Source organism: Prionailurus viverrinus, chromosome B2 (genome assembly GCF_022837055.1).
Source record: "Prionailurus viverrinus isolate Anna chromosome B2, UM_Priviv_1.0, whole genome shotgun sequence".
Lineage (NCBI taxonomy): Eukaryota > Metazoa > Chordata > Mammalia > Carnivora > Felidae > Prionailurus > Prionailurus viverrinus.
In genome coordinates, this window is record NC_062565.1 from 97,170,642 (window position 1) to 97,747,357 (window position 576,716).

Below are 576,716 nucleotides of genomic sequence, written 5' to 3' on the forward strand. Positions count from 1 at the left end.
CATCCCTGGTCTCTACTCACTATAAGCCCGCAGTACCCCTCTCGAAGTTGTGACAACCCGATGTGTCTCTGGACATTGTCCCTTGGGGGCAGAATCAGCCATGAGAATATAGGAAAATGGGAGATGCTGGAAAAAAAACAAAAAACCAAACCAAAACAAACAAGGGCCATTGATGACATTTACTCCTACAAAGCAGCAAAAAAGAAGTCCCAGGTATGAGTAGTCCTGCAAGTTAAAGTGGTCACTCCACAATCTGTGGAAACTTCCTGCCATACACAGGGACTTCTCCAACTCCTTGGAACTTGGGGGTTGTTTAGCAAGGTGGCAAAAGATGGTCATGGTTCCTCCTACACCTTTCTCAGAATCCTGAAATTGGTAAAGTACCAGTCCTCTCTGCCTTCTGCTGACCTTAGAAACAAGTGAAATTATATTTGATGTCCTTTTCTTTGGCTGGAAACCTAAACCAGCCTTTGAAAGTACAAGGTCTTAGCAAGGATGGTGTATGCTTTGGGCTTTGGCCATTTCTATGATTAGGTGAGTGGGAATAGATAGGGACACTGCAGTCACCCTTCTTCTACCACCCTCAACACAGTCACTTATTGTTTATGCCAAGAGAGTGCTTTCCAAAGCAGTTGAAAAGCATTGTGGTGTATTATGGGGCAGGATGATAAAAGGAGGCGAGTAATCAGACTAGCAGCAACCCCAAAATTTGACTATCTAGTGGGCTGCAGGCTGTAGAGACAGCACATATCGCCAGTGAGGTTATAAAATAGTTTCACAGCATCTATGGAAGGGAATTTGATAATCCCTAGAAAAATTACATATGCATTTATCCTTTGACCCAGAAATCCCAGTTCTAGGAACCCTTTCCAAAATACAAAATAACATGCACAATTTTATTGCAGTATTATTTGCAATAGCAAGATTGGAAACAAACCAAACAACCACAAGTAGGGGAGTGGTTGAATAAACTGGAATAAATCCATGTAATGAAATACACTGTGTAACTCTGAAAAAGAACGAAGGCCATCTCTACACTGATGTAACATGAGCTCCAGAATATGGGTTAGCTTTAAAACAACAATAGCAACAAAAAACAAACCAAGATGCAGAACAACATAGTGTTCTTTTTTCTGTAAGATAGGTGCGCGAGATGAATGTACATTTGCATATGTATTTGGGCTGGGAAGAAACAGAAGGGACAGGCATGAAACAGACTACTCTTTACATACCTTGACTGTATAGTTTTGAATTTAAAATCATATATAGGGGTGCCTGGGTGGCTCAGTTGGTTAAGCTTCTGACTTTGGCTCAGGTAGTGATCTCACAGTTTGTGAGTTTGAGCCCCATATCAGGCACTGTTGACAGTGCGGAGCCTGGAGCCTGCTTCAGATTCTGTGTCTCCCTCTCTCTCTGCCCCTCCCCTGCTCCAAGGCTCTCTCTCTCTCTCATTCTCTCTCAAAAATAAACATTAAAAAAATTTTAATCCTGTATATATTTGACATATACAAAATAATTTTAAATTTTAAAGAAAAATGTAATTCCTAAAATTTGAAAACAAACTGAAGCAAATGATCTAAATGTATATTAAGTTGGTGACATAACCACATCAAGTAAATAATTAAATGATTTTAGAAAGTAGTGTTTTTATAGTGCACTTATAGTGGAATATGTTCTCAGGATAAATAAACCTACAAAGAAATCTTAAACTTCAATCAGTAGTCTTATTGCTAATAGAAATATAGATATTATTTCCTTCAAACTATTCTTATATGTTATAGGTAGAAGCAAATGTTAGAGTTGTTAGGAATGATGAGTAAGTAGAATCCATGTAAAATTAAAGTTAAATTGGAAGTAGCAAGAACTTAAAACTTGTCCTTTTCAAAAATATTTCTTATGGGCCAATAAGAAAAGTTTATACAGGCGCCTGGGTGGTTCAGTCGGTTGAGCATCTGACTTCAGCTCAAGTCATGAACTCGCAGTTCTTGAGTTCTCTGTGATGACAACTTGGAGCCTGGAACCTGCTTCAGATTCTGTGTCTCCCTCTCTCTCTGTTCGTCCCCCCTCCCCACCTCTCTCCTTCTCTCTCTCTCTCTCTCTCTCTCAAAAATAAATAAAGACTAAAAAATTTTTTTAAAAAGAAAAAGAAGTTTTTACATTTATGGGGGGAAAGGGTGGGGAGGAGAATCATTTATTTGTTTTGTCCCTTGAAAAGACCAGGAAATAACGATAATCCTATAGCAACGAGTACCTTTAGCATTCATATCATACTTCCAAAACAGCATTCCCTTTTAAAAGGGCTGAGTCCTTTAGAAGAATGGCAGATTTCAGGTCTGGGGCAAGAAATGTGCATGATGAGCTTGGGACACCCTGTTGTGCCAGAAATCAGGGAATCTATTATAAAGTCTAATGGGTCAGGTCAATGGAACAAAGGGATCAGCATAAAGGAGCTCCCGCTAGCTGAAAAGGGGTCAATCTGAGCATCAAAATCAGGTAAGAACTACAACTGATTGTAATTCATTGATGACATATAAATCCTTGAGTTCATTATTAGACGTAATTAGGGCAATACTCTGAATATTATCAATATCATGAAAGAATTGAACACTTATCCTGCCTTCCTTTATGAATTATATTTAGTGGTGTTTTAATCTGGTTTAGCCCCCTTGAAAGCTGAACCTGAAACAAGAGCTTACTTTTAGGTGGTTTATTTTGGATAGCAATCTCAGGAAGCAGCAGTGGATGACCAGGGAGAGTGAATCAGAGGAGGTCAATACAAGGATGTCTTCGAGTTAGTCACCACTGTGGGCGATGAGGCTTTGAGCCTTCTGGGACTCTGAGTTGTCATGTAGAATATACTTCATAATTGTTAGCCTGATGCAAGAGAGGAGCAGTTGACCAGCTCCCAACTCCTATTGGTCCAAATTTCCCCCTTGGGGCATTATTCCCCTCACATTTCTAGGCTGTCATGTGGCTGCCAGGCAGATATCCCACCCTCATGGAGTTAGAGGACCTGGGGGACAGAATGTGACATGCATGCGTATGTGGAGAAGTGCTGGCAGGTTACACCTGCAGGAAGCTGGTTGCTTTGGCAATGGCTGCAGCGAGAGGTGGACTGATGTGACACAGGGAAGAAACCAGGAATAGTCCAGGCTGATGAGGGAAAGTTCTTTATAACCTAATTCCATCTGATAAGAGAGGAAGAAAGGATAGATTTAAGAAATCACCATATAGGGGCGCCCGAGTGGCTCAGTCCCTTAAGCACCCGACTTCGGCTCAGGTCATGATCTTGCAGTTCATGGGTTTGGGGCCCACATGGGGCTCTGTGCTGACAGCTCAGAGCCTGGAGCCTGCTTCAGATCCTCTGCCCCCTGTCTCTCTCTGCCCCTCCCCTGCTCTCATTTTGTCTCTCTCTCTTTCAAAAATAAACATAAAAAAAAAAAAAGAAATCACCATATTGTGATTGCTTATGAAATAACCTATTCAGGCAACAATCACTAAAAACGCAAGGTTGATGAGAAACAATGGTGGTGCACGGAGACCCCACTGGCAACCACTCACCAATCAACATGGCTAGACGTGGGCTTCTGCACAACTGGGCAGGCATTGTGAAGTATACAGCACCATCTAGGAAATATTTTTGCCCAAAAGGTGGAATCTAAATCTCATCAAGCCTGTAGGTCTAACTTCCAGTTTTCTAGAAACATCAGAGGGAGTGGAACAAGTTAAAGAGCTTCACAAGGAAACAAACAGACCAATCTAGCATGTCAGATATTCTACAGCCAGCTGACTGGGTTCCTTCAACAAGAGAAGGGGCTAAGATGAGATGCGGGAAAGGACTCCTGTAGACTGAGATTTTGAGAGGCATAACAAACCAAGTGAAATGTGTGGACCTGATTTGGATCTTGATTCTTTTTTTTTTTTTTTTTTTTAATTTTTTTTTCAACGTTTATTTATTTTTGGGACAGAGAGAGACAGAGCATGAACAGGGGAGGGGCAGAGAGAGAGGGAGACACAGAATCGGAAGCAGGCTCCAGGCTCTGAGCCATCAGCCCAGAGCCTGACGCGGGGCTCGAACTCACGGACCGCGAGATCATGACCTGGCTGAAGTCGGACGCTTAACCGACTGCGCCACCCAGGCGCCCCTGGATCTTGATTCTAACAAACCAAGTGTACAAAGTAAATTAGGAAACAACTAAAGAAATTTGAATTATAGTTCTGGTATATTAGATATTACAAAGGAATTATTGACCTTATGTGTGTGTCTGTTAGAAAATTTCTATATTTTAAAGTAATGTATGCTAAAGTATATAGGAATGAAATAATACAGTCTCAAGAATTCTCTTTAAGACACTTCTGGAGGGAAACAAATAGATAAAAGCAAGTATGCTAAAATCTACAAAGTTGTTGATTCTGGATAATGAGTATATGGCATTTATTACACTATTTTGTATATGTATGAATATTTTTGTAATAAAATATTTTTAAAAGAAAGTAAATATCCTCATTAATTTTTTAATTAATTTATTTATTTATTTTGGAGAGAGAGAGTGTGAGCAGGGGAGAGGAGCAGAGGGAGAGAGAGAGAGGATCTTAAGCACCCTCCACACTCAGCAGGGAGCCTGATGTGGTGCTCAGTTCTACAACCCTGGAATTATGACCTGTACCAAAATCAAGAGCCAGATGCTCAACCGACTCAACCGAATATCCTTATTCCTTTTTAAAAATGGAAGCAAGTCAGGAGCGCCTGGGTGGCTCAGTTGGTTCAGCATCCGACTTCAGCTCAGGTCATGATCTCACAGTTTGTGATTTTGAGCCCCTCCTCGGGCTCTGTGCTGACAGCTCGGAGCCTGGAGCCTGCTTCGGATTCTGTCTCTCTCTCTCTCTCTCTGCCCCTCCCCCACTCACTCTCTGTCTCTGTCTCTCAAAAATAAGTAAATGTAAAAAAAAAAAAAAGTTTTTTTTAAAAAAAAATTTTTTTTTTTCAACGTTTATTTATCTTTGGGACAGAGAGAGGCAGAGCATGAACGGGGGAGGGGCAGAGAGAGAGGGAGACACAGAATCGGAAACAGGCTCCAGGCTCCGAGCCATCAGCCCAGAGCCCGACGCGGGGCTCGAACTCACGGACCGCGAGATCGTGACCTGGCTGAAGTCGGACGCTTAACCGACTGCGCCACCCAGGCGCCCCCCCCCCAAAAAAAAAAAAAAATTTAACGGAAGCAAGTCAAATGACTTGCCCAAAGTCATAAAGCTAGAAAGTGACAGAGGTAGAATTAAAGCTCCAACTCATCTCACTCTTTGCCCTGTATCTTGTTGTCTTCAGAACTGAATGTACTGGGGCGCCTGGGTGGCGCAGTCGGTTAAGCGTCCGACTTCAGCCAGGTCACGATCTCGCGGTCCGTGAGTTCGAGCCCCGCGTCGGGCTCTGGGCTGATGGCTCGGAGCCTGGAGCCTGTTTCCGATTCTGTGTCTCCCTCTCTCTCTGCCCCTCCCCCGTTCATGCTCTGTCTCTCTCTGTCCCAAGGATAAATAAACGTTGAAAAAAAAAAATTAAAAAAAAAAAAAGAACTGAATGTACTTACTTATTTATTCATTTATTTTCCAAGCTCAAGTGCACATACTTGCTCCTTGACACACTTTTATCGTTCGTCCATGCGTTGCACCTTTTTATTGTATTGTGGCAGTAGACGGCCTCCAGATGGTGCCCAGTGGTCCCTGCCTCCTGGTGGTCACACCTGTTGTGGTCCTCTTGCACATTGCCTTAGGGTTGGTCAGTGTGGTAACAGTATCCAGCAGAAGTGATGTTGTGTCACTTCTAATATTAATTTAAAAAAAAATTTTTTTTTCAACGTTTCCCTACTGCAGCTGTGACTCACAGCTTAACTCTAACCTCATGAGAGGCCCTGAACCAAAAGCACCCAACTGAGATGCGTGCAGATTCCTGACTCTCAAAACTTTGTCAAATAACAAATGTTAATTGTGTTAAGTTGCTCAGTTATGGGATAATTTGTTATACTGTGATAAATAATTAATCCAATGATCTGTTGATCTTCATGTAATGCAATACATACAGGGAACCCACCACCAACACACGAACTAGAATATTGACAAAAGACTCCTGTATGTATGGACTTTTCTATCCCATGGCCCGTCCTCAACCCAAAGTTATCTTTATCTAGAATCTTGTACTTACCATTCTCATGATTTTTTAAAAATACGATTTAATAGTACATGCATTTCTAAAAAGCATATTATTTATACATGTTATTTTGTAAAGTTTTATTTCTTTATTTTGAGGCAGAGAGAGAGAGAAAATGAGCCCAAGTGGGGGGAGGGGCAGAGAGAGAGGGAGAGAGAGAATCCCAAGCAAGCTCTGAGCCACCAGCACAGAGCCCCACACAGTGCTCAATCCTACGAATGGTGAGATTATGACCTGAGCCGAAACCAAGAGTCAAACGCTCAACTAACTGAGCCACTCAGGTGCGCCTATATATTTGTTATTTTTATTTTGAAAAGAGGCTCCATGCTAAACGTAATTTCCTGTGACCTTTTTAATTTACCCAACATGATTTTATTGAGATCCACCCATACTGGTGTGTATAGTGGCAGTTTATTTGTTTTGACTGCAGTGTAATATCCACTTAGTCAATATATCACACTGTATCCATTCTCCTGTCAATAGACATTTGGATTGCTTCCAGACTTTTTTCTATTACAACAATTTTGTCGTGAACAGATTTACAAATGCCTCCAGGTTCACATGTTGAGAGTTTATATCTAGCATTGGAATTACTAGGTCATAGGGTATGTGGATATTCAACTTTAATAGATAATGCCAAATAGCTTTCTGAAGTGGCTTTATCAACTCACATTTCTACCAGCTGTTTATGAGAGATCCCGTTGATCACACTCTTTCAACACTTGATATTGTCAGCCTCCTTAAAATTTCCAACAAACAGGTGTAAAATGGACTCTCTTTTACAGTGTGGATCAGCATTTCCCTCATCACCAGGAAGATTGCTGAATGCCCTTTCCATCTTACAGATTAGCCCTCAAAGGTGATGTGGGAAAGTATGTAATTCTTCATTGTAATTTTTCTTTTGGGCTTAATTTTTACTTCTTCCTTTCTTAGATCCTCACTCCCCATGTACACAGTAGTCCTTCCTTGCTATCTCCTTCTAATATTCCCAGTGTTTGGCCTTAGAACAACTGCAGTTAGGGAGGAAATAGACCAAGACCTACTCTCCATTTTCCCTAGTTTCTCTCCCAACAGGGCAGCAATGTGGAATTGACTAGCAATGCTGCTAGTTAATTTCACACTAGGATTAGCTCAACAGGGGAAGAACTTGGTCTTTTTCTTTTTCAAAGGCTCTGTCTAAGAGACTGTTTTCTTTTAGGAACTGGGAATCAAAAAAAAATCTGCTGAGAAGGTTTTTTCTTGACCATAGACAGCATTGTATAAGGTCAACAATCTGGGTTCTTCAGCTCTGTCCTGAAAAACTGTATGATCATTGGGTAGTCATTAACCCTTATAAGGTTAAAATTACTCATCTGTAAAACAAAAGTAGATGATCTTTTGGGTTCCATTAAGAACCGAAATGTTTTTATTCCATGAATGAATTTAACTAGTAGACTAATCTGGTCCTTATGGTCATTTCATTCTCTCTGTCTCTTTCATCCAACCAACCCAATTGATCTTGGCATTAACATAGATTGAAACTTGAGGCCCACAAGGAAGATTTCAGAGAGGGCTCTATTATTCTTCTTTAATTGTTTTCTTTGCCACTGCAACCCCACTCTTAATAGAGTGCTGAATAGGCACCGCATAGATATTTGTTGGTCAGTTGAATGAATATGAATGAATGTGCTAGATCTTTATTCTTCATTCCCATCTTTAATCCACTATCACACTCAAGTTCAGAAGTTATTTGAGTTGCATTTGATTTGTGATAAGATCAAGAAGCCCAGGGTAAAGAATGTCTCCATCACTGCAAGTTCAGCTAGCTCTCCATTGTGATTTAAGCATTTCTCCTGATGACGAAAAATTACCACAACTAACTGAATCAAAATCTCTGGGCTTGAGGACCAGGCATCAATACTCCTTGTATGTAGTATGTACATGTACTATGTAGTCACACTAATTCCTTTCTCAAATACTCCTTGGGGTATTCTAATATGCAGCCAGGGGTTGAGAATTACTTTTCTAGAAAAATTATAATCTAGTCTTTTTTCTGTTATTTCTTGTTGGTTCTCTGTCTCTCTTTTATTCCCCTTTTCTTTCTTCTCTTCCCCTACTTTCTTTCTTTCTTTCTTTCTTTCTTTCTTTCTTTCTTTCTTTCTTTCTCTTTAGAGGAAATATATAATTTCTTTCTCTTTAGAGGAAATACATAAGTCAGACTCCATTCCCTAGGGTTAGAGAAATTCTGATAGAATTGTATGTACAGAAACCCCCTCATTTTGTTGCATATAATGCATATACAGGTAACATCAGGTGAAAGGGAGTTAGGACATACTGCATTTATTATATATTAAGATTGACCACCTCAGACTATAGAGTTGGCAAAGCATTTTCTCAGTGACTGCTGCCCCATTGTAATAAGTACAACCCTAAACTACATGAAAATATTTCTTCTATCTTAAAATACAGGTTTTTTCCCCCTAAAATTAGAAAATATTTCATTCAGAGATGGATGTATCTAAGGGCAAACAATCAAGTCAGCATGTCAGTTAATTCTAAGAAATCACTTTACACAAATTTACTGATAAAACTCAGTCAAGCCATTCTTTTCATAAGTTCAATGACCAGTTCAGTTAAATGAGTCAATTTAAAGCCCTATGTAGACTCACACTAATTCCTTTCTGGAAATAGCTACTAAAAGTCCTTAAAATTAAAGTCACCATATTCAAAGGCTATTATGATGTTGCCCATAGGTATATTGACTTTCATAAATTACTTTTTTGCCAAATAAAGACAATGAATCTCAAGAGGAAGAGACAGATTGAGAGACAGAGAGACCATTCCATTATTAACCCTGGCAATATGGAAGCTGAGATATCAACTTGCTGAGCTGAAAAGAATTTGCAAAATACCATCTGAGAAGATCAGGTGATTAGGATAAATCATGTAAGGTCATTACATTTTCTACTTTTGTGTCAAGTTTAACACTATAATAAAAAAGAAAAAGAAAAGAAAATACCCATTTAAAAACACCACAAAAAGATCACTGTAAGAGAAGTCTAACTCAGAAGATGTTTTCAACAGTGAATAGATTTCTAAAACAAAATGGTAAGTTGTAAGCCATATAACTTAGAAGCTGACACCCACATAAGAAAGATGACATTGTCAACTACTACAGTGTCAGAGTGGTTTCTCAAAATTATCCTGGTCTAAATCAATCCGAAGAGCTTGTTGTGATGTTTTCTGTTCTTTGAAATCATGCCATTACCATCTGTAATAAATATGCTTGAATATTATAGGGCTGTTCTGACTATGTTGGGAGTAATAGGTTTGAAGTGCATGACAAAATAAAAGGAACGTGCTGATGTCAAAGGGAGCAAGAATTCTTGTATTTTGCTAAGAATAAAAGAGTCTCGGTCCCCAAAGTCTAAACAAAGAACAACTCTACAAGATATTTTTTCCATGGAGGATGACAAAACTTGGTGATTAAGGGATCAGACACAGGGGCCAGATGCCCTGAATATGTATCCTAGCTTTGCTATTAACTAGTAGTGCAACATTGGGCAAATTATGTAATTTAGTCTCAGTACTTGGCTTTCTTGTGTGTAAAATGGGAAGAACAATAATACCTATATCAGTGGGTAATTTTTAACATTAGCATGAGTTTATAAAATTAAGTACTTAGATCAGTGCCTGACACATGGCTTACAACATGAACACCTGTTATTCTCCACTGTTCACCTGTCGGTCCTCTTAACTTCAAATCAATAAAAAATACAGATATAGAGTCCTTGTGCTTCTTCTACTTCTGGGAGAACAACTGTTTTAAATTCCAGAATAAATTATACTATTTACCTACTATTTACCTACTTAGGGTAAGCATGTACATACATACAAAAGACAACTGAAATGCTGTGTTGTTTGCTTATACTACTGGGGATGCTGTTTTAAGGATGTTCCAAGTTATATAGCTCACAACTTACCATTTTGTTTTAGAAATCTATTCACTGTTGAAGACATACTCCAGGTTAGACTTCTTTTACAGTGGTCTTTTTTGTGGTGTTTTTAAATGGGTATTTTCTTTTCTTTTTTATTATAGTGTTTAAACTTGACACAAAAGTAGAAAAAATAGGATAATGAACTCCTATATATGTATTATCCAGTTTTGGAAGTTATCAACATTTTGTACTCCCCTTTGCAACAATGCTAAAATATTTTGAAGCAAATCTCAGATACCATAATATTTTGTTCGTAAATATTTCAAAATTTATTTATATGAATAAAAACTTCCCTTTTTTTAAAAAAAAGTAACCATAATGCAATTTGCACCTAACAAAATTACCAAAATTCTTTTTTTTATTAAAAAAATTTTTTTAATGGTTATTTATTTTTGAGAGAAAGAGACGGAGCGTGAGCAGAGGAGGGGCAGAGAGCAAGGGAGACACAGAATCTGAAGCAGGCTCCAGACTCTGAGCTGTCAGCACAGAGCTCAACGCGGGGCTCAAACTCACAAACCGCAAGATCATGACCTGAGCCAAAGTCGGACGCTCAACCAACTGAGCCACCCAGGTGCCCCACCAAAATTCTTAATATTCAAATTGTCTCAAAAATGTTTATGTACAGTTGACTTGTTTATATCAAGATCCAAAAAGGTGAAATGCATTGCTTAAGTTGTAATTATTTGGTTTTATATTTTGTTGTTTTTAAAAGCTTTTTAAACGTTTATTTATTTTTATAACAGAGAGAGACAGAGCATGAGTGGGAGAGTGGCAGAGAGAAAGGGAGACACAGAGTCTGAAGCAGGCTCTAGGCTCTGAGCTGTCAGCACAGAGCCCGATGTAGGCCTCGAACTCACTGAGTCACCCAGGTGCCCCTGGTTTTATATTTTAGCAGGCGCTTCAGCTTTCTACTTATTCTAAAAGGCAATGAATCACCACAGCTGCAACTTGAAATTGAAATCACCCTAACAGTAGAGAAAGCTAGAGCAAGAAATGGGACTCATACAGCACGTTTGGGTTTTACTTATAATAGTGACCTAGGGTCCTATTTCATGACCTTAGATTCTTTTGCTACTATAGAAAGAAGAAAAATAATCCTTTAAAGTACTTGTTTTATAGGAAGCATGTGAAGTTCAAAAACCATGGGCATTGCAAGATGCTGAAGCTGCATGAACTGGTCAACATCCCAATCTTTGAAGTTCACTGGATGAAGAACTCCCTCTTTTTTAAATGTTTATTTATTTATTTTGAGAGAGGGGTGGGAGAGAGAGGGAGAAAGAGAGAATCCCAAGCAGGCTCTGTACTGTCAGGACAGAGCCCAGCGCGGGGCCTGATTCCATGAACCATGAAATCATGACCTGAGCAGAAATCAAGTGTCAGACGCTCAAGAGACCAAGCCACCCAGGTGCCCCATAGAACTCCCTCTTGCTTCTCATCTAGCCCAGACTCTCTCTTTTATCCTAACAAATATTTCCAAGGAATTTGTCTTCAATATTTGTACCTTAGTTCTCATATTTTGTAATCATGCCTCAGTTTTTTCTTTCTTTCTATACAGAGTATTTGAATGCCTTAACGCTTGAATCTAATGTTTTTATTGAGCTTAATTCTTTTAAATATTGATTTAATGTGACTGCCACTGAAGTCCTAATTGTTTTTACAAGGAGATACTTTATAATCACTTTATAGGTTACTCATAATTATCAGAATAAATGAGATTTCCCTTTCAAAGTAGGTGGATAGGAATAAGTAACAAGGTAGTATTTAGGTGGATAAAATTTTAACATACTTCTATGGTGAGGGGTTCTAAAAATAAATGAACCCACATCCTTCTGTGGATTCCTATGATGTAACCTCCTGCAGCTATGAAAGCTAATGAGAAAATCATCTTTATTGATTAGGATCTCAAAATAGTCAGAGTCTTTGATCTTGCACACTTTTTTTCCTCAGGCCCCATTTATTATTGTAAAATTACCACGGCTTCTATATTTCCCTTTGTAATACCTTCTGGAGTCTGGTTTGTTAAAACCATATAGAGTGATAGTTAACATTCTAGGTTCTGGAATTAGGCTGGTTTCAAATCTTGGCTTCTTCATTTCCTAGCTGTATGGCTTTGGGTAAGTCATTTAACCTTTCTGTGCTTTGGTTCATTCATCTGTAAATGGGTGTAAAATACTTATATACCCACCTTTTTATATAATGTATTTGATTATAATTGAGAAATGTTCACTCCCATCTCTCTTGGGGTAGAGTATTTTTTCCTCCCGATTAATGCTGGTCTTGGTCATGGAATATGGGTAGGAGTGACAGTGTGTCGGTTCCAAACCTGGTTGTCACGTGTTTTCACTTGCCCCCTTGCACTCCTCCCATCACTGTGAGAAGAACATGCCTCAGGTAGAAGTTCTTCCCAGAATGACAAGAGGCATGTGGAGCAGATCTGAACCTAACACACACCCTGGAACCAAGTCTCCCTTGTCCATAGACTGAAGCAGAGCTAGGCAGCAGATCTCAGCCTGCATCACCCAAACTAACAGTTGGCCTACGGACTGATGAAAAAGATAATGAATGCCTCTTGCTATAAGTTACTGGGTTTCAGGGTGGCTTGTTACAAAGTATTATTGCAGCAATAGCTGACTAATACATAAGACTATTATGAAGAGCAAATGAGATCATTTATATAAGTCATTTAGTCTAGTGCTAGGCATATGGTCAGTGCTAGGCTCAATTAATGTTTACTGTTATTATTATAATCGTTGTCATAACTATTATCATTATTTTGTGTTTTTTGGGGGTAGAGATATCCAAGTTATATATTGTGATTAATTTATATCAGTGTTAGCCCATGTACGTGAGCAATGCTTTGAGCTGGCTTCTGCACAGCTCCTGATATTTACCATAGATGGTGTTTTATCTGGAAAATATCTGGAAAATGCTGACATCTCTCTAACTCTGTTTGTGCCTCAGGTGCCTGTCCCTCTTCCCTCCTTCAGCTAATTCAGCCTCTTATCTAGTTTAGGGTTGTGTGTGAAAAACTTGTTTCACAAGTACGTATTCAAATATTTTGTCTTATATTTATGCCAGTGGTTACTAAACTCCATTTTTGCTACCTTTGTTCTCTGGCTACTCCCCAAATAATAGAAGACTAATATCTAGCAGTATGGTCTATGGAGAAGGACAGATAGAGGAGAAAGTCCTTTGGAATCTAAGTCAAAAAATTATATGAAGTAGTAGGGGAGTAGGGTCAGGTGAGAGGTAATGATAAGTCATAACTTACCTTTTTCTTAGGTTTGAACTTTGCTTACTATATAAATTCTAGTCTCCATTACAGGAAATACCTGAGGTTATACTGTTACCTACAATATGCTAGAAAGAAAGTGTATTTATCAAGAAAATTCTCACTAAAAACATGAACTTCTCATCATGTACATAACATCAAGTCAACAAATATTTATTGGACAACTGATGTGTATCTTGTGCTAATATATGATAATATATATAATACATACCCTATTTTATTGATTCTAACATTTGTATTTGTTCACATTTTAACATGTCTGAAATAAAGATGCAGCTTACAATTGGTGTCATGTAGCAGATTTATTGTCTTAGCTTTTGTTATGATTATCAACATCGCAGTGGCTTACAATGATAACTATTTCTTGTTCACATTATGTAGGGATATGGCTTGGCTTTGGCTCCACTGGCCTTACCTGTGCAGGGCTACATATGTTGTTCAAGAATCCAGGTGGAAGGACTAGCCACTATCTGGGATTATTCTACCATTAGCCTATGGTTGAGGAAGGAGCAAAAGTGAAATCTAATTTCACAAGCACATTTAAAGCTGCCTGGATATGGCCTTTGTCATGTCTACTCACATTTAATTGGCCAAAGCAAGCCACATGGCCAAAGCTGGTAATGGAGTAGGAAAGAGTATTCCACCCACCAAGAGTCTGGGAAGGGACAGTGGGGACAGAAACTGGGAACAATAACACAATCTATTGCAACAGCATTTTTCCTTTTTTCATGGTACATGAAACAATGGTTTGTCTCACAATAGCTGGCATCTTAGAGTTAATGTAATACAACCATCTATATTAGGACTTAGGAGAATCTGTCCTTTAGGCATATTTTTATGAGCTTCTTTTTATTTATTTTTTTTCTGTTTTCAAATGCCAAAAGCAGAGATTCATTTACTGTTTCTATCTTTATTTTTCCTCATTAAGTCACACTTCATAAGGTAAAGAGACTTGTTGACATTCTTTTGGTAATCCTGAGTAGCCATTATTGTTACTTAATTTACCCTAAATTCAGTGGGTAGAGAAGGCTAAATTATAAAAAAGTGATCTAAGGACTAGGTTCTTAGCATCATTTACTATTAATTCATTTGTTTATCTATCATACAAAAGATATTTACTTTTGTAAATACAAAAGAGTGCCTACTATGTACAGGCACTTTCTTGACACTGGAGATTCAGCAGGAAATAAGGCAGTCAAGGTTCTTGACCTTAGGGAGATTGTATTCCAGTGGAGAGTGACAGACGGGAAACAGATAGATGAGGAAATTTCAGGTGTTGATGAGTGCCAAGAGGAACAAAGTTCATGACTATGTAGTATAGAACAAATTAAAGGAGAATTTCTTTTTAATCTATTTTGAGAGAGAAAGGCGGAGTTGGGGGGGGAAGGGACAGAAAGAGGAGACAGTGAGAATCCCAAGCAGGCTCTGCACTGGCAGTGTGGAGCCTGATGTGGGACTCAAACTCACAAACTGTGAGATCATGACCACAGCTAAAGTCAGTCACTTAACCGACTGAGCCACCCAAGCACCCTGAGAGGAAGGTATTTTAGATGAAACAGTGAAGCCTGATAGCAAGGAGGCAGTCATGAGTACTCCTGGTGGAAAACCATTCCAAACAGAAGAAATAGCAAGTGTAAAGACCTCAGAGTAGCAGAAAAGATGAAAGAGGACCAATGTGGCTAGAAGGTGGTAAACAAAGAGTATCAGTTAAGATACAGATTAGGCTGTTGTAATAAAGAGATAAAAAAATGCAATCGCTTAAAAACAAGATACAGCCTTATGTGTTGCTCATGTAAAAGACCAGACAGACATCTCTGGCTTGATGGTGTTGGGGATCTAGGTCTTTTCTGTCTTGTTGCTTTGCCATGCTCACCGTGTGACTTCAGCCTTGTTGCTTGAGATGGCTAGTCCAGCTTCTACCCTTTTACCATCATACTCACGTCTAGTCAGCAGGAATGAGGGAAACGGAAACAGAAGGCATATCCCTCCCACTTAAAGCCACAACCTGGAAGCTCCACACACCAAATCTGCTCACATCTCATTGGCTAGGATTTGCCACGTGACCAAGCCAGCTTAAGGAAGGCTAGGAAATGTGGTCATTAGCTTGAATTCGTGTAACTGAATACACTTTGGTGACTCTATTTCTTAACAAAAAAAGAGACAAAAACAGTAAAACCTTCGTTTGTGAGCATAATTCATTCTGGAAACATGCTTGCAACCAAGAACACTTGTATAACAAAACAAATTTCAAGAACCATTGGCTCAGTTGTGATCATGTGACATCTGGCATCATGTACCACTTGTATTGGAAGACAACGCTTGTTTATCAAGTTAAAATTTATCAGAAATGTTTGCTTGTCTTCTGGAACAGTGGCAGAACAAGTTACTCACAATCCAAGGTTTTACTGTAGTTGTTAATCGACCACTGATAGTTTTCCACAAAGTCAGTGGTAGCTAATTTTAGTAATATAGGCAGAATCCTGAGTATGTAGGGCCTTCCTGGGCATAGAAAGGAATTTTTATTATATTATAAGTATGTGTGGTAGGTATCTATTGTTGCTTTCCAGATTTCCCCCCAAATGTAGAAGTTTCAAACCAACATTTATTACATCATAGTTTCTTTGGGTCAGGAATTTGGATGCCACATAGCTGTGTGGTTCTGGCTCAGGGTGTCTCAGGTCATTGGAGTCAGGACATTGACTGGGGCTACAGTCATCTGAAGGTTTGACTGAAGCTGGAGGATCTATTCCCAAGATGGCTCATTCACATGGGTATTGGCAGAAAGCCTTAGTTCCTTGCTGGCTGTTGGCAGGGGGCTTCGGTTCCTTTCCATATGGACCTCTCCACAGGATTGCTAGAATGTCATCATGACATAGGAGTTGGCTTCCCCCAAGCAAGTGATCCAAGAAAAGAGAGCAAGAAGGAAACCACAATGCCTTTTATGTTCTAATCTTGGACATATCATACACCATCATTTTGCCACATTCTATTTCTTCGAAGCAAGTCACTAAGTATAGCACATAATCAAGGGAAGGAGAATCTGGCTTTATTTTTCAAGGGAGAAGCATCAAAGAATTTATGGACATATTTTAAACCATCACAGTATGATAGGAAATCGCTGGAACATTTTAAGCAAAATCTGTTTTACATTTTTAAAGAATTGGTCTGGTTGCTATGTGGAGGATGGATTACACAGGGACAAGAGTGGAAGGAGCTCAAGTAGGTGGCAATCTTAGTTTTTGCAGTTGACAAATGGGCCTGAGATTAAGATGGGTGCAGTGGAGTTAGAAAGAAGTGTTGAGATTCAGAATGTTTCAGAGGGCATGGGGACAGGATGTGATAAGATATCGCTGGATCTAATGTTATTGTGTGTTACTTCCTTTTCACATCTTCAGCTACAGACTGGCTGATCATCTGAATCCTTAAAGGGCTTTAAAAATATGAGTTACTGATCTTTGCATCCAGACAATCTACTTTAACAGGTTTAGGGATGGGGAGAAGAGAAATCAAAACAGGGATCTACTTCCCCACTTATTCACTGAGCTAATTAGGAGTGTAATCATTATTATTTTGCTGTTTTGCAACAGAGATAGTTATTATGCAATGGGCTCTGTTATCCAAACACTCATTTCTTCACACAAACACACTCTCCTGTTGAGTCAGATACCAATTCTTATGGATTCTGTGTCTGAGGTAACTCTTAGAAAGAATTCCTCCCAATCACTACCACACTAACCTAAATAATCATTTGTTTCATCTTGGACTATTGCAAACATCTCTTATGCAATCTCCTACCTCTGGTCTCTCCTTCTGCCTTTCATCTGTCATCCAGATGATCTTCCTATCCCACACTTACGATCCTATCACCTCCATATTTAAAAAAGATTCAGTGGCTTCCTAGGATTCTCAAAAAGAAGTCCATACTCCTTTAGGACGGTATTTGAGGCCATCGACAATCTGCTCCTATCCTACCTTTGGACTGACCTCATAGCTCCCTTTAACACACTCATCCTAAGCACACCAAATCATTCACTCTTCCCTTATCTCTACTTGTACTTTGGTGTCTTGATGTCTTGCTTCATATTGTTTTTTTCTGTCTAGCATGCTCCTCTTCCTCCACCCTCACCTGACAACATCCAACTCGTCATTGTCAAAGCCCAACTCAGATGGTTGCCATTTCTATCTGCCTCGCTCAGAATCAGTCATCCCCTTTTCTTAATTCCTGTCTCACTTTTAAAACACCTTTATCATTTATGTTTGTGTTCCCAGCGCCTAGTAGTGTGCATGCCCTTAGTGGGCTCCAAAGAAAACATTTACGTGGACAGAATTTATTTCCTCCTCTTTACCCAACTTATGCAATGGAGAAAACAAAAGGCAAACTCACATTAGAAGTTTGGTTAATGAAATATACATGGAACATCAACCCTGGGATCTGCACACATTTAGCACAGCCTATACCCACTGCACTTTACAACTTACACATGATGGCATTAATAATTCTGAGGCATTGCAAAATCTCCACAATCCAAATATTTTATTAAGAATTCCAGTGGCGGCGTCTGAAATATAAAGGTTTGTGGGTCTTTTTAGAGGCTTAATCACATTTAGTTAGAAATTTAAATTAACAAGAACATTCCATTCCCTAAACATTCTAATTAATTGATGTTTAGCATATGGGTTACCAAATTTGTCTTTTTAAAGTTTACATTTAGAGATTGCAAATAAATCTATTAGAATGAATTTCTAGGTCAGTCGGGTTTTGATTTGCAATATTTAATGTCTGCACAATTTCACCTATGCCTGACCTTTCAAAATTATTTTTAACAGACCTACATTTACTTTCCTAATGAAATGATTTGCTACAAAGTGGCTATGGTGGGTTGTCTGGAAGGACACTATAACATCCCTTGGGCTGTCAAAATCCATCTGTCCTTATGGTTGGGGAAATTCACGAGTGTGATGTTGGGATATAGGACCTTACCTCTCTGTGGAAGATGAAGAGTTTGAATCTCAGTCTCCCCACACCCTGGAATGTGAAACAGGGGCCCTGATACCTGGTAATGGACCCCCCACCCAGGCCTGTGCACCCCAGATGAAGAAAGAACCTTGGGTGCAGTTAGTGGGGGCATCGTGATGTCCAGTGGTGGTTTCTAAAAAAAAAATTTTTTAACGTTTATTTATTTTTGAGACAGAGAGAGACAGAACATGAACGGGGGAGGGGCAGAGAGAGTGAGACACAGAATCTGAAACAGGCTCCAGGCTCTGAGCTGTCAGCACAGAGCCCGAAGCGGGGCTCGAACTCACACACCGCGAGATCATGACCTGAGCCGAAGCCGGCCGCTTAACCAACTGAGCCACCCAGGCGCCCCCAGTGGTGGTTTCTAGAAGGTGTTGTGTAACAGAAGCAGAGACAGTGGCATCTTGATAATCTTCCTATGACCTGGCCTCCTAAGGCCCTGGGCCCCTCCTTGTTTCCAAGCCTGTTCTCCCAGCCTCTTGAGCTCTATGAGTCCACTTTCCTCTAATACTCCTTTTTTCTTTAGACAGAGTTCACTTTTGTTCCTTGAAAGCAAGAATCCTCACCAGTACCATTGCTGCTGCTAGGCACTAAAGAGAGTTTTAGACTCTGGAGTCAGACAGATGGCCCACTCAGTCCCTTTAGCCGTCCACTTCCTCACCTCTACAACAGGACCCAAACCAAATACTGGGTCAGCTGTAGAAGGATCGAATAAAATAATCTCTGTAAAGTATTTTGCACAGTCCCTGGGGAATAAAGTAGCATTCAATAAATAGTAGCTTTTGTATTACTAAATTCTAAGCAATTGTCCATGTGCTCAGGCCACAAAACTCTACTGCTCACCACATAAAAAGAGCGTGCCAGTGCACGCTCTGTGTTCGATATTGCACTTCATTTTTTCCCATGCTGGATTTTTGTTTTGGTTTGGTTTGTTTTCCAGTGTTGGACTTCAGTGCCTTCCCACAGCGCATATCCTGGGGATTTCTTGGGGAGTACAGCTTGCAGTCACCGTACCTGGATCTTCTGTCTTCTGTCTGTCCCTGCCAGCATTCCCTCACTTCCAGGCCTTCACAAGGAGAGCAGCTGCACTAAAGACCCACTGACTTCAGAAGGAAAGGACACAAGTGAGTTGAAGCAGCCCTTCTTCAGCATGTGGTAAACAACTTTTGTAGCTTTAGTGGACTTGTCTTTTAAAAAAACAAATGCACAGCTTATGTCCCAAGACTGATTATGGAATCCTTAATTTATCTACTTATCTTTTGATGAATGGTTTTTTTCTTCCACTGAAATGTATAATGTCCTCTCATAGTTAAACTGCAGAATCTTTTCCACTCAACTTCCTCCCTCTGGGATGTAATAAAGAGACAACTTATGGCCTAACAGCACATTGGAGACAAATTTTCTGTGAAAGAAAAATGTTTTTTACTACATGTAATGTTTCTCAAAGGAGGTGGGTCAAAACATAGATATCAATCCTCTTTAACCATTTACTGAATACCATATTTGGTTTGAGAATATTAAAATGTGGTATGTTATTTCTGGAAGGTTGAGGGTTTTGTTATAGCTGTTTTAATTTTTGTAACAGCCATGCATAAATTAAAATAAAGAAGAAATGAAAATTACTGACCTAGCTGCATGCTCTATTTTCCCAAGAAAAGGTGATAAAAGGGCTGAGCAGAGAGGAACAGAGTGTAGTCTATGTGAAAGCATACCTCGCTTGACTGGGCTTCCGCAGACTGGACTTTTATCCTCAATCGGCCACTTCCTAGTGTGACCTGTGCTCACCTTCACTGTCCTAAGATGTGAGACAGGGACAATTATACTCTCAAACGTGGTTGTGAGAGAGAAATGACGTATTGTTCGCAAAATACTTGGCTCGCAGCAGGAATCACAATAGTTGATGATACCACTCAACAGGATTGTCAGAAGCCTAGTAAGTTTAATGACATTTGATTACTTATGTAAAGGAAATATATTATTATAAGTCTATATTAGCATCTATATAAATCAAATAAAGACAAGAGTTCTAATTTCATCAATGGATATCATTGAGGAAGGCAATGACAGTTCAAGATAACTCAGATACTAAGTTAAGTTTTATATGTACCATAGTTTTGACTAATTATTGAAAACGTTTATGTTTAAGTTGGTCTTATTATGATATTAAGGCCATAACCCCAAAGAAACTATTTTGTGTGGGTGATACTACTTATATGTTAAATAATTAGGCAGATAGTGCCCCAAATTTACTCCAGGAATGAGAAAACTCCATTTTGAAAAATTGCTTAAAAGCAAATTTGAGTTATAGAATACATATCTATGTGAGTTATAAGTAATAATGTAAAAACCTCAGGTATTTGCTACTTGTAAACTTCTTCACTTCCATATACCTGAAATCAATCTCTGTTTTATACAATGCTATATCAGGAGGCAGAAATGAAACCTCCAGATAATCTAAGTTGGTATGGTCGTCTCTTGTACTTTTCTCACTGGGTTGGCATCTACATGGCAGGCGGGTGGGTGGGTGGCATTTACTCTTTAGATATAGTCACCTCTCCAGCTGACATCCTCAGAAGTGTTCATGGAGTCTCTAATCAAACATTTTGGGGGCAGGACTACCCTGATTCTGCAGTCTCTCAGGGCCACACCTGCTCCATTCTCAGCTATACATGCATCACACACATTATGAATGGCTACCCCGGGACTTTCTGCACAGGCTCCTTCATAGCACTGTGCCTAGCCCACCGTGTCTGCCTGCTCCGTGTTGGGCTGGTTTGTTCTATAAGGCTTGCTGCTGTTTCAGGCTCTACCTCGAAGGGCCCTTCATATTCCCTCAAACCGAGCGACTCTTCCAGTTGTTTGTCCCATTCACCAGGGCGCTGGGACCTGGTTGGGAATCTACAGTGAGGCTCCTCCTGTCATCTAAGCATCTTTGTTCCTTCTTTATCCCAACCACACAGAACTGTGATCTCTTTTTGGATTGGAAAAACTTCCTTTGGCTTGTCAACTTTTTTCTAAAGCTGCTTTTTACGGCATAAACTTTTAATCTAAATCCATCAGGTCATTGGGTCTTGATAGAAAGGATAGAAAGGAATTAGCGAGTATGAAGAAAACAAAACACTTCTTAATACATCAAAATATTATCTCACCACAAATGGAAGCTGCCTTAAACCTTGAGCTAGTTCCTTCTTAGTTGCCAGGCTTAAATTATTTTCTAGTTAATGGCTTGAGAGACTGACTATACAAATGTACAATAGCCAAGCCACATGACAATAGAACTCTGACCCATTACTTCAGAAGCAACAAACCAGAGAAGCCAAGTCACCTTCTGTGCCACAAACAACCCAGAATGGTTAGGACTTGGGCAATGACTGCCAACTTTCCAGTTCCTTACTACACCTCCCCCTTCCAACTCAGGACCAACTAGAGAAAGCCAAATACGCTCCCCAAAATAATCACATAGGATGTCCTGCTTTTAGTTGGACCATCTTCTAGTTAGAGTCCAATTTCTCCATGCCAACCCCCCCCCCCCCATTCGGAATATAACTGAAGCTATTTGTTTTGTTTTGTTTTGTTTTTTCGCTATGAAGCTCTCCCATTCACACACCTGCCTTTGAGTCTCTGCCAAAAACAGATGATGATGACTGACTTTCTTGCCCTATATAAACAGTCTTTGTTTTCATTTGGGTGGCCTTCTTTTATTTCCACTGGCTTAAATAAAGCTTTTATATGCAGACATACACATTGATAGTGGAGCTTAATGCTTTTTTTTTTTTTTTTTTTTTTTTGAGCACAGAGATGCTTGAAGTAAGTAAACACTGAGCTTTGATCTCTGCTTCAATGGATAAGAATGAAAAAATTATAACTCAGGGGTGCCTGGGTGGCTTAGTTGGTTAAGCGTCTGATTCTTGATTTTGGCTCAAGCCATGATCTCGTGGCTGGTGAGACTGAGCCCTGCATCGGGCTCTGCACCGACCGTGCAGAGCCTCCTTGGGGTTTTCTCTCTCCCTTTCTCTCAGCTCCACTCCCACTTACACTCTTTCTCTCTCTCAAAATAAAACATTAAAAAAATTATAACTCATATTATTCTTTCCTTGAATTTATAGGTATCGGTATGCTTGCCTCAATTGGTACAGTTGAAATATTCTTGAAAGCAGATATGAAAATCTCATTTTTATAAATTAAAATTATAACATTCTAGTAAATTACTATTAAAAGGTACCCTGGTATATACATCATATTGAAAATGAGCAACACTTTTATTTTTTTATTTAATTAATTTATTTATTTTGAGAGAGAGAGCATGAGCAGGGGAGGGGCAGAGAGAGAGAGGGAGACATAGAATCCAAAGCAGGCTCCAGTCTCTAAGCTGTCAGCAGAGCCCAACTCAGGGCTCGAACCCACAAACCGTGAAATCAAGACCCAAGCCAAAGTCCGATGCTCAACTGACTGAGCCACCCAGGTGCCCCAACACTCTTATTATATAGGTGATTATTCCTTATGTGTCAGGTTTTCTTAAATTGTCACATATTTCTATTAGTCGTATGTATAAACCTAAGGCTATCATAAAACAATAATGATTTTCAGAAGAGCAGATAATACACATTTGTACATAGAAACTTGTGCAGTTTTATTTTTAGTTCACTTTAATAGATAATATGTGGTCATAACAATACTCCAAAATGTAGCTTAGTATTCTCATTTCACATATGAGGAAATGAATGCGAAGGTAAAATGACTTGCTCAAGGCCTCACTGAAGAATGAAGCCCTTTTGTTTGCCTGCAAAGAACACTGAGTCTGTTTGAAGCTAATAGCTGAGGAGCTTCTTATATTCCTGTGACTGAAAGAAGGCCCCCAGTCTTCTGAGAAGGTCATGGTCTTCACTTTGACACCATGGCAAAGAGGACAAGAATGTTCTTGGAACAGCAAGGAGTAAGGGGATTCCCACTCAAAGGTGTGCATAGCTATGTTAACCTGGTCTTTAATGGCAGAGCTACTGATGGCCAGATGACCTGGCCCTGCTTCTCCTACTGCTCTTCTTGCTTGTTCTCTACACTCCAGCTACCTTTCCATCTCTCAAACATGCTCAGTGCATACATTCTTCAAATTCTTCAAATTCTGACCAGAATATGGGTGCCTGGGTGGCTTAGTCGGTTCAATGTCCAACTCCGACTCAGGTCATGATCTCACAGCTCGTGGGTTCAAGCCCCGCGTCAGGCTCTGTGCTGACAGCTCGGAGCCTGGAGCCTGCTTCAGATTCTGTGCCTCCCTCTCTCTCTGACCCTCCCCTGCTCACATGTTGCCTCTGTCTCTCTCAAAAATAAATAAAACGTTAAAAAAAATTTTTTTAATAAGTAAATAAAATTCTGACCAGAATACTTTTCTCCAGGATTCCAGGATCTCTGCCTAGGCAATTCCTTCACATCTTTCCCATTTCATGTGAAATTTCTTTTCATAAAGATCTTTTATGATCATTTTAGCTAAAGCAGACCTCTGACCCTTGCAGTCCCCTTAATCCAATTTCACTTTATCACATTGTTCTTTGTCATCTATCTGTATCTAAAATTCTCTTCTTTACTGCTTGTTTGTCTATTTATTGTCCCCTCTCTGGTCTATAAGCTTTCTGAAACTTGGGAACTTGTCTGTTGTGTTTGTGGTTAGATTCCAAGCACCCAGAACAGTGCCTGGATATATAAATATCTGTTGAATAAATAAGTTATGAATCTTAAGTGAAAACATAATGACACATATATGTCCAATGCCCGGGAAAAAAAATGAACTGAATGTTCTGTATATGATCTTAGGAGTTTTCAAAGCTCTGGAAGCTCATCTGTAAGACACCTGGTTAAAGCACTTGCATTATGGTTCTGCTGTTTCATGATGTTCTATTTGAAATTAATTTTGAATCTCATCTTCTGAAATTAAACATGACCATGAACTTTGAAAGTGTGCTTTAGATGGAATATCAGCAGGCCAATTGCTGCTCATTGGTTTTGACGAAAAAAGATCTCTGATGTTTACATTAATTGACCCTAATGACTAGATGTGATTGAATGAAGATGCCTTTGTGGTATAAATGTTAAATGCTCACCTATATCCAGTTCTCCTCTCCTTTTGGGGACTTAAATTTCCCAGCTTCCCTAGCAGTTGGGCAGAATCATATGATTAATTCTAGCCAATGGACTGGGGCAGAAGTGACATATGTCACTGCCAGGCTGGAGCATCTAATTGCTGGTGAGAGATCCTCCAGGGCTCCATCTTCTCCTGGAGTACTGACTGTGGACATGCTGGCTTGGAGCTGCAACACCAAGCCATCACATGGAAGACAGTTGCTCTGGAGAGTCACACAGATCTTCAGGAGATTTTGTCTGAACAAGGAGCATAAACGTTCGTTGCTTTAAGTCCTGAGATTTTCTGATTTGCCAATCGCAGCATAACCTGACATAGTCAAATACACCAATGATTGGAGAATATGCTATTATTTTATGTAGTATTGAGTGGGGTGGGGAAGCTGTCATTTATAATTGTAAGAATTCATTGTAAGATATATCACAATGTCAGAGGTGTTAAAATGTAAAAACAAACAAACCAAGGGTCTTAGATTTGATAAAATATAGATTATTAAAAGGAACTCATTAAATCAGGTTATCATGAATCAGGTGTCAAGAACTCCATATCTAGAGTTCAACAGGAAGTTATGGACTCAAATCCCAATACTTACTAGCTTGTGACTTAATAATTTGTGCAAGCCTTACTTTCCTCATTTGTGAAATGGGGATAACAGTAGAAGCTGCATCACCTACGGAATGGGAGAAGATATTTACAAATGACATATCTGATAAAGGGTTAGTATCCAACACCTATGAAGAACTTATCAAACTCAACACCCCAAAAACAAATAATCCAATTAACAAGTGGGTGGAAGACATGAATAGACACTTTTCCAAAGAAGACATCCAGATGGCCAACAGACTCATGAAAATATGCTCAGCATCACTCATCATCAGGGAAATGCAAATCAAAACCACAATGAGATACCACCTCACACCTGTCAGAATGACTAAAATTAAGAACACAAGAAACAACAGGTATTGGCAAGGATGCAGAGAAAGGGGAACCCTCATGCACTGTTGGTGGGAATGCAAACTGGGGCAGCCACTCTGGGAAACAGTATGGAGGTGCTTCAAAAGGTTAAAAATAGAACTACCCTAGCATCCAGCAATTGTACTACTAGCTATTTACCAAAAGGATACAAAAATACAGATTTGAAGGGATACATGCACCCTGATGTTTATAACAGCATTATCAACAATAGCCAAACTATGGAGCGAGCCCAAATATCCATCAACTGATGAATGTATAAAGAAGATGTGGTATACATACACACACACACACACACACACACACACACACACACACACACATATATGTATGTATAAATATTACTGAGCTATAAAAAAGAATGATATCTTGCCATTTGCAACAACACGGATGGAGGTAGAGTGCATTATGCTAAGCAATATAAGTCAGACAAAGGTAAATACCATATGATTTCACTCACATGTGGAATTTAAGAAACAAAACAGATGAACATATGGGAGGGGGGCAAAGAGAGAGGGAAACAAACCATAAGAGACTCTTAAAGATAGAGAACAAACTAAGGGTTGATGGAGGAGGTGGGTGGGGGATGGGCTAGATAGGTTATGGGTATTGAGGAGGGCAGTTATGATGAGCACTGGGTGTTATACATAAGTGATGAATCACTGAATTCTGCTCCTGAAACCAATATTGCACTGTATGGTAACTGACTAGAATTTAAAGAAAACATTGAAAAGGGAAAAAACCCACAAAAAGCAAAATAAAAAAACAATAGTAGAAGCTGTCTCATAAGATTTTGTAAATATTCAGTGATATAATTCTTACAATGTGTTTAGCATAGTAATTACTCCACATGTTTTAGTCCCCATATTTGGTTAGACCACAGAATTTGTTCAAGGTGAGCATTAATTTCAAACAATATACAGGAAAGTGTCTTTGTAAGTTTGTTGTTATGTCATACAAATCAATCAGCAAATATTTATTAATTCATTACCAGGCATGAGGACTGGGCGTGTGAGTTGGGTGTTCTTAGAGATAACAAAGAAGCAGATCTAGAAGCTGAGGGCCCAAGGCACACCATCCTAGGTCCTTCATCTTCTCTCTGATGTGTTTTCCTAGGTGAATCTGGTTAGAATGAATATCAAAGAAGCCTTGAAGAGTAAAAGTCATAAAAATACGTCCCAGGAATGTATGAAAGGTCAGTCCCATACTCATTTTGGTGACTGGCAGGGGTACAGTAAGGGGAATAGTGAAGACTTTTTCTATGTCCAGGGTCATAGTAGCAAATGAGTGGCTCTTTCAAGATGTAGGCCATTGTTCCTTCCTACGCAGGGTTATACTCTAACAAAGTGTATAAAGTTATCTAGGGAACGTTATGAGACTCATGATATGTCTAAATTCATAAAGCAGCAACTCTTGTTACGATTGTCTTCATCTATAATACATTTGAAGAAACCTAAAACTGGTCATTAATAAGGTGTAACAGTCATTAGTTCTAAAGTTCGTTCTGAACTAAAAGTTTCCTCACATACACTATCAGAGGTTTCATTCTGTCACTGAAGACAGGCATCGTGGATTCTAACACAACATTGCCACCTCCATTTGCTGGAAGACGTGCGCCTGTGAAAGAACAGGTGGCTGATTAATATCATCATTTTTATTAAATGAGCCATTTCAGAGGAAGAGATTTCTTTAAAGGAAGTATAGCTACCACTACATATAACTCTGGGCTGCAATTCACCTTTTCTTTTTATTCTTAACTTGTGAAACTGTATCTTAGGACTTGGGGCATATAACTTGTTATTTGATATCAAGTGAACAACAGTGAATCAATTGTAATGCTTTTGGCACTGAAGGAAACAGAGAGGACTTAAATATGTTTCCAGAAGACAAAAAGCTTCCCTTTGTGCATACTTTATGACATATGTTTCCACACTTTTAGAATATTCGAAAATAAAAAAAAAAGTTTCTCACTACTTCTCATTAAAGACCAAGAGGACAAAACAGAGAAAACAAACTACCTCCAACCCACATATTATTTATCAGATGTTTTGGACGAAATTCAGGTTGAAAAACCATAAAGATTCCCTCTTCATCTCTCCCTACTGGCAACAGCATCAGGATGCTATTCCTCACTGCGGAAAAACACTCACTTTCACACGTTCAGGAATGTTGTGTTATTGTTCTAGGAAAACGGGGCAGGGTGGGGGGTGGGGTGTGGGTACGGCTAGTACAGTTCTGGGCTCCTCTCCTCACCCTTGCTGCCAGAGTCGTTGTAGGTTCCTTGTGGGCTACTCCCGGCTTCAACTTCGCCAGAGGACTTGGGCTCACACCTGTGCATCCCTGGGTACACTCCCAGAGGCTGCTAGAAAAATCTTGAATAGGGGATGCCTGGACGGCAGAGCGCTCCATAAAAACTCTGTAATCCTCCTCTCTCGACTTTTTCTGCCCCAGATAACCGCCCCAGGATCTTAAACTTTTTTTCCGGGGCAAATGTTTTGCTTGGACCCCTTGCAGGAGCAGAGTCTCATTCGGCTTCGCTCGCTCTGGCGTCCTGGCTCGCTCGGGATCCAGCGAGCCACGCAGAGAGGGGTGCGGTTTCCCTTCCTTCCCTCCACACAGGGAAGAGAAGAGGCGAGAGGAGGTGCTCAGCTTTCTTGGATATGCTCCCAAGTATTTGTAATTTGGCATTTACGAAACAAAATAATGCTAAAATGCAAAACAGCCACCGTAGAGGTGCTCAGCCCTCCCGAGTACGCTCCCAAATATCTCCAACCTGACGTTTAATAAACAAAACAATGCTAAAATGCAAATTAGGCAATGCGATACCCAGAATGAGCCTTGTTTGACAGGCCAAACAGATTTTAATGGAAAGCTGACTCATATTCCCCAAGCCGATTCATTCAATCTTTAAGTACTTAAAAAAATTGTGTAATTTTAAGTTCCACCACGGTTATAATGAACACTCCACAATAACAAGCAGTGGAACAATGGACACCCCCATATCGCATTGTGTCAGGTAATTACGAAGTGTAGTGGCGCGGGAAAGCCAAGCCGCGAACGTCAATGTGTCACCCGCAGCGTGTACCAGCATTCGGGGCTGCGTGTCTCACGGAAGCCTCATCAAGCCGCTCACGCCAATGCCTCAGCCCAGAGAGCCACAAACGCAACCCGAGCTTGGCCCCAGGCACGGACCTAGTGGGCCAAAGCGAAGGCGTGCGAGCGCAGGGGGAGCGAGCACGAATGGAGAACAGCCGCGCGCAGGGAAGTCGCGGGGAAGAGTGTCCACCGGCGGTGGAGGGAGGGTCCTGCCAGGCGGGGCGAACGCAGCTGGCTCCCGGAGGACGAAACCTTATAAACGGGACCCCGCGCTCCCAGCAGCACCCAATGCCCTGAGGTTAAACCCAGGGCACTGGGACAAGGGTGCGCACGGGGTCACAGGGTAAAACTGTTACTTTGTAGTGAGACACCAGTGTGTGTGTGTGTGTGTGTGTGTGTGTGTGAGAGAGAGAGAGAGAGAGAGAGAGAGAGAGAGAGAGAGAACTGGAGGGGAAAGAAAGAACAGGGGGCTGAGGTCCGAGATGTCCTACTTCTAAGTGGTTCATTGAGAGGCAAAAGCTGTCTTGCAAGCGCAGTTGTAGCTCGCACCGGGTTGGGGACCGGCGGAGCTGGGCGCACGGACCTCTCCAAGGGGCCTCCCGCCTCCACACGCCCAGAGGTGGCCCCCGGACGGGGGGGATACTATCCTGGCAGCTGTGGGGGAGGTCAGGGCCGTGGTCTCCTTTCTCCCGAGACCCTGGCGCTGGAATCCGGAGGCGGCGAGCTCAGTCTGCCTTCCCCGGGGGTGAAGAAAGCGGCCCTCTTGCAACTCGACCTCGAATCCCCGTGCCCTCCCACCGCCCAACCTCCTCCTTTCACCCCCATTCATTCCCCCCCCCCCCCCGGCAGCTTCTAAGACCGGCTCAAAAGCCAACTCCAAACCCACGCGAGCCCACATCACGGGGCTAAGGAGAACAGCTGGGGTCGGGGCGGCCCCAGGGGCCGTCATGCCGAGGTGGCGGCCGCGAGGGGCGCCGCGTCCCGCCGGTGCCCGCCGCGGATGAGCAAGCGGCCGCGAGCAGCCCCCGGGGCCGCGCAGCATCCGCGTATTCAGTGACGGTGGAAGCCACGCCCGCTCCGGAGCTGGGGGCCGTCCCAGCCCCCCCCCCCACCTTTCCCCCTCCCTCCCGCCCCCTCCTCCCCGCGCCGGCCCCCGGCCCGCCCCCGGCTCGGCTCGCGGGAGGCGCTGGGCGCCGGTGCTGGCGCGCTCTCCCGGGCGCACACACACACATCCACGCACGCACGCCCAGAGCAGCTCTCTCCGCTCCCGGCCCTCGTTCCCCTCGCCCATGCAGACGGACAGAGCGACGGAAGATGGCTGACGACTCCACGGGGCACCGAGGATGCAGCCCGGCGGCGGCGGCGGCGGCGGGAGCGGCAGAAGCAGCGGCGGCGGCAGGGGCAGCGGCGGCGGCGGCGGCGTTGGCGGCGGCGGCGGCAGCGGGAGCAGGAGCGGCGGCGGCGGCGGCATCCCTGAGACTCCTCGAGCTACCTTTCCCTGTGACAGCCACTGACGTTCTCCGCCGCTAGAAGAGACCCCGCTTCTCCGGCGCCCGCCTGCCCTCCCCCCTCCCAGCCCCAGCCCCAGCCCCGCCAGCACCGCTACCTCCGCCAGCATTGCCACCATCAGCACCACCTCCACCACCACCACCGACACCACCACCACCACCACCGCCGGCGGCGGCAGCAGCCATTTCATCTCCACAGAAACCAGACACAAAAACATGGCAGAAATGGAGAAAGAAGGGAGACCTCCGGAAAATAAAAGGAGCAGGAAACCGGCTCACCCAGTGAAAAGGGAGATCAATGAGGAAATGAAGGTATTTTTGGACTTCGGGGCTGGAGAGACTGAGCTCTTTCTTCCGCCCGCTCCCTTTGGGCCGTTGTACGGATTTGGGGGGTACGGGGAGCGCTTGTCAGTTTCTGTAGGACGCCCAGAACGCCTCAGCTCTTCCTCCAGGTGCAAAACCGAGGCCAACTCGCGGGCTGCATCCCCGAGATTTGCCTGCCTCCGATTTGATGGGGGTGGGGGACGGCCAGGAAACCACATACTATTTAACCTTATAAGCCCCAGATTGGCACAGGCGCGTTTCAGAGGGAGGGGACCGGGGGCCCAAGTGGCGGGTGGACGTGGTGAAGAGGCTTTCCTAGTCGGCGGTGTGTAGTTTCTTCCCTTTCTTCGGGAACCGTTCCTCGGGTCCCTCCAAAGTTGAGGCGCTGCCGGGCCGAGGAACCCCGGGAGCGCTCGATTCCACCCTTGCCTCCAGTCCGTCTCCCAGCGCCTCGATCCCGCTTCCCCTCAAGTAGCCAGCTGCGACGGTGTAGAGAGGCTGTCAGTGCCCCGGCGAGTGCGGCCCCAGCAGCGTGAGTCTGGGTACCGTTTTGACGGCCGGCTTACCTCGCCCGCCCCTGTCCGCTCCTCTCGCTCGGCTGCCTCCGCCTCTTGCTCGTCTTTGCATGCTTCACTTCCCAGTTTATCAGACCCGGGCAAGCCCCGCCGAAAGATAGCTGTCTGGGGGGCGGCCTTCCCGAGCGCCGGCCCATTGTTCGGAAAGGCCAGCCCGGAGTCCTGTCGGCGAGGTCGGGCTCCCCGCCAGGCCAGCGGTGCGCCAGAGGTGGCGAGCGCAGCAGCCTGGCGCTCCAGCTGTTCGCTTTGGAGCGATTGCACCAGAGCACCGCTCAGCTCCGGCCAACCCCCACCTCCCCCCCCCCCACCCCCGACACACACTTATTTTCCATGAAGTTGAAGCTTTTGCCCGGCGAGGGTTTTATTCTGTGTTGATATGACGAATCGATCTTGATTAAAGAAAAAATATATATATATATGTTTTTTAATTTTTTTTTCTTTTTGTGAATTACAAACAAGTAGCAGTTTTCAGGGGGACTTTAGCGTTCATTCTGCAGCCGGCTTGGTGTTCCCTATCTTCTGCAAGATAGAATCCTTAACACTGCCAACTGACTTAGTCAGGTTGGTGAACTTTGTATTTAAAAGGCAGACTGGATGAAAATGGCATGCGACTAAGTACAATTTATCTCGCTTTGACGCTTTCTTGATTAGAACAAGCACATTCTATGAGAGTGCCTTCTGTGAAGCCCGTGTTTAGGAAGGGGCGCACGGATAATACAAGCTGTATGAGTATCTAGGTGCATATGCTTATAGCTTTCCTTTCCTCCAGAAAATGTCTGTAGCAATCTCAATTTCGGAATTTGAGCTGTTATTTCTGGGTGATGAACTTAATGCCTGAAAGCATGGGGTGCAGCATCAGTCCAAGGGGAGTTAAGGAAGATTTGCTCTGGAAACCAGTGCCATTCCTTGTGATGGAAACCACCATTGATTTAAATGATAGTTTTTTAAAAGACCAGTAGGAGCTGTTGTCTTCTGATGAGGGCTGGAATTCAAACAGTCTACAATAACCATTCTTCCTCACTTACACTTCTCTTCTGTCCTGCATTTCCAGATTACTTTCCCATTTCATTTTAAATTGGGGGTGCAGGAACAGGAGAGAAGTGAGCCACTAGGAAATCACAGTGTGCACTGGCCCTTTAAAACACTACCTAATGTGATCTATATGGATGGCAGCTTTTAAGTTTCATAGGTTCTAGAATTACAAATTAGCTAATTTTAATCAAAACATGTGAAATGTTATCCCGGCTGGATATAAAGGCTGACTGTGCTCAATGCTTGGGGCTGGCGTTGTTGACTTTGGCTGCGGGCGCACTCCGTGGTTTGGGAGATAGTTGTCCTTCTACAGTATAACAGATGTTTGTCTGAACTGGTGAGGAAGAAACAAAAACAACATTGTGTGAAGGGGAAAAACTACACAATTTTTAGTCAATGCTGCAGGACTAAGTATGGAATTAACCTTCGTGCACAGAATTTCCTCTTCTTAAAATGTTATTTTTCTTCCAAATCACCACCTACTATTTGAAGCTTTAGTCCTCATCATTTCTGTGTAGAGTGGCATTAAATAAGAAGTTTTACACAGCAAATAACTCAGTTGCCTGTAGGATTGGTATTTTCTATCTGGTTTAGACCAGTGTGTGAGAGACCCCGGCAGAAACCTTCAGTCATGTCCACGCACACAATGCCAGTATGCATGGATTCCCATTTGTACTGGAATTGTTTTGTAGGTATTCCTCTAATATAATGGCACCCAAAGTCCTCATTTGAAAAGTGCTTTCTCAAAGCCAAATGGTGGAAAGGTTATTTTGAACTCATTAATATTTTTCTGTTTTTAATGTTAATAACCACATCAGTATAACCCTCCTCAAACCTCATGGTATTATTACTACTCCTTGTCCCCAAACCTAAAGTGTAGAGTAACATAACAAGTTGGTTGCCCTGTACAAAAATATGTGCAACAAAATGTCACCGAGAACACAATGTGGCCTTGTGCAGCTTCATATCAGTGCCGCTGGAGCTGCCTGGCTGTGTTTGCCTTCATCTGAACGGCTTTCATCTGGACCAGTGTAAACTAAACCCTGGTAAGTAATCACTGCCCGGCAGAAAGAAAGGAATGTATACAGCTAGCACGGCCTAAGCTGTAAAAACGGAAACCTGAGCCCCCACCGAGGATCACATATCAAGGCTTGAAGGTAGGGGAAATGAAAGGGGGAAAGAGGAGAGAGCGAATGGAAAAGTCAGCCTGGGAAGTGGAGGGTCAGGAGGAGGCCCCCCTCAGGGAGATTTGGCTCAGGGATTAGGGAGTTTTATCATGGTGTACAGTGACCTACTCAGGTTTCAACACTGGTTGGATCAAGTTGCTTCTCTGTGAGCTGAAAGAAAAAAGACTGGTGTGTATGTGATTTTTCTTCCCCGCTTCGGGTAATAGAAAGGACATTGGCACAAGTGTCTATTTTAAGTACAGCAAATGCAGGGCACTCAGAATGAGTGACAAAATCACCTCATCATGAGGCTTTCTTCAAGATCTCCTAATTGAGATAGTTACATGTTTATTTTAAAATGGCTGGAGAAGACAAACTGGCTGAGGTTTAGCTGACACCAGTAATGGCATTGGAGGTTGTCTTCATGTGGCTGGGAGCTAATGTTGGTGGCTGTTTCACTAGATCAGATATTGAGTTACATTTTCGTTATCACTGGTCTAATGTGCATGGCAGTTGTAACAAATTTAAATTTGATACAATATAATTTTGTGTGTGAAAAGTACATGACTTGGCATAGATGCTTATAGTGTAGTGAAAATATCTTCACGTAGAAGTGCTTGTCTCATTATGACCTTTACAATGTTACCTTATCTTTCCTTTTCTTCTTTCTCCCTCCACCCTGGTTTTTCTTGGTTAAAAAGACTCGTTACTTTACTGTATTTGTCATAAGTATGCCTTGTTTAAGTAATGACCAGTAGAGACAATTTTAAAAAATTAGATGGTGATGCAATTTACATTTTGACTATTTTTGTTTTCTAGAGTGAATATTGTGATTGTATCTAATGTAATATGTCTTCAATGTACTGTTAGCTCACATGTATCATAATAAATGGATCTTAGGATGGAATCCCAACACATAGAAGGGCTAATTCATTTCAGGAGTTCATCCATAACATGACAGATTTAATATAAAAACTAGTTCATACTATTGGACGTGTATAGGTAAATATATGTGTAAGTGTAACAGTAACAGTAATAGTTCTACTTAAGGGTAAGTATTTTGCACACATAGATATTAGTGAACATGACTAGTGGCTACTGAACAGTAATGCAGCTCAAAAAAAAAAAAAACTACACTGTGAGTAGAGATAATGAGTCAGATTTTTATCTTTTAAAACTCTTTGACAAAACCAGTGTGATTAGATCAAGGACTCTGCCCTGGAAACTTTCCTAAACAAACCATAATTAATGCATTTGCAGTGTTTGACTTCTTTATCAATTGTTAAACTACAGGATCATCTGTATTAAATGTCTTGGGGTCTCCTTTACTGAAGACGTTTTCTGTCTATAAATATTCCCAGTAAATAATTTGTACCTAAAATTATGCTTCAGTCCTGATGCCTACAGTTAGAGTCAGCAACATCTGTTAAAGTTTAGTAGTAAACTCACCACAAGATTTGCTAATTTGGTTTGTGATGGTCTCCATTTGGCATTAAAAATGACCTGTGTCAACTGCATAGACAATAAAGCAATTTGCAGAGCTAAGCTGGTGAGTGCAGTGAGATAAATAGGTTTCCATTAAGAAAAGAAAGAAAGAAAGAAAGAAAGAAAGAAAGAAAGAAAGAAAGAGGGAAAGAAAGAAAGATCATGGTGTAGATTGGGAAAGTCGGCATGTTTCAAAGTTGAAATCAGCTCATTACTAAAACAGGTATATTTTAAGTTTTGCTGCTGAAACTCCATCCTGTTGTCAGACACAGTAAGTCTCAGGAACCTAGAAAGTGGGCTTGGGACAGATCTCACTGCGGCATTCACAAATTATGTAAGACCTGTCAGCCACTGGCCTCAGGTGTGCCACGTGGTAGGGTTGGGGACTAATGTCAGCTGGGACATGGTCCTTACTTCTTGCGAGCTGGAATAGGATGTTCCTGAGCCCACCAGCCTTGTCCTCCACGTTTCTGTCAGTTGTCCTGCTCAAGGCTCCAGTCAAAACCCATTAAGAGATGCTTCTGGGAGGGCACAGAGAGCTGTGAATTCTGTTCTGTTCAAACCAGGGTTTTCTGAAAAGAGGCTCTTTTTCCGTCCATGAACCTGTGAGTGTGATAGAGCAAGATTCTCTAAGCCTTATACGACTCGCAGGTTCCAGAGACGAGGAAATGGAAAGGAACCACTCCACTTCCTCCCGAATCTGAAATAAACATTTGAACTAGAAGAAAATGAGTCTGACAGACTCATTCCCTTCTGCGTTTCCTGCCTGTGTGCTTGCCAAGCACTGCTCTGAGAAGCCAAGCCTTACTCTCCTTGTGTGAGAGACAGACTCATAGAAACCAAGAGGTAACAGTTTTTAAAGGAAAGTCAAAAACAGGGCCTCCGAAAGGGCAAATATCAGTGAGCACAAGTGACCGTCTGAAAAAAGGAGAGTTCTAGGGAAAGACAGTGTCTTGTTAGAGTGACCATATTTTTTATATCTCCTAGGGAAGTGTCCTTTTCATTAAGTCTTTATACCGCTTTCTCTTTCTTTTCAAAAAAGTTATTAGAAGTAGTAGAAGGCGGATCATTTAAAAAGCTCTCAAGTCTCAAACTTCCTCTTGTGGAATGGGAAGTCAGCCACACTTGCACTCTCGAGCTAATAAGATTATTGAATATTTTCCTAAAAGAGAAGGGATATTACTGGGTAAAATGAGAAAGAAATAAAGTACTTTGTTTTTGATGGTGCCAATTGAAACATGTAAACAGGCATGAAAGCATGTGGTGAGTGTGATTTGCTGAATGTATATTTTAGGATCTGTAGACCGATGGGTGTTAATATCTCTTACGTAACCAAAGGGCTGTGGAACCCTGTCCTGTTTTAAGGCCAATGGCTTTGGCAGGGACAGGAAAACAATGCAACAAGTCTTGGTGATTTTTAGGGCCGTTCTACAGCTGTGATCGGACACAGCTGCACACCTGCCTTGTTTGCCACGTTAACCTCGGGGCTGGAATCCACAATTTCACAGCATTTGTTTGACCTTTTTTAGGACGTTTGATGTCCTGGCCGTGGATGAAAACGTGGGAACATAATTGTCTATTCTGTGTCACAAAAAGACAATAAAGCAACATAGGTTTTATATATGGAAACACACAATTTTGGTTTCGTATACCAATTACACAGCCATCCAATTTAGAATATATCAATAAGAGAACAAGACTTTCTCGTCAGGCCTGTTCCAGGCTGGGGTTGTATTTTAATATTATGATGTGTCTTCTACCTTTAGAACTGTATTGTAATCATTGTGTTGTGGCCGAAAACGCTGCAAAATGGAGGGTAGTGACCATCTTTAAAGGATTTCTTCTTCTTCTTTTTTTTTAATATTTATTTATTTATTTTGAGAGAGAGCATGAGTGGGGGCAGGCAAGAGAGAGAGGGAGGGAGAGGGAGAGAGAGAGAATCCCAAAGCGGGCTCTGTGCTATCCGTGAGGAGCCCAATGCGGGGCTTGAACTCACAAACCACGAGATCATAACCTGAGCTGAGATCAAGGGCCTGACACTTAACAGACTGTGCCACCCAGGCGCTCCCATCTTTAAAGGATTTCAAGTTGCAAAACTGTGGTTCAGGTAAAAAGAGCAGGGCTCACCGGGTAAAGTCTGCACCAAGAGTACAAATCTCACTGCTCTTATCGTTCCATGCATGTGGATAGCCCTCTAACGGGTCTTCTCTGGGGAGAAGGACCATCTGATTCCTTAGGATACCATCTGATCTAGCGGGATCATGAATGTGGATGTACTTTGTAATCTGTAAAGGGATCTTACAATATTTCTTTTTCTCTGTTTAAATTTTACCTCCCAACCCTCTTGCAGAACTCTAAAATAAATCCGATCCACTGGATCTGTGTTAAGAGAGATGACTTAGGGGCACCTGGGTGGCTCAGTCAGTTGCGTGTCAGACTTTGGCTTAGGTCATGATCTCGTGGCTCGTGAGTTTGAGCCCCTTATCAGGCTCTCTGCTGTCAGCCTGGAGCCCACTTTGGATCCTCTGTCCCCCTCTCTCTCTGCCTCTTCCCTGCTCGCATTCATTCTCTCTCTCTCTCTCTTTCTCAAGAAAAAAATAAACCTTAAAAAAGAGAGAGAGATGACTTAGACTCAGTCTTAGGCCAGATGTGGGGATAGAATCAAGCTGACTTCTAATCAAGTTCAGTTCTTAACTTCTGAAAGAAGAGAAACTGCCTCTCTTCTGCAAATTGCTATCTTACCCCCTTTAAAGATCTCAATTAGCAAGTTCAGTGATGCTTAACAGAAACCTACCTCAGAAGTCAGAACACATGGAGGTGAAGGGGGAGATAAAATATTTTCCAAAAATAACCATCATTCTGTCATTCATAATCTTAACCAGCAGGGATGCTAGCATTTTTCCCCCCTGCCTTATAAATTGTTCAGGATTGGGGTTTCCCTTTCCTTTGAAAGTATTTCTCATAGGCTTCACTTTTGTAGACAATGTGTGCCAGAATGTTTTGAAGTTAAGTCATGTGACTGACAGATCCTTTTTATTGTCATCAGGACTGTGAATATGGCTGACATAATTGTCTATGAGTAGACTATGTGTTAATTAATTTTTAGTTAAAGTAATTTTTACTTTTATAAAGTTAATACACAGACACGATAGAAAGAGTAAGCAATACAGAAGATACAAAATACAAAAGCAATACAAAAGCTAAAAGAAAAACAAAGCCTATAATTTTCCCACCCAGACACAATTACTATCAACATTCTGATATATGTCTGTTAATGCCCTTTTCCATGTATGATATATAGTTTTTTTTTTAAACAAAAGAGGTCTTCTAGTGTGCTAACCTTCTTCAAAACTTAATATATTGTTAATAGCTTTTCATGGCAGTAAAAATTTATCTATAGCATATATTTTAATGGCGCAATAGTATTCCATTTTAGTCACTCCATGACTAAGCTGTAATTTAACTAGATTCCTATTGTTTGGCATATAGTTTGTTTCTAAGAAAAAACCCTGAGATAAACATTCCTGAACATGCATATCTTTGCACGCATTTCCTTTGAATGGTTCCTACAATGCTGAGAAATACAATTGCTGAATCAAAGGGTATGTGCGTGTTTAAAGTCTTTCACTGCATACAGTCAACTACCCTTTTTCTAAAAGTTGTATCAACTTAAATTTCCAATAGTAGGAGACTGCTCATTAGCACTGGATATTCCAATTCTTTTAATTTGCACATATTTATTTTTAGAATCCATTTTACTGAATTTTGTTTGATCGTTTTTCTGTATTTATACATTTAAAAAATATTTGTGAGGGGCGCCTGGGTGGCTCAGTCAGTTGAGCATCCGACTTCGACTCAGGTCATGATCTCACAGTTCGTGAGTTTGAGCCCCACGTCGAGCTCTGTGCTGACAGCTCATAGCCTAGAGCCTTCTTTCAAATCTGTGTCTCCTTCCCTCTCTGCCCCTCCTCTGCTCACACTCTGTTTCTCTCTCTCTCTTTTTCTCAAAAGTAAATAAACATTAAAAAAAAAAGCTAAAATTTTGTGAATATATTCAAATGTACTAGCACATTGACTGAGTACATTCTAAGTGCTAGGCATTGTCCTAGGTGAGGGGTAAAATGAAATAAGAGGTTTCTGCCCTCAGGTAACTTATAGTGTATTTGGGATAGGTGACATATTTTACCAGACCTGGGACTTGGAGTGAAAACTGGAATTATGTTTGTGGGGAGAGAGAGGACATGGCTCTTCCCTCATTTGAATGAAAAATTGGGAGCTCTTTGAAAACTTTGTGCTCTCTTGGTTATTATACGAAGTTAAAAACACACTGATACTCAGTTTTATGAGGCCTGGTAAGAAAGAAATCCGTGGTACCTACTTACATTTTAAAGTCTATTTGGTGTTTTCAAAATAAAATCATTAGTCCTTTTTGAAGACCTTGAAGTAGTTGCATTTCAGAAGTATTGTGAGAATTTGTAATTACTGCAGTTTTCAAAGTGCCTTGAAGTCCAGTCTTTATTATTTACCTGGTAAAGTGGTCAGTGAAAAATCATTTAGACTGAACTTTGACATTTGTGCAGTACTTCCAGGTGAATAAGGAGAGAATCTAATGAAGGTCCTGGGAATTAGGTTTCAACAAAAATAAATTTTTGTATCAAAAGAATTTAGAAGGAATGGGGAAATAGTAAAATTTCCAGCCTTTCCACCATCTTTCTGTGGCCTATTTTTGTTTGTTTGTTTGTTTAATTCTAGGAAGAGATCATGCTTTCAGACTAAATGTTAGGATTGTCTTTTTTTTCCTTAGGAGCCCTGGAAGCGAGGGAGGGGAATTAGAGAGGGCAAGGAAGAGGCATGGGGATAAAGGTTAAAAGTACAAAGCAACTAGAGTCAGATGCAATGTGCAAAAGATTATAAAATGAGAAGATTAAATTTAACAGTGAATTTTGAACACAATCCAACGAAACAAATAATTGAGGAGAGTAGAGGCCAATGATTAAGTCTGAAAGCAAGCGACATAGGTAGATATAGGCCCTGGTTGGAAAGCTCTTTATATGTGACACTGACATCCTGTGGTATGATTTCCTTGCAACTCTTTGATTGGTCCAAGGAGGTAGTTTCTTTGGAATTGCTGACACATCGGACTATATGGAATTGATCATAGAAAGAGGCCTGGTGTAAGAATCAGAAGATCTGTATTTTTGTTCTGATTTTACTGTGTGATGTCTCATGCCTGTCATTTACTTTCTGGATGCTCTAATGTTTGGTTGTAAAATGAAGGTATCACCTAGGTTCACCAGAAGTTTATTGTGGAAATCAAATACCCAACTTACTGGGTTATTGAAAGGAACAGAGAGTTAAAGGATGTGGAAACACTATAAAGTGCTGTAAGAGTGTTAGACATTATCATTATAATTATAGTGACCTATTTTCCAAACCCAAATTGGACCACATGGTATGAGAGAGGATTTTTGTGCCACTTCCAAGGGTGAGAGGCAGTCTGCAAAATGTGATTCAGATGCCAGAATATTGAAATTTCTGGCACAATTTTGATGGTTTATGGGAGCAGTGATAAAATATTTGAAATAGTAAATGTTCAGTAAAATTTATGACATGTGATCATGATAATTGTAATATTTCTTTGCAAAAGGTATTTAATTTCTTGTCTAAGTAGAAGTTCTTTGATTTCACAGAATCTTACTACTGGGAGGGACCTGGGGACTTTAGTTTCCCACCCCGTCTCTAGAATATTTGCTAGGTGAAGATTTGCGGGGGGGGGGGGGGGGGGGGGCAGGGGGGAACAAATTTCACTACCTCCCTTGGTAAAGTAACTTGTCTTATTATTGAACATCTTTCTGGCAAAACATCTCTGCAGTTTAATTTTTATCACCTTTATTTTTTCACCTTTTAAAAACCATAACATACATGAGACACATCTGTAGGAAAGGAGTAATTTTTTTAATAGAAAAATCCTTTTTTGAGGATAATAATTTAAAAAATGTTGAAAAACCAACCGCTGGAATTTTCTACCAGAAGGATTTGAAAACCCTTATGGGCCATAAACATTAAACTCATTTCTTCTAGAATGTTATGTTTCTTGGATGATAACTGCAAAAATCTATTTCATTTCCTTTGGTTTCGCACCATAATGAGCCCGTATGATATCTAGCATCAAATTCTACCTAGAAATTAAAAATCTTAAGTTGTCTATTCCTTGGGGTTCTTTGATTTCTTAATACAGTGTGTTTAAGACAGAAGTAATAGTCTGTTTCTTATGCCATAAGAAACTTTGGTGTCACTTTCTCTTTCTTTCACCTTGGTCTTCCTTTCTTGACAGATTTGAGATTTATAGCTTGAGGGTTTATAAACCTTTCCTATTCTGCTTTTGCAGTCATCTATCAAAGCAACAAGGTGTTTATTTTTATTTTCACTGATAAGAAAGGGAAGGTTTCAGAGCTTATTTTCATTGACATTTATAGTAACTTGAAAATCATAGAATAGACTAAGTTCACATTGATTGTTCCACGAAGTCTCTGAGTTTTCAGCACAAACCATAAACTAAGTGTTGCAGTTAAGATGTCCCAATATTATGAATTTGGTGTTAATAATCCAGCGGAGGTTTTAGTTTTTACCCGCATGTCTGAAACTTCTGGATTCCATCCCTGGTATTGGTTCTGAAAAGCTGAATGGATTTGCAGCTGGACTAAAACAAACAAATCTATATCCTTGGCTGGGAGGTTGTTCCATGAATTATGCATCTGTAGCCTTTGTGTCACTTCAGAGGTTAGGCAGAACTGGAGAGAGAGGCGCCCAGATACAAACGGTCTAGAAAATTGGATATGGTGGCCAAGAGTTACTATGCAAAAGATTTTCTGTCTTGTTGGCACAGTTCTCTTGGAGATTGGGGCAAATAGCACACAGACCAATAAGATGGTTTGAACTTGGCTTTTAACACTGTGGGGAATTGGTGTTTTGATGTAAGGTGTAATCCTTCTCCGTGGAGATTTCTGCTGCCAGACCACTGATGGAGGACCTCGATTTGTGCGCTTAGGGACTGTCATTCTCCAGACCAGGCGCTCAGCTTAGTGAAAAAAATTGGGTGTTAGGGGAGACTGACGCCTCATTAAAGGGATCTCTTTTGATTGAGTAGAGCAGCATTTAGCTGAGTCCTCCTCAGTGGTATTCCAGAGATGGCTGAGCTTATTATACATATCGATCATATCATCTTTGTGCATTCATGAAAAGAATGTCTATTTAATGTGGACATGACCAGCCATCAGAGAGAATAAATGCCTCACTAAAGCGTGATATGGCTGACTGTTGGCCTTGTGGATGGTAGCACTGAATCAATCTGGCTAGATTTTTTAAAAAATTGCTGGTGCACTATACCATCACAGATAGACCCAGTTGGAGCCCTGAGCTTAAGTGGGCACTAAAGCAAAGAATCTAACATTCTGTGGGAGGTTTGAAATGCCAGGTTTGTTTTTGTGGAGTCACTAGTGTAATATCTTTTCTTTTTTATGCAATCCCTGCTGAAATCTAAAGTCGTGAAATTCAAGAGAACATGGAACTCACATGTTGAGGCTATGTACACTCTTGGTTTAGCCTGGGTGCTTTGTTTCAGGTATATAAATTATACATCCCAGTGTAATTTGGAAATGACAGCTTCTAGGGAGAATGAGAAAAGATTCTTTGGGCCACAGAGGTTAGAATATATAGTTTTTCTAGCAAGTCTAGGAAGCTCAGGATGCCTTTCCAGATAAAGATTTTTTTTTAAAAAAGAATTCATTCAACATTTATTAAGCCCTTATTCTGTAGCATAGTGTCCTGCTTTTTATTTTTAAATTCCCCCAGCTTTATTGAGATATAATTGACACATAAGAACATAAGAGATATAATTGACACATTGTGTAAGTTTAAGGTGTACAATGCGTTGATTTGATGTATTTATATATTGTAAAATCATTACCACTGTAGCATTAGCTACGCCTCCAACCTGCCATAGTTGCCATTTCTTTTTTGTGGTGAGAACATTGAAGATCTACTCTCTTAGCAACATTTGAGTATATGATACAGTACTATTAGCTATCATCATCATGCTGTACATTATATCTCCCAACCTGTTAATCTAATAGTTGGAAATTTGTACCCTTAGACCAATATCTCCCCATTTCCCTCACCCCCCAGCTCTGGTGACTACCACTCTACTCTATTTCTTAGAGATGTTTTAAGGCACATGCAAGCATTAAGATCATTAATACAGTCTCACGTCTTGTTTCCAGATCTAGCAGTTGATAAGTTCACAAAAAAATAGCCACCTGATATTAAAGCTTTAAAGCTGTCCAACTATACCCATTATTTCACAGTTTAGTATCAATAATAACAACAATAATGATATCTTACATTTATATGTTGGTTTATAGTTCATAAACTATTTTCATGTGTTATCCAAAATCTGGGCTGGCTATTAACCTTAAAGTTATTTGGTACTATTATGTTACTTGTTGGAAGACAATCATAGTGACCTTTGATTTTATGGAGAAGGAAATCTGTCAGTAGTGAAATTTGTAAAGCAAATTATGCATTGATTTTTAAAGTATACATTTGCAAACGGGAAAATTAAAAAGGGAGACCCTTGTAGCCTTGACAATTGAGAAATTATTTCTTTGCTGAGATTTTGCTTTATCTAAGAGTCATGTTAAAGAACAATACCTGAATCAGAAAGCAATTCTAATTTAAATTAATCTGAGCCACCAAAAGTTTGATTGTTTTCATTTTCAAATATTTTCTTAGCTGTTTTCATGCCTTACCTTTTGTGTTAGTCTGGGGTATAAACTTTGCAGAATATGCTAAAATATGACTTCCTATTTGTAAGCAAAACAGACTAATACCTTTTTTCTTATTATCTTTAAATTGCAAATGTCTGAAGGCCTGTCATAATTGGATGCGTCATCCTGAGATTTAAATGCATTACAGTGTTTGAACGTGATTTGAAAAATGAACATGACTCTAGGGGGGTGGGGCAGGGCTGGCATTAAACGGGTAGTGCAAACAGAATTCGACTTATGCATTCGTTTCAAATAGTTATTGATTATATAAAAAAGGAACCTGTGCTTCTCTTTCAGAACTTTGCAGAAAACACTATGAATGAACTCCTTGGCTGGTATGGCTATGATAAGGTTGAATTGAAAGATGGTGAAGATATTGAATTCAGGAGCTACCCTACAGATGGAGAGAGCCGGCAGCACATTTCTGTTCTCAAAGGTAATGACATTTAATGTCCCTTTGTTCATGCAAAGAAGGATTAACTATCTCAACCTGCCAGAATTGAGTTGCTTTGGGACTCATTTTGTTGATTATGCCAATGGTTGATTTAAATGTACATCCCCAGTAGTGCTTTCCCATAAGCAGAATTCCACAGAATATAAGAGCACAACATAAAACAAAAATAGACACAGCTTAATCTCCTTCCAGCAATGAGAGAACTAGCTAGCAAGGGCTATGGGCTTTAAGTGTTATGGTCCTGCCCACAAATTTATAGAAAGGGACAACATCTGCTATGTTCTCCCCCTGTGTCCTTTGATATATTAGTTATTGGGGACTGGTGCTTCCTATTAAGTGAAATATTAGGTTTGGATTTTGAGACTCTTAAGAGAGAATTTTTGGTAATCCCCCCTTCCTCTCTTTTCGGTGGGAATTCTAAGGTAAAGCCCTATTTCTATTTTGTGTTTGAATTCCTTCCTGCCCCCAGCCTTGGATAGGGTAAGAGGAATAAGAGAGTCGTACATGATTGGATCCCACATTACTCTATAAGAATTTTCATCAAAGCCCTGCTAAAGAGTGGAAATTAGAGTCATGGCAGAATAAAATTAACGCTGATTCTATCAGCAGATAGTGTCAGCTACTTCATGAGGGAAGCCTAGAACCACTGGTGGGTGTTGATATGGATACTGAATTTATGAACCTAAATTTGGAGTGAGAGTTTGTTTGTCAAAGAAAAGGAGTATATAAAGAAGCAATCCACGTGGGGAACTTCAATAAAATGTGGGCAAAATTCATTGTGTGTCATCATTGGCAATTTGATCAGTATTTGCCCTGCATTCAAAATCTATTGGCGTAAACTACCTGCTCATGCATTTTATTGTGAGTGTCTACGACAGGGCTTTTCCTTATATGCCAAGCAACAAAATGTAAATGAGCTGTCCTGCAGGCATGTGGAATTGAACGTACATGACAAATTTCATGTTAAGCCCGCTATGAAATTGTACACATCATGTTACAGAGATAGTATCATCAATTTCACTGTAAATGAAAAATGCAAGTCATGAGTTTATATTCTATAAACTAATAGCTCGTATAATACTTGGTCTAGGTAATAATCTTTGCCTCTGGGGAACATGGAGAATGCCAGGATATGCTACTAGAGGGAAAAAGTTGTTTTCCATGGTTGAATTTTTTTTTTTTAATGATTCACATACAAGGATAAAATTCACAAAGTTCATATCATTGTAAGTTTTCTTTATTTTCACTTTTGTTAATATTAACAAAATTAATGGGTTATTAATGAGTTCATTTAAAGAGTTTACCCTGTGAAACAGTTTTCTTTCAAATAATCTGCTTCTTTCTCGTTGGTTCTTTTGATTATATTATGACCAAACTTTTTAATACAGCGGGACCTAGTTATAGGCCTGGAGGGGCAAATTTTTAGCCCCCCCCCCCTTTAGCCAGAGAGTGAGGCCTGCTATATATCACTTGGTACATGGGAAATGTTAATTGCCTCTCAATTTTCTATGGGCTTTACAGCGCTAAAATTCATCACCATGATACAATTGAGATGTTAGCTATCATAGTGGAGCAAATTATAAAGGAGCCCATTGGAAATTTATGGTAACAAGACTGAAAAGGTCCAGGATGGTCTGTGCAGTTCTGGTAAAGTGTTTAAAGATTTGCAAGGAAAAATTTATTTTGTTATACATAGCCATTTTGCTTGAGAAAATGTGGTCATAAGGAAAACAAGTCCTTTTGTTACATTGAACATGATTTTCTTTTCTTTTACAGAAAATTCTTTGCCAAAACCAAAATTACCTGAGGACAGTGTTATTTCACCATACAATATAAGCACAGGCTATTCAGGGCTTGCCACAGGAAATGGACTCAGTGACTCACCTGCAGGGTCCAAGGATCATGGCAATGTGCCCATTATTGTACCTTTAATCCCTCCACCCTTCATAAAGCCACCAGCAGGTAAGTCACTACTGGGGTTTCCAAGGAGAACGACTCAGAAAGTAGTTGTCATTATCTTATAAGTCATTATTAAATGCTCAAGTTAACTTTGGAAAAGACTGTTTTAGGAATTTTGTGACAAGAGATACCAGTGCATGTATTATTTACAGGAGTATTGCTCTGTTAGGCAAACTTAGGCAAATTCCCCCAATCTACTTTTAACTGAATGAATATTTCCTGCCACTGGCTACAGAAAAGTTATTTTCCTTCTCTGAAATAATCTGTTACAAAATAAAAAAAGAAAGGTGAAATAATTTTATATACTGACTGGCTGACCTGGGTGGTAGTGTTGTGAGGGCAAGCTCTCCTCAGAGGGCCACCCTTCTAAATTCACTTCAGAAACAACCTAGATTATCCATCTTTGCCACAGATTCTTTCTAATTCCTGGAAAACTCTCTTTGAGAGCGTTAAAGAAAAATGGATGTCTGAATTTTACTTGCATGAAAATGTAATCAGTTCTTTAATATTTCCAGAAAACCAGATGGCAGTGTATGAAGCTGGATGGCAAAGGGCTGAGCATTGTGTGATGTTGCAAGCTAGGTTACAGCCATGTTCCATGCAGAGAAAGAAGTTCAGTAGCATTGTATCTGGCTTGCTGTGAAATGTTGGAATTATGCTAGAATGCTTAATTGCTAGACTTACTATTTTTCTGTATATTGAGTTGAACAATGATAAACAGTGAGTTTTGATGGCAGTACTTAGCATAACTTACAGAAGAGAATGTTTGCATTTTTTTTAGGGGAGATAGGTGTGCAATTGTTTTCATAAACAGTGAGGATATTTGTAGATATAAATTCCTAGGCTTATGTTGTAGATATTTTTGTACCATATTCTAAGTGTTACTAACATTTTCCTTCATAGTATGGGCACATTCTCTTCCTTAGCTTACTACATTTTAGTAGTAAAAGTGTCCTTTCAAATTGAGGCCCTCAGATATGTCCTTGAAATCCATTTATCTGTCAAAATCACTTGAAATTGTGTTTGCTAATTACTAACATAATTTGTGTATCATATAGAATTTACCTTTTTAGTGCCCCTAGTCTCCTTTGGTTGATTGTTTTCTGATGCAGAGGGGCCCAGGTGTATCTCCCAAGGGCCAAAAACATACTTTGCATAGGCTACTGGAAAGGAGAGGGGTGACTAATTTTGTAAATGTAGGGTTCATATTCGAATGTGTGCCCAGTGGCTTCAGTGAGAGGTGATGATAAAGAGTATCATTAAGGCAGTGTGTCTAAGTGGAAAGAACCCTGGCCTCAGATTTAGACAGATTGGGCTCAAGTCTAGGCTTTGTCACTTACCAGCTCTGTGAACATGCACACATTAAATGAGTTCTCTTCTCCTCAGTTTCTCCATCTGTAAAATGGGGATCACAGTTTCATCCTACGGTATTATTGTGGCCATGAGATGAGAAAATATATGTAAAGCACCTAGCATAGTACCTGCCACACGAAAGCCATTCAGTAAACACCATGCCTCTTTTTTTTCAGTCCTTAGTCTGCCCTAGAATTATCATGCACATAATTTGTGCATAAAAAGGTGTGCATCCAAATGCAAATTCCCCTCTAAGATTTATTTGAGCAAAGCAAACAGCTTTAGAAATTAACATAGCTGAGGCTAACATGAGTTTGGCATGCCAAAAAACCTGCCCTGGAGTTTCCTGCTGAGCCAGCCACGTGGAATTCAAGCACACAGCTCCCATTTAACTCTAATTCCACATCAGATCAGGAAATAAATATGCAAAAGGATACAGGCCAAAAATTGAGCCTTGGAAGTCTTAGACATAGGAACTTGGAGGAATTAGAAGCCAGAGTAACCGAACACCAGTGGTTTTATGCTGTCTTCATGCAACTCCAAAGCACTCATCTGTTGAAAACAAAATGTAGGGGAGGACGTGTTTAATTTTCTGTATCTGCTCTAAACCTTGACTCGGTGCTTCTCCTGGGTTCTATATGACAAGACAGAGAATACAGAAAGGATCTCTGCTTTCAAGGGGTTTTCTCCATTAATCCCTACACAGAAACACTTACAGGAGAGATGAATTTTGATTTAGTCATATTATATAGTACAGGGGTCCACAAACTTTTCCTGTAAAGGGCCAGATAGTATTTTAGGCTTTGGGCTATGCTGTCTCACAGCTGTATCACAGCTACTGAACTCTGCTGTTGTAGCAGGAAAGCAGCCACAGATAATATATAAACAAATGGCTGTGTTTATGTTCTAATAAAACTTCATTTACAAAAAAGACAGCAGGGAGGGTTTGGCCCCAGGACAACAGGTTGCTGATTTTTGCACGAGGGTAAGATTGGCAAAAGCCTCATGATAGTAGGAAGGTGAATAGAGTTTCTAAGAGTGAGGCCATGAGCTTTGCCAACGTCTTTTGTGTAATATCATGAGGGACAGCAACATGGACAGGAAGAGAGTGGGGTTTTCAGGGTATGTGGTGAGCTTTGGCAGATCGTAGTACTCTAATAATATTTGTTGAAAACTGAATGAACTGAACTGATATTTAAATACCTATTGCACATACATAAGACGGTACAGGCCACTTTGTTGTTCACTGAGAGAATGTTAGTATCTTGGCTGGATTAGTCCCAACCTGTCCGAAATTGACCATAGCTTTACTGACAGTGATGTGAGTCATTATCCATGGATAAGTTATCCATGTTTATCACAGATTATCACAAAACTTCCATCTAATGAATCATTTCAGTTTCTCCTTTTGTTAAAAATTTTTACCAGAATTGTTACACAGGTAACTGAGTTGAGGCACATTTCCTGTCAATTTTATAGCTGTATCTAGGCTAACATAGTATTCCTAAGGGAAAGTAATAAATGGCATAATGGCCAGAAGTAAGAGGTCCCTCTATAATCAACCCTGGAATAATTTATTTTTTTTTAACGTTTATTTATTTTTAAGAGAGAGAGAGAGAGAGAGAGAGAGAATCTGAAGCAAGTTCCAGGCTCTAAGCTGTCAGCACAGAACCCAACACAGGGCTCGAACTCATGAACTGTGAGATCATGACCTGAACTGAAGTCAGATGCTTAACCGACTGAGCCACCCAGGCGCCCCAAGCCCCTAAATAATTTAAAATTGACTGTATCATGCAACTGTGCACCTTTTGGGGTAGGGAAGACGAGGATCATGTGTATGTTTTGGATTTCTGGAAGGAAAATAATGGTTAGCATTCAAATTATTCCTGTTCTACTATAAACTGGCTATGTGAAAATGCCAATAATAATAATACCTTATGTTTGGGTGAAATCCCTTATAGTTTATGAAGCTCATTCACATTCATTATTTTACTTAATCTGATCTTTACAATGACCCCAAGAAACAGCACGCTAGATATGGTTACATAAGGAACTGAAGGTCAGATAGGTTAAATGGCTTGCTCAAGATCAGGAGACTTCTAAATTCTTGAGCCAAGACTGGTAGCAATGTCTTCTGGCTCCTGATTCAATATTCTTTTTAATACAAAGTTGCCTTTTCAGCATATTTGTACAAAACTTCCTTAGACTGTATCAGAATAAGAGTACTTCTTACTCTGCTACTTCAGATACCTCAGTGACAGGGGATACAACATGTTCCTGTAAAAGGTCATTTTTTAAAGTCCACATCTTTTGGGAGACTTGATGAGATTCTCTGAACCTGAGAATCTGTGATTCTGTGAACTGGGTTGACCTAGTAGGAGTAAAACCCCAGTGTGGTTTTAAAGTGCTTGCCATCACGGGGCAAGTTGCTTCCCCTCCGAGGTACCAGAGGGCTCCATCTGGTCGGGCACCAGTTCCAGAGTGTGTTTCATGTGCTTGGGCGGGCTCACCACTGGATCCCATCCATGTTTGGCAGCCGGTGGGCCCAGTGGAATACTTGTGATTGGGAACATGGTGATACCACACTTGCTTGGATTTCCACCCTCCTTTTGCACAGCTGCGGACAGAAGTGTGGGTGTAGCTTATTTCTGGTCCTGGGGAATTGCTTTTTTGTGCCTGCTCCCCTTTTCTTCAGAGAAGAGTAGCTCCCCGTGCTTTGGTGATTACCGCAAGCATTGTTCCTGCTTTGGCCACACATGTTTGTGCACAATTTTGTCTGATTTCCAAGGCTAAGCTGCCCTTCCCCCATTAGAGACAGAATTTGGCCCCTGGTGTAGGGTTTGTGACATCACAGTCGTTACTATGGTAATAGACTTGTTATAAACACAGGATAATAGCCCTGATTTTGCTTTTTTTTTTTTCCTCCAAGCAGTGAAAGGAGTCACCATGATCCTTAAATAAGACTAGCAGACTTTTCCGCAGACTAGGAAGTGGACAGAATAAGGCTTTGCTATACAGAGCTGCCATTTAAAAAAACCTGTTAAGAGAATAAGGAAATAATAGAAAGTACTGACCAACTTTTTCTTTTTATGCAAACATTCCTGTATCCTTTTAGTTTGAATGAATATGAAAGCCTCCTTCCTTGCTAATTTTAAAAATCACAGCATGAACACAGTCTGAAGTGGCAGAATATATATCAGCAGGAGTTTTGAAAGGTAACTCAGGTTAATTATATTGTAACCTTGCTGTAATTCTTCTCACATTAGAGATTTTTAATATGGGTTCAACCCTTCAGGACTTCATTCAAAGAGGGTTGTGCCGGTAAAGGACTTACAGCACGGATTGCAAAGGCTGTGCTGGAGTGAGTCCCCATCAAAATATGTATACCTGCCCCGCACCCCCATTAGTTTGACTATTGAAGTGCAGCTGTTCAAATGGATCTTAAATACAGATTTTTTATAAAGACTTTATATTGCTCTTTACTGCTTTTCAAACATAATAGCACTCCGCTCCACTGACCAGACATCCATCGGTCCTCTGCATTGGGTGGATAGGCTTGGTTCCCCCTACCCTTGTCTACCTCTGGTCAAAGTAAGGACTTGAAGGTCCTTGACCTGAAGGTCAAGTTGGGACTTGAACCAGGATTTTTATCTCCTAGTCTCAGACATGACATTTTGCTCCTAAGAATTAAAAAAAAAAAATCAATGCAACTATTGGCGTAATTGTTTTTGTTCATGAGGAAAAGATGAAATGCAGCAACTTTTCCTAGTGAAAGTCTCACTGAGCCCTGCTGCAGAAAACACTGTGTATCTAGGAAATGACATTTTAAATCTGAGTCTTTTGACAGGCTTTCCCAGAGGCTTACAACTTGCCTAGTACAAGTCCAGAATCCCTCTAAATCCCTGAATACTTTAAAATGAAATTAAATGTAAAAAGAGGAGGAAATATATTTCTGCATGTGTATGGCAGTCTTGAATAAAATGTCTTTTACCTCAGATGGTAAGTGGCCTTATTCTTATTCCCCACTACTCATGTGAGAAGTGAAAGATAGGGTCTATCCACACAGCATCCACAGGTTTATGTGGAGGGAAATGAGATCAAGCTCCTAAGAGCTCGATTCCCTGTGTGCAGCAGCATCTTGACTTTCTTTGAAAACAATGACCATTTCCTGTCTTCCAGGATGGTTTGCTTTCAGTGAGCTTTCCAAATTTGTGTTCAGTCATAGTCATGGAAATATGATATATTTTTTCAGGCAAATCTTAAAATTCTTAAGGGGTTATAAGCACTGGGCTCTAAGGAACCATTAGCTTAGCTGAGAATATGGAAACATTCACGTGATCTGCTAAGCCCTGTGTATATAGCTGAGCAACCCACAGTTAATAAGCATGTTACTTTTTGGCTCTTATAATTCGTACATGGAGTTGTACTTGCAGGGAAGTTGGAATCAGAATGTGGTTTGCATTATGATCATTATTTATTTTATCTGTTATTCAATATTCTTGGGGCTTGCATATGAATGATGTATTCCAAATAGCCATTGAGAAAACAGGATTCAGTCAAAATTGCTCTGCCATTTATTTATTTGTCCAACTTTTAAAATATAATTATTAAATAAAATTACCTAGAGTTAATGGGATTTGGGTGATTTACTATTTACGTGCCAGATACATTTCTCAAAAAGAAAAGATATTCACTGAACCCTTAGATTTGGAGAATTTTCCAAATGACTTAGAACAAGGACAGGAGGAATTATGGTGAATAGCAAGAATAGGAATAGTTAATAACCGTAATGATATAATCTCATCTTGGCTAGTATTTTTTGAGCACTTCCTATGGGCCAGGCATTGTGCTAATAGATTATTATCTCATTTAATTTTCAGAACAACTCTGTGTGGATGCTATTATTAACCTTGTTTTACAGATGAGGAAACTGAGACCCAGAGCAACTTGCCTGAGGTCACACAGGTAATAAGTGGCAGAACTGACATTTGAACTTAGGCATGATGTCTCCTTAACCCATATTCATAGCCACTGGACTATCCAAAAAAAAAAATATGTCAGTCTTTCAGTCAATTACATGTTTATTGAATGTTCTTCACATTGTGCTAGATAATACCAATATATGTATCATCACCCCTGACCACCAGGAACTTACAGTGAACTTGGTACATAATCAAAACATCATTCCAAAAAAAAAAAAACAAAAAAAACCAAAAAAACCAAAAAAAACAAAAAAAAAACCCCTCAAAAAACAAAAAACATCATTCCACTTTGACTTTGAAAGGTATTTTAACAGCATTTTCAGGGTGCATGGTGCAGTAGAAGGACAGTTAAAGTGGAGTAGCAGAAAGGGTACAGGGAGATAATCAGGTACTGTTATGTTCACCCAGTTGAGGAGAAATGGCATCTGAAACATAATGTATGCTAGAAGATAGCCATTTGAAATTCAAGGTGATTAACAGAAGATACAACACGAAGTCTAAAAATGTTACCTATTATCATTTGGGTCCTGTTTTATCTTTCCTTCTAAAATTGAGGGCTCTTGAAAAGGTGGAAAGCAAATTTCAGTATGTTCAATCATTCTTTTTTTTTTGTAGTAACCATCTGTTACTGTATAAAATTATTACAGTATTATTGACTCTATTTCCAGTGCTGTACTTTTCATCCCCACAACTTATCTATTTTATAACTGGAACTTTGTATCTATAAATCCTCTTCACCTATTTCCCATCCCCTGCTCCCCTCCCTTCTGGCAACCACCAGTTTGTTCTCTGTATTTATGAGTCCGTTTCTTTTGTTGTTGTTTGTTCATTTTTTTAAGACTCCTCATGTAAGTGAAATCATTTGGTATCTATTGTTCTCTTCTGTCTGACTTATTTCACTTAACACAATATCCTCATGTTGTCACAAATAGCAAGATTTCATTCATTTTTAAGACTGAGTAATATTCCAGTGTGTATGTTTGAGCACTCTTAATGCCAAATCAAATATGTGGTTTGAATGGCAGCATGATGTGGTGGAAGGACTACCAGAGCAAGAATCGAGAGACCTGGGTTGTTAATGCCAGCTCTGCTATTTATTGGCTCTGTAATCTTGGATAAGTCACTTTGCCTTTCTGTGCCTCAGTTTCCTTGTCTTAAAGATGCTGTAGTTAGCGTAGGTAATTGTATCTTGTCTATATTTATAAAATCTTGATTTTATGACTTGTATAGTGAATTGCCCTCCTGATTTTGTGATTTGAGAGGGTCTGTTTTAATATGCCATAATATGTATTTGTTAGTCGATTGAACATATTTAAAGAAAACGCACCTATATATGTACTTATAGCAGCCAAAAGTCTGATGGAAAATGTATGCTGTTTATGACAACTATCAGTGATTGTTAATTTTTTACTCTGGAAGAGTGACTTGAAATAGTAGATTTAAATTTTAGAAAAACTGCTAGAAAAGAGTGTGAAATGTGAGTAAACAAAAAGACTGTATCACCCATATGTCATTACACCTAATAATTTTGATGTTACACATAAGTAATTATCAATGGAAAAGTTCCCAGAATTTCTGCAAAAGAGAAGCCACATTATGTCCAATTTAATTTATCAAAAAAAGCATCATAAGGAGAAATAGAAACCTTGAGTAGTCCTACATCCATTGATGAAATTAAATAATTACATCCTTTCTACAAAGAACATTCCAGACACAGAGAGCTTCAGTGGTAGAATCTAACAAAAATTTGAGGAAAAAATAAAATCAAAATTAGAGAAACTCTCCCAGAGAATAGGAAAAAAAAAAAAAAAAGAAACACTTTCACTCATTTTATGATCCAAACCTGACTTTGATCCCATGACATGACAGGCCATTAGAAGTAAATAAAATGATAATTTAATGTAATTGAGTTACATTAAAATGGAAAATTTCTGTTCATCATGAACACTGATTCAATCCTCAAAAAAATCATGGAAAACCAAATCCAGTGATGTATGCAAAAGGATAATACATCATGACTAATTTGGATTTTTTTTCTAGGAATGCAAGATTGATTTAAGTTTAAAATATCAGTCAAGGGGCACCTGGGTAGCTCAGTCAGTTAAGCATCTGACTTTTGATTTTGGCTCAGGTCGTGATCTTGTGGTTCGTGAGATCAAGCCCTGAGTTGGGCTCTATGCTGATGGTGCAGAGCCTGCTTGGGTTTCTCTTGCTCTCTGCTCCCCCCTGCCCACGCTCTCTCTCCCTCTCAAAATAAATAAATAAACATTAAAAAATAATCGGTTAATGTAATTAATCACCTTAACAGAATAAAATAAAACCTCATACAATATTCTCAATAGATGCAGAAACATAATGTGATAAAATTTAACACAACTAATAATAACTTTTGGCAAAGTAGGAACCAAATGGAACATCCTTAATATGACAAAAAGTATCCACAAGAAAACCTACAGCAAAAATCATATTTAATTTTTTTTAATGTTTATTTATCTTTGAGGGGGTGGGAAGAGAGAGACAGAGCGTGAACAGGGGACAGGCAGAGAGAGAGGGAGACACAGAATCTGAAGCAGGCTTCAGGCTTCGAGCTGTCAACCCCATGCGGGGCTTGAACTCAAGAACGGTGAGATCATGACCTGAGCTGAAGTCAGATGCTTAACTGACTGAGCCACCCAGGCACCCACAAAAATTGTATTTAATGGTGAAATATTGCAGGCTTTCCTCTTGCAATCAAGAATAAGATACAGATGACCACTATCACCACTTCTATTTAATTTTATACTAGAATTCATGTAATGTAATCTGGCAAGAAAAAGAAACAAAAATATAAGGTTTTAAAGGAAGAAATGGCATTTTGTTTATAACAGTGTATAAACCACCAATGTATTGGTAAACTTCTCCATCAATGTGTTAATTTGTAATTAACAAATACATTTATCAGGTCTCTAAACATTGTCAATAACCCCAAATCCCTTATATCTCTATATACCAGCCAGAATATATTAAAAAACAAAATTTTAAATACCATTTAAAATAGCATCAAACCGTCAAATACCCAGGTGAAAAAACCTAACAAAATGTATGCAAAATTGTTATATCGGGAACTATAAATATTGCAGAGAAACAAAAGAAGACCTAAATCAATAGAGGGATATCCCATGTTTATGGACTGGAGACTAAATAGTCTAAAAAGGCAGATTTTTCCTAAATTGGTGTATGTATTCAATTTAGATAACAATCCTGGCATAAAATTTTATGGAAATTATAAAGCTCCTTCTTATATTTACATGGAGATGGAAAGGGGCAAGAATAGCCAGGATAATCTTGGAAAAAAAGAAAAAGAAAAAGGAAGACTTATACTACCAGATCTCAACAATTATTAGAAGGCTAGAATAATTAATTAATTAATTAATTGATTTTATTACTATTAGTGTTAATTGTACTGTTGTTATTCTTCTTTTGACCAGACTTCTGATTAGTCTTTGGGAATCCTTTGATCTATATTTGAGGCACAAAAGAGAAAAGAACACTTTGTTTTTCTCATGTCAATTCTCTTTTGGCTTAATTTTTTTTTTAAATCTTTTCTTGCAATTATGAAACATGTTGCCTTTTGGAAAAGTGCATAAAATATAAATGTATTCTTTGACAAATAGTGATCCTTTCCACTCACAACTTCTTCCCTTTAAGAGGTAACCACTTTTGTGGTAACCATTGCCTTATTTTCTTCTATAGTTTTAATGCCTAAGTACACTCCCCGTCCCCCAAGCAATATAGTTTATTATTGCCTATTTTTGGACTTCAGACAAATGAAATTATGGAAGCCAGCTTCCAAAATGGCCCTAATGATCTTGGTCTCCAGGTAGTTTTTTCCTACATTGAATCAGGGCTGGTTTGTGTGACTGACTTCTGAGGCTGTCATAAAAGGTAATTGCAGTTTTTGCCTAGTTCTCCCAGATTATTCACTCTTGAGGGAGCATGAGGAAACTCAAGCAGCCCTGTGAAAGAGCTCATGCAGACAGGAATGGGGGCCTCCCATCAGCAGCCAGCACCAATTTGCCAGCCTAGTGCTTGAGCCACCATAGAAGTGGGTCCCCCAGCCCAACTCAAGCCTTCTAATGACTGCATCCCCAAGAGACATTTGGCTGTAACCTCATGAGCAACTCTGAGCCAGAATTTCTCTAAACTACTCCCAAATACCTGACTCACAGAAACCGTGAACAATAATAAATGATTTCTGTTGCATTAAAACAAAGACAATGAGATAATGATAAAAGGATATACAAATAAATCATTACAGTGGAATTCAGAAACAAATATAAACAGATTTTGGATTTATGACAAATATATTCATCAGCTTGTGTTACTATAACCACATACCGTGGCCTGGGTGGCTTAATCAACCAAAATTTATTTTCTCACAATTCTAGAGAATGCAAGTCCAAGATCAGCGTCATCAGGCTTAGTATCTGATAAGAACTCTCTGTGCGTTTCAGATGGTCACCTTTTCTCTGATGTGGCAGAGAGAGATAGAAAGATCCCTGTTGTCTCTTCTCAGAAGGTCACTAGTCCCATTAGATCAGGACCCTACCCTCATGACCTCATCGAACCCTAATTAACTCTCAAAAGCCCAGTCTCCAGATAACATCACATTAGGAGTTAGGGCTTCAACATGAATTTTGGAAAGACAAACATTCAGTGCATAACAACAAAGATAACAATGTAGCGCAGTGAGGAAAGGATAGTCTTGTCAATAAATGTGCTTATGGAAAAAAAAGTATGTTGATTATTTACTTCACACCATTCACAAAAGTAAGTTCTAGATAGATTGTTGATCTAAATGTGACCAAAAAATAGAGCTTATAGAGCATGTAAAAGAACACCTAGGAGAACATATTTATTATCTTGGGTAGGCTAGTATTTCTTAAACTATACACTAAAAGCATTAACCATAAAGAAAAAGACTGCTTAAATAGATTCTATTAAAGATAAGAATTTCTGTTGAGTAAAAGACATCTTTAAAAGAATGCATGAAAAATTACTGAGTGGGAGATGATGTTTGTAATGCATGTCCCACAAAAGACTCATAGTCATAATATATAAAGAACCCCTATAAATAAAAAAGAAAACTGCCTAATAGAAAAATGGGCAAAAAATATAAACCAACTTCACCAAAGAAAATAATCTAGTGATCTATAAACACATGAAAAGTTGTTCAACCTCATTAGTCATTAGGGAAATAAAATTTAAAATCATAGTGAAACACCAGCACATAAACATTACAATGGCTAAAATGAAAAAGTCTGACAATACCAAGTGTTGAGGAGGATGTGGAGCAACCGGAACTCTCAAGCATTGCTGGTGAGAGTGTAAGTCAGTATAACCACTCTTGAAAGCTGATTGCCAATATCAACTAATGCTGAGCATATATATATCCTATTATCCAATAATTTCATCCTAGATATATTCTCAGCACAGATGTGTGTATACATGAGACAAAGACATATAGAAGAACCTTCATAGAAGCATTTAATCATAATAACTTAAAACTAGAAACAATCCAAATGTTCATCAACAGTAGTTAACATGGTTTCCTAGGAGTTCCTTGGATGGGCTTAGGTGGGTGAGTGTGGGTCTTGGAGTTGAATGTGAAATTGTATGTATATCACATACATGCATAATGATGGAAAAAGATCCTTGTCTCAAAAAATAATGAGTCCTTGACTTAGAGACTTAGGTTTTTTAAAAAAATTGCTTATTTTCATTCCTTTTGATTTAAGCAACTAAGCCTTAGAATGCAATTTTAACATTTTCCCTCTATATCTAGTCTGTTCATGGGTTTCTCAAATCAACTATTTAAAAATCTCATCATTCTTTATTATTAAGGAATTATCATCTATTTACATGAAGTATATCATGATGAGGCCCAAAAGTTAAATCACAGGCATAAGACGTAAATATCTGTCATAGTGGTCTACTTGAGAGCTGCTTTTGATATGATGTAGAGAGAAATGAAGGGGTACTGGGTGAGTGACAAAATTAACGATATTCACAGTCTGCACCAGTAGTTCTAATCAGGAGTAACTTTGCCTTCCAGGGGACACTGGCAATATTGGGATATTCTGGTTGTCACATCTGGGAGAGGGCATATAGGGAGTAGAGGCCAGGCATGCTGCTAAACATCCTACAATGCATGGGACAGCCCCACAACAAGGAATTATCTGGCTGAAAATGTCAATAGTGCCATGGTTGAGAAAGCAGACTCTACAGTGATGACAGCCATGTATATGGGACCTCTCCAGATCCTCTTGGCCCCACCTCTTAATCCAGTGATTGCTGTGGTACTTTGACAGCTTAGGCCTGTACATTCTGGAAGGGCCTTGGCTCACACTTATGGCATATGTCTGTAGCTTCTGGCTGTAGGGCTTCTCTGATATGGCAGTGTGGGCATCACGTAAATCCTTTCAGTCTCATTCACACATGTGCAAACCCGAAATGTAGGGGAATTAACACACTGGGTCAATGGGGCATGAGAGTTGATGAATAAATTCTTCCTTCTTTTGTCCCCTGAGAGAATAGCTATGAAAAGTATGTCACAAACTCCAAAGAATGTTCTTTATGATTGAATACCACTTTCCCTTAGTGGTGGCCAATTTAGTAACACATCATTATACTGGCTCTTCTTCCTCCCCACGTTCTTTCTCTGTGTCCTTCATTCCTCCTTTCTGGAACCACATGTCCAATAAATCAGCTGCATGCAAATCTTTGTCTCAGAGTTTTCTGGGAAACTCAGGATAAAATATCACATATGTGGAGGTCCACAGTGAAAGATCAGACATTAATGGAAAAGAATATGAAAAGTTAAAATTTTATGGACATTAATGTTTGTTCCTTTAAAGTGAAGCATAAATATATAATAAAGGAGTAAAAAGAGGGTACCAGATTTATGGTGGTGCAAATATTGGAGAACTCAGAAAGGGCTACTTCTAAAATTATCCCATCAGTCAGAGAATTTTCTAAGGCTCTTGTGGTAAGGGCAGGGGACAACAGTGGCAGCCATATGGAAGGATAAAAAGGGAAGAAATTAAGTCAGGACTCCAAGAAATAAAGGAAAGGAAAAAGAATATCCTCTGGCTGTACTCCTTTAAATGAGCCTTGTTATTTTGAAAGATTTAGACTCCTAGAATTTTAGTTAGAAGGGAACTCAGAGATGATCTTGTTAAATTCCTGTTTATAGGTGAGAAAATTAGGCTGGAGAGGCTAAATGACCTTCTCAAAGCCACTGAGTTGCATTAATGGCAGAACGAGGGCCAGAACTCACTTCTGAAGTGGGGATACCCTCTAAACATGGGTTCTAAGTCATGCACCCCTATTATTCCTGACACTGACTGGAACTAGGGGTGTGACCTAGTTAGGATTCCAGAAAACCCTGCCCCTAGGTCACCAAGGAGCCAAGATGCTAACAGGAAACAGGAGGAAATGTCATCTATATTTTCTCTTGCTTGTAGAGGGTGGTTGTGTTTTGGGGATTAGCCTAGACCCAACTGAACTGTTTGCTCTTAATTATTTGAAAGTATAAATAAAGTTTGGTTAAGAGAGAAGTGATGGTGAAGTTGGTAATTCTTGTTATTCTAGGGACATTCCCAATGCTGACTTCTCAAAGTTTCTGTTAAATTGAGAAGACTTAGTTCATGGACTTGGCCAAGGCGAGCGGAAATAATGATCACATTCTATTCTGGGGCTTTTCACTGGTGTTTCCCACTAAAGCAACTTTGTTCTGTGTGATTACCAAAGATGGTATACTTGGCTTTCCCCCCTCACCTGACCCCCACCAACCCTGGGCATCCAACCACCCAGGGTGCACCTGGTAAGGATTCTACTTTTTCTGCTCCTTAGGCTGAGGTCCAAAGTCAGACATTTCATTCTAGTGAACCAGACATAGTCCCTGTCTTAATTAGCTCTTAGTCTGCTGAGGGAAAGAGACATTAAAAAGAAATCTCAATCAAGTCTGGTGATGATCAAGTCCAGAGTGCTGTGGGATCTCACCAGGTTTGAGGTCAAGAAAGCCCCCTCCCTAGGATGATGTTTACGATTAGATATGAAGGGGAAATAGGACTGAATCAGCCAAGGATTTTGAGGTTGTGGGTGAGGAAGCAGCACATGGAAAGACTCAGAGTAGAGAGAGAACCTCAAGAAAAGTAGAACATGCCAGAGCCCAGAGAGTGGACAAACTGCTGAGGCTGGCCTGCTCATTGAGGTCATGCTGAAGAGTTCAAGCTTCTTCTTGAGGAAAGTGGATGCCAGTGAAGGGTTTTGAGCAGGTTAGAGCAGTGATCAGATTTGTGTTTCACAAGATTTTCCCACATCGAGAGCAGAGGGAATGAACTAGGCAGAAGTGAGACAGAAGGCCTCCTGCAGAATGGGCAAGAGGCGTTGGTGGCTTCACTGGAATGGACAGCAGTAAACTCCATGAGGATGGGCACCTACAACAGTGCCTGGTACATAATTAGACTTGGTAAATATTTATTGAATGAATGAATGCATGCATGAATGAATTGAACAAATGTAGGCATAATGTAAAAATGTTTAGGAGGACTTGGTGAATAATCAGAATGTGGGGGGTGGGAAGGAGGGAAGAAGCAGGAAAAATGCCATATTTCTGCTAGCAAGTAACTGCATGGATGGTAGAGGCAGGAATTGAGATGGGAAACACAGGAAGGGCAGATAATGCAGAGGGGTGTGTGTGCAGCTTTGGACATGACAGGTTTAGATGCTGGGAGGCAGTTGGAAATGACATCTCATGAGAGGTAGCTGTGTTGATTTGGAAACCTTCACCTATGGGTGGTAACTGAAGTCACAGGAGTACATAGCTGATCAGCCCAAAGGGAGCATGTAGAGAGAAGAGAAGACTGAAAGATTTCTGGTTGGTGTGTCCCTCCTCCACCTTTCCTATAGCTGGGCTGTTTTGGCATGTGATGTCTCATCACATTCCTGAGTAGGGATTGTCATGGGATCCCTTTAGAGAGTCCCTCAACCATTGGTTACTCTCATTCAAGAAATCTCAAGGAATATTTCAAGATGGGAAGGTGAAGAGAAAAGTAAATTATTATTGACAATGTTCCAGCAGCTTCACCTCGGTTCTTTTAACAAATTTATTTGACCTCTCAGTCTCTAACACATTGATTCACCTCCCCTAAGATGGTAGTCCCATCCCGGTATGCTGTCCCAAATGCTGAGAGGTGGGACTTAGCCTGCTAGTCAGTCATATTGGGGCTGCTTATCCTCCTCTCCTTTGGGGCTGCTTATATCCCTCTCTGTGGTTACCACAAACACCTGGCTCCTGTGACTTTTGTGTGGTGATAGAGCCATGGGAGCAGGCTTGGCTTTTTCGTGATCCTTGTCTATTGCACCTTGACATTTTACACTGGGAGCAGCCATGGGAAGCTTCGTGAGGACTGGGATCATATCTTTTCTTGTTCGCCAGTGTATTTCCAGCTTCTAGTATAGTGCCTGGCACAAAGTTGAGTAAATAAATGAATCTTTTGTCTACAATTAAAGTTTCCCCTCTAGGGAGATTTGTCAACCACTGTGGCGCCCATTAAGTGTAATTAATGGGACAGGCAGATTTCAGAAGAGGAAATGAGCCCTTCAGATAAATAGTAGGTGATGGCAATACTTTTCTTGCTCTGATGTCCTATGTAAGGCAGCTTGACCCTTTAGTCCTAACATGCTGCTATTTGTATTTCTTGGAAGAGGATACCCCTCTATGCAGGGCAGGGGCTTGGAATTTCTTTTCTATCAGTGATGGATTTGCTGGTGCACACTTTTTGACCTTGCTCCCTATTCACATACATTTGTTGGCTAGATTCTAGGGCTCAGTAAGTGGACTTCAGCCATGTAGGAGAGAGGTCCAGTGGAGAGAAAACCCATGATTGCAACATCATTGTCCCAGGGCCTCTGGATTGGTCACAGGGTCATATCCCAAGGCTCGAGAATGGGGGACAAGATTTTACTTGAGCTCCTTGTGCATGGCAACCACCTGGTAAACATGAATTCAGTATGTTAAGAGCAGTATTACTCTCCCATTGCCTTATTACTCATTTCTGCTATTGTCTCTATAGGACCTTACAGGAAAAGGGTTACCTTCTCTAAATTGAATACATGTAGCACACACCACAGGACTTTGTGGCCATGGATATCTTTGTTCAGTCTGGTGGTGTTTTTTGGAGATTAGTTTTTTGAAGACTAGTAAGCATTGGTCAGCACACCTAGTACTGGCCACATGGCTGCAGGCCTTGTCTTTCTGCCCAGTGCAGACAAAGCTCCTGGCAGTGGAGGACCCAATTCTGGGCGAAAGAGGAGAAACTTGCCTGATAATTAATGACCCACATGTAAGTGCTTGTGCTTCAGTACTGATATAGGGCAGTAGAACGACACATCCCAGGGAAACTTCCTTAGAAGTCCAGGTTTGTGGATTCTCTGTGTGTGGTCAAATTGGTGAAATATAGCACATTCCATCTCCCTCTTTAAGATTCCTAGTTATACACTGGCGGTACCAAAAAGTCTTAGGTAAAGGGTCTATTATTTAACTTTGTTTAGTCCAGTGTTTTCATACATATTTGACTATGGAAGTCTTTTTAAAAATAACACCCATTTAAGTATCTCCTGGGAATAAACTCAGTGGAATGTGCTTTAGGAAATGTCACATGGAGGTTTTCTTTACTCTTGAATTCATCTTTCTTCCTTTCTTATTCCACTTTCTTAGGGTGAGTATATAGGAAAGACAGACTCTCCACAGTGAGTACTGAGATATGGAAGTGAGGTTGTCCATGAGACTTACAAGGAGTTCCTTCACTGGCAAATCAGGGAAATTATGGGGAGATATTCAAGTTAATGTCAAGGAGCTGTAGACAGACGTGCTTAGTGGTGTCTTGTTAAAGAATCCAAGTTTAGTATGGCATTCAAGAGAGAATTACTATTTTGTGACTTTATGGGATCTCTCATTTTTTTTTTCTTTCTTTGAATGTTGGGAGAATAAGTGAGCAAGGGACACTGAAAGCGAAGCAAATTCACTGTTTAACTTTGAGGACACAATTTACTCAAAGAACTCTTTGGACTTTTCCCTGGTCGTCTTTGACTAGAAACACAGGGGGATGAATTCTCTGAAATTTGGATCATTTCTGGATGAGTTACATTCTTACCTTTTGGGAATTGATTACGTCTTCATTTCTACCATCACTCTATAGGTTCTGAACTTCATTTCCTTTCCTCTGCATCCATCCGTCCATCCATCCATCCATCCATCCATCCATCCATCCATCCATTTATTTATAGTTTAAGCACTGCTATGTGCTAGGCGCTGAACACGCACAGGCAAGAGACAAGGAGTCTGCTCTCTGGTTGCTTACTGAGGCTCCTAGATATGAAATGAGATTCCAGTTTTTCTGAATTCTGATCTGCCCTGCTGGAATAACATTGTTCAGCACGTCTCTGATGCTGTCATATTCTACTAAGAAACATTCAGGGGCTCCTTATTAGCTGTGGAATAAGGATGAGCCCCCATTCCTTACCCTTGTCAAACATCCTTTAAGGGATTCCTTGTTCAGGCCCCACTGGCACCAATCTTATCTGTTTTTTTTTTTTTTTAAGTTTATGTATTTATTTTGGGAGAGAGCAGGGGAAGGGCAGAGAGGGAGGGAGAAAGAGTAGGACCCGCACCGTCAGTGTGGAGCCCATCATGGGGCTTGAACTCACGAACTGTGAGACCATGACCTGAGCTGAAACCAGAGTCTGATGCCTAATTGACTGAACCACCCAAGAGCCCCTAATGTGCTTTCTCTTCTTACAATCTTGGTTAATGGGGCAACTTCAGTTCTCCTCCCCATCACACAGTTTTCTTTCTGTTCTTGGAAGCAGGGCCATGTCTTACTCAACTGAGCATTCTTGACCAGTTACCTAGTGCAGGGGCTTGGATGCAGATGTTTAATTCATTCTGGAGTCACATCTTTTAGAAATACACACACACATATATGTGTGCATATATATGTATCATATGTACATGTAAAAATTAAAACTTGGCTAGAAAAGTTCCATTAGAAAATTAAAAATTAATTTAAATTCTGTAATTTTTCTGTCATTTTGTGTAATACATGTTCATTCCTTTTACTTACTGGAACCAAATTTTAGTTTTTGTATAGAAATTTCGATTTTATTTTGGGGTTAAGTCCTTCTCTATTTAGAGGGACATGGACTATTTAAATTCTTGAAATCACTTCATCCAATAAATAAATAAATAAATAAATTCTTGAAATCACTTCAATTTTTTTAAAAGTTTATTTTTGAGAGAGAGAGAGAGAGAGAGAGAGAGAGAGAAACAAAGCTCATTTGGGGGAGGGGCAGAGAGAGAGGGAGACACAGAATCCGAAGCAGGCTCCAGGCTCTGAACTGTCAGCACGGAGCCCGATGCGGCGCTCGAACCCACGAACCGTGAGATCATGACCTGAGCCAAAGTCAGACAATTAACCGACTGAGCCACCCAGATGCCCCTCTTGAAATTACTTCAAATGATTTTATCTCCAAAAGAAAAAAATAGGAATAATTTTAGGGGCGCCTGGGTGGCTCAGTCAGTTGAGCGTCCGACTTCAGCTCAGGTCATGATCTCACGGTTTGTGAGTTTGAGCCCCTCGTTGGGCTCTGTGCTGACAGCTCAGAGCCTGGAACCTGCTTCGGAGTCTGTGTTTCCCTGTCTCTCTGCCCCTCCCCCACTCATGCTGTGTGTCTGTCTCAGAAATAAATAAACATAAAAAAACAGGGATAATTTTAGGAACCATGAAGAATCATAGTTGTATGGAAACTCTATCATTTTATTGCGTCTATCCTTTTAATGAGAAATAAGTGCAATAAAATTTTACTAACTCAGTCTCTATTATTTTGCAACTTTTGATAGTTCAGTTACCAAGGTGGCAGGAATTTTCAGTTGTTACTATGATACTTTTTAAAAGCGCAAACTTCTTAGGCACTTAGGAAGATCCACCCATGTGTAGATAGCTGATGTAATAATTACAAAGAATTCCCATCTATTAATTACAGAATATCTGGCAGTACAGTGATATATTTGGCAACACCTTGTCACTATTAATTCAAGTTAAGTAATTTTTAAAGAGAATAACTGTAAGTGAAGCTTTTATTAAATATAATGGCTTTCTTCTTAAATAGTCTGAGTTAGTGAAATTTAACCAATTAACTCGGTTGTGCTTTTTATTCAAAGGTAGTGGTTCTGCAGATGTCATCCGTGGGAGGGGATGTGATTAAAGAAGCTGGAGCCTGGTCATCTGGACCTCTCCAAGGTGCATATAGCAGACACCTCCCTTTCCGTATGCTTCTGATTGTCAGTAATTATAAGGAAGGCTCGTTTCCATGTAGGATGTGCCTACTTTCTATAGTTTTGTCCTCACCACACCTCATAGTTAGGGTGGGCATGACTAGGCCTTGAGTGACTGGCCCACATCACACAGCTGGAAGGGGTCGTATTAATATTTTCACCAATGTCCTATCTCTACTCCTGGCACTCTACCATACTGTGTTTCCAATAATAGTGACTTAGGTTTGCAAAGCAGTGCAATCTGTCACTCATTCGCTCGAAACAAAAGTCACCCCCTCAAGACTGTGATAAGTGGATCTGGCTCTTGCTTTTCTTTTCCAGAGATCCCTGGCTGTGTGCTCTTCCTCCCACCTCCTTCAACTTCTCCTGTTTTAGTTCACACCTAAAGAGCACTCTGAAGATGGTTGCTACACTGTGATTAGACAGTATGTTTTTGGTTTTTTTTTTTGTCCACTCTTTGCTTTTGCTGCCCTCAGCTTACTCTACCTATATGCCCAGGGCTAGACTTTAGCAAAGTAGGGAATGACCAGAGGCTTCTTATACCATAGCCTCTCCTATTTCTGCCCTCCACCTCTCTCACTGGAATCTTGTCCTTAGCCCTTCTCTCCACTCTCTGTGAAAACTTGTTCTTCAGAAAGAATCACTCATTTTTTTTAAAGAATCATTCATTTTAATGCATAAGTCATTATTGACAAATATATACTGAATTTTATTGCTTTTAGGGAATTTGTGTTTTAATGGGATATATAAAATATATAGCCAAATATATTACCCTCTAATGGTAGAATTTAATTTTAGTGAGCAGTTGTGTCATAATTTTTGAAGCTAGGATATTCTTCTTGGCATCTTTGCAATTACAGATGTAAGTGGTTCCTGTTTCACCCACATGGAAAGTCAATCTTTTCCATGTCTTGCTGTGATTTCCCTCCTTTCTAAAGAGAGAGCTAGGAGTATTGTTTGCCTGTGGGTGGAATGACTGCTTCCTCAGATCCAGTATTGGCCCTGTCTCCTTGTTTAAGTGGTACTTGCTGGTGAAAGTGCAGAGACAATGTTTGCAGCAAATCCAAGTCTCATAGTCATAAAGAAATAAAGGCTTGCCTTGTGAGCCTTTATTTTTTTAAATCAATCAACAAATATTGATTGAGTAACACTTCAGCTGTCTGCTCAAAGGCATTTTGACCTTTTTGATTTCATTGTCTTTGTGTATGAATGTGTCATGAAGCAGGGTGCTGTGTATGTAGCAGAATCTGTGACAGCGCTTAGCCCTTTTTGCAGAGGGAAGTCTGTGTGGATGGCACGTAATCTCAACACTTAGGCTGTGGTCTCGAAAACGTAGTAGTCAAGAGCTTGGGCTCTGGACTCAGTCTGGTCTTCAATCTAGGCTTCGGTGTATATTGGCTCTGTGACTTGGAACAAATTACTTACCTTCTAAACCTCATTTTCCTCATCTGTACAGTGGGGATCATGTTTGTATTTGCTGAGGGAGCAGTGGTTGTGACTAAGTTTAAATGACGAATTTGAAGAACTTTGTACTGTGCCTGCTACCATTAAATGCTGAATAATGGCTAGCCATGATTCCTAGATTTTTCTGGGTCTCCTTGTATGTTCACTTCTACAATCCAAAGAATTGTACGGAAGCTTCTATAGGACTCTGTAGAAGCTTTTAAACTGGACTGCCTCAAAGTTTTTGCAGTTGAATTGTTCCAAGAAGGGCTGCAAAGAAAGCAAACTTGAACCCTAGTTTCTTGCCTGCCTGCCTTGCAGGCCATGTCTTTATCTGTGTTCTTTTTTTTTTTTTTAATTTAAGTTTATTTTTGAGAGAGACAGAGACAGCATGAGTGGGGGAGGGGCAGAGAGAGAAGGAGACAGAATCTGAAGCAGGCTCTGAGCTGTCAGCACAGAACCCGACATAGGGCTCGAATACACGAACCCATGAGATCATGACCTGAGCCAAAACCAAGAGTCAGACGCTTAACTGGCTGAGCCACCCAGGCACCTCTATATGTGTTCTTTGTATAGCTACTCTGACAAACAGATTGACAGAGGGCCAACTGTGCCATACTTTCCTTTCACGTTGTAGAGAATACTCAGGAGTCACATCAGACTGCCTTACAACCTGTCCCAAATATAACTCAAATATTGAAATGATTATCTGGATGTGTGCATTCCAGGAACTGTTAGAGGAGAGAAACATCACCAGGAAACACTTGATTTTTCCTTCAATCTTAGACTCCCGTGAAAGTTACAAGGGGTGGTAAAGCTACAGGTTAATCACTTGGGGTCCAGTATAAGGCCTTCCTGACTTTCTTTGTGTTCTGGTCAGGTAAGCAGGTATGCATGTTCAGAGCCAATTCAAGTGCCCCTAGAATGCCACTGACCAATGGCCATCCTTATTTTTGAAAGTCACCAGATAAGGCAGTTTCTCAAACAACTTCAGCAAGGCATTCCAGAAATGCTTGATCGCATACTTCTCTGCACTATGATAAATAAATACAATTTTGATTTCATGTTAGAGTAATTAATCTGAACTTCTCCTTCTGGAATGTAAAATGGAATAATGTTCTATAGCTCTTTGAACATTAGATTGGAAATAAAATGCCCTAAACATTTTGCTTAATTAAATCCTAAAGAGGTGGTACAAACTTTTCATGATTAATAGAAGCATGCATATTTTGACTGATGCATATTTATATGATATTATCATATGAAAATTTTATCATGTTATACAAACTGTTCGCCTCGGGAATGTGACTTAATGCTATAAATATTTTGCATTTGTTGTTGCATTGTTCATTATGAAAAGTACACAGGCTAATGGCTATAAGGAAAGATCTGTTATGCCAGTCTTCTTTGAGGTAATCTCAAGTCTCTAATGGCACAGACGTTAGCCTAAATATAAAATAGGAAGTCAGGTTCTCCCTAGTTTGAAGAAATATTTAAAAAAATGTTTTTTGGTAGCAGATCAAATTAGAAAAGCTAAAATGCTAGGGCCTTCTATTTTGCCAGTGTAAAGCTTGCACATAATTACCAGGTTTCAGATTTTTAAAATGTGGTTGTTGAAATGAACATATCCCTTTGGTTTTAAGCACTTAAGAAAAGCCCTATTTTCTAGAGGTGCAGTCATACAAATTTAGGATGGGGCACCATCTCATGTCTAGGGGCAGACTTTTGAGCTATGTTTTAGCTGAAAAATTAACTTAGATAATTACAGTTCTTAGTTTCTTAAATATGATGTTAATAAAGATGGCTTTTATAAGACCAGAGTACCTGAGATCTCTGAAAATGTTGTCTCATCTTTGGAGCACTTGTATTGGTAGCAGTTTGATGACAGAAAAGGAGAAATCCAATGGAATTTTTCCAAAGTGTTTGCCTCTATGAAATGGAATTTTATGAGAAGCGGATGGGAATACTGAATTATTTAACAAGACAGATGCTAGCCACCATTCTAAGAGTTTTCCAACTGCCACATAGAAAACAAAAGTGCACAATTTCTTTTGTCTCATCTTCCCATATTGTTACTTTGTAGTATAAATGATTTATAAAAATCACCTCCCTTAACATTCTACATTTTGTTTATGTGTTAGGTCTAGTGTAAGAAAGTGTCCGTGCCTCCTCTTAGAAAATTGACGAGTGGGGCTGCCTGGCTGGGATGGAGGGGGTGGAAGGAAGCCCCAGAGAGACTGTGAGCTGCCCTTTCCCCAGCCACCTTGTTGCACCCCAGCTCGTGGAGGCCCTTTGCCCACCTTGTTACCGCTTTGTTCTCTACCGTTTTTCATCTCAGTTTTAGTTCATTATAGTGGGCTATTTTATTTTATTCATATCCATTAAAGATCTAGGAGGAAAAATTTTAGGTTTTGTTTCCCAAACCAGACTGTTTAAAGGAAGGAACCTCAAGGGGAAGCTGATGGTTGTTCTAAAACAGGTCCTTGGGAAGTGGGGTCTCCTTTTTGAACTCTGAGGCCAAATAATTTCCCCCATAAAATGCTTTTTTCCTTACAGATTTCACCAGAATCAAACTTACTGCCAATGGATCACTTGGGAGAGTTCTGCTATATCATCTTCTTTTTTAGGACTTTAAGATTTTAAAGCAGCTAATCAAGAAGAATAGAAACTCGCAGTTCAAATTAGTTTAGTAATGACAGATAATTATTTTTAAAATGTACTATTTCTAATCTAATTTAAAAAATCTCCTCCATACTCTGAGATAAATTATTCAGTCTAAATTCAGATAAATTTGTGTCTATGACATTTCATGTCTATAGACATTTCATGTAAAATGTCTATATGTAAACAGATACCGTATTAGAAACCATATAAAATATAAACAAAGCTTTCTTGAATAGAACAAATTGTTAAATGCAGTAATTGTATGACATTTGAATTCATGTTACGTCTCCATTTAAAGAAAGTTATGTTATCAAAAATGTTTGGCTCATTTCAAAGGTCATTTTTACACTGTCTTATCTGACAACTAACAATAGATCACGTTCTGTAATTTGTGGGAAAAAAAGTGGCCATTAAAATGACAATATTTATTCCATTAAGGTAAATAAAATGCTGCGCATAGTTCTGAGTGATGATACTCAGGGGGAAAAGAGCCGTATCACTGCACTACAAATTAGTTTGCTTCTAATTTTGCAGGCTGATGACCACACTGCCTCAAACCAAATCTTTTCCCTGGAAATGGAATGATTGCATGACAGACTCTATGAACCATGAATATGTCAACAACTCATGGACCAGGCCTTGCTTAGCAATTAGTCTTTGGGGGATTTTATTCAGAAATCAGACAACCCTATACCAGAGCTTGTTGGGGATTTTGTGATTACCATTCATGTCGGGAGCATGAGTCTGGGATAGTAAAAAAAAAAAAAAAAAAAAAAAATCCGTAAAGGAAGAAAAAATGTGGCTAATAGTGGCAGTCAGTCCTATGTACACACATTGTCAATGGGGAGGACCAGAAAGCTCAAGATATAGCAAAAGCCCCCCTAGGAGGCAGCAAGAAAATATTTCTTAGACTTCTTTTTTTTCTTATTATTATTTTTAATATTTATTTTTGGAAGAGAGACAGAGCGTGAGCAGGGGAGGGACAGAGAGAGGGAGACACAGACTCCGAAGCAGGATCCAGGCTCTGAGCTGTCAGCACAGAGTCTGACACAGAGCTCGAACGCATGAACCATGAGATCGTGACCTGAGTCAAAGTCGGACGCTCAACCCACTGAGCCACCCAGGCGCCCCAAAAACATTTCTTAGACTTCTAATTAAAGTCTCCTTTTATTCCCCCCAAACAGGCCAGTATTTCTCAGACTTCAGTCATTTGAATATCACCATCACGTTTTTGTTGTAACTCTTATCACCTGCATTATGATTTACTCAATGCATTTTATTAACTGACTCACTTTTTAAAAAGCCTGTCTTTGTTTTGAGCAGTCATATTGGTGATAGCATGGGCTTGTCTTGCTAGTTAAATTTGTTTTCTTCTTTCACAAAGGAAAAGATACACAGTATTTTAATTGTTGAAAATATTTGCATACCACTTACCATCATTCTGAGCATCTCTATGACACGGGTGGCAGGGCCCACAGGAGCTGCAAGGACCACCGGTCTAGCTGAGAATCATCTTTGTGGCTGTGTGACCTCAGGTCTCATGGCTGACACCTCCATTACCATCCCTTCTTCCCAGGACACGAGCTACATCACGTGGAAAGAATTTAAATCAGGCCTGTGCCTCCCTGAGGACACCCATGCAGGAAGGTTTTGTCGTAGGAGACTTCTGAGTGAGCCAGGCTAGTGTCTTTTCATCAGCAGAATCTGGCCACTCACCTCCTTCCTTTTTTGACTAGCCACATCACTTGGGAATCATTATATTGCAAGGGTAAATAACACCCTATATCATGTAACAGTAATAAGGAGCATGCCAAGATTGAGCCTGGTTCCTGACTCTCAAGGTTCACACTGGGGCCTCACATCTGTAGGTTAGCACTGGCTGTCCCACCTAGTGTGGATCCTGTAGGCTTTCAGCAGTACCTTTGAAGAAACGGGTCATTTTACAAGCTTCATTAGTACTGAGCCTGCTTTAACCAGGTAGAACATGCATTTTTAGCAGGCTAAGACGTCCTAGGAACCCTCCTTGCTGTGCATTCATGCTCTGTGCTCTGGATGTTAAGTAAATGATTAAATGGTGTCTTTTGGAAACTTAGGAGCCAACCCTCCCCCCCCACCAAAAAAAAAGCAAGCCCTGAGTCCTCCTATCAAGAGCTGGCTATCCTACCTTTGAGGTCAGAGCGTGGTGAGGCGTAGAAGTTAAAATTAGACTTCAAGTAGCTCTGTCAGGTTGAGGGTGTGTCTAAGTTTGAAGGGATGTTTGCTTCTGATATGAACATTTTTCTTATACTTTTATTATAGAAGATGATGTGTCAAATGTACAAATAATGTGTGCCTGGTGCCAGAAAGTGGGAATCAAGCGCTATTCCCTGAGTATGGGAAGTGAGGTGAAAAGCTTCTGCAGCGAGAAGTGCTTTGCGGCCTGCCGACGAGCCTACTTCAAGAGAAATAAGGTAAGAGCACGTAGAGAGAGGCGGCTCTGCAGGCCTCGCCAGCCCACGTGCGCATGTGCCTCTTAGCTTCTAGCTGAAAACACTGTGCACATTTTTCTTTTATTTTTTCTGTTTTGTCTGTTCTCCTTTTCTGCCATACTTAACCTTTTGGAATAAGGAATCAACCCCCTTCCAACGTGTAACCTGTTCTTCAGTTCCTCTGCTTTGATGTTTGAATTCTGAGAGGGTGACTGAGAATCTGATGAGGAGGGACACGGTGATCACAGCTGCCATCCTAAGTGACAGTGTCTCTCCAGCAGTAGAATCTATAGACTAGAGTCCATGAAAGATAAGTGGTAGTGATTCCTTATAAAGGCTGAGAAACTAGCCACAGAAGTGTGGCCAGAAAGCTTTAGTCCACACAGTTTAATATTTGTACCCAATGGTAATATTGCCCTGGCTCTTTCTAAAACCTGATTTGCAAATTCTAATCAAGAAAAACATCAAGTCTCTCTTGACACCTTATATTCAAGTTGATTGATACTGAGAAAAGTGAAATAATGAATACCTGAACCAGCATTGCTCACATAGCCAAGCATTTCTGAGCAGCGTGGTGGGTGAACACAGGAACAGCCATAGTTACTGGTTTTTGTTTTGTTTTAAGACATCTTAGATCTGAAAATATCCTTAAAGAATAGTATTAGCCACCATTGATGAGAAGTGGAATGCATGTTTTTACAATCTCACACACACATACGCACACAGCTCGTTTCTTAATCTTTAAAGAACCGCTATAGCATTTTGCCACCAATTACTGAAGTCAATTGCTAGTTCTTGATTATTTTTCATTGATCTGTAAAGCTACCTTAATTCATAAAATTGTCCACTTTTTTCTAAGCATTTCCATTTCCATAATACAAGATCACGATCTGTCTTTTCTTGAAGCAAACAATTATTATTTTTTTTAAGTCTGATATTTGCAATCCTGAAATGCTAATCTTGGGTTCACTGCATTGCAAGAAGCACCGTTGCAGCAAATTATCTCCTGCAAATTTGGGTCACATCATTCTGCCAAAAAACATAATGCTGAAAGAATTAGGCTGCAGGATTCAGCGGGGTGGAATTTTAGTAGCAGTCTCTAAGAATTAGGCTCATAATCTTCACTGGAACAGGGAGGCAAGTAAGGAAATTGTTTGGCATTCTTTTGGGACAGTCAACAGTCGAGTTCATTTTCCCTTGGGAGGGGCCAGTGAGACTCCAGAGGAGGGTGGCTAGAGCCTTGCATGAGACACGTTTTGTTTTAATATAGGAGGATTAAAATGATCTCTGAGACCCTGGGGCTCCTGTTCTGAGCGCTGAGCACTGGGGTAACAATCACAGGAGTGGACCCAGTGCTTTCATCTTCAAAGCCCTACTTACCACAACAAAATACTTTGCACTCCATCCCAGAAGATGGCTAGAGAACAGGATTTTTTGTCTTTCTATGATTCTGAAGGATTATGGGTCTGGATCTTGATGGACCGCCTGTAGCGAGCAAAATCAAGCAAGATGAATTTGTCACAATTCTGGCGATACATGTTATATTTTGCAAAGCTGTTTTGCCTTAGTAAGCCTTTAAAATATCCCAGAATACCAAATTTGTACATATAATACCATATATAAAATTTTATATTATTAAAAAATAACATGTAATATTACATCGTTATAAAGTTTAAGGTCAAGCTGAATTTAAACTTCCATAGCATACTGTTTTAAAAATATGGATAACTGGGAGCCGAGATAAGAATTAGTATTTGGAATACTTACAGCAGGTGAAATCAGCAGGGGGAGGGGGACCATTACCTTTCACTTCCTGCAGGGAGTTATTGGGGTAGGTCTTTGAACATTCTGCAAAAGCTGGGAGTCACAGTGGCTTGAAGTTTAGCCAGTGACTTTGACAGCTGATCCCAGCAGCCCATTAGTGTATATACAATACCTGTCTTCTCTGTGATCTTCGTGCTTATTTATATATTCCAAAGCTCTGCCACCCTATACCTTCTCATTTTTCAAATAGGGGAATAGACTGGTCACATTGCTTGCTGGATTCCTTTTTTTTTTTAATTTTAAGAGTGTTATCTCTGCAACAATATCCTATTGTATTACAATAAACATGTACAGCTGCTGCATTTCTGTTAACTGATAGGATTTTGTGGTCATTTCATTTAGGGCTTGGGTTTCCTAATGGATTGTATTCGATACCAGTCTCCATCCTGCCATTTCTAAGAACTGCTGTAATAAGCCCCAGGGTGTTCCTCACTGAAGAAAATAGCAAATAGCTACTTCTTTTCTTGTGTCATTTAACAGAGTCTTTAGTCCTCATTATTAAAATTGTGGACTTTCTTAATCTTAGAAAAATGGCAAAATTCTTCCCATTCTGACATAGAAGATTTTCTGGCTGAATTCTACACTAAATTTTAAATATTCAGAAGTGGATGGAAAGCAGTGTGAATAATATGTGTGTAGAAGAGAAATTTGCCTTAGATATAATGTAGGTTTAAAAAAACATGTAAAGTTAACTATGCTGTAAATTATGCTTTATAATGACATCCCGCTTCTTGGTGGATAGCATGCTGGGATCTAAAAATGGCCTCTAAGTTGAACCCAAATTGCATGCATAACTTTACAAAGAAAAATCCTAGTAGAAAAGGTAGCTAATTAGGAGCAGTATTCAGCTGACCTCTGTTTTGTGTCTGAGCAGCACCTGCATTTGTGAATGTAAATTGGACAGCTGTGCCTGTGGCTCCCCTGCTCTCCTCTTCACAAATGCTTGGGTATGGAGGCAGGAATTGATTCGCTGCTAAAAACAAGCACAAAAATAGCCCAACTCTCAAAATGAAGGCCCACTGAAAATTGGCTCTTTAAATTTCATTTGCTCCTCCACCCTTCCTTTCTCTTTGGGTCTCTACGTCTTTTTGATGGAGTAGGTTAAGAATGTCACATCTGTCTCTCACAAAACTCTGGCCCTAGAAAGGAAGGTGGGGTAGACTGAAGCCAAGTTAACCCTTTATGGCACGTAGTTTATATTTTCAAACCGAACTTAAAATTTTATTTGAAGAGTTGTTTGGATTGCCGCACTTACGTAGGCTTTCTTCGAAATGTTTCTGTTTAAGAGGGGATTGTGAGTCACAGCTGTGTTCGTTTAAGGAGCCTAACTACTAGCTTATACATTCCAGGGTGTTGGCTCTAAGAAGTGATAGTGTTAATCCATAATTATATTTTGTAGAATCCTTATCCCCAACAGTCTCAATTGCTGGCTCAAAAGGTTTTGAAACAGTGGGTAAGAAAAATACCTTTGTAGTCTATGGGCATTGGCTGAACAATGGTATGTCAATCTCATTACTTGATGCACTAGAGACTTTTCAGGGAACTAAGAGCTTGCTCTTTTCCCAGCCCCTTTTTGAGGCCACGAGTACAGAAGGACTTGCGAACATTTCTAGCCTAGTGATTCTCCCAGTAGTTGGAAAGTTGCAGAGGTGTCTTAGTAGTTTTGCAAGGGATGCTGAAGGGTTTTGTCTAGCAAATACCAGTTTTACTTTGCACAATAACGGACATTTAAAAATATTCTTTCCTAAGGGAGTAATGCCTTATAATCATGATCGCTTTAAAAACGAGAATAACAAACAAGGCCACAAATATAGTAATTTTCAAATAGCCCGTGTTTGGTCTTTTTCCTTCTGCTTGGGAAATATCTTACTGTCTAAACTAATGTCCATTAGGAGATAAATCAAGCAGAAGATAAAAACTCAAGACAAATGGCCAATGCAGGCAGTGTAAATGATTATTTTCTTTCTTTGTTAAGATCCGAAATTTATAGTGTTCTTTATGGATTCCTGACATTGATACTTTAGTAACAGGCACAATTTGCTAAAAACACCAAAGTTTTGCCTCCTTGTTCTAGTTTTTCCATAATTTGAAACAAGAATAGATGGAAATACTTCTTCAATATCATAACATTGCTATTCCCCAACAGACCTCAGTGGGAAGAAAGCTGTGTGGATAAGAGATAATAAGGATGCATTAAAAGTAAAAAGATTATATAGACAGAAACATTTTGCAAATGATATCATTAAATTGCTAACAATCATGATAATAATAAACATTTAATGAGGGGAATATTGCATAATAAAGCATTTACTTCACTTTCAAATGATTTCCCCGAATTCACAGCAATCTCTTCTTAGAAGAGATCTCTTTTGGAAAACCCATCACTAATTAGCATGTACCATCATATTATTTGAAGTTACATTTTATTTAGACTACAATAGTCCCCCTACCCCCAGGAGGAATACCTTCCCAGACCCCCAGTGGATGAATGAAACCATGGATAGTACCAAACCCTATATATACTATGGTTTTACCTATACATACATACCTGTGGTAAAGTTTAATTTATAAATTAGACACAGTAATTTATAAATTAGACACAGTAAGAGATTAACAATAATAACTAGTAATGAAATAGAACAGTTATAACAACATACTGTAATAAAACTTTTGTGAATGTGGATTCACTCTCAAAATATCTCTACTGACCTTTCTTCTGGTGATGCTGTGAGACGTAGGCATTGTCATGTAGCATTAGGGTCCTACTGGTCTTCTGACGATAAATCAGGAAGATCATCTGCTTCCAGACCACAGTGTGCTATGAATAACTGAAACTATGGAAAGTGAACCATAGATAAGGGAGACTGCTGTATTGGTATTTTTATTAAACATAAAGATATCTTGGAAAAGATTCTGTTTCAGACTTAATTATCGAACCTACTAGTGCAGAAGAAATGTGGAACAGTTGCCCTGATCATCTACTGATTAACCTGTCTCCTTTGTTCCCTTTAAGCACCGGCAGGATTTAATTTGCAAAATGGCTATCATTCATGAGGGTTTGGGGAAGGACATTAAGAAATTATTTGTAATTAATGTTCTCTGACTGCCTGAAGCTCAGGCCACAGACGTGCTTTTGTCAGGTGCTTGCGAATATTCTTGATCGACAAGTAAATGTGCCAAAGGAGGACCAGGGTTTTTTCTTACAGATTCACCTTGTTTTTAGGGGAGCCAGTGAACCTTTGGAATGATTGCTTTGGTTCTGCCGTGTCTGCTGGAACTGTGCCACAATCCTGTTGTCCACTGCCTGCATGTAGAGTGGCCGCCTACTGCATGTAGAGTAGGACTTTGGTCTGCAGGCCAGTGGCTGAGTTCCCCTTTTGGTCATGGCAAACAGGGGTGTACCTCAGAAAGCTCTAGGCAAAGAACAACAAACCCAACTGTTTTCTTGTTCTCTGGTATTTTGAAATTTGGAATGGAATATTGATGAGCTGCTATAAGTGAGAACCTGTGAAAAGGGCATAACAGAGGAGGGGGAAGGTGTTGGCCCTTTGGGGTTCCAGCAGGAGAATTCTGGCCAGCCAAGTTAGATGTAGGTCAAAGTACAGTGAAGCCTGGGCTCTTAGAAGAAAGCCAGAAATGGGTCCAGGGCAGAGCTTCTGCAGGCTGGGTGGGACACAGTGCCCTAGGAAGCCATCAGAAGCCTTGGGGGAGAGACGTGTGATCTTCATGTTTATCAGAACACTTGAACACCTCTTGAGAAATGCTGGTTTAAGGGATACTTGGAACACAAACAGAATGGGGCAAGTGAATTTCTACTGAAAGGAATAGCACTCTGTTCTAGTTTTTAATGGGCTACATTTTGGAGGTTGTGGGGAAAACAGAGGAATAGTTCTGATCTATTATCCAGAATGGATGTCAACTTCTGAATAACATTAGATATTGTAGACTAAATATGAAGAGATGATTAAAACTCCAAATAGCTTCAAGCCCCAATCTTTGTTCAACATTTGGTTTCAATGAACAGAAGGAAGAAGGGGGGGGGGCGTTATAGATCTGAATCTGATCACCCAGGGATCAATACATAGGGCTATTGACATATGCTTGAATGTTGATTTTCAGACACAGTGTCTCGCCAACCTTCTAGTGATAGCTAAAGCTATACACTTAAATCAAGTTTTTCTCATCTGAACCACCAGTAATTATCCAATCCATCTCAAAGGCACGCTCTCTTTTAACATTAACCACAGTGTCAGATTGCATCAGCTACATTGTGTTCTGGTGACTGCGGCTGCAGAGTGATGAATGCGTGTGCTTTGAGTTCATAGTCCGGCTGTCTGGTTGGACAGTGGGCAGTTCAGGAAACAAATGATCGGGAAGAGTTCTAGTTATTTGGGACATGCTTTCTCCTTATCGATCCAGTCACTTGTATTGCCAGCTTTCTCACCTTGCTGCTAGCTGTGTTCAGGTTTATCAGAGAACAGGCATTTAAAGAATTATCTAATGGGTCATTTTGATATGCTTCTCCCATTGTAAGCTACATCTAGCACTCTTTGTGCCAGATTTTAAAAGGCAGGTGTCATGAGACCTTATTAATAAAGACCACAGGAGGGAGAAGTTTCTAAGAGTTGTTAGTGCACTATCCAGAGAAACCAAGAAAGAATGATTATGCATTTCCTAGGATTGTAGTTATGCTGTTAATTCAGATGCTTTGTTAAAAATGTTAACTATCCATTGGGGCACCTGGGTGGCTCAGTCGGTTGTGTACAACTCTTGATCTCAGTCTTGATCAGAGTCATGAGTTTGGGCCCCACGTTGGACTCCACACTAGGTGAAAAACCTACTTAAAAAAAAAAGACAAAAAACCGTGGGGCGCCTGGGTGGCTCGGTCAGTCGAGCGTCTGACTTTGGCTCAGGTCATGATCTTGCAGTTCGTGAGTTTGAGCCCTGCGTTGGGCTCTGTGCTGACAGCTCAGAGCCTAGAGCCTGCTTCGGATTCTGTGTCTCCCTCTCCCTACCCCTTTGCCGCTCATGCTCTGTCTCTCTCTGTCTCTCAAAAATGAATAAATGTTAAAAAAAAAATGTTAAGGTAGTACCTTGAATTCAGGATTTTTCTCATACGCTTTTGCAAAGTCTGGTCACAAAACCCAGTACACTCAAGACGGCCATATGCAGGAGATGCAGGCTGTTGTTATTTTCATTTCTCTCCCGTCTTGGTACCTCTGGATAGCTTCTGTACGCATAAGCAAGAGTGTGAACTGGGCAAGCCATGTGTAATTATCTGTTCCTTGAGCTCTTTGTTCATTCTATCACAGATTAGAATGGAATAAAGAAAAGCTTGTTGTAGATGGCCGGTTAATTTCTGCCCCAGCAGTTCAGGCAGAGAATTGGAAATTCCCTACGTTACAATCCACTCTTAGGGTGGCCATGCACACGGCAGAATCTAATGTCTACTGACAGACTGCCTTCGGAGGTTACAAACGTCAATCTATTGCATTCTCCGTAAATGCAGGCCATGGGCCAGCGCTGGGCACTACTACAAGCACAAGAAGGCAGATCAATGGTTTAATGAATCCATAAAAGATGCTTGAACTCTGCTGCAATTTACTGAACACTCTGGTTAAATGAAACTCCTGTAGTCTTTAACAAAGAAAGAGATAATCAATGGCTGGGGATGGAAGCCAATGTCCAGTAATCACAACCTCCCAGAATTTGTGCTGTTGTTTCATTGCTACCAGAGGGTTAGCCAGATCCAGGCTCTAAGGCTTACTGCTTATATATTAATATTTTCCTTAATGTTTGAGCTGCATTTAACTCAGATGATATAATTGTAGAGTGCTTCTTCTGTAAGGACTATTTTTTTTTAATGTTTATTTATTTTTGAGAGAGAGGGAGAGAGAGACAGAGTGTGACCAAGGGAGGGAGGGCAGAGAGAGGAAGACACAGAATCCGAAGCAGGCTCCAGGCTCCGAGCTGTCAGCAGAGAGCCCGATGCGGGGCTCAAACTCACAAACCATGAGATCATGACCTGAGCTGAAGTCGGATGCTTAACCGACTGAGCCACTCAGGCACCCCTGTAAGGACTATTTTTAAAACCTATGGAATATTATTTAAATGACATTTTTTTAAGTAATAAGATTAAGCTCCAGAATTATATTATTCTAACATGTAGTGTCTTTGTAAGGTATCCCCATGATGAAAAGTAAATAGGGGAATAAAATCCATTCATGATTAAGTCCTCAGAATGTCAAATTACATAGCGTTGGAGAGCCCTGATTAATCCTTCCATGGTAAAATATTCCTCATTAGTTTGCTATGGCTAAGGGTTAACCACTCCTATTATAAATTCAGACATTAATGTATTTTCTGCTTAATTCATCTTCTAATAGAAGAAAATATAGTTAGTAGATAGGAATTTTTTACTTCGAAATGTGCCTTGGAAACATTACACTGATTTATGAGAGGGCTTTGGAGGCATGTAGGAGAACTCCTTCATAAATATGTTCAAATGAATTTAAAAGTATTTAACTACGTTTGATTGTAGAAAAACAACTGCTTTGACTTTGAAATGATTATTTTTTTCCCACAGAGATAGTAGAATTTATGACATAAATCAAAGATTTGCATCTGCTTTTTGTCATACAAATTTAAGCTTTCTTATTGTTTTACTTTCTTGATTAGCTAATTAGCATTATGAGAACTGGATACTACCCCACTAAGTGTATTTTGGGGATTCCGCGGGTAATAGGAATTTTGAGGTGTGACCATTGCCAACCAGCTTCACAGGCCATTTGCCAAACATTCTAGGATCAAGTGGTGATTTCTACATGGATCCAAATAAGTGATATATTATCTTATAATCTGTTTTGATAGAATAAATTAATATTATCTTAAATAGGATGAGCAGTTCTAAGACTGCACGTCTAATTCTTTGTTATAAGACCAATCTTTGAAGGCCCTGATACTTTCTGTGATCATCTGTAGGATTAAATTTTTTATAAGTTGGAGAAATTTAAATTGTTGCTGTCAAAGGACTTAAGGACACAGAGACCCAGGGGTAGGTAAGATAAAGCTGGGCAAATAGACATTTGTGACAACACAGAAGGGCCTAGAGAGTATTATGCCGAGTGAAACAAGTCAGACAGAGAAAGACAAATACCATATGATTTCATTTATCTGTGGAATCTAAAAAACAAATGAATAAACAAACAAAAAGTGGAATCAGGCCTATACATGCAGAGAACAAACTGATGGTTTCCAGAGGGGAGAGGGGTTGAGGGATGGGCAAAATAGGTGAAGGGGAGTGGGAGATACAGTTTTCCAGTTACAGATTGGATAAGAAGTACAGCATAGGGAATATAGTCAATGGTATTGTAATAGTGTTGTATGGTGAGAGATGGTAGCTGCACTTGTGGTGAGCAGAGCATAAAGGTGTAAACTTGTGGAATCCCTGTGTTGTACGTCCGATAAAGGTATAGATATAGACTTGTAGAATTGCTACCCAAGCTAACATTGTGTGTCAACTATACTTAAAAGAAATACTCAAAACTAACATTGTGTGTCAACTATACTTAGAAAAAAATAGAGAACAAACTGGTGATGGATGGGGGGGGCGGGTAGGGATAGGCAAAATAGGTGAAGGGGATTAAGAAGTACAAACTTCCAGTTATACAATTAAGTCACAGGGATGTAAATTATAGCATAGAGAATATATCAATAATATTGTAATAACTTTGTATGGTGACAGGTGGTAACTAGACTTATGGTGATCATTGCATAATGTATATAAATGTTGAATCTCTATGTTGGACACCTGAAATATAATATTGTGTGTCAAGTATATTTTAATTTAAAAAAAGAAAAAAGAAAAAAGGTACAGGGGAAGGTGGGCAAATACTTAAAGACAAGAGGGATTTGCCTAGCAGGAGACAAGTGCCTCTGTGTTGCTTTTTTTGTTTGCTTTTAGCCAATATTAAAAAAAAAAATTGTTATTTATTCATCCACTTATTTTATTTTTATTTATTTTTATTTTATTTTAACTTTTTAAAATTTATTTCTGAGACAGAGAGGGACAGAGCATGAGCAGGGGAGGGGCAGAGAGAGAGGGAGACACAGAATCAGAAGCAGACTACGGGCTCTGGGCTGTCAGCACAGAGCCCAACATGGGTCTCAAGCTCACAAACTGTGAGATCATGACCTGAGCCGAAGTTGGTCACTCAACCGACTGGGCCACCCAGGCGCCCCAATCCATCCACTTATTTAAAAAAAAAAAAAAAAAAAGATGTACTGAGTCTCTATAATGTGCTAGGCACTCTTTTGGGTTTGGTGGATACATTATTAAACAAGAGAAAAGTCCTTGCCTTAAAGGAACTTACATTCTGTTCTCTAAGGGAGATAAATAATATACCAGTTAAGAATATGTATGTCTATGGGGCGCCTGGGTGGCGCAGTCGGTTAAGCGTCCGACTTCAGCCAGGTCACGATCTCGCGGTCCGTGAGTTCGAGCCCCGCGTCGGGCTCTGGGCTGATGGCTCGGAGCCTGGAGCCTGTTTCCGATTCTGTGTCTCCCTCTCTCTCTGCCCCTCCCCCGTTCATGCTCTGTCTCTCTCTGTCCCAAAAATAAATAAACGTTGAAAAAAAAAATTTAAAAGAATATGTATGTCTGTAACAGAATTTCAGGTGGTGAGTGACAAATGCTATGAAGAAAAAGCAGGGTGAGGAGATGGATAGTGACGAGGTGCTGTTTTACATCTAGTGGTTACAGAAGACATCCTTGAGGAGGTGATGTGTGGGTAGGGACAGAATGGAGTGATAGGGCTGTCACGAGAAGAGCTTGACGCAGATAGTTTTGGAGAGGAGGGGGAGCAAGTGAAAGGAAGGGAACAGGCTTGGTGTTTTTGAACAGCAGCAAGAAGGCCATATTGTCTAGAGTTGAATGGTCAAGGTGGTTAGGGGCCAGATCAGGTAGGGCACAGAGGTACTAGTTTGGATTTTATTCTAAGTTTGATAGCAGCTGTTGGAAGGTGTTGAGCAGGATGTGTGACATGATCTAATCTTCACTGTTGATTGGATCTCTGTTAAGGAAGTAATACATTTAAGATTCTGGATGTAGAGAGGATTTGGAGAGTAGGAAAGCAATAGCATTCCCATGAAGCTGGGTGTGTCTGGCAACAGAAAACTAGAAGTGTCATATTCACTGAATAATTCACTAGGAGTTATGAAACATTTCCCAGTAGCAAAAAGTGTGTTGAACCAGTTTAGAGCTTTCTTTCTTTCTTTCTTTTTTTCTGTCTTTTTTTTTGAAAGTGTAGGAAGAAATGAATCAAGGATGGATATTGTTGGTTAAATGTTCTGACACAGAGACTTTTTTTCTATAGAGTGGAAACCAAGGCTTGGTCTGGGAGACAGACCTATGGCATCCACAGGTATCCACACCCTCATTAGAAGCAGTGTGAGGAAGGGGGGCCTGGGTGGTTCAGTTGGTTAAGCGTCTGACTCTCGGTTTCGGCTCAGGTCATGATCATGGCTTCATAGGTTCGAGCCCCTAGCACAGAGTCTGCTTGGGATTCTCTCTCTCCCTCTCTTGCTGCCCCTCCCCCATGCGTGCTGGCTCTGTCTCTCTCAAAATAAATAAACTTAAAAAAAAAAAGTAGTAGTGTGAAGGAAAGGCGATGGTAACTTTGAAGGGACCATCTTTGTGTAAAGGAAGTGTTTTGAAGTGTTTTATTCTAAGAGTAGACCTAATTTGGTGATACTTATAGGATGTACCAGGATTTTTAATGCAAGTAACAGAAGACCCAACTCAAACTGGCTGAGATAATAAAAGACATCTTTTATCTGGTGGAATTCAAATCAGATGCCTCAGATAGGTTGATCCTGTAGTGTAGGATCATTCATTTCTTTCTGTCTTTGTACTTTTGTATATGGAGTGTTGGCTATCCTCCGAGGCAAGCTCCCCAGAGGTCATGGAATGGCTGCCAGCAGCAATCCGGCCTATATTGTTTCCTTTTTCATATCCAGTCGAAGACAGAGTGCCTGTGTCCTAGCATTCATTCCAAGCAAGAATCTTGAAATTCACACTCGTTGTTTATGCTTAGGTCACATGCACATGCCTGGACTGAGACTATGACCAGAGCAATGGATATTCTGGATTATCTTGAGCCAGTCAGGGCTTTTCTCTGATGTTAGAGTTAGTCTCATTTTCCTCTAAAGCCCATGGGAGGCTGCATGGAGAAGGGTAGCTACCAGAATGAAAATCTGGAAGCTGTTAAAAGAGGGAATGGGTCAGAATGATGGGTGATGGTAGGTGCCAGCAGATGTCCACAAGAGAGAAGGAGAAATGATCTCATGAAGTTATGTCATGAGGTTACATTCTGTACGCAATGAATAGGTCATGCCCATCTACTCTTATCATGTGGAAGAAGGTATCCGAAATCCAACTATGGATTGAGAGATAAAAATGCAGTTAACATTCATCATAGGACACTTAGACGAACTACTTCTAATCTAGGACCAGCTGCTGGGAAAACCTGATTATTAGGATGTTGGCTTTAGTACTAGGACCAAAGTGCTGACTTTTTCTATTCTTTTTGGACTCCAAAGAATGTGTGATTACATAGAACTAAGAGAAAGGGATTGTGGTTATCTGTTAAGATAAGCTTATTTATGAAGAGGAACAATGGTGTAGTTAGAGCAGCAGAGAGCACAGTAAGTAGTTTCATCAGTGTGAGTTACCTGGGAGATGCTGGCCAAGGACCATACCAGATATGGGAAGGCAGATATCTGAGACTGCATGAGGCCGCTGTTACTCATCAGGAGTTAGCCTGCCCACCCATATATTTAAGCTTTCTCTGTGGCTGAAAACTGTGCCTGGCAAACAGAAGGGAGTGGGGAGTACTCAAACAAATTGTGATTTAGTCTGAGGTTGAATCTGTCAAAGTCAGGTAGCTGAGGATGAGAGAGCTTGAAGGCTACAACTTTCAAGTTACTAATTTGTCTCTTTATTAAATATTTCTTGAGCAGCTACTATGTGGCAGGCACTGTGCTAGTCATTGGAGTTCTAATAGGTGACAACAAGAACCTGGTTCCTGCCCTCGTGAAGCTTACGGCTCAGAGGAAGGCAGACATTGATTTACATAATAACACAAATGTGAAATTTCCGTTGTGGCAAATGCTGTGATAGTGTTGGCATAGTGCTGTGAGAGCCTCTGAAGGGGAGATTTGATTAGTCAGGAGATTTGGAAGCTTCCCTGAGGAGGTAGTGCTTGAATTGAAATCTGAAACATGCTGAGATATGAAGGAGGGGAAACAGGGAGGGAAGAGCTTATTGGGATGAGGGCACAGCAGCATGAGTTTGAATCCTGGCCCTGATTTGCTGCTTTGCTAACTTCAAATCCTTTTGATGGAATGGAACTTTACCTATAAACAAGAAAACAAACAAACAAATATTCCCTGTATCAATGTATCAATTGTTTGTATATTCATTCATTCATTCATTCATTCATTAATTCTACCAACCCTTGGGGATTTGTTGCTTGCTTACTGACTTCTGCCTTCCCTGACTTTTCACTCCGCTTCATGGACTGTAGAGCTAGCACAGTATTCCTAATTTATTTCAGGGAGTATACTGACAGCTTGTAACTCCTGAAGGTAGAAGCATTTTGTAAATGAATAGACAATAATAAAAATAATAACTGTAAGACCCTAAGTGTTTTTATTATCAGATGTATAAGAAAAGCAACAATAACAACAGAGAAAAGATGGGGTGAAAATACTCTGATTTGAGAGAGGAAAATGATTAGTGTCTGACAAATATCATCGGATGATTGACAATAAAGGGGTAAGTCATTTTTCTGATGGGAAGAACCACAGAAAGGGAACATCCTTCCCCTCATCTCCCTTTAGGTGTGGGAAGAGATGTGGTTTTATTATATAGAGAGAGAACTATAGAGCTATGTTAACATTCATGCAAGGGTAGACAGGAAGTTTGGGTGATACATCTTAGGACAGGAGAATGCTTATTGACACTCAGGTCCCCAGACTAGACAACTGTGATAAAATGGAAACATAACAGCATGTCTGCTGGCACAATGACAGAGGGCAGTTCTCACGGCACAATGGCGTGGCAGGAAAGGAAAGAATTCTCCTCCCTTTCTTTGTATTCTTTGTTTCAGCCTTGTATCTCATTTAATGCCTAGGATCATGATGACAACTCTGTAGAAATGTGGTGATAAATAAATAGGCAGGTAAGTAGTTCAGATTTTATTTTCCTGGGTCTTAACTGGGTGATGGGGACATGGTATTTGAAATGAAAGGTGTCAGCATCACTCTTCAGGATGCCAAATAGAGGAGGTGACCCTTCCCGAGGCTAACCATACCTGCACCCGCCTCAGATGACTGTGAATGAGAACCACGACTCAGTTCAGCTGGAGTCAATGGCCCCCTCTCCAGTTCCAGTAACTTCTAAAAAACCACATTTAGTGACAGTCGTTTCCAAAAGAGGCTGATTTTAAAACTGTGATGAAAATGGCTAACAGCAGGCTGAAGGTTAAAGTAAAAAACTTAAAAACCATAAAATCTGCCTGGAGGCTATTTAAGCAAACTGTTTTAGAGGCACAGATGGTTCATATACCTCTGAGCCAAAAACAAAAAAGTAAAAAGGGGACAGTAAAGCTGGCGTGATTAAGCAGACAAGTATGAAAGTTTTATTAGTACTAAAAAGGCATCCTTTAGAAAAGTGAAAAATCTGTCTCTGGCAACTCGGAAGACATGTTAAAGACCAGTGGGGAATGGAGAGGACACACAGATGACATCTCAGAAAGCAACCAAAGACAGTGAAAACACAAAGCGTGCTTATGTCCACTGGCTATCAGGGGCTGTGCTCTATGGAGATTAGAAAGCAGTGTAAGACAGAGATGGGGGGTGTGGAGGGTTGGGTGTGGCTTCCCTGCCCTGTGTTTTTGAGGTTCAGCAGCTTTTATGGGGATTAGGTGCAACTTAAATGGTGACTTGACTTTCTAAAGAAAATGAGCTGAAGCAAATCTGAAAGGCTTAAGCGCCATAAATCAGAAGGCCCAAAACATGTGAAGGAAGTAAAGCATGGTGTTGCCTCCAGTACTATTAAAAATGGTAAGCATCCCCGAAGCTGGGGAATCATTCTGGTACGAAGGCCTCCCGCCTTTTCTAAGGGTGCGCCACCCCCTCCCCCCCATAGTACTTCTGATGCAGTCCTTCAAGGGTGTTCCTGTACACGTGCAAGGACACACACATGCACTTACATAGAAAGCCTCAGGATTTAATTTTTTAATCTTATTATTTTTTTCATGTTTATTTTTGAGAGAGCATGAGTGGGGGAGGGGCAGAGAGAGAGGGGGGGACAGAGGATCCAAAGTGGGCTCTGTGCTGACAGTGGCGAACCTGATGTGGGGTGGACCAAGAAATCATAACCTGAGCTGTAGTCCGACGCTCAACCGACTGAGCCACTCAGATGCCCCCAAAGTCTCGGGATTTTAGATTGGTGGGCCGCCATTATCATAATTTGGAGAAAAGTCAGGCTCCAGAAAATAACACAACAGTGCAAAGTTTACAGGGTCCCCATTTGAGAAGCTTCCTCTAAGAAAAAAGCAAAACAAAACAAAACAGTACTTGTGCCTTGAGTTAGCATTCAATATAAACTTTAAAAACATGACCAAATATAGCCTTGCAAAAAGTAAGGTAAGTTGTTTGGATTTTCAGAAATCCAAGTAATTCACTTAGAGTTTGGCTGACTCCCTCCAAAGAGACCCTCGAGGAAAATAAATAACTGAAGGCAAGGAATAAAGCCTTGCCTTGGATTAAGAACCTGGGTAAGGAGTGGATGATATTCCTCAGGGTACACATAAATTAATAGCATCCTGTCCCAGGGGTTTATATTAGGAGTAGTGTCACTTAATATACTGATTGCTTGTTTGGAAGTAGATGACAGGAAGGAGAGGAAGTTTGCTACTTTTTCTAAGTTGCTTTCATTTGAAAAACCACAGGGGATTACCTCCTCCCACCTGTCCCCTTTACCACCCCCCCCAAAAAAACCAAACCCTGCTCTACAAATATATGAATATAATGAGGTAACCTGACATCAGATGCAATTCCATTCACTGAGCTGTCAGCTAGCACAGGGGACAAAAAGTTTCAATCCTCATACTCCCTGATACAGGCTTCCTCTCAGCATCCCCAGAGAGGGGGACTTGGTCTGGTGTGAAGGGGTCTCCATTGTGTTTCTTGCCTAGACTAAAAAAAATAGCGTTTTTAGACGTTTGCGTTACAGATAGTTTTTTAAATGGACAAAGGCATGTCAAACGGTAAGCTTTGTCCCATATTCACAGGAAATGTGTAGTTCATCCTTCTTTAACCTGATTTTTATAAAAGGCTAATGCTGAACTTTGAAAGAGTTGACATAGAGGATTAAATATATTTTCATTAGACTCCAGGCTATACAAATATGGGATACAAGAGCCTGAAAAGGTATACTGATGGGGACAGAAGAACCAATAATAAAACCAAAGAATTGGTAAAGATAAATATAATGAAAGTGTACCTTGCCTCTTAACACTCAGGGGTAACCTTTGCAGTTGGCCACCACGGAGAAAGGCTGGGTCAAACTCCATGGCAGATGGTTTAATACATAGTGCATATATTAATCCGCAGAGGCAGCCTGGAAATGCAAGCAGGTTGTTAATGATCGTGGATAGCAGTTGCGAGCAGCTCCTGCTCTTGCAGTAAGGAATTCAGATGTCATGCTTCAGGGTTCAAGTTGATGAGTTTCTGGGTTGGGAAAACATTTCCCCCTTTGTATCGCACCACACAGCTGATGAGGCACGCTCCAGGGAAAGGGTGATGCAGACTATATCAGGTAAAGGCAAGAGAGAGAAGGTAGACTCGCATCCCAGGTCCGTGATTTAGTTTGACGACTTCCTATTTCTGGTTCAAGTGGCACCGCTGAGAGTACGAGAGTACATCGTAGTGTGAGGACTTTGTGAATCAAATGTGAAGGCAGCAGACCCCACCGCTATAAACCTAACAGAACTTCAAACCTGATATTCAGGACGATACTGATTAAAAAAGAAAGAATCCCCAATCTTATGGCCCATTGGCACCAAAGAAAGCCTGTACCAATGATATCTTTTTCATTTTCCTGTATCCCGAGTTGCTTAATAAGTAGAAATGAAAGTTGGCTTCCCAAATTCCAGAGCATTAAACTTGACTTAAAGACTGAATTAAAAGCAGGTGCCCGGAGAATTAATTATGAAGAGGTATATTCCCAAGCCCTGTGCCACAGATGGAGCCAGTGTATTTATTGAAGCCTAAATCAAGACAACCAGAATTAAATAGAAATTCAGGAAGAGTTGGGTGAAAAGTTTAGATGTCTTACAGAGTTTCATATTCAATGTGACAAGAGAAGAAAATTACGGTACTCAAAAGTAAACTTGAGAGGTGAGCTGAAGTTAGCACTCCATACCTCCACCGGCAGAAACTCCCCTTGTCATTCAAGCCCCTTTGCTCACTTCCTTTACATTTCTGATGCAGCCATTTAGCACTTAATAAATATCAGTTAAATGTAATCCTTTATGACATTGTAATTCAGCAAGATGTTAGACATCCCTGGGGTCTAGATATTTGGTTAAATACTTGGTCAGGGGTTGGTAATGATGATTTGGACCTCAGTTTCTTTGTCCTTATGGATGTAGGGACATGGATGATGTACTTAATAAAGCCTGTATCGGAGTGGTTATTACAGTTAGCCCTTATCATCTATATTCTCCAGGGCTGTACAGGGGCTCCAGCAAGTGGTAGCCATCACTATGTTGCTGTAAACCAGCTGTGCACAGGAGGAGATGTGGGGAGATAGGCCTCACTCACTCCTGGGCAGCCCAGCACCCAGGGCCCTCCCGCTCTCCACACATGGAATGCCCAGCTTGCTCCTAGGGGGAGATGGGAAGGAAGTTGGCTATTTCCATCTTGCCCTTGGGTCCTGAGGCTGAAATAACCCCGTCTGTCACTCGGCTCCTTTCAGAAGCTACTGCTAGCAGGTCAGGGACAGTCACCCCCACCACTTTGGCTTGGGCTGGGATACTAAAGTAGGCTGGGGAAGTGAAAGGCCAGAGAGAAGGGTGGAGGTCCATGTCCTGTGCAACCAGTGAATGAACCAGCAACTCACTTAGGTCCTCAGAGGCTAGGACCTGTCTCAGGGCTGAGTGCCATGGAGCACAGAAATCTGAGAACTGGTTTCTGCTGAGAAGAATGTCTGCCTCAGTGTGTGAGTTTTCCTGTGCTTGTATGGAAATTTCATGCTGCACATTTATTCAGTTACTCATTTATTCAGCCTCCACAGCGTGCTGGGCATTGTTCTGTGGCTGGGGATACAAAGATAAATAAGGAGAGGTCCCTGCCTCTGAGGCTCTCACAGTTGAATAGAGGAGACAGACAAGTAAACAAATGATATGGTATGAGGCGTGCTGGAACAGATGTGGATAAGGAGAACTGGGGACCATGGAGTGACTTCCCCAGCCCAGGGGCCAGGCTCTATGCATGAGTGAACACATGCTAGGAGGCAGACTGAAATGCAAATTCAAAGCAAAGGGTGGCAAGGCAGTTTATAGGATCTGAGTCAGGAATGAGCAGCGGTCTACTTGTCACGCGTTAAAAAACAAATGTATAATCCTTATTGTAATGCCCGGATTATGTTTTAACATTTTATTTTATTTTTTTCTTTTACTTCTTAAAAATGTTTATTTATTTATTTATTTATTTATTTTGAGAAAGAGAGAGACAGAGAGGCAGCGGGGGAGGGGCAGAGAGAGAGAGAGAGAGAGAGAGAGAGAGGAAGACACAGAATCTGAAGCGGGCTCCAGGCTCTGAGCTGTCAGCAATGAGCCCAACGTGGGAGTCAAACTCACAAACCACGAGATCATGACCTGAGCCAAAGTGGGACACTTAACTGACTGAGCCACAAGGCACCCCTTAATGTTTTAAAATATTACAGACTTTATAGGAATGCTTAAAACCATATACCATGACTTAAATTGATTTTTGACATCCTTTTGTCTTCAGGTTGTATTTAGGAAAAAGTTTACAAGAGAGAATGGAGGCAGAGAAGTAGAGCATATGCAGACAGCGCTCATGACAGACATGTAAAGAGTTGAATGCATATATGCACACTTCCTCGACTGTTCGAACTGAAAGCGATATGAGAAACTTTCTCCAATATCCTCCTTTTACAGATGAGAAAACTGTGGCCCGAGAATAGGAGCGAAGGGCCTTTAAAGTCTTGCAGAGGCCACACAGTTAGTGAGGGGCAGACACCATAGGTCCTGGGACTAGCATGAGATCTTTCAAGTCAACAAGAGGAGAACTGTAATGGTAGTTGCCTGAAAAGCAATAGAAACTGCTCTTCTTTTCAATTAGAATGTCAATATTTAGTAAGTATAGATATAAACTTCATAAAAGGGCTTAGGATGCTACTTTTCAATGTTTTATCTACCAGGAACTCATAGTAAGAAATACATTCTGCTTTGTAATTTAGAACACACACACACACATACACACACACACACACACACACACACACACACACACACACACACCCTCTTACCCTATTTCATATTACCTCAGTCACTTCGATGCTGGCATTTTCTTGATTTTACCAGAAAGTGTCAACTGAAGATTTTCATGCAGTTATATCACAGCCGCAACCCGGATGACAACAGTTATAAAATGCGTCATGATCTCAGAAGTATTAAAATAGGAAAAATGTTTAGGCTTTACAAGATGCAAAATGGGGCATATCCATTTAAAACTCAACTAAAAGTTTCATGAAACAATACTTATTTTTCTATGTGATGCACTCTGGTATTTCTGTTTTTTTTCTGTTTTATTTCATTAAAAAGTTGTTGGTTGGGACTCATTAATGGGGTAAGAACTCAGCTTGAAGATACTGGGTGAATAGATAGATTTGTATTAAATGTAATTATTAAGGCAGGATAGGAGGGCTTTTAAGGTCTTCCCATTGGATTCTCCTTGATTTTAACTCTGTGGTTTCATCAAGTTAAACTGAGGTATTTCTATTAGTTTTTCTGAACTTTCATTGTGGACTCTGTTAATGGAGTCATATTTATCTCTTAAAATGGCCAATGTCTGCCCCATTTAGAATTTGCTCATAAGTATGCATTTGAGTTGATGGAGTCCTGGGGGTGATGAGAGTATTGATCAGACAGTAAAAGGGAATGCTCAAATTTTTAAATGTGCTGTGTCAAGCTCTTGTATCAGGTAAGAATGAAGGAAAGGAAGGCAGAAGTGACTTGATGGGGAAGGAGCATGGGTAAGAGAGCTGCGTAAGAAGACCAGACACAGAGGAGGGGCCTGAGGAGTGAAGTAAAGAAGGAGAAGTGGCCTCCCGAGCAGCTTTCCATTATAGTTCTGAGCCTTGGGCCAAAGGCGGTGAGGAGTTAGAAGACTTGTCATGTGTGGTCTGGTCTCCATATCACAGTCAATGAGACGATACCCAGGCCTGTTCCATAGAGCTGTGCCACTAATCCCAGCATAAGGCTTATCCTTCACAGGCCTCGCCCATGTCAGGGGACTTGTTTGGGGGGACAAGTTGGATATCAAGGAGAAAGAATGGTTGAATTTGCTTATTTTTATTTTTTAAACATTTTTAAAAATATTTATTTTTGAGAGACAGAGACAGAGCATGAGTGGGGGAGGGACAGAGAGAGAGGGAGACACATATTCCCAAGCAGGCTCCAGGGTCTGAGCTGTCGGCACAGAGCCTGACATGGGGCTTGAACTCAAGAACCACAAGATCATGACCTGAGCTGAAGTTGGATGCTTAACTGACTGAGCCACCCAGGTGCCGTACTTATTTTTATTTTTATTTTATTTTTTAATTTCAGTGTATTTAACATACATTGTTACATTAGTTTCAGGTGTACAATATAGTGATTCAACAATTCCATATATTACTCAGTGCTCCTCACCGTAAGTGGACTTTAAATCTCCATCACCTATTTCACCCCCCACCCCCCACCTCCCCTCTGGAAACCACCAGTTTTTTCTCTGTATTTAAGAGTCTGTTTCCTTGTCTCTTTTTTTTCTCAATTTGTTTGTTTTCTTTCTTAAATTCTATATGAGTGATATCATATGGTATTTGTCTTTCTCTGACAGACTGATTTCACTTAGCATTATACCCTCTAAAAGATCCATCCATATTGTTGCAAATGGCAAAATTTCATTTTTTTAAAAATGTTTATTTATTTTTGAGAGAGAGAGAATCAGAGCATGAGTGGGGGAGGGAGAGAGGGAGACGCAGAATTTGAAGCAGGCTCCAGGCTCTGAGCTTTCAGCTCAGAGCCTGACGTGGGGCTAGAACTCATGAATTGTGAGATCATGACCTGAGTCGAAGTAGGATGCTTAACCGACTGAGCCACCCAGCAGGCACCCCTAAAATTTCATTTTTTATGGCTGAGTAATATTCCATTGTGTGGAATATCTTCTTTATCCATTCATCTATTGATAGGTGGTTGAATCTGTTTTAAAGTAGGCTGAAAAAGAAATGATAGCTAAGCCTTTCCTATTTAAATAATTTGATACAGCTAGATTAGAGACAGGTGGGAGGAGAGTAGGGCACAAACCGGCAGAGAAAACTGGGGCAGGGATTCTTAACCTCTAGTTTGAATCATGGGCTTCTTGGATAATCTGAAGAAAAGTTCAGAGTGGACCTTTTCTCTAGGAAATAGACATACACAGAGAATATTACAGATTATTTCATGGGTTCATGGGTTTTCTGAAGTTCATTCATTGACCTCTTGAATTCAGGTTTAGAATCCTAAGAGTGATTGGATATGGGCGAACTCAGCTCCTCATCTATTGTTCTGAAAACTAGAGTTCTTCCCTTAAACCAGAGATACAGGATGGATAGTGTTCTGACCTGTGCAGCCTGGAATGGAGGTTTGGAACAGGTGGACGTGAGCCGTAAATCTGTCAGCATAAGGGACAGTACAGGAAGACTGGGGTTTGACCGATACTGCTTGATATCCCCAGACAGGCTTTTAGAGTCAGCATGCAGTAATAAACTTTGCAGTATTAGGAGGGAGAACAGTTCTGCCTCAGTGCCAGAAATGATGCTTCTTCCAGGATATAGACCTTGAGAATCAAATGACACAATTTTTCAGTAATTTGTCCAATACTGAGAACAGACAGATACTTCTCAAAATGGATGTCATTAAAGTCACAAAACTGGTGGTGTTATGGACAGATTCTTCCATTTGCATTACAGAGACATAACAGATGTGGGGAAGCTCCCGGTCTTAGCAAGATGTTGGATTAAATAATGCTTGCTGCCTGGATGTCCTGTCGGATGCATTGTAATACTTAACAGAACTCCTTGCCACCTCTTAAAAGAATTTAAACTGTCAGCCCGTTGAATGCTCATCTCTAATGTGAAATTTTTAGATGAAGCCAATTTAGCTTAATTTACCAAGATGTTGCTTCACGTCTGCAGGGGAAAGCAGAGCTGGAGTGTACTGGAGCTGCCCCTTTGCAGAAGTCTGGAACACACAGGACACAGAATAGCTTCTTTGGGTCACTGTGCCATTTGTCAAGGAAAAGCAACACTACCCTGCTCCCGCCTCCCACTCCTGCTCTAGGAAAAAAAAATATCACTCATGCCACCATTCCAATAGACACAGGAATGATCTCAGAAAGCAGTTTCTCTTGAGTTTCTAGAATAGTCCCAGTATTGACCGTTCTTCAGGGTGGGGGTGGGGTGGGAAGAAACTATTGTTCTGAGAGTCTGCCTGGGACTGCAGATGGAAAGGTTTGATCAAGTACAGGAGCATCTTTGTGCTGCAGTTAATGGTTTTCCTTTTTTTTTTTTTTAAATCCCCTTCTGAGGGAAATCTGTGATTACATTTTTTTCTCTGCACAGGTGCTAGAATGCATTGCACAAATACAAACATATCCCACTTCATGAGAAAATTTGGAAGTCATTTTCCTTCCATCTGTCTGAAGTAGACTGTGCTCTAAAACTGGCCATCCACCCACCCATTCTCCCACGCACCTTCTCGGTGACAAGGAGGAGATGGCATTGTAAGAGAATGAAGGAAAAAAAAATATAAACCCCACAAGGCATTTAAAAGGATGGCTTATTAGTATCATTTGGACAGCTATGAATAACACATGATAGCTTCTGGGGCTGCGTATTATTCACAGAAGAGTAGCCTTAATTTTCCTTCTCTCCTCTTCCCTATTTCACTGTCCCTTTATTACAGATACCCTTCTCCGCCTAAGTCCCAAATCCTTGCCAAACCTGAGTATTCTTTGATCACAGATCATTTTCCTGTGTCCACAGTGAGTTCTCGCCCATGTAGGTAGGTAAGCTGTGGCTTTTAGAAAAGGGAGGCAGTGCCTGTTTCCAGAGGACGCTGCAGCTGTAAGCCTCCGCCGTCAGACAATCAGAGGCCCAGCAGGGCACCTTCCTCGTGAGCGCAGCTGCGCTGCTCTGCTCTCCAGCTCTCCAAAGGCACTGCGCCCTACGTGCGGATTCCAAGCTACATTTAACACAATTGCCCATCAGCACTTAGGAAGCAGTTACCACAGAAACCCAGCAGAGACCAATTAGTCACATGATTAAATTAATTAAAATAACCCAGGGCATCTGCCATCTTGCCTCTTTTTGCTACAGATAGCGCATGACCCAGACAGAACCGTAATTGGTTAGCTTGCTGTTGTGTCTCCCAGTCCTAGAACTGTCTTCTTACCAAGGAAGGGGGTTCTCCTGATTTGCTTGTCTTTCCATAAGAACTCTCTTGGGTTGTTTGGGAAGATATTCCTTCCCTATAAGCCAGGCAGTATCAAATTTACAAAACATCAGATTTAATAAACAATGGGATTTGTTATGTTGGGGATAAGAGGATTTGGAAACATTTCCAGTTGCACAGTTGAAGAACTTGGAGGTTTTTTAATGAGGGCTTTAACAATACATGCCAGAGGGTGCTCTGTAATACGCATTTACACTTGACCTGAGAATTTTGTGGCAAGTCACAGAAGCCAGACCATCGTTTTGCTTGTTAAAGTAATAGAGGTGTTATAGTGGGGCACAGGCAGCCTGTGTTCTGAGATGGTCCCGAGTCAGGGGTAGCGTCTAATGATCCCTTTGACTGGCTTGTCATTTGTAAAAGGCTGAAAGGCACACTCTGAAGCTAACTCAGTAAATCAGTGTTTTGTCCTTGATATGCTGAGTGACCTAATAATGGCCTTCCCGCAATCTCCATGTAGTTAGAGGTTTTCTATTACACCAGTGCCATACTTCTTCTATGAACACACGCACACAAACCAGCTTGCCTGCAATCTCATAGTGCTCACGGTGGCATGACTTCCATCACCTCAGACACTTTCTGGAGACCATTTGGATCCATTGCACCTGCAAGTAAATGACCACACGCAGTTTAGAGATATCAAAGGAGGTAATGGAGTGGTTTCTCATGTTCTTTCTTTGTGACGTGGCTTGACAAAATGGCTTGAATTAGTTTTACCGTTCGACTGCATTAATTTGTGCCTCGCAAAGCAAGTGGCATAATCTCATCTACAAACCTTGACTGTGAGCCGGTGAATCATGGTTATACATGAATAGGAGGTAGCATGTACCTAAAATCAGCTGGGACAGATCTTTCAGCGACTGTAGGCATTAGGCTAGTTGGAACTTTCTTTCTTCCTGGGTGAAGTCAGAGTCTAGTCAGACCTTGGAACACATGTGTCCAACTGGCAATTCTGAAAATCAGGTGACTGATCAGAGAGAGCCATGTGGTAATTTAAAAGGCTGTGGCCTAACGTATTATGTAATGAACCTCAAAGGAAATTAATTGATAACAGTGTCATCAGTAGCAAACATAAGAAGAATATACATTTGTGTCACATTTTACAACTTAGAAGGCATTCACACACCTCCAGCCTTTGATGGAATCTCTCTGACTTTACCAATACTTTTATTTAGTGTACATATATTTCATGTGTACTTGGTACACTCATTTTGTTATTGGTATAGGGGTTGTTTTGTGGCTAAGATAAACATGGAATAAATGCAAAGCAGAGCTAAAATTAAGGTATAAAAAATATATTTCACATTTTAGAGGTTTTTTCCTTTAAATCAACAGAAGAATGAAAACATGACAAACTTTCTTGGCATGAGTAATTAACTGAATACCCTTGGTAGATTTGAAAAGTAAAAAATATATATTCAACTTTTAAATCCTTGAACAAAAATTAATAACTGTCTATTGAATAAATATTTGTGCTTTTGTGAACTAGAGGCTTGCTTTTGCAAGCAGAAGTCCGTTTTTGCTATCTCCTTATACAATTTTTCTCTATTAAAAATTATAGAAATATAGCTGTTTAAAAACTGTGAATGGCTACTCTTTTGAGAGTAACAAAATTAACCACAAATCCAAGTGTCTATCGTATCTTTTGGCTGTACATCAGGCTTGGTCAAAATAAGTCAAACTTTTGGAAAGTTATAAAATGTTTCAGCAGATGGACAGAGTGCCAAGTAGTGGATTTGCAAAGAGATTTCATTTTATTTGCTCACATTTTGTGTAGCCTACGCCTAATTATTCATGAACTGAGTTTTAATGGCAATGCAGAGGGTTGCCTGTCATCGTCATCATTCTAAAGTCTGACTGCCCAGAACTTTGAAGGGCTGAGATTGGTTATGGAGCGCGGTATGAGTTGTGTACTTTCCGGTGCAATTTTTGGTTATTCTTTGTCTTGTGTCATTTCAACTTCCTCCATCCTACCGGGGAGGGTCAGCAAAAGATGACTGCATGATTTGTGAATCATTTTCATAAATTCTGCCATGACCTTCTTATGTCATATTGACGCTTAGTTGTATATCCCCCTAGAATGCAAAGTTGGAACATTTTAGAGTTAGGATGCTAGCTACAGACAGGATCAATCCTCTCACATGCTTCTGAGACTGACACATTGCGAAAAAAAAATTGCCAAGTTAAGTTTCTATGAAAATTGTGATTATAAGAAGTGGTTGCTGCCTGTATTGATTTTTTAGCCTTTTCATTTGATCTTCCTGGAAAATCTTGGTTCTGAGTACTTACTGACACACTTAAATTGTCAAGGAAATCAACTTGAGATTGAGAGAAAATGAAATACTTTGGAAATGACTTTGTGTCTCTATTTTCATAAAGATCTAGTTCTTTAATAGCAAAGGGGCAGGACAGTTTGTGCAGCTGTATAGCAGCTCTACCATAAATCCTTTCAGGAACGAGACAGAGTACAAATAAATTAATAAATAAAATTGAATTAATATGTAAAACTGCAGAATATCATAGCTACGTGTTTGTCCCAACATACTAATTCATATCACGCTTGGAAGATTAGAAAACATTTAAGTCACCCCAGCGATATTAAAAATTGAGTACTTTATTTTATTCAACAAATACCTACTTAGATTAGTAGCTCCCATCATTCTTTAACTTCTTACAACTGCTGTTCTCTTCATAGCATGTAATACTACTGGATATCATACATTTTTTATAGATGTTTGTGTATCGTCTGTACTTTCCATTATAATAAACCCCATGAAGATAGCGATTATGTCTGTCTTGTTTACTGGCATATCCCCAATGTTTAAAACCATGTCAGCTATATTAAAAATTCTTGATAAATATTCATTGAACAAATGAATGAACTGGGTCTGAACTAAATGATGAACTCAATAAACCAGGCCTGACTTTTTGAATTAAGGAACATTGGAAGGAATGTTAATTTGTTTACCAAATTACATTAATTACATGTTAAAAGAGCTAGTGTGTAGGCTAGTAGATAACCTCATTTTTACTATCAAGTGTTGGGTGCATTTTTTAAACCTGGGAACCATTACAGAGAATGTGGAAGCTGCAAAAATAAAGGGGATGTGCGTTGATAGTCGTATTTTTTTCTTCTTTCAATATGCAAATCCTTTAGCACAAAGAATCCAAATGGATTAGAGATGAAAACATTCAGATGACATTTATGTTAACTAAGAAAACAATAAAAACAGGCATGAAACAAGAACAAGAGGAGATATTGTAAAAAGATTGAGAACTGCAATGTATGCATAATCCTGTCTGGGGTAAATGGACCCAGAGTCAGGGGGTCCTTAATCTCCTGATCACCCACCACATGGCTTTGTCCCTGAGTCGTTGGGCCGTATAAAACCTTTGCAGATGAACTAATCTGCCTTCTCAGGTTTGTAGTGGTAGGAATAATTATCTTATTCTCAGCCATTCAGTGGTATCTCCCTATGAAACTTCTTAGTTTGTATTGTGTGAGAGAATGTGGACTTGTATGAAGTTTGGGTGACACATAGCTCTGCTTACTTCCCCTTATTACTATCCACAGGTAGTTTGTACCTTGCAGCAACACATATTTGTAATCTAAAGTAGAAATGTCAGTCATGGTCACTCACTAGTTTGCATTACACATGTCGATTTCTTTCTCCTTTGAAAAAGAACAGGGTTCAATGCATTGCACAGAACTGACTTATAACCTTAGTGAGGGGGTAGTGATTAGGGGGCTAGTCTGATACCCCAGTGTATATCAAATGCAGCCCAGAAAAAGGTAGAAAATAACTAGTCCCAAATTACTTTTCAACAGTTGAAATAATACTATGTGCCTTAGAAGAACCTTTTCCTTACCCCCCCTCTCGTCTGTCGGGTGGTTCCTACTTTCTTAGCAGCTTCCTGCCTTCATCTTACCAATCGTATTTTTAAAAAGAGGATTTTAGGGGGTGCTTGGGTGGTGCAGTTGGCTAAGCGTCCGACTCTTGATTTTGGCTCAGGTCATGATCTTACTATTAGAGCCCCCTGTAGGGCTCTGTGCCATCAGCACAGAGCCTGCTTGGGATTCTCTCTCTGCCTCTCTCTCTCTGCCCTTTTCCCACTCGTGTGTGTGCACATGCATGCTCTTGCTCTCTCTCTCTCTCTCTCAAAATACACATTTTTTTTTTTAAAAAAAAAGAGGATTTCAGGAGTCTTATCTAACCTTTCCCATTCCGAGCAATGTTTCAATAAGCTTTATGCAGCTCTCTCCTGGGTCTCCTGTGTAGAGCCCTACGGTAAGGATGGGGCTAGCCTGGGAAGGATTTGAAAGTTTTCCTGGGGACCTGTCTATAGGACAGTGCAACACCAGGAGGAGAGGTCAGCCAAGTGCAGGAACTCTCCTGCTCCCCCTCCAGTGTCTCACCTCTACCCAAACCCTGGCTCCTCCCCGGTTCCTCTTCTTCTAGGAACCCCCCTTTCCCCAGAGCCTTCGTGACGCCCAAGGATTATCATGTTACCACCCTTTCCATGCACTCGTGGATGCTCATAGTTCCTCCTAATTTTGAAGTTCTCACTGTATCAGACATGTTGCTTAATCCTCATAACAACCTGATGAAAAAGGTATTTTGTTCCCATTTTACATGGGAGGCAACGGAGACTCAGAGTGATATTAACTCAGAGGAGTTAAGAACTTACCCAGGTCAGATGACCCATGAGTGAACAGACTCGGGTCTCTTTCTCCACCAGACTGTGCTTTTGACTATCCCTGCCTCAGGCTGAAGGTGGCTTCACATGGCCCAGGGCGCAGTAGTGCTGTGTACACAGTCCCTGCTCTGTCCTGCTCCTTATCTTGTCTCCCAATGACACAACCTACATCCCCGGAGAAGCCCAACCACCTTTGCAGGCTTTTTCCTGAGGAACTCAAAAATGTGTGCTGGCAGCAGTGAGACCACTGTCAATTATACACTTGCTCTCAGTTTCCTAAACACTTCTGATGCCTTCTATCTGGAAGGGTCTGTCTCTGGGGTTACCTGGCCTATCAGGGTGAGATGCCAATTAGATCTATGTGCAATCCAAGCATATCTAAATCAGGGCTGTGTCAAACCTACCAGCGTAAAAACTGTGGGCATCGTCAGTGTCTTCCTTGAGAGTGTCCTAGCTAGCGGATGGAATTTTAGTGGAAAGTTTCTTCCCTTCTTTGAAACATTCCGGTTTAATTTAAGCTGGAAGACATTGTGGAATGGAAACTAAGGAGCATATATTTCATAGGATTTAAGTTAAGGATGGAAAGAAAGAAAAAAGGAAGGAAGGGAGGAAGGAAGGAAGGAAATTTCATCATTGTCTGGAGAGAAGTTAGATTTAATGTTTTCAGCCAAATGTGTGGACAGTTTCTCCAGCTGTAGCCCTTTAATGATAATTACATTTTCCATAGCCTTTAATTTCCTTGAATAGTCTGTGCGTTCATACTATGGCTCTAAAAACCCCTGCCCTGGCTGAGAAGGCCTTCTCCATGGAGCTGAGACAAGTCGCTGAACTGGGCTGGGCTATTCCTCTGGGAAGACACACTCTTTCTAACTTAGTCCTGTACATGTGCAGAGCTTCCTGGTGGGGAGCTCTGAATGTAATAAAGGAGCTTGGCTGGTCAGATTCCTTGTCAGGTTAGGAAGCCCTTTGTTTCTGTTTAGTTTTCTGAAACAAGACAAATTATGATATTTTCTGTTAATTTCTTTCCTTAATGAGTTTCATTAAAATCAAAGCTTCCGGAAGACTGAGCCTTGACAGCTGTCTAAGGGCTGTTTCATTTACCGGGGGCTGCTTAGACTGAATAATTATTACAGCTTGATAGTTTAAAAAGAAGTAAGAACAACAGAGAGAAATAGATCCCTTGAATGGTGTGTCATACATTTCTATTTCTTTCCAGTGTCTGGGATTCTGTGGTGTTCAAAAGAGATCATTAAAATCATGTATTCTTTGAACTAAAATATTACTAAATCATCACACGCTTGCTTCTTAATGGCTCCCTGGTTCTTAAATACTGAATTTCACTTAATGATGGTATATTAAAAGGAAACCTTTTAGAGGTTAATAAAGGAAGATTTTAAAGAAAGATTGTCTTTAGACATTGGTAGGTCATTTGGTACATGGTGCCATGATGTCTTGATGAGAATATGGGCAGCAGTATATTTTATCTTATGGTTACCGAGTGATATATTTGTGCACATTCACTTGTCTTTTCCAAATAGTTTTTATATGCCAATTTGGCATGATAAAAGAGACTTTAAACTCATGGCCAGAATTTTGTACTTCATGATAGAGTGTTCTTATTTGTGAGGCCAACCTTCCCCTCCCCGCCCCCACCCCCCCTACCCCCCCCCCCCCCCCACCGGCCTCTACAAAGTAGAGACAGTGGATGTGGTGGGTCGAGATGCTGAGAAACACCCTGCAGCATTCTGAGATGGTTTACATGGAGAGTCTGGAGAGTCTCAAAAAAAGAAAAGAAAATACTATCAATATTATGTAAAAATCGGTAGACTGAAATGTATTCAGACATATATAGGGATGAAATGACTCGGAATTACTCTTCCAGGGAATGCATGAAAAGAAGGGATGGATGGATGAAGTAAGGGGGGTAATATTTGAGAATTGTGGAAGCAGAGTGATAGGAATTAGGAGATTCTCTGTTCTATTATCTTTATTTTTGCATCTGTTTTTAAAATGCATAATAAAAATTTTTAAAGTGATAAAATGTTAATGGATGCATGATATGTAAGAGATAGAAAAATAAGAACCATGGGTTGTAGGAATTTGATGGCCCAAAATAATTTCACAAGGAAAGCTTTACATCATTTGAGGAAAAATTATATCATTGGGAAACTTTTATCACTGAGAAAAAAAATTAATGAGACAATTCTGCAATCCTTCAAGTTTTGATTTTTTCAGCAGATAAATGATCAAGTTAGGAAAAATTAAACTGGGGAAATACTCTGTATTTGGGGAAGGATTCCTAGGAGCAGATTTAAATTTCACAAAGGAACCACTATTAATAAAAATGAGTTTAGTAGCTCATGTGAAGGCAAAGAAAGTAGGATATAAATAGTGAGGAACAAACTACAGAAAAGCATTTTCATTGTTCTTATTTTGTCTTTAGCTATTTTAAAACTTGTTCTAGACAAAAGGACATTGCTCAGGGATTCACCAATGTGCTCAGAAAAGCAGAGAATCCCCTTCCCACAATGGTATTTGGCTTGTATGGGGATGGAGCCTCATAGCTGCACTTCCCATGAATGTGGATGTTCAGGAAAGCACAAGGAAGCCCCCACCCTTGAGATGGGGAACTGACTAGCACTAGCTCTTGGGAGGAATACATTCCATTGGCTCTGGTATTGGCTGTGGCCCTTGATAACATCCCGTAGAGTTGCAGACCCCCCTCCGGAACGCTTTCCAAGATAGGTTCCCATTTTCATACAGTTCTACTTAGTGATAGAGCTGGATGGGTAGTTGGTCCAGAGAGTCCCTAAATTTCCTTCAGAGTCTGAGATGCTATGATTATATAAGACAAAAACATCCCCAGTTGGATGCAAGATAGGTATGTCTGTGTGAATGCGACTCTGCACGTATTCTGTAAAGGAAGAGGGATCCATATTGTGAGCTGTAGGCTGGCTGCCCACCAAGTAGCAGACTGAATGTAATCTGGTCCTTCTATTTCTTAAAGCTTTTAGTACTAAGGAGCCTGGTCTCTCTCAAGAACTCCTCATTAAAGTATAAAACACTCTCCTGTAGTTTCAACGCTAGGAAGGCGCTCTCCTTCCATAAAGTCTATCACTATCTTATGGAAATCTCTCCCCCAGGAGGTCACTGAGCCCAGAGCTGCAGCTGTGTTTTAATAAGGGCTGGATAATTTTATGACCAATAACATTTGTCGTTACACATGCTACAAGAAGGTTAATCAAATCTCAGCCTTCAGGGCATAATCTGGGTTCCCACAGGAATTTTCCTGCAGAATTCTGTGTTTGGCTAGGGAAGCTTACTTCCTCCTCACACATTAGTTGTTGACCATGGTTCCATGATCCTGGATTTGTGCCGTGATGGTTTCTCTTACTGTCACTAGAATATTTCAGTATTGGAATTGTTTGGGAGCACAAATCTGAGTGGCATGGCTTTGGGAGGCCCACTTTGAAAGCTCTGTGCTTTCAGGCCAATACTTTATTTTTCAACTTGAAACTTTAGTGAGGCTGGAGTATTCACTCTATCTGTTTCATTTGCTCGGGGAGCCAAAGTTTAAGGCAACTTTCAGACCTGAGATACCAAATATTTTTCCAGCATTTCTCTGTTGCTTAGGAAACTTACAAACTGGTTCAAACATCTCACTTGGGGAAATATTGAAGTGACATTTAACTCAGAAACAAACTGCCTTTGGTCTGCTAAAGAAAACAAGATCACTGCCTGAAAGGGCAGCAGATCAAAATAAAGAGGGCAAGAGAGAAAGGAGAGATGGCGATTGAAAACTGAAGCTTGGGTGACTGCAACACAGATTTTGAGACTGTCCATGTATTTTCTTTGGTTTGGATGATATGGCTCGGCCAGTCTGTGGTATTTCAACTCCAGCTGTGATGAAGGACTGAAGTCCCTCATCATTTGCAGAGTCAAGAGACCCTGAGAAGTCTCCTCAGGACTCAGTAATAGTTGATGAAGCAAAGGAGGTGACATAGACCATCAGAAATAGGACCCAGCTGTCCATGGGTTCCAGTGTCTCTGTTAGGACCCATTGAGCTCCTCCCTATCTCAATCTGCTGTAGACTGTACAGGTTCAGTCTGAATGAGGCCAGGTTGTCTCAGTCTCTACCATGGTGGAGAGTTCTGTCTCCCCCTGAACCACCTGCACACCCTTCTCATGCTGGGTTCTGTATCCAGTACAGGCAGGTGCAAAGGGTCTGACTCAGATTGTGTGGTTGCATGTGTGTGTGTGTGTGTGTGTGTGTGTGTGTGTGTGTGTGTGTGCACGTGCATATGTGTGGCTAGGGGGAGGAAAAGAGGGGCCTAAAACTGACTCAGTTTCCATATGGTTATCTTGGTAGGAGGTGACTTGAGCCTAGTCCAGGTTCCCAGGGCCCCTGGGCTGAGATGGAACTAATAAGTATGGGATGAGGTGAGTGGAGCCCCAGGACCAGAGGCAGAGTTCAGGGAGTAAGTCCCCAATCCTTAGCAGTTTCTTGGACTTTGACTGTAACTGGGGGTATCTGGAGATAAGTGGAATGAGTAAATAATCTTAACTAAAAGAACCCCCACAAAAACAGAAAGTAAAAATGAGATTCTGTCAAACTGTGGAATATACACCTAATCTCTAAGCCAGAGAATGGAAAATAAAAGCGAGCCTAAAAGTGAACTTATTTTGAGTATTCAGGTTAATCGACCAGTCTCCGCACCTTCCAGAACTGTAGGCTGGGATATGTGGAATGGAAATAAAGGAAATAGGGGTGAGAAGGCACCCTGGCCTGTCCCACCCCCACTGTGCAGGGAGGGCAGTGGAAGCCTTGTTTCCTAGTTGCTTCAAGCATAATCTTGTACTTTCCCCCAGTGGGTTTCGGCTCAGTTTGTGTCAGCCGATGTGTACAAACAGATTTTAAAAAATTGTTCCTTGCTAAGGGAGCTGACATCTGCCACTCTCAGAAATTAGAAATGACAAATGCCCCGAAGAGCAAAAGGCCGTGGCTGATTTGCCATAAAAAACAGAATCCACTCAGACTCCAGGATTCACCAAACAGAAAGCATTGTCTAATCCACACCTTTAATGGTGGTTTCAGGTGATGAAGGAAATCGCACACCACTGGTTCTGCTTGTTAACACTGCTGTCTTCTCCTGCACAACAAAACAAGGGCCATTCTCACTCACGCCTTCCCTTTCTAAGATTTAATGCAGTGCCCCATCCTTCAGACCCAGCAGGCGGTGGAGGTCTGTGCCGAGATGCTTGATGGGTTTCAAAATCCTCATGTTTGTTCGCCCTTAGAGGCTCCTTTCATCTGCAGTAGCCGCTTCCCCTCTCCACCGTGGGAGAGAAAGAAAAACAAGCATCTGGACTTGTGAAAGGGAAGAGAATGGAGTTAAATTGAAGACAGAAGATGTTACTGTCTATTTTAGCCAGGCTCTTCAGGAAAGGGGGCAGGATTTGGAACCAGAAAGCAGCGAGAACTGAGGCAGCTTTGGGCTTGGCTTCTCTCCATCTCCTCTGTCATGGTATCTCTGATTTTCCCTGGCTGGCTGCTCCATGTTTTCCTTTCTGTCCTCCCCATAGTTCCTGGTCCTCGACATTCAGCATGTCTAACTTCATCATGGCCTCTCCAGCTCCTCCCAATATTGTGACCTTTCAATTCAGCTCCCGTCACTACATGTTGCAGTCTCTTGGTATATGCCAGTTCTCGTTCCTGAGAGAGGAAATCTGATTGAATCAGTTCATCTTTTTGCAGCAGGCCATATCATGGGTTGCCGGACACCTTATCTAGTGGCTGGTCTTGGGTCAAGTGCATATCCTTGGTCCAGTCAGCTATGGCTGGTCATATGGTACAAAACATGGTACACAGTCCCTTAGAAGGGGATGTGGTAGGCAAACACTCAATTGCTATCTCAGGTCCACAGCCCCACATTTATGGAGCATTCCCTTGTGTCAAGCACTGTGCTTCAAGGGTATCAAGGGTATCAAGAGTCTTTCATTCATTTCCTATTAATATAATAAGGAACAAAGGGGAGAAAATGACCACAACCAGAAGTAGATAAGAAATGGCAGGGAGCACATGGGGACGAGGGTAGAAGTTTAGGGCTTAGTAATACATAACCAGGCTTGTGCTCCTGATCCAAAATCCAGGATGCACTTTCTTCCTCTTCACCCCTGTCCCTCGAGGGTGAAATTGAAAGTTGGACAGGTCCTGGAAAATAATTGAGACTTCTATTGAAAACCTCCTTCTAGCACTCACCTAAAATCCCCTCTCCCCCTGACCACTCCAGCCCAAGAAGATGCTTCTCAAACCTCCCTCACGTGCCTGGTCTCCTGGGATGAAGACACACCTTCAGCATCACAGCTCACCCTCGAGTGAGCAATCACTTTCTCCACTATGTTCTTACTCCACCAAGAAATCACCTCCTCAAAGTCTATATTCTTTAGCATTTCAAGTACTATTATTTGATTTAATATCCTCAAAATACCTACATATTTTACTAGCCAAATTCTGGGATTGGATTGCATTTTAGTACATAGCATATTCAGTCATTAACAAATGCTCTTCCTAGAGGGACTTCTCGTGTTCTGAACTCGTTGGACTTCATCTCACAGCACATCGACTTTGGGGATTATGGGAAAGAAACACGTAAGAAACACATAAGATCTGGTCCTTTCTCTCCAGGAGTTTTCTTCCTGGCTCTGAAGATGGGACATACACACGTTAAAGGGAGAAGAAGAGTGGCCGATTCTTGTTTAAATATGTACCCTGCTAGGCAAGAGGCTAGGAGGTGGCCTGGTTCGGGCTGCCCGTGGCTGCAGTTAGGAAGCTTGAAGAGCTAGGGGAGGGTGGGATGTACTGAGGCCTGGCTGACTTCATTCTGGGCTGGCCTGTTTGTGTGTTCGGTTTGGGGAGGTGGGGGATGGGCTTGCTGCCTTTGCAGGCACGGATCGCTCCCTTGGGCTAAATGATACTTGCTGTGTGACTCTTTTCTACTCCTATGCTATATTGAAGTGATGGGGCCTGGGATGTGTTGCAAATAAATCATTTTTTATTGTTGTGTTTTGTTTTTTTTAAAGGGAGAACTAGAAAAGAGGTTCTGAGAGTAGCCCAGAGAATTCCCCCAGCTCCATTTCTTCTGGCTCTAACGTGGCTGTGTGGAAGGAGGAACAATATTTAAACTCAACTGGGTGGTTCTTTTAAAACTTTGTTAAAAGGTCCATTTTAAGAACCTGTGGCTTTATCCATGTATGTAATGTTTCTTTCCCATCCCTTATATATATTTCTTGGAGGTCTCCATTGAGAATTTTGGGTATATCAGCAATAATTATCATCCAGTAGTGTTAACAGAGTCCAATGGCAGGAGTTATTTCCAATTATTGACTTTATTATGTTTTCTGTATATTTCAACTAATTTTTAAAAGGCAGCCACAAACTCAACTAACAAAGAAAAAAGCTGAACAAAGTACTGAACAGTGGAAAGTGTGGTAAAGTTGCCCGTGGAGGAGTTCTTATAAGACACAATCTTTTAAATATGTATTTTATTGTTTCTAGCAACTCAACAAACTAAAACCATATTGAAAATGAACAACTGACAGAAATGAGCCAAAGCATGCCTCAGGCAAGTCAAAGCTCCCCCACCAGTTTGGGGTTAACTTCCGTCACTCCTAACATTTGTGAGAGGATGATTCTAAATAACATGGAAACGAAATCACGAATTCTACACACAGGATTAGGGAGGGAGCTACACACACATTAGTAAGCCTGGTGCTCCTTTACAACCTCTGATGTCACACAGACAGAAGGGCTAGGAGGGGAGAGATGTGTCCTTGAATTAAGAAGGAGCTTCCAGCAGACAATGGGGACAATATGGGGCATTACTCTGGGTGCTCTCTGCTCTTTCCCTTATATACTTTAAACAGTCCGTATGCTGCCAAGAATCCCATGTTATAGTTCTGTGCATTCTGTCGGATACCTGGTTATGTCTTGCTTTCTTCATTTTTGAGATAAGAACTTAACCATTCTCAGCAGCCTGAGAAGGAGTGATAGGAGCCTTAATGCACTGACCCCTATAAGAATTGTTATCATTTGTTAGAGAAATCTTTACGCTCTGGCACCGTCTTCCTACTCATATACGAGGCTAATTGAAAAAGAAAGGAAGATCTGTCCTTTGAATCGAGAAAGGGTTTTTTTTTTTTTATCAATCTCCTTAGCTCCTTTTAAAAGAGTGATTTACAAAAATCATTCTTACTTTATTTGGGCTCCAGGTAAAGGAAGAGTGGGAAAGAAGGAAGGTCAGAACAGTCCACCACTTTGCCCCTTTTGTATCCCCAATATACCGGGAGTTGTGAATCCGGAGCAGTGTCAGATTTTGCTTTGAGAAACACTTAGGAAGTGAAACTGATGCCAGGGACTCGCTGAGGGCAGCAGCGTGCCATTGCAGGGTGGTAGGTGGAAGACGTCAGGAGAAAATGGAGGACAAAAATAGCCATTTCGTCACTATTTCCTACCGAGGTACATGAGAAATTTCACTGAAATTGTTTCCATATACATTCCAAACTTTCCACAAAATGAAACAGCATTGGGTACGGGCAGAGGTTTCCAGAGGGCATCACGTGTGTGGAAGGGAAGCCTATTCCCTGGGTCTGAAACCACAGGATGAGGGGAAACGAACCAGCCCCGGCGGGGGGGTCTCCACCTTGAAGAGCTGCCGCCGCCTTTGTTGCAATGAGCGTGAAGCACACGCCTTCACTTTTAGTTACTTTGGCTTTTTTGGCTAGTGTCGCATCTTATAAGTCACAGTCTAGCTTCTCCTGTCCGTATTTTTACTGCACAGAAGGCTTCCCAATTTGCAAGCGTTTGCAGCACGGCTGGGCCCGGAGATAAAACAGAATGTGTATGTAGTACAGTATGCATTCAGCTGATGCACAAGACTCTTTCCACCATATGTGCAAAATAGTGTGCTTTTCACTCAAGGTGCCACAGCCAAAATTGCCAGGAGCACATGAATAAGTGGAGGAGAGAACATCATATGCAACGCAGCACCGGGTCTCGCCCCCTCCTTGGAAGGAGACCCTTGATTTCAGCAGCCGCCTGCATTTTTGTCCCTTTTTTAGCTTATCTGTCACACCATGTTCCACTTACCTTTACACAGCCCCAATCTCATTCTTCTCCCCCAGCCTTGACCTGGGATGTCAGCCATTGTTGAAGCCAATGTGGGGTCCCAGTTGCCCTTCCAGTAGGAGAGGGGGGGTGGTGGTAATTAGCACTTATGCTAATGAGGGTAACAAGACTGAGGTAAAAAGAAGTTACAGAAGAACACAGAAGGAGAAAACCAGCTGATGTTTTTTCCTTCCTCTTAAATGTTTATTACCTTTCATATCATGCAAAGCATAGCTTACCAAGCCTTTTTACAGGAAAGTAACATTGGTCTGGTTCCACTGGAACATCTTTTGTGATGAGAAAAAAATAGGAGTGAGAGATATAAAAGAATGGTACTTTTTACTCATTTCTTTGAAGCTGTCTTGAATCTCCTTGGATCCGTTAGTCTAAATAAAGCAATACAAAGATTTTTAGGTTAACTTTTTTACTTTGATATTTGCCACTTAAAATTTGAATCAGCACCTCCTTTTGGCTTTATTGAAAATTTCATGTTTGCTTGAAAGCGTATAGTATTGCCGATCAAAAGATCTCAGTGGACATGCAACTCAAAAATCTTTTCTTGAGTTATACCATTGGTGTTGCATGGTGCTTACAACCCATCTCCTATGTGACCGAGTGTGGGTACGAAGTACTAACCCTGCTTCACAGGTGGGAAACAAAGCTACAGGGCGGGAACTTTTATTCATCTATTCTTCAGCTTTTTCTTCAGCCACCAGTCTGGGAAGTAGGGCTCCTCCACCCATGGGCCCACAACAGGGCATGTCTGACAGGTGGGAGGGGTAAGTGGTGAAGGTCACCTACAGTGTAATAATTGCACTGTTATAATCAACCTGTTGTAAATAAGTCATTATCTCAATTTTCTACATTGACTTCATTTGAGTTATTTGTGGGCTTTCTCCCCCAGCCTGTTGACAACCTTTGGGCCAATAGAAAGTGTGATTTTTGTGCTTACATTTTTTCATCAATGCTAAAGCATTTGCTTCTCTTGACTATACCCACAACAGTGAACAACATGTGGCTCTGCAGGCTACCTGCATGTTGCTCTACCTTTCTTGGGGAGTAGATCTGGGGAATTCCTTGCCTGGTGAGGATACACTTGGAATGTCAGGGCTCTTGGGTTTCAGCATTGTCTTTTGTCACTGTGGGGTCAGGTGGAAGGTGATATACATCACAGAGGGAAGAACAGGTTGATGGCAGGTACTGCCTTGTCCATGCGGAAATCTGGGTGGGCAGGGAGACCGCTCTGCCAGCAGGCATTAGATGAGAGGCGAGGGTGATGTGTTATGGAAAGATCAAGGGCAGGAAATGGTAGGGACCTTGAGTTGCCAAGGAAATTGGACTGATCATCCATGGTGGCCCTGTTGGTCGCTTCATTCCTTAGGGCAGGGGCCAGAGGAGAAATGTCCTGTATTTGAGCAGAGTCATTGTACAGTGGGAGAGGCTTCTAGCCTTGGAGAGTATCTTTGGGGAGGAGCCCATCAGAGCCTCTCTTTAAAGCTGTGCTTTGGATGTGCATCATCAGTCTGCAACAGTGGCGACAGTCACACTAGAGCTCAATTCTCATTCATTTGGTAATTGGTTATTTTAACACAAACTGTGACTAAGGAACATGATTACACACCTGTCAGCCATATGACGGGAAAGAGAGCTGTCTGTGAGCAGGGGAAGAGGCCGCGTTTCTCCTCGGGTCTCTGTGGAGTCTTCTCCATCAAAGATGTCATTTTTCATTTTTACCTTGAAACAAGACAGACATTATAGCTACTGCCTTGTTTGTATCATTTAAGGAATTGCTGCCACAGATGTTGATCTAAACTAATACAATTTCATTTTGATTATATCTTTGTACACATCCGATTCTGGAGCACAGGAGGGCAGGATGTAATACAAAGAAACAAATGAGCATAAACATTATATGGTACCTGTACAGCAGCTTCCTGTGGCAGGGCAAGAGGTGGGGAGAAATAGAAACGAAATGACATTTTACTTCAAGATGAAGTAAATCTGTAAAATAAAAGAAAGCTGTTTCTGATTGCACAGGTGGCTAGGAGAGGGGAGTCTCACTTATGGAGAAGAGACTGCCAGGTGATTCAGGGTCCTGTCTAAAGAGTGTGAAGGAGAGATGATGTGTCAAAAGATGAAGATGAACACATTAAAGACAAAACAAAACTCAAAGGCAACAGTTTTGTACTGAATTCTTAAATGAATAAGGACCTAATAAATGATGAAACATTTAAAGGAAAGAATAAGCCTTCTTTGCCTTTTGAATAAGAAAACTATATCCTCTCATTTACACATTTTGTGAAAATGGTGAACCACATATTGGATTGTTGAGAAATTCTCCTCTGTAATTTGATCCTCTGTCATTGGTGAGGCCGTTCAGCTTGGAAAGAGTGTGTGGGTCACAGTGTATGGGTGCCCGACCTCTACGGAGCATTTAAAATCAGCAGATGATGCAGGTGTCCTCTGTTACTGAGTTAGAAACAAAGTTGATACAGGGTGAAGTTAGCAGCTGGAAATAAGGAATAAAGGGAGAGGATATGAATGGTAAGGAAGAGACCGACAGTAAGACCTTGGTTGAGCTGACAGAGGTGTGGTGAGGGCCGCGCAATTCAACACGTGGTAGCCTCCGTGAATTTCCGGCTGCTCACCTGGATGGGAGCTGCTCAGCCCATGTAGAAAGTTGCTTGATGGAGATACTGCTCGCAAAACCCAAGAGGAGATGAAGGGATAAAAAAAGAAAACCCAACCATGCTTTATTTGCAGGGAGCGGAATGAGTAGTCAGATGGTGAAAGAGATGTAGAAGTGGTCATTGATATCGATGCGTAGAGGGTTAAGATCCTGATTCGTGCTTATGCATTTCTAAAAAGCCCTCAACTCTTCACCAGTGTCTTCTGACTGACATCGGTCTTTGGCTGCCGAGCATGCTGTATAGTTGTGCACAACTTAATCAAGACTTTAATGATAGGAGAGAGTGAGTCCCTGTTGCCTTCCTGCCAGCTGAGTTTTTCTCTTCAGAAAAGAAAGTGGGTCTGTGAAATTTAAATAACTGTCCTATATTGAGTACTTACTCTGTTCCATGCATTGTGTGGGACCTGCGATGAATTGTTTCAGTTAATCCTTGCATTGAATTTCTGAGCTGGATGTTATGTCCCCTGTTTTATTGCTGGTGCCAGAAATCAAACTTAGCTTAGTATTGGCACCAAATGGCCCTCCTCACCCATTTCTGTACTAACCTCCTCAGCTAAATGGCACACGGAGTGCTTGGCCTTTGAGAATTTGCTCTCACTTTTTCTGGTTTTTTATTTCATCCTAATTCTTGTTTGCTTATGCGAATATTTTCTACTTCTTGCCTTTTGTGGTTGACTTTTTATTTACTTTAAAAAATTATAATTATTTTAAAATCTAAATTTTAAATAGGATATAAATGTATGATATTTGACACTCCAAATTGTGAATGGTTAGACCTTGGCAAGGGATCCTTTGCTTTACTATCGTTGAACTTAAAAAATTAAAATGTGTTGGACATGTGGTCTGAATATCATTCATTTTATTTTATTATTTCTTTATTTTTAATTTTTTTTAAATGTTTATTTTTGAGAGAGAGAGAGAGAGGGAGGGAGAGAGAAAGACAGAAAGCGAGCAGGGAAGGGGCAGAGAGAGAGGGAGACACAGAATCCGAAGCAGGCTTCAGGCTCTGAGCTGTCAGCACAGAGCCCGATGCGGGGCTTGAACTCACGGGGTGAGATCATGACCTGAGCTGAAGTTGGCCGCTTAACCGACTGAACCACCCAGGCGCCCCTATTTATTTATTTTTTTAATGTTTATATTTTTGAGAGAGAGAGAGAGAGACAGAGCGTGAGTGGGGGGAGGGCAGAGAGAGTGGGAGACACAGAATCCGAAGCAGGCTCCAGTCTCCAAGCTGTCAGCACAGAGCGTGGACATGGGACTCAATCCCATGAACCATGAAATCATGATCTGTGCTGAAGTTGGATGCTCAACCGACTGAGCCACCCAGATGCTCCGAATACCATTCATTTTAGATGGTTAGTTATTCAGCTGTCTACAACTGCTGGACACGTTGGTAGATGCTCAATAAATGAGGCAGGAGTGAATGAATGAATGGGACCTTAAAAAAAGTTTATACGTGTCCTTGTCATTGCGGTCTGTTTTCTATGGGGTCACAATGCCACGTAGAATGGTTTTGTATAAAGGCAGATGGTACAACCTGTAGTTTATAGAATTAGACAAATCACTTTTGTCATTCAAAGGCAAAGGTCTGTCATTCCTTAAGGCAAAGATAAGAGTGAAATTTCTTTATTTCACACACTAGGATACTTGATTGCATTGTAGTAAAACATTGCATGTTTTAGTAACAAGAGAAGGCTAATATTATAATAGTTATGTCAAATGATCATTCCTATTCCCCTTTTACTATTTTCCACATCAAACCATTTGACAGTTTTCTGTTCTATGATTAGGTAAGAACCACAAGTAAAGTTTTATGAATTTAGAATCTTTTGTCCTTGAAAACATGGCTCAGTCTATGTTGACACCCAAGAAAAGATTCAGGCTCCCACTCTCACCTTGGAATCCCATCATCTTAATCATGTAGATTTGCAAATGAAATATAAGAGGGATTTCAAAACAAGCAGGCCCCCAATGGGAAGTCTGTCAACTTAAGGGACTTAAGGGGTGTGTTTCCCCCCCCCCCCCATCTCTGTGCAGAGCTTCTCCTGCTGACCTATAGGACTCCCCGGGCAAACTCCCATTTCCACACCAACTCCCCACCCTCCCTCTCCTTCCATCCTTCCGTCTTTTTTTGCCCCATACCTCAAGTGCAGAATACTTGGAAAGGTCATTGCCCTCCATCCTGGTGGGCTTAGGGTTTGGATCTGCTCAACCTTTGGCTGTGTTCTTGTTGCCTGTGTTGCCTTTGGCCTAGTAGACTGACACCCAGGCCTTGACCTTCAGGGAGGTGCTGGCTCCATTGACCACTGCAATGGTCATTGGTGCTTCACCATAAAGAGGGGAGATCAGAGGGCAAAGTTTTCCTCTCTCCTGCAAGGACCCGCAGGGACATTTGAACCTTGACTTCTCTGCCTTCTAGTAATATCTACAGTTTCTGTTGCTCATTGTCAGCCAACATCCTCTGCTGACTGAGCTGCAGTGGAAGAGCCAGTGTTGCATGGGGATCAAGAGCCTGGGCATGGTGTCACAACACCTGCATTTGGACCCCAGCTTTGCCTTTGTTAGCTTGTTTGCTTTGGAAAAGTCACTGAGCTTCTCTACACTTCAGATTCCTTATTGGAAAAATGAGGGTAGTAATGGTCATATAGACCTTACAACGGTTTGGGGAGTAATGAGCCAAAGTCTGCAATTGTTTAGCATGGTGTCTGGCAGAGAACAAACTTTAATCTTAATGCCACTGTCAAAGTGACTTCTATACTGAGTTTTTTTTTTCTTTTGTGGTGACATCTCTGTGAAGCAGTCATTGAATTGGACATCTTTGGAAGCAGTGATATTCTCTCCAGTGGGGTCCAGTCTGCAGTCTGGGAGCCTTATTCTGATGTGGCTCCCCAGTTATCTTATATCTAGAACCCCACTGGGCAACTAAGATACCAGAGTATGGAGGATCTGGAATAGTTTGGGAATTTCAGTAACCAGAAAGGTCAGGTAAGAGGAATGGGACAAACAGGAGGGGCAGGGCTGCTCGCTGTGCAGGAGAAAACTATACCTTCTTGTTCTCAACTATACTACACAGAGAGAGGATGTGGAAACCAAGGACACTTTTTGTCTTTTGTCACTTAGGCTTTGATTCTAAAATGTAACTCCTGGAAATGTAACAACAAAAACAATAATACTTTCAAAAAGGGGTGACAGAGGAACAAGTGTTAGCTGACATCATCATCTAAGCATGGACCTTAATCTGGTACTCAGCTGGTGGCTTCAACAGGCCCTTCCCTCAACACAAGTCGAATTCTGCTTGAAAGATTGCCCCCTCTTTAAACATGTCACAGTCCCGCTTTTTATTACTTCCATTTATCATTTGCAGAATGGCAGGGATTTAAAATTAAGACTCCGGAGAGGGCCATTTGATCAGAAGCTCCTTTGCTGCCATCTTTACATTTGCCTCCTCAGAGAGGCTGATCAGTCCTGGGTTTGGAAACAAAGTAATTTTGACTTTGTTGCTCTAAGCCTGATGGCGCCTCTGTTAGCAGTTCAGGTGGTACGTGGCTCATAATTGAAGCAGTCAGGAGGACCATCCTGTTCAGAATCACATCCCAACTTCACACTTGGAAAGACCCAGGAGGCACAGTGAATAGACGTGTCACCCTGTCTTTCTCCTTTGCCTGACACCACTGGTACAAGCCACAGCATCACTCCATGTTGGTCAGAGCATTTGTGTGGACAGGGCACAGTAACAGCCAGGATTTTACTCCTACTCTTGGTCTTTCTTCTTTATGTCAGGCCAACTTTAGATCTTTAAAACCATTGCATAATTCGCACTTCTGTTTCTTACTAAGGAAACCTTATCTTTAAGACACGTTATATTTTGGGCACCATTATAGGACGCTGACTGTAAAATTGGCCCCGGGTCAGGGCAGTGACCAGGATGGGATACTTTTCTGTAGCTATCCAAGGTGGAGGACCAGAATGGCTAGTTCAAGGCAGCCTCTATGGAGACAGCTCCAGCCAGGCCGAGTGCACAGATCAAAGCTTCCAAGGCAGGTCTAGAGCCAAGAGTGAGGGTTGAGAGCTGAGAGTGGTATAGAAGTAGCCTCAAAGCTGGAGCTGGTAGGGAACCGGTGCAGACCTCTATGGGGCATCTACAGGCCTACTTTGCAGGTTGGTGGGCACCAAGGGAATGAGGTAGACCGAGGCCCATGTAAACCATGCAGAGAAGATGTAAACAGTCCTGTAGTATCTGGATCCTGATTATGGCATTTCTGTGGTTGCTGGTAAGGTTGGTTTGAGCACTGAACCTTTATTACAGATAACAATTGTGACATGGTCTTTGACAAGTATTGCTGCTAATTTAGAAATCATAGTCCTTGACCTCAGAATGAGAAACTAGTTCAAGGACACAAGTGTTTCAATTTGTGATTCATAGCTATCCATGACCATCATCACCCGGGTATGCCCTTTGAGTTATTTCTTCCAAAAGCAGTGAGCGATGCACACTGATTCATCCACATTCTCTCACGTGTTTCTGGTGTCCATCTCCCCTTTGCTAAGACCTTTATGCATGTGATGTGGCAGGTCATGATGAAGGGTATGTTCTGTGACAGGGACAACAGAGCAAGCTAACTATCTCAGGAAGTGCCCCTGAGCCTCTTGCATCATCTTCTCACCCACTGAGCTAATTAGCCATCAGCCTGATGGGGGCTACATTACTGTTGCTCTGTCTCAATTTTTCCTAGTCGTAGAGGGTGTTGTGGTATTGAACAGAGGCTAGTGAACTGGCCTTTGGCTCCCCACACCCCAACTCTTGAAGAATCACCACAATCTCGGCCTGTTCCTTGGCTAAACAAGTCCAGGGACTTCATTTTGCCAGTTCATCCAAAAATTCATCCACAGCTCATCCACTGCTTTGATGAGCTGATTCATGTTAACCAAAGCCACAATCTGCATTTATATACTGGAGTGCCAGGACTGAATGACATAAGATACACAATGTCCTTTATAGTCCGTGCAGAACCATTTATGAGACTAATAAAAAATAATATGATAATATTGATAATGCTTTTAGAAATTCACAAAGGAAATTGCTAAAGGATCTGAATAGTTGAGTGAGCTCTGTAGGACATGTCCTTCTGGAATTGATGGGCTTAGGTGTCATAATCAATGATCCAAAGGTTATTTAATAAGAATCAGGCCAAAGAGGTTGGTTTGTTTTAAGGATTAATTTTATAAATTTTGAAGTAGCTTCTCCCTCAGCCTATGCCAGAGACTTACTGACTCACGTTTGCTCTCGCCTCTTTTTCCTAGGCTCTTTGCAGACCACCCCACCACCACCTTCAGTTATGTTTGTCCTTAAGTACCCTCTTTTCCTCATTTCTTTGGTGTATTCAATCTTAGAATTGAAAACCCAAGAAAACCAGAGAATTATGAAAACCTCCCTTAATGAATTAATAACATATATTTTTAGCTTAATGACATCAGTATTTTCAAGTAATTTCACACTGATTTTTTTTAATTAAAAAGTTTTTAAATGTTTATTTGTTTTGAGGGGGGGGGTGCAGAGAAAGGGGGACAGAGGATCTGAAGCGGGCTCTGTGCTGACAGTAGAGAGCCCAGTGTGGGGCTTGAACTCAAATGAGATCATGACCTGAGCCAAAGTGGGACGCTTAACCGACTGAGCCAGCCAGGTGCCCCAACACTGATTTTGTTTTAAACCACTAGCAGAGAGCTAGCAGATCATCAAGTATAGAGTGAGGGCTGTGGAGGCAGATTGCCTGAGTCTGAATTCTGGTTCCACCACTTGTTAGCTGTGTGACTTTGTATGAACAACATCATCTCTCTGTGCTCCTGTTTTCTTGTATATAAAAAGGAGGTAATAATAGTACCTAATCATAAGTTTTTGTTTTGCTCTGGTATATAGGTGGGTGTGTGTGTTAAATATAAAGCACTTAGAATGATGTCTGGTGCGTTCATAACAGCTGTAGGGATGTTAGCTGTTACTATTAATCTTTGATAATATCCAGAGCAGTACCTTCATCTGGTTCTAGTGTGTTTCCTATTCCCATCTGAGCCCAGGTTATTTCGAGGGAGACTTCCTGTGGATAGTAAATCTCCTCCATTACGTCTGGATTCTTTCCTACTCTTACAGATGGGGTCCTGGGGTCCCTTTCCAGCCTTGCCTGTTTCACATTTTCTCTAATTCGTTAGGCCCATCCTGAGGTCTGTATATAAAGACTGGAGTCCAGCCCCTTCTGCCTAGTGATTTCAGAGGAAAGGAATAAAAGGACCACCTGAAATGCCTAGATTAGGCCAATTATTTTAAGTATTTCATAGGTGCCAACGGGTAACATGGTGGAATTGCCTGCCTTTTGTTTCCCCTCACATGACCCTGGGTAATAAATACAAATGAATAGTGAGTGAAAAAGCCAAAAGGCAATTGGTGGGTGGAGGCAAGAGGTGGGAGGAGGGGAGCCATCAGGAGCCTGGATAATCCCCCATGGATTGAGGGTCCTGGGATAATCAGAAGCTGCTTGGGATGTGATGGTGGTGTGACTTTAGCAGAGAACAGAAGAGGGGGCTGCATGCCCCAGCTGCTGGGCCTTACCTGCAGACCACTTTGGGAAGACAGTTCTTACCAAAGACACTCAGGTGACCTGACAAAAAGCAGTGCAAGATAAATCCAGCAGTCCTGTCCAATATAGGAAGAACAGATTTTTTAAATGAGAAGCAAAAACAGGGATTTTCAGAACCACTTAGCAACTGCTCTGATTTCTCTGGACACAGCTGTAATGTGCTGGGATGAGCATGATATATTTTAGCTGGTGTGGTAGCTGTATTTCAGGCTGATGTGGAATCTGTTGCCGTAACTGTCATGCAATCCATTAGGGCCCCTGAGTAAGGGCAGCCATTAATCAGGAGCGAGATCAGCCCGGTAGCCTCACGCGCTCACAGCTCTGAGTGGTTCTGACCTGACATCGTTTAAGGAGATGCTCCTAGAGGCCATAAACATGATTTGATTCCCATTATCTTCATGTTGCATATTTGTTACCGTTATTCTTTGAAGACTCCAAATTGGATATTAAAAATTTATGATATATATAAAGGTTTGCATGGAGTGAAAAAATAGCTGCAGCAAATAAGTCCATCTCATCCATCAGAGATGTGGGAACTGTCAGAGGAGCCTGGCAGGTATGGAGGATGGAGAATTAGGAGGAACGTCACTGGGGAAACAGCTTCTCCCTTGGCCTGCTTGCTAAATGGGAATTTAAATACATTTTGTTAAAAGAACAAAGTAAAAGAGCACCACTACAGGAATCCCATAGTCAATCTTTGATGACAAGCTAATGAAAGGGAGGGCCAAGGAGTCTGACGCAAAAATTAGTACTAACGTGAATTGAGCAGATGCCTGGGTCCAGAAACTGATGTTTCTGCGTGCCTGGGGTGTCTCCAGAGCAGGGAGCCTGATGCCAGGTGGGAGTCCTCTGTGCGAGAGAAAGCTCTCTACCCAAGTTGCATGCACACATAATCCTGTCCACAAGCCATGCCATTCTCTGCAACCTGATGTTCACTGACTTGAATATTTGCATAGGAACAACTCACACTTAAGGGGATCCATTTGTAGAGGCAGACCATTCAGGGTGGGGAAAAACAGAACGCTTCTGGACCTTGGCTTAAGGAGGAGCAAAGGGTTAATGAATCCATTCAACATATACTTACAGGATTGTTTGTTGTACAAGGGACTGTGCTGAGCATGGGGGCTTCATCCATTTTCCCTTAAGCAGTTTCCAATCTGGTAGGGAAGATAAGACATGAGTCATAACCAAGATGAGTTATACCAAGGAGTTCCAGAGTGACTTGGGGCACTATGACCAGATGAGATAGCAGAAACAGGGAGCAAGGCCCTGGGTTGGTTAATCTGAGAATGGACTTTTGGGGATGAGGATTTGTTCAGCAACAACCAGAGGTTAGAGGGGGAGGCAGAGGAGAGAAACACGGACAAAATGATTATTGGCTGAAGTCCAAATTGAGTACAAGATCTGAAGTGAGGCTAAGACTCTAGTGTCTAACCAGGTGGGAGGGACAGGTGTTGGGCAGAAGTGCGTGGAGTAGCCAGTGAGGGTCCAGGTGGGAGGCAGGTGTGATCAGAGAACTGTGGCAGAGGCCTGCTCAGACTCAGGTATGGAGATGATTCCTGAGGTTCAGGGACAGGGCACTCACCTCTGGGGACTAGAGTGCAAGGCAGAATGTCCAGATGCTAGGGTTGAAGGATAGGAACTCATTACTCATTCATTCACTCACTCACCATTTATGGAGTCTTTATAATATGCCAGGCAGTAGACGAGGCTCTAGAGATTTGCAGCTGAATAGAACAGTTTCTGCACTCAAGGACCTCACAGATTGGTGGGGAAGACACACACATAGATGGTCATAATGCAATGCAATGGGTGGAATGCTGATACATATAAATATATAGACAGAGGGGTACAGAGCCCGGGTTAGGATCAGGAGGAAGAGGTCTGGAATGGCTTCCTAAAGGAGCTGCAGACTGAATGAACGCTTAAAAGATGTATAAGAATTTTCCAGGAGAAGTGGGGGAGGACAGATGGAATCTAGTTTTACAAAGAGAAAATGGGGGTAAAGGACAGGAATCCAGTTGAAGGGAACTGGGCATTCAGTCGTGAGGAGTTTGGACCATCAAGATGAGAATAGCTGAGCTGTAATCCAGAAGAAGCAGGAGCCACTCCACAGGCCTCCTTGTGTTATTTTAGCCCAGGGCCAGCACTGGCTGAACTTCACTGAGGGGCCTGGAAACCGGGCTGACCTTTATGCCAAGGTCACAGAGATGTTCCCAACACACATGACAGTTGCAGTTTATTTCTTTCTGAGTTTCTTCAAGAGAAATGTATGTAGGCATTTGGCTAAGGAAAGACAGACCGGAAATGGGACCGGAAATCGGAAAATGAAATCCTAAGGGTTTTCAGAGGTGATGTGTCCCTGTGCTTTTGTCTTGAATTTTGAACGGAAATTCTATTACTCCTGGCTCAAAGAGTGCATTCTAAAAAATGAAAGTTTTTCTCTGCAACTATTCATCTCTAAACTTACCCGCCCCCCCCCAACTTGGAGATGCACTATTTTTGATGTTCTCAAGTCTGGTAACGACACCACGTGTGTGAGCCGGTGTGTGCCAAGTCCGCCACAGCACCGGAACGCTCAGTCTAGACGCTCTGTGTGCTCTCCCCACTCTGGTTCCAGGCAGAACCTTCTCTTGTTTTCCAAAAAAGTTCTGAAATCACGGCGACACAGAGGTGTAAACTCCCATTCATCACAGGGAGGTCTTAACTGGGAAGTGTAGTTATCTTTCCACTTAAATGGCAGCAGTGTTAACCTTTTTGTTGAGTCAGAAAAATCTCACTTTTCTGGGGTATAGGCCGGTGGAGCTGATTTTAGAATGTTCCACCTTTTCTAAGGGAGACTCTCGAGGAGAAAACATGCTGATCTTGCTTGAAGATGTACATGACACCAAAGCTTTGGCCCAAAGGAAGAAGTGAATTCTTTGAAAGAGAACCAAAGTTTGCCGTATGTAAGAATCAAAATAAAAAAGGGAAAGGGAGAGAGAGGTGAATATGAATTTGTTTAAGCCGGAGATTTTTGAGGTAGAGAGGCAATGGGTCTAAGTGTCGCACATAATCTAATATTTATTCAAATGGTAGGCACAACATGACTGTCAGCAAGATGGGGAAATCCCCTTGCAGTTTAAATGAAGGATATTTACTTTCTGCAGTTTAACTGAAGGATTTCTACTTCTATTTTATAGCAAGAGGTGGAGTCTTCTTAGAATAGTAGATAAGAAATGTACCTTTGGTTTGACGATCGCATTTGTAGTAAAATGTAAAAAAAAAAAAAAAAAAAAAAAAAAAAAGCTTCCCGTTTGCTTTTCCCCATAGTTGGCATAAATATCCAGCGTATTAGTTAGAATAAAGCTGCTGAGAATAAGACACATGGAGAGAATTAGTTCATCATGTATCTTGGCATTCCTTCTGTCAGAACTGGTCACTCCAGAACAAAGTCAGACATCAACACAGGTCTCCGGGCCCCAGGAGATGCCAAGAGCTGGCAGTGGGGTGGTCTGCCCCAAGAAAGGCAGTGAGAGAGCTCATGGTCTGTGAAGAATTTAAGAACAATAAAAGAAAACAACTAAAAGTCATTCTGCTTCATATTTTTACCATGACCAGAGATGCTGAATGTCTGCAGGGCTTACGCAGCCCTGCCTCGATATGCCATTGTCTGCCAGCCCAGATGGGGCAGAGGCAGAAAGCACTGACTTCAATATATAACAGGTTATAAAATGACTCTACTAGGATTTTTGTCTAACATCGCCATCGAGTTGCAGGAATGAAAACAGAACTCATTCCCACAGAGCACTTACCGTGTACCATGCAGTGGCTGGGGCTGAAGGTCCAGAGGTGAGGAACCAGGCACTATCTCTGCCCTTAGGAAGCATGCTGCTTTGCAGAGAAGACAAAAAAATCACACCAACCGGTGTAAAGTTGTACCTGTGTCAAGTCAAAGCGAGGGCACATGGGGATTTTTGACTTGGTTATAGAGGTTCAGAAAGGCCTTTTGAGGAGCTGGTCTAGTAGTTCTTCCAATATTATTTGTCATGCCAAGAACTAAAATAAGGGATTTTTTTGCCTGCGATCAGCTAGCCGTGTCATCTCTGGAGTCTTTACAATAAGACCCATCCCAGGGGCCATATCCTACATCCTCTTAGTGTTGCATAGCAGTTCACTCTAGTGGGGTCGGGATGTGGTTAGAGAACATTCTGCCGACACTGTCCCAAGGGCCTCCTCTTGATACCCCTCCTCTGGGCACACTCCTTAGATCAATGGTTCTCAGCCCTGCTTGTACATTACAATCACCCCAGAGCTTTTTAAAAACACCCATGTCCGGGCCCCACGCTGGACCAATTAAATCAGAGTCTTGGAAAAAAGTGGGACAGGAGGGGGCAGGATAGGCTCCAATGTTAAAAAGCCACCCCAGATGATTCTAGTATGCAGTCAAGAGTGGAGAATTATTGCCCTCGCTGAAGGCACTTAATTTCACTTAGTCTAGGAATAGTAGTTTTAAAATTTACACTAAAAAACCCTTTAGAATGCAAAAGGAATTACTCTGGCGAGAGGCGGGTGAGTGCTCAATGTGTGCACACACACGTGAGGGAGACGGTGCTGGGGGTTCTAGCATGTTGTATGCTTCCCAGCTCTATGGCACATGGTGGCAATGCGGCAAATGGCTGCAGGATGGAACGTCTTGCACTCTGGCATCAGATGGCTTGCGAGAGGCAGACCATTCCAAGGGCCATGGGGTTTGATGGAGAGGCAAATAGACAGCTCCATAAAGAAGCAAATCTCTGGCTTTCTCTCTTTACTTCCAACCCTCTCAATCTCCTTCTCCTTTCTCTTCCATGGCTGTTTTATTCCACCTCATAAATTATGAGTCTTTATATGAAATCTTTAGCTCCTTTGAGGAAGCACCTTCAAATATTAGACAATGGGATTATTTCCTGTCCTTTAAAAACATAAAAAGCATTGTGATCACCTTACGTGTAAGTGGAATGGATGTATTTTTGCCACTAATGTTGAAAATATCCCCAGGCATCTGGTGTGTATGAATGTGTACACATAGTACATGCATAATAAACATATTCCACCTTATGAATATTTATACACAAGATACATGTATATTGAATATAGACATATATATGTAAATAGTAGCCCTCGTAAACTATATGCTAAGTGTGTTTCCAAGCATATGTATCATAGTGCATCAGGAATATAATAAACCTAACCACCAACTTTAGCATATTTCGAGGTGGCATTTTCTACAGAGTTGTTTATAGTAAGGTCTAGTTACCATCCATGTATGGGGCTTTTTTTTTTCTTCATCACTTAAACGTTTGTTAAGTACCAGCTAAAAGTAAGGCACTGGAAATGGCAGAATAGGAAAGACGAAGTAGATGTAGCATCAGCCGTCAAGAGACCTCACAGAGTGGCTTAAAACACACTTACAGAGAATAGAAGAATCTAACATCGTTGCTACCCATTGGCATCTTATTGTTTTTCCTCCAGCTGCCTTTTATTTATACACTCCACTTTAAAGTGGGCCCCATTTAAGACTGTATTAACTTAAGCCCAGATGTAGCTGCAGAGGAGAGCTGACGCTGTGAGACGCTGTGAGAAGGAGCATCATTGCTTTCAGTGCCTTGATAACCACTGAACGTGAACAAAGCTTACGCTTTCTGTCACATGTAGTCCAGTCCTATAACTGCATTTTTATTTTACTTTGGTTTGGTAGGGGGGGATAAAAGGTATAATAAAAAGGCACTCAATCCCAGAGATGTTCATACATTTCAAAAATGAAACCAAAACAGAGCAATTCTCTTCTCCCACCAACTTCTTGTAACCCAAATATTACTGCCCATGACATTCCATTTCCAAATTCCATCCAGTTCCCTCCCTGTAATAAGTAGCAGAAGGCTTTGTTAAAAAACAAGCTATACATCCTTAAATGTACAAAATACGGCTCCGTTTCTAAAACGACGATCCCTCTTCTCGCCGAGGAGCTCTGAGTGATACTTGTCAGCCGGCAAATTTCACTCCATTAAAGGAGAAACACCACCCAAGTGCTGTCATCGCTGTGCCCCAGACATACGCTCATTGTTTTCTCCTCCTCGATCCATACATCACAACAGGTAGTTCTCAGCTGTTCCCTTGGTGCCAGACATACATTTTATCTAAAGAGACAGCCGACAGAACTACCTGCTGCTTCCTGTGCGGCTCTCCCTGTGTTTCTCTCCTTTTTCCTACTTCACTTGGGCTTTTTAAAATCAGCTGGCAGGGAGCCAGGAGCTCATCATTTTAATGCAGCGCAAAATGGAATATGCATAATTATATGCAAGCCATATGTGAGGGAGACAGCTCAGCTGTGAATTTCAGGAGGCCAGGAAAGGGGGAGCAGTTAGGGCTAAGATGAGATGAGAGCAGAGCGAGGTGCAAGTGTCACCCAAATGAATGGTTTAATGAGTGTGCTGCAGACACGCCTCCTTTCACCTACCTCTCCCCCTCTCCCACTCCAAACCAGAAACGGATGGAGATTAGGAGGACAAGACTGTATGCAAGTGGTATTGCTAATGGGTTCTGTTAATGTCTCCATTTAAACTTCAGCTTTCTTAATTAACAGTGTAGATCAAAATAACTAGTAACTTTTAATGCAGCTTCTTAATTAAATCTATTTTTTTTTTTACTGCATTCGATTGAAGAATCATTGTTCTTACTAGATCATTGCTCCTTTCAGATCTTTATTTAAAAATCAAGGGGAATCAGTTTATCTCTAATAGTATTACGATGCAAAATATAACGATGCAAACTGCTTTTCTTGTGGCCTTGCTATTAGAATTTTCTTAAAGTGCGTTATCTAGAGATTGCTTAAGCATGCCAAAAAGTTTAAACACGTACGTATGTCATATAATCCTCAATGTGCAATGAAAGCCACTGGAAGACCAAAGTGGTGGTTAATTGCCAACGAAACTATTTGATTTTGGTTTGCTTCATATCATTTAAAATATCACACCACAGTGAATTTGCATGTCGAAACCAAACTACGTCAAGAAAAATAAACCCCGAATTTTGACATCTAAAAGGCGTACTGCGTATTTAAACAAACTTCTTAATAATGTTGTTATTTCTGGATTCCCGTTTGTTTAATGGTCTGAGCTGTTATGCTTTTAGCTTTTTTTTTTTCTTCCATTATTTGTTAAGTCCCTAAATAGGCCATTATATTTCCCTTCAGGCTAGAGATGAAGATGGACAAGCTGAAAATTTCCCCCAGCAGCACTATGCTAAGGAAACTCCAAGGCTTGCCTTCAAGAATAACTGCGAACTACTTGTAAGAATAACATACTTACAACAAGTCTAGAATGTTACTTTAGCACAGTGAAAACAGTTTTTGAAAGGGTTTGTTCATTATTACATCATTTATGAAGTATTACAGTTTTTCTGTATAGAGTTCTAAATGCTAATTCTGATATCACTGAATATTAACTATAAGATCTCAGATTGTGTGCAAATCTTTTATATCTGATTATAGAGCGTGGATGGCCCTGTCTTTGTTAGCTTGTTCTGTATAGTAGTTTATAACCAGCCATTTGGAGAATGGCTAGTAAAGTTAAAAATGGAGAGAAAGACAGTCGATATATGTAGCTTGGAAAAAAAAAAAAAAAAACAATCCCACCTCCACTCCTCCTCCTCCTTCCTAATTGTACACTATTTTAGGAGACAGCATGGTAATATTTTGTTCTGCTGGGAAAGATAGCAGAGTTGACACGCAGTACTCCCTTTAGGATTCAAGTGTTCCTACACTCTCTTGCCAAACTCAATCAGGCACTTTCGTCTTTCCTCTGTAGGAGAAGTCAAAGCAGCGACAGGATGCGGGGATGTTTACAAGTCGTGAGAGAGGGGGTATCAGCTGTGACAGGGACTCTGTTCCAACGCAGGGTTAATTTGCTGTTCATTTTAGCATTTACAGCAAGACAAGATGAAAAGCAAGAAGAAATGCCTATTATATTTCTATTAAATGAATCTGTCGGGACCTAATGTTCTTGATTAGCTTTTGAAAATGAGTACTCCGCGATGCATTTGCTGTTTACCTAAAGTAAACAGAGAATGAATTGTCATTTATTTAGATATTTAAACACTTGCTTTTGAAAATGAAGCTTTATGAGGGATCTAGCTATGTTGTCCCTAAATGTTCTTTTCTTTTCAATTGCATTAAAGCAAAACATTTGCTCCAACTAAATGAAAACACTGAAAGAGAATGAGGATGCTCCGTTGTTACATTTTGAGGTAGTCTCATTTCTATTTAGTGTTTTGGCTGAACACCGAACAGCTCTGCCAGGTCTCCGCATTAGGAAATCCCACATGTAACAGTCTTTGGACTTAGCTCTGATACCAACTGTTCATTAAAAACAAAGTGTCCAAAGAGCAGGAGAAGAGAGAAAAATACAGTTCTTACCCATCCTAGCCGCAGCAGCTAGATGTTGACAGTGAGAAACTCTTTCCCCCCAGCTCCATAAACTGCATGGTTACAATAGCGCCACTCATGCTGTGTGTCTAGCCCCTTGACCAATCAGTCCGCAGGCAAATTCGCTGCTTATCAGTGCAGTTGCTTTTTTTTGTTTGTTTGTTTGCTTGTTTGTTTGCTTTCTGATGATTTAACTCACCTTATATTTTACCTTAGGGCTCTTAAGCTTCCAGGCCTCCTAGCATGACCTATTTTGGGGAAATCTTTTTCATCCATTTCCCTTTTAATACTTCCCTCTGTAACCATAGTTATCCAGCAGAAGACCGTAGGGGCCATTAATGCTATGTTTGGTATCAAAATGCTTTGGGGAGTATCTTACTGCTTTTTAGAGAACAGTTAAAATTAATATGCCATAGTTGATTTTTAAAAAATATTTATTGCTAAAATGAACGTGCTGAGTCCTGGTTGTGCTTGGTTCATACAGGAGGAAGTAAAATATATATGTGAACACCTTTTCCAGCTACCTTTAGAGAAAATGTATGTTTAATCATTGCTATGCTTAGACACAGTAGTGTATTAGCAGTAGTTTTGAGAGATGTGTACAATCTTAGTCCTTTTAGTCACTGTAAGAAATGCTTTATTTTCATCAGCATAGTTTTTTTTGTGACAAAAGAAAAAGGAGAATAAAGAGAAGAAAACAAGGAAGCTTATTTCTCTAAGGAGAAATTTAATTTTTTCAACTATAAGAAAAGCAGTGGTATTTGGCTGGATATGAGACTGGGAAAAGTGATGCTTCTATATGAAAAAGCTAGAACATTCTTAAGTGAGAAATAGGCAGTCCTTGGAGTTTTCTTAGTGCAGCTTAGAGCAAATTTTTAAAGACTTCATGAAAAAAGATTGCAAGTCCTGCTCCAAAGTGCTTTCTTAGCTTCAGAGCCACCTTGCATAGTTCACCGTAGCAAGAGCAGGGGTGGGTTTGGGAAGTGGAGGAACTTTGTCGGGGTTGCCAATGGCCCTTGGAAAAAAACACTTGGGGAATAGGTTACTTCTAGGCTCGCAGATGATCAGGACACATGGCTACATATAGGGACTGACAGAAAGTGCCCCGGCCAGGTGGACTGGACATTGACTCAGACTTGTATTAGTGACTGTTTATTTTCTCTGCCCTCTCTCCCACACCCCCAGCCTCTGCTGCTTGGAAGAGGGTTAAGTAGCCTAAACAGAAATAAAGCAAAATCGATGCCTGGAATGCACAAGTATGTGTAATCAGAAGGCACTGACAAACAAAGCATTGGCAGATAGAAAAATCTGCTGTGCAACTGCAGATTCCTGAAGGGTATTGATTTTTCCATTTAAATCCCAAACTGTGATATGTGCCTTCACACTTAATGTACAACACAGATGACTAGATATTTAGCTTGGTGGCCAAGATTCTCTGGTTGGTGATTGTGCAGCAGCTTCCTTATGCTTTTTATTAATTTTGAAAATGCAGTGCTGTCAAGATGAGTGACATTAGATAAAGCATGAGTACTGTTTGATATAACACAATTCAGCATGGCCCCCATCTACCTCTTCACAGATAGGTACCATGTGCATGTGTGTATACACACACACACACACACACACACACACACATACACACACCCCAGGGTATTTTGCTGACGTAGCTAAATTTATAACCAAGGCAAATAACTTTCAATTAAAAAAAAAAACTGTGGAAATTCACATCACATTAACACTTCAGCAGCATGGCTTAGGGGAGTCCAGAAGAGGGAACATTTAGAGCCAGCCACAGGTGACTGACCTCTGCCCCAAATTTCACCCCCGTTGCTGGTCCCTTTACCATTATTGCCTCATTCTTTTGGGACTAGAAGGCCTTCTCTTCTCTTCTTTTCCTCTGCTACAATGCTCATATTGATGGTGGGAATTGGATTAAGAGCTATAGTTGAGAAGAGGACATTTATCATGTGATGAACTCACACCTACTCATCAGCTAGGACTTTCTCAGTTCTTAAAAGCCAGCTGGGAGTAAGACCTTGCATAAATACAGCAGAAGCTGGGTCTTTGGAGGGAGAAGACCTGTAGCTAGAAGAGCGATGTTGTGAGAGTTTAGGGGACGGAACTGAAGGCGACCAAGCCTACTCCCCAGGTGTTCTGAGGGCCAGTCCAGAGAACATCACTGCATTCAAGAGGGAGGTCAAAATATAGTCAAAGAACAGCAGCAGCAACATAGTGTAATTTGGTTGGAAAGAATACAGGTTTAAGCAGTCTGAAAGGAGAAATAAGAGAAAGGAAACTCAAGAGGGAAATCAGCCTGTCTTGCTCAGTTCCAGCTTCCCGAGTCATCACTGAGACACAATCTGACTCCCTTTGGCCTTTCCTAAGGCTATTAGGGGTGGGAATTTTGCAGAGGGTGGTGGGAGAAGGAGTCCACAACTGGGAGGCTACAAAAAATAGCATGAGGGAAGACTTCTTTCTGGTCATTTGTGATGCCAGTGTAGGGAAAAGATGAAAACCATTTTAGTTTTGTGGCCCGTGGACAGAGGTGGTGGGAGGAGAGACACGTAGGCAGTTCTTGCATGGGCTATTTGTCCATCTCATTTCCTGGTGAAGGTAGACAAGAGCTGGATTGCAACAGGTGGACATAGTCCTTAGGCAGAACTGCTGTACAGAACTGCTTTGTATCAATCCATTGTTCAGTCCGCTAGATGTTATCGAGTATCTTCTATATACATGGCATTGTACTAGACAGTGCTTATGGGGGACACAAAAACAGAAAAAGATATAGTCCTTTCCCTGAAGGAGCTTGCAGTTCAGTAGAAAGAATAGGCATATACAGTATTGTAGTCATCAGGAATGTGGGCTCTCAGGTCTTCCTGAAGGTTAGAATTTTGCCCCAGCCAGACTTTAATTTATACTCTATTACTCTGGTGGTATCACTAAGGATCATATGCACAGCGGCGTAAAATTTATGGTGACACATCTGGTGTCACATCACAGTGGATCCTCTTAGACCTCTCTGAACCTCAGATCTTCATCTGTAGGGTGTGATAATACAAGGTAATAACCTCAGAAGATATTGTAAGGAAAGTGATGACATATTTAAAATGCCTGGTACATAGTAACATTCAGTATAGTATGTACTAGCTGCTATTATTATGATTCTTCTTATTCTCACGAATGTTATCGTTACACAGTTGGCTGTGCCCAAGAGAGCACCAGCAAAGTTCCGGAGTTCAAAGGAAGAGGAGATTCTTTCCATATGTAGTAATTTGAGACTTAACAAAGGAGGAGGATGCCTTCGATCAAGGCCTTCCATAGGTTGGATTTGGATAGTTGGAGCTGAGGTGTTAGGAAAGGGGGCATTCTAAGCAGAGGAAAATAGCATGGCAAAGGCAAGGAGGTGGGAAGGTACAGACCAGGTGACTCACCCACAGGTGGCATCTGAACTGGCAGGAGTGTAGAGAACCTGAAGGATAAGGGGGTGAGCTAACAGGCTGATTCTTTTGCCCAGGTTTCAATAACTTTACAGCATCCTATCAAGCCTGGACTTCAGTAGCTGTACTTCATGGAAATTCCTAGTACTTCTATGGATTAAAATAAATTATCATGGAAAATTACTAACACATACAACAGCAAAGAGAGTGATATAATGACCCCCCCCCCATGTATGTATCACCTAACTTTAACAAGTGTTAACTATTAATCTTGTTTCATCTGTCCCTCTACCCTGTGCCCACCTCATCCCCATTTTATTCTGCTGGAAGATTGTAAACAAATATGCTTTTTTGCTCGTTTGTTTGTTTGTTTTGTAAAGACTTTAGTTCCCCACTTTTCTGGCTAGAAAGAATCCATTGACATGGATTAAATTGGGAATTGGAGCTTTGGGACTAGGTACACATAAAACAAATGACTCTGGGTTATGCACTGTGCTCTTCCCTCCCTGCTCAGCACAACCTTGCAAGACGCAGACAATCAGATCTAGTTTAGAAAGTCCTTAAGGTAAAACAAAAAAACAAAAAACCCACAATGCCAATAGTGACTTGGGTTCTTTACTTCCAAGTCCCTGGTTCTAAATGTATTTATTTAAAAACAAAATCAGATCTCTTTGCAACCCAGCCTAGTTCATGAGTATATATATGTTGGCCTCCTAACAGCAGTGAGGCGAAATTCTGGGATTGCAGTCATATATTAACTGTTGGCTAGGATTTTCCAGCTGGATCATGAGGACTTAAGGAGGACCCCCAAAAGGTGATATAAACTGCCACATTTCACTTGAAGCTTGATAAGCTTTTTAAAATAGGGGGTATAAACCAAAGACCCTCCCCTTAACACTTGGTTTAACAGAAAGCCAGATTCATGCCCTGGCTCAACTTGAAGTCACACAATTGCTTTGATGTTACAGCTGAGCGGCACAAAGCACCGAGAATGTAAATTCGTGGTGACACACTTGGACTTCCGTCACATCAAACAAAATATCATATGACATTTGTGTATGTAGTATGCTGTGTACCAGTTTCCTGAAATAGTAACTGTAACAGCCCCAAAAGTGTAAAATGACCCAGAAAACCCCAGGGACTGCTTGCTGTCTAGAGAGAGTTGGCCTGTCCCATCATTTTTATACCCACCCTCCAGATCCCTTTAGTCTGGGGATATTCCTGTGCTCCTACAGTTTTTTTGAAATATGTTTTAGAAAAATAGAACTTTTTATAAAGAAAAGGACCAGTATTAGGCTAAGCAAGGGGAAGTTCCAACAGAGGTGGCACAATTATGCCCTGCAACAAGACCATCTCTCCTTTTTTTCTTTTTTAAGTTTTTCTTTATTTAATTTGAAAGAGAGAGCAGAGCAGAGGAGGGGCAGAGAGAGAGAGAGAATCCCAAGCAGGCTCCATACTCAGTGCAGAGCCCAATGCAGGGCTTGATCTCAAGATCATGAGATCATGACCTGAGCCGGAATCAGGAGTCAGTTGCTTAACCTACTGAGCCACCCAGGCACCCCCCCTTCTTTAACAGAGGCAGAAGGGATGCATTCTGCTTGGGCTGTTGTATTTCACTTGCACATCTCTCTGTTTCCACCAGTGTTATTGTTTCACTTTGTTCTCCAGCTGGGTTTGCTGCTTCTCTTTCTTTCTAGCCTCTTGGCTCCATTGCTGCTGTGTTCTCGTGGTTCAGAGCTTTCTTCTTCTCCTGTACAAAGACCCTCTATACTGCTGTAGACCATCTCGCTTCATTCCCCGTCTCTCCACTGAGGGAAACTTATTTTAACTCTCTCTTTTTAGTTTATTTGGGAGAGAAGCCATTTGGGTAAGGGCTAGAGTTCCCCTGCTTCTGCACTGGTACAAGGACATTTCTTGGGGCTAGGGACCCTCGATTTGATCAGAGACCCTTAGTCCCCAGCAGGTTCCCTTTTCCATCACACGGAAATCTTTGCCTTTCTAGTTTCAGGGCCATTGCACAAAAAAAGTCAGAGGCATAATGGTTTGGTTTTCATACTGACTTCTCACATAGTACATCACAGTGGCTCTTAGAGCCAGAGAGAGGTGTCAAGGACCCTGTGTTCTCCAAGGGAGACAATGTGGTGTGGTGGATGAGAGTGGGCATCCCAATTCCTGCTCTAGACATGCCACCTGTGCAACCTGGGCAAGTTCCTGTCTGCTCTGAGCTTCAGTGTCTTTACCTACAAAATGAGAATACACACAGTATGTACCGGTATAGGGTTGTTTTGAGGAGTAAATGGGATCATGTATAAACATATGCATCTTGGTATGCCTGGCACACAGTAAAAATTCAACAAGTGTTAGCCATATTACTAACAAAATAGAGCTGGAAAGTGGCATCAGTTTAAACAAAATCTTTAGGCAGATGCTGGAAGTACCTGCCTTTATTCTCTAACTAGAGTCTCTTCTCAGTTTGTTTGGCTAGAAGCCCATATGTAATATTTTAACTTCAGAGAAACCCTTGAACATCTACCTACTTATCTGTTTATGCTGAGGACACTAGAGATGTCTATTAGTTGCATAGCAGCTACTGCTGAATTGTAAATTACTGAAATATTGGAATACTTTTTTTGAAGAAGACTATAAAACTTTCAAAATATGGTATGGTGTACTGAAGAGCTTAGACTCTTGAGCCAGACAGATTCAGGAATCTCAGCCACTCCACCCATTGGCTGTGTGACCTTGGGCAAGTCACAGAATGTCCATGTCCTGGTCTGTAAAAGAGGACAGTATCCATCCAGGAGGGTTGGTGTGGGGTCCAAATGAATGAACACCCATAAGTTTCTTGGAACGGTATTTGGTGAAGAGTTGGTAGTTGGTACTTAATCAGCATTGTTGTGATTATGATTACTTCTTCTAAGGCTGCTTCTTTTCTTTTTTTTACTTTTTTTAATGTTTGTTTTTGAGAGAGAGAGAGAGAGAGAGAGAGAGAGAGAGAGAGAGAGACAGAGCACGAGTGGGGGAGAGGCAGAGAGAGAGGGAGACACAGAATCTGAAGCAGGCTCCAGGCTCCAAGCTGTCAGCACAGAGCCCCATGCATGGCTCGAACCCATGAACTGTGAGATCGTGACCTGAGCTGAAGTCAGATGCTTAACTGACTGAGCCACCCAGGCACCCCAAGGCTGCTGATTTTCAAGCACATTCTATCATACATACCACTTGGCCACATTTTCCAGCAATAGGTTATCTGAAGGTCTTGAGTGTGCACAGATGCATGCAAAAACCACAAAATTTGCTTGTGAACAGTGAGAAGGACAAGATAAATTATGGATATTATTTTTAGAGCTAAACTCTTTTTTTTTAATACAACTCTCAGGGAAGACTCTCTACATGGTCCAAGGCCCCTTCCTCTTGCCCCACCATTTAATAGTAAAATTGTTAATCTTGGAAATATGCAAGAAATCTATGCATATTTAGAGTATCTTGGAAATATTCTAAGAAAATAATTGCAAAGCTCAGGAAAAATTGTAATTTATACCTGGAAATACCCGCAATAGCAGACGGATATGCCTGTTAAGGAAAGGAGACAAGAAATCATCCTTTGTGGGGTGCCTTCAATATGCCAGCACTGTGCTTGGTCTTTACAGACTCTCCTTTAGACCTTTCATTCTCCATAGCATTGCCAAACAGCTATTATTATTTCCATTTTACAAACGGGGAAGTTAAAATTCAGAGATGTTACATTTCTTACAGTGGGGGAGGAAAAGGGATCTAATGAGTAGCTGCAGAGCCAAAGTTTGGCCCACATCTCTTCTGACCTGTGGTCAGGCCAAGGCACACTGCTGCCTTCTCAGGGTAGGAACCAGGTCTGATACATTTGCCATCCCAGGCTAGAGAAGTTATTCAATCCATGTTGGTGGGATGAAGAATTAAGAAATTAATTCAGAATCACTCTTTCTTGCTTCTTTATAGTAACAATTCTTTGGTAGAATTCAGAATTCTTTCTGAAGCCAGAAAGAACATCTATGGGAATGTCAGGAAGGGGAGTTTATTCAGAAAGGCCTGTAACGTTGGAGCATTCCCAGTGCATGATAAATTGTGGGGAAAGGAACCAAAGTATATGTTGTTTAATTGGTGGACTACAGAAAATATATTTTGCAGTATTATAGAAGCATTTGAGTATATTATTTTTACAAATCTGATAGCAATAGATTATGTATGATAAGTACGAAGTATTCTTTTGAAGATTTTGATTCTTTTTGTGATCAGGAAGGACTTATTGACCTCTTTTGATTAGTACTGTTGTATTCCTTGGAGTGAACTGATCCATATCCTTTGAGACTCCTGGCCATTACCCGGAGTCAGGTGTCAGTCACACTCTCCCTCATTACTTTAATTGCTAGAACTGAAAAATTACCTAAAATACCAAAGAAAAGTCACCTCTGATGGCTTCACGGAAACTCTAGGTCATATATCAAGCAAATCCAGAAAGTCAGATAGGGTATCAATTATCAATATAAAAGTGCACAAATAGCCAGCCAGAACTAAAAGTAATCCTATTCAGTCATGTGTTTGGTTTATGGCTAGAAGGCTAACAAATGTCTCTTGGAAGAACAAGGGAGAGGGCATGAAAAATATTTGGAGTTGAGAAGAAGGACATATGTGAGTAATAAGGGAGGCAAGAAATTGGAGATGGGGGCATGGGGGTGATAGGGGACTGGTGAGAGGGAATTTTGGAAGGGAAGAAGGAGGATGGAAGCCCACGATTAAGCTGCCAGTGAACAGATTCAGGCAAACAAGAATCTTTGAAAGAATGTATTTTCTCACTGCATTCGGCCTGAAGCATCTTTCATAATCGTGTGTTTTGTACACTTCCCCGTCTCCTGGCCTAAGGTGTCAGGCTTTCCGGGAGGGCTCTCTTCCCCTACTGCATGGCCACATACAACCAGGAGATGAGACATCTTTTAATTCCAGGTGAAGCTCCCTTTGGCTGAGAGCTCTGTGAGGCAGGAGCTTTGTCTTCCCTCACTGCATCCCTGAGAACTGTGCTTGCCTGCAGTCCATTTCATGGATTGTAAAATGCACTTTTCCCCCCTTAACAGCGTAACATCTCAGAAATGGGATTGCATATTACAATTGACGACCTGTCATTTTTTAATTGGCAGTGTTTTTCCCTAGTGATACAAATAATGGTATCTTAACAACCAATGATGGCATAGAGTGCATGAACTGTGGAGGTAGGTGCTCAGTGATTATTTATTGAATGAATGCCTGCAATAGCATATCCCCTTGGTTCTAGTTCAGGTAAAAGTGAAATGCATAAGGTTGGCTCTGGATTGTGCATTGGCCACTGACAAGTTCAAGTGTGGGGTTGGCCTGTAGTTGTCACGGCTGAGCATGTGACTGCTATATGCTTTCCCTTCAGTGGAGCCAACGGATGGCTTTGTTCATTCTCTTGACTGAAATGTTGAACCAGTTAAGATAGACCCCAGATAAGCCACGTTTGAAATAATCACAACTTGTTCCTTAATTATCTAGGAAATTGCTTACTGTTCTACTTTGGATTGCATATCCATCAGTATTTCTCTAGAAAATTCATGAAGGTGCATTGGTGAAGGAGCAATGATTTCTTTCCCTTTCTCAATAGAACACTGTAGGGTACATTAGGATAAAGTATGTTTTTTATAAATCAGGATGCCTTTATCCATCATCGTCACCCTGACCAACATCTCTTAGAGAAGTTCCCAACCTACTGAAGAGATTGTACACATGAGTGCATTTCCTACACTTTCGATTTTCTTTTTTTTTTTTTTAATGTTTACTTACTTTTGAAAGAGAGAGAGAGAGAGCACGCACAAGTGGGAGGAGGGTCAGAGAGAGAGACAGACAGACAGAATCTGAAGCAGGGTCCAGGCTCCGAGCTGTCAGCACAGAGCTCAGTGCGGGACTCGAACCCATAAACCATGAGATCATGACCTGAGCCGAAGTCGGACGCCTGACTGAGCCACCCAGGCGCCCCTACACTTCAAATTTCATAATCCACATTCAGGATGTCAATTTGCATTGGTAAAGTTACACCCTTAACTTAATTATGTGAAATACTCTGCTGTTTTGTAGTGATCAGATCGCGATATGATTTGGTTTGATTTTTATGGAAATTTTGAATCTGATTTTGAAATGGCAGCAGGATCTGTTACACACTTCTTTGTGTGAATAAGGAAGGGAGACCCACATGAACATTTTGAAGTGTCAAAGCCTGAGGTAGGAAGGGGGGGCAATATTTAAATATTGCTCATGTGTTAGGATAAAGCCTTCACATGCAAAGCATCCAGATTATTACAATATGTAAAATCTTTTGGTGGCCTCCATTATATACCCATTTCAATCAGTGGTGCTTTTAACTTCTGAATTGTCTGATAAATGTGTAAGGACACTTCCAAAGAACCAAACACCATTTTTGGCTTAGAGAAATATTTATATATTTGCCAGGTAGCTTGAATTTTGAAAATATGCAACAATGTTGCATACATATGTACGTAAAATACAATATATGAGGGCAAATTGATATATCCTATGTGGAAATGTAGATACATATATAAATGAAAATGAACTAGAGCATTACAAAAGTGCTTATCAGCCTGTGGCATTTAATACATCTCACTCATTTATGCAGTATCTTTTCTATAATAATTTGATATTTACATATGAATACATAAAAATAAGTAACATGGAAAAATAAAGTTGTAATGAAATATTTATTTTCATCTTTCCTTAGCATTTTTATTTTTATTAAAAAATTTTTTTTAATATTTTTGAGACAGAGCATGAGCAGGAGAGAGAGAGGGAGACACAGAATCCAAAGCATGCTCCAAGCCCTGAGCTGTCAGCACAGAGCCTGACGCAGGGCTTGAACTCACGGACTGTGAGATCATGACCTGAGGTGAAGTTGGTTGCTTAACCGACTGAGCCACCCAGGCGCCCCAGCATTTTGATTTTTAAACAATGTTCTGACTGTCATCAAATCAGCCAAGTTGGAAATGGAGCTCCATCAGTGGAGACAGCTGGTCCTGATAATTCAAATCCAAAAGACCTTTTCTCAAGGGATATATTCTTCCTGATTTACTTGGTCTGAATAGTTTCTTATATCTCTAATTTATTCTTTTGTATACACTGCACGAAGACAATGTCTATAAAGTTTTAAAACCTTTAAAAAAAATCTAGGTATTCAGTGTCATGGGCACACATCTGAAAAAGGGGAATTAATATGAGAGTAGGAGGTTATGGTATGTGTGTGTGACCCAGATTTTGAAGACATTTGTCTTTTCAGTTTCTCCAGTGCTATGCTTAAAAGTCATGTGTTGCAGTGCAAACAACATATAAAATGTGGGCCCTTCTCATAAGGAGTTTACAAACTGTCCTTATATGAACAATGAACTTCCAGTGAATAGCAAAGTGCCAGATGGGTGGTATGTTGATTAGAGAATAGAAATACATATTAAAATAGTCTGTATGCAATAAGGAAGTAAAGGGATGGGAGAGATGGTGGGATGGAATCATCATGAGTGGGTGCTCAGAGGGGCGCCTGGGTGGCTCAGTCAGTTAAGTGTCCAGCTTTGGCTTGGGTCATGATCTCGCGGTCTGTGAATTCAAGCCCCACATCGGGCTCTGTGCTGGCAGCTCAGAGCCTGGAGCCTGCTTCTGATTCTGTGTCTCCCTCTCTGCCCTTTCTCTGCTCAAGCTCTGTCTCTGTCTCTGTCTCTCTCATTAAAAAAACAAAAGAGTAGGTGCTCAGGGGAGGTGGGGCCTGGACTGGTCCTTGGAGGGTGGGTGCATAATTGAAGGGGGTCCCAGAGAAAGAGAAGGCTGCGGGTGGAGTGATGAGGGAGGTGAGTAGCCAGCACATGAGGGGCCAGTTAAGAGGCTGCTGGAGGGGTGCCTGGGTGGCGCAGTCGGTTAAGCGTCCGACTTCAGCCAGGTCACGATCTCGTGGTCCATGAGTTTGAGCCCCGCGTCAGGCTCTGGGCTGATGGCTCAGAGCCTGGAGCCTGTTTCCGATTCTGTGTCTCCCTCTCTCTCTGCCCCTCCCCCGTTCATGCTCTGTCTCTCTCTGTCCCAAAAATAAATAAACGTTGAAAAAAAAATTTTTTTTTAAATTAAAAAAAAAAAAAAGAGGCTGCTGGACATACATCATTTTGTGAGGGGTGACAGGAGTTAACTCGGTAGGCTGTGGTCAGATAATAAAAACAGTGAGAAATTTCACATTTGGTGTTTTAGGATGTGGGACTCTGTAGTAGGTACCTGAGCCAGGAAGTACTGTTGTGAAAGCCTGGGACAGTCCAGGCACACTGTGATGAGGGCAAAGGCTTCTCGCAGCTGGAAAGGCAAGAGACTGCAAATGGCTGTCCAAAAATATTGGTCGCCAAGTTCTTGTGACCGTGTTAATATAAATACCTGGCAAAGATTTCGGCTCAAGCTAATTTTCTTGTCAATTTAGATTTTGGATAACAGTCTTAATTGAGTAAGTGGCTAAGTGTAGTCAGTGGGAAAAACGAGATCGAAGTAGAAGCAAGAAACTGAAGTTTAAAATATTTGTGATTCACCGTGATTCATGGATCAGTGTGATTTGGACTACAAAAAATACAAACTAGGGGGGAGAAAAGGTTTTTAAATTTGGATTATTTGAAGAGGGGTAGAACTCCATTAACAAGAATGTAATAGTCCGTCCGTCAGAAAACAGCACAGAGGCACTGTAGTATCTGTGCCCTGGAGTCACATTGACTTTGCCCACTTCCTGGCTATGTGGTTACTAGCTTTGTGGTCTTGGGAAAGTCAGGTTCTGCATCCGTAAAACAGAAATAATAGCTGTTTAGGACTGGTGTAAAATCTAAATGAGATAATACATATAAAACACCTGGCATATAATAAGCACTCAATAAATGGTAATTAATAAAGGGAATAAAACCCCTCTTTTGTACTCAACTTTTAAGAGAAAGAAGGAAATGCCAATAAATAAAATTCACATGAGTATTCAGAATCCTTTTATTTATTTATTTATTTGAGTTGGACAACTCTATACGTTATGCTCTGCCCAACACAAGTGTAGAATCCTTTTTTGTTTTTAAATGAAGACAAAAATCTTATCATACATAGGTTTTGATTGTATTCTTTACACCTTGCATGCACAGGATTCTAGAAGGAGAACTGGTATTTATTCAGTAATGACCCTAAAGATTTTAAAGATCTTCATCAAGTAAAAACATTTTATTATATATATTGTGTTTACTAAGCTAGAACATTGAATATCAAATGGCTTTTGGGGAAAAAGTCTCACACAAAAAGGTATGCTATTTAATCCCTCAAATTAAAATTTTTATAATCCTACATTCTCTAATTATTCTAATTACCTGACCATTTAAAATTCTACTTTTCTTTTGGAAATGAACACCATCACTCACTTCTTTGGCCATCTTCTTTGTTCATATACTGATAAATTTCAGAATATGTCAGGTACTTAATTATTCATTTGATAAATCGGTTTTCCTTTGGTCTGATTTAACTGTCTGGAATATATTTGGGGCCTGTTGTAAAAATGAAAAGCAAAGAAACAGAAATCCAAAACGATGTGAGCAAAACATCATTTAGTAAACATGACAAAGCGGTAGAAAGAGTATGTCCCTGGGTTAGAACTTCTCTTTGAAATAGTTGGGCTGCTGCTACACAGATTATCAAGGTTGTGTTCAAGATTAAAATGAGCTGTGGGACAATAAATTGCCCGTTCCAGCAGAAACACACACAAACAGAAAATGAGACCTAATGTCTTTCCACGTGCCTGATTTTTTTTTTCTTTCTGAGCCCAATATACCTAGTTAGTCTAATTTAGTTTTAGCTTTAGTTATGCTTTCTAAAATTACAATGTGTGTGAGGATTGGAATTTTTGTCTTCCAACAGGAATTAGGGTATACATAAAATGCTTTTGTCCCTCCCGCTGGGAGTGGTGAGTCACATCTCTCCCTGCTCTCTCTGTGTCTAGTCAGTCTGCAGTGGGGATGCCTCTCACAGGGTTCGTGATGGGAGCCAGCCGCCTTGCATCTAGGAGACCGGCTCTCACATCATCAAAGTGGGAGCCCCAGCAAACAATGAAAGCACAATCATTTCTTTTTAAATTGTGAAACTAACCACACAAAGTTATATTTAGATTTGGAAGCACAAGTTTAAAAAAATGTGGTTGAATTTACTGTTTAAAAAAAAATGACCACAATACATGAGCTTACATTTCCAGGTTTTTTTTTTTTTGTGGGTTTTTTTTTTTTTTTTATGTCAAGAAAGAATTGACAGGACTGTTAAGGATGCTGTTGGTTAGAACAGAAGCCTGGGAGTAGGTTCTTCAGTCAGTTCTCATTCACTCTCAACAGCCATCATCACCATCTCTTCAGCTTATCCTGACCAAGCGTTAACATGTGTGATGTTAATAACGGTTTCCAAAAATTAAAGAGAGACCTTTGTGCTAGCGCCACATGCTATCCTGTGTTCCTCACAGTCCACATCATTGATTCCTTCCATTGTTCAATCAGCAAGCTTTCACTGAGTGCCTACTGTGTGCAGGGCACCAGATCGGCTGAGATGGGTACAAACCTTGGATTACATTTTTACAGAATCCTCCCCCTCTAATTCTAGGGGGGAATAAATAAAGTACATTTACTCGATATTGTGTATACTATATAGATAGATATAGATACAAAATCATCTTTAAAAGGCTTTGAATAGGTGCTTAAGAAATACTTACTGTATGAATGAATGAACAAACCATACCGGTGTGGCTCCCAGTTGGCACTTTTCCACAGCCAGCTCAGACACCAAGGGCTCCCCTATGTCTAGGGAGTTGTCAGGAATGTCTGGAATGCGGCGCATTGGCTGAGTTGAGTTCCTTTCTGACACATTTCTGAGTTGTCCAGTTGCCTGGGCAGAATGAATAGTAGCAGACGGTGTAGAAGCCACTTACGGGCTCTGAGGACTATCTGTGGCCACTCCATAAGCTATGGCATACCTCAACCTGCCCCCCCACCCCCAAAGCCTAGGTTTGTTTCTCAAATGAGAGAATAAGGCCTGGAAAGAATTTTCTCCAAATCGTATCTAACTCCCTATAATTCATGTTTATGTTTGAATGTAATTACTAGAGAAAGTATCAAATGTAGTACTCAAGGCATTAGTGTGAAAAACATGTATTTTTTTTCATTCTTTTTGAACTATGTAGATAAAGATTTTAAAATGAAAGAATTACTGCGGAAACACCACTACATTCCTAGGTTTAAGGGACGTATTCATTCTGGCTCGTCTAGGATGGCCAGCAAAGCTTCCAGAAGGCTCCCCTCCCCACCCCCATTTCTTTCTCTTTTTCTCTCAGGTGATTTTCACACAAAATGTCAATGGGTCCAAGATGCAGTTTCTCTGGCACCCTCATTCTGCCGAATGGGCCCCATAGAATTGTCATACTTCTTTTTGATATAGAACTACACAAAGTCTTGAATTTTATTACAGAATTTAATACCAATAATTACTTAAAATTTAATGAATTTCACTACTGACTTAATTGCTTTTGAGTAGTTCCACTTAACTTATTAAAGAGAAGCAAGGACATATTCATTTGATGAGCAGCAGAAGTCTTGCCCTCACATCTGCCTACATTCTCTTTTCAATTAATCAATTATAGGCCGATGGCGTGTAATTACACATTAAGAAAGTTATTGGATATCTCAGCATGCCTGTCCCGGGAGGCTCATGAATACACTAATATAACACACCTGTAATGACCTGTGCTCAGATCTGCAAATTATACTCATTTCTCTCTCTCACTTTCTCTCTCTTTGCTAAATTAAGATGGGAGCAATTACCATTAACTTTTTGAGTCACATCTATTCAGCGTAATATGGAGAGAGAAAGTGAAAGAAAGACTGAATGAAAAGTAAAAATGGGAGAATGAGACTTTATCTGTGAGTATAAGTAAACTGCATTTTGAAATTAGCTCCCTGAGCCCCAGTCCTTGCGAGCTATTGTAGCATTTCAGAGGGGCAATGGTTGTCCTTCTGGCTGTGTCTACTGAATCATACTGAATACTTGTGAAAAAAATCAGGCCAGCATTATTTGAACTCAAGTAGTGACTTGCTTTTCACCTTCCTTCAATCTCCTGATGAGAGAAATAGGAAAACAGGAAAACCTTTTGAATCACATTCAGGCAAATTTGCTAGGCTTGTTTCAAATCAAACCAAAGTCTGGAACTGATCCCCATGCAGGAGCGCTAAGCCTCTGCATAGCAACTAAGCTCCATTAAAAAAAAAAAAAAAAAGAAAGAAAGAAAGGCCCTATTAAAAATTCAACACAAACAAAGGAGAAATTTTACTACATTAATGGCCTAAAGGCGCTGGTTATGTGAATGGGTCTATTACAGTATGTCCCCTGATTTATGCTAAATCAGTCAAACTCAACAAGAACTTCTTGATCCAAATTATATACTAAGAGGCATTCTAAATGCCTAAACTAACCAAGTGATTTTAAGCAAAATGCCCTGTTAAAATAAGCTTTTGATGTCTGCACAACTCCAACTCAAGAAGCAATCTGTTGACATTTTCGGCAAATGCTATCTTAGTCTGAAACAGAGACAGCAGTGGCTTCTTCCGAGTATTCTTCAGAGTAAAGTGCTTCCTCTTCCTTTCCCTCTCTCCCCACCACCACAGAAAAACCCTGCTTCTATTATTCAGTCCTTGAGGTCCTGACAAGGTCATATCTACTGTGATTAATGGCTGTCCATCAGAATAGAAAGGATACTTTGATACTGAGCTAGCAGTTGCTTTTGAACATTCAAATGATTGTGGTGAGCCTTCTTGGTAGGGAAGGATTTGCTTTGTTGATGTTTTTAACTCTATGGCCAGTTTGGGGCATTTTGCGTGTGCTGTTTTCCCTGCTTACAGCCACTGGCCGTGCAACACCCCACAGTCACTTGGGCAAAGCCTGACTGTCTGTGTGCCTCCCGGGGATGCCCAGGATCCCGCTGGCCCTGAACGGAGAATGTATGTTAGTGGTAGAGACTCCCCGTGTACTTTCAGGGTGTGTCCCTTCCTGGCACTCCTGGCCTGTCGGGACAAATGTCCCTGCCCAAGGGGCTGTCTTCCTGTGTGGGCTCCATTTGTGGCATCTCATGGGCCTCCGTGGAGTTGAATTGTAAATAGTGGCCACCACATAAAACATGCCATCTGTACCCCTGTGGGTAGTAGGATGGAACACAAAAAAGATTTATTCCAGGAATAAGAACTGATGTTTATAGACATGCTGGGGCTGGCTTTTAAAACACAGTGGAAAACTGTCTCAAAAGCAATTTGAGTACCACGTAGTAGAAGCCTGAAAAAAGTGCTATAGGAGCATAAAGGAAACCTCTATGCCCAGAGAGATGTACCACGCTGGTATGTCCACACCAGTCCCCTTTGCCCAGAAATGTGAGACCGTGAGGTCTCATCCCATGTTTCTGGGAAAGCAGGGCCAGAGGTAGAGGAGGCCTGTAGCTCTCATGCTTTGGGGGCCCAGAGTCCCCCCAACCCCTGTAATAATTTTTTGAAACCTAGAGGGTAAGGAGATCAGTTTGGATTGATCAAACTGAATTGCCACAGGGAAAGTTTCCTTGTTTGCTGGGCTGGGATTCAGGGCTGTATTTGGGCCATCTTTTGATGGGGGCATCACACCCACAGGCAGACACAGGCACCTTAGCTATCAGAGTGATAACCATATGTCTCAGGATTTTCACAACCTTCCCAATTTCACATTTATTGTCTGTTTTCATAAACCGTTGGCCTACAAATGGGTTCATGTGCCTAGTATTTGGATATAGTGTCACTCTTTTAAAACACTGTGCATTATTGACCTGTTTAATGCCCACTGTGTGAACGGGGAGTAGTTTTTGCTGCCTATAATACATATATGAAATATGAAGTCATAAACAGGGTCACAAATAAATAATCGAGCTGTCTAAACTGGATTGACTGTTTCTGGTTTTCCACGAGTAGTCCTTTGCCACTTACTTGCTGATTTTGTTAGTTTTGAATGCTTGTTAGCAGATACAGCAGCCTTGGTCTATGAGCTTAGTCCTTTCCGACTGAATTTGGATAATTCTTGTTTATGCATGCTGCTGTTATTGTCTTGTGATGTAAGTTTATTTCCCTGCTCACCTTGTTCTGGAGACCTGGGAACTCCGTTTATGAAGTGTCTCATATTTCTAAACCCAACCCTACACCTCCATCCCCACTCAAACCCAAACTCCTGTGGCCACCAGTCTCCCCTCCCCACCTCCTTCCCTCCAGAATCCAAAAGGGGATAGGCTGGCTCTCTTGACTTTTGCCACAGTGCCCCTAGGAGGGCGACACCTAGCAATGTGTGGTCTAATAACTCCCTCCAAGTTGGCCTTGAAGTTGGGTCCTGTGTCTGGGCCCAGGCCTGCAAATTGTGCCAACATTTTGGGGCCCGTGAGTTTGATGTTTTAGATTCTTGAGCCAGACTCCAGTCTGTGTGTGTGTGTGTGTGTGTGTGTGTGTGTGTGTCCTCATGTGCATGCATGGGTATATGCAGCAACTTTTACTAAAGGTTCAAGTTAGTAAAGGGTTTTTAAATCACAGTACCATGAAAGGCTTAAAAATGACATGCCAGTTCATAAAAGTTCTTAGGCCACCAGGACTTTTCTCTCTGGCCACATATCCATGCAGGTTCCAGTCATCTGTCAGCCTGCTCAGGGCCATCTCCCCCTTTCCCCACTCCCTTCTCTCACCTCTCTGCCTGCTCGTCCTCCCTGCTCAATTTCCCTCAATGTTTTCTCCTGAACAGATCAGCCATCCACCAGGCAACCTTTGTGCTCCCTTTATTCTCTGGGTATGCTTCCTTTTTGATTTCACATAGTATATACTATAATAACTTTTTTGAAGTCCCAGTGGGAATAAAGCAAATCAAAGGAGGGCTGATGCTTAAACACTAGGGTGTTAAATACTAGGTAACTGCAGACCCATAATCGGGTCAGCAGGGCTGAAGAGGGGACCCCAGAGGAGGTGAAGCTCAGGGGTCACAGACTCTTGCTCGATTAGCTGCCTTTCTCTTACCAGAGATTATCCTGCTGTAGCTAAATTTTCCTTCTAATTAAAGCAGAGGAAAATATATAGGACAAAAACATAACTTGGCAAAATCAGTGTATTAACATTTCTCCCCAGTGGTCTGGGAGGAAACAAAAGTGATTTGATTGCAATAGCAGCTTTTGCGGGTCCAGCTTAGAGAGCATGTCCTCAGGAGATGAGTCTGAGAACCACTAGCCCCAATCTCTGAGAATGTTCCAGGATGTGCAAAGCTTCAGCATCCTGGTATGGTTCCCAGACTGCCTCTGCTTCCAGGAAGCAAACCCAAATCTTTCCTCACACCATGTGCCCTGGCTTGGGGTTCAGAAAATATGGTCCCCTTGACTTTGGGCTGACCCTCCAACCCCAACTTGCCTATGGCCCCTCACCACTCAAAATGTGGTCCACCCTGCAGCAGTGTGGACCCCACCTGGGCCCCTGGTAGGAATGTAACCATACTGAATCAGAACCTGCATTTTAAAACGATCCCCAGGGGGATTCATGTGCATGCTGGAATTTGAGAAGCTCTGGGCTAGGGTATGATGATAGATTTTTATTCTGTAAATATGGGTCTATTTCAGCAGGTTCCTTATCGTTATGGTACACATGCCCACAATACACTCAACACATGCACACCCCAGGCTCCTCCCCCATGCCGTCAGAATCTCTTTCACAGCCATTGAGAAGTTTATTGTGTACAACACGTAGAATTCTTACCCACAGCTAAGAGAGTATATTGTGGACAGTCTCCAGAAGGAGCAGGCTGGGGGCAAGTGAAGGTGGCTGTGCGGCAGTGATGGGGGGCACAACTGGGGGCAAGTGAAGGTGGCTGTGCGGCAGTGATGGGGGGCACAACTGGGGGCAAGTGAAGGTGGCTGTGCGGCAGTGATGGGGGGCACAGCCACAAGAGAATGTAGGAAATTCAGCCTGCTGCTTTATCACCTCTGTATATTTGAGGTCCGAGTCTTTTTTTTTTTTTTTTAATGTTTAATTTTGCGAGGGGTGGGGGAGGAGACAGAGATGGAATGCAAGCGGGGAAGGAGCAAAGAGAGAGGGAGACAGAGAATCTGAAGCAGGCTCCAGGCTCCAAGCAGTCAGCACAGATCCCGATGCTGGGCTTGAACCCATGAGCCGTGAGATCATGACCTGAGCTGAAGTCAGGTTGAGCCACCCAGGGGCCCCGAAGTCTGAGACTTAGAGCTCTAATTTAGAAAGAAAATGTGAGGCAGCTAAAGGGATACTAAATCTGGGCTTCACTGTTTAATGCCTGGAGCAAAAAGAGAGGGTCCTCACCTCACAGCCTTAGGGGAGGTGGCAGAAGTGGTGGAGTGGTGGGTGGGGTCCACAGGCTGGGTCAGGTAAAGGATGGGGGACCAGCCTTGGCCCCAGGATCCACCTCCCTTGCTTTCTTACCTGCAGGATCAAGAGACGCTGGACTTTGCTCAGACAGATGAACATGTGCTATGGGAAGGGTAGTCAGGGCCATCCCAGCCCCGTGACTTCAAAGTAGCTGCCTACGGTGGTGCCCAACTTGCGGCTTGTCACCACCCTCATCCCTCCCACCTCTCTCACCATGTGCATTGAACAGGTGAAGGAGCTTGGCATACGGCAGATGGGGAGGCTTTGGGTTCCTCATAGTGTGAGGACAGAGTCTGTTGTCTGTACCAAGGAAGTGGACTGCAAGAAGTCCCTATATATATGTCAAGGGGTTGATTGGTGCCAGTGAGCATTTCACCTTAAGTCCAGGCCTAGGGATGTACTCTGGGTGATGCTATTGCTATGGCTACTGTACATTTTCCAGGATACCTGGTTTCACATGTTCTGCCAGTTGTCACTATAAATCATCAGGATGATTTGGTGCTCTAGCTGTACTTCCGGTCTGTCTTCTACTCCCTGCACGCGGCAGGACAAATACTGGTCAGATCAGGTGTCCTGATATTTTTCAGGCAATTGGTGACAATTTATTGCACAATAGGAAATGGACAGTTCATTTAAAAGATCACGTCTGTGGCCACCTGGAATTTCTGGGACAGGCCCAATGTAAACGATTCTGGCCTGTTATCATTAAGCTCCCAGGGAACACTGATGCACCTCCAGCTGGACCCTCATGTTCTGCTGCTGATATCAAATACTGGCATTATTGCAGGGAAAAAAAATTAAGTTAATGAATATAATTTTTTTTCCATTTAAGAGTTTCTCTCCTAGTTTTTCTTAAGCATTTGGTGGTCTGGTACTTATTGTAAGCAAGCATGTGCTAGCACTTGACAAACTGAATAAGCAACAGAAAGAAAAAAGTTAATAAATAGTGAAGAACTCAGGAAGAGCTGATCACGTGTAATTCAAGGCCTTTATGCACATGTGCATATGTGGCTTGAGGTTGGCTTTTCTTGACAACATATATGTGGTATAGTCAATATAATCATTTTCTGGGTATACATTGTTTTTAGCCCAAAGGATAGAATTAACCATATCAGCATTTCATGGGGATCTATAGAGAGCTTTGCCCTCTGATCAGGTGCGAGAGTACCAAGGTCCTAATGGCTACTGGAGCTTTGGACCTCTTTATAGGGCCAGCTCTGGAGAGTGGTGGGTTGGTCTGTAGTCATAAATATGCTGTGACTTGAGGGGCTACTCAAATGGAAAGGATTGGCCACCTACTCCCTCGGAATTCCACTATTAGGTGTTATTTTCTTTGGGGTTTGATGTTATCTAAGGTAAAAGCCTTGGATTGACATTTTGGGTTTTATTTGTTGGGGATTAAGGCCCTGTGAGAAGGATAGATAACCAAGGGGCAAGGAAGAGTGATGAAGACAAGGTGGCACAAGCATCTTACATCCTACCCATCGTGGTTCTATTCAGATCTGGGCTTGTCTCCCCCTTGACCACCCTGGAGGGAGACAAAATGCTGTCAGTGATTTGATTGGACTTTTTGTGTTGCTGCCTCCCTTCACCTCAGAGGTTCCTAAATGGTAAACTGTGGACTAGGGCATGATGAGTGAGGACGTTGTAAAGATACATTATGTGGCAACATAAGGTCCCAGAGTCCTTTCTTGGGAAGGATGATCTTTTCTTTCTGAGACTGTATCGTTTCTAGCTGTGTGGTATTAAAATGTCCTTTTTCTTTTCTTTTTTTATAAACGAAATGGCAGTGACGATAAACAGTAATTTTTAAAAAGTCTTTAGGCAAAAATTATTCAGGGGACTGACATAGGGTGGCAAGCCTAAAATCTGTTTTTGAGCTTTTACCGACTATGGCAATCAAAGCTAGGAAAATACTGTCTAGTGCTCAGTGACCTCACTATAGACTTGGTCATCTTTTACAAATGAAAGCTTCATAATGTCTCCAAGGGTTCTCCATCAGATCCCATGAGCAGGGCCTTCAGGACATACGGGGTAAGCTGCCCTCAAAGAGCTGAGACTCTAGAACAGACATGATAAGAAGTCAAGTGACATCAGAAATTACAGCGACCTGAGCTTTGAGCAAGGGAAAAAGTGGCGAAGAAGGGTCCCAGAGAAGAACAAGTCACATCTGACTGGGGAGAGGGTAACAGGTAGGTCTTTTAGATTTGGCTTCGGAAAGCTGGTTGGGCTGACACAGAAACCAGGGGCATCTTATCACCTTTGATCTGTTCTTCATCTCCCTCTCCAAAGAAACACCTAGGGGAGTATCATCAAACATGTTCCCCGCCCTCTCTCCTCCCCCAGCTATTCACAACCAAACCTGCTACTTTCAGTTTCATGAAACGTGAAGGCTGTGTCGCTTAGACCTGTGATTTCAGCAGGCTATTGATTATGTATCCAACCCGTTAAAAAAAAAAAAAGTACTAGGTGTTCTAATATTTTCTTCCATGACTTCAGGGGATCATGTTTGCACCCACTGGGGTACTCAACCCCACACTGAAGATCACCACTCTAGAGATGTATACGTAGGATGTTAAAGGAAGCTAGATTTTGTAGTAAAGCTCTTACAGACGAGAAGAGCCCCAAGATGTATACTGGTAGGCTATACATCCTCTTCCTGAACAAATATTAGGAGTACCTTAGTGTCTATGGATGGTAGAGAGAAATTACAGAACAACCCTGGAGCACAATGCAGAAATTCTTTGTCATATATCCACTTGTAGTGTGGAATTTGTACTTAACACAGAGGTAGTTGATATATGCCCCAGGACCTCTCTACTTGATCCTAGGGGGGGTTTTCATGTTGAAGTAGTGCCTGGTCCACCTGGCTCCACTGGGAATTCAGAACCGCAGGTGAAAAGAGGAGGGGGAGAAGGCCTGGTGGAGAAGCCTTGCACCCCCCACATCATCACTGTTCCTGGAGAGGACTAGCCTGGGAGGGAAGCACTAAATTACGACTGGCCAATGGGGTCATGATCTTAAAATGTGGCCCAGCGTTCCAGGTCTTGGTCATCTGGTGCTCTTTGAGCCATGCCTGGCCAAGGGCTTCTAGCGCTATGAGGACACCACCATAGACACAGATCTCCAATTTCCATAAGCCAAGTTGGAGCTCACAGAGGCTCACTTCATAGGGATTCACTGACAGACATCTCTTCTTGGTCACATCTCCTCTCTCAGTTGGAGTTGACTTGTACTGCCACATAACCTGTGAGCTCTGGGGAAAACTGAGAAAGCACTCAATGCTCCAGCAAACCTCTATCATGCACCTACCATGTGTCAGGCAAAGCTGGGAGCAGAAGGAGAATGAGACGGATTCTTCCCTTCCCACAGTGTTCACATAGTCCAGAGCATCCTGGGGCCCACTGGAGCCTGACAGCTGGGCCAGGACTGCAGAGCTGACCCATCTTCCTTTCTGGGGGAGGAGGAGCCATAACATCCCTCTGGACTGTCTCCTATCAAATGTTTCACTGCCAGAATCCTCGCTAGCTCCTGAACGGGAGGGTGCATCAGAGGTGATTGGCCCACAGAGGCAGTAGGGAGTGAGGAAGGGTGGCCAGGGAAAGAAGGACACACAGCATGTCTGAGCAGCCAGGAGACCCATAAGCTAACCCCCGGTCTTTGCTTAGGAGGCTCCGACAGGTGCCACATGGCTGCCACACAAGTGCTCAGGGAGGCCCCACTCAGGTCATTCAGATGACCTGAATCAGACTCCCTGAGAGTGGGGGCCAGAGAGAAAGCTCCTTGAGTGATTCCAGTGTGTTGTGAAGTACTTGAAGCTTCTAAAGGCCTTCAGGTCCTATTCCAAACAAGACCTTCTGGCTGATTCTGAAAACACCTAAAGCAACTATGCCATTTGTTCCAGTTCCTCCCCATCTCTCTCTCTCTCCCCCCTCCTCACTCACTCACTCACTCACACCATGCTCAGGAGAAAGGAAGAGAGAGAATAATAAAGGCAATTAAACACTTGCCTTAAGAAGAGTTGAACATTTGCTCAAAATACATCATTACTGTAGTTACCATGTGCTAGGTGCGAACTTAATACCTGGCAAACAAAATTATTCCAGCATGAGAAGGAGCAGGCTGTCTGCTTGACTGGTGCAGATGTGGTTGCTGAGTGTGACCCAAACAGAGAAACCTCACCTTCAGATTTTGCTTCCTAGCCTGCCCATCCAATCCCATTGGGCTCGTCTTTTACTTCCGGTCAAATGATTCTGCCCCTTGTAGGTGCCCCAGCTTGCTCTTCACTAAAGACTTAAGAGGCAGAGGCCTGTGATAATAACTGAGAACCGATGCGATGCCTTTGTGGGACTGTCTGAGCCCAGGGTGTTTATTATTGTTCAGAATGGTGTTCTCCCAGGAGGGGGAAAAAGGAGGGGTCCCTGGTGGAGCTAAAGAACCATAATCTTCTTCAGGAAAGAAAGAAAAAGGCCAGCAAAAGCAACAAAAACTTCCTGCAGATGTGGAGTTTGAAGGGATCCAGAGAAAGCAAGCTTATTTTTAGCAGGAGTAAGAGAGCAAACTGTGATCGGCGCCACAGGCTGCTGTCACTAACATTTGGCTATAAGCAACATTTTCATATTTAAACATGACAACCCTGCAAATTGAAAGGAACCAACATTCTATCTGCTTGCTGAGTAAAAGCTATCGGCTTTGCTCAGCCCAGTGGGAGGACCCACTCCATGTGCGGTCTGGCCCAACCAGGCATCAGGTTCACCTGTGTTGCCATGGATATTTACATGTCAGCCATCGATGGCAGGCTCCCTAACAGCAATGACGAAGATGCTTGCCTTTCCTGGTGAAAAAGCCGTTCACTGTTACTCTGGGAAACATGTCCAGTACACTTTGCTCAATTAAGCATGCCTGTGTGGAAATACAACACTCAAATGAACAGGAATAAAAATATATTAAATTTGGAGAAGTTAAGTAATACCATCGGGAAAACCAGTGAACTCAAGGTGAACCCAAGAAATGTCAAAAAAGAGAATCCCAGAAATGTGAGCTCTTCAGCAGTTTACTGGATCCCAAATGAGACATATGCATTACATCCTCTATGCCTCATGTGAATATCTTGCCCAGATCAATATCACAAAGCCTGGCACTCAAGTTCTTTTGAAACTTTAAGCAGCAAGCACTTTTCTAAGTCCATTAGAAAATACTTCACTGTTAATTTGGCAAGTTTGGACAGCAGGGTGGGGCAAGATTCCCGAGGACGAGACCCAGGAGATAAACTTCTCCACTCACCCTCTGCTCATTCTGACTTACACCTGTTTTCTACCCTGCTGAAGTTGGTGGTAATTATTGGCATTCCTACTGGTCAATGGTGGCTCAAAACTGAGTGAGAAGAAAAAGAGGGAGAACACTCCAGGGCAGAACTAATAGCCTCAAGTCGGCCTGGATGCAGCTGTTTTTATTATTTCCAGCTTGGGTTGACATTGCTATACATACACAGAAGTTTGAGGTTTTCTAGACAATCAACAAAGTGGAGCAGGATGAGAAGAGAGGTTGAAGGGTTTGCTTAACCTCCCTCTGGGCTTGGAGCAGTGGTTTCTAAATGTGGTCCCCAGACCAGCAACATCAGCATCCCCCGAGAACTTGTTAGAAATGCAGATTCCTGGACCCCATCCCAGACCTACTGAATCAGAAACTCTGGGGGTACAGTCCAGGAATTTGTGGGGTTAAAAATTTTTTATATTGTGGTAAGATGTATGTAACATAACAGTTGCCACTTTAACCATTTTAAGTGTATAATTTGGTGTCATTCTTAATGTTGTGCAACCATCACCCCTATCTGTTTCCAAGACCTTTTCATCATCCTGAACAGAAACTTTATAATCATTAAGCAATAACCCCTCACTCCCCTCTTCCAGCAGCCCCTGATAGCCTTTAATCTACTTTCTGTCTGTATAAATTTGCCTATTCTAGATATTTCAAATCAGAGGGATCATAACAACACGTGGCCTTTTAGGTCTGGCTTCTTTCAGTCTGCACGATGTTTTCAGGGTTCACCCATGTTGTAACATGTATCAGTACTTCATTAATTTTTATGGTTGAATAATTTTCGTTGTGTGTATATGCCACATTTTATTTATCCACTCATCTGTTGATGGACACTGGATTGTTTCTACCCTTTGGCTATTGTGAATAATGCTGCAGTGAACATTGGTGGAATCCATGTTATAATAAGCCTTCTAGGTGATTCTGATGTATACTCAAGTTGGAGAAACCTTGGCCCAGAGTCCCAAAGCTGTCTTTATGCAAGAGCTCAGGACATTCAGTGGGAGCTGTGTGCTCTACTGAATCCCATGCCATTTCTGCTGCAGAGATGAATATTTCAAGTTTCTTGAGAGTTCCTTCTAAGACTGACCCCAAAAGGTAAAAATGCCTGTCCAAATTATAGATTCTCTTTGACTTTGCTTCAAGGGTGATTCCTCAAAATATTTAGAGGGATGGCAGGAAAACATTTATTAAAAATGCATAACCATTAAGTTATTGGTGATTGGAGTTTCACTCAGGTGTTTTATGTCACTCTTTAACTGCCTTGATATTAGCTATAACAAATGAGCTACTCTACTCCTGGAAATCAGGTCTTTTTTCCTGACAGTTGTAGAGGTAGTAAGTAGAGTAGAGGTAGTAAGTAGAGAGAAGAAAAAATGTGTTTGCTCTAAGTACACATGTACTTGGCTAATGTTTGGTGACTATTAGGAATTTACAGGCCTCAATACCTTATTCTTAACTAACTTGCTTGGGGTTATGCAGCTAGAAAATGACAAAGTCAGGATTAGAATCCAGGTCTCAGTCCAAAGATGCTGAGTAAATCAATTCATACTGGGTACTGGTGGTTTAAAATATTACCCCTTCAGAGATATTTGGATTTTTAACAGAAGACTCCTGGATATGTCATATTTTAACCCAAAGAAAAATCTGTAAAGGTAGAATATCATGCTTGAGGAAGAGGAAGGCAGATCCTTCTAAAAACCATAAAATCACATCACATCAGCTCCTGTAGGCTCAGCAGTGCAGATCTGTGAAGGGCAGGTTTAGAGGGTGTCGTGTTTCACTTGGGGGGGGGTCACATACTGAGAATGAAATGGAGGTGAGGTGAAGGCAGTCTGGGCTGTGATGGTCTGGAAGTCACGATGCCTTAAGAACAACGGAAGTGACTGAGGAGGTCCCTCCTGGGACAAAAAGAGTAAGGGAACACATACCCCCATTGCCAGATATATGAAGGGAGACTGTGTGGAAAAGGAGGCAGCCATGCTGATTGGATCTGAGGGAGATGGCCAGGCCTATGGGTAGGGTTGCAGGAAGGCAGATCTCTTCTCAGTATCAAAGAGTTGGCTAACAAGAGTACTTGTGAAGTAGTTAGTTTCCCATTGGTGGAAGCATCACAGTTGAGTCAGTTGACGAGCCAACCATATCTTAGGTGGGCTCTCTGCACTGCTTGGGAGGTGGGATAAAATGACTTTCTGGTGCCAGTTCAACTCCCAAGCGTTATGACCTTGAACTTCCAAAAGTCGCTGAATTATTAAGACGCTGAATGCAAAATCAATACCGAAAGGGAATTTGATATCAATCTATTATTTTCAGTGTTTAAAGTATGTTCCTCATTTAAAAAAAATCACTCAGGGGCGCCTGGGTGGCTCAGTCAGTTAAGTGGCCGACTTCGGCTCAGGTCATGATCTCGCGGTCTGTGAGTTCGAGCCCCGCGTCAGGCTCTGTGCTGACAGCTCAGAGCCTGGAGCCTGTTTCAGATTCTGTGTCTCCTCCTCTCTGACCCTCCCTTGTTCATGCTCTGTCTCTCCCTGTCTCAAAAATAAATAAAACATTAAAAAAAAATTTTTTTTAATAAAAAAATAAAAAAATCACTCAGCATCAATGATAGAAATTTTGGAAATATTTGGAGTTAATTACTCCTTGGGGATTTTTGTCTCCTGTTTACGGATTCAGTGGGAGCATTAGTTTGAATATCTTCTGATAACTGTGTACTACTCTGAACTATTGGCATCTCCCCTTTTAGGCTGATAATTAGGAAACTCAAAGTGGAACCACTCCATGGATAAGGATTTGAGGAGCTAACAAAGCAGGAAAGATCCAGCCAGAGTCTGAGGCACACGCAGGGACTGTTTGTGTTATCATTCTTTCTGTTGCATTTGGCTCACATTAGTGAGGTCTGAAGATCTGGGTGGTTGGCACGATCGTGGTCTTCAGATATCTGGAGGATGTCAACACCAAGGAAGGAGGTCATTTATTTAGTTCTAGACCAGGGGTATAATTAGGGTAGGAGTCATGGAATGAAATTAAGCAAAAAAAGATTGAGACTGAATTATTAGGGGGGTAGTTCCAAGCAATAGAGTTATGAAGCTTTTAGATATTTTCTAGGGAATGCTATGCACTTGAAAATCAGAGGGACAGAGGCGGAGATAATGTAGAGGAAACCACGACCTCTGGGGATCAGGCAAACAGAGTACTTCACTTTCTCTGCTTTCCTCTGGTCTCACAACACAAAAAGCTCAGTGGGCAATCCCCTCTGTCCACCTATAACAAGGGCTTGCTTCTCTTAAAACCAGGAATTATTCAAGGAATGGTGTGTTCCCACAGGAGAAATCTGCATGTGAGAATTGGAGGAGAGTCCGGGAGAGAATGGGAGGTTGGGCAAGTGCCTGATTTCTCACTCGTTTGTGGTCCTGCCTCTAGAGAGAGGGAAGAGGAGGTGAAATCTGTTCCTCTGATTGGTGGGAACAGATCCTGAAACTCTGGGTGGAAAGGAGCCACCTGCTACAGGGAGAATTGAACACTGCTGGTTGAGGACGATGGAGGCCTCAGCGATTGCAGAACCCTCCATAAGCCTGGAGCTTTTCTTTTCCTCTGGAGCATTTCCCCAACACGCTGGGAACTGACTTGTCTTTCCCCAGTCTAGTATGGACAGCTCTCCCAAGGTGGTCCCAGCTTCCGGGGACTACCAGTCTGTTGTAGGTTTTGCTGCCTTCCTGACCAGCCCTTCTGGCCCCATGCAGTGTCTGGAGGATGCACAGGACCCAGGCTTCCTTGAGAGACTGATTAGGGGCATTTGCTTTAGGTATTTTGCATAAGCCATTCAATAGTACTGATAGATAAAACAACGGAAAGATATACTGACACTTGGTAGAGATTTTTATGTTTAATCTCCTGGGAGTGTCTGTACTTCCTTCTTCCTCTGTGGTCACAGAGGTGGGCAGCTGGGAGCGCTCTTTTTCTGTAATAAGGGTAGCTCCCATGTAATTTTCTACTTTGAATCCTGTATCTTTTTGTATTAAGTGAAATGGCATTTTACTCTTTAAAACAGTCCATGGCTGGTCTGTGCTGCTAGCTTTGTCTTAAAAGGGAATAAAATTCTCAAATTGAAACCAAATTGGAGACTCTTCTATGGCATGCTCTGCAAGGGGCCGAGCACAGACATGGGTCTGATGATTACCTTGACTGCAGAAACTGTGGGGTCCATAATTTCCGGAGCAGTGGACACTTGCTGTGTTGGTTTTCCCATCCTTGAATTTAGATGGTCCTTCATCATCCTACCTGGCTTAGAATCCTGGTTCCATTGAGGCTGTCCGCCATTTCAATCAGGCATTCGAGGCAGCCCCGTCTCTATCCTCTGGACGTTCTGTGTTTGAGCCAGGAGAGGATGGACAGGCAACAAAGCCTGAGTCAGAGACCCCCCAGCGGCAGAGAGAGGGGCCCTTGGGGAGTTGCTGACAGGGATGATGAAATGGGAGGAGGGAAGGACGTGAGCCAAAGGCCCCACAGCATTCACCCAGAAGGAGAGTGGCTGCTGGGCACTTGGGGAGAGACCCTGTAGGAGCGGGGCACTGGGTAGAGCAAGGTTAGCCCTTAATGAGGTTTTTATGTGTGCTCCTGTTTTTGAATTTTTATGCCGGAGTTTCAGCACAGTGTGGGGTAATAACCAAGGAAACCCTCACCTGCCTTCTGTATCCATTTCCTAACCCTGGTTCTGAAGAGGGCAGGGCCCCTCCCCCCAAGAGATCTCAAGGGGCATTATAAAACTCTCAAAAGAAGATTAGTTTGGATTCTCACTCATTTAAAAAGTCATTGTAATGATGAGGAAAGTGTGAGTGTGTTGAAAAACGGAAGAAGCCACCTTCTAAAAGGCGAGATAATTACGGTGTAGAATTGGGCTAGCGTTGCCTTTACTATTACTATGCAGCAAAGATGTTTTCAGCTACAAACGCAGTTGTCTGTCTCAGTGTGACTTCTATGTACTGTGTGTCAAGCTGCAGGAAGTCCAGCTGATGTAAATAGATTAATATTTAAAAAGTAATACAGAAGAATGAGGTTCCAAACATGTAACGTTTAATTATTAAAAACTCATAATGGAATTCCAATCCAGACTCCTGTCTCACGTCTCACTGGTGTTCAGCAAAAAGCTCAATTAGCCAGTGAGCCTGCTCGCTCCACGGCTTCTTGTGACTATCACAGGGCTGAGCCTGTGTTCTCTTAAAGTCTCTAGCAATATGGATATGGAGGCTTCGGTAGCGGTATGCTTTCTCATTAGATAATCGTCACGATCCTTTTTGGTCCAATGGATGAAATGACTGTACATTGTTAAGAGGACTTAGAAAAGAATTCGAGTTGCTTCCAGCTGGTAGGACTTGAGAGAGTTGGGTTACCTGTTAGAAACTGTGATATCAGGGCATCCATGCTACTGTTGGGTTTATCGGGCCATGAAGTATGTGTGACAGGATGCAGGTGTCTGATTAGAAGAATTTATTTAGGCCAGGGATAGTTGATCACCCATTTTCCTTGGGAGACCATAGTTCTTCTGGCCCTTTAGGACACCTCTGTCACTCACTCTTGATAAGGGTGCTTTTGCCTGGAGGCCGATGGCAGAGAATGGCTGAAGGAATGAGATAAAATGATTGATATGACTCAGAGCAGAATAAATCCTCACAGACCAATTGAATTTACTTCAAAATCAGTGTGCCAGCAAGATGGGCTGAAGTAGTACCTCTTAATTTTGTATTTTTATTCAGCATGACAGATAAGACTGTCTTTTGTGTAAAAATGTGAAAATATGGACATGCCGTTTACTGTGTTTTAAGAGTCTGCCCCCTCGGTTGTGGCGGCTTGCTCATGAGACGCTCATGAGTTCATCTGTAATGCAGAAAAGCACTCTTGGGCGGAGCCTCAGGGTTTGGAAGGTCACATGCCAGGTAACAGTATTTATGACATCCTGCCGGGCTTGTGGGCTGTGTGGGGTAACTAGAGCTGAGAGGACAGAAATTGAGTTTGTAGTGACTGAAGAAGCTGAAACCACAGGGTGAAATGTAATAGCGTCTAGGCCTGGGTGAGCACAGGAAGCCGATGAGAGGTGAGGGGGGCTGCAGGGCTGAGAAAAGGGCTACAGGGGGCTGCATAACCTTGACTCTCACAGGAAAGAGCCTGCTAACAGGCAGAAAGGCACGGGCATGGGAATCACCTTTAACTTCTCCTACAATTTGGTTAACAACCGATGGTTGCATGTGGAAGACAGTGCACTGGGCAGTGGAAGTTCCCTAAGACCCAGACCTAGATCCACCAAGGCTTTAATGGTAAGGCCTAGCTTTCCGGGCTCTGTCTTATATGCAGCCAAATCATTAAAGTATCATTTTCCAAAGGGTTTTCTATAGGATTCTACTAGGCAAAAAAAAAAAGAGTTCCATTTTTGCAAAGCTGAAGAAACTCTGGATTAGTGAAGATAAACATGTTTCTTTCCTGCGGAACTTCTCAGAGGCTTAAATATGGCAATGTGTATTAAGAATCTCCAAAAGGAGCATAGGGTAGGCCACATTTCCCCAACTCACCTGGCCATGGAATCCTTTTTCAGGAGCAGGACATTGATGGGACTAGAGTTTTTCAGGATACTCTTCAGGCAATAGACAGTTGGGGTAAGAATGGTCAATGAGACGGGGGCAGTTGCAATGGGCTTAGGAACAGGCAAGGACCTTGATGTGACAGTCACATTTCCTTTCTGTGGTGACCCTCAGAAATAGTGCTGGTGTAAAGAGGCATATGTAAGAGGCATGGCCTGCTGTCCACTTCCTGCTTCCCTGGGCAGCCCACAGCCATAGCAGGTACACAGCACTTATGTGCTGCAAAAAGCTGCTTAATCACAGGGAGGAAGTATCATGGGATCACACAAGGGCTTTTAAGTCGTTACCCTTTCCTAGATTTTCCTTATCTTTTAATAGAGGGTGATATTCGACGGAGTCGTAGTAAGGATTAAATCAGAGAAAGTATATAAAGCTGGGTTAGATTCTTGGTCTTCTGAAAATTATAGAGCCTTGCTATAAAGAAGCCCCAGGAAATAAGCTAGACGGTAATAGCCACTGCTGCTTATCCTCATTAGTGTGGGCAGTTGTTCTGGCAACAAAGATGGTCCCGCACTACTAATAAGTGGGCATCTGGACTCTCTTATTGCCCCTGGGTACAAGCATTATGGCTTCCTGCTTGCCCTTTAAGGACTTGCAATGCCCTGCCCTGCACTTGACTTCTACTCCTGCCACTTCAGCCCTCTTTTCCCCACTCCACCTTGTGACCTCTGCCACCCCTTGTTTCTGTTTATACTGCCTGTCTTCGGTGCTCCTCTGGCTTTATTCCCACAGCACTATCCCCGCCACTACTTACTCTCTTGGAGTTATCTTAATCCCCAGCCTCCCAAGGAAGAAAATCTAATTGCTTTGTTGAATTACTCTGTCCCTGTTAGGCAGAGCCAGACTGAGGTCTTGAGGTATCCTGGGGGCCAGTCAGCTGTGGCCAGAGAAGCGGCAGGGCCATGGCCATAGAAGGCACTTGGCATCCAGTGGGATCCATTCTGATACAAAGCTAGTTGATCCACGATTCTTTTCCTCCTCCTCTTTCTTTCCTTACCTATTCTTCCCCACTGCTGCACATGTTAGCAGCGTGCCTTGATGCAGCAGAATATACCCAGTAATGCCTTTTATTTCACTCTGAGATACGAAGTACTAGAAGAGAGGCTTGGCCTCACATATTTAGATTCCCTTCAAATATGCCTTTCCTTTGTGTCCTACCAGATCTGAGGCCCATTGCACAGGCTGTTTGGATCAGGTAGCTCTGTCAGACTCATTTCTCCTCACCCAGGGACTGAGAGTCCAGTTGTACTAGGAGTCAAATGGAATTATTCCTCCCCATTCATTTCCCTCTTCAGAGTGGACCAAAGAATGATATAGTTAGTTATACAGGGATTATGAGATAGGAGCTTTTTACCCAAACACTGCCAATTGGTATATAATTGTTGCTAGTCTTAATTTACTTATTTCCAAAATAAAGCACATTATCTGGCTGCTTGTCTCTTTACAGACTTATTGTGAGTCTTATTGGGATAGTATCTATTGAGCCAATTGAATTTTCTGGGGAAAAGGACTTACAACGGATGTGTTTAAATATATATGAATACATATCTTTGTCCCAGGCTATCTTGCTTCATACCATTTAGCACCTCAGGTGTTAAACCTGGATAGGAAGACTGGGTTTGGCTAACCCAGGATTTGCTTATAAGAATGGGGTTGTAAGAAGGATGGTCAGTGGAGAATCTAGCTTTAGAAGAGTTTTGGCTTTCAACCGGGTGGTTGGTTGGCAAGGTAGAATGGCTAAATTCATTAAACAAAGACAGAAGAGAACCAGGCAAAACAGCAGTCCACAAACATCCAGGAAGCTTTTCAGAGACAAAGGAACCTACATGTAGATCCAAAATCAGAAGCAGTCCAACCCGTGCCGCTTAGATACTTAAGCAACTGCCACCAAGTGGGTGTTCTCACAGGTTTTAATTAACTAAAAAGACAAGACAACCTAAATTATTTCTTTTCCCCAAGTTTGTAAGCCCAGCATCCTAGGCCTTTTGAATTTGCAGCATTGTGCACCAGATGCCATAAATGTCACATTCGTGTGTGACTAAAGCATAAGGGATTCCATTGGTAACTCTGGCCCAGGCGACTGGTGCTGGCCTGAAGCTGAGCCTAGGGCTAAAACATCCATAGTGAGCTTAAGACCACAACCTGGCCTGCAAACCTCCTCATTATTGCAATTATGTTGCTGTCAGACACTCCACAAGCCATTAGAAACACAGTGGAGAATTTGGGGGGGGTCAAGTGTTTTGTTGATTTCAGTTTCTGGGTTTTATTTTCATGGCGTGCTTTTTTTACTTTGAAGTACACATCACAGGAAAATTCATAGTAGTGGATTTTCTCTGTTTTTTCATAACTGATTTAATAGAAGAATAACAGATAAATAAGAGTAGAGTGTAGGTAGACCAGTTGGCTCTATTTTTTGTTTTGCATGTTAAATGTTATTCTTGTACATTTATAATCATTATAAAACCAAAATATTTGTATTTATATGACATTTTATATTTTTCAGAGCACTCCCATTTGCACTATTTGTTTTGATCCTCACAGCAGAACTTGAAGGTAGACAGAAGGCCCATGGGCACAGAAGTACGACCCAAAGTTATAGGGTGGGCAGGACATGGGTCTTCTGATTTCTAGCTCACCACCTTCCTCACCAAACTATGCTGCTTCCCAAGTGAAGAGTAAAAGCCTGCGGCATTGACTGAAGATTGGGAAGGATGTATTCAGAGATTTAAGGTTCTCATCAAGAAAAACTTAAATTCTGAGGTGGGGAACAGAGACAGAAACTATCCAATAAGCCTGCAAAACTGGACACAATAAAGGCAGCAGGTATGATAGCCATGAGCAAGAACAAACAAATGGCTTCTGACATATCTCTATCAAGGCAGAGAGTGGGAAGGACCAAGTTACCCTGGATTGTGGGCACAAAAAGAAAAATAATCTCAGAGATACCACTGCAGTTTTGCAGTGTGTTTGTTTTGTTTTGGTTTATTTTGGTTTGCCTAGACTAGAGCTAACATGGAAACCTAAAATATAAAACAACATATCCCCCCTTCCCATCTCTGATTGGTGGGTAAAATTTGGGAAAATATATCCTTGTATGGCAATCCATGCACTTCAGAGGAAATGTAAGATGGGAATTTTAGGAAAATAAAAAGAAACATCAAAAGAATTAACTTGGGGTATTGAGTATGAAATATGAAGCAGACATTAAAGACAGATTAGTTAGCAAAGAAGCAAGAAATGGGACAGCTTACCTAGATATATGCTAAGAATGTCATTCTCTTAAAAACAGAATAATTGATTTTTCTTCCCATGCCTTGTTGATAGTTCTGAGAAGGTAGAGTAACAGTAAAGAGAATCTTACTTTGACCACCATTTTGATAGAGATAGAGGAAAGCTGTTTAGTATGTGGATGGAGAGGGGAAGTAAACCAACTATCTTGGATTGTGCGATGGAGAGGGAGAGAATGCTGGATACGACCAGCTACGTTCCCTAGAATTTAGAAAAGCAGATTTTATTCAAGTTCTAAGGAAAGTTGGATTTAGTCCCACAGTCAGAGGCTCAGCATAGTATTAGGGGTGGAAGAGCAACATGGGGGAAGGGGGTTGGGAAATTCTAAAAAAGAATTCTGTGTCAGGAAGGCTAGGGTGCATGAGGGGTTCCATGGGGAACTGCCCAAGATAATAAAGGGAGCTCTTAGGGCTATGCTCATGAAAGGAACAAGAAGTAAAACTGGATAGATCAGTGTGTAGAGCAAATGGTTAATAATTAACAAAAGAGAGGGAGAAGGCAGAGGTGGGCAACTTTTATTTGGTTTATTTCCACTGTCTCCATAAAGAAAATGTTATCCAGACTGGGTAGGACAGATACCATAAAGAAGGCTATGAATCCCACATTGTGGGCACCTGCTATGCTAAACAAATTTAGGTCTCCCAGCCTCTATGAGGAAATTTGTAGATGATTTAATATCTACCTTTGTATAATCTTCATTCTATCATGATAAATGGGAGATGTTTTAAAAAGACAGAGGACAAATGTTGACCAAATTTTCAAAATTGGGAAAGAGCTTCTGATTTCTGAAACTCTAGACCCAGTAGGCTTGATGGCTTACCCTCAAAAGTCCTTGAATATATCATTAAACAAATGATTGATGAGCACTTAGGAGAAAAAGGTTTTGGTTGACCAGAAACTCAGAATGAAGCAAGCTGTGTGGCAGAGTGGAAGAGGATGGGTTGGAAGTTCTGGATCTGGATCCTGGCTCCACTCTTTGGAGGCTGTGAAAGCTTAGGGAAACCCCATTGTCTCTTTGAACCTTTGTTTTCTCATTTTCAAGTAAAATGGGAAAAAAAAACCAGAGCTTCTTTATAAGTTTGTTGTCAGAATTAAAGGAGATACGTGAAAGCTTCAAGCCTGGTACATAACAGTTATTCAATAAATGTTTGTTTTTAAAAAGCAAAGAACTTCCAGTGGGATATGACTGCTAAAAAAGCACATGCAATTCTTGGGCGGTATTAGAGGAGGTATAGTGTTCTATAAGAGGGAGAAGAGAGTTCCCTGGGTTCTGTGCCAGTCAGGTGGCTGCATTCTATTCTGGGCTCTATCTACCCTTTAAGAGGGACATTACTAAGGTGAAGTATATGCCTGGGTAAAAGGCACAGGAGGACAGACAGGAGGGCTCTGGGAACGTGTTCCCTGGAGAATGGGCACAGGAACTGAGGATGTTTAAAAATAACAATCTGGGGTAAATATGATGGCTCTTTTTAAGTATTTGAAAGGCTGAGATTAAGAAGGGGAGTTGGCCTTTGTTAGGGGATTCTGGTGGACAGAATCGCTACCACTGGGTGAAGTGACAGGGACGTGAAGTGGTTAAGCTTTCTGATAGTCAAAACTGCCCAACAACAGACCAGGCTGCCTTAAAATAGGCTGCATAGGGGCTCTGCGCTTACACTGCAATCATCTTTAGAAGGCCACCAGAAAAATCAGTGCAAAGGAGAAATATCATTATGATGCGAATCATTCTTTGGCTGTATGGATAGATCTGGTTGTTTCTCCCTGTCACAAGAAGTCTGAGTCCCACCTGGAAGACTGTCTCTGTATGTGTAGAATGGAACCCAAGCTTGCTGAGGGAGTTAGGTTGAGTGGACTGTGAAATTCTGGAATTTCAAAATGAAATTATTATCAAACATTAGGCAACCATCTTAATCCTGTAGTTTTTAAAATTTTTTTTTTCAACGTTTATTTATTTTTGGGACAGAGAGAGACAGAGCATGAACGGGGGAGGGGCAGAGAGAGAGGGAGACACAGAATCGGAAACAGGCTCCAGGCTCTGAGCCATCAGCCCAGAGCCTGATGCGGGGCTCGAACTCCCGGACCTTGAGATCGTGACCTGGCTGAAGTCGGACGCTTAACCGACTGCGCCACCCAGGCGCCCCAATCCTGTAGTTTTAAAGGCAAATGCAAACATCCCTGACACAGTGGCGGCAGTACTGTCTTTGAAGCCGGACAGATCCAAGTTAGAATCTGGATCTGCCATCTATTATCTGCACAGATAATCTTTGGCAAGTTATTTAATCTACCTAAACCCAGTTATCTATATGATAAGGGACTTTTGGAGATTAAGTGAGGTAACCCTTGTAACAGGCTTAGCATGGCTACTAGTGCTTAAATAATGCTAGCTATTGCCGCTAGTATATTATTAAGACATCAAATTATGACACCTGCTTCCAGTAGGCACTGTAATAAAAGTTATAATTTTTGATGGGGTATCCTGGAGAGATCTGAGGACTGGTCAGAGGTGGATACCAGGGTCTTAAGTGGGGGCAGTCCTGAGCATCCACGGGTAGGAGCTGGTTCGGTTTGTAACCCAGGGAGCCAAGAAATGTGCAAGAGACTGTTAAAATGAGGCATTGCAATGAGGCATTGAATGAGATTGAATGAGGCATTGCAAAGAAAGCCCTTAGCCAGGTGTCTGACAGGTTCCAAGCAATCAGTATCTCGCTGCTAAATTGACGAGAGGTCACTAGAAACAGCTATGAACCTTCGAGAAGCAGCCAGAGAGTGGGCTGGTTCATTCTTCCTCACGTGTTTCTTGGGGAGCGCTGTCACTATTGATGATCTCGTTTTCACAGCTGAGCACCTGAGGCTCAGAGGGATTAGTTGCCTGGCCCCACCAGGAGCTGGAGGCTGGAGAAGCGGACTGCCTGGTCTCTGAGATTCTTTTCAGGGCTAAATTTCATTGCTCTGAGATCTCTTGGGCTATTTCTGTGTTCTCTCAGGGCCAAGTAACTGGAAAACAGAGAGGCAGACATTTGGCACCAGGTAGACCAGATTTTCCAATGTTTGAATTTTTTAGTTTCCATCCGGATGACTTGTGTTAGGAAGATGTAAGTTGCATTTGTCCAGTGTAAATGAAGCAGAGAGTTTTGCGATGATACGCTAATGCTCTTAGGCAACCTAATGCGTCAGACCAAAGGGAAAAATCACCTTCTTCTGAATCCTGTGTTTGGCTGTGAGGAAGACCACGGTCACTGAGTACAGGCCAGGATTCCATCTCTTGCTTTGGCTGTAGAAACAGACTTGGGTCAGTAATGAGCCATTTGTCAACGCTCATCGAGATCCTGAAAACCAAGCCCCATCTCTTCTATGCTTGACAGAGCTCATAACACATCTGCCCTGGTGACCTGGGCCAAGACTTGTGAAATCCAGCCTAAAACATATAAGAAGAACTTGAATCATGGTATAAAGTCCCTACAGGGCAGTTTTCTAGTGAGATGTTCAGTTCTAACAAAGATGCTCGTTGGCCTCTCCTTGAGCTCCAGATCCTATTAGAGAAAAGAGAGGGGAGAGGGGAGAGAGAGACCAAACGACAAGGCAAACAAAAAAAACTGAATAAGATCCATAAACAAAAAGAATTATGTAGCAAACATCATCATGTTGAAATCTAAACCTGCAGAAAGTTTATTTTGAAAATGAACTTCTCCATGAATTTGCTTTAAAAAAAAAAAATAGCCCTTGCTGGTTCTAAATCCCTCTCCTGAATTCTAGATGGCTTTACAGGTCTATGGCTAGGTCATCTTTTTCTTTCCTTCACGCTCTAATCCAACTTTGCAAGGAAAGTTGGAATCGTGGGTTTGGTCCCCAAATCAGGTTTTGGTACACCCCTCCCCACCATGGGGGCTTGTCCTCACATGTATTCTCCCATTCATGGCTTGGGTCATCCTGTCTGAAAGGCCCATGATACTGTGGCTTCTGGCCCTTTCCATGTAATGAGTCAAGCAGATCGCTCATTTGCTCTGTTTTTTAATAAAACATGAATAGTACGTTTTATGGCTTCCACTATTCAAACAGCAGTTGAGCCGAAGAGGAATTATTCCTTTTAATGGTTTGAACACTCATTTCCAAGCAGCCATGCTGCTTTGTCAAGCTTTTGCCAGAATGAGAGAATGACTGGCTTTGGAAAAAGAAGAGGGCTCGGCAGGAGTTGACTAGGGTCTTCTCAGAATGGTGGGCAGTTGGGACATGCATAGAACTGTTGCTTGGTTCCTTGTCACTGCAGACAACCCCTCTGTTATCCTGGGACAGTCTCATAGGAAGCAGGATGGAGCAGGGGGGAGAGGGGGGTCTGTGAGGTGCAGCATGCATTTGCCCAGAGAGAAACATACTCCATTCTATCTCAAAGACACTCAGGCTCATAGGAAAGCTGTGGATGCAAATTTCCCATTCCCTGCTAACATTGTCATAGAAACATCCTCCCATTAAGTTAAAATGAACTTAAACATATGGGATGTTCCTGGGACATCAGCAACCATGAGGGAGGCGAGCTAGGGACTGAAAACATGCACTGTGCGGCAAGCTTAGTGATCTGCCTGGCACACAAGCATTGCTTGTTACTACTGTTAGCTCCATTTCACAGAGGAAAAAACTGAAGCTGAGATTTTCATAAATTTTAGTGCTAGTAAATAATAGAGCCCAGACTCAAACCCATATCTTCTTATTCCAAATCCGATGTGATTTCCGTAGCATCCTTTGCCACACTGAATTAGGGTCCTGATGGAGGCAGTGCCTAACCCCCCAAAACAGTTGATGCTGTGACCATGGGACCACAGGGTCAGACTGGAAGCACGTTTCCGGGTGGGGTCAGTTTGAGGCCCTCAACTCATGCTGTGAGGTGACTACAGTTAGGGCAGACCCCCAACCCTTGTCTGTCTGTCCTCCTTTGCATGTCTCTTGGATGAGCTCATGATTTTTTTTTTTTTTGAGCTAATCTGGACTGCAAGATCAGTGCCACATTTAACAGGCCAAGACCTAGAGAATCTGCCTCGTAGGGCAGGCTACAATTTTGCTTAAGGAGCTATAACTTCTGAGCCGTTAACCTGGGTGCTATATATATGGAAAGTCAGGCACGCATGAAGATTTTGTTTTGTTTTTCAAATTGTTGATGCCATTCAAGGGATTGCTAATATCTTTTTATTGTTCCGTTGCTGCAAATGTCTTTGCCCAGATAAGAAAGATTTCAGCAAAAGGGTTTCTTAATTAAATATTGCCTCATGCCAGATTACCGCTCAGAAAGCAGCAGTGGGTTCCATTAAAGGATGAACTTCACTCCCACAGTCGACAGCTGATTAATGTGTTAATTAGGAACCCTGACCCCCTCCCCAGTCACCCGAATCTTCTCTTAAGCCCAGCAGAATGTATATATTATGCCCATGTGGGTAACCTCATGGCATACTTTGGCTTTGACTTTGGACGTTTATATAAAAATAAAGGCTCAGTTGCCAACATGAATAGCTTTCTTTCTTTCCAGGGGAAATACAAGATGGAAAGAGTTATAGGAACCAGAAGTCCTGCCTTTCAGTCTTCTTATATCAAGAGCAAGTGATATTTCTGCTGAGGCAGTGTCTTTTGAGTAGTTTAGCGGTGTAGGTTGCCACACAGTTATTTCACAGGAAAGGAGTGAATCCATCAGGCCACTGAGCTTATAAGTACTACCCTGGCAGTCAGCCACCAAAATATAAATACTCTAAATGGACTAAAGGAAATGTTCATTCTGTTGTTTAGAATTGGACACATCCCAGGAAGGTAAATTTAATCTTTTTGAGGACTGCTGTTATAGGCTTGAATGGAATACGCGTTTGTTTATCTCCTTTGTGATCTTTTTGTCTTCCTGGTGATACATTATGTATTTGTGATACGAAGCATTTCAGCTGTCTTGCTCAATGGCATTGCATTAGCTGATTGTTCAGTCCCCAGATTGCCATCGTTAAACAGCTTCAGCTTCAGCTCTGTCCAATCTGGGACCTGTTAGGAAGAGAAGTGGAACCAAAGAGGCCAGATTCCAACAGAAACAAAGCCGGGGTGGAATTAGGGGGAAATCATTCCAGAGCGCAGTGAGTTGAGCTCTGTACTTCTTAATCTTTATCTTTTAAAATATCTGAAGGAATTTTGGTACTTCTTGGCATAATAAGGAAAAACTAATGCCTCAAAAAGTAAAAAAAAAAAAAAAATGAAAGCTGCCTGTGGAAAAAGAAAGGAAGACTATCCCATACCACATGATTCAGAAAACCATAGTTTATGGGACACATGCCGTGTATTTCATGGATATGCAAACGTTATCTTATTAAAGAGACACATCTACGGTATATATTTTCACCTAACTATCACATCTTAAGTAATCAGCCAGGCTCCTATGATGAAATCTTTAATTACCAGAAGTGAGTCATTAGGTAGATGTAGAGTGAATGATGGTACTGCGTTTTATTGCCTCACATGATACAGCCATTTGTACCATAAATTCATTGACCTCATCTTAAATGATGTGTCCTGTAAGACAGACTTGATTCATTATTTCTTAAGTGACAAGTTTTTCTCTAACAATTTTTTGCTTCATCAGAAAGATTGCTTTTCTGTATTTTTAAGTCAGTGTTCTGAATTGAAATATAATGAGGCAAGGATATACAAACACACATTCACACTCATGTTACCCCAAATGAGACCATCATATACTGTCACTTACATTACCTAAACACTTTACAGCATTGCAGAAAATGAAGTAAACATTAGGCCTTAGCTTTAACTGGAAAGTTTCATGCAATAGAATTTTGCTTTCAACTTTGATGTCTGAAATTCTTTTTATGTGGAAATAGATAAAATGTGGTGAAGAATTCTGATTTGATAATTGGGATAGATCTATGATCATTCCTTATTCATCAATGAATTATTAAAAGTGAAAGAAGTGAAGGAAGGGAGAACATTTAAGTTATATTTAGATTATTTTTTTTTTGACTCCACTTGAAAATATTTATTTATTTTTATTTTAATTTTTTTAATTTTTTTTTCAACGTTTATTTATTTTTGGGACAGAGACAGAGCATGAACGGGGGAGGGGCAGAGAGAGAGGGAGACACAGAATCGGAAACAGGCTCCAGGCTCCGAGCCATCAGCCCAGAGCCCGACGCGGGGCTTGAACTCACGGGCCGCGAGATGGTGACCTGGCTGAAGTCGGACGCTTAACCGACTGCGCCACCCAGGCGCCCCTGAAAATATTTATTAAGCTTGAGGAAACAGAGGAATCCTCTGGAGGCAAATAATTCATTCTGGCAATTTAAAAACCAATTAAGGATTTCAGAAAACTCTTTCCCCTTATGGTTAAAAAGTAAGATCCAAAAGAAATATGCCAGAAAATTTGGCATATTATTTTAATTGGTTTAATTCATTGATAATATTTTTCAGTGAATGATTAAAGAAGCTACGTTTGATCCTTTACTTCAAGCTTATAAATTTACATCTAGGCCTAATATTGAAACAGAATCATGTGGCTTTATTTCATACAGGAACTTAAATGTCACATCGTTATATATTAACTTTATTAAAATGATCACGTTTTAAAAATAATAGCTTCCTTGCTTCAAGGTTTAACTACTAGTTTATTTCACCTTTATCTAGATAAGAATTTTGAGAGTCTGATGGATCTTGTGTGTTTCTTTCATCAGAGGCAATTCTGCACTTACTTGTAAACTAGACATCTCAACTATGATTTAAAAAAGAAAATTCCTGTAATCCTAGAGAAACCTGAAAACACTGTAGTGAAACACAGAAGTATCTTAGCATTGAAATTGTTTTTCTTGCAATAAGTATTTTGAGAGGGTAATTTGATATGAGACTACACAAAAAAACGAATGTATACCAGTAAGTATCTGTTATTCAGTCTCACGCCTTCCAGTATATTACCTGCAAATATCAGTGGAAAAAAAGAAGTGAGAAGGAAAGAGTGGATTTACACATACAGACCCGTATCTGCCACAAGTGTGTACACCCACAATCACACCCTAGCATGCCACCACTGTTTACAGTCAAGGAAAGCTGAGAGTTAAATGAGATGAGTAATCAAATGCCCAGCATATGTTGTTTTTGCATTGTTGATGTGACCAATTGTTATTAAAAGTTATCATCTTTTAATGCTATCAGTTTACCATAGTTAAAAAAAAAAAAAAACATTCACCAACAACAGAACAGACACCCTCCTCGACAAAAACAAGGTTCCATTTACAGCAACATTGGAACCAATGCTCTATAGAGGAGAGCCTTGAATTCAATGAACTCACCATTGCACTGCATTTCAGAGTTCTCTCTCTGCTGCTGTATGGATTGAGTGTGAAGGAAATGACAAAAAAAAAAAAAAAAAAAGAGAGAGAGAGAGAGCGCTAGAGAGAGGAAAGAAAAAGAAAAGAAAAAAAATTGCGTGTGTAATTTTCAGTCAAAAAAGTAAGGCACTGAAAGAACTACTGAAAATTTTGACATCTGTTTATCTGTTTATAGCTATGGCAAGATTACTCATATTAATTCTTGTTTAAAATGCCATATGAAGGAAAGACATTTGTGCAAACAAGAGTCATATTTGAATTGTAGATCATGTCTTCACCATCTGTGAGAGCTGATGGTGTTGCAAAATTAATGTGTTAATGAAATCACAATAATTTCTCCAAAGTAATGGGTTCTGAAGCCGAGAATGACTATTTTTTGAACTTTGATGTCTAGTGATTTCCAATTGGGAAAAGCTCTCAGCCTTTAATTAGTTCTGCAGCCCAACTTTAAAATAAATTTGGTGATATCTTGCTTTTGCCAGGAGTCGATTTGAAGGCGGGGGATGGGGGGGGCAGAGAAGCCATAACAACTTTTGGAAAACGTTCTCTGGTGTTTGAAAAGTTGTTAAATAAGACTGCCTGCCAAGAAATGTCACCAAAAATTCTGACTACTGAGAGAGAGTGGGCAAACAGCTCAAAAAATAATTCTAGCTTGCTGCAACATCACAGGTTGGGAATAGCTAAACCTCACACAGACTTCATGACTAATTCCAAGTTTCCCTTTGGAAGCCAGACATAATGATGTTCAGCGCTTTGTGTTATTGGTTAACACAGCACAACCTTTCCAACTGCATTATTGAACACAGTCAATAGTGTAAAGTGACTTTGTGTGAGGAGAATTTTATGGGGCTATATTTCAAAGGCCACCGAACTTCCTGGAGAATCCTTTTCTCCACAACTAGTTACATTTACATTTACCACGAGCCTCTTTGACAGGTGCAAATATGTGGGCAGGTGTAGGTATTCCTTTTTGTCAGATCCACCTTTAAGTTGAGCTTAAAGGACACAACACAGTTTTGGGGTGTTGTTGTTACTGTTTTTAATAGAAGATGGTGATAATTGCTATTCTGAAGAGCTCCTATTTAAAAAGCAATTCTGCCTTCCAAGGAGAAATCATTTCACAAACATTTAAGAATTTCACCTTTCAGAAAGAAACACTGCAGCCTGTTCAAAAAAATTGTGATGAAGTTTGAAAGAACCTTTATGTGAGCCATGAAACACTCTCTACTAGAGGAAATTGCTTATCTTTTTTTTTTTTTTTCCTTTTTATTACTGTGTTGTAGGTATGTGACTGGTGTAAGCACATAAGACACACAAAAGAATACCTGGATTTTGGGGACGGGGAAAGAAGGCTTCAGTTCTGCAGTGCAAAATGTCTCAATCAATACAAAATGGACATTTTCTACAAAGAGACACAGGCCAATCTTCCAGCTGGGCTGTGCAGCACATTACACCCTCCCATGGAAAATAAAGCAGAAGGCACGGGGGTGCAGCTGCTCACTCCAGACTCTTGGAATATCCCTCTAACAGATGCTCGGAGGAAGGCCCCCTCCCCGGTGGCTGCAGCTGGCCAAAGCCAGGGCCCTGGCCCATCGTCGTCCACCACCGTTTCTCCATCTGACACTGCCAACTGCTCTGTCACTAAAATCCCCACGCCAGTGCCCAAGTCCATGCCCATCAGCGAGACTCCAAACATCCCTCCGGTCTCCGTCCAGCCACCTGCTAGCATCGGGCCTCCCCTCGGTGTCCCGCCTCGCAGCCCTCCCATGGTGATGACCAACCGCGGCCCGGTGCCGCTGCCCATCTTCATGGAACAGCAGATCATGCAGCAGATCCGCCCGCCCTTTATTCGCGGGCCGCCGCATCACGCCTCCAACCCCAACAGCCCTCTGTCCAACCCCATGCTCCCCGGCATCGGGCCCCCGCCCGGCGGCCCCAGAAACCTGGGCCCCACGTCCAGTCCCATGCACCGGCCCATGCTGTCGCCCCACATCCATCCCCCAAGCACCCCGACCATGCCTGGGAACCCTCCAGGCCTGCTGCCCCCGCCGCCCCCGGGCGCGCCCTTGCCCAGTCTCCCATTTCCGCCGGTGAGCATGATGCCAAATGGCCCGATGCCCGTGCCCCAGATGATGAATTTCGGGCTGCCGTCGCTCGCCCCGCTGGTGCCGCCCCCCACCTTGCTCGTGCCATACCCCGTGATCGTGCCCCTGCCCGTGCCCATCCCTATCCCGATTCCCATCCCTCACGTCAATGATTCCAAGCCCCCCAACGGATTCTCCAGCAACGGGGAGAACTTCATTCCGAGCGCCCCTGGCGACTCCTCAACGGCGGGCGGCAAGCCAGGCGGACACTCCCTGTCCCCCAGGGACTCCAAGCAGGGCTCGTCCAAATCTGCGGACTCGCCGCCCGGCTGCTCCGGCCAAGCCCTGAGCCTGGCGCCCGCGCCCGCGGAGCACGGCCGGAGCGAGGTGGTGGACCTGACGCGGCGCGCCGGCAGCCCCCCGGGCGCGGGCGGCCAGCTCGGCTTCCCCGGCGTGCTGCAGGGCCCGCAGGACGGCGTCATCGACCTGACCGTGGGCCACCGGGCCCGGCTGCACAACGTGATCCACCGCGCGCTGCACGCGCACGTCAAGGCGGAGCGCGAGCCGGGCGCCGCGGAGCGCAGGACCTGCGGCGGCTGCAGGGACGGCCACTGCAGCCCGCCCGCCGCCGGCGACCCGGGCCCGGGCGCCCCCGCGGGCCCCGAGGCCGCCGCGGCCTGCAACGTCATCGTAAACGGCACGCGCAGCGCCGCCGAGGGCTCCAAGAGCGCGGAGCCGCCCCCGGAGCAGCCCCCGCCGCCGCCGCCGCCGCCCGCGCCCCCCAAGAAGCTGCTGTCGCCCGAGGAGCCGGCGGTGAGCGAGCTGGAGTCGGTCAAGGAGAACAACTGTGCTTCCAACTGTCACCTGGACGGGGAGGCGGCCAAAAAGCTGATGGGGGAGGAGGCCCTGGCGGGGGGCGACAAGTCAGACCCGAACCTTAATAACCCCGCGGACGAGGACCACGCGTATGCTCTGCGGATGCTGCCCAAGACGGGCTGCGTGATCCAGCCTGTGCCAAAACCCGCGGAGAAGACTGCCATGGCGCCGTGCATCATCTCCTCGCCCATGCTCAGCGCCGGACCGGAGGACCTGGAGCCTCCGCTCAAAAGGAGGTGCCTCCGAATTAGAAATCAGAATAAGTAAAAGGTTTGTATGAACACCGGGCTCTCCTGCGCACGAGCCAGTGCACTTCTCCTTATTTCTTCTTGCAAGGCAGAGGCGTGAGGGAGTTGTACCGATAAACATAATTTTACCGTACATGCTTTACAGCACACCTAATGTGGTCACACACTGTCATCATTTTTTGATCCAACATCATGCCCACTTTAGAGCTGAGGAAGCTGAGTCACAGCATGTAGATGCCATGCCCAAGGTCACTTATTTAATGGTGAAGCCCAGGCTTGAATCTGACTTGAAACACTGTCTACTTAACCAAACTTCTATTCTTATGCTCATCTCTGTAATTCACCCCGTTGAGGAAGAGGGGGATGTGGGGAGGAAGGAGAGATTACTTGGGACCCTTAAAAGTTCAGTCATGAGGTTACAGAGCTGTGGTAAACGGTGAGCTGGGCCACTTCCGGTGGCTGGGTGGTCTTATTGACAGAATGTCTCAACCCCCCAAATTTTCTCAAAAACCATGGATTGCATCTGCAAGATGAGACCAAAAACTAACCTTCTTCCCCGCTTATGCCAGCTGAACCCAGGCCGCCAAGCCCCATTTGCCCGGCAGAGTGCTGAAGCAGTGGCCCACAGCTCCTGTCCAGGGAGTCTCTTCCTTCATGTTGTCATCAACCAGCTTCCCCCAGGGCAGGCCTCCAGCATTGTTGACCAGCTTGGCATTCTCTCCTTGCTTGGGTTCAGTGGCTCAGCTGGTGGGCTGCTCACCCCTGCAGGCGGTGGGAGGCTTTGACAGGAGAAAGGGCCACACTGCTGAAGTGGCTGCAAGTACACCTATCTGACCTCATGGAGGGAATCGTGCTTAATGCCAAATGAGCTACTGATAATGAGTCCAGAGTCTCAGTAAGGGGAAGAGGAGCTCGCATGTGTGGCTTGCCCACTAGAGCCAGATGTGGCCTCTTTTGATCTTTCCACCACCTGGCAGACTAGGCATCATCTGTACTTTACCACGAAGGAGCATAAGGCATGGAGCTGTCATCCAAGTTAGAGCTAGCAAGTGGGGGAACCGGTGTGAACTCACCTGCCAGACCCAGGCCTGCTATCCCAGAGGGCAGCAAACGGACTACTGTTCAGTTGAGGTTTACCAACTGTTTGTGGAGAGAAAAGAAGAGAAATGAACATTTGCTGAGCCCTAATTGGTGTGCAGCTCCTTCCAGGAACTGGGAAGATACAAAGGTGAACATGAAACAGTGTCTGCTCCCAAGACAGGGACAGTTTGGTGGCAATGTAAACCCAGGGAGGAAGGAAGCCTGGGTAGAGGTGGACCTTATAGGAAGAACAGTTGCTCATGGTTGTATGTGTCGGCCCTCTTCTAAGTGTTTTTCAGTGGTGTTTATTTGGATCTGGATCTGTATGGTAATCATTACTGTCTGCCGTTTACTGATGAGGAAACTGAGACAGAAATTAAGTAGCTTCCCCAAGACGACCGAGTTAGTAAGCAGTCGAGATGCAAATCCAGGCTGATTCCAGAGCTCCGTTTTCTTTAACCACTGTAAAAGAATAGGCTAATTGGTCCCTTGATGACCCTACTTGATAAAATTCTGTTTAAGGTTCTTTCTTTCGAGAGAGAGGGAGAGTGTGTGTGCATGAGCAAGAACGTGAGTGGGGGAAGAGCAGAGAGAGAGAGGGAGAGAGAATCCCAAGCAGGCTCCACAATGTCAGCGGGGAGCCCAGAGCAGGGCTTGAACTCACGAACTGAGCTATGATATCATGACCTGAGCCAAAATCAAGAGTCTGATGCTTAACCGACTGAGCCACCCAGGCACCTCAATGAAATTCTTTTATTCTCCTTAGTTGTCTTGGGTAAAGTTCCTAGACAAAAACCAAGTGTACTTACTACTTAAGTGTTGAGAAAGTGTTCTTTTTTTTTTTTTTTTTTTTGGGCAGTGTTTAATTCTTGTTTTTACAGCAACAACCAACAAAGCTAGACTAACAGCCCGTTACTCCACAGGGGGAAATAGAAATGTGGACCAGAACAATTGATGTGGCATGTCCAGACCATTGTCTCTAAGTTGGCACATTTACGCGGGCACCTACCTAACTGACAGCCAGAGGTTTGTTTGGGAAGCATAGAGCCAGAGCTAGGAGGGGCGTGCTAGGTGGTGCAAGAAGGGTTTCTCAGTCATCATAGTTTAAGGTTTCCTTTTCCATTAATGGCTTTGCCAGCAGGAGCAGAACACTAAGAATCAGTTCACCATCGTTTCTTGATTTTACATCTACAAGTTCTGCTGTCCAAAGACAGATGGGCTCAGCCTTCTTCATAGTCACCTCAACTGAAAATGCCCCTGTTTTCTCCGCCAGAGTAGTTTAATCTGGTTGACAAAGCAATGAGTAACGGGAAGGTGTGGGACACAGAAGTTATGGCCTTTAGAAAGCCAGAAAGCTTGGGAATTGTAATTTTAAATATATTCTAATATCACTCACTCAAATGACATTAAAGGAGGAACAGAAGGGTGAGCACATTTTACTACCCTTCCTGGAGTGAGAAGTGACCAGGTCAAGAATAGTGCCACAGGTCCATGAGTAGCATGGGACCAGAAGAACATAAAAGCATGAAATATATGATAGCTGTTTGGATGATATATGTCTCTGAATAAAGAATCAGGCTAGGGTCTTGTATGTGGACCAGAGTCGTTACTAAAAATATTAACCTGGCTTTAGCCAATTTCAGAAGATGCAGTGACAAAATTGCCAATAGCCCCTAGAGATTGGAGAGTTCTTTTTATGGTGGCTCCCCCCAAGAAATTACAGCTTTTCTTTAAAGTCAGAGACACTTGGGCTTTGCCAGCTACAGCAGGGGTGACGAGGCAAGTGATTTAAGATGGGGGAAGAACTGCCTCTCCTTCACTAAATCTTATTTCCTCTTGCCCTCTGGAGTTGCATGTCTCCTCACAGTACGGTCTCAAGCTGCCGTAATTCACTCATATCCTCTGACCCTTCCTGATTTTCTGTGCACATGTGGTGCTGTTTTTCTTCTATGCCTTCAGAAACCCAGCCCATTCATATGGTTGTGGAAATTGGAAATGCATCCGTTAAATAAAGGACGGCATGGCTTTTGTGCCATGACAGTGAATGCTGTTGGTGACGAGTTAAAGCCAAAGTGGAAAGCATTAAACGGGACTGAGATGTGGGGGATGAGGTACGGCTGAGTGATTTCTCCGTATGCTTGTTGGTGACGCATATATTATTTCTCTTGGAAAGCCTGTGGGTCACTTGTCAGTGCTCTTCATATTTTTTCACTGTGCCTGCCATTCTCATACTCTATTACTGGTCAATTTGTTTGTTTATCATCTTAAACAGATTTGAAGTGGACTGTATCTTGAAATCAATAATCCAGGCAGCTAGTTTTGTTTTTTGTTTTTTGTTTTTTTTTAAGAAGCCATCATATGTGCTAGTTCTTGGCAAATAACAGGTTTGGTGCTTTTTGGGTTTTTTGTTTTGTTTTGTTTTGTTTTTTTCCATTTTGAAGTGATTCTGTTCCTGGTTACTTGACTTTATGCATTTTTCTTTGTTGATATGAATTACAAATTATTTCATTGGGCAGATATTGTCTTAGAGGCAGAACTAATTAAGTTTTGGTCGAAGATTTTGAAAGGCTGTCATCTCACTTTAATCTTTAGCTTTCAAGGCTCCAAATGCCAGTGCTGCAGCTTCTGTAGACTGAAAAAATATATCCCCCCAAATAATAAGAAAAACAATGGATAAACAGTTTCCAAACTATTCTATCCACAAAGAATTCCATTTGTAAATGGAATACTCCCTTCTTTGTCTTTGCCTTGGAGCTTGGGGGATAGCTGTTTGTATTTGTACATTTTCTGAATTTCTACAGTTTACACTTGTTTATGGTACATTGGGGAGTTCAGAGTAACCATTTGCAAATGTTTGAAGATACTCAAAAGAAAATATCCCCCCTCCTCGATTTTCCAGGGAAATGACATATTCTAAGTAAAATAATCAATGGAAAAAATGTGGACCATGAGTAACCTTTTTGCCCTCACTTTTTCCATTCCCCAGGAGCAATGAGTCCATACAACTTCCCACCTTGGTGGCTTCCAGATTTCTTCTGTGTTTCTAAAACGAGAAGGAAAATCTGGGGCTCTTTTCCCAGGCCCCAATTCCACAGTGCTCACTCAGCCTCAGCAGCACAGGCCCCTTCCACGTTTTGTTTTCTCCAGGAGACCTAGAGGAGGCAGCCATAGTTGTGGCCTCTTGGAGTTTACTTGCCAGTCTGGATGTGAAGACACAGTCCCAGGAAGGACTCTTCCAAAGTGGGGAGAGGGGTGCTGACCTCATTAAAAAAGTCAGGAGGGTGGAGGTGACATGTAATTTTTTGCCAGTTTAGTTTTCCCAGCCAAGAAACCTGAGAGTAGGCTGCCTGGGAAGTCAGGTCCATACCTTGGAAATATTACTGTGGGTGCCTCCTATGAAAGCAAGGAAAAGAAGAACACCTGAAAGCGAGGAGAGGAAATCAATCCAAATGGGATGTGCTCAGATCCTATGCCAGAGTTGAGATTTTTAATGTCCTAGTACTTAATGGGAAGTGTGAATTGGCCACATAGTCACCAATGTTCAAGTTTCGGCTGTCTGTCGGGATCCAGATGGCTGTCCAGTTCTAGGTAGGGGTAATTCAAAGAGCCAGAGAGAAACTGCCAGGTCCGCATCATGCACATATGTTAATGGGGAGGACTTCTGGAACTCTCCGTGATCTTTTCAGACTTTCGTAGAGGAGAGTTTTCCGGAATGAACAGGGTCAAGATTGGCCTTAAACAATTTCATTCAGTGCTGCTGGTTCTATTTTAACCCTTTCGACAAAGGGTGGGAGGAGGGTTTTAATGTGCAAGCATCTGGCTTTTAGATGTTATTTCAATCAGATTAAGATGGAATAGGAAATGACATGTGTGGCCGGGTATTTACTTCTTTCAGATGTAGCCATAACCCTCCATCTTCAGCAGGGCTGGGACAGGGGTGAGGTGGGAGAGTGCTTAGTGTGCAAAGTTTAAAGAACTCAGTCTCAGGGGCGTGTAGGTGCAGTGCTGGTCCTGGCCTTGCTCCCAGGCCTCTGGTTGATGTGGTAGCTCCCTAAAGCTAGTCTCCTGCTCCACGGACTAGTCCATAGTCCATGGATGGCCTTCAGCCATTCCCCCTGGAATTTCAGGGGAAGTTTTATGTGTCTGTGCACTGAGGCATTTTCTTGGGAGGAGAGGTCTGTAGGTTTTGGCTTCAGAAAAAGTATGCACTATATCTCTGAAGGATTATCATATATTATCACCACGCCATAACTGAGCTGGAATTCTTCTTGTCACTCTAAGGAAGCTTATTTCATGGTAAAGTTTTCCTTAAAGCAGAATTATTTGCAGCAGTTTTTGCTGTGGACCTAATATTACAGAACCACTGTTGCAGATACATAACGTAGCTCCTGCCTCCATAAGATGGATCAGTGACAAAATGCAAAAGGTTACAGACCCTTCTTCAAGTTACCATATCCTGTGAGTGCAGGAAAAGACACAAGCTGGATGCTTCCCCAGCCCCTGGACTTTTGAAGTTTATACTGTATAAGGAGACACTGTCCTTCCGTGGGTAACCTTCTACTCTGCTTCGGAGGCCAAGGGAGCAGAATGGCTAGCACCCGGGAAGCGGATGGCTCAGTAAACACCAAGACATTGATGTAGCTGTCTCTGAAAGTGCTACCCATTCTCTCTAGCTCCCTAGCATGCTTCTCCACCTGGAAAGAGTGTGCTTGGAGAGGGGGAAAGCATTCGATCAGCTATTAACAAGCCATTGCTCAGAAGGGCACTGGAAATAAACTCCCTGTCTGATTTCCAGGGAGTAATTCCCTTGCCAGCCTGATGAGTGGCTGCCTGGGCATCATGGTTCAATCATTTACACCTACCTCCGTGCTGACAAGGAGTGAGGAGGGGCAGAGGTGTTTAAGAACCAAAATACACTACAGCACGGGACACTTACCTCATATAGTGAAACGCTTACCTCCATCCCCAGCATGCTGCCTTTTCCAGATTCTCTTGTCAAAGAGGTTGTGCCAAAGGGGCAGAGATAGTCTTTCTATTTTCCTTTCCTCTGTCCTGCACAGAATTATCTTGAATTTTTCAGTTGCTGCTTTAAATGGGTAACACTTCCTATGTGAATGCATGTTAAGGCAATGCATTCTGCTTGTGTAAACTTTTTGGTTTCCGATGCCTCAAAAGCATAAGAGGAATCCATTCCAGACAAACAAGTTAGCCTTAAAAGATAAATGGTTTGATGCTGGCATCATTAAACAGGGTCCCGTTCTCACGGAAAAGGGGTAAATGACATCTCAGATGCCGGCTCTAAATGTTAACAGTGTAGAGCTCTTCTCTGGATTGTGGATTTGCACAGCATTCTGCCTGACAAAAAAGTGGGGTGGGGTCTGGATTGAGAATAGGAGGCCATCAGCAAGGAGGGAGAACACACACGCAGGCACGCATGCGCACACACACACACACACACACACATTATTTCAGGGGCTATTTAAAAGATTCTAGTGAAAACAACTGGAACAAAAGCTGCACCAACAACAAAAACTTGGAGTCAGTCTCTCATGCTTTAGAACAGCTCCTGAGCACACTACAGATTCTTAGGTTGGAAACCAGTCAAGTTGCCTCCCTGATCTTTTAACTCCTCACTCCTGGTGCATATGCTGTTTTACCAAGTTGCCCAAATGCCTTCTCTGAGTAGGGAGAAGGGAACTGCTTTTCTGTGTAGCTGCAGGATCCAGACTGTGACAAATCAAAGCTGCCCAGCGCTCCCCAGCCTCATTGCACCCCGCTCTTTGGCTGTGCAGCTGGATGTCTCGTCACTGAACCTCTGGTGTGTTGTCTTTCTTTGACAGCAAGCTGTGTTTTCTTTCGGGTAAAAAGGGAGGTAAGAAGGCGACTGATAGCATTTAAGGAACAGGAGGGAGAGACACAGTGTGTGGACTTATTTGATATGAACCATTGACCTAACATCCCCAAAATGCAATTAAAAAGTATATCTCTCTCTCATTTGCATGACTTCTTTCCCCAGACATGTTTTTGGTATTGAAAATGAATGGTATTTCCATACAACATGTGTCTCAATTTGTAATGATATCCGCCTTGCAGCTGGCTTAGTTCTCGAAGTGTTTCTAAAATGTTACTGTCTTAAATTTGAGCCAACCTACACTAACAAATTATCTAGAAGCAAAGTGGCTAAGCTGCATTTGGTGAGAGAAAAGGAAACCCTATATTTCATCCTTCAACTCTTGTTTTGGAAATTCAGACTGTAACATGATCTTTTCCTAAGGAAATCTACACACGCACACTTTAAAAATTGTGCGGATTGGGTGTTGTGGGAGCAAGCACGATCAGGTTTAAGTTTCTCTGCAAAGTTCTGCATCCCATCAACAAGCCCTTTTGATATTTTAAACCCATATTTAGAGTAATTTCAAGATATTTGGAGCACATGTGGTTAAATGTAAAACTTTGTCATTATGATTTGTTAGATGCTTATACTTTAAATATTTATAAGCCATTTTTAAGTACTTTATCCAAAAGCCTTCTCCCACTAGAATACTGTAATTGAGTGGTATCTGAGCATCATTATATATAGAAGATACAGGGTGAAGTCACTGCAGCATGCACGTTCTTCCTGCTTTTCTGGTTTCAATTCAAATGCTATTTTTAGTAGTTTCAGCTTATTTAAAAAATGTATAAAAAGTCATAAACAGGGTTGGGTGTCTGTGATTTAAAAAAAAAAAATTACCCAGTTCTCCCAAAGGTAAAGTGTTCAATGTGAATCATGTTGAGTCTCACCTCTTTGTCTTATCCTGGGAGTATTTAGTAAAACTTTCCATTCGAGTGTTGGATCTGAATCTGTGTCCACATGAGTTTAAAGTGTCATGTTGTTCCTCTGAAATGTTTTAGGGGCAATTTACTGGTGGTTAGATTGAACTCTTTATCATTCACCTGTAACCATCTTGGGAACTAAGACCCAGGATCCTGTCTTTATCACAGATAGCCTGCTTGTGCACTTCATGTGAAAAAGAGGAGAGGGAAGAAACCTGTTTTCCACACTCAGAATCCATTTAAACTTCAGAGGTTATAAATTTCAAACTGACCACAGGCCTCTGGGGCTCACACTCTTTTATGGCTGGCAAAATACAACTTTCTGGTAAGAACGGGAAAATGAAGGCTTAAAAAGGCTCATAAACTTGCTTGGACATCTAATAGCTCTTACCAAACAGCATTTTCATGAGTTAAGTGTAAATGAGTCAGAAACATATAGATTGAATTTCTTTTAAAATACACATGGGCTTAAAAATTAAGGCCAAAGTGCTTGGCAAAATAAGTTTTGGTTTTAGCCAAACCCCAAATGTTTGAAAAAAATCGTTCTACAATTTGCCAAACCAAAAAGACATCCAGGTCCCTCTGTTCCTCTCATTGAATATGATGGCATCATAAACACAGGACTTAATGTCTATTTTCATATCCACCAAGGTTTGAGCAACATGAATCCCAAATGTTAATTGAAAAACTATGAAAAAGTTTTGGAAAAACATTATGGCTTTTTGCAGACAAAGATGAGGAGTCACTGATTGTGAGTTCTGATTTTGACAGCACACCTCACTGTCTGGTCATCCCATCTACTTGTTCTCTGTCTCAGCTGGTGTGTGTGTGTGTGTGTGTGTATTAGAACATATCCCATCTACTTGTTCTTTGTCTCAGCTGGTGTGTGTGTGTGTGTGTGTGTCTGTGTGTGTGTAGCTTATGCATAGAAATAATAGCTTTTAAAAATCCTGTATTTGGAGTTCTTAATTTATACTTAATTCATATATTACAGTCCACAAACTTAATAAATTCCCAGTCATACCCAAACAGAGGGAGACAGTCCCCTTATTGATAGTTTGGAGATGGTCTTCATTTATTTCCCTAGAGAGTAAAACATATCAATTTTTTAATGTTTATTTACCTTTGAGAGAGACAGAGAGAGAAACAGAGTGCAAGCAGGGGAGGGGCAGAAAGAGAGAGAGACACAGAATCCAAAGCAGGCTCCAGGCTCCAAGCTGTCAGCACAGAGCCCGATGCAGGGCTTTTGAACGCCATGAGATCACGACCTGAGCTGAAGTCAGACTGAGCCACCCAGGCGCCCCAAAATGTATCCATTTTTAACTAATGGTATCTAACATTGACTTTGTGCAGGGACACTGTTATCAAGAGATACAAGGAAGGGAGGGAAAGAGGGAGGGAAAGTGTGAAGAAGGAAGGAAGGAGACAGAAAAGAAAAAAAAATGGGAGAGGGAGTGGCAGGTGTCCTTGACTTGTTTTGAGGAACTAATAACCTGCTGAGAGAGACAAGAAATAACGAAGGCAACTTTTCCAGGCAACACGCAGAACTGCAAAGTGATGTGATACTACAGACAGTATGCTTCAGCAAGGGCAGGATCTGGGACGGCTCCCTCTCTGCTGAAACTGAATTCCTAGCTCAGGGCTGGCAGAGCAGGCCTGCAGGTATTTGCTGAACAAATGAATGAGGAGAGTCCCAGGAGAGCAATAGCTAATGCAGTTAGCCTGATAGGGTTCCACACAGCAGGTGAGTTCAGAGTGAGGTCCTAAATCTGGGAAGGGGCATGGACTAGCAGGAGTGTAAGAATAAAGAATGCAATAGGATGTCAAAAGCCGCAGAGGCGAGGTAGAGTGAGTGAGCCCCGTTGGGGATGACCTGCCTTGCACTGGGCTGGAGCAAAGCCCCACTGCGGAGGGAGAGGAGCCCCGGAGACTGCAGAGGGCAGGTAGATTGCGGAATGTGTACTCTGTGCATCAGGCAACGTCACCAAGACCTCGAACAGAGGAGTGACAGGATGAAATCTGTACTGGAGGAAAATTGCTTTAACAGCTGTTCATAGACTGAAAGGAAGCAGGAGAAAGACTGGCATCCCGAAAGCTGATTGCTGCATTCTGATGACAGGCTAATTACCAGTGGTTGATTCTAAACACTGCGGGATGTTATCACTACGGTGTGAGGGGTGTAGGCTGCCACAAGTGTACTTCAAGTGTGTAAAGCACTGTAGCAGTGCAATGGAGGCAGAACTTTCGTTGTGTCCAGCGTAGGCATGAAGAGGCTTCACGGCGTATGGTGGAAGAAAACCTCACCACCGACAGACCATTTCAAAGTCCAGTCGGGGGTGCCAGCCGGGCCCCAGATTGTTGTAGAAAACAGGGTCTTGGCCCTTCTGACCAGCCAGCTGCCCGGAGCTGTTGACCAGCCACCTAGGCATGGTGTGGGCTGTTGGCTAGGACTGATGGATGGGCACACAGAGACAGGCAGTGCTCTCCCAGCAGAGGACTCCCTGCTGATGAGCACGGAGCCTGGACGGTGGCCGCAGTGACACCCGAAAGCTCTGGCCTTGGACAAAAGAGCAGCCATAAGGCTTGGGTGGCTTGCTCTCCCTCAGACATCTTCTGAGATTTCCACAGTGTCTGAATCCCATTCTCCCAGGGCCTTCAGGCACTGTCAAGGGAGGCTGACAACTTTTAGAGATGCCTTTTTATCTTTTTTAACCTCTGGTGCCTTAGACCTTCTTCTGAAGCTTCCACATGTGCAGACAGGGAGCTTCCAGTTGTGAAGGAAGGCAGTGGTGTGGTTTTGTGGAAAAGAACATCAGCTCTGGAGTTGGGCCAGCCTGGGTGCAGATCCTGGCAGAGCCTTTTAGGAGGTGAGGAAGGAGGTGATTGTCTCCTGAGTCTCCTCTCTAGGTCACGAGTAACAGTGACATTACTGTGAGGGGTAGGTAGAACACATAGACAGTGTGGCACATCACAGATGCCCTACAGCTGGCAGGTACTTCCCTGTTAGAAAGGCTGTGAGGACTGGCAGAGAAGTGCAGGGCCAGAGTGAGGTCTGCTTGGATTTGAAAACTAGCTGTATCGCTTACTAGCTATAAGAGTTTGGAATAGCTTTATAAGCTCTTGTGCCTGCATTCTCTCGTTAAATAATTGTATCATCTAACATTTATTGAGCATACTTTATATGCAGGCAGCGTTCAAAGATTATGTGCCCACAGCAACACTATGGAATACCATTATTAAATCCATTTGACAGATGAGTAACTAAGGACCAGAGAGGCTAAGTCTCCTATCTTGTGTCCTTGGTCAGTAAATGACAACACTGAGAGATCTGACGGGCAGCCTGGCTCCAGAGTCCCCATGTAAGATCACTGAGCACATCTCATATACACGAAAATGAAGATAAGACCTCTTACCTCATAGAGTCATCAGGCTCCAGTGGTAGATAACCTAGGTTAAAATGCCAAGGAAGTACCTGGCACATAGTAGGTGCTTGTTTAAAGAATTGTCATGGTGTCTGCTGTAGCTCAGAACTTGCTTCCCTTGGATGTGGAATGCAAGGTGATGAAACGCTTCCATGTTGTCAACCACGGATGTTAGGGATACCATTCCAGAATGTGTAAGATGTCTGGTTCCACTTTTACGGGTAGAGACTGGGACAAACAGAGCAAATACTCAAGGTCAGAGTGGTGCAGCCAGGATTAGAACCTGAGTCCTCATCTGCCTTTCCTCTCAGTGGGACACAAGATATGACCAAGGCTGCTTGAGTTACATGCCCTGTGCCAGGAACCAGAGGCATATTTTTGCCACCCATGGTATCACTTCCTCATGTTGAGCAGCTGATCTCAGAGAGGAAATAAGTTGTACCTGAACATCTGGGGTCAGGAGGGTGAAAGGGTTGCAGAGAAGTAATTATTAACCACATTCTCCATCTCCTTGGCTGTGCAGGGGTAGGGGTAGGCAATAGAGTTGTGGGGGGTCAGTATGTTTGCTCTTATTTTGTGCAGTGAAGTTTCCATGAACATGAAGCCTCTCCCTACCCCCCTTCAATATCTCCTGCTCTTCTTCCCACCCTCCCTATTCATGGATTGGTCATAAGGAATAGATTAAGTGCCAGAAAGTCCACCCCTCCAGATCCCAGCTAAAATCCCCAAAATCTGTTGGTCCATAAACCATAGCTACTTGTCACATTTTTTTCTTTCTTTTCTTTTCCTCCTCCTCCTCCTTCTTTTAACCTAGAATGCCCATGTTCAGATAATATAGATATAGAGAAATGACAAACTCAATCTTAACACAATAAACATCTATGTTATTTTCTGTTGGTGGTTTTTTTTTTTTTTTTTTTTGTCCAAGGCAGAATTTTTAGAAGGCACATGAACCAGCATTAGCTAGTTGGTGTATTGGATGAAACTGGAATGAAAATGTAATTGTATTTTCTTATCAATTAGCTTCTCAGAGTTCTTGTTTGTAAACAAAGGAGATGGACTGTCTATGTCTCTAGGGCCCCTCACATCCCTGACACTGTGACCCCCACTTGTCAGGGGAAGGAGGGGAGAGATGAAACCCGGACTGAGGGAGGTATTCCCTGGATGGGAGCATGGGGTTTGGGGTCATAGGAGGTGGATCCAACCTACTCTGCCCCTTTCTAGCTAGTGACCTTGACCATGTAAGCTTCTTAACCTTCCTAGGAAAGTTTCCTCATCTGCAAAATGGGGACAGTAATAAATACTTAAGTAGCATTGTTGGTTCCATGAATTAAGTGTATAAGTGAGATACCTATATAAAATGTGCTTGTTTTCAAGTGAAATAAGTATATCAAAGTGCCTTGTGCAGCATTTGACATCAAGTAGGTGCTCAGTAAAAGTTGACTTCCTTCTTTGGGGGAAAAAAAAACCCTGAAGCTTTGCCAAACCGTGATAGGAAGTGCTTGGTCCTAAAAGCTAGAGACATAGGGCTTTTGGCTCATCTTCAAAATTTCCTGCAGAACATTAGCTAGAGTATGTAAGTCTCCTTTATTTTATTTTTCTCTTTTGTGAAGGGAGGTAGCCACCTGCCCCAGTGCATTTATGAAAATGTACTCTGTTAGTCATGAATCCCCATATGCTTTTAGGAAAGGGCCAGGGTCAGGGTCATTTGGTTTGCTTAAACACCCAGGTTCCAGAAAGGATTGGAGGTAGTTTAAGAAGATCAGTCATCCGGGGTGAAGAAGAGGATCCTAATGAGTGCACTAGATGAAGTTCACGGCTGAGGTTCTTTGTGCCCTAGGAACTTTTAGAGGTCAGCAAGAAATAGCAGTGACCACTTGTGAGAAGCAACAGGCCTCTGTACCCATGTAACTCATCAAGCCAAGTTGGCAGAGAAAACCAAAATTTTAACTTGTAGAACAAAGAATTACAGATGGAGCTATCCCAGCAGGGGGTCTTCTGTGGTGGTGATTTTTCCTGATTAAAGAGTAAAATAAGCTATTGCTAAAGGAGAAAATTAAGAAAAGCAAGTCCTTACGTTTGGCTTAATTTTTTTTTTTTTCTGTTAAATATACATGAGCCCTGGCTTATCAGAACCATGGAGTGGGCAGCACAGTGGTGATGAAGTTGTACTTCAGACCAGAGCCTAGCACTGAGCCAACCGATGCTCGTCCTTGGCTCCCACAACCCTCTCCCCACCACTGGTTATTTTCCATAACAATCACACCAGGTTTTTCAATTACTTTCACCAACTAATGAGCTGTAAGAAAAGAGGTGCCATCCACTTCATAAATGAAAGCCATTTCTGTCTTGGCAAAAGCCATTTCAGAACTTCACGAAGCAGTGGTTGATGGGGGAGAGAAGGAACCATTTTTGGGCAAAACCTCACCAAGGGCTTGCTGTGGAGACCACTATCTGGCCTCACACTTGGGTTTATCAGCTCATGCAGGTGACTCTGCTCATCGACCGCTGGGCTCTTTTCTTGTGAGTGTCCCAGAATAGCTGCGGCTACCTGAGACCAGTCCAGTCCTTGGGGACTCATTATTGTTCCAGATAAACAGCGTGGCCGAAGCCAGCACGTAATGGCTGTATTTAACCGTGATAAGTGATGGGCCGATGTGCCCGAGTGAGCCGCATCACTGTAAGGCTCGGGTAAGTGGACAGAGGCCAGCCAGCTCAGTAGTGGGCACTTCTCACACATCATAGAGTTGATGCCATAGAGTTTTAGACTCGGATAATAAATCTGGCAGACATGGGCAGCTTGCCTTCTAAACAGGTAAGATGGGACAGACATACAGGGTTTTGATTATGCTAATTACAAAGGTATTTGAGGAAGGAAAGAAAAATAAAAGTCTGGAAAATGGATTAGATAAATCGAGGCAGGCTTCTCGGCAGAAGTGGACTCTTGCACTATGGAGGGACCAGCTTGCAAATGTTGGGATGTAGAATAAGACACACATTTTTCTCTGGACACACATTTCCTTTTGGGAGTGGTTGCTAGGAAAGTATAAGACTTCCTTTTAAAGACAGCGAGCATAAGTCTTAGGCTGTAAAGGCCAAAGAAGGAAAGGTGAGAATGGTTATATTTTGACAGTATCAACATTGGAAGCATTTCTTAGTACTCAGGCACATTTCTGTTCTCCATAATTCTCTGAAAATTCTTGTGGGGTGAAGGAGGATGAGTAACTCAATCATATTCTTAGCAATGCTTTCCTGATGTAAAAAAAGGAAAAGTGCCAGGCAGACAGAGGCCCTCTCACTGCACTTAGTTATGCATTCCCTGAGGATGGTACTTCATTCCTCTGGCCTAAGGGGCAGGGGGGCCTGGGATTCTGAAGGCGCCTGGCCATACAGGTCTGCTGGAGACTATACATTGTGGAGCCAGTCTGCAAACACAGTACATGCGTGGTGCACAGGATGGGCTGTGTGCATGTGGGATTCCATGTAACAGGACCCCTGGGTTGTCCTGCCTTCAGACGAACCCTGGACTCACAGGAAAACCCAAATGTGAGGCACGAGTATCGCTGTTTCCCCAGAACTTCCTGCATTAAGGGATACTGTGTGTGTGTGTGTGTGTGTGTGTGTGTGTGTGTGTGTGCCTGTGTGCCCACACGCACGTGCACGTGAAAGAGAGATTAGTAGAAAGGAGACTCTGAAACTTTGTGCTTTGGAGTTCAGAAGTTACTAGTCTTCCTTATACACAGATTAATATCCAGCTGCTCAAGTTTGTAATCCTACGTACTTGACACTGGCTTTGGTCCAAAGATCCCACAGTCACAGAACTTGAGAGATGGAAGATAGAATCGAAAATCTCCCGAGACGCCGGTGTCACAGAGGAGGAATCAAGACTTGGGGAGGTTAAAGAAGGGGACACGCTGGACTGTGACTTGTGTCTCTGTCTCACTTATCATAGTAATTTCCCCTTTGCTCAGATCAAGAAATTTAAACTGGATGGATTTTCCATAAGATCCCTCTGCTTGGCAAGGGCAAAATAGGAACTGGCTCGGGCCCTGGAACTTCCTCACGATCACTTTCTAAAACTGCAGGCTTGCTTCCTCCCCGCTCTTGAGTTTCACACTCTGCATACCAATAACTCCTGGAAGGTGAAGCCCAAGCTTGGTTCTTCATTTCCATTGATTCCAGCGTCTGTTCCCCGGGTCACCAACAAGGGGGCTGCCCTGAGCCACAGCCAGAGCCATGGGAACAGATGAGGACGACTTCAGGACCACCCCCTCCTCAAATGTTAGCTGCAGAAAGGGGCTTGTACTGCCACCATCTGGCCTTTGCGTGTGTCCCAGACATGGCAAGGATGTGGTGAGAGGGAAGGAAACAGCACACAAATTGTCTACTTTGCCATTCTCTTAAAATAAGCTCGGTGTGTGAGGAGGCTTTCAGAGCAGCAGGAATGGGGCTGCAGAAAATAGAGTGTGGTGCAGCTGCACCCTTTAGAACTTGGGGGGAAAACACATATTATTTACCAGACAATAATAGATCCCAGAGAATAATAATGATTATTATAGTGTTTGGGATGGCAAACGCTGTCGTTAAGGTTCCAGAATGGCTCTCATTATAATCCCGTTTTCCCAGTCCCTTATGAAAGCCTTGAAATTTTCTCCAAGTCGGCTGATGCTGTCCATGTTTGGCCTTTGTCCAAAGGTGATTTGAATATAAAGAAACTCATTTGAGAAATATTCCTCTTTTTTGAGGTCACGATTACATTAAAGAAAAAAAAAGCCACATCCTTAAAAAAGCAGAGCATTCTTAAGTCGTTCAAAATGGCGGTGTTTCCTGGTCACCGGAAGAAAGCATTAAATGCTTCTTTTTCTCTTTTCCTTTTTAAAGAAAGGATTCAGAGGCCCCCTCTGACTACAAGATTTGGTCATTCTTGGTCCCGAGCCCAGAGGTGGGGATGGTTTTCCTCCCTCCATGGCAAGTTCCAGGCTATGCTCCCTAGGTGGAAAAGAACTGTCCCAGAAGAAGCTACACTTGTGTCTTTGGATCCATTTGTGATTTCTGAGGCTCCTTTCCGATTCTTCATGACCTCTCATTTGACAGCAGCTCTTGGCATTTTTATTTCAGTATCCCTTCTTGCCACTGTCTCATTCTCAAAGGAAAAAAGAAAAAGAAAGAAAAGAATGAAGGAAGGAAGGGAGAGGGAGAAAGAAAGAAAGAAAGAAAGAAAGAAAGAAAGAAAGAAAGAAAGAAAAATGAGCTCTTGATTCAGAGATAAATACCCACATTTCCAAGTCTGACCATGCCAAATGAAAAGGTTTCCATGGCCTTGTAATTCCAGCCCCATCACATATTTGCGGTGTTTTGCATTTTCACTTTGGTTATTTAATATACATATTAAATACACACAGATCTGGTGATTTAATGTGATTTGGGGAACTCAGGCATTTCCTGTCATGCACATTCAGATTTTCAAACCTTGTTTTTGGCTGATCATTATTATCGTTACCATTAACACCAGGGTTTGGATAGCAGGGTTCAAAGCACAAGCTTGTACTTTGTCCTCCCAATGGGCATTTTGACCTCCTGATGCTTGTGCTAAATTCATGCTACAGACACTCTCTGAGCAGTCTCCAGGTCTCTTTGTGGCCTCTTTTTCTTCATCTATAAAATGAGGAAATTACATTATCTCTGGGGTCCCTTCACGTTTTAAATTCTACCACCTCTCTGAAATTATTCGTTCATTGTTCTAGGAATAATCTCAACAGTTGTAAAGATGTTTACGAGTCCTCTGTCACCACCTCACGTTAGCCAGATTTTACCCATTCACATTTCTGAAATCCTCATACATCAGCAGGAAAAACAGGTATTGTTTTGGGGCATGGGGAACAACGGCTGCTTGACCCTCATTCACTTGACAGATGTGCATCTCGCTGAACCAGGGGCTGGGTGTGGAGATGTGAGCAAAACAGACACATCCCCAAACCTCAGGGACTTTACGGTTTGGTTGGCAGACTTCTAAGAGGCAGTTTACGAGGAGTAACTGAGCATCCTTGGGAGGTTATATTTCAAACCAAGGGACTGGTAGCAAATGAAATAAGCCAGTGCGGATGGAGAGGCAGAGCCTAACCTCTGTGGTAGAAACTGGGGTAAGCATTCTCCTGAAATTGATTTTCCTGGTGAACAATCCTGTGCAGACCCTCTGCCCTGGGACCCCGACGCCCAGCTGGTCTGTTGTCCTCCAGTCCCGTGCTGCTGTTTGGTTTGGGTATCAAGAGATGCGAACAGCTCGCCCTTGTCAGACAAGACCCACAGAGAAGGGCATTGCTTCCAGCTACCAGCTGCCTCTGTAGAAAACCTCTGAAGAGAGGTCCACATGTCCACAGTAATTGTTCATGTGCTAAAAAGCGAATCTCTTGGCTTTCCTCCTTTGTAGCAGATACCAGAGCCATTACGTGGAGTACAGGGGTGAGGTCTGGAGCTCCAGGGTCCCCCGATGACCTTGCCACCTTTGGGGGTGACCTTGGGCAATTCAGAAGGGTTGCCGGTTAAGCGTGCAGTAAGGCGGAGGGCCAGGGTGGCCCCGTGGCCAGGCATGCCGTTGTGGTCTTTGGGTGAGGGCGTGGTGCACCGAGAAGCGACTCGTGTTTCGTGTCCTCACACAAAGCTGGCAGGGCTGACCCCGAGCGGAACTGTGAATTAGAGACATGTCAAAGTCATGCCGTGCCGCTCTAGTTCTGGGGACTCGGCGTAGGTCTGAGCTGCCGGCCGGCCGGAGGGTGCCGCTCTGACTCATGCCTGGGTTCTCCCCACGTGGGACGGGGCTGTGGTTTGACCCAGCGGGTTCTGATGGGCCCCTTCTTCTCTTTTCCCAGGAACGCTCGCTCACAGGGTACCTTGCGTGGAGAGAGGGCGCAGAGCAAACCATGTCCCGCCATCCAATGACACCAGCTGGTCAGCTCACCACCCCCTCTGGCTAAAACTCAAACAAATAAAGCCGCTTCCTGTCATTAAGCATCTCAGAGGAAGCAGCCCTCCCTCGGTGGCCTCCAGCCCAGAGAAGCCAGCACGTCTTGGACCTACCAAGCGGCCCAGCCTTCTTGCGGCCACCGTCTCTGCTTCTCCCCAGAGGAACTTAGGGATTTCGCCCCTGGTTTTAAAACAAAACAAAACAAAACACCAACAAGCCACAAGGACCAATGTAGGTATTCTCCCCGCTCCATCTTCAAGGCTCAGAGGGTGAGGCTGGAAGATGATACGAATTTGAAAACAAAAATCTTTTTTTAGTCATTTTAAAAACTGCTGTGGTCTTGCTGCTACACGAAGAATTGTGATTTGCATTGTACGGTTTTGGACCTATACTGTTCACGTTTTGAAGGCGGAGAGGAATCATACTGGAGTCCCAACACTTCGGATTCATCTCTGTCCTGCCCAGGATGCACTTTTAAATGAAGAGTTAGAATATTTTATTGGCTAATATACTTTTCTTGTTATTTTTACAAAGGCCACCTTTATCCTTTTTAATGCCATATTTTCAGTGTTACACTTTTATGGCTTTTAATTTTCGATTTGACAGATGTAAGAAGCAGCATGAATAGTTTATACTGTGGTTTTTCAGAGACTGAATGCCAAGAGAACTCGGTAAATGTTTATTCTTCTCAGCTTTCTCTTTAAATTCTCCTAAATAGCGCCCCATTTGGGAACAGAGCAAGAGTGTTGAACTGAAGACCAAAATGCCCTCAAGGTGTAAAATAATCCGAGGGGGAATATTTGCTGGGCGTCACGAAAGACTTGGATGAAATTTCAACCCTGATGGTTTTCGGTGATCCAGGAAGTCAGTGAAGCAATCTCTCTATACGCAGAGTCCTTTCATGATAATTAGAATGGTATGGACAAACCAGTGAAAACAAGAGGGAAAGTGAGAAAGATCACCCATGATTCTGTTTCACTGTTTGCTTTCTCCTGTCATGGTTAAGAGAAATGTGCAATTCGATCCTCAATCAGTGGGTGGAGGATAACAGGGTAGATTTTCTTGTGTGCACTTGTACAGTTGTAGCTGCGAGTCCAGAAGTCCTCTAGAGCATGTGTACTGGCACTGAGTTGGTGAGACAGTCGTGGAGTGTCCCATTCTGATGAGTACAGAAAAAAAAAAAAAAAAAGAAAAAAATAAGAAAAAAATCAAAAAAAAAAAAAGGAGAAAACTAAAAAAAAAAAAAAAATCAAATCACCTTGTGATTCAGTGTATCTGTTTACTAACTCAGATAAAGCAATTGTTCCCTCTTGCGGGGTCCGGGTGCCCCCGCCCACAGGGCCGCTGAGCGGGAGGCTGGAGGGGTGGCCGGTGGGGGTTGGGCGAGGCTGGGGGGCCCCGTGCGGCGCCAGCCCTGAAGCGCCACGGGACCCGTGGATGCGGTGTACATAGTGTATTTCTATATTCTCCTTTGTACAGAGTCACTTAACAAGTCAAGCTACTGTTTTACAGGTGCTCCTTATTTATTAGAGCTGTGAGAGCTTGGGGGACACACCTGGCGAGCGAGCTCGCTTTTTAAAAATGAAATTGGGGGGGGGGGGGGCAGGGGAAGGGAGGTGGGAGGGAGGGGAAGCTCGAAAGCCCAGGGAGAGATTTATAAAAGTGAACAAAAGGAAAACTTCCAGCAACAAATTAAACAAACAGACCCCAACACCAAACCCACCCCCACCACCCGCAGGAAGCAGCAGCCCCCTCCTCTGGGTGCTCCTTTCGCTGCGGGGCTCCCGACGTTCTCCTCTCTCCCTGACTGGTGTCAGCTTCATAAAACAAAAATAAATCTCTAAGAAAAAAAATGCACTTACATGTGCTTATTTCGCTTTTCTCATTATTATGGCTACCGTTGTTGTTTTCCTTGTTATAGAAGGCGTTCATTTCTTTCCCCCAGGGAAAAAAAATTTTTTTTCAAATAAAGTTAGTAAGTTTTAAGAGATGTCGAGATATAGGGGTGACGGCGGCCTTCCCCACCTGCTGTGAATGATGCTTGTGTGCAAACCAGAGCCTGCTGGCCCGTTCGAGGGTCTGTTCCCCCAGCCAGCATGCCCTTTGCAGACAACACGAAGGTGCATGTGCAGTGAGGTCCTGGGCCTGTAGATGTGTGTGTCCCTCTCAACTGCTCTCCCAGTCCTGATTTTTTTTTTTTTTTTTTTTTGGCTCCAAGGAGCACCATCCAGTGGTTGCAAACCTCCCCTGCGGGTTCCATTCTCAACAGTAGACCATCTCACCCCCTGGGCTTGGAGATGCTTTTGTTTTAACTTTACATGAATGGATGGGTCAATCTGGGTTCTCCCTGGTACCTGAATTAAACATCAGAAAATGTCTAAGGTAGGTAGTGCACTAGCACCTCATTCTAGCCAACGTAGACCTTGCCTCATCCTCTTGTTCTGCAGATGAAAACACTGAAGCCTAGAAAGGTGAATGGACTTGCTGAGTCCCATACAGGTGTGGTTCAACTTACTGCAAAACGTAGACACTTTCCGCGGTTTCTTCTAAGTGACCTTCCTGGGAGTGGGTTCTGGAAACTGGGTTTCTTTCTCTCATGGAAACTGGAGGGAATCTCGGAGGTTCCTGGTGTGGGGTTATTTATATGACAACGACTCCATCAGGTACTCCGCAGACCCAGCTGAGGATGGGCCAGGGGCCCGCGCACCCAGCTGTAGTTGTGTGGTACAGAGTCCCAGATAGCAGTTTTCATCTGGACTTGGCCACAGAGACAGTCACCCAGGATGCTGATTTTGCTTTTGTCGCAGTCCGAGATCGTTGAGCAAACATTGTGACCCTGCTGGAAACAAAAGCTACCTTTGTTCCAACATGAAAGGATTTCATGGCATCTCATTAGACATCAGCACACCTTTTCCCTTCCCTTCCTTCTCCTAATCTCGGTGTTCCCTGAACACAGAATCCTCTTGGGCTGTCAGAACGATATGTAAAGAGAAATAGAGGTCCTAATGCCAACGATTACCAGCATGTGCTGAGCACATGTACATTGGCCTCATTTAATCCGCAGAGTAAAAGAAGAACGAGAAGCTCAGTGAGTTTAGTAATTGCTCAGGATCACACAGCCAGTGAGTTGCAGAATGGGATTCAAACCCCTGAGGTGTGGTGCCAGAGCCCAGGCCACACATTCGGTCTGGAAAAAAACTGTTGACATCCTCATAAAGAGCCATTTTCACTTCCTGTGAGTTTGTGGCAGTGATTCGGTTTTGTTCCAAAGTGGCCCTCATTTTAAATGAAGCCAGAGGGTTGGGTGTTCATGGCTTCTGCTCACCACACCTTAATGGGGGTGGGGAAGTGCTGAGACCACTCTGCTTCTGAGAAACCCGTCAGGCAGTGTCTTCCTCGTTGGTTATCAAACCCCCACTGAACACGGCCCCATGTCTGACATTAAGGGGACAAGCTCCCAACCCCTGCCCCAGTAGCTTACAGGTAACCGGAAGATGGGCTGGCTGTTGAAAAGATGGACCACTTCTTCGTTTCACCAGGAATCTCTTTGGCTATTTTCCAGGATTTATGTAGTTGCACATCTGGAACCTAGATTCACAGTTTTGCAAAGCTGTACTCCCCTTGTGCTGCAGGTGTTCCCTTGACATTGGAAGGACAGCTTGAGCCATAAGCAGGCCTATAGGTGTCAGCTCATGCCGCCTACGTGACATGGCCAAAGGCCAGAGCCGAGGCCCAGGTGCAAAGGCACTCAAGACTCATACTGCCTCACTCCCCTCTTTGGCTTCTCCTCTACCCCAAGAGCCAGAGTCCTAACTTCCTTGACCAGTTACAATAGGGCCTCACCCTGGGACAAGTCACGCGCTGCTTAAAACTCTTTAGTGATTCCTTGAGGCCTACAGAGGCAAAGCCAAGGGCTTAGTAGGACAAACGGAGTCCTCTGGGCTTGGCCCCCCTGGCCTCGCCAGGTCTGCCTGCTCTCTGCTAGTGTGGGGGGCCCTGCTTCCTGACACCCCTGCTCTTTCCTGTCCTCCGTCTTTGCATATCAAAGTGCCCCTGCCTTGAATGCCTTCCCTTCATCTTCCCTGGGCAATTTCTACAACTCATCAAGACTCAGTGAACCACTTGGGTGATTCCCCCTGGCCAGCCTTTGGGAGCCTCTTTCTCCTCTCCCCTGCTGGGGCAGGCACACCTCCATGCCCGCCTCTGTCCTGGAGCACATCACACTCTGCTTGTCCGGCTGCTCACCTGTCTGTGCCCTTTGCTAATCTGCAAAGTCCTTGAGGGTAGGGATCCTGCCTTATTTGCCTTGTATCTCCTAGGCCCAGCACATGGAAAACTATTTTATTATTATTATTATTATTGCAATTGATAAACCACTCCTTCAAAGCTCAGTTTACATGCTACTCCTTGGTGAAGCCGAGCCTGATTTCCCTATGGCACGATAAACTGCTCCTCCCTTGGCTTCTCGTGGCTGCTGTTTAAATGGACAGAGGCCACTTCTCATACTGCTCTTCCCATGTCGTCTGGGCCCCTCAGAGGTAGGCCACTGTAGCCCTCCCAACTTTGTATCGTGAAGAGCTACTCTCCACGCTTGGAAGAGAAAATTTGGGCCGGGATGTGGCATTAGTCAAGCCTAGTGATGGAGGAGGGCAGTGCAGCCCCAATGACCAGAGCTATTGTGCCGCAAACACAGAAAGACTGGGGACCTTCATTCTGTTTCTTATGCTCCAGGGAGGGGGGGGTGCCGGCTCCAGCCCCACTTCGGCCAGTTGGTCAGTGCACCTTTGGGCTTCTTCTGAACGCAGGGGGAGCCACACAAGGGAACAAGACTCAGTCACTGCCCTGGGGTTTCTGTGCTGTGTCGCGGAACTATGGCACTTTCTACCCAGAAGAGCCTTAGAGATGAGATAACTCCTTGACCCTTGCAGACTCTTATAGACGGGAAGTTAGGCTTCCATCAACACCCAGAAAGGGCCTCTTCTTCTATCTTGCTGACTGTGGATGGAATGAACAGCTGCCACCAGTGTCTGTAATTCTTCTAGTGAAAGGGGTCCCTCTGCTGAGACAGGTGTCTCTCTGTGCACGGCCCAGGATGAGCTTTACACACATTCACACATTATTAAATTAAAGAATTTAATTCTCACAACAGCCTCGTGAGGGAGGCACTGCCGTTATCATCATTCCCATTTCGTAGCCAAAGAAACCGAGGCATGAAGATGAAGGGGTTTTCTGTCCCAGCACCACCCACAGTAAGAGGCAGGACCCAGAAGCAGGCTGCAGGGTCCACACCCCCATGGCCATGTCAAGCCGCCTCACCAGGGTGGGGACGCCTGATGGCTCAGACCACAGGGCAGAGTTCAGGTCACTTCCTTGGTGCCTACGCCGTGAGATGGAGACGTCTTTGACCTTTGTTTGGGAAAAACATCTACTCCGACTTTTCCTGATACCTGGTTTTGAACAACATCAAAAATACAACTGTCAGTAGGTAAAGTTTGATGGAGGTGGGGTGGGGCCCTGTTCCAGCAGCTCAGAGGGAGGAAGAGAGGAGAGAGGCACTGTGACACCCATGTTAAATTTCTGGGGCAGGCACAAAGGGGACACGTAGGCCCCAGGTGTTTTCCATTTCCCGTGGTTCTGATGCTTTGAGCTGTAAGCTGGGCTTTCTCCCCTGGTGCTTGTTTAGAAGGGCAAAGGGATGTCACCCGAAGCAGGGGTGGAGCTGCCGGGGCCACATGGGGCTGCATCGCTTTGCGCAGAGAGCAGGGGGCTGAATCCAAGCCCCACGGTCACCTTTGGGCTCAGTCACTGGATCCCTGGTTGACTAAGCCGACTGAATAAATGGACAGAAATGTTTATAGCCTCCACATGCCAGACGCCAAAAAGGGCCAGCCACCCAGACTATCTCGGGCTAGCCTCGTGAAACCACATGCTATGAGTGCAATCCTCACTTCTGGAAAAGGAAGACACAGTCCAGGGTCGCTGAGCTAGTGAGTAATAGAGCCGAGATTTGGACCCTCTGTGCCCACGGGCAGTGCTCTTTTGATGGCACCACAGCTGCAGAAATACCAGCGTCAATTCAGGTCATAACTCAGTTTGAATCTGAATCAGCCAACAGAACACATGCCTGATGATGTCATTCCAGCCTGCTCCCAGACCTCTGGGAAGGTCTAACGCTCTTACCTCACCGTTCCTCACGTTCAGGGTTGGGCCAAGCCAGCAGATGGTGAACCCCTCCAAGAGGGAGAGAAATCCACTGCTAATCTTAGTGGACGTTTATTCAGTGTGTACCAAGTGCCGTTCAGTTGCATTGTTTTATTTATGCCTCACCACAACCCTGTGCGAAGGATACTGTTATTATTCCTATTTTACAGATGAGAAAACTGAGCCCACAAGGCTAAGTAAGGGCAAAGCCTGAAAGTACATTTGGTCAGTCTGATAGCAGAGCCCACGTTTAACCAGCCCACTCACGTGTTAGCCTCCCTCTTGTGGATGAACAGATGCCTGCGTGTATGAATAAAAGAGCATTTGATTGATGTACGTGTGGCCCAATTTTACACCAGTCACTTTCACACATGTCATCTCATCTTCAAGATCAACCCTGGAAGTGACGTAGAGGAGCACAAAAGTGGTTCCTATCTCTTGAGTTACCAAAAAAGTCAACCGCTCATATCTTCTTTAACTAACCTCTAATAAATTCCCGTTCTGAATGAGAACTCTTCTTTGCCAACATCGCCAGCCTCACAACGCAACACATAGGAATGCTCAAGGGGATTCACTCCACAGCTCTATACTTACTTCCGCTCGTCTGCTTTGCTCCAACAGCCTGGGAGCAGGGACCGGGGCTGATTTATCTCTGCATTGTCTGTATGCACCCAGCACTCAGCACTCAGCACTCACTCGGTGTTGAAGGATTGAGTGTTTGGAGCGGGGGTCCGGGTAGCTGTGCCTCTCATTCACTGCGGGAGCAGGATTAGGTGAGTCCCTCAAATCTCCTCCCCACTGTCTGTGTCCCCTTTCCCATTTTCTGCTCTGGGCTTTCCTCCAGAGTCTGTGCAGGTGACGCTGTTGGGAAACCCTGGTGTCTGGGCAGCACGTGAGGGGCCACCACCTCCCCGGCTGTGTGGACAAGACCGCTGGGGAAGAGCACCAGAACAGAAGCATACAGTCTCCACTGGAAGGCACTGGGTCCTGAGGATGACAAGGAAAGCCCTCAGTCCTTTCCCCTCTGCTACTTCTCATGCAAGCACATCACATTCCATTTAAATGTCCCATATGAGATCATTTCTGATATTTGAAACACCCGAAAAAGGATTTGCTCCAGAAAGGTGCACGTGAGTGAGTGAGCTCTGAGGGTGTGCCCTTCGACCTTGGTAATGAAAGGGAAGGTATATCCTGAAGCATATTTAGCCAGAACCTTTAGACTATGGGGTGAGTTCTTCCCCTTCGTTCTAGGCTTATTTACACAAGAGGGAAAGATTATCACAAAATAAAAACAATGAAAACAACTGTAGGTAGATAGAAGAGTTTTATAAAGCAACAGCACCTTTTTTTATTGTGCACTCCCAGCACCCCCAAACCCCATCCTGCACCGAGACCTTCCTTTCCTGCCTTGCCGTTTGGTTTGCAGTGTCTCCTTCACACACAGTAGCTGGATCGCGGCTCAGGACCAAAGGCCAGGAATGCAATGAGATACTTTTATACTTATTGATTCTTTAAAAAAGAGTTTGTTTTCATGAAACTTTAATTCACTTTTTTTTTCTTTTCTCCTCTCTCTCTCTCTCTCTCTCTCTCTCTCTCTAGCTTTTTAGCCTAACTGCTACACATTTTATCCCTGTTCTTTGTGAAATGCTAATCCAGCCCGGGGTTTTCGTTTTCCGGGTGTAACTTTTCAGAAATTGTATATCTGCATAGCAACCCAGCGAGGGCCGCCTATGTCATGGTATCACATGTCAGAAAGATGAAAAGGACTCCAAATCTTAGCTCTCTACAAACTTGGCCCTCCAATCCTGGAGCAGAGAGCTCGCTGGCCTTAATATAAATGGCAGGAGAGCCATTTCAGGGCCAGAGAGGTGCAAACTTTTATCTTGTTGATGACAGAAAACGACACATGACCTCAGCTCCGCTCGGTGGGGACGATCAAACCAGAAACAAAGGCCGTATTTTCCTCTGCTCTCGTCCCTGCTGTCAGCTTCCAAGTGCAACCTGAGCCTGGATTCTGAACCCAGTGTCCAGATTAGAGATTGTTGACTCAGATTTAGTGGTGAAACGTGAGCCCGACTCTGTTGATGGCAGGCCTTGAAGGAGCAAGTTTACTTAAGCCAAGAGAGAGATTGTATGTCGGACGAGAGCCTGGCTTCTCTTTATCACAAACTTCCTGATCTGCCTCTGTTTTAATAGTTTCCACCACCACCACCAAAAGAGAGACACAGAGAGACACAGAGAGAGACAGAGACAGAGAGAAGGAGAGAAGAAGCACTGTCTTGACTCCACCTTCTCAGTGTCATAAATCAGGAAATTAACAAGTGTGTAACTGGCCTTTGCCACGGTCCAAGACAACGAGCTTTTTGTGTTTCTTACTGGTGGCCAGCACTTAACAAAATCAATGGAGAGCTCCACTCAGAAAGGATGAAAAATGAGGGCTTGATCTTACCATTTAAAGGATATTTCCCAATACTTAGGCACATGGCTTTTATGAGGCTCAAACATGGCTTAGAAACTTGCCTTTTCGGTCTGAAGGCAGGTCATTAAGAGAAATCATTACATCGCTTTCCCTGTCTCTGTCTCTCTCTCCATTTTTACTTTGGCACCCTCCCGGCTTTTCCTTGGCTTCTGATTTCATCCCTCTTTTAGATTCTCTATGCCTTCAGTAATTTATGTGCAAGATATTTTCCCAACCTCCAAATGTTTTTCCATTTGGCAAACCATGTCCCTAAGCTTCCACACAATGTAACCGTAGAGTTCATTTATACTAGAAAACATAAGCTTGGTCAATGGAAAAGCCTAACAAGCCAGTGTCGGTGACCCCGTGTGACTGGGCCACAGCGCAGACGGATCCTCCGGGCCACCCCAGGGATGCAGGGGGTGGGTGTCGGGGAGGAGTGTCTTTTCCAGGTTGCCACAGATGCTTGGTTTCTACCCTCCTTGTCTCTGAAAAGGAAAGAATTCCTTCCAAGCCTCTTTCTCGTATAGTTTTTGGAAGCGTCAGGGCACCATATGGAGAATCATTTCACGATTCTCCTGATGGCTTTTACGTGAGCAGCTATAAATTGGATGATTTCCTTCAGGTCTGATATCCCTGTAGTACCTGCAATGGATTGTTGGGAATAGTCACTGAATATGTTAGTCCTGTGCTGATTTTGATAGGAAAGAGAACCCAGACCCCCTTTTGGTAGGGGACACTGTTAATTTGGGAAGTGATGGGGCGGGGTGGGGAGGGGGAGCGTGCCTTTCCAATTGGTCATTGGGGTGCTTCACCCCCATTGACTTTTTCATTCTGAAGTCATGGATTTAGGACTGAGGCAAAAGTTGAGGCTAATGCCTCTTCCCTAATGCAGTGCTGGCCTCTCCCCAGGGCTCTTAATAAGCCAAGCCCAGCTGGGCTGCTCTGTGAGAGACAGAGGGAGCTAGTGGGTGGGACTTATGTCCAGTCACTCACAGGGCATATCTAGACAGCATTTTGGCCTCTGAAATATGAGGTCTATTCACTGAGATTCTGGACACCTTTTCTTCCTAAATAATAGCCGTGCAATGATACAAACTCCCTGCGTTTTACTTTTTTAAAAGGTGGCTCATGAGGTGCTTGACCCAATATTCTGTTGATTTAATAACAAATTAAAGGCAAAGAATCATTTTAATAAGGATAAGACTGTAGTCACATCTTTTTAGGGTGTTTATTTTGCTTGGATAGCATTTCCTTAAGTCGTTGAATTTCTTGGCCCTGTATACGAGTGCCAGGAGAGCAGAGGTTGGTTAATATAGTCTACTGAACCCTCAGCGAGTGAGGAATCAAGCCCTTCAACTGTTTCCCAAGCACGTCTGGGTAGAAAAAAGCCAAAAACCAAAAACAACAACAACAACAACAACAAAAAACCCCCATAAAAATCATAGTGTTGAGGATTGGTTGGCTCTGGGAATTCATTCACTCGGATGTATTTTTAGGCTTTTGTTTATCTTTCTTGATTGATAAAGTAATTATCAAAATGCGTTAGAAAATAATAGCCAACTGGTGAGAAAAGGAACAGTTGGGAGAAGCAAAGCAATGGAGGAAAAGCATCCACAGACGGTACTTCAGGCTTTCCAATGAAATTCCATGAACATTCTTTGTCTCTTTTGCCTTTCCCTTCTTTGGGACTGGGTGCAGGATCAAGCCTCCCCCACCACACAGTGTCTGATTAACTCCCCAGGAAAGGCTGCCCTCGGCTTCCTTCCTTCCCCCAGTTCCCCACCTTCTTCCCCACCTCTCGGCTCTGAAGTCTGAAGTCACAGGCCAAACAGAACCCCAGCAGATGTTTGTGGTCTGTGTGCCAAATGGGAACCTGAAGGAACCTGAAGGATGAACCAAACACCAGTCCCGCTGAGAGGTGGCACCAGGCCATCTGACATTAGAAACACAGAATGTCGGTCCATCCAGCAGGCTGGGTCCTCCAGGGAGCAGAAGGAGGGCTAGATAATTAGCTGGCACAGACTGTGCATTGGCCCATTGCTCTGCCTTCTGAAGAGCACACAGAGGCCTTTCACGGAGGCTCAGGGAGGTGGAGCAAGACCCTCCATGAGCCCACCACCCTGGCTGGCCATCCTGGCTCTGGCCTACAAGCCACAGCGCCATGTGGCACCCTTGACCATGGCTCCCGGCACAAGACCGAGCAGGAGGTTAAGGACCACTACCGTTGGAAGCTTGGAAGTGCCATGTGGCTCAATAGACATCCCTGCCCCCCACACCACTGCAGGACCAAATGAGGAGAATGGACCGAGTGTGGATGTACGGATGGAAGACCTAAGCTTCTGTCTCAGCTCCACAGTTTACTGATGTGTGCTGTCGGCTGTATTGGTTTTTAATGTTTCTGAGGCTTGGTTTCTCCATCAGTCATATGGGGATTATAATACCTGCTTTTAAGGTTACTTCCAGGATTCAGTGATAGCAGGTATGCTAGCTTACCTTTCCCGGCTCAGCTCTGTCTAGCAGGGGATCCCTGGCTGAATTCAGCCAATGGGAACTCGGGAGGAGGCATTTCTTTCCCCCTCTCTCTGCCTCGGGCAGCTTTCTTTCCTCTGTGACTCCAGTCCCCTCTAGAAAGCCCTTAGTATTGCAGCTCCCATAACAGCTTCCTCCCTTTGTTCCTTCAGCCTCAGGGTTACCTCACTGTCCCCCATCCAGCTATTCAGCTCACGGTCCCCCGTGCAGCCAGTCCCCTTCATTGAATCGCCTTGCATGTGAATGTCTGAGGTGCTTTCTATTTTCCTGACAGGACCTTGGCTGATAGAGTGTGTGGATGTGCAGACATGTCGCAGGCCTGCACACAAACAGACCCCCTGAGGATCTCATTGCACAAAGTCTACTCCCCTGGCCCTTCTCACCCTAGGCATCAGAGGTGGGACTTTACCCACGAGGTCAGGATCTTTCTGCGCCACCTGTCAATCTGAAACAGTTTCTAGAGAGGTTCTTCAACTTGGGGTGTTACACAGCCAGAAAAAACTGGGGTATTTTTTTAATGTTTATTTTATTTTGACACTGTGAGCAAGGAGGGGCAGAAGGAGAGAGAGAGAGAGAGAGAGAGAGAGAGAGAGAATCCCAAGGAGGCTCTGCACCAAGCAGAGCCCAACGTGGGGCTCAGTCTCACAAATGGCAGGATCATTACCTTAGCCGAAATCAAGTGCCATACGCTCAACTGACTGAGCCACCCAGGCGCCCCTGTTATATATTAATTTAAACTGTATGCTGTAATAAAAAGTATCCAGTGGCCTTCCGGTATGTCTTCCATTTACTCTCTGCTAAGGAACATGTCGGTGATGGGGTCCGGTCTGTCTAGGCTCTTCTAGGTTTGCTGACCTTTTTCTGTGTCTCCCACTGTTTCACTTCAGCTAGTGTTTTCTCGTTTCCCAGCCTTGTCCTCCATTTCAGTGAGCGAGTGAGTGTTGAGTCGTGTCATCGTACTACTGCAAAGGGCTGTCTCTGTCGAGCTGCCCGCTCTGTCCCTCCCCGCGTTTTGCTCTGCCCTCAGTGCTGTTTCTCTCTGTCTGCCTTCTATCTTCTGGTTCTGCTGTGCTGTGGGGATAGAGAAGGTTGCACTCCACTCCTTTTGGCAGGAAGAGTAACTTCCTCATTGAGGTCAGGATTGAAAATGAATTTCCCCATTGGGCAGAAAGAAGGAGGCCCACACTTCCTGTGTAGCGTTATTAATTGGCCGCCCCTCCCCTGCCTGTGGCTGTTCTGGATCAGGACTGTGGTGCTTAACCATTTCCTGCCCCAAACTGGGGAGGCTACGAAGGCACTGTGTGAGGGATAAAGTACTTTCTAGTTAATTATTAGATTTTGTGGACCATCACTCATTAGGTATTGAGCTACCTCAGCTGGCCCTGCCTCTGCCATGGGGGAGACCTCAGGGTCCAAGAATCGTCCCCTGGGAGCAGGAAAGCCAAGTCCAGAAGGAGAGGGACAGGGGCTGTGGAAGATAGACAGCAGTGTCCTTGCCTGAGGAGCATACTTAGTGCATCTTTCTCACTCCCATCCCCACAGACAGAATTACAGTATCTCATCTCAGATGGGCCTCGAAAGACATTCTTTACAGGTAAGGCCTCTCTCTTCTCCTTTACCTAAAATTCATGTCATTCTCATCGAAAGTATAGTAACCTGATGACATGGGAACATTTAAAACCTATCTGTGACTTCACAAATGACATTGACACTGAAGTGTGGAGTTGGGAGTCCTTAGGTTGGTACGTTTGTACATCCCAAACTTCCTGGATTGCATTCCTGTAACTTTGGAGTCATCTCTTGCTCACAGAGTCATAGATCATAACAGTTTAGAGCTGGAACGGACTTTACCGTTCATGTTGTTCAACGCACCCACTTACCCACTTATGCACATGGGGGGACTGAGAAAGGCTGAGTGGCTTGGCAGGTAGCTAGTGACTGGCAGTACCCAGATGAGAACCTGGGTCTTTGTGGACTCTCAATCCAGTGCTCCTTCTATCGGCCACCACAGCAATTAAAACTAACTACTGGTTTTGCAGCCTTGATGGGTGTGAATTGTGTTCCACAGAAGCAAAGCCCAGAGAAGATTAATGGTGCACTGGTAAATGTTTAACTAAGGGCTCTCTGGGGGAAAAAATGCACACACACACACACACACACACACTTAATATACATTTTTGCTGATATGAAGGATGAGCAGCTCACAATTTACAAATAATAAGGTATGCATTCTTTGTTATAAAAGGGATTCTCACAGAATGCTTTTGTTGATTTTTGTTGAATTCTTGTACCTGTACCTGGTTTCAATTGCTGAATGACTATTCGGTGATATTTCCCTGTATGGTAACATATGAGACAAAAGTAAGACCATAGAGACATAGGTTGGAACTTTGCTCATTCATCAATGACACAAGCGACTTCTTTTCTAGACCAAATTCTACTTTCCGAATACTAGAACAATATTTCCTCAAATTTTTGCGCTATCCACAATGTAACAGCCGTAGATATGACATGTTTTTAAGTTAAATTCTCATTATGAACATTTTCCATCACTTTCTTAAGTCCAGACAATTAACATAACCATAAACCAAGCCCTGATTTCTAGCATACGCTGATTTCTGTGGTGTAAATATTTTCACCACAATCGATTGCAAGCTAACAATGTGACACCATTGAACTTGGAGTTGGCAAGACCCAGGCAGTGCCACCTCATTATGCAATATTTCCACTGTTTGGATATAACAGGTATGAATAACCTCAGGAGCACAGATAACAGTATAATGTGGTAAAATAATTGGGAAGTGATGAGTTTGGGGCATCTTTTAATTTTGTGTTTAGCGTTTCTCATTTAATTGTAATGCATGTAATTTAATATCTAATAATGTCTGTATTTAACAAAATATTCCTGAAATATTCCTGAAAATGGAGAATTGGCTCTCATGAGCTGACAGGACAAGGCCCCAGCACATACCAGCAGAAGACGGGTAGAATGGTCCTGCACTTCTCAATGTCTGCCCAAGGCCACTGGGCGGAGGCCATGGACAATGGCCATCTGGGTAAGAAGGTCTGGGCAGAACTCAGGCTGAGGGATTCAGGGCAGATTTAAGAATATGGATTAGATCCCATGTAGTAAGTAACTCAAGGTGTTTTCTTGGTACATCTTTCTAAAAGCTCCTGGAAGTAAACAGTTTTCAATATTAAGGAAATTTAAATATTAAAGAAATTGAAAGGAAAAAGGGGGGGGGGGGAAGGGGAAAGAGAAATAAGAAGGAAAACAAGGACTATTTTTTTTTTAATGTCCTTTATTGAGAAAGTGATTTGTTGACCCAAAACCCCAGGCTCGCTTCTGTGGACACCCCCAGCCCTGCCCACATGTGCTCTGTGGACAGTACCGGCCCCACCCGTGGGCACTCCTTCGGTGAGGACCTGACCTCTTACTGCTTTGGAAGGAGAGGATGAGATTACCAGAGCTTTGGATCCATTTTTGGATCAAATGAAAACGGCAGGCTAATCCTTAGTGTGCTGCTCTCCTCTTACAGATACTGGCCTCACTGTCGGGGCGGGGCTTCAGGTCTCTAACCGCCCCAGCCCCAGGACAGCAGTGGAAAGTCACATGCAGCTCAGGATGCCCGCAGAGCCCCTCCTGACCTCAGTCACCTGGTGAACCCATCTCTCCAGATCACTCTGGCGTCCCTTTCTCCGTGGAGCCTTCAGGGATGATGTCCCCAGGCAGTTTCCCACTCTCTCCTCCTTTCTGCCACAGCATTTGTGACAACACTATACTTACTAAGACTCACTATGTCTTTTTGTTCACTCATCCTTGTTCCCAAAAAGACCATGGGCTCTTTGAGCGTCTTCTCTGGTCTGTGCTGAGTGCACAATGGTATCTCCATAGATCTTAGATGCTAGATCACCTTGTTCAGTCATTCTCAAACATCTATGCATGAGAATGACCCGAAGAAGGGGTTCAAATGCAGATTCTCAGACCCCAGCTGAGCAATTGTGAAACCTGGGTCTTTAATTAAAGATCAGGCAATTGTGACGCACATATGTTCACAACCCACCCTTTAAGAAATACAGATTTGTTCAAACTTCCCATTTTGCAGGTGGAGAAACAGAGGGCTGGGGATGCAGTCCTGATTCAAGACCCTTAGCTACTTAGCGCAGTGGGACAGCATGGTACTTTGAACTAGAACTATCTTAAATTCTCATGAAGTGAAGTAAGCGAACCACAGCCACGCTGAGGATTAGTATTCGGAACGTTAAAAATACCGTGAGCTAAAATAATTGCGTACCACACCTTAAAACAGTGACAAGACTCTCCATGGCCAGATGCCTCTGCGGTCCACGATGAGATGATGGTACCTTTCTTCCTGTTACTGGCAGGGTCTCCTTAGAATTTGAAGCGTTTTCTTGCTGACGCCAGAACAATGACTTCTGCCTCTAAAGTGTCATTTACCTCAATGGCTGCCCAAAGAAGCCATCTGGCACAAGCTCTAGTGCCCGCGGGTGCGCCCTGCCCACCTTCGGAGGCTGTCAGTTTGCCGCCGCAGGCACAGGGCCCCGAAGAAGAGCCGGTGGTCAGATGTCTGGCTCACGCCTATTTTTATGCGCGAACCCTTATTTCATCTGCCCGTTGTTTGGTGAGTGCCATGCGTGCTGGTTACCGCCTTGGACAGCAGGTGCCACCTAGAGGGCCCTGTGACTGCTTCCGTGGTTTCACAGTGGCGAGCTGGGCGGCCTCGGGGCCCCAGGGAAGCTCTGCAGCCACCCGCTAAGGGTTACACCAGCCCCCACGCGGGCCTGGCACTTCGGCTTTAGAGGAGACAGTCGCCAGGGGAGCCCAGGAAGGATAGAAGAAGGCTATCTGGCTGGTTCCTAGCTTCCAGCTTCCTCGCTTGGTGGGACTCCGAGAGGAAATGAGCAGGAACTCTGTTCCTCGGCCACAAGGTGTCAGCAGTGAGCTGGCCAGGTGCGAGCTCTGCGCGCAGCCCCAGGAGGAAAGCTCCGGCACGCACACAAGGTGCTGCCGGTCGCCTTCGAAACTCCTTATTTGGAGGAAGCGCCTTTCTCGTTAGGAACAGCCCATTGATTAAGGTACCAAAAGACCCGCCTTTCGGTCTTGCCCGTGGACTAACCACATGCCTCCATCTGCCCTCAGAAGAGCGAAGCCGCCGCTGCAGGGCCTTGACTGGAAGAGGTCCCACAGGTGGGGGTTGGGGGTAACGCCGCAGGAAGCGGCGACGTACAGAACAGAATGGGGGCACAGAAGAGAGTAGGACATGGACATGAGTTCTGGCTTATTTACTTGCTCGCTGTGAATTTGGAGTCTGGGTTTGCTTCCCCATTTCTAAAATGCCATATTCCCCATTTTTCAAATGGCAACAGTCACAAGATCCTTGTGCGGATCAAGTGAGATGAAATGATTTGCAAACCATGAGGTACCACATACGCATGGGTGCCGTGGTTGGGGTTCATCTTTCCACCCGAGTTGTGTCACAGGGCTTCCTCCAGACTGGAGGAACAGAGCCCGAAGCAGGGGAAGGGGCCAGCTCTTCTCCATGTGGGTCACTGGAGTCCCCTGCGTGAGCCTTCGGCCATAAACTCCTGATCTGGCCTGATAGAGTCATCTTCCAGCAAGATTCTTCCTGGATGCCTTTCCATGGCTTGTTTCCAAGCAGAAAGCTGGCAACGGCTGCTCACTCTTCCTTCTTCACTGAGCCTTCTTTTCCATATTGGAAGAAGATGAAATGCACATTTCAGAATGTAAGTTTTTCCTGTAGGACACTATCCCCAATGGTGGAGTGATGGAGAAAAATATTAGATGAAGTCAGGGGATAACTGAGTAACATACTGATTTATAAACTCATGGAATGAAATGAAGGCGTTTTTTCCACTGGTGGGGTTATTTATTATGTCCTAGCTGGCCAGCTCCCAGGGTTGAAAAGGCTTTGGTTCCTGAGTAGTAGAAATAGCAAGAACCAATTTTCTCCACTGCTCCTCTTTCAAAAACACAGAACTCAGCTGATGCTGAAATACATCCAGTCATAGGCCCAACTCAGGATTCTCCTGCTCAACACCTCATTGGGGTGAATGGGACTGTTGCCCAGATCCCATCACTCTGGGATGATGGCAGAGAGGTGAGGCTGTCGCCACAGGTCACTGTGCTGTGGATCCTTTCCTGGGGCCCATCCCCTGGTGGAAACCAACTACCCTGAAACCATCCCACAAAAAACCCTGATGGGATTTTGATTGTAATTTTACTAAGTTATATATCAATTTATGGAAAAGCGACATCTTTATGGCATAGAGTTTTTCCTTCCATGAACATGGTGCTTCTTTCCATTTATTCCATTTCTCCTTTATATCTTTCAAGAAAAAAAAATTGTTTCTTTGTAAAGGAAAATTTGTTTCTTTGTACATCTTTTTTTTAAAAATTTTTTTTCAACGTTTATTTATTTTGGGGACAGAGAGAGACAGAGCATGAACAGGGGAGGGGCAGAGAGAGAGGGAGACACAGAATCAGAAACAGGCTCCAGGCTCCGAGCCATCAGCCCAGAGCCTGACACGGGGCTCGAACTCACGGACCGCGAGATTGTGACCTGGCTGAAGTCGGACGCTTAACCGACTGCGCCACCCAGGCGCCCCTGTTTCTTTGCACATCTTATGTTAGATTCATTCCTAGATAAGTTACAGCTTTTTATTACTTTTGTGATGGTACCTTTTAAAATATCTACTTTTTCTTTTTTTTTTTTACCTTTAAATTTACATCCAAGTTAGTTAGCATATAGTGCATGCCAGTACATAGAAAAACAATGTGTGTGTGTGTGTGTGTGTGTGTGTGTGTGTGTGTTGATAGCAATTGACTGAAGCCTTATTAGTTCTGTACTTTGTCAATTGCTTTGGATTTTCTGTGTAAAATAGTCATATCAAATAATGCCAGTATTAGTTTTTCCTTTTTGATCCTGATATGTTTTATTTCTTTTTGTTTTCGTACAGTGCTGACTAGCATTTGAGGTCATCCTGCAAACAGCGATTTATTTAGGATTTGGGGGTATAGGTTCATAAGTGAGATTAGCTTGCAATTTTCCTTTCAGTCATAGTTCTCTGCCCCTAAAATACAAGGACTTGCTCTTAAGATGCCAGGAGTAGATTTTATTTATCACGAGGGAAGGTCGGGGCACCTGGGTGGCTCAGTGGTTGGGCAACCGACTTCGGCTCAGGTCATGATCTCACAATTCGTGAGTTCGAGCCACACATCGGGCTCTGTGCTGACAGCTCAGAGCCTGGAGCCTGCTTCAGATTCTGTGTCTCCCTCTCTGTCTCTGCCTCTCCCCCACTCGCACTCTCTCAAAAATGAATAAACGTTAAAAAAATTTTTTTTATCACTAGGGAAGGTTAAAAACATGAAGGTTATTGTCTTTAGAAAAAAGGGAGGTGGATAAGAACAGAGAAGCAAGGGGAAGGAATGGTAACTGTGCTGGGGAGAAGGGGGAGTTTGGGCTAATTCAAAGTGAGCCCCCAGCCTAACAAACAGCTAGAAGAACTTTTCTCCTTTTACTGTTGAGGTCTTCCCCACATATCACTTTGAAAGGGGGGCAGGAGGGGCATACTTCATGGGGAGATGCCTCTGTGCTGCTTAAGAGACTTGGTTGCAGAGGAAGAGCTCTGTATCCTACATGCATGGGGGCAGTCACTCAGTTTTGTTTCCTCAGTCTTCCTCCCTCCCTTCCTCAGATGAGAGCACACTTTCTTCCGTTAGACAATTGCTCCTCCATGCTTATGTCATCAGTTTCGACGAGGCCACCAGTCTGTATATGCTGCCTCGTGCCCCGCTTGGGCGTGTGGCCCAAGCCTGGCCTGCTCTCTGGCCTTAATGATCAGTACATATGGTGGACAGGAGGCTCAAGATGGTCTCATCGGAGTCATTCATGAGATGAAATGTGCTGATAGTGTTAGTGACTCTCCCTTTCCTTCCTCTTGCTGAGCTGGCAGGAGGTAATTCTGGAACCGCCTCCTGTCATTTCCCTTTCTTCTCTCCTCCCCGCTGGACAGAGTTTCTTGAAGGAAGAATGAGATCAACATAAAGACAGAAGCTGAGATGGAAAACTGAGAAACGGCCCTGCTGATGGACTCTGAGTCCCTGGTTCCACCCCTGTGTCCTCCAGTTAAATAAGCTGAATGTGATCCCCCCCTTTTGGCTTAAGCTAGCTTTGAGTTGCACCCCCGGACTCACTCGTGGTGAAATCTGCTGAATGAGCTCAGGGGCGGGGATAGTGAGCTGCCTCTGTGCTCTCCGTACAAATCCCTCTTGCAATCATGCAGCTTGTGACATTTGCTAGTGATGATTCAAACAAGCTGCCATCATTTACTGGTGGGTAGGAGGGGGATGGAGCCCCCTCATAGAGACACTAGAGTGGTTGCTCCAAAGACTCCCCAGGGTCCTGTGCCACGAGAGTGCTGAACACATCAGCACACGTGCCCAGTGCTATGTACACTCAGGTATCCTTTTGGTCATTGCTTGTGTTTAGAAATAGGTGATACCTTGAAGGGGCTCCTCCCTTCAGGTAGGCCATTTTTGCCAAGAATTATTTAAAAAAATTTTTTAAACATTTATTTATTTTTGAGAGAGAGAGAGACAGAGAGTGAGCAGGGGAGGGGCAGAGAGCGAGGGAGACACAGAATGGCAAGCAGGCTCCGGGCTCTGAGCTGTCAGCACAGAGCCCGAAGTTGGGCTGGAACCCACGAACCATGAGATCATGACCTGAGCCAAAGTCGAAAGCTTAACTGACTGAGTCACCCAGACACCCCAAGGATTATTTAATAAAGGAATAGGCTGAGGGATCCACTTTCCAATGAGGGAAAGCCTTGTCTGTCACGTAATACCCCTGCCCCCACCCCCACCTTGAGCCCAGGCATGCTGGTGTGCAGCAGGATTTGATGTCCAATTGTACATGCTGTGTGAAGAAGACTGGTGTGAGGTAACGAAAGCCAATGTTCAATCTACAAAATGGTGATTTCCATTCATTTTTGCTTGTGATGCACAATGTGGTTTTAAAGTTCCAAAGAACAAGGTTTCTTGAAAATATCTTATTTTTTTCCTGATAACCAAACATAGAAGCAGCACTAAAAACTGCAATAAAAATCAAGCAAACAAAGATAATTTAAAATCTCATCACCCACAGGTCAGCACCATGTGCATTTTGGGGTGTATCTCTCCCAGACTTGTTTCTTCTACCCAAGAGCAAGCTTAGAAGCTGAATCCAGATCAGAATTGAGGTCTCTTAGTGCCTTGTAGGAATACTTGTTTTTATTTTTCATGACACATTAGAAAATGATAGTACAAAAATCCATGAACCTAAGGCCCACATATAACAAAAGTTAGCATTTTCTTTTTTTTTTTTAATTTTTTTTCAACGTTTATTTATTTTTGGGACAGAGAGAGACAGAGCATGAATGGAGGAGGGGCAGAGAGAGAGGGAGACACAGCATCGGAAACAGGCTCCAGGCTCTGAGCCATCAGCCCCAGAGCCCGACGCGGGGCTCGAACTCACGGACCGCGAGATCGTGACCTGGCTGAAGTCGGACGCTTAACCGACTGCGCCACCCAGGCGCCCCAAAAGTTAGCATTTTCTATTTACTTCAGATACTTTTGTTTTAATAAATACAATGTTGTAAAATTTTGACAACCCTCCCCTAATCCTTTTCCTCTCCCCTAGAGATACCAATTTCCTGAGGTTGAGAGTTTCTTTTCCCTGTGTTTTATACTGCTGTAATGTATGTTTGCATACTTAAATTATAATAAGATATCATTTTGTGGGTTTTTTAAAAGACTTACACAAATTATGGGGCGCCTTGATGACTCAGTTGGTTGTCTGACTCTTGATTTCAGCTTGGGTCAGGATCTCACGTTTCATGGGTTCAAGCCCCATGTCAGGCTCTGCACTGAGCATGGGGCCTGCTTGGGATTCTCTCTCTCCCTTTCTCTCTCTGCCCCTCCCCTGTTCTTTCTCTCTCTCTCTCTCTCTCTCTCTGTCAAAATAAATAAAGTTAAAAAAAAAAACAACAAAAAAACCCAAAAAGAAATGTAAAATATATCAACATGTGTATCTCCTTCAACTTTCTTTATTGCACTTGTCATTAAATTTCTGGCATGTATTCACACTGATACATCTATATCATTGTAGTTACTGTATCATAGTCCATTAAATGAATATATCAGAGTTCATTTATCCATTCCCTTGTTGATATACTTGGAGACTGTTCCAGTGTTTTGCAATTTCAATGTTACCATGAATACATTTGTTCTCACCTTGTGAACATCTGTGAGAATTTGTAGAAGTGGAGTTCTGATGTTGCAGTACAGGCACACACTCAACTTGATTAGATATTACCCCATCGGCCTCTAAAATAGTGTACATTCTGACCTGGACGTAGGTACGAGCCACCCAGATCCACACGTTCCGCTTGGAGTTGGGTCAGCGTGACTGTAACTAGAACTCATGCTGTTCTGTCTGTCTTGGAGCCTGGAGGCTGATGCTGCCTCCACCGTCGCCATGGATCCGAGGACTGCTTGCAGGCATAAAGTGACAATGCTCGCTTTATAGGGTTTGTAAAGGCAGCAGCAGTGGTCCCTCACGTTGCTACCTGTGTGCCCGTTGCGAGGTGTCTGTCTTCCTCCTCCCATCAAGAGGCCTGTTTCCCCTTCCTTGAATCTGGGCCCACCTTGTGACATCTTTGATCAAGAGAATGTGTGGGAATGACCCTATGTGACTTCCTAGCCTCAGCCTTTTGTCCCCCGCCCTTACTGGAACATGATGCTGCCATGTCGGGAAGCCCCAGCGGGCCCCCTCGAGGGTGAAGAATCGTGTGAAGAGAGAGGTCCTGCCATCGGTAGGCAGCATCCACCCGGCATGTGAGTGTATCCATCTTGGACCATCCAGGCCCAGATGAGCCCCAGGTAAGCCATCGGTTGACCGCAGCCATGTGGATCAGCCCCAGCAAGACCAACAGGCTCCACAGAACCAGCCCAAACTGCTTGTGAACAAGTGAAATGGTTGTTGTTTTAAGTCATCAGGTGCTAGGGGGGTTGGTTCCCCAGCAATAGGCAGCTGATGAAGTGCCTCTCACGTGCCATGCTGCGTATTTCCGGCCGCTCAGCCTCTGCTGCGGGGCTTCCTTTTCACCACGGAGACACAAGATACTAGGATCCACATGATACCCAAACAGACACAATCCAGAAATGGCCACTGGCAAACAGGGGCCAATGGAAGATGAGAGTCAGACACCAACTCCTCCTCCCTTATTCCCCCGGGAAAGAGGATGGGTAGTGTCATAGGGTCTCTCTGAGACATCCTGCAGGACTGAGCAATCAGTTTCACATGTTGCTGTGGCCAGCTTGGTAATGCACCTCCTTATATTTGCTCTCTCTCTTTCCCCAACTCGCTCGTATCTTCACTTCTGCTTCCCTGGAATTCTATTCTGCAATAAGGTCTTAGCGTATAAGCTTTTGCTCGGCCTCTGTTGTCTAGGGAATGTGGGCAGAGATAGTTCCAAGAGTGGCCCTACGAAGCAGACCCTCAGGGTGGGAGTTTGGAGTTGAACTGCCTGCCCACTTGTCTGACGGCCAAGGGCCCCACTGCTGATAGTAAGTGGACTGGTAAAAACACCTGGTGTGCAGTGATGTCACCAAAGCTCTCACCTGTGTTCACAGCAATGCAGTAGAAGTGGAAGATGAGGCAGTGATGAGGCAGTATGCCAGGATGAGGGATATGCCAGTGGTTTCCAAATTGCGCCACATTAAAACTTATGTGGGGAAGCTTTAAAATAAGCCTGCCTCATACCGGTGAAAGGAAGCTCTCTATAGGTGGAAACCAGGTGTTAATATTTTTTGAAGATCACCAGGTGATTCTTTTTTTTTTCACACTTTTTTACATGTATTTATTTTTGAGAGACAGAGAGAGACAGAGCACAAGTGGGGGAGGGGCAGAGAGAGAGGGAGACACGGAATCCGAAACAGGCTCCAGGCTCTGAGCTGTCCACATAGAGCTTGAACTCACAAACTGTGAGATCATGACCTGACCCGAAGTCAGACGCTTAACTGACTGAGCCACCCAGGCGCCCCAGGTGATTCTTTTTAAAATTTATTTATTATTATTTTTTATTACCTTATTTAAATTCAAGTAGTTAACATATAGTGTAATAATAGTTTCAGGAGTAGAATTTAGTGATTCATCACTCACATATAACACCCAGTGCTCATCCCAATAAGTGCCCTCCTTAATGCCCATGCCCCCACCCACCTCCTCTCCAGCAACCCTCAGTCTGTTCTCCGTATTCAAGAGACTCTTAGGGTTTGCCTCCCTCTCTGTTTTTATCTGACTTTTCCTTCCCTTCCCTACGTTCATCTGTTTTGTTTCTTAAATTCCACATATGTGTGAAATCATATGGTATTTGTCTTTCTCTGCATGACTTATTTTGCTTAGCATAATACACTCTAGTTCCATCCACGTTGCTGCAAATGGCAAGACTTCATTCCTTTTGATCGCTGAGTAATATTCCATTTTGTGTGTGTGTGTGTGTGTGTGTGTGTGTACCACATCTTCTGGATCCATTCATCAGTTGATGGACATTTGGACTCCAAATAAATTGGCTGTTGATAGCGCTGCTATAAACATTGGGGTGCATGTACCCCTTCAAACCAGCATTTTTGTATCCTTTCAATAAATACCTAGTCGTGCAATTGCTGGGTCGTAGGGTAGTTTTTTTTTTAATTTTTTGAGGAACCTCCGTACTGTTTTCCAGAGTGGCTGCACCAGTTTGCATTCCCACCAATAATGCAAAAGGGTACCCCTTTCTCCACATCCTTGCCAACATCTGTTGTTTCCTGAGTCATTAATTTTAGCCATTCTGACCGGTATGAGGTGGTATCTCATTGTGGCTTTGATTTGTATTTCCCTCACCAGGTGATTCTTATATGCAGCCAAATTTGAGAACCACTGGCATATGCATTTGCCATGGCTTCTGATCGGTAGAATAGGGCAATTATAAGGATTGTGGTAGGTGCTGGCTGCCATTGATGGTATTGCAACACTTGATAAAAAAGCATTCAGGACAGCTTACTGCCAACATACAGCATGCTGGGAAAGCCAGAGCACCTCTATGGCAGTCCTTTACTTTTATGTCCTATATCTACGGGACAAACTGCTGAAAATCAACCCAAGGTCTGATAGCAAGAGTAGCAAAGCTGCAAAGTATACTGAATGTGAAGCCTTAGGTCTCCCACGTCAATTTCACTGCCCTAAAAGTGATAAAGAGTGGGACCCTGAGATCTGGGATCCGGACACTGATTGGAAGCGTCTAAGAATCTTCATTACTAATTCTCCTTAATTCTCCAGGCCAGCACAAGCAGGCCTCTCTTATGTGATATAGAAAAATGGCTTCCTGGGGTGCCTGGGTGGCTCAGTGGGTTAAGCATCTGACTCTGGATTTCAGCTCAAGTCCTGATCTCACAGTTGTGAGATCGAACCCTGCGTCAGGCTCTGCATAGAATTTGGAACCTGCTTGGGATTCTCTCTCCCTCTCTCCCACTCTCTCTCTCTCTGCCCCTCCCCTGCTTGTGCTTGCATGGACTCTCTACATCCACCAATCAATAAATAATAAATAAATATTTAAAAAGAAAAACAGCTTCCCTTTGCCTGGAGCCAATGTAAAGACATCCTTCGAAGCCTTGCAAGACGCTACATGTACTTTTCAAGATCTCCCTCCTGACCTCCACCCCAACCCCTGTTGTTTCCAGGTCAATAGCCGGAGTCAGATCTCAGCATAAAATGAGGAAACACAGTCCATGCTTTGGGAGGAGAGTGCCTTACACGCCAAAGGTTGTAGGACCTGGCTCCCATCTGCTGGCAGAAACAATGCGTGCTCATGTGAAGTGGCTCTCGAGAGACTGAACTGAGGAGGAGGGACTGTAGGCTGCATAAGAAAGACTTGGTTTCCATGCATCTGTGTCTCAGGATTCAGTATTCCGGCATGGATGTCCATCCTAATAGTTTGCCTGAACGTTGAATACAACAATGGTCTACAGTAAAGCATGGGACAAATCTGCTGCTGTGCTGAGTGTGTGTGTACACCTGCTGAGAAAGTGTTTTATCCTTGGCCTCCTTCAGGTGGGCCAGGTGGCAAAAAATAGAATCTCTGTCCATTTTTGTGCTTGGCACCTCAGCGGCTTTTTAGAGACTTATATCCTAACTCCCTGAAAGAAGTAAAAAGGGTCCACCTGGTCTGAGGCCTGGCCTGTGAGAGGGGTGGATATTGCCTAGGACCGAGGCCCAACCACAAGACCGGACCACCCAGCCTTGGGTCCTCATGGAAGCACCAAAGATTTTACAGGAAGACAGGGGTTCCTGCCAGCCCAGCAGGCGGTCTGGTTTGCCCCAGGAATGTGCCCTGAGCCTGTTTGCCACGTGCCCTCAAAGCAGGGGCGTTTGAGGAATCAGCGAGATGTTTGTTGTGCATGCAGCACCCAGTACCGAGCCTGGCTCAGAAGAAGTCAGTTTGGTGCCTCTCGCTTGCTTGCTTGCTTGCTTTCAGTCAGAGTCAGAAACCACTTTCCCAGGCCCCGAGTTTCCTAAGGCCCTGCCCAGGAGTTTCCTCCAAGCTCCCACTGCATGCTGCTGGTCCAGTGAAAACCCCCAGCTGGGAACTGGCTCATGTCGAGAAAGCTGCCTTTTAGAGGGGCGCCGCCCAGCTGCATAATCAAACATTAGGAGTCCAAATGGGAAATCTCTGGTTGGAATTACATCCCAAACCCCGACCCGCTCTGCAAGCCATAAATCATATTCTGTTCTCCAAGAACAGTGGGTCATGAGGACCTCCAGTCCCCGCCCCCAGACTAGCTGTTTCAAGAAGGAGTCAGTGTGAACAATGAGTAGGAAGCAACAACCCACGAGGTTCAAAACCTCCCTGCTCCAGGGGAAGGAATTCTGTGTCAGAAAGAGGGGGACAGAATCCCAGTGTGCTTGTGTGCTTGGCGTTGGCCTTTCCCAAAACCCAGGCCTCCTTCTGGCCCCCTCACTAGACAGAGGCCCATTGGGGATTCTTGGAGCTTTTACCGAATGCCTCTTAAAGTGTCTAATTTTAATGAAGAAATCTTTCATCTGCCATCCTGTTTCCAGGAGACTAGTTTGGAAGGAATGTTCACAAGTCACTAAGGCCCTTGGAAGTGTGTTTGCTGGTGGAAAATGTAAAGCTGAGAGACACACACAGAGATGTTCTCAGTGCAGTGGGGGGTGGAGGAGACAAGAGGAGGAAATAAAACACCAGGAAAAAGAAAAATGCTCCAACAGCCAAGTGTGGGGAGGATGCTGAGGTGCGACACAAAGGGGAAAGTGACTGGAAATGTGTAAAGAATCCTTCAGCCAGAAAACACAAAGTCCCTCCTAGGGGAAATTATATGCAGCTCTAAGAAATGCTAGGAGCTAGAGGAGGTGTGGGAGCCAGTGGGCAAGAGGGGCAGGGCGGGGAGAAAACGGGCGGGAGGTAAAGTAGCATCGACCACTGGAATGAGGTAGAGACTCCGCGCATGTGCACAACACACGCATCCCAGGAAGGCCTTCCTATCCATCCCCCTTGGGCTTTTTGAGCCAGAAGGAAAAAACAAGCAAACAAAACAGGGCAGCTGGACTGTGGAGTGGAGCGCTGTGGAGCTAGAAGAGCAGGTCTGCTGGGTGTACCCCTGTGAGTGTAGGCGTGGCGCTCAGACGCAGCCCCACCGCCCTGACCTACGGTGTCCGCCGCACGGTCTCCTGGCCCCTAGACGCTTTCCCCCTGCACCTCTCATCCTGAATTGTGCATGCAGGGAAGAGCTTCCCTTGCCCCCCTTCCCAAGGGGCCGCCGCAGCACTTGCCGTCAGCTGCAGCAAATAACTCCCCATCACACCGCCTCCCCTTCCACTGGGACGCGACGCCATCCTGGTAGGAGGTCAAGGCTGATGCCAACGTGTTTAGCATCACTCGGTCCTCCTCCGAGGTTCCCAGGCCCCACGGGAAAAGGGATGGGTGAATACGTGTGAGCTTGCACCGGGGAGGTTTGGCCAATAAGGCTATGGGGGATTTACACTCGGCAGGAGCTAAGGGGTGCAGTGGGGAGACCCCAGAGGGCGGGGAGGCACAGTTCATGGGCCACCCTGAGTGCCCTGTGCCCAGATAGGAAGTGAGAGTCGTGGGGGTTGATGGAAGTGGTTTTGTTGAGAGAAAGCAGCTCCTGGGTCACTAAATCACTGGAAAACCTCCTTCAAGGCTGAGGGGCAGACAGACCCGGGGTTGGTGGTGACTTAGCCAAGCTTTACAAGCCCATGAATTTATTCTCGGTGGACACGACAGTGTTTCCCGCAGCTGGTGATGAACAAAGAAGCAGCTTCCTACCCATCTCTGATTCACAGTCCGCACAGGCACCGAATGATGAGGGAGAAGGGAGGCTGCAGGCTAACATGACTGAAGTATTTGGATAAAAACATTAGCCGGAATTGCACACAAATGGCATTTTCCGTGAGCTTCTGTTTACCTGGTTTCTGCTAACAAGATACTACTTGTAGATGCAAAATTTTAAGGATGTTATCTTCAGCCTGGAGAAAAAGAAACTAATTTGCAGCTTTTGCTAAGAGTGATAACCTTATTAACTAATGGGATTCGCTGATTAACTGCTGCTAACAAAACATCATTGCCAAACCTGTTAGTCTGAAACTGGCAACGGAGCTACTGTTAGAACCACTGCTCCACCTCCCAATCCCAGGGGATTTACAGAAATATTTCTCATTCAAATAGCCTTTGCCTTTCTATATTTTCTATCGCTCCCATTAACAGGTTAACAATAAGTTAGGAGCCACTCCTAGATGGGTATCGAAGCAACCTTGGTGAACAGTTCAAGGAGAAAAGCAATTCTGCTTTAAAAATGATTTTTTTTTTATGAAAGGGGTAATGGGAAAACGTGCAAGTTCATTGAGCACTAAAATGAATGGAAGTTCTTAGTCAGAGATCAGAAGGCAAGAGCTTTTCTGTGCTCAGTGTGTGCGATGGTGCTCTAAATTCCTACAATGGAAAATCGCTTTTCTGGTAACTTGCCTGAGAAAATCAACTCCATTTTGATCTTAAAAAGTACTGTCCCTCATGGATTCTTAGGAGAGAGACCTGTAAGGTAAGTGGTCATCTCAGCCTCCATCATATAAGCTCCCTCTTCTCTGCAGGACCCCGGTAGGTCCTACCAGCTCAGGACTCGGAAAGAGTCCTGAAAAAGAGACTCTCGTTAAAAATGCCTTATTCTACTGCTAAGGCACAGACCCACAGGCTCTGGAGAGGGCCAGAGTAGGGGTGGGGGAACATGGACCTCAGCTAGTCCAACTCCCTGGTGTCTTGAAAGGAGAAGCAACTTGCCTAACGGCCTCAGGTGGCGAGTGGGAAAGCCAGGGCTAAACACCAGGTTTGTGGCTTCTGGTCCACTCTATCTCTGCCTCTTCAGAAGCAGGCAGTAAGGCAGGGCCAGTGCATGTACATGCACATGTTCAGTTGTGCACACGCCCGTTCATCAGCTTCAAACCTGACCATGCTCACTAGCTGCACTGTTCTTGCCCTCCAGTGATGTTTATTTCCCACCAGACAGTGATGTCTGCTCTAATCCAGGGCAAGGTGCCTCTGCTCATCACGGTGTTCCCTCCTTCCTTTCTAGTTCTGTAAGTGTTCAGATGGCCAAATCTAGGTTCAGATTTGACAGAAAAACATACCGTATTCCCTTGGGGATTTCCTCCCTTCCCCCCATCCCCCCCATTGCACTTTTTATAATTAGGATACTACCGTTGGTACAACAACAAGGAGAAAAAATTAGTAATGGAAGCTGCGTTTTCAGAGCTTGTGTCCAACTATTAGAGGAGAGCAAGCCAAAGAAGGGATCCTTAGGACCAGAGTGTGTGAATGCACTTGTGGGAGGGTTTTCTGGGGTGGCTCAGGGACTTTACAGACATACAAGAAAGGCTACCTAGTTTGGATCTGTGCTGGAGGAGAGAGGAGAGAGATGAACTTGGGAATGGTTTTGCTTGAGGCAGGGCAAGTAGCAAGGTTAATATTCTCAGAATCTATTAAGTTTTTTTTAAATGTATGTGTGTATTTATATGTTATTTAATCTTTATTTTTGAGAGAGAGAGAGAGTGCAAGTGGGGGAGGAACAGAGAGAGAAGAAGACACAGAATCTGAAGCAGACTCCAGGCGCCGAGCTGTCAGCACAGAGCCTGACACGGAACTGGAGCTCATGAACTGCAAGGTCATGACCCAAACCGAAGTCGGATGCTTACCCGATTGAGCCACCCAGGCGCCCCTGTTTTTATTTATTTTTGAGAGAGAGAGAGAGAGAAAGTGTGAGGAGGGGAGGAGCAGAGAGAGAGAGGGACACAGAAGATCCAAAGTGGGCTCTGCATTGACAGCAGTGAGCCTGATGCGGGGCTCGAACTCACCAACCATGAGATCATGACCTGAGTTGAAGTCAGATGCTTAAACAACTGAGCCACCCAGGCATCCCAGAATCTATTAAGTTTTAAGTAAAACAATGATGAATAGAGAAGGCTTTGGTGGTCTGTACCCCCAACTCTCCCCAAGAGCTATCCCTAGTCCTTCCTCTGGCCTTACACAGCCACAAAGAGCACTGGCATGGGAAGACCACTCCCTGCCCCTGAAACGTTTTGTTGAGAACCATGCTGCCTTTGTGAAGGATCTTTGCAAACCACCCGGGACAGGGTGGCACCCTTTGAGAGGGAATTGGCAGGTCAGGGTAAGGACGGGATCAAAATCCAGGGGCAGTCGTGACCCCCAAACAGCCAGAGTCACAAACAACCCACTGGAGTAAAACAGCTGGGATAGGCTTTGAGACTCGACTGACAGTGTCTGAGAGGCTTTCACAAGCACTGTAATTTATTTCAATTCCCCTGAGCATCATCGGAGGCAGCCCTCCATGTGTCCCTGACAACTGACCAGGAAGGAAATCCTAGAGGAGACACTGGTCCAAGATGACCCTGGGCAGACACCTGGCACCTGGGGCTCTGGTCAGATCTCGCGTTCCTTCCCCACCTTGGGCTGCCCCCTTGTACTCACCCCCCAGAACAGGAAGGTCAGGGAGACAGGAAGTATCGTCAGTAGAGAACCCCGGGCTCCTGTAACAAGTCACTCCCAGCCAGGATGGTGCCGCCGAAGGAGGCACTACAGGCAGCCGCGAATCCGGACTTTTTGGCCTTGGCTGCCAAAAGAACCCCTTCTTGAAAGGCTTTTCCTTGCTATCCACCTATGGGAATTAGGGCTAATGAAATAATAATGAACATAAAGAAGTTGCTCAGAGAAAATACATACGGTCTCACATAAATTCCATTCTTTATTAAAATACAGAAATACTTTTTACAGCATGAACAGAAAATACTGCATTGTCTTGGAATCTTAAGATTTAGAAATTTTATTGAATCACTCCCAGGCCCACAATACACTGTACTAGAAAAAAAGAATACTGCATCAAAAATGAAAAAAGCACCCCAAAATATTAAAATCATTAAGGCCAGTAGTGTTTATTTAATGAAACTACATATCTGACTCTAGTGTACCTACCAGTCACTATTCAAAGGAATATATTAAAAATAGATCTCTAAATAATGAAAAAATTGGCCCAAAGGAAAAAAGCTTATGTACAATAACAAAAAGGCTTTGAAAAATTAAAAGCACATTTTGATATGGTGTCTTATATATAATCTCTATTACCGTAAAAAATGAGCACATCAACTCACTCCGACAACATGCTTGTTTGGAGCCTACTTATTGCACGTGAGAGATCTGTCAATGTATGCAGTAAGAATACATGTATGTTCATACACAGATAATTATAGTATAAACAGTATGTGATGAAATTAAATGAGAGGATAAATAACTTTAACAAACTACATTTTGAGGCACATGAGGAATAAAATTCATGTTCTTTCTAAGTTACGGACACAGCATCTTTTTTCTCCCCTGTTTTTTGTACCTTAGTGTAATGCTTATTTGCATTTAACCTAGTTATCGTATGTTTGCATGCTTGGCAAACTGAATTACAGAACCAAATGGCCTATTACAATTTATCATTATGTGACACAATTACATAGAAACACTTCGAAGCGACAGGATTGTCCCGATATTAGGAAACACTGATTGCATCATGCTTACAAAGAACAAAAATTAAGGAGAGGCTCTTTCCCCAGGTGACAGAGTTTACTGCTCTTCCTCTCCAATGGAAATGCTGTTCCCCATTACAACAGGTTCTATTCATTGATTTCTGGTCTGCAAAATTAGATCCATTGGAATAAAAAAAAAAAAAAAAAAAAAAGCTAGCCCCAAAATGACACCATTTCCCAGGCTCAAAGCTCCACACTCTCCAAGCACTTCTAAATAAAGCCTGGAATTGAAGTAATGTTCCAGAATTCCATTATGTCCACAAAAAGTGAAAGCACAATGAATTTTCGAGTGGTTGGAGTGTCTGCAATACATGTACCAGATCCTCCTTGCACACGGGCCTTGGCACAAGCAGTTGATGCATAAACTTTCACTGGATGACCTTTATCTCAAATTCCCAAACCCAATCATAAATACACGCATGAATGTGCATACACACACCCTTTTCAATCTTTAGAAGGGAGGAAGACCATCCAGTTAGGGAAAAGGCAATGCGGTCAGCCCTATTTTTCTCTTACCGAGACAGGGAGATGACCTATTTGTGCCTTTGGTTTCTGGCTTTTTCATGCAGGGCACGGTTAAGGACAGGAACTTTACCAGGGAGAGGATTCGGCTGTCACCTTCCCAGACAGAGAGAGATCAGAACGCCTCCTGCGTGGGCATATTGGAGTAGAGAAGCAGAATAAAGAGGTGGAAACATGAGATTAACTGAGGCTGGGTTGAAAGAGAGAATCTGGCAATGAACTCCTCCACTTACAAAACAAAAGGCATAACATTTCAGTCATCATCATTCAATCTTGCAAGCTTAGAGAACATGGATTTCCACTTGCTCAGGTGCCCTCGGTATTTTAGCAAGAGCCTTGTCAGATAGTTACAGCCTAGCCTGGCTAGTAAAACACAAACCTTCTGGCCCAGTGATGCTTTGTGAAATTACAACGGCACTTAATTAACAAAAAGTTTTCACTGTTAGTGTAGAGAAAAAAATGGCAACAGAAGGTAATTATAATGAAATGATGTTGCTTCATCCATTTTTATTGCATTTTATTGCGTGCGTATAGAATCAAAAGTAAATTTATCTGCAAATGTACTTAAAGGAAAAAGTCTTTATATTAATAAAATTATTTCTAGGTATATACAGGAGAGAAAATAATCAACCGATGTCTATAAAACGGAAATATTTGCTGCATAAAGCAACTGATCTTTCAACATTTCTGGAGGATGAGAGGAGAGGAACTCATGTTCTTTGACTGTATCAAGTGATCAAAGATATAGCTAGAAGATGACAACAAATTAAATATTGTGGCTTTGAATACAATGGTTTTGAATAACAGAAATTAAAGTTCTCCAAATGCTCACACTTAGGCAGCAACATTTTCAGATCCTGTAGTGGAAACAAGTTTGACTTCTAGTAAGAAGGGTATGTGACCATGCTGGACAAAGGCCAGGCATAGAACATCCCCTTTCCAGAATTTTGCTGCCTCTCTCTCTCCTTTAAACTACATTTTCCTTTGAGAAACATATCATCATCTTTCCTTTCCCAGACTTCACACTGCACACCTTCTCATCACACTTGTAAATGTCTAAAAACAAAACTTCACCCCAGAAAAGCTTCTGACATAGCTCATCATGCCTCATCTTTGATCCGGGCTGGCCCTCCTCATTTAAACTGAGACACTGGCCTGGCTTTGGTCACAGGGGGTGCAGTCAGGGTTAAGTGGGTCTGGACAAAGCTACACATTCTATAAAGAGCTGTGGAATGATCAGAATTGCTACTGGATGTCGGAGTGACTCGAGGCAGATTGCAGGAGGCAGCGTGGCTGGGAGAAACAACTCATGCTTCTCAAGAGGTATGTCAGATTGTCTCCAGGTCACCTGGGCTCTTGACCTTCAGGACTGAATGAAGAGAAATCCCTACGGGGATGAGCGTTTGGGCCTGTGCTTGAGGAAGGTTGATGAGTTGTATCAGTGAGATGTCAGGGTGAGTCACAGAATGAAGCATTTAAAATGGATAGGACTAAAAATAAAAGGGACAGAATTCTTATTCCCAAACTCAAGGACAGACTGAGAGGGCTATACCTTGAGTAATGGAAAGAGCAAGTGGAGATCAGGCTGGAAGCAGGATAGAGCCAAAGAATGCTGTAGGCAGGTGGTGAGGGGATAGTGGAAGGCAGGCAAGGATCAGGACTACTGGGCCAGCAAGTGAGGAGGCCACCTGTTAATTCTTTATGTCTCTCTCCACCCACCTCTCCTGCCCAAAGAACATTTGATGTAGTGGAATGGAGAAATACAGAAAGGGGGAAATGAAGAAACACAGAGATGGAAGGAAGGAAGGAAGGAAGGAAGGAAGAGAGAGGAAGGGAGGGAAGGAAGGAAGGAGGGAAAGAGAAAAGAGAAAGAAAGAAAGAAAGAAAGAAAGAGAAAAAGGAAGAGACAGGAAGAAAAAAAGGTAGAAACTAATGAGAAAATGATGTTTATGTGGCTTCGAAGAAGAGTTACATGCCTGTGAGAGAAGAGGATAAGAAAATATCTGGATGAAGTCAGACAGGGGGAGAAGCAGAAGCTACAAGTCATAAAATACAAGAGTGAGGAGCCTACAGCCCCACTGGGCTTCGCTGAGAGTAACTACCGTCAGCACCTGCAAAGCTCACCTGGATGCCCCCTCCTCTCCCGGCGGAGGAGGTGGGGGTATGGGGTTGATAACTCAGAGAGCTTGTTTCTTTGGCACTGCCCCTTGATCTGCCCCCACAGAGTGCTGTGGGGCCTACGGGAGATGATGTGGAGAAGGTTCTACACTGGAGGTGAGCTGTTCAGGTGTCCCTCATGCTTCTTCCTCCCAATTCCTCTGGGATTGGGGCTCTAGAGACAAGAGCAGTGTCTGCACATTTGCGTGCACTCACAGCATCAGCTCACCATGCCTAAATATACAGCGATAAGATTACTTTAAAATGAACGCGGTGGGTGTTACACATCAGGCAATGTCGCCCTTCAAAGCGGTTTACGCGTTGCAACTCCTTACACCAACACCTGCCTGATATGGTTAGGAAATGAATTGTGGCTCTTATTGCTCTAAGCTTTTGGACCAACTAAGGAAACATACAAGGAAAAGACAAACTAATGAGTATGGAGACCCACCGTTTTAAATTTCAAATGGATTACCTGTGTCATTCACCAGGCAACATCCCAGTGGCTTTGACTTGCTCCAAAAAGAAAAAAAACATCCACCCCCACCAAGGGACGACAGTGCACTTCCAACCACACTTTGAAAGAATGTGTTCTAGCTTCTAAACATGACTCCAGAAGAGATGTACTAAAAATACCCTGAGTAATGACAACATTCTAGGAACACGTGCCCAGGCTCTTAAAGGTGATTTCTTTGAAGGTGAAACTAAATTTTGAGGTGCTTATGAAAAAAAAAAATTGGTCTCATGATTCTATTCTCAGTGCTCCTATGGAACCATTTGGGAAGAAAGAGAAGCCCCAGATATTTCTGAGTCTGTTCTCAAGGACAGAGATGGTAAAGAATGAAAGAGGACAGGGAAGGTTCTCTTCTCTCCATGTCCTGCAGGCTGTGTCTTCTCAAAGAGGCTTACTACCATCCATACCTGTGACAGAGTGCCTCATGCAGGAGGCCCAGTTCAGCTACCTGCCCACTCTGAGGGGAGCAAGGTACAGGGAGTGTGGGGGTCATGGAAAGAGCTCTGTGGCCCTCCCCGAGAGATGCTTACCTCCCTGCACAGTTTACCCGCAGATGGAAACCCGACGCATTTGTGCGAGGCATCACAGATTGCAAAGGAGAAGGACAGGATGCTTAAAAGTAAAGCTCTAAGTACGACTCTCTAATGCCTGCAGGAGACCACTAGGCCAAGCGGGAATGTGAGATCGTAAGACAAAAAGATGCAAGTCGGTGACTGGGGAGGTTGGGAGAGCCAGGAATAAAAGGTGTCAGGCTCCGCTTTGGCAATTCTCCTTTCAATAAAGATAACGGGGTTCAAAGAGAAGTTAGTGGTTTTTCGACAAAAATGTGAAAACCGGTCAAGCATTGGTTCACACGGTTCATTAACAAGGTGTCTTTTATACGGCAAGTGCTATGCAAGGTGCTAGATAGTTCCTTTTTCCGAGCACCAAGATTTAAATATTTTCGTAGAGGGGCACCTGGGTGGCTCAGTCAGTTAAGCATCCGACTTTGACTCAGGTCATGATCCCACAGTTTTGTGAGTTCGAGCCCCACATTAGGCTCTGTGCTGACAGCTCAGAGCCTGGAACCTGCTTTGGATTCTGTCTGTGTCTCTCTCTGTCCCTCTCTTGCTGGTTCTCTCTCTCTCTCTCAAATATAAACATTAAAAAAATTTAAAAACTTAAAAATACAAAAAAATATTGTCATAGAGAATCTGCTCCATGAGCCAGATTTTATCTAAGTAAGCTACATAAACCATGTGTTATGTTTAGTTTGGGGTCTGATATCTAAATCATTGCTAGATAGTTCTTTTGATTAAGATAGAATGCTCTAGAAAGCAAAACCTCCCTCTTCAATGCCTCCTTAAACATCCCCTCAATTCCCACTTCCCACTTCCTGTTGCATTAACTCACAAATGCACAGTCACTCATGCATGCACACACAAGCATGAAATGTAACTTGGGTTTGGGGTTATAACTGCATAACTCTTCAGACCTTCACGACAGACCATGTTTTTTTCTGTCATCAATTATAACTTGTTTTTCTCTAAAGCTTCCTTAGTTCATTTTATCACTAATGAGTACAATTAAGAGATAGGCCCTTGGTGCCTCACAGCATTTTTTCCCCAGTTAAAAAAGCACACGGCCTTATAGATTCATTCACACAAGCTTATGTAATTCATATTTCTTGTGTGACCAGAGCCAGATTTATGACGACACTGAAGATTCTCCCAGGACACCCTTTGTGTGTGTGTGTGTGTGTGTGTGTGTGTGTGAGGCCACAGGAATTTTGCTAGGTTTTCACGACAGGGCTGATGAATCTGATGGCCACGACCTAACTAAGTTCTACATTTATATAAAGCATCTATTCCTCTATTCTAATGTAACAGAGCGCGGATCTGCTCGCCAACATCGATTTGTATTATAGGTGCGGTTACTGCACGGACAAGCTCTGTTAAAAAGAGAAAGATTGCAGAGTTGGCTTCATCTCAGACGTCTGTGTCTGATTCGCAGACATCTGTGTCTCCCTGAGAAAGAACTTTTTCACAACCAGAGCTGTCCAACAGAGAAATAAGCCACTTCCTATGGGAGTGAACTCCCCGTAATGGGACGTCGTCAGGCATAGCCATTTCTTAGGGCTGTGGGGGAAGGCGGTCCAGTGCTGGGTGGGGAAGGCAGAGCCTTCCTGAGATGTGGGGGTGCTACATTTATGATGGAGGCCGTCTCCGGTCACCCAGGTTGACTGTGAAGTGACACCCCATCAGGGCCCGCTATTTCAGAGTGAGCTGTTGGGAAACACAAGGCTCTGGGCGTGTTCCAAAGTAGGATCTAAGGGAAGACGCCTGTGTCGGCCTTTTGTATGAAGCGCCAGTGCAGTGCACAGAACCAACTCCGAGGCTCAGGTCACATGGTAGAGCGACAGAGCAGAGCATGATGGGCCGGCAGCCCGGAGCAAGTCTGAGTGGTCTACTTAGACCGTTTGGACGGAAAGACGCTGTTGTCTCCACAAGTATCTGACCTCATTATGTGATCGACTGCTGAACTAGCTCTTCCCCTTTGGAAGTGTCTCCACTCCTCTCTCCTGCCCACCTCCTCTTAATATGGACTCCGGGTACAGCCTCCTAACCTGGAGGGAGCTGTCATTCCTAAGTTCTGCTTTCCATCTCTTCCTCTGGAGGAACTCAAACTCAGTGCTAAGTGTGAGGGGCTTCTGTATGGGTCTGGGGCCCTGCTTGTGAAAGGGAGGGAGCAAAGAAGAGCAAATCCTTTTCTAAACGCCCGTGCTTTTGCCCAGAGCTGCGTCTCCGTTAGGGGAATTTCCTGAAGCCTGCGAGAGCCAGGGTGAACGGTTCTTCTTAAGCACAGTGTTTTGGTGAAGTCCATGTGTGATAATACCACTGTAACCACAGAGGAATTTACCACAGGAAGTATCCCAGCTGTGACTTATTAGCATTAGAACAAATTACACAAAGCAAATTGTTAACAGACATGTTTCCATAATATTTAACTGGTGGCCATAAATAACAGAGATTCTCTTTCAAGTCAAGGTTAGATTTTCAAAAATCCAGCTTCCAATTGTCCAGGAAGGAATCGTCTTCGATTAGGGTAACCACTGGGGGGGAAGGACTCCCTGGAACTTCCCTCGACAGCACAACAGCACGACCAGCAGTTGGGCTGGAAGCTCAAGGGCCGTGTGAGCGAAGCGGGGCGTCGTCCCCGGGGTGACATAGGAGGATGGAAAGAGGAATGACTGCATCTCTAGACTTCTGGATTCACTTCTGGGGTCCCCAAGCGGCCCTCTCATGCCACCAGGAATATAAGACATGGTGAGACAACAGCACAGCTGGGCAACTACTCAGTTCGTGGAGTGTGTTTATGGTACAAAATAAACCACATCCGCCAACAGGTTTTCACCCCTCTCCTTAACAAAATATTGCAGCTTTAAAAAGGTCACCTCCTCCCTCACAACCCGATGTCTTCTTATCTGAGGTTTAAAAAAAGAAAGGTGAGTCCAATCTCTTCATCCTGTAACCCCACCAGGGAAGAGTTGAAAAAGTGCCCTGTGAGAGCAAACACTGGCACTCACCTGCTCACAGGTATGAATACCTGACTATGGAGACATCAAGGAGAATGTTTCCATCTTTCCCGACTTTCTGCCAATGACTAAATTCAAGTCCTTGGTCACTGCTGGGCGTTTCCAATTATCTTCAGAGTTACGACAAAATTCTCCTAAAGCAATCTCAAAAAATAATTAAAAAATGATTTTAATTAAAAAAAATATTCCATACAGCACATAAATACAAAAATAGGTTATTGCTGCTTCAAGGGTTGAGGCTGTTAGAAGAGGTGCTCTTTTATTGTTTTCCTATGAAATTTATAGTTGTATCTTCCCTCTCTCACTGGTTTCCTCCTGAAGTAAACCAACCTTCGCTCAGGATTCCTTCCATTTGGTTCTCCTGAGGAGTTCTTCATTCCTTTTTCCTGATGAAAGGAAAAAACCTCGGCAGCCCCGCTGAAGAGAAATGATGGGAGCCCGGTGAACGCTCTGGTGGGCACTAAACAAGGAGCTCAAGACGTCTGTTCCCTGCCCCACGGGCTGCCTGGCTAGGTCTCTGCCTCAGTCACAGGGGCCCTGGGCTGGCTTGACCCATCCAGCCAGCCTGAGGGATGCAGGCCCAGAACCCCAGAACTGTCCCCCAACTGCCTCCAGGGCGCACCCTGCTGGCAGCAGAGGGGATAGCTTGTCATAACAGCCTAGAGTGGGTTCTGCTCCAAGTTGCAGCTGGGAGGCATTCTAGACCAAGCAACTGTAGAACTGATCCGCTCTCGGCCTCTTCTAGGCTCTTCCAACTACTGTTAGAACTAACAAACACACACACACACACCCTACATCTTTTTACCTGAAGTCTTCACAAAGGGAATCATGCACTTATAAAATACTTAAAATGATTTAGGCAATAGAATTGTCTTTAGATTTCTAAAAAAAAAATGTTTGACACAGGTGATTGGAAATGTCTGGACATGCACACACACACTCACCCACTCTAATTTGGAATTATGCAAAACTATATCATTATTCACCGCAACCTGAAGCAAAGCTACTGCCATGGAATAACAAGTGTGAGGTTCCCAAAATAAGCTCGCGTTTGGACGAGAATGACACACATGGCCTGACTCTTTAAGGTCCATTTAGAGGAAATGGCCTGGCATGTTTTACATTTGCTGAGCTATTTAGCTGCCTGGTCTGACAAGATTTTTGAAAGGGGTGAAAATTAATTATAATTGCAGTATTGCTACAATAATTTGGTTGGCTAATTGCATTTCAGTGCAAAAACAGGCAAGGAGGAATTTCCTCCCTGGGTTATTTTCTGATATGGCAGCATTCATTTTAAGAGTAATGAGATTTTTAAAAAGTCAAACCTTAAATATCATGGCTTCAGCAATCTGTCCTGCTTAAAGTTTAATGCAAAATGAGATCGCACCTCCGTGAGAGCAGTTACACGTGAACATGGATCCAGTTTTCTCCTAGACTTGAGAGGAGAAAATCTCTCTCCCCCGAAAACTACTCCCAGTATCTCTTTGACATTGTTTGGGGATGATTTTCATTTGGGGGCACCGATGCTCCTGCTTTTGTAGTGAAGGAGGCACTGGTGAGGGTGGGTAGGAAGCTTCGAAAGTCTCTCAACAAGGTATGTGTTGGCAGAAGAGGCGTGACAGGTCTGAGGGAGGAATGTGAGTGGAAACCCGCGGATGCAGAAAGGGTGGGTGAGTTGTGGTGGGGTTCTCTGGGCCTCACCATTTTCCCGTTGGCTTTTGAGGGAACTTATCTAGCTCCAGACCAGCCATGAGCGCTTAAACTCTGAGGGACAGAGTCATTTTATCTAAGATGTTGGAAGACTCTGTCCCAAGGCCTGATGACACCGGGGTAGCTTTGTCAGGTGCTGAAAGCAGCAGACGTGAAGCTCTCCCACAACCTGATGACTCCAGCTCAATTCAGGGGCCAGGTTTAGGACGGTCCCCTCCTCCCCTTCTCTGCCATGCTTTCAGTCCAGCCACCAGGTGTGTGTCTAAGAAAGGATTTTGCTATGATGTGCTTTCTCGATTATCGCTCATCAAAATGGGTCTAACGGCATGGCATGGAATCTTCCTTAGGACCTTCATCTAAGTTCTACCTGATCGAAGAGAAGATCAGCATTCAGATCTACCCTGGCTGCCCTCAAGGTCGTACAGCCCCTGTCCTGCACCAGGGCACCTGGTCGAAGGATGAGGGGCTGAAATCCCACCCTGCTCCAGTCATCAGGTGAGACCCCTGCTCTGCTCTGCCGGCTGCATCCCAGAGGAAGGTATGCTTTCCCTAACTTGCATTTTGGCCATGGGAGGCCCTGAGTTTTCCTTGATCCTCTCCCTCCCAGAGATTGCAAAGTCTAGCATTCATCTCCTCACCTCCAACGCCATAGATGTTTTAAGAGGATATGCCCATGGCGAAGGTGAATTCAGTTTGAAGATATGCTTCCTGTTCAGTGAGGAAGGAAGAATAAAAGAAAGAGGGACAGAAAGAAAGGAGAAGGATAAAAGGAATGGAGATGAGGTCACCTTCCTGCCTATTCAATTGTGGTTTCATCGTCCTTCCTTGGACACAGCTGCAAAGGGGTAAAAAATCAATTTTTTTTCTATTACTTCACGGTGAGGAAGGAGAAAACCTATTTGTAAATTGAATTAAACCCAATAATAGCATGTCTGTGTGTTTGTTGAGAACTAGAAAAATTAGCTAGCGATACAACTACGTAATCCAGCAATGTAACTAGAAATCAGCACTCTTCCATTTCAAAGCTTATCTGAGACATTTTTCTTCTTCTTTTTTAAAGAAACACCCATGACTAAATGTCACTAAGACTCTTCGGCGTGCCAACACATCAACACCTCAGTAAGGACTCTGAAAAGGAAGGGACTCCAAAGCCCCATCTGGGAAGAACATACTTCCAGATTTTTGCCTTTGCTGCTTGTGCATCTCAGTCCATCAATAATGACTGGGTATGAACTAGAATGCTCTAAGAGACGGTTTCTTCCCAAGTTGCAATCTGTGGTGCTGACTGTGGAAGAAATTCCCCGTGTCTGTATAGGCTAGATCTTGTTCACAGAGACCCTAACCCATCCACGGAGTACCGGATCAGCAGGCTACTGCAGTGAGGGTCCTGAAACTTCATTAACAGTCTGCCCTCTAGTGGGACAACACAGTATTTCAAATAACCAGGAATAGAAAAGACTTTTTTCTTCTCTGTCAGAGGGCAAAAGAATTCAAGTTTTCCAGATAGTGCAAAGTGAGGCATTTTTCCCTCATAAGACAGCTTCCAGAGCTGAATTAAGCAAGGCTCACAATGATAGGTCCCCAGGGCAGAGTTAAAGACAGGTGGTGCTGTGGTGGAGACAGAGGTCTTTCTTCTCACATCTTTGTGAGAACGCTTCAGGGTTCTTCTTGGGCAATAGCATTCAGTTCCCTGCTCTCTCATCATAAAAATAGGACCCACTCTAAGAGCAACCAGCCTATCAGGAACGTTCAAATAACAGGCTTTTCCATAATTTTTGGCAAATCATTAACACAGAGGAGCCTTTCAAAAGGGTCATGTTGAATTTCTTGTTTTTAAAGGCAGAGATGCACATTTTTTTTTAAAGGCCAAGTCTCTGTGGCTGTTAATTTTAAGAAGAGAATCCATTTTATGATGGTGGCTGGATGTTGGTAAGGCAGAAGATGATCTTGAGATCTGTTGTCTGGACATTGCTTCTATCTTTTAAAAACCTTCAGAATTTGGCTTGCTTCAGTTTATCAATATGGTAGCACAGTTTCAGCGCGGGGCCCAGCTTCAGACCCAAGTATTTCATGATCATATCACTCTTCAGCAACAAGAGAGCATTGCCATCAATCTCCTGGCAGAACAGGATCAGAAAAAAGAAAATCCAGAAGGTGGTCAGAATAATAGAACAGTGGCTCTGGTTAACATGTGGTCAGGGGATGAGGCGAGGGAATATGGATTTACTCATATATACATCTCTTAGTCCCAAGGCAATCTCTTCTTTAAAAAATAAATTAAAGCAAACAAATACTAGGTGTTCCTCTTCCCATAATCTCCCTGAGGTCAGATGATACATTGGATCTTTCATATTCCTGCTCCCCCTACTGAAGGAACCAAACATAACTCCAGTTATGTTCCCGATATCGCCCACATGATATTTATCTCCTTATCTGCTCTAGGACCAAAGAAGCAAAAAATTTACAATGGACTTAATGTTTGTGTCCCCACCCAAATTCAAATGTTGAAATCCTACCCTCCCATATGACAGTATTTGGAGGTGGGGACTTTGTAAGGCAATTAGGTCATGAAGGTGGAGGCCTCATGAATGGGGTTAGTGTCCTTATACAACAAGATGGCAATCTGCAACCCAGAAGAGGATTCTCACCCTGATCCCAGACTTCCAGTCTCCAGAGCTGAGAAATAACATCACTCTTGTTCATAAGCCAGCCAGTCTATGGTACTTTGTTATAGCAGCTTGACTGGATTAAGACAAAGTGTCACCTGTTAGACCCTGAAACTAGCAGTTACTTTTCCATTTCAGGTGCCGGTATGAGGCCCTGACTGCCTTCCATCCCCCTAATCTCTTCTATCTTTTCTTGGTAAGCCCACTGACCTTGAGCTGATTACCAAATTGCTCATTACATTTGATGAGGGATTTCAGGTGTCTGGCCCTATCAATAATTTGAGGTGGCAGACAACTAAATAATGCACCTACTTCATCCCAGGATTCAGCACGAGGAACTACTAAGGGAATGCCAACCCCTCGTGGTCGTGGTATTGTTCCGATTTGTCTCTGAAAATGGTAACCTTCCAGAATGCGTGTAGAATTCATGAACCTACTAAGGCTGGGTTTCCTCATTCACCTATCCTGTTATTTTCAGGTCACAAGAGACAAAGGGTAGAAAGTGTGGGTGCTCAGGTTGGGAGAAGAGGCAGTTACAGGACTCATATAACCATGCAAGGCTCACCAGCCCTTGTTCTGCATCTATGCAGCCAGTATTGATGGAACACCTACTCTGTCACTCACTCTCTGTGTCGTTGGCAAAATGGAAGAGTGGGCAGATCTCAACGATGGGCCTAATATTCTCTCTTTACCCCATCTCCTAGACTTCCATCATCCCCTACCACTCTGAAGGAGAGCCAGACTCCTCCTACCCAGATCTGTCTTCACATAACCCAGTCTATGGTCCCTGCTCTCAAGGCCCCATTGTCCAGCGATGTTAAATATATCCCTAATGAGCGCCTGGGTGGCTCAGTCAGTTAAGCGTCTGGCTCTTGGTTTTGGCTCAGGTCATGGTCCATGTGGAGTTTGAGCCCCATATCAGGCTCCATGCTGACAGTGTGGAGCCTTCTGGGATTCTCTCTCTCCCTCTCTCTCTGCACCTCACCCACTCATGCCATCTCTGTCTTTCTCAAAATAAATAAATAAACTTAAATATATATATATATATACACACACATATATATATCCCTAATGAAATGTGAGTGTCAGGTTAGAGCAGAAGTCTCCCCAGATCTGAGAGTATGGTTTCTATGACAGAATCACCAAACAAAAGTGAGAGACAAGAAGGAGAATATCATGGTAAATGTGGCCAACCAGAATAATGTTCCCTCTCTTCCCCCCTAGATGTCTACGCCCTACTCCCCTAACCTGTGAGCATGTGAGGTTACCTGGCAAGGGGGAATTAAGGCTACTGATGAGCTGGATTTAAAATGGGGGGGGGGGGGAAGGGTATCCTGGATTACCGGGTGGGAGAGACAGCATCATCGCAAGGATCCTTACAAACGGAAGAAGAAATCAGAAGACAGAACTAGAGTCGGCAGCCTGGGCAGGACTCGCCTGATGTTGCTGGACTTGAGGATGAGGGCAGAGGCCTACAGGCCAAGAAATGAGGGTGGATCCAGATGCTGGGAAAGGCAAGGAAACCAATTCTCCCTAGAGCTTCCAGAAAGGAATGTCAGCCCTGCAGACGCCTTGATCTCAGCCCGCCAAGACCCGTCAGACTCCTGACCCACTGAACTGTAAGATAATAAATCTGTGTTGTTCTAAGTTAGATGTTTGTGGTAATTGGTTCTAGCAGCAATAAAAAAAACTGACATAGTAAGCCTGGCAGACGAAGTATTAATTATTACCTTTTTTTAAATTTACCATATTTATAATATTTCAGAATCTCTTAAATATATATTCTAGAATCTCCGTTCTAAGAATACTTGCTACCTGAAGGCTAACTATAAGCCAGGTGCCGTGCTGAACACCTTACGTGCATTTTCTCATTGAACCCTCAAAGCAGCTTAGACTATTAGGCACGGTTACAGTTTGCCCGGCATATTGTAGGTGTGCTATAAATGTCTGTTGAATGTGCAGACAGACGGATGGATGGGCAGGAAAACAGGCACTCCTAATAACGGCCGAAATGAGGGAACAGATGGGACAAATACCCCTTCTTAAAAACAAAACGAAGTGAGAAGCCTGTAGTTCCATCTGGCCTCCCTTGAGTGGTGGCCCGAGGCTTAGTTGAGACCAGTCCCCCTCTGCAGCCTGCAGCTCCCTGAACCTCGCCCTTCCTCCATGCTCCCTCCACCCCCTCCTCCGGCCCCCTCCCAGGCCAGGCCTACCATGTGCGTGCAAGTACTCACGTGCTTTCTGAAGAGTTCCACGTGAGGCCCCAGAGCCTGCGGGTCAGCGTCTTTCACGAACCAGACCACATCCTCCACAGTCCAGGTGGAGGGGTTCCTGCTCCGGGGCCTCCTGGCATCCTGTCCGTCTGGGGAAGGGCTTGAGGCTGGACGGGTGAGCACACACGAGAACATTAGACACCGGGATGCTGGCCTCAGTGCCTACCTGGTGCTGCCTGCCCCCACCTGGCTCTTAGTCCAAGGCTGTGGCCTGAGTGACCTCCTGTGACTGAGAAAGGCTGGGAGAGACAGCCTGCAGCACGGGGAGGCCACTTCTGGAGGCAAACCCTCCCATCCCTGCAAACGACCTCCGCTCTCCCACGGAGTAAAGCGTTAGAAAATGGATCTCCATCAACAGGCTGTGCTTCTGGTCCATGTTAGTTTAAAAAAAACCCTCCTGCTCAGTTCTCAGTGAGCCCTGGACCTCCTTAGCCGGGTGACCAGAGAAGGCTTGCTAAGCTGAACGTCCAAACTGGCCCCTACAGTGCTAGGAGGCCAGAAAGAATTCAGATCCTTTCTGCCTCCCCTGGTTACACCGAGACATAAAGACATAGGAGAACCGAGGTGCATTTTGGTCCTCGTTCTGGGTCTCTGCCGCCAGTGCCGGGAATCCCGCTGTGAGAGGCGCCTCTTCTCTGCATGTGCAGAAAGGAGACATCCTCTCACTGCCCCAGGCACAGAGTACCTCCATGGCCCCCTGCTCTTCAGAGGACTTGCCCCAGTCTCCCCTACTAGCATGAGAGTTCCTTGACAGCAAAGGGTCTAATCCTGTGCCTGGTCCCGAGCTGGTCCTTGATACGTGATTATTGCATGACCTGCACCATTCCTTAAATGCATCCCCCACATGGCAGAGTAAAAGGTACAAGACAAGTAAAGGAGGAAAAAAGTAACGAATCGAATGCCTGGCCATAGCTAGAGGTTGACTTTTTTCATATGTCCCAAACTAACTCCTTCTCTTTCTCCAGCACCAGGTTCTCCTCCTATCCGTCAGGTTTCTGAAACCACAGTGATGTCTCTACTTCTACCTCTCTTTCTACTGCCCCTTATTTGCTCCCCACCTTTAATTATTCTTAAGCTCTTAGGACGACGCCTCTCACACTGGATCCTCCCTCCTACCCTGCTGCCCCTATCGGAGATCCTCTTACCCAAACCCCTGCGATGGGTTCCATGGGTATCCTTGCCCTGGGCTCTCTTCCTTCTGGACAAAACTGTCTACTGCCTCAATGCTTTCTGTAGACCCAACCCTGTCTGTGCCCCTTGCCTATGTACTGACTCCAGAGTCCATACTCTAGCTCAAGGTCAAGGACTCTCTTATAATAACATCTTTCCTTCTGAGACAGAGGGGAAGCGCTTTTGTGCCAGAGAGACCTAGGAACAAACCCTGGAGCCACCCACCGCTACCAATTTGACCATGACTCAGCTCATTAGCTGTAAAATGGCAACGCTGTCCTTTAGGAAGGGCAAGTGTCAGACTGAAATGGGATTAGGCCTAAGCCCTAGGGCTACCATGCATCAGGCACTCCACAGAGGGGAGACACCCTGCCTGCCTCCACTGTCCTCCTGCGCACTCCCATCCGGGCACACTGACAGAATGTCTCCTTAGCTTCCCTTCTCCATCTTTAGCCAGGGCTTTTGGCTTTTCTTTAGAAGCACATACCCTCCCTCCTTTCCACAGAAGCTCCACCAGCCGTCAAAACCCAGGCAGACCCCTTCATAGGCAGCATTTCTGTGTCCTGCCATCTGGACATCACATTCCTCTGCCTTTAACCCCCACATCTTTGTTCTCAAGACGCTTTCCACATTCCACCTTATACTGCAGTTACGCGTGTCTATAACCTCCAGTTAGATTTAAATTTCTCGAGGGCAATCATTTTCATCTCCCCCCATCCCATCCCATTCATTCCACAAACATCTACTGAGCATCTCTTCTGTACCAGGTCCTGGGCAAAGTGTCTGGTGAAAAACAGGATCCTCTCATTACGGGGTTTATAATCATTGACTCCTCCACAATTCTAAGTAAATGTGTTTGTAAATATGGGCTCAGGAGGTGTAAAATGAATCAATATATTTTGTAGGAACAGTATAGATAACTCACATAAAGGACTTGAGCAGGTAATCCTTAATCCTATTTTCAGGCCCAAAGAAAGTGGAGGCTCTGAACAATGAAGCAGCCTCCCTACAGAATAATTCTACGTGAAAAGTCCAGAAGCCTTCACTTCCACTTCCCCCTTTCAGTCTCGGGGCGCAGTGGTTCTCTGCTCTCTCTTTCCGGCTCCTCTTTTTAACATGCTCGAAAAGTGCACAGCTCTCCATTAGTGCTGAGCAAAGTACAACATCACATTTCCGAGTGTGCCCTAAAACCATAATGGTTCAGTTGAGAACTGGATTTGCTTTGAGATTTTCCCTGCCTTTTCCTTGCCGGACCTGGGAGGGTCCCCGAACGTGGGTTGACACAAGACATTTTGCCGGGAAACTGTTAGTGCACCCCGGAGCCGTCTGAATGCGGATGCATGCTTGTTCGAGATGATTTCACTGCATTTAAAGACATCTGCACTCAACATGGGGACGAGGAATCACAGAAATCATATTCGCCCTCGATCCTGCCCCATCGGTGCTTCGGTGGTAATCAGGGTGATAAAAGATGCTCTGATTACAAAGGCTGCAAGCCTTTGGTGCCAAGAATGATTTTAGAGTGATCAGAGCAGAGGTCAAATCAAGTTTCCTGTATCTGACAGGAAAGAAAAATACCAGACCAATTCACAGCATCATCCCTGGGAGCCCAAGCTCCTTGAGCTAGGTCAAGGCACCACTTTCCTAGTGGTCACAGCCAGGGGTTGAGCAAGAGGGGCAGGATCATCTTGACTGAGGAGGCTCTCCAGGTGATGGCTGTGGAGAGAGGCGGCCCAGTTGGAGAGTGGCCCCGGTGCTTGCTGTGGGCATTTTTCACCTTTCCAGGATGAAATGGCACCAGCCGGGCCTGGCTCGGGAGCCTCTCTGAGGGGGTCTCTTAGTCATACAAGACAGAGAGCAGCAGGAAGCCTGCCACACCTTGGGAATTGCTCAAGATCCAAAGCACATAAACTCGCTCTAGAAGGAAGAGAAATGGAACTTTCCAGTGGCAGGTTTGTAAAGCCTTTGCAGTGGTCTGTGCTCACAAAGATAATAAATACGCTAACCCCCCTCCAGTGGCTGTGAAAGTGTCAGGAAGACAGATGGGTCCGGCCTGACACAGCCAGGCCAGGCGGATGTGATTGGACAGCAGGAAGACATGATGGATGTGAAAAGAATCTTGTTCTAAGGGACCAGGGCATGCAAAGTGCTCACCAAACGCCTTTATGGGAAGGCAGGATTCTCCATGTCAGAGAACTTTGTGTATGTCATGTCCCTTCACTAGACCTGCCGGATTCGGTGAAGAGCGAAACCCAGTTGTGAATGGATGTGTAGGTGAAGGAGGTGGGGGTTGTTTCTAAAGCCGATCTCGCGTGCACCAGGAATAAATGCCTACGAATCAGTGTTTAAAGCAAGCCCGGGCATTTTCACGGCACAGCGACTTGCACAGCTGTCTTTGAATCTCTGTGTCTCATACCTGCCCACAACCACATGCATAATTTCCTTTTGCTCATTCATAATTCAAAGAAAACTTTTGAGCTAACAATAGAGTCATATGGAGGAACGGAAGGAGCAATGAGCCGGGAGTCAAAATCCCTACCACCCACCAGCCGTGTGAGTGTCTTTGTACTTCTCAGGTGTGAAATAAGGGAGTTGGGAAGAATCTCTAAGGTTCCTCTGCCTCTGATATGGTTGTGGTTTGTCCCGCACAACACCCGGGGAGTCACCTTCTTGTGTATCAGAAAGTCTTATCAGTGTGTCCATGAGCAATGCACACTGACTAGAGTACCAACGGCCAAGCTTGTAGCCCTTCCTGGCCCAAATCATTCTCCGTGGGCTTTAGTTTCTTCATCTTGCTGCTCAAGAGTATTGTAAGAATCAAGTATGTGGCTCTGGGCTGGAGCCTGACAAAGAACATCTTGAAGGGAAGCCCATCGGTGTCTAAAGGGGACCCCTCAGTGTCCTTCCTCAGGTTTCTCTGAGTCCCCTGGGCCCTCTCGGCATCTCTAGCGCTGGATCTGGGTTGGAGGGGATGGGGGTGAAGGCCAGGGAAGGGTAGATCTGTTCTCAGCTCCTCCCAGTGACCTGGTCCCTGTAGAAGGCACCCTTCCTGGAAACAAGGCCATGAGGAATGTGGGAGGTGCCCAGCTTAGCCCACAATCTGGGTAGCATCAGGTAGTTTAAAACAGTGTTGTGTTTCATTATTTCTATGGTAAGAATTTTCAAGACTGTATGAGGTGAGAGAGATAGGAGACAGAAGAGCACCTGACCAATCCTCAAATTTTAATCAGATTTTTCTTTTATTCTTTCAAGACCAGTTGACATGCTGCATGAGAAGAGAGGATGCCCCGAGAGACAGGAGAGACGAAAGGCCGAAAATGAGGCCACACTCGGCTGGGTCCTTCTCTACCACCACAGACATGCGACCTCTGGGCAAGCAATCTGACCGCTGCCAGGAAGCTTCCAGCCACTCCTCCCCACGGTCCTTCCCTAGCCAGCTCCTGCTTCCCTGTCCAGCTGGCTCCACTGTCACTTCTCCGGGAAGCTTTTCCCATCTCCCTGGAGCAGGCTCAGTGACTCCTCCCTAGCTGATCCTCCCATAGCATCATATTTTTCCTTGGAGGGATAGTCACTGTTGTAATGAAGTTTGTGCAATATTGTTAACGTCTGCCTCTGTGGAATTGCACACTGTCAGAGAGCAGGGCCCACATGTGTCTTGCTCACAGCTCCATCCTTAGACCTGAGACGAGCCCCTGGCATAGTGTGCTCAGTAAGTATCTGCTGGCTGAGGTGGAGCAAAAGCTGTCTGAGACTTAGTTGCCTTGCCTGTCAAACACCTACCATGTTGAGAGGATTAAATGGGATGATGTGAAGCATTAACCAGTAAGAATTAATCAAAAGGTAGTTACTATGCTTCCTATTGTTATGATGTGTCATTCCATAATGGCCAGTAGGTTTGTCTTGCTTAAAGTCCATGGTCATCAGCTTACCTCCCTGTTCAGAAATGTCTGGTTCCCACAGATGAAAGCTCAGTCTGCTCGAAGTGGACCCCAAATCTCCCAGGGTGATTTCCCTCAGCATCTCTGCTCAAACTCTCTTCTTTCCCTGGAATGAATAAGCCCTTGCCACACTTTTGCTCACGTCAGCCCCTCCACATAGAGCGCTGTCCCTATTCTCATTTTCTGATTGGATGGTCTCTCTGTCCATCACCCAACACCTTACCCTATGGAAGCTTTAATTTCTTCTTTATTTTCGTTCTTTCTTGATTCTGAAACTTGGACCTAATTGTGGTTGGGACTTCGACAGCATGTCCTATTTAATGCAAAAGTTAGGAAGCTTTTGTTATCTGAAAACTTTATAGCTCTTGATGCTTGCATGTTGGGTGGGAGAAGATGTTTATATGTTGGATGGGGAAGAGCTCTCAAATTTTTACCCGAGTATCAGCAAAAACCAAGGAAATGTGTCCTGTGAATACATCCCCTCAGAATCCACTGGCGGGGGCTATAGGTATGATCTATCAAGACAGCAGGGGGCAGGGGGAGTACTCACGAGAGAAGGCTGAGAAATTTTTCATGTCATCCATATCTACCCTCCTGCCTGCAGCCTCATGCAGTTCTCTGGATTCTGTGATTTTAAACCATTTTGATTAGCACCACAGGGGAAAATCCTTTTTTAGGTCCCCTCCAGGGTTTATGACTTAGGTCAAACCCTCCTAAAGAGGTATGGTTTCTTCAAACCAAGTACTTACACTTGGGAAGCAATTCCAGAGCAATCCTGAGCAATTCCCAGGGTGGAGGGCAAACTTCATAACCCTCCAGAGTGCCTACAGCAAGCACCCAGACTGGCAGTTAAGTGACAAATGGGTAAGGAGGCCAATGGTTTCCTCTCCTACTTTAATATACTGCCATTTGATTCAGCACAGCTTATCTCCATGGGTTCCAGATATGTTTAGCTGCACGGACTTTGAGCAAAGCATACATAGAACACCGCTCTGCAAATGTGAAGAGGCCCTGGTTAAAGAGGGCAGGGTGTTGGGAGTCCTGTCTGCTCCCATCCCCTCTTCCCTATCCCCTAGAGCTTCGAAGGGACCCCCTAAAGCCTACTGAAAGTCTGGAAATCCCTGGGGTAATTTTGAAAGACACAGGCTTTGGAGCCAGTTAAAGTGAAATCCTGACTCAACACTTGAATGACCTTATCTTGATCTTCACTTTCTTTATCTGTACCTTGTATATAATAATACCTACTATAATAATACGTTCATATTATAATAAATCATAAAATACAACTTGCAAGAAGTCATAAATAATGTATGGAAAGTGTCTGGCTCTTGGTAGGTGCTCAATAAATAGTTATTTAGTATGTGCCTCAAGCAAGCAGGCTCCTATTCTGGGGCTATGGAGGATTTGGATATGAGCAAGGGACCTCACAAAGCTGAGGGTCTGGTTCCTACTGTGGGACAGGGAAGAGGAAGTCCTAGAGATGAGAGAACAAAGTGCTACAGAAGGAATTGGAAGGAACAAACATTTCTAATTGGGAGGTGTGGCTGAGACTCTCGGTCACCTACTCAATATCTCTTTTTGCACTTTTTCCTTTATAACGGAAACCCTGATTTCCAGCTGGGATTGTGGTTTCTTAGAACAAAATCATATTTCCCAGTTTCCCTTGCAGCTGGTAGCCATGTGACTAAGTTCTGGCCAATGAGATGGAAGCAGCAGTGGAAACCTCTCTCAGAGATGCTGGCACTGCCCTCCTACATCTTGATGCTAGAGTGGAGATAGCTGGCTGGCTTTCTGGTATCTATGTTTCCATTTAGCACACTGGTTAAAGGAATCTTTGGAGCATTCGAGTTAATGTGCCTACAAAGGGTGAATAATTTTCTTTTTTCTTCAGTATACTACAGAGGCTCAACAATGAACTTCTACCATTACATTTTGCAGCTAAAATGAGGAAGGTAGGTGGGTGAGTGTGTGATTTTTGAACATCCCAAAGCCCCAAAGCGTCCAGCTAATTATGGACAATTCTGATTCGCAGGGCATCAAAGTTCTCACTAATATTTCTAAGTAGTGAAAGAGGCAATCCGTATTCAGGGTACAGTTAGTGTTTTTCTTGGAGCGGAAGGTAACAGGCACTGGTGGGCTCCATCTCTCTGATTTTACCCAAGATCCTAAGAGGCAAAGCCCTGAGTGAGTGGGGATCTCCTGGGGGGTTAACCAGAGCTCTAACAGAGAGGGTTCTCTCAGAGTTGGTTCCCAGGGAGGGTCTGGGCCACTCCTCAGGCAGACCCCCTCAGACAGCTAACTGGAGGACAAAGGGCTGGGGAGGAGGCAAAAATGAAGGACAAGAGAGTTGTTGAGGGAGTGATAGATAGGAGGGCATCCCAGCGGGGGAGGGAAGCTACCTTGAGATCCCTTTGAAGGATCTAAGATTCCCCCCATCCAGGGATACCAGACAGACTGGGATGGAGCAGACAATTCTTCAGGTAGTGATAGAAGTTCTTTTCATCCTTTTATTGCTTAAATCCTACACTTACAACATTGGGCCTGATACTCCACCAACTTGACCAGAAGACAGGGTAAATATCTCTTTTTTAAAAAATGGCAACACTCTTAGAATTATGAGTCAACTCAATCAGGCGATGACCTGCGATCACCCTGAGCAAATGGGAACTGGGTTGAGGAGAAGAGGTTGACAGGAAGAGACAGCTAAAAGGCAGAGGGGCACCAAGAGGAGTGTTTTGACAACCAGGGGCAACATGAGGACACTGGCATCATGGTAGGGGACACAGAGATAATGAATGTTTATTGAACTACTACATGCTGGGTGCTACAAAAACTCTGGGGATAAGCCTAGGAAATAAACGCTGCCCCTCATTTACTTTAAGATGTTGTTTTGTGCCAAATCTTGTTCTCTTCTCTTGTTCTTAAAAATCAGGTAGAACAATGTCTCTCCCATTTGGAAAATGGGCTCTGCCCACTCAAATCTTCTGCATGGCTGATGGCTTATGTGCCAATGTTGGGAAGTAGTCTGCAGGGTGCCTCTACATTTGGCAAGAGCCCCCGTGGCTGAGGGATTCTGTACTCTGCTCCTCAGAAGTGCCTTCTGCGCAAGGCGTTCCTGCCTGCCTTTCTATCTATCCTCAGCCAGGAGAGCCTTGTGTGAGATGGGGGAGGTCTTTGAGGGGAACACATGGAGGATGTTGGATCATACAAACTAGCTCATCACTGTGGCTTCTCAGGGCTACTGGTTGAGAGATCCAAGACTCCGAACAAAAATGTGACTTGTCAAAGAAGACGGCCAACCCATTGGGAGGCTCCAGAGGGGCAAGATGAAGACTCCCTAACTCCTCAGCCTGGGGCCTCCTCTCCTCAGCAGCTTTCAGGTGCAGAGCTGCTGGGCTGTGATTGGGTGAGAGATGTGTTCACGTGATCTGTGACAGCTAATCTTTATCGAGCTTTTACCATGTCCTTGGTCTGACACTAAATACACGTGTGAACTTATTTAATCCTCCCAACAAACCTATGAGATAGATGCTGTTGTTATCATTCTAATTTTACAGGTGAGGAAACTGAGGCACCGAGAAACCCAGACTTGCAAAAGGTCATACAGTCAGGAAGTGGTAGGTCCATGATTCTAGCCCAGTGCATCTGGCTCCATAGTCCATGGATTATCCACTATGCTTTACAGCCTTTGTTCATTAATGAAATACTGAAGCTTGAAAATGATTTAAAAAAACAAAACAATTCACAATAGACACAAAGCTGTCCCTAGAATGAGAGCACTTTCATGCATTGCATCCCAACAAGGTATTACAAGGTAGTATAACCAGCATTAAGGAAATGTTGTTTAACTCTGGTCCTGCCCATGTATTTGTGTCCTACAAATGTCACCCACTATGCAAGAAAAGATGCTTTGTTGACATCTGGTTCTTCTTTTTCTTGGCACAGAGATGATCTACATCTCTCAGATTCCCTTAGAGTTAAGTGTGGCATAATGGCCAGCTCTTGCCAATGAAATGTGAGTGGAAATGACGTGCATCATTCTCAAGCCCTAGGGAAAAGTATGCGCCTTCCTCACTCTTTCCCTTTCTACCCAGTAGGTGTTTGGGGCATGGAGGCCATAGGGGATAGCAGGGCCACAAAATGGACAAAGTCTGAGTCCCTGAATTGGGAGGCATCCACGACCTAAGAACACCCACCTTGGACTCTTGAACAAAAAAATAAAATAAATTTCTATTGCATTTGAGCCACTGTACATTTTGGAATCTACTTACTCCTACAGCCTAGCCTGTTCTTATATACTATTTTCTTTACTTATGGTCAAAAGTTGAAGTTAGCTGCCTTTAAGAACAACAAAAATTCTTGAAAGGGCTTCCAATTTCCCAGTGTTCCATATTCAGAAATCATTGTTCCCCCTGAAGCCACCCCCTTCCCCCTACATGCAGTTATCCCAGAGCAAGGGCAGAGGAGGTTAAGTCATGGGGAAGCCAGAGCATGCATTACATTACCACATCTGTTTCCTTCAAGAGGGGTCCCGTTTCTCTTGGGGCTGGAGCCTGGGGGCCTCAGCCCAGGTGTCAAGGGGCCTCCAGAGGACATGGGGCTGGAGCGGGGACCACTGGCAGTGGTGGCCAAGACTCCCCCAAGGTGGCCATCTCCAGAGTTCTGTCTCTTGCAGTACAGCGAGGAAGAGGTGGGCAAGGAGCCCCTGTGGCTAAAGGTGGAGGCGGAGGGGTCCATGCTGTAGCGGTTCATGCCCACAGGGTTCGCCAGGCACTCCTCAGTGGTGACTGTTTTTGCTAAGCAAGAAGGCAGGACAGAGAAGCAGAGATCAGAAAGCAAGTCCAGGGGCTACCTGACAATCTTGGCAAACATTTCCTCAGTGGCATGGGTGCCACTACCTGTGGGAACGAGAGATGAGGAGGAATGCACCCCATATCATAATCCCAAATAGTTCACCTCTAAGCAGATTGAGACACTTGTCTCACCAACAAAGCATATCCCAGAGAAGGGATGGGAGATGTGCCCCTTCTGTGTTCGGAAGAAAAAGGGATTAATTTGGTTATTGGTGATTTGGAAATAAAATTCAAAGGTGTTTCTCCTTCCATGGTGTTGCCTCTCCAGCAGTCACTACTAGCTTGTCTGAATCTCCCTGCGCTCTTTTCTCTTGCCCACTAACACTGCTAGCCTCACTTGGAGATATCAAGCAAGAGTTACAATGCCCTTGAGTTAGGAGAACCACTTTGGCCTGGGTGGTGACATAGGGACAATGGTGCTTCCCCCTCCACCCCCCTAATTTTAGTCTCAATACACAGAAGGGTACTGTCCTTCCTCCAAAGCTAACAAGCTGGGGACACAAATGCTGATCTGATTGGCCCCACGGTCCTCCCCATAACCTGCCTTTGAGAGATAAAGAGCCAATCAAAAGTGCAGGGGGAGTAAAGCTGCTGAAGAGTCAGCCAACCTCATCATCAGCTTCCCTTTGCTCAAGTAAATCACAATTTTCTATACTTTTAAAGCTTGAACTCCCTGTTGAACTCTGTGACCTATACCTATGGCCAAATGGTGTGGGGTGTTTTGTTTTATTTTTAAGCAGAAAGTTCAGGAGGATTATGGGAATAGAAAGAAAAAGAAAAATATTCTAGGAATTCCTTGTCTTTAGTCCCTCCAGTCCCAGACAAGATCACATGTGCCTGGTCCCATCAGTAATCATCTTTATACCACATATGGTCAAAACAGATCTTGACATGCACAAAGAAAATTGTTAGAGTAACAAAAACCAGTGGATCCTCCAAGGCTGGCAATGGGGTAACACATTTGAGGCCACAAGACCCAGATGTTTTCTTCATTATGGATTCCTCCCATAATGCAGATAATGAAAGATTAAGACTTGATTTTATTAGGGGAACTAGCAATTCTTATATGTTGGAAAACATATGGATCTTGTCTGGAAATAAAAGTCATTGCATATGGGATGTTGCTAAAGCAGTGCTTAAAGCAAAATTTATAGCTGTAAATAATTACATTAAAAAGAAGAAAGATCTCAAATTAATAACCTAATCTTTCATGATAAGATGCTAGGGAAAAAAAGAGCAAACTATACCTAACTAAGCAGAAGGAAAGAAATAAAGATTAAAGCAGAAATAAGTAAAGACTAAAAAAACAACAGAGAAAATCAATGCATACAAAGCTGGCTCTTCGAAACAATAACAAAATTGAAAAACTTTAGCTAGACCGGGCAAGGAAAAAAGAAGATTCAAATGATCAGAAACAGAAATGAAAGAGGTGACATAACTACCAATCTTACAGAAATAAATGGATCATTAAGGAATACTATGGACAATCATATGCCAATACATTAGATAAAAGAAGAATGTAGACAGAAGAAATGGACAAATTGCCAAAACTGACTCAAAAAAAAAAAAAAAAAGACAATCTGAGTAAACCTGTAACAAGTAGACAGAATGAATCAGTAATCAAAACTACTCACAAAGAAATCCCAGGCCCAGATGGTTTCATGAGTGTATCCTACCAAGCATTTAAAGAAAAATTAAAACCAATTCTTTACAAACTCTTCCAAAAGATAGAAGAGGAATGTTATGGACTGAAGTGTGTCCTCTAAAATTCATATGTTGAAGTCCTAACTCCCAAAGTGACTACATACAAGAAGGTAGTAAAGGTTAAGTGAGGTCTTAAGGGTAGGACCTTAATTTGACAACACATGCTCACTAGCTCTCTCTCTCTCTCTCTCTCTCTCCCTCTCCCTCTCCTCCCACCCGCCCCCCCACCCCAGCAACATACATGCACAGAGAAGAGGCCATGCGAGGACACAGCAAGACAGTGGCTGTTCACAAATCAGGAAGAGCGCTCTCAACAGAAACCACCCCTGACAGCACGTTGATCTCACTCGTCTAGCCTCTAGAACTCTGAGAAAATAAATTCTATTGTTAAATCAACTAGACTGTGGTATTCTGTTGTGGCGACCAAGCAAACTAATACAAGGAAGGAATACTTCCCAACTCATTCTATAAGGCCACTATTAACCTGGTACCAAATCCAGACAAAGACATTCCAAGAATAGAATATTATAGAATAATATCTCTTATGAACATGGACACAAAAATCCTCAACAAAATACTAGCAAATCAAATCCTATAACATATAATATAACTTATACACCGTGACCAAGTAGGATTTATCCCAGGAAAGCAAGACTGTTTTAACAGTTAAAAATCAGTTAATGTAATATACCATATAAATAGAATAAAAAAAACAAAGATAGTACAATGATCTCAATAGATTTGACAAAATCCATTGTCCTTTCCTGATAAAAACACTCAACATACTAGGAATAGAAGGGAACTTCCTCAACTGGAGAAATCGCATCTACAAAAACCCTATAGCTAACATCAGAGTTAATGGTGGAAGACTAGATGCTTTTCTTCCTAAGATCAAGAAAAAGACAAGGATGCTTATTCTCACCACTTCTATTCAACATTTTACTGGAAGTTCCAGCCAACCCAATTTGGTAAGAAAAAGAAAGAAAAAGCACCTAGATGGGAAGGAAGAAATAAAACTATCTCTCGTATGTAGAAAATCCTAAAGAATCCATTAAAACATTATTGGAACTACTAAACGAGTTTAGCAAGGTTGCAGGATACAAGATCAATATGCAAATACCAATTGTGTTTCAGATTAAACAATCTGAAAATGAAGTTAAGAAAACAATTCATTTATAATAACATTAAATGAGTAAAATATGGGGAAATAAGTTTAATAAAAGAAGCGTAAAACTGAAAACTATAAAATACTGTTGACAGAAAGTAAAGAAGATCTAAACAAATGGGGAAAAATCTCATGTTCATGAATCAGAAGACTGAATATTGTTAAGATGGCAATAATCCTTAAATTGACCTATAAAGTCAACGTAATTCTTGTCAATATCTCAGCTGACTTCTTTGTAGAAATTGACAAGCTGTTTCTAAAATTCATACAATTTTTGAGGGGCCAAGATTAACCAAAACAATCATGAGAAAAGGACAAAATGGAGCATTCACACTTTCCAATTTCAAAATTGACTACAGAGCAATGATAGTAAAGACAGTGTGATGCTGGAATATGAGTAGGCATGTAGATCAATGGAATTGAATTGAGAGTTCAAAAATAAACCAATGTATGTTCAACTGATTCCCCACAAGGATGCCAAAATCATTTAGTGGGGAAAGAAAAATCTTTTCAACAAACTGGTGTTGGAACAACTGGATATCCACATGCAAAACAATGAAATTGGACCCTTACTTCATACCATATACAAAAAAAATCAACTCAATATTGGCCAAAGACTTAAATGTAAGAGCAAGAATTTATAAAACTCTTAGAAGGAAACATAAGAATAAATCTTCATGACCTTGAGTTTGGCAAGGCATTATTACATTTGACACCAAAAGCGTGAGCAACAAAAGAAAACAATACACAAATTGGACTTTATTAAAATTTCAAACTTCTGTGCTTTGAAAGATACCATTAAAAAAAAAGTGAAAAGATAACCCACGGAATGGGAGAAAATACTTGCCAATCATGTATCTCATCAGGGACTTGTTTCCAGAGTAACTCAGTAATGAAAAGACAACCTAATTTAAAAGTGGTCAAAGGACTTGAATAGACTTTTCTCCAAAGAAGATATACAAATGGCTAATAAACACATGAAACATGTTCCCCATCATTAGCCATTGGGAAATGCAAATCAAACCCACAAAGAACTATAACTTCACACTCACTAGAATGGTTACAATAAAAAAGTCAGATAAAGACAAATGTTGATGCTGTAGAGAAATTGGAATCCTCATCCACTGTTTGTGGGAAGACGAAAACTAACACTTATTGTGCACCTACTATGGGCCAGCACCATTCTAAGCCAGTAAGGAGTAAGGCTGCCATTATAGTCCCCTTTTTGGAATGTTCTCATTATCTGAGATACCAATCCTTTTGGTATCTTTGATTTGGTATCTGAGATACCAATCCTTTTGGTATCCTTTGACCTAGTGGCAGGTGCTTTGGTATATGTGAGGAAGCTACTCATAGTGTCTGGCATACAGAAGGCACTCCATAAATATTTACTGAGTAGACATTTGGGCGCTGTTAGCAGTGAGGCAGCCATTGCATAGAACATGCATTACAATTCATGTAAATAAATGACAACCAATGATAAAAAAAAGATGTAACTAAAATGTTTATTTTGTTTATTAAATATTTTAAATCCAAATTAAATATGTCTACATATTTCTGATAGTGTAAGGCAGAGAATGCAGATAATTCTCCAATCTGCACTATAGCTGGAAAATAGAGATGCAAATGAAAGATTGTTCTCCTATGACAACGTGCAGAAATGGGGAACAAGGGAACGTGGACTTTATTGGTTTAAAAACTGCTGACGACCATGGGTGAGATCAAAGGTAATAAAAAGTCAGTTTCTGGGCTGGGATCCAAATGAATTCATCAAAAAGTAAAACCGACTTGAGAGACCATCAAGCCAAAGCCTTCTACCCAGCAAAGGATACACCAGTGATTCCAGAGGCAGCGGGTGAACAGCCATGGAGACAGGTCCGCAAGCCCCCCATGGGGTCTCTGCATAGCCTGGAGCTCCCAGGAAGCCTGGGAGCGAACAGCACGTACAGGTGCACACACCAGGGTGCCGTTCAGAATTGATGAGACACAGCTGCTCAAACCCGGTTCAAACAGCCTTTTCCTCACCTTTATAAATAGGGGTGCTGACACTTACATCACGCCAAAGCGTAAAGATGACTGATATAATGAAGGCCATCATTATTTACCTACAGGACTGAAAAGGGCCTGCAGAGAGCAACCCGGCCAGCATCTCCCCAAGTGTTAGATGTGTCTCACTGGTGGGACAGGGGATGATATCAGGTGTGACTTTGGTGTGTTCGTTTCCTAAAGCTGCAGAAATTACCATAAACTTGTTGGCCTAAAACAGCAGAAAGGTATTCTCTTGTAGTTCTGAACACTAGAAGCATGAAATAACAGTGTCGGCAGAGCCATGTTCTTTCTTAAGGCTCAAAGGTAGGATCCTTCCTAGCCTCTACCTTGTTGCTTGTGTAGCCAACAATCCTTCATGGTAGACAAATGGCTCTAATCCGCCTCCATTGTCACATGGCATCTGCCCTGTGCATCTGTGTCTGCGTCCAAATGTCTTAGAAAGACATCAGTCACTGGATTAGGGTCCATCATTCAGTATGACCTGGTCTGGATTACATCTGCAAAAACTTTATTTCTAAAGAAAGTCCCAGAGCGCCTGGGTGGCTCAGTCTGTTAGGTGTCTGACTTCGGCTCAGGTCATGATCGCATGGTTCATGAGTTTGAGCCCCACATTGGGCTCTGTGCTGACAGCCCAGAGCCTGGAGCCTGTTTCAGATTCTGTGTCTCCCCCCGCCCCCTCTCTCTCTGCCCCTCCCTGACTGGCACTATCTCTCTCTCAAAATTAAATGAACATTAAAAAAAAATTTTTTTTTAAGAAAGTCCCATTCACAGGCACTGGAAGTTAGGACTTGAACATGTATCTTTTTGGAAGACACAACAGATGAATATTATTTTTTATAGTCATGTATTTTAGTGTACAGCAATAAAAAAATTTAATTAGCCCATTGAACTATGATTTCACTGGCACAATATCATTGCTTAGGGTGACTAACAGCTAAAGTTAAAAGAAATGAACCTGTTAAAGGAATATCTTGAGTGAACACTTCTACAGTTGTCATATGGTCGTACAAAAATTGTGAAGGTGGTGTATTAACACTGGAATGCACTGAGTTAGTTAGTCCAACCTCTCTTTTCAAGCTGGGTGGTAAATAAGGAAAATAAATGAGCCTCTTATTTAAAAGCTTCCTGCAAGAGATTTTACAATCTCCCTCAGAGTGAGGTCATTGTACGACAAATCTCATTGGCTAAAATTTCTTCCTTACATCTAACCCCAATTTCTCTTGCTTTAGTTTGCAACACTGTGCATGGAACTAGAATGTATTATGCTAAGCAAAATAAGTCAGTCAGAGAAAGATAAATATCATATGATTTCACTCATATGTGGAATTTAAGAAACAAAACAGATGAACATGGAAGAAGGGAAGGAAAAATAAGATAAAAACAGAAAGGGAGGAAACCATGAGGGACTCTTACATGCAGAGAACAAATGAGGGTTGCTGAAGGCATGTTGGGTGGGGGGCATGGGCTAAATGGGCGTTGGGCATTAAGGAGGTCAGTCGTTGGGATGAGCACTGGGTGTTATATGGAAGCGATGAATCACTAAATTCTATTCCTGAAATCATTATTACACTATACATTAACTAACTGGGATTTAAATAAAATTTTTAAAAATGGGGGAAAAAAGATGGCTGCCAGATCCCAGCCTTTAAAACTCTCAACAATAGCCAAGTTATGGAAAGAGCCTAAATGTCCATCAACTGATGAATGGATAAAGAAATTGTGGTTTATATACACAATGGAGTACTACGTGGCAATGAGAAAGAATGAAATATGACCCTTTGTAGCAACGTGGATGGAACTGGAGTGTGATGCTAAGTGAAATAAGCCATACAGAGAAAGACAGATACCATATGTTTTCGCTCTTATGTGGATCCTGAGAAACTTAACAGGAACCCATCGGGGAGGGGAAGAAAAAAAAAAAAAAGAGAGAGGTTAGAGTGGGAGAGAGCCAAAGCATAAGAGACTCTTAAAAAATGAGAACAAGCTGAGGGCTGATGGGGGGGTGGGAGGGAGGGGAGGGTGGGTGATGGGTATCGAGGAGGGCACCTTTTGGGATGAGCACTGGGTGTTGTATGGAAACCAATTTGACAATAAATTTCATATATTTAAAAAAAAGATACAAGCCTTTATACTATTCAAAACTATAAAGTCATCAACATACAGGTAGATGAATTATAGGTATGCAGAACTTTTAGTAGCTTAAGAATTTCATAGTGTGACACATGGACTGTTTGTTACCTAAAACCACTATTTAAAGTTCCTAAGAAGAAGGACCAAACCCATACTTGAGGAGAGAAGTGCACTTCTCAAGCGGTTTGGTGGCTGACTGGTGAGTGAACACCAGATGGGGCCAGCAGTCCTGAGATTGTCAGGCACGAGTGCCCTGCGCGGGTCCAACTCCTGCACAAACTCGCGGCAAACCACAGGGCTGACGGGGTTAAGACGTTCGTGGTCTTTCTCTCCCTGATTTTTAGAAAATCACTTCTCATCTGAAATGAGCTTGTCACCCTGGCACCTCTCATTAAACAGGAGGATCCAACCCGGCCTCTGTTTAAGGCCATTTAATCTCTGTGGAGAATCTGAGCTCAGCAGAGTGAGGCAAATGAGAGGCGTCTCTTGTACTTGTCTTTATAACCTCCCTGCCTCTATCCAGGAGACAAAGGATGCCGCCTGCAAAATCACTAAAACTTTCCTCCAGAGAAAGGAACAACCTGCTCTTGTACTATCACATGAGCAAGCTCAAATAGAAAGCAAATGCACCGATGGCACAAAGAGGCTACCACATTTTCAGGGTTTAAAGTCTTAGGAATTTTCAGGAGAGCCTGGTGTTCCTTTTTCACCATTCCCAAACTGTTGGAGAACTACGTTTTCCCCCAGCCTCTGTATATGCAGCCTGCCCACCAGGGTGGCCAAAGAACACTCTAGAAGAGTTCCAACCCACTCAAGCCTCCAGGGATACCCATTTGCTTCTGAATCTGAGCTGTGTCTAAACCTCCCCTTTTGGGAAACACACTTTAGGGTCAGGAGTGCGTGGACACTCCCCTCACCTCTGCAGAGGCTTCCAGGTCGCCCACCCAGTGCAACCCACCCCTGTTGCAGTCCTGGAGGGTCAGGCAAGAGCACCTGGGATGTAGAGAACATCCAAAGAGAAGCAGGAAGAGACAGAGGGACAGGAAGAAGAAAGCCGATAGAGAGCGAGAGAAAGAGAAAGTCCCAAAGCAGTGAGAGTTGCACAGAGAGGAAAAGGGGGCCCACGTGTCTAAAAGTACAGACCCTTCTGATGGAGTTTTAGTTCAGGCTGGTGTTGACCCTTTGTCATTTGGGACACAAGACCTAACTGCTCCCAGTTAAGTGAACTTGGACTGTTTATTTTATTAAAACAATTAAACTGGCACTTTACTTGGAGTTTCCAACCAAATGAAGCCCTGAAAAGCATCAATACCACCATCTGCAGAATTTTTCTCAAATAATACCTAATCATGCCATAATAACCCCCAAATTCCAGAGTCTTAGAAACTATTCACTTTCATTACAGTTGTCCCCACCCGCTCTCTCACATGTGTGTGTGTGCGCGCGCGCGCACACACACACACACACACACACACTCACCCTCCACTCCCCACCCTATTTCCCCACATCAGGCATAACTCCCCAGTTAAAGGGACAGCTGCACACAGTGATCCTTTTCTATAATCATCACCGCCACCTTCCCCCGCCCCGACCGGCAGCCACTGCCTTTCTCCGGGATCGATTGCCAGCCGGCCTGCCCCGTCCAGCAGGCCGCACAACCCTGCCCAGGCTGGCAAGAAAGTCAAACCACTGGGTCAGTGTCCAGAGCGCTCCATGTGTGAACAGCTTGGCTCGGCTGCTTGAAGAGAAGGGAGCTCCTCAGATCCCAGCTCTGAAACCCAGATCAGAAAAGGAAGCTGCACCGTGGCCCCCATATGCTGCCATTGGAAAAGCTGGGGGATCATTATTACCTGGCGGCGCTTAACCAGGTGCCACCACCTAGAGAGCACAGCCAGTAAGCTCTGGAATGCAGAGAAAGACATGCAAGGAGAGAAGCCGAAAGAGGAAGGGGGCAAGAGGGAGAAGACCCCGGGAAACAGTAGCAGGTCCCCAGCAGAGCTGCACCCTGCTGAGAGCCCCAACAGGGGGCCATTGTTTCCTACCTCAGGTGGCGCTGACGGTGTCTGCCACCAGGCAGCCTCAGCCTCACTCCTCTCCAGCACCACGGGCACCCAGCACTGCTCCGGGAGGCAGAGAGGACCTCTAAGGACTTCTAGGTGGTGGCAGAAACCAGCAGATTTCCTCTCTGCCCTCGGGCTGCCTTTCTCTGAGGCTCGAGTGGAGGTTTGCAGACTTTCTTTTCTCAGGCTCAGTCCCGCCCTCGTTCTTGCTCAGATAAGCTCATCACGTTTTCCCTCAGGGCCCTCTATGGCCTCCTGTCCCAGCCTTCCCGGTTCAAAGGGCACCAGGCCACACCACCTACGAGGCTTAGCATTTCATTCGCTTCAATTAAATTTTCCATTAACTTGGTCTCTGGCCAGTATAGATTTTTCCCTTTAAGCTTGCCTCTAAGTTCAGATCACTCAGCCCTCAGAATCAACCTTATGACTCCCCTCTGGTCCATTTAAGCACATTTATATTTTTTCTCCCCTAATGAGATGCACAGAAACCAACCATAATTTTAATGCCTGACACCTGAACTGTAGTCCTCTCAAATGTTTCTGGTTTGCCTAAGACTTTGTGCTAAGCCTCTGGGTTGATTTCCTCCTGTGGAAATTTTGCCCAAAGGCAATTTTGCCCAATGCCAGCCATTTGGGATAATGAATGCTCTTCCAGTCTTAAGAGGAAAGCAGGTCCTATAATCACTCTCTATATGGTCTTGCACATTTGCCCTGCCTCTACCCGAAGTTCTTGTGGGAACTCCTAAGAGGTGAGGGAGGGTGAAGAGAGGGGGACACCTTCCACAGTCATGTTCTGTTTCCTCAACAGCCACACACTTTCTGGTCTTTCTAGAACTTCAAGGAAATGAAAAGGGGTCCTCAATCAGGAAAACGTTGGAGTCACCAGAATAGAGGACATCTCCAAAGCTTTGGTTCTAAATGTATATCCTGACTTTTAGGAAGGCTCATGATACTTTGCAGCATTCCTCACGCTGGTATAAAGCAAGCTGCCATGTTGTGAGATGCTCTGTGGAGAGGCCTATATGGCAAGAAACCAACAGCTCACAGGAAACTGAATCTTGCCAACAGCCACATGAATAAGCTAGGAAGTGGATCTTTCCTAGTTCAGGATGCAGGCCGGTATGAGACCCAGAGCCAGGGGACCCAGTTAAGCTGCCCCTGAACTGCTGACTCACAGAAACTGAGATAATAAATGTTATTTGAAGCCACTAACTTTTGGGGGTAATTTGTCACATAGCAATAGATAACGAATACAGATGAGAAAAGGCCATTTGTTTCATTTCCCTTGACTCTGCATATCCAGGTTGGAAATTATAATTATTAATTCAGTAGCAGCTAGGATGTATCTGCTATAGAATACCTATTCAATTCTCTGCAAGGAAGTTTATGGGATTTTTTTTAGCAAAGGGTTTATATTGCTTGTGTATGAGACCCAGAAACTACCCACTAATAGGAGAGAGTTCATAAAGTTTATCTTTATATAACAACTTAATTGGAACACTCATTCATTTAACAATAAGTATTGAATACTTATCTTGTGCTTCCTCAGTATCTACAGGTCTCAGAAGAGAACCTAAGCCTTGCAATGCAAAGAGAGTCACTAAATCACTGAACATTGAAATAATCTATTTTAAATTCTACAAAACCCAGGCCTTTCTCGAGAGGTTATATTTTTCCCTTTTAGTTCAATGTTTGTTGTTGTCTGTTTGTTTGTTTGTTTGTTTTTGAGATTTTATTTTTTTAAGTAATCTCTACACCCAATGTGGGGCTTGAACTTACAACCCTGAGATCAAGAGTCACACATTCTACCAACTGAGCCTACCCAGCGCCCCTAGGTAAATGCTTTAAAATATGTACAGATATTATAAATTAATGAATGATATAACTAGAAACACAATAAATAACTTTTCCTACATGAACTCATATTATACCCAGGGGCAGAACTAAAGTTAGGAATCCCACGCTGGCAAATGCTCCCCCTTTCATGCTGTAGGAGCTGTGGCTGGGCTTCTCCCAGACCTGTCCATCTGAAAATACAGGAAAGGCCTTTGTATTTGCCGTAGACCGTAGGGACATTCCTCTTTTACCCTTTCCGCCAAAACTTTCTCAGAGGATTCTTAACACATGAGCTTGATACTGATCCTTTGTTCTCCTCCCAAATGACCCTCTTTCCAACACTTGACTTGAGAACAGGACGGCTCATTTTGTTCACACGATCCCTGGCTGTAGCAGGGTGAGCATAGCTCTGAGATATTCCAGTCACTGGCCTACACTGGGAGACAAGCGGCTGCAGGGGGATCTGGAGTAACACACCTTCCTTCTTCTTCTTTTTTTTTTTTTCCTCCACCATTCCACATATTATTTAAAATACCAGGTCAAACGATGCCAAACGTGTGGTGGAGCAGACCACTGTGTGTGGGTTTTGTGAAATGAAAGAGCTCTCCTAGAGTCTGGAATGGTGGGCCCTGCCTGTCCTGGGGATGTCACCTAGCAAGGGTGTACCCAGAGCACAAGGACAAGGATGAAACACTCCTTGGGGCCAAGATAGGAAATCCAGAAGGAGAAAAGAGAATTGATCTTGGAGTACAGCTTCTGCCTAGATTTTGTTAAATGGGGGTTGGGGTTTGTCTTGTTCTTTTATATCTTTGGTAGACAAAATGACACAGGTGTACCACAAGCCACTTGTGAACATCCATTTTGTGCCATCAGCCGTCTGAGTCAAGAAACAGACGTACACCCTACCGGCAAGTGTTGGGTAATAGGGCCCTACTGACAACTGGCTTGAGAGAAAAGCAAAGGGTCAGGGAAGAGAAGACCTGGGCTCCATTCCCTCCCCACTGCTGCCTTTCTGTGTGGCTCTGAACAATTGGCCTGACTCTGTGGGCCTCGGTGCATCACCATTGGGGAAGCTCACTAAATGTTTGCTGACTGCCTAAATAGATGTTTCCATGTAATGGAATTCATGCCACTTGATAAACTCTATTTCCTTCTAGAAATAAACAACCTTTTGGAAAGATAGTTATTCCCTGTATACTCATTCTCTGTAGAGCTATCATATTAGATGAATTTGTACTTCAACAAGGAAGCAGATTTGATTTCTAAAGGCTGGGTACATAGGTTCAACCATAACGGAGCACATTGTGAAGGTCTGTCATTCCAGTAGTTTTCTGGTGCCTGGCTCAAAGACCACCAGCCAAGGAAGAAAACATTAAGCCTCGAGAACAAATGTCCTTCCTCCTCTCCTACCCCCTACCATCTGTGTATCAAAAAAGCTACTCAACCAAAAGTAAACAGTTTGTTCCCATCATGTTAAAACTTCAAAAGGCAGGAAACCAATCACTAAATTAGATCTTGCAGGAGAGTTCAGTTATCACATTTGCGGTTTCCAGAGATCTCCCCAACCCTTGGTGAGCAATTTGTTCTGTTGCGGTGCATAGAATTTAAGTCAGTAAATATTTGCTGCAGACCCGTTACACGTCGGGCTCGGCCGGGTACTATGCGGCCCCGCCCCCAAGGCTACCCGGCAGGGAGATGAGATCTGGACCCAGATTCTTGCAGTATGGGGCAGCATTACGTGTCATTGAGGATGTATAAACAAGAGTCTGGGAGAACAGACGGACGTCTTCTGGGATTCGGAGAAGCTTAAAGGGCAACAGGGACCCTGCTGCAGAAGATGGCCAGGCCACACTGAGGAATTTGCTGTCGTCATTCTTTGCTTTCTTTCAACCTTCTCACCAGTGCAGCAAACCTCCTCTTTCTCACCCAGACTGCACACCTACCACCTCACCTAACCACTCTGCCCTCCCCCCATCTCCTCTCCAGCCCATGGACACCTCCACAAGACATGGGATCATCCTCAGTGACAACACTTATATAGTGTCCTAGCGCACGTAGACTCAATTTACTGCAAACCTGAACTAAATTTCCCTAGGTGAGCAGAACTCTGCCAGCCCACACTTTATCACTCAGAGTGTGGTCCCCAGCCAGCAGCAGCCCCAATACCCGGCACCTGTTAAATATGCGGACTCTCAGGCCCCACGCCAGTCCTGCTGAGGCCAGAATCTGCATTTTAACAAGATGCCAGGTGGTTCGGGAGCACATTCCAGTTTGGAAAACACTGGCTTGAGTTTATTTATAATTGAGACCTTTTCTTTTCAACATTCGAAGGTACAGTAAATTTCCCTGTGATCATCACGTGACTTCTGACAGAACCGCAAATGTTATCAAATCCATGTTTCTGCCTCCATTCTTGCAAAGCACCAGTGAGCTGGTCTTCCTAAAATGCACACCACATTTGGCTGTCGATTAATAGAATTGAAGGGAAATGACTGATGTTCCTGATTTCCAGCCAAGAACTCTACCTTCCGGCCTGGATTCGGGCAGCCGAGGAGGTCTGAAGTCTGGTTTGCCCCGGACACAGAAGAAAGATCACAGAAGGAAGTTTATATTCCAAAGGCCTGAGGAAGAGATTTGAAAGATGCCCTCTGTTCTAATGTGAGCCCCTCTGCCTTGGGATCCACCTCGGTGGGGGTGGGGGACCCTCACTGGGACTTTTGGGGCACCTTGACCTCATGCTGCCCAGAGCTAGCCTCTGCCACCTCCAGCTGTGACATCTTGCTCCTACTTCTCTGGGTTGCCAGAGTTACCCCTAATGGCCTAATAAGCGGGCATCTGCACTTGTCACCAGTAACGGGGAGATCACTACCGCTCAAGCAGTCCCTTCTACTTCTATGACTTTTCAAAGTTCCCTACGAATATCAGCCCCGCCTGACTCCTAAAGGAGCTATCTTGTGAGAGTTCTACCTGGCTCTTCAGCTGCCAAGTTGTCTACCTGGGAGAGTATTCCTTAAATCCACACTTCCCAGACTTTAATGTGTCTTCAAATCACCCGGGATCTGTTGTTAAAGAGTGTGGGAGGGCCTCTGAGCTCTTGCCTTTCTCAGGTGATGAGGATGCTTCTGACCAGAGTTTGAGAGGCAAGGCCTTAGGTTTAATTAAAACTATCACCAGAACCACAGAGAACAAACCCACATGACCTGCTGCTGTATACTGGAACAGAAAATCATGTCTTCCTCCAAATCACCCTTTTTTTTGGGGGGGGGGGCACAAACTTTGTTTCTTTGATAGTTTCTTACGTGTCACAGCTTTGCATTGTCTTATTGCCTAATCAAGTGTCTTTTGGAAATTCTCTAATGAGTGTGGACAAGTGTGTGTCACCAAGCCTGATAGACCATCGCTTTAATTGGACAACATCGGGGCGGAGAACAACCTGGTTCAAATGAGCTCAAGATTGCAATATTGTTTTGGAATGATGTTGGTCCTCCAGATGGATATGGAACCTGAAATCAACAAAGACTTCTGTCCTTTCCCTCTCACACGTGCCCCTCTTGCCACAAAAGTGGGAAAGTGAGTATAAGCCAGTTCCTCATCTGAAACAATAATAACTTGATATGTTACCCTTTTAGGGAAATTTGAAAGGACAATCCTAAAGAGGCAATGTCTTAATCTAAAGGCAAACTCTCTAATGGTGTCATTTTAGGCTCCACGGCAGACTGGTGGAAAAGACGTGGCAAGGGGGCTGCTTAGAGCGTACTATGACGTGGCTGCTTCTTCCACTTTCCTTGAGACTCCCAGACACATGAAGCACGCTGCACTTGGTTTTGCAACACCTAGGGCATGAGAAACAACTTCCACAAGGTTGGTTGATTTGGGAGCCATTCATTTTTCAAATCAGCATGCTCTAAGGAAAAGCTCATGAAGACAATTCAAGTTATTACTTCCAAAGCCAGGCCAGCTAGGAAGAAAAGGAGCTTTCAGGGAGAGATAACTGTAGCTACACGGCTCCAGGGAAAAGACTAAACTGTCCTCCAGTATGGTGAGCTTGGAAGGGGAGAGAATATGGTAGAAACCAAGGCAAGAGTTTCCTCAATAATTACTTAAGGAAGGCTGGAGGGGGGCTCCTCGGACAGGATGTTAAAATGAAACCATTTTAGTTTCAGTTTGGGCTGAGGCTGTAAGACAACAGATACCCCAAAGTAGTGTGAAGTGTACAGATCTTGAAAAAAATAAAAAAGGTGGAAAGCCAGCTTTGTACCTACAGATGACCACCTACATCACGTCTGCAAAAGAAATATAGAGGTTGAGAAACAGGTTGACTAGAAGATGAATTATGGAGAGAACTGTCCAGTGTGCTCCCAAGGGCTTCAATGTGGCCATGTGAATAGCTTGATATCTGTCCCTGGAGTTGAGAGACACAATGGATTATTGTTTGATTCCCATGGGAAATCCAAAAGTCTGGCTACGTTGATCAGAGAACAAAGCAGAGGTGCCTGCAGGGTTCAGCCTGCCCAGAGTTTGTCTGGGGAAAGGATCATGTGTAGTGTTTGTCAGGACCATATGTGGGCCATCAGAAGAGAGATCTAAAGTAAGATCATCTTAGGACTGCAGGACTGTGTGGTGGCACAACAGGGCCTCTGCAGAAAGAAGCTAGAGATGTGTTTCCTATGGATTTGGGGGTGTGGAAGGAATTATAAGTGACCAGCCAGAGAAGGGTTGTATTTATTTGTTCATGTCATGGAAAGTGCAAGTGAGAGATGGTAGGATCACCAATGTGCCCATGTAAGAGCCCACAGGATGAAGAATCAGCTTCAAACACCTGCAAATTAGGGTGTATGATGCCAACTCACTACAGGATTAGTCAAGTAAAAACTCTCCTACCCCTTACCTCACTTCTGTCCCCTACTCCAGTCATGAAGGATTCAAAATCATTATTAGCTAAATATAGGAGGGGGCAAAAACACAAGGTTAAGTGTGAGGTGGAGAGAAGCCAACTGGCCTGAAGCAGATCTGAACTGGGAATGGGGAATAGTTATATCTTTGAGTGAAATTTAAATTTTGTTCTTACTCTGACCTAGATACACTAATTGTTGACTAGAGAATGCTTTGCTACCTGAAAGGAGCAAGAGAAGTCATAAGATTTGTCGAAAATTTTATCCATGGACGGGAAAGAAGTGGTCTCACAGGATACATTTAAAGGAGAATGGGAGACACGAATTATGTGGCTTTATAATTATATCCTATGGGTCATTGATTGTTCAATGTAACAGTGATTCAAGGGGTTTGCAAAGTGAAATCAGACCATTCTGCTATTCTCTTTGCAAGGTTCACTAGAAGATGCATTAGCTTTAGGATACGTTCCTGAGTCAGCTAAGGCTGACAGGAGAGGCCAGATTCACACTGTAGGAACCAGAAGGAGCATTGTGCACGAGCAATACTTCATTTAGGAAATGAAGGCCCAGAAAGAAGAAAACATTTTCCCAAGCTTGCCCACATAGAGACATCACAAACAAACAAACAAAGCAAAACCAAAAAACAACAAACGTACATAGTACCTGCTAACATAGACTATATTTAATTAGATACCTTTATTTGTAAAGGCCAAATTTCTTACTGATCCCAGATCTTAGAGACATTAATGTAAAATTGTAAACAAGGTTCTTGACAGTATCTGAAAAAAAATATATGCTAAGAATCTAAGTTTATCCTTCCCTGCTGTCCTCTTAGGCTTACCATATAGCCACTCTTATTATAAGCATCTTTTTTTTTTAAGCATCTAAGCCTACCTGTGAACACATACCTGCAAATGTATTCACTTTTCATTACGAATACTGGTCACTCAATACCTCAATACTTCAAAAACTTCCTGAACCTTGTGTATTTGCCTTATCACAAGACAAGGTCTCCCATGGTTGTTGGAGCATAAGAAGGTTCAGCAAATGTTTATAGAATGACATAATGACTAGATTCCAGTTTCACTGACTATGTGTTCTTTATATATCAACAATACCGCTTCCTGAGAAAGAAAAAAGGCAACATTTCTGCTAATCCTTGGGAACCTAGAATCCAGAACCTAGAGTCATGTTTAACTTTCTGCAAATCCATAACTCAGGGCTGCTAAGCAGAGAAGGAAAACCTTCTATGGGTATCTTGAGCAGACAATGTTGTGACAGCTTTGGCAGTGTGGCCCCTGTGTGCCCTTGGTGACCTTCCCACTAGCTTTCCTATGCTGAGCTACTCTGCAACAAAAGGCACTCAGCCCCTGGCTCACTTTCCATCCTGTGACGAGAGAGAGACTCTGACTCTTAGTGAAAAACATATTTGATTCGTGGCCTGGTCAAATCCCTGCAGTAATAGACACTCTGTTTATTGACATGGGTGGGTATCTGAGGCCCCCAAGCAAGACCAACGTAATCTGTTTCCTTATCCCTAGTTTCTTCAGGATTTATTAGTTCCTCACTGTGATAGTCTTTCAACTACTCAACAATGACGCATAAGTGCCCAAGAGTCTTAATTAGAGGAGAGTGAAGAAAATCACTCATTATATGTGATGTGGTCTCATCCAGATTCTAATAACGTAAGCCTAAACGCTATAGCATCAGCTCTCAGTAGCTAGAGTGATCTCTTCCCACTGCAACCTGGGTGAGGACTGTCGAGGTACCTTCGGTCTTGGCCATTCCTGACTGCTCCCTGGGATGGACGGTTGGCAGAGAGGCCACCTGTGGGCCTCCAGCAAGAGAGCTCCCAGGAGCTCGTGGGAGGGCAGGGACACCTGGGACCACCTGCAGGCACAGGAAAGACAGAAGGACAAAGCCTACCTGACTCCATCCTGCCTTCCTTCTTCTCCTGGGTTTCCTCAGAGCCACTGGAGCCCCTGGGGAAGGGCTGGTGGCTGAAGAGGTCATCACACAGAAGGCTTCGGCACAGCTTGGCGAGGAAACGGAGGACGTACCCGATGCTGTTCACCACAGGCAGGCTCCGCAGGTGCTGTTTCCCATCGAAGGATGCCGACACTGAAATGCCACAGAGACAGCAACTCAGAGCGGGGCATGAGAAAGCCACAAGTCCCTGGAAGGAGGTTTTTGTTTTTTCAGTTGTGTTCTGTTTTTAACTAAGCTTTATTCAGATTTCGCCTGCGTTTTCACTTCATGTCCTGCGTCTGTTCCAGGACCTCATCCAGGAGACCATGCTGGGTTTAGTTGTCACGTCTCCTTAGTCTCCTCTGGTTTGTGACTCGTTCTCAGACTTACCTTGTTTTGCATAACCTTGATAGTCTTGAAGAGTACCAGTCAGATATTTTGTAAAATGTCCCTCAATTTGGGTTTGTCTGATTTTTTTTTTTTCATGATGTGACTGGGGTTAATGTTTTTGGAGAAGAAGTGAAGTGTCCCTCTCCTGTTATCAGATCAGGGGTACATGATGTCCCCACGACATCACTGGGATGTCAGCCTTTATCACTTGGCCAGATAGCATTTGCTGCATTTCTCTACTGTATTTTCCATATTTCATTCCTTGGAAAAAAGTCACAAGTTCCTGCCCACACTCAAGGGTGGTAGAGGGATTAAGGTCTACCTCTCAAAGAGGGGAGAGTCTCTGTATTATTTGGAATTCTTCTGAAAGAAAGAACCATCCATTGTCCTCCATTTATTCCTTTATTCCTTCATTTATTCAATAATATCAGTATGACTTAATATATTTATTTTGTACTGTGGGTTATCCAATATATGTTATTTATTTTGTTGCTCAAATTTTGTCTTTGGGACTTTTAGTGTCCTGTGTCCCTATGACATGCCCTCATTTTTTTTTTTTTTTAGCAACTCTTTGGTTACTGATACTTTAATATGCCTCAGTTTCATCTTGCATTTTCCCTGTCCCTGCCCTAATTTCAGCCATTTCTCCAACATCCTTGGTTCCTTGTTTTTGAAGAGTGATATTTAGAAACTTAGATTTGGGCACTGGATGTGCTCATTGATAGATAGGTCTAGATCTAGATAGATAGATAGATAGATCCAAATAAACCTGAGTTCATGCTGAGGTCTCTAGCTCTAATCCAGCATCACAGAGTTTAGGGTTCTTTCTACCTTTCTTGGGGAGGACTCTTTAAAAAGAAGAATAATCTCTCCATAATGATTCTAGATCACATTCAATTTCTACAGGGTTACCAGAATTTAGAAGAAACATGTTTCTTCCAGCATACCCCTGTCTGTAATTGTCCTCACAGCCCTCTCTTGCCCCATGAAGCTTGCATACCAGCTCCAGTGTTAGGAACACAGAAGGAGACCCTAGGAGGACATACTGCCCCCACCCATGTCTCCGCCATTCATTGTTAACACCAAGAGGTTTTTTACTTTTTATCTCCCAAAGACTGGCACATAACAGGGTCTGGGCAGGGACAAAACCAGAGGTAGTTTTGATTTCAGAACTAACACAAAACAAAACATTTTAATCAAAAGCCAAAAGAATCCATTTTTTGTGTGTATAAGCTCTTTATAGTTTGACAAGAACATTCGTATCCATCATTCTATCCTATGAGGACAGTAGACAAGAGGTTACTATCCCAAGTTACAGATAAGGAGACTGAGAAGAGGGTGAAGAGCAGTTTTTCCAACTCATGTGGCCTCTATGTGGCCCTTGCCTGTCATGTTAATACTCCAAGTGACTCTGCTTGGGAGAGCTGGCAAAGCACTACCAACAGGCCCACGAAGGGGTTCACCCCGGCAACTCAGACACTCTGGAAATTCCCTCTTTTAGTGTGAGTGTCACTGTTTGCCTCCAATATTTCAAAGAATAAGTGTGATGGAAACTGAACCCATAGCAGGAGAGTCTGGGTCATCAGGCCTAATCCAAAAATCAAAGTGCATACATTCCCAGAGGTGCCTGGAAGGACCACCTCCTCGAAGCAGCCATGGCATTTATGAGACCATGAGGCCTATCCTCTGGGATAGCATGGCTCGGGCAGGGCATGCAATACTGCTCCCTTAGCCCTTGAGCTGGCCCAAGGCCCGCCCATGGCAGTCTGATTCCTTCAGCCCAATGTGCCAGCACCAATGTCACCATTTTCTGTGTTGTGCCATGGGAATGTTTAGAAAGCAGTGCCCTAAGGGTGAGGTGGAAAGTGGGAGAGTCTATTTATCCTTGGGCCCCTCTCACAGCTTGCTGAGCTTCCATATTTGCCCCCAGTAACATGAAGGACCCCCTTGCTGCTCTGGCACCTCAAGGAGGAAGCATGAAGAGTCCCCTGGTGCTACTGCATTCTCCAAGACACCAAGACTGAGTGCTCAGCTCTGGACTTCCTGGGAATCCCTCAGCCAAGGGAAAGTTGGCAGGGCTCTTCCTGGGCTTGTGTTGTGCCAGGCACTGCAGAACCTGCTCCCCAGTGCCAAGGCCCCTGAGGCCACAGAAGGGCTGAGCAGGAGAGCAGGGAAAATGGGCTCAGTTCTCCCAGCTTAGGGGGAGGGGCCATGAAAAACTCAGTGGGATGGAATTCGCTGAAGAGGGTGGGCACACAGTACAGGAAGAATTTTCTCTTAGAACTGTGTCTGTGTCTTGAGTCCTGGTATTCAGCAAGGAAAAGGACAAGGCTCTAAACCTCAGAGGGAGCCCAAGTTTGAGAACCTGGTTCTCAGAAAAATACCACAATGGCCAGTGGGATCTCAGAAGGCTGACAATAAGACTCTCCTCCTACCATCTCTTGATGCAGTACTTCTTCCTCTTGTCTCTGCTTGCCTCTGCCAAAGTTTCTTAAAAGTCACTCTGGGTCAGCCACATGCATTGGACTTTGCCAAGTTCTATTTTAGTCAGTTACCAGCAAGTCAGACCCCCCTTCCTGCCCAGAGGGAGCTCCAGAAGGTGGGCAGAACCAATCACAGCTGGGGAAACTGGTTAGACAACCTCCTCACCTCCAAGCCCTGGGGATCTCAAGTTAAATAAAATGTCCCTGCTTGGGTTCTTCCTGACACAGCGATATTAGATGCCCCTCTCCCCTGACCTACTCTTGGCCAGCAGGGTCATCTGCACCACCCCGTTGCTGGAGAGTCTTTACCTATTCCCTGGTGATACAGAGGTCATGGCCTTGATGCTGGGCCAAAGAAGACACCATGCTGTGCCCTTGGAGTCAAGACATTTGCAAAGGGGTGGTGCTCTGAGGCTTAAGGGCAGGTGGTAATAACGATTGTTTAGAGACTTGGGTAAGGCAGAAAGAGCCTCTACAGCCAAACATATGAAGAGGGCAGCACTCCCAACTCTGCCTCTCATCTTAGGTGACAACTGCCACTCCCTCTGGAAGCTGTTGGGGCAGGGATGAACCTGGAGGATGGTGGTAACAATGGGAGAAGGGATTGACTCTGAAGGGCTTTTACAAAAAACAACTCACCCCATAAGAGGGGCTTGAGACCATGAGCTTCCCCACTGCCCTGCATGGTGATATGTACCATGAAGAAGGAATGAGGCAGAGCAAGGAAGAATAGTGACATGGGCTGATATTTTAGACCAAGTGTTCAGAAAAGGTCTCCTGGATAAGGCAGTATTTGAGTAGAACCCTGAAGGAAGTCCAGGAGCAAGTCAAGCATGGACAGCTGGGGGAAGAACATTCCAGAAAGAACAGCAGGTGCAAAGACCCTGAGGCAGGAGCATGGTTGGAGGATAGCAGGGGGAACAGCAAGGAGGCCAGCAAGGCTGCAGCAGAGTGAGGACGCAAGAGAAGTGACCGGGAGATCAAAGAGGTAGGCAGGACCAGTTCACATAGGGCCTCTGGGTCGTCATAAGGACATGGGCTTTTTCTTGGAGTGACATGAGAGCCATTGAGGGTGCAGAGCAGAGGAGGGGCACGCTATGGCTTCGATTTTTAAAGAACAAAGAGTAGCTGCTGTAAGTGGTGAACCATGGCTGGCTTCTGGATATATTTTGAAGTTAGAGCAATAGGATTTACTGATGAGCTAGAAGCAGGGGGTGGGTGAGAGAAGAGTTAAAGGTGAGGATTCTTACTGAAGTCTGGAAGCATCTTCTCCTCAAGCCCAGAGAGAGGCCGTCAGCACACGAGCTAACCTAAGGCCCCTGGAGCCCAGTGGATGGAAGACAGACCCTGGCCACAGCCACTGTCCCCCAAGCCTGAATATGACCTCTTCCATCTTCAGAGAGACACCCACGTCCCTTCTCATACAACGTGCCCCCGGGACTTACCTGATACCATCTCACCACCATAGCCTTGTTTGACCAGGGAGAAGACAAGCTTCTGCTGGTGGGCACAGTCAATGCACGCTTGCACGGCCTGCTGCAAGACTGCCGACGGCCTCTCGGGCCCGAAGTGCTCAGGGAGCTGCTGCACCTTCCTCCTCTCCAGGTATGGCCCTGCGTTGGCTTGCTTGTTGATGTAGAGGCAGACTGTGGAAACAGAGCCACGAAGCCCTCAGCATCAGGGGGATCAGGCCAGGCGGCTGCTCCTGTGTACATGGAGGATGCCTCAGCCATGCCACCTTGGCCCTCACCTTGGGAAAGGCTGAGAAGAACAAAAGTGGGACTGATTCTTCCCAATGTAAGAAGGAAAAGGAGGAAAAGAGCCAATCACTCCCAACTGCCAGAGGCTTGCTCTCAAGAGAACCTCTTGGTTGGGAACAGATAGACAGGTTGGTCCCCTGTGATGTACTCGAATCTGAATCGCAGACAATAATGGAGACCCATGTGGACCATGTGTATAAATGTGTTTCCAAACTGAAAATGCACACACCAAAACCTCCCTTCTCCTCCAAAGGAGCTGTTAAGCTTACATGTAATGTTTGCCAATTTTGTTGTTGTTGTTGTTAACCTTCAGTGAATCAGAAAATTAAGACACGGCTGCTTATCCAAAGACTATATATTCAGTGAAGTTTTAAGGAGAGTGCTATTTATAATCTCAGAGATTTTAAATACTCAGCTGCCCGTTTAGGGAAGCCCAACCAATGGTCCCCACACTTTTAAAGTAATATACCCCATCAGTAAACAAACTTGGAGCACATGCCCCAAAAGGTGTTTATTTTTTTATAGGTTATATACATTCTTGACTATTTTAATATATTGCATGCATTTTAAAACATAACCAAGAAATAGAAAATTTTTAACTAAATATTAATAGTAGGTGTCATAGTTTCTTCCCCATGTTAACAACTCCTTGGCTGTCTCCGCCCTCATCCCAGGATATGAAGAACTTACTTTGGGGGCTATTAGTGCAAAGCAGTGTTGAAAAGGAACATTAAGGGGACAATAGGATTTGGAAAGGATGAAACAGTAACAACAAAGGTGAAGAAAGTTTTTGTTGAGCATCTACTCTATTCCAGGCACTTTGGGCACTTTATCTTGTTTGATTCTCAAGATGGGCCTGAGAGTGGGGTATGATTACTTCTTTACTAATGAAGGAACCAAAGCTTAAAGGGTTGGATCGCTGTTCTAAAGTCTAAAGTGTAATCAGTGGTACAACAGGGACTCCAGACTTTCTGATGTCAAGGCCTGTGCTCTTCCTGCTCTGCCAGGCTGCCTTCCCTTGAACTCATCCCAGATGATTAAGGATATCTAGGAACTTCATGCCAGGCACTGTGCTAAATGGGCCCTATGGAGAAAATGGTGAACTAGATTCACACAGTCCCTGGCTTCCCAGAGCTTTGGGCCCAGCTGGGGAGGCAGAGCTACTCAGAGCTCCACAGGAAGCCATGTGGGACCACGGCTTCGAGAGAGACACTAGGGAAGTGCTAGGAGGGCCCATCCTGGGGACCCTGGCAGGAGTCAGTGAAGGTTTTCTGGAGCAAGATATGCCTGAACTGAGATACAAGGGAAGAGTAGGGTGACCAGCGGGAAGGTCATTCCAGATAGAAGGAAGGCAATATGCTGAAATCCTATGGGGCAGGGGAGGGGGAGGGGGCACTTCTAGGGACTGAAAGGAGAGCAATGTACCACAGGGTTCCATCAGCCAAATTAAGTTTGATTTTCACCTAAAAGCAATGGGAGGGAATTGAATGGATTTAAGAGGGACAGGAGTAGGGATGGCTTGTGATGAGGACAGTTTATGTGTGTGTGAGAGAGAGACGCCATCCTGCTGCTGGTACTTTCATGATGGAACTCTTTGTTGATGGACACCCCATGAGAAAGACTGGACTGAGCTCTACTCTGACTGGATTGGAGCCACCAGGTGGGGTTAAGAGAGGTTAGGGTCCTTAGGGGATCTGGAAGCACAAACACAGAGATGGAAACTCTTCAAGGTGGGCAGGGTCACTCTCGGTGGAAAGTAAACCTGGCTCTGAAAATGAAACACCAGGCCACCACACCACTCTTTCTAGTCCCACCCCAAGGCAACCAGCTGAACCTGAGATGCATTGAAAACCAAGTTTCAAGTAATCCTACCTGTGAGACACTTAAACTAATATTCTCAGAGAAATCTGGTTGTCCTGCCTGCCAGCTAACACACTAAATCCTTCATTAGAGCTATCCCAGTGGCAGCTCTCCAGTTCACAAAGTAACTGCTAGATGGCTGGCTGTCCATCACAGCCTTAGAGGTCATTCGGCTGACATACCTGTGAGAGCCTGTGGGGCGGCCAAGCTGGGTATGGTGGCTGCATCTTGAGGGATGGAGCTGAGGTCGGGCTCCGGTGTGCTCCGCGGAGGCGAGAGGGCTAAAGGAGTCATAAGAACCCGAGACTTGAGCTGCAAGACAGAGCCCACTTAGTCAAGGAAAATCTGGAAATGCTCCCTACACTTGCCCCAAATTTTTCGTGGATGTCAATTAGCCACTGCTACTCTATCATGTTTCCATGTCTTTTTATTGTGCAGCTAAGGAACTTCAGATTCAAGTTCATGTTCAAGATTCATGTTTGGGGTCACACTCAGAGGTCAGCTCTGCACCCCACCCTTATACTGGAGTCACCCAGGAAATGATTGTGTCAGGCAGTGAGTGTGGGAACACAAGAGGTAGGAACCGTTGAAACGTGTAAGCTCTCTGAGTGCAGGGCACAGGGTAGAGACTTCCCAGCCTGCAAATACCTAGAATTCTGTGGTCAGGGCTTTCCCAACAGCCACCCCGAAACTGACCCTGAATCCCTCCTCAGCCTCTGCTGAGCTTTCTGCTCTCAAAGATCACTGGATCCTGCTGGAAAAGAAAGCAGAAGACATTCCTCCAAGGGGCTTACATACTGCTCAGTGTTTATTTCCCGCAGTGGAGACTGTCAAGGGTGGCCCGAGTGTGGATATGACTGTATTGTCGGGTAGTGAGAAGCCGCCGCCTTGAAGGTCTCATTTGAAATCACAAATGAGGAATTGAAATTTACTGTTATGAAATAAGATGGAGATGACTGGTTGGTTGATTATGTCAATGCCAACAAGTCACTCTCTGTACCAAGATTTGACAGAAAATCTTCTAATCCTCATTCTCCACCAAAAAAATAATGAATAATTCAGTCACTTCACCTCTTCACCACTGACCTGTGTCTGTTCTCTATTACAGACCAATTAAATCAATCTCTGGGGTGAGACCAAGGCATCAGGAGTTGTAACATGTACTCAGATGATTCCAACACATAGTTAAGGTTGGGGGCCACTGCTCCACTGCCTTTCAACTTTAAGGTTCAGTCCCTTGAAGGGTCCTATTAAAATGTGGATGGATTCTGATTCAGGAAGTCTGGGGTGGGGCCTAAGGTTCTGCATTTCCCAGACAGTGCTGATGCTGCTGGTCTGTGGACCATACTTTGAGTAGCAACGGTGTGTATTTTGTTGTAAATATATATGCCCACCCCACCCATATCCTAACTTGCTTCCTGGAGTTTTAGGATAGAATAATAATGACAGTCTTGAAAAAACAGTATTCCTACTGCTAATTATGCACTCATTCTACATTTATTCGTGTATTCACTCAAAAAAAAAAAATGTATTGAGTGTCTATTGCAAGCCAGACGCTCTTCTAGTTACTAGGGATACAACAGGGAACAAATCAGACAAACGTCTTTGCCCTCATGGAACTGACATTCTGTTGGGTGTAAATAGACAACAAATGGAATAAAGTACATGATATAGTATATTAGAAGATGATAATAGCTGGAGGTAAAAATAAAGAGAAAAAGGGAATAGAGTGTAATTGAGTTATACTTTAGATTAAAATCTTATTTATTTTTTTAAATGTTTATTTTTGAGAGAGAGAGAGCGTGCACAGGTAGGGGAGGGGCAGAGAGAGGGACAGAAAGAATCCCAGGCAGGCTTTGTGCTGTGCTGACAGCGTGGGATCTTATCCCACAACCATGGGATCGTGACCTGGGCTGAAATCGAGAGTTGGATGCCCAACCAACTGAGGAAATCAGACACCCCTAGACTGAAGTTTTAAAATAGGGTGGTTAAGGCACTTCTTGGGTGACACTGCACAAAGATTCCAGGGAGATGAGGGAGCAAGTCATACCAGTGTCTATGGGAAGAATATTCCAGTGAGTGAGAATATCAAGTGCAAAGGTCCTGAAACAAAAGCATGCCTGGAGGGTTTGTGCAACATAGGGAAGCAATAGTGAGACTGGAAAGGTGAAACCACAGGGCTTTGCAGGACACTGTAAGTTCTTTGACTTACTCTGAGCTCCTTTTTATTTTATTATTTTATTTTATTATTGTGCTTTATTGTATTTTATTGTATTTCATTTCATTGTTGTTTATTGTATTTTTTGAGACACAGAGAGAAAGCATGTATGCACGTGAGCTGGGGAGGGGCAGAGGCAGAGAGGGAATCCCAAGCAGGCTCTGTGCTCAGTGCATAGCCCAACATGGGCTCAGTCTCACAACTGCAAGATCATGACCTGAGCCAAAATCGAAAGTTGGACACTTAATAGGCTGAGCCATCCAGGTGCTGCTACCCTGAGCTCTTTAAAGCAGAGAAACTACAGGATCTAAACTAACATTTTAACAATTTGACTATTGTTTTGAGGAGAGATAAAAGGGACAAAAGCAGGAGGCCACTAATCCAGAGTAGATGAGAGATGACGGTAGATTGGATTAGGTTAATAGCAGTGGAGGAGATGAGAAGTAGACAGACTCTGCATAGATTTTCAAGGTAGAATCAGCTAGACTTACTACACACTGACTGTGGTGTGTGTGAGAGAGAAAGAAGTCAAAGATGACTCCAAGGTTTGAGCTAGGAAGGCTGTAGATAGAATAACAGGTTTGGGGGATGGGGGATAGACTAGGGAAGACCAGAGGCTGGTTTTGGACATGTCCAGTTTATGATGCATACATGCCAGTAGAGATGTTAAGTAGGCAGGTGCATGTACTAGAGTATGGAATTCTGGGGGAAAGTCTAAAGGGAGATTTAATTTGAGAATCATCAATACAGAGTTGACATTTAAGGCCATGATAATGAGTGAGATCATCAGAGAATAACATGGAAGGAGTGTATAGATGGAGAAGAGAAAAATCTAAGCACTGAGCCTTGCAAAACTGCAATATGAAAAGTCTTGGAAAGATGAGGAGGAACCAGCAAGACAAACCAGGAAAGGGGTGCCTGGGTGGTTCAGTTGGTTAAGCAGCCAACTTCAGCTCAGGTCACGATAATCTCATGGTCTGTGAGTTCAAGCCCTGCATCAGGCTCTGTGCTGATAGCTCCGAGCCTGGAGCCTGCTTCAGATTCTGTGTCTCCCTCTCTCTCTGCCCCTCCTCTGCTCATGTTCTCTTTCTCTCTGTCTCTCAAAAAATGAACATAAACGTTAAAATTTTTTTAATTTTTTAAATGTTTTATTTATTTTAAGAGAGAGAAAGAGAGAATGAGTGGGTGAGGGGCAGAGAGAGAGTGAGACACAGATTCTAAAGAAGCCTCCAGGCTCTGAGCTGTCAGCACAGAGCCTGACACGGGGTTTGAACTCACGAACCACGAAATCATGACCTGAGCTGAAGTCAGACGCTTAACCAGCTGAGCTACCCAGGCACCCCCCCAAAAATTAAAAAAACAAACAAACAAACAAACAGGAAAGACATCCAGTGGGGTGGAAAGACAACTGGGAGAGTATGGCCTTGTGGGAGCCAAATGTAAAAAGTGTTTCACAAAGGAGAGGGTGATCAGTCATGTCAAAAGCTCTGATCCAACAAGGAAGACTAGAAGTGGCCCTTAGATGTGCAACTTCCTAGCAAGAGAGGTGGTTGTACAGTGGGTGGGATGAGAACCTGATTAGAATTAGCTCAAGAAATAATGGGAAGAGAAGCATTGGGATCAGGAGGTAAAGTCAGCTCTTTCAAGGAGGCCTGTCTGAAAGGGGAGCCGAAAATTAGCAGTAGCAAGAAAGAAAAGTCAGATCAAATGGTTCACATCCATTAGGATAGCTACTATCAAAAACAAATAAAAATAAAAGATAAAAAGTAGTGGCAAGGATGTGTAGAAATCAGAACACTTGGTGGTAATGCAAAATGGAGCAGTGTAGTAGTTCCTCAAGAAATTTAAAATAGAATTACCCAGCAATTCAGTTTCTGGGTCTATATCCAAAAGAATTGAAAGCCAGGAGGTATTTGATACTCATGCTCATAGCAGCACTATTCACAACAGTCCACGAGGAAGCAACTATAAATGTCCATTGACAGATGAATGGGTAAACAACAGGTCGTACATCCACACAAGGGGATATTATTCAGCCTTGAAAGGGAAGAAAATTTTGGCACATGCCACAATATGCATGAGACTTGAGGAAATTTGCTAAGTGAAATAAGCCAGTCACCAAAGACAAATATTGCATGTTTCCACTTACATAAGATGCCTAGAATAGTCAAATGCATTGAAACAGAAAGTAGAATAGTGCTTTCGAGGGGCTGGAGGGAGGAGGGAATGGGGAGTTGTTGTTTAACAGGTACAGTGTTTTGGCTTTGCAAGGTGAAGTTCTGGAAATTGAATGCACAACAACGTGAATACACTGAACACTAGAACTGTACATTTAGAAACGGTTGTGATGAGGGGCGCCTGGGTGGCTCAGTCGGTTGAGTGTCCGACTTCTGCTCAGGTCATGATCTCACGATTCGTGGGTTTGAGCCCCACATCGGGCTCTGAGATGTCAGAGTCTGGAGCCTGTTGGGGATTCTGTCTCCCCCTCTCTCTGCCCCTCCCCCGCTTGCACTCTGTCTCTGTCTCTCTCTCTCTCAAAAATAAAGATTAAAAATTAAAAAAAAAGAAATGGTTATGAGGGTAAATTTTATGCTATGTGTCTTTTACCACAATTAAAACATTTTTAAAAATCTTTTAAGGTTTTTGGTATTTGAGATGGGAGAAACATGTATTAATACTGATGGCAATAATCCAGTCGAGAGGGAAGAAAGGATGATACGAGGGCGTGCGTGCAGAGCTACTAGCTTCAGGACTCTGAGTAGGTGAGAGGGGATGAGATTTAGTGAATGGAGGCGGGTGCGTGGGAGGGGGATGGCAAGGCCTGAGAGAGAAACACGGACCTTTCATCTATTTTATTGCAAGGCAGAATATAACGGCCTCGATCTGGGGTGGGTGGATGTGGAGGTGGGAGCTTACAAAAGGTCTCTTCTGATGGCTACTAGTTTCTCAGTGAGGCTGGAAGCTTGAGTGTGAGGACAGAGGAGAGTGTGTTAATGAACTAGGAGGGTAGGAGAAGTGGGGGCACAGGGTGTGGCTGCTGAGCAACGTGGAAGGCACAGTGGGATGTGTGGACATGAATTTAAGTTCATTAAAATGAACTTAAAAGGAGACCAGTCAAAAGTGAGTACACTGGCTGCACCGGGCTGTATGGGTGCAGCATCTGGGGCTTTTGCGAGAGACACTGTGTTCATCAGAAGCTACAATTAACAACAGAGACTTCACCTTATTCTGCATTTAGCATTTGAAAAAGTAAAGGGCCCATCACGTAGCAATACACTGCTAAATACTATAAAAACAATCTGAAAGAAACCTTAGTGGTGGGAGGGAGCAGACCAGAAACCTACTGTGACTGACTTCAGCATGGTTCCCTCACCTACTAAGTGGGACAGGGTTATAGTTACGCTGCCTGTTCTCCCAGATTATGCACTAAGTGTCCCTTTGACAGTCTTTCGAGAAATGATATACTGCCCTGCGTGCCTTGTGATGGAGAGGCTGGTGGTGGCAGTGCCCAAGGACTGTGGATAGCAGACTCTGGAAGGGCCTGGTTAAATCCTCCTTTACAGGCTGAAAGCCCTCCAACCAACATACAGATAATGATGTTGGTGGGGAAAAGGCAAGATTTGGCAGGTTGTCATTTTTTCACCTGTGGTCTTTAAGTAAATCACCCAAAGATCCTCATGATCCTTCCCTAGAAAGATGATGATAGTGTCGATGGTGACGATGGTGAGGATGGTGAGGACAGGGAGGACGGAGAGGATGGGGAGGATGGTGATGGTGGTGAAGAAAGTGATGGCAGCTAAGACTTGGGTTGCCAGACACTGTTTACTGTTCATTTAAGCACCATGACCTAATGTTTGCTTGCTATGTTAATATTTATTATAAAAGGATCTGTTCATTGAACCCACCTCCAATGAAGTAATACAATTATAGCTGGTTGTTACCTCTGTCTGTCATTTCTGCCCAGATAAAGCAATTCAAGACATTAGAAAAAGTCAGCTGGTTGCAGGGCCAACTTTCTGAATTCATCCAACCTCTAAAACAACGGTGGGACTTTTGAATAAAGAAGAAAAACTCATGCAACTGTGGGTGGTATACGACTTTAAAAAAATTCTTCTTGATTAAAGAATAAATCATCAGTAGGAATACCTTTGAGTTAGCATTCTGAAATTTCTATCTCATTGTCTAACATAAAGGGAAAAAAAAACATTCCTAAATGGGAGTCACATATGATTTTAGAGGGCTCCTAAGACAGAAATGAGCTCAGTGACTAAGAATGTCCTTTGGTGTGATGTGGGGCCCATTCTGTCAGTGCCTCTCCCATGTGGAATGGGGAGCTACCTGTTGCCCAAAGTATCCAAGCTTTCCTCTGGAAGGGCATTTGTCTTTGCCATTGCTAGTTGTTGCTGTTCTTGTTTTGTTGTGTTTTGCTATGTTTGGGGTTTTTTTTTTAATGTTTATTTATTTATTTAGAGACAGAGACAGTGAGAAAGCATGAGCAGGGGAGAGGCAGAGAGAGAGGGAGGGAGAGAATCCCAAAGAAGCTCTACACTGTCAGCGCAGAGCCCGACCTGGGGCTCAATCTCACCAACGGTGAGATCATCACCTGAACTGAAATCAAGAGTCAGAGGCTTAACTGACTGAGCCACCCAGGCACCACTGCTGTGTTTTGTTTTTTAGTTGGACAAAACAAAACACCATGCTCCTATTTTGGTTTCTAATACCATTCTTCAATAAAAGGAACAAAGGCTCCTTGGAGAAATGGCTGATTCTAGGTCAAGGGCAGGAAATACACAAGATGAGCCTGTGGCATCTTGTCCCAGAAAATAAAGTAACACACACACACACACACACACACACACAATGATGAGGGCAGGTCATAGGAACATGTGAGTCAATCAAAAGAGCTTGTAATGTCCAAATCTAGAACAATATGAGCAATAAATAAAGAACGGGTAATGGATTATAATTCAAAGTATACAGTAAATATCCATGACTCCATACTGACATAAATGAATAATTGACTAGAGAGACACATAGAGGAAACAAACCTCCTATGCATTAATATTCCAAACGGTTTGTGGAGTGTAACTTCTCACTCCTTAAGTGTGGGCTGCACATAGTGACTTCCTTCCAAAGAGGACAGTATGGAAATGAGGAAAAGTAATTTTACAGTGGAGAAACCTGTCAAACACCACCTCAGGCACGTGATCAAGTCACCATCCACAGTGATAAGCCATGTTGATAGTACGCACCCTCCACATGGCACGATGGGAATAGCACCTTACCTCTGGAATCTTCTTCCCAGAGACCCATGACCCCAGTCTAATCATTAGGAAAACATCAGACAAACCCAAGTTACAGAACACTTTACAAAACACTTGAGGGGCGCCTGGGTGGCGCAGTCGGTTAGGCGTCCGACTTCAGCCAGGTCACGATCTCACGATCTGTGAGTTCGAGCCCCGTGTCGGGCTCTGGGCTGATGGCTCAGAGCCTGGAGCCTGTTTCCAATTCTGTGTCTCCCTCTCTCTCTGCCCCTCCCCCGTTCATGCTCTGTCTCTCTCTGTCCCAAAAATAAATAAACGTTGAAAAAAAAATTAAAAAAAAAAAAACACTTGACCAATACTCCTAAAAACTGCCAATGCCATCAAAAACAAGGAAAGTCTGAGAAACTTTTACAGCCCAGAGGAACCTAAGGAGACATGACAACAAGATGTTAATGTGATATCCTGGATAGGTCCTGGGACAGAAGAGAGGAAAACTAATGAATCTGAATAAAATATGGACATTATTTAATAATGATGTGTTATTATTGGTTTACTACTTGTGACAAATGTATCACAGTAATATAAGATGTTAACAACAGAAGAAACTAGGTGTGGGGTACATGAGAATCTCTGTTTTATCATTGCAACTCTCCTGTAAATCTAAAGGTATTCCAAAAATACGGTTTATTTGTACAGTATTAAAAGCAGGATCTGGCAGAATAAACTGGGTAAAATGGAGAGGAAGAAGGGAGGAGAAGCCTCTTTCTTGGATGCATAAGACTGGAGGAAGATTAGGTGCCCAGGATGCTGTGCTCTGACATATTGGAGCTAATCCTTGACCTTCAAAGCCAACAACCCTGTACGGAGGCTGGCAAAGTTGGCACCTTTACCTGAAATTCAAAACCTCAATCAAACGGGTGTGGTGACTCCTCATCCAGGGCATGGTTTCCAGTGGCTGCCAGAGGGGCTGTGCTTTGCTGGGGTAGAGTATCGTGGTGGGTGAAGCAGAAGAGTAAGGAGTTGGTCCCTGCCAGCTGGCGATTCCACCAAAGAGGGCTGGGGAATATGGAATATGGGGGCAGCTCAACTTTCTTTTCCATTTACAGATCCAAAATAAGGGCCTGGAGAGCTTCTTGCTCCAGCTGTCTTTCAGGGAAGACCTTCTCTAAGACATTTACTAGAGAATCACTGGAAAGAGTTGGGGGAGGGGAGGGTTTGTTTGCAAACTGAGATGTGTGGCCAGGGGACGCTAACAGAGGAAGGATAGTTTGATGTAAAAATTGCAGTATTTTTCTAGAACTATGCAAACGTGGCAGAAACAAAAGTACCAAATAAACAACGTTTCATAGATTGACAGCAAGAAGTTGGTAATCTGAGGACAGAGAGTGTGGTTAGGGGACTGCCTGCACATCAGCAGAGATGAACCAACAAAGCAAAATTTAAAAACAAGTTCAGGGTGGCCGTGGGCACCTACATTGGAATCTGTGCTCAAAGTCCAGCTCAGCCACACACCAACCCTGTCTTAAGTCTTGTCAGTTAGGATTTGGGAGCCTGTCCTTCCTCACTTGTGTGAGGATATCAATACCTCCTCACAGGGACGTGACAAGATTTAGACGTAAACATTTAGCATAGGGCTAATGCAAAGTAGAACTTCATAAAGGTTTGTTATTATTATTGCTGATGGTATGGAGAGAGGGCATGACAAGAAGGAGAGCGCCCACATTTCCTCACCCACAGAGTGGACACTGAGAACTGGCATGATTTCAGTCATCAACTACACATTGCTGATGCCCTGCAGGAGAACAGCCAGAGCACAGGGCTCAGAATTAGATCTGGGATTTGAATCTTGGGTCTGCCACCAGTTCACATGGGACTCTGAGCAACTCATTCAGTGCTTCCCGGCTTCATCTTCCAAAGCCATTAGATTGGGTAGATTGTTGGTTTCTAAGTTCTCTTCTAATCCATAATGCGTATATACCCTGCATTAGACTACTTCTGAAAACATCATAGAATTTGAGACAAAAACCAGTGTCAGTGCCATATTTTGAATGTTGAATAGAAGAAACGCGGCATCCTAAATTTCTTTGTAATTCTATTTCTGAAAATATAGAAAACTGGGTTATTTGGAGCGCCTGGGTGGCTCAGTCGGATGGGCATCTGACGCTGGCTCGGATCATGATCTCACGGTTGGTGGGTTTGAGTACCACGTCGGGCTCTGTGCTGACAGCTCGGAGCCTGGAGCCTGCTTCAGATTCTGTGTCTCCCTCTTTCTCTGCTCCTCCCCTGTTCGTACTCTCTCTCTTTCAAAAATAAGTATTTAAAAAATATGTTTAAAAAAAATAAAACTAGGTTATTTGGATCAACTGAGAACAACCACAAGGAATGGATAAAATGTAAGGTTAATGAAAGTACAGAGGGGCTGATAATATATAAAGAATTATCAGGCCAATATAGAAGTGAAATCTAGGCCTCAGGAATTGCTATGGAGCTCAGGGCTCACCCAAAGGGCTACAACCTCAGGACAAAGATGAGCCAGATGTAAATTTGCCCCACCTTACCCCCACCCCCACCTGACAATGAGGGAAGTGCGCAGAATCTCTGAAAAGATACTGCCACAAGCCGAATAGTAATTCAATAGAGAACAGAGTGTTAACTTACAATGAGTAGAAAAAAATTTAAATACCTAAAAAAAAAAAAATTCCAAAAGAAGGCAGGAAAGATGAGTAAAAGGAGCACAGAATGAATGAGATAAATAGAACACACAAAATAAAATATACATTTAAACCCAAACTTATCAGTGATTTCTTTAAACATAAATGGACTCAATGCCTAGTTAAAAGGCAAAGATTATTATACTGGATGTTAGGGGTTGAAATGTGTCCCCCAAAATGATGTTGAAGCCCTAACTCCCAGGACCTGTGAATGTGACCTTATTTGGAAATGGGCTCTTTGCTGATGATCCGTTAAAATGAAGTCATTAAGGTAGGCCCTAATCCAATATGATTGTATCCTTATAAAAGGGGAAATTTGGACAGAAACGGTCAAGTACAGAGGGAAGACAATGTGAAGATGCAGGAAGAAGGCCTTCTATGAGCCAAGGTGTAGACTGGTCTTGGATTTCTACCCTCCAGAACTGTGAGACACTAAATTTCTATTGTTTAAGCCACACAGTTTGTTGTACTTTGCTACAGTGGCCCTAGGAAACCAATATACCATATTTAAAAAAAAAAAAACATGTTCCCCCTCCCTTCCTTCCCCTCTACAGCCCTACTTGAGAATAACTTTGTTTATGTCCCTGCCGTAGCTTTTCTTGGGGGCACATTCCTCCTTTAGACTCACCCTCTTTCTCCACATAAAACTCCCCCAGGGTTCTGATGAGATGCTGTGGGAGTAGAGTTAGGGAAAACTCAATACCTCACTGTGCTTAACCTCAGACTTTAGTCTAAAAACTTGCTTGTTAGAAATGCAAATCAGTTCCAACAACAAGAAGGTTGTAGCCAATGACCTAATCCCATTCCTAGGAGTCGGCCTGTTTCTGGGTCTACCCATACATTCTTCTCCCTGCACTTGAAGGAGAGATTGAACACCTAAGGGATAGAGCGGCCAGTATCCCTTGGCCTGGAGGCCTGCTTTGGCAACATGCCTTTCAGTTAAATCTGAGATCCTAGCTAAGCTATCTTTGAGCTTCTCTAAGAAAATAAAAGTACCCCAATACAATAAACTGCCTACACCACAATGAAGAAAGAAAGGGATGCTTGAAGGTGGGAGGGAAATGGGCTGGCTCTCTTGGGCCTTTCAGAAGTACAAACATGGTGGAGACAGGGTGAGGATGCTGGAGCTTTCTCCCACCATCTCTGTGCTGGGTTCAGATTCTTCTCTGGACCCAGGCAGCCACTGAAACTGGTGAAGAGCAGAGGTGAGTGGCATGGGTGGCTGCTGCCTGGCCGAGGGCAGGGAAGAATGGTTTAATTTCCTCCCGACCGAGGGAAGCTGAGAGAGGAGATGATGAACCTGGTACTCCATGGGTACCAGGAGAGAGAACAAAGAAAAGGGAAAACAAACAAACAAACACTTGATAAAGGGAAATTCAGAAGAATGCATCTATCTGTGAGAATTATTTAATGGGATGTTGTCTCTACGCCCTCCGACCCCAACAATCTTTAATAGAGACCACACATTTCAAGGAATGGTTGGTGTGGTTGGGTTTCTTACAGAAACTGGTGAGGAGGCCAAGTTCTCTGCATCAGCAGGAGTGGGGTCGGCCCTGCAGATGAGAGAGGAAACATGGCACGTCCAGTGACAGGCATCATGTGCATAGAGGAGCTCAGAGCAGTGGGAGGCTGGAGCCGGCTTGTACACAAAGGATAACTTATATTTTCAGGAATATTGCAAGTTGTTAAACATGGTGATTATTAAACATTAAAGTATATATACTTCCAGAGAATTAATTTAAAATACATTCAAAACAAGGTAATAGATACTCAAAACTCATCACTGTCTAACTATTTTATTATCAATACTGACACCATGTCCTTAGATGTCATCTTGGCGCCTTGAACCTGGCCATGTTGGGAACATCTCCACCTTGGAAATTGGCGAATGCTATGAATTAGGGCTGACTTTACTACTTTGTTGACTTACAGACTTGAGAGAGTGATGGAGAAAATGGTAAAAACACAAACTAAACTTAAAAGTGTGCCTTCTTTGTAGCTGTGACACCGTGAATAGCACAAACAACTGAACTATTTTTTTTGACAAACTATCCTCTGTCCACGATAAAATTGTGAAGAAGTTTATCCCATTCTCAACATACAATTCCAATATACAACTTCACTGTTTACATTTCCCTTACTTCTTAACATAATTGGAAACATCGACTAGCGTTCATGCCCGAGTTACACTCAGAACGCTGCGGGGAATCATAAACCAGCACACGAGGGCCTCACGCCCACCATTGCACCTCACACCCACCATTGCACCTCAACCTTGGCCCTTGCTCCAGCCCTGGTGTTGGGGCTGGAGGGTAATAGAAAGCCACAGGAGAGATAGTCCATACCCTAGGTGCTGTTTTTTGTGCTTGTGTAATCATTTTCCTCCATGGGGCACAGGTGGGGCACCAAGCCCACCATCAGCAAGGGGAGGCCTTGAAGACAGGGACAGGAAGGGTTATTTGGTATCTATTCTTCCCTTGCATACTACCATGCTACATTTGGTGTTCCAAAATATAACTCTAAGACAATATAAGATCTGGACAATCAAAGAATCATCAAAGCCATTTTGACAGTTTTTGTGAAAACACATTTTAGAAAGAGACTTTAAACAAGTGTTGAAACAAACAAAACACTTTCTGCTTAAGTTTGAACATTTTCCTACTTGAGAGTTTTGTGAATTTGACTTCCTTGTTACACAATGCCAAGAACACATACTCTTTTGGGGGTCGGGAGGTGGGAAGAAAAGGATGACAATAAAAAAGAGAGAATAAAATAATGTTGTGAGGAACGTGGGTGCCTCAGTCGATTAAGCATCTGACTCTTGATTTCAGTTCAGGTCCTGATCCCAGGGTCTTGTGTTTGAGCCTCGTGTGCAGAGGCTGCCTGGGATTCTCTCTCTACCTCTATCTCTGCGCCTCCCCCACTCGTGCATGTGTGCTCTCTTTCTCTCAAAATAAAAAAAAAAAACATAATGTTGCATTTCCTTATGTTTATTAAAAAATCACTCTCTTTATAGAGTAAATTTTCTAGGTAACAGAAGACTGTTCTGTAAGTACTTAGCAGAGGCTGCTGGTTATTCCCAAATATCCACGCTCCCTTCTTTCTTTATTAATGCAATCTCTGAATTTTAGCCAGCCACCTGATCACCCCATACTGCTTTGCCCCACCTCCCTTGGAGTTAAGTGAGGCCAAGTGACTAGGTTCTGGCCAGCAGCATGCAAGTGTAAGGCGTGTGTGCAGCCTTGAACATTGAGTCTTTAAAGGGTAAAGACATGCCTCCACTAGTTCTGCCTCCATCTGGCTGGCTAGACTAGCAGGAAAGAGGGAACTGGAGGAGCCATTTTATAGCGTGAGGTAGGGACTTTGTGTTAAGAGGAGAAGAGTAACAACAGAGCAGGAGCCTGGGTCCCCAACACCATGGAGGCATCATGTCACCTTCAGATGGGCTTCCCAGATTTTTAACATAAGAAAGAAGTTAGCTTCCTCTTCTTTAGGCCTCTGTTGCTTCCCCTTTGTCACAGCAGCTGGATTTATATTCTCAACGATACAATTACCAACATTTCAGAACATGTTAACCATTTGTCTTTAATATTTTACAGAGTATCTTCTTTCTAAACATGTTACACGTTTCTAAGCTCATTAAACAGAGCAGACAGGACATAATTTGGAAAGAGTAAATGGGAAAGCATAATTACTATTCTGAACAATAATGCAAAGAGATTGCCAAGGTCTAGAGGACTTCTGGCCCAACAGTAGGCAGCCTCAGGCTGTGGGATTTGGTTCACTCATACCTAATTCCTGCAGTTTTTCTAGCTCCCTCACTATCATGGTTCAAATAAGAAAATATACACAAAGTGCTTTGGTCCAGAGCCTCAAACACAGAAGTGCTGAATAAATGTTATATACGACTATTCTTGCTATTAGTATTAATTATGATGATGGTGATGACGATGATGATGATGTGTAGGGGACAAACAGCTATTTTTAAAACCCAGCACTTTCTTCTTCCTGCTTAAATCATAATCCCAATCATAAAGACACAGAAGCTGGAGATCCCACTGTTAGGTGACATTACAATCAGCTGCCGGTACAGAATAGAAGCTAGGGCTCCTCCTTGATGCAGACTCTCTTTATATCTTTAAAAAGACCTTAATAGTCTTTTTAGTCACGAAATATGAGGAAAATCTATCTGTTGACCTTGGGTTGTCTCTGAACTAAACCAGTAGCAGATGCTTCAAACTGAGATGTAAATTCTGTTTGATAATGAAGAAGGCTGTTTTCATGGCAGTCGGCGTAGGGCTCTTCAGAGAAAATGTGATGTTAAGAGGTTTTTGCTTTCTTCGACTGGGGTGAGAAGGAGGCAGTAAGGCCATAAAATGATGCTTTCCCGGCAGTGAGCATGCCCCAGAAATGTGGCTGCAGGCCTGGGCCAAGAGGCATGGGCAGATGGGCCCTGGGAGGAGGCATGACCTATGAACTCTGGAGCACTGACATCTGACTACCCGTTGAGTTCTTCCTTTTCTGCCTGCAATTCACTCATATTATTCTCAAGACTCAGAGAAAGGGTTAAACATCACAGCCTGTGTCAGCTGTGCTTGGATCTTAAAGGGAAAGGCTTGTGCCCATTCTTGGACCAGACAGAGTTTCCACCTGTGCTGGGCAGAGGTGATCGAGAGTGCAGTTTGGGAGAGCGCCAGGCAAGAGGTGACAAATGTCAACCAGCATAGATCTGTGATGCAGTCAGTACAACAGGCATCCTCAAGACTCAGGAACCTTCCAAAGGCTCAAACACGGATTACTTCGTTATGACAGTATTGTTAGGATGAATATACCATAATGATGTTCTTATTGAAATGACAAAATTGTTCTTCACTACTTTATAATATTGATAATGTTATTGTATTTGTTATTGTTCTGTATTATTAATAAAACATCATTTAATTATAACAATAATTATTATTATACTTTCAGTACCCAGCTGTGTGGGCACTCTTCTTCCCCAAAATATCTTCTCCTTCAAATCTTAAGACTATTAAATCGCTATAATAGAGCTTGTAAGAAATGCATCTACAATAAAGGTAAATAGACTCTGAAGGAGGGCTTGGAAGCATTTTCTTAACAATTAAATACAGGATCTTTAAGGATACACCAAGTAATATCTTACTTCGCTTGCTCAGGGCTTCTTTTTTAACAACTTCTGGCTCCCCAACTGTGTCTCAGATAGTTAAAATTGCCAAATTAGTGGCCATTTGGTAAATGGACCAACACTGTACAGTTTTCTCGGTGGCTTCTCCACAATTAAAACCTTTTCATTAACGGTAAAAGGGGGCTTCTGGGTCTAAGAAATTGTCAAAAAAAAAAAAAAACTGGAGAGACTTAATTGGTTGCCAAATTTATTTTGCGAAGTAAGGACATTTTTTAAATTACCAAATCCTGACAACATACAACAATTAAATAAAAGAAAACAAACTCTAACGCCAAAAGAGTAAGAAGCAGATATTTCAGAATAAAGGATGATCCTTTGGGTGGAATCATTTTAGCTCTACGAAGATTTGCACACGGTTCTTATTTTTCTCATGTCACCACGAGGGAGTCAGCACTCCGGCTGACTAGCACCTGGTTTGGAGGTGTTCTTGGACACTTGGGGAGCTGTCTGGGAGCTGCTGGCCTGAAATAATTCCCACACAGTTCCCCAAATACATGGAAGATGGACTCAAGGAAGAGCTGTGGCCCGTTGCCCCTAGCCAAGTAGCCCTGTGAGGCATGGACATGAGATCTGCCTGCCATGTGCAGGGCCTACATTGTCAGCTAACCATTCCGAAAGCTTTCTTCCTGCTTTGATGTGTCTCCGAGTGTTAGGAGCCCTGAAAACTGCCCCTTTTAGGAGACAGGAAAATTGCCAAGTCGGGCTCATTCCATGGACTGAATTCCCATTTTTCCTGGCCCTAGAAATGCTGTGTCTGTTGGTAATTTTCATTCTTGGGTCACAGCTCCCAGGGGAGTAGGAGAAAGGCCAAATAGGAGAGAGAAGTTTTCAGTGTGTTTCTTCAGATCCTGGACTTGCTCCCTGGCTCTATTCACAGAAGGGCTGCCCTGCTCCGTCCTTCCAGATTTAATACCCAGACCTCAGCCATGGCGCAGGTAGCTGAGCTGGGAGGGCCTGCCCTATGCCGGCTTCAGAGAAACAATGCTGAAGCTGAAGTGCCCATGAGAAAGAGGAGGCTCTCTTTGTTAGAAAAGTAACCAGTGACAGAAGATTTTACTTTATGAGGTGGCTGAGTAAAAGCTTCTTTTACTAAAACCCATGACCCCCAAACAACTTTGAGTCACCTTCCCCCTACCTCCTGTTTTTATTTTCCAGCAGTTGGAAGAAGTGGGGAGAACCAAAGGGATAAAGGTTGAATTCATCACCGATTCTTCCGGAAGCTTTGTCTTTCTGCTGACCTGAAATAATTTCCATACATTTTCCTAAATATATGGGAGTTAATTGCCAATTTGCATTCTGGTTTGAGTATTCAGATCTCAAGATGGAAACATAAGCTCTTTATTTCAAGAAAAAATAAAGGAAGGAAAACTTCTGAAGCTCATTTTCTAATGCCCAAAAGTCTTGTGGAGAATGAACTCAGTAGTCTTTCTTCTCTAGTAGCCTCCTCAAAAACGTCTTGGAGGAGAAGCTCTCCCTCCCCTGGTTCAGATTGCTTTATGTGATTGCAATTACATCAGAGAATTTCTTTTCCACCCCCTGCCACTCTGAATTGTTAATTCTTCCAAGGGTCACGGGATTTTAATTCTGCCTGATACGCCTCCTTGAAGCCAAACTTGACGTCAGCACTTTTTATAAGCAGGAAACTATGAATTAACACCCTGAATTTTCATGATGAGTCCCCCTTGTTTAGGCTCTGTTTGGAAAAATTCTTCTATGTCCTCTGACACTAGGCTGCACGCATTATTAATTTAAGTGTTTCAGGAACATCATCTGCTTTTACTAAAATAAATGACGAATGAGTTCTGGAAAGTGGCTTTGAGCGCCGCCCTAGTAGGCACAGTGAGGGGAAAATTCAATGTCTGAAACACTAATTTAAATGCAAGTCTTAAAATGTGTGTTTAGCTATGACCCTAAAATCTGCTCGCCTTACAACTTTCCCCATCTGGTGCAATTTGCTTTCTCCACTTGTACAAATGCACACGACGGGGACAGCATGCAATGTGGGCCCCGCTGTAACAATGAGGCCTTGTCTGTCACAGACTTCATTGAGAGAAACTTACTTCTCATCTTGTCATTACCCAGTTCCCAGCCTTTCCTCACATTCTGCGGTGGGGCTCTGCCCAAGCACCCATGCCCCAGCCCAATGTCACCGTGGAGAAAGGAGATGATGGAGCCGTACCTTGTACCCAGGCTTCCGCCCTCTTTTCTTTGGGATCTTCGCTGCTGGCAAAGAACCAGCTGAAGCAGAATAAAGGTTATGCACTGCCATCTTCATAGGTGTTGAGTGCAGTGGGGGTCGGCCTCGCTTTCTCCCCGGGATCCTCTGAGACTGCATGTCTGCTGGTGCCAGTCTTACAGAAGGAAGTGACAAATCGCTCACAGGCAGAAGAGGTGCTAAGAATTAGTCCAGACACAAAGCAAAACAAAAACAGAAGGGTTTGTTTGGTTTGCAAGGCAAACATGTATCCCATTTGGTGTTTTTGGCCATGCCTATCCTTTATTGGAGGGGAAGACCAAATACAAGACTGCCAGGCACCACTAGGAGTTTTTACAGTGCTGTTGGAGTTCTGGGATCATTTCAAGGAGAGCAAATTTCCACAGGGCTATAATGAAGCAGTGAAGATGCTGTCTAGGTGGAGAGGACAATAGATTCCCAGCTCCAAACGCAACCGATACTGCCGCCAACAACGAGACGACTTTATCAATGTGTGTCTCCGTTTCCCCACTTTGTTCAACCTTGAAGTGATAACAATAGTATTAGATAAGTACAACTATTCCCTCACATTCGCTGCTGCCCCTTTGGTTGGGTTATAAATTGTTATGACCTTTATTTTTCCCATGGAAGGGATGTAACGGTACAAATCAATTGTATTAAAGTTATGTCCCTCGGTCAAAATGCGGATAGAGATTTACCTACAGAGATGTTCATTTTAGCATGTTTTAGAATTGCGAAAACAGAATGGATGGAGCCCAAATAACAAGCAATAGGGGAATAGTTAACATTATCTACAGAACAAAACAATCACCTGGTTAAAAGTCTTTAACCATACTATTTCAACAACATGAGATTGAATGAAAAAGCATCTCATAAATTGTGCTTAAAAATGATCTCCACTAGGGCGCCTGGGTGGCGCAGTCGGTTAAGCGTCCGACTTCAGCCAGGTCACGATCTCGCGGTCCGGGAGTTCGAGCCCCGCGTCGGGCTCTGGGCTGATGGCTCGGAGCCTGGAGCCTGTTTCCAATTCTGTGTCTCCCTCTCTCTCTGCCCCTCCCCCGTTCATGCTCTGTCTCTCTCTGTCCCAAAAATAAATAAAAAACGTTGAAAAAAAAAATTAAAAAAAAAAAATGATCTCCACTATGCAAAAATGTATGTGGTAAAAAAGTGAAAGGAAATGACGTAAGTGGCAGAGACGGTAGAACTGTTGGTAATTGTTCGCTATGGACACATCCTTTCCCCCAAACAGATACCCCACATGCTATAAAATTCATAGCATTAAAAATACTAATGATGCGGGTCCCTGGGTAGCTTAGTCAGTCCAGCGTCTGACTTCAGCTCAGGCTATGACCTCACAGTTCATGAGCTCGAGCCCCCACATCAGGCTGACGACTCAGAGCCTGCTTCGGATTCTCTCTCTCCTTCTCTCTGTCCCTCTTCTACCTCTCAAAATAAATAAAACTTAAAAAAAAATATACTAACGATAAGCTGTCTCAGGTAGAGTTGACTAAATCTTGCAGCAAGAGGTAGTTGATCAACTCCAACCCAGGGAGCTCAGCGGTATCATGAGCTCAAGGGTCAGATTTCCTTGAATGTTAAGAAATGTAACAAGTCGGACAGAAAGAACTCTACACTCTAACTCAGGGATGATGTTAGGTGACAAAACTCATTTCTGAGGCTTAATGGTAGCCAACAGTTGGAAATGAGAAGCTTTTGCTCAAGAGGCCACAGGAAAAATTGGGAAAGATGATGGAAGCGGTCCCTACCTCCCAGGTCTGGGCAGCCACTGTAGGAACCAGATTGCTTTGCTCGGGAAGGAAAATATCAAATAGTGGATATTTGATATCCTAAAACATGACGGGAAATTTGGGGCATCTTTTACAAATGTCAGTTCAGTTTGTTAATTCTCTGAATATTAACGGTATCCTCTCAATAATATTGATTGCTCTTGGAAATATCATACCTAGCACATAGAATTTTAAAGCATAAATTTGTTTATTGTTAGGTATTTCAGGTAGATAGACAAGCTGTTGAGGATGTCGATTTTCCTTGTTTTTGTGTAAGAAAAACACCATGTCTCATTGATTCTAAAATGCACACTTTTTTACAAAATAACATCTCTGAAGTCACAATGCACCCTAAAGCATTGCAAGCACATCAAATTCTGTAAGGAGCAATTTTTCTTTCTTGGTACATGAAATAATGAGGTGTGATATTATCAAGGGCATCTTACAGTCAATGAATCATAATCAATGAAGATAAACCCATCAATATGTGAACAAAGGGAATCATTTCATTTCTAGACTTACTGTCAACATCCCCCAGTGCCAACAAATACCCCAAACACTCGTTTTCAAAAAAGCGGCTTCCCAAAACATTGAAAACCCACCAAAATTTATTCAGTAAGATCTTTGCTGTGTGGAACTTGATCTGAGTCCCATTTTGAGCTATCATGATCAAATGTCTGCTTCTCCGTTTTTAGTTTACAGATTTTGGAAATGGGATTTCTTTTTCTAGTCTAGGACAGGTTTTTCTACCTTTCTACTTTGCCTCTAGGGACAAGGTCAGCGATGTATCTAACATTAAGATCAAAAGTCAATAAGAGAAAACCCAGGTTCGGAGAAGGCATTGAATCTCTTTCCTCCTGTTTTTGAAGGCTCAGTTGGCTGTGTTCCTTCCCTGGCGAATTGTGATCCTCTGCTAACTTAGATACTCCCTCACAAAAGTCTTCTTGTTGAATAGGTTTTGAAGAGTGAAGGACGGGTGACTAATTAGCGTATTATCCTAAGAATTTGTATCACTCAAAATTATGCTGAACTATCCCCAAATTTCTCAGTATGTTAGAAAAAAATATTTCCTACAAAAAAAGCTATCTTTTTAAACACACTTTTTAATGTTTATTTATTTTTGAGAGAGAGAGAGAGAGAGACAGAGTGTGAGTGGGGGAAGGGCAGAGAGAGAGGGAGGGAGACACAGAATCCAAAGCAGGCTCCAGGTTCTGAGCTGTCAGCACAGAGCCCAATGTGGGGCTTGAACTCATGGACTGTGAGATCATGACCTGAGCCAAAGTCAGACACTTAACCAACTGAGCCACCCAGGCACCTCACAAAAAGCCATCTTTTAAACTGAGCTTTTCTGTTCTAATTCTCTTTCTCTACTGTGAGGAAAAAACAGGATTTGTGCGACTTTCCACTTCCTTACTTGAAGTGCATCTATCTTAAGGTATGAAGGAGCTTTCCTGAAAACTAAATCTGATTAATGAATTTCATGCTAGTGGAGCAACAGTGAACTATTATTTATTTTGTTTTTTCAATGTTTTTATTTTATTTTATTTTTCGAGAGAAAGACAGAGCGTGAATGGGGCAGAGGCAGAGAGAGAGGGAGACACAGAATCCGAACCAGGCTCCAGGCTCTGAGCTTTCAGCACAGAGCCAGACATTGGGCTCGAACTCACGAGCTGCAAGATCACAACCTGAGCCTGAGCTGAAGTCAGACACTTAACCGACTGAGCCACCCAAGTGCCCCAACAGTGAACTATTATTGGTGGCACACGAGGCACTACAGTAATTGGGGAAATACTTGGAGATGGTTCATCCACTGATCAAGAAGATACTATTTTTCAATTCCTTCTCACAAATCAATATTTAAAAAAAAATTTTTTTTTTCAACGTTTATTTATTTTTGGGACAGAGAGAGACAGAGCATGAACGGGGGAGGGGCAGAGAGAGAGGGAGACACAGAATCGGAATCAGGCTCCAGGCTCTGAGCCATCAGCCCAGAGCCCGACGTGGGGCTCGAACTCACGGACCGCGAGATCGTGACCTGGCTGAAGTCGGACGCTTAACCGACTGCGCCACCCAGGCGCCCCCACAAATCAATATTTTAATATGCGAGTAAATGCAATTTTAAGTAACAAGATTTTTAAAAACTGAAGAGGTTATTTTAATTATGTGGGGTTCTCTGAAAGTCTCCTTGGAATAATTTTAAAGAGTTAGGGGAAAACACAAAGTGGTATTTTAATAACAGACTCAGACACTTTGGAAATGATGGTGACAATAGTTCAGGGTCTCCAAAAATGTCCTTTTCCAAAACTAAGACATGAACCAAAAAAAAAAAAAAAAAGAAAAATAACAAATACTGAATACTTAATACTGAAAACAAGGAAGGGTCCCAATCTTGGAATGCAGGGGAAACAAGGAAGATGGGATTTTTTTTTCTTTAGGGAGAACATAACTATGGAAGATAGACAATGACAATTTATCAGATGTTTAATGAAAATATCGAAACTAATAGAAAAGGGGGCGCTTGGGTGCCTCAGTTGGTTGAACCTCCAATTCCTGATTTCAGCTCAGATCGTGATCTCACAGCTGGTGAGATTGAGCCCCACGATGGGCTCTGCCCTGACAGCACAGAGCCTGCTTGGGATTCTCTCTCTCTTTCTCTGCACCTCCACTGCTCACATTCGCTGCCTCTCTCAAAATAAATACATAAACATTAGCAAAAAACTAACAGAAAAGGAAAATACTCAAACATATATTAAGAGGCTGTCTTCCATAATGAGGAGGCTCTCTGTGTCTGAAGAAAAGTTCTTTAAGAATAAAGAACAGCAACAAATCCTAATGAAAATAATACACTCTTAGCTTTCTATGGCACCCTGAGCCAGAAAAACAATGGAATTACCATAGTGACTTTTTTCCCCCCGGGTGTTTATAGTTGCTAAAATTCCTCCCACCACAGGGCCTTTGCATATGTAGTTCCCTTTGCCTGGAATGCTCTTTCTTCTTCCTCAGTTTACTCCTGAGTATTTTTTCATCAGTTAGGTCACAGAAGGTTATTCTGACCTCTCATTTGATTTCCTGAGCTTAGAGTTCCTCAGCTGTGACACAAACCCACAGCATGTACATCGCCATGGAACTTGGACAAGGGAAACAGGTGAGAACATGAAGACAAACCACCTGCTGTGCCTCTGGACTGGGAGCCATTTTTCTTCTACCATATCCATGACATTGTGGTAGGCTGACCTGTTCGCTTGCAGAGGATAAAAATCTCAGACCCCTCATAGTTCTTCATGAAATTCAATAAGTAGGACTTACATGAAGAAAGTAATATATTTTTTTTAAATCCCACTTATGCCTTAAGATTTAAAAATGATTATTCTGTTATTGGACAGATGGGTATTTCTGAAGTACAATTTTCACCTAAATCATTCTATAAGTGCAATCACATTAAAAATCCAAACAGACTTTAAGAAAAGAAGGACAAAACAAAGGCCACTGGAGACTTGCCCTCCTGGTGTCTAAAGTATATTATAAAACTGTAACAATGGCAGCAGTAAGGTACAGGGCTAAGCAATCAGACTGATGGAAAAGCTAGGCCAGAAATTAAACATACGTTAAGTTTCCATTTGTTTGAAACTTAAGATGATTTGTCATATCAGTGCAGGAAATCTCACCAAATGAGCTGTGGAAAACAGACACTTAGAAATAAAGAAAATTTGGGGCACCTGAGTGGCTCAGTCGGTTAAGCGTCCGACTTTGGCTCAGGTCATGATCTCACGGTTCATGAGTTCGGGTCCCATGTCGGGCTTTGTGCTGACAGCTCGGAACCTGGAGCCTGCTTCGAATTCTGTCTCTCTGTCTCTCTCTCTCTCTGCCCCTCCCCTGCTCATGCTCTGTCTGTCTGTCTGTCTCTCTCTCTCAAAAATAAATGAACATTTAAAAAAATTTAAAGAAATAAAGAAAAATTTAACTATTATGTGAGCGAAATTAATTCTAGAGAAAACTAAGACTAAAATAGACCTCAAAAAAAGAAACAAGAATTACTGAAGACAATGAAGGTCAACATTTTAATACTCTTGGAATGGAGGCAGACTTTCTAACTATGTGAAAAATTCAGGAAGCAGTTTGGAAATGTAAAGACTAATAGACATGACTACATAAAACTCAAATGCTTTATACAGCAAAAGCAAATTATGAAGAAGGAAAAATGAAAATCTGAAAAAACTATTTGCTACATATGGGACCAACAAAAGCTTAATACAAAAAATTCCTTCAAATTATAAAAATAAAAATAAATACTGCGATAGAAAAATGGGCAAAGGACTCAGATGATTCAGAGAGAAGAAGGAAGGAAGGAGGAAATGAAGAAAAGAAATGGTCAATTTTCAAAAGAAAAGCTTCTAAACTTTACTGGCAACCTCCCCCAAAGGTACATTGAGATATCACATATTGCTGATCAGATTGATAAATATGAATAAATCAATCAATAGTTCATGCTGGTGAGGAGTAGAGGAATGAGGATTCCCATTTACTGTTGGTAGGGGTGGAAATTGGCTAACCTTTCTGTAGGACAATTTGAAAATCTCTTAATTTTCAGATGCACGCTTCCTAATCCAGCCATATTATTCCTAAGGATTTGTCCTAAGAAGAGCATCTGAGAAGAACACAAAGATATATGGCCAAGGATATTCTTTGCACATTGTTTATAATAGTGAAAAACTGAAAGCAATCAAAATGTCTCTCAAAACCAGTTAAGTAAATTATTTCACATTTATAAAGTGGATATTTTGTGAATAGAATATTTCACATTCATAAATTATAAATGTAAATGTGTGTATACATATAAAATTGCATTGAAGACTACAAAATAGCATATGTGCTATGATTCTATTCATATCTTTTTATATATATAATAGAGATAAGTCTGCATGTGTTAAGCATGGAAAGAGGTCTCGGAAAGATTATCATCAAAAGACTGATAGTTGTCTCTGGGCAGACAGATATTGAAAGATGTTTTTGCTGTCTTTGTACCATTCTGCATTGTTGGAATATTTTAAACTCTAGGCAGAAAAACACCGTAAATAGAAAAATAAACAATAAGTGAATAATTCTCCTTGTCTGGAAAGTTGGGTTTTTTGTTGTCGTTTTCGGGGTTTTTTTTTTGGAAATTTGTGCATCTTCAAATGGCCTTTTGTTTTCTTGTTTTCTAATGGTTTTGGCACTTGAGCTACAGAACTTCACTGACCACTGCTCTAACATCCTAAACAAACTGGGACAAAATTAAAAAAAAAAAAGGACCTCATCACCAAAAATAATGGAGAAGGTTATTTCGGAGCTAATAAGAGTGTCTAAACAGACGGCAGACAGGAAGAGAGAACCAGCTCTCAAGAGCAGCAGTGCACTCCCTGGTCCCTCCTTGATACCCTGCAAGCCCTGCCACTGAGGCACCAGGTGGCAGTTGGGCTCCTGCCCTCCCCCAACAACTTCCCTCATCTCCAAAGACCTTAAAAGACCTCAAATGCTGCCGAAGACAACCTCTCCACCGATACATAGTCTGATACAACCAAATATGTACATCACTTGAGAACTCTCAAAATCTTGCAGGTGTTATATGGTACCTCTGAATTTCTCTGCTTTCAATCGCAGACTTCAGCAAATACAGGCTGCCTTGGTTCAGGTCGGATTTGGAAGCCATCTTGGAGCAAAGAGTTTTAATAAACATAAAAGATTCTGTCCCTAGAGCAGCCTAATCATCAGGTCTATAAATCTTCTAGTTATACCCTATAAGTGGTTGTCAACTCCTGGCTTGACATATTAAATGAAGTGATTTACTGCTGCTTTCCTAGATCTCCCTCTTCTTATCAAAACAAGGCTTAGCTGGAATTATTACAACTGAACCAAGAGGAACTAAGATCTGGTCTGTGAATTTGGGGGTGACATTTGACCTGTTAGCCTTGCAAATCTAATACATACAAAGCAAAGTCCTGGCTAATGGTGCTTCATCAAGGTAAAGAACCAAGAGTTACCAAGTCGAAAGCAGATACCAATAACATGGGGCCACTGAGTCACCTAACTCAATCCTGAGGCATGTATCATGTATTCACTCATTCATTCACTCATTTATTTATTAATTCCTCCAACAAATACCTGTTAAATATGTAGTGAGTGTAAAATACTGTGTTAGGCACTTGGATTATGGATGACAATAAATAAAACACATCTCCTAAGATACTATGGACAGCAGGTAAATAAAGATATATATAAATATAAATAAATAAATAAATAAATAATATGTGAGATGGACGGTATTACAGAGGTTTCATGTAAAACGCTATAGGAACAGCAGGAAGAAATAAATCAGTTCTTTTAACAGAGTTGGAAGGAATGGTGGCAGGAGAAACACAAAAAGATAACATCAGAGCTAGGGTTTTCCCAGGCAGCATAAGCTAAATGCAATAGAGCAGGTGTGTGCAGGGTTGCTGGGTAGCACATGGACAAGGGTGGGCCAGCCAGACTGGGAGCCGGATCAACGGCTTTCTGTTGCTTCTAAAAGCTTTGAGAAGAGGCAGTTAGAAAGATGTCTAGGGAGGAGCCAAGATGGCGGAACAGCATGGGAGTTTTTTGTGTGTCTCGCGTCCATGAAATCCAGCCAGACCAACACTAAACCATCCTACACACCTAGAAAACTGATTGGTGGATTAACAGAACAATCTGCACAACCTGAGCCACAGAATTCAGCAGGTACGCGGCACAGAGTGGTGAACTTGGGGAGCAAGAAGGCACAGGAAGGGAGGTGCTTTTGCTAGCAGAGAGACGACAGAGACTGGGGTGGGGGGGGGTCAGAATACAGGAAAAGCACCCATCCCCAAAAGCAGCTGGAGAGAAAGTGGAAAATTGGAAACAGCCGCAGGGACTAAACTAAAAAGGGAGAAAGGAGAGGGTTTAAATTCCATTAAGACTGTAAACAAGGGGAGCGCAAAGGCTGCAACTCCGCAGCTCAATACCTGGCGGTTCTCTGGTGGGAAGAGTGAATCCCCAGGAACAGAGTGGGGGACAGGAGGTTCTTGGGCCACACAGGGGAAAGCAGTTCCACTGCTGGAAAGACATTTGGTAGAGACTTTTGAAGCCACCTGGTCCCAGCAGACCCCAGAAAATGGCCACATATGCTGGTGCAGGAACAAGGTCATTAAGGGTGAAGTCTGGTGCCAGATGTGTGTTGTGATTTTCCATAACCCCTGAAATACTGCTGCTACACTATCTCATGAACTTTTTCTGGGCCAGGCTGGCACTTGACCGCAGTCTCTGGGCATCAGCAGCAGCAGGGTCCAGCAAGCATTCCTGTGTGCAGCCGGCATTCAGCCATTGCTCATTCGGCCATTGCCCAGTGAGACCCTCCTGCAGAGGGACAGAACAGGTCAAAGTCGCAGTCCTTTGGAAGTAAAGGGTCGGGGAAAACAGCTGCAGCTGAGACAAAACTCGGGTGAGAGGTACTGCCTGGGGCCTGGTCACAGAGAGTGAAAAAGCAGGGAGTGGACAAAAGCTGAAGACAGAAGACAGGTGCGTGATTGCTGATCTGGGAGAACAGACTGGGCAGCTGGGTGACGCCATTTTTACTGCTCCTGCGCATGCGCATACGCACTTACGAGCACCTCAACAATCCACCCCAGCAGGCTGACAGCGCCATCTAGTGGACAGAAGAGCCATTACACTGAGCCCCGCCCACATGGGCCAACTTCACTCTTCAAGAACCCAAGTCTTACTGCCAGCTTAGTTTATGGACTAGAAAGTGCTACATAGACTGACTCCTAGGGGAAAATGAAGTAATTTCAGCCCTACTTCATTCTGTTAGCATGTCCATCTATTCTTTTCTTTTTTTTCCCTCTTTTACACTTCTTTCCTTTTTCTTGAATACAGAAAGAGAAAACATTCATTTTTATTTTCAATTTTTATTAAAAATATTTTCCTTTAATTTTTATTACTACATTTTTTACTTTTGTGTAAATTTTTTCAAATTCTATTTTACTTCCGTCATTTTATTTTAGGCTACTTCAGTGTATTCACCTTTTCAAATTTTCAAACAATTTCCTTTTTTTCTCTTTTTTCTCTTTTTTCTCATTTTTGTTTCTTTTTCTTGAATACAGAAAAAGAAAAAATTCATATTTATTTTTAATTTTTATTAAAAATATTTTTCTTTAATTTTTTCCTACTATATTCTTTACTTTTATGTATAGTTTTTCAAATTCTATTTTACCCCCATCATCTCATTTTAGTCTACTTCAGTGTATTCATTTTTTCAAATTCTCAAACGATTTCCTTTTTTTTCTTGCTCCCCCCTTTTTTTCTCTAATCTGTCAAACGATTTTCAACACCCAGACCAAAACACACCTAGGAGCTAGCATCATTTATTCGATTTTTGTGAGTGTGTGTGTTTTTAATTTTTTAGTTTTAATTTTTTTTAATTTTAATTTTCTACCTCATTAATTCCTTTTCTCCCTTCAAAATGCCAAAACGAAGGAATTCACCCTTAAAAAAGAGCACGAAGAAACGACAGCCAGGGATTTAACCAACACAGATACAAGCAAGATGTCTGAACCACAATTTAGAATTACAATAATAAGAATACTAGCTGGAGTCGAAAATAGATTAGAATCCCTTCTGCGGAGTCAAAAGAAGTAAAAAACAGCCAGAATGAAATTAAAAATGCTATAACTGAGATGCAATCATGGATGGATGCAGTGGCAGCAAGGATGGATGAGGCAGAACAGAGAATCAGCGATATACAGGACAAACTTATAGAGAATAATGGAGCAGAAAAAAAGAGGGAGGTTAAGGCAAAAGAGCACGATTTAAGAATTAGAGAAATCAGTGACTCATTAAAAAGAAACATCAGAATCATAGGGATCCCAGAAGAAGAAGAGAGACAAATAGGGGTAGAGTGGTTATGTGAGCAAATCATAGCAGAAAACTTTCCTAACCTGGGGAAAGACACAGACACCAAAATCCAGGAAGCACAGAGGACCCCCATTAGATTCAACAAAAACTGACCATCAACAAGGCATATCGTAGTCAAATTCATAAAATACTCAGGCAAGGAGAGAATCATGAAAACGCAAGGGAAAAAAAAGTCTCTAACCTACAAGGGAAGACAGATCAGATTTGCAGCAGACCTATCCACAGAAATCTGGCAGGCCAGAAAGGAGTGGCAGGATATATTCAGTGTGCTGAATCAGAAAAATATGCAGCCAAGAATTCTTTATCCAGCAAGGCTGTCATTCAAATTAGAAGGAGAGATAAAGTTTCCCAGACAAAGAAAAATTAAAGGAGTTTATGACAACTAACCAGCCCTGCAAGAAATTTTAAGGGGGACTCTCTGAGGGGAGAAAATATGAAAAAATATATATATAAATAAATAAATACCAAAAGCAACAAAGATTAGAAAGGACCAGAGAACACCACCAGAAACTCCAACTCTACAAGCATCATAATGGCAATAAATTTGTATCTTTCAGTATTCACTGTAAATGTCAATGGACTCAATGTTCCAATCAAAAGACATAGGATAACAGAATGGATAAGAAAACAAGATCCATCTATATGTTGTTTACAAGAGACCCACTTTAGACCTAAAGATACCTTCAGATTGAAAATAAAGGGATGGAGAACCATCTATCATGCTAATGGACAACAAAAGAAAGCTGGAGTAGCCATACTTATATCAGACAATCTAGACTTTAAAATAAAGACTGTATCAAGAGATGGAGAAGGGCGTTATATCATAATCAAGGGATCTATCCACCAAGAAGACCGACCTAACAATTGTAAACATTTATGTGCCAAATGTGAGAGCACCCAAATAGATAAATCAGTTGATCACAAACATAAAGAAACTCATTGATAGTAATACCATAATAGTAGGGGACTTCAACACCCCACTCAAAGCAATGGACAGATCATCTAATCAAAAAATCAATAAGGAAACAATGGCTTTGAATGACACACTGGACCAGATGGACTTAACAGATATATTCAGAACATTTCATCCTAAAGCAGCAGAATATACATTTTTCTCCAGTGCACATGGAACATTCTCCAGAATAGACCATATACTGGGACACAAATCAGCCCTAAGTAAGTACAAAAAGATCGAGACCATACCGTGCATGTTTTCAGACCACAATGCTATGAAACTCGAAATCAACCACAAGAAAAAATTTGGAAAGGTAACAAATACTTGGAGACTGAAGAACGTCTTACTAAAGAATGAATGGGCTAACCAAGCAGTTAAAGAGTAAATTAAAAGTATATGGAAGTCAATGATAATGATAACACCACAACCCAAAACCTCTGGGATGCAGCAAAGGCAGTCATAAGAGGAAAGTATATAGCAATCCAGGCCTTCCTAAAGAAGGAAGAAAAATCTCAGATACACAGCCTAACATTACTCCTTAAGGAGCTGGAAAAAGAACAGCAAATAAAACCCAAAAACAGCAGAATACAGGGAATAATAAAGATTAGAGCAGAAATTAATGCTATCGAAACCAAAAAAACCATAGAACAGATCAATGAAACCAGAAGCTGATCCTTTGAAAGAATTAACAAAATTGATAAACCCCTAGCCAGTTTGATCAAAAAGAAAAAGGAAAGGGCCCAAATAAATAAAATCAAGAATGAAAGAGGAGAGATCACAACCAACACAGCAGAAATAAAAACAATAATAAGAGAATATTGTAAGCAATTATATGCCAATAAAATGGGCAATCTGGAAGAAATGGACAAATTCCTAGAAACATATACCCTACCAAAACTGAAACAGGAAGAAATAGAAAATTTGAACAGACCCATAACCAGTAAGGAAATCGAATTAGTAAGCAAAAATCTGCCAAAAAACAAGAGTCCAGGTCCAGATGGCTTTCCAGGGGAATTCTGCCAAACATTTAAGGAAGAGTTAACACCTATTCTCTTGAAGGTGTTCCAAAAAATACAAATGGAAGGAAAACTTCCCAACTCTTTCTATGAAGCCAGCATTACCTTGATTCCAAAACCTGACTAGACCCCACTAAAAAAGAGAACTATAGACCAATTTCCCTGATGAACATGGATGCAAAAATCCTCAACAAGATATTAGCCAACTGGCTCCAACAATACATTAAAAAAATTATTCACCATGACCAACTGGGATTTATACCTAGGATGCGGGGCTGGATCAATATCTGCAAAACAACGTGATTCACCACATCAATAAAAGAAAGGACAAGAACCATATGATCCTTTCAATAAATGCAGAGAAAACATTTGACAAAATACAGCATCCTTTCTTGATAAAAACCCTCAAGAAAGTAGGGATAGAAGGAGCATACCTTGAGATCATAAAAGCTATATATGAACAACCCAACGTTAATATCATCCTCAATGGGGAAAAACTGAGAGCTTCCCCCCTAAGGTCAGGAACAAGACAGGGATGTCCACTCTCACCACTGTTATTCAATATAGTATTGGAAGTCTTAGCCTCTGCAGTCAGACAACACAAAGAAATAAAAGGCATCCAAATCGGCCAGGAGGAGGTAAAACTTTCACTCTTCGCAGATGACATGATACTCTATATGGAAAACCCAAACAATTCCACCAAAAAACTGCTAGAACTAATTCATGAATTCAGCAAAGTTTCAGGATATAAAATCAATGCACAGAAATCAGTTGCATTCCTATACACCAACACTGAAGCAACAGAAAGAGAAATCAAGGAATCAATCCCATTTACAGTTGCACCAAAAACCATAGAACACCTAGGAATAAATCTAACCAAAGAGGTGAAAAATCTATATGCTGAAAACTATAGAAAGCTTATGAAAGAAATTGAAGAAGACACAAAAAAATGGAAAAAGATTCCATGCTCCTGGATAGGAAGAACAAATATTCTTAAAATGTCAATACTACCCAAAGCAATCTACATATTCAATGCAATCCCTATCAAAATAACACCAGCATTCTTCACAGAGCTAGAACAAATAATCCTAAAATTTGTATGGAACCAGAAAAGACACTAAATAGCCAAAGCGATCTTGAAAAAGAAAACCAAAGCAGGAGGCATCACAATCCCAGACTTCAAGCTATACTACAAAGTTGTAATCATCAAGACAGTATGGTACTGGCACAAACAACAGACACTCAGATCAATGGAACAGAATAGAGAACCCAGAAATGGACCCACAAACGTATGGTCAACTAATCTTTGACAGAGCAGGAAAGAATACCCAATGGAATAAAGACAGTCTCTTCAGCAAGTGGTTCTGGGAAAACTGGACAGCAACATGCAGAAGAATGAACCTGGACTGCTTTCTTACACCATATACAAAAATAAACTCAAAATGGGGCGCCTGGGTGGCGCAGTCGGTTGAGCGTCCGACTTCAGCCAGGTCACGATCTCGCGGTCTGTGAGTTCGAGCCCTGCGTCAGGCTCTGGGCTGATGGCTCAGAGCCTGGAGCCTGTTTCCGATTCTGTGTCTCCCTCTCTCTCTGCCCCTCCCCCGTTCATGCTCTGTCTCTCTCTGTCCCAAAAATAAATAAACGTTGAAAAAAAAAAATAAAAAAAAAAAAAAAACTCAAAATGGATGAAAGACCTCAATGTAAGACAGGAAGCCATCAAAATCCTCGAGGAGAAAGCAGGCAAAACCTCTTCAATCTTGGCCGCAGCAACTTCGTACTCAACATGTCTCCAGAGGCAAGGGAAACAAAAGCAAAAATGAACTACTGGGACATCATCAAAATAAAAAACTTCTGCACAGTGAAGGAAACAATCAGCAAAACTAAAAGGCAACTGACAGAATGGGAGAAGATATTTGCAAATGACATATCAGATAAAGGGTTAGTATCCAAAATCTATAAACAACTTATCAAACTCAACACCCAAAAAACAGATAATCCAGTGAAGAGATGGGCAAAAGACATGAATAGACACTTCTCCAAAGAAGACATCCAGATGGCCAACCAATACATGAAAAAATGCTCAGCATCACTCATCATCAGGGAAATACAAAGCAAAACCACAATGAGATACCACCTTACACCAGTCAGAATGGCTAACATTAACAACTCAGGCAACAACAGGTGTTGGCGAGGATGTGGAGAAAGAGGATCTCTTTTGCATTGTTGGTGGGAATGCAAGCTGGTGCAGCCAGTCCGGAAAACAGTATGAAGGTTCCTCAAAAAACTAAAAATAGAAATACCTTATGACCCAGCAATTGCACTACTAGGCATTTATTCAAGGGATACAGGTATACTGTTTCGAAGGGACACATGCACCCCCATGTTTATAGCAGCACTATCAACAATAGCCAAAGTATGGAAAGAGCCCAAATGTCCACCGATGGATGAATGGATACAGAAGATGTGGTATATATATATATATATATATATATATATATATATAAACGAAGTATTACGTGGCAATCAAAAAGAATGAAATCTTGCCATTTGCAACTATGTGGGTGGAACTGGAGGGTCTTATGCTAAGTGAAATTAGTCAGAGAAAGACAAAAATCATATAACTTCACTCATATGAGGACTTTAAGAGACAAAACAGATGAACATAAGGGAAGGGAAACAAAAATAATATAAAACCAGGGAAGGGGACAAAACAGAAGAGACTCATAAATATGGAGAACAAACCGAGGGTTACTGGAGGGGTTGTGGGAGGGGGGATGGGCTAAATGAGCAAGGGGCACTAAGGAATCTACTCCTGAAATCATTGTTGCACTATATGCTAACTAATTTGGATGTAAATTAAAAACAATTAAAATTAAAATTAAAAAAAGAAAGAAACAGAAAAATGAAAAAAAGAAAAGAAAGATGTCTAAACTCCTAGCGGACTCTAAATTATTTCTTTCTGTTAACCATATGGCATGCGTTCCTATCCTTGGTGTGATGCTCTCTCTGTCATTTCAAAAGTACAACTACAATCTTGTTTTCTTTCATTCTGAGGCACCATATTGAATTCACCAATAAGCTGGTACCTCTAGTGTCATTCTTGGACCCGCAGCCTCGTACACACCCTCAGATCCATGGCTTCCCAGGCTGCCTAGGTCCTGTATGTGAGGTGGTTTCCAGTGATAAGGATGTGCCTTGGCATCTCTCTAAAATGCAACCATTCTCCAAGGTGGCCCATACTCTCCTGCTTCAGACTTTCCCTCTCCACTCACTGACCCTCCCTTCTCTCAACGCCTTCGCCCCCCCATTGCCTGCACCTCCGGTTGCAGTAGGCACCAATGGAATGATGGCTCATGTCGTTTTCTCATTGTTTCATGCACATAAATGATTTCTGTGCATTCCTCGAGGCCAGGGGCCATGTTTCATATGTCACTCTGCTCTTCACAGCAGCCGGTGCAATCCTGCACCCACAGAGTGCACCTGGCACTGGAGGCAGTACCATTCCCCGTGGAGTCTACCATCTCACCTAAGCTAACAGCCCACAGCTGGGGTCAGAGGTGTGCTTTCATCTCTGTAAATTTTGAATAGAAATATATCAACATAATAGAACACGTTGATGGTCAATGAAACCTTCATACCATAAGAAGAGGGACAGTAAAACAATCTGTTAAACGGAGAAAGAGAACTTAATACACATTTTTCCCAATTCTGACGCAAAAATTGGGCCAACAAAAGCCAGAGCCAACATGCATGGGTACTCACCCCCGGCACTCACATTTTGCTTCCTGATACTATTCTCCACTTTAATTTTTTTTTTCAACATTTATTTATTTTTGGGACAGAGAGAGACAGAGCATGAACGGGGGAGGGGCAGAGAGAGGGAGACACAGAATCGGAAACAGGCTCCAGGCTCTGAGCCATCAGCCCAGAGCCTGACGCGGGGCTCGAACTCACGGACCGCGAGATCGTGACCTGGCTGAAGTCGGACGCTTAACCGACTGCGCCACCCAGGCGCCCCGACTATTCTCCACTTTAAATAAAACCAAGACTCCTTAAAGATAGTGTGTGCCATATCGTGGGGACAGAGAAAGGTTAGGAATAGCTTGAGGCATCTTATTGTTACCACCAGCACAAGGATGATTTTAAGAATATCAGGGGTGTTGCTAGAGGACAAAGAAGAAAGTTGTAACAATGTATGAAGCAATAACAGCAACTACAACAGCAATGGTAATATAATAAATTGAAATAATCGTTTGTGAAAAGCTAGGCGTTCTTTCTGATACTTAGAAACCTAAGATAAAGTGTACCAAACTTTGGCTGCAATCAATAGAAGAGTGAATAGAATAAAATATAATTAATTTTTGTTGATTTTTTTAAATATGGGAGAGTTTATCTCTAGGTATTTTATTCCATTAATTATGTACCAATATCCCCTTGTCTCTACCTGTCTTAACAGACAAGGTACAAAGAAACTGTAAATAAGACAACTTGTCCTGGAAAAATAGGAACTGATCCAGGAACAAAAAGGACCAGTTAGGTCCAGTTGTCCCACATAACAACCAGGTAGAAAGCAGGTTCAACAGAATGTTCAAAGGTGATGAATCTGTTAAAAGTCTTGAGGGTAGTTGTCATGTGCAGACTTGTTCCCTCAACCCCCTGAAAAGAGGCTCCTAGAGGTGCCTAGCACATAGAAGGAGACTTCAGGACAGTGATGTCTCCTCCACAGGTAGGGCTCCCAACTCTGCTGTTGGGTCAGGTGCAGGGGCGGGGTGGTTCCTGCCTCCTGCAAGCAGCCATCTGCTGTGAGGGCAGACTTGAAAAGTCTGTCAAATCTACTCCACCTTTGGCTGAACTTAGAAAAGCTCCTCCCTCCCACACACTGGAACCTTTACTGCACCCAGTAAGGGTGAAGCATCCAGGGTGATAGAGAGCCAAGGTTCATATATATAAGGGGAGGGAGGAAAGGTACCTAAAGCAAGAGTGGAGAATATGCACAGTGAAGTGGGAAGAACGCCATTCCAATCTGTAAGATTTGGAGAAACTTTAGAACATTTGAAACATGAGAGACAGGCAGACCAGAGCAATGAATAATTCATCGGCAGGATTGCTGCTCAGCTGTAGCCTAAATCTACCTCTTTTCTGGGACCTGCCAGTCCCCTCAGCCAGCACAAGAAGAAGAGAGAAGCTGCTTTTAACACCAGCACCACAATTGGGGCCCGCGGGCCTGGAGCAGCTCCTCAGGTGAGCCTCAGAGAGCAAGGGAAAGCAGGTGCCAAGCCTGGGAGGGACTAGATGCCACCTCCTTGTTGCAGGTGCCCATCTCTTTTCTCTAATCAAGTCCCCCACACAGACAGGCCTTCCTCCACTTCAGGTGACATCCCTAGAGAAGACGGCGCTCTGGAGATTCCATGAGTTGGCCCTTGGCCCGTCTTCCTCAGCTGGCTGCTGGCTGGATTTGCCCAACTCGAGGCGCCGGTCTGAGTTCGAAGGCTGGCGGTTGGCATGGATGAAGCCAAGGAATCTGGCTTTGCTTCACTAAGTCTCTGCCAGGAACTTCTCCCCAGTGGCTTTAGCTCTGACTAGGTTACCTGGTCTGCCTTCTGCAACACCACTTCCTCCCTCTCCCCCTCCAGCCTAGGGATGGTTGCAACCACCAGGACTGGGGCTGATTTTCCAGTCTCCTGTTTTGGCTCTTCATCACCGTGTGACCATTTCCCTGGATTAAATACCCAGTGTCTTAAGTGCTAAAGAGATTTCCTAGTTAGACCCCAACAGACGTACATGGAAAGGGATGGCCTCTGCCTGCTCTGTAAGTCAGGTCAATTAATGACCAGACAGAATGGGCGCTTTGTAAGAAAGCCTCCTTTGGGAATTCCCTATCTTTTCCGCTATCCCAAAGGACGGAGTCTGTCTACCTATGGCCACACGTGGGGCCATGCCTACATACAAACCCATGGGTTGTGAGAAGAAACTGGGGGGGGAGGGGAGCGATAGGATGTTCTCTGCCATTGCTGTGGTCAGCAGAATCATGGCTATGTAAAATGAGAGCAAATGACCTTCAGGATAAATGTTTACATTTACACAGTAGCATGTATGGCATGTTATTACATGGTGGGTGAGGAAGACACATAAATATATACACACGTATGCATGCATATACACTTCTACATGCTTGAAATATCTCTGGAAATGCTTAAAGGTGCTAGCAGTTGTCTCTTGGAGGTGGGAGGTGTGGGAGGGCTGGGATCTAGGGACTGGAGAGGGAAAGGGACTTTTCTCTGCACACTGTTTTCCACCTGCTGTATTTTGTGTGTATCCAAAAATATAAAAACAGGGGCGCCTGGGTGGCTCAGTCGGGTGAGCGTCCAACTTCAGCTCAGGTCGTGAACTCACAGTTCGTGAGTTCAAGCCCTGCGTCAGGCTCTGTGCTGACAGCTCAGAGCCTGGAGCCTGCTTCCGACTCTGTGTCTCCCTCTCTCTCTGCTCCTCCCCTGCTCACACTCTGTCTCTCTCTCAAAAATAAAGATTTAAAAAAATTTTTTTATATAAAAACAAACAAATGAATGAAAATCTACGACCTCTTCCAGAGAGTGGCTCTGCCATCTGTGGGCACTGACTGCCAGGGCCAGCCGCACCAGCACGTAGGAGGTTAGATGGGCCAGGTGCTCTGAACCCTGGAAGGGCTATCCAGCACAAGCAACATGTGACACATGGGTGCTACACTCATCACGTGCCAGGGTTGTGAGCATTTATTTGCACTGGACACCAGGACACCAAATAACTGCAAAGACGTGATTGATCAGATCAACAACCACTTCAGTGGGAGTTCATAGTACATACGGCATAGAATTAGGTGCTAGTGGAAACAACTATGGACTTACAAGGTTGGCCTCCAGTCCTGGCTCAGCTCCTAATCAGCTGAGCGATGGGGACAGGTCACTCAACCTCTGGGCCTCTGCCCCTTGTCTGCACAGTAAGTTTAGATCTCTAAACTCCCTGTTGAGTAAAACTGGCAGAGTCAATCAGTAAAGAGGCAACAAGCCCTTGTCCAGTTCAGTTTCTTACTTACACAGACAGCAAAGCAAGAGGAGTGCCAGCTCCCCCGTGTCCCTGGTCTCACAGGACGACACAGAAACAAAAGGGGCCAGATGACTGCAGTATGAAAGGTGTAGCCGAGGAGTGGGCTCAGAGTCTGTAGCTGTACTTTGAAGGAGAGCCAAGCAAAAGCCCCACAGCTCATCGGCACCCAGGAGGCAATGAGAAACTGTCCTACAACAGCCTCCTGGGCAGTTAGGGACCAGGAAGCGGCTCCATGCTCCAAGAGGATTCTGCCTGGATTCGCAAGGATTCTGCCAGGACTTAGATCGTGTGTGGTCACGCTTTGCCTGAGTGGCCTATGTGGAGATGTGCGAAGTCTCCAAGGTGCCATGATGGAGCCAGTCCCCTACATTCCCCTCCCGCTTTGAGAGGTCCACCACTTACTAGGGGAGAAGAGATATATGTACAATATCGGGCAGGAGCACAGCTCTGAAGCAACACATATCCGCAGGATGAGGACGAAGAGCCCAGAACGTTCAGCGAGAAGAGGTCCTGTGGGGCTGAGGTTCTTGGGGGTCACAGGATGATGAAGGGAAAGCCAGAGCTTGGGGCCTGCCAGCTCCTTTCCACCCCCCTCGCCAGGTCTTTGCAGTGGGCACTCCCTGAGGGATCTGTGCACCCTCCCCCTTTGCTACTGACCTTAGGGGACATGCAAGCCGAAGGGCTTCCCTGTGTGCAGCCCCTGCAGTTTATCCCCATTGCCTGGCTCATTCCAGGAGGCTTTCAGGGGCTTGAGCGGAATAATGAAAGTGGACTGCTTCCAATCTGAATGAAAGGTAGAAGAGAACTCATGGTAAGTCGATCACAAAGGTTCTCCTCAGCCACCTAGACTTTGGGGCCTCCAGTCACGGTTTTTCTCTAAGGCTGGCGTCAGGGAAGGGGTGTTGGCTGACCTTTGCTCAGCTTTTCAAGAGAGCTCTATCTCTAGCCTCTCTTCAAAAAGCATCAGCTTCTGCCTGGAATGAGAAGACGTTCCCCTTGGCTAGATGAAAAGGAATCACCTTCAAAGACTAGTGTGCCTCTCAAGGAGGTGGCTCCCCAAAGGGTCCTCCCCTACCCCTCTGCCTGGACAGAAAGTTTCTATTCTGTCTCCCCCTCTGTGGCTGTGACTGAACAATTTCGACCGCAGCACCCCCAACATGACATTCCACTTATTTGTGTCCTTGTCCATCTCTCCCAATATACTTGAGCTACTTGAAGGAAATGCTATGTCTTGATCAATGTATTCTGGCTATTTCCATGTCCGGCACATCTTAGGGATTTGACAAATGTTTATCGAATGAATGAATGAATGAATGAGTGGCAACCCAAGCCCTCTTCTTTGACTCCTCTCACTCCCCAGCACTGAGGCAGCAGGATCCAGCCCAAGGCGCTTGGCTCCACCAGGCTCGGCCCGTGGGTGATAACCACTTTCTAACGAGGCCACGCCAGCAAGACATAGTGCGCCACATGCTGCCAAGATGGGCCTTCATCTATTTCACCTCTATTGTCTTCCCCCAAAACTCTGTGACATAAGCACTATTGCCCTTGGTTCACGGATGAGGCTCTGAAGCCCAAGGAGCTCACGTGAGATCGCCCATCCGTGAGCAGAACTCAGATTCCACCCAGGGCTCCTTGCACAAATCCCTACCACTGCCTGCCAGGGTCAGCCCCGGAGAGTGGGTAAGGAGCCGGCAATGGGGCTGGTTAGGGGGACAGGAGGGAAACCTGACCCTCCAAGCCACATCGCCATGTCCTCCAGGACATAAAGAAATGGCACCGATACTACACGAACGGCTAGGTGGCTAAGACGACCCAGCCACCTGCTGAGCCCGCGATGACTGGAGGGAGAGAAGAGCACATGTGTTTAATCAGCACCTACGACGTACAGACCGACCCCAGATTTTTAAATGTTTATTTATTTGTTTTCAGAGGGTGGCAAGGGGCAGACGGAGAGAGGGAGAGAGGGACTCCCAAGCGGGCTCTGTGCAGAGAGCGCAGAACCTGATGTGGGGCTCGATCTCACAAACCGTGAGATCATGACCTGAGCCCAAATCGAGAGTCGGAGGCTCAACCGACTGAGTCACCCAGGCGCCCCTAGACCAACCCGCATGTTTGTCAAGGGCTTGTTAAAGAGTAGCTGTGGGCAGCAATAGGACAGCACTGGCTGGAAGACACTTGTCTCTGCTAGGAGCTAGAGCCAGCGGCTTCCTGTCAGTGGCAGAACTCACACCCAACAGTGTAAGGAAAGGCACTTTTTAGGGCAGCTACAAGTATTTCTTTCTTTTTTTGCAAACCACTACTTCCTGTTTTGTTCTCTCTTTGCACTTCACATTGAGTTTTGAGAAAGCACTCGTGGTTTGGCGTTCTGGTTGTTTCTAGTTCGGTCTTTATCTACAAGGCAAACTGTCTTTTCAAAATGATTTTCTGTAATATAAACCAATTGTAGGCCTAGGTTCCTTTCAAATCGTTTGCTAAGAAACATTCTTAAAGCTTTAACAATAAAACAATACGATTCAAATAGCACAAATCACAACTCTCCAAGTCAATGCCTCGTGGTGGGAATCCATTCACCAGTCTTGGGGATTTGTGAATTCCCCAAGGCTTCTTGAGGCAGTAACCTTTCAGTGGCAAACATTTTCCCCACAAATTTCCCGGCACAAAGTTGTTCACACTGAAGGGTAGCAATGGGTAACAATAATATCTTCCTTATGATGCTCTCCACAAAACATTAAGTGTCTAAGACACATTGTTAGTGCTATGTAATGAATGTAGCAACTTGACATTTGCCTTCAAAGAACTCACTGTCTAAGAAAGTTGCACACTTTGGACCCATGTATGTAAGATACGTCCTCAGCAGAAAACAAATATGGAAACAACCCAGGAACCAACACCCCCACCTCTTGTGCAAGTCAAAGAGAGAGAGATGCCTTTTAGAGATGAAAGACAGCAAACGCAGATAACCTGAAACTGATTTTATTCCTCAGTGTTTAGTAAATGAGAGCTTTGCTTCCTCGATGGACAGGAGCACGTTTCTGTGGTTGAGGGGTCAGGGAGGCGAGCAGGTGATCCGGGGCCAGTAAGTAGGGATCAGGAGAGCCAGCTTCGAATCACAGAAGGAAGGAGGCAGAGTGGCAGCATGACTCTCGGGCATGTGTCCTGGTCACACCGCCAGGCTGCCAGAAAGATCCGACGAGAAAACGACCATGAGAACCCCTCATAATCTGCAAAGCCCTGTGCGACATAAATTACTGCTGTTGCCAGACAAGTAATTCTTTTCTTCGGTTCCCTCTGCAAAGAAGAGGTTGGTTGCCAATAAGAACTCTATTTCCCGACCAACCTGTTTGCGGGGTCCCCGAAGACGGCACACAACGAAAGCGTTCGTTTTTATCTAGCACGCTGAAGAAGGACACCCAAATGTGTCTGGGGAACACCACACTCCTCACCTCTTCCCGCAGGGCATCGTAGAGCGCTGTCTCCCATCTAGATTATACCCGCTTCCTGGTGCGAGGCCGCTGCTGACACTCAGGCATTGGGAGGTTCTACAGCTCTCTAGAAAGCCATGAGGCGGAGAGGTGGGGTGGATCACCACACCACCTGCACATGTAGTCGTCACAGGCTGATTCACTCTCCCCGCTTATTTCACAAAGAAAAACCCCAGGGTCTTCAAATATCAGGAGTGCGAACTATCAGCACGTCTGTGAAGAGAAGGGAGAGCTGGAACAAGGGAACTTTCCCCAGATGGTTTTTCTCTAACTTAAAGGGAGGAAAACAAAATGCAGTCTCCTAATTTGCTTCTGACCACCCAGGATCACAAAGGCTTCTCAATCGTCCTGTTAAGTGTGGTCACAGCATCATCCCATCCCAGGCATGGTAAGTAGGTCACTGCTTCTCTGACCAGCGTCCCCCAAAGGCTACACTTATACAGACTGGTGGCCCCATGGGCTTCCTGGAACTACAAGACCAGGGTCAAAAAGCAACTTCGTGGGTCCTCAGAAGGGAAACGCTGGCCAGAAATGGACTCTTCCCACCTGTCTCATCCCTTACATCATCTGACAAATATTTTCTGGGCACCTACTGTGTGCCAGGCTCTGTGCAGAGACCACAGGGGACATGGAGATGAGCCCAGGAAGATCCCGTTCCCAGACACTCTCAGGAGGAGGGAAGGAAAGCAGAGCATACAGGTCGCCAGGTGTCCTTGACTTCCAGCCCTTCCTCATTTACAAACTGTCCCCCCCCCCCACAGACGCAGGCCTGTGCACACACCTGTGACCCCTTCCGGGGGGGGGGGGGTCCCACTGGCATGTGGTACGGCTGAATCCTCCACGCCTGTGCTGTTAGCACACAGCTTCTCAGTCTCAGTCTCCCAGGATGGCTCTGAGCCCGGTGACACTCGCAGGTCACTCAAGCAGGTGAAGCGGTCACCCCACACTGTCCAGACAAGGTGGTAGGCAGTGACCACAAAGACAGATCGCTGTGGGCCAGGCCTGCCAGCCCGTGTGCAAAACAGCCAAGTTTATCTCTCAGGTCTTCCCTGAGCAAGCCCTTCTCCCCGCAGAGCACCCCAGCCTTGGGACACAGCTCCTCGTCAGCTGTTTCCCTCACACTTGCATCCCCTTGGCTCCCTCCAGTGCAGTCTCTGGTAGTCAGGGTTGGGCACAGGGCCCTGCTGAAGGACCAACAAAGCAACCGATAGCAGATGAATGAATACATGAACTAATAAAGCAGATATGCATGCATATGTTACTTTGTTGAATTCTCACTGCAAGTTTTTAAGGCGAGTGTCGCTAGGTACCCCCATTATACAGACGAAGAGTCTGTCAAATCTACGCTGGTGATGACTCAGAAAAGCTCCGTGTCTTGTCAGAGGTCACACAGCTAATGCGCAGTCCAGCCTGTCTCTGCAGGCACCTGGTTATTAACAGGATGCTGAGCCCCAAGGAGTGTCCTCTCCCAAGGCTTTTCTTTCTGGCCCGGAGATACTGCCTTTTAAAAGCTGACTCCCGCAGACTAGAAGCCTTGCACACAGCCCGAGACAAGTCAGTGAGGTTATTACCACCATATCTGGGCTGGGCGAAAGCTTCTGGGACCTCTTGTGGCCTTGCACACAGTGAATCCTCAGCAAATATGATTCGATTGACTCATAAAAGGAAAGGGAGGGAAGAGTGCATTATAACAATGCAATTGTGGTCTTCCACTTCTTGGTTGCTAAAGGAAAGGTCAAAAAAGGAAAAAGAGAACCAGTCTTTTGTCTTGTTCCTCTCCAGTGGCTTAGCAGTCAGCAAACAGGGGCTTCCTGGATAACTTTCCAAATCCTCTCCCCTTCTCAAAGGTCTCCTGAGGCCATATAACAACAGTTAAATCAATTCTTAATTAGCATTCAAAGTTTACCTTTTGAAAAATCCGCATCTATATGAATATTTATTGAACGCTTACAAGGTGCAACGCATTTGTGTCAGGCCCTGGAGATAACAAAGGGGCATCAGGACACGATGCAAACAGAAGAACGCTTGCAGCCGGCAGCATGCCTAATCTAGGACAAGCCTTTCATACTGGCAGAAAGAAGGCAGGAAGAAAAGTCTCAGCAGAAGTCAAAACACAGAAGGGGCTGACAGTCACAAAAAGCACTAAAGAATACAGGGATGTGTCGTTTGTTGGGTTAATTTTTATTTTTCAGAGCAGGCAGAACAAGGACAGAATTAGCCTACTGCTCAAAATAGACTGGGGAGTACTCAAGTGGCAGTGACATGCCGGAAACTTTGTTTCTATCGGTTTAGGACAGAAAAGCAAAGGATCTCAAACTGGAAGCAGTGGAACACAGCACAGAGAGGGGAGGCAGGGATATTGATAAACTGCCGATCACTCCAATGAGCTCAAATCTCTTCCGGCTCAGACAAAACATCCCCTTGGGTGCTGCAGGAGTTTACAAAGAGGGTCTCAGAGCTGTGGTTGGAAATTTTCAAGAACCATAGATGGGAGAGCAGGACTGAAAGAGCGGAAGGGCATAGTGCATCCCACATTTCAAAACAGGTTGGATTCTGGATGTGGAAATTAGTAAGCTCTTATAAAAGAAAGTGGTAATCACTAACATTGGACCATTGGCTTTCTAAGAGCAAATCCCCTTGAAGTTTAAGGCTTCACCTAGCTAGATGTACTTGTGAAAGGGGGTAGAAATTAGGTTGGAAATCAGAGGAATGCTATAACCGTGGCCTGTGTCGGTTGCCACAGGTATTTGACAAAATTTCCCAAGAATATCTCATGGATCAGTTAGTTAACAGGATAATGCTTTTGGGTACAATCCTAACTAAAGAGATACCACCCAGGCCCCAAGTTGCATGACTTAATGATAGCACCAACCTGCTGGTTGCCTCTAATGGTACACCACAGCCTCCAGTTATATTCTCCCTGGTGACATGGATGAAGATTTAGAAGACAGACCTATCAAATAAGCAGATGACACACGTCTAGGAGGGACACTGATGCCACAGGTTACAGAATTAAGGTTCAAAATGTTTTACTCAGATGGACCAACTCAAGCAAATGAAAGCTTAAAAGGATAAAATAGCTACTATATTGCTCACAGATATACCAGGAGAGACTTGACAGGAAAGGTTTCCTGTGGGGAAAAGATCTAGGAATTTTAGTTAATAGATTATTTTTTTTCAACGTTTATTTATTTATTTTGGGACAGAGAGAGACAGAGCATGAACGGGGGAGGGGCAAAGAGAGAGGGAGACACAGAATCGGAAACAGGCTCCAGGCTCTGAGCCATCAGCCCAGAGCCTGACGCGGGGCTTGAACTCACAGACCGCGAGATCGTGACCTGGCTGAAGTCGGACGCTTAACCGACTGCGCCACCCAGGCGCCCCTAGGAATTTTAGTTAATAACAAGTCTTATTTAGGCTATGGGGTGGCCCATTTAATCAAAAACCTCATAGCAATATAAATTGCATAGTGTCCAAATCAAGAGAAACAATACCCCTGTTGTTGCAGAACACCCGGAGTTTTACACCTGTTTCTGGGACAAGAATTAAAAGAAATATTGCATCCAAAAGGGGAGAGATTGGGGCATATGGAGACTTCCCTTTGTGGAGCAGAAGTAACTAAGGACGTTTAGCCTGGAGGAGAGACAGATTATCCCGTGTGGCATTGCAAGGCAGAAGCAGGATACAGTATGCAGCCTCATCCACGGTGCGGGAGATCCCCATCTCCTGGGTACTACATTCTCACCCTGAGCCAAGAATTTAAATTGTTTATCAAAGGGATGATAACTCAGAACTCAAGAACTGAATGAGATACTATGTTACAGCCAGTGACTGTTTACTTATTCTGCAGACCAGGAAGCGCCTGCATGCACATGAAACAGAACAAGTAAGTGGGAAGCCTACTGGGCAAACAAGCACAACCCAAGCCGAATAACTACAAGAGAAAACACTTGGATTGCTCCTGGCTGCTCCTAGGATTGTGTTTTTCTCCTTGGGAATCAGACAGAATCCCGTTCTTTTTGCTTTCGGCTCCTCTGGCACTTATTTATAGGTTGCATTGCACCTCTCTATCTGGGACAAGTTCCAAATCCTAAGAAGCCCAATGAAGTAAGGACATTAGAGCCTATTAAAATAAGAAGGTCGGCGTAGGAAAAGAGGAATATTTTATCCATCTCAAACATCAATCCCTTTTTACTATGGTCTTCTTATCAGTCTCTTGTGCTATATTTCATAGTAGATTTTCAAGAAATATTTTTGCTACGGGACCTGAAGAGTAGAGGTAGTCAATCAAGATCAAACCAAAATGTGATCATAGCAGAGTGGTTGCACAAAGAGGGTGCTCAGTAGATGCTTATTGAGTAGGTTTGCGTGGGATTGGATTGAATTGAACAGATTTAAATTGAAGCGCTCAGGATGAGGCATTTAATAAGCCTTCATCTAATTGAGCTGGATGGCAAAGTAAATCATGGTAAATCCACATCCTACAATACGGTGCAGTCTTCAGAAAGACTAATTCCCTGGTCCCAGAGCAGGCCAAAGGGGCACATTCAGGCTTCTCTCTGTGTGCTCATAGGGAAATGTCTTCAGGATTTATTGTTCCATTAGAAAACAACAATACAGGGGCCCCTGGGTGGCTCAGTCTGTGTCTGACTTTGGCTCAGGTCATGATCTCACAGTTCATGAGTTTGAGCCCCGCATTGGGCCCTGTGCTGACAGCTCAGAGCCTGGAGCCTGTTTCCGATTCTGTCTCCCTCTCTCTCTCTGCCCCCTCCCCTGCTGTGTGCGTGCTCTCTCTCTCTCTCTCTCTTTCTCTCAGATAAATATTTTTTAAAAATTAAAAAGAAAAGAAAACAACTCTACAAGTAGCAGAGCATGTACACTTATCTCAGTTGTTTATTATCTGAATATATACCAAAAAAAGAAAAAAAAAAGGCACACATTTTTCAGAGCGTACTTTGTTTGGTTTATTGATTAAAATCTACTTGAGTACATCAGATTGTTGAATACTTAACACTTTATTCTTTGATAACTTACTGAGTAGTGTATTAGCTTCCTCGTGCTACTGTAACAAATCGCCACAAATGTGGTGGATTAAAACAACAAAAATTTATTCTCTCACAAGCGAAGAGTCTAGAAGTCTGAGATCAAAGTTTCAAGCAAAGTTGATTCCTTCTTGGGGCCATGAAGGAGAATCTGAGAATCTGTTTCATGCATCTTTCTAGGTTCTGGTGGTTGACCGAAATCCTTGCCATTCCTGGCTAGTAGTCCAACATCACCCCAAACTCCTCCTCCATTGTCACGTGGCCTTTATCCCTCTTTAGTGTCTTTGTATCTCCACATGGCCTCCTTATAATGACAGTAGTCATTGGACTTAGGACCCACCCTAATCCATCATGACCTCATGTTAACTAGTTACATCTACAAAGATCGTATTTCCAAATAAAGACACATTCTGGGTTTCCAGATGGACACTATTCATCCAGTACAAGAGGTATACAGCAACATTTCAATTAGGGGAAATACTGCCTTTTATCTTCTCAGCTCTGGTGGTGTGTTAACTCAGATATGATTTTCTGTAGAAGTCTTTGCTATCATTGAAAGGCATTTTTTGTCCTACATCCTCTGGGAAGATGAAAATCTAATAGCCCTTCTTGTAATATTACTATATTTTTTTTATTCCCAGGCTAATTTGTGCAAATGAAGCTTTCCATTTAAATTTATATTTTCCAAATTAAAAACATTTGTTTTAATTGAAGTATAATTTATACACAGTGAAATGCACAGGTCTTACAGGTACAGCTAAATGAGTTTTGACAAATGTATATATGCTAATGTAACCCACATCCTAAACACAATAGAGATTATTTTCATCACCCTAGAAAGTTCCTTTATGCCTCCTTCCAGTCAACACCCCTCCTTCAAAGGCAACCACTGTTCTGATTGCTATCACCATACATTAGTTTTCTCTGTTCTTGAACTTCGCAAACTGGAATCATACAATTTGTGCTCTTTTGCAGCTGGCTTTATTAGTTCATAAACCTATTTTTACATATACCGTAGGTTTATTTTTAAAGCTAAGTAGTATCCCACCAGATGACTATACCACAGTCTGTTAATCCATTTACCTGTTGATAGCCTTTTGGAGTGTTTCCAATTTTCAGCAATTTTGAATCAATCTGCTAAGAACATTCATGTACAAGTCTTTTGCAGACATATGTTTTCATTTTCTGGAGTAAACCCCTGGAAGTGGGATTGTTGGGTCACACGCTAGGTTTCGGTTTAACTTTATAAGGAAATGCTGAGCAATTTCCCAGGGATGCTGGCGCGGTCGTTCATTTTCGCCATTCCAACCTGGTAGAATTTAATTTGCATTTCCTAGATGAGTAAAGACATTGAATGCCTCTTTATGTGTATATTGGCCATTCATGTATCTTCTGTTTAAAGTGCCTGTTCAAGTCCTTTCCCTGAATATTATTAATATTTATTATGTTTGCCTTTTTTTTAGTATTGAACTATAGAAGTTCTTAATGTGTTTTGGATACAATTCCTTTGTCAAATATATAGACTGCAAAACACTGTGTGGCTTGCCTATTCATTCTCTAAATAGTGTCTTCTAACAAGCAGAAGGGTGTTCCTGTTTTTTTGTTTTTTATGAAGTCCAATACAGCAAATTTTTGTTTTATGATTTTCGGTTTTTGTGTCCTCTCCAAGATTTTTTTTCTCACCCCTGCTTATAGTTTAAAGTCTATGATTTATTTCAAATTAATTACTGTGTTTGGTGTGAGATACGGGTCAGGATTCCTTCTTCCCACATACAGATATTCAGTCCCCCAACACAATTTGTTGAAAAGACTTTTCTCTCTCCATTGAATTGCTTCCGTGCCTTTTTCAAAATCAACCATGTGAATTTTAGTTTACTTCTGGACTATTTATTCTATTTCGTTGACATATGTGTCTATCTTTATGTCAATACCAACTCTTATGGTTACTATAACTTTATAGTAAAATTAGGTAATGTGAGTCCTCTTGCTTTCCCTTTTTCATGATTACTTCATAATTTTCATTTGAGTTTCCATGTAAGTGCCAAAAACCCGCTGACAGCCAATTTGGGGAGAATTGAAATTGGAGTCTTGCAGTCCATACGCATAGTATATTTCTCTGTCTACTTATGACTTTGGTTTCTTTCAGAAATGTTTTGTAGTTTTTGGTGTAGATATCATGCACACATTTTGTTAAATTTATCACTAAGTGTATTTTGTTTTTTGATGCTATTGGAATGGCATTTTTTCTTTATTTTCCAATTGTTGCTTTTATATAGAAATACATTGACTTTGTCTCCTGCTACTAAACTACTTCTAAATGACCGGATCTAGTGAGACATTTTGTACACATCTTCAGATTTTCTATATACACAAACTGATCTGTGAATTAAAAATTGCATTTTTTTCTTTCCAATCTTTTTACCTTTCAATTTATCTTAATTTCTGTTTCTTGCATTGCTATAGTGGCTTGAACCTCTGGGACAATGATGAACACAAATGACGAAAGAGAACATCCTGGCTTGGTCCTGCTCTTAGGGGAAAATTTTCCAATAAGTATGGTATTTATCTTTAGGCGTATACAAGATGCCCTTTATCAGGTTGAGAAAATCTCTTCTATTTTTAGTTTCCTAACAGTTGTTGTTTTGTTTTATTTTGTTGTCATGAATGGACATTGAATTTTGTAAAATTCTTTGTCTCCATCTATTGAGATGATCAAATAATTCCTATCTTTTATTCTGTTTTGAGGAATATTGGTTTCTAATGTTCTTTTCTTATATACCTTTGTCAAGGTTGGAGACAGGATTATGATGGATGACTTCAAAAACCAAAATGGAAGTGTTCTCTTCTATTTTCTCAAAGAACTTGTGTGAGACTGGTATTATTTCTGAATTAAATATTTGATAGAATTCACCAAGAAAGTCATCTAAGTATGAAGTTCTATTAGTGGGAAGGTTTTTAGTTATAAATTCAATTTATTTAAAACATAGAGAACTATTTTGGTTTTCTATTTCATCTTGCAACAGATTTGATACAGTTGTATTTTTCAAAGAATTTGTTGAATCTATTAGCATAAATTGTTCATAAAACTTCCTTATTATCATTTTAATATTTTAATATCTGTAGAGATGTCCTCTCTCCATTCCTCTACTGATAATTTGCATTTTTCTTTCTTTTTCTTAATCAATCTTGCCAGATGGTATCAATTTTATTAATCTTTCAAAGGATCAACTTTTGGTTTTGCTATTTTTATTAATCTTTTTAAAGGATCAACTTTTGGTTTTGCTAATATTTCTCTACTATCTGTTTTTTGGTCCACTGAATTTTGCTTTTGACTTGACTGCTTCCTTCATTCTACTTACTGTGGGTTTAATTTGCTCTTCTTTTTCTAGCTTCTTAAGGTGGAAGTTTAAGTAATTGATTTTAGACCTTTATTCTTTTTCTGATATGATTGTTTAAAACCATAATTCCTGGGGCATCTGGGTGGCTCAGTAGGTTAAGCTTCTAACTCCAGCTCAGGTCATGATCTCACAGTTTGTGAGTTCAAGCCCCACATCAGGCTCTCTGCTGTCAGCACAGAGACATATCCGGCTTCAGATCCTCTGTCTCCCTCTCTCTCTGCCCCTCCCCGCTCATGCCCTCCCTCTCTCTCAAAACTAAATAAACATGAAAAAAACAATGAAAAAAAAAAAACCATAAATTCCTCTCCAAGCCCTCCATTAACCATCCAACAAGTTTGAGTATGTTAGGTTTTTTCTTTTTAAAAAAAAAAAAATTTTTTTTTTTACATTTATTTATTTTTGAGAGACAGAGAGAGACAGAGTGTGAGCAGGGGAGGGGCAGAGAGAGAGGGAGACACAGAATCTGAAGCAGGCTCCAGGCTCCGAGCTGTCAGCACAGAGCCCAACGCAGGGCTCAAACCCACAAACCGTGAGATCATGACCTGAGCCGAAGTCGGACACTTAACTGACTGGGCCACCCAGACGCCCCTTTTCTTTTCATTTTCCATCAGTTTAAATATTTTCTAATTTCCCTTATAATCTTTTCTTTAATTCAAGGGTTATTTGGTAGCTTGTTTTTAATTTTCACATATTTGAAATTTTCCCGATATGTTTCTGTTATTGACTTTTAAAACATTCTGTATGTTCTCATCTCTGTGAAGTATTGGGACTTGTTTCATATACCAGCTTTTGGTCTATCTTGGTGAATGTTCCACGTGTATTTGAAAAGAATGAGTATCCTGCAGTTGTACAAGATAGTGTTCTATAAATATTAGGTTAAGCTGGTTGATAGTGCTGTTTAAATTCTGTATATTCTTATAAATTTTTGTCTTAGTTGTTCTAGCAATTACTGAAAGGGTGATATTAAAATTGTAAATCTAATTGTAAATTGTAAATCTAATTGTATCTAATTGTAAATCTGCCTAACTATAAAATTGTGAATTTGTCTATTTGCCCCTTTAGTTCCTTTTTTTTTTTTTTTTTTTTTTAATTTTAAGTAAGCTTCATACCCAGCAAAACATGGGGCTTGAACTCATGACCCTGAGCTCAGGACCTGAGCTGAGATCAAGAGTCAGATGCTTAACTGATTGAGCCACCTGAGGGCCCTGGTCCCTTTAGTTCTGATGGCTTTTGCTACATGTATTTTGAAGCTTTGTATTATGGTGCAAATACATTTAAGTTTTTTTTAAGAGAGGTTTTTTTTTTGTTTATTTTGAGAGGGAGAGAGAGAGAGAAAGAGAGACAACATGCGTGCACGTGAGCAAGCAGGGGGAGTGACAGAGAGAGAGGGAGCGAGAATCCCAAGCAGGCTCCATGCTGTTAGTGCAGAGCCCTATGTGGGGCTCGACCTCACAAACTGTAAGATCATGACCTCAGCCGAAATCAAGAGTTGGATACTCAACTGACTGAGCCTCCCAGGGGCCCCTCACTTACTATTTTAGTACCTTCTTGATGATTTGACTCTTTTATCATTATGAGTGCCCCTCTTTATTTCTGATAGAATTGCCTGTCTTTAAGTCTTTGTACGATATAAATATAGTCACTCTGTCTTTCTCACGGTTAATGTTTACATGGTTTCTCTTTCATTGATCTTTTACTTGTAACCTATTTTCGATTTTTACATTGAAAACGTGTCTCTGGAAGCCAGTACAGTTAAGTTTTTGGTTGTTGTTATGCAGTCTGTCAGTTACTGTCTTTAAATTGAAGCGGTTGGTCCATTTGTATTTCATATAATTATTGAAAGAGTTCACTTTGAGCTTACCATTTGGTTATTTGTGTACGACTTGTCTTTTATTTCTCTCTTCTTGCCTTCTTTTATATTAATTGAGTCATTTTTTAGAGTCCCACTCCATCCCTGCTTTTGGCTTCTTGGCTATATATCATTGCTTTCTTTCCTAGTTGGTTCAAGTTCATTTATCCATTGTTCTTCGGTGGCTATTCTGCTATGAAGCCCATCCAGTGATATTTTTTTATGTCTTGTATTTTATTTTTCAGTTCTAGGATTTCAACTTCCATTTGTTTTTATTTTTAGAGTTCCCTTTGCTCTTCTGCAATATCCATCTCTTTTCCTTAAATTATTTAGTATATTTGTAATAATTAATTGGAAGTACTTACCTGATAATTCCAATGCCTGGGCCACCTGTAGACATGTTCCTATTGTCTGAGTTTTTCTGGATCATGACTAACATTTCTCTGTTTCTTTACATGTGTCTCTTTTTAAAAACTGTACTCCAGGAATTGTGTATAGAAAAACAGTGGCAAATGGAACACACTTGCTCAGAGCTGAATTGACTTGATGTTGGGCTGCTACTTTGTTCAGATCGGGTTTACCTCTGATTTGCCCAACTCCTAACCAGTGTCTTCTATTCTCTGCTTACTTTTGAATTCAACTCTTACAGGGCCCCCAGAGTCCAAAACCCAGGAGAATGTCTGAAACTGCATGATTTTTCTCTGCCTGTGAGCCCCTCCCCCAGTGGTGCTGTCTTAGCAAAATTCAGAAAGGAAAAGATGAATTTGTGGTCTTTTTGTGTATTTTTTACGTATGTAATTTGTGCCACTTAATGTATGGCTTCAGCAACAAACCCATCTTTCTTTGCCCTATTCTGTGACCCTGGGGTGATTCTACAGACTGCATTTCTCCCTTGCCAGCTGGCTTGATGCTAGACCCTGTCAACAGAGGGCATTGGAAAGACATTGCAAACCTCAGAGAGAAAGAAGGGACGTTTTCTTCCTGCCGTGTTTTGTTTTTCTCCTTGGGGGCAAATGGATCAGCGTGCAGGGGCCCTGGCAGTGTCTCCTAGAGAGGGAGGATGGCCCTTGCTTCAGCAGCAGGCAATCTCCAATGTGTGTCAACACACCGTTTCCACAGAGGTCTGAATCTCAGCCTTGCAGGGGCCCCTTCCTCTGAGTCTAAGTTCCTTCATCACTTAGTTTCTGTCAGCTTTAGTACTGCTTTCTGCAGTTACTACTTTAGAGTTCTCCTTTACCTCTTTCAGTAGTTAAGCATGTTTTATGTAGTTAGCAATTCTTTACATGAAATCTTCCTTTTTCAACTTCCTCGTGTGGTTAATGTCTTCTGACTGAACCCGAGGGTCCTTCAGATTCCAATCCCTCCTACCAGCACATGCTGTATATAAAGCCTTACTGGCTTCTCCTTGTCAGTTCTCTGTCTTTCGCAGGTCTACTCCTCCATTCCAGACCAAAGTCACACTTGCACTGGTCCCCAGACAGCGCGATCTCTGCACACAGTATTTCCAACTCCTGCAATCCCTTCCCTACTTCCCTTACTCACACTTGTCCTTCCAGATGGGCATCTTCAACGGGGAAAAAAACCCACTCCTACATCTACCTACATCCGCCCATTCCCCACGAAGCTAACCTGCTACAAAATTAAGTCCTGGCAGAATAGTTTTTTGCTATCCTTGGGAAGGGCTCTTTTCTCTCTGGAATATATTTCATCAAGACGTCTTTGCATCTATCACTTTTTGCTAGTCCCATTGAAAAGTATTGTTGCTTCCCATTACCAAAAGTTTTTCAAATCCTTCTATCTCATAACTAGAAGCAGAAACCTCTAGGTATTCTTTTACATGCAAAGAACATTTCTAGAAGGACACACGGTTACAGTGCTAAGAATTGAGAAATGTGGGAAGGGAGTGAGCACATAAGAGAGAGTGATTCTTACTTTTTACTGTGGTCTTCATTAATTCATTTATTTAGTCTATAACTATTTACTGAGCACTTACTATGTGCCACTATTTCAGGCACTAAGCATATAGTAGAAACAACAACAAAAAGTCATGGAACTTGCATTCTCTCATAGAACTTACGTTCTAGTAGGGAGAGGCAGGCAACAAATAAATATGTAATAAGCCAGGTGATGATAAATGTTGTAAGACCAAATTAGGTTAAGGGAGCTAAAGCATAATGGCAGTGACAGTGCTATTTTATACTGATCGTCTGGGAAGACCTCTCTCTTTAAATAATATTTGAAGAGTGACCTTTAGGAGCTTGGAGAGTAAGCAGTGGGGATATGTAGGTGAAGGACGTTCCTGGCAGAGAAGAAAGCAAGTACAAGGGCCCTGTGGTGGGTGTGTTAGAAGACAGTAAGGATATGGGACACAGCATGACTGAGGGGAGGAAGGAGATGAGCTAAGGCAGAGAATAGAGGTCCAGAGCATGAAGTACCTTATAGGCCACTTGTGGTCACTTATGACGGCAGCTTCCTAGGTTCTGTACTAATTTACTAATTTTCATTTTAAAACATGAATGTGTGTGTGTGGCAACTGGGTGGCTCAGTCAGTTGGGCATCCAACTTCAGCTCAGGTCATAATCTCACAGCTCTGAGTTTGAGCCCCGCATTGGGCTCTGTGCTGACAGCTCAGAGCCTGGGCCTGCTTGGGATTCTGTGTCTCCCCCTCTCTCTGCTCCTCCCCTGTTCACACACTCTCTCTCTCTCAAAAATAAATAAACATTAAAAAAATTTTTTTAAACATGAATATGTGTGCGTACAACTTGCATAACTTGAGAAAATAGTTTTAAAATAAATAAATAACCCCACAGCCTGCTACAAAATTAAGTCCTGGCAGAACGTCCATAGTTGCCTGAGGCCAGGCCCCATGGGAAGGCAAGATGGGGTCCCAGGCTCCACTTCTCAATGTTAATTTCAACCTTTCAGAATCAGGATCCCACAGGGGAGTCCAGAAGAGAGATAGGCGACAATGTGGACCAGAGGTAAATTGCTTTTGTCGAACATTACAAATAGACTTAATATTTGGCATAATATAATAAATATAAATATATAAAAGCAAATAATAATTATATTGCTATAATTATTATAATAATTATTGCTATTCTTAGAATAATATTTGGAATCAAATCACAATACTTTACACAATGCCTATACACACATATGCACATACACATTCATTTAATTCTTTAAAAATTGGCTAGCTCTCTAAACTGCTAGCAGAAGATATTATCCAATTGTCCCTTTTGTCCCCCCCTTATCCCTTCAAGGGCAAACTGTGGCAAAACTGGAGGTCCTGAGGCAGCCAAGAGCTGAGCTGAACATACAGGGCTTTTCTGGGAGGAGACCTGAGGTGTGAGAGCCAGCACCAGCCTTCTGAGCTAGTTTGGGTAAGGCAGGCATTGGCCTGGGCATAGGCTGGGAATCAAGCTCATCTCTCCTGCTCCATCCCATTTATAAATTCTCCCTACTCGCTGCCCCCACATGCCTTGCTTCCCGCTTGCACATGCCTGCCCATTGCTGGGTAGGACTGATCACAAATTCTTCCTAACCTTGAGTTGAACTCTGCCTCCCAGAAACCTCTCTTCCCAGGCCCCTCCTCTACCTTCTGGATGGGGAAGTCCATTCTTCCCTTCATATGGAGGAATAAGTGTTTATGTTTCTAGAAAAGGATCACGACAAAGCTCATACTTTTGGCCTGCCTTTCTCATCTCACCTCTCTCTGATCCAGACCCAGGACAGGCTCTCACTGATCTAGAAACAGCACTTCCAGCCTCCTAGAATCCCTTCCCAGGGCGTCTCTGCCCTGGCACACCCTTCCACACAGCTCAGAGGGCATTTCCTCAGGAGACTCCCCACCTCGCCCAGCAGAGAGGGCCCCTCCCTGCCTGCATTCCCATGGCACTCTGTAAGCACACCTATGGCTCACCCTCCAATGCACAGAATTCTGTGTGACCTGCCTGGCTCTCTACTCTATAGCCCAGTCAGATGGAGAACTTCTCTCAGGCAGGAACCACCAGAACGTTCACAGGGGTACACATATAGCTGATGTCGAATCAATATATATTGAGTAGAGTAATTAATTAATTAACTAATCTAGAATCCCACAATACCTTTTTGCGAGTCTTAAAGATGAAGAAGAAAGAAAAGAAAAGAAGTCTAGGCATGTTTTCCCAACTCAGAGGACTATATTAGGAATTTTTTGGAACAAAAAACCATCCCTACCCACCCCCTCCTCAATTCTCCAAGGACAGAGGCCCCTGTCCTTCCTTAAACAGCTTGTAGAGGAGAAAGAGAACAGAATTCATTGAGTGGCACCTGTCACATGCCAAGCCCTGACAAGGTGCCTTTCACTGATCACTTTGTTAAGTTCTCAGAATCCCCTCATGAGGATGCTGTTCCCAGTTCCTCGCTGTTCCCAGTTCACACAGACGAGGATCTTGCTGTGTAACCTGCCCAGGGTCTGTGACACCACAGACAAGAACACGGAGATGTGCGCTTGACCCTAAAGCGCTCCTTTCCACAGCCCAGCATGTCTCTGGAGGGAAAAACCAAAGGAAGGAACAGAAATGATTAAGAGAAGTAATGGAGAAGTGAGGTATTCGGAGACCACGTGTATAAAAGAGAAAAAGAGGGGCGCCTGGTTGGCTGGGTCAGTCGAGCGTCTGACTTCGGCTCAGGTCATGATCTCGCAGTTCATGAGTTTGACCCCACATCGGGCTCGCTCGCTGCTCTCAGCACAACGCCCACCTCAGATCCTCTGTCTCCCTCTCGCTGTCTCTCCCCAACTTGTGCACACGCTCTCTCTCTCTCTCTGTCTCTCTCTCTCCCTCAAAAATAAATATTTAAAAAGAGAGAGAGACAGAAAAAGAATGGAGGAGGATGTAAGTCAAATAGAGGTTTCTCCTTCCTCTCCTTCTTCTTCCCCTTCTTCTCCTCCCTCCTCCCCTTCCTCCTCCTCCTCCTTCTCTCAATCTATCTTTTTAACAGAACAGACCTAAATATGTTGCAGGCAAAGCGGAACAAGACAGAGGGGTCAGCTGAGTGTTTGAGAGAAAGAACTGAGTAAACACAGTCTTGGAGAAGATGTCTGGGTCGGAGTTGGGGCATGGGTAGATGGCTTAGCCTGGAAAAGGGAGAGGGATTTTGCTTTCTCTGATTCAATTGGAAGGACAGGAGGAAGGCAGACTGACATTTTTAAGTGACAGCTAGAGTGAGGGATTTGCACGTCAGCTCAGGGTGTCCTCACATTCAGCTGGTGCTGTGTTAGTGCCTATGTTACGGGTGAGGAGGCAATGGGTGTCTTGCATGGAAGAGAGCAGTCAGCAGGTGGGAGGAGGGAGGGAGGAAAGGAGGGCTGAGGGTTGTAGGAAAGGCGTGGAATCCTGTTGTAGGTACTGCCATAAAACAGTTGCTGTGTGGCCCTTTACAGAAAATGTGTGCTGACCCCTCTAGTACCCCATCAGCTCCGTGAAGACTAGGACCTTGTCTTACTCCTTTTTCCACTGCAGGAAAGTTCCTAAAATACACAGATGTCCATAGATATTAAGAAAATATGAATTAACAATAAAACATCAGATACCACCTTTTTCAACAGCGTGCTATTCTCACTAATTACAGGAAGGCCGGGCTGGTGGCCTTTTTAAAGCAGTATATCCTGCCATTTTTACACCCTCATTTTTCAAAAAAGATGACGGATGGAGGCACTGCAGGCATATGTAATACAGCACCTGAAACTCTGACACTGGACCGATTTTATGGGCCCTGATGTTTCCGTTAGATGTAAGCTGCCAACGTCCACCTGAAAACCCCAATTATGCCCAGACCCAGCCAAAGCCACATTTCCAACTTGACTATGTTCTTCTAAAACTATAAATTTTCCAACTCAGCTCCGTGAAGAGTGACATAAAGTTTCACATATGTGGTGAGCTGTTTTATAGGCCCTCAGATCTAAGAGCACATGGCAGCTATACTGTTGGCAATGAGACCTGATGAGAAATCAGCCTGGTTCTGAAATATAATATTCCTAATTATAATAGGAACAACGGCATTGGAATGGGCAGACATTATCTCCACGGAGCACCAGGACTGGTGGGGGGAATCAGAAAGCACAAGGATTCATATGCGGAAGGCCACAGCTATTTGAGAGATGACCATCGATATTCCCATCAGCCTCAGAAATGTCTAAGGATGTGCTCCCTTTTTTCCTTTCCTCGTCGAATAAAATAAGATTTATCACAGGGCCAAGTGATAACACCTTCTCTACTTTTCCAAGGCAGCTCTTAACTTAGAGGGCCCCTTCTCAACTCAAGAAGGAAGGACAGTCAAATGAGATTTTGTTCCTAATAGACAATGAACAGACTCAGTTCACAACCACGTGCGAAATGGCATAATCATATTAGCTTCAATTTATTGCATACTCCCTGTGGGTCAGGCAATATATAAAGTATTGGACACAGCTCAGGTGCCCCTCATAGCAACCTGTGATACAGGTGCTAATGTCTGCATTTTCACAGTGAGAAGGCCGAGGCTCGGAGAGCTGAAACGAGGCAATTTAACCTCTGAGGCAGTGGCAGGGCTGGGAGTCACAGCCTAGGCCGCCTGGACACCACTGCTAGACCACCAAGCCTTGTGTGTGAGGTGGCAGCTCTCCTCAGAGTCTCCCCTAAGTGAGAAGAAAATACAATCACACACGCGCATGCACACACACACACACACACCAGTGAAACCCCAACCTAAGGACGCAGGGAATTGAAGTACAGACCTGAATGGCTCTCTAAGAGTAAATACAAGGGCTGGAGGAGTTCAAGTAGGCTTTCTGGAGGAGGTGATCCTTGGAGGACGGGAGACCCACTTCTGGCCTTTGTGGGCCTGACTTTGTCTACATGGCCAGAGTAAGTTATTCCATGTGTCTTGTCCCTCAGAGGAGCTCAATAATTATTCGTCAAGTTGACTAACAAATGTAAGTAGTGCCACGAATTGGTTTCTACTTCACTAACACGGCGAGACTCATTAACCACAGCATGACTGGGTGGTTCTGCTCCTTAATGGTGGCCTCTGGTGGGCCCATTGCTCTGCACCTTGCCTTTCTGGCCTGAGCACTGGGGTCTCCAAAGCTGGCACTCACTTCCCTGAACTGTAACAAGAGTGGTTGGCTTTTGGTATTAAGTCCCCATCCTAGCTTGGCAGTGGGCCCTTTCCCTCCAATTAGTCCGACCATCTCCCACTGAAGCTCTCCGCTCCGCCAGCCCCAAGGATGAAGGTGAAAGAAATGTGGAAGAGGGTGCAGTACCGATAGACCCTGCCATTTCCAAGGCCACATAACCGACCGGAAGACAGCTGCCATGTCTTCCTTGTGTTTCTTGGCTCTTTGCCCATGTGGTGCCAGTAGCTGGGCAGAGCTTTGAGCTCCTCCTTATAAAAACCAACCAGTTGGGGCGCCTGGGTGGCTCAGTCGGTTGGGCGTCCGACTTCGGCTCAGCTCATGATCTCAAGGTCCGTGAGTTCGAGCCCTGCGTCGGGCTCTGTGCTGACCGCTCAGAGCCTGGAGCCTGTTTCAGATTCTGTGTCTCCCTCTCTCTCTGACCCTCCCCTGTTCATGCTCTGTCTCTGTCTCAAAAATAAATAAACGTGAAAAAAAAAAAAACCAACCAGCTTGTCTGATGGCAAAGAGGGGACTCCTTCCACTCTGGGTGGGGCTCAGATGCTCCTGTGCAGTGAATATGCCTCAGCAACGGGAGATGGAGAGGAGGGAAATTTAAATGAGTCTTAGGGGATTGGAAAATTATTTGGTGAAACGTTCCTAAGCTTTTTCTGCTTAATACCCATAAATTTCAGGGGTCATGTACGCTAACAGCTTTTGATTTATGATGTTATTCTCGAATTGTATTTAAGCCAAATCATGAAAAGATAGCAACGGTAAAAAGAGCCTTTTAAAAATGCTTTGGGGTCCATCATGGGGTCAAGCCATTTCTGTCGATCTTTGCCACCACTTTGTTAAAACAAGGGCTGTGGGTGCTGACAGCCGAGGAAGCTAATTGGTGTTGGCCGCCAGCCCACCAGGAATCCTCCTCTTCTTAGAAACTTTTTCCTCCCTTCCCCAGCCCCTGCCACCAGTAAGACCTTTTAATGGCTGCTGAGGGCAAGCAGGGAAAGCACGCCTTGGGTAAACTTTGCGGGGCCAGGTCTCACTCAGCTGCCATAGCACACAGATATTCCCAAGGCCTCTAATTAAAATGCCTACAGTCCACCAATTCGTTCCTGTTTCATTGCCCAGGGGTTGCAAAGCTCCCTGCTAATGCTGAACACAAATTAACAAAATGCCGTGTCAGCCTTTCTTGTCCCATTACAATGTTATTGTCATATTTATTAGCACAAATCCCTGTAGGACACGGGGTGGAATATCTAAAAAGTGAGTTAAGCACTCTCCGTGGCTGGATGGGGAAAATGCTTTGGCATTTCGCTGCGGCCCGCGTCAACTTTGCGATCCCGGCTCACAGCCACTCTCCTCGGAAGACAAGCCAGCTGTGTTCTCATTCTGGATGGGGATGTTCTCTAGACCTGTAATTATCTTCCACTCTTGCTACCGTAAAATGACTAGGTTGTGGCCACCGCTTTTATTGCAAAGAACAGTGCTCCATTCGTTTACCAAAATTGAACAACCTAGAGCATTACCACAAATTAATTACAGACCGAGGGAAAAACTACACACAAACTGCACCCATCACGGTGCTCTAAATCACGTTAGCCTAATCGCTTGATATGCGGAATTAAGTTTACTTTTGCACATCTCCCTCCATTGATTCCTTCCCCTCCCACTTTGTGTCTATCTGGCTGCCTGCTTCTGCACTCGTCCGTGGGAGATACATTTTACCCCGAGGAATAGCAAGGTCAAAATAGGAAGAAAACAAAACACCTCTTTGGAAGGTTTGGCAAGGAAGCAAAGGTATGTACTATTACAATTTTGTTCTTGGCAACAACAGAGACATACATCCTGATACTTTCCTTCTTTCTCCTTGCCCACTAGAAAAATATTCTCAAGTCATGGCGCAGGAGAAAGCGTAAGAATCTAAATATTACATAAAAAGGCACAGAGGAAGTCTGCGTGGAGAATCCGGGTCAGGGGAGTGATGTGTAAGCAGTGTCTTGATGGACACATAGAATTTCATCACTTGGAGAAGTGAGGGAAGAGAACTCCAGGACTCAGAATTCCAGGAACAGAAAGTGAAAAAACACAGAGGCTTCAAGTATATATGGGGAAGGACAAAGGGCTCATATAGGCTTTTTCACTTCTATTTTTGTTTGTGTTTTACAAAAGGTATAATGCATTCATGTATGGAGATGTGCACTCAAGGAATTATTTATGATGGGGAACATGGTGCAAACATTTGGCAACCAATGATACAAACAAGGGACTCTATTTGAGATACCTAAACAATTAAGGAACTTGAGCAGATAGGTGTCTTACAAAGATAACTTTGTGCATTACATGAGGTGGGGGAAGGGTGAGGGGCTGCAGGCAGAGAGGTGGAGCTGAAGGTCACGGCTACGGTCCAGGTGGAGGGTGCTAGTGAGGACCTGAGCAAGGGCCACAGAGGGTGGAGGGAAAAAAAGGGGGAACCACAGGAAACTCTTTTCGGGAAGTCATATCAATTAGGACTTCCAGTTGGAAGGCTTGGGGTAAGCGAAGTTTAGGATTCTGAAACTGTTATCTTGGAGGGGAAGCTTTTGTGAAGGTAGAATAAAGGAGAAGATGTGGGGCAAATGAGAAATCCAGCTTTGGAAACATTGAGTTTAGGGTGCCTGTGGAACATGTGGGTAGAGATGGCCATTAAAACAGTTGAAATTCCAACCTGGAAACCAGAGAGCTAGCCAAGCAAGCCTTTGGGTACATAACCCCCTCACATAATGACTCATCTCCCTTTCTGTCCATATATCCTTCAGTCCATCTAGCAAACACAAGAAGCACCTCTCTGTGGTAGACCCCATGCTCATGTCGTCAGCAGGCAAGAGCAGTTAACAAGCTGAGGCCATTTCTTTTTTTCTTTTTTTTTTTTAATTTGAGAGAGAGAGAGAGAGAGCACATGCAAGTGGGGGAGAGGGGCAGAGGAGGAGAGAGAGATAGAATATTAAGCACGTTGTGCATGGAGCCCGATGAGGGGCTCAATCCCACAACCCTGGGATCATGACCTGAGCCAAAATCAAGAGTTGGGCCCTCAATGGACTGAGCCACCAAGGAGCCCAGCAGAGCCTATTTCTTGGCTGATAAGGCTGAGCCCTTGCACTAACTACTTAGTCATTGGCCTCCGTCCTGGACTTACACAATAATCGTGATGCCATCACTATTGTCAGGTGAGGAACACAAAGCCAAGGGAAGTCATTCTCACTCTTCTCACTGCAGCCTTCCCCACACTGCCTGCCACATCAGCACCCAGAATCCACTGGAAATCTTCCACTGGCATTGGTATATGGATAAAGAAAGCTGCCAACAAAGCCTGGGAAAACCATTGGTCCCTATGCAAGGCAGCTCTCCTGGTACTTTCTCTTGATGCCTAAGACACCAACCAAAACTGTGACAGGTCAGAGTCAAACTCAATTCACACCATCAAATATGAGTGAGGACAGTGTTTGAGCTATATGGGGTTTTTTTAAGTTTATTTATTTATTCTGAGAGAGGGAGAGACAGAGAGAATCCCAAATAGGTTCCATACTGCCGGGATGGAGCCCGACTCCAGGCCCGAACCCACAAACTATGAGATCATGACCTGAGCAAAAACCGGGTCGGATGCTCAACCAACTGAGCCACCCAGGTGCCCCCTTGAGTTATATGTTATAAGCAAATATTTTCAAGCTTCTCCATGCTCCAGCATCACATATTGCTCATCCTCAAATCAGGGATTTTAGGGCAACATTTTGGGCCAGTTGGCAATGACTGTGGCCAAGGATTCAAGAATGCAAGATTTTTGTCCCAACCCAGCTACCGTCATTGATCCTGAAGCAAGACATTTAACTTACAGCACCTCACTCTCCTTGCAACAAAGCTTGTTAACTACTTCATGCACATGCAATGCTCTGAACATCAGTTTTAAAATTCAATAATTATTATTCATTTTCACAAGTTAATCTCTCAAGAATTAGAGGAAAATTCCAGATTGAAGAGTTCATGAAGATCTAGTTAAAGGGATGAAAGTAAGATTAATAATTGTTACTCAAATAGAATCTGTCTCCTCAAGACTCTGCCTCCCAACTACTGCACAAAGCATATTAGGATGTCTGCTGCCCACTAGGGGTGTCTTCTGTCCCACTGGGAGAGGTAGAATGCACAGTGGGGGCTATCAGCAGGCGCAAGGTCTGGGATGCTAGCCTACCTCTATCAGTACCACCCTCCTTGTTGAGTTTCAGCAATGTTATGGACTTCGGGAACTTACACTACTGAGGCAGGAGGAGACAGGGAGAGATTCCAGTTGTCATTTAAAAATGATTTGGAGACATCAAAACACCTCCTCTGCCCTGAGGGCAGTGGCAGAACCGTGGTGAAGTACATCCCTCGGTGATCTGGAGTGGGCATAGCAGAAATGTGACTGACCTCACCTTCAAAAAATGTAGGTATTTGCTAAATCATAAGAGACCATTATGAGGCACATTTACCATCGATAATTTACAGGGCAATAGATGAAAATTGTCAGATGAAATCTTAAGATAAGCATTGTTATGCACTAAATTGCATAATTCATCAGCATCCCACAGCTGGCCTCCATGTTTACTGTCAGTGCCTGGGGTTTCCCACAGTTCTACAGCTGCAGAGTTCCCAAAATTCATATGTTGAAGGCTTAATCCCCAATGTGACTATATTTGGAGAGGGCCTGTGAGGAGGAGATGAAGTTTAAATGAGGTCATGAAGTTTAAATGAGGGACCCCCAACAGGGACTGGGGTTCTTACAAGAAGGAGATACACCAGGGGTGCAAGCACACAGAGGAAAGACCGTTGAAGACACGGCAAGTGGGTAAGCATTCACCAGCCAAAGAGAGAGGCCTTAGGAAAAACCAAACAGCTAACACCTTGAACTTCTACTTCTAGACTCCAGAATGATGAGAAAATAAATTTCTGCTGTTTAAGCCACCCAGCATCTGGTATTTGATTATGACAGTCCTGGAAAACTAATGCAGACGCTATGAATATGTTTTCTTCCTTACCATGGGAAACAGATCACCTCTGTTTTCATCCTATACATACATAATCAAAATAAATACACTTTGTTTTCGTGAACTTGCTTGTTTTCTTTCATTGCATTTTGTGCTTCTTGTTCCTCATATGACTTCTGAATCAACCCACCCCTACTTGTCTCTCTAGTCCTACCATGACTCATCATTATAGCGAGGAAGACTCCATCCCTCTCTCAGACAGCTAAAGATAGGCGAGGGCAATAACTGGTTGAATTGATTTGCAGCCCTTTGTGTAAGCTGAGGGATGCCCAGAATGTTACAATCAAAAGGCATCCACCTAAAGAAAAACATGTGTCTTCTTCCATCTTCCACCAAGATGCCCATCACTGATGTTCTGTTCTGCAATGACACCTGAAGCCAAAGAAGCCAGAGATAAAACTGTTGACCTCAAGATTTTTATCCTGCTTCCGGGGGCAGTTTGGACACAAATCCACAGAGAGTGGGCAGTGGGTAAGTGAAATTGATGGTGACACATAGTATCATCTAAACAAGTATGGTCCAGAGAGGGACATGAAAATGTCCGGCTGCCTTCATGGCCAGGACACATAGACCTATCATAGCTCCTATGATGCCATACTGAATACATCACATTTGAGCTCCTTGTCACCACTATGCCAGACTTAACATGAAATAGTGAGGCAGGGTATCAATGGGCCTCACTTTCACGGCAGACATTCTCTCACTAGAGGCCTGAGCTTGCTGTGACATACGATCCTGTATGGGAGCCAGCAGGGTGCCTGAACTGTAGCTGTAGAACTGTGGGCAGCCCAAGGAACTGACAGTAAATATGGTGGCCAGCCGTGGGATGCTGGGAAACAGCCACTCCTAAGAGGGCAGCTAAAAATCTAAAGGATAGCTCAAACTTCCCCAGAATTAGAGTCACCAATAGGGACATTCTCTAAAAGCTGCTCTGAAAACCAAAGGATAACTTCAGGAGACATTATGGAAAGGACTCAGAGGATCATGTCCCTAAGGATAAATGAGCAATACCACCTGGGATTTTAGCTTCAGACCCTTGGACTATAGACATGGACAGCCTAAGGCTCAAGGCAGTGCTTACCAAACTTCAGATCCCTTAGGTACAACATTTGCAAAATGTGTTATGTCTGAATACCTGCTATGATGGCTAATTTTATGCATCAATTTGGACTGTGGTTTACTCAGATATTTGGTCAAACATTATCCTCAGTGTATCTGTGAAGGTGTTTTTGGATGAGCTTAACATTTGAATCTGTAGACTAAGTAAAGCAGATTTGCCCTTCCTAACGCAGGTGGGCCTTGTCCAATCAGTTGAAAACCTGAGTAGTTTAAAAAAGCTGAGTAAGAGGGAACTGCCTGATGGCCTTTGACCTGGGACATTAGTTTTTTTCTTGCCTTTGGAGTCAAAATGAAACATTAGTTCCTCTTGGGTCTCAAGTGTGCCGGCTTTTAGACTGGAATGATACCATTGGTTCTCCTGGGTCTCCAACTTGCTCACTACAGATGTTAGGACTTCTCAGCCTACATAATCATGTGAACCAACTCCTCACAATAAATTTCTATCTATCAATCTATCTATCTACCTACCTATCTATCATCTCTCTCTCTATCTACCTACGTAACTACTATTGGTCCTGTTTCTTTGGAGAACCGCGACTAATACACCTGAGATACCATATTTACCTAATACTTACTGAATCTTTAATGGCCTATTTGAATAAATACATTTTTAACTGCAACCTTATGTCATATTCACAAATTCAAATCAAGTATTTGTCATTCAAGACATAAATATATATACTAACTGTAAAATTAAACATGCACTTATTAAAATAACAGTTCCCCTGAAAACACTTACTTCTGATGGTAACTGTATATGGAGCAAAACTTCTGTCTCTTATTTCAACTCCTAGCAAATGGATATCAACTATATTTTAAAGTGAATCTTAGCTTCCTTTTGAAGTAGAAAATCCTTCACTCTTAAGCATCAAAAATAATCCACAATACCCAATACAACAGAAAGAATGCCATTAATGTGTTTTGGTTATCAGTTGCTACATTTAAAACTATCACAGAATGCGTGGCTTATTATGTCCCACCCATTTTGTGGATCAGGAATTCAGGAAAGGCTAGATTGGACAGTTTGCCTGTGACCTGTGGAGCATCAGCTGGGGAGGCTGAGATGGAAGGATTCACTTCCCAAGTGGTTTCTTCATCCACACATCCAGTAGCTCCATTTCCTGCCTCTTCCTCTGCCCCTCACTCCCCCCCCCCCGCCCCGCCCATCCTCATGTCTTTTTTTGTCCAGGACCTTCCACAGAGCTTTGGCTCCTAATAGCATGGCAGCCTTGGGACAATCTTCCTCTTATTTGCTGGCTCAGGGCTCCAAGAGTGAGCATTCTGAGTCCCAGGTGGAACTGGAAGACTTGTGATGTCAGTCCTGAAACATTATCTCGGCCACATCCTATGAGTCAAGCAAGTCACTTAGAACAGCCCAGAGTCAAGGAAAGGGGAATTAGACCCCACAGCTTCATGGAAGGAATGTCAAAGAATCTGTAGCCATGTTTATTCCTCTACCCCATTCTTATGTACTCGACAAGGAAAAACTTCTCAGACATGGGATTTCCACATCACAGATCAAAGTGTATACCATATATCCAGAGCTTATACAGGAACCAGGCACATGAGACCAAAGGCATGGGTTTGGCTTTGAAATTGGTTATAGAACCTCCTGGATGACCTTGAGACACTTAAACTCGCTGCTTAAGTTCACTGAATCTTAGGGTTTGGTCTGTGAAGTGGAATAATGATACATTCCAGGACGGTTGTGTGGATAACTAGTACAAATTCTGCATCATCATGGTCCCTCATTAACTGTTAATGTTTTCAAGCAAACCCAGAGAATAGTGAGGACTTTCCAAAGGTGTTTTTAAAATACTCTATTTATTACGATAAAACCTATGCATAATCTGAAAGAGAACGAATCATGATAGAAAACGTCTTCTCAATCTTAAAGGTACAGTTTTTTTTTAGAGGAAATCCACTACAAATCTTCTCAGAATGTTAAAGTTACCCCCAAATTCCTGCCACAATATTTGAGATGTCTCTACTTAGCAATCATGTAAGGAACTGACAAAACAGAACCATCTTTTTTTTTTTCAAATGTTTATTTATTTTAGAGAGAAGCGGGGGCAGAGAGAGAGGGAGACACGCATCGGAAACAGGCTCCAGGCTCTGAGCTGTCAGCACAGAGCCCAGCGTGGGGGGACTCAAGCCCACAAACCGTGAGATCATGACCTGAGCCAAAGTTTGGCACTTAACCAACTGAGCCACTCAGGCACGCCCAGCACCATCTTTTTAAAACTATAATTAAGCAGGCATTTGGGGAGGTAGGAGAAAGTGGAGTTCATGGCAGGTTGGCATACTCTGATCCACAGGTGCTCAGTGGTGGTGAAAACACCGCCTGTAGAGGGGCATTTTGGGAATGTGCTGGATGTGGTTTTACCTGGCCCAATACTGGGAGCAGGGTGAGCATTACTGCATGTGGGGGGCAGAGACCAGGGACACTGGACACACAGAGCTATCCCCCATGATGAAGCGCAGTCTCACCGTATGGTCACATGAGTGAAAATCTTGTTTTTGTGAACCTGGAGTGAACTTCATTTTATGTATAAACATATTTCTACTTAGCTATAATATATACTTTACTTTCCAGGAATGTAAATAATACCTAAAGCAAATGCATAAATACAAAATTCTATTTTGTTCAGAATTCCAAGAGTTGTTTGCTGTTTGGGAAAATCATGTCACCAGCAGCAGGACCAGCTTGTGTTGCCTGAGTCGCCGAGAGCATTATTTTAGACTGCACTGGAGGTAGCAGATGTCAAGCACCTGACCCCTTCGTGTGGTGTCCAGAACAGGGCGCCCGCACCAGAAGTAATCATTAATTACTTTGTTTTTATTCCTCTTTATATTTCAGTTATGACATGACACTGGGTTTTCTTAGACTGTGGGTGTGGGTGGGCTGTGTTATCTGGGAATTTCACTTTGGGGTTGCAAACAGGGGCTTAAAAATATTCGTAATAAAAATGAGGGTTGAGTCTGACAGGACTGAAAGCCTACTGCTTTAAAAGAAGTTTGCTGTGGATCAAAAATGCCTTTCCAAGTGGAAACACCAGGGAATCATTTCCTTTCTGGAACCTGCTGGACCTGGGAGCAGCCCAGCCGGGTTGAGCAGAAGCAGCTGGCTCTGACGCATGAAAGAGCTCTTTCTCCTCAGCCCTCGCAGGTGAAAAGACAAGGACACCCCATTGGCTTTTCAAAACTGAAGAAAAGACTCAGCAGACTTCATATGGCCATGTGAGCCTCCACAAGTTATTTAACGTAAGCCTCAATTTCCCTACCTGTGTAATGGAGATAAGAATAGCTCTCGTATTGGGGCGCCTGGGTGGCTCAGTCGGTTAAGCATCCAACTTTTGATCTCAGCTCAGGCTGCACAGTTCGTGAGATTGAGCCCCTCGGTGGGCTCTGTGCTGACCTCACGGAGCCTGTTTGGGATTCTCTCTCTCTCCCTCTCTCTCTCTCTGCTCCTCCCTTGCTTTCTCTCTCTCTCTCTCAAAATAATAAGTACACTTAAAAAGAGCCTTCGTATTAAGCACCCATGTGGTTTAAGTCTGATAAATAAGATAAAGCACGTTTAGTGCTTCTCTCAGCATCCCTGAACATATGATGCTCAATAAATGAGAACATGTATTTATTACCACTCGGATAGCACTTTACACATACTTTTCCATATACTGTTTCCTTTGAACTTGATATACATTATCCCATACAACCTTCCCAACGACTTCTGAAATATTATATCCTATGATCTCATAAAGTTGGGGTGACACCAAAGTGTGTGTATGCTCTTTCCACGACACTGTGCTGTCTCCACCCATGCTGACATTACCATTCCTTGAATCACTCATTCCACAAATATTTATTGGGCACTTGCCACGTTCAAAGCACCGGGCCTCAGCAGTAAGGACAAGAAATATCACCCCCTCGGAAGTAAGGGGGGCCCAGGGTTGCCACCATACCTGCCCTGGGTCACATCAGTAGCCATTAAACTGGCTTTGCCCACTCAGAATCCGTGCTGCTCCGTTTATATTTATTCTATACAGCTCTGAAGACAGAAGTACCCCCTTAGAGGAGGAAGTTACTGCAAGAGGAAGCTAGGGGAAGTTCTGGAGGGGAAAATGCCCTTGCTAACAGTTAAAGTTTCCAACAATGGAAGAGGGGGCAGCCTCTTGAGAATAGAGGCTGTGCTGTCTGTATCTTTAGCAGACACGAGGGAAGAGTGTGAGGCTTGACCCTGGGAGGAAGGCTTTTACAATCCATTCAATCTAAGAAGCTAGGAATCACTTCAAGACCACTTCTCAGAGTATAGGTTTTTGCTTTTAACTTGTCCCTTCAAATGTCAGATGTTTTTCCCTCGAGTTCGTTATTTCAGTCATATTTTAACCTTCCAGTTTACACAATGGGGTGAACTGGTATGAAAATGGTCTGGAACCATGGGGGAAAGGAAGGGGGGAAAGCTAGTTTCAAACAGAGAGGGAGGCAAGCCATAAGAGACTCTTAAATACAAAGAACAAACTGAGGGTTGATGGGGGCAGTGGGAGTAGGGGAGGGGAGAATGGATGATGGGCATTGAGGACGGCACTTGTTGGGATGAGCACTGGGTGTTGTATGGAAGCGATGAATCACAGGAATCTACCCCCAAGACCAAGAGCACCCTGTACACACTGTATGTTATCCAACTCGACAATACAGTATATAAAATAAACAAATAATTAATTAATTTAAAAAGAAGAAGCAAAAAGAAAAAAAGAAAATGCTCTGGAACTTAAGTGATTCCATGGTCCCAATGTAAATTCTCCTTATCCTGTCCTAAATCTGTATTCCCAGGGAAGAGAAACCCCCCTGGAAACTGATAGTCTACCAAGTACACAAGCAGAATACAGGAAATCTTGGCCAGAGGAGGCTTGGCTTTGCTTAACTTTGTCCAGGAAGCTGTGTAACCCACACTATCCGCTGTTAGAAATCTACAAGGACAAGCCAGGTCCTTGGTCCCATGGAATTTTTTTTCTTCAGGCATGAAAATGTTAAATATAGTCATAAAAACAGTGACCTAACCTGTGCCCAGAAATATATTTTTTAAATGATTTTATTTCCAGTTTATTCCACATTACTCTGGTCTCAAGCCAATTAGTAGAAACTCAGTACTTGACCTTCGCAGAGATTTGGGCTGAAACACGTGTGAGACAAACTTTTCTGAATGCCCTTTTTCCTTACCCTGGTAATGGAGAATTTTAGTCCCTTTATTTGTGACTGGGGTTCATGACAAACGACTTCTAACTCAAAGGGAAGGCAACAGAAATAAAAGACCAGTCCTCTATACCATCATAGGTCATCGGCTTCCACACATTGTCACACACATCACACCCAACTTGACTTTATAACTAACTTCAGTTCCCTGGAGAGAGTTTATACTCACCTGGTCTCATTAAGGCAATGCACAATTGCACAGGAATGCACAATTCCCACTGTGGAACCAATTAACCATTTCCATATCAGGCACCAACATAACCACACCATCCGGTTTGCCCTCATTATTTATGTCAAGTACTTAATTATGTTACAAACACTCAAAACAAGTGCCGTATTTTCATACTGTGGGTGGTGATTTCAGACATTAGAACCAATTGAGGGTCCCCCCACTGCACCGTTTCTATACTTCCTAATGTGTGCACCAAAATATAAAGTGATCTACAGCTTTCCACGTGAAGCATTTTTACAAGCAAGCTCTTAAAGGGATACGATCAAATATGCTTGAACATCTCATGGCATCTGAAAGGGAGAATTCCCAATATCAGGGGAAATGCACAGGTGACCATGTAGTGTACTGACCTCCAAATCTCATGGCAAACTCCCTCAGCACAGGCAAACAATGGCAACAGCATGAACAAATGGCACACATTTCTCAAGACTGAAAAATGACAGAATCTATTCCCAGAGTGGCATTCTTTACTGATCAATAAGCCCAGTGCCTCACATGACATTTTTGAGTTATTCTCTTTGGGATGAACAGCATATTTTATAGCTAATTGTTAGATTAAGCCTTGATATCACCATAATTTCCCAATAGTGAGGGTACTAAGTCCTAACGAACTATGAAGAAAAGTGGTCAACCTCTTTTTTAAAAGGCCATAAAGAATGAGAATAATTCCTATTGGCTTATAATAGTTTAGAAATGGTTAGTTTAGAAATGTAATAGTTTAGAAGTGGCCCAAAGGAATTGTTTGTTGCACGACTTCCAAATCCTGTCTCTAAAACGGAAAGCATGAATGCCCCAAAGTTGGCTTTCACCTTGTGGTTTTCTCTCCAGATCTTCCTTTCCTTGTTCATAGTTGCCTGTCAAATAGGATTAGAATCGTGACGCCAGCCCCAGGCCAGCTCAAAGGCTGCATCCGGGGCAGACCCTCAGATATGGCCACTGCGATGTTAACCTCGGTCTGGTGACAAGGCTCAGGCCCAGCTCTGGACACCAGGGCAAAACAGACTCCTTGGTGTTCGGTCCTGGTTTTCTCATCAGAACGATGATGTCCCAGGATGACTTGTGGACAAATGTGAAAGGGAAAAGAGGAAACCTTTCTTTCAATCCAAAAGGAAATGACCCAGCAGGTCTATAAGCTGACAACCATATGCTAACTGTTGGCCATTATTGAGTCCCTTCTGAACTGCAGCAGGGGAGGGAAATAAGAGGGAGAGGGATGGTTAAGTACTCATTGGATGGGGCATGGAATAGGGTCTCTCCTTCGGGTTTTATCCCAGGACCTCTTTGTTAAGTGCCATTTTCCAATGGCTGGACCAGGACCCATTGAGGGTAATTGTTTGCTCTGCCAGCCCAGTGTTTGTTCCCAAGTTGAGTACCCATCCTCATGAAAGGCTGCGTGTTTCTTTAGGATTAATTTCAAGCCATATACTTCTGTTTTGAAAGAATGATGGCTTTTGCTCTGTAATGAGAGAGCAAAAGAGCAAAGGCTTTTGTTACCAAATATTCAGCTCCCAAAAGTTGAGTCACTATCACGGGGCTAACCAGACAACGTCACCACCTTGCAAAGCATAGCATTAACACTATTTTTCCCTGGCACATCAATTTTCTCATAACAGCCAGCTCCACTCTGTTTCTAAATTGTACGCCTTATAGAGAAAGGAAGGCCACCACTCCTCAGCCAAGCCCCTTCCCCAAAGGGCTGGTATAGCCTGTCTGCAGGACTATGCAGTCATTCTTGAAAATCAGCAAAGCTGGGACCACGTCCCATTTATCTGACCCATAAATGCAGCTGCTGAAAAGAGATGCACGTTTGCCTCCCTCACAAATAAAAATCTAGGTAGAACATGCCTGAGTTGGTGGGAGAGTAAAGAGAGGTTCACCTGTCTATGCCGCCAGATTCTATAAAACACAACTGGCCAAATAGTAACAAGGGCAATCGCAGGGAAGCCCACCTACAATTGGATCTCAGAATATATTCCCATTACTCCAGGGTGTCACACAGACTCAGTGGAATGATTTTTCAGCTTAATGCAAAAGGAGAACTGCCGCTGGGTAATAAATTCCTCTGGGTCCTAAAATAGTAGTCCACCAGGTGATCATTGCAAGAAGCAAGAGGTGTTTTATCTCCTCCGTGGTGGCAAAAGGCCTCTTCTGATGCTGACTGATTCCCACATGCACAAACCCTGCTTGCCGCTCACCTCCGTCCCACCTTCCTGAGGACAAGGATGCTCCTGGCTGTATCAGCACTGCCAGCTGAACCGGCAGCAAACTTTATCACCAGTACCTCATCTCAGCCAGGCTCTCGGCTCCATGAAGCAAGAGTCCACCAATGCTAACATTCGAAGAACCCAGAGGAAGGGGAGAGAGGTCTGACTTCCAGAGGAGTGATGTGCACTCGTTACCACTTGCCGTCCAGCCACTGTGGCCGAATGGCAGCATCCCTCAGCAGGCTGTCCTTAAACATCACCCACCGGTGACTAGCTGGAGTGTGTCTGTGTGTGTGTTGGTTGGGGGGGCGGGGGGTTCATCGTGGAGCCGGATGCTCTGAAATGCCCAGTGCTCCTGTACCTCTTCAGATATTAACATATGTAGGTCAGAATTAGCCAAATTTCAAACGGCCACGAGCATATCCCGAATGGCCCTCTGTCTGTACCTCCTCTCCTCCAAGTCCCAATCTAAATCTCGGCGTCTGACAAACCGCAGGGTGAGAGCCTGCAGAAATACTAGGGAAGAACCCTTGCCGGAACTGAAACCGAGATGAATACAACAATGAAAAAACACTTAGGACCTCGTGGGCTTGCAGGCAGAGCACTCGAACCCAGTATGTGCGAACCAACAAATGCAGGATTGGCCACAGCGATTTATAGCAGAGATGCTAGCAGAGATTTATAGGAGAAGCGAGAGTGTGGCGTTCTTGCAAATGCCGAGGTTTGGGGGAGAAAGGTGGAAACGGACAATGAAAAAAGAAAAAGCGACAGATTCCAATGCAACCCAAACATTTGGAGCCAACCTTGCAATCAGAAATTTTACCACGATTTCGGTGATCCTGATGGTCTTTGAACCACGCTGGAAAATGTCACAATCGATGTTTGAATTAAAATCCAGTAGATTTGCCAAAAGACCAATTGTTTAAAATTGGCAGCATTCCAGAGAACTTACTAGGCTGCATACTGCCCGGGGCTGAGAGAATTGCTAATTCTAGAGAAAGTTAATTATCACCTTATTGATAAAGGGGTAATTTTTAAAGCTTATGGTGTGGCTTTTGTGACTCATTAATTAAAATTTAGAGTAATTTACTAGACACAGCGGTGGCTTCTATTACATTATATAGGTACCAAACCATTTGGTTTTTTTTTTTTTTCCTCCCAGGGGCTGTTAAGAAGCCCCCTCATCTCTCCTCACCTGCCTTCCAAAGCACCAACAACAACCACAACAACAAAAACATTAAAAACGTGCAAATCTCAAACCAGCCTTTTGGGAGATCGCTGTATTCAGATGCCCAAGGAGGCATTTAAACAAAGCTCCCTCCTAGATAGGTCCAATGTGCCCACCAAAATGAACAGGCACGTGTGCTCCCACCCAAAGGGACCGCTTTTACAAACTTCATCTCCAAAATGTTAGACCGAATGTTATGCCCTTCGGTAGTTAAATGGGAAGAGAGTCACCCCTCCCCTCCTCGCTCTTCTCTCCACCTCACCATCCCCGAGTAAAAAAGCATAAGGCTCGGAGGCAGAGGACTGCACGGACCGAAACAGGAGGTGCTTGGAATCTGAAGCCCCCAGCCCCACCGGACTCGGGGCAGCGTCGCCTCCCGCTTCCTGCAGGACGCGTGGACTGCGGGGGGCACGCCCCGGCCACCTGGCTGGCGTCAGTGTGATGCCCAGGCTTCCAGGGGGACACGCCGGCGAGGAACGACGCCCCGCGGAGCTCAGCCGCCCCCTACCCCCACCGGCCGGAGCGAGTTCCGAGCTTCCGCCCGCCCCACCTCTGCCTGGACCCAACGGTGTCAGAAGGCGAGCGTATGTGGGTGCGGTGTGTGTCCTCCGAGCGCCCCAAACTGTCAGCAGATCTGCAACACCCTCGGAAATGTTACTCCCCCAACGTACGAAGGGGTATTCCTCTCTGAGCATTCCTTCTTTTCATTCCAGGGAACTTCAGTAATGTTGCCTTAAATTTGTTGGAAGTGTTTGCGATCCAGAATTGAGATTAAAAAATAAATAAATCCACCACGTTATGAGAGAGGTCTAACGCAGTCTGCTTGTGATTTTCACATCGTTTAAAGTTGTAAGAAATTTTAAATTCGATCTTTGTGCTTTGAGGCACCGACTGAATTTTTTACAATAAGCAAATATTACTTAACGTTGAGAAAGTCATTACTTTTTTGAATTTCCAGCGTAAAGGTTCTTGCAGCAGGACCACAGCCCCGTGGGGTGTCCCAGCGCGGACTTGATTTCTAGCAGCCGGTCTGCTGGCCTTACCTGCTGCTGGAGAGCCCTGGCACCCCAGCCCCCCAGAAGCCAAGAACCAGAAAGTGAAACTGTTTCTGCTGGCTTCACTTGCCTTGAAAACATACCACCAAAAGCAAATAAAGGACCGAAAGCGATTTACTCGTTTCTCTTATTGTTTTATATTCTTTCCATTATCGTTCATTTACTTTTTTTTTTTTTTTTTTTTTTTTGCAGCCAAATAAAAGTAATTTTGGAGGCACGAGGAAATTGAAACACGTTACACACAGAAGAACTGGTTTTTGTGGGATTTGCACTTGTGATTCTATAAAGCAAGCCGACTGATAAACTTCCCGAAATATTAGAGACTGTCCACATACACAATTTAAAGAGCTAAGGAAAACATAGTTACATTTTCAAAAATATCTGTCACACATATGTTTAAAAGGTAAAGATTCTGGTGCCACCAAACAACTCCCCTAAAATTGAAGTTCCTACGTTAATGTTTTATTTGAGTTTAGATGATCACTACTGTCCTTCTAGGTAATCTTCACCCAGGTGCTGTTGCTCAAATAACCACCCCCCCCACCTCATTTTTTCAGGCCCGTTCTACCAAGCAACACAAAAATGCTCCACACAACTATTGTACCCCTAGATCGTTTACTTTACCACGCTATAAATTCCTTCTTAGTTATTTTTATGCTTTCACTTCAAATAGTCTATGTTTTTTTAAGTCTTGAGAATAAAAGCAACTATGCCTCTCACTCTTCAAAAATGGTTCCTCTGGTTGAAAAGAAAGGAAAACGCAAGAGTGTACAACGTCTCGATTCTGAAAAGCCTGGATCACTTTCTCAAGTACCACAGGGTCTGAGACCAACCCAAAGCCACTTTCTCAGAAAGCTAGTGATTGTCTAACCCTCTTGAGTACTGTCATATAATCCGGAGACAACACCATGAGTCACCTCTCCATTATATTATAGGTAGTAGAAAGGGCTTTGACTTAGCACCTCAACTATCCCTCAAATGACTTACAGCCGACACCACCCTCATCCACTGTCCTGTTCTGCTCGGCAAGCAAGCTGCAGAGGTACCTTCATGCTGCCCCGTTCCAGTTACACAACACCCCACCTGGGAAGAAGGTAGCTCTGTATTTGAACTTGGGAAAACTGATCCTGACATTCCACAGCCACCTGGTTTTTTCCCCAAAACTAACCAGTACCAGCAACTAGCAGTAAATAGTATTCTCATCTGTCTTGATAAATTAAGAAAAAAAACAGTACAAAGACATGTAAAATATTCCATCTGGGATATAAATAATAAAATTCAATTTTAAAAAGTACTCTTGCATGTTCACAACACATCAATTTTAATAATTAGATTTTAGTAAATACGTTTATCCCAAGACATAAAACACTTTTTAAATTAAAACAAAACAAAAGCAAAGCGAAATCATCATGCAAAAAAAAAAACCACAAAAAACCCAAAAAAACCCCACAGGTATTTGAGTTCACATTCAGGGGAGAAAAAACAACTTTCTATATATTTAAATGCAGTTAAAGAGTAGTGAATGTGTACGTACCCCAAATTTATAAACTATATAATTCTATCCTGCATCTTCCTCTCTAAGATCTGGTTAAGAAATCAAACATTTTTGTTTTGAGTAGGAGGAACTGAAGTTTACCTGCTGGCCTCAGTGGTTTTAGGACAGGGCACTCGTGCATTGCCGTAGAGGTAGGCATGCAACCCAGATAAACTGAACCAGATAACCTGTCGTGATGACAGTAGAGAGAGAAGGAATCCTGTGTCAACGGCACACCCTCCGATTGTGCATCTCCCTTACCTACGGCTTGTTCACCAGAGCCCTGATCAGGTTCTTTACCAGGCCGGGAATGTTGACTCAGAAGACAGATGACTTTCGGTACATGCAAACCGAGTATTACAAAAGCTAATCTTCCACCCGTGTGTTAGTAGCTCACAGTTCGTCTCCAGCAGCCCTGCTCTCCGGCTGCAAACATCTCATTAGACTAATGCATTCAGCACAGGCAGAAAACTCGATTTACCATAGCTACAGCAATGAATTTCCATTACGATGACAGCTTCAACCACATCATGTCCGGAAAACCAGCCAACCACTGGCTTTTAAAGAACACACACATTTTACATGCAGAAAACGAGGCGTGTGTGTGTATGTGTGTGTGTGTGTGTGCGTGCGTGTGTTTCGTGTTTCCTTCCTCTTAGCAGCCCAACTAAGAGAAATGTGCAGTGTAGCTTTTTGCCGACATGAGCTGCAGGGTAATGACACTTCTGCTTCTTTGGTAGTTACGTCCTTGTAATAACCTGAATTATGTCACAATTGTCAGAATGGGTGTTTCCAACATTTCGGTTTTCATTACCCCTCCTCTGTTGCCATAGAAACCAGACTGTAACATCATCTCTTTGTCCCGTTCCTGCAGCAGTGTGGGCCAGCACCGGGCTTGTAAGATACTGGAGAGCAAGAGGAGTGGATGTTTGACTTTAGACAAATAAAACGATAACAACAAAAACATTCTAATAACATCACTGTTCAGGAGAGCCTGTGTGTTTGCCAGAATGTTGCCTACTCAGGCGAACACACCACGGTCATACATATTGACTCTACAACTGCATACAACACAGGTAGTCAGGGGACGGAGCCCAGACTTGGGCTCCAGATCTGTGTGGGTAAGTGCAGAGTGTTTCTACACTCGTGGTCAGGCCTGCATGGGATAGAACGGTCCTCATGCAAGAAAAAGGCTACGACTATTCACCCTCCATGCCTCATTGTGTTCTCTGTGGCAAATCAATTTATACTGGTAAAGGGACTTTTTCTCCTGTTTTTTTGGAAACAGGAGCAAGACTCCCCTTTGCCCAGTTCTTTCAGCCCATTCTGGAGTATTATTCCAAAGTATGTCCTGCAAGGCGAAACATCCATTCAACAAATATGTGGCCACCCATAGGCTTACTCCTGGGGATGCGCAATAAGCAAATTTAGCAAATGTTTAGAACTAAACATGAACCAGAGCCAGTTAAAGCTTAGACCGCAACTTGGACAGTTACCGAGACAAAAAAGAAATTACAAGTTGAGGTTTGTCTGAATGTATATGCAGAGTGACATTAGAAAGAAATAAGAAGCCACTCTCCTCAAATTACGAATGCATGAAAAAATTAAATTTTTTTTGAAGTCAAAGCATTGTACTTATTGAGCAAGAAATAAATTCGCCACTTTAGTTCATTTAATCATCTAATTTTGTTTTTTCATTTTGTGTGGGACAAGGCAAGTTTGGTAGGTTTTCATTTTGGTCATTTAATATAAATTTATTTCATTAAAGGAGGAGGAGGAAGAGAAGGAGGAAAGAAAACAGGACCCAATGGATGATTTCAACTGCCAGCGTATCTGTCACAGTGGTTGTGTGTATCATGCCCATGACCTCAAACACAATCCCACAGTATGCTCAGCAAAGGACCTCAAGTGGTCTGGGATGCAAGACCGGTGTTCACTTTAAAATGTTTCTTCAGATAAATAAAATCGATCTTTATTAAATGATCACAAATATTTCTCAAATACTGTGAAAGAAAGAAAGAAAGAAAGAAAGAGGAAGGAAGGGAGGGAGGGAAGGAGAGAATGAAGGAAGGAAGGAAGGAAGGAAGGAAGGAGCTTTGCAGAATCTGCCCAAAAGAAAGGAGTTTCCGGTTTTCCTATTCAGCTCTGTATGAGTCCGTGATTCTGAGCCTCGAAGTCCATGCTTCCTCACCTCCTCCCAGATGTGCTATTGCGACCTGTCCTTAAGCCGAGCGTGTCTGGGATGCAGACATGGGCATCGCAGGTCAACTGCATAGTGAGACTTCAAATTGAAGTTAACTAAAGATGGCTTACTTAAGAAATGATCAATAGATAGATCGATTGATCCATCGGTCAACAGATGGATATCCACTGGAATTTCTTTTTTTTATGCACCAGGACTTTAGGGGTTAAGAAATTAAATCCATGTTTTTAAAAGTTCTAAACGTTTTTGTTCCAAGAAAAAATTAAGTTAAACACGTAAAAGAAAAGAAATTTGGTGGGCTGGCTGCGTACGAGCTGAGGGATATGCTAAACAGAAAAGGGGCCCTTCCCAGCTAACATCCCTCTCAGTCTTGTACACCCCTGGGCTGCGATCAGGATGCTTAGGTTGTGCCACGTTGTTAATTTTCTTTGGCTCTGTGGTTACATTTCTGTCTCAGACCACAGGCAGCACGCTCCACTCTTTCCACACAAATGCTACTGGGTTGGTGGTTAGCAAGAGGCGGCCAGAGGGAGCAGGTTAATTTGGGGGCATCCCAAATGCAAACCTACTCAGAGTGGTATCCATTTGAAGAGTAATCCCTGTCAGTGGCTGGTAAAGAGCTATGGTTCCAACAAGCAGAAGGTGTCGAGAGCTGTGTCCTGGGCAGGGGAGTCAGTGCTACTGCGAAAACAACCTATATTATCACAGTAATAGCTAACATTTACTAATGAAATACTAAGTCAGAGCCCTTTTCAAGCGTTATCTCACTTATAACAACCCTATGAAGTAAGTACTATGAGGACTATCCCCATTTTACAGTTAAGGAAACTGAAACAGGATGCTAATAAGTTGCCCCCAAGGTACCACAGCTCAGAAATGCTGGATACAGGATTGACCCAGCCAGTGTGTGCCCAAAGACACACAATTAATCATTTGGCCACATGGCTCCTGGCACTGCCCCTTCATCCAGCTCTGCCAGTAACCCAAAGACATTGGTCAAATCACTGTCCTTAAGTAGCACGGGTGGTGGGGGTAGGGGACGAGATTGTCTTTGTGGTCCCTTATGGTTCTGACATTCTACAGTCCAACGAACCGCTTTATCTGCAGGGCTGGAACAGACCAATGCTTTGGGTTGGAGGAGAACTCAGTCGTAGTCGTGGCTACGGTCGTGACTGCTAAGGAACAAAATGCACCCTCTCTCTCAACAGAATAAGACCTGGTGAACCCGTGCTTTGGAATGCCAGTTTGGGATGGAGGTGGTGGGAGACAGCATGGAGAAAGAAAGCTTTAAAGGCTGAGATTCCATTCCTGAAGTAGCAAAGGGAGACCCGTCTCCCACACTCCAGCGGCCACAAGACTTTGCTTCCCACCATTCAACACAGACATGTCCTTAAGTGTTGGAAAGTTTGAGAAGTTTCAGGGTTATGGAAGGTATGAGGGTTATGTCACCATTTTGCCGAAGTGGAAATTGAGGCAGCAAGTGATTAACCTGACTAGTCAGACAAGAGTGGCAGAACAGAAAGTGGATGCCAGACCCCTTGGCTCCTCCAACCTGAGACTTCTTCGACCCAAAGCCCTGCCTTCCATGGGGCCAGATTTTCGTTTAAAAAATGCACCAGGGACCTTTGGAAATTAAAAACAAAACTGTTCTTTTTAGTGAAGGTAAACAGGAAGCAACCTCAATGTTCAATAAAAAGAGATTACTTAATGGGGCGCCTGACTGGCTCAGTCCGTAAAGCAAGTGATTCTTGTCCTCAGGGTTGTGAGTTTGAGCCCCATGTGGGGTGTAGAGATTACTTAAAAATAAAATTTTAAAAGAGAGAGAGAGAGAGAGAAAGAGTTTACTTAAGTAAGTGTATCATGTGTCCACACCATATATTATACAAAGTACTACCAAAAAGGATGTCATAGAAAACCATGTAATGACGTGAAGAAATGCTCTCAATATGAAGTTGCTAAAAAAAATTGCAGGTTACAAAATAATACGTAGAACCTTGTTTTGAAAAACTAATTTGCAGAATGCTGGAGATATGTTAATAGTAATGATCTCTTGGCGATAAGATTATGAGTATTGTGTATCTTCGTAATCTTTCTCTTTTATATTTTCTACAAAGGAGGACCTACTTTTTGGTGACAATAAAAAGTTATGTGAATTAACTGGTAATAGAATTTTTCCTATCACATCTACATATTTGCTGATAATTCTCATAAATCTTAAATCTCAAATTTCCTTTTTAACCAATGAAATAAAAATAAAACATCTGCCTGGTGATTGTAGGTCACATTCAGCCATGGCCTTAGCCCGTGCTTCAAGTGCAGAGTCTGCCCTCAACTCACTCAAGCTGTCTTTGCTGTCCTCCCCTCTGGGCTTCACCACCTCCTAACACCTTCAAGTCACACTGGGTACTCAGCACACCCACAATAAAATCAGAGACAGACTCCCTACCTTTCCCCACCCAAGGGGTCCCTCAATCTGTGGGGTCCTCGCCAAGCTGGTAATAGTCTTGTTCAACTAAAGCCACGTGCTAAAGACACCAGAGGTTGGGAGGGGGTGGTGGACGTGATGGAATAAAGTGAAAATCACTCCTGTCCAAGGAAAGAGTGACTCATTCAAGTTCTCCTGGGCCTAAAACATGGTTCCTTTCAGGTGGTGCCTCCTCTCTTTGTGGCTCTGGGCCTGTGGCCCTGGCTGATATTCAGGGACTGACTTAGTGGAAATATTTGTCTCAAGGTCTGGCAGTTTGGGTAGTAGCAAGCGCAGAGACCCTCATCCCAGGGCCAGTGTCTGCTAACAGGGGTGGTATGGTGAGGGCATGTGTTGACAGCCGGGAGAGCTGAGGGGGACAACAGCAGAGGCTTTTTCTTTGGTCACTAGGCCGTAAATTTCAAGATGGCAGGGAACCAGTCTTGCACTCCACTGTATCCACAGCACGTAACACATGTCTGGTCTACAGTAGGAAGTCAACAAATAATTATTGCTGATGAATAAAAGAAACTAGGGGTTAAAGATGGTGACCTAATCTTAAGCAATATTAGTATAAGCTTTTAGACACTATTCCTTTTCCCCGGTAAAAGTGATTGACTTTGGATGTCTGTCATCAAAAATAAAAAATAAAAAACAAAAATTCCTAACCTGTTAAAATTGAAAGGATGATTTATATTTCCAATCTTCTTCCTCCTTTATACTTTTAAAATTTTATCTCCTGCAGATCACTTCTGCTTTGAGGCATTTCGTTTGAAACGAGTCAACTTTTATTCAACATTCATACACGTGATCTCCAAGCACTTTTGGCTATTTGCTAGGTTTCCCTTTCCTCCTAAAATATTTTCCCCTAGTTAAATATGAGAAACCAACTTGTAGTGCTGAGAAACTCCTAGGTTTGGAGAAAGTGAGCCCAGACAGATCTATATGTGGACTCTAAAGAGACAGAAAAAGGGCACCTGGGTGGCTCAGTCGCTTAAGCATCCAACTTTGGCTCAGTTCATGATCTCACATTCGTGGGTTTGATCCCTGCATCGGGCTCTGTGCTGACAGTCTCAGAGCCTGGAGCCTGCTTCCCATTCTGTGTCTCCCTCTCTCTCTGCCCCTCCCCCACTCATGCTCTGTCTCTGTCTCTCTCAAAAAATAAATAAACATTAAAAAGAATAGAAAAAAAAGACTTCAAACAAAGTAAGGAGTATAGGCTGATAACTGATACTGCTGATAACAGTTACTGCTTCTGGGCCCAATTTTTATAGAAAGATTGTGTGTGTGTGTGTGTGTGTGTGTGTACACACATATAAAGTAGAAAGGACATAGCAGGGGGTCCAGCCAAGAGAGACTACTTTTTTAAAATTTCATTTAGATAATAGCCTCTTGGGGTTGCCTGCACTTTCAGGTTCTAAAATAAAGTCATCGATCACCCACAGCTCTGTCTGCCTTTATTTGAGGGAATATCTCCAAGATGAGCCTCTTAGTTACTAAAATTTGAACCTGAATGCAGATGATACAGTCTGAATTTTCTCACTCTCTTTAATAAAAATGCATCTGGTTGGTAAATAAAAAGCAACTGCTGATGAATTCCTCTTAAGGATAACCAACTTTAGTGTGGACCACGTCTTTAATAAGCCCACTTGGGGCAGAAGCTGAAATCAGAAAACTGGGTCTGGACCCAGAGGAAGGAAGAGGGAAGTAAGACTGCAAGTAACAGTAAGAGCAACTCAAACTGGCTTAAAAATAAAGATCAGCCATTGGTAGAGTGTCCAGTGAGCTTTAGGTGAGGCTTATCCAACAATTCAGTGATATCACCAAAGAAATGGTCTGAATCATCCTATGTCTGGCCTCCCTCGTGATCACAATATGACTGCCAGTTGCCTTCAGGCTGCCATACTTTCCTATTGACATCCAACACAAGGGAGAGCCTCTTCAGGTACCATCCACAGAAGAGCTAAGAAGTTTCTTTCCTAGAGTCTGCTGCCAACATCTCTCTCATCTCATTGCCTGGAAGTGGACTATGCCCCATCCTGGAACCAACCAGTGCCACCAGGATACGCTGATTGGCTTAAGTCCACCTTTGGAAGGAAAGGAGTTCTGCTTTCCTCCAGGAAGAGGAGCTGCCAGGGGAGGGGTGGATGCCTGAATAATTGCCATACTCTTAGCAAAAAAGAAGAGAAATGGATGCTAAAAGACCAAAATCAGCAAGAAGCTACTGACTTGTAAAAAGTGGGGAGGGGAGATCTAGAAGAAAAAAAGTGTGAGGGGGTAGGGAGATGGTAGGATGTTGTGCATTATGACTGAGACCCACATCCCATAGTGCTCGCAGACACTGATCTTTAGGAAAGACCGCAGAAATCATGAAGTGCTTGATGTGGTTGAATTTCTTGTAGAAACTGGTGAAGACACTGAGTTTTGCATCGTGGGTTGATGCAGGTGAAACCAAGACAGCTCATGAGAAGCCAGGGGACAAGACCAAAGGGATTTAGAAACTGTCAAGCCTAGGGGAGTAAGTAGCCACACCAGGAGGACTCTGAACTTTCCCAGGGTGTGAAAATCAGGAATTTAAAGGGCAGAATGGCAGCCAGCTGACAAAGGGGCTAGAGTCACGTAAGTTGAGTGTGTACTTAGCTGTATTGTGTCCTTTAATAAAGGGGAGAGATCTTCTGGAGAAGAAGACTTGACTGGAATTGGTACTCTCCAGGTGAGTTATTTAAGAGAATATTGGGATCGCTTTAATCTGGCTGCGCAATTTGTCCCCCAGCTGTGTGTGCATGTACATTTATTTGTGTGTGTGTTGCAGGGGGGTGGGGGAGAGTGTAAGTGTGTTGTGTTTTGTGGGAGTTAACAGCCAGGACCTGCCTTCAGGGAATTGTGGGAGGGTCAGTTCTGAATTTTTGAGCCATGAAGGGCTGCAGGCAAGCCTTGGGAAAATGGCCAAGGGGGAACTGAAGGAGCTGGTGAGCAGGCACCACACATCTTGGGGCACAAGGGGCACTGTGGGGACTCAGGGATTGCCTACTTTTGGTAGCAACAGGACATGACAGCACCATCTAAAACTGGGCCCTTTACTGACCTTCCAGTGACCAAGACCACAAATGACCCCTTTGGACTAAGAACAAATCTCTCTGTAGAGAGATGTCCCATTTTCCCAGACTGTAGGAAGAGGTACAGCCCATATATGAACACTAAAGGAGATAGAAATAGCAAAAAGTAAAAATGAAAAGAAAAATTAACAAGAAATATACAAGTTTTATTTGAAGCTCAGTGGCTCAGAGCAGAGATTCTGGCTTGACCATGTCTGTGACCGTGGTCAAGAAACTCAAATACCAGGGGTGGTAAAAGAAACATGATGTCAGGTCTGGCTCAGCTTTAATTCTTCCCCAGTGTCCTCTAAGGCTTGGTTCAGGAGTGTTTGAAGATGGACAAATCATCACAGGGTAGTTGGTAGGAGTGATTCATTCCAGAATAACTGTGAAGAGAAATTCCAGAATGATGGATGCCAATAGACCTAGTGAATTGGCCATCCTAGAGGAATGTCTCCAAAGGAAAAAATAAAACTAGGAGGTAAGGTAATGTTAGAACATAATGAAAGCATTACAGTGCTGATGGACAATTTGGGGATAAATATATGGAAGTTGCTTGGAAAATCAAGTGAACAAATAAAAAGAGAGTGAGAATTATTAACTCTAAGAGAGAGAAAACCATAGTACACCATAGCTCAATTCTAAATAATATACGCATTTTCAAAATAATATTATCACTAAGTATTGATTTCATTAAAAATTATGCTATAACTTTATTGGGAGGATGAGGGGAGGAAAAGGTGAGATACGGTTTTCAACAAAATCCACATCTTCCAAAGTAAGAAATCAATAGATTATATCTAAAACAAAAAATAATCAAGAAATGGCAATCTATGCAGGGTAATTACAAATTCAGAGGCAAACATCAGAAACAACAGCTAAAACCAAGGTTGTCATTACAGAGTGGAGATGGGGGACAACAAATAATTATTTTTTATATAAATCTTATAGAATTATCTCCCTTTTTAATCTTCCTCAATAGATACAAATATATATACATACATGATTTTGATTGTAAGAAGCATTAAATAAAAAAATTTAAGCATGCTTATTAAAAAAAAAAAAAAACCATTGATCCTCTACCTCAGAGAGTGGAAGAGTTCACAAAAACTAGGAACATGATATTTTCTCACCTAAAGAGAGTTGCCATTTTTTAAAAATTTTTTTTAACGTTTATTTATTTTTGAGACAGAGAGAGACAGAGCATGAACGGGGGAGGGTCAGAGAGAGGGAGACACAGAATCTGAAACAGGCTCCAGGCTCTGAGCTGTCAGCACAGAGTCCGACGCAGGGCTCAAACTCACGGACCGCAAGATCATGACCTGAGCTGAAGTTGGCCACTTAACCAACTGAGCCACCCAGGCGCCCCTAGAGTTGTCATTTTTAAACTTTTTTTTTTTTCAACGTTTATTTATTTTTGGGACAGAGAGAGACAGAGCATGAACGGGGGAGGGGCAGAGAGAGAGGGAGACACAGAATCGGAAACAGGCTCCAGGCTCCGAGCCATCAGCCCAGAGCCCGAAGCGGGGCTCGAACTCACAGACCGCGAGATCGTGACCTGGCTGAAGTCGGACGCTTAACCGATTGCGCCACCCAGGCGCCCCGAGTTGTCATTTTTAAAACATTTAATAAAACTCAATCACAAGTTAAAATAAAAATTGCAAACGAAATTTCTAAACATTTAAACCTAATTTTATGGCTTTTTAACTCACGATAAAAATGCCATGTCAGTACATTCTTTTTGAAGATACTTGACCATTGTTCTCTAGTCAAACTTTTTCTCTTGGAGACATCCACTGAACAGTGTAGCGCCTAGAACAGCACCTGCCAGATGGCAGGCACTCCATAATGTTTGTTAAGTGATAAATGAATGTATAAGAAATACTAATTTGTTACACACCTGTGAACATCTAGTATCCTAGCTCGAACTCTGAATGAGTGGGAGAGAGTGTCTTGAGAGCAGAGGCTGTGTCAGATTTACCACTGGGTTCTGATCTGAGACAAATAACATGAGCCACCAAATGCTGAGCACACACTTTATCATAAGCAGGGATTTTATAACAAACATGGCACTTTTTGAGCTATCTAGCATATCAGATGCTCACGAAGTCTTGACTTCTGAATGTCTTTCTCCTAACTTATAGGTGAAATGACAGAGAACCTTTACTCATTCATTCATTTAATAAATATGTAATGAATGCCTTCCACGTGTCAGGCACTATTCTAGGCTCAGCTTAAGAAAAAGACCAAGGAGCCAAGATGGCGGAACAGCATGGAAGTTTTTTTGCATCTCGCTTTCATGAAATACAGCCATATCAACACTAAACCATCCTGCATACCTAGAAAACTGATTTGAGGATTAACATGACAATCTGCACAACATGAGCCACAGAACTCAGCAGTTATGTGGCACAGATAGGTGAACTGGGGGAGAGAAGCCGCTGAGGGCAGGGAGCTGTTCTGGCTTGTGGAGAGAGGATGGAGATGTGAGGAGACTACGGGAAAAGCACCCCCCCAAAAAGCAGTTGGAGAGAAAGTAGAAAAGTAGAAACAGCCACAGGGACTGAACTAAAAAGGGAGAAAGGAGAAAGGAGAAGGTTTAAATTCCATTAAGACTCTATAAACAGGGGAAGCACAGAGTCTGAAACTCCACAGCTTGATACCTGGCGGTGCTCTGGTGGAAAGGGTGAATCCCCAGGAGCAGATTGAGGTCTGGGGGATCCTCAGGCCACACAAGGAGATGCTGTTCCCCTGCTGGGAGGACATTTGGTAGAGAGTGTGCAGCCACCCCAGAGGCAGGCAAAGGTCCCAGCAGACCCCAGAGACCAACCACATTCACTGGTGCTGGTACAAGGATGTTACAGGGGAAGCCTGGCACCAGATGTATGTTGCGGTTTTCCATAATCCCTGAACACGATTCCCTGCTACACGATTGCGTGAATGTTTTCTGGGGTGGGCTGGCACCCAGCTGCAGTCCCTGGGCATTGGCAACAGCACAGTCTCCTGAATGTTCCTGGGTGCGGCCAGCACCCGGCCATTGCTCAGTGAGACCCTCCCCCAGAAGGTCTGAGTGGGTCAAAGCCGCAGTCCCTCAGAAGTGAGGGGTTGGGAAACACAGCCGCATCTGAGATAAAACTCTGGCAACCTGACGGCTTGGTCACAGACAGTGTAAAAGCAGGAAGTGGATGGAAGCCAGAGACAAAGGACAGTGTGCTATTGCTGCTTGGGGAGAAGAGAGTTCCAATACTAGAGACTGGGTAGCTGGGTGATGCCATTTTCACCCCTGCTGCGCATGTGCATACACACTTACAGGCACCACAACAATCCACCCCAGCAAGCTAAGCAAAGCCATCTAGTGGAGAATGGAGCTGTTACACGAAGCCCCACCCAGCAGGGCCAACCTCACTCTTCAGGAACACCCTGGGGCATCTCCACCTGCTTAGTTTATGGACTTTAAAGTGCTTCATAGTTTGCCTTCTGGGGGAAAACAATGTAATTTCAATCATATTTCAGTCGTTCACTGGTCCATCTATTCAATTTTCTTTTCTTTTCATTTCCTTTCTTTTTCTTGAATATAGAAAGAGAAAACATGTATTATCAATTTTTATTAAAAATAATTTTAATTTTTTCTACTATATTTTTTACTTTTTTGTAAGTTTTTCAAATTCTTCTTTACTTCCATAATTTCATTTCATTCTATTTCATTGTATTCATTTTTTCAAATTTTCAAATGTTTCCCCTTTCCCCCCCTTTTTTCTCTAATCTATCAAGCTCCTTTCAACAACTAAACCAAAACACACCTAAGATCTAGCATCATTTGATTTTGTGTGTGTGTGTGTGTGTGTTATTTTTAATTTTTTAATTTTTTTAACCTTATTAATAATTCCTTTTCTTCCTTCAAAATACCAAAATGAAGGAATTCACCCCAAAAGAAAGAGCAGGAAGAACCAACAGCCAGGGACTTAATCAACACAGATACAAGCAAGATGTCTGAACCAGAATTTAGAATCACAGTAATAAGAATACTAGCTGGGGTTGAAAATGAATTAGAATCCCTTTCTGTGGAAATAAAAGAAGTAAAAGCTAGTCAGGATGAGATAAAAAATGTTATAACTGAGCTGAAATCTCAAATGAATGCCACAGCGGCAAGGATGAATGAGGCAGAGCAGCAAATCAGTGATATAGAGGACAAACTTATGGAGTATAATGAAGCAGAAAAAAAGGGGTAGACTAAGACAAAAGAGCACGATTTAAGAATTAGAGAAATCAGTCACTCATTAAAAAGGAACAACATCAGAATCATAGGGATCCCAGAAGATGAAGAGAGAGAAAAAGGGGTAGAAGGGTTATATGAGCAAATCATAGCGAAAAACTTCTTAACCTGAGAAAGACACAGACATCAAAATCCAGGAAGTACAGAGGACTCCCATTAGATTCAACAAAAACCGACCATCGACCAAGCCACAGAAACTTGGCAGGCCAGAAAGGAGTGGCAGGGTATATTCAATGTGCTGAATCAGAAAAATATGCAGCCAAGAATTCTTTATCCAGCAAGGCTGTCATTCAAAATAGAGGAAGAGATTAAAAGTTTCCCAGACAAACAAAAATTAAAGGAGTTTGTGACCACTAATCAGCCCTGCAAGAAATTTTAAGGGGGAAATCTCTAAGGGGAGAAAAGACAAGGAAAAAAAAAAGCAACAAAGACTAGAAAGGACCAGAAAACACCACCAGAAACTCCAACTCTACAAGAAACATAATGGCAATAAATTCATATCTTTCAGTACTCACTCTAAATGTCAATGGACTAAATGCTCCAATCAAAAGACATAGGGTAACAGAATGGATAGAAAACAAGATCTGTCTATATGCTATTTACAAGAGACCCACTTTAGACCTAAAGACACCTTCAGATTGAAAGTAATGGGATGGAGAACCATATATCATGCTAATGGTCAACAAAAGAAAGTAGCCATACTCATATCAGACAATCTAAATTTTTTTTTAATTTTTTTTCAACATTTTTTATTTATTTTTGGGACAGAGAGAGACAGAACATGAATGGGGGAGGGGCAGAGAGAGAGGGAGACACAGAATCGGAAACAGGCTCCAGGCTCCGAGCCATCAGCCCAGAGCCTGACGCGGGGCTCGAACTCACGGACCGCGAGATCGTGACCTGGCTGAAGTCGGACGCTTAACCGACTGCGCCACCCAGGCGCCCCAGACAATCTAAATTTTAAAATGAAGACTGTAACAAGAGATGAAGAAGGGCCTTATATCATAATTAAGGGGTCTATACACCAAGAAGACCTAACAATTGTAAACATTTGTGCACCAAATGCGGCAGCAGCCAAATATATAAATCAATTAATCACAAACATAAAGAAACTCATTGAAAATAATACCATAATAGTAGGGGACTTCAACACCCCACTTACATCAAGGGATAGATCATCTAAACCGAAAATCAGAAAGGACACAATGGCTTTGAATGACACACTGGACCAGATGGACTTAATAGATATATTCAGAACATTTCATTCTAAAGCAGCAGACTATACATTCTTCTCCAGTGCACATGAAACATTCTCCAGAATAGATCACACACTGGGACACAAATCAGCCCTCAACAAGTACAAAAAGATCGAGACCATACCGTGCATATTTTCAGACCACAATGCTATGAAACTCTAAATCAACCTCAAGAAAAAATTTGGAAAGATAACAAACACTTGGAGACTGAAGAACATCCTACTAAAGAATGAATGGGCTAACCAAGAAGTTAAAGAGGAAATTAAAAAGTTCATGGAAGCCCATGAAAATAATAACACCACAACCCAAAACTTCTGGGATGCAGCAAAGGCGGTCATAAGAGGGAAGTATATAGCAATCCAGGCCTTCCTAAAGAAGGAAGAAAGGTCTCAGATACAGAACCTAACCTTACACCTTAAAGAACTGGAAAAAGAACAGCAAATAAAATCCCAAACCAGCAGAAGACAGGAAATAATAAAGATTAGGGCAGAAATCAGTGCTGTCAACCACCCCCCCGCAAACAAACAAACAAACAGTAGAACATATCAATGAAACCAGAAGCTGGTTCTTTGAACGAATTAACAAAATTGATAAACCACTAGCCAGTTTGATCAAAAAAGAAAAAGGAAAGGATGCAAATTAAAAAAATCAAGAATAAAAAAGGAGACATCACAACCAACACAGCAGAAAGAACACCATGCTTTCTTTCTGCTCTTAATAAGCTCTTAATTGCTCTTAATAAGAGAATATTAAGAGCAATTATATACCAATAAAATGGGTAATCTGGAAGAAATGGACAAATTCCTAGAAACATATAAACTACCCACATTGAGGGGCGCCTGGGTGGCTCAGTCGGTTAAGCATCTGACTTCGGCTCAGGTCACGATCTCACGGTATGTGAGTTCGAGCCCGCGTCGGGCTCTGTGCTGACTGCTCAGAGCCTGGAGCCTGTTTCGGATTCTGTGTCTCCCTCTCTCTCTGACCCTCCCCCGTTCATGCTCTGTCTCTGTCTCAAAAATAAATAAACGTTAAAAAAAAAAATTTAAACTACCCACATTGAAACAGGACGAAATAGAAAATTTGAACGGACCCACACCCAGTAAAAAAGTCGAATTAGTAATCAAAAATCTCCCAAAAAACAAGAGTCCAGGGCCAGATAACTTTCCAGGGGAATTCTACCAAACATTTAAGGAAGAGTTAACACCTATTCTCTTGAAGCTTTTCCAAGGGATACGGATGTGTTATTTTGAAGGGGCACATGCACCCCAATGTTTATAGCAGCACTATCAACAAAAACCTAAGTATGGAAAGAGCCCAAATGTGTCCATCAATGGATGAATGGATAAAGAAGAGGTATACACACACACACACACACACACACACACACACACACAAAATAGAGTATTACTCGGCAATCAAAAAGAATGAAATCTTGCCATTTGCAACTATGTGGATGGAACTAGAAGGTATTATGCTAAACAAAATTAGTCAGAGAAAGACAAATATCATATGACTTCACTCATATGAGGACTTTAAGATACAAAACAGGTGAATATAAGGGAAGGGAAGCAAAAATAATATGAAAACAGGGAGGGGGACAAAACAGAAGAGACTCTTAAATATGGAGAACAAACAGAGGGTTACTGGAGGGATTGTGGGAGGGTGGATGGGCTAAATGGGAAAGGGGCAGTAAGGAATCTACTCCTGAAGTCATTGTTGCACTATATGCTAACTAACTTGTATGTAAATTTTTTTTTTTTAACATTTATTTATTCTTGAGACAGAGAGAGAGGGAGCATGAACAGGGGAGGGTCAGAGGAAGAGGGAGACACAGAATCTGAAACAGGCTCCAGGCTCTGAGCTGTCAGCACAGAGCCCGACGTGGGGCTCAAACCCACAGACCGTGAGATCATGACCTGAGCCGAAGTCGGACGCTCAACCGACTGAACCACCCAGGCGCCCCTGTATGTAAATTTTTTCAAAAATAATTAAATTAAATTAAATTTTAAAAAAAGACCAAAATGTCTACCCTCAAGGAGCTTACTCTCTATGGTAGAGAGACAGACAATAAGCAAGATAAATAAGTAAAATAGGTCCATGTAAATGGCGATGAGCACTAAGGAGAAACATTTGAGCAAGGAAGGGGGATAGAGAGTGACAGGGTTATGGTGAGAAGGAAGGGAATTGCGGCTTAAAGAAAAGGAGCAAGAAGAGTCTGCTGGAGATGAAGATGTGTTAAGACCTGAAAGCAGTGAGGGAGGCAGAGCCCAGTGAGACTCAACTCCTCTACACAATGCATAGTGGAAAGACAGTGAGCAGGGTTATCAGCTCTGGGGGACCCTCACCCACTGCATGATGGTAGACTAGCCTGACGTGGGGGCTCCATCTCACAAACTGTGAGATCATGAACTGAGCAGAAATTAAGAGTCAGCCGCTTAACCAACAGAGCCACCCAAGAAACTCCCAGATATTAGCTTTTAAAATGACATAGGGGCATCTGGGTGGCTCAGTTAGATGAGCCTCCAGCTTCTGCTCAGGTCATGATCTCATGGTTCATGAGTTTGAGCGCCATATTGGGCGCTCTGCTATCAGCATGCAGCCTGCTTCAGATCCTCTGTCCCTGCGCCCCCCACCCCTCCCTTGCTGGTGCTCTCTCTCTCAAAAATAAAACATTTAAAAAAATAAATAAAATGACATAGATAGCTTACAATATTAAAAAAAACATTTTATAGCATCTAGCTTTCAGAGGTCCTGGGTGGGACAGAGCTAACACCCAGAGCCTGATGAGTAATTCTATAAATTCTTCCTCCTCCACACATCTCTGTTTGCATCCACTAATGTACACAGTGACATAGGACTCTTCCAGGGGGTGAGGGGTGGTAGGAAGGTTTTCCCTTCTTTTCTGTTTCATTAATTTAGGCTCTTAATTATTTCCTCCTTCTGCTTGTTTTGGGTTTCATTGCTCTTCTTTTTCTAGTTTCTTAGAGTAGAAGCTTAGATTATTGATTGGAGACATTGCTTCTTTCCCAATGTAAACATTTTAGTGCTATGCACTTTCCTCTCAGCATTACTTGAGTTGAAACCCAGAGATGAGATATAATGAATTGTCATTTTTATTTTGTTGAAAGTATTTTTTTTAAAGAGAGGAAGTGCAAACACTCGTGAGCAGGGGGGAGGGGTAGAGGGAGAGAGAGAGAGAGAGAGAAAGAATCCCAAGCAGGCTCTATCTCAGCTGGATGTGAGGCTTGAACTCATGAACTGTGAGATCATGACCTGAGCCGAATTAAGAGTCAGACACTTAACCAACTGAGCCACCTAGGCACTCCCAAAGTATTTTTAAATTTGTCTTGAGGCTTATTTTCTTTGTCCATGAATGACATAAAAGCATATTGTTTAATTTCTGATTATTTGGGGATTTTCCAGATATCTTACACTTACTGATTTCTAGTTTAATTCCATTGTGCTCCAAGAACATCTTTTTGAGAGTTTCTTTCTGCCTTCTTTCCTCCCTCCCCTCTTCCTTCCTTTCTTCCTTCCTTTTTTTCCTTCCTTCCTTCCTTCCTTCCTTCCTTCCTTCCATCTTCCTGCCTACCCTTTGCTCCTGGGCCCAGCAGGAGCGCTCCACATGCTCTCTGGCCGGCCCCATGACTCTTGCCCACAGGCTGCACCGCCAGGAGCCAAGAAGAGATTTCCATTTTTAAAAGTTTGTTAAGGTTTTCTTTATGGGTCAGCATATGGTCTATCTTGTGCCTGTCCTGTGTGCAACTGAAAAGAATGTGTACTCTGCCGTTGTTGAGTACAGTATTCTGTAAGTACCACTGAGGTCACGTTGGTTATTGCTATTATTCAGATCCTCTATGTCTTCTTTGCCTCCTTTCTCTATGAATCACTGAAGTCTCCAACTCTAAGTAGATTTGCCTTTTTCTCCTTTGAGTTCTAGCAGTTTTTGCTGTGTGTTTTTTTTAAGCACTGTTGTTAGCTATGTACACATTTAGGATTATTAAGTCTTTTTGGAGGATTAATTTCTTTATCACTATATAGTACCACTATTTATCCTTGAAAATATTCCTTATTTTGAAGTTTACCTTTTCAAATATTAATACAATACAGCTACTCCAGCTTTCTTTAGTGATTGGATGGCGTCTATTTTTTCATCCTTTTTCCCATAATGAGGCTATGTTTTCATGTTTAAGGTAAGACAATATCAAGTGGTCTAACATATAAGCATTTGGAATACCAGAGGGAGAAGAGAGAGAGAATGAGGCAGAAGAAATATGGGAAGAACTAATGGCTGAGAGTTTCTCAAAATTCATGACAGACAACAAACCACAAATCCAGGAAGCTCAGAAACATCAAGCAGAAAACACAAAAACAAACAAAAACATCACGCCTAGGCATATAATTTTTAACCTGCTGAAAATAAAATATAAAAAGGAAGTCTTGAAGGCAATCAGGGGCAAAAGGCAGATTATATTCCCTAAGGCAGGAGACTCAAGGGTAGTCAGAAACACCACGGTAGTGCCTTTAAGAAGATCATCAATGCAAAATCAGAAAGAAAGAAAGAAAGAAAGAAAGAAAGAAAGAAAGAGAAAGAGAGAGAGAAAGAAAGAGAGAGAAAGAAAGAAAGAAAAATAAAGAAAGAAAGAGAAAGAAAGAAAGAAAGAAAGAAAGAAAGAAAGAAAGAAAGAAAAAGAAAGAAAGAAATCTGGAGTTCACTTCTCCAAAGTTATGGCAACCTATTTTGCAGCAACCTTAAAACTTTCAATAGCATGCCCTTTGACCACCAGATATTCCAAAGTACAGAGAAGTGCCTTATTCAAAGCAAACCAAGAAAACAACTCCCTCTACACCAGTACTCACTGACTCCTTCATCAACCTGCCTGCTCTGCCTGCACACCCTGCTAGTGACGTCTGTGCTGTTGTCCCCACAGGCCCTGAAGAGGGTGACTGCAGAATAGAGTACACTCGTAGGCACACTCGACATTGGGAAAGAAGGAGACTGAACATATTACCAGGTGTGGATGACCCAGCTAAACTTCCTGAAACAGCCTGGGAGTGAGAAGGGGTGAGAAGGGGACTTAACCACATTCTGCTTTCACAGACATTAGGGAGACCACTGATACGGAGATTGTCAGGGCTAATACCGGGCTGCTGGTGATGTCCTCTCGGCCAGTTTTGGCACCTGTACCCTGGTTTCCTGCCCCTGAGGGAGAGAGAAATAAACCCAAAGCAACGACAACAACAAAAATCAAAAAAGACAGAGAAAATCACAACAAGAGCAAACCAAATAGGGGAAACTATCAAGGACACAGCACCAGAATGAAATGAGTATGTATTTACTCCAGAAAAGCTAGAGGTAGGATGGCAGACAGAGGAAAATTGAAAACTAAAATATAAACCATGACACAGAATAATTAAATGATGGGAAACAGATGTGAGTGTGTGTGAGGAGAAGAGGAAATGAAGAGACAGAAAGAAAACCCAAGTTGGCTATGAGAGGGCGAGCGGCTCTCGCGGCACGGGGTTGATTCACGAATGCGGGATGGGACATGTGTCCTAGACAGAGGGTGCCAAGGAAGGAAGGCAGAAGAAAGGGTGTTGGTGCCCAAGGCCACAGGTGAGCAAATGAAGTAGGCTTGTACTGGCAGTCTTTTTCCCCTACATGCACTGAGAAAAAATTGTTAACGGGCTCACAACGCATCAAGCAGCTGATGATTAAAATGATTTGCAGGGTGCTGATTAGCAACCCCAAGCCTCAAACGTCCTTAGAGGTGAGCGGAAGGGTGTTAAGCCCCCAGTTGCTCCTGTAGCTCTCAGCTGGATCAAGGCTTCCTCACTCTGCTAACTTTATTTTTAAGGACAGAATCTAATTCGTTTTCCAAACAACTACCTCCAAAGCCCCAAATTGCACTGGCAGTCACAGCAGGGGGACTCCCTCCCTGCAGTCAATTCTCCATACCATATGCTCACATGCCAAATTTCGCACCTTCAACACTATATATTTTGGAGAGACTAAGAAATCATATCCCTAACGTAGTGATTCAAAGGATCTCACTTTGGCAAAAATGACCATCTGAAATTAGGCTCGTTGGGGTAGGGGTGGGGGTGGGTCCAAAAATCTGTCCTAACACAGCAGGTCATGATGCCCCCACCTACCAAGTTAGTGTTGTTGGAGCCTGAACACTCTCCCATGGGGCAGATCACATGTGGGGGATCACATGTGCTATTAGCCTTTTTTCACACTGGACTTAGCAGCTACTGGAAAGATGATGGTTCTCTGGAAATGACAGAATGATTGACTGGAGTCTTTCTTCTCCATGGATCAGTGGAGGGAATGGGATTTTTCTTACTTGCTTGCATGATTTCCTATTACCAAATGGAATATTAAAATCTTATAACAATGATAAGGTGACCACAATCTGAGTCTGAAACTCCCGTGACTGTGCTCCCATAAGAAAGAAATAGGCACGGGTATTATTTTGAATCCTCAGATTTCAATTGTGTGTGACAGAACATTAGAGTTTTATTGTCCAAGTAAGGGGATACAGTGTGGGAAGGCAGGGTTTTATGAGACCCAAATTACTACGAACATTTACCACACGTGTTATTAAATTTTTACCTCAAATCCTCCAAATGTCTGCCCTTGTTTTTCTTTCCTGGACCAATTCCCAGCTCCCCATTGAACTCGGGTGTCACGTGGGTTGCACAAATCGACTGCATGCTCTGCATGCAGTTCTGTTCCCACCTGCTGAAGAGAAGGACCCCTCCCTGAGGCTCACCGTGGAGAGGAAAGCACCTCTTCTGCCGGGAACTCAGCTGGCCTCTCAGACCAAGCTTTGGTATCCAACAGAACGGCAAGCTCTCCCATGAAGTCAGCACTTCCTAGGTTCTAGGAGCTTCCTGACCAAAACTCCAGCCTGACAGCCAAGCTTTTGTCTATTGAGGTATTGATGGGATCCCTCAAAGAGTCATCTCTCAGGTACCAATGAACTGTACCTTCCCTCATCAGGGTTTCCATGGTGTGTGGGTTAAATTATGTCCCTCCCACCAAAAAAGATAGGTTGAAATCCTAACCCCTAGCTCCTCAGAACCTTACCATACTTGAGATAGGGTCTTTACAGAGGTCATTAGGGTGGGCTCTAATATAGCTGGGGTCCTTACTAAAAAAAGAAATTTGGGGCTCCTGCGTGGCTCAGTTGGTTAAGTGTCTGACATTGGCTCAGGTCATGATCTCACAGTTCGTGAGTTTGAGCTGTCTGTGTGGACAGCTCTGAGCCTGGAGCCTGCTTCGGATTCTATGGCTCCCTTTCTCTCTGCCCTCCCCCACTCACACTCTGTCTCTCTCTTTCTCTCTCAAAAATAAACATTAATTTTTTTTTTAAATAAAAAGAAAGAGAAATTTGGACACAGAGACAGACATACGTAGAGGGAAAACAAAATGTGACAGACACAGGAAGAGATGCCATCTACAAACCAAGGAGAGATCCTGGAACAGACTCTTCCCTCACAGTCCTCAGAAAGAAATAACCTGCTGACACCTTGATTCCGGAAACCTAGCCTCCAGAGCTGGGAGACAATGCATTTCTGCTGCTTAAGCCAATCAATTTGTGGTACATTGTTGCAGCAGTCCCAGGAAACTGACATTCTTGGCTTCCTGTCCTCGGCACCAAGCCGGTCAGGACCAAGGGAGAGCTTGTCTATATCTGAGCCAGTTTAATTTTGGATGGCATTCCACAGTGGAACGAGGGAACTGAGTGCCACGGGGCCAAGGAGTGTTATTAAGAATATTATAAGGGCTTTGCTCCCTTACAAGACATTGAGCCCCTTGACCCAAAATCTAAATGTAACGGACACATAGACCGCGTGTGTGTGTGTGTGTGTGTGTGTGTCCCATAAGATAGTGGGTATGAAATGGTTATCCAGAAGTAAGGTCCCCAAGGAGGCTCCCCCAGGGCTTTGCCCAGGGTGCTGTACAGGTGGTATCATGACTTTCATATACATATATATATATATATATATATATATATGTGTGTGTGTGTATGTGTATATATATATGTATATATGTGTGTGTGTGTGTGTGTGTGTGTGTGTGTGTATATATATATATGACTTTCATATTCTGCCCCACCGAACCCGCTCCCATTCAGCTTGGATTCCGGTCAGAAAACAAACCTGTCAGCCAAAATAACAACACAGCTTTGTCCATAAAAATAAATTAACATAAAAACATTAAGCTCCTCGAAAGGAAAGGTTCCATAGACCTAAAGGGCAGCAGTTCTAGCTGAAGGAATGCCATGATTAGAAGGATAAATTGTTTCTTTTTAAAATCTATTAAGAAAGGGGATGGCTTGGCGGGGGGGGGGGGGGGGGGGGGGGTGGGGGGGTGGATTTACAGACAAGGTTGTCCTTGCGTTTAACTGAAACACAAAGGAGAGACGTCGGATATATTGTTTTCACTGGCTGGAATAGTGAGGGTAGTTGTATCCCCCCCTACTCTAAGGAGAGGCCCTGAAAGCTCACTCGGCCACCTCCCACCTCTGAGGCGTGAACATGGGTAGCCGTCCCCCGCCCCCAGGGTGGCCCGGCACGGGCGGGGGGAGGAGGGGTAGGCCCCGCAGGAGGCGGGGCGCCAGCTCGCAGCCGCTGAGAGGCCAAAAGTGGAAGCGGCGGAGCTTCCTTTGGCTCCAGGGGTCGGAGGAGAAGCAGCTCGGTGCCGGGAGCGGGCACAGGGGACGTGGTCGGTGAAACCGCGGACGCCCGACTCCGCCCTGGGTTCTGGAGGGCCTGGGGCCCGGCCCGCGGCCGAGGAGTGCCGGCGGAGCTGGGCGATGGGGGTGCCTGCAGCAGCGTTCCAGCCACCCCGCTGGGGCCGCGGGCTCCAGGAAGGGGCACCGGATGTCCCCGGCCCTGCCCGCCGGCCTGACCCCCCCCACGGCCACCTCACGCCCCCTGGCGGCCACAGCTGGCTCGCCTGCTCCCGCGGCCGTCCCAACGCGGGCACTGAGCACCTGCACTTGGGGGAGATGGTGGGGGCAAAGTCTCGGGGACTCTAGTGCCTCCTAGGGGCAGGGAAGAAGAAAGTGGCCGTTTCCACCGAAGGGACCTCTTTCAATGTCTTCACGACTAGGAAATGACAGCTGAGCGTCCCCCAAAGCATCTACCCACCTGGTCACCCAGTTCTGGTGGCAGAACTGAGCCTGCATTTGCATGTCCCCCAGGGAGGATCCTTATTCCTCCTGAGGGCGCCTTTGCTCGCCTCTTCTGCAGATATTAGGCAGCTTAATGCTTTGCCGACCCCACCGGTTAGATCCCCTTGACTATGCGTGATCCGGATATCCCGTCTTGTCAAATATAAGACTTGCCAAGCCTGCCAGCCTACCCTGGAGATTTGGGACTCACCAGTCTCCACAATCATGTGAGCCAACTCCTTAAAGTAAGTCTAGACAGATACAGATATAGGTTTATTAATCAGGCGATAGCTGTAGGCTTGCGAATAGAGTGTATAGCTATAGGTGCATTCTCTTGGTTGTGTGTCTGGAGAACCCTGACTCCTGCGGGATCCCCAACACAGCTCAGACCCATCCCTCACCCACTTCAGAACCTGGTCCAGCAATACCCCTCTTCTGTCTTATCAGTTTTTCCTCTCCAGAGATGACTTCCTTCTGCATAAAACATACTGCTGTTTCATCTTTTTAAAAGTCTTGACTTGGAAATCTTTCTTGGAAGTTCTCTTCCAAGAACTGCTATTCCATTTCTTTGGTCCTCTTGCAACAACATTCCTCTAAAGAGTTGTCTGTGTTCTTTGTCCCCAGTTTCTCTCCTCCCGGTTCTCTTTGTTTGCCTTTTTATTGTGAAATTGACAAACATAAAAAAGGTGGAGTGGGGGGTAAAAACAAAAGCACAAAGCTTAATGATTTATCCAAAACAAATACCCTTGCTACCACCATCCAGGTCAAGAAATAGCACATTAACAAGAACAGAAGCCTTCCTCATAACCCCTCCCACTTCCTACCCATTTCCACCCCCAAAGGTAAACATCATCCTGACTTTTATGAAAATGACTTCCTTCACTGGTTTGATTGCTTTGCCATCTAAGCATGCATCCGTAAACTTTGTACTTTAGTTTTACCTATTTCTTGAATTTTAAGTAATGGGATAATTAAAAATGTCTTCTGTAGGGCTGGGTGGCCCAGTGGGTTAAGCCTCTGACTTTGGTTCAGGTCATGCATGATCTTACTGCCCGTGGGTTCAAGCCCCCATCGGGCTCTGTGCTGACAACTCAGAGCCTGGAGCCTGCTTTGGATTCTGTGTCTCTCTCTCTTTCTGCCCTTCCCCTGCTTGTGCTTTGTCTCTCTCTGAAAAATAAATAACAACAAAAAAAATTTTTAATGTCTTCTGTAATTGCCTTCTTTCACTCAATATTGTGTTGGTAAAATTTACCCATGTTGACATATGTAACTGCATTTCATTTGCTTCATTAACTTATATTATTCCTTTGCATTAGTTATCTATTGCTGTGTAACAAATTACCCCAGAATTTAGCAGCTGAAAACCAACATTTATCATATCACCCATGTTCTGAGAGTCCAGAATCATTTGTGGTTTAGCTGGGTGTTCTGTTTATAGTCTCTCAGGTAGTTGTAGTCAAGCTATCAGGCCTTCAGGCCTTCAGCCCTGATGACTTAACTAGGGCTGGAGGATCCACTTCCAAATCACTCACATGGCTGTTAACAAGAGATTAGGTCCTTGCCATGTGGGCCTCTCCATAGGACTGCTCATGACATAGATTCCCCAGAGGAAATAGTCCAAGAGAAAATATGGGAATGAGAGCTCCCACCATAGAAGCTACAATGTTTTTTATAACCTAATCTCAGAAGTGACACAGCATCGTTGCTGTTGTATGCTATTGATCACACAGACCAAGCTGGTCCATTGTGGGAGGGGACCAGCCAGGGATGTGAGCACCGGGAGGCAGGGATCACTGGGGACCATCTTGCAGGCTACCTATCATAACCTTTGTATAAACATAGAAAAATGTATTTATCCATTCCATTATCAGTCTACATTTGGGTTGTTTCTAGTTTGGGACTCTTATGAATAGAGCCTCTACGAACATTCTTAATACATGTCTATCAACACATATGTGCATGCATTTCTATTGGCTAACTACCTGAAAGTTTAATTACTATGTCCCTGCCTATGCATAAGCTCAACTTTAGTAACTAATGGACAAGTGTTTCACAAAGTGATCTACAAATTTATATTTTTACCAGGAGCAGATGAGATTTCAACATACTATGTGTCCACCACTTGGTATTGCCAATCTCTTTCACTTCTGCCATTCTGGTGAACATGTAGTGATGATATCTCAATGTTCATCTCCCTGATGGATAAAGAACTTGCACAGCTGTTCACGTATTTGTATTGCTCTTAGGACATAGTGTTTTGTGAAGTGTAGCACACATGGAGACATGGCACTCAGATCCTCCTTCAAGGAATGACATGCTGCCTACTGGCAGGGAGTATGGTCAGGAGACAGCCTCCAGCCAACAGTTTCTTCAAGGTTGGCCTTGAACCTTGTCAAGGTCCTGCTCTTCCTGGGGAGCTCATGCTCTGACTGAGCAAGGCAGAGCTATAAAGGCACAGCCATTTCAGCCTGAAACGGGACATACTAATGAGTGACATTTACTCCTGAGCACCTCCCGGTTGGCCCAGGCTTATGCTAGACCCACATCAAAGTTCAGCTCCTTTCTCGCCCCATCCTGCTTCATCCCTGTTTTATTCACAATAAACATCTTGATTTTTTTTTTTGAGAGAGAGAGAGAGAGAGAGGCAGCGCACGTGTGCTTGCGTGCATACACGCACCCATGCAATTAGGAGAAGGGCAGAGGGAGAGGGAGAGAGAATATCAAGCAGGCTCCAAGCCCAGTGCAGAGCCTGACACAGGGCTCGATCTCACGACCCTGAGCCAAAATCAAGAGTCGGACTCTACATTGACTGAGCCACCCAGGTGCCCCGACATCTTGCTTCTTAATAAACATCTGGTACCACAAACTCCTTCTCAGTGTCTGTTTCTGAAGGACTCGATCTGTGGCACAAACTGTCTTTTCAAGCCTATTGCTGATTTTCCTATTGAGTTGTCTTTTTTTCTTCTTACTAATTTGTAGGAGTCTTTTGTTTAGTATGGATTCAAGTCCTTTGTCAATGATGTGTGTGGCAAATATCTTTTCCCACTCTAGGGCTTTCGTTTTTCACTTCTTTATTGTGTCTTTGAAGAACAAAAGTCCTTCATTTGGATGTAATTCGATTTCTCAAATTTTTTTCCTTTTTAGACATGCCCTTTGTATCCTACCCTGAGGTCATAAAAATCTCTTATATTCTAAAAGCTTTCATTGTTTTGCCTTTCAAATTTAGATTTACAAGCCACCTGGAATTGTTTCATAAGGGATGAGACAGAGGCCATGTGTCAGTTCCCGCCCCCCCCCCCCCCCCCCCCCCCCCCCCCCCCCCCGCCCCATGGGTATCCTATTGTCCCAGCTCCACATTTTGAAAACACTCTCCTTTCCTTCACTGTTCTGCAATGCCACCTTGTCACGTATACCAGGTGTGTGAGTCTGTCCACATGTGCGGGGCTGTTTCTGGATTTCCCTTCTGTATCACTGGCCTTTTTGCTTTTGCCCCAATACCACCCTGTCCTCGTTCCCATTCCTGTTCAAGCCCCCTTGGAACAGGGTTTTGCCTCCAGCGGTTCCACTGCAATTGCTCTTAGGAAAATCTCAGGTCAATTCTCAGCTGTCATTTTACTTTCTTTCTGAGCAGTAGGTGACACCAATGGCACCCCTTCTCCTGACACAGTGTCCTCCTGGTCACTGCACTCTTGGTTTTCCTGCTCTCCTTCTCTGCCTCCGGCACCACTGCCTTCCCCCCTCCCCGCCTCCAACCCTGTAATGTCAACCCCCCTCAGGGCCCAGACCTCTACTCATATTTCTTTAGGGATCCCATCCAGCATGTAAATGCCATTTAACCCCAAATTTGTATTTCTAACTGGACTTTGTTCTCAAACCCGACTCCTACATCCAGCCGCCTCCCTAAGATTTTCCTATGAAGAATCTCAATCTAACATATCAAAACAGGACTTCTAATTTTTCCTCCCAGATCTGTTCCACCTCTTGCCTTTACCTTCTCAGCTGATGGCAACTCCCTCCTTCCACTTGTTCAGACACATCCTTAGCAGCATCCTTACTCCCTTCTTTCTCTCATAGCAGCACATCCGACTCACTGGGTTAGCCTGCTGGCTTTACCTTCAAATATGCACAGCCCAAATCCAAACACTGCCCCCTACCTCCACGGCTGCCACACCGTCCACGGCTGCCACACCATCGGAGCCTCCGTATGGGCTGAGGCACAGCTATACTACCTCACCTATTGCCTTGTAATGTATGTAAAAACCTCAGGGAGTTTTCTGCAGTAACCTCACTGGGTCTTCCTGCTTCAAGCCCCCTCTCTTTAGTCTGTTTCTGTTTGTTTGTTTTAAACACAACAGCCAGAGGAATCCTTTTAAGACACAAGCAGATCCCGTCCCTCCCTTGCTCAAAAACTTGCAGTGGCTCCCACTTCACCCAGAGTAGAAGCTGATGTCCTTACAAGGGCCTACAGGGCCCAGCCTGCTGTGACTTTGCTCTCTCTCCTGATTCACTCTGATCCACTCCCTGGCCTCTTGAGTGCTCTGCATACAGGCCAGGCCGCTAGTGTCTTGGAGCCTGTGTGTTTGCTTTGCCCTCTGTCCAGAACACTCTGCCCCCAAATCTGTATGGCTAACTTCTTCATTCCTTCAAGCCTTGACCCAGATGTCAGCCTTGAGATGAGGCCCGTCTTGACCATGAAAACTGAAACCGTCCTCCCTGCCTTCTTTACCTTTTTCTACTTCTTTTTCCATTACACTTAGCAAGTTCGGATATACTATTTACATTACTTATCTGTCATGTTTATTGTTCATTCTTTACCCCCTGGTAGAATGCATGGGCAGGGATCTTTTCCTGCTTTTTCTGTTCTGTTCTCTTTGTGTCCCAAGCACCTGGGACAGCAAACAATAGTCTACTATTAGCTTTGTCCTCTGCCCCTCCCTACACCCTCAGGCCCCAGGCCCTGGAGCCCGAGAGGAACCTCCTTTGGGGAGGAGGGTGCTTCCTGTGGTGGCTCTGCTGTGGGAGGCTGTGTGGCACAGGTAGACACATGGGTTGTGGACTGTGTGCAGCAGCCTGTATGGAAAGGTGCCTGCATCCCTGCTCCAGTTTTGTCACCAGCTGTGACAAGTCACTTCTCTTCTCTGGGTCTTCCTTTGTAGGTCTCTCCCTCACATCAACACCTGGCCCTCTGTGGGTAAAACCGGGAGTGCAATTTACTTCAAACTAGAGCTGAAGAGAAGTCATTAACTTCCCACAACAGTGCCACCCCACGGAGGTAGCTCCCAAGACCAAAAGCCAGGGATTTGGGGGGCGCCTGGGTGGCTCAGTCAGTTGAGCATCTGACTTCAACTCAGGTCATGATCTCAGGGTTTGTGAATTCAAGCCCCGCTGTCAACCCCAGAGCCAGCTTCAGATCCTCTGTCCCCTTGCCCTCTGCCCCTTCCCCATTCGTGTTCTCGGTCTCAAAAATAAACATATAAAACTAAAAAATGTTTTTAAAAACCCAAAAACAAAATCCAGGGATTTTGTTTCTAGTCCACATTACAGACAGTTTATGTGGACAGTTAGGGAGGATTATAAATACCTTAGTACCAAATGCAAAGTAAACTTTGCAAATCATACTGAGATGGAGGAAGGCTTCCTTTTAAAAAAAAATTTTTTTTCTCACTCTAAATTTTTTTCTCTTTAACACACATTCAAAAATCTACTCAAAACTCAGTTTTAGTATTACCAAACCCAAACTCCCATCTGAAATGTGCTCTTCCTGAAGTGTCACTTCTGACATTTAGTGAGCTACCCTGTCAGGAAGTCAGCAGACTTGAAACACGTGGGGGTTTTCAGTGTATAAAGAAAGAATGCTGTGAATCATAACACTAAAGTTTCATCTCCAATTCTCAAAAGCACTTCGCTGAAAATTGCATTAATCCTTGTAATTTCCATGATAATAGGCCTGGATCAGGGTTTTGTCAGGAAGGGGCGGGGTAAGTGGGGCCAGAGCTCCCGGGGATCGTGGGAAAGACTAAGTGCGGAGTTCTGACCCAGGAGTTGGTTGTGGGCAGAGCTACAACTTCAGGACACTTGGGAGGGGTGCCTTGCTTCCCTTTGGCGGGGGCACCCCTCCTGGTGCTACCTCTCCGCTCTGTTTCAGTGTGTGTGTGCTATCGCGTCAAGGAGACCAACTGTAGGCTTTTGGAGAAACTTGGAAAGAGAAGTTCAGCACAGCCAGTGACTGAAGTCCCAAGGATGTGGCAGAAAATCAAGAAATAAAAAAGCTGGAGAGACACTAAGAGAACACTGGATGTTAATTATACTGGCATTTCTTTTTTAAAGGCTGGAGAAACTTTGGATGCGATTATAAAGTAAGTAGACTAATTTTACAAAGATATAGATGCAGACTAATGCATAGAAATGAGGGAGACTATAGTTATCCTGGTAATATTATTGGATGTCTCAAATGCAGCTCAATGATCATGATTTTTAAAGTCTCTCATTAAATTTTAGTCACATGCCTCATTCTTGATCAAAATGTCTATCAGCAAATTTGATTCCCCTCCCCACTCATCTGCATAATCTCTAACTTTGACTTTTCACAGTCAAAACCAAAAATAAATCTTCCTTCAAAGGACGATCCCAGGTGCCAGCACGACTCTTGAGAGTATTTCAGAGCTTCCTCAATTTCAACCAAAGTCCAAAGATTCCCTGTAAACAGAGGTACTATGTATTTTGAATTCTGACTTTTGACAATTTTCCACGGGAATCTCATGTTTCTGCACACCTTGTGAGAGGAGGCACAGAGCTTTCTTGTTCCAGACTATCTTTTTATGTAGGAAACAACCTTGGAAGAGAGAGTTTTCCCCTCTTGGACAGCCTTGCTTGCATGCCCTTTAAAAGACTAGGCTTCCTGAGCTGGAAATTCCTCAGCTGTGACAGCCTCTACCTGGGCTACTCGGCATCGCCCCCATGGAACTTGGAAGACCAGAGGAGCAGATGAGGAACAGGAAGCTCACGCAGCCAGAGAGCCTTCTGACCTGGGACTCTCCTGTCTTTGGCCAACGTCCATGACACTGTGGCAGGTTAACTTGTTAGCTTGCACACAGCGTCTGACCCTTCATAGTTGTTGACACCAGTCACCCCCGAAACTTAAATCTCATAGAATAAAAGGATTTCTTTGTCCTACCTGATTTTCCAGCTCTCTCAGGCAAACGATCTAATACAATTCCAGTGCAATGAATACGTATGGATTGTCTTCTGGAGTTTGTTGCAAATGCACTTAATATTTACAGCCAGAAAAATGAGAAGTTAATATAATGTATTAAAAGACATATGTAAGAGAGACAATGGTTAGATAGGACTAAAAGAGGTTAAAGGGGAAGAAGGTAATCCTAGAAGGTGGAAATAAAATAAATCGCAAAGCACATATTTAATTTTGGTTTAGTCCCACAAGCGAAACACTTCTTTGCTTAATTGAAAATCGTGGCCCTATCGCCCTCTACCGGAACCAGGCTGGAAACTACAGGGAAATTGTTTGAAGTTGCTCTTCATGGAATCTGCTCACATCTCTGTTATGCATTGCTACCACTTTCCAGCTCACATCTCTGTTATGCATTGCTACCACTTTCCAGACTTTAAAGTATAAACCTCAGGTGTTCAGAAAGATAAAGGAACACAGCTCCCTTTGCATCTGCAGCCTGACAGGTTAATGCTGAACCACCTCATGCTGAAAAGAGAGTAGGCAGTCCTTCCCAATACTCACCTTTAATTTGTAGCAGCCAGATTACAGGACCACTAACAGAACCACTAACAGTAGCCTTTGCTGGACATCCCAACAGGTCGTCCCTAGCACTTCTGCCTCCACCTACCCCACTTCTATTCCATGGACATCTGCTTAGAACCCTTCCCTCATCTATTAACCCCATCACCAAACCTATTCAGTTCCATCTCAGAAAGTATCACTTTGCTCCTGGGCCCTACAGGACTAGACGGAATGCCAACTCTTCCAGCAGAGTAACATCACACTGTGAACTCAAACGGTGAGTGCCACAAGTCCAAACCTTCATTTTAGTTTAAATGTTACCCTATCTAGGGGCGCCTGGGTGGCTCAGTTGGCTGAGCAGCTGACTTCAGCTCATGATCTCACAGCTCGTTGAGTTCCAGCCCCGTGTCAGGCTCTGTGCTGACAGCTTGGAGCCTGGAGCCTGGAGCCTGCTTCGGATTCTGTGTCTCCCTCTTGCTCTGCCCCTAACCCACTCACATTCTGTCTCCGTCTCTCTCAAAAATAAACAAACATTAAAAAAATAAATAAAATAAATGTCACCCTAACTGTACCTAAAAGCAGCCTGCCTAAATGTTTTGATCATGCACTGAAATCAGAAAAAAATATATAATGCACCAATAAATGTATTATTTATTTACAAATTATATAAGTGTACAATTGTACAATATATTATGTACATTATAAAACACACAAAAATAGAAATTTAAAAGGGTGAGAGTAAATACAAATAACCATTTTACCTTTTCCCCACGGACTGATTATCTGCATACCCCAGGGATATATAACACACCCACCTGAAACCACAGCCCTAAAGCATGCCAAGGATTGCTGTATTTGGATTTTTAGCTCAAGTTACAGAAAAATGTGCAAGATCATAGCTTTTACAGTTTTGCAAAATAGCCCTAATATCTAGTTTAAATGTGTGAAGATGTTTGACACTAACTTAAGACACATTAGGACCAATCACCACACAGCCAATGAAATGGTACTTTATGGTTCAGTGTTAGCCGTTTCATCTTAAGGCAAACTTAAATGGGGGTTTCATAGAGTTAAGTAAGAATATTTGGGGACAAAAATGCTTTCAAGAAATACTTAAAGGATGACGATTTGCCTGTTTAAGAAAAGCAAAAAACAAAAAACAGCTAGTACCTAAAAGTAATTCCTCTGCCTACGGTGGAAAAGACTTTAAAAGCGGTGGGGGGCGGGGAGGGGGGGAGGGCATCCCAAACAACGACCATTAGCTAATGCAAACGGTTTAGAATGGATTGCCACACATCTGCCTGTCCTGATACCAGTGAGTCCTTAAGAACATGAATTCTTTGATTTCTATAGCCCCGGTATCCAATCATTGTCCTGGAAACATAGAAACGCAGTGAATATATGACATATGATGAACGACCCCTCAAATACATAGACTGCGGAGTTACATTTGAAATAACTGTTGCGAAAGAACACTTCAGCATCTGGTTTTGATTTGTTGAAGCAAAGAACTAGATAGACATCATGGTCAGCAATACACTCAGAGAGTTTCATTACATTCCTCAACATCCTCCCACATCTTTTCCCCATCAGTCAGTCCTTTGGCATCCCGCAACCCACACTGCTTCCACACAAGGTCTGAGCTTCCCGCCATGCAGCGGAGTAAAACAACAAGCCAGGCTTGTCCTTCTCCACCCCTTAGTGCAAGCTGGGAGCAATGTAAGGGTATTACCCCACACAAAGTGCTCCTTAATTTTAAAAAGTTATTCATGAAAACTTAAAAACTTTGTAGAAAGGACATGAACATCTGACTTTTGAGATTGGGATACACGCATGACAAACACCATGGGACCTCAATCAAGTTTTATAACTGCTAGACTTTCAAGTGTGGTCTCCTCATGGAAGAGTTATCTTCTAATAGGTACTTTGCCGATTTAGAGAAAAATATTACACAATTTAAATAAATTTCATAAATAATGTTTCACTTTGTGTACACAGTTTTCATCTGTATGCTCGATTATTCTGTTGGCAAAAGTTTCTTGATGAAAACAAAACTGAAACTACACTAAGAGTTTCCATTAGATTAATGCAAACCAGGGTCAGTTATCAAATCTTGATCAGAAGACAGGATATGGAGTTTAGAGATTTGCTGAAGAGATGGGGGAACCATAAACCGAAGGCTCAGTTCTTTCACTATTGCAATATGGAGGGTTTTTTTTTTTACCTAAAGTACTTATTAGAGGATAATGTACTTACTTGGTTGGGAAGTACATATAGATCACCCAGAGGGCAAAGGAAAACAGACTAGTGGCATTTTCTAAGGTCAAGGTGATGCTGTTTTTTTAAGTACTATGGTGAGTTACTAGGTTGTGAAATCATCCTCTCTAAACACAGAAAGCCTCTGTAAGACAAAATGGCTACTAGAATAGAAATACTTTCTTGAAAATTATCTTTTAAGAAAACCAGGACATGTGTACATTACACACTGGTTCGTTCACACGTTTTCTTGAACAACTCCTTTTGCTTGATGCTACGGGCAGGGCTCACTGCCTTCTACCACACTTAGGTGACCAGCAGCTGTCTCACCTGACAGTCTCACCTTCCCGGCAAAACCTAACTCAAAAATTAAACCCTCTACTTGCAAAGAGAAACAACTCCTCAGTGGCACTTCTGCCTGCCAAGGAAGGGTCTAACACCTTTAAAGAGAAAAACAGGTGATGGAGTTTCCAATGGAGAAATCGCTTTGAACATACTGTAGAAAATATTACATCCTAAATTTAGAACCAGGAAAACCATTCATGTTTTTGGAAATTTTCACATTTTATTTCCAACTACTGCAGTAACAAAACACCAGTGGTAATTCTGAATGGAAAGTGGCAACCTTTTAAATCAGTAAGGTCACAAATCAGTATTCCAACAGTACTTTGGCCTATGGAGATTTTGATAGGAGAGGGATTATTACAATCAGTCCTGTAATATTACAGACATACGCTTCCTCAGTAACTAGTAATAAAAATATTCATCTTACCTCAGTGATTCATCATGTATACATTTCTACTCTCTAGAAGCACTATCCTTCGGGGTTGCAACGTGTGAGGGGGAAACTCCTCCCACTCATACGGTTTTCTATGCCATACAGACACAGTGGCCACTTGAGCAGTAATGGACATTATTATACTTTAGTTGAAAAATAAAAGAATGAATTATCCTATTATATGCTTTCTCTGGGAGTAAAAAGACACACCGTTACAAATGTAAAATGAGTCAAACTTCTATTTTATTGACAGGAGTCCAAAATGAATACAAAAAAATGCCTCCACTGCATGTTATCTATTTTTTTCCTTAAAAGGCTTCTGAGTCAGGTAGATTAAAAGCTAAGAATGTATTTTAGCTTTTATAGTGAACCTTTTAAAAAAGGCTTAATAACATGAGTCACCAACATCAGAGAACATATGGTCCCACACTCATTTTTAGACCTATAGTTATAAAAAGAATTAGATCCTGCACTGATCTGCTAAAATAGAGGCTTAAAAATGTTTTAAGCCATTAAAAGCCATTTTTATAACCTAATAACTCTGGGCAATTAAGAAAAGGAAAATCCCCAAATGTAGCCCTCCGTATTATGTGGAATGTGACAGAATGCCAACTTATGACCAAGATAGATAAAAATAAAAAGTTTAAAGCTATGAATAGAGCTGTTATAAATAGTCTTGTATCACTGCAAAATGTCAATAAAATGAATGATAGAGCTTATCAAAAGATTAAAACTTGAGCAGATGTTACTTAAAACGTATGTGTGGTGTTTATCATCCTCTAATGTTTGCTACAAACTAAAGCTAAACAAAGAAAAGTTGCTCACTTATAGATTGGTTTTCATGTACCTTTACTTTTACTGGGACCATAAAATGATCAGATAATACATAGCCCACACTTCTGGACAGTTATAACAAAGGGTTTATTATCGTTTGCAGATGAAATAAATGCACCATCCCATTCATACGTGAAAGGCTCTAACAAGCCTTAAGCATTTCGGACTGCACCAAGGCACCACCACTGCCCAGTTGTATTATGCACCCATTTCGAGTAAAGAACTAATACCTCCCTCAACAGCAGTTCTGCACTGTTTCTGGTTTATTATACACTTCTGAAACAGCAAAAATTTGCAAGTATGTGCAAATATTGTGGTCCAGTCATAGTACTGCTTAGTCATCATCTTCCTCCTCTTCTTCCTCTTCCTCAAAGCTATCTTCAAAGCCCTCGCTGTCTTCCTGGTCTTCATCCCCCTCTATTGCTGTATCCCACTGTGGGTGATTTTCCGGTACAGGCTTAGCCTCGTGAACTTCCAACTATAAAGAAGAATTAAATGCAGACATGAGAAATTTGGGAGGCATAGTGAAGAAATATATGATAAAAGATTTTCTTTGCAACAATTATAAAGAAATAGATTTTATGGTTCTAACTCTAAATTTAACATATTTGCTTATAACATTCATCCCAGAAATAAAAAGGCAATCTACTAACATGCAAATGCCATTAAATTACTAATACAATTTGATATTTTAATTTTACAGAAACTATACTATTTACTCTGTAGCATGGAAGATTAATAATTGTGACTCTTGAGCAACAACAAGGTATGTCTCAAGAAGTCTGCTGAGGGAAGAAAACCTCAAGTGTGACTTTTGCAGCCTCCAGCTTCCTGAAATAAAATTCTGTAGACAATGGAAAGAAATAGGATATCCTCGTAGGAGAAAAACAGGCATGCCTTTACCAGCTCCCTATACTTTAGGACTCCCAGCACACAGAGCAGTAATACTTCAATACAGCTTTTACACAAAAGAATGCCTTTTATAAAAACCTCAAGGGAAACTGGTAAACACTGACAGGAATGTGCTTCAAATGATACTTACACAAAGTATAAACTCTGATAAAAAAACAAATTAGTTTTAGAAATTAATAAACACTCCAAAAGAACCTATGGGAAAATACATGTGCTTTTCTTAAAAAAAAAAAAAAAGAACCCAGCTGGTGAGGCCCTATAAAGTTATAGCATATAAAAGCATATTAAGAGTATCTCTTAAGTAATTTATAGTTAACATTCTAAATCCTTCTAATAATTCATTTTCAAGGTTCTAAAGTATTATACTCCTTTAACTCAACAACTTAAGTTAATTATGGAAAGAGCAGGCCATCAAGAATATCATATATAAAGTATAAGATGACATCTTTTTCCCTCTGTTACTCTACATTTCAAGACTAGAAATGCTTCCCTAGTATATTAAGCACTTATTCAAACAGGAAACCGTATTTATTGAAGAGTCACTATTATTACCTTCAGGGGTTTAATCTGATCCAAACCCATATAGGAGTCTGATCTCAGAAACACTGTATACTGATAATTTCCAGGCTTGCCTGGTGCAGGAAACTTCAGTTCTACCTAGAAAAAAAAAAAAAAAAACAAAACACAGCACTTAAAATCTGTATTTGAGAAACGAAAAGAAACAACAACTCATTCTTAAAGTTCCTACGTAAGAGCGTTTAACGGGCAGGTTTATTTAAGCAGATGACATAGGGAGCCCTAACAAATATTACAAAAGTTGGAACCCCAACAAATACATATATATATTTATGTCATTTATTATACATACTATGTAAAAAAGAAACCAAATTAGGCAGGACTGATGAGGTTAACTTGTATCTCTGCAATTCAAGAAAACATTTAAAGCAACCAAGTTCTGTATTAACCATCACACCTTGACAACTTGAAGAAATGAAGTAGGGAATAAAGGAAAATAAATGAAATGTAAAAATAACATAGGCTTCACCAAATAGGCAATTCTTGTGTGATTTTCTTATTTCTAAGATAAATGCTATGAGATAATAGAAAATACATGTATTTGTCTCTACCCCCGGTTCCTGGCACAGAGCGAAATCCCTATAATTTCCTAAGTGATAAGAGCACTAGGAACATCTTTTGTTCTAGTATTTGGTCTGTGACCCTGGTTTCTGACACTGAGCTTGTAACACCTGAAGAATTACCTGGATAATAGTAGTATGTTTTGTTCAAATGAGGTGACCCTTGATGAACACCTAGATGAGGTCTGGTCACCAGAAAGACCAAGCCATGATTAGAAGTCTGGAGCCCTCAGCCACGGCCACCCATTCTCCAGAGAGGGGCTAGAAACTGAGTTAATGATCCATCATCCCTATGTTGATGAAGCCTCCATAAAAATCCTCAAAGTAAGGGGGTGTTCAGGGAGCTGCCAAGTTGGTGAGTACATGGAAGTGCTGGGAGAACGGTGTGCTCAAAAGAGCATGGAAACTCCATGCTCCTTACCACATACCATGTCTTATGTTATCTCTTCCATTTGAATAGTCCTCTGTATCCTTTATTACATTATTTTATAATAAACTAGCAAGTATGTTCCCCTGAGTTCTATGAGCCATTCTAGCAAACTGTCAAACCCAAGGAGAGGTTCATGAGAACCCCAATTTATAGCCAGTTGGTCAGAAGTACAGGTGACAACTTGAGACTTGCAAGTGGCATCTGAAGCACATAGAGGGAGAGGGGCAGTCTTATAGAACTGAGCCCTTACCATGCAATATCTGATCCCAACTCCAGATAAAGAGAGTCAGTATTGAATTAAATTGCAGGACACTCAGCTGGTGTCACAGAAAATTACTTGGTGTGGGGAAAAACCCCCATACCTGGTGTCAAAAGTGCCGTGAGTGTGATAATAGTGTGAGTTACTAAGAAACACACAGGGGAAGTGAGTTTTTCCTTTACAAATGCCCAATGCTGAAAATACCATATGCTTTCACTCATATGTGGAATCTAAAAAACAAATTAATAAACAAAAACCAGAATCTAACCTATAAATACAGAGAAGAAACTGATGGTTGCCAGAGGGAACTGACGGGCAAGGGAAGAGGGGATGGGCAAAATGGGTGAAGGGGAGTAGGAGATACAGGTTTCTAGTTATGGAATGAATAAGTTACATAAACAGAAGGTACAGCCTAGAAAATATAGTAAATAATACTGTAATAGCACTATATGGTCTGTAGACAGTAGCTACACACATTGTGAGCATAGGATAACATACAGAGAAGTTGAATCACTATGTTAAACACCTGAAACTACTATAACATTGTATGTCAACTATACCCAAATTAAAAACAAATTTTAAACATGCCCAATGCTTTAAAAAGTCAAGAAGATATTTATTTCCTATCAAATCATAAACTTCATATACAAAGAGTTACAAACTCTTAAGAGTTTCAATTCCAGGGGAAGGAAGATGCCAAGGGAGTAGGAGGACCCTATGCTCTCATCATCCCACAAATATAACTAGATAACTATCAAATCATTCTAAATACCCTAGAAATTGACTTGAAGACTAGCAGAACAAACTCCACAACTAAGGGTAGAAAAGAGGCCACATCAAAGAAGAAAGGAAGTACGGAGATGTGGTTTGGGCAAGAAATGGATTATGACCACTGTGATGGGGAGGGAGCCAGGGTCGTGAAGAAGGGCAAGAGACAGAGACAAACTAGCCACAGAGGAGTGCATGGGGAAAAGGAATCCCCGTAGTAACTGGCTTGGACAGCACAAGGGCCTGAATTTCTTGAGTTCTTGCAACCAGCAGGGTTTTTAGCCTAGAGTTTTAAAGGTCAGCATACTTGGCTCTGGGAGCGCTGAGAGGACATCGGGGCTGCTCTTAGAGAAAAGGCAGGGCAAACAGTCCACAGACATACAGTGTGGAAACAGTGACCTGAAGAGTGCATGGGGTACACAGTGGGGAGTGTATTTGCTCATCTCACAGGGCACTGCTGAGAAACAGCATTCATGGAGAAATCCCTGGCCAGTGCCATTTCCCTCCCTGCCTCTTCAGCATAAGCACAGGGCCACCTGCGGGAAGCAGTACCAATACTACCTAACTTGCTTACACTAAGCCCCCACCCTCTGCACTCCAGTACAACTGCCCCTCCCAGTCACACTTGCTTCAGCCCCAGCACAGCGGAGCCCCAAGTTTCGCAGGGCCTAGGCTCCCTTGGCGGTGGCAAAAGGACTCATTTCACAAGCAGACCAGAACACACCTAGTTAAAACTCAGTCACGTTCAGGCTAGGGACCAAACACTGCCTACCAACAAAGAGACCCTCTGCAGACAACTGGCTTGCAAAAAAGCAAAGCACACACAGCACACACTGGAGACACCCCCTGAAGCACCAGACCCTGGGGGAACAAGGGACACTACACTGCAAGGCACTACAGGACCTCTTCTAAATAAAGCCATTACCCTCAAGAACAGGAGACACAGCTGACTTTCCTAACACAGAGAGACAGGCACAGGGACTTAGACAAAATGAGAAGACAGAGGAATCTCTTCCAGATGAAAGAACAGGACAAGGCCACAGCAGGAGATCTAAGCAAAACAGACAGAAGTAATGCCTGATAGAGAACTTAAAGCAGTGATCATAAGGATACTCACTGGATTTGAGAAAAGAGTAGAGGACCTCAGTGAGACCATTAACACAGAGATAAGGACTAACAGCAGAGATAAAGGGATCAATAAATAAAATAAGAAACACGCCTAATGGAATGAACAGCAGGCTGGCAGATGCAGAGGAATGAATTAATGGCCTAGAAGACAGAACAATGGAAAGTGATCAAGCTGAACAAACAAAAGAAAGGAGGATTATACAAAATGAGAACAGACCTAGCGAACTCAGTGACTACATCAAACGGCAGTAACATTCACATTATAGGAGTCTCAGAAGACGACAGAAAAAAGGAGACAGAATTTATTTGAAGAAATAATAGCTGAAAACTTTCCTAATCTGAGAAGGAAACAGATAGATCCAGGAGGCACAGAGAACCCTCAACAAAATTAACAAAAGCAGACCCACACCAAGACATATTGTAATTAAAATGGCAAAATATAGTAATAAAGAAAAAGAATGTTAAAAGCAGCATGAAAAAGAAAAAAAAGACAATTACATACAAAGGAAACCCCATAAGGCTATCAGCAGATTTTTCAGCAGAAACTTTCCAAGCCAGAAAGGAGTGGCATGATATATTCAAAGTGTTGAACGAGGAAAACCTGCAACCAAGAAACACTATCCAGTAAGGCTATCATTCAGAACAGGAGAGATAAAGAGTCTCCTAGACAAACAAAAAGTAAAAGAGTTCATGACCACTAAACCAGCCCTGCAAAAAATATTAAAGGGGACTCTGAGTGGAAAGATCAAAAATGACACTATGAAGGTAGGATACACAAAGCTGTAAAACTGAATACTTCTGTAAAGAAATCAGTCAAGGAACTCACAAAATAAAAGGATATAAAATGTAATAATATATACCGAAAATGTGGGGAGAAGAGGAACAAAGAATGGGTTCAAACTTAAACAACCATCAACTTAATACAGGCTGCTATATGCAAAAGATGTTATATACAACCCTAATGGTAACCACAAATCAAAAATCATTAATAAATATGCAAAGAATAAAGAGAAATCCAAATATATCACTAAAGAAAACCAGCAAACCATGAAAGAAAGGATCAGAGAAAATCTTTAGAAACCACAAAACATGTAATAAAAGAGCAATAAATACACACCTATTAATAATTACTCTGTGCAAGGCTTCTGGGTGGCTCAGTCAGTTGACCATCTGACCCTTGATTTAGGCTCAGGTCACGATCCCAAAGTTGTGGGAATGAGCCCAGCATCTGGCTCCATGCTAAGCATGGAGCCTGCTTAAGATTCTCTCTGCCACTCTCCCCCACTTTCTCTCTCTCTCTCTCTCTCTAAAAAATAGTAATCGGGGCGCCTGGGTGGCGCAGTCGGTTAAGCGTCCGACTTCAGCCAGGTCACGATCTTGCGGTCCGTGAGTTCGAGCCCCGCGTCGGGCTCTGGGCTGATGGCTCAGAGCCTGGAGCCTGTTTCCGAATCTGTGTCTCCCTCTCTCTCTGCCCCTTGCCCATTCATGCTCTGTCTCTCTCTGTCCCCAAAATAAATAAACGTTGAAAAAAAAAAAAAACATTTAAAAAATAGTAATCATCATCATCATCACCATCATCATCATCACTCTGAATGGACTAAACACTCCAATCAAAAGACACAGGGTGACAGAATGGATAAAAAGACAATACCTATCTATATGCTGCCTACAAGAGATTCATTTCAGACCAAAAGACACTGGCAGATTGAAAGTGAGGGGATGGAAAAACATCTATCATGCAAATGAATCTCAAAAGAAAGCCAGAGTAAAAATACTGATATCAGACAAAATAGACTTTAAAACAAAGACTGGAACAGGAGACAAAAAGGACACTATATAATATTATAAATTAAGGGGACAATCCAACAAGAAGATATAGTAATTGTTAAATATGTATGCACCCAACATGAAAGCACCCAAATTGATAAACTAGTTAATAACAAACATAAGGAACTGATCAATAATAATACAATAAAAGTAGAGGACTTTAACATCCCACTTACATCAATGGAGAGATCATCTAAACAGAAAATCAACAAGGAAACAAAGTCTTTTTTTATTTTTATTTTTAATGTTTATTTATTTATGAGGGACAGAGCATGAATAGGGGAGGAGCAGAGACAGAGGGAGACAGAGAATCCGAAGCAGGCTCCAGGCTCTGGGCTGTCAGCACAGAGCCTGTTGTGGGACTCAAACCCACAAACTGTGAGATCATAACCTAAGCCAAAGTCAGACACCCAACCAACTGAGCCACCCAGGTGCCCCAGAAACAAAGGCTTTTGAATGACAGACTGGACCATATAGATTTAACAGGTATATTCATAACATTCCACCCCAACAGCAGAATATACATTCTTTTCAAGTACACATGGAAAATTCTCCAGGACAGGTCACATATTAAGTCACAAAACAAGCCTCAACAAATTCAAAAAGATCAAAGTCATACCATGCATCTTTTCTGACCACAACACCAGTCAACCTACAAAACTACAAGTCAACCACAAGGGGGATCCCAGGTGGCTCAGTCGGTTAAGCGTCTGACTCTTGGTTTCAGCTCAGGTCATGATCTTGCGGTTTCGTGGGTTCGAGCCCTGCAATGGGCTCTGCACTAGATCTTCTCTCTCTCCCTCTCTCTGCCCTTCCCCAACTCACACTGTCTCTGTCTCTCTCAAAATAAATAAACTTAAAAAAGAAGTTAACCACAAGAAAAAAAATCTGTAACCACCATAAATAAAATAACATTCTACTAAACAATGAATGTTTAGGGAGAGAGACAGAGACAGAGAGACAGAGAGACAGAGAGAGAAAGGATGAATCTCAAGCAGGCTCCACATTCAGTGCAGAGCTCAAGGCAGGGCTTGATCCCATGACCCTGGGACCATGACCTGAGCCGAAATCGAGAGTCAGACGCTCAACTGACTAAGCTGCCCAGGCACCCCTACCAAGTGTTTAAAGAAGATTTAATACCTATTCTTCTCAAACTATTCCAAAATACAGAAAAGCAAGGGAAACTTCCAAATTCATTCTATGAAGCCAGGATTACCCTGATACCGAAACCAGGTAACGACGTCACAAAACAAGAGAACTACAGACCAATACATCTGATGAAAATAGATGCAAAAATTCTAACAACCCAAATCCAGCAATACATTACAAAAATCATTCATCATGATCAAGTGGGATTTATTCCTGCGTTGCAAGGGTGGTTCAATATTCACAAATCGATCGTGATACATCACATCAAGAAGAGAAAGGATAAGAACAATACAATCATTCCAACAGATGCAGAAAAAGCATTTGACAAAGTATAACATCCATTCATGATAAAAACCCTCAATAATGTAGGTGTAGAAGGAACATACCTCAACATAATAAAGGTCATATATGAAAAACCCCACAACAATCTCCTCAATGGAATAAAACTGAGAACCTTTCCCTTAAGGTCAGGAACAAGACAAGGATATTGACTCTTATTTTATTCAACATAGTACTGGAAGTCTTAGCCACAGCAATCAGACAACAGAAAAAAATAAAAGGCATCTAAATTGGTAAGGAAAAAAGAAATCTTTCAGTATTTGCAGATGACATAATACTATATATGGAAAACCTGAAAGATTCCACCAAAAAACTGCTAGAACTGATAAACGAACTCAGTAAAGTCACAGGACACAAAATCAATGTACAGAAATCTGTTGCATTTATATACACCAATAATGAAGCAGCAGAAAGAGAAATTAAGAAATCAATCCCATCTACAAGTACAGCAAAAATGGTAAGATATCTAGGAATAAACCTAACCAAAGAAGTGATACACCTATACTCTGAAAACTATAAAACACCAATGAAAGAAACTGAAAATGACACAAAAAAATGGAAAGATGTTCCATACTCATGGACTGGAAGAGCAAATATTGTAAAAATGTCTATACTACCCAAAGCAATCTACACGTTCAATGCAATCCCTACCAAAATACCTACACCATTTTTCCAGAACTAGAACAAATAATCCTAAAATTTATATGAAACCAGAAAGACCCTGAGTAGCCAAAGCAACCTTGAAAAAGAAAAGCAAAACTGGAGGCATCACAATTTTAGATTGCAAGTTATATTACAAAGCTATAGTGATCAAGCAGTACGGTAATGGCACAAAAACAGACATGTAGATTAATGGAACAGAACAGAAACTCCAGAAATAAACACACAATTATGCGATCAACTGATCTTCAACAAAGCAGGAAAGAATATCCAGTGGGAAAAAGATGGTCTCTTCAACAAATGGTGTTTGGAAAACTAGACAGCAACTGCAAAACAAAGAAACTGGGGGCACCTGGGTGGCTCAGTAGGTTAAGCACCTGACTCTTGATTTCGGCTCAGGTCATGATCTCACAGTTCGTGAGAGTGAGCCCTGTGTCAGGCTCTGCACTGACAGAGCAGACAGAGCCTGCTGGGGATTCTCTCTCTCCCTCTCTCTCTGCCCCTTCCCCACTTGTGTGCATGCTCTCTCTCTCTCTCTCTCTCTCTCTCAAAATAAACTTAAAAAAATTTTTTTAATGAAAAATAAAAATTAAAAAAGAAAGAAAGAAACTGGACCACTTTCTTACACCACGCACAAAAATAAATTCAAAACAGGTTATGGACCTAAATGTGAGGCCTGAAACCATAAAAATCCTAGAAAAGAACATAGGTAGTATCTTTTTTGACACTGGCTATAGCAACTTTTTTCTAGGTATGTCTCCTGAAGCAAGGGAAACAAAAGCAAAAATAAACTATTGGGACTCCATCAAAATAAAAAGCTTCTGCAGAGTGAAGAGAACAATCGACAAAACTAAAAGGCAACCTATGGAATGAAAGAAGATATTTGCAAGTAATCTAATAAAGGGTTACTATCCAAATATATAAAGAACTTATAAAAACCCAACACCCAAAAAACAATCCAATTAAAAAATGGGCAAGACATGAACAGACATTTGGCCAAGAAGACCTACAGATGGCCGACACATGAAAAGATGTGCATCATCACTTACCATCAGAGAAATACAAATCAAAACTACAATGGGGTATCACCTCACACCTGTCAGAATTCTGGCTAAAATCAAAAATGTAAGAAACAACTGGTGTTGGTGAGGATGTGGAGAAAACATAACCCTCTTACACTGTTGGTAGAAATGCAAACTGGTACAGCCACTGTGGAAAACAGTATGGAGGTTCTTCAAAAAGTTAAAAACAGAAGTATCCTACAATCCAGCAATCACACTACTGGATATTTACTCCCAAAATACAAAAACACTAACTCAAAGGGATATATGCATCCCTAGGTTTACAGCAGCATTATTTACAACAGCCAAATTATAGAAGCAGCCCAAATGTCCATCAATTGATGAATGGATAAAGAAGATGTGATATATACATACAATGGAATATTAGCCATAAAAAAGAATGAAATCTTGCCACTTGCAATAACATGGATGGAGCTAGAACGTATAATGCTAAGTGAAGTAAGTCAGTCAGAGAAAGACAAATACCATATGATTTCACTCATATAAGGAACAAAATAAATAAGAAAAGGGGGAAAAAAGAGAGACAAACCAAGAAACTGACTTTTTAACTACAGAGAACAAACAGATGGTTACCAGAGTGGAGATGGGTGGGGAATGAGTGAAACAGATGATGGGTATTAAGGGGCATTTGTTGTGATGAGCACTAGGTGATTATAATAACAACTTAAGAAAAAAAAAGTTTCATTTCCACTTAGACAAAGGAAGAATAAATTATTAAGATGTCATTTGGATGTTTTGGCAATCTGCCTCCAATCTCCAAAATCCAGATTTTGTAAGCAAGATTATATATTAAAACAAACTAGAAAAATCATGGGAGAATCCTTTTTTTAAAATTAATCTCACAGTTTGACCTTTCTAAGTCACCACAAAACCAAGAAAACAGAAAAGAAAAAATTACTAAATCACACAGCAAAAAAAACTCCAAGTAAATAAATGTTTATATTCTTGCCTAGTAAAAACAACCATAATAGTAAAACAAAATGGGGAGAAATATCTGCAACAAATATCACCACAGGTTGATTTCATAATATTTAAAACAATTGCCCAAACCAAATTAAAAGACCAATAAAAATGAACAATGGTCACAAAGAGAAGTACAATTCAAATACACTGAAAGATGTATTACTCTGAAGAGAAATACAATACTGAAACTACACTGAGTATAATTAGGAAAAACTGATGCAGTCAAGAATCATCAATTATATTAAAATGAGTGGGTAAAAGACAGAGAACAGGATATTAATATTAACATAGTGCCCAAGTAGCACCCCAAAGATTAGAAGAAAAAATACCTTTTACAGTAGAGAAGCCTTAACTAAATGTTCAACCATGGTATCACCAATGTGGGGCAAAATGATATAATGTGCCCCAATTTGATGCACTAAGAAGGTTACATCACTTATGTAGTATTTTTACCAAAAATATTTAAGATGAATACAATTATGAGTAACCAATGAGACAAAACTGAGGGATATTCTACAAAATACTTTGTCTGGACTCTTTAAAAATGTTGATGGCACGAAAAATTTAAAAACAAAAAGGCCAATGAAGAGTTCTAGGATAAAGATGAATGACAACCAAATTCAATGCATGATCCTTGACTGGATCCTGAATTTTAAAACAAAATAAAAACTAATTAAAAAAAAAAAAAGGGATGTCTGGGTGGCTCAGTCAGTTGAGCATCCCACTCAATTTTGGCTCAGGCCACGATCCCAGGGTCATGGGATTGAGCACTGCATCAGCGCAGAGCCTGCTTAAGGTTCTCTCTTCCCCTCTCCCCTGACTCCTCCCACACGTGTGAACACGCTCTCTCTAAAGAATAAAAAAATAATTTGAAAACAAAACAAAAACTGTAACAGGCACTAGTGAGTATTTAGGGAAATTTGAATATGGACTGCATATTGGATAAATACCATATCAATGTTACATTTCCTGAACATAGTAATCTTATTGTGCTTATGTAGGAGATCACTCTTGTTCTCACAGTACTCTGGTAAAACTTAAATTTAAAAAATAATAAAACTGCTCTATCAAAAAAATAACCTTAAGTTAGCTCTAACTGTCAAATAAACAACAACGAACTACTTCATACATTTACTACTTGGTAATAAAGGGGGAAATGTACTTTTTGTATTAAAAATGAGGGGCACCTGGGTGGCTCAGTCAGTTAAGCGGCTGACTTTGGCTCAGGTCATGATCTCACGGTTCATGGGTTCAAGTCCTGCATCAGGTTTCATGCTATCAGCTCAGAGCTCAGAGCTCAGAGCCTGGAGCCTGCTACGGATTCTGTGTCATCTTCTCTCTATCTGCCTCTCCCCCGCCTGCACTCTGTCTCTCTCAGTAAATAAACATTTAAAAAAATATTTTAAAAATATTTTTAAAAAATCAACATCACAGAACTATCTTGAAATTAAAAAAAAAAAAAAACCCTTGCTCTTATCCACAAGTCCAGGTAGAAAGAATCTTCCTTCTAGAAAAGTAACATGAAAAAATCAAGAAAAACAAGAAAAATAGAAAGGAGTTGCCAAGGGATAAAACATGTTCATCACGATGGTACATGAGTGATGTCATGAACAATGAATAATGCTACATAATCAAAAATTCCACTCCAGAAATCTAATTAGCAATTCTTACATTCATTTTTAAGACCAAAGGTCTTAGCACTAATCCAGTGAAGATAAAAATTGCAGATTTTTGTAAAATATAATTAAACTCTGGACAGAACAAAAGGCATATGTCCTTAGACACTGACAGTGAAAACTCCCCGAAGTAAGTTGAAAACAAGCTTTTAAGACTAAGAAAGTTGCCTACTTTTAACAATACTATATAAACTTCGAATTAGTTCCCCCCAGGCACCAGAGAACAGTTATAAAAGGTGCCTTAACAAATACAATACAATAAGCCAAATATGATAAATTGAAATCTAAAAAAGATTTTATGAAGCAGCATGAAGGTGAGATGCCTTACATTTGTAAAAACTGAAATAATGTTGTTGGATACTTACCTCTTCTGTATCTTTTAGCGTACACACATGATATGGCATAGATATTAACGTCTGTTCCTTCCTATCTGCAATATAAAGCCACCACCATTCTTGTTTCTCCTACAAAGAAAAAAAAAAAGAGACGTTATCAGAAAGAACTAGAGAAGTAACTGTCTGCCTTGTCTCATTCTAGAGGTATTGTTCTGGTTTTGTTCACTGCAGTATCTCCGGCACAGACACAGTGCCTGGTACAAAATAGATACTCAATAAATGTTTACTGAATGAATAAACTATTCTTAACCATTTATAGATCTGCTGTCCAAAAGAATTCTGTATGTAATATGGGGGTTTCAAACAGTCCCTTAAAAAACGGTAGTGATGGGCCTCTGTGTTAAAAACCCCTGATCAACCTTAAATGACAAGAGATATAATAAAATAAAATAAAACATCATAAACTATTACAGGATCATCCAGCAAATAATCTTAGTCATCTTACCTAGTAATAAGCAAAAGCCAGAAAGTAAGAGCAGAAGGGACTTGGGCAACCAAATCGGAAATCACGAAAATACACTACTCATAAGAGATCATCTAAGAGCCTAATATCTTTCACTGCACATGATTTTAATAAGCACAACATTTTTAGCTGTACCTCAGAAAAGATTAGGAATAAAAAAAGAGCTCAGTAAAGAAACTGCCACCAGAATGTACAATGACAGCAGGAAGAACTGACAGGAGACAGAAAAGTATTTAAAAAAAAACAATGAGAAGACACAGCAGTCTGGAGGCACCAAACTTCAGTGTGCTCAGCACTGTTGTACAGAACTCATCAATAACTGTTTAGTCATGTCTTAGTACCCTCTGCCTAAGAACTGGTCAGGGAAGAGATCTTCTTTAAACAAATTAAAGAAAAATGTTTTGGAGCTAAAACAGACCCTAGGATAGTCTAAATACTCATTTAACCAAAACAACACTAGACTATTCTAAATTCTCAATTACCCAAAAGAAAGTTAGAAAAATAACTTTTTACTGAAAACATTATCATAGGGAAAATGTCTTTTGAATTCAAAATCACTTGTACTTGCTATTTTATTTTAACCACAAGACACTGAAATTTGATTATTTGATAATGCTACACTGAGGTTAACTAAAAATTCTTGTAAACTACAAAGCACAACATTAATAAGCAGAATAAATAAATCACAAGTATATGATTAATTCAACTTCTGCTTAACCCAAAGTGGACTACCATAATAGGTATGTATGTGTGTGTGTGTGTGTGTGTGTGTGTACACATATATATGTATATTTGTCTACGTGTGTGTTGCACAAAGTGGATAAAAACATTATAATGGACTCAAAATGCAGTATTAATTTCTGCACCTTATGGGCCAGAGTCTCAGTCACAATTACTTGATTCTGCCACTGTAACATGAAAAGAGTAAGTGTGACTGGGTTCCAATAAAACTTCATTCATAAAACAGGCAGGGAGGCAGACTTGTCTACAGGCAGTAGTTTGTCAATGCCTGATTTAAAGCCACATAGACCGGATTATTTCACTTCTCTAAAACCCTGCTTTTCTTCTCTATTAAATGAGGAGCATCTACCTCAGGCTGTGTTGTGAAGATGGACTGAGATAATACAAGTAAATTATATATCAGAATGTCTAGCACATTGAGTGTGATAATCACAATTATTAATGAAATGATCTCATTACTAGAACACACATGTAATATAAGAAGCACGGGAGATGTTTAAGAATGTGCGTATCTTCTTTACCTCTCCACTAAGAGAATGCCTTTCCTTCCCTCTCCCAGGCTATTTGATTAAAATGTGATTCATTCAAGAATATTTATTAAGAAGCTGGTGAATATGAATCCACAGCACTGTACCTGTGCCTAGACTCTTTGATGCACACGGTGAAAGTGGAAAAGATGTTCTACCATGACTTATTCACACTTTCAACACAATAGCTTCTCTACTGTGTGAGATTCCCCACCATTCTTAACATATTAAGCATAATGAGTGAGTTTCAGTTACATGTAAGTCAATTATAAACATGTAACTTTAAGCAATTTAAATGGGTAGTGTGATAGTTAGGGTAGCTCTACAGGTACACGGGAAGGCAGACAGGTAGACATTAGTAAAATCCTAAATAAATTTTGTCTGATAAGTGGTACTTTTCGAGATGTTTACCGTGTAGTTGTAGATTAAATTAGAAAAAGGCATTCTTAAGGCTAAAATGTTCTAAGGGAGTGAATGGATGTTTTGCTTATTAACTAAGCATGGTCTAAAATGAACTGTCTGTTACAAGGGTACAAATTATGCAGCTTATAACATCCCATGGCACTTTTAAAACCAATCAATGAGTGAAATTTACTCGCTTGATTTCGGGAGTCTTGGGGTTGGCAGACTACCACTGCAATGGGCAAAATGCCCCTAACAGATGGGCTAACGCTCACGACACGCCAGAAGATCAGCAAGCACATTAACATGGAATCCTGGGCTGACTTTCCTCCAAGTCAAAACAACAGTCTGCAGAGCCACTCATTTATTATTAGGGAAGCCAAATTACTTGGGAATTTGCCTTCAGCAGCCCCCAGCAACTCTGGATTGACATTCTAAAGCAGAAAGCAGATTTATACATGAAATCACCTGCCAAACATGAGTGCCGAGCATAAGATTCTGTGGCCAAGCTGTGAGGCAGTCGGTGGAACAGCTTCCTTGAACTAAGAGGCAACCAGTTCTCGACCTCTGGCCAGAGACAGAATCATTGCAAAAGCAAAGCATTGTGTAAATTCCAAATTCATTTGAAAGACAAACAACTCAAGGAGACCAAAAGTTGAGCAGGCCACAACCACCAAGTAAACAAGGACAGGAGAACAAATAGCACTGCAACAATCTGTCCTGAGCTTGGGGCTCAGTCATTCTGAACTCTTACTGAACTCAGCTGGTCCCACAGCCCATGGGCTTGCCTATTCCCGGGGACTAGGGCCAGAGCAAGTGCAGTGGCTCCAGGTGGCCAGTACAGAGCCATCAGAGAAAACTCATGGGAAAAATTTAAGAACTTTTTTCATTTTATTTAAAACTCGACAGAAGTGAGAGACTCACAAAAGCTGTGTAATCATAGGCAAAATATGCATTTGTCTGACAGACTGCCTGAACTACTAAAGAGAAATCAGCAGTCAGCACAACCTTCAGTAATACAGGCACAGAAAAGACAGAAGCACAGGAAACCATATAAATACTTAAAAGGTTAACAATCCTCCCACTATAGACCACATTCACTAAATCTAATTCATACTGAAATGTATTCTTCAAACTGTCACCTATCAAGAACGGACCACATCAGCACATTTGAGCCAGTACACACCATGGACGGATAAAAGGCAACTGGAAAGTACCTGAAGAGAAAGTAGATGGAATAAGGAAAACGCTGAGTCATGAATAACTCACCTCGGGAAAGTAAAGACTATAAACAGGATGTGTTATCTTTGATTTGGTTTCCAGTAGAGCTCTCTCCTTTCGCTGTATACTTTGTTGTAATTCTTGCCACTCCTAGGTAAAGTAAAAATCAAACATTTGAAATCGTTTTGAAGTTTCCATCTTCTTCCAGATATTATTCCTGACAATGCTAACTACTACTAAGTTCAGTCCCACAGACTTGATCATTTCCCTGCTCCAAACTTACAACACATTATTTCATAAATCAAATCTAAGCCCTTCAGCATCAACTACATGGGTCGTGATCTGATCTGGGCCAATCTCTTCAGTCTCCTAACACTGCCTTCCTCTTTGCACTTTCTATTCTAGTCATTTCGAACTATCTTGACTTCTCTGAACTCACCAAGCTATTTCACTCCTCCTAAACCCTGTCTGGATTTGTTTTCTCCCTCTGTCTTTAACCTGGCAAATTCCTCCTATTATTCCCTTAGGAACTGCTAAAGCCTAAACCATGAGTTCCCAAATACCAGAAATTTCCCTCAACTTGAGTTGATCACTCCCTCCTCTGTGTTATCACTGTACCTGGCAAAAATGTGCATAATCTCTTTTGTACTTTTGTACTTTAATGTTTACTTACAAGTCTGCCTTACCCACTAGCCTGTCATTCAAGGGCAGAAACTGTTTTACATTTGGCTTGCATTTCTGTCATCTAACACAGGGCTTGCAATGTGGCAGATAATGAATAATTGTATAATTATTTGACAATTGAATGAATGTATTTTGGTATCTAAAGAAACTAGTCTGTCACTTCTACTAACCCTAATACTGTACTCAGAAAAGAATATGTCAACTCTTTCTCAAAACGTGGGTGGGGAAATAATTTCTTTGATAGGCTTTAATTTCCTGGCAATCAATTTAATTCCCGAAGTACAAAAACAGTCAAGGGCCAGCAACTGCTAAAAAGTCACCCTTGTTTTTCCCCACCATTCCCAAGGGCAGATACATTACAGGCATACCTCATTTAATTGCACTTTGCACATGTGTGCTTTACAAATACTGTGATTTTTACAAACTGAAGGTTTGTGGCAACCCTGTGTTGAGCAAGTCTCTTGTTCTACTGTTGCCATTTCTCCAACAGTGTTTGCTCACTTCGTGTCTGTGTGTGTCACATTTTGGTAATTCTTGCAAGATTTAAAACTTCTTTCTTATTATATTTGTTACGGTGATCTCTGATCACTGATCTTTGATGTTACTACAGTAATTGTTTTGGGGCACCACGAACCATGCTCACCTAAGATGGCAAACTTAATAAATATTGTGTGTATTCTGACTGCTCCACCAATGGGCTGTTCCTCCATTTCTTCCCCTCCTTTTGGCCTCTCTATTCCCTGAGACACAACAATACTGAAATTAGGCCAATTAATAACCCTACAGTGATCTCTCAGTGTTCAAGTGAAAGGAAGAGCCACATGTCTCTCACTCTAAATCAAAAGCTAGAAATGATTAAGCTTAGTGAAGAAGGCAAGCTGGAAGTTGAGACAGGCTGAAAGCTAGGGCTCTTGTACCAAACAGACAAGTTGTGAATGCACAGGAAAAATTCATGAAGGAAATTAAAAGTGCTACTCCAGTGAAAACACAAGTGATAACAAAGTGAAACAGCCTTACTGTTGACACAGAGAAAGTTTTAGCAGTCTGAACAGAAGATCAAACCAGCCGTAATAGTTCTTTAAGCCAAACCTTAATCCAGAGCAAGGACTTGCCTCTTCAATTCTATAAAGGCTGAGAGAAGTGAAGAAGGTGCAGAAGAAAAATTTGAAGCTAGGAGAGGTTGGTTCGTGAGGTTTCAGGAAAGAAGGCATCTCACTAACATCAAAGTGCAAAGGGGAAGCAGCAAGTGCTTGTGGAGAAACTGCAGCAAGCTATCCACAAGGTCTAGCTGGGATAATTAATGAAGATGGCTACACTAAGTAACAGATTTTCCACACTAACAAAACAGCCTTACACTGGAAGAAGATGCCATCTCAGACTTTCATAGCTAGAGAGAAGTCCATGCTCGGCTTCAAAAGACAGGTTGACTCTTCCATTAGGAGCTAATGCAACTGGTGACATTCAGCTGAAGCCAATACTTGCTTAGCGTTCTGAAAATCCTAGGGCCCTTAAGAACTATGCTAAATCTACCCTGCATGTGCTCTCTAAATGGAACAACAAAACCTGAATGATAGCACATGGTTTATTGAATATTTTAAGTCCACTGTTGAGATCGACTACTCAAAAAAAAAAAAAAAAATCCTTTCAAAATAGTACTACTGCTCATTGACAACGCACCTGGTCACCCAAGAGCTCTGATAGAGACATACAGTAAGATTAATGTTGTTTTCATGACTGCTAACACAACATCCATTCTGTAGTCCATGGATCAAGGAGTAATTTTCACTTTCAAGTCTTACTATTTTAGAAATACATTTTTTAAGGCAACAGCTGCCACAGATAGTGATTCCTCTGGTGGATCTGGGCAAAGTATACCGAAAATCTTCTCATTCACCCTTTTACAAGCCATTAAGTATATTTATGATTCATAAGAAGAGTCAAAATATCAACATTCACAGGAGTTTGGAGAACTGATTTCCAACCCTGATGGATGACTTTGAGGGGTTCAAGACTTCAGTGGAGGAAGAAGTACTGCAGATGGGGTGGAAATAGCAAGAGAATTAGCAGTGGAGCCCAAAGATGGAACTGAATTGCTACAATCTCATGAGAGAACTTGAACAGATGAGGAGTTGCTTCTTATGGAGGAGCAAAGAAAGTGGTTTCCAGAGATGGAATCTACTCCTGGTGAAGGTACTGTGAAGATTGTTGAAATAACAACAAAGGACTTAAAAGATGACATAAACTCAGTTGACAAAGCAGTGATAAGATTTGACAGGTCTGACTCCAATTTGAAAGAAGTTCTATTGTGGGTAAAATGCTATAAACAGCATTGCACGCTACAGAGAAATCATTTGTGAAAGAATAGTCAATGCAGCAAATTTTACTGTTGTCTTATTTAAAAAACTGCCCCAGCCACTGCAATCTTCAGCAACCACCACCCTGAATAGTCAGTAGCCACCAACACCTAGGCAAGAGCCTCCACCAGCAAAAAGATCACAATTTGCTGAAGGCTCAGACGATGGTTAGGATTTTTTAGTAATAGAGAATGTTTTCATTAAGGCATATATATTGTTTGAGACAATGCTACTGCATACTCTATACACTACACTACAATATAGTGTTAAACATAACTTTCATATCCACTAGGAAACCGAAAAATTCATTTGATTCGCTATATTGTGATGTTAGTTTCATTCTGGTGGTCTGGATATAAGCCTGTAGTATCTCCAAACTATGCCTGCAATTCCTCATATTTTTATCCTTTGCCTTTTCCTTTTATTCCTCTCTACTTGACCCTCTCAGGCTATTCAGGGAAACTCTTTTTCTCTCCTAAACTACAAGGGTACCTTTTAGGTCAATGGCCTAGTCAGAAAGAACAGAACAACACAAACATAAAGGAATGGCTGATCAGTTTACAGTTCATTTGCAGTAAGCCTCTAAGGACCCATTATTTGTCCAACAAACCTTCTTTTCTATAGCCCATCCATAAATCAGGTGCAAACTAACGCCATACCATGAGATTTCTTTCTATTTTCTACCCTCACAATCTTAGTAAGTTCCTTAGAGACACCTCTTTTCCTTAAGGTCTCATATACTTCTTGAAACAAGGTGGAATTTTGTAAATATTAGTTTTTCCCTTAACCAACCTCTAGACATTGGAGTCCACAGTAATGTTTCTTAACTCTAAACATTACCTGCAACTCTGGAAAGACTCAGTTCTAAGTAACTGCTTAGACCATAACCCACCTTTCCTAACTCATTTGCAGACTCAACTCCAACAATGAAAACCATTGTAAGACACCAAACTGGCTTCGATTTAGACCCACATCCTATACTATCTAGCAACTTAAAGATTTCAGAAAATTAAGAAGTCCGGGTGCCTGGGTAGCTTAGTCGGTTAAGTGTCTGACTCTTGATCTCAACTCAGGTCATAATCTCATGGCTGATGGGGTGCAGCTCCGCATAGAGCTTTACACTGACAGCGCAGAACCTCCCTGGGATTCTCTCTCTCTGTTCCTCCCCTGTTTGCATGTGCTCTCTCAAAATAAATAAATAGACTAATTAATTAATTAAAAAAAATTAAGGGGTCCAATCCTTGTTAGAAATGATTTTTCTTTATAATTCTGACCATCCCACAAAAATATTCTTACAAAATAATATGACTGTAAAATATACTGATATTATTTAAGACAAGTAAACAAAACAAATTAAAAAACAATAAAACACAAAACAATCAGAGGTATATAACTCCAATTATTTAAACTTATAATGTAAGTCTTACTGCTTCGTCATCTTTGTTTTGTTTTTCATCTTGCTCTCTATCAGAGTCTCTGTCACTACCATCATCTTTTTCACTCTGGGATTCTCTATTCGTTTCTTCTTCTTCAGAATCACTGCCTTTGTCAGAAACTTCTTCTTCATCTTCCTTTACTGCAGCTTCCTAAAAGGAAAAAGCAACCACAAAAGTTTTGAATACCTCAGTGAATATATCATTCAGAGCCCCTGAAGCTAACTTTTTGTCATTAAAATTAAATTGGCTCAAGATTATAATTTCACTATTCATACAGAATTTTAGAGAATTATAAACACATTTACTTATAAATATGTGGTAGTCAGACTAAAGACTTTAACATATGGCTTATTTGTCTACTGTTATTTTATTTTTGTTTGTAAAATAAAAAATACTTTTATTTTTATTTACAAAGTATACTACCACAATGGCAAAGATGGCTCATCTTTCAAAACACCAATCATACAATATATTTTATTCGGGATGGGGAAATGGGAAGTTTATAGAAAAGTACTGCTTTGACAATTTAGTATTATCTTCTATGGCTGACAGAATATAATGTAGTAAGGAAAGCCAATATCCCAGACAAGATACTTACTAATCCATTTCAAGAAGCAAGAAAGAGAACAGCAAATTAAATGCAAAAAAAGTCAAAGTAAATAATACAGACCAGAAATCAATTAAAGAGAAGGCAGATACACAAAAGAGAAACCTAAATAAAACCAAAAGTTGGTTCTTTCAGGGGCGCCTGGGTGGCTCAGTCAGTTGGGCGTCTGACTTCGGCTCAGGTCATGATCTCAGAGTTCGTGAGTTAGAGCCCAGTGTCAAGCTCTCTGCTATCAGCACAGAGCCTGCTTCGAATCCTCTGTCTCCCTCTCTCTGCCCCTCCCCAACGTGTGCATGTGCACGTGTGCGCTCTCTCTCCCTCAAGAATAAAATAAACATTTAAAAAAAAAGTTGGTTCTTTGAAAAGATTAATACAACTGCAGCAAGACTTCCATTAGGCAAGACTGATGAAAGGAAAAAGAGAATACAAATTACTAATATCAGGAATAAAAGAAACATAACTACAGATCCAAAGGACATTACAAATAAAGGATATTATCAATAACTGTCAATAAATTTGATAACTTACAGGAAATGGACAAGTTTCTTAAAAGACATAATATACTAAAATTGATATATGGAAAAAAGTAGAATTTGCTAAAGAAATGGATTCTATAACTAAACCCTTTTTAAAACTCCAAACCCAGATGGCTTTTCTAGATAATTCTTCCAAATAACAAATCCAATCTTACACAAACTCTTCCAGGAAAAAGAAAGAAAGAATACTTCTTGTTTAATGAGGCCAACATAACCTGATACAAAATCTGGCAAGGGTATTACAAGAAGGGAGAAAGGCAAACCAATATTCTCTCATAAAAATAAATGTAGGAATCCTAAATAAAATATTATCAAGTCCAAATAAATATGAAAAAGGATACTATGTTATGACCAAATGAATTTGTTCCAGGAATGCAAGGATAGCTTAAAATTTTTAAATGCATCAGCATAACTCACCACATTACAAAAAGGAGAAAAATCAGTCACCTCAACAAATGGAGAAATGGCATTTAATAAAATTCAGTATTGCTCATGATAAAAATTCTCAGCAAACTGGGAACAGAAGGGAATACTTCCTTAACCCGATAAAGAATATCTACAAAAACCCTATAGCTAACATCATACTTAACAGCTTGTTTCCTTTCTCCTGGAGATAAGCAAGATGATAAGGGTGACCACTGTCCCCATTCCTAACGAGCATTACACTGAAAGTTCTAGCTAGTAGAGTAAGGCAAAAAGGAAAAGGAAGAGAAGGAGGCATAAAGATTAAAAACAAAAAAGTAAAACTATCTTTATTCCCAGATGGCATGATTGTGTACATAGAAAATCTTTTTAAAAGTACCTACAAATGGTTAGAATTACAAGCACACCTTGGAGATATTGCAAGTTCAGTTCCAGACAGTAGAGCGATTAATGCAATCAAGTCAAATGACTTTTTTTGTTCCCCATTACATATAAATACTATACTGCAGAATGTTAAGTGCACAAACAGCATTATGTCTTAAATCATGTGCATGCCTTAATTAAAAATACTGCTAAAGAATGCTATCACATGAGCTGCCAGAGAGCTGTAATCACTGATCACAGATTACCATAGTGAATATAATGATAATACAAAGTTTAAAATATTGAGGGCATTACCAAAATATGACAGAAACACAAAGTGAGCAAATGCTGCTGGAAAAATGGCGCTGATAGATTTGCTCAACACAGGGTTGCCACAAACCTTCAATCTGTAAAAAATGCAGTATGTGCTAAGTGCAATAAACAGAAGTGCAATAAAACAAGGTATGCGCATATTGTCAACGTATGCCCCTTGATACAAGGTCAATATTTAGAACGCAACTGTATCTCTACACACCAGCAATAAACACTGAAGAATGGATTTTTTAAAAATGTTATATGCAACAGCACCAGAAAGTATCAAATGCAGAAGGGTAAGTAAATCTAATGAAAGATGTGCCATACCTCTGCCACTGGAAATTACAAAACACTGCTGAGAAAAAATTAAGGAAGATCCAAATTAATAAAGATAAACCATAATTATGAATAAAAAGACTCAATATTGTTCATGTGAATTCTCCCTACACTGAAGCACAGATTCAATGCAATCCTCATCTAAACTCCAGGAGCTTTTTTTGGTGGAACCTGCCAAGCTTATTTTAAAAATGTTGAGGGAAATGCAAAGAACCTAAAATAAGCAAGACAATTTTAAAGAAGAGTTTGAGAACTTAACACTAACATATTTCAAAACTTAATATAAACTCATCATAATTAAGACCATGTGGTTTGGAACAAGAATAGACAAATAATCAATGGAATGGTCTAGTGAGTCCATAAACAGATCTGCACAAACATCCTTATGGTTGCTTGTTTTATGACAAACCATCACTGCGATTCTGAGAAAAGGATGATCTTGTCAATAAGTGGTGCTAGAATAAGTGGTCCATAATCCCTATCTCACACTATTCACAATAATTAATTCAAGATGTATCTAAGCTAAATATAGTAAGTAAAATAATATTTCTAGGAGAAAACAGAAAAATATCTCCAGGTTCTTAGACAGAAATGTCTTCAACAAGAAACAAAAACACTAACCATAAAATTGATAAAACAGACTTCCTTAAAATTAAGTACTATCAAAAGCTACCACTAAGAGAGTAAAAAGGACTCATATCCAGAACATATAAAGGGAACCCTACAAACCCATAAGACAACCCAACAGAAAAAGAGGATATCCAAATGGCTAGTAAATATATGAAAAGATGCTCATTATCATTAGTTATCAAGTAAATAACAAATAAAAGCCACACAGAGATACCACTACAAATCCACCATTGTGGTTAAAATGAAAAAGAATAGAACTACATATTAGTGAGGATGTGGAACAACTGGACTCAGGTTTTGCTAGTATGAGCATAGAATAGTACAACTTTGGAAAATAGGCTCTTTTCAACAAACTCAACATACACTATTTGTGACCCAGCAATTCCAATGCTAGATTCCACATACCCAAAAAAAATGAATGCCCACAAAATGACATGTGCATGAATAAACACAGCACTTTTACTCAGGCAAAAACTAGAACAACCCAAATGTTCACCAACCAAAGATAGATAAATCATAGTATATTCAAAAAATGGGGGGCGCCTGGGTGGCGCAGTCGGTTAAGCGTCCGACTTCAGCCAGGTCACGATCTCGCAGTCCGTGAGTTCGAGCCCCGCGTCAGGCTCTGGGCTGATGGCTCAGAGCCTGGAGCCTGTTTCCGATTCTGTGTCTCCCTCTCTCTCTGCCCCTTCCCCGTTCATGCTCTGTCTCTCTCTGTCCCAAAAATAAATAAACGTTGAAAAAAAAAATTAAAAAAAAAAAATGGAATATCACATACACACAAAAAATGAACAGGTGCTATCCACAACACAGATGAATGTCACGGACATAATGCTGAATGAAAGCAAACATTTCCAATTATATCAAGCTTAAGAATAGGCAAAACTGGGGCACCTGGGTGGCTCAGCTGGTTAAGTGCCTGACTTCAGCTCAAGTCATAATCTCACAGTTTGTGAGTTCAAGCCCCACGTCGGGCTCTCTGCTGTCAATGCAGAGCCTGCTTCAGATCCTCTGTCCCCCTCTCTCTGCCCCTACCCCACTGTGCTTGGGCACGTATGCTCTCTCTCTCTCTCTCTCTCTCTCTCTCAAAAATAAACAAACATTAAAAAAAAAAATAGACAAAACTAATCTATGGTAACAAGAGCCAGAACAGGAACGCATGGAGGTAAAGGGAGGGATCTTTGAGAAGGGGCATAAGCAAGTTTTCTAGGGTGTTAAAGTTTTCCATCTTAATCTGGGTATCATGCATACACGTATATGTAAAATTTCAGGACCTATACACATAGGATTTGAACATTTTAGTATAAGTTACATGAAAATAAAGATAATGATAATAACAGTATTAACTTACACTCCCAACAACTCCATTTGCCTGCTTTTGTTTCTGTTGCTTTGATTGTGGTAAGGGCACAGGTGTAGGTTTTTTTTTTAAAGGTTTCTTTTTTTTCGATTTAGCAGCTTTCTTAGGTCCTTTACTCTTCTGTTGCCATCCTCCTTTTGTCCTATTCTTGTTAGTATCACCCTGCTGTAAATCACAACATACATACACACTCAGAAGTTATAACAATAGTTTCATTTGGGAGTCATAGTAATTTTTAGATAAAAATGGCTAAACTCAATGTTTTCATAAACTGAATTACTCTCCCACAGCAATATAAATCAATCAGAACTAAACAAAACATTTCCTTCACCAGGAAAGATAGGTAAGAAAAATCAAGTTTTTACCCCATCTTCTGCCGGCTGTTCCTCTGCAGCACAGATGGACTGTTCCTTTTCAAATACTTCCTGGAGGTAGAGAGAAGAAAAACATCTCTATCAACTTACATTTATCTTTCAGATAAACAAAGCAATCTTTCAACATAGATGACCAATACGCTTTTTAACTGGTGACAATTGGTGGGTGAAGGAAGAACAGGAAATTTTTAGCAATTACTAAATGATGTGTACAAATTTAGCAATTACTAATTTACACTTTGGAAGTTACCTTCTAAAATATCTCACATCTGTCTTGAATACATTTGAAAAGTACAGTCTACTTAAATTTATAAATGCAATGCCTTAAGATATGTAAACTCATTATAAAGTAAAAAATATTCCACAGTTTAGAGTAACTAAGGAGGGGCGCCTGGCTGGCTGCATCGGTAGAGAGTGCGACTCTTGATCTCAGGGTCATAAGCTCAAGTGCCACACTAGGGATAGAGTCTCCTTAAACAAACAAACAAAAACTTAGAAAAAAGTTTAAATAATTTAATTAAATGACTAAGAAGTGGAACACCAAAAAAATCCATATAACCTAAAGACATATCCACTGTATAATCCACTTAGGATCAGTACAAAAGCCATAAATTTGGGATTTAAATTCCAGTAAGATTTCAGTGAGAATCTATACTAGAAGACAGTAAGTGATGTTCGTTCTATTTATAAACTCCTTGGAATTACTAAAGCTAACAAATAAAAACAATGATAACTTGGGCTCTAAACTATTAGCCTAATTCAGGGGTCTGCAAACTATGGCCCATTGCCTCGTTTTTAAATAAAGTTTTATTAGAACTCAACCATGCCCATTTGTGAATTCAGTAGTTGCTACAGAAACTGTGGCCTATAAAACCTAAAACATTTATTAATTGGACCTTTATAGAAAAAGTGTGCCAGCCCCTTGTCTAATTCTATCATCTCTGCTTCATCATTTTTTTTTTCATTTCTTCATTTTTTAGCTAGATTCTAATACTTAAATTACTCTCAGGTACTGTTCATACAAGAACTGGAAGATAAATGGTTGATTCTTTCCCTTCTTCCAGGGCAATTCTGCTTTTTCTTCTACCAATTATCCCAGAAGTTCAACAGTTGAAGGCCAACTTTTGCTCGTTTTTCAGGCTGGGAATTCCAAAGCATGTGGGTAGTATAAATTTGGATTCTAACCCAATCCTAGCCACTGGCTTAGAATTTCCTCTTCTCCCAGAGGGCACGTCTCATCCAGAGTCCATGATACAAATGTTTCCTTACCACCTGCTACCATAAAACCAACATCTTTAATTTGATCCTACTACAAAATATGCTTTTCCTAACAGAGGTTTTTGTTTTTTTGAGAGAGAGACAGAGACAGAGACAGACAGAGAGACAGAGTGTGAGCGTGGCAGGGACAGAGAGAGAGGGAGACACAGAATCTGAAGCAGGTTCCAGGCTCTGAGCTGTCAGCACAGAGCCCAACGGGGGGGCTTCAACCCACAAACCACGAAATCATGACCTGAGCTGAAGTCAGACACTTCACCAACTGAGCCACCCAGACACCCCACTAGAAATTTTACACACGGCGTTTAAATGCATACTAGGTTTCCTACAGATGTTCACAGACCCCAGAGTAGAACAGGCTAAGATCTGCCATTAGGTGAATAAGTAGAGTTGAAATAGTACAATCAAAAACAAGTTCTAACTTGGGAGGTAATACAAATTTGTAATAGAAACTGAGAAAAACAAGATACAGGAAACATATACAATGTGACTGGATTTAATGAAAAGGAATGAGAAAAATACCAGTGTGTATATACACATACAACGTAAAGGTCCAGAGAGTAAATATGAGCATGAAGAAAGACATGAAAAGATCTACAGAAGACTAAATTCTGGTCTGGGGCTGACAAGGGCTTTCCTGAGGAAGGTGGGTTAGAGAAGGAATCCATGATAGTAAAAACATCATTTAGCCCCACAGTTATTCATGCATTAGGGTATCTACAGTGATGCACTTCAAAATCAATAATTTCAGGGTGGTAGGACTTTAGGTCATTTTAATTTCTTCTACTTTTCTACATTGCCTGAACTTTTTTCCCCAGACAGCATGAATTTTTCACATAATTAGAAAAAAAAATATTTTCACTGTAATTTAACATTTTTTAGAATAAAAAAATTGAGAGTAAATTCTCTAAAGAACTGACTAAACAGGGGCACCTGGGTGGCTCAGTCGGTTGAGCAGCTGACTTTAGCTCAGGTCATGATCTCACGGTCCGTGAGTTCGAGCCCTGCGTCGGGCTCTGTGCTGACAACTCAGAGCCAGGAGCCTGTTTCAGATTCTGTGTCTCCCTCTCTCTGACCCTCCCCCGTTCATGCTCTGTCTCTCTCTGTCTCAAAAATAAATAAACGTTAAAAAAAAAAAAAAAAAAAAAGGAATTGACTAAAGAATTGGTAAAGAAATTCTCAACAGTAATCAATAATTAATCTTTGTATAAAACTTTACAGTTTAAATACTATATGCACATTGCCTTATTATGTTTTACAGGGAATTAACAAATCATCACATGAAGAATTAATCTATTTTCCAAGGGTTTTTTTGTATGTAAAAACTAATGTGAAAAACTGAAAATTTATTTAAAAGGTCAAAACAGCTAAAAGGACTTGCAAAATTAAGATTTTACGACTACAATAGTTTTGACTTTAAGAATACATGACTTAAAATGAGAAAATAAATAAAAGAACTTTAACATATAACTCTCTCCCCCTTTTTTCACTGCAGTATAGTTGATACACAATGTTACATTAGTTTCAGGCATACTACATAGTGATTCAACAACTCTATGCATTATGCTATGTCACCACACAAGACCACTACAATGCCTTTATATTCCCTATGCTGTACCTTGAATCCCATGATTTATTCCATAACTGGGGAAGCCTATACCTCCTATTCCCCTTCACTACTTAACACATAACTCTTTTTTTAACATGTAACTCTTAAAGAATAAAAGTAAGAAATTACTTACTGCCATTGTTTGCCTTGTCAATTTAACCAACACTGTAACTAGGGATCCTACTGTGATGTTGTTGCTATCTTCATCATCCAATACTAGAAGATGAAAGTAAAAAAATAAAATTCAATTTGGTACTTCAGTATTTCATGTACACATTTGAAACTTACTCAATGAAAAATAATTTGTCTATTCTGTATAAAATGCTCCACTAGATGCTTTCAACAATGTACTCATTTAATCTTTAAAATGGCCCTATGAAGGGGCAGCTGCATGGGTTAGTCAGATGAGCGTCTGACTCTTGATTTCAGCTCAGGTCATGATCCCGGGGTTGTGGGATCAAGCCCCATGTCAGGCTTGACTGTGGAGCCTGCTTTAAGACTGACTGTTTTTCTCTCTCTCTCTCTCTCTCTCTCTCTCTCCTCTCCCTCTGCCTCTCCCCACCACCCACACTCGCTTTCTCTAAAATAAATAAAATAAAATGAAATAAAGTTAAAATTTAAAAAATAAAATAGCCCTATGAAGCATTGTTATTATTTCCATTTTAAAGAAGAAACTGACAGGGCGCCTGGGTGGCGCAGTCGGTTAAGCGTCCGACTTCAGCCAGGTCACGATCTCGCGGTCCGGGAGTTCGAGCCCCGCGTCGGGCTCTGGGCTGATGGCTCAGAGCCTGGAGCCTGTTTCCGATTCTGTGTCTCCCTCTCTCTCTGCCCCTCCCCCGTTCATGCTCTGTCTCTCTCTGTCTCAAAAATAAATAAACGTTAAAAAAAAAAAAAAAGAAGAAGAAGAAACTGAGGGGGCGCCTGGGTGGCTCAGTCAACTGAGTATCCCACTCTTGATTTCGGCTCAGGTCATGATCCCAGGGTCATGGGAGCGTGGACCCTGCTTCTCTCTCTCTCTCTCTCTCTCTCTCTCTCTCTCTCTCCTCTCTGCCCTCGCCCCAACTCACACTCACTCTAAAATAAAAAAAGATAATTAAAAAAAAAATAAAGAAAAAACTGACGTTCAAAACTAACATAAAATTAAATGCCTGAGGTCACATAATGGCTATATTTGCACTGCCAAGTTTCAAACCCAGGTGTTTAAAACAAAGTATAATGTGAGGACTGCTATACCACACCTTTCTTTCATACCGATATAAAAAAGGGTTCTGTGACTCTCTTAAACTATGCAAACCTCATATTCACAAGACTTTAACTATATGATCAATGACAGCCTGCCGGTCAGAAATAAGATAATTAGGACTAGTATTCCAAGTCACATTAAATTTATTTTTTTAAGGCAAAAACTTCCAAGATTTGTTTATATTAAAAAACACCTTTAAAAGTTTTCACAATGTTTTTGCAATTGTTTAATTTTTTAAAACCACATTTGCCAAAAAAAAAAAACCAAAAAAAAAAAACAACTCTACACTTGCCACACATATTGCCAAAAGCTAGTAAGATAAGCTTAACACTAAAATTAGTAACATTAAAATAAATGTTAAAATAAATTACTACAACATCAAACAGATCTTATTCAAATATGTAAATAATTCATTTCACCTACAAGTTTTATCTGTAAGAGTTTTCTTCACTATGTATTTCTGCCTATAGATTTTTCTGAGCTTGTTATGTTTATTTTACATAGATATAGATTAGCATACTCTGTTGTGGCCTACATTAACACACTACCAGTTGGAAAAGAATGGCCTCCAACAAACTATCACTATCTCTCTTCAATTACTGGCTGTGAGGTGCAACAGCTAGGCATCAAGAAGGATACAATATCCTTTCTTCAATCTGGAAGTCTCCATTATCTTTCCATTATCAAATCTGGGCTACACATTCATCAACACAGCACAGTTGTATGTGCATGAGCACTGCACACGAGTTAATAGCTATAACTGTATGTACTGGCCATTTGATGCTTTACGGTGGAGAAAAAGCCTACAGGTGATTCTATACAGCCTCTAGGCAATGTGGGAGAGAGTTCCACCATCTCCAGCACTAGATAATGCAGATGCCTTTCCTGCTTCTAAACTGCTTCTCCTCTCCCTCCATTAACTATATTACTCATATTACACATTGGGATAGCACTGTGAAAATACAGTAAATTGTCTATACAAGAGGCTATGGAATGAAATACATCATGAAGTCTCCCAATGAGGTTGAATATTCTTACCTTACTTCTAACGAGAAAATTTACGTTCATTTTTCTAAGCAGCATGTACTTTTTATAGCTCCTGATTATTATCAGTTATCTCTTAAGTCCCAAATTGGATTTTACTTGAATAGTTTCTCTTTTTTTTTACTTGAATAGTTTCTGATTTAAATTGGTCCTAAATGAAACTTTTACTGTTTTTAAGTGTTTGAAGACTCACAAACCCACAAGGAAATCCGAACTCTTCACCAAAGCAGTCCCTACATGTATCCTATACTGCAGCCGATCTGAAACCAGACTGCAGTTTTACCTTACTTTCTCAAACACCCCAATCTTTGAGAGTTATTTATCTCTTTTCAATTCCATTAGAATGCAAACTTAGTAAGGTAGAGGCTTTGTCTAACTCACCACTGCTTCCCCAACACCCAGATAAATGAGTGGCACTCAACAGTTGTTGAATGCATGAATGACACAACGTCCGTGTCATTCATTTCACACTTGCTTTATGATTCCTTGGTTTTAATCCTATGTTTATATCCTCTTTCCTCAACTAGACTATAAGCCCCTTACAGACAGAAACCACCCCTAACACATCCTTGTATTTTTGGTCCCACAAAAATGTTCTCACAACAGTAACTTAGTAAATGTCAAAACTCAGAATAATGTTACAATGAAGGAATGGAGCAGATAATCTCTTAATTCTGTCACCATTGTAAAATACTATTATTCAACTATTATCATGGACACTCACTGGCCAACTGTGTAGGTAGAAAAATAATCTCTATATTTTCATCCCAACAGACATAAACATAGAGGCAGGATGAGAAAAACACATGAAATGTGGCACAGAACACGGTAATTTCCAAGGTTTATTTAACATAAGTAAATTGGGCTTAAAATGAATTTTAGAACTAAGCAGCTATTTCTTTCATACTAACAATATATGTATTTCAAAGATCTTTCACTGCATCTGAAAATCCTTCATTCTTTAAAAAGTAAGATATTCCTAAAACTTGAACTACAGAACAGAGAGTCCTCAAGCTTAATCCCATTCTGAGGATCATAAAAGTTCTCAAAACTATTAAGCATACATCATATTCTATCACAGCAAATGTGACATGTAAACCACAGTTCTGGAAAGTCTAGTTACACATTATGATATCAAATGTTTTGAGAACCTTAAACCAAATAAACAGGAGCCAATCTATCAAAAGGGAAACAATGTTCAACACGGAAACCTCCCACTTACCCTGTGATTTTATGTCCATAGTCACATATGGGAAACTCCCAAGGACAGCCATAACCTCCTCATATTTTTCATCTTCAAGGAAGTGCAGTAGATTGTGACGATCTGATTCTTTTAAACTCACCAAATCCTGGATAGTCTTAATTTTGTACTGAATTTTAAAAGAGAGAAGAAGAAAGAAAATAAGTCCTAAAGTCATAGAATTTTTCACAAAAGGAAAATTAGCATGTTTACTAAAACAAAATCCAACAACTTTTAAAAAAATGTTAAGATTACACAGGGTCTCCAACTTACAATGTAGAGTTCTACTTAAAGCTTTTAAACTTTACAATGCTGCCAAAGCAATATGCATTCAGTAGAAACCATACTCTTGAGTTTTGATCTTGTCTAGGACTAGTGATATTTAATACAATATCATCATGATGCTGGGCAGCAGCAGTGAGCAGTAGCTCCCAGTCAGCACGTGCTCACAAGAGTAAACAATCCATACACTTAGAACCACTCTGTTTTTCACGTTCAGTATTCAATAAATTATATGAGATAGATATTCAACACTTTACTATAAAACAGGCTTTGTGTTAGATGATTTTGCCCAAGTGTAGGTTAATGTAAGTGTTCTGAGCACATTTAAGGTAGGCTAGGCTAAGCTACTGTATTTGGTAGATATATTCAATGCATTTTTGACTTAGGATATTTTCAACTTACAATCGATGGCTTTATGAGGATGTAACCCCACTATAAGCTGAGGAAGATCTACATACACATTTCAAAGCAAACAATACAACTTTATAGCATTTCATGGCCTTTTATCCAAGGAAATTCAAATTAAGAATTTTTTTTTATTACAACGTTAAAACAGAGTAATTTTTTAATTTTAGAAAAAATAAAGTTAGGAGGAAAAGACAGTAACATTCATAGACTCTTGACCCAAGCAAGAATGATTGTCATCTTCTATGCTCAGTTTGCTGACCCATATTTTCAATTTTAATGATAAAAACCTTTAAGAGTATGGATTTATCTTCAAGTGCAGCTGCATCCTTACGGTTTTACTATGCAATTTTCTCATTTTTGTTGTTCTCTAAATATAGCTGTTACTGCACTAATATCCATCTGGGCTAAAGGGATACTTAGGAGAGTGTGAATTTCCAGCCATTTGGTGCTAGTTAATTTTTACTTTTGCAGACAGGGATTAGATCATGAGGTGTGTGGAATGTCCACTTTTCTATTACAAAGTTTTCGATTAGAAATGTGAACAAATCAGGGCGCCTGCATGGCTCAGTCGGTTAAGTGTCCAACTTTGGCTCAGGTCATGATCTTGTGGTCAGTGAGCTCGAGCCCTTTGTCGGGCTCTGTGCTGACAGCTCAGAGCCTGAAGCCTGCTTCAGATTCTGTGTCTCCCTCACTCTCTGTCCCTCCCCTGCTCATGCTCTGTCTCTCTCTCTCTCTCAAAAATAAAGATTAAAAAAAAATTTTTGGTTTTAAGTGAACAAATTTATAATTGCAATACAATTACCTGAAAGGACAGAAAACTCAAATGCAAATTTCTAATATACATTAGTTCTACCTTAATATATTATCAAATCCAGGGGCACCTGGGTGGCTCAGTCTGTTGGGCAGCCGACTACAGCTCAGGTCATAATCTCACGGTCTGTGAGTTCGAGCCCCGCATCGGGCTCTGTGCTGACAGCTCAGAGCCTGGAGCCTGCTTCCAATTCTGTGCCTCCCTCTCTCTCTGCCCCTTTCTTGCTTGGTCTCTGTCTTTCTCTCTCTCAAAACTAATAAACATTAAAAAAAATTAGAAAAAAAAAAATACCATCAAATCCAATGTCTGTCTTCTGCCCATTTTGTCTAGTGTATACAAAGCAATATTTAAAATGTCCTATCAGAATTATAATTTTAGTTTTTTTCTTGTATTTCCAAGTTTTTTCATTTATACATATTTTTGCTACATCTTAAGATTCATTGTTGGATCTTTACTACAGACTGCATTTTCTAAATAAGAAGCATCTTTATTTGATCTACTTATTTTTTGAAAACTTAATTTTTTTGTTCCTATTCAACCGATAAACCATTGCCCAACCTTTAAGCCAGGTATTAATGACTAGAAAGCATACACTGCACTTCTACTTTGTATATTTATTTCTGGTAACATAATATAAGGAATAAAGTGCTAATTGCTAAAATATATTGGACCCCAAAGTAGTAAAATAACTTACATTAGGTAAAAGATTATAAAACACCTACCTAATCAAGAAATTGTTAACAGAACTACTTGAGGGATAGTTTTAGAGTGCTTAAGATATTCTAAATCTAAGAAATTCGTAATAAAAACTTTAGAACACTTTTCTCGTTATTTAAGTAACATAACAAACTGCGTAAAACAGATTTTAAAGTGGCAAAGAATTACCTTTTTATGATTAGAAACCCTTCTAAGATTGTCCTCTTCAATGTGAGGCAGCTGCAGAAGGGGAGACTTAAACTGCTGAAGGCCTTGCACAGCCATCTGGGAAAGCTTCATGCAGTTTTCTAGGGATGCCAAAGTTGGAGCACGAAACTCCCTTTCTTAGAAAGAACAGGAGGAAAAGAAAAAACAAGGCTGGACTTTTTATACGTTCAGGAGTATATAATTCATCACGATAACATGATTCATGCGACTATCCTTAACACCTCATATTTTAAGATCATAGTGCTGACTTTCCTTTAAAAGTTATAAGATACCAAAAATACACAAATTTGCTCAAATGCAATAATCATTATCCAGCAAGAAGCACTGATTTAACAGAAAAATTCTTTGCATCACTTCCACAAATAGCAAATTATCAGTATCAAATACTGACACCATGCCAAGAACTGACATCAGCCATAACAACAAACCACAACCATCATCTCCTTTCCCAAGAGTCTCCCTTTCCATTACTGACCACAAACTCCCTCATTCTTTTTCTTCCCCCTCACTCTTTTTTTCCTTTCATGTGAAAAACACTACATATCAAATAAATCATCGTTACGTCACTTAAAAGAATTATTTCAAACTCACTGTTAAAATACAGAATAACCTAACTCTAAAAATATTCAAAGGAAAGAAGAGGTATATTAAATATTTGCAAACAATAAGTGACAACAAACAATAAAACAATAAATTCAAAAACATCAGTTGTGATAAAGACTTTACATAATGGAAAATATAGGAAAGAAGTAAGAAAAACCATCAACAAAAGTGGGAAAGCTGACTCAACCTACGGGCAGAATTACTGTAGGTACTCATAAATCTTAGAACCATGAAGTGTAATCTGCATATGCTTGCAAGAAAAAGTACAACATAATTAATTACATTTCCACCTCACCTTCACGGCTTCGGGCCATTATTATTAGTTGGCAGATTACATTAACCATTTCTTGAAGTAGGGCAGGGCATTTTTTCAACATAAACTGCTGATCTGCAAAACAAGAGAAAACCTGAAACGAATCATTCTACTTTTACAATTATAACATCTTTATCATCTACAGTCCAAGACTAATACTAAATTTAAGTTGTCCCACAAATATTTCACACGACCTAATAAGAATTTTGCAGGCTGAAGTTTCTCCTAAGCAGCACTGTCAAAAATCAGTCAGAAAATTCTAGCTCAGATATGATGTTTCAAATTTTTAATATTACAAGTGTTGTGCTTTGTAAGTTAACTCCCTTGTTTGGAGGGAATAGTCTTAAACTTAATTCTAATCTTACTATATTTAAGAACCTTAACAATTTTCTTCTTGTATACCTAAGTTTCTGTAACTATGAATAAGTCCAAAGACTAAGATTGATAGTGAATGTCAATTCTATGCAGAAAGAAGAGAGGGGATGATAAAGAGGAGAAGGAAAAGGAACGAGACAGAGTCATTTTTACCGCACCTAATAGTTAACTGTTAAGATCATCCATGGGGTTGGTACTCAACCTAAAAAAATATTTGTTCCCTGTTTCTTAGATAACTGGTAAAAAGGGAGATGGTTTTATATCTGTACAGAACATTAGAATTACCAGTTAACTTGCAACTCCAATAACAATGCCTAAATAGAGATCCTTCATTCCATCTTAAGTATCCTATCTTATCATCAACCACTGATCATCAATTGGCCTTGTTTTCAAAGGCATTTGATTATATTATTGGCTTAAAAATGGCAGAGGAGGAGCTTCATTCAGAAAGAACATTTATTCCTGAAGGATAATAACTTTCTTTGAAAACTTCAAATGAAATCATGCAAGTAAAAAAAAAAAATGACAAATTCATGGTATTCCTGGAAACACCACTGTCCCAATCCACTACTTTTATTTATTTTTATTTTTTTTATGTTTATTCTCTCCCTGAGAGAGAGAAAGAGAGAGAGAGAGAGAGCAAGAGCGGGGAAGGGTCAGAGAGAGAGGGAGACACAGAATCCAAAGTAGGCTCTAGACTCTGAGCTGTCAGCACAGAGCCTGACATGGGGCTTGAACTCATGAACCACAAGATCATGACCTGAGCCAAAGTTGGATGCTTAACCGACTGAGTCACCCAAGTGCCCCACTGCTTCTCTTTTAAATAGATAGGTGGCTGCAAATACCTAGGAAGCTTTAAATAAAGATTAAACACTTAATCAGCAACCACAGCTGGAAGTGGTGGTGGTAGTTGTGGAGCTGACTGAGGTATTGATTATGAAATCCATTTTTTCTTCCCCCCAAAAGCTTATAAAATCTTTTTAAAAAGTCACTAGGAATTTTTGTATAATCTGCAACTGACTAAACATTTTTCAGAGTATTCTCTCACCTTGAAATACTAAATTTTAACATTTGCCAAAATATCGGACTTAGACCTTCAAAATATCTGTGAAGTAATTATGTAGCATAAAGATTTCTTTTTAAAAGATCCTTGAGCAATTATTTGATTGAGCAAAAAAGAACAGCAACAAAAACATTGCACCATGAAGTCTAATTAAATCCGTTGCTTTTGTACCATTAAAACCGTGCAGATATTAGAATCATAAATACCTTCTTCAAGGGTCTCAGGAATTTTCATTCTAGCAAGATGAGACAGTAAAAGAACTCTGGCTTTCAGGCTATATGGGCAGGTAAGTGGAGGCTCATTCTTCTTTAAATTAATGCTGCCAATTTCTCTGATTAGCTAGAGTAAATAAAATAATTATTAAAAATATCTATATACTGAAAAGCATTAACTTTAATACCTAAATGCTTATTATATCAAGGAATTTAGGAGACAGGTCTAACCTGAGGTATTAGAATATTATCTGTTGGTCTGCTTGTGGCATCTTTGTTATACTGAGGATCAAATTCAGAGGCTCCAGCCAAAACCATGATAAGACCTAAGAAAACAAAAGAAATATAAAGGTAAACAAATAAACTTGCTCATCTATTAATTTCCTCTCCTAGGATACTTTATTAATGTAGAGTGAGGCAGTTTTCCAATTGCGCAAAAAGCTAAAAATCATCTGAACTCCAATACTAAGTATTCATTTCTCCAACAAAAAAAAAACATTTCACTTTTTTAAAAGTGTACAGTATTACTTATCACAAGTGAATAGAAACATACATTAAGGGCCCCAAAGCAACTGGATGCATTAAAATCACTTCAAATAGCATCTGTTTCTAGATTTAAGCATGTGTTCCACAATAACTTTCTACAGAGTAATTATTAAGTATCCCATACGATGTTAATAACTATTATGTGAACAAAGGGGGCTCTATGGTTAAACAAGACTGAGAAACAATGAGTTAAAAGAGTTTTAGGTTTCTTCACTTGATGACTTCTCAGAACCTTATGTAAACTGAAATACTCTATAATTTTTTTTTTAATTTTTTTTTCCAACGTTTATTTATGAACGGGGGAGGGGAAGAGAGACAGGGAGACACAGAATCGGAAACGGGCTCCAGGCTCTGAGCCATCAGCCCAGAGCCTGACGCGGGGCTCGAACTCACGGACCGCGAGATCGTAACCTGGCTGAAGTCGGACGATTAACCGACTGCGCCACCCAGGCGCCCCTGAAATACTCTATAATTTACAGAAATTTTTATCATGGAACCCTGAAGGGTTTGCGGGACATGTTCTTTGAAATACACATGATTTGCAGCTACATACACTATGAGCATTACTTGTTAGTCTATACAAGCTCCTTATTTTTTTAAATATTTTTTTTTAAATTTACTTATTTTGAGAACAAGAGAGCAGAGAGAGAGGGAGAAAGAGAAAATCCCAAACAAGCTCCACACTGTCAGCACAGAGCCCAGTGCAGGGCTCGAACTCAGGAACCATGAGATCACGACCTCAGCTGAAATCAAGAGTCAGAGCCTTAGCCAACTGTGAATCACCCAGGTGTCCCTATTCAAGCTTATTAATGACCGCCACTATAGTCACCTATAGTCATCAATCTCACCTTCCAGCAGAAAATACATACCATGTGCGCTCACTAAAAGCAGGACAATGTAGAGCTTAAGGGCACAGACCCTGGAGTTTTCACTCCCTAACTAAATGATGCAGGACAATATTCTTCACCTTTCTATGGGTCTCAGTTTCTCCCAATGTGCCTGACACACAGTAAGCACAGTAATATGTGTAAGCTACCGCTATCAAATGTTTTCATGAAAACAACTATTCCTGAGACAACTATGTAAACGATACCAACACTAAAGTAGCCAAGGATATATAATCAAGCCCACCAGCTAAAAAATGCTTTTCTGATAGTACTGTATAAGGCTAAGTACCACACTCAGGAATAAAACAGAATCAAGTTCACTGATGCAAAAAACACGTTAAAAGACATTATAAACATGAAACATTTTCATAAGGGGCTAAGTTTCCATATTAATATTTCAATCCAACATAAGGAAGAATGACATGTGTGCATAAGGGAGAGTAACTCACTCATTCCTCAGAAATAAAAGATCTGCTCACTTCTCAGAAATAAAAAATCTGTTCACACAGTCACATGACCCTGAGGAGTCTCTTTCTCATTACCAAAAAAATTAGTTAAATTGGCAAATCCAAAGTACAGACAACTCCATTTAGGTTTTGGAACAAAAATGTATTCTCCAGTGAGACACAATTTAAAACTTTAAAACGTGTATCATCTCTTTTTTTTCCCAGAGGAAGAGAAGCAGGGCTTGTCTATGACAGGTCTATGATTTCTGCAGAGCAAAGATTCTGAAAGGCAACAAACACTACATACTCCAAGGATAAAATTTACAGTGTTAGCTTTATGGAATCAAAGAAAGTATCTTAAATGGAACTTTTTTTTTGCTAAAAAGAAATTCTGAAATAAGACTCTGGGAATGAAATATCCTGACAGTTTTCTTTCAGCACGCCCAAGACCTGACTTATTTTACTGAGATTAATACAGTGTAATGTACCGATTTAAGGCTTGGGAACCAGACTGCTTGAGTTCGATCCTGACTCTACCACTTAATATTTCCTTAAGCTCAGTTTCCCCATCTATCAAATGTGCTTAAAAACAGTAAAGATTAAATGAGTTAATATCTACATAATCCATAGTAATGTCAGGCATACAACAAATACTCAAGAAATATTAGCTAGTATTATTACAAAGTTAACCCACATGAAGCTTTACCATAAAATTTGTAGGGTAAAAAACATATATAGCTGAGTAAATGGAAATAATAGAAATACATGTGATAAAGGGTACCAGCTACTTTCCTCCAGCTTTAGTTATATGAACTGAGTATAAAACTGTGAATTAAAAGGTTTCCAGTGGAGTATGTATCAACTCCAAATAAATGACTCAGAAAATAATCTACTAACACAGATACTTAAATTTACTCACGTTTCATATCCATATTTCGGGTTTTATAAACAAAGTATGTATAAATCTGTGTTGTGCGTATTAGAATCTGGTCTCCACTATAGCGTATTGAGCGATACCACCAAGAGCCCTAAAACACAAATAAAATTAAACAATAAATAAAGCATCAAAACCACAATAAATATTAAGTCTAATGCAGAATATGTTACGGTCAAATTTCCTAAGCGTTCATAAAACCAGTAACAATACCTGAGCTTTAGAACAAATGCCTTTGTTACTTATTTCAAATTATTTAGCAAGTATTTATACTGCCCAACACCTAAACACCAACCCACCTCACTACATATACATGATTAAACCATTTAAGTTTCAGCCAGAAACTGAACACAAAACAGAAACGAAACAACCCATCACTATAAAAGCAACAAGCTGGTTCCTGACACGCAGTATGGATTCAATAAATATTTGATAAGTAAGTGCAGGACAATTTTACAGTTGATATACTACGTTCATTCACATGACTCCATACAGCTGGATCCTCACATAATAAACCTATGAAGAAGGCAAGACAGGTTAATTATTAGTCTCACTATGGGACTCAGGAACTGTAAGATCAGAAAGAAAACCACCAGTCACAAAAGTAACAGTAAAATCATAAACTTTATGGTATTTCCATATTGACATATTATGCAACTGTTTTTAAAATGAGGTGTATCTCCAACATAGGAAGCAAAAGAAGTCACAGAATGATAGAAAGACCACATTTTTTTAAAAGTGTGTATGTAAACATAATCCATAGAAAAATATCTGAAAGGGAGAACACCAAACTTAGCAGTGATTATCTCTAACAAAGAAATGAAGTTGAGGGAGACGGTAAAGGAAAACATTCCAAACTCTACATATACCTGTATTATTTCACTTATATGTAACTTTTGTATGGGAGGAGATATACTTTCACATACTTAAATGATATCACCTTTAGAAAACCTTTAAAGTATAGATGAATAGAAGATTCTTAAAATTCAAGGATCAATGGATTATATTCTAATACAAATTATAGGAGGCTCCAAAGCATGCCACCAATTCCCTTTCCCAAAAAAAGTTAATAAAAAGAGCTAGCACTTACCACAACAACTGGAAGGATAACCATGAATGCCAATCCATATACAAGTAAAACCTAGAATTGAAGAGAAAAAAAATTATGGCTTTCACAGGTAAATTATAAAAACATCCATGAACACTTACCTTGAGGCTTGCATGGGGGAGGCACTAACAAAAGCACTCTTCAGGGAGCGTGGGTGGCTCAGTCAGTTAAGCATTTGACTCTTGATTTTGGCTGAGGTCATGATTTCAGTTACTGAGTTCAAGCCCCACATCGGGCTCTGTGCTGACAGCACGTAGCCTGTTTGGGATTCTGTCTCCCTCCCTCTCTACCCCTCCCCCATTTGCTAGCTCTTAAAAGAAAAATGAACTCCTAAAAACAAAAAAAAGCACTCCTCTTATATTATTTCATTTAATTCTTACTTCATTTTCAAATTTTATGAGAAAGCTACCGTTATTATTTTTCTTCTGCAAATAGAAAACCTGCAGCACACATAGGTTACAGGACTTGTCCTAGGTCACACAGCTAGTAAGTGGATTGGAATCCAGGCATTTCAATTCTAAAACTTACGCTCTTATCCAATATAACAAGTCACCTTTTAATTTGCTCTGTAAATAATACCAGCAAAACAGCTTTTATAAATTATATTTTCCTTCCAGTCAGATACTTATAGCTCTACACGTTAGTAAGTAGTTAGTGCCTTGGAAATAAATGATAGAATCCTGGTTCCTTATCAAGGAGCAACTTCATAATGTTCTATTTACAAGTAATTTCTGTCTATTGGTCTTAGATTTTTCTCCTACTGCTTGATTCTAAATGTGGTAGCTAACTATCCTCTTCTCCAGTATTCCCACAGTAATCCTAAGCATGACAGACACACTTACACACAGAAAGCATACATCCCTAAGATAACAAATGTTTGTCAGCCATAAAATAACATTAAATAGCCATTTTCAAAACAAATTACAGACTATATGAATGTTTTTATTGCTTCAAAGATAGCTCCTAATCATTTTTAAGATATGTGAAATAGGGAAACATCTATTCCTGAACAGTAAGTTAATTCCTGATGTTTCAGAGTTGTAAAATCTATCACCAAATAAAAGTCTGATACCCTACTGCCTCCCTAAGTACCATATGGAATATATATCATTAATTTAACATATATTAACATTAATTTCACCTGGGTAAATGTGAAATGAAGGATATTAACATTAATTTCACCTGGGTAAATGTGAAATGAAGGATAATTTAAATTTTGAGCACTACTTAGGATAGATACCATATAAAACCACAGTTCCCCAAACCAAGGATAAGACCCAACCTGAAACTACCTCCAAAAGAAATCACCACAGCTTTAAGGTTTTAAAACAACATTTAGAACACACTGCCCTTCCTCTGAAGAAAAACAAGCAAAAAAAATCCACACCGCCCCAAACAACAACCTAATAATGGGAAATAATTCTTTTCTTTATTATATAAAAAGTTTTCATAATACACAATTAAATTAAAGACAGCATAACAGTACTTTGATATAGCTCTCTATAGTACTAAGATATATCTAGCACATTATAATGTGTCCTATTTACATGTACTCACCAAAATTGAGTTTTTCTGGTCAACTATCCAAGCTGGCAGGGCAATTCCAAAGCTTGTGGCTAAAATAGGAAGAGTATTTCTGAAGAATCTGCACTTCCAATTTTATTTATTTATATTTCAAAATTCTGCACCCCAACCCTTCCCCCCGCCAAAAAAAAATCTTTCAGAAAGATTATATTATGTGTGTTCCCATTACAGAAAAGTCGACAGATTTTTCCAGAAGTGGGGGCAGGGGGGACTCGACCAAAGTATATGAATTCCTTCTTAGGAAATCTAAATTTTTTTTATACGTCATTATGTAAACACTATGAATATATGATAAAATGTTTAAAGTCAATAAAGAAAAACAGATTGTTTTCATCCAATTTTTATCAACTGCTAATTGGAAATGAATGACAATGATCACTCTTCTCATCAGACCAATCTGAGTTCTATCTTTCCAACTGGCTGCTAGAAAGAAAAATAAAAATTAGCTAAAGGAAACTCAATTTACGTATCTATTTAACTCCTTGAGGTTATAATTTTCCTATTCACAAACTAAGAATCAAATATTCCTTTCAATCTATTAATATTTTCACTTAAATACACAAACACACACACACACTATACCACTAGTAATTTTTGATTATTATTTACCACACCTTGAGGGCCATCTGGATTTCCAAACTCTTCCCAGTTCTTCCGGGACTCTTCATCAGTTAAACTAGCATTAAGAACAAAATTGCAAAATTAGAAAACCGCATCTGGAAAGTACTCACATATACAAACTCTATTAATGAACCAACTCATTTCTTATAGATATTAATTTCAGGAAATCAAGAAAAGTCTCTCTGAAATCAGATAAAAATAAAGGAATTCTACATTAAAGAAAATGCTAACTATTGAGACTTTAGAGAAATTCCTGGTTGGCCTGTGGGTTCTGAAATTTTGCCAGTTCAAGTTGGAAGATAAAACTTTACAAATTTTCTAAGCAAGCAGGGAGGATTACAGGGACTTTTTTCTTATATCCTTATACATTTTCCAAAATTTCTTCAATGAGCTTTGCTTATACTTTAATACTATATACCTACTTATAAACCCACTACAAATTAATAATAATCATCCCTCCAAAACTGGTACCACATTCTCAAAAGAAAAAAATGAACACCTGGAAAATTCCAATGCTACAGAAAAGGTCATTTTGCATTGTGCTGAGGTCACAATTTTCTCCTAAAACAACTGTCAGGACTAGGGAAAAACCTGCTGAAACAACGTTTTTTTAATCCAGCAATATAAAAGTGACAGAGTGATTTAAAAAAAAAAATTTTTTTTAATGTTTATTTACTTTTTGAGAGAGAGAGAGAGAGAGAGAGAGAGAGAGAGAGAGAGAGAGCGCATGAACTGCGAAGGGGCAAAGAGAGAGGGAGACACAAAATCCAAAGCAGGCTCCAGGCTCTGAGCTGGTGGCACAGAGCCCAACACAGGGCTCAAACTCCCAAACCATGAGATCATGACCTGAGCCAAAGTCAGACATTTAACCAACTGAGTCACCCAGGCGCCCCCAGAGTGATTTTTTTAACACCTAAAAAGAAATATAACCCTTGACCTGGGCAGTGGTCCAAGGCACAGAATGAGAGTGGTTTTATTTCAGATCCCAAGATAGATGTTAAAAAAAAAACACCGAAAGAAATTTTCAATTCCTTCAAAAACTTTACGTTGTTAAGGAGACAAGGCAGACACACACAAAAATGACCAGTAAGATCGTAAGAAAGGCATTTTTGAAGTCCATGTGGCAAAAGATTATGTTTATGTCCAAATCTAATTTTAACAGTATTTCTATTTCCCAGAACATATGCACATAGGATACAATGTAGTTTTCTATTCAACAAAGCTCCACAGTAAGAGACAGAATGCAGAAGTACCTTTAAAAAAACAGCAACAATTTTCAAAGAGTTCAAATTTTTTTCACCTAAACCATAATTTCTATCTTTTATTATGATTTTTTTTTAATTTTTTTTTTCAACATTTATTTATTTTTGGGACAGAGAGAGACAGAGCATGAACGGGGGAGGGGCAGAGAGAGAGGGAGACACAGAATCGGAAACAGGCTCCAGGCTCTGAGCCATCAGCCCAGAGCCCGACGCGGGGCTCGAACTCACGGACCGCGAGATCGTGACCTGGTTGAAGTCGGACGCTTAACCGACTGCGCCACCCAGGCGCCCCATATTATTATTTTTTTTTAGGTAAGCTCTACACCCAATGTATGGGCTTGAACCCATAACCCTGAGATCAGGAGCTGTATGTTCTACCAAATGAGCCAGCCGGGTGCCCCCCTATTTTTATTTTTTTAAACTGAAGTATAGTTGACACACAATGTTACATTAGTTTCAGGTATACAAGATAGTGATCTGACAAGTTTATACTTTATGCTATGCTCACCACTAACATAGCTACCATCTGTCACTACACCAATGCTATTATAATACCATTGACTATATTCTCTATGTTGTACCTTTTATTCCTTCTATAGACTTATTCTTAGACTATTATCTATAAACTTATTCTTTCTATAAGTCTGTATCTCCCACTCCCCTTCACCCATTTTGCCCATTCTTCCATCCCATTCCCCTCTGGCAACCTGTTTGTTCTCTATATTAATGGGTCTGTTTCTGCCTTTTGGTTATTCCTTTGCTTTGTTTTTTAAGTCCCACATATAAGTGAAATCATATGATATCTGCCTTTCTCTGCCTTATTTCAGTTAGCATACTACCCTCTAGATCCAGGTCCATCCATGTTGTCACAAATGGCAAGATCACATTCCTTTTTATAGCTGAATAATATTCCATTGTATAAATGAATACCACATCTTCATCCATTCATCTATCAATGGATACTGAGTTGCTTCTATACCTCAGCTCTTATAAATAATACTGCAATAAACATAGGAGTGCATGTATCTTTCTGAATGAATGTCTTTGCTTTCTATGGGTAAAAACCCAGTAATGGAATTACTGGATGATATGGTATTTCTACTTTTACTTTTTTGAGGATGCTCCATACCAGTTTCTGTAGTGGCTGTACCAATAAACATTCCTACCAACAGTGCACAAGGATTTCTTTTTCTTCACATCCTCGCCAATACTTGTTATTTCTTGTCTTTTTTATCTTAGCCATTTTGACAGGTCTAAGGCATTACCTCATTGTGGTTCTGATTCGCATCTGCCTGATGACTAGTACTGCTGAGCATATTTTCATGCATCAGTTGACCATCTATATGTATTCCTTGGGAAAGTATCTATTAAGGTCTTTTGCCCATTTTTTAAAAATCATATTGTTGGGTTTTTTGGTGTTGAGTTGCTAAGTTCTTTATATATTTTGGATATTATTAACCCCTTATTGAAGATATCATTTGCAAATATCTTCTCTCATTCAATAGGGTGCCTTTTTGTTGGTTTCCTCTGCTGTGCAAAAGCTTTTTATTTTGGTGTAGTCCCAACAGTTCATTTTTGCTTGTCTCCCTTGCCTTATGATTTTAATATTATTTTTTTCTAAGTAAGTTCCATGTCCAATGTGGGGCTTCAGCTCATGACCATGAAAGCAAGAGTTGAATGCTCTGAGCCAGCCAGGTGCCCCTGCCTTATGATCTTCATCTAGAAAGACTGCTATGGTGGATGTCCAAGAAATTAGTGCCTATGTTCTTCTAGGTGTTTTACGGTTTCAGATCTCATAATTACGTCTTTTATCTATTCTGAGTTTATTTTTGTGTATGAAGTAAGAAAGTGGTCCAGTTCCATTCTCTTGCATGTAACTGTCTAGTTTTCCCAGCACCATTTACTGAAATGACTGTCTCTCCCCAGAGTATATTCTTGCCTCCTTTGTCATACATTAAATGGCCATATAAACACAGGTTTATTTCTGGGCTCTCTGTTTTGTTCCATTAATCTATGTTTCTATTTTTGGGCCACTCCTATACAGTTTAATTACTACAGCTCTGTAGCATAGCTTAAATCTGGAATTGTTATACCTCCAGCTTTGTTCTTTCTCAAGATTGCTTTGGCTATTCAGGGTCTTTTGTGGTTCCATACAAATTTCAGAATTATTTGTTCTAGTTCTGTTGGTATTTTGATAGGGATTGCATGGAATCTGTAGATTGCTTTGGGTAATACAGACATTTTAACAATATTAATTCTTCCAACCCATGAGCATAAAATATCCTTCCATTTGGTTGTGTCATCTTTAATTTCTTTCATCAGTATTTTATAGTTTCCAGAGTATAGATTTTTCACCTCCTTAAATTTATTTCCAAGTATTTTATTCTTTTTGATATAATTGTAAATGGAACCGTTTTCTTAAATTCTCTTTCTGCCACTTCATTATTAGTGTGTAAAAATGCAACTGATTTCTAGGTACTAATTTTGTATCCTGCAACTTTACTGAAGTCATTTATTACTTTTAATAGCTTTTTAGAGATCTTTAGGGTTTTCTTTTTTCTTTTCTTTAATTTTTTTTTAAATTTTTTTAACGTTTATTTTTAAGAGAGAGAGAGAGAGAGAGAGAGAGAGAGAGAGAGGGACTGCCAGTGGGGGAGGGGCAGAGAGAGACAGACAGACAGGCAGACAGACAGACACAGAATCCGAAGCAGGCCCCAGGCTCTGAGCTGTCAGCACAGTGCCCGACACGGAGCATGAACCCATGAGCTGTGAGATCATGACCTGAGCCTAAGTCAGACGCTCAACCAACTAAGCCACCCAGGCACCCCTTTTTAATGTTTATTTTTGAGAAGTAGAGAGACAGAGTGCAAGCAGGGGAAAGACAGAGAATTAGAGAGGGAGACACAGAATCCCAAGCAGGCTCCAGGCTCTGAGTTGTCAGCACAGAGCCCAACATGGGGCTTGAACTTGGGAACAGCAAGATCATGACCTGAGCCAAAGTCACTTAACCAACTGAGCCACCCTAGGGTTTTCTATGTACAGTATCATGCCATGTACAGATGATGACAATTTAACTTCTTCCTTACCAACATGGATGTCTTTTACTTCTTTTTCTTTTCTGATTGCTGTGTCTAGCACTTCTAGTACTATGTTGAATAAACATGGTGACAGTGGACATCCTAGTCTTATTCCTGCTCAGTTTTTCACCTTTGACTTTGACGTTAGCTCTGTGTTTTTCATATATAGCTTTTATTATGTTGAGGTACATTCCCTCTAAATCTACTTTGAGAATTTTATCATAAACATATGAATTTTGTGAAATACTTTTTCTACATCTATTGAAATAAACATCTGATTTTTATTCTTCATTCTGTTAATGTGGTGTATCATACTGACTGATTTTGCAGATACTGAGCCATTCTTGCACCAGAATAAATTCTACTTGATTGTGATGAATGATCTTTTTAATGTACTGTTGAAGGTGATTTGGTAATACCTTGTTGAGAATTTTTATATCTATGTTCAACAGGGATTGCAAATATTTTTAAACTTCTCTGGTCATTTAAGAAAACAAGTATGTTGACATCCTCAGTCCCTTTTTAACCATAACTCCACTTACGCTATTTGACCAAGGCCAGAGTAAAATAAAGAAGCCAACAAAAAGCACTATCAGAGAGACTGCAACTTCAGAAGGAGGGGTGAGTATGGTAGCTCTGTTTTGCTAAGGGAGGGATGTTTCTCAAAAAATTTTGCCCTGGTTTCCCTGTACAACTGCCCACTCACTTAGGACTTCAGCTATTCGCCCTTCTAACCAGAATTTTTTCCCAAACATAACTCTATCCCCTCTACTTTTCTGACGATAGCAACATAATAAACTGCTGTTTTCCAAACAATGCCCTCAAATTTCACAAAATAAAGCACAGTTCACATCATAGAAGCACTTGATTTTTTCAAACTGCACACACAGCTGATTACAATTCCATTAACTCATTCATTAAGCTGACTTGTACAACTGGTGTGAGACACGCACCATGTTCAATATTCAAATTAAAGAAATCATCAACTTTTTAAAAAGTTGTTAGAAAGCAACTAACTTTTGGATAGTTATTAGTGCTTCAGTAAAATACCACTTCTAAGACTTAAAGTACTTAAAAGTTATGTAATTTTAGTATAATTCATATATAATGAGCTTAAACAAGACCAATGATATTAACAGAACTTTCAAAAATTCAATGAGTATAAGGTTTCCTAAACATGATTATATATCTTAATTTTGGAGGTAGGAGGCTGTGTCATAGATTCTATTACGAGTCTGATAAGATCTATAACCCTTCTGCTCTAGAAAAATGCACAAATACACATATACTCTGTATACAGTTTCGGGGGCCCCAGATCATACAACCTAATCTAGAGAATGCTTTCATTAAATTATAGGTGAATGACCCTGAGTTGACTACGTAAAGCAAAATTACATATTCATATATAGTAACACATGAAAACACATGTTTTTAAAAATTAAAATAGCTTTAAAATAACATCTAGGGGTGCGTGGGTGGCTCAGTCAGCTGAGCATCCAACTTCAGTTCAGCTCATGATCTCATGGTTCATGGGTTCGAGCTCCAGTCAGGCTCTGTGCTGGTAGCTCGCAGCCTGGAGCCTACTTCTGATTCTGTGTCTCCCTCTCTCTCTGCTCCTCCCCTGTTCATGCTCTGTCTCTCTCTCTCTCTCAAAAATAAATAAACTTAAAAAAAAATGTTCCTTTAAAATAAAGTAACCTCTATGTTGTCCACTCACTATACAGTAGGTTAAAAACAGGTTTTACACCCAAAAACCAAATCTCAACTATATGGTTATAGAAAAAACAGAAACTATGAACCAGAAAATTCAATAGTTGGTCTAACTCCTCAAAAATAACCAGAACTCCTTTTCTTTAAGTTAGAAACTGGTGTGAAGAAATAGGAATCACCCAAGCCTACTATTGTAATGGGCACATAAGGGAAAAGAAAATCTCCTGAATAACCAAAGCAAATTCTAAAAAGCTTTGCAGATCAAAGCCTTTAAATGCTGCTTGAGTTATACTTGGGCTGCTAGAGTAATGCATAAAAAACGGGAACTTCAATCACTCAGAACTTGTAATTAGTAAAATGTACCTTTATCTAATTCATTTATACTTATACAAGCTACAAGATCTCAAAGTTCTGGGTCCCATAATCATTTTACTTCTTCATTTGTCTGATGGACCATCAACTATTTAAGACATTTTAAACACAAAACATTCTATATCTTGATCAGGTAACTGAGTTAAAACCAAAAGCCATATATTATTCTTCTGTACTTTCTAGAATAGTGACCATACATCATAAAGAGTCAGATTTCCATTAACTTGAGGACAAATTCATGAACTTAAAAATGTTACAATACCTGGGGCACCTGGGGTGGCTGAGTCAGTTAATCATCTGACTCAATTATGGCTCAGGTCATGATCTCCTGGTTGTGAGTTCGAGCCCCACATTGGGCTCTTCGCTGACAGTTCAGAGCCTGCTTGGGATTTTCTCTCTCTCCCTCACTCTCTCTCTCTGTGCCCCTCACCAGCTCGTTTGCTCTCTCTCGCTCTCAAAATAAATAAAGTTACAATACCTGAAAACTAAATTTAAACTAAAATTAAAACTACTAAATAATCTTAGCTATCTGACTTTCTCTGGGTATCTTTAATTCTTCTGAAATTACCTGAAGACAGCAGCTAAGGCACTGAAACACTTGTGCAATGAGAGTAAATGGCCGGAGGAGACACAATGAAAAAAGGGGGAGACACCAACTGAAAGACTGTAATCTGGAGGACATCTGCTATGCAGAAAATGTAGTATACCCTTCAGAAGCTCCTAATGGCACTGCTTTATTGCAGAATCATATTTACATATGTAACAAGCAGCTCACAAAAAAGAGGGGACAGGAGACACAGTCAATAGACTTTTATTAAGCATAAAATGATTATTTCCCAAACTTCTATAATTCACATGCCACTTTCACAGTTTGCTATTATATCTGAGTATCCTATGACTTACTTCTATTTTGAAAATCAGCTTACAAAATGATACATCACTGAGTCCTCTAAAAACAGACAATATCTTGTCCGTATTTAACTCTTTAATTCAATGCAAGAGCTATATGGGGATATGCCTGTGAGTCCTGAAGAATCCAGCTAACTTTTACCTCTTGTAATATTAACACTCAAGGAAGAGCTACCTCTAATTTTATACACTCTATCCTGTTTCCCAAAAATTAAACTAGTCTTTACATAGTTTAATGAGACAGCTACATTTCCAAAACAAGAGAAATAGATCTAGCTTAATAAAAGCCTAGAAATGAAAACAAGGTGTAAGCATATCTTCTTCTAATCAGGATACTTCGAAAATAGCTCAATTAACTTACTACTTAATTTAACTAACATCACAGGGCAAAAGCACTACTTTAACTAATTTACTTAAAATTCAAGTTTAGTTAAATTAGCACTTTTGGGTTGTCATGCAGTTCCATAAATAATAGATTCAACACATGAGGTTTTTAGCATTTCAAAGTGCCCGACAACAATTTTATTTACTATTTCATTCAAATAAAGAACTTTCTTTACCACTTCTAAAAACGTGTAATGGGTCCTATGATACTTACGCTGCATAAGCTTTTGCTATCCTCATGAACATAACTTCATCACCTCCTTTATCTGGATGATATTTAAGTGACAGCAAACGATACTGTTTCTTAATTTCTGCTACCGTTGCCCCCTGAAAGGAAAGCTTTGTTTTAGTAAAACTAAGCACAATGCTGTAAAAACATAATTCATCCCATTTTGAACTTAAAATATAAACTATTCAATATTTTCAGAGGGGCTCCTGGGTGACTCGGTTGGTTAAGTGTCCAACTTCGGCTCAGGTCATGATCTCGTAGTTTGTGGGTTCAAGCGCCACATCAGGCTCTGTGCTGACAGCTCAGAGCCTGGAGCCTGCTTCGAATTCTGTGTCTCCCTCTCTCTCTGCCCCTCCCCAACTTGTTCTCTCTCTCTCTCTCTCAAAAATAATTACTAAAAAAATGTTTTAAAATATTTTCAGAAAGAGAAAGTGTTTTCATCCTATATACTTGTCCCTTAAATTTCATCCCATGTATTTTTAATAAAAATACACTTATTTTGTCCAATATATTTATTTTATTGAGCACCTACATGTTGTGCAGTACACTAGGCACCAATGATTTAAGAGTAAAACTACATAATGCCACAGTGAAATAAAAGGACAGTAACATTTAAATATCAAAGAATGATCACAGTAAATTAAGTCTCTCTGAAGAAACCCTCAAATCAAAGATTAACTTCCCTTCTAAGAAATAATCTGAAGAAAATCTGGTTTCATCTGCTTATCAATATTTTAATATTAAATAAATACTTAAGAAGGTTACCTTAGCTGTTTCCTAATTAGACTCAATTTCTATTAATAAACTTTTCATATTAATTTTTATGGCATTAAGTTGCCCACAAATCTTTTATTAGTCTTAAAGCAAATTTTGCTTCTCCAAAACAGAAAACTAGGTATGTTTCATATTTATATTATATTATATGAACCTCTGGATCAAGCCATCTACTGAGCAAATACTAGAAGTAAAAAAAGTGGTTTGGGGGAAAAATAGAAAGAGCACTAGATTCAGCTTGGCTACTAAGAAGTTATGGCACTCCAGGCAAGACACAATTTTTCAGGCCTTGTTTTCTCCATTGGAAAAAAAGGCTAGAGGATCTCTAGCATTCATTTCAGTTCTAACTTTCCTCTGATATATCTAAAAGACTAATTTTCTATTGGGATCCATCAATCAAGTTCAATCAGGAAATCACCTAAAGGGTATATCCAAGATTACAATGAAACCAGTTCTTTGTAAGACACAGAGACTTAAACACACTGCCTTAGTGTCATCTAACAAAGGGTCATAAGATTTTTATCATTCAACCAACATAAATGAACTCCTGGTTTTAACTTTGCATTAAACCAATCCTACACAAGTCTTTAAAAAATATACTAATTTCTCATCTCACTTCAAATATTCTTACATTTTAGAAATTACAAACCAAGACTTACTAGAATGGCAATCAACATTTGTAGATTAAAAAACATATATACATTAGAATAATAGATTAAATATCCAAAGTCTCATTTCTTTAGGCACAACCCAATTTCTTTTAGAATTTAGACTTACAGTATTTTCATGGGATCAATAAACTAATGTGCATTATATAAAAATACTACTTACAGGATCCAAATTTAATACTTCATAAGGATTGTATTCTTGATATTCTCGGTCTGTTTTGGAAACTTTGTATACAAGGAATAAGAACAATGCCCATCCTGCAAGCAGAACTATTTTCCTGTTTAGGAAAAAGATAAGTAAAGTATAAATAAATACATCTATATGGTTTTCCTTTAAGAGTCTATAAAGACATTATGGCAGATCAAGGCAATAAAACAATCTAAAGTGTATACATCGCTATGCTATTGAGTCAATTCTACAATCTCTAGGTTGTAAACTCCTGTTACAGCCAGAACAGTGTCTTTTTTACCTATGAATTCTCTAGAATCTAATATAGTCTTGCATCTAGAGTCTTGCATGTGATATTCCCTCAATTACTATTTGCAGAATTTTATGTGTAGAACTTAATTCAACTTACTAACTTATTGGTCTCATTATATTAGATCAAAAAATATCAATACTAAGTATTCAGTAAACCATGTAATGTAAAAAAAGAGCTGCTCTTACCCTTGCAATTACACTTTTACTAAGATAAACTATAAAAAATGGGTCAATTATGCAATGATGAAGGAATAGCCTTGTTTATAACAGTAAAACTTCAGAAACAAACTCAATGTCCATTTATATAGAACTAATTAAATAAACCATTTAAAGGAGATTAATTAAATAAACCAAGACACAACCAAACAATTAGCCAACACAGATATAGAAAGATGCACATATAGGTTAAAAAAGGATATAAAGGAACATATGGTTTGGAAAAAACCTAATTTCTCCTCTCCAATATGTTTTATTTAGTAAAAATATTTAAAAGACTGATATTAGCAGTGTTGGAGAGGCTAAAGAAAAAAGGAAGACTCATACACTCTAAACTCTGAAAAAGTATCTGGCAATACGGTCAAAAACCCTAAAGTACACACCCTTTTAACAACCTACCTCAAGAAATTTAGAAGGAAATAAACTAGAATTAAGTATACAAAGGATAAAAAACTGGTCACAGATATAAATAACAGCAGAAAACAAACACAGAGATGTCCATCAATAGAGTAGTAGACAAATAAATTAAAAGTATATTCATAAAGTGAAATATCATCTAGGCAATAAAGACAGTATTTGCTGTGGAAGATTATCTATTGTTAACTTTTTAAAAGAGGGACTCCTGGGTGGCTCAGTCAGTTAAGCGCAGGCTCTTGGTTTTGGCTCAGGTCAGTCTCGCAGTTTTGTGGGTTCAAGCCCCATGTTGGGCTTTGTGCTGACAGTGTGGAGTTTGCTTGGGATTCTCTCTTTCCCTCTTTCTCTGCCCCTCCCCCACTTGCACTGTCTCTGTCTCTCTCAAAATAAATAAATAAACTCAAAGAAAATTTTAATTAAAAAAAAGAAAAACAGCTTTCAAAAATATATGTATTATATAATGCTATTTTTACAGATAAAAGTTTATTATAAATAAAAATATAGATGGTAAATCATCTTAATAGTGGCTATCTTTAAGTGATGAAACTGAACAATTTTTATTTTTTTATGCCCTTTAGCATCAATTTGTTATGCTGAGTAGGAACTGTTAAACACATAAAATGAATCATAGGAAACCTAACCAAACAAATTGGAGTGACCCGTTTTCAAAGACAGAAAACATTCCATGTGTTTAAGCTCACTTGGTAGAAATCTAGCTTAAATATGTTTATTTGGAATGAGACTCTATGATCAAGTTCCAACCTACCTAATGACCTTTATCACCCTTATTTAAAACAAACAAACACAAAAAACCCATCTCCCCAAGCTCCCTAAGCTTTTCCCACCATCATGCTTTTGCTCTTGAATCTTTCTACTTAGAATTCCCATTCCCCATCTCTGCCTATCCAAACACTATTCATCCTTCCAGACTCATACCTCAAAGCAAGCCTTACCTTTGCCAAGGTCATCAACGGAGAAACAGCCAAAAAGAAGCAAAAGAAGTAAAACCATGTCTCTCCCCCTCGAACTCACTGCAAGCTCCTTGAGCTGTGGACAGTATCTCACTCAGTTTTGACTAACCCCAGAGTAGCTTAAACACAGTTGGCATTCAGATGCAAATTTCTTTCTACCTGGCCAAAATAACGTTCTAATTCTTATTAAGGGCAAAATACAGTACTGCAAGCGGCTTTCCATACTACCTAAACACCCAAAGACAAAGAGGATGCCGTAACTGGAACACTCTTACCTAGCTATGTAGGGAGAGGTAATTAAGAACATAGGCTCTGAAATAAAACTACCGGAGGTCAAATCCCAGCTTCACTACTTATTAACTTAGAGATCTTGGAAAGTCGCTTTCTCCTTTACAACTCGGTTTCCAATTTTTAGGGTAGATTTAATAATTAAATGAGATTAGGTATGTAAAGCACCTAGAAGGTGCCTCACTGATAGCAAACAATCGATTCCTGTTAGCTGTTCTTAGTATCTCTGACCCAAATCTCAGCTCTGACCTCACTCAGAGAAGCCTTCCCTGTCTCAAGCCAGAGTTGAGAGCCCTTCCTCTGCTCTTTCATGGCACCCACCTCACAGCCCTTATTATTATCATTACCTGTTTACTTGTATTTCTCACAACTGTTAAGTTGTTGAACCACATCTATTTGTTAATCACAATATATCAGCTCTTGGTACAACACCTGATACATACATAATAGGCATACAATAACTACTTATTGAATGAATAATGAAAATAATTTAAACAGTAATTTTCTAAAAATAAATGTTTATTCATTTTTGAGATAGAGTGTGAGCGAGGGAGGGGCAGAGAGGGGGACAGAGGATCTGAAGTGGGCTCTGTGCTGACAGCAGCAAGCTCAATGCGGGCTCAAACTCATGAACCATGAGATCATGACCTGAGCTGAAGTTGGACACTACCAACTGAGGCAACCAAGTGTCCCTAAACAGTAATTTTTAATTCAAACCCAAAGTTCGCTATACCTTCAATTTGTTAAAAAACACTTGAAAACCTACTTTATTCCCACACAAGTTAATAATTCCACATTTCGTTCTGCCAACTCCCCCAAAAGGCTAAGAAAGCTCAGAAAACAAAGATAAAAGTAAAATTGAAAACCACCAAAAACAAACAAATAAACAAGATTTAAAAGCAAACAAAGGTAGAAGGAAAATGAAAACACCTAGGATATGCTACACCCCATGATAGCTTTACATGTAGCACCTGGCTCTCTGAGACAAAATATAAAGGGAAGAGAAGACAATCTCATAACAGAATCCCTCAGAGGCTGATGAAAACTATAACCACCAATAAAGCCAGGTTTTCATTTCCTAAAAACCAAGCAAAGGTGGAAACATAGTGGATTTCATCATGATCCCCACCCAATTTTTAAAAAACATTATTTAGGTCCTGTGAAAAGATAAGCATTTTTCCCTACATATAGGGTCAGTGATCAACTTGTGAAGTCTCGTGTTTTTCTTTAAGCATATTTTAAAGGTCATTTTGGAACCAACTTCCACAAATTAGAGCATTATACAATGACTGCTTAATTCTGAAAGAATGCTTTAAGGTTATGGAGCAAAAAGGTTTTGATGGTTTCTGACCTTATCTAAAATTGTTACCAGTTATCTATTTAATTCTTCCTTACTTATAAACATCCCTTAATCTGTACTTTCATTTAAGTAAATCAGTTTGCTAATCACTGAAGAGAACTTTACACAATTGGGCTTTTTCCTTGAAAACTGAAGTTCAGATACTAACAAAGTGTTGACCAAAGCCCAGAAAAGAAGAGATTGGGAGGGCAAAAATATCTGCCTTGCTGCCTCATAAAACTATGAGAAGCAAAAGCAGAGTCAACAGTGAACATAAAACTACTCTTGTAAACACTAACTTTGAGTTTTAGTTTTGCATCGTTGAAGAACTCTTAACACCAAAGCTAAGATTTCCCTTCCTCTGTAAAGGAACTAAACTAGGCAAAGTCAAACCTTACAAAGAAAAACTATTTAAAACCCTTGAAGTTAGAGATGTTGAAAATTATCATCATCATTTAAACCAAGATCAAAAAATACATGGTTCTACTTTTACTAATTTCCTCTGCTAGTTCTTCCCCTCCTATCTACTGGATAGACAGATATAAGTAATTCACCAGATACAGTCCTCCTATAATGGCAACTCTTTCATCACCTATCAGATTCATCTACTACCTCAAAACTGACAACTCAGGGTGAAGGTCCAAAGCCTAGTCTCTAAACCAGCAGACCCCAGGCCCCCTTGCCTCACAAAATCAAACACTCCTGCTCTAATTAAAAATTCTAATGGCTTGTTTAATCAGATTGGCGTGCAAAAATAAAGGGTGACTAGGTCCCCGTTCCACCGCTTCTAGCTCCAGGAACGCTTCTAGCTCTCCAGGAGCGAAGAGAACCTCTTAGTCTCAGGTTCTTCATCTCAGAAAACAGCAAAAACATCTACTTTGTAGTTAATGATAAAATTAGGAGATAACACATAAAGCCTTAGCACATCTGGCATACAGTGTGTGCTCAATAAACCTTAATTATCACTATGAAATGCAAACTTGATCATGTCACCTCCCTGTTTTTGATAATCTTTTAAAGATTCCCCCATAATCTTTAAGGCAAAATTCAAATCCTGGCAAGATGCACAAGGTCTTCCTTCAAGATTTGACTTCCCTTTCTCCCATCCTCCCTCAAGTCAGAAGTACATTGTCTCAGGGTGTCTTGGGTGGCTCAGTTGGTTAAGCGTCCGACTTCGGCTCAGGTCATGATCTCATGGTTCATGGGTTTGAGCCTGTCAGGCTTTGTGCTGAGGGCTCGGGCCTGGAGCCTGCTTCTGATTCTGTGTCTGCCTCTCTCTCTGCCCCTCCCCTGCTCATGCTCTGTCTCTCGAAAGTAAATGAACATTAAAAAAAAAAAGTACATTCTCTCTCCTAAATCATTCTGTTCAGACAGCTCTCAAACTCACATCTTACCCCTACTAAGGCTACAATTTCTTTAAACATATGTCTTATTCATCATTACACCCATATTTTATATGATACCTAGCAAAGAATAAGAAGTATTTTTTTAATTGAAACCAATTACTTACTTTACAGTAGGAATAATATTTGGCTGGGGTTTTAATAACCGTAAACGATACCACATACATCTTCCATATACTTTTCTGATATTCTTTAATCGAATTTGCTCTGTCAAAACAATAAATAAATAAGATGATAAGTTGAAGCATTTTTCACTGTGAAGACAAAACCAGTTAATAACATACTAACCTTCATTACCATGCTAAATTTTGTTGGAACATCAAAGTACTACCTTCTCAAATAACCTTTAAGAAAAATTCACAATATAGGTTAATTTTTCTGCCACTCCAAACAAATGATCTATCTGGAAAATTTTGTTCAACTACCAGGCAACCATTTGCATATGAGACTTAAATAACTTCTAATCAAAAAACGCAAAAAAATGACTTGAATCCAAAATAGTCACATAATCAGTAATTTCTGAGAAATGCTTTCTTCCTTTCCCTTCTGCTATAGGAGGTACAGAAAGTATAAAATAGTTGAAACATGCAGCTTATTAAGGAAGCTAAGCGGAAATGGTATTATTCAATCATGAAAATGTTAAATTAGAAAAGTCACCCAAACCCATAAGAAGTTAAAATAGGTTCATATAAGAGTTATGAAAGGCATTATTTTAGTCCTCAGAAAAAAATCTGCAATTCAACTAAAAAGGAATTAAACCAAGCCAAAATATCATGTATTGTTTTACTAATAAACTCACTACCAATCACTTGAATAAGTCTCCCAAGTTAAAAAAATAATAAGTTATAAAATAAAAATGTACCAAAAAAAAATAAAATAAAATTTAATTTAATTTTTAAAAAGTGTACCTCTTAGCAAAGATGGCATGCAGAAAGCAAAGGAAAAAAAACCCTGCCCCTCCCAAAGCCAAAGCCAAAACAAAGGCTTGGAAGGCCAAGAAGGCAGTGCTGAAAGGCAACCACAGCCACAAAAAAAAAAAAAAAAAAAAAAAAAGATCTGCATGTTACCCACCTTCTGGTGGCCCAAGACACTCCAAAGGCAGCCCAAATATTTTCTCTGGAAGAGCAACAAGCTTGACCACTATGCCATCATCAAGTTCCCCCTGAGCAATGAGTCAGCCATGAAGAAGATAGAAGACAACAATACTTGTGTTCATTATGGATGTCAAGGCCAACAAGCACCAGATCAGACAGATTATGAAGAAGCTCTATGATATTGACAAGGGCCATGGTCAACTCCCTGATCAGGCGTGATTAAGAAGGCATATGGTCCACTGGCTCCTGACTATAATGCTTTGGATGTTGCCAACAAAAATGAGATCATCTAAATGGAGTCTAGCTGGCTAATACTAAATATAAATTTTTTCACAATACTAAAAAAACCACAAAATCACAGTCCTTAAATGAGATGTTAGATAAGTAAAAGAACTTTGCCTATAACAGAATGCTCCAAAGCCACCATGTAAGAAGTCCAACTACCCTGTTACCACCACGCTTTGAGGAAAGCATCCACATGGAGAGCTAGGTGACAGGAGGTAGCAGAACCAACCAGGTGTGGTGAAGACGGATCCATAGAGGGAAAGGGGTGGTGACAGAAAAGGAGACTGGTAACATACAGGGGGATTGATCAAATAAGTTAATACACAAAGGATAACTGGACTCAGAAGGGAGTTATATATATGAGAAAATAATAAGAATGAATCCTGTGGTACTGAATTGGAATTGAAGATACTGCTATAAACTAATATATTTTAATAAAGGATTACAGACGTAGACTTATATACATACACATATAGGCACTGTCTATTAAGTGAGCCTAGGAACAGTGCGTGAGACCAATAGCAGTAAGCACACTAGTACCCAGATCTAGTTTCTAAATACCATTCTCCACTAATAAGATCAAGGGATTCAAGTGCCTTCCCACAAATTACAAAAGGGAAAAAATAATTTTACAGTGGCAAAGTATGGTAGGCTGAATAACTGCCACCCAGGAAGTTCAGATCCTAATAGCCAGGACCAGTGACTACATTATCTTACATGGCAAAAAAGACTCTACAGATCCAATTAAATTAAAGATCTTGAGAGAGGAGAGTATTCTATGTTATCTGGATGGATACAATATAGTCACAAGGGTCCTTATAAGGAGGAAGCAGGAGGGTCAAAGACAAAGAAGGTGATATGACAACAGGAGCAGATGGTGGAGTGATATCCTCTGAACATGGAAGGAGGAATCATAAGCCAAGGAGCCCAGGCTATCTCTAGAAGCTGGAAAAGGCAAGGAAATAGACTCTAACCAAGAGCCTCCAGGAAGAACCAGCTCTACGAACTCCATGACTAGCCTAGTGAAATTGATTTTGGACTTCCAGCCTCCTGAACTGTAAGAGAATAAATTTACATTGCAATAATGTAATAAGCCATTAAGACTGTGGGAATTTGTTACAGCACCAATAAGAAACTAATACAGAAAGCCTGGCAGACATTATCTTAATCAGGTGCTCAGTAAACATTATCAGCAATGGGACAAAATGCAATCATATGCCATCTGATAGAACATAATAAGAGGAACACAGAATCACTTTTGTGAAATTCCTGCCTAAGATACAAATCTGAATCTAATCATGATTAAACACCAGCCAAATCCAGAGCCATCCTACAAAATAACTGACCTGTAATTTTGGAAGTCAAAAAGCTGAAGAACTGTACCAGACTAAAGGAGATTAAAGAAACATGTCAACTAAATGTCATGTGTGATTCTGAGCTGGATCTTTTGCTATAAACAACTTCACTGACACAAGTGACAAAACTTAAATGGGGTCTGAGAATGAAATGGTAGTAATATTGATTTTCTGATTTTCATGGTTATTTTCAAGACACTTGAAAATACCACTGGTGATTTTTTAATCTGTATTTCATTAATTAAGCCTCCACAGTCTCCCATTTTCTATAAAACCAAGGAAATGTTTGATAAGGTTATAAGAACAATGCAGAAGTCTCTTTATTAGCCAGCTTGATCTATTAAAAGGAATGACATTCTCCCAATGTCTCTAGCCAAAAAAAGTACACACGATTTTCAGTTACGTAGTTTTGCACAACGTATATGTACCTGTACGCCTCACTCTTCCAATCCAAAAATTAAATCTTAGCCTTTTAGGAGAATACAGAAGTCAATCAATAAGTACTACAAGCTATGGTTTACACAGGAAGACACTGGCATTTAGATTTCCAGCACGATTAAACATTCATAGCACACATTCCAAATCTCTGTATGAATGATCTCAAGTGAAAGCAACTACCACAAGTGAGGTCTTTCCAGGTAGTTTTTTAAAAGACACTTAGAATTTGTTTTTAAGTTCATTTATAAATTACTAGTGTTATAGCTAGTAAAAATTATGTTAGTAATACCATTTACTTATGATATAGTTTTTAAAGAAATCAATACACATTTACAGAAAAGGGAAATTACAAAGTCATAAAACAATTCTGTGACTTAAACTATATAACAACATATTATGACTGCTCTCGGCAGGTGAACATAAAGTTTTTATGTCCGTGGGAATAGTACAGGTTTGGGAGAAGGTTAATATGGCTGCGCTTCATAAGCTATATAATGCCTTTTGCTAAAATAGTCACATCCATCTGCCCATGCCAGTATGATCTGCCAAGGTGTAGTATAACTGAGTGAACTCTTAGCACCATATTCCTGGAACCCAAAGAGCTGAAAGAACATTAGCCAGATCTTAAATCTTCAAACCTGTTTGCTTCATTACCGCAAAAGAATTTGTAAAACTCATGTACCTACTTGTAGGTTTCTCATTTGGCATCTCAAATTTTTCACCAGAAGTCTGAAGAGGTACAAAAGATGTCATTTCTGATATGAGTTGACATTTTAAAATAAAATAGTTCCATCACTTTTAAACACACCAATTAAACCTAAAAACCACAGCAATTTCATACATTTACCATTTACAACATTTCCCTTTACAAAACTTCATGAACAAGCCAGCCCTTCATTTTATTTCCCTCACATAATTTTATCCTAAGGTAATATATTTTCATCCTAAGTCATTTCTTATAATACTGACACATACCTCTAAAAATTAATTTTTTTATTCCCTGTGACTAATGTTTTTCCCAACTTTTTGAAAAATTTCAAACCTTCAAAAAAGTTGAAAGATATCACAATGAAAACATCCTTCATCTAAATTCACCAAATGTTAACATTTTGCAACTCTTGGCTTTACCTCTAGTTCCCTCTTTCCCCTCCCACTTTTTTTTCTAAGTTTATTATTTATTGGGGGTGGGGGGAGAGAAAACATGTGCATGTACGAGTTGGGGGAGGGGCAGAGAAAAAGGGAGAGAGGGAATCCCAAGCAGACTCCCCCTGTCAGCACAGAGCCAAGTTTGGGGGCTTGATTTCAGGAACAGTGAGTTCATGACCTCAGCTGAAATCAAGAGGAAGATGCTTAACGGACTGAGCCACGCAGCCCCCTCCCCATTCTTTTTTATCTGAACTATCTTCCAGTAAACTACAGATATCAAGATGCTCCACCTATAAATCCTTTAGCACATACTGCCCAAAAAATCAGTATGTTTATCATACTCAGGTTTAACATCTATAAGCTTTTATATGTTAAAATTCGATGCTACGTTTTTTGGTATGAAGACAACATAAATACTATAAATTGATAAATCACTAAAATTTGAGTAAAGTATCTGCTATGCTTTCTTTCACTTATAAGTTTGTAAATATCCCATATGTTCAAAAAAAGTTAAAACTCTAAATACTAAAACTTATTTTTAAAATAAAGGCACACTGTTGCCAATATGACACAATTTTAGACAAAAGAGCTTTAGACAAAAGAGGATTGACTAAACACTACTCACTATCATCAGATTATCTAAATTGGAAGATTTCAGAAACTTGGGTTCATCTGCCACCTATACCCCCTGCATACTCTGGTAACGAAGAAGGAAACCTGTTTAATTTATCAAATACTGTACTGAAAGTTAAAAACAGAACGGATGTATGCTACAGAACGGTTTTAAGTGCATCAGTTGTTTACCCTCATGATCACATGGCTGACTGGGAGCTGTGGTTCACGGCTGCTGCCCAGTACCATTAACAGCACTGTACCCCATGCCACTAGCCCAGAAAAAGATCAAAATTCAAAATGTGAAGCACAGTTTCCACCGAATGCGTATCAACTTCATACTTTATATTGGAAAATCCTAAGTCAAACCATTATAACCAGGGACCACCCGCAGGGTATTTTATAGGATGTGATTTTTTAATTTTTCAAATGTCTATTTATTTTGAGGGGGGAGAGAAGAGGGAGAGAGCACAATCAGGGGAGGGGCAGAGAGAGAGAGAGGAAGAGAGAGGAAATTCCAAGCAGGCTCTGCGCTGCAGGGCTTGCTGAGGGGCTCTATTTCATGAACCATGAGATTGTGACCTTAGCCAATATCAAGAGTCAGACACTTAACTGACTGAGTCACCCAGCTGCCCCCAGTACGTGATTTCTTAAATATGTAACTAAAAATTTTTTAATTTTTTTTAACGTTTATTTATTTTTGAGACAGAGAGAGACAGAGCATGAACAGGGGAGGGGCAGAGAGAGAGGGAGACACAGAATCTGAAACAAGATCCAGGCTCTGAGCTGTCAGCACAGAGCCTGATGTGGGGCTTGAACTCACGGACCGTGAGATCATGACCTGAGCCGAAGTCGGATGCTTAACCGACCGAGCCACCCAGGCGCCCCTGTAACTGAAATTTTTTAAATAAACATTTTAAGTAGAAAAGACATTACCCATAAAAGGATATATAAAGTGGCCAAAAACTATTCTCCTCTCATTAAGAAATAAAATAGTCAAGATCTTGTCACTTCTCTGCTTAAAAACCTTCAATAACCTTCCCATCCAAACTTAAAATCCAAACTTCTTTCCCTGGCTTATAGACCTGCTCTGCACCCCAGCTCCCTCTCTGAATTTATCCCAGATTATTCTCCTCACCTGACATACCCCTGCCACTCTGGTCTTCTCTGTTGGTGGAATATGCCCAACTTTTTTTTGCCTTAAAGGCTCTTGTACACACACAACTGTTCATTCAGCCTATAACAGGCTTTTCCTACCCAATTCAAACCTCTGAATAACTGGCTGCCTTTTGTCACAGCATGAAGGAATGTTCTCAGGAAGACTCTCTGAATACTCTACTTCTCTACACAGTACATATCACTATCTGATATTTTATTGTTTATATGTAGTATGTCACTCATCTCCCCCACACTAGGATGTAAGCTTCAAGAGAATAAGGATCCCGCCTACATTGTTTATCCCACATTCCACTGCCTAGCACAATGCCTGGCAAATAGTAGGTGCTTAATACATAATTGTTGAATGCATGAATTTTCTCATTTAGACTTCCCAATAACCCTGAGGGCATGCATGTATGTATTATACTTTAAAAATGTTGAGGGCTGCCTGGGTGGCTCAGTAGGTTAAATGTCCCAACTCCTGATTTCAGCTCAGGTTATGATCTCACGTTTGTGAGACTGAGCCCCACACTGAACTCTGCACTGATGCAAACCTGCTTGAGAGTCTCTTTCCCTCTCTCGCTGCCCCTCCCTCTCTTTTTCCCTCCCTCTCTCTGTCAAAATAAATAAATAAAATTGACGCCCAGAAAGGTTAACTTGTCTAAAGGCACAAAGTATATATAATTATATAATGATACAAAGGAATAGCATATTAATCACTAAAGTATAGATATAGAACAAAGAAAATGAAAGCAAAAATAAACTATTAGGGCTACACCAAAATAAAAAGCTTTTTGCACAGCAAAGGTAATCAACAAAAAGGAAAGGCAACCTACTGAATGGGAGAAGATATCTGTAAATGATATATCCAACAAGGGGTTAATATCCAAATATAAATAATTTACACAACTTGGGGTGCCTGGGTGGCTCAGTTGGTTAAGCATCTGACTTCAGCTCAGGTGATGATCTCCCAGTTCATGAGTTCAAGTCCCATGTCAGGTTCTGTGCTGACAGTTCAGAGTCTGGAGCCTGCTTCATATTCTATGTCTCCCAATCTCTGCCCTTCCCCTGCTCATGCTCTGTCTCTCTTTCTCTCTCAAAACTTAAAAAAAAAAAAAAAAAAAATGTACACAACACCAAAACCATAATTCTCTTGTAAGAAAATGCAGGGATAAAATTTCATGACCGTGGATTTGCCAATGGATTCTTAGACAATAAAAACACAAGCAATGAAAGATAAAATAAATTGGACTTCATCAAACTTAAAAACTTTCATGCATCAAAAGACACAAGAAAGTGAAAAGACAATCTATAGAATGGAAGAAAATCTTTTCAAACCATGTATCTAGCAGGGATTCATATCCAGAATGTATAAAGAACTCCTACAAGTTAACAAAAAAAAAAGATAAACAACACATCGAGCTCTGCACAAAAGATTTGAATGGACATTTTTCCGAAGAAGATATACATATGGCCAACAAACAAATGAAATGATGCTCAAAATCATTAGCCACTAGGGAAATGCATATCCAAACCATAATGAAATACCACTTCACATCTATTACAATGGCTATAATTTTTAAAGAATGAAAAATAAGCAAAGAGAATATGCAGAAATTAGAACCCATCTACATTGCTGGTAGAAATGCAAAATGGTGCAGCTCTGTGGCAGTCTGGCAGTTCCTCAAGAAGCTAAACATAGTATTACCCTATGACCCAGCAATTCCACTCCTAGTAATATATACCCCCAAAAAACTGAAAATAAGGACTTAAAGAGATACTTATATGACAATGCTCACTACAGCATTATTTACAATTCAATAGGGGCACCTGGGTGGCTCAGCTAGTTGAAGTGTCCCACTCTGGATCCTGGCTCAGGTCATGCATAATCCCAGGGTCATGGGATCAATCCCCACACCAGGCTCCATGCTGAGTGCAGAACCTGCTTAATTTTTTTCTTCTCTCTCTCTCTCTGCTCCTCTCCCCTGTTCATGCCTGCGCTCTAATTAAAAATAAAACAAAAAGCGTTCAACAGATGAATAAAAATGTGCTATATCCATACAATGGAATATTATTCAACCATGAAAAGAATGAAGTTCAGATACATGACAACATGAATGAATCTGAAAACGTTATGCTAAACGAAATAAGCTAGACACAAAAGGACAAATATTGTAGGATTCCACTTACATGTAATAACTCGAATAGGCAAATTTATAGAGACAAAAAGTAAATTAGAGTTTTTCAGGGGCTGGAGGAAAAAGAGAATGGGGAGTTATTGTCAATAGGTATATAATTTGTCTGGGGTGATGAAAAATATTGTAAACAGTGGTGATGGCTGCACAACATTGTAAATGTAATTAATGCTACTGAATTGTTCATTTAAAATGGCTAAAACTAGAAATTTTACATTATATATACTTTACCAAAGTATATATAATTATATAATATGATATAAACTTATACAGTATAAAATTTAAAAAGAAAAGATTCCACCTCAGCAGTATCTGAAGAATGTCCTGTTTCTTCCTATTGCCACCACCACTGTTCAGGCCCACATTATCCCTCTGCTTCTTAATCTCTGTTCTTTCTCATTCTATGAAACGTTATCACATTAATTTGCATACAACTGTAAAAATATGTTCTAAAATGTCCAAAAATGACATACTGTCAACCAAAAAACATATGAACTCTTCAGCTAGGCATACAAGATTCTCCTTTTGACTTAAATCAACTTTTCAGATCTTTTCTCACACTTAATCAATGAATGATTTCTGCTTCAACTGATCTGTATTTTTAACATGTTCCATGCTTTCCAGCCTCTGTACTTTTTGCTCATATGATTTCGTTTTTTAATTATTATTAAAGATTTTATTTTTAAGTAATCTCTACACCTAGTGTGGGGCTCAAACTCATGACCTCAAGATCAAGAGTCACAGGGCCCACCGACTGAGCCAGCCAGGAGCCCCCCCTCGTATGATTTCTTCTTTGGACCCCTACCCCCACCATTCAACCCATTAAATCTTTCTCATCCTTTAATAGTTTAGTCAAAATTGACCTACTCTCAAGAGCCTTTCCTGAACTCTAGATCCCCACTATCGTTACCAACCAAATGCAAATACTTTATCCACCTAACTTCCAAAGCACTTGTTTTCACTGCTCTTACATTTACTTTGTTGTGCTATGGATATAATTCACAGACTTGTCTAAACCTAATCCTTCCACCCCACCCAGATTACAAACTCTTATCAAAACAATGGCATTCATACTCCTATCTTCTGCCCTCCTGGTACAGGCAAACAGCTAAGGCTCAAACAATAACTACTAGATATAACCAAACAAGCAAAAAACCTACTTTCCAGATGAAAATCCCTTCATCCATACGGACACAAACACAATCTCAAAATGTAAAAGGAACGCCTTTTTAAGAGAATGAGCCAACATCTTTCAAAAAACAATGTGATGGTAAGAATGTGTAACATTTCTTATTGATAAAGTCTGGTAACAGAAAACCTTTTTTAAAAGAAAGTCCAAGTACAGTATGGATACATTTGTTGTGACTTCCCTTATGTCTGAATAAAAAGTATGACTAAGGGAACAAATATCCGAGAAAATGAAAATAGGACTATCTTTGTTTTTCAGGTTCTTCCAAGATGAAGCAAGTATGCAGTATGACCTTTAAATAAAAACAACTGCAACAATGCATTTACTAATCCAATGTTTGTCACCACATCTACAAAGCCTAAATGCTGCACTATAATTCATTATGCCAAGGTCCCAGCTGGTTTCCTCTGCTGTGTAGGACTTAAGCGTACATGTCTGATTCCCCTTTCTGTCAGGATAGATCAGAGGGAAATGACTTTATTTCAAAATGACTCAGACTTCTCAGATGTCTAACATCCCTTCAAGATCTAAAGTCTTAAAAAGACTATATGTTCTAAATTAAATATGAATGCTCATAAAATATACTCCTGTGAACACAAAGCTATATGAGCCAGTTTTTTCTGCTAAATTCCATTCAACAGACTGAAATAATCAACTCCACTATAATTAGAAACCTAGATAAATCAATAGATAATTTTCAATTGAAATATTTCATTTGAAATAAAAATGATCATCCCCACCCTTTTCCCTGAACTCAATCCCAAAACTGAACTGATAAAAGTAGGTTATTATTGGGCCAATCACCAGGGTTGTTTTTTTTTTTTAATGTTTATTTTTGAAGAAGAGAAAGAGCATGAGACAGGGAGGGGCAGAGAGACAGGGAGACAGAGAATCCGAAGCAAGCTCCAGACTCTGAGCTGTCAGAACAGAGCTCGACATGGGGCTTGAACTTACCAGCCAGAAGATCATGACCTGAGCCAAAGTTGGAGGCTTAACCAACTGAACCACCCAGGTGCCCCACCAAACAGCTTTTAAGAGAGGGAGAAACAGGGGTGCCTGGGTGGTTTAGTCAGTTAAGCATCTGATTCTTGGTTTCGGCTCAGGTCATGCATGATCTCACAGTTCCTGGGTTTGAGCCCTGCATCAGGCTCTGTGTTGACAGTGCAGAGCCTGCTTGGAATTCTCTCTCTCCCTCTCTCTGCCCCTCCCCCTCGTTGCTGTCTCTGTCTCTCTCAAAATAAATAAATAAAATTTTTTTAAAAAGAGAGAGGGAGGGAGGGAGAAATAAGTGAAAATTCAAAATCTGCACTCCACTTTAATTCTCTCCAAGGTACTTTTACATTCTATAAGTAGTCCAAGCTATCTTAGAGTTCTCTTTCTAATCTACCCATTCCCCTACATCCTGACATTTCAGCGGACTAATCAGCCTCTGAAATGGTCTCCTTCTCTATCTAGTTCTTCCCCACCCACCAACCTCCCATCCTCTTCTGCCAAATCATTCTCCACACAATGTTCCACAAGAGCAAAACTGACCAAGGCATTACCCTACTCTAAAAACTCCACTGTTTATCCAATAACTTACAGGATAAAGTATAAGCTTCCTAAAATGGCAAACTGACCATGTCATGAACTATTTAAAAACTTCCACTGTTTACCCAAAAAATTACAAAATAAAGTATAAGAGTCCTAAGATGGCTGATTTACTTTTAAGAACACAGCAAATCTCTACCATTTATTAAACATCTCCATGCTTTTGCATATACTTTCTCCTACCTAAGGGATACATTTCCCCCACCGACCCTTTATGACCCATCTCAAACAACCTCCTCTGCATGAAATACCCAAATCTAGAAACAGAATTATTCATTTCTTCCTCTGTGCTCTCACAGCACTTTCCACTTACCATTTCAATACTTACTATCGTGTGTTATATTACAGGAGGCAGTACAAGAGTAATGGCTAACAAGAGAAGCTCTAGCATTAAGACGGTTTTGGATCCAACACCCAATCTTCCAGCTAGAAGCTATACGGCTTTAGATAAACTTTCCTCCTCTAGGACTTAGTTTTCCTATTAGTAAAATTGGGATAATACCTGAGTCTGGCTCAAAGTGCTATTATGAGTGCATTCAGCACTACTTGCCTTGGGCTAGCAAACATTCAAATGAACAGCAGCAGAGCTGAGATGAGAATCACAATTATCTGTCTCAGGCTGGAGGGGGGTGTAGGGCCTTCCGCAACAAGAGGAAGGACCATGTCTACAGTCATCCCCAGAAGAGGAAGAAAAGGGGGAGGTGCACACACCGAAATGTTTAATTACCTCTGGGTGATGCGATTACAAGCAATTTTTGTTCTGCTTTCTTTGTGTGTGTGCTTTTCTGTACTGGGTATATACAACCTAGTAAGAAAAAAGTTCTATGCACTTAAAAATCTGATCCATCACCTAGAAGCAGTATCTAGCACATAGTTAATCCTCTATAAATACCTATCAAATGAAGGAATGTCTACACTGTGTTTAGTTTTGTGGGCATGTTTATGTGCATTTTATTTCTTTGCTTCTGAGAATCACTTCTTATAGGGCATATTATTATTATGCCTAGAAAATGAGGTTGAGTTCAGAAATAACAAAATAGGAACAAAGCTGGAACTTAAAGCCAGAACTTCTGACTTTCCAAATTCAGAGTTTTCTTACTATACTACGGAGCACTAAAAATGGACTCCTATTCACATTCCCAAGTCAGAGAGTTGAATCACTTGCACACTGTCTGAGAGGGAGAAAGCAAAGAAAAATAAAGAAACATAACTTTTTTTTTAAGTTTTACTCATCCTTTCAAAACCATGGGGAAAAAAACCTGAGTACAGTATATCTATTTGTTTACTCCTGAATTAATTCTGTAAAATAAATAACTACTGTCTCTATTTTACAGATGAGTGAACTAAAATATATAGAAGTTAAATAACTTGCCCAAGATCACACTGTTAGTAAAGCAGCAGATCCAGGTTTCAAAACCAGACAGTTTTGAAACAGTAAGATCAAGGAGTAAGGTCAAATAAGTTTTAAAAAAATAAGGTCAAGAAATTAAAGAAACAATAACCTGGAAAAGATAATGATATATTTTATCTCAATTCAAAGGATCAATAAGCCTTCATCTATGGAACAGATAAAAGCATGTTCTTGATTATTTGAAATTCTAATATTTACAAGCAGTTATTTTTTCTTGTTAAATACCACTGTAAACCTGTATTATTAACATTGTTTTATTTATTTTAATGTTTATTTATTTTTGATAGACAGCGTGAGCAGGAGAGGGGCAGAGAGAGAGGGAGACACAGGCTCCAGGCTCCAGGCTCCAGGCTCCAGGCTCCAGGCTCCAGGCTCCGAGCTGTCAGCACAGAGCCTGACGCGGGGTTCCAACTCAAAAGCTGTGAGATCATGACCTGAGCTGAAGTCGGACACTGAACCAACTGAGCCACCCAGGTGCCCCAACACTGTTTTAACAAATATATTCGGCTTTCAACTACAAGAACTTTACAGCACTGTTCTACAGGAAGTGCTTCTTAGCTACGTAAAACAAAAAGGCTAAAGCACTAGTGGTTGTTTTTTAGCAAAGAGCACATATCAAAAGAAATACACCATCTCCCAAAATGACAACTCTAGCAAAAGATGAGTACTAAGGAAGTTCTCTTTGCTAGCTACCATTTACATCACATAGGGACCTTTAAAAATAACCAATACACAGCACCCACTCCAGACCAATTACATCAGATATCTGGGGATGGGTATAAGTTTTTTTTTTTTTTAAAGCTCCCCAAGTGATTCTAATGTGTAGCCAGAGTTGAGAACCACTGTTCTAAGGAAATCTAAACCCTCTGTTATTACTTCATGCAGAGCTTTTGTCCATAATGGTCTGAAAAAGTATTCAGTCAACTTACTCAACACATTTGCAAACAACCAGGAGAGTAAAATAAATAGGACCCCGCAACTACTAAAAGGGGTATTAACTGTAAGTGCACTTAGCCCAATAGATTAGACAATAATCAAGGCTAAAGGATTCCATTAGTGCTCTGGATAACAGAGGAACTTCAATTAACATATCAAATATGCCAATGACCAAGCTACTTCTCTCTCTCAAACCATACATTTTACCATCTGTGAAATGGTGCCATAATTTCTAATGGACCCAAGACCCCAATAATTCAAGAAAAGCAACACTGAAACAAGCATAAACCTTGAAACTAAAAGACCCACATGTATCATCATCTTGAAAAACAAAACGAAAATTAACCTGAACTTTAATGTAGAAATGCTGGCAAAGAAAACATTTTCATACTTTCCTGCAGAGAGTATCCCTGAAAAGTCAAGAATGCCATAAGAACTCTGAAATTCAAACTCATATGCCTACATTTTTACATCTGGCTACTTGCAGTTTCACAGGAAAATGAAATACAGTAAGCTTCAAAATCAAATATAAAAATATCCTGTTGTGTTAATCAAAAATACTACTACAGGTCCATATCCTTTATTCAAAGCCCTTGAGGAAATACATATTTCAGAATTTTTCAGCTTTTAGAAACACAGTACAGTGTCTCTATCTTTACAAGCCCTTGAGGATCTACAACACCAATCATCAAACAAATTAGTATTCCAAATTAATATGCTATATTAATACTATTTTCTAAGTGAGAAGAATAAAGATTGTAAGTAGCCACCTGTTGATACAAGTCACCAAATTATTTTGCTGCAAACATCTGAAGAAAAACTTTCAGAGCTTTGGGTGAACCAATAATTCCAAGATTTCTCTTTGATACCCAAGACACTGCAAACTGAACTTCAGGAAAAAAGTCACTATAATAAAAACATCCCTTTAATACCACTGTAGTTCTAAAGAAACAACTCAAATTACAGTAGAAACACAAAAATAAAAAATAGTCCAAGTAACGTCCACCAATTTTCATGATGATGAGAATAGCATTTTAAGCATCCACCTTAATTTTCACAGTGCAATTTTGAGCAAGACCAAATACATTATTAACATGTACACATTTACTGATTAAGGCAAGCTTTAGGCAGAGAGCCAGATGTAAAGAAAGGGCAAATCAACACCTTTCTCTCTAGCAATTTGGAGACAACAGAGGACTTTGAAGCTAAGCAGACCAGGTTCTGCCACAAAGGAGAAAGTTACTTAAGCTTTCTAAACTGCAGTTTCTTCACATAAGGATAGAGATGATAATAACAGTACCTACTTCATTGTGTTTTCAACAGGATTAAATAAAGTGACATTTGAAATCCATAACTTATATAGTCACTATTAATTCCCTACCACCTTTCCAAAGACCAACTAACTATATGCTGAAGCAGCTCAAGTATAACTTGCCTGTAAGTTATCAGGCAAATTTTATAATACAAAACCGACCATGAAAATAGGACTTTCAAATTTCAAAAGTCCAGTGTAGATTAAAATAACTAATTTCTGAAATCAGCAGCTTCTCGAAACACATTCTATCCAAACCTACCTCTCTCCCAATACCCTTCTGTCTTCCACACAACCAGTTGCACACATAGGGATAGTAAGTGAAAATAAACCACTGTACTCAGAAGTTCACTTTTCACTCAAAATAAAATTAGATTGGCCTAGGTTTGGCAGATAAGGGAAACCATTACAGTATTAAGACTTCATCATTCATATACAACCACTGTCCAAAGAACCCAGATAATTTAAATACACAGGAAACTAAGGCACAACAGTCCAAAATCCAACTTTCACAAACTATCCACAAAGTAAGAAAACTGATAACTTTGGGCAGATTTTGCACCCAATGGATATTTAAACTTACCATCAAATGTACAAAAAGATGGAATCCTTTGCTATTTATCCTAAATTCAATTTAATTCCATGATGTAATTCAAGAATTTTACAGAACATGGAGTCTTAAAGCATAAAAAGTTCTGAGATGATTAAATGCTTCACTGTTACCAACTGCCCCCAAATACAGTATACAACGTGGACAACCTAGACTTCCATCACACTGAACTTGAAGGAAAACGTTTAATCAAATTGGCATAGCTCCTATGAAATTGAAAGCTTTCCCTAAATGTTATTACTCAAAAACTACTAGTTAAATAACCTATTAGGGCCTGGCAGTTCCATCAGCTTCAAGAATATCACTTGCCATATATCCTAGTACAGCGCAACATAAAATGCCTCGAAAAGAATCTCTATTATTCTATGTTCTAATCCCATGTGTTTAATGAGAAAAGATTTAGAACTAAAAGCAAATGAACCAGGTACCTCACAACCACCAACGAGATGCAATACCTACACACTTAATCCTTCATTCTTGCACTTTTCCTCCATAAACAGGAAACTCCAAAGAGAAGGAAATAGAGAACAGCCAATTTTTGCTAAGGGGAATAACAGCATTGCTTCCAACCCCACAGCGTGAGTGAACAAATGAAAAAGCAACAGGGGAAAGGCACGGGGGGAGGGGCGGTCGGTGAGCTCAGTTAGGAGTCCTAAACATGCCATCCAGCTCAGACAGTGCCCAAAACATCTGTAACGGCAGCTGCAGCAGAGAAACGGGGGTGTGAGGGTAGAGGGCCGTGGCTTGGGGGCTCGGAGTTGTGCCTGCACGTTCGGCTTCCTCCTTTGCCAACTCTTCTCTCACCTCCCAATTCCCATCCTCCCCAACCCATCCTGCTCCCTCCATATAGAAAAATAACCAATAAAATCAGAGGCAGAGAAGACAAAGAAGCAGGAGGAGGCTGCAAGGAGCGTCCAGAACAATGGGGGAGAGGGTGCGAAGCGAAACTCCTGAAAAGGACAATGAAACAAGGGTGGAGAGGAGCCCGGAGAGGAACCAGGGAAACACCGCCGAGCCCGGGCCCCGCCAGAGGCGGACGCCTGGACTCGAGGCTCGGCTGGGCGGGCTGTATCACCCGGACGCTGGGGGCTGGGCTAGGCTGGAGCGGACGGGGGCGGCGCGGCCCACAGGGGCCGGCGGGGCCTGCGCGGGTCCGCGGGCAGCTGCCGGCAGGACTCACCGGCGTTCTGGTCGCGGGGCCAGAGGTAGTATGTGGCCGGGATCACGATGAGCCCCACGAATGAGGTGAGGAAATAGAAGAAGGTGTTCCCGCTGTCATCGTACTGGAACTGCTGTCCCGCCATAGCACCCCCCCCCTCCGCCGCTCTGTCCTCACCGCCGCCGCCACGACCCCGCTCTGATCTCCAGCACCCAACACCCCGGCCCTGTGTGGCGTAGCTCGGACGCCGCCGCCGCCGCCGCCTCTCCTCCCCGCCCCCACGCTACTCTCACGGACACGCCGCCGCCACCGCCGCTGCCGTCGCCAGATCTCGCGAGAAGAAATAGTTCCCGCCCCACTCGGTTTTTCCCTCCCTCTGCCTCTCCCCAATACACTCGCTAAGGGAGACGTGGCGCGCGCAGCCGTGGAACTCGGCGAGGTCCCTCCCTTGATCCCGCCCCCAAGCCAGAGGCCCGCCCCTCGAGCTCCTGTAGGTCCTCCTCTAGCCTTAAGAGTCCCCGGTGGTGCCTTTTCTCCTGCGCCTTCTTTCCCAGCGTCCCGCTAGCTGCCTTGAGGTCATTTTAGGGGGGTCCCAGCAAAGACCCGCGGAGCTGTGAGTGCGTGCGGTTCATCACCTGGCTGCTCCTGGAGTCGCAGCTATTCGGAGCAGATCTGAGGTTTCCTTGCCTCTCCCTTCTCCCATCCTTACCTCACCTTGTCTGCCCTCTCTCTTATTTAATTTCCCTGGTTAATAATAACGCTTCTTTAAGTTCCAGATCCGTCCCTCCAGCCCTCACATTTTGAAAACACGGGTCATTCAGAATTGGGCGGCGCAGGGGGGATGGTGGGGGTTTTGTTGTGGTTTGTTTGCAAAGTAATGTTTGCTATTAAAAGATTGCGATCTAAGCTGCGCCCATTTTGCAGATGGAGATTCCCCAAGCCAATAGAGATTGTGGCCTGTACATCCCAGAGGCAATATGTATAGACACCAGGTCACCAGTATTTTCTTCGTCCCAGGCTGTAGGCTAAGACTTCTTTTGCTTTATACCATTTAATCGTCGGTAAACCCCTTGGGAAAAATCAAAGCATGCCCTCTCCAGATGAGGAAATTGAGCCTCAGAGAGATTGCCTAAAGTCATGCATAGTAAGAAAAGGTCCAGGAATTCAAACTCAAATCACTGGACACCACAAAGCCAGTGCCCTTGGCCACCACCTTGTCGTGGACCTTAACATTTCCCTGAGAGCAGCTGGCACCCCTTGCAAGGTGTGGGCAGGAATCTGTGTTTCGATGAGGGATGCCTAGGGAAGCAGTCGCTCTCAGGAGACTCTCTCTTGGCTGGCTGTGAGGTCCCAGAGGCTGGAGTCAGCTGAGCTGGGAGTGGAGAGGACTGGTTTCCTGATCTGGGAATGACCTGCGAGGTCCCACTGCAGCCCTGGCTGAGACCTATTCCAGTGTCTCCATCTCCCGTCTATGGATCAAAAGGAAAGACCCACCTAACCTACCTCACAGAGTGGTTGTGAAGAGTAAAGGGAATTATAGTGAACATGCTATACAAAGGAAAAACTATGAAATAAGCAAATACCACATTACATTTTCTTACACTATTTTTTTATTATATGAAATTTATTGTCAAATTAGTTTCCATACAACACCCAGTGCTCATCCCAAAAGATGCCCTCTTCAATGCCCATCACCTACCCTCCCCTCCCTCCCACCCCCCATCAACCCTCAGTTTGTTCTCAGTTTTTAAGAGTCTCTTATGCTTTGGCTCTCTCTCCCACTCTAACCTCTTTTTTTTCTTTTTATTCCTTCCCCTCCCCCATGGGTTTCTGTTAAGTTTCTCAGGATCCACATAAGAGTGAAAACATATGGTATCTGTCTTTCTCTGTATGACTTATTTCACTTAGCATAACACTCTCCAGTTCTATCCACGTTGCTACAAAGGGCCATATTTCATTCTTTCTCATTGCCACGTAGTACTCCATTGTGTATATAAACCACAATTTCTTTATCCATTCATCAGTTGATGGACATTTAGGCTTCTTCCACAATTTGGCTATCGTTGAGAGTGCTGCTATAAACATTGGGGTACAAGTGCCCCTATGCATCAGTACTCCTCTATCCCTTGGCTAAATTCCTAGCAGTGCTACTGCTGGGTCATAGGGTAGGTCTGTTCTTACACTATTTTTTTAAACTAATTTTAAAGGGTGCCTGGGTATCTCAGTTGGTAAAGCCTCCCACTCTCGATCTAGGTCTGCTCAGGTCATGATCTCCTGGTTGGTGAGTTCGAACCCCACATCAGGCTCTTCGCTGATGGTGAGGAGCCTGCTTGGGATTCTGTCTCTCCTTCTGTCTGTCCCACCCCCCTCTGACTCAAAATAAATAAACATTTAAAGCAAAAAATTTTAGTACAGTCTATTTACTGACTTCTTTTCAATATGTCTTCCATTGTTAGAAGAGGAATCTGGTCACATGTCTTTTATTTTATGTCCTTAAAACTAGCATTTATCGTAATCAGTAATGCTTTTCTTCATAATGGATTATGTTCACATGTATTGTCTCTTCCCTTTCAAATGACCTACCATTTTGAAAGGAAATTTTTTAAAATAGTCTTCTTAGGGCACCTGGATGGCTCAGTCAGTTGAGCTGCTGACTTTGGCTCAGGTAATGAACTTGGGGTTCATGAGTTCAACCCCCACATGGGCTCGTTGGTGTCAGCTTGTTGGTGCAGAATCTGCTTCAGATCCTCTGTTCCCTTTCTCTCTCTGCCCCTCCCTGGCTTATGCTTGCTCTCTCTCTCAAAAAAATAAGTAAAACATTAAAAAAAATAATCTTCTCTACATTTCCCTCCTCACATTTTTCTATATAAAGGTTTTCAAAGACTACACAGGAGGCGAAAAAAATAAAAAAGAAGTGAGGGGAAGGGGATTGAACTATGAAGTGAGCACAGCATTTTGATTACCCCAAAGCAGATATGCCCAGAACAATTTGCCTTGCCTCAGAAACAAATTAGCCATAAAATTGGCTCAACTGAAGTGGGTAGGTTCCTGAAGTTTCTTTTGTTTATGTTGAATTTCTTATTAAGTCTTTCCAGGTTCTAATAATGCTGAGCTGGTTATTTTTTATTACTCTGATTATATACTTTACTCAGCATTTGTGTAAAGATAATACGTCAGTTTTATAACCTTGTAACAATATAAATTATTGATGATAAATATTCCCCTTCTGACTTTTTTTCTGCAGGAGTAATCTTTTCACTGCAGCTTTGGGGTCATGCATAAGAATAGCTTGAACAGAACTGAACCACGAAATAATATTTTGAACAAATCACATTTATTTGCTAACCTCCAGACCAATCTAAAACATGAATTTTTTTCTTATCAAAGCAGATTAAAGAATGTGAAGGGAGGTATTGAAAAGACATTAGGGCTTGATTATGCTCAACTTCAAAATCATGAAAACAATTTTCAAAGAGGAATTGATGGCCGTGGTTTGTGCTTTAGCATTGGGAGCAGGTCTGTGTTTTGGTTCCTCTCTTTTCATGGTATCTTCTCTTTCTAAAGGTATCCTAGAACTTAATGTTACTGAACATGGATAAACTTGGATCACCCAAATATTCCCCAGAGCAAATCTTAATTATAGCCTTAATTAATCACGATTTCTGATTCATTGATGTTTTTATTTATTCATTTTTAATAATTTTAATTTTAACATGTATTCATTTTGGGGGGAGTGACAGAGACAGAATGTGAGTGGAGGAGGGGCAGAGAGAGAGGGAGACAGAATCTGAAGCAGGGTCCAGGCTCTGAGCTGTCAGCACAGAGCCGGGTGCAGGGCTGGAACTCACAAACCGCGAGATCATGACCTGAGCCGAAGTCGGCCACCTGACCACCCAGGCGCCCCTCGTTGATGTTTTTAAACTAACCCAACAGTTTCTTTCAAGAGATCATTTTAGTAAAATACTTAGTAATACTAAGTGAATATGGCAGAACCAGATCTACAAATACATTTTGCTCTTAATCTAATAGCACTTTCTAAAAGGCCTTTTTGTATTCTCACTATGTATCTATAAATGAATATTTTCATCAATTTCATTTCAATTGCTAGGAAGATAACTCCTCTCAAGTGTAGAAAGCCTGACTATTTTTAGGTTCTTCTTAATAATTTACTTTTTCCTTAGAGCAAATCTTTGTTCCATTCCAAATCCTTCTTGTACAGATGGTGTTGACTTACATTTCTACATACTAACATACATTTGTGTGACCATAATCAATATTATTTACTTTTCTGTTTAATGGAATTAGCCTTAACAAGACTGGAAAGAACCAAGTTATTAGGTAGGTTCATGCAATTATTTCCAGTCTTTTATTCCTCCCCCCACCCTACAATAATCTTCACTGCCAAAGCCTAGCAATTCATCTTTAATATTAAACCCCTTATTACTTTGTTTCAGAGTTAGGATTTTCTTTCATTAAGAGCTAATTGTTGGGCGCCTGGGTGTCTTAGTTGGTTAACCGTCCAACTTCGGGTCAGGTCATGATCTTGGGGTTTGTGAGTTCGAAACCCCGCATTGAACTCTGTGCTGACAGCTCAGAGCCTGGAGTCTGCTTAGGATTCTGTGTCTCCCTCTCTCTGCCCCTACCCTGCTCACGCTCTGTCTCTGTCTCAAAAATACGTAAAACATTAAAAAATAATAACAAAAAATAAAAGAACTAAATCTCTTCTAATACAAATTAACCAATTTCTTTTTATTTGTCCTTAAGAGATGAAGAGTTACCCCCATAGTGATGACAAGAGTAACATCAACAAATTGCTTAACTAAAAAAATATTGATTGACATTGCCCAATAAGCCATAAAAGAGCACTTACTGAAATTTCCCACCCAGATTGAAATACAACTTGGAAGAATGGCCATAAATAAACAGAAGAGTGCACTATGGGTAATTTCAAAGCTATATTTTTAAGTAAGAAGAAAAAAAATCTCAATAGAGATTAGAACTTCAGGAAAACCATAAAAAAAAACAAATATTTGTGGGTACTTAAGCATATAAAATTGGGGGACTTTAGGAAAAAGAATATAAAATTATAAAACAAAAGTTAACATTTGCTATGGACTTTGGGTGATAATGATGTATCAATGTAGGCTCATCAGCTGTAAGGAAGGTACCACTCTTTGCGGGGATGTTGATAATGGAGGAGGCTGTACATGAGTGGGGGCAGAAATTATATAAGAAATCTCTGTACCTTCCATTCCATTGTACTGTGAACCTAAATCTGCTCTAAAAAAATAATAAAGTCTACTAAAAACAGTTAACATTTATAAAAATTATAATTGCTATAGGTTTGTGTTACAGATGGAAGAAATCTGATAGATTCTATTTTGCATGATTTCCATTGGGAGTTTTTTAAACTGTGGTACATTTAAAATTGTATGCATTGCATAATTGAGTATCTTCCTAGTAAGAGACATTTTCCTTTTTGACAAGCCTCAATGAGAACCCAATCCTCTGCTTACAATTTTAATACCTACTGAGTGGAAGAATTTTCCACAAAGTAGTTTCTGACTTTGTACATTTCAAACTATGTTTCTCCTCCACTACCTCTATACTTCAGGTGCCAGGCCTCCTGGGATAAATACATATCCTGAATTAGGATGTATCACTCTTTCATTTTACAATACTGGGTGACTCTGCCCAGAGGGTGAGGTAATAAGAATATTCCTGGAGATGGTAACAACTACACACAGAAGTAACTCTACACTATATAAAAATACCTCCCTAACTCCAAAATGAATGTACCCCCTAACCTCCAAACACACAGATTAAAAAAGAAATTTGGTCATTCCACATTAACATCCATAGAGTTCACACACTATTAGCCATTGTAGGGAGTACAAAAATGTTAAAGACAGAGTCTCTGACCTCTGGAAACTCACCTACAATCTAACAAAGAGGACATACTGTCTCAATAAGTAGCAAAAACCTAAGGAAGGAATTGATAAATGCTATAAGAAATGTACTGATAAAAATATTTGCAAGTTCATAGGAAAGAGGCATTTGTTTTGTTAGAGAAAATTGGAGGGCTTCAAGGAAGAGGTGGCCATTGAGCTAGGCCTGGAAACTTAAATAGAAATTGAATTTAAAAATCCAGGTGGAATCAGCTCAAAGTACATTTGGAGAATAGCATAAAGTCCAGTCTGTTTGTGAATAGGACTAACAGAGTTGAAAAAAGACTTTTAAGTCCAGCTTCCAGGTTACAGGCTACATGTCAGCAATATTGCTTTTAAAATGAACTTTGTTAGAGGTGTGTATGAGTGGGAGACATTGCAATCCCCTTGGGAGGCCTTAAAGAAAGAAAAAGAAATGGTTTGAACTAGTATGGTTTAAGTATGGTCCTGCAGGAAACAAGAGGGTGAACTAGGTCACCATTTCTATTATTTTCCTCTTTCTTCTTTACCCAGGATATAGTTTCAACTCTTTGATATCAATCAAATCTTCCTAAGATGTAATACAAAAGTTATGTCCCCAAAAAGACTTGTTTGACATACCTTGCATCACTTTGCTGGTGCCTATATTTCACATCCTGTTCCGCTCTCTACTTCCTATCTTGCTACCCACCTCTGTCCTGCCTCACATCTGTTCTCTACACAGCGGCCAGTGATCCTTTTTTTTTTTTTAATCTTCTTTTAACTTTCGATTTTGAAATAATTATAGATACACAAGAAGTTGCAAAAAGTAGAGAGAGGCCCATATACCTTTCACTCAACATCCTCCAATGGTAACGTCTTATATAACTAAAATACAATATCAAAAGCAGAGAATTGACATTGGGGGGTGTCTGGGTGGCTCAGTCGGTTAAGCATCTGACTTCAACTCAGGTCATGATCTCAGGGTTCAGGCGTTCCAGTCCCGCTTCCAGTGAGCTTATGCCCTGCTTGGGGTGAGCTCGAGATCCGCTAAGGGTTAGGGTGAGCACCACTTTCCTCTCTCTCTCTCTCTCTCTCTCCCCCTCATAGGATGTTCTCTTTCTCTGCAGCTCGCTCACTTGCACCTGCCCTCCCCCCAAAGGAAGGAAGGAAGGAAGGAAGGAAGGAAGGAAGGAAGGAAGGAAGAAGAACTAACATTGGAAGGGTCCTGGATGACTCGGTCGGTTAAGTGTCCAACTCTTGATTTCTGCTCAGGTCACGGTCCTGAGATTGAGCCCTCCTTCTAGTTCCTTGCTGAGCGTGGAGCCTACTTAAGAGTCTCTCTCTCATTCTCTCCCTCTGGTCCTCTCCCCAGCTCATGCTCGCTCTCTCTCACTCTCTCTCACTTTCTAAGATAAAACAAAATAAGAAAATTGACATTAGTACAATCTATAGATCTTATGCATATTGACCAGTTGTACATACACACACAATTGGGTGTGTGCATATGTGTGTAAGATCCTTCAAAGCCTTTAAGATCATTTAACTTTCCTCAAAACCCTCTGTGGTCTTCCTGTCTCACTCAGCATGAAAGCCAAGGGTTTGGGTCTACAAGGTCCTAAGTCACGTGCCCTACCCCCACCTCTCTGAGTCCATTGCTACCACCGCCCCCTCGTTAACTTACTTCAGCCACAATGGTCTCCTTGTTGTTCTTGGGGCCTTCACCCATAGTGAGTTTTTTTCTGCCTAGAATATTCTTCCCTCAGTTATCCCAGTGGTCCCCTTCAAAGCCCTCATCATTCAGTTCTCTGCTCAAATATGAGTCCTTCAGGGAAACCTTTCCTGATCTCCTTATAAAGTAGCACCCTCCTTAATTTTCTGTCTTCTTATTTGCTTTTCTTTTTCTCCAGAGCATTCGTCACCAAGTGATATATTCTATTTTGATTTATTTATTGAATTTCTTTCCCCACTACTCCACAAAGTTAGAATCTTGTTTTGTTTGCTGTATTGCCAGTGCCTAGAATAGTGTCTCGCATGTGGAATATGCACATTAAGTTATTTGTTCAATGAATATTCAGTTTATGCTATCCTATTAAAATGTTTGATGTATCATTTTATAACTTTTTGTTTTCATTTTTATTTTAGATTTTATTTTTAAGTAATATCTCCACCCAATGTGGGGCATGAGCCCACAACCCCGAGATCAAGAGTCACATGCTCTACTGACTGAGCCAGCCAGACACCCCATAATTGTTTTTAAACTTGTCACATTCTGTATATTCTGTCCTCTTACCTGCTATGTAAATTCATGCTAATTATTACAATCTCAGAAACTGTACCTTCTGCTTACACTTAAGCAAAAGCCTGGTCAAAATCTTCCACTTAAAATTTAAGTTTCACTGCCTCTTTTTTCCCTTTTCTTCCTTTCCTGTTTCTCCCACTTTACCTGGTTCACACTATAGAGTAGCTGAACAGATAGATAATGGGAGATAGTGTATGTTGTGGGATTTTTGCATTTATATAGTGGGGAAGTTTAAGTCATACAGTTATGCCCAATCCGTGGGTCTGGGTCACAGCCATGCCGTAGCTGCAGGGGAGACTGGGAAAGTGAGTATTTGGTGAGATGAGAAAGTGAGTATCTTCTATGGTGAGATGAAGGTTCTGCCTCACAAGATGGGACATTCCCAAACTTTGGAAGGGGTGCAGATGCCACTAAGAATATCGGTGGTCCACGGAAACTGGGCAGTTAAATGGTGAGATCCTCTAGCCATTACTTCCTGGGCTACAGTTAGCATCTGGCTAAGACCTTGAATTGAAGGTAGTAGAAGTTTGACCTCTATGGGTTGCTAAGGTTGCAGCAATCCCACGCACTGTGGAGACTTGTGCTGAGTCACTTCAGAAGCAAGTGGGAGCGTCCATGGCAGCCTAGACTAGGGCAAGTAGCTGGGTTGGGAGCCTGCTTTGTCTCGGGGCTGAAGAGGGATGAGTGCTTATGGTCACTATCGGGTCCCCAGCTCTCATGCATGGTTCACTCAGATTAGCACAGACAGAGTAGCCACTCTTGAGCTGACTGATAATGAGCCAAGATGTTTCAGCATCAGTGGGCATTTCCAGTCCACCAAAAGCACATTTGTATGGGTCATCCCTGCCAACACGAATGGCTCAGAGAGAGGGAGGGAAGCTTTGACCTATAGGCTAACCAGATTCAACCCTCATTTCAATCTCTGATTCACTGGACAAGTTGGCAAGAGATCCTAAGTGTTAAATAAATTAATAAACTTGCCCTAAAGATGAGGTTTTTGCCTTGCTTTAGTAGGTAATGACACAGGCTAGACCTATATGACCGTAGAACTCTAACGCATAACCCTTACAGCAATCAATCCAGGAAGCCAAAACACAATCCCTTCAGCAATCAGCCCAGAACGTCTGGACTAGGTCAACTGCCAGCTTCTCAGCTTTTTGCCCCCATTTTCAAACCAGGTTCAACCAGACAAATACGCTGCTAAACCAATCACACAGGATGGCCTGCTCTGAGTTAGCCTGTCTCCAGCTTCTCCATGCCAACAACCTATAATCAGAGCATACCTGAAGCCTTCCCTTTTTGCACTACAAAGCTTTCCCATTCCTCTGCCTGGCTTTGGGTCTGTGCCAAACACCGGTGATGGTGGCAGAATCCCTTGCCATACCAAGCTCTGAAGAAATAGCCTCTGTTTATTCTCATTTGGATGATCTTCATCCATTTCCACATTAGGTAAATGTTAAATGAATTACTTTTAACAGTTGTTAGGTATAGTATTCACACATACTAGTAGTCCATTTGTACATGTCTTAATTATCTGCATAGTGCCTGTCTCTCCTCTCACCAAAACTCAGACACTCTGGGAAAAACAAACAGCCAACGTGAGAACCCAGACCACTGCTTGAAATCTGAGGCAGGACCACAGAAATAAAAAGCCTATTTAGAACGTAAGGAATGTTCTTGCTTAGCAGGGATTACTGACTTGATCCATATAATGAGCCCTTCTGCAGATGTATTTATATGACATTCTCTGTTCACAGGATGAGAAGCTACCAAAGCTTATATCATATACAGCTCTGCTTTTCAAACTGTTTTTGACCATTATTCATAGAAAGAAATATATTTTACATTAAGGCTCAGCAGATTACTGAAAAACGTCAAAAAGAGAACTTAACTCTCACTGTGTGCAATGTGCTGTGATATTTTCCTTACACTATATACTAATTTATGTTAAATATAAGCAAAGCATACTTATTTATACATTAAAGCCTTTCTTAAAGAAATACTCAGCTATAATCTGGAAGCTTTCTGAAGATGCATGGTGATATTTGATCATAGAATACAGATAAGGTCCCCTTTGACAATAAGTGTATTCTTGGACATAATTTTTCTTATTTGTGGTGTGGAATGTTTCATTTAAAGAACTCCTCTGGTGCAGGAGTTCTCAAACTTTAGCTGAAAGAGAATCACTTGGAAAGCTTGTTAAAACACAGGCTGCTGGGCCTCATCCCCAAAGTCTCTCATTCAGGCTGTATAGGGTGGCCTGGAAATTTGCATTTCTCATAAGTTCCCAGGTGATGCTGATGCTGCTAGTCTGGGAACCACACTGCTCTAATGAATTGTATCTGTAAATCAAATCAACTTTTCATGCAATGAATAACCGCTTCCTAATTTATCTATTTGTCGTATGTCAAGTTTACCGAAGCAAATTATATAGAGTATGTTGTACTGGTTAGATGTATGTGTAATTTGCATACAAGCAGGAGATCAAAAGTCAGGAATTGAGGGAGATAGTCTGCTTGCTGGTTCCTTCTTCCAGCCACTGTGGTGCTCCTTTTCCGAGTTATTTAACCACTTATTAATTTATTTAACAAGTATTTGAGACCCTTTGCCAAGAGCTGTGCTAAGCTCTAGATTACAGCCAGCCTGAGCATTTTATAAGAAAACATTTCCCTTTAGAAAGCTGTAGAATGATGCCAAGACTATTTTTCTGTGCTTTTAAACCCAATTAGTTCCTGATGAGTGAAGTTCAGGTGTCTTTCCAGAAACAAGATACTAAAAGTAGATGACTGATGCAGGTTTTAGAGCTTCTAATCCACTAGTCTTTGGAAGCAGTATCTTCCAAAACTCCTCTACGAGAGGGAGCACAGTACTTAGGTGCTAGTTAAAATTACAGCTCCCAGGCCCTTGGTGATTCTGACTCAGTGAGTTGGGGATAAGGCCTGATTGCTGTATTTTTAGCAATTCCTCCAGGTAAGTCCTAAAATCAAGTACAGTAAAACCTTGGATTCCATGAATGTTCTACAAGATGAGCAAATATTTCTAATAAATTCTAACTTGATAAACAGGCAATGTCTTGCAATACGAGTAGTATGTGATGCTGAATGTCACATGATCACAACTGAGCCAATGGTTCTTGAAATTCACTTTGATATACAAGTGCTTTGGATTACAAGCACGTTTCCAAAACGAATTATGCTTGCAAACCAAGTTTTTACTGTATGGGAAACCCTGTAGTAAGCTATCTTTGAATTCAACATAGGCCCCAGAATTATATTAACTGAAAGGAGGTATTCACAGTAGTTCAGTGTCTTCAAATTTTACTGCATATAAGAACCACTTGGGGGTGTGGCACACCTGGGTATCAGTTAAGTATCTGACTTTAGCTTGGGTCATGATCTCACAGTTACTCAAATAACTCTGAAAAGGAGCACATCAAGCCCCACATCAGGCTCAGCACTTAAAGTGTGGAGACTGCTTAGGATTCTCTCTCTCTTCCCCTCTGCCACTCCTCCCCTTCTCTAAACAAACAAACAAACAAACAAACTTTAAAAAAAAAAGAGAACCACTTGGGGAACTGAAGAAATTTCCAATGTAGGGATGTCTGGGTGGCTCAGTCGATTAAGCATCCAGCTCTTGGTTTCAACTCAGGTCACAACCTCACAGTTCAGGAGTTTGAGTCCCACATCAGCTCCGCAACTGGCAGCATGGAGCCTGCTTGGGATTCTTTCTCTCTCCCTCTTTCTCTGCCCCTCTCCCACTCGAGCTGTCTCTCTGTCTCTCTCAAAATAAATAAACTTAAAAAGAAAATATGCCTAGGCCAATGCCTAGGCCATTCTCTATACTAGTTATATCAGAATTTTTCTCCCCACCTTCCATCATGATTCCAATTGGCCACCAAATTTTAGAATGACCACAATCATTTATAAAGGTTAAACCCCTCTTCATGTTGAAGCACCTTTCACAGTCTTTTACAATTGTAGCTGCCTGAAATCACCATGAAAACTTAAAGTGTTGGGGGCTGAAGTGTTGAGGTAGCTGATACCCCATCAAGTAATCTTGAGGGCTCTTGATCTGCTGAGGCCAGCAGTCTCTTAGCTTTAGAAAGCTCTGTACTGGGTTGGGAACTACCTCAGCATTTGGTGGCTTCAGAGATTCTGCTCAAAGCTATAGACTACTGTCTCTCAGAATCTAGTGTCCATATGAATCCCCTGGGGGCCTTATTAAAATGAAGGTCCTAACTCAGTAAGTCTGGGGTGGGATCTGTGGTTCCTCATTTATAATAAACTACAGGTGATGCTTATGATAAACATTTCTAATAAACTACAGGTGAGGCTGGACCATGACCTACAATTTGAGTAGCAAAGCTGTAGATCCTCCCCCAAATCTACTGTCTGTAGATAAAAGCTACAAAAGTATACAGCAATGGCTGAGATAGAAGGGCCTGGGGACTGTAACTCTCCTGAAGGCAGGACACTATACGCCTGCTGAACATCATAAAGGGCAGTACTTTAGGAAATGAAAGTAAGAAGAACTGTAGATGGAACTGAAGAGATAGATTTGAGACAAAGTTAATCCAAAGTGTGCAATATTGGAAGATATGGCTGGAAGTGTAGATAAAGAAAAGCAGACTAGCATAGAAGAGAAGAGTTTGGACTTCCAAATCAGCTTACAATTCAAAACCCGGCTCTACTACTTACTGCCTGTGTGACCTTTGACAAATGCCTTAACTTCATCTGTAAAATGGGAATGACTTTTTCGTGTATGCTTAGTAATGAAAGGCACCCCACCCAGGGCCTGGCAACAGAAGATCCTCAATAAATAATTGCTACTAGTGTATAAATGTAACCTAAGTGTCTAGAGCTTCCCCAGATCTAGGTTCATTCACCCAATTTTGATGGCTCTCCATCTCTGCTTGGCAGGCTGCAGGAAATCCAGCCTCATGCAGAAGTTGCACAAATGACCACGGGAGCTCTCTTGCCCATTTTGGACTTGCAAATTGCTCTCTGTCATGGCTAATGAGGTTACAGCCTGTAGGCTCAGACTACAATGGAACCCAAAGAGGCCATTGCCCAGCCTTCATCACCACTGTTGCCACTGCTTACATGCAGGAGCCTTTGCGTTGATTGTTGGAAGTCTACACCATTGCTCTTGCAAAAAGACTATACCCTAATATTATATTACAATGTTGCTTGGTGATGGCAGTAGTGTGTTCTCTGAAGTTGGAGGTGGGGGAGGGATAGATGAGCCAATCGAGAAGTCCACAGAAGATTTTTGAATGCCAAAGAATCACAGAATCTACAGTTCATACCCAAAGGCATTTTCTCCCCAGAGCACACAAATGAAGTGCAGTTCCAGGGTCAACTGCTCTCTATCCAGAACTGCTCACTACAAGCTCCAGGATACTAAAGTCTTGTGGCTGATAACAGGAAAATTTGCTGAGTACATACCTTAGTTCATTTCATTCCCAACAACACTATGAATTAGGTACCAGAACTGCACCCATTTTCAACATGAGGAAGAGGAGGCTTAGAGAGATAAAGAAATGTTTTCAGGGACATACAGGTGGTAAGCAGTGGAGACGAGTTTGGAATCCAGGCAGTCTGAGTTAGGACAGAGATGTTCCTCTTTGCATCTGCTCCCTACCCTGCTCCCTGCACCAGGTTACTCTTCTTACCAATGTGCTCTCCCAGCTTCTACCTGGGACCCCAGTCAAGCAGACTTGTCAGTATATGTCTTCACCCTAATTGTGGACAGGGCTCAAGTGTTTTACCCAGTGGGTTCCTCAGTTCTGATGCATGTGAGTAAATGCAAACAGCTACAAAGTAAAGAGGGTCACCAGGATCTGAATCTTAGGTCTTTTCCAGCAAAGTCATCCAGTTATGGGATTAAGGTGACAATGGGGGGAGTCAGTTTGTAAAGGGCTTTGAAGATCAGAATAAGGAATCTAGGCTTTAATCTATAGTCAAGTTCTAAGACTAAATCATTAACATAATGTCAGTGGGTAAGGAGGACTTTTAAAAAGTGCAGAAGGAAGAAAAAAATTAATCTCAGTTTCATTTGTTCAGGCTGTCACTGACTCAGATTTGGGTTCCAAAACTAGTGATAAGGGAAGCCCCAGTGCTTCAGATAGAGCATTCTATGTCCAATAAATGACTAGAAGAACAAGTGAAGAGCTGTTGGGCTGTCTTCTCAACAGTCACACATATAGTGTTATAGTTGCTGTGACCCACCACCCCTCACTTGCAGGTGTCAGGTGAAGGTGTCCTAAACTGGAATCAGGAAGGAAGAGAGAAGAAGGAGAAGAGAAGGAATTGAAACACACCCCCAAATCCTTGATATGTTAATAGGAATGTACATCTCTAAGACAAAGTAGAAGATGTGAGGTTTCCCAAAGTATTTGACCATTTCCCCCCATTAAAAAATGAGCATGACCAGGGTCTGCAGAAACACACTTTGGGAAATGCTGGCCTAGAATTTATACCAAGATGGCTGCCACTCACTGATGGATGAGTTTACGAAGAGCAGCTTCAGTGGAATAATCTGGGTGGGGGAAGCTGGTGTGTAGGGATTAGAAGGGAAAAGAAAGACAGAGACAAGTGAAGGTGCTCAGCATCTGGACCACTCTATCAGGAAGAAAAGGAACAGGAAATGAGAGCTGGAAGAAGAGGCAGAAGATGGAGGTGTGTGCAATATCAAGAATCAATGGTTGTGGGTTTTTTTTTTCTTTTTAAATATAGATGACTTTACCACGTTTATATAACATGCTCTCAGCCCCTCTCTTTTCTTTTCCTCATAGGATGCTACTAGCTGCTTTTCTAGGTGAAATGTAATAGAAATTACTCCTGGTGCCCTCCACTGGGGCTGGATCCCTCCTGATCATCCATGAGGGTCCTATGCTCCCTATGAAGGGGCCTGAGTCCTTCTCAGTTTTAGATACAGCCATATCTCCAATCCCTACAGAAGGTTTAAACAGTAATGTATTTAAATGTTTAGAAAAGTGATCAAGAACCAAGCTTTACAGAGAATAGGAGTTGGGGAGGCGGTTGGTTAGGGTAAGTATCCTGAGGCCTCTAGCCAACGACTTTGCTCCAAGGCACTATTTACAAACCAACTCCCCCATGTGGGTTTTCTGAAATCTTAGCCTCAAAGCCTCTGGTTTTGGCTCAATGGTCAGCAAAGGGCCGATTTCTGGTCCAATGGATGAAGGGAAAGATGAATGCTACCATCTGTTCTTAATAGATCTTACATTTCAGAATGTTGCCAATTCCCTGTGATCTAGAGCACCTATTTTCTTTTTAAGTTTTATTTATTTAAGCAATCTCTACACCCAACATGGGGCTCGAACACACAACCCTGAGATCCAAAGTCACGTGTTCTTCCAACTGAGCCATCCAGATGCCCCTTAGAGCATCTAAAATCAAGCACATTTAATCATTTTGAAGGGTGATTTTCAAACCCCAGGTAGTCACCTTAAGAAATCCATATTTCTGTTAGTAATTGCACTCTATGTCTGGAGAGCGAATGATTTGGTCTCATTCAGTTAAGAGGATAAGTGCCTCTTCCCTGTGCTAATTAAGAGGCATGGGAAGCCTGGATGGCTTCTCCCTAATTCCTGGAGTATGTATGTGAAGGTGTCTGTGTCTGGAAAAGTTAGTGAATGAGAAAAGACATGGAGGAGAAGGAAGGAGTCTGTGGAGTGAGTGGAATCCAAGATACAGAAGAAGGGAGAAGGGATCATCCAAAGATTTATTCAGGAATGCTAAACTGTTTTTAACTCTAATAATTAATGCAGTTATAAATATGCTTGGCAAGAAAAATACTTAGAATTTGTCATCCCAAGAGATGCAAATACAAAACTTTAAAAACATGGTACTGACTCTGAATATACCATTAACTTTGATACCATTAACTGGTTCTGACTACACCATTAACTAACTCTGTGACCTTGGGCAACTTACTTTACTTTGCACTTCACAGGTGTGTGTGTTTGTTTTTGTCTAAGAATGGTATAATATTGCACACCTTATCTCCCTCACAGTGATGCCATGGAGGTCAAACCAGATTACATTAAAAGAGTTATAATTACTTACATTTGCATAGTATTTTCTCATCCATGAAGCATTTCTGCATATATTACTCCATTTGCGTGAAAGAGCTTTGAAAAGTTATAAAGTGCCCTAAAAGGACAAATCTGAGTTTGAACACCAGCCCCATTTCTCTCTACTTCAACTTTCTCATCAGTAAAATTAAGATAATGGTATACCTCAGAGGTCGTTGAGAGGATTACGTAGGATGCACATCTTGGAGCTCCTGGGTGGCTCAGTCGATTAAGTGCCTGACTTCAGCTCAGGTCACGATCTGGCAGTCTGTGAGTTCAAGCCCTGCGTCGGGCCGTGTGCTAACAGTTCAGAGCCTGGAGCCTGCTTCGGATTCTGTGTCTCCCTCTCTTTCTGCCCCTCCCCCGCTCATGCTCTTTCTCATTCTCAAAAATGAATAAATGTTAGGGGCGCCTGGGTGGTGCAGTCGGTTAAGCGTCCGACTTCAGCCAGGTCACGATCTCGTGGTCCGTGAGTTCGAGCCCCGCGTCGGGCTCTGGGCTGATGGCTCAGAGCCTGGAGCCTGTTTCCGATTCTGTGTCTCCCTCTCTCTCTGTCCCTCCCCCATTCATGCTCTGTCTCTCTGTCCCAAAAATAAATAAACGTTGACAAAAAAATTAAAAAAAAAATGAATAAATGTTAAAAAAAATTTTTTTTAAAGTAGGATGCACATCTTAAACTCAGTGCCTGCAGGGGAAATACTGACAAAATTCACTTTGTTCCGGTCTCTGTGCATATGTCACCCCCTAAAGGCCTTCCCAGTCCTCTCATCTAAAACAGTTCCTCCCTCTACCATCCTTTTCTCACCCTTGCCCTTCTTTCTTTTTCTAAGACTTAGCACTATCTGATATCACAGCGACTTGTTTGCTTACTGGCTGTCTCCCCATTAGAATAGGATCTCCCTAAAGAGAGAGATTTTGTCTGTTTCTCTATATCCCCAGCATCTAGACTGTAGTAGGTGCTCAACAACTATTTATTAAGTGAATGAAGTTAGGGGTTATAATTGTTATTGTTGTCATTACCTAAGGTCCCTCCCTCACTCTGCCCGTTCTGCTTCAGGAATGGTTCCTCCCTCTCCCTTTTTGAACAACAACTTTGTTGAGATGTAATTCACATGTCATAAAATTCATCCTATTAAAGTGTACAATTCAGTGATTTTCACTATATGAAAATATAGTGTTGTGCAACCATTATCATGACCTAATTTCAGAACATTTCATCACCCCCAAAAGAAATCCTGTACCCACCAGCAGCCACTGGTATTCTCCCTCATCTCCCCCTCGCCTATCCAACCACTAACCTGCTTTCTGTCTCAGTGAATTTGCCTATTCTGGATATTTCATATAAATATGATTATGTAATGCAGTCCTTTGTGACTGGCTTCTTTCAGTGTGTACAATGTTTACAAGGTTCATCCATGTTGTGTAGCACGCATAGGTACTTCATTCCCTTTTATGGCTGAATAATGTTCCAGAATATGGCCATTTCACATTCTGTTTATCCAATCATTGGTTGACAGACATTTGGGTTGTTTCTACTGTTGAACTAAATAATGCTGCTCCGATGGGGCGCCTGGGTGGCTTGGTCGGTCGGGCGTCCGTCTTCGGCTCAGGTCATGATCTCACGGCCTGTGAGTTCGAGCCCCGCGTCGGGCTCTGTGCTGACCACTCAGAGCCTGCAGCCTGTTTCAGATTCTGTGTCTCCCTCTCTCTCTGCCCCTCCCCTGTTCATGCTCTGTCTCTCTCTGTCTCAAAAATAAATAAACGTTGAAAAAAAATAAAAATAAAAAATAATGCTGCTCCGAGCACTCGTGGACGGGTTTTTTGTGTGGATGTATGCTTTCAGTTCTCTCAAGTATGTACCTAGGAGTTGAACTGTTAGGTCATCTAGTAACTAGGTTTAACATTTTGAGGAATGGCCAAACTGTTTTCTAAAGTGGCTGCACCATTTACACTCCCAGCAGCAATGTATGAGGGTCACAATGTCTTCACATCCTCATCAACATTTGTTGTTGTCTGTCTTTCGTATTTTAATTTTAGCCATTCTAGTGGGCTTCAGGTGGTATTGAATTGTAATTTTGACTTGCAGGTCCCTAATGACTAATGGTGTCAACCATCTTGTCATGTTTATTGGCCATTTGTATGTCCTCTTTAGAGATGTGTCTATCCAAAACCTTTGCCCTTTTCTTTTGGAATGTGCACTGGGTGTTGTATGGAAACCAATTTGACAATAAATTTCATATATTAAAATAATAATAATAATAATAATAATAAATAAACATTAAAAAAATAAATAAATCATTCAAAAAAAAACCTTTGCCCTTTTATTTTTTTTTTTTTAATGGATTAAAAAAATTTTTTTTTCAACATTTATTTATTTTTTGGGACAGAGAGAGACAGAGCATGAACGGGGGAGGGGCAGAGAGAGAGGGAGACACAGAATCGGAAGCAGGTTCCAGGCTCTGAGCCATCAGCCCAGAGCCCGACGCGGGGCTCGAACTCCCGGACCGCGAGATCGTGACCTGGCTGAAGTCGGACGCTTAACAGACTGCGCCACCCAGGCGCCCCGCTTTGCCCTTTTAAAAATTGGGTTGTCTTTTTATTGTTGAGTTGTGAAAGTTCTTTATATACTCTGGTGAAAGTCCCATATCAGATATGGGAGTTAAAAGTATTTTCTTTCATTCTGTGGGCTGTCAGTTCACTTTTTGGTGGTATCCTTTGAAGCACAAACGTTTATAACTCTGATGAAGTCCAGTTTATCTAATTTAAATTCACTTTTGAAATTTCTTCTTTTTAGTACCAGAGATTATTAGTCTTTGTCCTATTGCCCCAAGAGCTGGCAAGGATTTGTTCTTTCTGAGCATCATAGCACCAGCTCTGGAACTTTCACTCAGCCTCTTTCTCATGTTCTATGTCATGGAACGGGCTGTTTCCTTCTTGGAATTCTGCCTCTGCCCCCTGCTTCTCTGCCTAGCCAGGTCTTTATTGCCCTTTGAGACTTAGCTCAGACATTTCTCTTCTTCCTCTTTGGGGGTCTCCATTCCTCACCACAGATGGTATGCGGCTCTGTCTTCCCTTGTGGAAAACACTGGAGGCAGAAATTTCTTTTTAATTGTCCTTGTTATTGGAGAATGGAGTCTAAACTGGTATGTGTTTGAGTTTCAGCCCCATGTTTAGCTGTACAAACATAGGCAATACAGTATTTCTGATCCCTGGTCAGTGTTTTTAAGTTTATTTATTTTTGAGAGCAAGAGAAAGAGAGAGCAAGGAAGGGGCAGGGAGAAAGGGGGACAGAGGATCTGAAGCAGACTTACTGACAGCAGAGAGCCCCATGTGGGGCTCAAACTCACAAACTTCAAGATCATGACCTGAGCTGAAGTTGGACACTCAATCAGCTGAGCCACCGAGGTGCCCTCCCAGTCAGTTTTATAAAATGGAAATAAATTGTAAGCATGGGGTCATTGTAAGTTTAGAAATAGAGTAACAAAGATAAATTATTTGACTTGGTGGATTCTCAATACACCCCAGCTCTTGTTTTTAGCATTATGGTTTGTTTTTGTTTTGTTTTGTTTTGTTTTGTTTTGTTTTGTTTGCTTGTTTGTTTGTTTTTTAATGAGAGCTGTCTAAGAGTATCAGGCACATGTTCTCAAGGAATGCCAGTTCCTTATTATTTTCTAATTTCTAATTTCAACTTATTTTCTAATTTCAACTCAACTCTTTATTTTTATTTTTATTTTTATTTTTTATTTTAGAGAGAGAGTGAGAGTGTGCTAGCTAGGGAGAGGGGACGAGAGGGACAGAGAGAGAATCTTAAGTAGGCCCCACACTCAGCACAGAGTCCAATGCGAGGCTCAATCCCATGGTCCTGGGATCATGACATGAGCCAAAATCAAAAGTTGGACGCTCAAGTGACTGAGCCACCCAGGCACCCCTCACCTAGACTCCATTCAGTTTCCAGGGAGCTGCATTTCTTGAGCCACAGCCATTTTTGAGCACCTGATGAAAGCAGTGAACTATCTCCCCAGAAAATACACATTACCCAACAGCTTGCATATGATTTTGGCAGGATTCCTGAACACATGAAGCCCACCATGGGCCCAGAGCATTCTTGTCACAGATGTTCATAGCCAGTTCTGCCCCCGTGGTCCTTTTAAAAATGAGCAACTTTTACCATACCATCCAGCAATTGCACTCCTTGGTATTTACGCAAATAAGTTGAAAACATATGTGCACACAAAAATCTGTACAAGAATGCCTAAAGCAGCTTTATTCACAAGTGTCAAAGCTTGGAAGCAACCAAGATGTCTTTCAGTAGGTGAATAGATAAATTGTGCTACATCCACACAATGGGATATTATTTAATGCTGAAAGGAAATGACCTATGAAGCCATGAAAAGATAAAGAAGAAACTTAGATGCATATTACTAAGTGCAAGAAGTCAATCTGAAAAGGCTACGTATGTACTATATTCTTCCAAATACGTGACATTCTGGAAAAGGCAAAACTATGAAGACCGATAAAAGATCAGTGGTTGCCAGGGGTTAGGGAGGGATGAACAGGCAGAGCACAGAGGATTTTTAGAGCCGTGAAACTGTTCTGTGGGATACTATAATAGTGGAGACATATCATTATCCACTTGTCAAAAATCCATAGGATAGTCAACACCAAAGTTCACCAAGAGTGAAACTTAATGCAAACTGTGGACTCTAGGTGATAATGACATGTCAGTGTAGGTTCATCAGTTGTAACAAATGTACCACTGTGGTGCCAGATGTTTATAATGGGAGAGGCTGTGCACGTGTGGATGCAGGGGATATATGGGAAATCTCTGTCCTCTCCATTCAATTTACTGTGAACCCCAAAACTAAAGTGTATGGGTTTTTTTTAATGTTTATTTATTTATTTATTTATTTAGAGGGAGAGCGAGGAGGGGGAGGGGGCAGGGATAGGGAGAAAGAGAATCCCAAGCAGGCTCTGCACTGTCAATGATGCGGGGTTCGAACTCACAAACCATGATATCATGACCTGAGCAGAAATCAAGAGTCCTATATACGCAACCGACTGAGCTCCCCAGGCCTCCCAAGTATGTTTCAAAAAATAATAATAATAATAATAATGATAATGAGCAACTGGCCCTGCAGCATGCCTAGTAAGCTGTGCAACCGTCTTCCCAGGAAACAACTACACAAGGTCTGTTTCTGAGAGACATGTTTTCCAGAACTTTGGCATGACTCTCTGGTGTCATCAGGGTCATCATGGGACGTTAAAAATGTTCTCTCTGAGGTGGCAAGAACTGCTCAAAGGAAGCAACAACCAGGTTGTGGCGATCTTTCTGAGAATTTTTATTTTCTAGTATGGAGGACCACCAGCAGATGGCAATCAAGGAATACAAAACCTAAGCCTGTCCTCCACAAGAAGATTCTGATTTAAGATTACTAAAATGGTAAATTTAAGGTAAGCAGACCACTGTAGTCCACCTCTTGGGTAAGCAATTCTCTGCAGAGGCACAATTTCTTATGCTCCAGATAAACGAGTCATCTTCCACCAGTGACTGAAATAAATGTCTAGCCTCAAAAAAAGCTACCAGAGACAAATTCTTAGATTCTTTAGTTTATCAAAGGAGAACTTTGGTTACTCTTTGTGGAAATGAATTAGAAGAGTTTTTGGTTTTGTTTAGATAGTATATTTCCTTTAAATTTTCTGCTTACATCGTGAGCAAGGATAAATGTTCCTTGGTATGTAAAAATGGGTATTTGTGTCAATTATTTTCAAATGATAAAAGAGAGACAGCTGTAGTACAACAGAACTACAAAATCACCGGAGGGAAAGAATTTTCGTGAAACAATCCAATGTTTGCTGGGGGTGTAGGGGGTGGGGTGTGGCTGGGAGTGGGGGTGGGGGGGCGGGTGGAAGGCTGGGGAGGTGATCTTACCAAACAAGATTTTAGAACTGGCTGTACAACAGGAATTTCTTCTTTTCTCCTTTTTGCTGTTTGCTTCTGGAGATGTACTAGTGAGTAGATTCTCAATTAAACCAAACATTCTCAATAATGTAACTATTAAGCTTGGAAGACTTTGCCCTTGTTGGTAAATTCTGATATTTATGCTTTCCATTTGCTAAAATCACTAAGTCTCCAGAAAGAGTTGCAGTGTGGTAGAGCTTGCAAAATATAAATATTGCTAATTTGTTAAGTTGAGGCAAAGAAAATTTCAGCTTATAGTTTACAGTTCAGGAATATTTGCAGGTATAACAAAACCCTTTTATACATGGCTATACACAATAGAAAATGATTAACCTGTTTTGTTTTGTTTATTGACAATATCTTTATGAAAAAAGTCTCGTAAAGCATATAAAAAATACACATTAGACCCAGAGAGTTTGAGGGAATACTCAATGTTTAAGAGAAGCTATAAACAATAAAGAATACTTTTTGGATTCTTACTACGTATTAAGCAATATTATCTCAAAACAGATAAATTAGCCCCATATTTATAGGTAGGGGAACTAAGTTTCAGAGAGATTCATAACTTGCCAGGTTACACATTCAGTAAGTAGCTGAGCTGGGATTCGAACCCAGGCCTATTTGGGGAAATGTAAGCACTTCCTACACTGTAATTGCTAGCCTTATTCTAAAAAATGATATTAAACATTTGAAACCTCCTAGCAAATTCAGAAATTTAACCAAATCACCCGGAAAAGTGGTTAAAGATTCAGTGATCAGGTCATACCCCTAGAGATTGTAATTCAGAAGACTGGGGGTGGGGGCCCCAGAATCTGACTTTCCAACAACCACCCCACTGTGGTTCTGCTGAAGGTAATCTTTTGACCTCAAACACAGGAACTACAGGCCCAACCCAGGAGACCTTCACTTCCATAAGCAAAGAATGCTTTGAGGTCCTGATGAAAGCTCTGGACCACTTTTTCAGAAAAATACACACTTTACACCCCAAATTTTGCATACGACTTTAAGGGGCTCGTGGACACTCTGAAGCTACGGGCACTCGATTTCCTACACGTCCCAGTAAAAAGCGGCCTAATTAGAAGTCCCTTCCATCTCTCCACCAAGAGATGTCACTCTTCAGCCTCAAACATCCTCCCCAGAGCCTCCAGTTTTTCCCTTTTTCCTTTCTCCTCAACTACAAAGGAAAGAGTTTCCCAGGAAAATGAGTTTACTGTTTGAAAGGAGCTTCCCCTTGTAAATAGAGCAGACTCTGGCATGAGCTCCAAAAAATTAAGCTGAAATGGAATGATAGTGTTGTCTACAATCATGACGAAAGCCCGTCTGGAAATAAAGGTGTGATTAAAACCTAACAGTAGGGACCACAGATTAATACAGGCACAACCCACCTTGCGAAGGGACATGAAATTTATTTTCACAAAAGCCCCTTCTGCAACTTCTTATTCAATCCCTAGGTTTTCTCAGAGGTCTCCATGTTGAAGCTAGGCTTTGGATCTTTAACTCAAAACTTATGGAGAACATCATTTGAAACATGTACATAAATAATATTGACACAGGGTCCTCACATATTTACCTTTAATAGGTTCCAGAGTCTGGAAAATAGGAAAGGCATGAGGAGAACATGTAGTTCTCTCTGCAGGCCTGAGGTCTACATAAACCTATGGCTAGAAGTAAGGCATGTCTGTGAACACTCTGATATTGTATATAAGTTATATATTTTTAAAAAATTAGTGTTTATTCGTTTTTGAGAGAGACAGAGACAGAGCACGAATGGAGGAGGGGCAGAGAGAGGGAGACACAGAATCTGAAGCAGGCTCCAGGCTCTGAGCTGTCAGCACAGACCCAGATGCGGGGCTTGAACCCATGAACTGGGAGATCATGACCTGAGCTGAAGTTGGAAGCTTAACCAACTGAGCCACCCAGGTGCCCCATCAGTGTGTGTTCTAATTGTGGTTTAGATTTGGGGCACCCTGCCAGAAAGTCCACTCATTCAGAAATATGTCTTCCTTGGTATGAAAACAGGAGCATGTGTTTTGGATCAGGAAGACCTGAATCTGTGACCAGGCAGATTAAACCCACCTCTCTGACTCCTAATGTACTTGTAAGTCAGTAATAATCATCCCTAATTTGTCAGGGTGTTCGGAGGGAGGCATGAAATAATATATATAAAGCTCCCAGCACAGTGTTTGGCACTGGGCAGGCACTCAGAAAAGTTTGTTTTTGTCTCTCTTTCTCACTACCATACTAAGATCCCCCCACGGTGGGGGTGTTGGGCACAAACTATCTGCTGCTTAGCTGGGGCTGCACCCGTCAGACTGACTAGAGTCTGGTCTGGCAAACCTGAGGAGAAACTGGTTTCCTTTAGGAATTCCCACTTTCCAGTCTCCCCCCTCCCCATCATATCTGTTGCAAAGGTAATCGAGGACTTCACACACCGAACCTGCCTGAGGATCACAGGGAGTTACAAGGGACAAAAAGACATTGTCGCTGTCCTTTGAGTTGCTGAACCGTAATAGGGAAGACAGTACCAAAAATAAGTTAGCAGAGCCATAAGGCATACATATAAGCACAAATATTCTACATACCTGAAAACAGGTTATGCTAGAAAGGACAAAGCCACATGGAGTTGATTTAGGAAACAGTCATGAAGGAAATGATTATTGAGCCATATTTTTTAAGTGCAGGAAAGGATATGAGATGCAGAATGAAAGAGAGAAAGCTCAGAAAGGAGGAGAGGGTGCCATAGGGCTAGCTTAGGGAGGAGGTGGGCCCATAGCAGATTTGCAGGGCAGCAGGGGAAGCCATGCGGAGGGCCTATGAAAAGATGACAGCAGCTAGGTGTGGGGGAAGGGAGGCAGCTAATTGGTAGAGACCCTTGAGACCCATGATTAGGAGTTTTAATTTAATTCAAGAGGCAATTGGAGCTATTGTAGGCTTCTAAGAAGGGGAGTGATATGATCAAAATGATGCTTGAGGACGATGGTTCTTGCTGCTGTGAGCAGGGTGGATTAAACGAAGGAGACCCTTGGGCAGGGGGGCTGATCTGAGGCTAGGTCAGGAATCCAGGGTTACAGGGGCATGGCCTAGAGCGGGGACACAAGGAGCAGAACTACAGTACGTTATAGAGGATAAATATTCACTTATTTTAGAACCAAACCCTGGGTTAGGTGCTAGGATACCATGGAGACCAGGCACAGAGGTTGGGATGGGGAGAGAAAATTAAGCAATTATAATAATATAATATAATATAATATAATATAATATAATAATATAATAATATGGTGAGATAAGTGAGATAAGTGCTGTGATTATGGAAGCAAAGAAATATGAGAGCACATAGCAGGAGCAGCACCTGAGTTATGGGAGGGCCTTCAGGAAGTGGCATTTAAGCTGGGAATTTAATGAAGAATCAGGCATGAACTGATTGAAACATCATTGGGAGAAATATTCCAGCCAGGAAGCCCCAGGATGAAAGAGTAGGAGTGAAGCCAGGAGGGAAAGGCAAGAATGGTTTCCCCAAAGGCTCAAGAGAGCAAGCAGGGAGGGACCAGATCAAGAGGGGCCTTGAGTCTGCAATATGAACTGTGAACTTTATCCTAAGGGCACTGAAAGGCCAGAAAACAGGCATGGTTTATTTTTCATTTTAGAAAAATCTCTCTGGCTATGTTGTGGGAGAAAAGGATTGGGTGTGGTGGTAGTTGGGATGAGAGGTTTGCCACAGTCTGGGGAAGAGATGATTACGAAGTGGAGATGGAGACAGGTAGATATTTAGGATGTAGAGCTTATGGGATGAGAAAGAGATGGAGAGGAAGAGAGTCTTAGAGATGTCACTAGCCCAGATAGGGTAGAGGTATTCTCTAGGGTCATACAGCCAGCCTGTGGAAGCATCAATCCTAGAATCCAAGTCTCTGATTCTCTCTAAAATATGTATCTTTCATGTCTCTCCTCATCATTCTCATGTTTTCCTCTACATCCTCAAATATACTTACACAATTTTAATTCTTTGTCCACTAACTCTATTACCTCTGTCATTTCTGGATCTGTCTCTATTGGTTGATTTTTCTCCTGGGTGTGGGTCATATTTTCCTGGTTCTTTGTATACATAGTAATGTTTATTAGATGCCAGACATTGTGAATTTTACATTGTTAGACACTGGGCTTTGTTATATTCTTAAAGAGTTTGAACTTCATCCTGACATGCAACTAAGTTATTTGAGTTTGATTCTTTCAGTGCTTTCTTTTAAGTTTTTTAGGGCAGATCTAGAGGAGACTTTAGGACTTCTGCTTTCAACCATCACGGAGTAACAATGATTGCATTTACCATCCTACCTGCTGCAAGAACAATGAATCAGATTAAATGTATGAAACAATGGTCATCAGGCAATGAAGGACAGTAATCCCTAAAAGATAGGAAACAAATGAAACAATTCCCATGATTTCCCCAGCTTTCTGCCTTGAAAGTTTCCAGGGCACAGAAAAGAAGAGTAGAACTCAGGTGGATCTTTTTGGACTCTTTGACTTGACGACATGGAGCTAAGAGCCCGGGGAGACCAAGCGATTAAAGTTCATAGTGCAAAGTGCCAGAAAAGAGAGAGCTGTGCAGACAGAACTCCAGAGATTTGCAGAAAATCACCTTCAAATATTCAAGAGTATTTATCAGCACAAGCATGTGAAATTATGACCCGAGGCTCGAGAAAGTACTATGTGAAAGATCACAGAGAATAATACCTGATGCTTGCACAGGGCTAACAGCGGTGTTCCCACCAGCCAGTCTAGAAAACCTCATCATTCACGCAGCATTTGTAGAATCCTCAGAAGAGTATAGCCTCAACAATGGGGAATGATTATTACCCTTGAACTAAATGCTATTCTAGTTTATTCTATAACCTCTTAAACGCAAGGCCCAAAAGGATCAAATGATTTCCAAGTAACTTAAGTGCATTTCAGAACAATGTTGAAGAATATTTACAAAAATTCAAAAATATCCATCACTCAACAAGGTAAAGTTCACAGTGTCTGCCATCCAATCAAGATTACTAGGTAAACAAAGAAAGCAAGAAAATATGCACCATTTTGCAGAGACAACAGTCAATTAATTGAAGCCTATCCAGACCTGGTATACACGTTGGAATTAGCAGACAGTATTAAAATGATATTTTGTGTATTGCTGGAAGCCTAGCTATCCCAGCCTGATGTCAAGGACAGATGCTGTGAACAGACTGGGACTTCAAGGCGGCCCACTGACAGTGAAGCTTCTTGTCCTCTGCTTGTATGTAATTTGGCCTTAATAAAAGTACTTGGGGAATTGTCTGTTGGGGAACTGTCCTCGACAGGCCCCTGGGAAACAAACCATTAGAAAAGAAAATAGGTTCCGCAAGGAAATTGTGCGGCCCTACATTTGACCCTTGCCATCCCCTATGGAGACTCCTCTATTTGAAGGAAGGATAGCCTCATACATTTGCAAGCCCAGGAGGGACACATGCATTTGAAAGCCCATTCTGGCAACTAAGGAGTGTATCTATGGGCACAAGTTACTCCAAACCCTAGGCCCACTTGGCCTCCAGGAGGCATTCCAGATGATGGTTGAACCCAGTCGGTTAAAGTACAGAATGGTTCATTAGTTCCTAGGTGCATCGTCTCTCTGAGAATGTACAAGGCGTGGGTTCCTAAGGCCCTCTTGGCCCCCTCCTGGCACCTCGGACCAAGGCGAACACTTTTGTTCCTCAAACCATAAATGGTTTGGGGAAACAACTAAGAGGTCATGTCCCTGTAACTGTTCCATTTGAGGTGTTGAGAGATAGATGACCTTTTCATGAAAACAGCAAAGCTCTATAGATTATAGGTAAATGTAGATACATAATGAAAATAATGTAAGAAATTAATCAATAAGCAAAGGGCAGGAGGGAACATTATGAGAAAATAACCATGTTATTCCTTAAAGGGTGATTACACTTAGGAACATTTTTAAAATTAGGTAATGCTAGAAAACATAGATGACGTATGCTACAAGGAAATTGCTAACAAATATAATGGCACGTTTACCACAATAAAGCGGCCAGTTCAACACACTGCTGTTGTCTGTGTCCATTTTTATTTTTGTTTTTTATTTTAGTTTTGTTTTATTTTCACTCTTTTGCTGATGCTGTTCATCCTTCGGGAACCCCTGGACCTGCTGGAGCTGGACTCTGGCAGTGTATGTTCAAAAAGTCAAGTAGAGACATGGAAGATATTTAAAAATTTTTTTTCACCAGCTGCTGCAAAAAGCTTTGTTGTTTCCGTTTGGTCCACAGCCACAGCTTAGGAGAGGGCTCCAGGATGGTTAAAGAGCTGCCCGGTGTTGTAGGGAGAGGCTCAGGCATAAGCCTGGAGCCAGAGGGATGCCAAAGGGGCCCCTCAAAGGCTGCTGGGCTCCAGAGACTCCTCGTTGTGGTTGACGGTGAGCCTTTCGGAGAGATACTCACCCAGCCCAGCCTGGGAGCCAGCCGGCCTGCGGAGGTTAGTCAGAAGGTTGCGCATCTTCTCGATGAGTTGCACCTCCTCATCTAGGAAGTGGTTCTCCAGGAAGTCACAGAGATGCATGTCTGCATGGGCAGAACCCAAGGCATGCAGATTCAAAAGGGCCTGGTTCAGGTTCTTCTCCAGAAATAGGGCAGCTTCCAGGGCATCCTGAATTTTACCCCACTCATCTTGGGATGGCTTCTGCATATCCTGGAAGAGAGCGTGGCCACCACACTGGTTTTGCATCTTCAAGAGGTGCTCAGCACCCTTGCGCTTCTCCTCAGCCAACTTGTAGAAGTGGCTCACATCCTCCAGAGCCACATCCTCACGGTTGAAATAGAAGCCCAGAGAGAGGAAGGTGTAGGAGGCCCGCAGATGCATGTTGACCAGGCAATTGGTGGTGGTCTCCAACTTAGTGGAATAATTCTGATTAATCTGGCAGCTCATCGTTGATCTGTAATAAGGAGCTAAGCTCAAAATAGGGTGTTGGCTGATCTCAGAGGCAGAGGGTGGCTGAGAAGATGGCTCTGAAAGTTGGGACTAGAAAACATGTTGGAGGGTGGTCAGAGGCTGTTAGAAGAGGTGTCCCTGGATCTGTTCCATCCAAATACTGTTGAAGCAAGAGGCAGATCCTTGGGACTACCAGGTGTACTGACAGAAGATATTTTTAAAAGTCCAAATGTAGAGATTAAAGCTACAGTGTCTGAGGTAAAATATATGCTGGATGAGGTTAATAGCAGATTAGACATTGCAAATTAGTGAGATTGAAGAAAATATTCAAAATGAAATACACAGAGAAAAAAGAAATATAAAGTTGAACAGTGCATCAGTGATCTGTGGGACAACTTAAAGTAGCTTTATATACAGATTATATTAACATGTAATAATTAATATACACATATTTATATAATATGAATATATTATATATTTGCATTATATATTAATTATATAATGATTAATATATAATAATTTGAGCCTCCACAGAATGAGAAGGGGAAAACATTTTGAGAAATATTCAGAAAAGTAAGAGCTGAACCTTTTTCAAAATTTGACGAAAACTGTAAACTGAGGTCCAAGGCACTTAAAAAACCCCAAGCACTAGAAACATGAAGAAAACTACTTCAAGACACATCATAATCAAATTGCTGAAACTCAGTGATAAAGAGAATATCTTAGAAGCAGGAAAGGAAAAAAATACACATTATATAGAGAGGAAGAATTAAAATGAGAACAGATTTTTCATTGGCAGTAATACAGTGGAACATCACTTTAAAGTACTGGAAAACAAAGACAAAAACCTGTCAGCCTAGATTTCTATACTTAGCAAAAATATCTTTCACAAAACAAAACAAAATAAAATGTTTTCAGACAGAAAAGCTGAAAGAATTCATCACTGGAAGAACTGCACTACAGAGGCCCATTATTCTAGAGCTAAGTTAGTCCCACTACAAAAGCAGGCACTTTATCTAACAGGAGGCCTCTGTTCTGGCTGGTGGAAACACAAACCACCCCTAGCCCTGCATGAACTTTGAACATTTGATTATCTTACTGTTTTTAGAGTGGTTTATTCCCAGGCCTTAGGGAGTTTCCTCTTGCATATGCTCAGATTAGTACTCGGCCAAAGACTCAAAGGGACTCCTGGGTAGCTCTCTGGAGTTCACCTCCCTTTACTCTGGTACTCTACACCTCAGATTCCCCCCAAACTCTGATCTCTGTCTTTCACCTCAGCAAGATCATCAGGCTCTGTTTACTTTCCTTCTTCTTGCCCTACAGCCTAGAAATTGCCTCCAGACAATGAGCTATAGTGCTGATAAATCTTTCCTTCTTTCTTTACCTTCTCTCAGGGATTACAATCTTGCACAACCTGTTGTCCAATGTCTAGACACTGTTGTTTCAAATAGGTTATCCGGTTTTCTAGCAGTTTATGATAGAAGGGAAATTCCTATAACATTTAATCCTTCATAGACTGTAGCAAAATTTTTTCAAGTTAATTTTAACTCTCCCAATTGTCACTGTGCTCATCACCTTTGGGATCCAATCCTTGCCAAGTAAAATGCAACTCCAGTCTATATTATGTGAGAAATTTGAAAGAAAAGATGTTAACTCTTCCTGGAGTAGGACCTGAATGAATGAGGGGTGGGAGGAAAGCAGAGAGAGAAGTCAGGATGTTACCCAGGTTTCTGACTTGGGTGTTGAAGAGATGGTGGTGCCATTAAAACAACATGAGTAGAATTTGGGCATGTTGACTTTGAAGAAGTTAATAGACAATACCTCAATCTTGGGAGAGAAATACAGGCTGGGCTGGAAAACCACATTTCACTGTTATTGTACAGGTAACAGTTCAAGCTTGGGGATAAGTGCAACTGGGAAAAGAGATTATACAAAGGAAAAGATAAGCAGGCCAAGGGCAGAATCCTGAGTAATGGCAACATCTGGAAAGATAAGATAAAAAGAAAGGCTTACAAGAAAGAGACTGACAAAGAGTTTTAGGAGAATTGGAAGAAAATCTGGAAGAGAGAGAAAAAGAATGATCAACTCTGTGAATGAAACAAAGATAGTACTGCAAATTGACCATTTGCTTTGGCAGTTATGAGTTCAGTGATCTTTGCAAGAGAAGTGTCAGTAGATGATGCCAGGCTGGGGTGGGTTTAGGAGTGAAAACATAGCCACCTGGGTGGCTGAGTCAGTTAAGCATCTGACTCTTGATTTTGGCTCAGGTCATGATCTCACAGTTCCTGAGATCAAGCCCTGTGTTGCGTTCCTCACTGACAACGTGGAGCCTACTTGGGATTCTCTCTCTCCCTCTCTCTCTGCCCCACCCCTGCTCACTCTCTCTCTCTCTCTCCCTCTCAAAATAAGTAAATAAACTTTTTTTTTAAAGAAGAAGTGAAAAGATAGAGAAAGTGAAGATAATGAATGTAGACTCTGAAAATTGGAAGAGAAGGGAAGGAGAAAGATATAATCACAGCTGCGAGAGATCAAGGATCTCAGGATAAATATATTTTTTTCATCTTTCTTTTTAATTAAAGAAATTTGGAGTTTTTCATAGCATAAGAGAGAAGGAATTGGAAAGAGAGAAGATTCATGATGAAGGAAGTCCCAGAGGAGACCAAAAGAGGAAGAAATCAAGCCCTCAAGGAGCCTGTGATGACTGCTTTCCTTACGGTGGAACAACATTTCGTAAGGAAAGTAATCATGGATATTCTCTTGTCCCTCCCCTTCCTACAACTCCTTGCCTACTCTCCAAAAAAATATGTATTATTTATACACTCTGTAAGTTTGGATTGTCACACATCAGGTTTCCTTAAGACAGAATGGCTTCTATATCAAAGTGCAGAACCCAGCGCTCCCATTGTGTCCCTTTGAGGTCATTGCCTAGGGCATGGGATAAAAATCCAATTATCTGCTGTGAGTCAAAAAGTGTTTTGAGACCTGCTCAAATATAATGTATTCTGCCAAAGAAAGTCTCAAGAGCTCAGTCATTTAGTGATTCTTCATTGGGCATTGGACATTGCCATTCAGAAGGGAAGTCTCTGCCCTTGAGAAGTCCACTACCCAGTTATGGAGGGGACAGACACAGGCTAGACACTAAAATGTTGACATTAACCATGTGCACTAACCATGTGCACAGTACGGTTGCTCTGGATAGAAGGGGATCTCCAAAAGTGTGGGTGGGTTAGGAAAGGCTTCTCAGAGAGGCAGGGCTTGAGCTGGTCCTGGAAAGGACTTTACAGACTGGGACTTCATGTGAACAAATGCATAGAGTTTGTATTATGTTATGTGTTAAATGTGGTACATGTAAAAGGCAGTCATGCATCCTGTCTGACCATGGCTGAGGGTTCAGAAGTGGGAAGAAGTAATACAGGAACTGTGGTTGGGCCATTTCTCAAGATGACAGCAGAAGGCAAGGCCGACAACAGTTACTAAAAGCACCTATACTCCTGACACCAATAAAGTAAAAACAACGTATTGGGTAAGTGTTGTCCAGCACCTATTGGAAAGAAAGCACTAAGTGATGCTTTTATAGGTATCTCAATTTGCCTATGGAGGCAAGAACTGGGCTTTAAGGAAAGTGAAATCCTTTAAAAATGGACATTTTAGAGCCTATTACTTTTTGTGTCAGATGGCTGCTGGGATGAAAAAATTGGGGGGGGGGGATTATGGAAATGCTCTATGTCTTGATAGTGGTGTTTACATGGGGGCAAACATTTGTCAAACCCATTGATTACACTATATGTTAACTAACTAGAATTTAAATAAAAATTTGGAAAAAAACCCATTGAATCTCACACTTAAGTGGGTGTGTTTTATTGTGTGCAAAGTATGCCACAAAAAAGTTTATTTTTATTATTTTTTTCAACGTTTATTTATTTATTTTTTTGGGGGGGGGGGGACAGAGAGAGACAGAGCATGAACAGGGCAGGGGCAGAGAGAGAGGGAGACACAGAATCGGAAACAGGCTCCAGGCTCTGAGCCATCAGCCCAGAGCCTGACGCGGGGCTCGAACTCACAGACTGCGAGATCGTGACCTGGCTGAAGTCGGACGCTTAACTGACTGCGCCACCCAGGCGCCCCAAAAAAAGTTTATTTTAAAAAAACAATTTACACAATAAAAAATACCAGAGTGAAACTATAAATTAATGAATACATACATATAATACATACATCCCTGCCCCTGGGCTTCCTTCCTTCCAGCTAAGCAATACCATTTTGGAAATAGTGTAGGACTTTTAGGGAGCAGGCAAGAAAAGAAAAAGATTCTGAGTTACTAAAGTGACTGGAAACAAAATTTTCCAATTAACTATTCTGATTATTAACCAGAAGTGTGGATTTACATAATTAATGATCCCAGAGGTTTTTATGACTTTCATTTTTCTTTTGCCCTTAAACATGTTCTTCAGTAAGCCAATCATGGGAATGCACTGTGGGTGGCGAGTGGCATAAATTACTGGGTGTAATTACCTCCCTAGACATCGTATTAGGGCACAGATACACTTAAGCTGGCATTTTAGACTCTCTCTTTTCCAGCCTAGAAGTACATGTGTTTGCCATGTTATTTAAGAATATCCAATTCTGCTATAAAAGAAAAACAGCTAAGATAGATAAAATGCACAAAAATGGTTCAGCATAGGTGGAAAGTAAATGAGTAGCTTATGAGAGATAAAACTCCTAGGATCTATCAAGTGCAGATGAGTGAGCAAATAGACTATGAAACAGCTAGAATTCATATGACGTGCTAGGCATTAGGTAGTAAGTAAACTGATAGCCTGTAAGATATGCTGTATGTTTGAAAGGACAGAACAAGAGTGCTACTTATAGACAAAAAGGGATGACAAGACCTGTCATAGAGTAAGGATCATGCTACATCTAGGCTGATAATTACAAAATCATCCATCTTCCAGTGATCTCAGTTTTATTCTTTATGACCCCATGTACGCTCCGCCACTCTGCCCCAGAAATGCAAATGAAATCCACAGCAAACTAGTCGAAGGGGTATGTGGTAGTTCCAGGCATGTTCTTTCTGCTGACCTACCCTAACTTGTACAACCTCCACATGATCCACCTAACTACAACATAAGCAGAGAAAGGTAGTTTTCCTTCCATGCTGCTCGCCCCCTAACAAAAGGGTTTTAACTCACCCCATCTATGTCCCCCTGCTTCTCATCCTGTGTATGTTTTTAAGTTTTATTTACTTTTTTGATGTTTATTTATTTATTTTGAAAAAGAGAGAGGGTGTGCACAAGTAGGGAAGGCAGAGAGAGAGGGAGAGAGAAAGAGAGAGAGAATCCCAAGTAAGTTTCATACTGCCAACACAGAGTCTGATGCAGGGCTAGAACTCACGAACTATAAGATCATGACCCGAGGTGAAATCAAGAGTCAGATGCTTAGCCAACCTCAACCACTCAGGCGCCCTATGGGGGGGGGGGGTGAGGGGTGGGAAGAGCACGAGTGAGGGAGGTGGGGAGAGAGAGAGAGAAAGAGAGAGAGAGAGAGAGAGAGAGAGAGAGAATCCCAAGCAGGCTCCGCGCTGTCAGCACAGAGCCCGATTCAGGGCTACAACTCACGAACTGTGAGATCATGACCCGAGCTGAAATCAAGAGTCAGATGCTTAACCAGCTGAGCTACACAGGTGTCCCCCTATCCTGTGTTTTAAAGAGATTCAATAAATCTTTTGATCTGAGTAGCTTAACTTGTTCCATGAGCCTTTCTGTTCCACGACCTGTGAGAAATCTTTCCTGGGAGTAAAATTGAAGGCTGCCATTCCTTGCAAACAACCTTATTCAGGTGACAGTGAAAGCAGTCCTAAGTCCATTTGATACTTTAAAACATATTTAAGGTGCAAATAAAATTTTATTCCTGAGTTTCCAAACCAAATCAGTGTTTATCCATCAAGTCACTTCATCACATGCCCTGCCAGGTAGCATAAGTGCTTATGAGGTTACAGAGAGAGGGTGGATGAACCAAAACTTTTTGTACAAGGACAGGTAAGGGGGAAGACAGATTTGGAGAAAGAGGCACATCTCTCCATGATTCCCCATTCATTCACTGAGTTAATAAACACTTAATGAAAGTCCACCAATGAAAGCCTATCACCTTACTGTGGTAGGGTTAGAGTGATAAATATGACAGTGTCCCACTCTCTGGGAGCACGCTTTCTCCAGAAGCCCCCAGATGCAGGGGATCTGAATAAGTAAGCCTAGTACAAAAGAGGGAAACAGAGCTGCTCAGGGGAGAGAGAGAGAGAGAGAGAGAGAGAGAGAGAGAGAGAGAGAATGAAAAAGAAACCAGACCACACAGAGGATGTGTCATTTTAGAGTTGTTGAAGGACGAATAGGAGTTTGCGCGGTGGACAGATGACCACACTTTGGCCGTCCAGTAGAAGAGATTAGCGTGAACAAAGACTCAGGCATGGGAAAGAATGTGAGGGTGAAACATGGAGGAGCTGGGTGTGAATGGAACACAGAATATAGAAAGAGAGAGGCACGTGATGACCCTGAGAGGTGGGCCAAATGGAGTCCTAGGATGAAAAACCCAAAGTCTTTGTCCTAAGCCATGTTTCCAGTTTCTCTAAATAAATAATATTTTAAAATTGGCAGTCACCTTTCATCCCTCTCCCCTCCCCCTCTCCTTCCAGCCATACCACCTGCAAGTCCTCCTGTTGGCTCTACCTTCAAAAACATCCAGTGTAGCCACTTCTCACCACCTGCATGATCCACCCTGGTCCAAGTACCTGCCATCTCTCTGTGGGATTGCTGCAATAAGCCTCTGAACAGGTCTCCCTACTTCCATCTTTATCCAGCCCTCCCCAGTCCTCTACTCAACACAGCAGCCAAGGGGATCTTTTAAAAACTGAAGTTCAGGGGCACCTGGGTGGCTCAATCAGTTCAGTGTCCGACTTTGGCTCACATCAGGATCTCACAGTTTGTTGGTTCGAGCCCAGCTTTGGCCCTGTGCTGAGAGCTCAGAGTCTGGAGCCTGCTTCGGATTCTGTGTCTCCCTCTCTCTCTGCCCCTCCCCCACTCATGCTCTGTCTCTCTCTGTCTCAGAAATAAACATTAAAAACAAAAACCCTGAAGTTAAATCAAAACTCTCCTTGGCTGAAAATCCTTCAAAGCTCTCCTTCTCGCTCAGAGTAAAATCCAAAGTTTTCCTAATGTCCACAAAGTCCAACATTATCTACCCCCTACCTCCTACTTCACCCTCGTTCTGTTCAACCACACCGGCCTGCCCCTTCATACCCCAAGACCTCCTTCACTGTTGTCCCCTCTGCCTGGGGAACCTCTTCCTTCAGGTTTTCCACTTGGCTTGTTCCCTCACTTGGCCACCACCTGCTCAGTCACCTTTGTGCAGAAGCCTTTCCTGACTGACCCAGGATAGCACCTTCCCTTCCCTCATTCCTGACCCCATCTCTTGTTTTCTTTTTCCTGTAGCCCTTATCACCATCTGACATATTATATTCTCATTTATTATTGCTTATCTCCCCACTGGAGTGTCGGCTCCACGTGTACAGGATTTTGGAGAGTTTTGTTCCCTGCCGAATCCCCAGCTCCCAACACAGTGGATGGCACCCAGTGCAGTCTCTGTAAATATTTGGGGAAGGAATGATGGAACGAAGAACAGTGGAAGGATTTTAAGCAGAGGAGTGACTGTATTTATGTCTTAGAAAGATCCATTTCAAGGAGGCTGGGACTGAAGCAGGGAGACGGGCCAGAGGTATTTAACATCTTGCCACAGAGGACTGGATTCTAGAGACAGTGATAAAAAGAATAGCGATCAAAAGAGTGCTTACAGACTAAGAACAAGCAATAAAGAATAAATTCCATCTGACCCAGCAAATAGTAAGAATTCACTATAGGCAAAGGATCACAGGAGGGAGGATGAGGGCAGAGATGAGACAGACTGTGTGCCAAGAGGGTGATAGTCAGTGAGTCAAGGGCACAAGAGAAGGTGGTGCACGTGCTGGGAGAGCAGAAGAGGAACATATTTGGTTTCCATCAGTGAAAGAAATTAAAGATGTCATGGAGGAGGGACTATTTAAGCTGGGTCTGGAAAAATGGTTAGAATTTCAAAGGCAAAGACTGGAAAGGGCAGTGAAATGATAGAATTTGAGTTTCTCCATTTCTAACCACCCCTTACCTTTTGATGGATTTGCTAACGATTTAAGAAATAGTACTTTCTCTATCCCCTAAGATAAAATTTTAAACAAGAAGCTAAGGGACACAGAAAAGCAGAAAAGAAGAGTCAGAATAATTCACTACCCGGATAATTTAGTCCAGAACAAGTGAACCACGCCATTAACATCTTAAGAAAATATGGACAAAATCACTTCCCTGTTCAGAGGCATCACAAAGGGAAGAACAACAACGAATCACCCAAGCGAATAACTCTGCTGACTCCTGGACTCTGACCTGAGAGAACAATTTTCTGCCAGCGTGATACTGTTTTACAGGCAAGTTAAGATCCTTTGTAAGCAGGATTCCTACGTAAGGGCTGACAGTCATGCTGGCTTGTAGAGCTTGCCTATGTGTTTAATAAAACTGTCAGATTAAGCCAGGCCTCGCTGCAGTATATTATTAATACAAATTCTTAACTGTCAATTAGCTAACTGGCTAGCAAAAAGAAGCTGGTTTATACGATTGTTGTTAATGAATATAATGCTTTGTTCTCCAGCAAAACATCCGTGGTGGATATGTAATTAGAAGAAGGGCCCCCTTCTCCCCTCCCCATGGGAGAACATGTACAGCTGAATAAAGGAGCTGATTATACCTGTGAGGGGTCAAAGTCTGTGGGTCTGTGGCTTATGGTATTATGACAGATTACAAAACCACTCCATTATGCTAGTCAATCTGTTTCCAAGCACCTAGCAGGGAGCTGGCTGGGCACTAGTTGCTCTGAAACAAGATTCTCATTGGTTTTCTTCCCAAGGTCTTATGACAGGTCAGCTGTTGTTGACGCCACCCGACTGCTCACGTGTCAGAGGCTTTCCATCTGACTTCTGCCTCTGTCACTGCCTGGCTCTCCTCTGAGAGTCAGCCTGTGCCTCAGGCCACAACCGGCTCCCGAGAAGAGCTTAAGTGGATTTGAAACCCATGGGTAGCCCCATTATTTGTGCTAATGAAATAGAAAAGGAAGCAGAACACTTAAACCCCAGTGTGGCCCTTGTTTCTGACTCTCCCTCTCTCCTATCCTCGGCCCATTGCCCCTCATTTTCTCTTCCACTATTTCCCTTGTTCTTCATCCCATTCTTTCTCCCATTGGCGTATGCCTTCTTAGAAGATGTGTTTAGAAAGGAGAGCAACTAGAGACCTGTCTCCTCTAAAAGCCTTTGTTTTGAAGTTCGTTGTCACACGTATCTACAAAACTATTTCAAACTCAAGAGGGTGAAAGATAATTTGATACTTGCCTGACACTCCAGAGTGGTTTTAAAGGAAAGTCAATTTTACTCCCTCAGCAGAATAATAATTACTCTGGGGCGTCTGCATAGCTCATTCGGTGAAGCATCCACCTCTTGATTTCAGCTCAGGTCATGATCACACGGTTCACGAGTTTGAGCCCCACATTGGGCTCTGCACTGACAGTGCAGAACCTGCTTGGGATTCTCTCCTCCCTCTCTCTCTGACCCTCCCCCACACACTCTCTCTCTCTCTCAAAATAAATAAACTTAAAAAAAAAGGATAATAATTATTCTTAAAAGTTTTCCTCCCTTATGCTTGCACTTTTCCAGTAGTGCCCTGCCATTGGCTACACGTTATGTGGGGGAAGAAAGGGGGTCTTTATTCCCACCAACTCCAGCCTTCCTGCCTGTTTCCGCACCCGTCCAAACAGCCCAGAGTTTGCAAAGGGAAACTCACTGGGGGATGTGACGTGTCAAATCGTAATATTTGCAAGACTTAATGAGCAGGAATAAAATCACAATTTTCCAAGTAGGAATATCTGAAAGAAAAAAATTATGAAAATCACATACACAAGGGCTGGGAGGAATGGAACTGCTTCTCTGAGATGGAGGAAGAGTTTGGCTTCCCTGGGAAGCCAGCATTCACTGCTGCCCATTCACTGGGGAAGTCACACCCCTTGGAAGATATAGCTGCTTTTCATCAATGAATACTTTTTGGGTGACTGTTAAGGGCTGAAAACACCTATGCGAAGGCAAGAGATGAGAGGAATCTGGACAGACCTAGGGGATAAATGGTATCACCCAGAAAGCCTCTGCAGTTATCAAAAGGGAAGCAGAAGCTGAGTCCCATTAAGGGTCTCATGTCAGTTACATCTGCAATTTATTGTTTAGTGTTACTTTTACCCCATGTCTTCTAGGTATCCTTAGAGCTCCTACCACATTCTTTAATGATTCTATCAGTACAATGCTGTTGGTCTGCACCCTTTTTGTAAAAAGACTGCCTGGGTCTATATGGTTTTTACCTGGCATGCATAAGATGTTCTTTGACATGAGCAGAGAAGGGAAATTGGGAAGAGATCCATTATAGGTGAAGAATGGAAGAACTGAATCCTGCAATATTTGAAACAACAGCCTGTAGTGTAGTGCAAGGAACATGGGTTCTGACATTAGAAAAACCTGGATTTGGACAGTGTGGAGCCTGCTTGGCATTCTCTCTCTCCCTCTCTCTCACTGCCCTTACCCTGCTCATGCATTCACTCTCTCTCTCAAAATAAATAAATAAACATTAAAAAAAAAAACCCTGGATTTGATTCATGGCTTTCACTTACTAGTTATGTGACCCTGAACAAGTTACTGAATTTTCCTGGGTCTCAGTGTCATCATAGGTAAAAATGAGTGTAACATAATTGGAACTACCTGGGGAGAAAAACTGTAAAAAATGCCCAGAGCAAGGTCTAGCATATAATAGGAGCTTAGTAATGGGTAGGTTTTAAAAAATTATTATTGGTTTTGAAACATTGGACACTTTGGTGGAATCCAAACTGTCCTAGGTTTCAAAGGGTGAAGGATTCAGGAACCATTTCAGTATCTTATATCATAGGACAACACTGCTGAGACAGCTTCGTGTGCTAAGAAAACCCTGTGGTCTAGGCAATTTACAAACAATAAAGCCCCTTCTGTCTTTCCCCTGTTAGACTACAAGATCTTTCAGGAAAGGGCTGGAGGTTCCTCATCTCTGTGTCCCCAGAACCTACCACTAATAGGTGCATCATACCTCCCAGTACTGCTTGGGCATTTTCTCAGTGAGGCATTTAAACTGATATGTGACAGGAAACATTACAAGGGACTGTCAGAGTACAGCCCTGGTTTAGGAAAAGTTCCAGTTAGCAGCAATTGCCTTAGGCTGATGAGTCTATGTGTCTTCTGACACTGATGTTCTTGGATAGCCCATTGCTATTGGAACAATAATCCACAATCCTCCAGCTTGTTTTATTCATTAGTTCATATATTCAACAAATATTCATTAAGCATCTACAACATGCCAGGTGCTATCTGAGCTGCTGGGGATACTTAGGGTGAGCAAGACAAGCAGATTCCTCTGGAGCTGACCTCCTTAGGGGAGGGGAATAGGCACAGACAACAAACAGTAAAAAATTAAGTCAATAATGTCAGATCATGGTAGGTGCGATGAGGGAAACACATAGGATGATGGGCTGGAGACGGACCGGATAGAGGCAGTGCCTCCTATAGGTTAAGCGTTCAGAAAGTCTTCCCTTGGGATGAGGAACCAGTCCTAAGAAGGGAGAGCATTCCAGGTCAAGGGAACAGGTGAGGGCGGGGGCAGGGCCTCCAAGCAGAGAACTGCAGGTGGAATTCAAGGAGTAGAATGGAAGATAGCTGGGCTGGAGCAGGTGAATGAGAGGAGAGTGCTCAGCGAGGAGCCTGGGAGAAGCAGATGAGGTCGGTCCGTGAGGACCATGCGGGCTAAAGAAAGTGAGGGGTGTAGGCTGACCACGTGGTTCTTACGATTCTCTCCCAGAATGTTTGGTGGATACTTTCCATTTGTGTACACTCTGGCACTTCTGCAAGATACTAAGGGGACAATCTGGATCGCTACAAACCCCATTATGCTATGAGCAGTTACCCTTACGTCAGTCTCTGTCAACCCCTTTGAGCCACAGGTCCTATGTTCTCCAGCTATGCTTAGAGACTGAATTGAAAGCAGCCCTCCCTAGGAATATTTCTGTGGAGTGTAATCTATTTGATGTGTCATTTTTATTTCAACTTTAATTTTTACAGTGTACCTAAATAAAGAGACACTTGAATGGGTGCCTTTCGAGCATCTGAGAATGTAGAAGAAGACAAATAGTGAACCAAATCCAAGAAAAGAAAGTGAAAAAACTAGTGAGGCATGGGAGGGAGTTCTAAGCCTCTTGAATTCATCCAGGGCTGAGGGTTCCCATTGTTCAATAGAGTGTGATTAGAAGGACAGTATAAGAGCTTTGTACTTTAGAAATACTGGGCAGCTAATCAGTTAACTGGAGAAACAAGTCAGAAATCTAATGATAAATTTATATTCAAAGTATTTTTATTTTCTAGTTTAATTGGGATTTCTTCTTTTATTCTTAAAAAAAATTTTTTTAATGTTTATCTATTTTTGAGAGAGAAACAGAGTGTGAGCAGAGAAGGGGCAGAGAGGGAGAGAGGGAGACACAGAATGGGAAGCAGGCTCCAGACTCTGAGCTGTCAGCACAGAACCTGACGCCGGGCTTGAACCCAGTAACCACGAGGTCATGACCTGAGCCGAAGTCGGAGGCTTAATCAATTGAGCCACCCAGGTGCCCCTCTCTTTTATTCTTTTACTTGGGTTTAGCTCTTTAACTCGGAAAATTAATATTTTGAAAGCACAAATGCATGTGTCATATTGTTACTTTTTTTTTTTCCCAAATAAAAGAAAGAGCAATTTTTTTCCTGCAAGCACTGGAAGTCTTCTTTCTCCTTGTTACTCTCTGAGAGAGACAAGGCAGCACCAAGGTTAAGGCCATAAGTCAAAGACTTAGTTTCCAACTGCTGTGGGCAAACCATTCCAATTCTCTGAGCCTCGGTTTTCCCTGCGGTGGATGTTACACCAGATACTCTAGGAGTCTGTGATTTTAGAAAGCGAGGAGATGTTTCAGAGAGAGGATGAAGGAAATATGACAAGAAGAGACAGACAATAAGAAAAATAAAGTAAGGTTTTTATTTTTATTTAAAAAAATTGTTTTTTCTTAGCATTTATTCATTTTTGAGAGACAGAGACAGATAGAGCATGAGTGGGAGGGGCAGAGAGAGAGGGAAACACAGAATCCGATGCAGGCTCCAAGTTCAGAGCTGTCAGCACAGAACCTGATGTGGGGCTTGAACTCATAAACCGTGAGATCATGACCTGAGCCAATGTCGGATGCTTAACCGACTGAGCCACCCAAGTGCCCCTAAAGTAAGGTTTTTAAAGAACAAGAGTTTGGATATGTATTGTAGTCAACCTGCTCCCAGTTAAACTTCAGAAATGCTAAATTAACTTTTCTGGGCATTTTCTCTTTTCTCCTCTGTATCTGCTGGTAGAAGTGCAAATCGGCACCAAGGTACATTGGAGAAAGGCAGGAGCTGCAGGAACAGGGATGGTAATTAGTATAATTAGCCTGCAAGCCATCCCGATGTGATGTTAGCTTTCCCTCCTCACATGGCAACTGGACCCCGAAGTCCAAAAGGTTAAAAGGGATCTTTATGCTGTCCGGGCGCTCCCACATACCAATAATATTAATTCAAAGGCATACCAATTGTTTAATTTACCCAGAATTGTCTCTTAAGCACACTTTGCCATGTGCTTCATCAAGGATTTCAACATGATGAAAAAACACTGAAGATACTCTGATAGGTAAAGCTTTGAAAAATTTCTCGGTTCTAAATCGAGTCTTATATTTTACTGTCTAAACTGATTAGGATTCATTTCAGGCCAAGTTATTGTTCAAAATATATCTCTGGGTTTTTGTTTTGTTTTCTTTTGTTTAAGTATCCAGAGAGAAGACCTAGGGAAAGAACGCTCTCATTGAGCACACTAAATAGAATTCACAACCTCACCTCCAGCCTTATCTCCAGTGGCTTAGAAGATAGTGTCACTTAGATTCATTCTCTCTCAACAAACCAGGCCCTTAACTCATATGGGAGGAGGCAGGTGAGTAAACAGTAATTATAGCACTCAGTGAAGGGAGGGTGAAATGCATTGGAGGACCTTGCAGGTGACGTGTGAAGGTGGCTTGAACTAGGTGGTGGCAGTGGAAAGGGAGAGAAGTAGACTTTAGATATATGTTGGGGGGGAAAGCGACAAGAAAGGGCAATGCACTGTGTAAGAAACATAGGGGGAAGGGTGTGTTTCTAGTCTGAGTAAGCATGTGAACATTAGTACCCGTTTACTGAGATGGAAAATCAGGAATTCTGTTTAGGACGTGGTATTTGATAAGTAATAACTCCTAAATTAAGTTATAACTCCTCCAAGGGATATGTGCATTTTATTTTATTTTTTATTTATTTTTTATATATATATATATTTTTTTTCAACGTTTATTTATTTTTGGGACAGAGAGAGACAGAGCATGAACGGGGGAGGGGCAGAGAGAGAGGGAGACACAGAATCGGAAACAGGCTCCAGGCTCTGAGCCATCAGCCCAGAGCCCGATGCGGGGCTCGAACTCGCGGACCGCGAGATCGTGACCTGGCTGAAGTCGGACACTTAACAGACTGCGCCACCCAGGCGCCCCGGATATGTGCATTTTAAAGGAAAAAGTTCTCAAGAATTAAAAAGGGTGAAGCTAGCTAAAGTGGTAGATGGGCAGGAAGTTGGGTTGTCATTTTTGGCTTTGGGGTTTTTTTTGTTGCATTTGTTTTTAATTGAAATATAATTGGCATATATATGTAACGATTCAATATTTGTATTTTTGTGAAATTCACCATGATAAATCTAGTTAAATAAAACTGGTCTCCACACAGTTACAAAGAATTTTATATCTTGTGATGACAACTTTAAGACCTACTCCTAGCACCTTCCAAATCGACAGTGCCATATTATTAACTATAATATGCTGCACCTTACATCCCCAGGAATTATTTAAGGGTTGTCATTTTGGAATCAAGGACTATCTATTCTGCCTATAGATAAGACTAGTTGGGGCATAATGACCACATTTTATGGAAATGAGCACAGGATCTAGGAGAAAGAGTTCTTTAAAAATTTTTGTTGTTGTTGTTCTGGTGCTAGGAACGTGAAGTTTGGTAGAGAATTTTCCCTGAGTTGCTCCTGAGTATACCTTGACCCAAAAGCCTAGGTCACCCACAGTGGCTTGTGAGGAAGTGACCACCACTCCCTTCCCAAAGCACCACCTCACCTCTAGCCCCCAAACCCATCCACCTTGAGGGAGGGAACAGCTTAAGCTTCCAAAGAGCTGCCAGTCTCTCTGTCCCTGGAAAAGGAGCTCAATTCATCTTAAAATCAGGGAGAAGGAGAAGCTGGAATTGGTAGAATTTCATATTCACAAAGGAGGACAAGGAAGAGAAAGAGACTAAACTGTCTGAAGCCAGGTTTTCTGATCCGATTCTCAGAACCTCTGCTCTCCTCCAAAGTTATCCAAGCCCGGTGGCTCCTAAATACTTGCAAAAAATTACAACCCTCACTTCAAAAGAATTTGTACATAAAAAAGTTCTTAACTTTTTTTTCCCCTGCACATATGAATACCTACCATTCACTTAGCATTTAGAAGTTTTGAGTGGGGGCACCTGGCTGGCCCAGGAGGTGGAACATGTGATGCCTGATCTTGGGGTGGTGAGTTCAAGCTCCACGTTGGACATAGAGATTACTTAAACAAACAAATAAAGTGACTCAAAAAAATAAAAATAAAATAAACTTCTAAGTTACAACACCAGCCCTGAAGAAGCTTTTTATCGGTCTCTACTTATTTTACTGAAGTTAGAATATGCAGCCACTAAGTAAACTTGGTTCTGGTTATATTATCTACAAGATCAGTTAATCTAAAGGGAAATCATCATGCTTTTATAGTCACCTTTGCTTTTCATATACAATTTAAGCAGCCAAAGAGACAATAACCACTCTATTTAAAAGGATATACAATTGTCGGGGCGCCTGGGTGGCTCAGTGGGTTAAGCGTCCAACTTCAGCTCAGGTCACGATCTCGCGGTCTGTGAGTTTGAGCCCCGCGTGGGGCTCTGGGCTGACGGCTCAGAGCCTGGAGCCTGCTTCTGATTCTGTGTCTCCTTCTCTCTCTGCCCCTCCCCCGTTCATGCTCTGTCTCTCTCTGTCTCAAAAATAAATAAACGTTAAAAAAAAATTAAAAAAAATAAAATAAAAGGATATACAATTGTAAATTTTAAAGAAAATGGAATTACCTATGTACAATTCAGTTCCAGTGTCCATTATCTCTAACAGTTAGTAATCCCTGGTTGTCTTACCTGGGACCTGCCTAGTTCCTGGCCAGGGCCCTAGACCACCTCACTGGCATTGTCATTAGATCAAAAACTCTGTAAGATCCGGCCCATATCTGTCTGGGTCACTGCTGGAGCCCCAGTGCCTGGCATACTGCCTGCCTCATCTTAGGGAAACAGAAATATATCTCTCCAGTGAATGAATGAGTGGACACAATCCAGCACCAGGACTTTAGGATAAACTGAATCTGGTTGGATTATTTCTGAAGTAGCTGGAAGGATGTAGAATTTAAGGGGTAAATGTGAATCGAAGCCGAGGGATGGGAGCCAAACACCAGAGGAGTATCAAATGTACTTTGTTTTGTTTTTTCCCCTAAGGGATTTTTATGAGGCCAAAAATAAGAGGTAAAAGGGAAGTTCAGACGATCAGGAACTTCTCAGAAACTCAGGTGTGAACAGGGCAAAAAACAAAGCAAGGGTCCCAGATGTCATTCTTGCTGGTGCTAGTCGGTCATGTGACATACAGGCAGGTCCTCCAGTTTAAAGATTAGACTTGATCCCCAGAGAAACTTCCTTGAAACCAAACCCTTCCTGGGATTGCTTAAAAATTTCAAAATAATTTGATAACAAAAATCTTTACAGTGAATTACACTGTAGTTGGAGGAACCTCAGCTCAAGGTCACATTCCCCAAAACATAGTTTTAAATTTTTCTTAATGACTTACATGGGGGATTAATAGGGTTTTGTGGAAGGGAAAAAAAAGGGTGAGTAAAACAAATGTTAAGCAGATTTCTTTCTTGTAGCAATTCTCAGAGCCTTGAATATGTTAATGTGCATTATGACTCTCCAAAAGAACGTGTGTGTGTGTATGTGTGTGTGTGTGTGTGTGTGTGTGTGTGTGTGTAGCATCTCTTAAGACTAGAATTTTGCACAGCACTTTTTTGGAAAATACTGATTTAGTGAGTAATCCCACCTTCTTCTTAAGCACTCTTGTGCTAAAACAAATTCCCCATCAATATCAATGCTTTTCGCTCCAGAGGCCTTCGTTTTCTTTTTGTGTGGCATGGTAAAAGCCCAAATGAAAGCTTAAAGACCTGAAATATATAATTTTCAGTAAGAAAGAAATATGTTTTCTTTGAAGTTTTGGTATTCTGCCTGTTGAAGCCAGAACTGGTATTTTTCCTTTTTCATATACAAACCAGCCCTTTAGTGACCAACACAAACAGAAAAATATGACAAAACTACTTTGTGCAAGAACACAAAGTTAGAAAAGCAATTTATAAAAATATAACTTTAGTTTATTTTTTCAGAGAGAGATAGCATGCCCATGTGCACGTGCTCGAACCAGGGAGGGGCAGAGGGAGAGAGAGAGAATCCCAAGCAGGATCCACACCCAGTGCAAGCCCCATACGGGGCTTGATTTCGCCAACAGTGAGATCATGACCTGAGCCTAGATCAAGAGTTGGATGCTTAACCAACTGAGCCACCCAAGCGCCCCCAAATATATAACTTAAGGAAATACTTTTAAAATGAAACTTAACCAGGGTCCCTGGGTGGCTCACTCAGTTAAGCGTCTGACTCTTGATCTCGGCTCAGGTCATGATCTTACCAGTCTGTGAGATCGAGTGTGGCATCGGGCGTTGTGCTGACAGTTCAGAGGTTGCTTGGGATTCTCTCTCTCCCTCTCCCTCTCTTTGCCCCTCCCTGCCTCAAAATAAATAAACTTAAAAAAATAAAATAAAATTTAGCTGCAAAAAACTGAGATACATGTGATTTCATCATATATTAGAAAAGTAGAATTACTCATTATTTTCATAATTCCTAAGAGTACCATTTTATAATTTGCCTCAGGATTTCATTTTATTTTCTAGTGGCCCCAAAGTTGGCAATATCTGCCTATAAAAGCCTTGGTTTGGACTGTGTAGGCTGCTGATTTCTTTTCAGACGTTTTCTCATGAAAAGAAGATTGCATCCAAGTTTGGCAGCATCAGGCTTCCCAGAGGCTTATATGATCAGAACTTACTTTTCCCTTCTCTTTGCAAACCAACTTTTTTCTTAGCTAGTAAGTATAAAATATGCTTTTTCATAGCATATATATAAAGCATATATATATATATACATATATATATATATATAAAGCATATATACAAAGAATAAATTCTTTATTCTTCATTTCACCCCAAATATTTTCTCAGTGTCCTGCCCCTTTCTTACTTCCTTTTAACAGAAAATTTGTGAATAATAAGACATAAACATAACTGATAGTGGAATGGCCTTGTCATCATTTGTCATTTAAGAAGTGTCTGTCTCCTGCAGTTTGCAACAAACTTTTGGTGCCTATTGAGAAAATATTCATGGATTTTCAAAAAAACAAATGACTACACTAGGCCCAAGTAAGAGATATGTGTTAATCATCAAAACAGCTTCTTATTTGACCATCATCTGCTTCTATATCTGACACGTGCTTCTCCTACCTATGGCAGGAAGGAGTTCAGTAGTAAAGGCTGAGACTGTCCTAAAAGCTAGCTGGAGAGGCCACAGGGAGGAAGAGAGAACAAGACAGGCCTGCAAGATGAAACCTCCTGCACTGTCCAGCAGATTCTCTGCTGCAGGGTTATTCTTGCAAAACACAGTCAAAAAATGAAGGGTCCTGAGTTCTGAGAGTTGCCCTTGATCCTGTGGGCTTTGTCCCTAGAGGAATTGCCCAAAGAGTCCATTTTTATAAAAGTCTGAATGATGGCTGGATTACAGAGCTGTTGTGGCTCAGAGATGGACTGTGCTGTGATTATATATATATTTTTTTTTTCCGACGTTTATTTATTTTTGGGACAGAGAGAGACAGAGCATGAACGGGGGAGGGGCAGAGAGAGAGGGAGACACAGAATCGGAAACAGGCTCCAGGCTCTGAGCCATCAGCCCAGAGCCCGACGCGGGGCTCGAACTCACGGACCGCGAGATCGTGACCTGGCTGAAGTCGGACGCTTAACCGACTGCGCCACCCAGGCGCCCCTGTGCTGTGATTATAATTCCCCTGCTTGCCTTCAAGATTCATTCTCCATCCCTCCCAGCCCCGCTTCATGCCCAAGGAGACTCACCCTTTCAGATGAAAAGGTGGAGGAGAGAGTGGTCAGGCCTCATTCTCTGCCATCACCACTTAGGAGCTGTGTCTCCTAAGTGTTGGTAGCTATGATGTTCCACACCTGTGGCTCCCCTCAGGTGGCCCATCTTTCATGCTCTAGCTCTCACCAGGTTCCAATATCAATTTTCCTCCCCTTCACCCCACCAGCCCTAAGGGAAATAATGGCTTCCTGCCAGTGCCAGACTCAAAATCCCTTGTTCATTTCCTCAATTTTGTCCCTACCTCTCAAGCCTCTTCGTTCAAGTTTCTTGGTGATTGCTGTTTCCTGTGGGGAACCTGACTGATAAACCAACTGCCACTCATTTGCATTAAAAGAGATCTCAAGTTAACAAAAATAGATTTTCTTCACAACTTCAGAGTATTGCTTAGGAATATGGGTTTTGAAGTCATGCAGATCTGTTCTTATTAATTGTATGATTCTAGGTGTGCTTCGCCTTTCTAAATATCCGTTTTCTCATCCAGAAAATGGAGCTAAAAACGGTGTTTAACACATCAGATTGTTGCTAGGATTAAATCAGATAAGTTGGTAAAATAGTTAGCACAGCGCTTAAAACATCGAAGACTGTCAGTAAGATGGAGCTCTTCTTTTTATTATTACTTATCTTTGAGTTTATTTCAATTTTCAAACTATCTAAGAATGCATCTTTATATATGAATTGTTCCGTGTTTCTTATTTGTGAAACGAAAGCCAATTACAGAATGTTGTTTTACCAGTATGGACAATGGATGCTCAAGGGATTTGTACTGGTAGATTAAGAACCAACAGCAGAGAAAGAAAGGAGTTCAAAGCCTTGCCATTGGTTACTTTTAGGAAGTAGCATTGCTCTTACCAACTCCCCCCAAAACAGATACCTAGCTTTTCACTCTTTTCATACCAGCCTATCACACATTTACCCCGTTCTGGGCAATATGACACATGATCTTGTCCTTTAGTGCAAAACAGAATTCCTCTTTTCATCTGTTCACCTGAAATGTACTGAATCAGCTGGTGTTGGTTTAACTGTGAATGACCTAAAACTCAAAATAATAGTAGTGTAAGCAAGATGTTTATTCTTCCTTCACATAAAATCCGAGTGGGTAATCCTGAGTTGGTAGGGGACTCCATCGTGTCAAGGACTCAGGCTTATCGCTCTGCTGTGCATGGCCCTTGTCCCTTCTTTCAAGATGGAGCTCCAGCCATTACAGCCATATTCCAAGCAGCAGGATGGAGGAAAAGAAGAAAGATAAAGGACCTTGTGAAATAATAGAAAATATATATATTGGCCTCTGTTTCCCAGTTCCTGCCATAGTCCTCCTAAAACCCTTATAATTTCCTAAATGATAAAAGCAGTAGGAACTCTCATTCCTAATCTTTGGTCTTTGACCCTAGTTCTAGACACACAGCTCCTAAATTCCTTGGAATTTCCAAGATGTGTCATTTATTCTAATGAGATGGGGCCTGGTGACCAGAAAGATCAAGCCATAATTAGAAGCTTGGAACTTTTAATCCCACCCTCTATTCTCTGGGAAGTTTTATAAAGTGGCTGGAGATTGAGTTAATAACCAATCATAGCTAAGTGATGAAGCCTTCATAAAAATCCCCAACATATGGGGGATTCAGAGTTTCTGGGTTGGTAAACACATCCACATGAGGGGAGAGTGACGTACCCCAACTCCACAGGGACAGAAGCTCCTGTGCTTAGGACTCTTCTAGACCTCTCCCATGTATTTCTTCATCTGGCTGTTCATCTGTAATCTTTATCAAATTCTTAATTATATAATAAGCTGATAAATGTATGTTTCTCTGAGTTCTTTAAGTCACTGTAGCAAATTATCAAACCCAAAAAGAGGGTCATAGGAACCCCAATTATAGCCAGTCAGAAGTATAGGGGACAACACAGGACTTGTGACTGGCATCTGAAATGAGAGGTCGGGGGCAGTTTCGTGGAACTAAGTTTTTAACCTGTGGGATCTGACACTAACTCCAAGTAGCTTGTGTCAGGACTGAGTAAAATTGTAGGACACCCAGCTGGTACCAGGGAATTGCTCAATATGCAGAAAACCCACACATGTGGTGTCAGAAGTGAAGCGAAATGTGGTAGTGGTGTAGAGGTAAAGGAGAAACATGGGAGTTTTTCCTTTACATTGTCCTACACTAGCTCTCCCTTAAAATGGGGATCCCAGAAGTTGCCATTCGACATTTCTGCTGTGAGCCCATGGGCCACCACTCAGTCAGGTGACTACCCTAGCATCAAGGAAGCTGGGAAATGTCTTTACCCCGGGAAGTCACGTGTCCAGCTCAAATTTCTATAACTATAGAAGAAACGTAGAACAAATACTGCGGGCAAGGAGCAACTTCTGCCACAGACATCTTCCTTTCCACCACTCTTCTTCCTTGCCAGAGTTAGGAAAAAGAGAGGCAAAGAGATTTTTTAAAAAACCAGTGCCATCTTGACAGTAGAAAAGGGCACTTCATTATTTTTTTAATGTTTGTTTGTTTGTTTATTTATTTATTGAGAGATAGAGGCAGAGAGAGAATCCCAAGTAGGCTCCTCACTGTCAGGAGCAGAGCCAGATGCAGGGCTTGCATTCATGAACCATGAGATCATGACCTGAGCTGAAATCAAGAGTCAGATGCTTAACTGACTGAGCCACCCAGGTGCCCCAGAAAAGGGCACTTTAAAGTGTTTTTCATCATCTCAGAAATGGTATGGTGTGAAATCAAAAGGAAACTGGAAAACTGTCATGCATCTTACTCTGCCCCACCTCAAACTCTGCTCAGATCAGTTTCCAAACATGAGCAATCAGTAGACCTTCTTTTAGACCATTGCCCATACACAATCAGAGCACAAATCTATATAAATATAACATTGACAGTAACTGCAAACACAGAATACATTTTATATCTGAAAGATAAGAGACAGCCTAGCAAAACAGTCTGATGTTTATCTTTAACCATTCAGACATGGATTCAGCTGGTACCCATGGCACATGCCTGGCAAATCCATTCTGTTGCCCAGTGGCCATCTCCATAATTCATAGTACTTGGGTGTCATAAAGATTTTTGAGTACATGTGCAAATAAGATCAGAATTATGCTCTAAGAATATTAACCTGGTAAAGTATTAAGTGGTCAGGCAAGAGAGAGAATGGAGTTGACACCAGTGAACAGATACTGCAGTGCTAATGACAAGTGAGGTATACAATGGGAATGGGAAGCTGGTTACAGATAGAGATCTACTCCAAAGGACTCAGAAATAGACTGTTTTCAGGGAACACACTGAGAAGAAGTTTAAAGAAGGAATCTGTCAATTTTGTGTTTTTAAGAGTCTCTTTTTGTAGATAATTGTTCCTCTGCCATTCTATATGATTATGGCAAGGCTGCCAAATTGCAGGACCCTGCTGTTTAACAGATGAACAGAGATGTGAGTGTGTGTGTTAGTGGTAGGAGCAGCCAAGCATAGAATCTTAAGCCCAGACAATCATAGTACTCCATTCTCTTAGGCACAGTGATTGGTCCAGGGATGGACAATACGTGCCAGTCTGGGCCAATTAGAGCCCTTTTCTGAGACTTTTTAATTTGGAGCTGTTGGAGAGGAGGCAGGAGTGGAGAAGAGGTGTTGCTTATTGGAAGTATGTGAGTGAGGAGTACCAGCAGCCTTTCTCTCTTTCTTTCTTTTTCTCTTTCTTTCTTTCTTTCTTTCTTTCTTTCCTTTCTTTTTTTCACTATTTGGAGAACACCTGTCTGCAGTAGGAAAGAATGAAGGCAACACAGATAAGTGGGCAAAGGGTACATGGGGCAACCAGTTGAGTTCCTGAGTCCAGTCAAACTAGAAGTTAGACCACTGCCTGGACTTTCCAGCTATGGAATCCAATAAATCTCCTCTTAAGCATAAGCTAGTTTGAGTTGGGTTTCTGCCATTTGTAATCAAAACACATCTGAACTGGAAAGAAAGAAGAAAGAAAGAAAGAAAGAAAGAAAGAAAGAAAGAAAGAAAGAAAAGAAGTTGAATAATATGCTCTTGCTATTAGAAATAGACTTAATAAACATCTAAGAGTCCACAGTAAATTCAATGAAATGAATGCTTAAGCACATTGGTAACTAAGAAATATTTATTAGCAAACTATAGACAAATCAAAGGTGTTAGGAGAATGTTGAAGAAGCCAATTTTGCTCATTTTTGTCATTTTCCTTCTGACACTGGTAGTTTTTGCTTTTGAAATTATAAGAGGAAGAAAACAGATGTGTCAGTCAAGAGAGAAGGAATTGATTGAGAGGCAAGAAAAGGAGGTATGGGAATAAAATGACGGGAAGGGAATGTTGAGAGATGGCATGGCATAGCAGTTCTAGTCTGGGAGTCAGGACCTGGGTCATAGCCCTGGCTTTGTCACAACTGTTCCACCAACTTGGATAAACCACTTTGACGAGTTGTAATTTCTACACCTGAGAAATAAGGAAACCTGGAATAAAGGATGATAAGGTCCCTCTTGGTTCTAACAATCTATCATTCTAGCATATCCTGTTTCTGCCAGAAAAATGAAGGAAGCAGGGGAATAGGGTACATCACTATTGGATTTGCAGCTGTCAAGAGAGTGACCTAAGTTTTCTGAAGAGGTACAGCTTGGATGTCAGCTGCTCTGAGACACCCACACCAGCCTCAGATCATCCCATGGGCAACTGAGGCTCTGACTTTACCCTGGAGGGTCAACATGGTCAACAATTATTGGGCTGGCGACAGAAGTAGATCCAAGGCAGGGCTCCCTGTTTATAATTCATTAAATAATTTATCTAATTCCTTAGGCAGAGAGAGAACCAACCTAATCTCCCTCTTCTCTCCCCACCCTCTTCCTACCCACTAAGGAATCCTGACCCACACTAAATCCTATCCAGAGGAGCATACTGGAATCCATCCAACCTAGCAAGTGCAGCCTGCTTGGCAGAGACCTGAGCAAACCAGTTTCACACAGGAAAATTCAATAGCCTGCTATTATCACAGCCAGGGAGGCAGGGGAGGAGCAGTCCCATCTATCACAGCGATTTGAGGAGGTGGAGAAGTGAGAATGGGAAGAAGAGGTGAATAAACAAACAGGGAAAGGAAGAATTATAGAAGGTGCTCCTGCCCAAAAGTTGGGGCTGAAGGATACTGTGTGAGAAGAAAGGAATTTCCTTCGAGCTCTTTCAAACTGTTTCTCCATTCTCCACCAAAATGGTCAGCAAGAAGTTTCTCAGTTCTTAGAGTTCTGAAAAGACTTGGTACACAGTAGGCATTTCATATATATTTACTGAAAGAAAAAAAAAAAGAATGGATGGACAAATCTATTGGTCACCATGTTTACTCTCTTTGTCTGACTTTCTGATGAACCACAAAAATGGAATATACTCCATAGAAGAGAAGGCATGATAAGGATAGGGGCTAATTTCAGGCTCAGCTGAGGCTGATAGTCCCCACTGTGGACTATCCAGGCTGAGTCATAATAGGTCACATCACACAGAGGGTGTTTCCTTCAGTCAATGAGCAATTGTTAAACAACATGCTCTTATGGACCCAGGACCATGTAGATGTCAGTCCTGGACTTCTAACTGAAGAGGGTGTTAGCCCATATAGAACAATGATATGAATCACATAAATGAATAAATAGCCTTGTTTAGGGAGAAATAGAATTGCAATTAAAGTTCAAAGAAAAGAGAGATGAGTGGGGCTGGAACAGTCCAGAAAAGCTCCACTGAAGTGGGATTTGACCTTGATGCAGAGAACAGGCAAATGTTCATTCACTTGGGACAAACTTGGGTTAACATTCTGAACTCTGATCCCACCTGGGTCAACACAGTGCTATTTTCCAGCTGCATGGCTAACCCCCCTTCCAATTTGCCTTTCATAATCTGCATAGCAAGTGAGATTTCCATCACCATTAGAGCAGAGGGGAGCCTCACAAGGAGCAGTGCAATTTGAGCGGTGATGAAGCCAACAGGTTTGATTCTGAAGGTTATTATTGCTGCCAGGCTGTAACCTAGACCTATAAACTTGCTGCTTCAAATGTTCCATCAGGAGAATTGGCTGGGGTGCACTAATCCTAAGTGAAACCCTCTTGATTACAAAGGAAGAAACGACAACACCGTATCATTTAACCACTGAACTTCATAATGAAACACAAAGCGGCATTAAAGTTCTCTGCCTGTAATGCCTTGGTTTAAGCAGTTAATCTTATTTTAGCTGAATGGCATGTTCATTACAGCAAATAAGTAGGTAATATGTGGGATTACTGAAAGGAAAGATAAACCAGTTATGGGCATCATGTTGATTTTTTTTAACTGTCTGATTTAACTTGGTATTTTTCATCAGTCAGAACTAATGTATACTCATCTAGCAGAGATTAAGTAGATGGGACTCTTGCCCAGAAAAGCTATTATATACAACTTAAGATACTAGTTTTAAGGGCAGCAATCCATGGTACTCAGCACTAGTTCCAGCCTGGAATCTTCAGTGCTTAAACTGGAGTGTTCCTGAATAGTAAGATGGCATTTCTCTCTTTTCCATTAAGTATGTTTTCACCATTTATGCTTCTCATGGGCAGCTGAAGGACTTTTCTTCAAGGTCTCAAATATCCTTCTGGGTGGAACTGCTACAAAGACGCCTTCCAACATAATGTATAGTGCAGGGATGTATCTTATCTCATTCACACATGCTTTCCTCAAGCAAGTACTGCTCTCACTCCAAACGCCATTCACTGAGCAAAGGATACAAAAGGGAGATATATAGTCCCTGAACTGGAGAAGATTACAATCTAGCCAAGAGAGGAGGGATAATAATCACAAACGTAAGGAACCCAGGAAACAACGTGAGAGGGTGTATAATCCAATGCCAGTTGCACAATGCAGTCCATGAGGGAAAAAAACTAGTACTTACTGAGCAATATGAAGCACTACATATTGGGCATTGCACTGTAGGCTCTTTGTATACTTTAATCTCATTTAATTTGCACAATAATCTTGTGAGAACAGTATTATTACTTCCCATTTTCACAGCCCTCCCAAAGTGAAGGCTCAGAGAAGTAAATTGCTTGCCCAAATAAGGGGAAAAACAGGAGTTTAAGCCCAGGTCTGATTGATTCTAAAGCCCTTGTTTTTTCTGTTATGGCAAAGTGCTTCCTTAAAAAATATGAAGAAAGAGCAGAAGAAAATCCTAAAAGATGTAGTGAAAGGAGGGGAATTGGACCTGAGTCAGAATGTATCTTCAGTCCAACTTAAAAACAACAAAGTTCATTACTAGTACCTATTTGAAAATCAATTCTACTTCCAGAAACAGCCTAAAGAAATAAGCTTTCCAGGTAATGCAATGACCTTAAAATATTTTAACTCCAAAAATAATCCCCTCTCGATGTTTATGCCATTGTTGTTTTTATCTATTCATTCTTTCATATACATAGATATATGAATATCTATCTATATATTAGAGAGAGAAAAAGAGACATCCCACAGAATATTATTGTTGTGTCCAGTCATTATTATTTAAATTTATCTATATATTTTACCCTTTTCATCAATCTTTTCTTCTTATACCTGAGTTTCCATCTAGGGTCATTTTACTTCTCCCTGAAGAACTGCCTTTAGTAAATCCTTTAATATGTAGGCCTGCTTGTCAAAACAAAAACAAAAACAAAAACAAAAAAAGAAAAAAAATATGTAGGCCTACTTGTGAGAATTTTCTGTCTTTATGTCCATAGATGCCTTTATCTCCTTCTTGTTTTTTTTTTTTTAACGTGTATTTATTTTTGAGACAGAGAGAGATAGAGCATGAATGGGGGAGGGGCAGAGAGAGAGGGAGACACAGAATCGGAAGCAAGCTCCAGGCTCTGAGCCATCAGCCCAGAGCCTGATGTGGGGCTCGAACTCACGGACCGCGAGATCGTGACCCGGGCTGAAGTCGGTCGCTTAACCGACTGAGCCACCCAGGCGCCCCTCTCCTTCTTAATTTTGAAAAACATTTTTGATTGGGCGTAGAACTCTAGATTGTCAATCACTTTCTTTTAGCATTTTGAAAATATTCCATTTGTCTTCTGGCTTTCATTTTCTCTTGAGAAATAAGCAATAAGTTTAGTTATTGCTCTTTTAAAGGCAATATCTTTTCTCCAGCTGGTTTATAAGATTTTCTCTTTGGTTTTTATCTACTATGAATGTGACTAGGTTGTTTTGGTTTGTTTTAAATTCTTCTTGGGCATCTTCATTTGTGTCAATGTTTTTCACCAGTTTGGAAAATTCTCAGCTATTTTTCAAATGTTTTCAAAAATTGCTTCCATCTCATTTTCTTTCTCCTTTGCTTCAGGGACTCTAACTATATTTATATTAAATTTTTTAATGCACCCCCTCTATCTCTTACCTACCCCCTCCCCAATCTGTATTCCCAAACTTTTTTCTTTCCCTGTTTCCTTCTGAAGATACTCTTCCAACATATTTTGAGTGAACTCTTTATGTCTTATTTGCTATAAAACCTTTCCATTGAGTTAATTTCAGCTACCATATTTTTGGGGATTTGGTTCCTTTTAATGGTTTCCCTAATTGCCAATCTTACTTTTTGTTTTACCTCTTTACCTTTTGTTTTGTTTTTGAAAGAAAAACTATTTTACTTTAAAAAAAAAAAAAAGTAGGCTCTGGGAACAGAAGATTAGTCCATTTGAGCCTTCAGTGTCCTGGTGATAATTTTGTCCTTCTCAATGATGTGGACAATGGCGCCCATGCCTGGCATTGCATCTTGATCCACAGCATTCAGCATGGCTTGTAGGATGGTTTCAAACAGTGTTCTGGATCCATGTTAGGCTCCCAGAAGGACTCATACATCCCATTCTTGTTTGGAGTAGATGTCACTGACCACAAAGTCGTCAGTCACCATGGGGTTGCTGATGAGGTCTAGAGATCAAATGGAGAGCTTAAAGGTCTTCAGGTTCAACCCAGGGATTTCTGGCTCTGTGTAGTAGGGGCCAAACCATCTCTGTACAAGAGGTTGGCCATGATGCTCATGAGGGTGTAAGCCTTGATCTCCCAACCATCCTTCAGCTCATACAGGTTCAACCAGAACTTGAGTTGCTGGGCAACAGTCTGGACATCAGTGATAAGCCCAGTCAGTCCTATATACAGCTGATTGCCCATGGGAAAGAACTTCTGAAAGTCCGTGGTCACCATCTGGGCCTGGATCCCAAAGTGCCTGTCAGCAGCGATAGCCACACAGTTCTTCCCTTTCAAGGCCATGACAGCTCCTCCATTATAGGACATAATAGACATAATTGCAGTATACTGGGACCTCCAATAGCCACAATTCCAGTCAACTGGTTAAGGCCCTCACTGCTTGTTTCACCTCTTTGAATGTATTAAACAAATTGTTGAGCAGTTTTCCATCAAGTAAAAACAGTTGACAATAAAGAAGCAATCAGCGAGTTCTAGTCCCACTTAGGATATAGAAAGCCAGTAAACACTGCTCCTACCAACTATTTTGCTTTGGGAAGAGTACAGGAGGAAGAGTAGCAGCCAAAAAAGTAAAGGTAAAAAACCCGAAATGTTAGCAGAAGTTTAAAGACCAAGTATGGCTAGAATGACAACTTAGAACCCCTGGGAGCCATGGATACAAAGTATGTGCCCCATTTGCCAGCACTTTTCCATAGGCCTCCCTGGGTATTCACAGGAAAGACTGGGTGCAGATCAGGAGAACTGAAAGAGCCTCCCTTTGGTGAGACAGGCATGCAGATGACGGCCAGCTACCAATGCAAGACAGGCATGGGGCCCATGTCCATCTTCCATACAAAGAAAAAGCCATCTGCCACTAAAGGAGTGTACTAAATCTTCTTGCCCCCTGGTCCCAAGATAAGGTTGGCTGTGGCAGAAGAGGAGTTGAAGCAAAAGCCATCAGATGCTGGAGGAAGGCAAGAAACCTACCAGTCACCAGGATCCTTCACTGATACAAAGCAAGGTCTACTGTCAGTGAGAAAGGGACAGAAAACTCACTCCCATTTAAGACCTCCCCCATTACAATGCAGTGCCCGATTGCCATGGGGGAGAAGGAGGCCCACCCTAAATTAGCTCAAGAGCCCAGGACCTGCATGAAACTGAGGTTAGAGGGGGGAGAAACAATGCCTGCCCCTACCATAAACCTTGCACAAAGAAACAAGCAAGAGACCCCTATAGCTGAGGAAGAGACAAGACCATGGAGAGAGATCCCACTTAGCACGGTTATACACAGTCTGCTGAAAGTTGAAGTAGGAACACTGAGAAGAACTCTCTTGGCATTCTAGGCCACACACCAAACACAAAGTAGCTGCACAAATTCAATCACTGGAGGAATTTGACCTGTGATATACTGAAGGTAATAATATTAACAATAAAACTCAAATCCAGATCAACTACTGATGGGAGGTATTCAACCCTCACTCCTCATACTAATAGTCTGATAGAAATGTTTGCTCAGTTGTAGGTATGAATACTAGTTATTTCAGTTTCTACTGTTCTTTTTCATGCAATGTCTGGCATTTAGGCAAAAATTGTAAGATGAATTAAAAATCAAGAAGAAAATGACAATGATGTATTGTCAAGAGATGAAGTAATCAAAGAACTAGATCCAGAGATGGTTCAGATATTGATACTATCCAACAAGAACTTTAAAATAACTGTGATTAGGGGCACCTGAGTAGCTCAGTCAGTTAAGCAGCCAACTCTTAATCTCAGCTCAGGTCTTAACCTCAGGGTCATGAGTTCAAGCCCCATGTTGGGCTCCACACTGGGCATGGAGCCTACTTAAAAAATAAAACATAAAATAATATAAAAATAACCATGATTAAAACACTAAAGGATCTAGTGGATCCAGGAGAATACAAAGAAAAATACACCCAGACACATCACAGTAAACCTGCTGGAAATCAAAAATTAAGAAGAAATCTTGAAGGTAGACAGAAAACAACAAAAACATTACATACAGAAGAACAAATACAAGAACTATAGCAGGACTCTCTTCGGAAACTTTGCAATCCTGAAGGCAAAGGAATGATTTCTTTAAAGTACTGAAAAACTTAGACTTTACCACAATCCCATCAGGTCATTTGAATTTTTGGTGTTTGTGAAGCTAATGGGGACAAAGAAAAATGGTGGCATTATGGGAACAAGAGTAAATGACAGGGCTTAAATCCAAGGAGCTGGGTGGACTTGAGAGCCAAAAGTGACATGGATATACCTCGTGAAAGCAGACTATCAATAAGCTAGGATCTCAACCCCCAAAAGGGATTTCCAGAGCCTGACCAGGTCAGTGACTGCATTCTCTAACTCACTTCCAGCATGGTGGGGTTGGTTACAAGCAAAATTTAAGTACCCATGTAAGTAAGCACCTATCCATGGTGTTTCAAAGACACAGAATGAGTGGTGCAGATTTGGTGATAATAGCTAAACTACAAAGGATAGTTCCTATGATTCTATCTATTGTGATATTAGGAGACAGGGGGAAAAGCGAACAAAGAAAAGAGGACATAAACCTGGCAGGAGGAGCCAAAGCAGCTAAACAACAATTTCATGTTTCTCCTGAGATGCTGGGTTGGAGCAGGAGTAAGTCCTGAGTGGATGGTGGGCAAAGTGTGGCAAGCAGTGTAATTTCAAGCAGTCTTAGCCCTTTCACAATGTCCATCATTTTCCAAAAGCCTCCCCCAGTAAATATACAATCTAATACTACTCCTAGAGATTTCCATTCCTAGGTCCCTCCTATATAAATATTTGGGAATCACAGGGGAGAGGTGTGAGGGGAAAGAGTAAATGTGGAGATTCTACTTGCTCACTCACACTCTTTACATCCTGTGCTAGCTGTTTGCCCACACCATAATTCTCCAAACCCATAAGGAGAAAAGCAAGAGAAAGAGCATGTGTATGTGTTGGGGGGTGAGGTGGGAAATGCTGGAGTTTGACTGATAACAGTCCCTAGGTTGTAAAAACAAAACAAAACAAAACAACAAAAAAAACACTGCCTTGTTTAGTGAAGAACAGCCAAGATATAAAGAGGATTTGGATTTTATTTGTTTGTTTATTTATTTTGAGGATTTGGATTTTACAAAGCCACGGTCAAGCCCTTTATATCTCAGCTCCTATTACATTACTGGCAATAGCACTTCAAATGAACATAGAAAATGAAGTACTAATAGGAGGGAGAAAGGGAAGACATAACTTCCCCTCTGGAAACAGGGATGACTGTCAAGCTTTCTCTTGTGGGCCTCTGCCTCTGAAGATACACATTCTGGTGACCAGAAACCTACTTCCTTCTGCTTACTCTTCTGCTTCAGAAGTCAAAACAGTATAAGCTAACAACTTCCAATCCTCCTATCTACATTCTAGTTGTCTACAATTACTCCAGAAATTACAGTTGTTGAATTGTTTTTCACTTCTAATGCTATTGGGCAAAACTTTTGGATACAATTCTGGTACTTAGGTATGACAATGGAGGATTTACTACAATATCTAGCTAAAGACGGGCTTATCATTCATTCCTTTTAAAGGTTTGAAATATTTTGATTGCATTTAGGTACTGGGATGGATGTTTTAAAAAATACATCTGTTTACCACAGGAAAAAGATTTTAAAATTATGGAAAACCTCCCTACTTTAAGAAGCATGAATTAGTCATATTATCTCCTAAAAGCCCTCTTTAGTTCCAAGGAGACAAAGAAAACTACTGGTCATTAAGTATGTTACATGTATGACTAATATTTACTATACCCGATGTAACAGTTTAGAACAAGCAACCCTGGTAGAGTTGTAATTTTTATGTGTTACATGTATAATTCAGCATAGGCCGAAGCTCTTTTTATAATCAATGTGATCATTTTTTGGAATTTTGGATGAGCCGAGTAGAAAAACATTTGATTAGGTATTTCAAGTCTCAATTTTAGATTTGACTATCAAACAATGGCTCAGTCATAAATAAGGAGCTCCATGATGTTCTGCTTCCTCAATTGAGAAGATAGGAAATAAGTGATACACTTTTTAGAGGGAATTCATGCAGTGGATGGGTTAGATCCAGCTGTCTTTAGGGATCCATCTGGCTCTCGGAGTCTGTGACCAGATGACCACTAAGGTTTCTTGTAGCTCAGAAAACAATGTGCTTGGAACATAATTTTTTTCCTATCTTCAACAGGTACATAGGTTACTGGTGTAAATTTTGCTTTTTTAATTCATTGCTGCTGATGTCTATTATTTATAGATGCCAAGTCTTTCATCAGGAATGCAACCCCAATAATAACGTTCTGGAAAAACATTTCGGTTTATAAGGAGTACACTGCAGTAAAAGTACAGCTTATCCATGAAACATTAGAAAATGCTGTCCCCTTAGAAGTAACCTTTACCATCTACACTCTGGTGGTATTGATTTAGAGTCACATTTAAAGATAGCTAGCTGATGCTAGTTCTACATCTCAAATCCAAACAAAAAAATAAACAATCCAAAAGTACATTTTTATTAACAACAAAATGATTAGATGGTACTTTTAAAGTAGGCATTTAAACTCAATGCCTGAAAAACTGATGTGTGACGTTCAATTACATCTGAAGTTTTAAAAATATATCTTAAAAAAATCAAATATGGTGCACTGCAATTTTTTTAAGTTACTTCCTTTATTTCAAAGTGTCAAAGAGCTAAAGATGCACACACATATGCTTATGTGTCTCAGAATTTAAAACTATGCAAAGAATTTATCTGTATGACTAAAAAATGAAGTATTTACACACTTCAGTGTAATGCTTAATACTTATTTTTGAAATCTATTGCTGATGCTATGTTGAAAGAGCAATGACTCAACCAGAAAAATAGCAAAGGCTATCTTTTCTTTTCTAAAGTGCTTATTTGCAACCATACCCAAAAGCAATGGTTTTTAGAAACATTGAAAGGTGATCAAAGAGTCACTACTTACAGATTCAAATATGCCATTTTGTAACTTTGCATATGTAAACTGGTTTTATCTGCATTAATGAAAGATTGCTTTCAATGGCCCTCAACTATATGCTTCAAATCAAGACAGTGTTATTAGTATCAGCAGCATGAACAATGACAATGACAGAATAAACCCCAGCACATTTTAAATGGATCACAGCCAACTAGAAAAACTGTAACGGCTTTTGGATATGTTACATATCCAAAGATAAGCCTTCTTTTTCAACTCTACATACATAGTAAACATTAAAAAAAATTAAAAACACTTTCTTGCCTCTTTATAGAGCATTTTACTATATATGAAGGGATTAAAATTCTTGTACTATTTAACCTAATTCTTGTTTCTATACAGAGCAGGCTTCACATTCTCAACATTTAGAACAAAGCCTATTGCCACCAAGAAAGCAAGAAGGAATTAACAAATGAAATACCTAACACTAAAAACCTGAGGGAAAAAAACTGTGAACAATTCTGAAATGAAGCTTTTTTCTAGAAAGGTTGATACAAACATCCCAAAATAGAATTTGCTTTCTGATAATGAAATATCTGACTTCATTTCTATCCTATCACGTTTAACTGATTTAAATAATTTAGAAAAAAAACAGGCATCTTAACCTAACTGCTTTCTGTATCAGACTCATCTTAACTCATGCCCTCAACATGAACCATTCGACAGTCTTCTCGTGAGCACCCCTCACGTCCCTATTTTCTGAACCTTAAGGTTGTTTTACCCCTCCTCTCTCTCCCCTCCAAAAATCTCCATATATCCCAAGAGAATCTCCATTTAAAAAAAAAAATAACAACTTAAATACATATTGTGAGAATGCTACATTTGATTTAAAGTAGTAATAAATTATAAATTGCCAAATAACTTAATGTAATTCACAATGCAAATCCCTGGTAGAAAAAGAATCCATCTTGCCCTGAATATAATACAGCAGTCCAGTGATTTCAAATTATTTAAGAAATAAAGGCAAAAATAAGGTGTAAAATACAACACTATTTATAAAAGTTAAGTAAGAAACCAGTTACCGTAAATCTTTTTACAAAGATAAATGTAATGTGCCTTCCTGCTTCTAAAAATTGTTAGGGAGGTTTCTAACTAGTGGTTTCAAAAATCACTTAAAGTAAACTAGAGATTGAATTACATATTGTTTGTAATGTATGACATATTAAATATATATATAAAACAATAATACTGCAATGGTAACTTAAATTAATCTTTGGACCTGCTACTTTTTGGCAAGTATATTTCTTTTTCAAAGTCTTTGCTATAATTAATTAATTTTTAAATGTTAGTTTTCAAAAACTTTGCTACTAAAATACTATACTAATGAGGAGCTACCAGAAGTCTCAAATAGTAATAATATGCCTACAAAACAAAACAAAGATTGTCCTTGCATCTTTTGTTATTGTAACAAATACTCTTTAAAATAGACAACATTACTTGGCCTGGAAATTAAAAATACCCAAACCCTTAAAAAAGGAACAAAAAAGGAAAGAAAAATTGAAAATCCTTATTTAAAAATAAATCTGAAGTCCTTGCATTTCTTAGGAACTTGACTTGTCAAATCAGTTTATCTTCTTTTGGACCAAGCTGCATCTCCTACCATTCACCCATGGAACAGGACGTTAATTCTCCGTTTTGCAGATTTCAGTTTGAATTTTCTTGAATGTTTGCAAAGCTGGTACTGGACTTGAGACGTTTGGCTAGATAAATCAAAAGTATTATATTTTAACTCAAATGTAATTCTCTAAATGTAATTATTCATTATTTTTATGTAAACTATAGTATTCATCTAATAATTCTATGTTTGAATCAGAATAGACTCAATCTTCTAAGAATTAAAACCCAAGTCTATTTTTTTCTACCAACCTCAAAAAATGTAACTTTGCTTGAAGCCACACATGACTTTGTTAGAAGCAGCACCAAATAAAACAGACATAATTTATATCATCTTGAACATCACAATCTCAAATATGTAATATAGGTAAGAGTATTCTACTTAAAAATTGGAAGTGTTACAAGGTACAATAATAAAATTGTATATTTAAAAGTCTAAGTTAGTAGGGTGCCTGGATGGCTCAGTTGGTTAGGCATCCAACTCTTCATTTCAGCTCAGCTCATGGTCTTTTTTCTTTTTTTTAACATTTATTTATTGAGAGAGAGAGAGAGCGTGAACACAGGAGGGGTACAGAGAGAGGGGGAGTCAGATTCCAAAGCAGACTCCAGGCTCTGAGCTGTCAGCACAGAGTCCGACATGGGGCTCAAACTCACAAACCGTGAGATCATAACCTGGGCCAAAGTCAGATGCTTAACCAACTGAGCCACACAGGCGCCCCAACAGCTCAGGTCATGATCTCATGGTTCGTGAGGTCAAGCCCTGCATCAGGCTCTGCACTGACAGAGGGATTCTGCTTGGGATTCTCTCTCTCTGCACCTCGCTTGCTCTCTATCAAAAATAAATAAATATGTGGATCCTGAGAAACTTAACAGAAGACCATGGGGGAGGGGAAGGAAAAAAAAAAAGGTTAGGGAGGGAGCCAACACATAAGAGATTCTTTTTTTTTTTAATTTTTTTTTTCTTAATGTTTTTATTTATTTTTGAGACAGAGAGAGACAGAACATGAGCAGGGAAGGGGCAGAGAGAGAGGGAGACACAGAATCGGAAGCAGGCTCCAGGCTCTGAGCCATCAGCACAGAGTCCGATGTGGGACTCGAACTCACAGACTGTGAGATCATGACCTGAGCTGAAGTTGGACGCTCAACCAACTGAGCCACCCAGGCGCCCCAAGACTCTTAAAAACTGAGAACAAACTGAGGGTTGATGGGGGAGTGGGAAGGAGGGGAGGGGGGGTGATGGGGGGCACCTGTTGGGATGAGCACTGGGTGTTGTACGGAAACCAATTTGACAATTAATTTCATATTAAATAAATAAATAAATATTTTTTAAAAAGTCTAAGTTAGAAATCCAAATCTAGATTTCTCTTAAAATAATTCTATAATGTCAAAAAATTGTCCAAAAAAAGTTGAAAAAAACTTAAATGGCTTACAAAAAAAAGTTACATTGAGTTATATTACATGTGCACAGACACACAAATACATATGGCTGCTAATAAAATATGTGCAATCAATTTTGATTATGATGCTAATGGGACTGAATCATTAGGGTTAATAAAGGAAATCATGGCTATTTTGCTTGGTAATGTTTGTGCTTATAGTTAAATGTGAATGTTTCTCATGTTCCATAAATGAAAAACAATTGTGCCATAGTAAAAGTATCTTACATTGGATAACTAGGAATTTCTCTACTTCAGAGGCTTTTAACATGAGAGTAGAGGTTGTGGTCAGAAGGTCTGCAATGGGACCCAGGCGTCTGTTTTTATGTTTTGTTTTAAAGCTCTGCAGATAATTCTGATATGTGTTCAAGGATGAAAATCAGTGTTCTGGTTTCCATCAGGGTCTCTGCTAACCATCACTCTAAGATGACAACATGACTTTCTGGACCAGTGTATTGCTTCAGGCTAAACTAAAGGGCAACTTAACCTAAAAAACTGCCTAAGCTGGAAGTCTACTCTTAAGCTTCTGTGGGTTTGGGAGACAAACTAAATCAAGAGGGTTTCTTCCTATGTTGTTTAAAATTACTAGAAATAATATAGTTTCTCACTAATTACCAAGTTTATTAAACTAACCAGGTGCAATGCCAATGAGTACATGTATCTACAACCTCCTTGCTTCCTTATTCTTTAATAAATCCCTATATCCTTCAAAATTCTACTCCAGGGGATATAAAAGGAGAGGGGAGGGAAAGGGAGGGGAGGGGAGAGGAGAGGAGAGAAATTCTACCCCAGAGATCTAGGGATGAATTCCAACAGCCCTAATGCAGAGCTGGTCTTACTCTCTGTGGGCCAACCACACTGTATACATTTAACTACATCTGTTGTAATAATTGGATTATGGTCAGTGTGTTCTTTGAGGGCACATATTGTGCCTTGTTCCTTTTTTTTTTTTTTTTTTAATCGCTAATTCCTACCACAGGACTTAATAAATTGGGGCATATAAAATTGTGACATTAAAAAAAAAAAAAAACAATGTCCATGAGATAACAGCACAAGAATTGTTTGCTTACACTAGCATTTCCTTAAATTCATAAATCAATTCATAAACATGAAACATCACAGGTAATATGCAAAAGTTCTGTCAAGTTTTGGGAATATAATCTCAGAACCTTTAATTTATATTCAGGTACATTATGGAGATCATAAAAAGGAATTTCACAGGACTAGTTATTTTAAGGAACACACCCTAGGAAATGCTAACATTAGATACACATTCGTTTGTCCAACAAATATATTTGAGCACCTAATATAGGCCTGGTACTTTCTAGATACTGATATAGTGGTGAACAAGATAAAATCCTTGTTCTGATGGAGCCTCCAGTTGAGTCAGGAGAGCAAATAAGATAGAATATAAATGAAAAAGTTAAGTTAAAAAGTGTCATCAAAGAAAGATGATAGATATAGGAGAATTGAAAGAAGGATGTCTTAAGGATGGGGGTCATAAAATGTATCTTTGAATAAGTATCTTTGGCCTAAGACCTGGATGACAAGGAGCCAGTCAAGGAAGGTAAAGAGGGCCAGTGTAAGAGCTTTGGGAAGGGGGCAGTGTGAATGAGTTTGGTGTTTGAAGGGAGCAAAAAGGCCAGTCTGCCTACATACAGCATCATGAACAAAGAAAGGAGTGGGTGTAGTGAGTTTAGAAAGGTAGATGGGGCGGGAGGGGCAGGTCACACATAGCTTAGAAAGCAGACCCTGGAAATATGTTTTGAGTTTATTCTAGATGCAACAGAAACACAGGAAGGTTTCAAGTGGGAGAAAAGCATAGTAAAATTTGTGTTTGAAAAATTACTCTACCCACTATATGAAGAATGGATTGTTGTGGGTCCAAAAAATGGAAGCAGGGATACCAGGTAAGGGACTCCTGCATTAGGGCAGATAAGAGATGGGATGGCTTGGGCTAAGGTATTATCAGTGGAGGTAGAGAAAAGATAATTTAAGTACAGCTGTCAATACTTGCTGATGGAGTGAAAAAAGGTAGGGAAGAGAATATGGGAATGGGGAAATAATAAAGAAAAGAATTAAGAAAGTAAAGATAACAAGGTTTGTGGCTTGTACAAACAGATGGATGAAAGTGACTTTGAAAAACCCTGATCAGAAGCAATAAGTATCTTCCACAGAGTTAAACTGATTTGCAAGGCAAATACGATGCTAAACTTTAAAAGTACACTAAGCCTTGAAAAAGAAAGTTTCTCAATAGTGAGGTCCCTGCAATATTTTGTTAAAACTGTAAGTAAGTGCTTTTAGGACTCATTTATTACATATTTTATAGAATGCTAGCAATCTTTGAAAAGCTTTGCCAAATACACTCATATTACAGACTTTCCCCTCTACCAGCTAGCTTTTCAAGGTGACAAGACATTACAAATTCAGTTCAAGCTGATCTGTAAGTAGCTTTTTTTAGTTAAATATATTAGTGAGGTTAAATAAACTGTGAAGAAGAAAGGCTAGAAAGAAATTTATAAAGGAAAGAAATTTTATATCATAGGTTCCTAAACTAGGAATAATAATATTTAAGAGAAAAAAAAGCCTAACTTTTTTCTACAAAAGACATTCTCTATTTTAAAAATTAAAATTCTTAAGGGATAAGCCCATACCTTCATTCTGATCATAAACAAGAAACCCACTAGACTTAGAAACCACTCGTCTTCAGCTAAATAGGAACTTCTAGTTAGTGCTTTTTCTGCTCTGCCCTATTTGATGGGGAATATGTGTGAGCACATGCTGTATGTGAAGTAATGTCCTTGCAACTACAATTCCAATTTATTCATAAACAAATTGTCTGTGTGTTCACTATAGTTTCTCCCTGCCTTTTTAGGTGGCTTTCTAGGTGGCTCTGCCACAGCTCTGATGGGCCTGAGAGCTGTCCACCTCTCCCTACCATGGCCGTTCAGGTCTGCAAAACCTTTGTTGCTATTCTTCTGTTGTTGCCTACCTAATTCCAGAGCTAGCTCTCTCAGTTAAAACATCTGAAAAGATACTGTATGTCGACTTTTGATTATTTGTACTTATAGACTTCTTACACATCTCTCCTATTAGTAAGTATTTACTGTAAAATTTGAAGCAGAGAGCTATTTTAATCTAATACAGTTTGAGTTTTCAGAGTATACATCATTTCTAAAACAGGCTTAAGTTTTTAAAATACAGGCTTTAGTTAAATAAATAAACAGTCGTAAAAAGAAACTTACGTAGAATGAGTTTCCGTTTCTTTTGTTCTGAGTGAAGAAAGCTACTAAGGTAGAAGACAATGGGTAGAAAGAGAATGAATACAGAAACAGCAATTACAGGCACTGTGTCACTGCAAGGGACAGAACAATTGAAAGTTCGACTCCAAAGTTTTCGAGTAATGTTCATCTGGAACGATAGCAAATAAAATTACTCTGTTTTACATTTAATTTGTCTTCGAGTCATACAATTATTTTATTAGTAAAATAACAGGCATCCAGAATTTAAAACTAAATATACATCCCTAAAAAATCTATTGATAGTTGAGGACAATTTCTTCTGCCCAGGAAATTAGCTAGTTTACAATCAGTCACTGTGTAAGTTTATATCATACAGAAATTTCGTATTCTAAATTCATAACACCATCCAAAGAATGTCAGCCTTTCACAGATCTCAGAGAACTTGTATCAACAGAAATATGGTTAGACCATGCTTCATTAATTAAAGAAGATTTAAAAGGGTAACAATGTGAGGTGATGGATGTGTTAATTAACTCGACTGTGGGAGTCCTTTCACAATGTATATGTATATCAAATTATCACGCTGAACACTTTAAATATATTGCAATTTCATTCGTCAATTATATCTCAATAAAACGGGGGGGGGGAAGGCTCACAAAAACAAATTTTTTTTATGTTACATGTGTAATCTCACTGAACTTGTTGCAATATTTTTAGAATGAAAATAAAAACATCAACTAAATATGTAAATACAGCTGTTCTTCAAGAGATGATATCTATGAAATGTTTAGTACCTTACCTAAGATATTATGAAAGATTCATATGGCAAATAATTGTTTAAGTCCATAATATCTAATGAATCATGGAAACTTTTTTAGGTAGTATTTCATTTAGCATCATACATTAAAAACATATATTTAGGGGCAGCAATACCCCATTTTCATTGAGCTCACAGTCTCTGTCAAACATGGTAAGTGATATAAGGAAACTATCAAATTTAATGTAGAAAACTGTTCTTGCCTGAATTTTGAGATATGGTTTGCAAATGGTGCTTTGTATGTTTACTGTAAGCTTTGCTTACTGTAAGAAGGACGTTCTAAAAACAGGCAGTCATGTTGATTTCCTATGTAATCCAACCTTTGTCAGAGAATCAATACTCATCTTTCTTCTTCATTTTAAAAATGATGAAATAGACTATTATTCTTAAAATAAATATTTAGTATTTACTGAGAGCCTACTAGAAGCAGCTACTCTTCCAGACATTAGAAAAAGAGCAGTAAAAAAATAAAAATCCCCATGGTATACCCACCCATTTTAAGTTGATAATAAATGCTTTTTGCCATCACGAATATTATTGATCCACCATAGTTCACTCTGAGCTGCTATTCATATTCATCATTCTCAACCATTAAGTTTATTAACTCTGACCTTTAGTTCTCTACTTTTAGCCAGTAATTCCTATTTCCTTTGATGCCTCAACCCTCAGGCACCATATTCCCATAAAAAGGCATGATCGCCATCTAGTGGTGCCCCACATGAAGGCCGACTATACAGTGGAGGAAAAATCTTTTTTGTTAACCGTTTAATTAATATACATTACTAAAGGCCTACTATATGCTTGGCACTGTTCTAAATACTGGACACTAAACAGAAAAGGACAGGAGGTCCTTTTCCTCATGTGGCTTATATTTCAGTGAGAGGTAACAGACTGTAAATAAGTAAACAAATTAAAAATTTCAGATGATAACAGGTATAAAGAATAAAAGCAATGGGAAAGGAAGCAATTCAAAAATGGCTTCAGAAACACATGGTAGCAGGGCACCTGGGTAGCTCAGTCAGTTAAGCGTCTGACTCTTGATTTCGGTTCAAGTCAGGATCTCACAGTTTGTGAGACTGAGCCCAGCGTTGGGCTCTGTGCTGACAGCACAGAGCGTGCTTGGGATTCTCTCTCCCTCTCTGCCTCTACCACCCCTCAGCTGTTCTCTCTCTGGAAATAAATATATAAGCTTACAAAAAGAAAAAAAAAAAAAAGAAAAAGAAAAAAGAAACACATAGTAGCAAAACCAGAGACTTCTTGAATCAGCAATAGCACGCAAGAAACTGAAATGTAAACATATAACAACACCCATGCCTCTGAAAATGACACATATTATCAACCTTAAAACACCAAACATACCAAATTGTCAACTCATTTATGAAGTACTTGATTAATGTTCATTTTAGTTTGACAGATCAGGATATTCTAAAACTCTACTACTTTATAACTAGTTATTTCCGGTTGAAGACAGCATACACAGATTCCAATATACCTCTAAAGGGGATAGTACTACTGAAGGCACAATCAACAACACTGCAAAATATGCATCATATCACAAGTAAAGTACTTACTGCATCTTCCACATCAATGCATAAATGTGTTCCAGATTCAGCCTTATTTTCAAGTTCATTCATTTTTTGCATTTCATTGTATAGACTACTCAGAGTTTTATATGCTTCACGACAGTTTTTGCAAACTTCTGAATAATTCCTTAACTGCATAAGACTGTGTACGCTCACCTAAAACATCAAAGGCACATTTAATACACACAATAAACATTACATCTTTTAACATAAGCTATTTGACCTCCTAGCAGACAGGAAACACTATAGCATATTAAAGTACTGAGCTGTGTGATGTTAGACAGGTTACTAAATCACTCTGAGCCTGTTTTATCATCTATAATATATTGCTACCACTACCTGTATTATAGGTCTCAAGGATTAAGAAGCACGCACATAGCAAAATATTTTCGCACTTTCTAGTTACCCTTAAATTTTGAAAACCACTGCACTAGTCGCTGGTAACTGAGAACAATAGCTCTGATGCCAAATTACTAATGTCTAAATCCCCCAAATGTCTTAAATCATCTGGTCATTTATATGGCTGCTCTTATCTATCCTACTCTCACAGAATAAACCAAATATGACGTTCCCTGTGCTGACTTCAAAAATGAAGTCTGCCTCATTGAGACAGAAGGCACTTTATTAATGCGGAAGGAAAAGGCACCAAAACTACATCCCCACTCAACCCTCTTATGTCAAGGTTTGTAATCCAGACCTCTCTAGTCAACAAAAGGGACTAATGCCAAAGGATTATATAACCTAAAATGAAGGTAGTGGATATAATATATAAGCTATTATGTTGCTGAATCTCAATCTTTTCCATTTCCGCGACTGACACTTGTCTTTTCAAGAGCAAGTTTGCTAACCAGTCAGTTCACATCTTTGCCTTCTCTTCCCTTATTCATTACCTTGTAGCCTGAAGAAATGATATTAACTGAATATTGGAATGAAAGAGAAAAGAAACAATTAAAGGAATGAAACTGATGCAGCCCCCACAATGTTACCCCCCCCCATCTATTTAACAGAGAAACTAAGTCTCCCTTTAGTTCTGCCATAAGAACTAGCACATGGCCTGTTTTTCACAGAACAATTGTGCATTTCGCTAAATGTGTTCAATCAAAAATTGAGCACAGAACTTTGATGGCGGAGTATAATTTAGCCATTTATATGAAAATTTAAAATGCATATATCTTTTGACTGAGCAATTTCACTTCTGTTAAAGTCATACAAATACTCAAAAAAGACATGTTTGTAATAGTAAAATACTGAACCAAAAATCTCCATCAACATAGGAACTGACTGAATAAACGGTGGCATAGCCAAACAATAAAAAGACCTACAGTGTTTAAATGGAATGAGGAAGTAGGATTCTAGAAAGAGGATGATACTAGCACATGCCTGTGTCCTGACTTCTTCACAAGATTCAAGAAAAGAAAAGTAAATCCAGGCACTTGAATAGCACCTTAAATACAAAGGTGTGACATGCAAGTCTCACATCACAGGAAGGTTGTATTGTAATATCAGCTACTATACCAGTCCCAGAGAAACTAACCAGAACCACAGTCTCTCGTGAACCTCTATCCCCTGCAGCCACTGGCCTCTAGAGATGCAAGAGGCTAGAACAATAACCCTACCCTGTCTGTAGACCCAGCCAGAAAAAGGAGCCTTTCCACAGCCACCAAGACAGTCCAGGTTCTCAGAGAAGCCACTTGCAAACGCTTACTACCCAAAATGGATCCGGTCTGGAATGTAAACCCATTTTCCCACCCAAGCACTGAGCGCGGAGCCACTGCCACAGACAATGTCACCAATTAGGCTGCTTCCCTTTTGACCTCAAACTTTTTAGTTGCATTCTTTCCAATTTGTCTCTAGGCTCAGGCAGAAGACCCTGAAGGCAAAGCATCTCCAGAGGGGAACTTAAACTACCCCCTGAAGCAGTAAGGGCGGCCCTGAGCCTGTAAGACACTGCCCATGATTGACTCCAGGACGATGAGGATCATGATCAATTTGACCTTCACTTCCTGCCTGCACTACCCACCCATCTTTGCCCCACATTTTCCTTATGTAAACCTGGAAGTATTTTCAGCACTTTGGAGACAGTCTTTGGGATGCTAGTCGGCTGTCTTCTGGACATTGGCCTCATAGAAGTAAATTCCTTTGGGGGCGCCTGGGTGGCTCAGTCGGTTGGGCAGCCGACTTCGGCTCAGGTCATGATCTCGCGGTCTGTTGAGTTCGAGCCCCGCGTCGGGCTCTGTGCTGACAGCTCAGAGCCTGGAGCCTGTTTCGGATTCTGTGTCTCCCTCTCTCTGACCCTCCCCCATTCATGCTCTGTCTCTATCTCAAAAATAAATAAACGTTAAAAAAAAAATTAAAAAAAAAAAAAAAGAAAGAAAGAAATTCCTTTCCTGTTTCATCACCAATCAATCAGTCTCTCTGCCTTTGGATTTTGTCAGCAGCAAATGGCCGACCCTGGTCTGTTTGGGACCCCCAGAGCCAGGTGCTCTTGTACCCCAGCTACACCACTCTTAAGCTGGCTCCCTTCTCCTCTTAAACACATGGGCGCATGCACACACACACCCTACCTATAAAACACTGGAGTTCTTTGGGGCCCCTTTATTATCACTATAGCTTCACTCATTCACATTTGGTCTCATGACTTTAAACACCATCTGTACCTGATCTGATGACGGCCAAATCTGTATCTCCAGCTCACACCTCTCCCGAGCTCCAAGTTCACATATAACGCTATTTGACATCTCAACTTAGGTGTTCAATTGCTATTTTGTATTAACTTGTTCAAAACAGAATTCTTAGTCCCCAATCCCTTACAGCCAGTCTTTCTAGTGGCCCCATCATACTCTCGGATACTCTAGGATAGTCCTGCTTCTTCTTCCCTCTCTGATCAGCCACCACAAATCTCAGGAATTACCCAATCTATCAGCAAGTCCTGTTAGATATACTTGCAAAATATATTCTGAACCAATCTGCGTTTCTCGACATTACAGCCAGGACCCCAGTCCACACCATCTCTCTCTCCTGTGACAGCTTCCTAAATAAGTAAGTTCCTCCTTTCCGTTCTTGCCCAGGTTCAACTGAGTTTCTCCACAGCACAGCCAGAGTACTATTTTAACATGCAATTCATATCATGTCACATTCCTGCTTTAAATGGCTTCCCATTGTGCTCAGAATTCAGTCCATATTTCTTCCTTTGTTCTGCACAGCTCTACAAGATTTGGCCTCTGCCTATCTCCCCGTATCTCATTCACATATGCTCACTGTGCTCCAGCCAAACGGGCCTTCTTCTTATTCCTTGCACATACCAAGCTCATTCTCTCTCCCAAGGCCTTTATCCTTGCTTCTAAGGGAAGCATTCTCCCCATGGCTGACTCTATGTCAAAATTTAGATTGTCTCAAAATTCACCTACTCAGAGGTACTCCCTGCCCACCCTCTCTAAAGTAGCATACTACACCCCTTTCCAGGACTCAGTACTCTTCATGATCTCATTTCTTTGTTATTAGTCTTACCCCTACTAGGACATAGTTCAGAAGAACAGAAATCTTAGCTGTATTGTTTACTGCTCTATCCTCAGTGCCCAGAACACTACCTCCTAGCACGTATCAGTGCCCATTAAATATTTGTTGAATGAATAAGTGAGTGCATAGTGCCTGCTTGAGGGAATTTCTGAAAGTCAAGCTATAGAAACCAAACTCTATATGGAGAGAGAGATTTCTTTTGGCCCTCCCAACCTGGTACAACCGTCTTATCACACTGACCACATGAGCACATAAGAAAGTAAGATGAGCCTAACACTAGACATAAAAAGAAAACAAAATAAATTTTAAAAAAAAGCAAATAAAGTGATTCGAAGTGCAAATTAAACCTAGACATCAGAATAAATGCCCTAATGAAAAAGAATTCATTCAGCATATAGGAGAGAACTTTTAAAAATTAATTAGAGCTCCAGGTATGAAATAAATGTCCATGAGTCCATATTGATATAAATAAATAAATGTGGAAGAAGTGGCAAATCTTCCTTATAGAAGATTTCTAAATAATTTAAGCACTCACTCCTCCAGGACTTAGATCTTAATTTCCCCATCCCCATTCTTGTCACTTAGGAACTTGCTTCCAAAGAATAGAATATGGAAAGAGGAAGAAAAAGGTAACTTTGAGTTAAAGAGACCTAGAAAACACTACCCTGTCCAGGTGATCAAGATTAACATAATCAGGGATAAATCATGGTGACAGCATGTACCTCTGACAGGATATGATGAGAAAGGCACTTCACTTCTGTAGTGTTCTTCCCCAAAACCCATAGTCCCAGTGTAACCATGAAAGAAACATTAGACAAACCCAAACTGGGGGACATTCTATAAAATATGTGGCCAGTTCTCCTCACAATTATCAGTCATGAAAAACAGGGAAAGATTGAGAAACTGTCATAGACCACAAGAGCTAAGTGTGGTGTGATGGGAAATAGGTATTTGGCCTTTGTCTCCGGTTCCTGGCACTGGGATATCCCCAGTGATAAGAGAGCCTTTTGTATGCTAATGCATGACTGGTGGCTGGGCGTCCCTACATAGCTTCAGGCTAAAGGCTGGTCACCAGAAAGACCAAAGCACGATTGGGTGTTGGAACTTTTAGCCCCACCTCTGACCTCTGAGGAGGGGAGAGGAGCTGGAGACTGAGTTAATCACCAGTAGCTGAGATAATTAATCATGCCTACATAATGAAACCTTCACACACACACACACACACACACACACACACACACAACCCTCAATGTTACAAGAGCTTGCTTTTGGGTTGGTGCATACAGCGATGTGCTGGAAGAGTGGTATCCCCAGCAGGGCATGGTAGCCCTGCACACACACCCCTCCCTCACACCTTCGCCTACACATCTGTTCCACTTGGGCTATTTCTGACTTGTATCCTCTGTAATAATCAGTAAACATAAGTAAAAAGTGTACCTGAGTTCTGTGAGTCATTTAGCAAATTATTGAACTTGAAAGGGGGCAAGTTGTGGGAACCCCTTGACTTTGTAGCCAAGTCGAACGCAAGGGTAGGTAACCTGGGCACTTTGTGATGGGCATCTGAAATAAGGGCTTCTTGTGAGACTGAGCCCTTAAATCTGTGGAGTCTGATATTAATTCCAGGTAGTTAGTATCAAAATCGAATTGTAGGACACCTAGTTGGTGTCAGAGAATTAGTTGTTGGTGTGGGTAAATCACTACACACTGGACATCAGAAGCGTTGTGAGTAAAACTAACTCACTTAAGGAAACAGAACAACTAAATGCAATCTGGAAATCAGGATGGAGAAGGAAAGACTTTACTGGAGAAACTAGCGAACACAAACTCTAGTTTAGTTAGTGCTAATGCACCAATGTTGGTTTTTCAGTTGTGACAAATGTACTATAACAAAAGATGTTAACAGAGTGGAAACTGAATGAGGGGTATATGAGAACATTCTGTACTATCTTCGTAATTTTGTTCTAAATCTACTATTATTCTAAAATTAAAACTTGAAAACTCTTTAAAAAGCAAATAATATGTCATCATATCTACAACTTATTTTTTTCCAACTTAATTTAAAATGCTTCAGCAAAAAACTAAACGTATCTGCACATATATAAAGAAAATATGACAAAAAGTTGGTAATTGTTGAATCTAGATGATAGATATGAGTCTTCATTGTAACACTCTTTCAACTTTTCTGTGAGTTTTAAATCTTTTCATAAGAAAAAGACTGAAAAAATAATGCATATCATTTGTCACATTTATCTGCAAAGATCTGAGATAAAATAAAATCAGCCTGCCTCTTGAAAAAAATAGAAGTCCTGAAAGGTAAAAGAGGCTATATTAAAAATAATTGCTTTAAACTAGTATATATTTAGTAAAAGTAAGAGACTAAATATATGTGTAAAGAGATATTTACAAATAATCTGGCATTTGATTTCTTTCATCTGTATTTCCCAATGTTTACCTACAATAGAATAAAGCAAATAACATAGCTTATTCTTGAAACAGTAAGAAAAACAGCACCTATTAGAGCAATAAAAATTCTTGAAAATTAAAAAATACCTCACAACAGAAGAAATTAATATAGAAGCAGTGAAAAGTAGAATGCAACACTGAGGATATAATTAGTGATTCAGACAAGGACGTCTCCTAGAACACAAAAAGAAAAGCCAGAGAGAGAGAGAGAGAGAGAGAAAGGGAGAAAGCGAGAAAGCTTACTTAAGAGAAAGAAGATAAGGGGCATAGAGGAACCAGACCCAAAAGATTCAGTATATCTGTAATAGGAATATTATAAGGAGAGAAAGGGCCAGATAGGGCAAAGTAAAAGAAAACCTAAGTAAAAATTACCTATACATGAAAACAATTCAAATTGGCATTGATTTCTATCTGAAACACTAAAGATAAAGGAGAATAATTCATAGAGAACTGAGAAAAAAGAATTATGATTCTAGAATCGTAAACCTAGCCAAACTATTACTCACATGTAAGGGAAACAAATGGACATTTTCAGACATGCAAAGATTTAGAAAGTACATCTCCCACATCCTTCTAACAAAGGATAGTAGTCTAGTCAAACATCAAAACTCAAAAAAAAAAAAAAGGGAAAGATATAGAAAGGCCTGGAAAGGATAGCAAGCGCAGAAACTGTAAAATATGAATAACTGCTAATAGAATGATTATTGGGGCAGGTAAGGGGTTTTGAAAAAGATATATTTCAAATTTAATAAAAATGAGTTTTAAATTGCAGAGTATTTATATAAATTATGGGATATGGGATTCTATCTTGATCTAGGAAGACTATTGTGATAGAGAACTACAAATTCAAATATACTTCTTTAAAAAGTTAAAGAAAAACACTATGATGGCAGAATAGGATATATGAAATTTAAATTACAAATAGAGAAAAAGAAGTTGAAAAACAGGTCATTCCAATAAAAGTCAAGAAAAAGGAAAAAAAACCCAGAAAATGGAAAAATGGGTGGCAGGAATTAGACCTAAAATAATAGCACAATACATGTGAATTGGTCAAATTCCTCTATTAAAGAGAGACTCTATGTCAAATACAAAATAAAATCCATACATACATGCTACTTATATCAGAAATATTTCTTAATTATATAAAAAAGATTAAAAATGAAGAAATAAACAGAGATATAGGAAACATGCAAACAAAAAACAACAGGGGTGGCAACATTAGTGTTAAAGTAGAATTCAAGGCAAAAGCATTCAGTTGGATAAAGATAAATATCTTACATAAATATTTTATATATTCATAACAAAAATACAATCTAAAAAGACATCAAACTCATAAACCTTTATAATCCCTACAACACAGCAACAAAATAATAAAATTAATACTTTCACAAGCACAAGGTAAATTCATCCAAAATAAAATCACATATAGAAACTTAGGGATAGCATACACAGACACATAGAAATTTAAGTAACAGAACCTGCCTGAGTTTCAGCAGGCCACTTGGTCACCTAGCTAGATATGGTTATTGACTACATTCTTATCAATGAGACAAAAACATAAATGACACGGGAATTTCTGTGAAACTTCCTGAAAAGGAAACTCCTTGCCCTTCACTTTCTTTCTTTTCCCATTCTCACAGGATTAAATGGGGTCCTGGCTGAAAGCCTCCTAACACAACTCCTTAAACGAGGGGGGAGCACAAAGGGACAAGAAATGTAGGTCCCAGAATCACCTTGTGGAATACAGCTGCCTATCGTCTACCTGTGGACCATTTCATTCTCTTATTTGTGATAGTTATTTGAGGTCTCTGTTATGACACCTTTGCTTATATTCTTCATAATATACTAACAAATTTGACCTAAAAGTAAATAAACAAATAAGTAAAAAAAATCACTTTGCATCCTATATACATTATTCTTTTCAAATGCCCATAAAACATTTTTTAAAGGTTTTTAATAACTGATTATTACATCACAAAGATATCTCAATTAGTTCCAAAATGTACACAGGCTATACTTACTGGTCACAGTTTCAATGAAACTTGAGATGTACAAATGCAAATAAACCAAAGAAATCATGTCACTCCTATTAAAAAAAATAACTTTTTTTTTAACGTTTATTTATTTTTGAGACAGAGAGAGACAGAGCATGAACGGGGGAGGGGCAGAGAGAGAGGGAGACACAGAATCTGAAACAGGCTCCAGGCTCTGAGTGGTCAGCACAGAGCTCGACGCGGGGCTCGAACTCACGGACCGTGAGATCATGACCTGAGCCGAAGTTGGACGCTTAACCGACCGAGCCACCCAGGCGCCCCCAAAAAAATAATCTTCCAAAGAACTCTTAAGTCAAAGAATAAATCAAAATTAAAATTAGAAATTTAGAAATAAAAAGCAAATACAATGCCTTTATATGAGAATCTTATTATTGGAAAGACCAAAGTTATAAATTTACAATCTGCAAATTATTTTATTGTTGAGCAAAAAAAAAAGCTAGAAATACATTGACCATTCAATTCAAAGAACTAGAAAAATGACAAAATTAACCAGAAAATACAGGAGGAATAAATGCAAAAGCAAAAATAAACACATTAAAAAAAACAACCTAGAAACCAATAAATAAAACCAAACACAGGTTTTCAGAATGATCAACAAAAATGAACATACCTTTAACAAGCCTAAAGAAAACTCAAGGGGAAAACTGCACAAAACAGCATTTGGAATAAGAAAGGGAATGTAGCTATATATATGACAGAAATTTTAAGGAGTAATCTGTTACTAAATGCAACATGTTATCCTGGAATGGATCCTTAAACAGAAAAAAGGACATTAGTGGGAAAAGTGGTGAAATCAATAAAGTCTGGCATTTAGTTAATAGCTATGTACCAACATTGATTTCCTAGTTTTGACAAATATACCATGGTAACATAGGGTTAACATTTGGGGAAACTGGGTCAGGAATATACAGGAATTCTTTGCATTACCGATGCAAGTTTTCTGTAAATCTAAAATAATTCCAAAATAAAACATTTTAAAAGAAAGTAACCACCGAAAATCTGGAGCAGGGGAAGAAAAGATATCATTCACAATGGCACCAAAAATAATATAATACCTTGGAATAAACTTCCGAAATGTATAACACCTATATGAAATTTAAATAAATCAGTAAAACTACTAAAGGGCATGAAAAAAATAGAGAATAAAGGTGGCTGCCAGAGGCTAGAGGAGGAAGACATGGAGAATCATTGCTTAATGGGTACAGACCTGCAGTTCGAAAAACTTCTAGAGATGGTTGGTGGTGATATTTGCACAACAATGTGAGTGTACGCTTAAAAATGGTAACATGGTAAATTTTATATTCTATTTTACCATAATAAAAAAAATAGATGATATACCATATTCCTAGATAGGAAAGCTCAGTACCATAAACATGCCAATTCTTTCCAAGTGATGAATCTAAAATGTAATGTAATTGTAATAAAATCACAAAATGATTGATTTTTTTTTAACTTGGTTCTATATTCATCTCACGGATTTATTTAGTTAACTGGGACAGTTAAGAAGCCATCAGGAAAAACTAATGACTTATGCCTCGCATCTCACACCAAAATAAATTTCAGATAGAGATAAGATGTTTTAAACACAGAAAATGAGGGGCGCCTGGGTGGCTCAGTCGGTTAAGTGGCCAACTTCGGCTCAGGTCATGATCTCGCGGCCCATGAATTCAAGCCCCGCATCGGGCTCTGTGCTGACCGCTCAGAGCCTGGAGCCTGTTTCCGATTCTGTGTCTCCCTCTCTCTCTGACCCTCTCCCGTTCATGCTCTGTCTCTGTCTCAAAAATAAATAAACGTTAAAAAAAAAAATTTTTTTTAAACACAGAAAATGAAACCATAAAATTATATCAATTTAAAAAATTATCTCAAAGTGGGAAAATCCTTCTAATATGACACCAAGTCTACAAGCTATTACAATTTTTTGATAAATCTGATAATATAAAAATTAAAATTCTCTTTGTAACAAAAAAGAAAAACACAATTAAAAAAAAACCAACAAACTAGGATAAAACATTTGCAACTAACATCCCAGCAAAATACTAATTTTCCTAAAACATTCATCAGAACACTAGTCTCTTAAACCAAAGAGTAACTAACTGGTCAAATAGACTTGGTAAACACTGTACACAAAAATTACCATTTGGTCAACATAGTATTGGAAACTTTAGCCTCTGCAATCAGACAACACAAAGAAATAAAAGGCATCCAAATCGGCCAGGAGGAGGGCAAACTTTCACTCTTCGCAGATGACATGATACTCTATATGGAAAACCCAAACGATTCCACCAAAAAATTGCTAAAACTGATTCGTGAATTCAGCAAAGTTTCAGGATATAAAATCAATGCACAGAAATCGGTTGCATTCCTATTCACCAACAATGAAGCAACAGAAAGAGAAATCAAGGAATCGATCCCATTTACAATTGCACCAAAAACCATAAAAACCTAGGAATAAATCTAACCAAAGAGGTGAAAAATCTATACTCTGAAAACTATAGAAAGCTTATGAAAGAAACTGAAGAAGACACAAAAAAATGAAAAAAGATTCCATGCTCCTGGATAGAAAGAACAAATATTGTTAAAATGTCGATACTACCCAAAACAATCTACATATTCAATGCAATCACTATCAAAATAACAACAGCATTCTTCACAGAGCTAGAACAAACAATCCCAAAATTTGTATGGAACCAGAAAAGACACCGAATAACCAAAGCGATCTTGAAAAAGAAAACCAAAGCAGGAGGCATCACAATCCCAGACTTCAAGCTATACTACAAAGCTGTCATCATAAAGACAGTATGGTACTGGCACAAGAACAGACACTCAGATCAATGGAACAGAATACAGAACCCAGAAATGGACCCACAAATGTATGGCCAACTAATCTTTGACAAAGCAGGAAAGAATATCCAATGGAATAAAGACAGTCTCTTCAGCAAGTGGTGCTGGGAAAACTGGACAGCAACATGCAGAAGAATGAACCTGGACCACTTTCTTACACCATACACAAAAATAAACTTAAAATGGATGAAAGACCTAAATGTAAGACAGGAAGCCATCAAAATCCTAGAGGAGAAAGCAGGCAAAAACCTCTTTGATCTTGGCCGCAGCAGCTTCTTACTCAACATGTCTCTGGAGGCAAGGGAAACAAAAGCAAATAAAACTACTGGGACCTCATCAAAATAAAAAGCTTCTGCACAGTGAAGGAAACAATCAGCAAAACTAAAAGGCAACTGACAGAATGGGAGAAGATCTGCAAATGACATATCAGATAAAGGGTTAGTATCCAAAATCTATAAAGAATTTATCAAACTCAATACCCAAAAAACAGACAATCCAGTGAAGAAATGGGCAAAAGACATGAATTGACACTTCTCCAAAGAAGACATACAGATGGCTAACAGACACATGAAAAAATGCTCAACATCACTCATCATCAGGAAAATACAAAGCAAAACCACAATGAGATACCACCTTACACCTGTCAGAATGGCTAACATTAACAACTCAGGCAACAACAGATGCTGGTGAGGATGTGAAGAAAGAGGATCTCTTTTGCATTGTTGGTGGGAATGCAAGGTGGTGCAGCTACTCTGAAAAACAGGATGGAGGTTCCTCACAAAATTAAAAATAGAACTACCCTACGACCCAGCAATTGCACTACTAGGTATGTAGCCAAGGGATACAGGTGTGCTGTCTCAAAGAGACATATGCACCCCAATGTTTATAGCAGTACTATCAACAATAGCCAAAGTATGGAAAGAGCCCAAATGTCCACCGATGGATGAATGGATAAAGATGTGGTGTATATATACAATGGAGTATTACCCAGCAATCAAAAAGAATGAAATCTTGCCACTTGCAACTCCATGGATGGAACTAGAGGGTATTATGCTAAGCAAAATTAGTCACAGAAAGACAAATATCAAATGACTTCACTCATAAGAGGACTTTAAGAGACAAAACAGATGAACATAAGGCAAGGGAAACAAAATATGAAAACAGGGAGGGGGACAAAACATAAGAGACTCTTAAATATGGAGAACAAACAGGGGGTTACTGGAGGGGTTGTGGGAGGGGGGATGGGCTAAATGGGTAAGGGGCATTAAGGAATCTACTCCTGAAATCATTGTTGCACTATATGCTAATTTGGATGTAAATTTAAAAAAATAAAATTAAAAAAAATTACCATTTGGAATTCTACAACATACATTAATTAGTCCACTAACGTTCTAAAGTCCTATAGTAAAGCATTTCCTAACCTTATTAGAACACTCATTAAACCTTTTTTTATAGGCCATGTATTAATCACACTTTGCAGAATATATTTTGGGAACTGCTTATCTAATAGTTCTTATTCTCATGGAAATTCATAATTCTGTGTTATCACATTTATTAAAGAGGAATCACATATACCTATATACTAAACATGTTTACATCTATTTGTGGGGATTACTTACCTGCTAAGCAAATTTCAAATCTAGGATTTTATCAGAGTTCTAACGTCACCCCTTACCACCACCAGGAAAGTTCCAATACCAACAGTCAAGGGTCAGAGGTGGAGAAAACAAAACCAATAAGGGCAAGTTTCTTTTTTTTTTTTTAAGATTTTATTTTTTGGGGCACCTGGGTAGCTCAGTCAGTTAAGCTTCCGATTCTTGAGTTCAGCTCAGATCATGTTCTCACAGTCATGAGATCAAGCTCCCCATCGCTTGCTCAAAAAAAAAGTAAGTACTCTCTATACCCAATGTGGGGCTTGAATTCACAACCCTGAGATCAAGAGTCACAAGCTCTAGCAACCCAGCCAGGAGCCCTAAGTGTAGGTTTCTTAAAGGGTACCTTTTACATTATAATTCAATATTCAAAGCTACTTTACTAAGCAGTGCCTTTAAAAGCAGGTAAAATATATTTCAGCAAATATTAAGGCACAGAATAAGCTGCCTGTAGACAGAATCATATACTGCATTACATAATACCTTTTGCATAAACAAAGTCAAGGTAAATTACTGTCAGAACAACATCGTGTTTTAATTAAACAATGACATACCTAAGTTACTGTGTTCCATACTCAGTGTCTCATTGGATCCTCACTACAAAATACTTGAAGGCAGGCAGGATAGATTTTGTTGTTCCCACCTTATAAGTAAGAAAACTAAAGTTTTGATGATTTGCCTAAAGGCTAGTAATGTAAGAATTTAGCAGATATCCAGGTCCACTTACTCTTCTACATTGTATGTCTAGATAAATATCAATAATTAATGGTAAAACATTTTTAAATTATTCATCACTCATTTGTACAAGGCATCATTTTAATTTCAAGTATCATATATAAAATACCTGAAGGTTATGCTCAAAGCAGGTCAAAGTGTGATTAAATAGACTGAGGAAATATAGCGTGCTATTTGACAATTCTTCACTTGTGTTCGTTAAACAATCTGTCAAACAAACAAAAATGTATATTAATATATCTCAAGAAACAATTATAAACTGTCATTTATCTCTCAAGCTATCATATTCTGTTTCAAACTATAGTAATTCTTTATTCAAACAAGCATTATGTGTTCCACATACATGAAGCTTACCCCTTTTAATTTCTAAAAGATATTTTTTCATATCATAAACATTTTCACAAAAATCTTAATCACATATTCTCCTCTCTCTATAAAAACAATATACCAGAGCAACTGTAGCTTAGTTGGTTAAGTGTCTGACTCTTGGTTTTGGCTCAGGTCATGATCTCACGGTTTCGTGGGTTGGAGCCCTACATCAGGCTCTGTGCTGACAGCACTGTGGAGCCTGCTTGGGATTCTCTCTCTCCCTCTCTCTGCCGCACCCCCCACCCACACTGTCTCTTTTTCAAAATAAATAAACTTTAAATATTAAAAAAAAAACACTACATCAAATAAAATTTAAATTGATTTTTGATATGTTACAAAGTCTTAATCGTGAACATCAGTTATCAAATACTGACTTAATAAGCGTACTTAGTGCTGTGTAGGCATAAAGACTGTGTATCCTACATTCATTTAATCTAAATTTATATGCTTTTTGATCCTGTTTTGTGCCAAATATAGTAGTACTGTGTCTCTTCCATCTTCACTAGTGAGTCATTTACTGCATCTAACAGGATCAACCTTTTAAAATTTGCTCTTTTGGACTGGATATTGTATGTAAGCAATGAATCACAGGAATCTATCCCCAAAACCAAGAGCACACTGTATACAGTGTATGTTAGCCACCTTGACAATAAATTATATTTAAAAATAAATAAATAAAATTTTGAACAATAAAATAAAATAATATAAAAAATAAAATAAACTTTGTTCTTTTGGAGCACCTGGGTGGCTCAGCTGAGTCAGGTTGAGCACCTGACTCTTGATTTCGGCTCAGATCATGGTCTCAAGATTTGTATGATCGAGCCATGTGTCAGGCCCTGAGCTGGCAGCACAAAGCATGCTTGGGATTCTCTCTCTACCTCTCTGTATGCCCCTGCCCTGCTCATGCACACATGCTCTCTCTCTCAAAATAAATAAACACTTAAAAATAAATAAACCTTAAAAATAAATAAATAAATAAATTTGGTCTTTCAAATCTATTGTGAGTTATGGGAACAGAGAAACTAGATGGTAAGAATTTTGCCTAAAAAATACTGATAAAGGGGCTTCAAGTAAAGTCTGGAAACAGAGATAATTATTTTACGTGTTTTTTTTAAATCTAAAATAAATGATATTGCTCTGCAACTTAATACTCTTACTTAACATTAGCTCGAGTTCATTCCTTTCGCTTTCCATGTATCTAGGTTGTAGGTTTGAGTGCCTGGCTCTATATCCTGAAACTTGTGGCCAGCCATTTCAATCTCATTCTCTGAGAATCCTTGCCCTCCTTACATTACACACACTCACAAACATTTCCAACCCTAGACAACCTCCGTTTACTTCCTCTACTCCCAATTCTGTTTTGTAGCACACTATTATAGAAAATCTTAAGGTTATATTAAGGGACTCAATTCTAAATTCTAGTCATAGGGCCACAAAAACTTCTTACAGGCACCCTACCAATTATTCTACAAGGGATGTTCCAAATATTTTCTATTCTCTAGTACCTACTCCATTCTACTCTTGTCCTCCTTGATTTCAACTGATAGCCATATATTATACCCACTCAGGGCCATCTAATATGATGTCTCTCAACTGAGAGTGGAGAGACAGGATAGGAAGCTATTGCAATTATCCAGAAGGTAGCAATGCAAACAGAAAGAATTCAATGGATAAGAGATAAACTGAACAGGTAGTGAAGGGTACTGGAATACAGTCACCTCAAAATATGCCTCTGGGGCATATAGATTATTTTGAGCTAAAGGTCACTGATAACCAACAGAAGCAGGAAAAAAAGCTCTAAAAACAGGGAACATGTTATGTTTTATAAATGAAATTTACATTTGGAGGGAAATTTCCATGTGTAAAATGTCTCCCTCAGGGTGTAAGGAAGAGGAGGACTCTTAACAACACTTACAAATGCAGAAGGCTCTGATGTAAATCTGCACTAATAACCCTGGTTTACCATACCTTTTCTGGTTCTCAGAACTTGCCTCCTCCACTCAGAAGTCCGAAACCTGTTTTCTTTTGATTAACCTAACATGATATAGAAGCCCAAATTCTAACCATCCCTTTGGATTACTTCCGTATGTTACTCCCCTTATGGGGTGTTCCCATGTGTCCATGTGCAAAATACATGTTAATAAACCCTTGTTTTTCTCTTCTTAACGTGTTCTCACCTGATCTAATCTACAAAGTTCTAGCAAGAGAACCTAAAATGGGTAAAGAAGTTTTTTCGCTCCCCTACAAGAGACACTAGTGTATCACACACTATGATATATGCATGTACTGTAATTCTTATAATATTAAGAGGCAAGCATTACCATTATCTCCATTTTCTAAATAAGGAACAGAGGTTTAGAGGAATTAAGGAAGTTGCCTATGGCTACGAAACTGGTAAGTAATGACCTGAAATTTCTACTCAGTCTGATTCCTGAGACTGCATTTTCAAATACTGTGAAATTAATATTCACATCTACATTCTAAACCATTAAAGTTCAATACTGGGAATCAACAAATACAGGCCACTGCTCCTCCTTCCATAAGGAATAGATATCTTACACCACGCAGGGATTCAGGCAGTGACTACCAACTGATCAGTTTAGGCAACTGTGATGAACAGTAAATCTGCTGAACAGGGCAGCAACCAGCACTCTAAAAAACTCCTTTGTGCAAATTAGAAAAACATCCTCTCTGGGTAGATAGATTACAAAACGGCACACTCCTGCCTCCAGAAGCTGAGCTGGAATTAAGCCCCATTCCTCTCCTCATCCCCTAGTGCAGGGCTTGGTGTGCACCTGGTATACATGAGGCCCTGCTACTGAACCTAATCCTAGAGTCTTTGCCTCTCTGAACTCCTACACTCTACATTCTCTGCATCTTTATCTTCTCAAGAATGTAAGCCCCATTCTGACTGTTCACCCTTATCATTTAAAAATCTGAGGGATGGGGCGCCTGGGTGGCGCAGTTGGTTAAGCGTCCGACTTCAGCCAGGTCACGATCTCGCGGTCCGTGAGTTGGAGCCCCGCGTCAGGCTCTGGGCTGATGGCTCGGAGCCTGGAGCCTGTTTCCGATTTTGTGTCTCCCTCTCTCTCTGCCCCTCCCCCGTTCATGCTCTGTCTCTCTCTGTCCCAAAAATAAATAAAAAACGTTGAAAAAATAAAAATCTGAGGGATCCCTTCACAAATTAGGAAACAGCCAGAGAAATAAAGTAATATACTGAAGATCATACATTGAGTTAGTAAGGCACTGCGATACAAAATATTCTTTCAAACTTTTAATTAAGTATTTTCTTAATTATACCACTCTTTCTTTACTGCTTAAAAATGTTACTCCATCTGTCAGCTTTCGAAAAGTTCACACACTAAATTCTTTTTTAAACAAATATAACTTAAACCTCTCTTAATCCTGGTGTAGTGTCATCACAAAATCCTTTTATGCATGAGGCAGTATATATACAAAAAACACAACTACAAACATGCAGAATGTATTGGCCCAAGAGATTAAAACAGGTTTTCAGTTCTTGTAGTTGACATTTTGCAGGGAGCAGAGGGAATACAATTTCACCCATAGCAATTGCACATCTGTGTTAATGAGCCATGTCATGGCACTTGACACACACATTAGAGGGATAAATGGGGGGGGGGTCCCTGTTCTGCCTACAAAAACAGTAGAAAGCACATGAATATGGGAGAGCAGTGGCAATTTCTTCGATACAAAGTACATAACTGAAATAATTTTTATTAAAAAGTAATTTATAGGATAATTATGGAAAATAACAACAAATGAAAAAATAATTTATAAAGGAAGCTTCTCTGAACAAAAGAACTTAATCTCTTCTATTTTACTGACAGCCATTCCTTTTCATTTACAATAACATGAAAATTAAACTAAAAGCTAATACAGACTGGTCATCTTGTTAAGTACCACATTAACGCAGTACCGTCAAAATTTTTTCAGTGATCATTAGACAGTGGTATTATAAAGCACAAAGGAGTTCATTCATACAATAGGGTTAAAAATGTCTTCATTATTAAAGAGCCCTGACTTTCTGATTTAAAATAAAGGAGCTCCAGTAAAATTTCTCTTTTGTGCTTTTGTAGGAATTGGAAGCATAATGTTATAAGCAGTGAGAAGCTATATATTTTATAAATTAGTAAGTTAGGGAATATTAGTAATAATAAAGCTTCCTATAAGCACCAAGTGAAGTGGTTATTATGAATTTTCCACATCTCAGATGATCAATGTAGACTCATCAAGGACAGATTAGCATAGCTTCTTTCTTAGTGAGGGCTCAAAGCATCAGCTCAAGAGGCATTCTTAAAGGTATGGAGGATTCAAGTTAAGATACAGAGACCTAAATCATCATGACAGAAATTATTATGCACCTTTAGATAAAATATTTGGCATCCATTAGGCATTTGTATAAAGATCTTTGCTGTTTTACAAAACTAGTTTTATAAAGAACAGAGACAATTACCAATTTCTGAAAAAAAGGGCAAGCTTCAGAAAATATAGTATAAACTCCTAGAACTTTGTGCCTCAATAACGTAATTAAGTTTTAAGTATGAAAACAAAGACATTTTAAATTGTAAGACACAAAATAAGTGAGTCTAATGCTTAGCAAATTACCATGTAGATAAAATATGTAAAAGAGGGGTTCTGGTTAACTGACCTTCTGAAAACCATGAAGTTTTATTATTGACTTTTAAACAATTAAAACATAGTAAGTGAAGGGTGATAGAATATGCCATTCCAAAATATGCCTCTTTGCCGTAAGGATTGTTTTGAGCTAAAGTCACTTGAAAAATAGCAAATGCAGAGAGCTTTCTGTGAACTGCCCTTAACTGCCTAAAGACAAATCTTCCAAAAGAAACTCAACTGGCATAAATCCCTTCCCTGGGAATTTCATCAACTAGTTAAGACTGACTGTTACCACAGGAAAGGAGACCGATGGAGCAGAATCCGGAGTCCAGAAATAAACCCCAGCATATACAGTCAACTATGAGCTTAATTCATAGAGAAGAATGGTGGTTGCCAGGGGCTAGAGGAAATAGGGAGATATTAGTCAAAGGATACAAACCTCCAGTTATAAGATGAGTAAGTTCTAGGAATCTAGTGTACAGCATGGTGAGTATAGTTAACAGCACTGTCATATATTTACATACCTGAAAAGTTGCTAAGAGAGCAAATCTTAAACATTCTCACCACAAAAAAGAAATGATAATTATGTGACATGTTGGAGGTATTACCTAAACCATGGTGGTAATCATTTTCCAATATATATCAAATCAATACACTGTACCTCTTAAACTTATATCTCAATTGTATGTCAATAAATTGAACAAGGAAAAAGAAAAAACAAAGAACCAAAACACTTTATCATAAAACAATCAATGGTCTCATCAAAGTTTGTGATCCTGGTAATTATTCAACTGTCATATGCATAGGATAACTAAGAAGCATGTTGATAACAAGGCTATCTCTATATCAACAATATACTTCTGATAACTGCTGTAAAATTCTGTACAGGAGAGGGGTGCCTGGGTGGCTCAGGTCTGATCTCACAGTTCGTGATACCAAGCCCCATGTTGGGCTCTGTGCAGACAGTGCAGAGCCTGCTTGGGACTCTCTCTCTCCCTCTCTTTCTCTGTCCCTCCCCTGATCGTGCACGTGCTTGCGCGCTCTCTCTCTCTCTCTCTCTCTCTCTCCCCCCCCCCACTCTCTGAAAATAAATACTTTAAAAAAAGAGAAATATTTAAAATTCTGTAGACAAGAAATTTTGATATATTTCCTTTACTACTTAGCAGACATTCTCCACAAGAACTAGTTTCCATGTTATATGTAATGTGAAATGTAAGAGCTGAGCTCTTTACACTTTGACTCTCCATCTGTTTCCAAAACCATCTTTCCTACCAAGACTAGTATCATTCAAAGACATAGCAATTCTAAAGATAAAAGAGATGGGAGTGGTACATGGATGACATTCTATTTTTAATTGGGTTTCTAGCCTTCCTTTCATCAACTAATAACTGCAGAGACTTGGTATCAACCTGAGCTAGATCAAGTAGAAAGGAAAGGTGGATTTTGGCAGTGTATTAATTTCAATAATATTTTTAAAACAATATTTTAGATTTTACATTTTTACATTTTAATAAGATTTTATAACTTTTTATTTTTGTATTTTAAATAATTCTTTTTAAAAAATAGCCTCTTAAATTCACTTAAAAAGATTTTTACCTATATAATTATTACAGTTTTGCATTTGCTAACAGAGAAGTTGGGGAAAAAATAGTCATTTTATATCAAAAGATACATCTATACAAAATGGATCATATAGTGGTTTAAGTTTCCATTAAAAACAAATTTTTAAAACACATCAGTAGCTTTTGCTTACTCTTTGTAATTTTTTTCCTTCCTTTTTTACCTTTTAGGTGCTAGACTAAATAGACTCCATATTATTCACCATTAAAGATCCCTACTGCTGGCCTCACCTATAAGGGGTATATTTGCAAATTTAATAACTAGATCATCAAAAAAAAGTAATGGAAACAAATGGATTAGTGGCTTAAGTTTAATAATTTCACACAAATTCTGAGAAAACTGAGCAGTCTTTTTTTTTTTTTTTTTGGTATTTAAATAAAAAGGTAAATAATCCAGAAAAAATTTTTGAGAATTTATATTGTGATTTTTATGTATATACTGTAGAGGAGAAAAATAATTTTCCCTCTATTCTTCTAAGTTCTCAGCTGAGGCTCCTGTAACAAAAGACAGATAACAGGAGAAAAACAAACAAATTTATTAACTTGTATCTCTCACATATACATGGCAAACATGAGTAACTCAAAGAGATGGCTTAGAATGTAGGCTTAAATGCCACCTTCAGCTAAAAACAAAGTAAGGAGAGTATGAGGGAGGCCAGTTACGAGGAAGTGACCAGGAGAATCATGGTAAACAAGTGTAAGGTTTGTTATGCAGATACATGTCCCTGTCTTCTCCATTTTTAATATTCTCTTGTGAGTTGGAGTCATCATTTTCTTGGTACAGAGAAGGAAATACTCTTACAAATGGAGATTTCCTTTATAAATATAAATTTCCCTTGTAAAAGGGTTACTTCTACTCTGTCTTCAGAGCTTCTCCTGTGTCTGCTGTTTATCAAAATAATTAGCTCAAAATAATCCTTATGCCAGAGGTGTATTTTGGGGTGGCATATTCCGGTCTCCTACAATACAAAATTACAACATCCAGGCAAACTTCTGACCAGGCAATCCCTTTAAAATTATAACATGTCTGTTGTCTTCCATTTATTAAAAGAGTAAACACCCCTTGTATTCTTTTACATATTTTTAAAGGTCAATGATTTAAAAAACAATGACTGGGTAGGTAGGTAGGTAGGTAGATTTTCTTTCAAGTGAACAAGTAAATGGAAGACTTTATTATCATTCACCAAGAAAATAAAAGAGTAAAGATCCCATGAAATTAGTGTTTTAACAGATCTGCTTGCTAGAGATGCAATTTCATGAGAACCTGATGCTGGATCATTGCTAACAGTAACATTTTTCTATAAAATGTGCAACTCTGGTGCCTTCTTAGTGCACTGGATGGTGCATCAGTCTCATGGAAAATGTGCAACTCTATTAAAAATTTTTTTCACATTATCTAGTTTTAATTTTATGTAGTATTACTTGTTCTTTATAGTATTTTACATTTATATTAGTAAAAGATTAGACTTTCCATAATATCAAGCACATATATAGCATAAATGTTAAACTTTTGTGGGCTAATTAAAATATATTTGCATTTCTTAGAGATTGTGCAATGAATCTGTCAAGCACTACTTTAAAAAACTAAATTAGGCATTAACTCGTAAACACCATCTATTCAGATGAACAATCTTAAAGCCTTTTGAATTTAGTTCTAGACTCTGGATCTGCAGTTCATCTATACTCTCCGAACCCTCACTCTACCTCATAAGGCTTATTGTGAAGCTCAAATGAGACAAGGGCTACAAAATTGAGAAATTTTATTTATCTATCCATCTATTTATTTACTTTATTTCTAAGATTTTATTTTTAAGTAAATATCTACACCTGATGTGGAGCTTGAACTTAAAACCCCGAGATCAAGAGTCACATGCTCTACCAACTGAGCCAGCCAGGCGCCCTGAGAAATATTAACTGCTAATTTGTTGCTCAACTTCTTTAACTCCTCATTTTTTCTTTCCTTCCTATTTCTTCCTCACTACTTTGTAAGAGAAGATTATGCTGCTCAAGTAAGAATGCTTTATTAAATTTTGGTAAAAAATTAGAAGTTATTTGAACAATTCCTTAAAATTTTCAGAAAGTGTTCACATTATCTTTATTAAATACATTTGCAAAGAGCATAATTAGAAGAGTTTCCAGGTAATTTTGGTAGAGATTATTTAATTCTAGTTAAGATGATTATTTTAGAATGTCCAAGAGAAAACAGTTGAGGGAGTACATATTTATAGAACTACTTTTTTTCCACTTAAAATATAGAATATAAGTTACAATGAAAGTTTAAAATGTGAATGAAAAACGAATGGAAGATAATTTTTTTAATGCATAATGCTAAAAAAGACTGACTACATCTAACATATAAATAACCTAAATTTGGACATTTTGTTAAAATTAAAAAAAAAATTTTTATTACGTTTATTTATTTTTGAGAGGCAGAGAGAGACAGAACATGAGTCGGGGAGGGGCAGAGAGAGAGGGAGACAGAATCAGAAGCAGACTCCAGGTCCTGAACTGTCAGCACAGGGCCCAATGTGGGGCTCAAACTCACGAACCATATGATCATGACCTAAGCCGAAGCCGGATACTCAACCCACTGAGCCACCCAGGCGCCCCTCTGATAAAATTTTTAAATGTATTTTTGAATAGGTATTAAACGCATATGGCATAAAATCTAAAGGGTACAAATATAAGTACAATGAAAACTAAGTCTTCTTAGTTTCCTAATTCCTCAAAAGATGTCATACTTCTCTGCACCTTGCTTCTTTCACCTGACCATATGTCTTGGCCAAATTTTAATTAGGAGGTAAGCATTTCACTTGTTGTTCAAAAGAAGTTTACTTAAGGAATATTTACAATATAGGATGGGTCACAGGAAAACAAAGGTATCCTAAGAATTTATTCTAAAGAGTTTTATAACTACCATATTAAGTAAATATGCAGCAAAATGTTTTCTTTCTTTTTTAATTAACTGGAGAAGAAAGCTGCTTTGCATTAGTGAAGTCTTTGTCACAAAATATCTTTTTTTGTTACAAAATATCTTTTAAACAAAAGATGCTTTGCCTCTCAAGTATAAAAGTTAAGTCATACCATTCAAAAGAATTGAAATCCAATACGTATCCCATTTACTCTAGTTAATTTTAAATTACTTATAATTAGCATATTTTTTATATTAATGGATTTTTTAAGGTTTTAAGAATACTTAAAAACAATTCTCCTATATAGGTTAAGTAAACTCTGTTCAATCATTTTGAATACCAACTGTATACAAATTCTGTTCAATCATATTCATACTAGAAATTTTTACACTAAAAAAGTAAAGCTTTTGCTTTAAAAAAGGCTGTCAGCCAAGTCTCTGTTCAAATTACCATAAAATCTGAATTAACAGAGACAAAGTTAAGAGAGTCAATAAAAAGGAAAAAAACTTAGCAGGGGTCTTTTTGCCATTTACAGTTTTTCTCCTATGAACTAAACAAAAAGACATGTCCTTAGAAAAGTTAAACTCATTAATGACTTACATAAAGGTACACAGATTTTAAATCCTATGGATTTCCCCTGCCCATGCCCTACTTTGTGTTTTCTCTGCTTCTTGCCTAAACTATTATAATAACTTGCTCACTGGTCTCTCTCTTCCTCTTCCAATGGGATTCCATAAAAAGAAAAAATAAAGGGTCTTTGTAGTAAAAACAAACAAAAAAAAGCTACAGATAGTGACTGTACTTACCATGGTGAGCACTGAGTAATGTATAGAATTGTCGAATCACTAAGTTGCACCCCTGAAACTAACATAACATTGTAGGTCAACTATACTTCAATAATAATTTTTTAATAAAATAAAGACAACAAAACAAAAACAGCTTGGAAAGTCCTAGGTTAAATGTTAAAAAAAAATTTTTTAACCTACAGTAGTCCTTACTGCCTTTAATATTCCATGTGTATTGTGAATGCCCAACATACTATAGTATATAACCATTTCTTAACGTACTGGTGATAAACTACTGCGTCAGTCAAGGTCCTACTTTCCTTTTCCAACTTTATCTCCCATTGTGCTTCCAGACCCTGGAACGCTACAACTCTGACACCTCTGTGCCTCTCTGTCTGTGGTGCCTCACCCTCTGCAGTGTCCTTCCTGTCATCTCTACTTCTTGAAATCACACCTAGCCATAAAGGAATAGGATCAAAAGGTACCTACTCTAAGAAGTCATTTCAAATTCTCCCCAATGTATTTTCTATATCCCCCAAGTATTCGATAACTTTATTAAAGCATTTATTTATCTACCTTAGGGTTATCCTGTAAATATAACTTTCTTCATCACTAATTTATAAGACATGGAAAACAAAAACTGCCTGGTACACAATTGGTATTCAAAACACTTACAAATTGAAACAGTGGTTTTAATTTTCCCCAAGAGTGCCTGAAAATAGATCTCACTGTATTATACAAATACACATAAACCTGCAAAACTGGTAGAACAGATGTTATCACCTCCCACCACCTCCATTTGACAGATTATAATCATCATCATTATTATAGTAAACAGTTAACATTTCTTCAACATTAACTATGTGCCAGCTACCCACCTAAGTTCTTTACATAATTTTTTTCACTTAATCCTAAAAACAATCATATAAGGTAGGTTCCCATTATTGTCCCCAATTTACCCCCAAATCAGATGAAGAAACTGAAGCTCCAAGGGGTGAAGTTACACGCCCAAGGTCTGACTGCCAGTCAGTCAGGGTCAGCAAGTGGCAGACCTTAGCATGAAGTCCAGCTCTGACTACTAAGCTCATCCTGTTAACTGCTACACTTTTCTGCCTTTCAATATTTGCCCAAGTAATTCCCACTAATAAACCATGACGCTAATTGCAGTTCATTTAAACTTGGTAATAAAAGGTATTATCTAGCTTCAAAGATCTCAAAATTCACTAAAATAAAATCTGACATCTATACTGTTGAACCATAACTGCAACATGAAAATGAAAGAATTACTTACTTGCACAATTTGCCTTCTGCCATGTGGAGTTAAAAAACTCAGACAGAATCACAACTATCTGCATTCTATCTGCCATTAAGAGGCTTCTGGCACAACTATGACTCTCTGACGTATTCTGTAACAACAACAAAAAGGTAGAAAAATATAATGAGTACTTTTAGACTTCCTAAACAACAACATAAGGCAAAAGTTCTCATAAAAATAATTAAAGGATTAGAAGCATTTTAACTGTTTGATATAAGCAAATAATGACATAATTAATAACCATAATAAAAGCAGCTAATATTTACTGGTACCAGGTTCACTAGCAAGGGAAGAAAATCTTTGCTTCTTAAATAAATATTTGCTTCTATTAAACAATCTCAACCATTTAGGGCCAAATTGTGTCTTGTTTCTTGCTTTTTACACATAGGAAAAAATTCTGGAAGGCTTTCATCGAAATGTAGCACTGGCATTATCTCTGAATAATGGAAATATGGTGATTTTTATTTTCTTTTTTGCCTCATTTACGCTGCCTAAATTTTTCTACAATGAACATATATTATTTACATAATTTCTTTAATCTCGGTAAGTGATCACACATTTGAGTTTTATCTTCTGGGCAACTTTTGGTGCAAAAATCTTATAATCCACAAGACAATGTGACACATCCAATTTGTACCCAAATAGTTTATACCCAGATAGAATGAATATGCTTTCCACAGGTCATCTGAATAATAAAACTCACACTATGCAAATAAATAAATCCAAGTCCCTAAACTATTTGATCCTTATCTATTCCTTTTCCCCTTTGTCCCAAGAAAGGAATTAAGTCATGCTGACCCTTCATTCTTTCAAGGCTATTTAACTCCTACTACTTACCAGGCACTGTAAGAATCCTGGAGTTTTGAGAACACAGAAAGTGTAAGGGAATGCCATAAACACTGGGACTTCAAGAACCTCCCCGGATTAACTACCAAGTCTTGTCAAGACTACATTCTACATGGCTCTGAAATCTGTCCATTTCTCCCCATCACAATGGTCTAGCCACCATTTACCACATCACTGCAAGAGTCTCTTAATTCACCTCTCCACACCTGCTCTTCCCCTACCCTCCTCAGTCTGTTTCCTCCACTTTCTCTCATGTAACCAGGATGGTTAATGTACGAATCTCATCGTGTCATTCTACAGAATTAAACCTCTCAATAACATCGCACTGCTTCAACATCAAAGTCTAACCCTTAAACATACTCCCACCAGGCCCACATGACCTGGTACCTGTCTACTTCTTCAGGCTCAGGTCACAGGTCTCCTTCTGGCTCATAGTACTTTGAGTTCTTTCTAGTGCTCAAACACACCAGACTCAGTCTTCACACCTGTTACTTCTTTTGGACGTATACCTTCTCTTCCCTGCCCCACACCCTCCCAGATCTTAGGTATCAGCTTTAACCGCTGACCACTCTACCTACCACCAGCCCTAGTCAAGATCAGCTCCCTTGTTATATGCTTTGGTAGCATCTGGGTTTTTTTTTTTTTACTTGGCAACACTTATCACACCTGAATTAAGTAATTACTTATATTATAATATAGTTAATGCCTGTTTTCCCTACCAGACTACAAGGTCTGCTCATTCACAGCTATATCCCTAGTAACTACCACTGGCCTGCATATAATACTCAATAATTTTCTTGAATGAATGCATTAGAAGCATTATTTTCTGATTGCTAATGAAAGATACAGATTATTATGTTATTCTATGTTGATTCTCCCCCTATATTCTTAAGAATTTGTGTATTAATCTATACTGAAAAAAGTATGTTGACCACTTCCAGATACATACCCCTAATCACTAGCACCTTCATAAATACATATACATATCTATCCATATCTATATCTATCTATGTACACTTTAGACAAACCAAGCAGAATGAGATAGAGCTAAGCAATTCAGAGTTTGGGGGTGGGGGGCAAAGCATCCTGGCAACTTCTCTGAGGATGCTGAACAGCTCAATGAAACCACCATCCATTTAAATTAAAAGAAAAAAATACTGACTGTAAGGAAGAGGGAATCAGTCAGTTCTGTATTCTTTACCTTCAGATAATAAAACCATATGCAGGCCTTGTCTCAATAATTCTAAGAGGAACTGATAAGAAAACAGAATTCTTATCAGACAATTCTATTATAGTTAAATGAATTAGCTTCCTGTACCAGAGAAACAGCTTGCTAATTTCTACCTTAGATTCTTTTTCTCCTTGTTATACTCCCCTCCTCTCTCAATCAACCCATGGACATGGATTTGGCCTAAAGAGATGATAAAGGATATCTTGTTCAAAATTCAGCTCATAGGTTTTCTCTGATTAATGCCCCCTTGCTCTGTTCCCTCCTTTAATTCAGTATCTCCTTCACCCTTCTGCTGTAAATTGCTATTGTATGAATTATAACATTCACATTGATGATTTTTTTTTTCCTTTTTTCTTTTTCACAAAAGAGGTTTATCTCTCCAACTGATAGTTTGGAGCTTGGGCCTTATCCTTCTTTTCCTCCTGTATCGTTTTACCAGCCCAATATTTAAAAATACCATGTCCCGAATTAAACTCATTTAAATGAAAGACTGAGTTTATGTGAGTCAAAGAAAATACATTACTCTTGAGAAAGACCCCCTCCGTGCCCGCCCCCCCACACACAGAAAGGACAACTGATTCCTTCCAGTTCACTCATAAGAAACTCAGAACACTTTTTTTCCAGAAGTTCATTATTACACATGATGATTCAATTCCAGAACCAATCCAAGGAAGCCTATAAAATCCATGAAGTGGGGTGCCTGGGTGGCTCAGTCGGTTAAGCGTCTGACCTCAGCTCAGGTCATGATCTCACAGTTTGTGAGTTCAAGCCCTGCGTCAGGTTCTGTGCTGACAGCTGGAGCCTGGAGCCTGCTTCTGTTCTGTCTGTCTGTCTGTCTCTCTCTCTCTGCCCCTCCACCGCTCATGCGTGCTCTCTCTCTCTCAAAAATAAATAAACATTAAAATCCATGAAGTAACTCAGAACTGTAAAAATCATGCTTCTGAGCTAGCAAAGCACATCTAGCTCTACTGAGGAAAGGGAAAGAGGTCAAGGTCTAGGATGTTAGGAATTCCAGGTTGGGTAAAGGGTTTTTCTGCCTTTTTAAATCTCTTTACTCTCTTCCTTTCACACAAGGATGAGGTGAGTCCGGTGCCCAGATCCACTGGTAGAATCTGAGAGGCACCTAGTAAAAAAAAAAAAAAAAAAAAAAAAAAAAAGAATCTGAGAGGCACGAATGAAAGGAAGGAAGTTTCTGCCATCCCCTACCCAAGGAAGTCTCTCTTGGGCAGTGAGGAATTCATATGGAAATTCATACACAGAATGGGTGATGGGTACCACTAGAGTTTGAGAGTTTGGGGTAATTTTTTAACTTTTTCTTAATTCCACTGTATCTACACAAATGAGGAAAGCATTTGCTCCCTCAAAAGATCCAAGCTTTGCATCATGATTCAGTCTTGTTGGCCACAAAACAACTCACTTAATTGCTCAAAACAGATATGATGTCATGTCATACTTTGCTATCGTGACAGGGACGAGTCTTGGGTGCTATATTTTAAAATCATAGGAATATAGATAGATGGATAGATATCCACCTTGTTACACCTAACAGAAGTATGCCTGAAAAATACTGAAGCCTAAGTTTAAGCTATGTTAAAATTAAACACAAATGGAGACCAGACTTGAATATTCCCTGATCAGGCAAAGCCAGTTTAGTCACACAAACAAAAACTTAATTTAGCTTACTTTGCAAGACAAGTGAAGCTATCTTGACCTGGGCTACTTCTTGCTTATCCTTTTGAAAATCATAAGCCAGACTTAAACTGTCCTCCCAAATTGATATGAGGTAACCACTAACCAATTCTCTTTCAGAAAATTCCTATGAAAAATAAAAAGAAAATTCCTATATTGTAACCAACGCTGTGAAGAATTAACAGTCACCATTCTATACTATGTAAACTGCTTTATAATAGTGTATCTCTGAGCCTCATTCCATGTTTTGGTTTGAGTGCTCCCAGTTCATACTGCCTTTTTTGGTGTGTGCACAATAAATTTTACTAATTACTACTTTGGTGATTCATTGGTTTTAATTGTTTTTTTCCAAACTTGACAACTACCTTTAAAACTAGCTCTTTACAGGAAGATTGACCTCATATTTATTTAATGCAAATAAATTTCCTATATATGTTTAAAAAAAAAGATTTACCTTAAGGAATATCAGGCTGACTTAAAGCAGGATGCAATTCTATATAAGTTTTTGTCAAATCAACTATGATTGATGAAATAATTCCAATCACATTTTCGTGAGACTACTTGTCCCCTCGATACAAGAGGAACTTTCCCCCTCCACAACCCTAATGTCATTCCTCATGTTTTTCCTTTACAAGGCATATCCGGCCCACACCTCATGACTCCTACCAGCCCTGACACTCTTATCCTTTCCTACTCTAGACCCTATAAAATTTCTTATTAGTTAGGAACACGTATTCTTTCTCTTTCTTTCTTCCTTCCTTCCTCTTTTCTATTAAACCCTTCACAGGACCTACCACATGACCAGAAAAGCACTAAGGGTATCAAGAATGGAGGGTAGATATATCATTTCCTAAAATTTTAACTCCCATTTACTGAGAACTATTACTATGTGCTAGTTTTCTAAGAGCTCCTTTCATCTTACAGATAAGAATACAGACAGAGAATGTAAGTAATTTGCTCAGAGTATACGGCTAAAAGATGAAATTTCATATGTCAGCTCTTGTAATTCTTGTAACAGTCACAACAGGCGGCTGTTTTTTCCATCTTACCGAGGGGTCTATACTAAGTCTATACTAAGTCTATACTACATAAGTCCATACTAAGACTATAAATAATTAATCCAAGACCAAGCTGCTATAAAGTAGTGCATCTGATATTTTCTGGCTACCAAGCTCAATCTTCCTAACCACTGCCATACTAGAGTTTCTCCACTCTACTTGGAGTTTCAGGAAAGGGTCCTTTCTGGGAACACCAAGTAGAGATGGGAAGAAGCTGTATTGGAGTGGGGCGAAGAGGGTAGAGGGAAGGGAAAGGAAAAGTAGGGTTAAGGGTGTAGGAGACCCAAGAAAAACCATACCTATCTGCAAATATGTACCAAGCTGCCCAACAGCAGCTACGGAGGCAAAAATCGAAACTCCAAGCCCTATAATGCCACCCACTTTTCTGATGCCCCAAATTCCACAATCCCAGTCCAACCCTTTTTTCTTACAAACAGGAAAACTGAGCCCCCCCCCCCCCGAGTTACCATCATTACATCCTCCTTTCCCAACCCTCCACGCCGGAGGTCCAGGGGGTGCTCCGCTACCCACCCCCACGGCTCGACTGATGTTGTCCATCTTGTTCGCGACCTGTTGGAAGAGGGGATAGCAGGTCTGACAGAGGCGCACCGGCCGGGCGCTGCGCACTAAGCACCCGGTCAGCTCTGCGCTGCTGTTGGCGAAGTCCAGTAACAGCTCCCGACACTCGGGATCCAGATCCGGCAGGTCCGGGGGTAACGACAGTGGCCCCAGCCTTCCGCCCTGCAGCAGGGTCAGGGACAAGTCCTCCACCTCCAGCAACTGCTGCTCCGACAGGAGGTCGTGGAGGACCCTGTGGGGGCTGCTGACCACAGCGAGCGCTCCCAGACCCAGCCCCAACCACAGAAGCGGCACCAGCAGCAGCCGCCGCAAAAGCAACGACCTCCGCCACGCGACTGGCGCGTCTAGCTCCATCGCGGGGTCCGCAAACCCCAAAGCACTCTACCCGCCTCTCCCCCACGAGCCGGCGCAGCTGACGGCCGTCGCTTCCGGCTTCCTTGGGCGCAGGCCGCGAACTGGGTCACAAGGCGCGCGCGTCATGGCCCCGCCCCGGCGCGCGGCGCCCCGCCCCATTGGCTGCCGAGAGCCGCGCGCGCGCTCGTGCAGAAGCGCGCGCGCAAAGGCAGGTTCGCGCTCCTGGTCGGCTACAAGCACCTGACGGAGGGGATGCGAGACCGAGGGTGGCGTCAGGCTGTGGACCGCAGAGCAGAGGCTCCCCACCCTGTGAATACAGGCGTCCAGCGCTTTGAACAACTGAATCTCGGGGGTCTTGGCCCTCTGTCGCCCACCGCTTTGGGATTCCCTGCGTTCTAGAAGTCTGAGGAGTTACTTCACACAGCAGAAAGAGGGACGGCCTCCGCCGTGAGAATTACGTGAGTTCCCCGAGAAAGCCTTCCGGCAGGTGCCTTTGCAGGTTTTTGCTTGGTGGTTTCTTAGCATAATTTCCTCCCTCATCCTATTTGGAAGGAGTAATAACGTCTGTTAATTATTTCGGGTAGGGGAGCCCAGTGGCTTCCGAGCTTTTTTTTCCTTTTAACTTCAAAGTGTCAACATCAGCGTTGTCCAATAGCCTTTCTGCGATAATGGAAAAATTCTATATCTGCATTTTCTAATACGGTAGCCACTAGCCACTTGTGGCTGCTGAGAGATTGTGACTTAGCTACGGCGACCGAGGAAATTAATTTTTCATTGAACTTAATTTAAATGTAAATAGTCCCATGCGGCTAGCGGTGCCGTGTTGGAGAGCGCAGGTCCCAAGTTCTCTCCCAGTGCAAGCCTGGTCCTAAGGTGGCTAATGTCCGGGTTTGCTTGGTACTTGGAGGGGTTCGCGAGGTGCAGCACAAACCTGCAGCCAGGGCAAAAACCTGGGAAGTCCTGGGCAAACCGCGTAACTGCAAGCTCCCGATTTCTGACATGCCCGAGGCCATGGGAGAGGCCACTCCAAGGAGCGCGCCGATACCACTGCTGGGCTGCAGGATATAAGCTAATGACCTGGAAAACGGTTTTCTGACAAGTATCTGACGAACACGTGTGGTAGAAAAAGTATTTCCTGGTGTTTTGTATCGTCCTGCTTTCATTTCTGCCTTGCAAAATTGCAGGGCTACTGTACTAGCTCCCATTCAGCTTATGGTGCTAATTTATGTTTCTGAGCATTCTTAAAGTTTTTAGCCAGTCTGTTCGGTTATTGTTTTGTATTTCTAAATTTGCTCGTGATGGCTAAATTTTGCTCCATTTTCTTTAGCGAGAAACTGAATTAGTAGGAAATTTGACTTACGTAACGATAAATGTATTTCCAGAGAAATAAGAAGAGAAAAAATGTCTTAATTTTCTCAAATGTTACCCTGTCACGTTTAGGTCTTTCTGTGTATTTCTGTTTCTATGTATCTAAGAGTTCTTTCAGGCATCATCATGAGTAAAATGTTTAAACTCTGAAAAGTAATGTAGCACAATCAACAGCATGACAAAGGCACATACTCTCTGACCCAACAAGTCCACTTCTAGGAATTTATTTTAAACATATACTAACCTTGTATAGACACCATGACTAACTGCAGTATTGTTTGTAATAGTTAAAAAAAAAAAAGGCTAAAAGAGAATGTGAAAGAAATCACGTTTTCCCCTTCCCTTCCTGGAACAAAGGGTGTCAGAGAACAGGTAAGAAGAGGAGGACAGGGGTTCCCGGCTGGCTCAGTGGGTAGAGTGTGGGACTCTTGATCTTGGGGTTGTCAGTTTGAGTCCCATGATGGGTGGAGAGATTTTTTTTTTTTAATCTCAAAAAAAAAAAAGAAGAGGAAGAGGGCATTAGAGGATAAGGAGAAAGCATCAGCCTGATACAGGTATTGGATCATGAGTAGAGTAAGAAGAGGGGCGCCTGGGTGGCTCAGTCGGTTAAGCATCCGACTTCAGCTCAGGTCACGACCTGGGTGGCGCAGTCGGTTAAGCGTCTGACTTCAGCTCAGGTCACGATCTCGCGGTCCGTGAGTTCGAGCCCCGCGTTGGGCTCTGTGCTAATAGCTCAGAGCCTGGAGCCTGCTTCCAATTCTGTGTCTCCCTCTCTCTCTGCCCCTCCCCCGTTCATGCTCTGTCTCTCTCTGTCCCAAAAATAAATAAACTTAAAAAAAATTTTTTTTTAAAATGAGTAGGGTAAGAAGAGTTTCCATGCAGGGGAGGGGGCAGCAGTGAGTGGGAGTCTGCTTATGTTCAGAAGGATTGATCAAATAAGTAAATATATTAAGGATAATGAAGGTCCAGTTTCTCACTCTCAGAGAAGGGAGTTACAAATATGAAAAGAGAGACCAGTAGAATGAACTCTGTAGTGTTGGATTAGAATTAGCAATATCAGTGACTGGACATACATATAGATATAGAAATAAATATAGTTGTATATGGGTGTGTGTGTGTGTGTGTGTGTGTGTGTGTGTGTGTGCATTTTCCCTGGCTTTGTCCACTGAGAAGGCCTGGTAGCAGAGGCACCCCATTAATAATAATGAGCACATATTGGGCCCATTATTGGGTGGTAGCTTCTAAATATTATTCTCCCCTAAAGGAAACTAAGAATCCTTGGAGAAATAAATAACTGATTCCACCACTGGGGCAGCGGAAAAACACAAGTTTAGCCTGGATCATGTTGTTGTGCCAGAAAGTAAGAAAGTGATCAAAGAATTGATGGGGGGGGGGGGCGCGCCTGGGTGGCTCAGTAAGTTGAGCTTCCGACTTTGGCTCAGGTCGTGATGTCACTGTGAGTTCAAGCCCTGCGTCGGGTTCTGTGCTGACAGCTCAGAGCCTGCAGCCTGCTTCAGATTCTGTGTCTCCTCCTCTCTCTGCCCCTCCCCTGCTCTGTCTCTCTGTCTCTCAATAATAAATAAACGTTAAAAAAATTAAAAAAAAAAAAGAATTGATGGGGACATGAAAACAACATACAGCTTGAATAGGCTCCCCCTGGCCAAACCTGGAACATTTTGAGCATCAAAATAATATTGGTCAACATGTAATAATCCATTGAATAAAACAGGAAACCGCAAGCCTATATTGATACATTTTTTTAGGTTTTATTTATTTTTGAGAGAGAGAGAGAGAGAGAGAGAGAGAGAGAGAGACAGGGAGGGGCAGAGAGAGAGGGGGAGAGAGAGAATCCCAAACAGGCTCTGCACTGTGAGTGCAGAGCCCAACTTGGGGCTTGAACCCACGAACTATGAGATCATGACCTGAGCCAAAACTGAGAGTTGGATGCTCAATCGACTGAGCCATCCAGGTGCCCCGCCTATATTAATGTATTTAAATGAATGAATAAATTGAATATTTAATGAGGAATAAGATATTTACATATTTTAAAAGTTCCTCCCCCCAAAATACTTATTAATTACAAATGGAAAAAAAATGATAAATTTATAGTGGAGAAGTCTGTCAGATCCCACATTAATCAAATGGTCAACATGAATAGCATCCAATTGGATAAATAGAAATTGTATGCCACCTGATGGAATGTAGTTAGAAGATCACAACATCACTTCTATTATATTCCTGCCGAAGATACATGACATGATGCTAATATGAGAAAGCATCAGACAAATCAAATTAAGGTTCACTCTATAAAATAGCTAGCTTGTAATCTTCAGAAGTGTATGGCTATAAGAGTCAGGGAAAGATTGAGGGACTGCACCTGACATAAAGGACATTATTGGAAAACTAGTGAAATTTGAGTAGAGTCCGATAATTAGATGGTAGTAATATATAATGTTCCTGATTTTGATAATTATATTGTGTCCATGTAAGAAAACATTTTTATTCGTAGAATATATATATAGAAAAGCATTCAAGAGTAATCGGATATTAGGTCAGCAACTTACTTAAGTATTCTGCTGGGTGGGACAGAGTTGTAGGGAGGTTATTGTAAACAGACTTTCAGACTTTTAGCTTCAGTTTACCTACATTTTCAAAGATACCTCAGGTCCTGTATTTCCCATGTTTCTTGAGAATTCTATAATGTAATTCACTTGCTTTTTTTCCACCATAGGCTTAGGATTCAACTATTCCGGTTCTGCTAAATCAGTTGTCATTAGTCCAGTTGCTTTCCAGCTTCCAGTAGTCTTATTTTATTTTCTCTCCTCCTGCTCTCTATGTCTTTGTGTGTCAAAAATCTTTTTACTGTCATTTTGGTGGGATTTCAGGAAGGAGCAGATCTAACCATGTATTCAACTTGCTATCTTAAATGGCAGTTTCCTCTGTTTTACTTCACTCTTTAGTAAAGTAATTAGAGTGTGTCTTATGCCCCCCACCTTCACCCATTAGCTGATAACCTCATGGAGAATATGAACTGTGTCCTGTTTATATTTGTATACTCAAGTACTTGCCTTAGTAAAGTACTCAGTACACTTGTTACATTGAATTTACATTGTAATTCAAATGTACATCTGCTTTAAATGGTTTTTCCATTGATACATCAGTAGAAACTTATACTTCTATTTTCCAAATTCTCTAATATGCAAAAAAAAAAAAAACCCCACAGTAAGTTAACTCCTAATGCCCATAAACTTTGCATGCCTGACTGGAATGACCTGAACACATGGAACATGTAAATCATATTCACTCATTACACTTTGCAAAGAGTCTCATGTATTCACTCTGGTGACCAATCTCATTTCCAAATCTCCAACCCCAAAATAGAGTACTTTATAGCCTCTGCATTGGGGTATTTTTAAAACAATGAAGTTTAATCACATTTACCTGACAGATTATCTGGTTATAAATGTATATTTCTCTTAGATGAATTTTATTAGAACTTTAACTTTGTATCAATATATTTTTAAATAAATATCTCCTCAATAAAGAAATGAATAGAGGGGTGCCTGGGTAGCTTAGTCGGTTAAGCGTCCAACCCTTGTTTTTGGCTCAGGTCATGATTTCACAGCTCATGAGATCAAGCCCTATGTTGGGCTCTGTGCTGACAGTGCACAGCCTACTTGGGATTCTCTCTCTCCCTCTCTCTTTCTCTCTGTCCCTCCCCACTCGCCCTCTCTCCCTCTCTCTCTAAATAAATAAAAACTTTAAAAAAAGAAATATTCATGAATATGTGTACTCCAGTATTTGTATATTGTGAGTGGCCAAATTCTGATCATTGAATCCATTTCCCAATAACAGGAAGACTCATGGTTAATTAGATATATAACATATGGTGCTTTTTTTCTCCTATAGCCAGAATTCATGAGTCCAGGAAGCAAGGGGTAACAATGGGAATGGTAAATCTCACTATTAACCCTAATAATTCACTAGCACAATTTTGCTTCCTGTCCCCATGACCTTATTTATGTTCCACTGGTCTAGAGGTCTTTGTTCCAAGGGGAGGAATGTTTCTACCAGACGATACAACAATGATTCCACTGAACTGGAAGTTAAGACTGCCGACTGGCCACTTTGGGTTCCCCATGTGTCTGAATCAACAGGCAAAGAAAGGAGTTACTGTGCTGGCTGGGGTGATTGATCCTGACTACCAAGGGGAAATTGGACTACTCATCCACCATAGAAGGAAAGAAGAGTATGTCTGAAATACAGGGGATCCCTTTGTATTACCACGCCCTGTGATTAAGGCCAATGGAAAACTACAACAACCCAACCCAGACAGAACAACTAATGGCTCACATCCTTCAGGAATGAAGATTTGGGTCACCCTAACGCTAAAAAATCATGCATGACCACCTGAGATGCTGGCTGAAGACAAAGGGAAAACAGAATGGGTAGTGGAAGAAGGTAGTTATAAATACAAGCAATGACCATGTGACTAGTTATAGAAGTGAGGACTATAATTGTCATGAGTATTTATCCTTACTTTGTTATGCATGTGTGTGCGTGTATTTCACAAATACCTTTGTTTTCTTCCCTGTTGTATTTCCTTATCATATAATGTAAGATATATTGACTTTATGTCATAATATTTAAGTATTGTTAATTTTACATTATAGAATTTGAATTATGGGATATCAAGAAGACTGAACATCATTCAACAATATTACCTCCCTTTCAAGGGAAAGGGTTAGTATGTTTTTGGTTTATGCAAGATATTATATCATGTTAAGTAGAATTATGACCTTGTTATTGTCGTTATTTAGAGATTAAATTTGGTTTAAGGAGATGCATATGGGTTCCAAGTTGACAAGGGGTGGACTTCTTTCTGATGGTTAATTGTATATATCAACTTGACTGGGCCATGGAGTGCCCAACATTTAGGCAAACATTATTTGGGTTTGTCTGTGAGGGTGTTTCTGGATAAGCTAACATTTGAATGAGTACACTGAATAAAGCAGATTGCCCTCCCTAATTTGGGTAAGCTTTACTAAATCAATTGAAGACTTAAGTAGAACAAAAAGGCTGGGTCAGAGGGGACTCCTCCTCCCTGATTGCTTTGAGCTGGGACATTGATTTTTTTTTTTTTCTGCCTTAAGACTTGAACTGAAACATCAGCTCTTCTTGGGTCTTAAGTCTGCAAGCTTGTGGACTGGAACTGAAACCATTGGCTGTTCTGGTTCTTAGGCCTTCCGACTCACAATGTAACTACACATCAGCTCTTCTAGGTCTGTAGCATGCCAACTGTAGATCTTGGGTCTTTTCAGCCTCCATAATCATGTTAGGCAATGCTTTACAATCCATCTCTCCTCCCCACTCTCTCTATCTATATCTAGTTCTCTCTCTCTCCCTCTCTCTATATATATCCTATTGGTTCTATTTCTCTGGAGAACCCTGACTAACAGATATATTTTAATTATATATTGAAAGGTGATTGCCCTACTTAAAAAATCTTATTGTTCAATGCTTATTAATAACCATATATGGATTTTATGTATCTTTTGATAGTTTCAAAGTATGTTTTATTATTATTTGTTATCCATTTAATTTGTTGGGATATATAGATTGCTAAAGAAATGAATAAGATGCTATTTCTATACAGTATGCCTTCTTTAAATCAAGTTTTAAGTATTCTTCAAGAAGCATAGAAGGATGATAACAAGTAGACTTGCTCCAAATGTTGCCATAGGTGAACTGGACAACATGAACTTCCTGAGACATGGACATTCATAGACTTACCTTGTTTGTAACATTTGCTTCCTTCTGCCTCTGTTGTCATGTACACAGTGAACGTGACTTACTTACAAAGAAGGCAGTGTCAAATTGTTTGCTATGTTTCTTTTGTAACGGATTTTATTTTTCTTCCAATTTTAGTCCTGCCTAATTGTTCCATTCAAGTAAAGTCATTTAATCTCTCCTGTTCTGATTGATACTTTAATTATCCAGGTTTAACCAGCTGTGTCCACCTCAGCCTTTTATGAAGAAAGGAGAGCTGTGGTTTCTGAATTTGAGTAATGAAACTATAGGCAGGATCATTTTTTTCTCCCCAAAATTAGAGAAAGAAATTACCCACAAAAAGAGTACCATGGGGGTGGTGGTTGCCTATCCAGTCCCCTTTATTAGTCTCTTAACATTTTAAAGACAATGACAGTTATTTAAACTAATTACTTGAGTGGCACCTGGGTGGCTCAGCTGGTTAAGCATCTGACTCTTGATTTCTGCTCAGAACATGACCTCACAGTTTGTGAGTTCAAGCCCTACATTGGGCTCCACGCTAATGACAGTGCATAGCCTGCTTGAGATTCCCTCTCTCTCTGCCCCTTCCCTACTTGTTCTCTCTCTGTGTCTCAAAATAAATAAATAAACTTTTAAAAATAAAATAAAATAAAATAAAATAAAATAAAATAAAATAATGACTTGAGAGGCACCTGGCTGGCTCAGTTGGTAGAACATGCAACTTTCAATCTGGGGGTTGTGAGTTTGAACCCCATGTTGGGTGTAGAGATTACTTAAAAAAAGGAAAAGAGATTGGGGCACCTGGGTCGCTCAGTCAGTTAAGCGTCCGACTCTGGATCTTGGCTGAGGTCATGATCTCACAGTTCATGAGTTTGAGCCCCACACTGGGTTCTGCACGGATGGTAAGGAGCCTGCTTGGGATTCTGTCTCTCCTCCCTACCCCTCCCCCACTTGTGCACGCTCTCTCTCTCAAAATAAATAAGCTTTAAAAAAAAAGATTATATGATGATGAAATGAGTTAAAAAAGTAATTACTTGATTTTATAGCAAAGAAATATATATGCATATAAATATTATATATAAATATACTATATTATATATAAATATATATACATATAAATCTTGGACTTGTCAGATCTCATTTTGACTCCTCTGGAGCACCTCGATTGTATTCCTAGATCTTCAGAGACTGGATTCTATGTGCATTTGAAAATAACTACTAGCTGAAGTGATAGAGGCAATAATGTGACTGTAGAACTAACAGGTAGGCTTCTATCAAGACAGTCTATCTCTTGGCTCACTTTTGGTTTCAAGAAACAGAAACCAACTCAAGTTAACTTAAGCAACAAGTGGAAAATACAAGAATGAAACCAAGGCCATGTCTCAGGGATGAGACATTCTCTCTTTGTTCCACTCTATGTATCTTAACTACCTAATCTTCGTGGTAGAAAATATGACTGCAAAAAATGTTTTTTATATCTTCTGCATTTAAAGATTTCAACCTAAACACAGACCAGATCTCTTACTCCCCGTTCCAAATTTTCCAAGACTGAATCTCTGTGCAGTCCAAACTGTATCTAACAATGTTAGGGGACATAATTTATAACCATGGCTGCTTGGAGACTATCCTGTGACTATGTAGATAAGGGGAAAGGGAGAAGTTTGCAGAGAAAGGAGAGCCGATGTCAAACTTAATAGGGGTCATTTGCAAGACCCTTCACTTTCCTCCTAATGGAAAATTGATATTAAACAGTACCTTAGGTGCACCTGGGTGGCTCAGTTGGTTGAGCATCCAATTCTTGATTTCAGCTCAGGTCATGATCTTATAGTTCATGGGATCAAGCCCTGCCATGGGCTCTGCACTGATAGTGTGGAGCCTGCTTGGGATTCTCTCTCTACCTGTCTGCCCCTCCCCCACTTGTGCTTTCTCTCTCTCTCTCTCAAACAATAAATAAATAAACTTAAAAAAAAAAACACAGCTTGCTGGAGTCCATGTTGAGGAAGAGGAAATGGATGGTGTAAAAAGTAGATTGGGTAAAAGGAAAACTTTTGAGGTAACTGGGTTTTTGGTGACTTTCTTTAATTCAAACCATAAGTATGGTTTCTTGAAATACAGCTCATTATTTGGGCCATTCTTACACAAAGAGATTTAATTGAGTGTGGAAAATTTATTACTGGATTTTGAGCCATCTTCAAATTCAGATATATGTTAAGTATCCAGATCAGCTTTGTAGAAATTCAACTCAAATATAATCACGCCTGAAATGACTAGAATGGACAAGTAGTGACTCAGTTATTTTCATCCTATAAACCAATGGGTTACAGCCTGAGATCCCTAGACTTCTAAGAGTACATAAAGAAAGAATTAAGCAAAACTAAAAGGCAACCAATGGAATGGGAGAAGATATTTGCAAATCACATATCAGATAAAGGGTTAGTGTCCAAAATCTGTAAAAAACTTATCAAACTCAACACCCGAAAAAATAATCCAGTGAAGAAATGGGCAAAAGACATGAATAGACACTTCTCCAAAGAAGACATCCAGTTGGCTAACAGACACATGAAAAAATGCTCAACATCACTCATCATCAGGGAAATACAAATTAAAACCGCAACGAAATACCACCTCCCTCCAGTCAGAATGGCTAAAATTAACTCAGGCAACAACAGATGTTGGCAAGGATGCAGAGAAAGAGGATCTCCTCTGCATTGCTGGTGGGAATGCAAAGTGCAGCCACTCTGGAAAACAGTATGGAGGTTCCTCATAATGTTAAAAAAAGAACTACCCTACAACCCAGCAATTGCACTACTAGGTATTTATCTAAGGGATACAGGTATGCTGTTTCGAAGGGGCACATGCACCCCAATGTTTATAGCAGCACTATCCACAATAGCCAAAGTATGGAAAGAACCCAAATGTCCATTGACAGATGAATGGATAATGAAGATTTGGTATATATATATAGAATGGAGTATTACTTGGCAATCAAAAAGAATAAAATCTTGCCATTTGCAACAACATGGATGGAACTAGAGGGTATTATTATACACTAAGCAAAATAAGTCAGAGAAAGACAAATATCATATGACTTCACTCATATGTAGAATTTAAGATACAAAACAAATGAACATAAGGGAAGGGAAGCAAAAATAATGTAAAAACAGGAGGGCCATAAAACATAAGAGATTCTTAAATACAGAGAATAAACTGAGGGTTGCTGGAGGGGCTATAGGTGGGGAGATGGGCTAAATGGGTAAGGGGCATTAAGGAAGACACTTGTTGGGATGAGCACTGGGTGTTATACATTGGGTATGAATCACTGGAATCTACTCCTGAAATTATTATTGCACTATATGCTAACTAACTTGGATGTAAATTACAAATAAATAACCAGAAAATAAATAGGCACAAAATGAGATAAAGACATTTTCATATTTCACTGTACTGATCAGCTAGTGGTGTCAATAAATTTGTTCCCTGTGCCATCTAACATTAAAAGGGGCTTACTTTAAAAAAAAAAGAAAGATCCATAAGCTATTTCCAATATTTCATAAGCCCAAAAGAAATCATAAATTTACCTGATGCAAAGCTACTTAAAAAACATCAAAATTTTCTGTTTATACTGTAATTATACCAAGGCAGGAAGTAAGCCTATTATTCCATGCTGATCCTAAGCTCTGTATATATCTATTTGTCTGTCTGTCTGTCTGTCTATCTATCTATCTAGATATATGCACACATACATACACACATATACATAAACACACAAATGCATACATAATACATACAATAGTTCATTAAATAGATTCTGGGTAAATGAATTACATCCTGGGAGAAATGTGACTTTAATAAATTTATATGTGGCCACTATTATTCTGTTTATATTCTAAAGGCTATAGAAAAAAGAAATTTAAAGTTCAAGATTACCAAAGTCAACTTTCCTGGACATCTATAAACATGAGATAACTAGGCATCTCTCTAAAATAATAAGGTCTAAAATAATGACCTCTGGAAAATCCTCCTACTTTCCTCTTAAAATATATTAAAATATCATCTAGCCCATTATTAGAAGATGTATTGATTAGGATAGTATAATGCCTTAATGATGAAGACTTGTGGGTGGTAAGTTGTTACCAGAAATGTTCTGCCTTTAGAGCATGAATTTTGATCATCCTGTGAATGTCAAGACCTTGGATGTTTAGGATTTCCTGAAAGTCCTCATCTCCATAATGATCACAAGCACTTGTTTATTCTTCTGCTTCATTCCATGATTAGGCCTTCTCAACCCAGATGGGAAGAACAAGATGGATAGGGGGCGCCTGGGTGGCTCAGTCAGTTAAGCGTCCGACTTCATCTCAGGTCATGATCTCTCAGTTCGTGAGTTTGAGCACCGTGTTGGGCTCAGTGGTGACAGCTCAGAGCCTAGAGCCTGCTTCAGATTCTGTCTCCCTGTCTCTGCCCCTCCCATGCTCATGCTCTGTCTCTGAAAAATAAATAAACATTAAAATTTTTTTAAAAAATAATTAAGATGGATGGGAAAGGTTTCTAAAATATTTATTCTCTACCTGTAGTCCACACTGTCCGAGATCTTTCATGCCCTTAGCAGTGGTACACACATTTACCTGAAATCCACTTTGGAGCAAAGCCACTCCTCTTCCTATAGCCAAGATATCTCAGTAGGTCATTTTGAGCAGCCTTGAACACTTCTCTCACCTCATCAAGGCTCAAACCTCTGCACTAAGTTGTTTTCCATTTTGCCTTTCAGAAAATGATTACAGTTGACCCTTGAACAACATGGGTTTAAACTGTGGAGGTCTAATTATACATGAATTTTTTTTGATAAATACAGTACAATACTATAAATATATTTCCTCTTATGTTTGTCTTAATAACATTTTCTCTAGCTTTATGGTAATAATACAGAATATAATACACATAACATACAAAATATATGCTAATCGATTGTTTATGTTATCAGTAAGGCCTCTAGTCAACAGGAGGCTATTAGTAGTTAAGTTTTGGGGGAGTCAAAAGTTATACATAGATTTTCCACTGCACAAGGGTCATTGCCCCAACTTCTACATTGTTCAGGTCAACTGTAATCCCAATTCAAATAAAAAAGTCCATAATTGCAACTTCCATCTTTAAATGTACCCTCTACTGGGGCACCTGGGTGGCTCAGTCAGTTAAGCATCTGATGTCGGCTCAGGTCATGATCTCACAGTTTGTGGGTTCAAGTCCTGCATCAGGCTCCATGCTGACAGCTCAAAGCCTGGAGCCTGCTTCAGATTCTGTGTCTCCCTCTCTCTCTGTCCCTCCCTGGCTTGCACTCTGTCCCTCTGTCTCTCAAAAATAAATATATGTTAAATGTACCCTCTCCTTCAGTCTTGGAAATGATATATCTAAGTTTGAAAATAAGTTAGATTAGAAGCAATAATGAAGACACAAATTCTAATAAGACTTACTACTTTTTTAAAGCATTGGTTTAAGTATAAAGCTACACAGAAACAGACCCATAAATACAGAGAACAACTGATGACTGAGAGAAGGGAGAGAGTAGGGGGAATGGGCAAAATGGGGGGAGGGGAGTGGTAGATACAGGCTTCCAGTATGGAATGAATAAATCACAGGAATAAAAGATACAGCACAGGGAATATAGACAGTGGTATTGTAATAGCACTGTATGGTAACGGATAGTAGTAGCTGTACTTCTAGTGCATAAGGTATAGACTTTTTGAATCATTATGTTGTACACCTGAAACTGAATGTAACATCGTATATCAAATATACTTCAATAATAAATACATAAATAAATATAAGGCTACATATTTATTCAAAATTGATTCATATTTTATGATGGACTAATCACTTCTCAAATGTGCTTCTTTGTAAGGCTATGAAAAGGGAAGAGTAGGTAGGACATGCATTAATGAGTGTAAGGTTTTCTCACCCTTAAATACTTGTACAAGATGTTCTTTGTAAAGCAAATGTAGTGAAAATCCCCTTTTCTTCCTTGAAGCATCTGTGAATCTTTCTTCTTTATATAAAATGAGGTTTTTGGTGAACACATGACAAGGAAGAGGTTCAATGTAACAAGCAATCATGTTATTTCAAAGAGCTCCATCTCTAAGTTTCCAGGCTGAAGCTTTTTAGAAAGGATAGGTTGCAACATGTGAGCAATTTAAAAGTGTAACATTTCATTTACAGGTTCAGAGTAGCTTTCAATTCCCTTCCTAGTGTGCTTCTAATTAAATCTTAATTGTACCATACACTATGAAATGAAAGAAACACTGATATACTGGGTTTTCAATAAGAGAAAGTCAAGATGGCCCTCATAAAATGGCTAGCTAATCTAAAGAAAAGGAATAAAATGTGAAAACGAGCCTCAAAATTAAAACCTAACATTTGAAGCTGCATAATTATTAAGTTATCAGAAATAACATTTTTTGATAGACCCAGATGATTTAAATATATATGATTATAGTAGATCACCAGAATGCATGAGGAGTAGTGAGTAGGTAGCAAATGTAATAAAAATGATATATCCAATAATTTAAGTTGCTACTTTATCATATGCCAGTTTTCAAATACATCCTCATGAAATAAACATTTTTAAAGTTGATTTATCTTAAAGTCAAAAGAAGAAAGGACCAAAAATGTAAGTAGCCCAGTGCTACTTTCAAGATTTTTGTCTGAATTATGGGATAATTGTTACACTTGTTTCATTACTCCTCTTTGGCATGTTCTTGGGTAATTTATATTTTCAACTTAGAGTGACATAATTTTCAAAAACAAATCAATTCCCCTTCCATTAAAAAAAATTTTTTTCTAACCTTTTGTATTTATTTTTGAGAGACAGAGAGCACGAGCAGGGGAGGGGCAGAGAGGGAAGAAGACACAGAATCCAAAGCAGGTTCCAGGCTCTGAGCTGTCAGCACAGAGCTTGATGCGGGACTTGAACCCATGAACTGTGAGATCATGCTCTGAGCCAAAGACAGATGCTTAACCTGTTATGCCCAGAATTCGTGATCACCAAAGACCACCAGGGAGCCAAGTCCAATGCAAAAGCAAAAGAGCCTTTATTCGAGCTAGCTCGAGCTCAATCCCCTACCTGCACCGACGCAGCGGTGAGATACCGGGGGGGGGGGGGGGGGGGGGGGGGGGGGGGGGGGGGGGGGGGGGGGGGGAGGGCGAGTTTCAAAAACACAAAGGTTTTATAGGGGTCTAGGGGCAGCCGATTGGCTGGGGAAGGGGCGTGGCCTCGGCCGATTGGCTGGGGAAGGGTCAGAGTCCTCTTACGCAGGTCGCTGGCGTGTTTTGATCAGGAAGTTTGAATGGGTGAGAGGGAGGTTACTCAAGGGGAGGAGGCGTGGTCTAGGTGAAGGACACAGAACAAGATGGAGTCGGCTGGCGTAGGCCTGCCCTTTCCAACCTACTGTGCCACACAGGTGCCCCAATTAAAAAAAATTTTTTTAATGTTTTTATTTTATTTTTGAGAGAGAGAGTGAGCAGGGGAGGGACAGAGAGAGAAGAGGACAGAGGATCCAAGGCAGACTCCACACTGACAGCAGAGATCCTGAGGTGGGGCTTGAACTCACAAACTGTGAGATCCTGACCTGAGCTAAAGTCTCTGACACTTAACCAACTGGGCCACCCAGGTGCCCCTCCCCTTCCATTTTTTAATTTTTCCTGTCTATAGAAGTCATAATTCCTAAAATGTGATTTTGAATTTATTTTTTTTTTCAACGTTTATTTATTTTTGGGACAGAGAGAGACAGAGCATGAATGGGGGAGGGGCAGAGAGAGAGGGAGACACAGAATCGGAAACAGGCTCCAGGCTCTGAGCCATCAGCCCAGAGCCTGACTCGGGGCTGGAACTCCCGGACCGCGAGATCGTGACCTGGCTGAAGTTGGAGGCTTAACCGACTGCGCCACCCAGGCGCCCCTGAATTTAGAATTTAAATGAGCACACTCTTCCATTATCCCCTGCAACTAGCTCTATAGAGAATTAATGAAATAATAACTTAAATGGTATACCAAGAAAGCCTCCAACAACTATGTGGAACTGAAAACAAAAGGTTTATTTCTCATGTCTAGAGGTCTAGAAGATAAGATCTCAGCCCTAGGTTTTTCTCATAGTCTGAGATTAGGAATTTATTCTTTCTTTCTTTCTTTTTTTTTTTTTTTTGAAAAATTAAGTACAAAAAAAGCACATATGATAAGGTACCAAACACCCATGTTTCCACAACCCAGATTTTTTTTTTTCAACGTTTTTATTTATTTTTGGGACAGAGAGAGACAGAGCATGAACGGGGGAGGGGCAAAGAGAGAGGGAGACACAGAATCAGAAAGAGGCTCCAGGCTCTGAGCCATCAGCCCAGAGCCTGACGCGGGGTTGGAACTCCCGGACCACGAGATCGTGACCTGGCTGAAGTCGGACGCTTAACCGACTGCGCCACCCAGGCGCCCCCCACAACCCAGATTTTAACAGTTATTAGCATTCTGTCACATTTTTTGAAAGTCATTTCTATAAAAGTATTTTTTAAATTCCCCTTCATCTTTCCTCTAATCCCATTTCCTCCTACTCCCTCCCCAATCCAGACTATAACCCACATAATGTGATGTATTAGTATCTATTGCTGCATAACAAATTACTTAAAACATTTATTTTCTTACAGTTTCTGTGGATCAGGAATCCATGTGCTTTAGCTGGACTCTCTGGTCAGGATCTCTCACAATGTTGCAGTTGAGATGTTGCCCCGGGGCTGCAGTCATCTCTAGGTTCAATTGGGGTAGAACACTTCCAAGTTCACTCAGAGGTTGTGGGCAGGATTCAGCTCCTGGAGGATTGTCAGACTGAGGGCTTCAATTCCTTTATGGCTCTTAACTAAAGGCTGCCCTCAGTTCCTTGGCACATGGACCTCTCCACAGAGCAGCTCACGACATGTAATTTGTTTCATCAGAGCTAGAAGAGCCAGAGCCAACAAGAGAAAAGTCAGAATTTTTTTATACCCACTCTTGAAAGTGACACCATAACTTCTGTTCATTACAAGCAAATCGCTAAGCCCCAGTCACACCCAAGGTGGGGAGATTATACAAGGGCACGAAGACTAGGAGGAAGTATTCATTGGGGACTATCTTAGGGGTTGGCTACCAAATTGTGTCTTTCTGGCTATTATACTTTTCTATGAATATCTGTAAATGAACATTTTATATACATAAACATAAAAATGTGCAATGTTTCATGTTTCCAATTTGTAAAAATGATTATGTAAGTGTGTATTATTATGCATCTTGCTTTTTTCTTTCAACATTATATTTTTGACATCAATTCATGTTGATCTGTTTACATCTATTTAGTCCCTTTTAACCACTATTCAGTAGATTGTGTATTGAGTCTATAGATTACCACATTTTACTTAAAATTTTACTCATTCATTTTCCTGGTAATGGACATTTGTTTCCCTTTTTGGTTTTTTTTTTTTGTTTTTTGGGTTTTTTTGTTGTTGTTGTTTTTGGGGTTTTTTTGGTGTTACAAAGTGACAATGAGCAACTTTGCACATGTACATATACCGGAATTTCTATAAACTTAGAAGTTATTTAAATGTTATAACATCCTTTCAAATTGTTCTCCTGAGAGATTATACCTGTTTATACTTATGCCAGTAGTTTAAGAGATTTACCTTTCCCCAACTTGCATGCCACCCCTTAATTGGTGATACATGATATCTAGTTGTTGTTATACTTGTTTTTTCCTAATTACCTGGAAGGTTGAGCATCTTGATGTTGATCACATGTTGATGAATCATTTGGGTTTCCTAATCCCTTCAGTTTCTGTTCATACTGTGGCCATCTTTCTATTGAGTTGTTTGTGCTTTTCATTACACTTTGATTATATGTTTTTTTGTCTTATAAAAAACATTTATGCAGTCAAATATCAATTCTTTGCCTTTATGATTCATACTTTCTGTGTCTAGTTTAAGAAATTTTCTATGACCCAAGATCCCAAAGATATTCCCTGTATTCTCTTCAAATGGTTTTAAAGTTTTGGGTTTTTTTTATCTTCAAGCTTCAGTCTGTCTGAAATTTGCTTCTATGTTTTGTTTGAAGTTGAGATCTTAATTTTATTTTTCTCTATGGAGAGTGAATTGTTCTGACATTGTTTATTAACTTATCCATCTTTTTACCCCAGATTTCAGTAATACCTCTGTTATAAATCAAGATCCCCTAAAAGCAGAAGTCTGTTTCTGGGCTTTCTATCCCCCTCAGCTGATCTCTTTGAACATTTCTGAATCAACTGATCTCTGTAATTGCTAAAGCTTTATAATGACTTGATATTTTAAAGAGCAAGTCCCACCTCCTTGTTCTTTTTTTTTTTTTTTCCCAGAACTCTTTGGGATATTTTTAGATATTTACTCTCCCATTTGCATTTTAATCATTTTCTCAAATTACATTAAAAAATCTCACCTGGAATTTTGTTAAATTTATACATCAAATTGACATGCTTTGAAATCACATCTTCCCCAAGGAGCACATGGTAGGTACCTCTATTTAAAAAAAAAAACAAAAAACAAAAAACAGGGGCGCCTGGGTGGCGCAGTCGGTTAAGCGTCCGACTTCAGCCAGGTCACGATCTCGCGGTCCGTGAGTTCGAGCCCCGCGTTGGGCTCTGGGCTGATGGCTCAGAGCCTGGAGCCTGTTTCCGATTCTGTGTCTCCCTCTCTCTCTGCCCCTTCCCCGTTCATGCTCTGTTTCTCTCTGTCCCAAAAATAAATAAACGTTGAAAAATAAAATAAAATAAAATAAAATAAAATAAAATAAAATAAAATAAAATAAACAAAACAAAAAAACACCTCCTTATGTCCTTCATAATATGTTACAATTTTCTCCGTAAAGAATATATACATCTTTTGTTAGATTTATTCCAGGTACCTTTATAGTACATTTACTATAGTGAATGGTATCCTTTTTCTACTAGTTTTTTAATTGTTTACATAATGCTGACTTATAGAAATGCCATTGATTTTTATGTTAGTATCATGTCAAGAAAATTAAACTTCTTCATTAATTTTATAAGTTTGACTATAAATTACTTTAGATTTTCTGTGTAGATTATTATAGCATCTGCAAATAACAATTTTTACTTTTTCTTTTCCTGAATGGACCTTTATCCTTTGTTTTGACCACCCAGCATCTGAACTCCTCTTTCTGTTTGAGGAATTTCATACTTTACAAGTCCAGTTGTAGGACAAAGACTGCTCCCTCTTTAGGAGCTTAAAATATTCCAAATTTCTTTCCCAGCTTTCTATACAGCTGGGGAACGAGCCATTACTGATGCTGTAGTGGTGACAGCAGTGACATTAAGAGCAGTGTTGGAGCAGAGCTGACATCAGTGTTAGCAGGGGTAGCAGTTGCAGTCAAGTTGCAGAAGCAAAAGTGATAATGGTCTATCAATAATGTCTAGGCTTCAGTGGTGGCAGCAAAGGATTCCTTGTCAGTCCATTTCTGCAGCCTGATATAGACACTTCAGGAAACTCAGCCTTAAGCCTGGTTTTTCAGCTCTCCCAATGATTCTGTGAGCTGTCAAATATTCTGGTTTAGAAGCTATTTATCTGCTTAATTAACCAGAGTCAGCATCTATTGCTCATAACTAAGAACTCTAAGAAATATATTTTGGCTCTTTGAACCCCTTATTCTTTTTTTTTTTTTTTTTTAATCCTAGTGGATTGTCAA

General features: G+C 41.5%; 5 protein-coding genes, 2 long non-coding RNA genes and 1 pseudogene across 15 annotated transcripts; 2 read left to right on the top strand and 6 right to left on the bottom strand.

Moving 5' to 3' along the window:
- The first annotated feature begins 30,072 nt into the window (after positions 1-30,072).
- On the top strand, positions 30,073-217,266 carry SOBP (sine oculis binding protein homolog). Of its 2 annotated transcripts, XR_007152546.1 has the most exons (10): positions 30,073-30,503; positions 43,896-44,034; positions 45,829-46,014; positions 72,130-72,281; positions 126,359-126,454; positions 172,386-174,332; positions 192,495-193,641; positions 204,751-204,760; positions 206,962-206,967; positions 217,255-217,266. XR_007152546.1 is itself a non-coding variant. In XM_047860887.1 (7 exons), the coding sequence occupies exons 1-6, from the start codon at positions 30,408-30,410 to the stop codon at positions 174,327-174,329; spliced, it is 2,613 nt and encodes an 870-aa protein (XP_047716843.1). In that variant the 5' UTR covers positions 30,073-30,407; the 3' UTR covers positions 174,330-174,332; positions 192,495-194,151. The 2 variants fall into 2 exon arrangements, 1 of the variants encoding a protein (XP_047716843.1); XM_047860887.1 differs by lacking the exons at positions 204,751-204,760; positions 206,962-206,967; positions 217,255-217,266 and having other exon boundaries at positions 192,495-194,151.
- Positions 217,267-223,170: 5,904 nt separating this feature from the next.
- On the bottom strand, positions 223,171-348,141 carry SCML4 (Scm polycomb group protein like 4). Of its 8 annotated transcripts, none has more exons than XM_047858416.1 (9): positions 315,438-315,485; positions 312,527-312,778; positions 289,267-289,481; positions 271,871-272,000; positions 269,514-269,714; positions 265,154-265,348; positions 247,044-247,334; positions 237,392-237,537; positions 228,262-230,925 (listed from the first exon to the last, which is right to left on the bottom strand). In XM_047858416.1, exons 2-9 carry the CDS (start codon positions 312,561-312,563, stop codon positions 230,797-230,799), a joined length of 1,344 nt encoding a protein of 447 aa, XP_047714372.1. In that variant the 5' UTR covers positions 312,564-312,778; positions 315,438-315,485; the 3' UTR covers positions 228,262-230,796. The 8 variants fall into 8 exon arrangements, with proteins under 8 accessions (XP_047714377.1, XP_047714372.1, XP_047714373.1 ...); XM_047858417.1 differs by lacking the exon at positions 315,438-315,485 and adding an exon at positions 313,347-314,333; XM_047858421.1 differs by lacking the exons at positions 228,262-230,925; positions 315,438-315,485 and adding an exon at positions 223,171-224,663 and having other exon boundaries at positions 312,527-314,332.
- Positions 312,041-312,526, bottom strand: LOC125165470 (uncharacterized). The gene is made up of 2 exons (XR_007152117.1): positions 312,421-312,526; positions 312,041-312,256 (listed from the first exon to the last, which is right to left on the bottom strand). It is a non-coding gene; the product is annotated as an uncharacterized LOC125165470 (long non-coding RNA).
- Positions 348,142-378,529: 30,388 nt separating the features above from the next.
- On the bottom strand, positions 378,530-456,031 carry SEC63 (SEC63 homolog, protein translocation regulator). The gene is made up of 21 exons (XM_047859413.1): positions 455,804-456,031; positions 439,400-439,499; positions 434,344-434,458; positions 432,724-432,836; positions 424,789-424,850; positions 424,148-424,206; positions 422,573-422,623; positions 421,468-421,576; positions 418,901-418,995; positions 418,664-418,796; positions 417,002-417,094; positions 416,065-416,219; positions 413,661-413,808; positions 410,285-410,367; positions 407,259-407,318; positions 406,885-407,058; positions 402,315-402,473; positions 397,898-397,999; positions 394,466-394,564; positions 383,236-383,340; positions 378,530-382,249 (listed from the first exon to the last, which is right to left on the bottom strand). The coding sequence occupies exons 1-21, from the start codon at positions 455,925-455,927 to the stop codon at positions 382,106-382,108; spliced, it is 2,283 nt and encodes a 760-aa protein (XP_047715369.1). The 5' UTR covers positions 455,928-456,031; the 3' UTR covers positions 378,530-382,105.
- A 28,181-nt stretch (positions 456,032-484,212) lies between these two features.
- LOC125166077 (ferritin light chain-like) lies at positions 484,213-485,196 on the bottom strand. Its single transcript, XM_047859742.1, has one exon. The coding sequence runs from the start codon at positions 484,987-484,989 to the stop codon at positions 484,438-484,440; it is 552 nt and encodes a 183-aa protein (XP_047715698.1). The 5' UTR covers positions 484,990-485,196; the 3' UTR covers positions 484,213-484,437.
- Positions 485,197-512,581: 27,385 nt separating this feature from the next.
- On the bottom strand, positions 512,582-513,847 carry LOC125166119 (proteasome subunit beta type-3-like; annotated as a pseudogene).
- A 3,165-nt stretch (positions 513,848-517,012) lies between these two features.
- Positions 517,013-557,912, bottom strand: OSTM1 (osteoclastogenesis associated transmembrane protein 1). The gene is made up of 6 exons (XM_047859832.1): positions 557,424-557,912; positions 552,045-552,159; positions 540,537-540,634; positions 527,155-527,322; positions 524,770-524,935; positions 517,013-520,174 (listed from the first exon to the last, which is right to left on the bottom strand). The coding sequence occupies exons 1-6, from the start codon at positions 557,823-557,825 to the stop codon at positions 520,119-520,121; spliced, it is 1,005 nt and encodes a 334-aa protein (XP_047715788.1). The 5' UTR covers positions 557,826-557,912; the 3' UTR covers positions 517,013-520,118.
- A 148-nt stretch (positions 557,913-558,060) lies between these two features.
- On the top strand, positions 558,061-565,162 carry LOC125166266 (uncharacterized). The gene is made up of 2 exons (XR_007152420.1): positions 558,061-558,283; positions 563,232-565,162. It is a non-coding gene; the product is annotated as an uncharacterized LOC125166266 (long non-coding RNA).
- Positions 565,163-576,716: the final 11,554 nt, after the last annotated feature.

What these genes read in the sequence shown, in the direction of transcription:
- SCML4 (XM_047858416.1), bottom strand. Translation starts at nt 312,563, where the DNA reads ATGGGAGACAGCGCTCTACGATGCCCTGCGGGAAGAG. An exon ending in TCTTGAAGGAAACAGATGTG is followed by an intron (nt 237,538 to 247,043) that starts GTAATGTAATGC and finishes TCACCCGTCCAG; the next exon opens with CCTCAAGCCCTTCCCCAGAC. An exon ending in TGGAACTCTTCAGAAAGCAC is followed by an intron (nt 230,926 to 237,391) that starts GTGAGTACTTGC and finishes TTATTTTTTGAG; the next exon opens with ATTGCTTTAGGAGAATTTTG.
- SEC63 (XM_047859413.1), bottom strand. Translation starts at nt 455,927, where the DNA reads ATGGCGGGACAGCAGTTCCAGTACGATGACAGCGGGAACACCTTCTTC. An exon ending in AATATTATTCCTACTGTAAA is followed by an intron (nt 434,459 to 439,399) that starts GTAAGTAATTGG and finishes TTTCCTAAACAG; the next exon opens with GAAAATAGTTCTGCTTGCAG. An exon ending in AAGTATTAAATTTGGATCCT is followed by an intron (nt 432,837 to 434,343) that starts GTAAGTAGTATT and finishes CTTTCCTTTCAG; the next exon opens with GGGGCAACGGTAGCAGAAAT.
- OSTM1 (XM_047859832.1), bottom strand. Translation starts at nt 557,825, where the DNA reads ATGGAGCTAGACGCGCCAGTCGCGTGGCGGAGGTCGTTGCTTTTGCGG. An exon ending in GCATTGATGTGGAAGATGCA is followed by an intron (nt 524,936 to 527,154) that starts GTAAGTACTTTA and finishes CTATCGTTCCAG; the next exon opens with ATGAACATTACTCGAAAACT. An exon ending in GAAACGGAAACTCATTCTAC is followed by an intron (nt 520,175 to 524,769) that starts GTAAGTTTCTTT and finishes TGATTTATCTAG; the next exon opens with CCAAACGTCTCAAGTCCAGT.
- LOC125166077 (XM_047859742.1), bottom strand. Translation starts at nt 484,989, where the DNA reads ATGAGCTGCCAGATTAATCAGAATTATTCCACTAAGTTGGAGACCACC.
- SOBP (XM_047860887.1), top strand. Translation starts at nt 30,408, where the DNA reads ATGGCAGAAATGGAGAAAGAAGGGAGACCTCCGGAAAATAAAAGGAGC. An exon ending in CTTCATAAAGCCACCAGCAG is followed by an intron (nt 46,015 to 72,129) that starts GTAAGTCACTAC and finishes CTTTTATTATAG; the next exon opens with AAGATGATGTGTCAAATGTA. An exon ending in AGAATAACTGCGAACTACTT is followed by an intron (nt 126,455 to 172,385) that starts GTAAGAATAACA and finishes ACTGTGTTGTAG; the next exon opens with GTATGTGACTGGTGTAAGCA.